This window comes from Moschus berezovskii, chromosome 6 (assembly GCF_049115385.1).
Source record: "Moschus berezovskii isolate FMDL1 chromosome 6, NW_MosBer_1.0, whole genome shotgun sequence".
Classification (NCBI taxonomy): Eukaryota; Metazoa; Chordata; class Mammalia; order Artiodactyla; family Moschidae; genus Moschus; species Moschus berezovskii.
Genome location: NC_142465.1, coordinates 110,150,355 through 110,713,113, shown reverse-complemented (window position 1 = coordinate 110,713,113; position 562,759 = coordinate 110,150,355). Strand labels below are relative to the sequence as shown.

The window sequence follows — 562,759 nt, the reverse complement described above, 5'->3', positions numbered from 1 at the left end:
GATACCCTGATTCTGGGAAATTGGCAATATCTGCTCAAGCTAAATATAAGAGAAACCCCATGATCCAGCAGCTCCATTTCTTGGTTATATACCAAACTGAAATGAGCATTTATGTCCACCAAAAGTTATGTACAAGAATGTGCATAGAAGCTTTATTCACAATACCCAAAACCTGGAGACAACCCCAGTATCATCAATAAGAAAACTGTGGTATATTCAATATAGTCGAGTATCACACAGCAGGGAAAGGTAACTAACTACTTCTACATGCAAGACAGTGGATGAATTTCACAGACATCATGTGCAATGAAAGAAACTGGTCAAAAAAGTACATACTGTTTGATTCCTTCTGAATGATGTTCAAAAACAAACAAAACTAATCTTTTGGGAGAGGTCAGAATAGCAGTTACTCTTAGGGATAGTTACTTTTGGGAGAGGCTACGCAAAAGTCTGTTGGGGTGCTCAGGTGTTCTGTACCTTGATCTGGTAGTCAGGTGGGTACATATATATATAAAATTTTATCCAACTATATATTATTAGTTATATCTTTCAATTTTTTTTACTGAAGTATAATTGTTTTACCATGTTATGTTAACTTCAGGTGTACAACAAATTGATTCAATTAGACCTGTATATATATATATATATATATATACATATATATATTCTTTTTCAGATTTTTTTCCTTTATGATGAGATATTGATTATAGTTCCTGTGCAATACAGTAGGGTCTTTTTGGTTATCTATTTTATATACAGTAGTGTGTACATGTTAATCCCAAACTCTTATTCTCTCTGCCTTCCCCTTTGGTAACCATAAGTTTGTTTTCTATGTCTGGGAGTTTATTTTTGTTTTGTAGATAAATTCATCTGTATCATTTTTTTATGTTCCACATATAAGTGATATATTTGTCTTTGTCTGATTTACTTCACTTAGTCTGATAATCTCTAGGTCCAGCCATGTTACTGTAAATGGCATTATTTCATTCATGATGTTATATATAATTTTAAAAAGTAAACAAATATGTTATTGTCCATTTTTCCAAGCTCCTTCTCAAGCCCTGAGTGTTTGTGACGCCTTCCCAGAGTACTGCTGCCCTCCACAGGCCGGGCCATCCTGCACTCTTGAAGCAGACCCGAGCAGGGCAGTCCTTCCTTTGCCCTCCCTTCTTGTATCCGGGCTTTAAGGGCCTTGGACAGCATCACAGGCAATGCGCCTGCAGGCCCTACTGCTGATAAGGGCCCTCGCAGGCGCTCAATAAATCTCTCTTCTCCTTAGTTAGAAATGTGTTCACTATGTGGGATAAACCTGGGTCTTACCAAAATCGTGGTTAAAGCATCAAGCCATATACCCACATGGGGTGCAGGAGGGCAGAAGCGGGAGGGATAGAAGGGGAGTGGTGAAAGCCAGGAGCAGTGCGTAGAAAAGAGGTGACCCTAATATTATCACAATGACATAGGTACAATCAAAAACAGAAGTACAAAGACTAGGGCGGAAAAGCAGGCCCAGCTGCTGAGAACCCAGCGCCGCGTTCTCCCCGTGGGAGTCCTATCGGGGCGGGTGACCGGAGTCACTGGAGTCCTCCAAGCACCCGCCGAGCAGGAGCGGGCCTCGCTAGCCACCTCGCTGGGGCGGGGCCTTGGGCGGGTCACTATCCTTCGGAAATTGTCCCCCTCCCCAGTCGTACTAAGCCCCATCGTGCGCTAGGCAGCCACTCTGGGGGCCACCAGAGGGCACGGAGGCTGGAACACACCCAAGGAGGGGACCCATCCTGACGCCCCTGACACTGACACGCGCCAGCACAGGCTCTGCTGGAGCTATGAGATCAAGCTCCCTCCCTCCGTCCCTGGGTCCCTACAATGGGAAATCCAGGGCAGCTACCCGAACAGATTGGGTCTGAGCCCAGCGATCCCAGGCGGCCTTGCAACTGGAAGGGCTGTCATTGAGGGGAAGTGCAGCGCTGCCCTGGGTTCAGCGCCTGGTGCACTGTCGCCAGCTCTCAGCGCCAGGGTCCTAAGGTCGCCTGCAGCTCCAAGCCTATGGGCCCAGCCGCCCACTCCGTGCCTGGAGGCCTCCGGACCCACTCAATAAATAGCTTTGCACCAACTGGCCACTGATAGGTAATACAGATGGTGAGCGTTAAGTGGGTGCAAGTTGAGAAAGACTAGTTGGGACGTCGCCACTCATCAGTGAAGTCCCTGAGGAACCCAGAGCCCCGTGCAGAAAGATACCCCTTCCCCCTTCACCCTCTACCTGGGATCCCTGAGTACTCCCATCCCCCGGCTAGGGGTCCCCAGAAACCCAGGAGGAAAAAAGCTGAGGCCATCAGCCCAAGGACATGGCCAAAAATAGTGTCCCTGAAGGAGGCTGGCTTGGGGAGGAAGGCTGCTGAACAACACACCTGCAGGGCCTGTGGGAAGAGATGAACTCTGAGGTGCTCCTGAGTACACGTTTTGGCTACACGCTGAAAGGATAAATAGCAAAGTCAATATTTGACTAGAGCTGACTGTGACCAATACAGATGGACTTTTGGGATTCAAGAGTAAATCTGAGCTTTCATACAAGCTTTTTTTGTTGTTATTATTACAATTTAAACGTTTAAAAATATTAGCAGACCAGTTACAGAAGTTTGATGTAATACCAAAGGAACAATAATTTCTTAATTTCTCAGTAGTAAGACCTGCTGCCTTGCTCCTGTGGTCACTGCAGAGCTCATTTATGATGGTAAACACATTCACTCTCCACTGAGGCTGACGCAGGGCTGGATTTCTCCCAAAAGGGGATCCTAGTTCCAGTTGTGCTAATTAGCTCTGATGCCCTGGACCCGCACGTGATCCTTGATCACAGACAGGTTTTGGAGAGGGTGGAAATGAGGCATTCAGTTACTGGACACTCCCATGAATGAGGCCAAAGCCAAATTTCAGTTCATGTACAAACATAGAAGGATGAAGACAGGCTACTTTTACTGCCCCAAGGAGCAAAACAAAACAAAATGTATTTATCTTAAGTGCGAAATTAGATTTTATCTTTTAAAAGAAGGAAAATACTCCTTTCTTTCAGCAGGACAGGCACCAAATATCCCATCCACTCTCCCCCAAGGAGATCAGAAACCCAAGGAAATATTAAGGTCAAGTCTCTACTTCATGGGGTGCCCAGACTTGTTGGAATGACAAAATATCAAAGCCAGTGTATTACATAGTCATGTTCATCATTGAGTGCGAAAGAGAAAAAAGTACAGATGTCATTTATGATAGCATCAGGAAGACGCACCGTTCTAGAAACCATGGATCAAACCCCTGTACAGACCAGTCAGTGGCTCTCAATCTGAAGACTGGAGACTTTGGGGTCTTTCAGATCTATACTCAAGCATTCAACAGGCTGAACAAGTGAAACACGGCACACACACACTCATTATCACTTATCCCTTTGCTATGTGCCATGCACTGTGTTAAGTACATCACACGTGATAATTTATCACTTAACCCTCAAAGAAAACCCCTGTGACATAGACAGTATTATGATTCCCATCTATCCCAGAGATGAGGAAAGCTTGCCCGGTGACCTGGGGTGTGTTCAGTGATGAAGCTTCAAGCATCCACTGTGTGCAGACCCCACATGTGTATGCAGTGTTCAGTCGTGTCTGACTCTTTGTGACCCCACAAACTGTAGCCAGCCAGGCTCCTCTGTCCACGGGATTCTCTGGCAAGAATACTGCAGTGGGTTGCCATGTCCTCCTTCAGGGGATCTTCCCTACCCAGAGATCTAAGCCACCCCTCCCACATCTCCTACATTGCAGGTGGATTTTTACCCCTGCGCCACTGGGGAAGCCCGCATAGCAGTCTACTGTTATTCAAATGCATGAAAATGGAGCTGTAATCTCTAAAATAAGTAAATATTGTATGAAATGTTCAGTAGCTGTTTTGATTAGTAGTATAATTTGTGTTTTCTCAGTCAACAGACACCAGAAGTAGCAAGAAATTATCAATGTCCATAACATTTTTGGTATTAACATTTTTTTGACACCAGTCATATCAGTGATGTTCTAATTCTTAGTTTGGAAGTGTGGTATATTCCCAAGGTCCATTACGTTGGTATGTTACATAACGTGTATATGTATACACACATGCTCATCTTACATTCTCTTGAATGATTCAAGTACTACTTTTTTTTTTTTTTTAATGTTTAAGAGTATTAGCAGTCAAAAAAGTTCCTTTTTAAAGAACGTTTAAAAACACTGGAGAAGGAAATGGCAACCCACTCCAGTATTCTTGCCTGGAGAATCCCATGGACAGAGAAGCCTGGTGGGCTACGTTTCATGGGGTCGCAGAGTCAGACAGAATTGAACGACTAAACAACAAACAGTTTGTATCTACTACAAACTACTATGTATAAAATAAACAAGTATATATTGTACACCACAAGGAAATAAAGTCATTATTTTGTAATAACTTTAGGGTATAATCTATAAAAATATTGAGCAATTATACTCCAATTAAGGGCTTCCCTGGTAGCTCAGTTGGTAAAGAATCCGCCTGCAATGCAGGCAACCCCGGTTTGATTCCTGGGTCAGAAAGATCCGATGGAGGAGGGATAGTCTACCCACTCTATATTCTTGGGTTTCCCTGGTGACTCAGCTGATAAACAATCTGCCTGTAATGCAGGAGACCTGGGTTCGATCCCTGGGTTGGGAAGATCCCCTGGAGAAGGAAATGGCAACCCACTCCAGTATTCTTGCCTGGAGAGTACCATGGACGGAGGTGCCTGGTAGGCTACAGTCCACGGGGTCACAAAGAGTCAGACACGACTGAGCAACTTTACTTACACTTTTTTAAAAAACACTGGATTTAGGGAATTTCCTGGTGGTCCAGTGGTTAGCACTCCTTGCTTCCACTGCCACAGGCAAGGGTTCAACCCCTGGTCAGCAGGAACTAAGATCCCACACTCCAAGCAACATGGCCAAAATAATAATAACTGAAGAAAATAAAAACTAAACGTTTAAAAACAAGGGATCTTTATGTCTGAGGGATGGGCCTGGCATTTGGGAGGTGTACCATGTGAGTTCCCAGAAGGTTCATTCTGACAATAATGAGTCAGATAATAACAATAATAACAAAACTTACCAGAGCACCTAAAGAGCAAGGTGGGGAGTGGGGAAAAGTATGCTCTCTTCCTCTAGCAAAAGGGAGAGAATCAGAAGGATTTTGAATGACTAACTGGTACCACTGAAAATAATCACGCTGTTAAACACCTTTAACGGGAACATTAATTTAAACCGGCTGAGGGTTAAAAAAAAAAGGGGGGGTGGCTGGGAAACAGATGAGGGAGAGGGAAAGAAAATGTTGGGAATTTCTTGGTGATCTAGTGGTTAGGACTCTGCCCTTTCATTGCCAAGTGCATGGGTTCGATCCTTAGCAAGAAAAGAAAGAAAGGAAAACAGATTGAAAAAGAAACAAACCGATCTGTGCACTTTTTACTTTGAGTATGTGTAAGTTTTACAATCCGAAAAATATAATGTAAATAAAACGGAAAATAATTCTAGAAACAGGAAAAAAAATTGGGGGATCCTAGAACCCAGTAATGGCCAGCCACTCCAGTACTCTTGCCTAGAAAATCCCATGGAAGGAGGAGCCTGGTGGGCTGCAGTCCGTGGGGTCGCTGGGGGTCGGACACGACTGAGTGACTTCACTTTCACTTTTCACTTTCACACATTGGAGAGGGAAATGGCAACCCACTCCAGTGTTCTTGCCTGGAGAATCCCAGGGATGGGGGAGCCTGGTGGGCTGCCGTCTATGGGGTCACACAGAGTCGGACACGACTGACGTGACTTAGCAGCAGCAGCAGCAGAACCCAGTGACTGCTGTCCCTCCTCACCCCTTCCATCTCCCAGACCCCTCAACCATTCATTGACTGAAAGAGCACAGCACTTCCTCCCTGGAAACCTTTCCCTCTGATCCTTCCCCTTCCCCTTCCACCAGGCTTTCCCCTCTCTCACAGACCTCTGTATCCTATCCGGGTCTCACCAGAGCACTCATCCCATCAGAATCATGAGCATGATTTACTAACCTGTGTGAAGGTGGGCACTGGGCTAGATACTGGACATACATTCCCGCTTTGTAACCATCGCAACTACCCTCGTTGACAGGTGGTGTTCCTATCCCTGTTACTCTACCCCAAATCGGTTAGTATGTTGGGGACCCGACTCCTTGCTTACTCTCTAGAAAGAGCACGTGCTCCTTCTACTGTCAGCATGTGTGCAAAAGCGGTCATATCTTCGGTGCTTAAGTAAAACATGCTGACAGACTAGAAGATACCTACAACTGTTTGCGGCCAGTAAAGGAATAGATGCTTTTCGAAAAGTATTACTCGACCGGAACTTTTCCATACCAACTTGTTCAGCCAGATCATAACCAGTGGCCCCAGCTTCAAAAGAAACCAGTACACACAAGGGAGTGACCGCACACAGGTGCAGGAGCCAACAGCAAGATAACTGCCAAGGCGGCAAGCCAGCACCCTACCCTCCGCCCGTCTCCTGCAACTTTGGAGGGCCACCGTTATTCTCAGCCTCCTGAGGACAGTGGTGGGAAAGCAGCAGACTTACTCTCTAGCGAGTCAACCCCCCCAAGCCCGCTGAAGGCCAGTTACCGAATGAAAACGTCTTAGTCGAGGCTAAACACATCTGCTGTGAATTGCTGGAAGAAACGACTTTATCTGTCTTGCATCCCTTCCAGCCAATTCCAACGGAAGACTACAGTGAATTCCCTGGTTATGTTATAATATTTAAACTTCATCCGAAAACAGCCCTTTTAGTTTACTACCTATATAGGACAGCCTTCCTAGTACAGTGCCAAGCACTGAGCAAGGGCTCCAAAACAATCAAAAACCTTATTATTATTGGCATACAAATTCCTGCAGCCAATAATTATTTGATAACACGCCCCAGACACTAAACTGGGCTTAAGTGCTAAGGAAAAGCAGGGCCCTCCATACACAGATCTTTTTGTCAAAAGGCTACTGCTTCGGTATCTATGGCGCTTCCGAGTCGCCACGGGAAGTCCATGAACACCCGGGAACCCAGTATTGAGAAAATATTCATTTTCATGGGCCTTTAGTAAAATGCAGTGGCTCTGCTCGAGAGTTGAACCCATTCTGTGTTCAGCTGTAATATTGTCGGGAAAGGCCCCTTTAATACGCGGGCCATTTCTTGCAAACGGGCAGCTCGCAGCGTTTCGCCGGGCCCTGGGCGCACGCTGGCCCCTCTCCGGGGAAACCCAGACGCCTCCCCGGCCCTACGCGCCCAGGTAACGCTCCCCTCGCTCTGTGTTCAGGACGCGCTCCCCACCAGGCGCGGAGGCCGGCAGCCCGCGGCTCGGGCTGGGGAGACGCACGCGCGGCGCCCACGTCCGGCGGCGCGGCGTCGGATGCTGCGGGGATATCGAGAAGGATCTGGAAGAATCCGGCTAGACCGGGGGGACGGGCGGGGGAGGCCGGGAGAGCGAGCGGCGGGGGCGGGGGCTGGCTCCCGAGCCAGAGGGTCTCAGGGCTGGGGCGGGGCCAGGCGGCCGGCGGGAGGAACGAACCAGAAACCACCTTCCGCAGGAGCGCCCTGAGCGCCAGAGCCTGAACCCGCTCGGCCGCCGGCGCCTCTAGAAAGTTCTCCCCCCACGTCCCTCGCGGCCGCCCGGCTCCTCCCAGCCCCTCCCTCCGAGGCGGTGGGACCAATCGCTCCCCCGGCCGCCCACGACCCCACCTCCTCCTCCCGCCCGCGCCCGCGCCCGCGCCCGAGCAGAGAGGTGCGCGAGCCCCGACCCGCCGCCCGCACCGCCGCGCACACCCCGGCGCCCGCTGCCCGAGAAACGGCGTGATGACCGCCGAGGAGACGAAGGCGGCCGAGAGCGGGGCGCAGTCGGCGCCGCTGCCCCTCGAAGGGGTGGACATCAGCCCCAAGCAGGATGAGGGGGTGCTTAAGGTAAGGGGCGGGGGGCGCCCGGGGCGGCGGCGGCGGGGGGGCTCGGGCACCGGGAGCGCCCCAGCATCTGGGCGCCCCAGCACCGGGGCTCGGACGGCCGCCTCTGCAGCATCCCGGCCGGCCGCTGAACACGCCGTGCAGCCGTGGCCCGGCGCATCGCCTTCCTGGCCAGGCCGCCGGTTCAGGGAGGAGGGCTGCCACACGCTCGGAAGGGGAACATCTGGGCTGAGGCTCCCCAGGCCCGGGAAGGGTCCCGGAGCGCAGCGCCTGCTCTGGCTGCGGCGTGCGCCGGGAGGGGCGCGGCGGGGCGCGGACGCGCTCGCGCGGGGTCCCAGCGGCGTGCACCGCCCCGCTGCGATCTGCGACCCGCGCCCGGCTCCTTCCCGGCCGCCGCCGCCAGGGAGTGCCCCACTACCTCGGCCGCCTGCGCCTCCGGGGTGCGGAGCTCGCCGACCCTGGCAGTTAAACATTAGCCAGGACGCGAACAGGGTCCCGGGAGTTATTGCCTGGCCCGCGCGCGCCTTTGTGCGACTTGGCGCGCGGTCCCGGCGCCCTCCGCCCTCTGGTCACCCCTTTCCTAAAGGCTGGGACCCGGCTAGGTCACCCGCTCGGCCATGCTGTCCCCTCCCCCCGCCCCGGTGCATGCCGGGACCTGTAGTTCACCCCACCTCCCGCACCGCACCCCACCCCACTCCACCCCCGGCCGGGGCTTTCCTGAGCGCTGGGTGCGGGACTGGGAGGAGGTGCTTTGGTTGGGCTCCCTAAACCCTGTTACGGCCGGAGGAGCCAGGGGAGGGGTCTGGGAGCCAGGCAGCAGGGCGTCTTGACCCGGGTCAGGACAACCGGCCGCGGTTCGGAGCAGGTTCTGCGCTGTCCAGGATGGCGAAATCCTAGCCCGGCTTCGTTCGTATCCTCACCCAGCCTTTCTGCTCCTCCTGGCTTCCCGCAGCTCAGCCCACGTGTGCGTGTGGCCAGGGCAGGTTGGAGACTTAGGGGAGCTTCTTAGCCGTTTCAGAAACGCACCTGGCTGCTCTCCCAGTGGGCACGCGGGCTTCCAGGGAGACCCATTTCCCCTTTTCATTCTCCACACCTTCCCTTTCACTTTTACTCAAGTCCATGTTCATGGCATCGTGGGAGCTTTCCCTTAGAGGGTAACTTGCACACTTAACCAGGTAGCCCACCTTTTTATAAACGCGAGAGAAGCAGGTTCTTCTAAACACTGGGAAATATTCTAGCCCTGACTTAAAGCACTGCAGTAGCCTACCAGTCAGGAACGCTGAAGTCCCAGGTCAGAGCCTAGGGCATGCTCAAGGGCCCTTGGCTCACTTGTAAGCTGGTGATTGCTCTTACCTTTCCTGGACTTTCTGGTTTCCCTCTCTCTCTAAACCAGACCTGATTGGATGACTGGCGTTTAGGAAGCATGAGGAAATGTAGCGTAAATACTTTCCTCTTTGCTGCTGATAATTATTCAGTGTTATACTGGTTTAGTCCTCTAATAAACTCTGATAGGGTTTATCATCACTACTTTACAAATATGGTCAGTTTAGAGAGTTAAAGTGACTTCTATAAGATTGTAACAGCAAAAATGATCTCAGGTGTTTTATCTCCAGTGTTTCAAACCAAGTCACGTTATGGTCCAAGAAACGGAGGTCAGTTTAATTCTAGCCAAACCCCACAGCAGAGTCATTTGATGATGGGTTTGTTGAGTTACTTACAAGGAGGCAGAAGAGACTTTACATTCTGGCCAGAGGCGTGCAAACAGTCATGGTTCCGCTCTGTGTCCATCCGCAGGGACTCACCTTCTCCCCTTCCCTTCCTTCCAGGTCATCAAGCGAGAGGGCACGGGCACGGAGACACCCATGATTGGGGACCGAGTCTTTGTACACTACACAGGCTGGCTGCTTGATGGCACCAAGTTCGACTCCAGCCTGGACCGCAAGGACAGGTTTTCCTTCGACCTGGGGAAAGGTGAGCATGATTAGCAGGCTCTTGGGACTTGGGTGTGTGCGCTGTCACAAACAGAAACCGTATTCTCAGAAGGTTAAATGGAACGGTTTATTACAGTTCTTTATTTCCACTGTCCTGAAACTCTATTGATTTTTTAATCTCTCATTGCCTTGATCACCTCTGAAAACCTTGCTTCCTTTTCTGCGGTGGACTGCCTTGTTTTCTTGAACCTCTTTGTTTCAGAGTTGAGTGATTTTTCTTTTTTTTTTTTGAGAGGTCTGAGACCTGATACCATTTATCGCAACCAGATTTTCTACCTTCCCATTTCTAAAGAGTACCCAGCTTCCCTTTGGGCATGGGACAGTAAGTCTCTCAGGCCACTGTTTGAACTTAGAGGGAGATCTCTGCCAAAGAGGACCTGTTTCTTTTCTGTACCTACAGGGGAGGTCATCAAGGCTTGGGATGTTGCTGTAGCCACCATGAAGGTGGGTGAAGTGTGCCACATCACCTGCAAGCCGGAGTATGCCTATGGCTCAGCGGGCAGCCCCCCAAAGATCCCTCCCAACGCCACGCTTGTGTTTGAGGTGAGTGTCAGAGTCTCTGGCCAGGCAGAGAGCCAACCTTATCTCAGCTCAGGGTCTGGCTGCCCTCCAGCCCTTCCTGCTGCCTGGAGACAATGTAGCCAAGGCTGAGAGCCTGCCCTCAGGGGAGGGAAGACATGGAGTGTCCATCACCCACTGCTACTGCCAGAGAATGGTCAGTGGGCAGGTTTCAGGTGGGAGGTGACCGCGAGCCCCTCTTTCAGACTTGCAGCGGGGTGAGGGCTTGAGGCCTGTTCATCTCAAGAGGGGTTCTCAGAGGGAGGTGGCTAAAATGAAGGAATCGGGAGCTCACAGGCTACATGCAGTCATGACTGACAGTGGAGAACATCGGTGCCCTAGAGATAAGATGCGGGCAGAGATGCTTCTCGCGTGGGTCAAGGCAAGGGGCAAGGCTTTGCTGAGAAGGTGGAACTTCACTGTGTTAAGACTCAAAAATGGTTGAGCCCTACACAGTGGAGGCTCAGAGAATGTTGGGAAGAGTGGTGCGAGGTGTTGGGTCATTTCTGTTGCCTGTCGGATGGAGCTTGTCTGGCAGCTGAATTAGAACCGTCTGGAACGTGTGCTTGTTCTATAGAGCAGTCATTAAGGACACTGATACCAAGGTCAAGACCAGCGCTGCTTCTGAGAACTTAGCCACTTGGTCCACTCCTGGTGTGGCTGCCTGTGCAGTCAGACCTGCTCTGGCCCTTAATAGGGACTTGTGAGTGAGAGGGGAGCATGGATCCTTAGACCTTGACCCACAGGTAGAGTTGTTCGAGTTCAAGGGTGAGGACCTGACAGAAGAGGAAGACGGCGGGATCATCAGGAGAATACGGACGCGGGGGGAGGGCTATGCCAAGCCCAACGACGGCGCCATTGTGGAGGGTGAGGCCGCACAATCCGGGATTCCCTCTTGGGTTCCGCTGTGCAGGGCCCGGGTGGCTTTGGGCAGGTCCATACCTTTCTGTGATCCAGCTTTCTTATCTGTAAACTGAGAGGTTGAACCACATTCTCTTAACATCCCTCCATCTGAGAATGCAGAAGGGCATCTGGGGAGTAGGAAGGGACAGGGCAATGGGGTGGGGGGTGGCTGGTGCGTCCCTCAGTCACCAGCCCACTCAAATCCAGTGTGTTGTCTTCCACGCCAGTTGCACTGGAAGGGTACTTCAAGGACCAGATGTTTGACCAGCGGGAGCTCCGCTTTGAGGTTGGCGAGGGAGAGAGCATGGATCTGCCCTGTGGGCTGGAGAAAGCCATCCAGCGCATGGAAAAAGGAGAACATTCCATTGTGTATCTCAAGCCCAGGTGAGGCCAGCTCTGGCCCAGGTGTGGGCAGTCTGTAGAGCAGGTGGGCGAACCGAGGTCAGATCTCCTTGTCCAGGTGAGTTGTAGAGCCGGCCTGTATTGTATAGCCAGTTGTATCCCTCCCCTGCCAGCAGTCACTTATGCGGTGGGCACCCCACACAGACGTCAGGACCTCTGTTGTACTCAGGAGTGTGGCCACCATCACCCATGTCTTTTTGAATCAAAACCTCATTTCTTCAGTTATGGCTGCGGCAGATTGCCTTTTCCAGCCCAAGGTTTTTGTCTCCTATTAATTGACTCAGTCATTACCAATGTTTGTTGAGACGTACCTACTATGTGCCAGACACAGTGTGGAAATATTCCTGGGTATTCAGAGACATTGTTCCCACCTTCTGATGGCTCTCTGCTCAGGGAGATGACCGTGCCCGTATGTAATGTGAGTTACTAGAATGATGTGTAAGATGCTAACTTTAAGAGCCTAACTAACTGTGTGCAGAAGCAGCATCAGGGAAGATTTTGCCAAGCAGGGGCCTGTGAACCAAGACCAAAGGGCTGGCGGGCACTTTGCAGGAAGCCTTTTAAGTGTAAAGCAAGTTAAGAAACGACCTGATGTTTTCTTGCCCCCACAGCTATGCTTTCGGCAGCACTGGGAAGGAGAAGTTCCAGATCCCACCAAATGCTGAGCTGAAGTATGAAATACATCTCAAGAGCTTTGAGAAGGTGAGTTTGTTCAGGGTCTTCCCTGCCCCACCTTGGATGTAACTTCTTGGGGCGGCTGACAGCTTGTTTTTCTCCTTTGGGGTTTGGCAGGCCAAGGAGTCCTGGGAGATGAGTTCAGAGGAGAAGCTGGAGCAGAGCACCATTGTGAAGGAACGAGGCACCGTGTACTTCAAGGTGAGCCCACAGCGAGGTCCTCAGACACTCCCAGGGCACGCTCTTCCACAACAGCGGGCTTTCTGCCAGGAAGTAGACAGGCTGGTTCCTGCAGCTGTCACCAGGTGGATCTGAGCTGGTGGGTCGGGTTGAGGGGGGTCATGACTCTCACGCCCCTGGGTCACTGGTGTCCATGGACTGTGACAGCCTGGGGCCAGCAAGCCTGTGCTGGATGCCTGAGCCTGCCCCCCCTGTAGGAAGGCAAGTACAAGCAAGCTGCGCTGCAGTACAAGAAGATTGTGTCCTGGCTGGAATACGAGTCTAGCTTCTCTGATGAGGACGCACAGAAGGCGCAGGCCCTCCGGCTGGCCTCCCACCTCAACCTGGCCATGTGCCATCTGAAGCTGCAGGCCTTCTCCACTGCTGTTGAAAACTGTAACAAGGTGAGGCTTCTTCGGGGCGTGAGGGCGGTGTGCCCAGGCAGGGCTGGGGGAGCTACAGGTGTGCCTGAGACCTGGCCTTGGTGACCAGGGCAGGGGTGGCAGGATGGCGCTGTGGGGCTCTGAGGTGGAGGCCCAGAGGCAGCAGTGTGGGAAGCAAGTGGTTTTTGGCTTAGTTAAGGTCAGGGACGAGGGCACAGAGGTGAGTGGAGGCACTGGTTGGAGGAACCCGTTCATCATTCTCTCCTTCTGGCCTTCTGCCTCTTCCTCGTGTGTGCCCACTTTATTCTGAAGGGGACTGGGAGTCCCTGGAGGTCCAGTGGTTGGGACTCTGCGTTTCTATCACAGACGGCATGGGTTTGATCCCTGGTTGGGGAACTAAGCCGTGAGCCGCATGGTTCCCCTGCCCCCCAAAAAGAGAAGAGCGTGTTAACGTCCCAGGTGGTTTTCATCTGAAGACCCGTCTTCCTGTGTGCCTCCTGGACTAAATGAGGTGCCTTCCTAGACTTGGGTCCTTTCCACGTGGTGCCCAAGACTTGTTCATTTGGGGTGGGGCCCCATCTCACCGGCAGTGACTTGGGAGGTTCTGAGACTTTGCTGCTGCTTCCTCTGTGTGTCTTAGGCCCTGGAACTAGACAACAACAACGAGAAAGGCCTCTTCCGCCGGGGAGAGGCCCACCTGGCGGTGAATGACTTTGATTTGGCACGGGCTGACTTCCAGAAGGTTCTGCAGCTCTACCCCAGCAACAAGGCGGCCAAGGCCCAGCTGGTCGTGTGCCAGCAGCGCATCCGCAAGCAGCTTGAGAAGGAGAAGAGGCTCTACGCCAACATGTTTGAGAGGCTGGCTGAGGAAGAGAGCAAGGTGAGGATGGGCAGGGCGGACGGGAGGAGGAGGCATCACCTGGTCCCGAGGCAGTCTCTGTGTTTCCATGTGTGTGTCCCCACTCAGGCCCTGGGGGTTGGGAGCTGGATGTTCTGGTGTGTTTCCTGCCCTGTATTCTCCGTGCCCATTAGTAAAACACAGGTTTAAGAACCTGAGGTTTAAACAGGTGATAGTTAGCTTTAAACTGCACAGAAGAGCATGTAGTAAAAAGGCTGCAGGGCAGGTAGTGCTCCCGGGTGGCAGGCAGCACGTGCTGCCTCCTTGGGCCTTGTGCTTGTTGGATGTCACACCTGAAGCTCATTTTACATCAGTGTGCAAAAGAGCTTTCTCGTTCTCAGACTCACATAGTATTTCACTGAGTGGGTGTATCGTATCTTATTTACCCTGTTCCCTGCTTCTTAGTCTCTGTGTTCTAAACCTGCAGTAAAAGAAATATAATGCAAACCACATTTCTAATTTCCTAGTAGCTATGTTTAAAAACAAGTAAAATAGGTGAAGTTAATTTTAATATTTAATCGATTCAAGGTATCTAAATATTTGAACACTTAGCACTTTTAAATTGCTGGGGCAAGGCTAGTTTTTTTCCCCCAGACTGAGGCTTCAAAATCCAATGTGGATTTTAAACCAGTTTGAACTAGCTATATGTGAAGTGTTCAATGCCCTGCCATGGACAGGTTCAGTTTTCCATACTACTGCAGTAAATGATGGGAGCCCCTGATTCTGTGCATGCATGCACAGGTGTGTCTTTGGTCTCTGTAATTTTGCTGGAAATTAGTCTGTACTATTTTTTTTTACACGGGGTGCGTGTTTTGGGTACAGACTCCGTGGTGCCAGTGTGCAGGGCGATCACTTGGGTGCAGGCAGGTGAGTGGGGACCTGGAGTGACAGTCACCTGTCTCATCAGGGGCGAGGGCCAAACGAGAACTGGCGTTGACGCCCTGCCTGCCTTCCCTTCTCACAGGCCAAAGCTGCAGTGGCTGCGGGAGACCAGCCGGCCGACGCAGAGATGAGGGACGAGCCGAAGAATGATGTGGCTGGGGGCCAGCCTCAGGTGGAGGCGGAAGCATAGCCTTGCCCCAGCCCTGTGCCCGTGGCTGCCTGCCCGCCCCCCCACCCTACTCCACCCTGTTAGTTTTGTACAAACTGAAGAATTTTGAGTGAATTAGACCTTTATTTTTCTATCTGGTTGGATGGTGGCTTTGGGGAAGGGAGAGAGGAGCAGGCTGGGAGATTGGGGGGGCTCATTTTAGGTGGTGTCACCCCCTATCCCCATTCCACATGAATGAATGTCCCTCCACACGCACACTCATCAGAATGTTAATTTATTTTGCTTCCTGTTTGCTGTGTCCGTTTCTCAGACAGTAGAAGGGGCGAGTGGTAGGGATGTGAGGGCCAACAAGAAGGCAGGGTGGACAGGGAGACTCCTCCTGGGCAGCCACCTCCCCTCCTCCCTCCTCCCGGTCCGTTTCCAAACACGCGGCCTCCACGTGGGTGCTAGGGGCATGGGAAAACCACTGCTGTGCCCGTTACCTCCGCTCCCTTCCCCCTCAGCCCAGGTGTCATGGCTGATGCTGTCTTCTGGTGTCATGGTGACCACCCTTTTACCCTCTCCTCTCAGTGTCCGTTCTCAGCCAGGTCGCACCCCCACCCCCTCAGCCTCTTCTCTGCACGTTGCTGAAGGTCCAGGCTTGCCTCAAGTTCGTGCTTGAGCAATAAAGTGGAAACACTACAAACCTGGGTGTCGGGCAGCCCTGTGTCTGTTAGGCCTCAGGGTGGGTGTGGGCGGCTGCACCGCTGGGGCAAAGCTAAGGGAGCCGCCTACCTTGTGCCCAGCCCCACCTGCAGTGCAGCAGACTTGGGGTGCGGCGGTCCAGGAGGGCCTGCTGGGCACCGCACGGGCTGCAGCAGGGCCTGCGCTGAAGGCCTGGCTAGCGGTTCCCCACACCCCACTCTGCAGCAGCCTGGCAGGTTTTAGTAGTTCTGGTTTTTCTTTTCCTAACTGCTTAGGAAAGTGCACAAACATCTAAACTTCTGGGACCAAACTACTGAGTTTGCTTTGAGGTTAGATGTATTGGCTTCTGCCTAAGCCAATACGTGTAAGTAGAGAGTTCAAGCTTTCTTGACTTCCTTACAGAGTGAAACCCCTGGTGTCAGCAACACCTGTCACCTTGTACACAAGGGAACAGGGAGGAAGTCAATGAAGCCTGACAGCACTGACAGCCACCTGGGCCTACTCTCCAGCTTGTTGCTTGGCCTCAATGGGGGGAAAACTTGTGCTGCTTTATCACCGTGCTTTGACCCATGGCTTCTGTGGCATTCGAGGGCCCTGGGAGAAGCCTCTGCTTGCTCTCTGCTGGGGTCACAGCAATGCCCCAAGCTTAGGGTTTGTGTCCTGGTCTCACAGCCCATGATATATAGCAAACCCTCAGTAAGCACTTCTGATGTAAACCAAGCCCTAAACCAAGAGCCTCACACAGATTAACTTGGATCCTTGAAACCATCCCACAGAAAGAGGCACTGCCCTGGATTACAGGCGAGGAAACCAAGGTTCAGAACTTGAATGCGAAGGTCTGCCTGGAATGTGAGATGACCTCTTAACCAAATCCAGAGTGGCCTGAGTTTCATGAAACCTTGGGCTCAAGTTGAGCCTCTGCTCATCTGCAAAAACGGAGATGGGAAAAAAAAAACGTGTGAGGAGGGTCCTTCCACCTCTGAGTGCTTCCGCAGGATTCTAAGAATTTGAAACATAACTGGAAAATAAAAACTGCACTCATGTAGAACCCTGGAACTGGACAAGTTCTGGTCTATGTAACATTAAAACTGTCTTCTGAGGATGTTTTACTGAAGCGGTCAGAAGCCTTTAAGGTTAAAGATAAATGCACCTCCTACTCCATTCTGCTCTGGGTCAGCTGCAAGTGCATCTGCCGGGCAGCTGCGCCCTCCTCACCAATGCCTAAATCTTTCCATGCACAGAGAATGTGGAGTAGACAGAGCCGGTAGCAACCAGGCCTGAGCAGTTCCTGCAGAGTTAGAGTGGTCTCTGGAAAATTTAAACGGGGTTTATCTTGTTCTAGTGCTGGTCTGAACATCACGTTCTATAGATTTTATCTCCTGAGTATCTGCAGTCCTGGTTCCAGCAGCCTCCTTCCAGCATTGCCGTGGGCCCCCCACCCACCTCTGGTCCCATGAAAGGCACCCCAGTGTTCCCTTGAGTGCCAGGGACCCTGCGTGGCAGATAGATCTCTACAGGCTTAAGCCCTGACCATGCCTTCCCAGCCCATCTGGGCTGCAGGTCACCCTATGGGCCAGGGCCAGCCTGCCCTCCCAGTGGAGGTATGCTGGACTCCCCTCCACGCCAGTCTGCGTGAGAGGCTCAACTGTGTCCACTGTTTCAGTTGGAGAAAGAACAGATGAAACTCATTTTCAGCAGGACCAGTAACAAGGAGTCCCCTTTCAGGAAAATACTGCTTGAAAATCAAGAATTACACAGTGGAACCTTTGATGCCTTACTTCTGTCTTAAAGACCAGCCCTCGCTGTCCCTGACCACCTGTGCTTGCAAAGTTGCTTCAGTAGTGTCTGATTCCGTGAGCCTATGGACTGTAGTCTGCCAGACTCCATGGGACTCTCCAGGCAAGAACACTAGAGTGGACTGTCATGACCTCCTCCAGGGGATCTTCCTGACCCGGGGGTTGAACCCATGTCTTTTACATCTCCTGTATTGGCAGGCAGGTTCTTTACCCCTAGCGCCTCCTGGGAAGCCTGACCACCTGAGACCTCCTCAGAGCCAAGTAACTGCTCAGGGCAGTGCTGAGAAAAACCAACCTAAGAGTGAGAAGACATACCTGTTCTTTCTGGAAATTGCTATACTGACTTTATCGCCCGAGTTCCCAGCTGCTTGCCAACCTCCAATAATGTGGATGCACCAACAATCCTTAATTCTGGAACGTAACAAAACCTTATTTAGCGTGTAATGAACAACACTAAATACACCGCTTTGGGAGGCAAACTGAGAATGGGAAAGATTTACAAAGTGGTTCTGAGGAGGAACGACCAAGAAAAAGCAAGGCCTTTATGAACTCTGAGAGTTCCCTGTCTAGAGGTGAGGACCAGTCATACCTGTCCCCCAAGCCGAGACACACACACTCCTTGAGATCTCCAGTCTCAGGTTCTACGGTGAGAAGTGCCTCACACAGAATGTGGTTCTGGTTTTTTTTTTTTTTTGAGGTGAAATTCACATAGTGTTACCCATTCAAAGGGAACAATTCCATGGCACTTAGTCCAATTACAACCTTGCATGACCACCTCCATCCAGCTCTGAAACATGTTCACCATCCTTTGCTTTAAGCCCATTTCCTCACGTTTGGCCTTCAGTGACAAGAACTACTCTCCATTCAGTTAACAGGCAGTAGAGTCTTGAACAGACAGCAGCCCAGACAGGTTCTGAGAGCAAAGCCTTCCTGAGCTGGGGGTCCTAATAGAGCCAGACCCATGGTGGTGGGGGGACTCTGAGTAACCACCTCTCTCAGAGCACGGCTGCCTGCACTGTTATTCCGCCTAATCTCCAGGTCAAGTTAAGTCTGAGGGACAGGTTTCTGTGCTTCAGGGCCCCTAGAACCCTCCGTGTGCTAAGGCACATCATGAGTCAGACTGGTGGAGTCTCACACTGAGCCCACTGGAGGCTCCGGCAGTACCCTCGGGATGGTGAGCGGCTCTGGGTCTCACATACAGGAAGAGATTTCTTGAAAGGCCCTGTCTCTTACTGAGCATCTAGGTCCACACCCTGGACAGGACAACCTATGTCTACTCGGGGAGAAAGAAGTGGACAATCTCCCAGGAAATGCTTCCCGCTTAACCCACCTCCCCTTGCCCTGCTACTAGCAGGTTTCTTCTGAAGCTATTGTTTGGCTATTGGTTTGGAGAGAATATGCCACCCACACGAACACTGCATCCAAGTCATCTGACCAGGAAGAAGGCCTGGTTAGGCAGCACTGGGGAGGAAGCCAAAACCCACGCTTAGAGTGCTTGGCCTAAAGGAGCTGAGCTCTAGATGGCGCGAGTAGAGACCCACCAATCATCTCACCAGAAAGGGCCAAGAACAAGAGTCTCCTTGTGAAGTCAGGGGTGTCCTTGTGGAGCCAGGCCTCTGTCCGCAAGGCTCTGCAATGCCGGGGCCTGTGTTCCACTCACTGTGACTGTAACACTTGGTGCAGTTAAAAGTAACTGATGCAGAAGGGAGAGGCGTGGCAGGGATGGGGTGGGGTGGGGGCACTGATTCATGCCTTATTTCCCGGAGACCTATCTTTCCTTCCTTTCTAACTTTATTTGGCTCTCTTGACAAAAGCCAAGAGGCAATGAATCCAAGTTGCAATCACAGTAACATGACCTTCATGACATGACAAAGCAAACAAAAACGGGCACCCCCGCAGAGAAAGGTCAAGAACAATAAGCCCAAGAGATGAGGAAGATAAACCAAGGTCCTCTGGGTGCTGGGTCAGGGTACCATTTCAGACAGCCGGGTTAGGTCAGGGCACTGGGTGACTGAGGCGAGGTGATCCTCAAGTATTTTGTCCCGGGGTATTTATTATTTTACTATTTCACTCAAAGAGCTGGGGAAAAAAAACAGCAGAGTCATACATACAGTGAAAAAACACAATTCAAAACTAAGTTTACACTCAGATGCAACTTGGATTCACTGCCTCTTGGCTTTTGTCAAGAGAGCCAAATAAAGTTAAAAAGGAAGGAAAGATATGTCTCCGGGAAATAACTGTGCCAAGTGTTACAGTCACAGTGAGTAGAACACAGGCCCCGGCATTGCAGAGCCTTGTGGACAGAGGCCTGGCTCCACAACGTTTTAAAACTGGTTGTTTTTCCATCCCTTAAACCTGGTGGAAGATTAGGACTGGAGCCAGGATGCGAGAACAGAGATGTGGTAGAGCCCAGTGGGGCAGCACACACGCCTACCATAAAGGAGGTGGGTACACATGACGCTCCTTGGAAGAAAAGTTATAACCAACCTACACAGCATATTAAAAAGCAGAGACATTACTTTGCCAACAAAGGTCCGTCTGGTTAGAGCTATAGTTTTTCCGTAGTCATGTATGGATGTGGGGGTTGGACTATAAAGACAGCTGAGTGCTGAAGAATTGATGCTTTTGAACTGTGGTGTTGGAGAATACTCTTGAGAGTCCCTTGGACTTCAAGGTGATCCAACCAGTCCATCCTAGGGGAAATCAGTCCTGAATATTCATTGGAAGGAATGATGCTGAAGCTGAAACTCTGGTACTCTGGCCACCTGATGCGAAGAACTGAGCCATTAGAAAAGACCCTGCTGCTGGGAAAGACTGGGGGCGGGAGAAGGGGACGACAGAGGATGAGATGGTTGGATGGCATCACTGACTCAACGGACATGAGTTTGAGTAAACTCCAGAAGTCGGTGATGGACAGCAAGGCCTGGCGTGCTGCAGCCCATGGGGTCGCAGGGAGTCGGATACGACTGAGTGACTGAACTGAACTGACACGCGTGTGACCCAGGGCCTTTTGCATGGACCTGGCATGAAACAGAAACCTGAGGGCACTGTGCCCAGCATTTGTCCAGATTGCCTCCTCTTTGCTGTTCTGACCAGTTGCTCCCTGTCCTTATCTAACGAGCCATGAGAGCCACAGCACCTCTAGGACCAAAGGTGCCACCCCCTCCCCAGCTCCTGGGGCTTTCTTCCACTGTGTCAGATGATTCCACATCTCCAGGTAAGTCCCTAAGTCGTCTCTGACTCTGTCACTCCTATGAACTGGATCCTGCTATGCTCCTCTGTCCATGAAACTTCCCAGGCAAGAATACTGGAGTGGGTTGCCAATTGCTCCTCCAGGGGATCTTCCCAATCCAGGGATCGAACCTGCATCAGATTCTATACTACTGAGCCACCAGGGTAAGGTAGATGTCCTTATTTTTACAATGTTGACTCATGAAAAACCTATGTGTAGATTAGTCTGGGCCTGAGGGCCTAAACCTGAAAACCCACTGAGCACCGGCAGAATCTCACAAATAATACTTCTGATGCTCTGACTGATGAGGCCCAAAAAAGGCTGCACTGGATTCAACATGGAAGGTTTCACTCCAAGTCTAGACTTGATGGGGACATCCCATTTACCCTATAGACGGAGGCCCCTGAAGAGGGCAAGAGCTTTGTGCTGGAAGGCCAGACCAGACCCAGAATCCCAGTGATCCTGATTTCTAGCCTGAGGACTTTTTCTGGGAACTCTGGCAGTCAATGACAGGATGTGGGTTTTTGCTCAAACAACTCTGGTTTGACCCACCTCCATCACTCTGCCTTGCTATTTTATCTTGCTGAACCTGTTTTTTTTTTTCAATAAAAAATCTGGAATAGGCAGACAAGCTCACTTGCACGACTTACATGAGATAATATATGTGCAATGTGCCTCACAAGTGACTATATTATGCTTTACAAGTGATCTTCAAACTTTTACCTACAGAGCACACCCACCATAGAAAAAAAATCTCTTTACATAATGAGCCTGTATTCACATGTATGTGTGTGTTCAGTCGCATGCAACTCTTTTCGACCCCATGGAGCCCGCCAGGGTCCTCTGTCCACCGCACTTCCCAGGCAAGAATACCACAGCGGGTTGCCATTTCCTCCTCCAGGGGATCTTCACAACACATGGATGCAACAGGCGTCTCCTGCAACTCACGCATTGGCAGGCGGATTCTTTGCCACTGCGCCAGCTGGGAAGCCCTAAGTACAAGTATAAATTTATACAATTGAAACAAAGGTTTCATAAAAATAATACTCACCTTACTACTCGAGATTACTTGGCTTTTTCTATTTTATTTTTTTAAAAAGCTGGTCTGGTTCACTACTCTCATTTCAAGACTACTAAAGGGATAGCCTGGTAGGCTGCAGTTCATGGGGTCGCTAAGGGTCAGACATGACTGAGCGACTTCACTTTCACACATGGGAGAAGGAAATGGCAACCCACTCCAGTGTTCTTGCCTGGAGAATCCCAGGGACGGGGGAGCCTGGTGGGCTTCCATCTATGGGGTCACACAGAGTCGGATACGACTGAAGTGACTTAGCAGCAGCAGCAGCAGCAAAGGGATGTTACAGTTTTGTTTTTTTAAAAAACATTGTTGGAAACCACAGAGTCGTTGGTTATTACAGTTATGATTCTCAGGGATGGTCTGGGGGCTAGGAATCTTCACTACCATGGCAACAAAGCACGAGGTCAAGGTTATTAGGTCAAGCCCTCGAGAGCCCTGTTGTCAAGGAAACGACTCAGCCCCACCAGCTTGGGCTGACCGGCACACGCCGCAACCTGCGGAGAAGAGGAGTGGCCTGAGGCCCTGTCACTGAACTCAGGCTCGGGAGCCCCGCCCCCACGCCAGGCGCGCCCGGAAGGCCCGCCCCCTTGCCGAGGTTTAGCGAGGTAGGCCGCGATTGGAGTTTCAGGCGTTGACGAAGCTTTCCGCTTTGGGTGGCCTTTCCGCTCGGGCGGCTGTCGAGAGGGGCTCGGGGAACACTTAGCGGGGCTCCACGGTCCCTGAGCCCTCAGAAGTGCGATGAGGTCGGTTAGCTACGTACAGCGCGTAGCCCTAGAGTTCAGCGGGAGCCTCTTCCCACACGCCATCTGCCTCGGAGACGTTGACAACGACACGGTCGGTGCATGCGCACTGGAGACGCAGTTGTCTGCGCACGCGGGGCGGGGCCAGGGACGAGGGAGGCTGCCGGCGCCTGCGTGCTGCGTGGGAGCGGACGGCGTGCCCTGCCGGCCGCGCGCGTGCGCACGGGCGCTAGGGGAAATGGACTGGGAGGGGCCGTGTGGGCAGCTCCGTTCCACGGCGTCCTGGCTGATTTGGTCCGGAGCCCTGGTGCGGTGTCCTTCTAGGGGCTCGCGTAATGGATCCGTTGCGTGGTTCAATGACTTGTGTCCAGGAGGAACCAGTAAACTGCGTGGCCGGCTTCCCCGCCCTTCCGTGGCCATCTTCCCTTTCAGATCCTCGGAAATAAACAGGAGCACCTGCCGCCCGACCCGGCCTGGCCCGGCCAACCAGACGATTTTAGGCGGCCGTCCTTGGCTAGAGCTACAAGCTCAGTGTTCATCTCCTTTTCCTCCCCTTCCTTTTCCGTCTTTAAAGTGTGTTAATACCAGTAGAACAGGCCCGAACCGAGTCTGGTGCTCGGTGAAGGCTCAGGGACGCCTTAGCGTTGTCGTTAAGTGTTGGATTGTGGTCCGAGGACTCTCAGAAATTCTGGGGAATTCAGAAGTGGACAGAACACTCCCAGTCCGCTCCTCGTGGGGCGGGGGATAGTCACAATAGTAGAGAAATGTCATGAGCCCATTGATTAAAATGTGCCCAGGGTTCTAGGGTGAGGGCATCGAAGGGGGCCGTGGCTGTTGAGGGTGCGGGACGCTTTTTTTCCATAATCTCTATTTCACCGTCTAAATGCAAAGCACATTGTTGCCCTCCTCTGGCTACCTGCCTCTCATCCACACCTCCCTGTTCTATGCTCCTTTCCCTGGGAATACACGAGGGCTAAAATATCCCACCACTCACCCCCCGCCCCCGCCCCTAGCCTCGCCTCCTTTGCCCTATGATGGGAAAGGTATTTTGAGGCCTCTTTGCTCTCCCTCCTCTAGGGAGGAAAAAGTTACTCTCGTAAATTTATATGTTTTCTGGGCTTTCACGTTTCTTCATATACTAAGCAGTATAATTTTATGAGAAAATCAAGGGAGGCATTTTTGAGCAGTAAAATTACTGAAGTGACTCTAGAGATAAGTCATTTTCCATTTTATCCGATCGTCTTCTTTGTTTAAAAGGAAGATCATATGCCTTTTCTCATAGCTTCAGTGTCACTTTTTTTTAAATTAAATTGTACTTTTCTAATTGTATTGCACACTCAGTTCTGCAATATTAGGAATATTATACTACCCTTAAAAAAGTGGTAAGCTCCATAATGACAGGAAATTTTAATCTTTTTTTCCACTGCTGTATTCCCTTCCGACACCTAGAGTAGTGCCTGGTGCATAATTAATACTCAATAAATGCTTGTTGACTAAATGAGGGTTGTTAGGTAAGGCAGATGTTATTATGTACCTCAAAGCAATTTGAGGGGCTTTGCCTGTTATCAATAAGTGTAATTAAAAGACGGGCAAGTAGGTGAGGTAGTTGGCTAGTGATGGGATGTGGTCCATTCAGCCTGCTCGAGTGTGGATAGACATTTTGTGACTGGTGCTCCAGGCCAGTCTTTGGAGATTCTGGGCCAGAAAAAAAGACTTATTTGATCGTAATAAACCATTCACCTAAAGTTTTTTGCGAGTGATTTATTTCCTGCTAAGAGGGAGAACCCAGGGATAGAATACACACCCACTCAGAGAGAACTCACTTCCTTTCTGTTAGCATTTCGGAGTGAAGCTGTGCTCTGCAGCTTGGTTCTGTAGTGTCACCCAGTAACCTCCAGAGGCCAGGGCCAGGATGGACTGCAGAGGAGCACTCATGCTGGGGAGCAGGTGGGGCACCCTGGAAGGGTCCTCTTCCAGGATGCCTGCTGTGGCCTGGGTTCTGCCCGCTGAGCGGCACCTGCTTGCTCACCGCACTGAACCACACTGCTCTATGAGTCTCATCCCTGCGTCTGTGCCCTTGCTGACTGAGGTCCTTCTCAGCAGTTGTTAAACTGCAAGTCTGTGGCATCTGTCTTTGGATCCCCACCAAAGATTTTTCCCTGAGAAAAAACTAAAGGGCTGGCTGGACATTCTCTTTGATTCTGATTTTTCTTTGTTTCTTAAACCAAAAAAAAAAAAAAAAAAAATTCTAGTTTGTTTATTAACGGAATTACCTGGCAGTCCAGTGGTTAAAACTCAGCGTTTCCACTGCAAGGGGCACGGGTTTGATTCTCTAGTCCAGAAACTAAAAGATTGCTCATGCTTCACCGCATGGCAAAAAAAAAATCTCTTGAGAAAATAGTATTCATATGAGGACAGGAAGGGGTGTTAGATGTCCCCCTAAAGGGGAATCTTGAAACGACGTCTGGAAATAGGTTTAGGGAGCCAGTTGGTTTTTCCCTTGAAAGGGCAACCTGCCTTTGGGGAACCTCTGAGAAACGAGGGCCCAGGTGTAAATGGTGAAGAGGCTCCAGACCCTCCTGGGAGCTTAGCCACCACTTGAGGGCACTAGAGGCCCAGAACTCGGATGCTGCCCCTCAGGCACCTCCATCGGCCTTGTGTTCTCTCCGAGGCACGAATATCCAAAGGTCGTATTGCTAGAGGAGGAAGTGCCCCAGAGCCACCACTGTTTTTATTTGGCCTCTGATTAAATATGAACTCTGAAGGTAAATTCCCCAAGTGTGTCAGTCATTCAGTCGTGTCTGACTCTTTGCAACCCCATGGACTGTAGCCCACCAGGCTCCTCTGTCCATGGGATTCTCCAGCAAAAATACTGGAGTGGGTTGCCTTTCTCTTCTTCAGGGGATCTTCCTGAACCCAGATCTCCTGCAAGGCAGGCAGATTCTTTACCATCTGAACCACCAGGGAAGCCCTAAATTCCCCCAAAGTTGCATATGTGGGGTTGTTTTCAAAACTTGTCCCAGGCATCAGGGTGAATTAGAAGAGCCAAAGGCAGGCAGGTAGGGTGTTGAGCTGTTCAGATGTCAGGTTCTTCTGAGATGGATCGCAGATTCTGTATTGCCCCTCCTCTGAACTGCCCTGCTCTCAAAACCTACACACCCCTGCGTGGAAATAAACTGGGAAACCATGGCTGTGTTGGTCTCAAAATATCTGTGATAAAGTCGATGAAGATACAGATTGAGGTCTTCTGGTTTCTGCAGGGTGGGCCAAGTCTAGCAGGCCTTGCGTGGCTCAGCAGGACCCCAGCCTAACCCTCTCTTCTCTCTTCATTTGAAGTTAAATGAATTGGTGGTCGGGGACACCAGCGGAAAGCTGTCAGTGTATAAGAATGATGATAGCCGGCCGTGGCTCACCTGCTCCTGCCAGGGAATGGTCAGTATTCAACCCTGTGTCCCTCCTGTCCAGACACTGTCGAAGCTGGGGGCCCCCACCGAGCTCCCCAGCGTGTGCTCAGCCACCAGCTCCTGGTTCAGGGCTCATTTGAGTCAGGGAGGGAAGCCCCCAGGCAGAGCTCTCCCAGCCGTCACACATGGGCGCACACATACACAGCTGGGCTGGTTTTCATTTTATGTGATGGAATGACTCCCTTAGTACTCATGGATCTGCATAGCCTGTTGGTATGAAGTACAGTAGAAAACGGGGGTGGTCATTTGATTATGTCTAGAAACGGTAGTCTGGCTCCCTTGATACATGTAGTTTTTGTTTTGTTTAAGCCCAAGTTGTCTTCACTGCTTTAGGTCCACATACCGCTGTCTGGTACACGTGACCCAGAGCACAGTAACAGGATTAGCACAGCCTCTTGACGCAGGCCATGTGCACGCGCTTCCAGCGAATGACAGAGTTGCAAGGAGGTCAGGGAGCACTGGGGTCCCTAGGCGCGCCCCCCGAGCCCCTCTCTATTCTCTTGCAGCTTACTTGCGTCGGGGTTGGAGACGTATGTAATAAAGGAAAGGTAAGAAGCCCAGGGGCCCGCGAGCTCCTCTCAGCCCACCCCCGATTCCCGTGCTCTGACCACCAGCCCCCTCCTCTGCCCCGTCTCGCCCAGAACCTGGTGGTGGCCGTGAGTGCCGAGGGCTGGTTTCACTTGTGTGACCTGACGCCTGCCAAGTCCCTGGATGGTTCCGGGCACCACGAGACCCTTGGTGGGGAGGAGCAGCGCCCAGTCTTCAAGCAGCACATCCCTGCCAACACCAAGGTCATGCTGATCAGCGACATCGGTGGGCACGGCTGTGTTTGCAGGCAGCTGGGGAGTAGGAGTTGGGGCAGCAGAGCAGAGGTCAAGGGAGCCGGGGGGTTGTCAGGGCAGTTGTTATGTGTTTAATGCCGAGTTACTGTGCTCCAGTCATAAACCAGGCATCGTCCTGGGCACTGGGGTTGCAATAGTGAATAAAACAGACAAAGATCATGGCCCTCTTGGACGTTTACAGGGTAGGACAAAAAATAAGCAATGGAAATGGGGTAAGAAATAGTACACTCAAAAGTATAGAGGAAATACATCAAAAAAGGGGCTGGAGGGTGTTGAGGGAGAGGTGGCTGTTCTAAGAGGAGTTGTCAGGGAAGTCCCTGCTGGGAGGGATCATCTGAGCAACAGGTCAGGGTTGAGGGGAGTGAGCCCTCAAGGTCAAGGTCAAGGATGCGGGGCGGGAACTTGGGCCAGAGGCTGTCTGTAGGGTGTTGGTAGGGATATGGGTGCATCAAGGCACTGGAGTTGTGTACCCGGGGAAGAGATGACAGGCCCCGCGAGGCAGCTGCCTGGTTCTGGACGCGAGGGAGGGCAGAGGCTCGGGTCCCAGGCTCCAGGGTTTGGGGGGAGGGTGGCGGCTCAGCAGGTGGGCCTGAGGTTGAACCTGATAAAAAGTACTGGTGCTGGAGGGTTGGGGAGAGCATGCTGGCAGGACTCAGCTGATGAAGGCAGACATGGCTCCAAACCCGCCTTATTTTCCGGATGTGCAGATGGCGATGGCCGTTGCGAGCTGGTGGTGGGCTACACAGACCGCGTGGTCCGGGCTTTCCGCTGGGAAGACGTGGGCGACAGTGCTGAGCACCCTTCGGGGCAGCTGGTGTCACTCAAGAAGTGGATGCTGGAGGGTCAGGTGAGCAGCTGAGGCTGGGACCGCAGCCCAGGAGTGGGGAGGGTCTCCCTCCTGCAGGGGACTTGGGGCCAAGGCGCAGGTGGGATGAAGGGAAAATCACCCTGTGACCGAGACGCAGAGGAGTTCACTTCCAATGAGAGTCTTAGGGGAGGTGGTGGGTAACAGGCAGAGACAGGAAGGACCGCTGTGCTGAGAGTCAAGGGTGTGACGGTGGGTGCGGTGTGTCATGGTGGGTGATCCCCGTGGACTCTGCCCTTCCCCTGCTGCTGTCCGTGAAGGCTGAGGACGTGTCCCAGGGCCCCTCCCTTCCTGTCCCGGCCTCTGCAGGCTCCCCCTTCTCTCCCCAGCCTCCTGTAAGCCCCTGTCCTCTGGTGCAGGTGGACAGTCTCTCGGTGACTCCAGGGCCCCTGGGTGTTCCTGAACTGATGGTGTCGCAGCCAGGCTGTGCTTATGCGATTCTGCTGTGTACCTGGAACAAGGACCCTGGGGCGCTGCCCCCCTCTGAGGGACCCATGGAGGGCACTCGGTAAGGGGTTTGTGGGTCTGTGGACAGTGGGGTGCCTGGCACTGAGGTGGGCACCCAGGGCCGTGGATGGGTCTGCAGCTGGCAGAGCTGCATTGGCTGTTCCCTGCGCCGGCACCTGAGCCCCATTAAGGAAGATTGTTCTGGGGCCAGGGAGTCCCTGCCATGAGTTGCAGCAACTGAGGAGGTTCCGGGGTTCCAACCTGGCAGCTCTGCACTCTCTCCCCGTCTCTCGACATTCCCCCTGGGCCAGGCGGGCTGGGCTGTCAAGTTCCCAAGCTGGTTCACACCCTGGAAGCTCATACAGAGATGAGCCCAAGGGGTTGGGAGAACCAGGTTTTCTTGGGCTTCCACTTAGCGCCAGCACCCACCCGCTTCCCCACAGGGAGACCCCGGCTGCCCGGGACGTTGTGTTGCACCAGACCTCTGGCCGCATCCACAACAAGAACGTCTCCACTCACCTCATCGGCAACATCAAGCGAGGTGGGGGCGGCGGGGGCGGGGTGGGGTGGCAGGTGCAGGGGTGAGTGGGGGGGAGGGGAGGTGCAGGGCCTCCCTCCATCTCTAGCCATCCCTCCCCACCCTCAGTGCCGGCTCTGATCTCACCTTTCCTCTGGTCCTTCCACCCCACTGACCACCCCAAACCCCTCCCCACCTAGGCCACAGCCCTGACAGCAGTGCTTCTGGCCTCTTTGCTCTCTGCACCCTGGATGGTGAGTCCCTCGGGTCAGCCACGGACTGTGAAGGGTGGGTAGTCATGTGCTGGGTACCTGCGCAGAGATGGGGGTCCTTAGCCCGGCCTGCCTCTCCCTGCAGGGACCCTGAAGCTCATGGAGGAGGCGGACAGGCTGCTGTGGTCGGTGCAGGTGGACCACCAGCTTTTCGCCCTTGAGAAACTGGACGTCACGGTGAGCGGGACCTGGGGGAGGGGGCAGCCTCCTCCTCGGGTCCCTTCCGTGAGGCCGCTCTCCCTCCACAGCCAAGTCTGCCCTCCTCTTAGGGCTCCCTGGAGAGGCCTGACCCCCCCCGCCGAAGTGAGCAGCACCCCTGCAGGAGGCCTCTTTCAGAGGCTCCCGGCCCCCACTGCATCTGCTGTCTGGCCTTCTTTAGGGCAACGGGCATGAGGAGGTGGTCGCTTGTGCCTGGGACGGGCAGACGTACATCATCGACCACAACCGCACCGTCGTCCGCTTCCAGGTGGATGAGAACATCCGCGCCTTCTGTGCAGGTGGGACCCCACCCCGTGCCCAGCACACCTGTCCCTTCCCTCCAGTGACCTGGGGAGAGGGGTCGTCACCCGAGAGAAGCTGCCTATGTTCCCGGGGCTGCCACTGAGACAGGAACTCGGCAAACATCCCCTGGGACTCTGTCCTGCCTGGGTGTGACTCCATGTCTGGAATGAACCAGATATCTTACTATTTTCCTTGCTTTACTGAGTTCCCAACAGAGTAGAAACAGAAAGGAGCCTTGAGTGCTCTGCTTGGCGTCTGTGGGCAGCTGGAAACTGCTGACACAAACACTCATGGGGCCTGAGCCTCCCAACCTTGTCTCCCCATCCCCGACCCCCCAGGCCTGTATGCCTGCAAAGACAGCCGCAACAGCCCCTGCCTTGTGTACGTCACATTCAACCAGAAGATCTATGTGTACTGGGAGGTGCAGTTGGAGCGGATGGAGTCCACCAACCTGCTCAAAGTGCTGGAGGCCCAGCCGGAGTTCCGGGAGCTGCTGGGAGAGCTGGGCGTGGGTGAGCCCCGGGGTTGGGGGTGCTGCTGGGAGAGCTGGGTGTGGGTGAGCCCTGGGGCCCGAGGCTGAAGGCACCCAGTGGCACAGGTCCCAGCAGACCCACCAGCCTCCGTCTCACCCTCAGATCCTGATGAGCTGCCCGCCACCCGTGCCCTGCTTCACCAAACCCTCTACCATCCAGACCACCTTCCACAGTGCACCCCCGCGGGCCCCCAGGACCCCACCTAGCTGGACCGGCTTCCTGGCAGAACAAGGAGCCTTCTGAACCTCCCCGCCACCCCCTCTCCCCCCAGCTGTCTGGCATCTGGAAGACAGGGGGTGCACATTACAGGGGGAGGGTGGCGGCACCCTTGGGTGCTGGGGACTGCAGACCTCCTGGTCGTCCTGGTGAAGGAAGAGACAGGCTGTCCCTCTGCCCATTTCCTTGTGTACCTCACCCGTCCTGTCAGCAGGCACTGCCCCTCCCCAGAGCCCCCTACTCCTTTTGTTTGTGAGGAGTGGCTACACACACAGGCCCCCCTACTTGTGGGGCCCCAGCTTGAAAGGAAACCAGGCTTTGGGGCCAGAAGAGTGAAAGCAGTGAGGGCCCAGCCCCCTACAAGTTCCATCTCCTGCAGCTCCAGGCGACTGACTTTACATTCCTGTAGCATTCCTGTTACAGGAATGGCGAGCCACAGATCTTCTTCCACCATGGTGGGGTTTCACCCTCATTAACCCATCATAGGTTGAAAATATCATTAAGTGGAAAATGCATTTCCTACACCCCACCTGCTGAACATCACAGCTTAGCCTTCTCTGTGTTAACTGTGCTCCAAGTACTTATATCAGCCTGCAGTTGGACACAGTCACCCAGCACAAGCCTCTTTTATGATAAAGTGTCATTATAAAAGTGTTAGAATAAAGTGGGTGTCTCATGTGATTTACTAAATACTGTACTGAAAGTGAGAAACAGTGGTGACTGGGGGTGTTCGGTTGTAAGTGTGCTGGTTGTTCATGATTTTAAAATCCGATGTGGGTTTTCGATCCCAACTACAATCAGAGCGGTACCCGGTGCTCTTCGTATCCCTTCTGCTGTGCTCCGAATCAGTGGTTTTCACAGTGCAGGTTGCGTGTCCATGCACACGTGTGTGCTGAGGGCAACGTAGAATGTCCCTATTGTGTGTGAGCTGTGTTCAGAGGAACTGGAAAACCTGTACTCTCAGTTACACTGACCCCAGCCAGAAGGTCACCCCGGGGGCAAGGTCCACGCTCATATTTCCTGCTGTGTGGGAGTAAGGGCAGGGCAATCATGTAGCGTCCTAGAAGCAGAGAAGGACACCGGCTTAGAGAAACAGGTGTTTATTCCAACAAAGTCGCTGCTGAGCTGAGGGCATTCTTGGGCCTGGGGTCTGCAATGGCAGAAGCAACAGGTGGAAGGGAGAGGAACAGGTGAGACCCAGGAGCTCAGGGATCATGGAGGGAGACAGCAGGGGCCAGCACACTCCCACACCTGTGCCAGGGACATAGCTGAGGAAGGTACGCCCAGGGGGCACAGCCTTTCCTGGGCCTGCTCTGGTCTAACCGAGTCCGGGCTCCGGGTTTTGTTTCCAACCCAAAGGGCATAATCCCCTAGTAAGGTTAGTTACACCGCTGTTTTACTCTTCCCCCAGATTTGAGACTCAGACCAGCCAGAAGGACACCAGGTGCCTGGACCTTGAGGTTTGGGATCCTCTGTTCACAGTGAAGGTAGCAGAGCCTCCTTGGGTCTTTACTAGACTCAAGGCTGGGGTGGAGTGGGGGTTAGGAAGAGCTACCGGTGCCAGAGAAGATGAGCTCAAGCTTGGGAGGCCAGAGGTGAGGGGTGGGAAGAAGGTGGATAGTTCTGGAAGTAAGGAATACTGGCCAGGTAAAGTTGGTGCTGACAATCCAACCATCCCATCTGGCTTGGGGGGCAGTTCTCCACATGGCCCCCCGCCCAAAGTTCAGGGGCCCCGCAGGTGAGAAAGCAGGTGGAGGGCAAGTGTTTGGAGTAAGTCATAGAGGTATATCCAGGGTTTGCATGGGGCAATCAAACAATAACTGACTTCAGTCGTTTGTAGCCCCAGAAAAGGCAACTGATGGAAGAGCCCGCAGCCTCGTGGACCGGGTGCTCCTCTCCCGACACGTCCCCGTCATGATGACAGTTTCTCTCTTGCTCAGCCGAGCACAGAATCAGAAACATGGGCCAGAAGGGCCAGGGCCCGGGTCCGGTGAGGGGGCAGGCTTGTTGTGAGGTGAGCAACGTGGAATCAAGGCCTCAAGGGTGTTCAGGGTAGACGGGGCAGGCAGGGACAGGCAGCAGGCTGCAGCCTCAGACTCAGGGCACCCCAGCTGCGCCAGGGCCCAGCCTAGAGCCCCATTTTGCTGATGTCCTTTTCTGCGTCCTGATGCGGCTCTGTTCTTGGGAGGGGATAAGGGAGGATGGGGAAACCAGAACTCTGAGGTCTCAGGCCCTTTCTAGGGATCGCTCTTCCCGGGAGGCAGGGCAGGTGCTGAGAAGCAGAGGAGCGTGGCCGCCCACCAGGGAGACGGGACGGCAGGGTCAGGGTGGTGACAGGAGGGACAGTCCGCAGCTACCCAGCTCTCGTCATGCCCCATCCCCCAGAGCTTCGCCTCCTGAGGCAGGGACCTTTCCCCCAGGGGACCATCCAGGCCTGCCGTCGTCACTGGCCGGGCTCTTGGTGCAAAGGCAGGAAGGGCAACTCTGAGAACGGGGCTTTCAGCCGCAGCACGTGATGCTCCAAGTCGATGCAGCACTGTGGGTGGGGGCAGTGAGCTCACCTGGGCAGGCGACCCCCTTCCTTCCCACCACGCCCTACTCCTTACGCCTCCCCATTTTCATGCACCCAGACCACTGTCGAGAAGGGACCTTCAGTTGTGGGCAGATAAGGAACCTCTACGGAAGCGAGGGTAAAATTCCATGTCTCCAACTCCGTTCTTATGGGACGGAGCCTGGTCCACGCTCCCACACCCACGCCTCCTACCTCTTTTTCCCAGGCCCTGGGTCAGGCCAGGGTGTGGTACCAGCGTAGGCATCACCTTACCTGGAGAGAAAGCAGGGTCTGCAGGCCAAGGCAGAGTTCAGGACTGTCCACATCTGCGGGAACCATTCGAGGACACTGCTGTCCTCTTGTCAGCCCTCGCCCTTCTCTGCCCACCCCCGCCCAGCCCAAGAACCTGGGGGATACTGGGAGCATCTTGGGGGATGGGGTGCCTCATCTATGTTGGCCGGAGCTGAGAAGCTCTGCCTTTGCCCTACCCAGGAGGGAGAGCTAGAGTTGCTGAGGCAGACACTGGGCTCTAACGGAGTAAGGACTTACCTACCACCTGAGCCGAGCACTCCACGGTCTCCTGGCCCAGCTGTAGCTCCAGCTGCTCCACCAGGGCTGGGGGCCCCGGGTGCAGGTCCCCAACTGGGGCTTTTAGGACCCTCTTCCCTAACCTGTGGTTGGGAAGGAAGGCTTATGGCCACTGCGGCCCCCGACCCCCACCCCATTAATGTCCCTGCCACCACTGTTTGGGTTTGCAGCCCATCCCTGCCCCCACGGAGGGTCTCAATCCAGTCTTATGGGCCAGAACTCCCACCAACTCTTTAAAAAAAAAAAAGAAAACAGTTTTATTGGGACTTCCCTGGTAGTCCTGTGGTTAAGACTCTGAGCTTCCATGACAGGGAGCTCAGGTTTGATCAGGGTACTAAAATCCCATATGCTGCGTAGAATGGCCAGAAATAATAATAAAATTAGTAGAGTTTGTTACACAGTTTTTAAAAAAATCAATAAAGTAATAGCTTTATTGAGATATAGTTCGTATAGTTAAAGTCCCTTTTTTTTGTGACCAAGCCATGCAGCTTGTGGAATCTCAGTTCTTCCACTAGGGATTGAACCTGGGTCACAGCAGTGAAAGCCCAGAGTCCCAACCACTAGACCACCAGGGAACTGCCAAAGGTCACCCTTTTAAAGTAGACAGCAGAGTTCTGCAACCATCACTACCTAATTTCAGAATATTTCTGTCACCCTGAAAAGAAGCCCCTCCCCCACTGGTTTGCACGCCTGCACACACACCCCTGCCTTACCCCAGGCGGCTGAGACATCCAGCGGAGATCTGATTGTACTGGGTGCCTGTGTCCACCGCCACCTGAAGCTCCTGGTCCCGGCACTGAGAAAAGGGAAGGGTCTCCGTGAGTCCCTGGGGGCGGGGGTGGGGGGCAGGCGCAAGGGGGAATGGGCTGGGATTGACTCTGTCATATTTCCCAGCCCCTGATAAGTCCCTTTCAGAAATGAGTGAAGGGAGTAAACTGAGTCTTTAAGAGTGATTCTTCTGGGGGTCATACAGTTGAGGCAGAAGTGGATCAGATCAAGAGTTGTGAGTGGTGAGCGCATACGTTTGGGGAGAATTCCATCAGAAGTGGAGGAACCGAATGGAAGTCCTTTTGCTGAGAGGAGGGCCGAGCGCGTCCTGTTGGAGGGATCTGAGGTGTGAGTGAGGAGGGTTGGGGGTGGGGACCGCGCACCGATTAGGAAACGAGATGCTGGAAACCAGATTCACCACTGCAGGTGAAGGATGAGGCTGCTTTCTTTTGGATAAAAACAGACGTTCAAGTTTGCTCTTGATACCGCAAAACAAGTCATTTCCTCCTACGCGATTGCTGAGGTCTGCTGTGTATGGCAGGTGGGAGGGGCAGCAGGGGCAGCAGAGGAGGCTGCTCCCCCGGAGGCAGTGGGGGGTGGAGGGTCACTGGTTGGGGAGAGAGTGTCTAGGTCTGTGGGTTGAGGGGCTAGAACCTTAGATGTTGAGCCAGAGGAAAGGCCCTTCCATCGGGAAAGTCAGGGGACCGTTCCTGGAGGAGGTGACAGCTAGGGCTGGATGGACATGGGACAACACCTGAGAGCAGGCAGAGGGGGCGCCCAGCTAAGACGGGCAGGAGGGAGCGGGCGTGTGTCAGGGAGGGCTCAGAGATGACAAGGCTGTGGCCTGGGGCGTGAGCTTTTCCAGGAGGGCTGCATTACCCACACGTGTGCGTCATTCATGTGCAGAGCACACTCCAGTTTAAAGAGGATGCTTGGCTCATGTGAAAGGAATCCGGTGGACCTTGGAAGATGGGGAGGCAGGGAACAGAGAACGTGGAGGACCCCAGTTCTAGGCCCAGGCTTGGGGAGGAGTGCCTTGGCTCCCCACCCCTCCTCACCTCCTGGGGCAGAAGGGAGGGTGGGTGAGGGGAGCCGGACCCAGGAGAGGGTCTCACCTTGCAGTTGACCAGAAGTGCTGGCCTCTCAGGCTTGCTGGTCATCGTCCTGCTCTCCTGGCTGTGGATCGGGGCCTGTGCCCGGGGAGGCTCCCCCTGAGGCCGGCCCGGGCTCCCCTCCACCACCAGGCGTCTCTGGATCACGCTGTGTGGCTGCTGCTCCATCACAAAACGTGGAGATGCTGAACCCCGGTGCCCGGCCTGCGCGGTCCCCCAACTCACAAGACCCATGCTCTCCTGCCCAGCTTCGCCCCCGGCCTGAGTCTCCCGGGAGTAAGAAGGGGCAGAAGCTTCCCCAAGGGTCCCAGCGGTCAGAGCATGATAGCAGAGCGAGCCCCAGCATCAGATCACACTGGTTTCCAGGACCCCAATGGATAGCTCAGTGATGGAGAGATAGGGGGAGCGGAGGGGTCCGTCCTGAGTTAGACGTGACCTTGCAGGCACTGGTGTGATGCTGGGAGGCAGGTGGCAATTCTGTCTCCTGTCTCCAACACAAATTTGGGGACATTCTTTCTTTTTTCCTTCCTCTGACCTCATTCTTCCATGGGATACAGATCCCAGGGTTAACAGTGTGATGAAAAGAAGTCAAAGAAACAAGAACAAAAAAGAAAGGAAAGTCCAAACCTTCTTCACTAGGGAGCTGGGAGCCATCCTCCCGTCCTTTGCCCACAGCCACTCCGCCCTGTCCAGCCACTTCTCAGCTCCACCAGTTTCCTCTCCTGTGTTTACAGCCCACCTTGCCTTCTGTTACTGATTCATTCAGCACAGCTCTCCCGCATCCCTGGGATGCCTCCATTAGGCCATAAGAACCTGCCTCTCAAATCCACCTGCTCAAAGCCAGGGAGTCTCTGAGACTGTGCTACTCCAAGTGCCATTCTCAGATCAGCGGCTCTACTGTCACCCATTAGAAGCGCAGAATCACGACCTACTGAATCGGAACCTTGTTTTAACAAGACGTGCAAGTGACCCACATGCACAGAAACGTTTGAGAAGCGCAAAGCAACCCGTCAGACTAAACCTGTCCCTCCCTTGCTTGAAATCCATCAGAGGGACCTCCCTGGTGGTCCAGTGGCTAAGACTCTGTGCTCCCAATGCAGGAGACCTGGGTTCGATCCCTGGTCAGGGAACTAGAGTCCGCATGCCACAACTAACGATACCACATGTCACAATGAAGAACTGGCACAATCAAATAAATATACTTTTTAAATATTTAAAAAAAAAGAAATTCATCAGAGCCTGCCTCTCCCCACTTTGCTTGCCTGGAGGCGACAGCCTGGTGTGCTGGCCACTGCCTCATCTCCCTCCGCTGCCCTGCCTGGGCCAGCCTGTCCAGGCCTCTGCCCCGCCCCCTGAAAGTCCTCACCCTTCTCTAGGCCAGCCTGGGTGACTGGCTCAACTCACTTGTTCAGAAACCGCTCTCTGGAGGGAGGCTTTGATTTTCAGTCTGGGGTTCCAAGAGCATACTGTCATCCAGGCAGGGTTCACCTCCTCCAGGAAGCCCTCTCTGACCTCTTTGCGTTCTTCCATCCACACACCAGGTGGGGGCAGCGTTGCATCTCTTGTCCCCCACCCCATCTCTGTCATGCATCTCACCGCTGTTTTCTGCCCTTGAGGTCAGGTCTGTATCTCACTCTTTATATCCCAGGGCTCGGCTCAGCATACAGTAGGCACTCAATAAATGTCCACAGAAGAATGACTGTGTCCCTCTAGGCTCCACACATGATTCCTCACCTGCCCTGCTTCCATGAGAGCCTGGGACTGTTTTTCCCCTGGGCTTAATGAGGCCCTTGAGGCTGCTCCTGCCGGCAGGCTGCCAGCAGAAGGCCCAGCTCTGGGAAAAGGGGCGGCGAGCACTGGGAGCGGCTGCGAAGGGCGGCCCGCCCACCTTTCCCACGAGGGGCACAGGCTCTGGCCCGACTCCCATGCAGCATGCTCCAGAGTCACCCAGGGAGGGAGACAGGGTCCCCCTAACTGCTGTGTCTTCACTCCCCAAACCATACAAGATCAGTTTGAGAGGTGCTGAGGGCAGAAGGCCGGATCTGCCATGCTGGAGCAGCAGTGTTACTAGAGCCCCTTTGCCAGGGCCAAACAGATGAAGATGGGCCGATGAGAGCCAAGAACCTGCTTCCCTGCTCCCCTGGGGTCTCAGCTGTGCCCGCTGCTAGCAAGGCCGTTCTCTGAGCTGAAATCTCAGTCTGCTCACTTTTCCCTTGAGTGCGGTGCTGTTGGGTTGGGTTCCTGGAGGGGAAACATTTGGCTGGGAGGGATGTGGAGAGGGAGGCCTGGTTCAGGAAAAGAAGTGAGGGGCTGTGTCTGGCTCCAGGTTTCTGGGGAGAGGGACTGCTGGAGTGGCCCAAGGTCCGCCGGAAATGGCCTCACATGCCTCCCCTTGAGGGAGTCCCTCATCTGCAATCCCCTGCCTACTAGGTGAGAGAGGCGACAGGGTGCCCCCAACCTTTCTACAGAAGCTCTCCTCTCTCCTGAGCCAGAGGCCAGAGCCATCTCGTCTTCTCTGGACCCCGTGAACCTCACTTTCTCTCTCAGGCTAAATGGAGGAATAAGAGTAACTGGAGAAGGGACTTCCCTGGGAGTCCAGCAGCAAAGACTCTGTGCTTCCAATGCAGGGGGGCTGGGTTCAATCCCTGGTCGGGGGCCTAGATCCCACCTGCTGCAACTAAGAGTTTGCAAGCCACAGCTAAGACCTGGCGCAGCCAAAATAAACATTAAAAACAGAAGAGTAGCTGGAGGAATAATAGCCTTTAGACGGTGCTCCCTATTTCCCAGGCACTGTGCTAAGCCCTTTACAGGTTTAGCTGATGTAACCATGACATTCCCTATGAACTACAACCTGTTATTTTTATCTTCATGTAACAGATGAAGAAACCAATGCTCAGAGACAGAAAGTAACTTGCCCAAGTTGCTAAGTGCTGGAGCCAGGATCTGAACCCAAGATTCCAGGCTTTGCAGAAGCCCACACTTTCAGCCCTTCCCTCTGTCGGAGGGGGAGGGAGTGAGTGTATAGAGCTGTCCCCTGACTCACCCACCCCTTGGTGGGTACTCCCTGACCCAGTATCCTTGGTGGGGGTCGGGGCAGGGGGATGGAAGGAAAGGAGCCTGGAAGGGCCACGTCAACTAGGAGGGAGCCGGGGCTCCCTGAGGAGCTGGGTGCCCAGGCCAGAGCCGTGGAAAATGTTTGCCGGTGTTCTAGCAGGGGTGAGGGTGACGGGCAATGAATGTCCAGTCCCCATGTGCCAGGACCTGTGGTTTTCGGAGAGGAGCGAATCACAGCCTTGAACCCACCGGTTCTCCGGGCCCAGCAGTAAACTGCCCCCTGCAAGCCTCTGCTCTAACCGGCGCTCTTGACCTCCCCAGACGGAAGCCTGGAGCTCTCTAGGGGAGCCGAGGAATAGATGGGGTCCCCCAGAGCCACCAAGCCGTGGCACCAGCCCGGTGCGGAGCCGGGAATGGTCAAGGTGAACCCACAAGTCAGGGCCGCCTCCCCCCACCCCGGGGGCAGGCAGGTGTCTGGAGGCTTGGGGTCTGCACCCTCCCAGCAGAGGCAGAGGGGCAGGGGTCCCAGCCCCCCCAGGGAGGGGAGGGGAGAGGGCGGCCTCACCCAGTCCTTGGAGGTGCCGAGCCTCTTGAGGCCGTCCAGGGGCAGCAGATCGGCCGAGTCCTTGTGCAGGAACTGGGTGGCCTGTCTGAGCCGGCGCTGCTGGCTCAGCTGGGCTCGGCCCCGGAGCTCTGCCTCCCGGCCCCTGTCCCCGGCGTCGCCCTCCTCCCGCAGGGCCTCCGGCCTGATGCTCATGGCCCCTTTGGGGCGGGCCGGGGGCTCCTGAGTGGTCCTGCCCTCCGTGCTCCCTGCCTCCGCAGCCCCTGCTGCGTCCCAGCTGCGGCTCTCCTGACCGGAGGGTCGTCTCGGCGGGAAGAAGAGAGGAAATAAATAAATAACGTGCAGGAGCAGCCGCGTCAGACACCAATTTCCAGAGCTTGCAGTAGAGGGAGCGGGGCTCCGGTTGGAAAAACCCAGCCCTGGAGGAGGTGGGGGGTGTGTGTGGCAGGGCTGCAGCTGGCAGGCTCTGCAGCATCTCTAGCTCTGGGGTCCTGGCCAGAGTGGGCGGTGGAGGAGTGTGTGCGTGTGTGCGCGCGTGTGTGGCTGAGGGGGTGAATCTGTGCTGTAAACTGTCAGGGTATCCATGCCAGGTGGTTGGAAAGGCAGCATGTGTCAGTGTGCGGGGGCAGGCATGAGATGCAGGACAAATATCCCTGGGCATGTGTCTCCTGGGTTTCCCGGCCGTGCCCTCCACCTGGGGTTCTCTGCAGCTCCAGGGTGGGGTGCAGGCCAACCCCTGGGGTGCAGGTTCGGAACAGGGAGGTCCAGCATCACATTTGTCTCAACAGGGAGCCTCTCCCCTTCCAGGTCTCAACCTTTCAGCATCCTTTGCTCCTTTACTCTGGGTCCTGGGTTCTAGGGTTGGCAAGAGCAGCTCTGAATCTTCCCACAAGTAGGGCCCCAGCTTCCCCTTCCCCTTTATGTGAGGCTCACTGAGTCTTGGCTCTTTTTTTTTTAATTTTGGCTGTGTTGGGTCTTAGTTGCAGCATGCATGATCTTAGCTGTGTCGTGTGGGATCTTTCATTGTGGCGCATGGACTCTAGTTGCGGAGTGAGGCCTTCAGTAGTTGCAGCCAACGGGCTTAGTTGCTTTGTGGCATGTGGGATCTTAGTTCCCCGACCAGGGATTGAATCCGCACCACCCACATTGTAAGAGAGAGAGAGCGTTGGTGCTCAGTGGTGTCTGGCTCTTTGCGACCCCATAGACTGTAACCCTCCAGGTTCCTCTGTCCATGGGATTCTCCAGGTAAGAAAACTGGAGTGGGTTGCCGTTTCCTCCTCCAGAGAATCTTCCTAACCCAGGGATCCAACTCGAGTCTTCTGTACTGGCAGATGGATTCTTTACCGATGTGCTACCTGGGAAGCCTTCTACATTGCGAGGCAGATTCTTAACCACTGTACCAGTAGGGAAGTCCCCTGCTGCTGCTGCTGCTAAGTCGCTTCAGTCGTGTCCGACTCTGTGCGACCCCATAGATGGAAGCCCACCAGGCTCCCCCGTCCCTGGGATTCTCCAGGCAAGAACACGGGAGTGGGTTGCCATTTCCTTTTCCAATGTGTGAAAGTGAAAAGTGAAAGTGAAGTTGCTCAGTCGTGTCCGACTAGTAGCGACCCCATGGACTGCAGCCTACCAGGCTCCTCTCTCCATGCGATTTTCTAGGCAAGAGTACTGGAGTGGCTTGCCATTGCCTTCTCCAGGGAAGTCCCCTAGCTCTTTTTAAAACAGTTATAATTCAAACATGCAGAAATTTATAAGGAATAAACAATATCCTTTACATCCCATCTCATTAAAAAAGAGAAAAAAAAAAAACTGCCACGAACATACGTGAAGCTCCCTGGGTGCCTCTCCTCCCCAGATAACATTTGCTCTGGCATCTGGGGCTTCTCCTTCCTCTCTCTAAGCACATGCGTATGTGTATATCCTAAGCAGTGTCATTTCACAATGTCGGACCCACTGTAAACATCTTTCTGCAATTTGTTTTTGTTTTTTAAATTTTTTTAGGCACGTGGGATCTTCACTCCCTCATTAGGGATTGAACCCACACCCTCTGCATTGGTAGCTTGGAGTCTTAGCCACTGGATGGCTGGGGAAGTCCCAATTTGCTCTTTCTTGCTCATTATTTTATTGGTGAGATTCACTCATGGGCTAATTCACTTTAATTGCTGTATAGTGTTTCTCTAGTGAATATATCACATTTAGGAAGTTTAGATTATTTTTCATTTTTACAAACAAAGATGCTGTGAACATTTATTGCACCTGTCTCTTGGGGTACACCTGTAAGCATTCCTAGGAGTGGGTGCTGGGGCATCAGATATACATCTTGTCTCTTTCGACATGATGCCAAATTACCTTCCAAAATGTTTGTACCAACCGGCGCTCCATCAGTAGCAGACGGGGTTCCTTGGCTCCGCTTCCTGTCAGCGCTTGGTCGCAGGCTTTTCCTTTTTAACTTATTTGGCTGCCCCAGGTCTTAGTGGTGGCACTCGGGTTCTTTAGTTGCCATACGCGGGCTCTAGTTCCCTGGCCAGGGACAGAACCTGCACCCCTGTACTGGGAGCACAGAGTCTTAGCCACTGGGCCCCCAGGGAAGTCCACTCTCAGACTTTGTAGAGCCCTGATGCATCTGCCATCAGATTTTTCTCTCCAGCCTTTTGTCCTCACCATCATCGGCACGCCCTGGTCAAGGTTCTGCTGACTGGTGTTGGACACTCACAGGGTGAGTCTTGACCTGGGCCCTTGCTCCCTGGGTCTCGATCCCATCCAGGCAACACAGGGGCACATGCCCATTCAGACCAGGCAGACATTCCTCTGCCACACTGTGGACCACGCCTCCTTGAGGCACTTTGCAACCATGACAATTACATTGTGATCCCCATTTACAGATGAGACGTTACGGGTTCAGTTGTGATCCCCCCAAATCCATATGTGAACGGCCCAACTTCTAGGGAGCTTCCCAAGTGGTGCTAGTGGTAAAGAACTTGTCTGCCAGTGCAGGAGATGTAAGAGACACAGGTTTGATCCCTGGGCAGGGAAGATTCCGTGGAGGAGGGCATGGCAGCCCACTCCAGTATTCTTGCCTGGAGAATCCCATGGACAGAGGAGCCTGGCAGGCTATAGTCCGTAGGATCGCAAAAAGTCAAACGTGACTGAGTGACTTAACATGCAGACACACACACGACCCCTAGGACCTCAGAATGTAACCTTATTTAGAGGTAGTCAAGTTAAGATGAGGTCATCAGGGTGGCCTTAACCCAGTATGACTGTGTCCTTCTCTTTTTTTTAAATTGATTTGTTTTTAACTGTAATACTTGCTTTACAGAATTGTGTTGGTTTCTGCCATACATCAACATGAACCAGCCACAGGTATTCCATGAACCAAGGAACATATGTCCCTTCCCTCTTGAACCTCCCTCACACCCCTCTAGTTTGTCACAAGGCACCTGATTTGAGCTCCCTGCATCATTCACCACATCCCCACTGGCTCTGTCTTTTACACATGGTAGTGCATATGTTTCCTTGCTGCTCTCTCAGTTCATCCCACCCGCTCTTTCTGCCACTGTGTCCACAAGTCTGTTCTCTATGTCTGTCTTGATTCCTGCCCTGCAAATAGGTTTATCAGTACCATTTTCCTAAACCCCACACATATGCATAGACATGATACTCGGCTTTCTCTTTCTGACTCAATTCATTCTGTATATCAGGTTCTAGGTTCATCCACATCACTACAACTGACTCAAATCCGTTACTTTTTACGGCTGAGTAACATTCTATTGTGTATATGGGCTGTGTCCTTCTTTAGTCAGTCAGTTCAGTCGCTCTGTCGTGTCTGACTCTTTGCGACCCCATGGACTGCAGCATGCCAGTCTTCCCTGTCCTTCACCATCTCCTGGAGTTTGCTCAAACTCATGTCCATTGAGTCGGTGATGCCATCCAACCATCTCATCCTCTGTCGTCCCCTTCCCCTCCTGCCTTCAATCCCTCCCAGCATCAGGGTCTTTTCCAGTGAGTCAGTTCTTTGCATCAGGTGGCCAAAGTATTGGAGCTTCAGTGTCAGTCCTTCCAATGAATATTCAGGACTGATTTTCTTTAGGATTGACTGGTTTGATTGCCTTGTAGTTCAAGGAACTCTCAAGAGTTTTCTCCAACACCACAGTTCAAAAGCATCAATTCTTCAGCGCTCAGCTCTCTTTATAGTCCAACTCTCACATCCGTACATGACTACTGGAAAAACCATAACTTTGACTAAATTGACCTTTGTTGGCAAAGTGATGTCTCTGCTTTTTCATATGCTGTCTAGGTTGGTCATAGCTTTTCTTCCAAGGACTAAGTGTCTTTTAATTTCATAGCTGCAGTCATCATCTGCAGTAATTTTGAAGCCCAAGAAAATAAAGTCTGTCACTGTTTCCACTGTTTCCCCATCTATTTGCCATGAAATGATGAGACCAGATGCCATGATCTTAGTTTTCTGAATGTTGAGTTTTAAGCCAACTTTTTCACTCTTCTCTTTCACTTTCATCAAGAGGCTCTTTAGTTCTTCTCCGCTTTCTGACATAAGGGTGGTGCCATCTGTGTATCTGAGGTTATTGATATTTCTCCTGACAATCTTGATTCTAACTTGTGCTTCATTCAGCACAGCATTTCACATGATGTACTCTGCATAGAAGTTTAATAAGCAGGGTGAAGATATACCAGTCTGTTGTCCCATGTCCAGTTTTAACTGTTGCTTCTTGACATGCATACAGGTTTCTCAGGAGGCAGGTCAGATGGTCTGGTATTCCCATCTCTTTAAGAATTTCCCACAGTTTGTTGTGATCCACACAGTCAAAGACTTTGGCCTAGTCAATAAAGCAGAAGTAGATATTTTTCTGGGACTCTCTTGCTTTTTTAGTGATCCAACAGATGTTGGCAATTTGATCTCTGGTTCCTCTTCTTTTTCTAAATCCAGCTTGAACATCTGAAAGTTCACGGTTCACATACTGTTGAAGCCTAGCTTGGCGAATTTTGAGCATTACTTTGCGAGCGTGTGAGATAAGTGCAATTGTGCAGTAGTTTGAACGTTCTTTGGCATTGCCTTTCTTTGGGATTGGAATGAAAACTGACCTTTTCCAGTCCTGTGACCACTGCTGAGTTTTCCAAATTTGCTGGCATATTGAGTGCAGCACTTTTAACAGCATCATCTTTTAGGATTTGAAATAGCTCAAATAGTATTCTTCTTCAAAGGGGAAATTTGGACCCTGAGATATCTGCGCTTGGGAAGAATACCATGTGAGCATGAAGGCTGAGGGTGGGGTGGTATGTCTCCAGGCAAGAAAGGTCAGAGGTCACCAGCAAACCACCAGCAGCCGGGAGAGAGGCCTGGAGCAGATCCTACCTCACTGTGCTCAGGAGGCAACAGTCCTGCCCACACCTTGACCTTGGGTTTCCAGCTTCCCTGGGACAGCGGGACAACACATTTGTGCTGTTAAAGCCACGCAGGTTTCAGGGCTTTGTTACAGCAGCCCCAGGAAGCGAGTATACCAAGACTCAGAAAACTTACTCAAGGTCAGGTACTGAGGTGAGGGGTACAGCCAGGACTCAAAGCCTCCTCTGCCTGTCTCCCAAGTCCTGCTTGGTCCCCACTGTGCCAAAGCCAAAGCACGACGGAGACAGTGAGTGTGGACTGAAAACCAAACACTGGTGTGATTCCACTTACCCAGTTCAGCCCCCATATCCTGGCTTCCTGTAGCCTCAGTTTCAGTGGAATATTCCAGTTCCCTTCCACCCCCATGCCTGGATACACATTACCCCCATATTAGCCCGGCATAGAGGTTGAAGAGGCTCCAATGGCATGTATTGGGGTCCCTGGTTGTTACAGCAGGATTAACGTGCATGTGGACTCTGCATATAAGGATGCCTGGCAGGCCCATGTTGACAGGTATCTACCCCAACCTCATTCTCAGCCATCCACTCCTTAGGTCTGAAAAATCTTCAATGTCTTCAAGAGTCCTTTATTAATACATTCTTTGGAGGGGTGCCACAGTCAACGGTTAAGAATGAGGGGACCCTCGGGGGCTTACCATGTTGACTTGAGCTGGGCTGACAGCCTGGATGGGTGTCCCAGCATGTGTCTGCATCCCAAAGGATAGCGCAAGCTCCTGCGGTGTAGCAGGGGGACTTGCTGGGGGGCGGGGAGGACTTCCCTGGTCATCTGTAGCTAAGACTCTGAGTTCCCAAGTGTTGGGGCCCAGGTTTGATCCCTGATCAGGGAATTAGATCCCACATACCACAACTAAGAATTCTCATGTCTCAACTAAAACCTGGCACAGCCAAATAGATAAATATCTTTAAAAAATAGAAAAGAAGATGGGGGACTTGGGCGTTTGCAGTTTGGACAGGGAGAGGTTGGGGACAACGTCACCTCTTTCCCAGTGGGTCTGACAAGGCCTGGGAACCAGTCGTGCTCAGGAAATACCATTCTCTGGAATGTGGCTGCAGAAGGGGTCCGGCTGGTCCCTGTGTCTGTGACTTAAATTAATATTGGCTCTCTCGCTGTCTCATGGTCCCATAGGCTCGGGGGTAAGTTGACTCTTGCTTTTTGCGTCCCTTGGTTTCTTCCTTTGTAAATTTGTCCTTTGCTCCACGTTGCTGAAGCTGAAGAACTCTGGCCACCTGATGCGAAGAACTGACTCATTGGAAAAGACTCTGATGCTGGGAAAGGTTGAGGGCAAGAGGACAAGAAGAGAAGGGGATGATAGAGGATGAGATGGTTGGGTGGCATCACCGACTCAATGAACATGAGTTTGAACAAACTCCGGGAGACAGTGAAGGACAGGGGAGCCTGGTGTGCCACAGTCCGTGGGGTCGCAAAGAGCTGGACACGACTGAGCGACTGAACAGCAACACTGTGTGCTAGACGCTGAGCGAGCCCCTGGGGGCACCGTGGTGAGCTGGATGGAGCCCTGCTTCCACACAGCGCACGTCCTGATGAGGAAGGCAGGCTATAGACGACTTCACAGAGGATGCCGGGTAGGGCTGGGTGCTGGAGGATACACCAGCGCAGAGGAGAGGGAGGGACAAGCGGAGGGGAGGTTGACATCGTGCGGAGGTGAGCGCAGGGGAGCGAGAGGGCCATATGGTACCCGGCGGAGGTATGCATATGGTACTGCAGCCGGGGTCAACGTGGGCCAGACTGGCCTGGGCTGGTGCTCCCACACCACACCCCAGCTGCGGTAGACCTCCAACCCCCCTGCCTGGCCTGGCGCCCCCATCCGGTGACCAGTCACTCACACCAGAAAGATGTGGAGAGAACAACCAGGAGGCCAGCACGGAAAATCTCCTCGCTCTCCCAAGCGGTGTTTTTGCCTTTTTAATTAATTAGAGGATAATTACTTTATAATGTTGTGTTAGTTTCTGCTGTACAACAGAGTGAATCAGCCATAAGTATACATCTATCCCCTCTTTTTTGGATTTCCTTCCCATGTAGGTCACCACAGAGCACTGAGTTCCCTGTGCTGTACTCATTACTTATCTGTTTTATACATATTAACAGTGTATATATGTCAATCCCAATCTCCCAATTCTCCTGGGCAGCGTTAACCCACAGTGGTTAACAAGTCACTGACCCTGGACCTGACAGACCCTCGGGATCAGGGTTCCCTCTACCAAAAAGGCACACAAAGCCCTGCCCAGCGGGTTCTCAGAACTGCGGATGGTGATGGATCTTGTCTTTCTGGCAACAAGGAAGGCTGAGAGGCGCTAGGAGGTACCACTTTCTGGGCCTTCACCCTCACAGATTCTCAGGACTTCTGGAGAACTTTCTGCCTGCAGGTAAAATCAGACTACACCTTGTATCTCCACGGGGTGTCAGTCAGTGATTTTAGACTTGTGCTGACTGATGTATGGCCCCAGCCACACGTGGTTACTGAGCAGCAGCAATATGACCAGTCTGAAGTGAGACACGCTGTAAGTGTAAAATACACGCTGGATGTTGAAGACAATACCAAAAACAATGTGAAATATCTCATTAATAAAAATTATCTCATTATTTTAAAAATGTAAATTACATTACTTTTTAAACAAATATTTTTTTGATATGGACCATTTTAAAAGTCTCTATTGAATTTGTTACAACATTGCTTCTGTTACACATCTTGGTTTTTTGGCCACAGGGCAGGTGGGATTTTAGTTCCTCGACCAGGGATTAAACCCACTCCCTCTGCATTGGAAGGTGAAGTCTTAACTACGGGACCACCGGGGAAGTCCCTATATTACTTTCTATTGATGGTATTTTGGATCTGTTGCATTCAATAAAATGTTATAAAAATTAACGTCACTTGTTTCTTCTTTTTAAATATGGCAGCTAAGAAATTTAAAGTTGTAAATGTGGCTCCTTTATATTTCTGCAAGACATCACAGATCTAAAGAGATTCACAGCTTGTTTCCTGGAACCTGGCATAATCCACTCCAGCCTTTCTCCACCTTATCAGAAAGCTCTTGTGTCTAATCTAAATCCCTGTGAAATGAAAGTGTCAGATTCTTTATGACCCCATGGACTGTGGCCCACCAGACTCCTCGGTTCATGGGATTTTCCAGGCAAGAATACTGGAGTGGGTTGCCATTTCCTTCTTCGTGAGATCTGCTTGACCCAGGGATCGACCTCAAGTCTCTTTTGTCTCCTTCACTGACATTGGTAGGCAGGTTCTTTACTACTATCGTCATCTGTGCTTGCTTAGTCACTCAGTCATGTCCGTCTCTTTGAGACCCCATGGACTGTAGCCCGCCAGAGTCCTCCTTTCGTGGGATTCTCCAGGCAAGAATACTGGATGCGGTTATTACTTCCTTCTCCAGGGGATTTTCCCGACCCAGGGATTGAACCCAGGTCTCCCACATCGTGGGCAGACTCTTTATCGTCTAAGTCACCTGGGAATCCCTGCAGCTGTTTTCAAAATCCCCACTTTCTGATCCAAGCCTCAGTAGACATGGAGATGAACTGGTTCCCACTTCCCTTGTGATAACCTTTGATGTCTTTAAATATCTTTACACAGTTTCTTTTTAAGAAGAATCTGAGTAGTGCTGTTTCTTATCGCCGAGGTTAGAGATGGAGGTGGGGGAGAGTCCATCTGGCACTGTGAAGTCATCTAGTCAAACGCCCTGCCACATAAGGAAATTCCCAGGACATCCTCCTTAGAATGGTTATTCAGAGCTGGACAAACAGCTCCCTCGGGTCTGTGGAGGGTGAGGGCAGCCAGGTCTATTTCAGGCTTTCTCCTCCGGCCCTATCAGATCTGCTCAAGACAGGAATGACGCTTTTTCCAGAGTTCTCCTGTCCAGCAAGGGTCCCAGGAGGCTGGGCCAGTTTTTAAATTTTTCTTCCTACCTCCTGGAGATCTAACCAGTCACTCCTAAAGGAAATCAGCCCTGAATATTCATTGGAAGGATTGATGCTGAGGCTGAAACTCTAATACTCTGGCCACCTAATGTGAAAAGCCAACTCATTGGAAAAGATCCTGATGCTGGGAAAGACTGAGGGCAAGAGGAGAAGGGGGCGACAGAGGATGAGATGGTTAGACAGCATCACCGACTCAGTGGACATAAGTTTGAACAAATTCCGGGAGACAGTGAAGGACAAGGAAGCCAGTCCATGGGGTGGCAAAGAGTTGGACATGACCGAGTGACTAAACAATTTTCACCCCCAAAAGGGAGATATTCCAAAGGCCAATAGTCTAGGGCCACTGTTTACACTTCATTGATACTTTCATCCTATTTCCTAGATGACAAAAAAACAAGGTATAATGAGTTTCCTGGTGGCCCACTGGTTAGAATTCTGGGCTTTCACTGCTGAAGCCTGGGTTCAGTCCCTGGTCAGGGAACGGAGATCTTGCTAGCCTCACAGTGCAAACAAAAAACCGAAACATAATGATAAGAATGACAACAAAAACAAGGCACAGAAGGGCAGGACGCTTGTCTCTGCTGATGAAAGCAGACTGAGCAGGGGATGTGGAACTCGTACAAACTCGGTCATGTTTCCCAGCTCATTCGCTAGCTGGGTGACTTTGGGTGAAGTGCCTCATCTTTCGGAATCACGTCCTCATCTGTAAAACTGAGCTAACGTGTCATCTGCAGAACGGCTGTGAAGTTTGAACGAGAGGCACAACGGCAAACTGGCTAAGAGGGTTTGGAGGCCTGGGTTTACTGGTCTCTAAGATGGGGACCCTGCAGGTCCTTCCTCATCGTGTTGGGAGGGTGACGTGCGCTGGTTCATGGAAAGCTTGCAACTACTTGTCCAACACACAGAGTCCTGGGCCCCCACCTGCTGCTGTCTGGGAGGTGACGTTCATCTTCACGCGAGTGCGCCTGTACACACACACGCATACAGGCTGTGACCTAGAGGTGTCTCCCCTCTGCTGTCATGGCACAGCTGGGTCAAGCATCTCTGACCTTATTTCTCACACTATTTAAAATTGTTTGCTTGCCCATCTTCCCACCAGATATTAGCCTTTGTAAGGGCAGAGTCTTTTTCTTTTTTTGGTCCCTTCTGTCTCCCTATTGTCCTTGCTGCCCCTCCCCACCCCCACCCAATCCCAAGTCCTTTGCTTGCCTTTTATCAATGGGAAACTTTAGTCAAAGAATAGGTTTAACCAGAGAAATGAGAAATGTGGAAACAAAGGGAAACAGTCAAAGGAGACTAACGAATAATAATGTAGTCATTAAGCATAGTCAGGGACCTCTAGTTCCTTCTCAAGAGCTATGGATAATATTCTGAGTCATATTCTATGAGCTGTTTTATAGATACTGAAACCCCAGGTGGAAGAAGTTAACTACGTGATAACCAGACTGCACCATTGATTTGAGTTGCCACAATTCTGAGAACTGGTCTCAAAGAAATGGAAACAAACCGACTCGGGAACTGAAGCTTAAGTGTACCAAAAGCAATCAAGATGACGCCAGTCAGACCACTGACGACCAATTTCAAGATGACGGTCAAAGCTGACTGTGCTGTTTCTGCACAGAGCCCCCTCCCTCTGTCTATAAAAGCTCTTGCCCCACTGATTTCCTGTGGTTGGGGGAGTAGGCCTTTGGACAGACTTCTGTTCTCCCAACTCCGGCCCCTAGTTGCAGGCGTCTGAAATAAAGCAAACCTTCCTTTCCACCAGCCTGGCCTGTTTACTGGCTTTTGAGTGGCAAGTGGCTGGACCCCACACACCTTCCAGTAACATTTTTACACGCATCTGCTGACTGAATTGTCTGGCAGGACTCCAGGACCCAAGAGGAGCCATGCTACTCTTACTGAGGACTCAGGTGCTAGGTAGGACACCAGCTTGCTGAGCATCCCACCCACTCTTTCCAGTTGGAGAATCTGCTGATAGCCATCGGCGGTCACTCCAGAGCCCCTTACCCTGGCACCATGGGACTCATTTGCCAGACCCTCTAACTGCCCCTCTCCCTGGGCTCTGCACTCCAATCTTGATCCTGAAAGTGCCCTCAGGGAATCCAGCAAAGATGTCCACCTCCCCTTGAACATCTTGGACGTCACGAGCCTGGCGGGGGTGAAGAGGGGGCTTGGAATCCTGCTTTGCCTTCCCTCTGGCCTCAGCCCCGCGTGCCCATCTTGTGTTTAATGACTTCCTTTCCTGCTTCCATTTCCCTCCATCTCCTCTTTCTCCTCGCCTAAGCTTTGGACCTGCTGTGGGTGGCAGGTATCACTCTAGTGATACTCCTGCTAAAGAAGTCACTGATTACTGCCCAGGAAGCCTGTTGTGTTGTCTCGTGCCAGTGCGCAGTGACCGTCCGGTGGAAGTGGTGCTGGGCAAGGAGAAACCACATGTCCTGACTCTGCCTTGGAATCTGTCCTATATTGAGATGCAGCAGCTTTCTTCCAGGGGGGCATTTGGGAAGGTGCAGAGTGGAGTGTGTGTTGCTTGAGATTCACCTGAGATGGGCAAGTCTATGAAGAGCCATGGAAACCACTAGATATAATGACAAGCAGGCTATAGCAATGAGCTATTCCAGGTAATGAGATGAGAAAGTGGTGTGGTTCAGGGGACAGCCTGAACCAGGAGAAGCTTGGAGGTGGATGAGACGCAGGACGGTGAAGGGCTTGAGCAAGCAGGTCATTGGAGGATGGAGATGGGAGGCCAGTGCATCTTGGGAGGCCAGGGATGGGTCTGGGCGGCCTGGGCAGAGGATGGTGGCTCTGACTTGGGATCCCACAGCAGTGGTGGGGCATTCTGAGGCATGGCAATGACAGGGGTCAGTTCTGCAGCCAGGCAGTTGAGATGAAGACTGAAGGTCACGGTTGGCTGCCCTGAGACTCCCCAATGGGCCTTTAGCTCCCCAGCTTCCAGCCTCATGGGCCCCAGCCCTGCTTCGTGCCCCAGCTGCCCACTTATGAGCCGGAACCTGGCCGAAGAAGAGGGAGGCTGCAGAGGGGAGGGAGGACCCAGAAGTGGCTCTGAGCCTCTGTGCTGGAATCCATTCGTGTCCTGAAGCTGGTGGCACCCAGCAGAGCACAGGGTGTCCTGGGTAGGGGTGCAGCGTGCGGGCGGGCAGGTACCAACCCTGCCTCTCTCTTGGATCTGAGAGAGGAGGTCCTTAAGGTGGGCCCAGGCACCAGGGTCATCACCCTCAGATGCTTTGGAGGACTCCACATCTGTGAGTGGATGTGGGAGGGCCGGGGTAGGGGTGATGCCTGTGGTTGTGGGCAGGCTGGGCTGAGGATGACTTTGAAGAATCCTTAGAACCAGGAGGACCTGTGGAGCCCCATGGCCCAGTGGGATTCAGGAATTCCAGAAGACTGGCCTCTGTATCTCAGACCTGTGACAGACCAGAGGGCCCGACAGCACTGCCAGTAGGAAGGAGGCCGCTGTTCAAAGAGCAGAGCAGGAGAGTGGAGGCTGGAGTGGAGGTCCCGAGGGAGGCCAGCAGCCTGCCTTCGGAGAAGGGGGCTGGGTCTGTAAGGCAGGCATCTGTGAAACGCTCCTTACGCCTCTGTTCCCTGGGCTTCAGCTTCTGGCCAGAGAGGATGAGGTTTTCTCCTCTCTCCCATCCCCCTAAAACTTCACATTAACCCTCTAAGTGTCCCTTGGGCTTCTCTTGCTGGGGTTAGAAAACCCAGTCCTGATGGGCAAGTGGCCCGAGAAGCAGGATGACCTCAGGGCCCTGGAGCCCGGGGTGCACCAGGAGGGCAGGGACTGCCTGACTGTGTGGCTTGGAGCCAGTCACCTCTCCTTGGGCCTCAGCTTACCATCCAAACTCTTGTTTCCCAGAGCCCAATCTCCTCTGATATGTCGGGATCAAAGGCAAGGAAGGGGCCTTCTCTTCCGGCTCCCATTCCTAATCCAGAGCGAGAAGAACAGGCCTATCCCTGAGCCCCACACTGCCCTGGAGCACCCTCCTTCAGCCCCTGGCTCCGGGCCTCCCCACCGACCCCACACCATGGCGGGGAGGCGGCCAGGAGAAGGACCATGGTGTAGAATTGTCGATTTGGAACTGGAAGGAACCCTGGAAATGCTCTATACACATCTTCTTTATCATAATTCTTTTTAACTGAGATGACTTTCACAAGACATAGACCATCTTAAAGTTTATCATCCAGAGGCGTCTCGTTCATTTGTCTTGTGCAGCCAGCATGTCTGTGTAGTTCCAAAATGTTCTCATCCCCCGAGAGAAAACCCCACACCTGTGAAGCACTCAGCACCCTCCCCAGCACCTGGCCCCATGGATTCATCTTTGTCTCTAAGGAACTGCCTACTCTGGACACTTTCTAGAAATTGAATTGAATGGGATGGGATGTCCCCTTTTGTGCTGGCGTCTCCCACTCAGTGTTCAAGGCTCACCCACACTGTTGCCTGTGTCAGTGCTTGATGCTGCCTTAGGCCGAGTCATCTTCCACTTATTTATTTCTTTGATTCTATAGGTAATGATTGACAGCTGCAGGTATGGAGGCCACTTTGCAGGTTTGTCACTTGCTTCTTTTATTTATTCCACTTATTTCTTTAACCTATTTAAAAAATTATTTATCTATATTTATTTTTGGCTGTGCTGGGTCTTGGTTTTCGTGTGACTTTTCTCTAGTTGTGGCGAGCGGGGGTTACTCCCTAGTTGCAGTGTGCTGGCTTCTCATTGCAGTGGCTTCTCTTATTGCAGGGCACAGGCTCTAGGGCCCATCGGCATTAGTAGCTGTGGCACGTGGCTTCAGTAGTTGCATTTCCTGGGCTCTAGAGCACAGGCTCAATGATTGTGGCACACGAGCTTAGTCGCTCTGCGGCATGAGGGTTCTACCCGGACCAGGGATCAAACCTGTGTCTCCTGCCTTGACAGGCAGACTCTTAACCACTGAGTCACCAGGGAAGGTCTATTCCACTTATTTTTGCCCTAGTGGTTCCCACTGTGCGGAGAAGGAAGCTGAGAGTCCGGGGGGAACAAGGACCCTCTCAGAGGGCGCTCGTCTGGTGAGCGGCTAGACCAGGGCTGGAACCCTGGTGACATTTGATTCCCAGGTGCCTCCTGATTCCCAGGGGCTCGAAACAAGTGGGCAAAGAGGGCAGGGGGCAGATAGGCCAAGAGAAACCAGCTGGGGAAGGTCGCTGGCGTGGGGGTGTAGCGTGGGCGAGGGGCGGGGAGGTGGCCCCTGGTGCAGCTTCTCCCTCCCCAGCCCCTCCTGACTGCTCTCCACCCAGCCGGTCAGCGCCCTTCTGGCCCAGGTACCTTGCCCGCCTCCGCTTGAGGTCCCTTGTCTCTGCCTTCCTCCCCCCACCTCCAGTGCGGAACTCGAGGCCCTGGGTGAGCACGGGCCCTAAGGGGCGGCCCTGGGGGCACTGCTCCCACTCTTACCTTAAATCTCCGCTTTGTTCCTGCCCTTCCGCTGAGGTCTGGTCAGCCTTCCTCAAACCCTGTTCTCCCTCCTCCAGCACAGCCCTGGCCTGACCTCTGCTCCCCCAAACACTGTGTGGGACCCACAACCCAGCAGGGTGCCTTCCGGGCTCTGTGCAGACTTCAGATGGTCCAGGGAGGACTGGAATAGGGGTTGTTTTTGCCTAAGAAGCTTCCTGTGTCCTGACCAATCCCAGTCTTGCTCCAAATGGGCTGTGAGAGTGGAGGCAACTCATCGTCCACCTCCTCTCCCCCAACCACACACATGTACACACACATACAGGACACACAAGCACACATGGATACACACAGAGACACACACAGACACATAGATACACACGCACATACACACAGATATACACACAGAGACACAGACACACACACACAGACAGGCACACACAGACACGCACACACAGACACAGACACACACAGATATACACACAGAGACACACACAAACACACATGGATATATACACAGAGACACACACACACAGACACATAGACACACATATACAGACACACACAAATACTCATAGATATACGCACAGAGACACACAGACACACACACACAGACACACAGACACACACACACAGACACACACACAGACACATAGACACACACACAGACACACAGACACAGACACACATAGACACACACAGATATACACACACAGACACATACACACAGGCACACACAGATATACACACAGAGACACACATAGACACACACACAGACACACAGACACAGACCACAGACACAGACATAATGGACACAGACACACACAGACCACAGACACACAGACACAGACATATGGACACAGACACACACAGACCACAGACACACAGACAGACACACAGACACAGACATACACACACACAGAAACAGACATACACACACAGACACAGAAACACACAGACATACACACAGACACAAGGACACACACAGACACACACACACAGAAACACAGACAGACACATGGACACAGACACACACAGACCACAGACACACAGACACACAGACCACACACACACACACACACAGGCACACCACTTCTCCCCAGGAACTGGATCCTGCTCTGCTCTCCCCAGCCCTCCCACCTGCCTTGAGCGGTCGCTCCAAGGAAGACAGAACAGATTAGAATTTCAGTAGAGTCTCCAGAGGCAGGGGTACAGATGAAGCTGGGGAGGGTGGTGGAGAGGCCCTGTCTGCAGAAGCCTGAGTCCTTTGGCACCTGAGACTTCCTGCTGAAGGTACGTGGGTTGAGAACAGCACAGCTGGGGGCTCTGTGTGCCCACCATGGTGCCCACACACCTGGAGGCACTCCTACAGGTGCCCAGGTCTCCTTCTCACTGAGGTCCTGCCAGGATGGGCCCTGGAGAGACAGTGGAGGGGCAAGGCCGCCCGGCCCTCCAGCAGGGTTTGGTAGCTCCTCACCAGGTCCTGGCTCAGAGGCGCGCTGGGCAGCAGGGCCAGCCTGGCCGCCTGCTCCCGGTAGTGAGGCAGTGGGTTCGGGCAGGGCCAGCTCCTGGCCAGAGCATTGGGAAGCGGGTTGGGCATGAGCTGGAGGCCCTCAGGCTCGTACCTTCCACCAGCTGAGAAGTGCCGGTACCTGTTGGGGGAAAGGTGCAGAGAGGACAGAGGCCAAAAGGGAGACTCAGGGGACAGGACTGGGGAGTTGACATTGTCAGCCTCAGCCCATGGGGATCCCTTCCAGATCCCTGCCTGCCTGGACATGGACCTGTGCCCGGTGACCTGCACCCTGCGTGTGCGTTTTGACATTAGGCTGGTGACGTCATGCTCTGTGGTGGGTCAGTCTTCCACCCTGTGGTCTGCAAGAGAATCATTCAGATTCTCGCTATTTTTTAAGCCCTCCCACCTCCTCCGCCAATGCCGTACTCCTTGTCCTCAAGGTGAACACCGCAATTACAGGAGACCTTCCTGCTCTGACCCACCGCCCTCTGGCCCTGGTCTGCGGACATGCAGTGTTCAGTTCTGCCTTGGGAAGTCCATTTTTTACACAACAGAGTTGAATACAGGGCTTCCCTGGTGGCTCAGTGGTAAAGAACCCACCTGCTAATGCAGGAGGCTTAAGAGTTGCAGGTTTGATTCCTGGGTCGGGAAGATTCCTTGGAGAAGGGCATGGCAACCCACTCCAGTATTCTTGTCTGGAGAATCCCACAGACAGAGGCGCCTGGCGGGCTACGGTCCATGGGGTCTCACAGAGTCGGACACGACTGAACAACTAATACTTTCACTCTGCCTCTGGCTCTTTCTATTGATAGTTGATGTCCTTGCAACACCCACTGTCTGTTTCACACTTTGGGCACTTGGAGGGTGTGGGCTGGCATTGAGAGCTGTCTTTCTACACCTTCTTTCAGAAGTACCTGCCTTTCAGAAGTTCCTGGAGGGCAGGGACTGAGTGACATGTCTCTGTATCCCCAGGGCCTGGCAGGTGTAAAGCACACAGCTGGATTCCCTAAACTTCCCTAAGTCATCAAGCCCCTCCCGTGCTGTGGTTCCCTGGCCTCCACCCATCCCCTCCAGCTATGTTCAGACAGAATGTGGTTTTCAGGGCACTAGAGGAGGGAAGGTAAGGTGTCACAAAGAGAAGTGGGAGAGGGAGGGGTCACCTGGACACAGGTGGGCTCCCTGGCGAGGGAGCTCCTCTTACTTCTTGGAGGCCTTGGGGGGAAGGATTTTGCCGTGGCTGTCGAGCGGGGGTGCCCTCACTTCACTCCTCAGCTTGAGCTTCTCCACCTCTTGGAGTTCCTTCACCGTCCTGAAGATCACCTGTTTCTTCCTGTTCATGTCCAGGAAGATCGGAGTACAGGAGATGAAGGTCAGGAAGCTGTTTTGACCCAGCCAGGAGGGAGGGGGTACGGGGGGATCTGCCGGGGGTCGGTGGTGGGCCCTGGAGTCTGTCAGCCAGCGCCAGACGTTGCTGTCGTAGGGCTTGTCGGGCCTGGAGGGGAAGGTGGCCGGCAGACGCCCAACATCCAGCCAGGTGTGGAAGCCCCAGGTGTGCTGGGCTGTGTCCTTCCAGGGGCAGGCCAGTCGCTGACGCACCTTGGCCTTCATCTCCGTGTAGGGTGGTGGCTTCAGGGCCAGCTGGTGGTAGGCTTGCTGGGTGAAGCCGGGCAGCTCCTTGGGCTCCCTGGGGAGGAGGAACTCGCGTTGGGCCCAGGTGCAGGGGGTCGGGAGGGTCTCATGGGCGTGGACCATCTGGGGAGAGACAAGGAAGTCTGGGGTGCTCTGCCTTTCCTCCCCAGAGAAGACCAGCTGCCAGCCGCCTCTGGACTCGGGTTCTCATCAGGACCTGGTGGCCTGGCCAGGGACTGTTTCTGCCCTGCCCTCGAAGTGTGTGGCCACTCTGTGTGACTCGCATGCAACCTCATCAGTCTTTCTCTTTCCATCTATCGGGTTTTGGCTTTGATTCCAGCCTCTTTCCTCAACTGACATGCTCCCACTCCTCACTCGGCCTTTACCCCTCCTCCCATGCTGGGTCCCCATTCCTGCCTTGGGTCTAGGGCTCCTCTCCAGAAAATGCTGCTTCCAAGCAGAGTGTGGAAGGGAAATGGTTCTCCAGGGGATGGGCCAGGGCTTTTCTGTCCTGGCTCCTCCCCTCCCTGGCTTCTCTGAGACTGCTGCTTTCCCCTCACTCCTCACTAAGATACAAGCAAGTGCAGGAAGCATCAGATGGGGTTCCTCCCCTTTCTCCTCCTTGCCCCCATGAAATAAACTAGCAAAGATGTACTTGACATGTTGCTAAACACTTATCCACATCTCATGGAAGCCTCACAGGCTTCCCTCATGGCTCAGATGGTAAAGAATCTGCCTGCAATACAGGAGACCCAGGTTCAATCGCTGTGTTGGGAAGATCCCCTGGAGAAGGAAAATGGCAACCCACTCCAGTATTCTTGCCTGGAGAAGTCCATGGACAGTGGAGCCTGGCGGGCTACAGTCCCTGGGGCCGAAGAGAGTCGGACACGACTGAGCGACTCTTACTTTCATGTAACCCTCACACCCTTCGAGCAAGTGCTATTGTTCCATCTCAAAGATGCGAAAAGCAAGGCACAGGAGACCTGCAGCGCTGAGCAAGAATGGTGTGGTCGGGCCCCAGGCTGTGCTGCTTGGGACCCCCATGCTTCCCCAAGATGCCTCTCCTTCCCACTAGCCCCGAGGACTTTTCTATTTCCCAAAACTCATCCATTTCTTGGGCCCAGACCACTGAATCAAGTCCACACCACACCCCAGGGGGAGGGTCTGGGAGGTCAGGATCAGACACCTCCTCTCCTCTGAGCCCCAAGTTCACAGGGTCACAGGATGAGGGTTCATGTGCCAGGAGCTCTGCTGCCCAGGGGAGAGCAAGGCCCATGCCAGGGTGGGGACAGCCCCTCACCCAGTGGGATGTGGAAGGCCGCCGCAGAGATGTGTCCCTGCCTCCTACCTTCAGGAAAGTTTCTCTCACTTGGGATGGGTTGTCCAGCCCTCTGGGTGGTGTTTGCAGATGGCTGGCCATTTTTCTGGGCTCCCCGACAGCAGTGGCAGCTTTGTAGGGAAGACTTTCTTGGCAGCATTGTTTGCTGCTGGGGTTGCTATGGCGACACTTCCTGGGTGGCAACACAGGGAGAAGGTTTTACCTCTCCCTGGGAGGGCTCACCTGTCCCTTGGTACCTGGCTGCCTTTCAGGTGAGGCGGGTGGGGGATAGAACTTGTAACAGGAGCTGCTTCAGGGGAGGGACTTTTTGCTAGGAAGGCAGGGGGAGAAAGGCAGGGTTGCTGGCTCCCAGGCCCCTTAACAGCCCATCCTTCCCTAACGTTGGGGGCGGGGGGATTGCTGGGTAGGCCTTTCTCTTAGGGAGCTCTCTCTGAAAGCCCCAAATCCCTCCAGCAGGTTCAGAGATCCTGAAAAGAGGCCAGCTATGAGGGACCAGCATGGGAGAACTGCAGCTTACTGCTGAGTTAGAGGAGGTACCAGGGTGGGGATGGGAGTGGGGGTGGGGGCAATGCGGTGACCAGGCCGAAGCCCTCTGCACTCTCCTTCCAGGGCTCCATGTTGGCTTCAAGCCTTGCATCTTCCCCATTGCCAGGTTCACTGTCACCAGCTTTCCTTCCCAGCCCCTCCTCACACCACAGGGACCAGACACCAGCACGCACCAGACACCAGCACGCACAGACCAGCATGTGCCCTTGGGCTTTATTGGGTAGGTAGTTACAGTAGTGTTCTGGAGCTGGGGCCTGGGCATGCGGTCAGCAGGGACCCAGGGTGGCTCTCTATGAAGTGGTGGTGCCAGCTAAGGTGGGCAGGCAGGCCAGGTAAGGCGGGCAGGCTGGCTGGCCTCCACCTCCTATCATGTCTCTCTGGCATGATTAGGCTCCTTATCAGAGAAACGTCTCTTGGGCATGTGGGGGTAGCCACTCTGGTCCAGGTACCTCCACCCCCAGTTCAACGCTTGACCCATAATAAAAGCCCCCTTTACCAGGATTTCTTTGTGCAGGAAAGCTGACTTGGAAATGGGGGCTGGTGGGAGGGAAGGGCAGTGAGAGGCACCCTGGCAGGCAGACCCACTACTCTGGGCACCCGCCGTGAGGAACTCTCGAGGGGCCCCGAAGGAACCGTGAATTGCAGCCCTCCCGCCTCCAGGAGCCAAAAGCAAGGAACGGAAGCAAACTGGAAGCCCCACCCTGTCATCCTACCCTTCTTCTGGCAGTCTCTGGATAATGATCTAAGAAGACAGGCTTACATTTATAATCAGAGGATAATTTGGAGCGTATACACTATTTACAAGGGCCACCTTGCATGGAGCAGGGAAGGTGGAGGGGTGTTGTTGGGCACAGATGCCAACGGTCTGGGGGGCCCCTCCTCCCTTCTCACCCTTGTTTCTGCTGTTCTCACTCTCGGCCCCTGGTAGGGAGTTGGGGGCACAAAGGCTGGCCCCCAGGACCTTGCTGCTTGCAGAAGGCCCAGGGGTGGCTCAGACAGGGCGCCCACTATAGCATCGCCAGTCTGGGGAGCGGGGCGCCGGGTGAGTGGATGGCCCCTGCCGACTGTCCTCGCAGAGGACCCAGAAGGCCGGCCCCCGAGCGCCTGGAGAGTGAACGGGTGGCCTGATGGGCGGGAGTCCTGCCTCTACCGCAGGTCAGGAATGCACTGAGTCCAGCCGACGCTGCCGGGGCCCAGCAGGTCCTCCTCCAGGCCGGGGAAGCTGATGTCCAGCAGGATTTTGCTGAGGCTGTCGTTCATTGTGTCCAGGATCAGGCCCTCGGTCAGAGAGCGGTTGGCTGAGAGGCCAGCCACCTGCGGCTCGGGGGAACCCGGCTTGGGGACCTCCATGTCGGAGGGCGGGCAGCTGCCGAAGGGGTCAGTGGCGAGGTCAAAGGGTTCGGAATTGAGGAGCTCTCGGGGGGAGTCAAAGAGGGGGATGCTTTTCAGCGGGGTGGCACTGAGATCCGCGAGCTCCAGGGAGTCCGGCAGGGGGCCAAAGGCACCCTGGGGGGTTCGTACGGGGCTGAAGTCGAGCCCCCCTACTTTGGCTGGGGGTGTGAGCCTCCAGGACTCAGGGGTCGTGGGGAGGGCAGATTTGCTGGGGGTGGAGGAGGTGGGCAGCATCTCCTTAATGGGCGTCTTAAAGGGGCCTCCATCCTCTGGGGCGGAGCTGAGCTGGCAGGTGGGCTGCGGGGGCCCTGCCAGGGTTGGATGGGGAGCCCCCGGGCCCTCAGAGAGGAGCAGCTCAGGCTCGTCCAGGCGGGGTGGCATGAGGTGCTGTTTCCTCCGAGACCGGCTCATCTCCCGCCCCTCCCTGCGTTTGATCACCAGCAGGTCAGAGACACGGCGGGCAGGGGACCTGGACCCAGTGCTGGAGGACTTCTTGGGCCTGGGGGTTGGGGAGCAGGACGAGTCCTCCCAGGAGTGGGATGACTCCTCCTTGACCGATGGGCAGGGTGAAGGCCACTCTTCCAGGGGTGGGCTCTCGACTTTGATGGGCCTCCCTAGATGTGGTGTCTCCTCCCCCGGCTGGACGTCTTCCTCCTTGATGGATGGGACAGGAAGCAGAGGAGACAGTCCTTCCGCGAGAAGCAGCTTCTCCTCTGTCACCGGTCCTGCCGTGGGCAGAGAGGCCACCCTCTCGTCCGCTAGCAGCACCTGGAAGGGAAGCAGGACACGCTGAAAGGGAGCCCCGCAGAGGCCATCAGGCACTGGGGAGGGGCGAGGGGGAACACAAGCTTATCACTGAGACGAATGACGTGCTGGTTTGGTGCCGATCCTCTTGTCTTCAAAGTCTTGAAGACTATTAAATATGAGACCGTGTGATGAAGGTTTAATTCTGGGGGTAAAAAGAGCATTTTCTATGGTGCTGGTGTAATTAGCACCCATCCAAGAGACAACAAAAGTGGATGTTTCATACAAGGACTTAAACAGAAAAACTAAAACCATTCAAATCCTGAAAGGAAATCTAGGAGAGTACATCTATAATCTGAGGGTCAGCAGAGGGGTAAGCCTTCGAAACCAAGACTGTAACCCAGAAGCTGTGAAAGAGAAGAGAGACATATTTGACTATGTAAAAATAGAAATCTCACTGCGGCAAGGAGAGATCATAAAGTTAAGAAGCAAACAAGAGGAGTAAAAAATATCTGAAAAGACAAGTTATAAACTTTTTAACAAAACCCTGTAAGAAGACAGGCCATGAGTGTAAATAAGCATCTCACAGTGAACGATTCCAAGTGACCGAACACGGTGAGCAGCTGCTGACTTACCCATAAGGAGAACAAGATGAAATGAAACAAGCAAGTATCCTTCGCACACTAGACGGGGGCAAGTATTGTAAAAGGGTGATGACACCAATTGCCGGCAAACAGGTCTTGTTGGTATGTACGTGAGTTATCACAGATTTTTCTTAAAATCAATCTGGCAGTATTTAATAAACTTCAAAACACTTGCCCCTCAGCAATCTCATGTCTTGTTCTCTACCCACAGAAATAAAAGCACCAGCAAGAAAGATACTTGCAAAGGGATTTATTACAATGGTGGTCATAGGGCAAAAAAAGCCAGAAAAAAATGTGCCCGTGAAAGCAGAATGGTTTGAAAATTTATGGCAAAGCCATCTCATGGACTATTATGTGCCATTAAAATATAGTGAATAAGGAGCTTCCCTGGTGATCCAGTGGTTAAGAATGTGCCTTCCAATGCAGGGGACCTGGGTTCGACCCCTGGTTGGCGAGCTAAGATCCTACATCCCTCGAGGTCAAAAAACCAAAACATAAAATAGAAGCAATATTGTAACAAATGCAATAAAGACTTTAAAAAAATGTCCACATCCAAAAAAAAATCTTAAAAAAAAAAATAGTGAATAGTGAATTAGAGTGATGTCAAGTGACTGGAAGAATTTCCATGGGGCAGAAAGTGTAACACGACCCCACTGTCGAGGCTCTGTGTCATGTGTGCGTATGTGTAACACGGTTATGGTGATCCACGTGCGCAGAGCATGCTAAGAGCATGACTGAATCAAGGGAGAAGGCACGCTAAACTGTCAACATGGCTTATCACAGGGAGCAGGGGGAACGTGGGGAAGGTGAGGAGACGCAAAATGAAGGAGAAAAAAACTGCAAGAGTGCATTGAAACAAAAACACTATCCACGCTACAATCACACGAACGCATTTAAGGACAATTATCTGTGCTGGTTCCGTTCCGTTCCGTTCAGTCACTCAGTCATGTTCGACTCTTTGCGACCCCATGGACTGTAGCCTACCAGGCTTCTCCGTCCATGGGATTCTCGAGGCAAGAATACTGGAGTGGGTTACCATTTCCTTCTCCAGGGGATCTTCCCGACCCAGGGATCGAACCCAGGTCTCCCGCATTGGAGGCAGACGCTTTAACCTCTGAGCCACCAGGGAAGCCTATCTGTGCTGGTATGTATACTTTTATGTATGTTAAAGTGATTTTTTAAATTAAAAAACAAAAGCAAACCCAAGTCTCTTTATCTGAAGTTGCAGCCACTTCCATCTCTGAGAAAGGGGCAGAAGGGCCCTTCCTTAATCTGTTACAAGCCAGGTCCTGCTCACAGATTCTTCTCTACATCATGGTGGGGTTGTAACGTGCCCTCCCCAGCCTTCCAGCTTGACCGCTGACGCTCAGCCAGGAGCAGCTCTCCCCAGGTGACTCTCAGCAACACTGAAGATGTCCTAACTGTCACAGGTGGTGCTCCTGGCATCCAGCAAAGAGACCATGGATGCGGTTGCTAAGCGTCCTTCAGGGCACAGGGTGGCACCCTGCCCCCACAAAGCACTGTGCGTGCTCAGTCGCCTCTGACTCTTTACCACCCCATGGACTATAGCCACCAGGCTCCTCTATCCATGGGATTTTCCAGGCAAGAACACGGAAGAGGATTGCCATTTCCTTCTCCAGGGGATCTTCCCACCCAGGGATCGAACTCGAGTGTCTGACGTCTCCTGCATTGGCAGGCTGGTACTTTACCAGTAGTGCCACCTGGGAAGCCCTGAATGTCAGTGGTTTGGAGGTTGAGAAACCCAGGGCTAGACTGTCCAGCCACTCTATGGTTGTGACTGGGCGCACCCCAAGGCATGCCCCTTACAAGGCCCTCTCCACACTGTTTGCTGCCCCGACCTACTTCTTAAGCCTGCTTCCCTAGTGAACTCTTCCTGAACTGTCCCAGCCCATCTGCTGTAACAACCACCCTCATCTCAATTCTCACAAACTCATCAGGCACATGTGGGCCTTCCAACACTGCTTACATTGTAAAGTTCCTTTTTATTGGGAATTTTTTTTTTTAAGGATAGTTTATTAGGGGTTTTTTTTTTTTTAAAGTCTATGCTGAGTGTCATGCAGGATGTTTGTTTTTTGACCAGGGATCAAACCCATGCCCTCTGCACTGGGAGTGCAGAGTCTTAACCACTGGACCATCAGGGAAGTCCCTAACAAGTTCCTTTTCGGCTCTTATAACACTATTGCATTTTCCTGTGTATCAATGCCTGGTCTACCCACTAAATTTATGAGCTTCTCAATGGACACGAAGCAGAGCCCGTCACGAACTGGAGTCTCTCCTCGGAGAAGACCTGAGGCACTGACCTTGGGGGCGATGCGGACTCGCTTGCTGTGGCGGGCAAGCTCTGAGCTCATGAGCGAGGCCGCCAGGGGCAAGGGCACCTTGACCGAGGGCTGTAGCACCAGCGACGGGTTCGCGGGGAACTGGATGGGCACCAGGTACGAGCTGACCCGCGGCAGTAGTGGCTTCATCTTCCGCCCTGGTGGGGACAGGGTGGGTCAGGAGCAGGGTCCAGGGCTGGGCCCCCTCCCAGCCCTGGGTTCTTCGCTCTCCTTCCCTGGGCTCTGACTCCCCATCCGCCCCCCATGGGTATGCCCAGGGACCAGGCCTCCCCCTGTACTAACGTGCACCCAGGGGGAGTTCAGTTTTGATGGCCACGTTCCGGTGGAGATCAGGGTTGGGCCGTTTCTGCTGCTGTTTGGGACAGAGAGGGAGAGAAGGTGATCTGGGTCAGGAGGACAGGGGGACGGGGTAGAGGACCCCACCAGCTGCTCCAGGACCAGGCACAGAGTGGACCGACCGCCTGGTCCCAGGAAGGTGGCAGCAGAGGCACAGGGCGGCAGGCGATCCTCCCACCTCATCCAGGTGTCCTCACCCCCAGGGTGCAAAGCGTGGAGCTCTAGGAGGGCAAAGAAAAGCCAGATGGAGAAGAGAGAGCAACGGCCGCCTGCTGGGCCTGTGCCGTGCACCTCATCAGCATCCTGCGGTGAGCCTGTGGCGGGTCCTCTTGCCACACGCTGCTCTGCTTGGGCCACCTCGATGAGTCCACGGGAGTGGGAGGTGGTGGCGGTCACCAGTGTCCTGACGCCCAGAAGCAGGGCTGAGTTCAGGGCTGGCAGGCGCACGGCCACAGGCTCCCGTCTCTGACTAACACCTTGCCCCTGTCACTGAAGCCATGCTGAGCGTGGAGGGGAGACAAGGCCGAGCCCCGAGCGGGAGGGAAAGAACCTTACTGATTCCGAGTGCTCGGGCGAGTGTGCAGACCCTGGGTCCAGTGGCTGGTGGTGGATGGGCATCGTGGGAGAGAAATGAGACCAAGTTACCACCAGTGCAGTTAAGCTGACCAGATGGATACACCGACTCCGGATGGATGCCCAGGGCCACCCTCAACTATGGGCTCTCCTGGGAGAGTGGAGGCAGCTAGTGGCAGCTTTGTGGATACTCTAAAGCCCCAAAGTGACAGCTTCTGACGAGACATTCTGTAGGCTCCGTTTCTACTCTCCACTGTAAAGATCAGCTTTTAAAAAACCCATGTTTCCCAGACTTTCAAAGAATCACCTGAGATTCTTGCTAAAAATATACCCCGGGGCCCATCCCAGGCCTACTGAATCAGAAGCCCCAAGAGGGGCTTGGGAGGCTGTATTTTAAGAAGTATCCTAGGCAGTTCTTATCACAGGGCAGTAGGGGCCACCCTGTCCCAGGAGGTCCCCTTTCTGGAATAGAAAGTCCTCTCTGGGGCCTGGTCTAGCAGAGAAGGTGCTGTTCCTTATGGGCTGGTTGGCCCTCAACTCTGCCCTTAGCAGACAAGCTCATCCCAAGGAGGACTTGCTTCTTCCTTATTTTTTGGTGGAGAGGAAAGTTTGCTTTATTTAGGATGCCAACAGCTGGGGGTGGCGTGGGGCAGTGGGGGTTGGAAGGATGAATTCCTATCCAAAGGTTGGCTGCCTGATCCCCTTCCCCACCAAGGACTTGTTTTCTTTTGAGATGGACATCATGACCTCCAGCACTGGCTCTATTTGGACAAAACCGGTATGCTTACCTTAAACACCTGGTCCAGTGTCAGGTAGCGATTGGCACTGGGGTGAATGGTCCAGAAGGAGACCTTGCCATTGGCAGATGTCTCGCGGACGAACATGTCATGTAGAGAGAGGTTGTGGCGGATGGAGTTCTGAAAGTGGAGGACACGGCTCATCAGCTACTCTGCCTCTGGGAGCGCCACCTCCGATGGCCCCAAGGAGGTCAGCCCCCGGCTTCGTGTCTCATAACCTTGCCTGCTGGCCGCGCTTGGGACTGTCCGCTTGGCAGGCCAGGTGACCTGAGCCACCGACCCAGCTATCCAGTGGGGATAGAGACTGGGGCTGTTCCTGAGGTGGTGATAAAGCAGAGACCTGGACAGCTGTTGGGAGCTGGGAAAGATGAGTGAGGCTGCGGCAATAACTGGGAGCCAGAGAGGTGGAGGGAGAAATGACAATGCTGGGGAGTTCCCTGGTGCGCCAGCAGTTAGTGCTCTCACTGCTGGGGCTCGGGTTCAAACCCTGGTCAGGGGACTGAGATCCTGCAAGTCACAAGGTGCAGCAAAAATATAAAAAAGAAATCAGGAAGCTGGGGAATTTAGTTGAGGTGAGAGTGTGAGGCTAGGAGTTCTGCTGTGACCTAGATGCCCACTGATAGATGAATGAATAAAGAAGTTACAGTACATATATACAGCGGGATATTACTCGGCCACGAAAAGGAACACATTTGCGTCATTTGCAGAGACGTGGATGAACCTAGAGCCTATTATAGAGTGAAGTAAGTCAGAAAGAGAAAAATAAATATCGTATATTAACGTATATATATGGACTCTAGAAAAATGGTACAGATGAACCGAGTTGCAGGGCAGGAATAGAGACAGACGTAGACGACAGACTAGTGGGAAGGGGAGGGTGGGGTGAACTGGGAGAGGAGCGCTGACATAGTTATACCACCATGTATGAAACAGCTAGAGGGAAGCTGCTGAATAGCACAGGGAGCTCAGCTCGGTGCTCTGCGATGACTGAGAGGGGTGGGCTGGGGTAGGAGTGGCAGGCTCAAGAGGGAGGGGATATATGTATACAGCTGATTCATGCTGTTGAACAAGAGAAACCAACACAATATTGTAAAGCAGTTATGTGCCAATTAAAGATTAGTAAATAAATAAAAACTATAAAAAGATTCCTGCCGTAGGGAAAACAATCCAAAAGCCCCTTGGCTTGGGACGGAGCATCCGTAGGGCACCTGAGCTGTGGCTGTGAGACCTGCAAGAGCTATGGCTCCAGGGCATCTGCTTTCCCATGAACATGAGGCAGAGAACAGCCCCACCTACTGGAGCAGAGATGTGACTTTACAGGAGGTGAACCTTGGATCTTGAGGCTCTCAGATTATTTTTTTTTTCATCAATATCTTTTCAGAAAGCTATTTAGACACTCTAGCCGCTGCTCAGTGTAGCTCAGAAGTGGGCTCTGAGCGTCACTGAAGAGCGTGCATTGCCTGGGGAGCGACAGATGAAGTGGCTGCAGGGCTCTTACTAATGGTTTTTGCCTGGATTCAGTAGGGTCAAGTCTCAGTCCAAAAGATACGACTATTGTTTATGGTTCTAGCATCGTCAGCACTTAACTCCTCCCCCCGCACCAGACACAGACTACCACTCTTGTGTAGACAAAACGACGGGCCTGAGCGACCTAGACTGTGGTTGCTGCGGGACATGGTACCTTCCAGCCTGGCTTGGCGATGTGCTTGAAGTAGGGGAAGTGGTCCTCGATCCAAGTGTAGATGTCTTTCAGGGTCATGCGCTTCCTCTCTGTGCTGTTGATGGCGAATTGTATCATGGCCATGTAGGAGTATGGGGGTCGCTCCGACACAGAGTCTGGCCAGGGTGCTGACGCTCCAGGGGGCCTCTCCACCTGAGGGCTCTGAGAAGACAAAGGGAAAGAAAAATAGGCCATGAAAGGAGGGGTCACGAGGCCTCCCCTGCCCCACCCCCACCTTAAGAACACTCTCTAGAGAAACCTTTTCTCCCACAGACCGGAGTAGAAACAAACTCATCCGAGACCACTATTTTATAGAAGAGAACTTTAGGATCAGGAAGGATTTTGAAGATGATCCCATCCAGTCTCTGAACACAGGACCACTACTCTGTCATTGGTCATTTTGTTGAGAATATTGCCCAGTAATAAACAGAAGTCCATCTAGTCTTTGCTGGTTGAAACCTCTCAGGAAAATCTGGGCATATATTATGACCTTAAAGCACTGATTGTATGTTAAAACTATACCGGTTTTTCAGAACTCAGGGTTGAGGGACCTAGGTCTTAGTACTATTCCTGCTCCTGATGTGATGTGAATAAGCCCATCTCCTTTCAGTGTTTATAGGACAGAAATATCCCCCAAAGTGTGGGCAGACAAAGGTCAGCAATGCACACATCTAGATAAGTCTGAGGCAAAGATCTGATCATCCATATTTAAAAAGATTGAGCTATAACTTCAGGGAATTCCTGGCAGTCCAGTGGTTAGGACTGCTTTTACTACCAGGTGTGTGGGTTCAATCCCTGGTCGGGGAACCAAGATCCTATAAGCTGCAAGGTGCAGCCACAACAAAACCCGAAAAACCAACTGCCTGTTCTGGAAATCCCCTACAGGTCCAGTGGTTAGGGCTTGGCAATTTCATTGTGATGGCCTGGGTTCGATCCCTGGTCGGGGAACTGTTATAAGATCCCACAAGCCATGAGACATGGCCCCCTTTCCCCTCAAAAAAACTGAGTCATAACTTTATAAAGTACAAAAGTTTTAAGTGAATAACTCAGTTTTCACTTATGCACACATCCACATAAATTTTCCCCTTTAAAAATTATTGATGGGACTTCCCTGGCAGTTTAGTGCTTAAGATCCCACTAAGTTTCCAAGGCAGGAGGCAAGAGTTTGATCTCTGGTGGGAGAGCTAAAATCTCCACATGCTGTGAACAAGGTCAAAAAAAACCCACAAAAAACAAACCTGTTGAATGAGGAATTAAGGGTATATGAAGAGTAACCATGAAAAATAAACCCAGACCACACAAATGGGTCAAATCAATTTTGATTGGAGAGGTATTTAAAATTCACAACTCATTTTATTTGCTGTTAATTTGTCTTCTAATAAAGCAATCTTGCTAAAAATGCTGTACTCCTTTTCCACTGTCGGAATACCTCTTTAAAGTTCAAGCGGCTTTCTGAACTAAGGCCTCTTCTTAGTCCCTGAATACTAAGAACCTGCTAAGGATAGAGCGTTAAACCCAGTGCTGACAGGGTACAGGGTGAGCCAGAGGAATCTGCCCTCAAGGAAATTTCCCAAATGGGGGTGAGGGGGAAGATACCAAGCAGAAAGGGAGCTCCAAATTATGCAGAATCACACTAAATAAAGTGCTAACATGAAAACTTGGCAATTCTGCCCCACAGCCTACCTGACCTACTTCCCTTCTTAGAAATTCCCTGTACTGGCTCTGACTGCCCTGGTGGGGGACAGGACCGTTCATTCACCTTGGCCTGACTCTGCTCCAGTTGACGATTCTCCTTTTCTTCCACCTCTTGCTTGATGCTGCAGGAGCCCAGCCCGTCGGAAGTCATCTTTCCAAGCCACTGGATGTTGGTCAAGCTGTTGTCCAGGGGGCAGCTGGCTGCCTCACCGCCAGCTACAGGGGAGACAACCCAGGACGCCACTTAGCTGCCTGATTCCCTGCCTGGCAGGTCCACCGACTGGCAGTTAGGCATCACCTCTCCAGGTGATGACTGCGATCAGGGATCACCTCTCCAGGACCTCTGCCCTTAAGCACAGGGAGCGCCCATGCTGAATCTATGGTGCCCTTTTAGGATTTCGGGAGAAATTAAGGAGCACAGCTCAAGTTGCATTTCAACCTGAGCCACCCTGAGCCTCAGAGATTGGTCAAGGCAACCATACAAAAAGCATGATCAAACATCTCAACAAAGTAAGTCATTTTTCCATCTCGTGTTTCTCCTTTATTAAGATGGAGAAAGATTCCTACTTCCTTATGTGGTCACTGCAAAGGAGAAATAGAAACAATAAACAAATCCTTTTCCAATATAAAGAAGGCAACAGAATGCTGAATTACATTGCAACCCTGTCGACAGGGCCCAAGGATCTGGGTCAAGGTTTCAGGATGAAGGAAGGTTAAGACTTTCCCCCAGTTCAGGCAGACGTCTGTGTGCCCTAGGTATCAGTGTGGCTGACTACCGTCCTTGCACCAGAGAGCGAAGGCTGGCTCCTCCCCGCTTTGCCTTATGGACCACATACCACAGTTCGTCCATCTCTGCCCGGGAAGGGCTCTGGCTGGTCTTGGAAGATTCTCATCCCCAGCTGCAGACTTTGGTCCCAGGGTCTCGGTGATCACTTCCGTCCTCTTGGTGTCCTTGCTGGTTTGGGCTTGATGCTGGGGTCCTGGAGGGGGAGTGGGGGCTCCCCCACAGCTGATGAGGATGAATTTGTTGGGCCCGCTGCTGCCGCTCTCCTTGCCTTTGGCGGTCAGTGCTGTGATGATGCTCTGGATGTTGGCATTGCTGGGGACGACCACCACTTGGGTGTTGGGCATGGTTGGGTGGTTCAGGATCTTGATCCCGGCTGGAAACTTGCAGGGGTTGGGCTCCGCCACCTCCTTGGGGGCTTGCGCTTGAGCAGGCTCTTGCTGGGCAGGGGGCCCCTTCGGCTCCTCCTCTGCTGTGTCACCTGGGGCATTTTGAACAGGAAGGGGCAGCCTCCGTCTTTTGAGAATCAATGGCCGACGGGGGCTGGCTTTCATCATGAATCTGTGCTTTCACTCTCCATTGAGCATCACAAGCGTGGACCCTGCAAAGGGCACGGGTCAGCGGGAGGTCAAAGGTTTGTTAGGCTGAGAAGGAGGTTCTGTTAGGGAGGGGTCTTCTTCATCATGTGACCAGGAATGTGAACCCACAGGCCCAGGTGAATGCTCCCTGGGCCTCTGCAATGACCATGGACTATAAGGAGATGAATTCTATAGACAAAAGTGAAGCAAACAGAAGAAATTCAAAGGGGGAGGGTGGGATAAGGTTGGCTGTAGGTCCACACAGCTGCCGTCTATGGGGTCGCACAGAGTCGGACACACTGAAGCGACTTAGCAGCAGCAGCAGCAGCAGGTCCACACAGTCAAGGCTCTGGAAGCTTAAGAATGTTTTGGGAATTCCCTGGCGGTTCAGCCCGTTAGGACTCTGCGCTTTCACTGGCAAGGGTGTGGGTTCAATTACTGGCTGGGGAACTGAGATCTGCAAGCCCTGTGGCATGGCCAAAAGGAATGTTCAGCTACAGAAACAAGCGGAGAAGCTACAAAAATGTGGAAATGTCTCTTCTTGCCTAGTCTAACACAGACCACTTGTGGTAACTGTCAGGATGAGGACCCTGGAACAGGCCATCCTGACAGAACTCTGATCCCAAGATCCATTCTAGCATAAACCACTTGGTCTGAGCCCACAGAATCAGAGGAAAAAGGCGACTGTACCATTACACTACTGTCACACCATTGAAGAACTCATCTCCCAGTGCACAAGGCTTCAGACAGAAGGGAAACTGCTCTATTCAACACCCAGAGTAATGCTGAGGAGTAACATCGTTTCATGGGATATTATGCTAGCACCGATCTTAAAAAAAAGTATATACATCTTTTTCTTTCACAGTTTGCAAACTATTTATATAGCGACATTTTAGTACCTGCATATGCTTGTTCATATTTCAACTTTCTTAACATGTTACCGTCTTGCTTAACTTCTCTTCCAGAACCAAGACTGTAATCCTCGTCTCCTGACTAGTGCTGTGCATTAAGGAGAGTTTTATCTTTTAAAAATTGTGTTTTATTGATTTTGACAGATCCATGGCATACTCTACCATGGTGCGAAGTAGTGAAATTCTGCTGAGAGGTACTTTGAGAGACAAAGTAATGGGTCTGCCTCGTTTTTAGAATATCTGCAATCTCCCTCGAAATGACTGTCATGCTCATCTGACATTTGCCATCTGCTTAGAGGTCACAGACCCTCTCCACTCTGCTGCCTCCCTTTCCTTTATATCTAGGTTTCCTCTACCTTCAAATCTCAGTTTTACTTCCACCTCCTATCTCATCCGCCCTCCCTTCCTCCCTCCACCCATCAATCAGTAGGTGTTAGTATTTCTTCCTCGCCCCCTAAAAGATATTTTCCTGGTCTAAAACGTCTTAATTTTTCCTTCTACTCTGACCAGCTTACTTGCTACCATTGCCAACACTTTCTAGCCCGGAGACTTCCGGAGCGGCTCCCGGGGACTCACCTCCATGCAGACCAGGGCAAGGCTGCGGGGGTCTCCGGAACGCGGAGGAGGGTCCTGGGACAGGGCGGAGTGGAGACTGGGTTACCTAGAAGGGAGAGCAGCTGGGCTCAGGGGAGTGTGCGAGCCGCGGCAGCCAGTGCAGTAAGTTTAGAGGGACCGCAGCCCCAGGGCAAAGGCTGGGGGGCTCAGTGGGAGAGGTGGGGGGGTGGGGGACCAGGAGGCTGGATGCAGCAGCGCGGCGCACCGTCGCCAGTCCCCCCCAACCCCCCGGCCGGAGCCAGCTCTCCGCGCCCGCCGGCCCCGGGCCTCCAGCCCGCCGCCCACTCACCTCGCTGCACCGCCGGCTCCGGGCGGCTCGGCGCTGCTCCGACCTGCGGGCCGGGCCGCGACCCTGGCTGCGGGGCGGGCAATCCCGGGATCCCAGCGGGGGAGGGGAGGGGGGAGGGCGTCCCGGGCCCGGGCCGGGGGTGGGGTCCCGCTCTGGGGCTTTCAGTTTGTTCCGCTGTTTGAAATTGGCGCCGGCGGAGCGTTGCGGTCACGTGACGAGCGTGGCCAATCAGCGCCGGCTTTGTATCGGCGTTCGGCCGGGACGCCGGCGGCGGGCGGGGCTCCGGGCCGGGAGGGCGGGAGAGGCGGGCGCATCGGCCGAGGCGGCGGCGGCGGCGGGACCGGCAGGTGAGGCGGCGCCGCGGGGCCGGCGAGGTGGGCGGGTCGTCTGCCTCGGCGGGCAGGCAGGGCGGACCGATCGGCTGCGGGTGAGGCCGGTGAGGCGGGCCGAGCGGAGTGCGGATCGGGCGGCCGGGCCGAGCGGCGGCGGGTGGGGCCGCAGGCTCGTGGCGGGAGGGCGCAGGAGGGCCCCGCGGCGGCGGGACGCGGGGGACCCCGGGGGACAGTGGGGACCCCCGGCCGCCCCGCCGCCCCGTGCTCTGCCCCCGCCCCCGGTTCCTCGCTGGGGGCACTGTCCGCCGTCGACCTCCGGGGCAGCGAGCGTCCTGGGCCCCCCGAGCAGCCCGAAGTGGGCTACGACCCCCTCGCTGTGGTTCCCTCCTTCTTAAAAATGACCGCGCGCGCCGCGGACCTTCGCCTCCGCCCCGGATCTTGGAGCTCTGACCTCCTCCCGCCCCGTCCCTCGCAGTCTTTTCTTTTTAGTAATGGACTTTGTTTTCTTATTTAGCACGTTTTTAGTTGAGCGCCTGCCATGTGCGGGGCGGCTCTGGGATGCAGTGGCGGGGCCAGATGCGGGGTCTTTCTCCGGAGCTTACAGTCTGTAGGGAGGTAAGAGGGGCTCACCCGAGCTTTGGTCGAATTGCGTATTTAAGCAAATGAAGAATTACAGCTGTTAATTGATAACAGAGCTCAGGGATAACTGAGTATGTAAATAAGGAGATCTTGCCTTAAGTTAGGTGAGAAAGGCATTTCTTTTCTTTTTAATATTTATTTATTTGGCTGCACCAGGTCTTAGTTGTAGCCTGGGGCATCTAGTTCCTGACCAGGGATCTCACCCGGGCCCCCTTCATTGGGAGCGCAGAGTCTCAGCCGCTGGACCTCACCCCCGTCCCCAGGGAAGTAGCCAGAAAGGCATTTCTGATGAACTAAAACTTGGTCTGAGATCTGATGCCTTTATGCAAACAAGGGAGGGAGACCCTCCAGGACAAGGGAATTGAGGGGGTACAAGAACCACATGACAGAAGGAAGCAGAGGCAGCACAGAGGCTGAAGAATATATCTGAGGGGTTTGAGCTAAGGGACAAGGATGGACTGTGGGCGATGACACTGGCACCAGGGCAACAGGGCCTTAGCCACCGCGGAGGAGTTCTTGCCCCAAACACCATTCAAACAGGAGGGAGTGGAGATCAGCTTTGCATTTCCAAGACGTCCCCGGCAGGGGGTGCCAGAGGTTAGGGTAGACCAGTTAGACTACTGCATTACCCGGCTGCTGCTGCTGCTGCTGCTAAGTCATTTCAGTCGTGTCCGACTCTTTGTGACCCCATAGATGGCAGCCCACCAGGCTCCGCCGTCCCTGGGATTCTCCAGGCAAGAACACTGGAGTGGGTTGCCATTTCCTTCTCCAATGTGTGAAAGTGAAGTCGCTCAGTCGTGTCCGACTAGCGACCCCATGGACTGCAGCCTACCAGGCTCCTCTGTCCATGTGATTTTCTAGGCAAGAGTACTGGAGTGGCTTGCCATTGCCTTCTCCGGCATTACCCGGCCCCAGCCCGTAATTATTGGAGCTTGAAGGGTGATGGTGGAGAAGACAATGGCAAGCCACTCCAGTACTCTTGCCTAGAAAATCCCATGGATGGAGCAGCCTCGTAGGCTGCAGTCCGTGGGGTCGCTAAGGGTCGGATACAACTGAGCGACTTCACTTTCACTTTTCACTTTCACACGTTGGAGAAGGAAATGGCAACCCACTCCAGTGTTCTTGCTTGGAGAATCCCAGGGACGGGGGAGCCTGGTGGGCTTCCATCTATGGGGTCACGCAGAGTCGGACACGACTGAAGTGACTTAGCAGAAGGGTGATGGAGAGAGGGAGAGAAGGGTAGGGTAATAGTACTATTTTTCACACAGAAGGAATGCTTTTTATCACATTTTGAGTTGCATCTAACAAGTCGCAAACATAGATTGCCATTGATTGTGATCCCACGTTTAATCCTGAACTATATCACTGAATCCCACACATCTAAGCTCCACCCCTCCACAAGTATAATTGTCATAGCACATTTTGTTAGTTTTAGGTGTACAACACAATGATTTGGCATTAATTATACATTGCAAAATGATCACAGTAAGTCTAGTTACCACCCGTCACCATAGTGACAAAAACTTTTTGCCTTGTCATGAGAACTTTTTTAAAAAAATGTTTTTATTTCTGTATTTGGCTACGCTGGGTCTTAGTCGCATCATGCGGGATCTAGTTTCTTGACCAGGGATTGAACCTGGGCCCCTGCATTGGGAGTGTGGAGTCTTAGTCACTAGACCACCAGGGAAGTCCTGTGATGAAAACTTTTAAGTTTATTTTCTTGGCAACTTTCAGATTTGAAATACAATACTGACTATAGTGACCAAAATGTATATTACATTCTGTGCGTGTGTGCTAAGTTGCTTCAGTCATGTCTGACTCTTATGTAACTGTAGTCCATAGACTGTACATGAACTGTAGCTCCATGGACTGTAGCCCACTTGTCTCCTCTGTTCATGGGGATTCTCCAGGCAAGAATACTAGAGTGGGTTGCCATGTACTCCTCCAGGGGATCTTTCTGACCCAGAGATTGAACCTCCATCACTCTCTTACATTTCCTGCATTGGCAAGCGGGTTCTTTACCACTGGTGCCACCTGGGAAGCCGCATATTACATCCCATGGTGTATTTATTTTATAACTGGAAGTTTGTACCTCTTGACCTCTGTCGTTCATTTTGCGTACCCCTCAACTGCCCTCCCCAAGAGAGGAGTATTTTTATTTTAGAAATTTGCCTCTGTTAGTACTTTTAAAAGAACTATTTATTTATTTGGCTGCCCCAGGTCTTAGTTGTGGCATATGGGATCCAGTTCCCCAGCCAAGGATGAAACCTGGGCCCTCTGCCTTGAGTCTTAACTGTTGGACCACCAGGGAAGCCCAGAGAGGGGTATTATTCAAGGCATGCTTAAGAGGTAGAATTGAGAGGGCTTGGTGTTGGGTTGGATGGTAGAGGGGAACAGTAAATAAATGTCAAGGTTTTTGGCCACATAGCTGGATGAGTGATGAAACCGTTCCCTGAGCAGAGGCCCTGGAAGATGATCACTTTTGTGGAGGGAGTGCAGGGGAAATGAGCATGGATTCAGTTGTAAATGCGTCAACTTTGAGCTGCATTTGAGACATCTAGTTGCTGTCACATAGGCAGTGGAATATTTGGGTCCTGAGTGTGGAGAATTCTAAGGTGAACATAGAAATACTGGACTCACCTACTTCTAGGTGGTTATGGACATGTCAGCAGGTGATTGCCTGAGAAAGGTGTACAGAGTGAGGCAGGCTCCAAAACCCAGCCAGAGGGAGAGGCCCCCGTAGCAAAAGGGACTGACCTCTAGTTACAGCAGAAAAAGGAGGGTGGGTGCAGATATGCTTCTGTTTGTGCATCTGCTTCCTGGAAGGTGAGGGTATTTCCTTTGATGTCTCCTGTGTTCTTTGTGTAGGAGGAAGTAAGGCAGTTGGTTGGGAGAGGAGTTCTAAAGTTTTAAGATGATCTTTGTGGGGAAAATGAGTTGATCAGGACACAGTAGAACTGCTAAACAGTGTGGTGTCCCCATGAGGCTGGAGACTTTGAGCAGGCTGTTGCCTGGAGCACTTCTCACTGAGAATATTGCCACCACTGTCATCTCTCCACTGGGCTCCCATGGGGGCCTTTTCACTTGCTTCTCTGCTCCCTTTGTCCATGCCCCCTCTTCTCAGTGGCTCAGACGGTAAAGCGTCTGCCTACAATGCGGGAGACCCGGGTTCAATCCCTGGGTTGGGAGGATCTCCTGGAGAAGGAAATGGCAACCCACTCCAGTATTCTTGCCTGGAAAATCCCATGGACGGAGGAACCTGGTAGGCTACAGTCCATGGGATTGCAAAGAGTCGGACACGACTGAGCGACTTCACTTTCACTTTCCTCTTCCCGACCCACCTTTCCTTACAAAGCACCAAGAGCTACTTTGTAAGAGTATAAATTGGATTATGTTTCTTCCCTGTCCTGAACCCTGCAGCGACTTCCTAACACACTGAGAATAATGCAACCCAGGTCTTGACCTTGTGTCATGTGAACTGGCTTCACTTCTGTCCACTCTCCAGTCTAGCCACCCTGACCCTTTCTGCTTCCTGAGTGAGTCAGGTACAGTCCCATCTGGCAGTCTTTGCACTTACTGTTCTTTTAGCCTGCAGTATTCTTTCTTACATCTTTCTCTTGTCCGCTTGTTCTTGTTTCTGTCTTCAAGTCTTTGCTCAAATATCGCTTTTGAGATAGGCCTTGCTGGACGACCCTGTCTCAAATAGGCCTAGGTCAGCTCAGCCCCATATGCCAATTTCACTTTTCTCGGTACTTCTAATCACTCCCCCAGCTAAATGTAAGCACCACGAGGGCAGGGATTTAATTTTGTAACCTGGTATATATTTCCAGCACCTGTAACAGTGCCCAGAACAGAGTAGGCACTCAGTAAATATGTGTTGAATGAATGAATGAGCAAATGGATGTATTTCCTACCTACGCTTTCCCTAAAATGTTAGATTCCGGAGGGTAGAGACTTTGTCCCTATTTTTCTTCACCTGATTCTCCACTGCCTAGTGACACAGATCAGACTGTGTGGCTTTGTTGTTCACTGAATGAAGGATCATGGCTGTCTGATGGAACCCACTTGCTCTGCTGCGTGACTGTCTCTCCTGGATGCCTGGTGGCCCCTCCCATTGGCCTGGAAATCGTCTCAGACTTTTCATTACCCGGTGGGGCCCGTTGGCCCTGCCTCTGCCTCCACCCTCCCCTCTCTCCTGACAAAGCCTGGGTGCAGGCCCCAGTGGTTCTCGGACAACACAATAACCTTCTCACTGGTCCCCCTGCTGCCAGGACACTTGCTCTCGCCTCTGTTGCCTGGAAGATCTGTCTTAAGACGAAAGCCCACAGGAAAAATTACGGTACCTATGAGACAACTGAAAATGTGGACACTGGATATTTACTCTTTAAGGAATTTGCACATACAAACATATGAATGTATATAAATACAGGAATACTACAGTTTATGTAGATACATATAGTATATAAATAAGTATATTTAATACATATAGTATATAAACATGTATAATACCTATAAGTGAAGTGGAGGTCGCTCAGTCATGTCCGACTCTTTGCGACCCTATGGACTATACAGTTCATGGAATTCTCCAGGCCAGAATACTGGAGTGGGTAGCTTTTCCCTTTTCCAGGGCATCTTCCCAACCCAGGGTTTGAACCCAGGTCTCCCGCACTGTAGACAGATTCTCTACCAGCTGAACCACAAAGGAAGTCTGTATAATACCTATAGTTTTCAAATATTTATATGGGTTGTGTTACTATGGATGTGAGAGTTGGACTGTGAAGAAAGCTGATCGCCGAGGAATTGATGCTTTTGAACTGTGGTGTTGGAGAAGACTCTTGAGAGTCCCTTATACTGCAAGGAGATCCAACCAGTCCATTCTAAGGGAGATCGATCCTGGATGTTCATTGGAGGGACTGATGCTAAAGCTGAAACTGCAATACTTTGGCCACCTCATGCGACGAGTTGACTCACTGAAAAAGACTCTGATGCTGGGAAAGGTTGGGGGCGGGAGGAGAGGGGGACGACAGAGAATGAGATGGCTGGATGGCATTACCGACTCTGTGGACATGAGTTTGAGTGAACTCCGGGAGTTGGTGATGGACAGGGAGGCCTGGCGTGCTGTGATTCATGAGGTCACAGAAAGTCGGACACGACTGAGCAACTGAACTGAACTGAACTGAACTAGGAATGATATCATGACTGGGAATATCATGTTTTGAGAATAATAAATCGGTAGGGGAAATGGATGGGGTGTGGATGGGTTGTGACTGGTTGTGGGTTTATGGCTGTTGGAGCTGAGTGATGGGCACATAGCAGCTTGTATTATTAACTTTTTTTTTTTTTTCCTGTGTTCAAAATCAGCTGGGGTAAAAGTTGAAAAAAGAAATCCAAATGTGATGATATCCTTCCACTTGAGAATCTGCCCTGACTACTTAGTCCAGAGTCCAAACTCAGGTGGTCCACTTGGTTTTCCGACCTGGTCCTGATACCACGTCAAGCCTGAGTTCTCGCCTTTTGTCTCCTCCTGCCCTGTGTCCAGCTCCATGCAGTCCCTGGGTTCACCGAGTTCCTTCACATCTCTGCTTTGTGTGTGCTGCTCCTCAGCCTGGAGCTGCCCCCATCCCCCACCCCCACCCCTTGTTCTTTGGCTTTTCCTGCCCTTCTGTACCTAGGTCAGCTGTGACCCTCCCCAGAGAGCCTCCCCCGGGGGAGTGGAGGGAAGCATGGCTCCCATTATTGTAACTGCCTGTCTCCCTCTACCAGACTCTCAGGTCTTTGAAGACAGGCACGGGCCGTGTCTGTGCAAGTGATTGGCACCCCATAAATGATGATGCAATAAGTGGTTATTCATCTTTGAACTCCCAGCACCCAGCATGGTGCTTAGGCTGCGCTCGACAAGTTTTCACTGGGCAATGTTTGTTGAGTGGGAAGTGCTTGCTGTGTGTTGCAGCTGTAGGAAAGCGGGCTAAGTATGCCAGCCCACCCCTTGGGGTAGGGCTGCGAGCCGCTAAGTAGAACTGGCTGGCAGAGTGTGAGCAGGAGATGGGGAATCACCGGGTTGTTTTCTCCTGGCATTTGTTTCTTCTCTGCAGGCATGGGTTGGAAGTGGATCCTCTCCCCGGACCTGCTGACAGCCAGCATCATGCAGTTGCTAGCTGCTCTTCTCTCACCCATTGATGCCTCCCAGGAAAAAGCGCCGCCAAGCTGCCCAGAAACCCCAGCTGCTATTCCACCAACAACCACTGGAGGGCCCCAAACACCGCTGTCCATCTCCCCAGCTTCCCGTGGTCACCCACACTAGACAGGTGCCCAGCAAGCCTGTGGACCACAACACCATCACTTCCTGGGTAGGGTTCCTGCCTTGATTTCTGCTCTGCCAGGCTTCTCAGAGTGCGTACTCTGCCCCATGACCAGGGCTGCCAGAGAATTAGGAGCCTCACGGGCTCAGGGACAAGGAGGCAGTGTTTACTTGCCCTCAGCCCTCAGCCATCTTCTCTGCTGTATCTTTTTGCCTAAGTTCAGGCTGAGGCGTGGGTGGACTGGAATTGGAGTCTTTCCCCCACCACGTTCCCCTGAAAGAGTTCAGTAGAAAAGTATCCAGTAGCCGGGTGAGAAAGCCAGATAAGTGGCAGAATGAGTGAAAAATGAGATTGTTCCCTGAGCTTCACTTAAGAGGTGGAATTTTTACCTAAGTACTTTATGTACTGTTTTTTGGGGGAGGGGGTTTAATATATTTTTTTTTAACGTGGACCATTTTTAAAGTCTTTACTGAATTTGTTACAACAGTTTTTCTGTTTTGTGCTTTGGGTTTTTTTGGCCAGAAGGCCTGGGAGATCTAAACTCCCCAACCAGGGATGGAATGCACACCTCCTGCACTGGAAATGGAGTCCCAACTGATGGACTGCCAGTGAAGTCCCTCTGTTTACTGTCTAATGGACCAAACAGTGAAGAAAAACTCTCAGAAATGGCATGTGTTCTAGAAACCCCGGGAAGAGAACACGGGGTATCAGAAAGGTGTGTAGCAGAAGAGCCAGACAAGCCTGAGCTCTGCCCCAGAGCACCTAACAGATGTGTGTGGCCCAGGAGTGCTGGGGAGAACCGGACCCCTGGCTTCAGGATTGGGGAGGAAGCGTAGACGTTAGAGCGCTGTTGCTTGGAGGAGGCGTGAGCACGTGGACGCGCGCGGAGTCCTCACCGTGCGCCAGACCCCGCTCACTGCTCTCCATGCCTGATCTCACTCACTGGTCTGCCTTCAGCCCTTTCTTCCTACACTGGGGTCGTCCAGGTGCCAGGCGCTCTGCTAGGTGCTGGGCATCAGTGGTGAAGAAGACAGCCGGGCCTGCCCTCGGAACTGAAAGGGAGATGATTAAATGTGTTGCAGCCGTAGGGTGTGATGAAGCCAGGGAGGCTGAGTAACTTGCCCAAGGCCTGCATCCCTTCCTGTGGTTATCCAGGAAGACAGACAGCTGTTGTTTTTCGGCCGTGCTGGGTACTTGCCGCCACGCTTTAGCAGGGCTTTCTCTAGTTGCAGCACGCAGGGCTGCTCTTCATTGCAGTGCACGGGCTCCCGCAGTGGCTTCTCTTATGAAGCACGGGCTCTAGGCGCCTAAACTTCAGTAGTGGCGGCTCCTGGGCTCTAGAGCTGGGCTTGGTAGTTGTGGTGCATGGATTTCGCTGCCCTGCAGCAAGTGGGATCTTCTCAGACCAGGGATTGAACCCATGTCCCCTGGATTCGCAGGCAGAGTCTTATCCACTGTGCCACCAGGGAAGTCGCTAGGCAGCTGTTTTAAGTCCATTGCTCTGTGGCCCCCATTTAGGATTCTGGTCATCTGATGCAGTTTCCTTAGGTTTGTATCTGGGAGTTGGCGTGCTTCATTTTTCTTTCTCTCTTTTGGAATCCTTAGGTATCACCTCAGTTTGATTCAACAGCAGAAAGCTGGTTCCCAGGCAACCGGAAGCTTCATCATCGAGACCAGGCAAGGCGTTCAAGTCGAAAATCTACCAGCTCCAGGTTTCCACGTCTAACGTTTGAGACTCCACAGTCTTCTGCCAGTTCAGCCACACCTGGGATCCCGGCAATCAGGGATGGCCCCAGACAACCAGAAAAGGACATTTCCGGAAGGCCCTTGGTGCCCATGCTCAGCCCCCAGAGCTGCAGGGAGCTGTCAGCACACACATTTCCAGATTTCCCATGTGCGTTCATTCCCCCAGATATTCAGACCCCAGGATCCCCGGGGCAGGGAGAGCCCATTCCCTCTGAACTGAGGGAAAACAGCCTTCCTAGCTGTTCCCTTCACACGAGCACGCCCAAGAGCCCAGAACCCGGGCCTGTTCTGGTTAAAGACACCCCAGAGGAGAAGTACGGGATAAAGGTCACGTGGAGAAGGCGACGAGACCTGTTCACGTACCTCAGGGAGAAGGGAAAGCTGAGCAGAAGCCAGTTCCTCGTGAAAGACTGACCAGTTTCCCAGACATCCGTGGTCTCAAGAAATTGATCTCTGGAGTCAAAAGGGAATTGAATTCCCAGATTTGCTTTTTAAAATATCTTGTGTCATAAACAGTTTTTAGTATCGTAAACAGTCGACTTTATATTTTTACTGTATTAACTGTTTAACAAATTTTAAATGTAACTGTTTAGAATGTCTGTAAATGGCTGCAGAGTTTTTAGAGAACCCTGCTTCTGACCTACACTAACACAGCAATACTGCCTCTCCCTCCCCCGAAAATGGTCATTCTTAATTGTTCCCTTTAACCACTATCTATTCATTCTTTTAATCAACTCATTCAAAGTAATTCACTCCACATGTTTGAGGACCAGCTCAGTGACTGCTTCCTTTTTGACCCGGTACATGGAAAAACTTGAAGCAGACTGTGACTTCCTAGTTGAGCTGCTGTCCCTGCAGTCTTGGCTCATCTGAGAGGGCAGGGTAAAGAGAGAGCAGCAAGCATGTTGTAATAAATGTGAAGGGGGGTTGCTGGGGATATAAAGGGGACATGATTAAGTTACTTAGGGTTGGTATGTTTTTATTTTTTTGTTTCCAATTGAAATAACCTGTAAATATTAACTAGGGTGGGAAAATGATTTCTTGTCCTGTTTAAAATGTATGTAAATAAATCTGTAATCTTTTCAAATACTACTTCTTACTGTAATTAATGCAGAGGGACTGTCCAGTCAACAAAACATCTTACTTTTCCTCCCACCCATACAAGTAGCTTCTCATTCAACTCCATTCCCTCAGCCTTCAGAACGTAGTGTGTGTCAGGTCCAACCAGAGCAAGACAAGCAGGGATTATTTTCAATGCAGGGATTTGAAGCAGAGATAATGAACCGGGTTCAGGGTCACACAGCGAGTGGAGGCTGGCCAGCGAGCACAGAGCTCGACTCTCCTAGCTTGTGCCAAGTTCTCTGCGTTTTAAAAACTCAAAACGTGGACGCCACACTGGCTTCGGAATTGAACGCCGTAAAGTCAACATGCGATGACTCTGTAGGATGTTCTGTAGGGACCGTAAAACTGCGAATAAGTTGGGGACAAGATTTACTGGATCCGACAGCAGATCTCATTACGGGATATGGACGTTAGACGGCCGGCAGGCAGTCAAGGGCGGGAGATGGAAAAGACCGTCAGGCAAGCGTGCAGGGCAAGTTCGTGGACACCCTAAAAGTCTGGGCAGGACTAGGGCAGGCAGAAGGCGTCCTGCGGGGAGGGGGCGCGGCCACTCATGGTTGGGAAGGACTGCTGGGGTTGGCAAGTGTGGTTCCGGGAATGTCTCGGGGTCGTAGTGCGGCCCCCCAGGAAGCGCCCTGGGTGGTCTCTGAGTACTGACCGCCGCGGGGCTGGCTGCAGGGAAGCGCGGGCAGCGAGGGCGCCCGGCCGCAACTGGGGTGTGGAGCGCGGCTCCAACCCAGCGGCGCATTGCAACCCGCCCTTAGCAACCCTCCAGCGGCGTCACCGCCCCTAGAAACCCACTCTCGGGGGCGGTGGGAGCGGCGGGCGCGCGGACCAATGGGCGCGGAGCGTTGGGCGCGCGATGGCCAATGGGCGCGGAGCGACGGGCACGCGGACCAATGGGCGGTGGTGACAGTGCGGGGTGCGGTTGCGGGGCGGGGCGGCTGCGCCAGGCTGGCCAGGAGCTGCCTAGGGTGTGGACGCGGTCGGCCCTCGCGGGGCAGCAGGATGGAGTCGTCACTCCGCCGCCCGGACCCCCGCGGGGACAGGTCAGGAGCGATGGCGGCGGGCGGAGACCCAAGAGGGCCATGGAGGTCTGGGCCGGGCGCCGAGGGGAGTGGGGGGCGGTGGGCCGGGGGGCGCGGGTCCCCCACGCCGAGGGCCAGCTCGTGTCCAGTCGCGCCGGGACCCGCGGGGTCAGTGCGGCCTCGTCAGAACGCGTCAGTCAGGGGGTGCTCGGCCTGGGCCGGGGGTGCGAGGTGGCTCCGGGGGCCAGCAGTTGTGGGGGCAGCGGCATCCCGGCCCAGGGCGTGCTCTCCGGGCGGTCAGCGCGGGCCGGGCCAGGCGTTCTGGCCGGGGCCCGAAGCGTAGATGCAGGCGGGCGGGCGGGCGGACTGGTGGGCAGGCGGGGTGGAATCACGGCTTCGCCTGGGCCCGCGCCCGCCTGCCGCCCGGTCCCGCCCGGCGTGCGTCCGGAGCCGGGCCGACCCTGCCCTGGGTCAGCAGCTGAAACCACTCAAAAGCTGGTCGCCCGAGAGGCGTTGGCGCCGACAACACCCGTTTTTCTGTTTCATCGGGTTTTATTTACGTGAGAGCAGCGCTCTGTGAAGTTGCTTCACTGCTTTTTGGTTTCTTAAGTCGAGAGAAGAAGTACCGACATTTACAAGTATAAATATGGACGCGCAAGGAGGAGATCCAGTTAAAATTCAGCATCATCCGTTGAATTCGGGTGATGCTCGCTCTGCCGTGGCTATCCGGTCAATCTTAAGTGAATGGATTTAAGGCAGTAAATTTCCCGGCTACCAGGTGTTTGGGGCGACTCATGATTTGGGGGGAAAAGAAATTGACTTTGAGAGACCAAGAGGCAAAATGGTTTTTAATTCTTTGGACCTGAAGTTTCAAGGGAAGATTGTCAAATTTGTCCCTCTTTGTCTTCCCAGAGAAACCAGCTCTTTGATCTGAAAATTGACTTCAGAGAGGAATGTGTGAGTCACCAAATGTTTCTCTTGCCCTATGTTCTGTCACTGGTTAACTGACTTGTTGCCGAGAGGGAGTGGAATGAAAGTCTCTTGCTTTTTCTGGCTTCACATTGTATCTTTTGGATGTTTTTGATGAGCTACATGGATAGAGTTTTTGGTATGAGTACTTTTCAGTGTGAAGGATAACATCTGACTTTTTAAAGTTTCATGTGACTCTTTTTTCTTTCTCTTCTTTTGAGTGATGAGACCGTTTCCCCAGAGTTATTTTCAACAAAGTAGAAAAATTATGAGCAAATACACTGAACATTTTTCTGTATCTGAAATATTTAGTGGAAACTGGAGATGGAATTTGAAACGGCACTCTCAGCTCCTTGGCTGAACTAGGCGTTTGTGTTGTAGATTCCCCTGGAGATGACAGCCATGGTTGGCCAGTGCTGGAACCTGAGCCTCCCTGACTTTGTGTTCCTGATACAGGATTGAAGATATGGTGGGAGAGGCAGCTCCGTGTGATGTGACCTGGTGACCCAGAGCTGACTAAGCAAGTCCTAGTCAATGGTTTGACCATATGCCATGATTTTTCTTCAGAAATGCAACCAGTTTGGTGGCTGGAGGTTATGTCTTGGCCAGGCTTGTTATCCTCTTTCACGTTCTCTCTTTTTCAGATGTTTCATCAGATGAGCTAATTGTTGGTAAATAGACTTACCCAGTGCTTGAATATGCTTAGATTAATACAAGACTACAGTTGGACACGACTGAGTGACTGAACTGAACTGCAGTATATCTGGACATTATCAAGAGCTATAGTAAAAGCTTACTGATATCCATCATGCATGTATTTCTCCAAATATGAAGACTTCATAGAGACCTAGGAAAGCAAGAATAACTCTGTAATACATTTCCGTTCCAAGCAAAGAGACTCAGACATTCGTTGGAATAGTTTTCATTTCCAACTTCTCTTATTCTTTCCTGTGGAAACTGTGCTATTTCCCCTGCCTTTGTGCCCTTTGAAAGAAAAAGTTACCAAGAGGGAAAGTGTGCTTGAGTTGCTCAGAGGAAGAGTGGAAGCTGCCTTCCTTCTCTGTGTTAGAGGATTTGGGGACTGGATATGTCTGTGTGTGTGTTTCTCAGTCATGTCCAACTCTTTGTGACCCAATGGACTATAGCCCACCAGGCTTCTCTGTCCACGGGATTTCCCAGGCAAGAATACTGGAGTGGGTTGCCATTCCTTTTCCAGGGGATGTCCCTCACCCAGGGATTGAACCTGGGTCTGAGGCCTGGAAGGGGCCTTGATAATTCCCTTAGGTATGTTGAATACAGTTAACAGTGAAATTGCTAAGGCTTCTTTCATACTGAGGCTTCCTGTGGTCTGCTTTCCTTTGTTTCCTCTGAGCCAGTTCCTTAGGAAGATGCTCTTGTATTAAGCCTGTGCTGCCTTGCCAGACGTTCTTGTGGTTATGCCTACAGCATTGTCCTGGCCTGGTTAGAGCTTGACTCCACTGATGCTTGAGAAGAGACACCCTGTCCATGTGCTGGTGGATGTGCTGTCTTTATTAACTCTTAGTACTTGTCATAAGTCTTGATAATGAGGATTGTCATCGCTGACCCTTTGCCTTCGAACTGCTGTGACAGCACTCATGGTTAGCAGGAATGATCTCTGGAATAAAGGGATTGTATTATAGAGCTCATCAGGACCTCTGGGAGACCCCTGTCCTGAAGGTGATGAGGGTAGTGCCCTAGTGTTTATCAGATGGTCCTTTCTGCTTTACCACCAGGCACTGAGGTGGGGCAAGTGCTGGAGGCACCCACTGGGTTCCTGAGCTCTAGTCCCAGCTTCCTCACTGCCTCTCAGTGCCACCTGGAGCCCCTCAGCTACTTCTCTGGCTTCAGTTTTCTCCTCTGGAATAACAGGGTTTCTTTGGATTCCCTTAATGATTTGTACCGAATTAATAAAATAACATATTTCAATAACAAATTTCGAAAGGTACAAAGCTACATTCGCTGAAGAGTATGTCTTCTCCTTGTCTGTGATGTCATCACTTTGCTCATTGGTAGGTTTCTTAGGGGGATCTTCTAAAGATTTTCTGTGCATTAAATAATCTCATCTTTTCCTTTCCTATTCTTTATTTATGTATTAATTTTTGTAAATAAGTAAGTGTGTCAGAATTTTCAGGTTGCTTGTCACAGTGCTGATTTCCGCGATTCTGATTTGATAGAACTCAGCTGAGGCCCAGGAATGTTCAGTTCAGTTGCGTCCGACTCTCTGCGACCCCATGAATCACAGCACGCCAGGCCTCCCTGTCCATCACCAACTCCCGGAGTTCACTCAAACTCATGTCCACAGAGTCGGTGATGGCATCCAGCCATCTCATTCTCTGTCGTCCCCTTCTCCTCCCACCCCCAACCTTTCCCAGCATCAGAGTCTTTTCCAGTGAGTCAACTCGTCGCGTGAGGTGGCCAAAGTATTGCAGTTTCAGCTTTAGCATCAGTCCTTCCAATGAACACCCAGGATAGATCTCCCTTAGAATGGACTGGTTGGATCTCCTTGCGGTACAAGGGACTCTCAAGAGTCTTCTCCAACACCACAGTTCAAAAGCATCAATTCTTCGGCGATCAGCTTGCTTCACAGTCCAACTCTCACATCCATACATGACCACGGGAAAAACCATAGCCTTGACTAGATGGACCTTTGTTGGCAAAGTAATGTCTCTGCTTTTTAATATACTATCAAGGTTGGTCATAACTTTCCTTCCAAGGAGTAAGCGTCTTTTAATTTCATGGCTGCAATCAGCATCTGCAGTGATTTTGGAGCCCCAAAAAATAGTCTGACACTGTTTCCACTGTTTTTCCATCTATTTCCCATGAAGTGATGGGACCAGATGCCATGATCTTTGTTTTCTGAATGTTGAGCTTCAAGCCAACCTTTTCACTCTCCTCTTTTGCTTTCATCAAGAGGCCTTTGAGTTCCTCTTCACTTTCTGCCATAAGGGTGGTGTCATCTGCATATCTGAGGTTATTGATATTTCTCTCAGCAATCTTGATTCCAGCTTGAGCTTCTTCCAGCCCAGCGTTCCGTTAGCTCTTAACAAATAGCCAGGGATCATTCTGTGTCCCATGCATTGAAAAATACCATCTTGAATTTATGGCTTGTTGGATTTGTTTGTGCTACTTTTTAAAAGTTTGGATTTTTTTTTTCTGCTACTTAAATTTTCTTTTTTTAAAAATTTTTGGTTGAACCATGCAGAATATGGGATCTTAGTTCCCTGACCAGTGATTGAACCCTTGCCCCCTTCATTGGAAGCACAGTCTTAACCACTGGACCACCAAGGAAGTCCCTCATTTACTGTTCTTAAAATGTGATGATTTTAGTTTTAGTGTGGGATATGATAGTCTCAACACTGATATGTACTTTCATCATGGGCAAGATATATTTTCAGAATATGAGCTATAGTGGTTGCTTCAAGCTTTTTTTCTTTGTGATAATTAACGTATAGAAAATAAGGCTTGTAGGAAGAAAATTCTTTTTCAGGCAAGCTTCTTGAAAAATAAATCATTGCTGCTTAGTTTTGCTGGAAGAAAAGTCAATAAATTTGTAGTTTGCCTCTTATTTTCGGTTTTAGAAGCAAGTTTATAGAGGATTGATTTGTTTTCCTGTTGAAATTCAGTGTAATTTTGTTACGGCAATTTGATACATCACATAAGCCAGAGGCAAAGCAGAGGGAGATGTTTTGACTGAGGAAGGCTGGTAAGCTGTGCTTTCAGAGAGGGAAGATCTGTCGAGATAAAGGAATCCGTGATGATGGCTTACATTTGTGTATCCTTGCAGAGTACAGAGAGCTTTCACATATGTGATGTCTTCTGAGCTTCACAGCTCTGCAGAAATCAGGGCTTCTGACACTGTCTTCATGTTATAGGTGGGGAGATTAAGGCTCAGAAAAGGTATAATACAGCCAAGTTGCGTGACAGGTAAATGAGGTGGTCAGAAGTGAAATCTAGACGTAAAACTGGGCTTTTGACTTCTAATCTCTTCTCTTCTTTTTCTCACTTACTATTAAGATATCCATTCCAGATATTTCTGAATGCCCTTTATGCCCATAACTAGTAACAGCTGCTACTGATTGCATTCTAATTATTTTTAGAGCAAGGCTGAAGAAATCAGACATCTTAGCAAAGTACTAATGAGCACTGATTTCACCCGGTGGCATGGGAGTCCTAAGGCAAACGAATGTACTTTCTCTCTGCCACTTTTGCTTTTGGTTGTGCTGCGTCTTCCTGGCTGCTTAGGGGCTTTCTCTAGTTGCCGTGAGCAGGGGCTACTCTCCAGTTGCGGTGTTTGCCATTCCCATGGCTTCTCATTGTGGAGCCTGGGCTCCAGAGTGCAGGCTTAGTAATTGCCCTGCGTGGAATCTTCCCAGACCGGGGATCGAATCTTCATCCCCCGCATTGACAGGTGGATTCTTAACCACTGGACCACCAGGGACGTCCAAAAGAATGTACTTTAGTCTTTACACGAGAGAGAAGGGAAATGACATTACCAGAGAGAAACTGAAACCCCTGAGAAAAGGACAACCCAGCAGGAGGTGAAGTGAACTTGGATTCTCAGTTGTGTCCTTTCTAAAATCTGTGATGAATAAACGGATAGTTTAATTTCTGCATCAAGTCATTCGTTTTAAATAACCTTTCTGTTGGGCTCACTAAAAAGAATGCTTTTTAAAGCCTTTGTTGTGTGGGACATGCAGAATGAGAGAGAGGGCTTCTTCGTCTGAAGCAGTTTTCCTCACTGTGTTCTCTGGGGCCAAATGAATCATCTCATCAGCTGCCGAGTTTCCCTTCTCACCGCCTCTCTCTCCCCAGGCAGTTCTCCCCTCTCTCTGATTGTCTCTTCTAAATGGGCCCCTTAGGAAATGGGGTTTCGTCCCCTCGCTTCAATTAAGTTAGTCCCAGATTGTGGCAGTCACTCAAGTAACACATCGCTGAGCCCATAATATTAACGGTTCTCCTGCATGAGGGAGGGTAGGTGTCTGTGGAGTCTTCTGGCCATTCTAATTTGATCTTTATGTCCATCTCCCAGAAGCAACGTTTGGTTCCAGCCAGATGTACTCTTGGGTCTCACTGTGTGTGAAAATACAACCTCCAGTATTGACATTTGGGATTTGGACAAGGTGAATCTACTTGTCAGTTGACTTAGAGAAAAATACTTTATTAATAGCTGTTGACCCAAGTACTTGACACTGTGATCAGTTCAGACACAATGAAATCTGATGATCCTTTTCCAATAGTATTTATAACCTGTGATCAACTGCTCCCATGGGCATCTTCAAAACCCATTCACTGGCTTGGAAATTCTGCTGCCTAAAAATACCCACGAACTGACATTCTGGCTGAAAAGATTCTTGGCAGACTTGTTGAAACGCTGTAATAATGAAATCCCAGACTCTCTGCTGACCACTTGAATATTTGTGGGGAAGGTGCAGTGTGCACGCTGAGGCAGGTGCTGTGGGGCTGAGGCTGAACTCTAGCTCGTCCACTCATCCACTTTCTGACCTTGAGCAGATAGCTCCCTCTGAGTTAACAGTTCTCTGGTGTTAACTTTCCCTCTGAGTTAATGATTCTTCTTCTGTTCTGTAGAACTTCATTTTGTTTTGTGTAGATTTGCCTACCAGGCTTGTTTAGGCTTGCTGTTCAACAACTTGGTTGAAAATGAAGAAAAGAGAATATTAAAGGAAAGAATGCAAGTTTAGTAAGATCATAATACACTTTGATCAGAAATCCTAGTTCAGAGTTATTATAAGTGTATAAAAATCTTGATTATTTCTGCTAAGTTATACTTTAAAACTAGAGCTCAGAGAAAGTGTAACTTTTGAAGTACAGAAGGGATTTAAATGTTACAATTATATAGCATCTTTTTAGGGCCTCTTCTGTTCAGGTCAGAATGCTTTGAATATACCACACTGTTTATTTAAATTGGCCGTCTTGCCCAGGCTTGATGAAAGGAATTAGTGGTGTCGAGATAAGGCATTAAAGACACACCTGTTTTCTTCACTGTTAAGAGGCCATAAGGGAAATGTTTGAGGATTTTAATTGTGTTTCAGAATTTAGCATCATTGGAAAGGTTTTAGTGTTTTATAGGGAATAAAATGATTTTTAGCGCATTTAAAGAGTACTTGTTGGTTTGTTTGGCTGCGTCAGCTCTTAGTTGTGACACGTGGGATCTTCTGTTGCAGTTCAGGGACTCTCTAGTTTTGGTGCGTGGGCTCAATAGCTCTGAAGCATGTGGAGTCTTAGTTCCCCATTGGGGAGCAAACCTGTGTTCCCTGCATTGCAAGGCAGATTCTTAACCACTGGACAACCAGGGAAGTTCCGAGATAGAATGATTTTTTTCCCCATTCTCACAGTTCTGTTTTAGTGAAGAGGGACTAGTGAGGTGGAGGAAAAGCAGTTTCATAGCAGTAGTTGTTGAAAATACTAGTCTGTAACAGTGAGTTTATTTTTTGTCTTATTTGTTTTATGTAGGACTTTTTCAAGTGTATGCTAATTTTCACTGAGTACTAATAATATTCTCGCACTGTATACATAAAGCTTGATTTAAAAATATATGAATGAGGATTAAAGACAGGAAATCAGGAGCATACCTAGATAGGGGCCCGCAAAGTCAAGGTGAAGAGTATCATATCTCATATTTTTGTCTATTTGTGTCTCTTTTAAGCTAGGGAAAAAATGAGATGATTTAACACTTAGTGTTGTTATTCTTAAATGTAAAGGTGGTGGTTGTTCAGTCTCCCCGTGGTGTCCTATTCTTTGCAGCCTCTTGGACTGCAGCACACCAGGCCTCTCTGTCCCTCACCGTCTCCTGAAATTTGCCCAAGTTCCTGTCCATTGCATCCATGATGCCATCCAGCCATCTTGTTCTCTGATGTCCTCCTCTTCTGCCCGAAATCTTTCCCAGCATCAGGGACTTTTCCAATGAGTTGGCTGTTCACATCAGATGGAAAGGTTAAGAAGAAAGAGAGAAGTCGCTCAGTCATGTCCGACTCTTTGTGACCCCATGGACCATAGCCTACCAGGCTCCTCCATTCATGGGATTTTCCAGGCAAGAATACTGCAGTGGGCTACCATTTCCTTCTCCAAGATGTAAAGTTTACATAGGAATTAATAGAGGCGACTGTATCTCAGGGGTTATTAAATCTGCTTACAGTTAGTGGGCAGGAGGAGTCTTGGAGATGGTGCACAAATTCCAGGTTGCTGTGCATTATTAAAATTTATAAACCCTTCCACAGTGTGGGAATGTCCTAGTTAGTCATTCAGCCATAGAGAGATGCTTTTGTGCATTTAGCCAAAGTGCAGGAAAAGCCCTGCTTCCCTTCGTAGCTGTGGAACATGTCTTCTTAAATAAAGACCTCCTATTTATAGGTTTGTTTTTTTTTTTTTGGCAAGAAGCTCCTAGTAAAAACTTAACAGTAGAAATAATTGAGAACCATTTCTGCCTTGTTTTATACTTCGTTTCTAAGAATGCTGAGTCACAAAATCTTAAGTTAGGAAATTTTCAGAAATAGAGAAGACTTTCAGAAAGAGTTTAAAGACAGACAGAAGGGTTTGGTTTTTTAATTGAGACAGTAATTTGATTCCATTTTGTTGACTTCCTTCAGTGAAACAAATTTGTCTCCTAATAGTATTAAATCTTGTCCACCCACATTTGTAGTCTCTTGTAATGACTGAATAGTGTTTTACTCTTCTGTTGAAAAGGAAGTTACATGACTTGCTAGATCTTGAAGTCAGTGATTTTAGTAAGATGGTATATACTACCTAACTATCTCTTAGAACTATCTCCAAAAAGATCTATATGGGAAAAGAATTAAAAAAAAAAGAGTGGGTATATGTATTAACTGATCACTTTGCTATATACCTGAAACTAGCACAAGTTATTAATCAATTATATTCCAATAAAAATTGAAAAGAAAAGAAAAACAGAAGTAGAATATATTTGATTTTAGATGTAATTTAGACTCTGGAAAGAGACCAGATTAGTGTCTGTTTCTGTTATTTAACCCTAGATGCGGCTCTCCAGGTCTGTTTCCTTTATCTTCAAAGTGTGATAAATGACAGTACTTAATTCATAGGACTGTTCTGAGGAATAAATAAAAGAATACATTTAAAGTACTTAACACTGTGTCTGGAATATAATGAATTCTCAGTACATGATTTTAAATAGAAAACAATTCCTGGCGTGCACGGGAGTCTGTGTTCTGCCTTTTCTCATCCTGGGGGCATCCAGTCTCGTCAGGTCCCCTGGGCTGTGTGGCGTGAAGGGTGGCCGGGCCTCCTGCAGTCAGTGTGGGCAGCCTGTGGAGACCGGTGCTTCCCCGAGGTAGACTTAACTGGCTCCAAATGGCCCAAAGGGCTGCTGCGACCCCATAGACGGCAGCCCACCAGGCTCCCCCGTCCCTGGGATTCTTTAGGCAAGAACACTGCAGTGGGTTGCCATTTCCTTCTCCAATGCGTGAAAGTGAAAAGGGAAAGTGAAGTCACTCAGTTGTGTCCGACTCTTAGCGACCCCATGGACTGCAGCCCACCAGGCTCCTCCATCCATGGGATTTCCAGGCAAGAGTACTGGAGTGGGGTGCCATTGCCTTCTCCAAAAGGAGTAGCTAGCTACACGGAAATGACAAGACTGATGTGATTTTAAGAGGATTTTCTCTTTAAGTGCTTTCATTTTTTTTTTAAACAGTGCCTTTGAAGATGAGACTATGAAGCTCAGGCAGCTGAAACTGGATAACCAGGTGAGCAGAGTCTCCTCTTCTGAAAGACGTGGACAGCTTATCCTGACCAGGAAGCTGATGGGCCTGGCTGTGGCTACAGCAAGGCCGAAGCGCTTTGAGGACATCAGCATAAAAACTGGCCTTGGACTTATAGTCACTGAAGATTCCTTGGCATCTGTCATAAGAATTAGAAAAATGTTAATGCTGTATTTCTGTGTAGTAATATGAAACTGCTGCCCAAATACCTCCCTGCACTGTAATTTCATGTAACTGCAAGATTTTTTCTTTATCTTAAAATGCAAATCTGAAAATGGTACTGTGCTGCTTAAAAGCCTCTATTGCCTACAGAATATTTTCTCACAGTACTGGTTCCACGTTTCAGTTACGCGCTATTATTTGCAGTGATTTGACTTATGTTCATTTCCTCCATTAGACTAAGCTGCATGAGAACAGGAGCCAAGAAGTCTGTTAATGATGACCTTTCTATCAGAAGGTCCTGGCCTAGGGCTGGGCCCATTGTAGTCCTTTGTTAAATATTGGAGCGATGGAAGAGATAAATGCAGTTCTGTGTTGTCACACACTGTGAGAGTCCTGATTAGTCAGCCTAGAATCTTATACCCAATGTGTGTTACTTTCATAGGAGTGTTATCTAATTCAGGAAATTCTTTAGCTCCGTCCAGTCTGCCAACGTAGGATCATTAGCCATCAGTGTCTGGAGTGACAGGTGACTAAAAATACCTCCAAGTTCTGTCTTGCTCCTTTATGTTGCTGTTGGACCTCGTAATGGGACTCTTTGTTGTTCAGTCGCTCAGGCATGTCTGACTCTTTGCCACCCCGTGGACTGCAGGATGCCAACCTTCCCTGTCCTTCACCATCTCCTGGAGTTTGCTCAAACTCAAGTCCATTAAGTCGGTGATTCCATCCAACCATCTCATCCTCTGTCATCCCCTTTTCCTCTTCCCTTCAATCTTTCCCAGCAGCAGGGTCTTTTCCAATGAATCAGTTCTTTGCATCAGGTGGCCAAAGTACTGGAGTTTCAGCTTCAGCATCAGCACCTTCCAATGAATATTCAGAACTAATTTCCTTTAGGATTGACTGGTTGGATCTCCTTGCAGTCCAAGGGACTCTCAAGAGACTTCTCCAACATCACAGTTCAAAAGCATCAGTTCTTCAGCGCTCAGCCTTCTTTATGGTTCAACTGTCACAGCCTTGCATGACCACTGGAAAAACCATAATCTTGACTAGACAGACCTTTGTTGGCAAAGTAATGTCTCTGCTTTTCAATATGCTGCCTAGGTTTGTCATAACTGTTCTTCCAAGAAGCAAGTGTCTTTTAATTTCATGTCTGCAGTCACTGTTAGCAGTGATTTTGGGGCCCAAGAAAATAAAGTTTGTTGCTGTTTCTGTTGTTTCCCCTTCTCTTTGCCATGAAGTGATGGGACCGGATGTCATGATCTTTGTTGGTTTTTTTTTTTTTTTTCTTTTTTTTGAATGTTGAGTTTTAAGCCAGATTTTTCACCCTTGCCTTTCACTTTCATCAACAGACTCTTTAGTTCCTCTTCGCTTTCTGCCATAAGGGTGGTATCATCTGCGTATCTGAGGTTATTGATATTTCTCCCGGCAATCTTGATTCCAGCTGGTACTTCAGCCCAGCATTTCACATGATGTACTCTGCATATAAGTTAAATATACAGCCTTGATGTACTCCTTTCCCAATTTGGAGCCAGTCCATTGTTCCATGTCTAGTTCTAACTGTTGCTTCTTGACATGCATGCAGGTTTCTCAGGAGGCATAAGGTGGTCTGGTATTTCTGTTTCAGAATTTTCCAGTTTGTTGTGATCCACAGTCAAAAGCTTTAGTGTAGTCAGTGAAGCAGAAGTAGATTTTTTTTGGAATTTTCTTGCTTTTTCTGTGATCCAGTTCAGTCACTCAGTTGTGTCCGACTCTTTGCGACCCCATGGAGAGCAGCACGCCAGGCCTCCCTGTCCATCACCAACTCTTGGAGTTTACCCAGACTCATGTCCATTGAGTCGGTGATGCCATCCAACCATTTCGTCCTCTCTCGTCCCCTTCTCCTCCTGCTCTCAATCTTTCCCAGCATCAGGGTCTTTTCCAATGAGTCAGCTCTTTGCATCTGGTGGCCAAAGTATTGGAGTTTCAGCTTCAACATCAGTCCTTCCAGTGAACACTCAGGACTGATCTCCTTTAGGATGGACTGGTTGGACCTCCTTGCAGTCCAAGAGAACTCTCAAGGGTCTTCTCCAACACCACAATTCAAAAGCATCAATTCTTTGGTGCTCAGCTTTATAGTCCAACTCTCACATCCATACTTGACCACTGGAAAAACCATAGCCTTGACTAGACGGACCTTTGTTGGCAAAGTAATGTCTCTGCTTTTTAATATGCTATCTAGGTTGGTCATAACTTTCCTTCCAAGGAGTAAGCATCTTTTAATTTCATGACTGCAGTCACCATCTGCAGTGATTTGGGAGCCCCCCAAAAATAAAGTCAGCCACTGTTTCCACTGTTTCCCCGTCTATTTCCCATGAAGTGATGGGACCAGATGCCATGATCTTAGTTTTCTGAATGTTGAGCTTTAAGCCAACTTTTTCACTCTCCTCTTTCTCTTTCATCGAGAGGCTCTTTAGTTCTTCACTTTCTGCCATAAGGGTGGTGTCATCTGCATATCTGAGGTTATTGATATTTCTCCCAGCAATCTTGATTCCAGCTTGTGCTTCATCCAGCCCAGCGTTTCTCATGATGTACTCTGCATATAAGTTAAATAAGTAGGGTGACAATATACAGCCTTGACATACTCCTTTTCCTATTTGGAACCAGTCTGTTGTTCCATGTCCAGTTCTAACTGTTGCTTCCTGATCTGCATACAGGTTTCTCAAGAGGCAGGTCAGGTGGTCTGGGATTCCCATCTCTTTCAGAATGTTCCACAGTTTATTGTGATCGACACAGTCAAAGGCTTTGGCATAGTCAATGAAGCAGAAATAGATGTTTTTCTGAAACTCTCTTGCTTTCTCCATGATCCAGCGGATGTTGGCAATTTGATCTCTGGTGCCTCTGCCTTTTCTAAAACCTGCTTGAACATCTGGGAGTTCACGGTTTACATACTGCTGAAGCCTGGCTTGGAGAATTTTGAGCATGACTTTACTAGCGTGTGAGATAAGTGCAATTGTGCGGTAGTTTGAGCATTCTTTGGCATTGCCTTTCTTTGGGATTGGAATGAAGACTGACCTCTTCCAGTCCTGTGGCCACTGCTGAGTTTTCCAAATCTGCTGGCATATTGAGTGCAGCACTTTCACAGCATCATCTTTCAAGACTTGAAATAGCTCAACTGGAATTCCATCACCACCACTAGCTTTGTTAGTAGTGATGCTTTCTAAGGCCCACTTGACTTCATATTCCAAGATGTCTGGCTCTAGGTCAGTGATCACGTTATCGTGACTATCTTGGTTGTAAAGATCTTTTTTGTACAGTTCTTCTGTGTATTCCTGCCACCTCTTCTTAATATCTTCTGCTTCTGTTAGGTCCATACCATTTCTGTCCTTTATGGAGCCCATATTTGCATGAAATGTTCCCTTGGTATCTCTAATTTTCTTGAAGAGATCTCTAGTCTTTCCCATTCTATTATTTTCCTCTATTTCTTTGCAATGATCACTGAGGAAGGCTTTCTTATCTCTCCTTGCTATTCTTCTAACTCTGCATTCAAATGGGTATATCTTTCCTTTTCTCCATTGCTTTTCGCTTCTCTTCTTTTCACAGCTATTTGTAAGGCCTCCTCAGACAGCCATCTTGGTTTTTAGCATTTCTTTTTCTTAGGGATGGTCTTGATCCCTGTCTCCTGTACAGTGTCATGAACCTCCGTCCATAGTTCATCAGGCACTCTATCAGATCTAGTCCCTTAAATCTATTTGTCACTTCTACTGTATAATCATAAGGGATTTGATTTAGGTCATACCTGAATGGTCTAGATCTAGTTTTTCCCACTTTCTTGAATTTAAGTTTGAATTTGGCAATAAGGAGTTCATGATCTGAGCCACAGTCAGCTCCCGGTCTGGTTTTTGCTGACTGTGTAGAGCTTCTCCATCTTTGGCTGCAAAGAATATAATCAGTCTGATTTCGGTGTTGACCATCTGGTGATGTCCATGTGTAGAGTCTTCTCTTGTGTTGTTGGAAGAGGGTGTTTGCAATGACCAGTGCGTTCTCTTGGCAAAACTCTATTAGCCTTTGCCCTGCTTCATTCTGTACTCCAAGGCCAAATTTGCCTGTTACTCCAGGTGTTTCTTGACTTCCTACTTTTGCATTCCAGTCCCCTGTAATGGAAAGGACATCATTTTTGGGTGTTAGTTCTAAAAGGTCTTGTAGGTCTTCATAGAACTGTTCAGCTTCTTCAGCATTACTGGTCTGGGCATAGACTTGGATTACCATGATATTGAATGGTTTGCCTTGGAAACAAACAGATCATTCTGTCCTTTTTGAGATTGTATCCAAGTACTGCATTTCAGACACTTTTTGTTGACTATGATGGCTACTCCATTTCTTCTAAGGGATTCCTGCCCACAGTGGTAGATACAATGTCATCTGAGTTAAATTCACCCATTCCAGTGGATGTTGGCAGTTCGATCTCTGGTTCCTTTGCCTTTTCTAAATCCAACTTGAACATCTAGAAGTTCTAGGTTCACGTACTGTTGAAGCCTAGCTTGGAGAATTTTGAGCATTACTTTGCTAGCGTGTAAGTTCATTGGAAGGACTGATGCTAAAGCTGAAACTGCAATACTTTGGCCACCTCATGCGACGAGTTGACTCACTGGAAAAGACTCTGATGCTGGGAAAGGTTGGGGGCAGGAGGAGAAGGGGACGACAGAGAATGAGATGGCTGGATGGCATCACCGACTCTGTGGACATGAGTTTGAGTGAACTCCGGGAGTTGGTGATGGACAGGGAGGCCTGGCGTGCTGTGATTCATGGGGTCACGGAGAGTTGGACACAACTGAGCGACTGAACTGAACTGAAGATGAGTGCAATGGTGCGGTAGTTTGAGCATTTTTTGGCATTGCCTTTCTTTGGGATTGGAATGAAAACTGACCTTTTCCAATCCTGTGGCCACTGTTGAGTTTTCCAAATTTGCTGGCATATTGAGTGCAGCATTTTCACAGCATTCTCTTTTAGGATTTGAAATACCTTAGCTGGAATTCCGTCACCTCCACTAACTTTGTTTGTATTGATGGTTCCTAAGGCCTACTTATGGAGAAGGCAATGGCAAGCCACTCCAGTACTCTTGCCTAGAAAATCCCATGGGTGGAGGAGCCTGGTAGGCTGCAGTCCATGGGGTCGCTAAGGGTCGGACACGACTGAGCAACTTTAGTTTCACTTTTCACTTTCACACATCGGGGAAGGAAATGTCAACCCACTCCATTGTTCTTGCCTGGAGAATCCCAGGGATCGGGGAGCCTGGTGGGCTTCCGTCTATGGGGTCACAAAGAGTCGGACACGACTGAAGTGACTTAGCAGCAGCAGCAGCAGCAAGGCCTACTTGACTTCATACTCTAGGATGTCTGGCTCTAGGTGAGTGCTCATACCATTGTGGGTTATTAAGATCTGTGTTATTAAAATCTGTTTTTTATAGTTCTCTTGTGTAAGAGGACTTGGAGGGCAGCAAATTACTTCAAAGGTGGAACCTAGTTCAGCTGTCTCCAGGGGGACGTTCCTGGGGCCGTCTGGCTCAGGGCCCTTACCAGGCCCTTGGTGTCCATGGTGCCTCTGTGAGGCCTGTCACCAAGCCCAGTGCCTCTCAGGCCACCACATGGGAGGGATCCAGCCTTCTCATGTGCACCCAGAGTGGAGCATGACCCAGTGGTCTTCAGGCACCCTGTGCTTCAAGGTGGAAGCAGTCAGCTCAGTGGTATATACATGTATTTGTTCTTTTTCAATTTCTTTTCCCATTTAGATTATTACAGAATATTGAGCAGATTTCCCTATGTGGTACAGTAGGTCCTTGTTGGTTATCTGTTTTAAATATAGCAGTGTGTACATGTCCACGCCGAACTCCCTAACTGTCCCTTCCCCCAGGAACTGTAAGTTCGTTCTCTAAATCTGTGATTCTTTCTGTTTTGTAAATAAGTTTATTTGTATAATTTTTTTTTGAGATCCTGCATATAAGCAATATCACAAGATATTTGTCTTTCTCTGTCTGACTTACTTCATTCAGTATGATAATCTCCAGGTCCATCCATGTTGCTTCGAGTGGCATTCTTCTTTCTTTTCAACGGCTGAGTGATAATATACCATATATACATATGGACCGCATCTTCTTTATCTCTTCTTCTGTCAGTGGACACTTAGGTTGCTTCCATGTCTTAGCTGTTGTAAAGAATGCTTTGGTGAACACTGGGGTACATGTATCCTTTGAAGGGCATATACTCTTTGGATGTATGCCCAGGAGTGGGATTGCTGAATCATATGGTAGTTCTGTTTTTAGTTTTTTAAGGACTTTCCATACTGTTCTTCATTGCAGCTGTAACAGTTTACATTTTCACCAACAGTGTTGGATGGTTGCCTTTTCTTCACACCTAAAGGATAATTTTTCTTTTTTTCTTCTAGTTAAAAAAGTAGAAAAATTTAGAAAACTAGGAAAAGGAAAAATAATCATCCATATTCTACTTGCTAAAGAAATCACCGTTACCGTGCTCCTTCATCTTTTCTCCCACTCATGTGTATAAATAAACTTGTGATTGTGATTTGATAATAATATGTTAATTACTATATATTTTTAATATACTTGGATTATGGTCTTAGCTTGGCTAGAAATGCATTTGTATCACTTTAGATGGCTTTTCATAGGTGTTTAGTAACTATTTATTAAATGAAGTAAATGGATCCTTACCCTCTCTGTGCCTCAGTTTTTCCCACTTCTTAAGTGGGAAAATGTAATTTACCAGAGGTTCTGTAAGGATCCGTGAAAGACTGTATGTGCTGAAGTAGCCAGACCTGGTGGTCGATCTCCTGGCTGTCTTCTCTCGATTCTCCCCAGAGAGTGCTGCTGGAGAAGAAGCAGAGGAAGAAGCGACTGGAGCCGCTCATGGTGCAGCCGAACCTGGAGGCCCGGCCGCGGCGGGCGAAGCTGAGGGACTGCGAGGAGCACGCTCTGCTGGTGGAGCCTCAGGCCCCGCACGGTGGTGTCGTCCTGCAGGGTGTGTGCTCAGGCAGTGTCCCCTCCTGCTGCCGCATGGCTTTCACAGACCCCGGGGAAGGCAGAGCCTTCTCAGGTGGGCCAGAGGGATGATGTTAGCATCGTTACCAGGTCCCTTCATAATCTTTACAATCACGATTAGGCTTTTGAGGTGGAATAAATGCAGTGCTCCAATCAGTGGAGGATACCTGAAAGTTCACAGCCATCCTGGAATAGTTGTTTTATCTGCAAAATGAATGAGTGTGGGATTTTAGTTCTCTGTTGAAGTGATGAGTCTTAGCCACTGGACCACCAGGGAAGCCCCTGGAACAGCCCATTTGAGGAACTTGCAGGGTTGATTGTTGTCTCCCAGCAGAGTGAACCATAAAGCCAGGAGTAGATAGAGGTAACCATTCCTCCAGTAGCCAGACTTGGGAGACAGCAGCGACAGCGGCAAGGAGGAGAAAGAGCAGGGTTAAACACGGCTAAAGCTAGTAGCCCCTGGCTGCCCGCCTGGACAGGTCTTGAGTCCAGAGGGCCTGCTTTGCTTTCCTTCTCTTTCTTAAGTTTCTGAAGCACAGCATTAGGTGCGTTTTATTCATACTTTAGCCTCTAGTCAGGGCAGCTTGATGAAATGAACACAGATAATGGAGTGGCTTCCTCTGTTAACAGATGTCCTCGTGGAGGTTAAGGCTGGAGAAGTGAACCAGTTTGGTTTCATTTGGATCACAGACACCAAAACCACCTGGCCACAGAGCGGATAATACTGGCTTCTGTTTTCTTTTCGTTGGGCTCCTAGGCATCGATGGTCCTGCTGCCTTCCTGAAGCCAGATGCTCAGGATGTGGACACCAGACTTCACGTTCTCACGGTGGGCTCTTCTGCCACAGGGGACACTGAAGGGAGCGCAGATGGGGAGGGCGCACGGGACCCCGCCTCCAAGCCGGATCTGCAGCAGGTTCTCCGCGAGCATGGTGAGGGGTCCCGGCTTTGAGGCCGTGAGCTGGTTGAGTGGAGTGGTGTCAGGTGTGGGCTGGACAAGAGTATCTGTGCTGTGAAGAATGAAGTGGAGGGGACAGGTGCTGTCTAGACCAAGATTCAGGAAGTGGCAGTTTGGAAGATAATGTTCCTCAAGTGGAGGTTCATTTGCTTGTCTTTCAAGTTTGGGAGAAATCCTTGATCTCTGTCTTAAGGTACATGGTCACATAAACTGAGTTCTTAGTATAGAAATGGTGTTTGAAAACAGTACTAACGTTGTAAGTCAACGGTACTTCTATAAAAAAGAAGAAAGCGAAGTAGAAGTGAAGATACCCATATGAGAGTGAGGTCCTAAGAGTTTTATGCCTTTTTGCTACCCGCCCCCAAAAGTTAACATTTTAGGGAAGAAAAAAAAGGAATGTCTGTCACAAACCAACAAATCTTTTAAATGGTAGTTTTATTGAGATGTAATTCACATACCATACAGTCCACCCACTCAAAGCCAACAGTTGATTGGCTCTTTAGTGTGTCACTCAGAAGCCTGCAGCCATCTGCGCTCTCAGTTTTAGAACGTTGTCTGACCCCACAGGACTTTGTGCCTGTTAGTTGTTCCCCCTCATTTCCTGCATTCTCAACGCCCCATCCATAGGCAGCCACCGGTCTCCCTTCTCTCTGCGGCCCTGCTGACTCTGGGATGTCATGTCAGCAGTCACACGCTGCGTGGTCCTCTGTGCCTGGCTGTCACTTAGCATCATATTTTCAGAGTTCATCCGCGTTCTGGCTTGTCTGTGCTTCATTCCTGTCCATAGTCGAGTGACATTCCATTGGACAGATAAGCCGTCTTTTGTTCTCCTTGTCATTCGCTGATGGACAGTTGGGGTGGTTCCACTCTGGCTGTTAGGAATAGCACTGCTGTAAATAGTTATGCATACACTTTCATATGGACGTATGTTTTCCTTGTCTTAGTCTGATCCTTGGGTGTCCTTGGGAAAAACTTGATACCATTTGTGAACTGTGTGAAAAGAGCTCATGGTGGGCCCTCCTCTGAGATGGGTAGGACTGCCTGTTGCTCAGTCTCCTTGTCAGTTATGATTTGGGGACTGTGCCAGCTGTTGTGTGAGGGGCAGCCTCACCCCAGAGACTAAAGAGAAAGAGGGTTGGGTTTCAGGCGTAGCTCTGCTTCTTTGTCTTGGGCAGAAATGCTCCTCCCGGGCCTCCCCACTGTCATCTCCAGGCCTTTGTTACTTTCACAAACTGAGCCTCTGTCCCCGGTGAACACTGCCTCCCCAGCTCCTCCCTCTCCCTTCACAGCTCACATATATAGAATCACAGGGGTTTTGGCCTTTTGTATCTGACTTATTTTCACTTAGCATAATATTTTCAAGATTCATTCATGTTATAGCATGAGTCAGGGTTTCATCCCTTTTTAAGGCTGAATAACATTCCATTTCCGTATGTACCACGGTTTGTTTATTCGTCAGTTGGTGAATATTTGGGTGTTTCCACCATTTGAAAATTGTGAAGAATACTGCTCTGCACATTGGTTGTTCAAGTGTCTGTCTGTGTCTCTGCTTCCTATCCTTTTGGGAATGTACCCAGAGATAGAATTGTTGGATTCTAGGGTAGTTCTATATGTATATTTTAGGAACCATTATATTGTTTTCTGCCGTGGCTGCATGATTTTGCATCACCACCAGCAGTGCATGAGGCTTCCAGTTTCTCCACATCCTCCCAACACTTATTTTCTGTTTTTGGGTTTTTGTTGTTGTTTTTAAAAATTTATTATTTTATTTATTTATTTTTGGCTCCGTTGAGTCTTTGTTGCTGCCCAGGCTTTCCTCTAGTTGCAGCACGTGGGGGCTACTCTCTAGTTGTGGTTTTTGGGCTTCTCATTGCAGCGACTTCTCTTGTTGTGAGGCACAGGCTCTAGGTGTGCGGGCTTCAGTAGGTGCAGCTCCCGGGCTGTAGGATGCAGGCTTAGTAGTTGTGGCACATGGGTTTAGCTGCCCTGCCGCATGTGGGATCTTCCTGGATCAGGGATGGAACCCGTGTCTCCTGCGTTGGCAGGTGAATTCCTTACCACTAAGCCACCAGGGAAGCCTGGTATTTTTTTTTTTTATAGTAGTCATCCCAGTGCTTGTCAGGTGGTATCTCATTGTGATTTTAATTTGCATTTCCCTAATGACTAGTGATGTTGAGAATCTTCTCATGCTTATTGGCCACTTATGTATCTTCTTTGGAGAAATGTCTATTCAAGTCCTTGACCCATTTTTGAATTGGGTTTGTTTTGTTGCTGTTGAGTTAAATATTCTGGATATTAATCCTTATTAGATGTATGATTTGCAGATATTTTCTCTCATAGAATATTCTAAAGAGGCTCAAATGAGGGTGGCAGCAGTGGGCAGGGAAAATGAGGGGTGGACTAGGTGAGACTATGAAGAAAGAGTTGTCAGAATGTGTATAAAAGAGCCATGTGTTAAGTCAGAACAGCTGGAATATTTTAAGCAAGGGGGTTAAAGTTATATTTGGCTCAAAGATTTTCTGGTCTTTATTTTAAAACAGTTTCTCCCTTTCTGCCAGGGATCTCAGGGAGTTTGAACTTTGACGAGGAGGAGACCGATGGGGAGGAAGGAGAAGGGAGCCAACTGAGGTCTCAGTCGCCGTGCTCAGAGGCAGAGAGGCCGGGCTCTGCATCCAGCCAGAAGCCAGCCCCGGTGCGTAGTCCTGAGTCCTCTTCCTCTGGGGCTGATTTCACTGCTTCCTGGACACGTCTTCCTGTTTGAGCGCCATCACTGGGTGAGGGCCGCTTCCAGGATTTAAGCTGGAGTTACATTTAGAGCCCACGACTCCATATTTCCTGTGTCTTCAGCCAGCTTTTGTAAAGCTGTATCCCATTTTCGTACTTCCCTCCTTCATTACTCCCAGTGGTCATATACTTACTTAACTTCTCAGAGTGTTTCCTTATTTTGTCAGAAGACAGAAGATGTATGGGTAAATCAGTAAGTTAATTTGTCCTTTAAGTGTTTCTCAAAGAGAACATGAGGTTTCCTGACCCAGTTCTGGCTGCTCTCTCAGGGCACAGGGGCCTCCGGGACTGCAGCCCCGCACTCTGACATTCAGCCGGGAGAAATAGAGGACTTGGAAGGCTTTGCGTACAGTCCTGCCCCGCGAGGTGTCACAGTGAAGTGCCGGATAACCCGGGACAAGAAAGGGATGGACCGGGGGCTCTTCCCCACCTACTACATGCACTTGGAAAAGGATGAGAATCGCAAGGTAGGCGATGTGGCTCTTATCTTGAGATGGAGGGAGGTGTGCTGTAGGGGCGGGGGTGGCGATGGTCTTAAGAACAGGGGTGGTGGGGGCACCAGCCTTAGACCTGGTCAGCAGGAACGAGGTTGTACTTACAAGTTTCCAGTGCCATGTGCTCACTGTCTTCAAAGAGGTCCTACTCTGATAGTCAAAATCCACCCCACCCCAGAAAAAATAGAGTTTTATCCAGGAGTCATAAAATGGAGGAGAATATTTAAATGTAATTGTTTTTACCTCCATTCCTCTTTTGGGGTTCCGGGGTTTCCAGCGTGCTCTTAGACTTGTATTCTTATTACATGGTAGAACATGCCAGTGTGGAAAAAAGAGAGTACATTTTAGGGAATAGGAGGAATTGGAAAAACAAAAACATGTTAGTGAAATGTCTTGTTTTTCATCCTAGAAATTCTGATTTACCCTTAAATTTGAGGCAGTTAGTATTTGCTAGTGACCAGCCTCTTTTGTGTTAATACCAGGTCTGAGTGGGTGATTTTAAGGTTCTGGAAATGAGATGGTGGTGGCAGGCACCAGTGCCGCTGACGCCCGCTGTTCACCGAGTGTGTACTGCGTGCCAGGCGTGTGCTCCAGCTTTGTGTGTGTCGTCACCTGGAACCCATAGGACGGCGCTGTAAGACAGGAGTCCTTGCCCCCCTGTGCGGGTGAGGTAGTGGGCTCGGGAAGCGCCCACATCACGCCAACAAGTGGCAGAGCCAGTCTGAACCTGTTTGACTCTATAGTGTCCCCCCACCCCCGGGTACTGCCGTCGCCCGCCTCCCTGTTACTCTCCAGGTCCAGCAGGGTTTGGGAAGGACGCCCACACCACGGTTCCTGCATACCTGAAGCCACAGGAGCTCAGAAGAGCCGTGCACACAGTGCGGCAGGAAGGCAGTAGGGTGAGGAGCGGGGGGCCCAGTGTCCAAGGTGTACTGCCTGTCCAGGGTGGAGGCAGTCTTCTCGTGAAACTGCACGAAGCTTGTTTAAAATGTCAGTGGAGTGGGACTTCCCTGGTGGTCCAGTGGTAAGATTCCACTCTCCTAATGCAGGGGGCCTGGGTTTGATCCCTGGTCGGGGAACTAGATCCCACATGACGCAGCTAAGACCTGGTGTAGGCAAATAAATAAATAAAATGTCAGTGGAGGTTTTAGGGATGAAGTTACAAATAATGATGTGGAGAATGAGGCTAGTGAATTTAGAAAAATTAGGCAGTTGGGAGACCCTGATAGTGAATTCTGAGAGGCATAATGAGGATTAGAAAGAGTGGTAAGACCCAGAGATTGGTCTTCTCTGAGAAAACCCCAAATGACAGGTGTGCTGGTGCTGGGAAAGGGCTGGAGGCCCCAGGGGCCCTGGGAGAGGAGGCTGCAGTGGCTTCCACAGTGGCACCTGGGGCCCAAGGCCACAGAGCACACGGCAGCAAGGTCAGGGACAGGGAGTGGTTGCCCCTCACTCAGCTGGGTGCCTCATCCAGGCTCTGCAGGAGACCCGTCTCGTGCCTGTCCATCTGGGAACCCGAGATGATTGACTTCTGCCTGGGAATATCCTTCCAGGACTAGGTTTTGAACTTGATGCGTGAGTTTAACACATGCCCGCCTGCAGACCAGGGACCAGGCATCGTCACCACTGGGGTTCCAGAGCACAGAGGCTGGTCTGGGTGTTCGGGGCCTCAGGGAGGTCGCTGCTGCCATCTGTGAGGCCGTGGTTCTGGCTAAGTTCTCCGCAGTCCTTGTGTGGTGAGGCTGCTGGGAGCGGGATCAGCAGGCCCCACACCGTCCTGCAGGCTGACCAGCCCCTTGGCTCTTAGCTGGCGCCTCTCACCCCTGCCCCGGGACCCTAGCATAGCCTCTGCTCCTGTGCCTGAGAAGCTGCCAGCCGGCCAGCATGAACAGCACTGCGCTGTGGCTGGGCTACATGCCACTCCAGGTGCTGTGCCGAAATCGTCTCTGATGCTGTCACCGAGACTTGGGCCGCCTCACCCCAGGCTCTGAAGGGAGAGTGTCTCTAAGAATGTGCTGAGCACCCTGTAATGACCCACACTGGAGTCTCTGTGCAGAGGACCCACACTCCAGCTGCAGCTACCACATTGCTTTTCTACAAGAAAAGTTAAAGTGAATTAAACCTGTTTAGAAAAGACCCAGAGGTGGACTGCTTGGTATAGGACAGGCAGCTGCTGGATATTTGCTCACTGAGTGGGTAAGACACACATGGCAACTCTTGAGTGCGTTTTTTACTGAAATGTTTTTTCCTTTTCTAGATATTTCTTCTTGCAGGTAGGAAGCGGAAAAAGAGCAAGACATCCAACTACCTCATCTCCACGGACCCCACAGACCTGTCCCGAGAAGGAGAGAGCTACATTGGCAAGCTCAGGTGGGGGAGCCTCATGTCACGTCCTCTTCTTGTGAGAGCTTGATTCGTGTAGTCTCAAAGCAAGTCCACACTGGTTTTACAGTGAGCTGGGTTGATGTCATCTAAAGACAAATAAATTAATAGAAAGCCCAAGGCCTCTTCTTGTTTTAAGGATGGATCTTTTGAGAGAGTGACTCAAAATGAGAGAAAATTACAGAGCTCTGTGGTGACTTTTCCTCTTGATTCTAGGTCCAACCTCATGGGGACTAAGTTCACCGTGTATGACCACGGCGTGAGCCCAACCAAGGCCCAGGGCCTGGTGGAGAAGGCCTACACGCGGCAGGAGCTGGCTGCCGTGTGCTACGTGAGTACCATCTTCCCGGCCTCCTGACCATCCCCGAGCTCATAGTCTGCCACCCTTCCCGCTCCCCAAGCTTGTTTCCCCTGTATGCTCAGGTTTATTTGTGATCTGCCAAGTTTAGTGTGTTTCCTGTTCTGGCAGGCCCTGTCTCCTCTGCTCTTGTCTCTTCCCTGTGCCGTGGTGGTGTGAACACTCACTGCGTTACCGCTGACACACTGGCTACAGGTGACAGTGACTTGGAAGCCAGTCCCTGCTTCCATCTTCTCCAAGCTGGTTTGCTCTGTATTGCTGCTGCCAAGTGGCCCTGCTCCAGCAGACGATGTCCTTCTGCTCCACAGCCTTTCAGGCTGCTCCCCACTGAGTCTAGAGTCCAGCCTGGACCTTCCACCTCACCTCTGCCTTCCCTGGCAGCACGCTCCTTGCCCCTCTAGCTGCAGCAGCCCTCCTGTTATCTCTTGACTGCCCCCTCCTGCCTGCCCACAAGGGTCTGCAGAGGGGCCTCTCCCCACACGGGACGTGCTTAACGCTCCCCTTGGCTCCCCTTGATTCTTCTCGCACCCCGTGAGCTACCCTCGCCATGCTTCTGATCCTTCTCTGACCACTTTGTAAACTCCCGCTCACTGCTGTTTCCACACAAACCCAGACCCGCTGTGTAGAGGGCATGCAGAGTCAGAGAAGTGAGAAGGAATTAACCCGACTCAGTTGTTGATTTGATCCTAGAGTCTCAGCTTTTCTTCAGTTGGAATTAATCTCATCACTTGATTCCCATGAGATTTTATCTGTGTGACTAAGAATCACTTGACTTAACCCTTTATAACTCCAGTATTCTTGGGCTCCACTTGTGGCTTAGCTGGTAAAGAATCTGCCTGCAATGTGGAGACCTGGGTTCGATCCCTGGGTTGGGAAGATCCCCTGAAGGGAAAGGCTACCCATTCCAGTATTCTGGCCTTTTTCTCTTAGCTTCAGAATCAGTGAAATATTTTAACTATGCGTGACTTTAATATGCACGTGTATATGTATGTAAATATACACACATCCACATATTTAGTGTACTTACTTATGTATAATCTGCCTGGTTTGACAGGCATTTTAATTTTTTACTTCCAAGTACAGGCCTTAGTTAAACTGTAAGTCTCCCTGTATATCATATAGTGTCATGTCCTTAGTTGGGAAATAGACATTTATTGATGATGATAAAACTGGGCAGTTTGCTCAAAATTGTCTTAAATTTCACTTCATGCTAAAGAGGAAGAATAAGGTTTCTAGATAATAGAATCTGCTTTAAATTCAAATGTTCAAAGTAGGTTAAAAAGAGGAAACAGTATTCTTTTCCTGGTCTTGGTTCCCCGTCTCTCTCTGTTTAACTACGATGAAGTAACTGAATGGTTTTTGGTGCTCTCCACATTGTGGACGTTGCGTGTGCCCAGCAGTCTTGTGTTAAGAATGTCGTTGCTTTTTCTTTTCTGTTTCAAGTTCCTGCTTTTTTCCCTCTCTTCTAGGAGACAAACGTACTTGGATTTAAAGGCCCGAGGAAAATGTCTGTGATCATCCCTGGGATGAGTATGAATCATGAACGGATTCCTTTTCAGCCACGAAATGTAAGTAGGAGCGTATTTGTCTTTAATGTCTTTATTTTTAATTGAAGGATAATTGCTTTACAATATTGTGTGGGTTTCTGCCATATATCAGCATGAATCGGCCATAGGTATACATATTTAATCAGCAGAGGTCCCTAAACATAAGACTGTGATGCAGACAAGGTCAGTAGAAGAGACTCCTGCTTCCACCAGAGCCCAGTGTGGCGACTGGCCCCTCTCCTTCAGAGAGCTGTCGCTCCAAGCCCCCGGGCACCTGCACTTGTTCGTGCAGTTGATTGCAGCCACTTACTCTGCAAAGAGAGCTGCTGGTGATTCTCTAAGAATCCAGAAAACCTGCCTTAATCTTTGACTTTCTGTTTTATTTTCTGAAATGGAGAAAATAGGCCCCTCCTCTGCCCGCCCCTGCACAGGGTAGGGGAGGGGTGGTCTCCCTGGCTCTCAGCACAGACCCCTTGCCTGCAGGACCATGAGAGCTTGCTTTCAAAATGGCAGAACAAAGCCATGGAGAACTTGATCGAGCTGCACAACAAGTCCCCCGTCTGGAATGATGACACCCAGTCCTACGTCCTGAACTTCCACGGCCGGGTCACTCAGGCATCTGTGAAGAACTTCCAGATCGTCCACGACAACGACCGTAAGCCCCCAGGGAGAAGGGTATTCTGGCGAGATTCGGAAATGAGCATTTCCCTTTTTTGGTAGGAAGTTACACTCAGGAGAGAGTGGTTTAAGAAAGAAAGAAATGATTCCTTTGGGAAGACAGAGCTGCATTGTACAGTTGGACCTCTGAGTCGCTGTGTGGAGGGCAGAAGTGAGACAGAGATGCCCGGGGGAGGCAGCGTGCAAAGCAGGGGCACAGACCTCCCCTCCTCGGTGAAGGTTCTGGGCGAGTCCAGTCGGGCCCAGGGAGCTTGGGCTGTACCCGGCGGGCTCCTCTTGGTTGTCTCCTCCTCCGGCCCTGCCCTGGGCAGCCTCCTTCCCCAGAGCGGAGTGGATCACAGTAGGGCCTGGGGTTGCAGGGAGCGGGCATTCTTGGTCACGCCTCTGTCCATCCTTCTGAGAGATTCCCATTTTAGAGAGCTGGGATCACTGGCCTGTGTGGAAGGTTTGTCTCTGTATCTAAAGTGGGCCATTCCGGGTAGAAGCACCTCCTTCGCTGACGTGCCTGCCCTCTGCTTCCAGCTGACTACATAGTCATGCAGTTTGGACGCGTGGCCGACGACGTGTTCACGCTGGACTACAACTACCCACTCTGCGCGCTCCAGGCCTTTGCCATTGGGCTCTCCAGCTTCGACAGCAAGCTGGCCTGTGAGTGATGCCGAGCGGCTGGAGCAGAGCGCTCTCGCCCCAGCACACCCAGAGTGACAAGCTGCCCCTGTGGAGTGGTCCCTGGAAGTGTGTGTGTAATGTGTGTGGATTCACATATGTGCGCGTGCACATATATGTTTGTACACCCCCACCCCCTGATTGCACAGCCCTGGTCAGGGATCATGGCTCAACTCGGGTGAGAGGTTTTGCAGAGCACAGAAGTGATCTGACGTTATCGCCCAGCCGTCAGTCTCATTCTTAGAAATTCGCAGCCAGAATCAGCTTGACTTCCCTTTCCTGCAGACCTTCTCAGAGAGGGATCGTTCCCTCAGTGACCTTCAGTCTCCAGGTCTGCAGACTTTCTGTGAAAATGGCCTGTTCATCCATGGAGATGTGACTGTCCCCAGTTTCCAGGGTCTTCCATAATGGGCCTGTGGTCACGAGAGCACCTGGGGGACGACTGCCTCCAGGAGTGCAGATCGGAGCTGAGGCCTTGTCCACTGCGACTTAGCCTTTCCTGTGTCATGCCCACAGTGGTTTGCAGAGTATCATTTACCATCAGTGGTCATTCCAGGTCCACCCATTACCTGCCTCACACATGGGGGAGGGGCCCCGGGAGAAGTGCTCGCCCCCTGCTGTCTTTTGTCAGTGGGTGGGGTGGGGTGGGGGAGTGTGGCGCCCATTCTCCAGAGCTAGCTGCTCCACTCGAAGGCTCAGGAGTCACCTGATCACTGTCCCCTCTTCCCTCAAGCCTGGCCGACTGACTCCTGTCTCAGGGTGGCTGTGGCCTGATTTGTGATCAGTGATGTGAGAAATCTACAAATTGTCTTAATCGTGGTTTAGGCTGGAAGCGTGGACTCAGAGGGGACCTGACCTGGTCAGGTCATGACTGAGAGGCTTTGATGTGGCCTTCACCATTCTCAGCCCCGAGCACCTCCCTCGATGAGTTACCGTGGAGCCGTTAGTGCAGACACACCTGCCGCCCCATGGGAGGGAGAGAACCGTGTGTGTGTGTAAACCTGCCATTGTCACCATTCAGGGTGAGGACACTGAGGCCTCTCTTCTCAACGCAAGTGTCGTCAGCCCCAAGGCCTCGCTCCCCAAGCCAGGTCACGTCCTGTCGCTTCTACTCGCAGATTGTAAGCGTTCTGCTATGTTGTTCAGATTATTAGTCTCTCCCAACAAATCGCATGGCTCTGCTGCCGGTTTACAGCCTGCTCGGGCACCCGCGTCCTGAGGCTCAGGAGCGCCGTGAGCTCCGCGTTGGCGTCAGTCACCCTCAGTCCTGTCTGCCAGCCTGGGGTTGGGCGGCAGCCTCTGTTGCTCCTTCTGTGGACGTCCTTTCTGTCCCTGCTTCCTGTCCCTGCTCCACATCGAACAGCAGTGGAAGGAAAGAGGCTGGGGTGAGCTGACCCATGGCTCACCCCACCGGCGCAACCACTGCCCTGTCCTGACCCGGCTGTCATCTCAGGCTGCGTCCCTCAAGTGCCTCGGTCCTCAGGTGCCCTCCCCCCGCTGCCTCTCCTGAGGCTGCTCGCTTGCCTCCAGTGGGGGATATGAAGTGTCTGGGGAGGGACCTGGGGGGCGGCTGATCTGACCTGCTTCCTGCCCCCACTCTGGCACAGACACACCCCGGCCTCCTGTCCTTCCTGCTCAAGTGTGCAGGTGATCAGTTTTACATATTTATACTTTTTGTACGCTACAGAAATAAAAATTGATTTCTATAAAAATGTGAGTGTTGCCTTTCTTTTAGACCCCCCATCCCTCGCATGGCTACTTCCATCACATCTGTCGTGATAGATTCATTGCTAGGCAGCCGTGAACTAGTCAGTTCTTTGAAGCCAAGTGAGTCTCATTGTGAGTTTCCATCACAGGAGAGCAGGGGTCTGAGGACTCATCACATGCACAATACTGGGCGTTTGTTTCCTGGATGGGCGATGGGGCTGAGACCGAGGGGCGCAGAGGGCAGATGATGGGGCTGAGACTGAGGGGCCCAGAGGGCAGATGATGGGGCTGAGACCGAGGGGCCCAGAGGGCAGATGACGGGGCTGAGACTGAGGGGCCCAGAGGGCAGATGATGGGGCTGAGACCGAGGAGACTGAGGGGCCCAGAGGGCAGATGACGGGGCTGAGACTGAGGGGCCCAGAGGGCAGATGATGGGGCTGAGACTGAGGGGGCCCAGAGGGTACCCATCAGCCTCCTGGGTCACCTTCCTGATTTGCCAGCAGAAAAAAACAGAATGAAGGGACTCTCTCTCTCAGCTCTCTGGTCACATTTAAGGCTTCCTTCTATAGACAAGTTAAAGGGAGTATGTTCACAAGTCCTGGCAAGGCCTTCTCGCTCTTAGGGTCACAGGATGAGTCCCGTGGAAGAAGCGGGAAGAGTCAAATCACAGTGAGGGCTGGGGTTAGTCTGATGTGTACAGCTTGGGTTTTCTATTTCACTTGACTTTTGCCGGACAGGTTATTTGTGACCCAGTTTTGTACACTTTTCAGTAGCCAAGAATAATATTAGTGGTCATTGATATGAAAGATACCAGCAAGTGATTTTCAAACATCTGAACAAGCCTGCAAAAGGCTCTTTAAAATTTAAATTGAAGGATAATTTCTTTACAATATCATGTTGGTTTCCGTCATATTCATCAGCATGAATCAGCCATAGGTATATATATGTTCACTCTCATTTGAACTTCCCACCTCCCACCCCATCCCGTCCCTCTACACAAGGCTGTTTTTGAGTGGAAGGTTAGTAGGTGAGAGAAAGAAATGAACAAGCATCAGTTCACTGCCTTTAGATGGCATCATGGGTACAGAAATAAAGTGACGGTCAAATCAGGCAGAGTCCCTGGGTTCTGACTCTTCTGCCTGGGATTTGCCTCTCCTGTAGATTGAGGGGTTAGAGTTATTAACCCAGGATCTCCTGTCCTCGGGTGAACCCAGTCCTCCCTGCCCACACCCACAGTCACCCAAGACCCCACAGCGTGTTTTCAGCCTTGTGCTCTGGTTCTCTCCCTGCACAGCTGCTGTTGGCTGTTCCTCTGTTTGTAGCTGGAGAAACCTGGGGAGGGGAGACTGGACTCGGGCGAGCACACCTGGGGAGGGCATGACCCTGCAACTGAGGAAGCCGCTTCCCAACCGCTGGCCACAACTGTTCCCGGAGAAAACCCATGGATGTTGAGAACTGACCCCCTCAGCCTCCAGCTCCCCTTTGCTTGGGGTGGCCTCACACATTTCTTGGCCAATGGCACGTGGGCTAGTTTTGCCCTTTTCCCCCCGCTCTGTCAGCTAGCTGTCTTAGTGTGTGCTCTACAAGTCTCACGGCCCTTCCCCTCTGCACAAACCCAGTGTGGGGGTGTGGGGAACTGTCTGTGAAGTTTTCAGGCAAGCTCTCCTAAGCCACCGGGCTTCCCAGGTGGTGCTAGTGGTAAAGAATCCACCTGCCAGTTCAGGAGACATGGGTTCCATCCCTCCATCCCTGGGTCGGGAAGATGCCCTGGAGTAGGAAATGGCAACCATGGACAAAGTAGCCTGGTGGGTTCAGTCCAGGGGGCTGCAAAGAGTCTGAGCAACAGCACCTCCCTAAACCATGGGCGGCTCCCTAGCACCACCTGCTGACCCAGGGGGCATGTTACAAGTGCGGTCGTGAGGAGCGCAGATTCCAAGGCCCAGACCCTATTTATTGTCCTGTGCTCACTAGGCACTCAGCTCCGGCATCAACACGACTCTAGAAGCTCTGGGGACAGTAGTGTTTCTGGAGGGTAGACAGTGGACGGACTCCAGGCAGAACGCCTGGGCTCCGGCACCAAATGCCTAGGCAGATATCAATGTTATCATTTTTACTAGTGTCTTTTTACAAATGGAATAATGCATCAATTTACTTTTTTTTTTTTTTAGCCATACAGTTACACAAAATGGTTTATAAATGCTCATAAAGGTTTCCAGAGACTATGGCCCAAGGAACGGAAAACAGCATGATTTCACTAGGGAGCTAAACATTCCTATTGTGGTCTCAGGCCTGAACTTATGTAGCCTTCCTGACTCTGTACCCCTCCCTCAGTATTCTTACCTGGAAAATTCCATGGACAGAGGAGCCTGGCAGGCTACAGTCCATGGGGTCGCAAAGAGTTGAAGACAACTGAGGGACTAACACTTTCACTTTCTCCTGCTTGAAGGAACAGCCCATGCCAAAAAAAAACCAAAACGCCCTGAGATTAACGCAAGTTTCTGAAATATTTCAAGCATGAAGTAGGCCTCTGTGGTCTTCTCTGGCTCTGCCGAGTCCTTCTGTCTGTCAGGCCCACTCTCCCATGCATGGGGCCAAGCTGAGACCCAGGAGCCCGGGCGCAAGAAGAGTGAGCCACGTGGAGGGCAGAGCTGGTGGGGGCCAGGGCGGAAGTGGGACTTTCCTGGTCTGTTCCAACTTTTTATTACACATGGTGGTGTAATCTAGTGGTTCTCAAACCTCGGGGTTTTAACATCTGGTTAAGTATTATTCACCTAGATTCTGTCCCTTGTGATTTTCAGAGACTCCAAGAATAATCAGTAGTTCCCTTTCTTCCATAGTCTGGGGGCAGGGAAGTCAGGAAGGAAGGATGCTCTGAGAGGAAAGAAGGGTGAGAGGCAGAGGGGGCTGGGACTTAGATCAAGCTTTGAAGAATGGGTCTAGATGGAATTTCTAGGGTGCTGATGCATGCCTAGTGCGGACTTAATCAGGGTAAGATAGAAGAATGCCCGTAGAAATGAGTCCTGATTTTGCCTTTGGTCAGTCCCTGATGGCTCAGATGGTAAAGCATCTGCCTACAATGCGGGAGACCTGGGTTCAATTCCTGGGTTGGGAAGATCTCCTGGAGAAGGAAATGGTAACCCACTCCAGTACTCTTGCCTGGAAAATCCCATGGATGGAGGAACCTGGTAAGCTACAGTCCATGGGGTCGCAAAGAGTCAGACACGACTGAGCGACTTCACTTGGTCACAGTTACATTTCAAGGGCTCAGTAGCCATATGTGGCTCGTGCCTACCATACTGGACAGTGTGGATAAAGAACACTTCATCATTCTAGAATGTTCTGCTGGAGAATGTGGGTCCACAGAAATTTCAACCACAGGTTCCAAAAATGTAACCTCTTCTCACCAGGTGTCCCCCCAGTGGAAGTGGTGCTTGTCCAGCTCCCCCAGTAGAATGTCAGCGGCTTGCAGGGCAGGGCTGTGACATCTGTTCATCATTTGTGCCTACCTGGTACAGCGCCAAGGACCTTATCCATGCTCAGTCATTGTGGGATGGAAACCCGAGTGACAGGAGACTGAGGTTCAGACTCCTAAGTGTCCCCAGGGTCATAATTAGTCTCGGCTGAACTTATTGTTCAAACTCCCCAGTAGCCACATAATACGTGACTTCTGTTGCCTTTCCTTTTCAAAATATCAGAGTCACTGAAAATGAAACTCTTAACAGTAAGGCTGGAGGAAGCCCTTCCTCCCTTCTGAGTTTTTTTCCAGGAAGTTCCCAAATATTGGATCCTAACGATGCTCTGGGACCCTCAGAGAAATTTCTGAAGAACTGTGTGGAGAAAGCTTCAGCTCTGGGCTCCAGAAACCAAGCGTCTTGTTTCAATCTGGATACCACATTTGTTTGCATGGGCTGCTGTAACAGTACCACAGATGGGGTGGCTTACACAGAAATTTATCCCTCACGGTTGTGGAGGATGCAAGTTCAAGGTCAAGGTGTAGGCAGGCGTGGTTTCTCCTGAGGCCCCTCTCCGTGGCTTAGAGATGGATCCTCTCCATGTCCTCACGTGGTCTGTCCTCTGTGAGAAATCTTCATCCTAATCTCTTCTTACAAAGAAGATTAGGAAGGGCCCTGATCGGCCAAGCTAAAGACCTCGTTCTAACTTAATCACCTCTTTAAAGATGTCTCCATATCCAGTCCCATACTGATGTACTGAGGATTAAGACGTCAACAGATGGATTGGGGGTTGGGGGTGGGGGGAGGAAGCACAGTCAGCTCGTGGCACATACGGTCCCCTCCATGGTAGACCTGGAGTCTAGTGTGTCCACATTTCTCTTTGATGAAGAGATAACAGGACTAATACCATGCTTTTCAAATTACAGACTGCTTTTATTCTATAGAGGAAAAGAAAGCCTGCAGCTTTGATAAAAGTTGGACTGTTTTGCCCTTTAATACACGATGTAGTTGAGATGGTATGGAGTGAAGAGTCTTCTTAAGGAAAAAAAGCAAAAGGAAATACAGGATAGTGGCTGGGGACTGCGCTGGGACTCCAGTGGCTAAGACTCCCTGCTCCCAATGCAGGGGGCCCAGGTTCGACCCCTGATCAGAGAACTGGATCCTACATGCCACAACTAAAGATCTGTGTGCTGCACCTAAGCCTGGGCGCAGATGAATAACTAAACACTTTTAAAAAAGCAAAGGACCCAGAGTCACAGCGCTCACACTCCAGCACCAAGTCAGCAGCATCCTACTTTTAAGCCGAGGTGAGGGGGCATGCTTTAGGGGCATCTTCCTCTGACCTAAAGACTAGGCAATAATCTTCTCTTGATTCTGCCCTGGTCAGCTTCATATTAGGCTATTAAATTCAGTCATGGTTTTGTTTTTTTTTTAAGATATGGAAAAATTAGGGTAAGGTTAGACATATGAAAAAGTGGCTAAGACTCCACATTCCCAATGCAGGAGACCCAGGTTCGATCCCTGGGTCAGGAAGATCCTCTGGAGAAGGGAATGGCAGCCCACTCTAGTATTCCTGCCTGGAGAATCCCATGGACAGAGGAGCCTAGTAGGCTACATACAGTTCACGGGGTTGCAAAGAGTCGCGACAAGACAGAGTGACTTTCACATTCACTTTTTTTCACTTAGACATACAGTTCCAGTCACATCTCACGCATTACCCCCCCATTATAAAAGAAGTACGTTTGTTATAAATAATAACAAAATGACAAAGAAAGCCCCTTAATCTTCAACCTGTCAGAGATAATCACTCGAAAATACCTTTCAATTTATTTTTCAAACACAGGACATAACACTGTAAATCAGCTATACTCCAATATAAAATAAAAAATTTTAAAAAACCCAGGATCATCCTATATACACTATTTTTTTTTTAAAATCCACTTTTCCACTTATTATATCAAGAATGTTTGTCAGGTTTATTTTAAAAAATCTTATTAAAAGAATACTATCACATGGGTGTGGCTGAGTTTGTTTAACACAGTATCACATGGATAATTTAACTCTGACCAGAATATGGGTTAGAAAAAAATTTATTAACACAGTGGCTCAACGGTAAAGAATCTGCCTGCAATGCAGGAGACCCAGGAGACATGAGTTCAATCCCTGGGTTGGGAAGATCCCCTGGAGGAGGGCATGGCAATGCACTCCAGTATTCTTGTCTAGAGAATCCCGTGGACAGAGAAGCCTGGTGGGCTTCAGTCCATAGGATCTCAAAGAGTCAGATACAACCGCAACAACTGAGCACAGATAATATGGGTTGAAAAAGCTTTAAAAATTAAGAAAAAAAATTTTAAAATTTAAAAAAATTAAAGGAATGGAAACAATACCAAACAACACAGTAGACACTGCTGTTGCAATCCATCCTCCCTGCCTTCTGTTCTGCAGCCACTCCCTTTTACCAGACTTTTCCTAAGCTCCTCCCTCCTCCCCCCACCGTCTCCCTGCACTTCCCCCCCCTCCCCCCCCCCACCCCGCACCCAAGTACAGACCACCAGCCTTCCTGAGTCTTCCAGACTCAATTCAGCAAGCTCTCATTTATCCTTCAAGATCTAGGTCACAGTTCAGTTCAGTTCAGTTCAGTCGCTCAGTCGTATCCGACTCTCCGCACAAGTCACCTCTATGACTTGGATTTCCTGAGCCTTCCCTTGGGTTCCTCTATGGGGCTCAAAGATCACAGTCACTCAACAAATGGTTATTATGGTTATTATACTAAGAAGCCAGTGCTTACCACTTGTGCCTCACTGAGTGCCTGCCTGTTGTCCTGAGCTGTAGACATGTCTCATGTGGAGGAGCTGTGACCAAGCCCTGATGTGTTGTAGTAGTTAACAAACAGACCATCATTTACATGCAAATGAGACAGACCTGCTTCCTCCAAAGTCTCCACCTTAAGACACTTGATACTTTGTCAGTGATGCTGTGATGCTCAAAACACCATGGGGGCTTACCTGTGGTTCAGTGGTAAAGAGTTTGCCTATCAACGCAGGAGACAGGGGTTCCATCCCTGATCTGGGAAAATCCCACATGCCAAGAAGCAACTAAGCCCGTGTGCCACAAATACTGAGCCTGTGCTCTAGAGTCCGGGAGCCACGATTACTGAGCCCTAGAACCTGTGCTCCGCAACAAGGGAAGCCACTGCAACGAGAAGCCTCCACACTGCAGCTAGAGAGCAGCCCCGCTCGCAGTTAGGAGAGAAAAGCCCATGCAGTGGAGCCAGCACAGCCAAAATGAAAGAAACAGAATTATTAAAAATACACACCATTGGAACATCTCTCTTGGAAGTAACTTCAACATCTGTAGCACTTTCTTTTCAAGATCTTCTGTGGCAGTAGCTTTCTGTTTTTTCACTTTTAACTTAATATTTATTATACACATATCTATCCCAGGCACCAAGCTGGAGCTGGGTGAAAGAGAAGATAAATCGGACAGTTAGTCTGTCTCTAAGGAAGTTTCTGTTTGGTAAGGGAGGTAAGATCTGGACACCCACTACAGCACAGGGTTAAGCAATAAGGCTCCAGGGAGGCTGGACCTGAGTTTTGGAAAAAGATAAAAGTCCTCTGGTTTCGACCTCCCAGCAAGAATGGTGACTGAGGTCTGATTGCACCCTGTGTCAAGCCGGTATCTTCTGAAGACTTAAAAGCAAAAACAAAACACAAAAAACCAAAACACCAAAAAACAGACCCAATCACTAAACCCACCCTGGCATATTTAAGACGCAGACTCCCCACTTTCTGGCGATGCTCCACAATAGACCGAGTCTTCCCAGCTCAATGATAGGCTCTGAGAGGGCAGGTGCTGAGGTCTCATCCTTCGCTGTTCCACAGTGTCCGGTGGGCGAGTGACAGACGCGGGGTCAGGGTTAGACGCGTCTCCGGCCACGCCACACTCCCGTCACCCTTCCCCTCGTGCGCGGCTCGCGGCGGTGACCGCGATGCAGGCCGGCGCCGGGAGGAGGGGAGCGGCCGAAGGACCCGGCGGGGAGGGCACCTGTGGGCGCGCGGAGCTCCTGCGTCCTGGGCCCCGGACCGGGGTCCCAGGTAGGTGGGCGCCGCAGGGAAGAAGGGCGCAGCTGCCCGCGCGCTGGACGCCCGCCCTGGCCCGGCCTTTCGGGGCCGGCGCGGAGGGAGAGGCGAGCAGGAGGCCGGGCGCGAGGCCAGAGCCCGGCCCGCAGGGTCGGGAGGAAAGGTTCCGGCCTCGGCAGAGAGCGGGGGACTGGCCGGGAGGGGCGGGAACCCGGGCCCGGGAGGAGGAGGAGAGTCGGGGCCGAGATCAAAGGGGAAGCACGTGTGCCGGGCGATGGCCCCGGCCGGAGCCGGATGCCGAGGTCACAGCCGAGGGTCCCCGCGGCCGCCCCCGGCCCGCCCAGCCCGCGGCCCCTCCCCGCGTCTGAGTCTCCTCCCCGAGGGCCCGGGGCCGGGCCGCCACTCCCTCCAGCTCCCGCCCTCGACCGCGCGCATCTCATTCCAGCCCTCATTCCGCGCATTCCAGGCTCCCTCCTTTCAAACCCCAGGCCGGGGGCGGGGAGAACCCGCAGCTCCCGGCTCCGCCGCGCTGCCGCGTCCCCCAGGTGAGTGGCCCGGCCGCCGCGCCCGTCGGCCGCGCCGCGGGCGCTCTTTCCTTCCCGCCTCGGACCTGCGCGCCGGGCCCGCCGTCCCCCTCTCCCGTCTCCGCTCTCCCGCTTCCCTCCCTTCCGCCCTCCCGCGCGCGCTCTGTTCCCCCAGCTCCCTTCCTCTCCCGTTGACTCACCCCGCCAGGAATAGGGATCGCCCGTGCTTTCCCGTCAGTCCCCTTCTGGGAAAACTCCTCCCTCTGCTCCGCCCCGCTCCGCGCACCGGCCACCGCGCGCTGGACACCGCGCACCGGCCACCGCGCGCTGGACACCGCGCACCGGACACCGAGTACCGCGCGCCGGGCGCGGCGAGCTGGGTTTGGGCCCGCGCGGAGTCGGCTCCGTCCCGCGATCGGCCTTCATCCCCGCCCAGCCGGGCGGCCCGGGGCCGGAGCCCGGGTCTCCGCTCGCTGACCCCGCGTTGTCTCTGCAGCGCCCTCGCCCGCCTCGCCGGACCTCAGCGGAGCCGCGGCTGGAAGAGCGGCGCCGCGGCGGACTCCGCGGGGCTGGCTCCGCGTACCCGCCCACCTCCCCGCACCCTGGGACCGGTAAGACGGCGGCGCGGGAGGAGCTCTCACCCGGGATCGGACTTGGGGGCGAGCCGGGCACGTGGAGTCGCGCGAACCGCGAGGCTGGGGTGGGCGCGAGGGCCAGGGGTAAGGGGAGCGCGCGGAGCCGAAAAGACCGGAGGCCGAGCCCAGGTCGCCGGCGGCCGAAAAGAGACCCAGCGCCCGCGCCTCTCTTCTGCCGGGCGCCTCTCGGGCTTGGAGAGGGTGTCCTGGCGATTTCAAGGGCCGAGGCTTTGCGAGAGCGGAGAGGACCTCCGCCAAAGGTCCCCATATCCCAGGGCTTGAGAAGCGTGGTGCGTTCCATGCTGGAGGCCAGTGAGTCTGGGGAGCGGAGCGGAGCTCCACAGGCCGAAGCGAACGTTTCCCGCGGGCCTCGCGCCTCCGTGCCCTTGTGTGTCGAGGGGAGACCGGGTTCGGGGCCAGACCTGGCAGGTCAGTGATGAGTTCACGTGGCGTGTGACTGTGTGAGTCCTTACCTCCGGACGTCTGAGGGTGATACCTGCTCACCGGTGACTCACCTACCTTCCAGGACGCATGTTTGTTTGTGTTGAACGGGGGCGCCTTTCCACCCAAGGAAAGTGCTGTTTGTCTGTAAGCTGAGTGTCCTGGAGGACTAGCGAGATGCCACGTCTCTCAGTGTGTGTTTCCCCCGTGAGGATGTTGTTCCTGGGCGGGACGGTCCTCCCTCCCTGCAGGAGCGGGGGCAGAACACCGAGTCTCTGGTGGTGTCTGTGCTGTGGGGCTGTGTGGTTCCCAGGCTTCATTCGCCCTGGGCCCGCAGAGCTGGAGGGAAGCCGTGCACACCTGCCTCTCGCATGCAGCTGTCTTTCTGGGGAGGTCGGTTTTGTTCTTGCCTGGAAGAGTTTAGGAAGCAGGTTGGTAGAAAGTTTAGGGAAGCTGAGATTCTTGCCTTTCGGTGATGGGGTGGGTTGTTGATAGTGAGACTTGGGCATGTTTGTGGGAGGGGTTGGACACCCTCCTCCCAGAAAGAGCTCATTTTGCATCTTGAGATTCGTGTAGGCAGTGCTTTTATTTTTTTAATTAAAGTTTTTTAAAAAATACAGTTTGTAAAAGTTACTTTCCATTTGCAGTTACAACAAAATACTGGCTATTCTCCCTGTGTTGTACAATACATTCTTGAGTTTGTACCTGTCTGACACTCAGTAGTTTGTACCTGCCCTTCCCCCACCCCTAGCTTGCTCCTTCCACCCCCCATTCCCCCACTGGAAACCAATAGTCGCCTCTCTATATGTGTGAGTCCTATATTATATTCACTAGTTTGTTGTATTTTTTAGGTTCCACATGTGAGTGATATCATATAGTATTTGTCTAGACAGTGCTTTTAAAGTTGGCCCCAAGGACAGGAGAAAATTGAACTACTGGTCCAGCTCTCCTTGCACCCAGCCGCCTGGGAGTCAAATAGAAGGACCCTCATTCTTGATGACTGACTGGACCACCAGGCACCGGGATGTAGTGAGAATGTTTTCTTGCCCTCCTAGGGGGAAGGCTGCCTCTGATTCACTGGGTTGACCTGTGTGGGGGCCCTTCTGGATAGCTGTTTCCTTATCTGTTTCTTTCTGCTATGCTTTTTGTTTTCTCTCCCTTTGGAGTTTTACCACTGGAAACATTTCAGAGGGTGGAACTGGGTGGGGTGAGAGCCCCAGTGCCAGGAGATGGGCTGAAGTTTGAGACGGACAGCATGTGAGGAGGGTGGGGACCACAGACTGATCCTTGAGTTATCTCTTCATCCCATGACAAGATGCTGTGGGCACAATGGTCAGGGCTTCTTGCAAGGAAGGGCCGAGATGCCCTCAGGGGTAGGGACTCCCACTGGTCCTCCATCCACCCTGAGGACGCAGATATTCTGCTGGGAGCCGCCTCCTCCTTCACCTGCTCTGGCCAGGTGTGTGGGTGGGGCTTCGAGGGTGTCTGGTCTATAGATGTAGTAGAAAGGACTCAGGTTTGGGGTCAGACATAGCAGGGTATAAATCCTGACAGTTACTACCTTTAAGGCTTTGGGCTCAGTTTCCTGGTGAGTAATGTGGGAGGGGTAATTAACATCTATCCAGGAAGTTTTTGTGGTGAAAATTCAGTGTTTGCAGAGCAACTTGCACAGTGCAGGAGCAGCCAGTGTTTCCTAACCCTATTTCACCACAGAACGCCTCTATGCAGGAAGTTTCTTGAACACCTTTGCTAAACCCTGCCCTGTCATTCATGATTATTTAGCAAAATGGATCGAGTGCTTACTGTACGCTGAACCCTACAGGTTTCCTATCTCGGGCTAGGAACTGGGGTAGCTAGTGGCCCAGGTTGAGGTGGGGTTTGGGCTTTGTCACTGAACAGCACAGGGTCTCCATGTTCAGATTCCAGTTTTGCCTTGACCCAGGGTGAACTTGCTAAACATTAAAGAACTCTAACGTCAGCACCGAACCCCCTCGTATTAAAGATGGGAAGCACTCACTATGGAGAAGAGTATAGAGATTCCTTAAAAAAACTAAAAATAGAGTTAGTATATGATCTGGCTGTCTCACTCCTGGGCACATATCCGGAGAAAACTGTAACTGGAAAAGACACATGTACCCCTATGTTCATAGCAGCACTATTTACAATAGTCAAGACATGGAAGCAACTTAAATGTCCATATATGGATCAGTGGATAAAGAAGATGTGGTATATATACACAATGGAATAGTTCTTGGCCATAAAAAGTATAAAGTATGAAATAATGCCATTTGCAGCAACATGGATGAACCTAGACATTTTTATACTGAATGAAGTGTGTCAGACAAAGATAAATACTGTACGATACCACTTGCACATGGAATCTAAAAAAAAATGGTAGAAAAAAACTTTTTTACAAAGCAGAATTAGACTCACAGACATAGAAAGCAAACTTATGGTCACCAAAGGGGAAATGAGTTGGGGAGGGATAAATTAGGAATTTAAGATTAGTAGATACACTCTGCTGCTGCTGCTAAGTCACTTCAGTCATGTCCGACTCTGTGTGACCCCATAGACGGCAACCCACCAGGCTCCGCCATGTATAAAATAGATGAACAAGTGCTTCCTGCAGCAAAGGGAACTCTCCTCAATATCTTGTAATAAATTATAATGGAAAAGAATCTAAAACATTTATATATATTTGGTATATATATTTGAATCATTTTGCTATACACCTGAAACTGGTACAACATTGTAAATCATGTTGTAAACCAACTATCCGTTCCGTTCCGTTCCGTCGCTCAGTCGTGTCCGACTCTTTGAGACCCCGTGGACTGTAGCCTACCCGGCTTCTCCGTCCATGGGATTCTCCAGGCAAGAATACTGGAGTGGGTTACCATTTCCTTCTCCAACTATACTTAAATAAAAATTAAGAAAATAATAAACATAAAGATGAGCAACTGAGGCCCTGGTGGGACCATAACTTGCTTAAGGTCTCACGGCTGGTGAGTGGCAGAGCTAGGACTAGAGCTCCACGCTGGTCCATTCTGATGCCTTCTCTCTCCTGCTCTGTGGGTGGCAATGCCCAGACCACCGGCCACCTTGGTCTAACAGGTGTGGCGTCTGGAGCAGTCCGCCTGGGGGTGTCTCCCATCTTGTGGCTCAGATAAGCTTGTTTGGGCAGAAATACTCCCTTAGGAACCGTGGAACCTGAGAATGACCTCTGGAAAGGGGCAGGGACTTCAGGAGGTCTTTTCTTTTTTTCCTATTTTGCCGCAATGGTGGCATGTGGGATCTTAGTTCCCTGACCAGGGATCAAACCCGTGTTCCCTGCAGTGGAAGCTCAGGATCTAAATCACTGGACTGCCAGGGAGTTCCCTCAAGAGGTCTTTAAAATGCACCCGCCTTTCTCCTCCTGGGTCTGCTGGTCACTTAGCCGGGTGAGAAGTGTCCCTGTCCTTCCAGGTCTCTTGGGATGCAGAGCACAGCCGGCTTGGACTTCTGTCCCAGTCTTGTACGGGTGACTGTCACAAAGGGCGGTGGTGGACGACGTGGTGGCCTTCCTGCCGCCGAGGTTGGGCCCGGGTGGCCTGCCTGCCTTTGCCCCCCGTGACCTGTTGCTGGCAGGGGCTGGGACCACAGCTCCCTTTCAGGCTCTGAAATTGTAGCTGAACAGCTGCTGTCGGCCCCCCCTCCGGGCGGTGTGACCAGTTCGGGGCCCAGGTGGACGTGGGGGCAACACTGTGTCGCTGGCGCAGCCTCCAGCCCTAGGATCTCATTCCAGCTTTGCCTTGACCTCTCCTGAAATGACAGTTCTTCCTACGTGTCTGGTTTCGCCATGTGGACAGCAAGGAGATTCCAGCCACTTCCTCTCATACTATTCACGTCCATGGTGTTCTCAGAACACTGGAGTGGTTTGCCATTCCGTCCTCCAGTGGACCACTGTTTGTCAAAACTCTTTTAGGTGGCCCTGTATGGCATGACCCATAGCTTCATTGAGTTACATAAGCCCCTTTGCCACAGCAAGGCTGTGATCCATGAAGGGGGTTAGTTAGCATCATCGACTCCATGGACATGAGTTTGAGAGCTGGTAAAGGACAGGGAATCCTGGCGTGCTGCAGTTCCTGGGGTCACAAAGAGTCGGACACAACTTGGCGACTGAACAACAGCCAGCTCCTGCCAGGTGTGGTCCCGGAGCCTCAGCTGTTGCAACTGGCCCTTTGGGAACATTTCCACTGGAACTGCAGCCCCCTTCTCCTCAGGGTGCCCACACTTTCTGACCTTTTGCCCATCAGGGGGATAGGCCCGACTCCCTGCTGTGCGTCCTGCTGAGGGTGGGCGGGCCCCATGGTGGGCGGGCCCCCATGGGTGGGACTCGGCTTCCTTTGACCCAAACTTCATGGGAACAATGGACTTCAGAGAAGTCACCAGGGGCAGGAAATGGAGCTGTGCTGAGGCTGGGTGACTGTCGTGGGGGAGGGGACACACATCCGGCCGGGAGGAAAGGCAGGGTGTTGGGGGCAGGGCAGAGGGCACTGGGGCGGGCCGCTGACACACAGGGTGGGCCTCTCCTCTGCAGGGGCTGTTGACTCAGAGACCTGGGCCGCTGAAACCCCCTCTGGCTGAACCTCCTGCTCAGTGTCTTTTCAGCAGAGGTGTCCCTGGGGTCCGCCAGCCGGGCTCACTCCCACCAGAACCATGGTCCTCCCTTCCTGCCAGCTCCCTGGATGGGATGTCTGCGTGAATGGGCCTGGCTGGGATAAAAGGCCAGTCTTGTTTCTTCCTGGCTGATGGCCATCTTGGCGTTGAGCCTTGAGTAATCGTTGACTGGGCAGTGGGCAGAGGTCTGGGTGGGGAGGCAACCGGTCTGGGTCAGCTGGACGTCAGAGAGGGATTATTCCAACCAGGAAAGGCAGAGGGAGATCCTACCCAGAGCAGGTGGCGGAATGTTCTGGGAGATGAAGCACCCTTATCTTGCCTTCATCTTTGTAAGAGCAAAGCCGACCTGGGAGAGAGCTAAGGTGGCTTCGGGAGAAGTGAGTCAGGCCACTTGCTTCTCCTCAGTTCAGGTGGCCAGTACTCACAGATCAGGTTCTGGGGACCTGAAAGAAGCCTCTGGGCTCTGGGAGGAGCCCTGACCAGTGGGAGGAGGTGAGCATGGCAGAGCAACCCATGTTGTCCTGGTTCAACGCTTCCAGGGGGCAAGGCTTCCCAGGTAGCTCAAACGGTAAAGAATCTGCCTGCCAGTGCAGGAGACACAGATTCTATCCTTGGGTTGGAAAGATCCCCGGAGGAGGAAGTGGCAACCCACTCCAGTATTATTGCCTGGAGAATCTCATGGACAGAGGAGCCTGGCGGGCTACAGTCCATGGGGTTGCAAAGAGTTGGACACAACTGAGCGACTAACACACACACAGAGGGCAAGACTAGTCGATGCGCTTCTCATGGATCCTTTGCCAAATTCCAGGTCAGATGTTTGAACATTTGGTCTAGGATGGGTTTCAGAAATGAATTTGAGGAAGCTAGCAGCTAGCGTGTGTTCACTCACCAAGTCATGGGAAAAGAATCTAATTTGGGTGTAGGATTTTCTTGGGTTCAAGAGAATTGAGTGTGTTCTGGCTGATAAGAGTGGTCAGAAGGATTTGGAGCTGACTGAAAGATCGCCCTGGGTCCTGGTACGACCTCATGTCACCCTGGGGTGAGGTCTCTAGTGATGTGTCACAGGGCTCTTTTTTTTTTTTTTTGACTTTGTCCTCTTATCAGTTCTGTGGGTGTTCAGGATAACAGGCACATAGGATGACAGAACCAGGATTCAGAATCATCTCAACTGGCTAGGAGGCTGAGGTTAAGCAGAACTCTGAAATAAAAAAAAATTTTTTTCAGTTAAAATAAATACATGCTCATTATAGAACACCAGGAAAATAAATACATAAAGGAGAAAATAAAATAGTACCTAGGACCACAACTTAGGGATGAGTACCGTTGGTATTTTGGTACGTGTCCCTCCAAATTTGTGTTCATGCAAATCTGTATATTTTAGCATAATTGCAATTATACTTTATTTTTTTTTAAAGCTGCTGAATACTATGTGATCAGTCGCTAAGTCGTGTCCAACTCTTTGCGACCCTCTGAACTGTAGCCCACCAGGCTCCTCTGTCCCTGGGATTCTCCAGGCAAGAATCCTGGAGTGGGTAGCCATTCCCTTCTTCAGGGAGTCTTCCCGACCCAGGGATCGAACCTGAGTCTCCTGTGTTGGCAGGTGGGTTCTTTACTACTAGGACCAGCTGGGAAGCCCCAAACAATATTGTACCATATGACAATTTATTTAACTGTGCCCTACTGGACTGGCTCAGCTGGTAAAGAATCTGCCTGCAATGCGGGAGACCTGGGTTCAATCCCTGGGTTGGGAAGATCCCCTGGAGAAGAAAAAGGCTACCCACTCCAGTATTCTGGCCTGGAGAATTCCATGGACTGTATAGTCCATGGGGTCGCAAAGAGTCGGACACGACTGAGTGACTTTCACTTCACTTCACTACTGGACTTTTAAAAGCTGTCTTCAATGTTTAACCAATTCAAAATTGCTTAACATCTAGCGTGTTTGCCTATCTGAAGATGAAATCTAAAAAGTTTACTTGTAAAATCATGCGTTTAAGTTCAGAACATCAATTATATAGAACAGGAACTTGCTGTCAATTCTTGTGAGGTGAAAAATCTTGAGGTTTTTGGTTGATGAAGGAAGGGGAAGGGAAATGAGCATTTATTAAGTGCCTACTGAATGCCAGGCAGTATTCTAAGCATCTCTCTCAAAATCTCTCATTTAATCTTTGTAGTGGCTCTGTGACATAGGCTTTGTGTTGTTTTTTTAGCCTCTACTTTACAGAGGAGGCTTCCCAGGTGGCTCAGTAGTAAAGAACCCGCCTGCTAATGCAGGAGATGTGGGTTAGATCCCGGGGTCAGGAAGATCCCCTGGAGAAAAGAATGGCAACCCACTCCAGTGTTCTTCCCTGGGGAATCCCATGGACAGAGGGGCCTGGCAGGCTACAGTCCATGAGGTCGCAGAGTTGGACACTACTGAAGTGACTTAGATAACTTAGGTTACAGAGGAGGGAGAAGTTACACGGAGATTAGTGTGGGGTTGGAGTACCCAGGTCCATCTGGCTTTCCGCTGTGGAGCCAGTGGTGTGGGAGGGGCCTGCGTCAGGAGGGCTGAGTCCATTGAGGTGCTCTGGCCATACTGGGAGCCTCTTCTAGTTTTGGAGGGTGGACACACCAGACCTAGGGAGCACTGAGCTGTGGCTGTCTTAGCTGAGGATGGAGCAAGGGTGGCTGCTGGCACTTCTCTCCCAGGAGGCAGCCCTCTTTTCGGGTGCAGCAGACCCCTCCATTTGATCTGCGGTCCATTTGAGGAGGGAGGACCAGGCGGAACTGCATCCAGTTTCTATTTCTATGAAGAATGTGTTCGGGATGCTTCACAGAAGGTCTCTGCTCTGGCTGGGAGATAGCATCAATGACCTCTGGGATCTTGCCTCCATCATGTGGTCCTGGCCTCAGTTTCTCCACCAGTAGGGTGGGCACATATTTCCCACTTGGACTTTCTGGAAAATCTATCCTGCTAGAGGGAGGTAATGCCGGAGGAGAGGCTGAGAAATGTGGGTGGGAAGGGCAGTGTCCGAGGAGGGAGAGGTGGTGGCACTGCATGGCCCCCCTCACCCTGTGAAAGCTGAGCGGACAGGTGTCAGGGGCAGGCTGCCCCTGAGGCTGGGGCTGGGGAAGATGCCCTGGCATGGGGTAGTGGCCGCGAGCAGACTGCAGAGCCATGCCGTGTGATGGGAATGTGAAGTTGTACGTTACTTGGGAGCCACGTTAAAGAAGCAAAAAAAAACTGACCAAATGAGTATTAATAATATATTATTAAGCTACTGTGTCTGAAATACTACCGCTTACTGTATACTCAATCGTAAAACAATATAATGAGATTGTTTGCGTTGCTCCTCATACAAAGGGTTGGAGATCTGGCCTGTGTTTTACACTCATTAGCACGTCTCTGTCGCCCAGCCACTTTTCAAGTGCCCGGCAGCCGCATGTGACCGTGGCCACTGTTTTGGACCGTATAGGTTCACAGCTGGCCTGCTCTTTCTGCTTTTCATCAGCGATGTGGCCTGGGGCAAGTTTTCAGACTTCAGTGTGTCTTGTTTTCCACTTTTTTTTTTTTGGCCTTGCCTAGCAGCGTGCTGGAGAAGGCAATGGCAAGCCACTTCAGTACTCTTGCCTAGAAAATTGCATGGACAGAGGAGCCTGGTGGGCTGCATGGGGTCGCTACTAGTCGGACACGACTGAGCGACTTCACTTTCACTTTTCACTTTCACACATTGGAGAAGGAAATGGCAACCCACTCCAGTGTTCTTGCCTGGAGAATCCCAGGGACGGAGGAGCCTGGTCGACTGCCGTCTATGGGGTCACACAGAGTCGGACACGACTGAAGCGACTTAGCAGCAGCAGCAGCATGCAGTATCTTTGCTCCCTGATCAGGGATTGAACCTGTGCCCTGTGCAGCAGAAGCACAGAGTCCTAACCACTGGACCACCAGGGAAGTCTCTTATTTCCCCCTCTTATGAATGGGGGCAATGATAATAATAGTGCCAAGCCCATATGGTTGATGTGAAGATTGAATTAGGCAATGTTTGTCGAGTGCTTGGTTTTTTTGGCCTGGCATGTATAAAACTTTGTATAAAAGTGAAAGTGAAAGTTGTTAGGTCATGTCCGACTCTTTGCAACCCCATGGACTGTGTAGCCTGCCAGGCTCCTCTGTCCATGGAATTCTCTAGGCAAGAATACTGCATTGGGTTGCCCTTTCCTTCTCCAGAAACTTTGTATAAAGTACTTATCAAATAAATGTCCTGTAACTGGTCCTTAACTCCTGGACAGGCTAGAGGGGCAGGTGATGATGAACTTGGAAAAGCCCTGTTGTAGAGGGACCCTGTGCTCCCTGGGCAGCCCCATAGTTCTACAGAGTAAAATGGGTTCAGATCAGATGGGCTGATCCACAGTTGCTGCAAAGAGGGCCGCCTCATGGGAGAGAAATGTCAGCACCCTGACAACAGGACAGGACAGGGCAGGGCAGGGCAGGGCAGGACAAGGCAGGGTCCAGACCTCAAGAGGTGTGTCCTGGGTGTCTGTCTGCTTGGGGCTCAGAGCTCCGCTGCGTGGCGAGGATGCTCCGCTGTACATGGCAGGACCTCGAGTTGGGATGGCAGGCGGGCTTGCTTCCAGCGCTTGGTAGTCCTGCTGCTTGTGCTGGAGAAGGGAGACAGGATGAGTGGCTTCCAATACTCACCCTGGGGCTCCGCCAGCGCCAGCAGTGCCAGCTCTCTGTCTTGGCATCAACCCCCAACCCCCTGGTTGCATCTGCCCTTGGCCAAGCCACAGTGGTCACAGAGCACCCACTGTGTGCTGGGTGCTGGGCCAGGTGTGGTGGGGGGAACCTGGAAGGTTCTGGTCTCTGTGCTCGAGGAGTGTCCCATCAGGCAGGGGAGACACCCTGAGTGGCAAACACTGAGAGCCTGTGGGGGTGCGCCAAGGAGGGCAACGGAGAAGCACATATCAGTGCTGAGGCGGTGCCCAGGGAAGAGGATTCATTCCCACTCGGAGAGGGAGCAGCCAGGGAAGGCTTCATGGAGGAGGAGGTACTGGGGCTGGCTTTGAAGGATGGGTATTTGACAGCTGTGTGTGCGGGTGTGTGTAAGAGGGACAGAGAGAAGGAGAGAGGGAGGGAGGAAGCGAGTGGGAGAAGCATCTGTGAGGAGACAGAAGCAGCAGTGATTGTGGGGCTGTGGTCCTGAGACAGTGGGAGGGGAGGTGGGGGGAGATCACTGGGCTTTACGACGGGGTCGATTTGGGGGCCTCTGGGCAGAGAAGGAGGACTTGTTAAAAGTTTACTTGTCAACTTGCAGTAGAGTTTACTCCTGTGATGTGTCAGTCCTGTGGGCTTTTTTTCTTTCTTTTTGAATTTATTTGGCTCTACTGGACCTTAGTTGTGCCATATGGGATCTTCGATCTTCCATCCGGCCTGCAGAACATGGGATCCAGTTCCCTGACGAGGGATTGAACGGGGGTCCCCAGCACTGGGAGTGCTGAGTCTTAGCCACTGGATCACCAGGGAGTCTTAGTCCTATGGACTTTGACGGATGCTCAGAGTTGGGTGGTGGCCACCGTAATCAGGGTCCGTGACTGTCCATCTCCCCAGGCAACTGCTCGATACTGCAGCCCTATCGCCCCTCACCCACTCCGCCCTCCCCAATCTCCTCTCATTCCTGTGGTCCTGTCCTGCTGTGGAATCACACGGCACGGAGCTTTGGGCTCTGTGGCCTTCACTCTTTAGGGCCCTCCCTTCGACCAGGTGGCGTGTGGGTCAGAAGTTACCGAGGCGTAAGGACCTCCCTATACAACATCCCACGGTGTGCTTGGCCGCTGGCTGGTTGAAGGACTTGGGGTGTTTCCAGCCTTTGTTGATTGTGTAAGCTGCTATCATCACTGACGTGTTGGTTTTCTTGTGAACACAGGCCTCCATTTCTTTTGGATAAATACCTAGAGTGGGACTGCTGGGTCACACCGTGCATGTGTGTTTAATGGTGTAAGAAACTGCCAAGGGACCTCCCTGGTAGTCCAGTGGTTAAGACTTTATGCTTCCATATAAGGAGGATGGTTTCAATCCCTGGTCGAGGAGCCAAGATCCTACATGCCTCGTGGCCAAAAACAACATAAAACAGAAGCAATATTGTTAACAAATTCAGTAAAGACTTAAAAAAAAAAAAAGAGAGATCCACATCAAAAAAACATCTTAAAAAAGAAGCTGCCGAACTGTTTTCCCACATGTCGCGTCTTGCATTCCTCCCAGCGGAGTGGCGGTGCTCCATCGCAGTATCTGTAGTAGCCTGCGGTGTCGTCACGTTTCCCTCTGGCTTGTTTGCGCCATCCCCCGAGGTGTGTAGTAGACTCTCACCGAGGTCACGGTTTTAATTTACATTTCCTTGTTGACTACCCTGTGGAGCATCCTTTCAGGTAGTTACTTGCCATTCATACAGTTCCCTTGGGGAAATGTCTGTCCAAATCTTTTGCCTATTTTTTCTTTCTGTTGATTGTTTTGTCTTTAATATTCTGGTTACAAGTCCCTTCTCAGACGTCTGATTTATAGAATTTTGGAAAACTCGCTTAAGGAGAAAATTTCCAAAAGAAGCTGGTGGGTCGATTCTCTTTTCTGTACGGCAGAAACTAACGCTGCACTGTAAAGCAACTGTGTGTGCTCGGTCACCCCATTGTGTCCGACTCTTTGTGAGCCCACAGACTGTAGCCCACCAGGCTCCTCTGTCCCTGGGATTCTCCAGGCAAGAGTACTGGAGTGGGTTGCCATTTCCTTCTCCAAGGGATCTTTCTGACCCAGGGATTGAACCTGGATCTCCTGTGTCTCCTGCATTGGCAAACAGATTCTTTACTACTGAACCACTTATACTCCAGTAAAAAAAGAGATATGTGTAAGAAAGCAAAAAAAAAAAAAAAAAAGCCAGCCCTGTTATTTGAGAATATGGTGATTAACTATCAGGAATAATACTGCTTTATCATCTCATTCTTTTTTCTTTTATAAGTTTATTATTTATATGTATTTATTATATGTATTATGTATTTATTTATAAGTTTATTATTTTCGATCTTTAAAAAATTTGTATGTATTTATTTATTTTTGGCCACTCTGGGTCTTCCTTCTTGCGCAGACCTTCTCTAGTTTCCACGAGCAGGGGCTACTCTCCACTTGCGGTGTGTGAGCTTCTCATCGCAGAGGCTTCTCTTGTCACTGAATACGGACTCTAAGCACAGGCTTGATAGTTGTGGCTCTCGGGCTTAGTTGCCCCACAGCATATGGGGTCTGTAGTTAGGGTATGTGGGATCTAGTTCCCTGGCCAGGGATTGAACCCAGGCCCCCTGCACTGGACTCACAGGGCCTTAGCCACTGGGCCACCAGGGAAGCCCCTGTCATCTCATTCTCATCCATGGAGTTTCCAGTGCTGTTTCTGTCCCTAGTCTCTAGTACTCACTGCATGTCATTGTGTTAAGATAATTATTACCTCAGATATTGCATCCCAATGTGTTTTTAACAACCTGACGTCTTATTGTAAGCAATGTTCTTGTGTGCTTAGTCAGTCAGTCGTGTCTGACTCTTTGCATCCCCGTGGACTGTAGCCCACCAGGCTCCTCTGTCCATGGGGATTCTCCAGGCAAGAATATTGGAGTGGGTTGCCATACCCTTCTCCAAGGGATCTTCCAACCTAGGGATTGAACCCAGGTATCCCACATTGCAGGCTGATTCTTTACCAGCTGAACTACCAGGGAGGCTCCTAAACAACGTTCTTAAATGTCAGAAAATGTTCTTAAATAATCAGAAAAGTAAAAAATCACAATTGGGTATAACTGGAAGAGGACTAAATGATCTTCCAGCATAACTCTATAAAGATCTTCCAGCCTAAAATAAAGTGAATATTTTATTTCCTCTATCCAGTTTATTACATATTCATACATATGTACATGTATGTGTGCTGTGTGCTGTGCTTAGTTGCTCAGTCGTGTCCAACTCTTTGCGACACCTGGCCCCTCTGTCCATGGGATTCTCCAGGCAAGAATACTGGAGTGGGTTGCCATGCTCTTCTCCAGGGGATCTTCCCAACCCAGGGATCGAACCCTCATCTTCTCCTGCATTGGCAGGCAGATTCTTTCCCCTCTGAGCCACCAGGGAAGCCCATATACACGTATAATAATACATCTGTATGCTGTTATAAACTCAAGAGAAGACTCTTGAAAGTCCCTTGGACTGCACGGAGATCAAATCAGTCAATCCTAAAGGAAATCAACCCTGAATATTCACTGGAAGGACTGATGATGAAACTGAAGCTCCAATACTTTGGCCACCTGATGTGAAGAGCCGGCTCGTTGGAAAAGACCCTGATGCTGGGAAAGATTGAGGGCAGGAGAAGAGGGCAGAGGATGAGTTGGTTGGATGGCATCACCGACTCAATGGACATGAGTTTGAGCAAACTCTGGGAGATAGTGAAGGACACGGAAGCCTGTCGTGCTGCAGCCCATGGGATCGCAAAGAATCAGACACGACTTAGCGGCTGAACAACAAATAACATAAACTCTTCTAAGATATTATACAATAAAAATGGAAAAATAAAGTGTGAAAAAGAAGAAGATGGTGGGTATGGTGCACAAATTTGGTGTCCTGAACCTTGACCTTTCTTTAGGGGCAAAGGTGGGATCGTGTGAAGTGGGAGTTGGGAGTCCCTTAGAGAAAGACCTCCTGATGAGGTGAGAAGTGAACCTGGTCTTCTGTGAGGGCCTGCCCCGCACAGCATCTATCTCAGATCAGGAGACCCCGGTGGCATCTCTCTAGGTGCCCGCGCTGGCCGGCTGTGCTAGACTTCCCTGTGGGGAAGTGCCCAGGCTGGGGCAGCCCATCAAGAACAACAAATGCTTGTGTGAAGCCTGGGTATCAGCCACGTACATGGTCTCGTTTCCGAACGAGATGACCATGCATCCTGGTATGGAGGTGGGGCCTTTGCTGGTCCTGCAGGAGCGAGGGCTTGGTGGGTGTGTGGCTGGTGCAGGAGGGAATCACCAGGTGAGTTTCTGGGTTAGGGTGGGTCCTGGGTTGTGTGACCTCAGCCTGGAGTCTGAAGGCTCTGGCCACCGGAATTTCTACCCTGGTCGGGGGGATGGCTCTGAGACATCAGGACATTCCTATGAAAATGACCCGGGGTGGTGTGGGTGCTGCCTCCTGCCTCTCTCCAAGCTCCGTCCAGCCCATCCCACTCCTGTGTGCTGGGGGCTGGGGGCCCACATGAAGGGTCCTCACTCTTCCCCTCGGCAGGCCTTGCCCAGGGATGACCAGACAGTGGTCAGAGCTGAGGCTGGGCTCCCTCTGCCCCCACCCTTGGCTCCCTGATGTCGTAGGTCCTGGGGTGCTCTCCCAGCAACGCCAAGGGCTCCTACCTGCTCCTCCTCCCTGGGCGGGGCTGTGTGCTGCAGGGGTGCCCAGCCTGGGCCCTCCCCTGCCCGGGTCCTGACTGCTGGGCACCACCCTGCACTCTGCAGGGGAAGCGGGGGTGGGGGTGGGGGAGCACTGGAGTGTTGCAGTCCCCACCCTCCGCCCTGAGGCTGGGGGCTGTTTGGGGAGCTCTCTCCAGCCCAGCCTGGGGAATTGCTACTCGAGGAGTTTCAGAGACTCCAGGCTCTTGATCCCTTGAGAGATCTGGATTCTGGGACAGGCGCCCAGAGGGACACCAGTGGGTTGGTTCAGTCCCTTCGCCTCCAGTACTTTCAAGACTTTTGCTTTATGTTAGAATCCTGAGAGGGACCCAGAGGAGAAATAAATGCAAGGCTGCGAGGCTTAACCCTCTCACCATCCCCCCACCCGCCCAGTTTCCCCAAATGTGTGCGTGTGTATATATATATATATATATATACACCATCTATATATATATATAAAATTTTGGTTTTGGCTGTACCTCAAGGCTGGTGGGGTCTTAGTTCCCAGATCAGGGACTGAACTTGTACCCTCAGCAGTGAGAATGTGGAGTCCTAACCACTGGGCAGCCAGGGAAGTCCCTACCTTTTTAAAAAATTATTTTATTGCAGTATAGTTGATTCACAATGCTTTGTTAATTTCTGCTGTTCAGCAAAGTGATTCAGTTCCACATATCTACATTCTTTTTTACCTTTTTTTAAATTAATAACTTTTGTTATTATTCTGAACAGTTTTGGGTTTACAGACAAATTAGGCAGAAATTACACAGAATACCCTTCCTCCTCCCCCAGTTTCTCCTTTATTGATTCTTGCTTCTGTGGCATTTTTGTTACTTTGATGGGCCTTAATGATGCTACGTTATTAACTGAAAGCCACAGTTTACGTTAGGGTCTGATCTATGTGTTGTGTGCCCTGTGGGTTTGGACAAATATTTAATTGCAGGTGACTGACGCTAGTGGTAAAGAACCCGCCTGCCAATGCAGGAGACGTGAGACCCGGGTCCGATCCCTGGGTTGGGAAGATCCCCTGGTAGAGGGCATGGCAACCCACTCCAGTATTCTTGCCTGGAGAATCCCATGGACAGAGGAGCCTGGCGGGCTACAGTCCATAGGGTTGCAAAGAGTCGGACACGACTGCAGCGACTTGCACGTACCCACCATTACAGCATTGGATGGGCTTGCTTCAGTGCCCAAGAACGCCCGTGTCCCCCTCGCTCATCCCTCCATGGAGCTTAGTTTGTCCCCACAGTGTCGCCCTCTCCGGATATCCTGTAGCCGTGGTCCTGCATCAGTAGCCTTTCTCGATGGCTTCAGGTGGGCCTCCCGCGGGAATATACCTTTAGGCTTCCTCCATGTTCTTCCTGATTTGACAGCTTATTTCTTTTTCATCATGAACAATATTCCACTTTCCCCAGCTTTTCTCTTTGTCTGTGGGGACATTCTGAGGTCCAGGGAGGGGACGTGGCCCCAGGTCTGAACGTGGAACTAGTTTGTTTTCCTTCTGAGATCAGAGGGCCTTCAGAACTGCTTCATCAAGGCCCCTTGGGGGCCCCAACGCAGCCCCCAGGGTGGGGTGGGGTGGGGGGCCTTGGGCACCCATTTCCTGGATGCCTTCTGCTTGGGCCACATACCCCCACGGCCGGGCCATCTGGGAGGCGGGCTGGGGCCTCGCCCTCACTGACACTGCTGCCCCGGGGTGGGGCGTCTGGGGACGGGCCTCTCGCCTGTATCTGCTCAGGGATCTCATCTCCCATCCTTCTTTTCTCCTCTGAGCCTCTCTGTCCCTCCCTGCCGACCCCTCCCTCTGGCCTGCTTCCCTCTCCTCCAGTTACCTCTCTCCGAGCCCCTCACCCCTCCTGCTCCTCACCTCCCACTGTCCAGGGGCGATGCTCCTCACTGTCCTTGCCCCCGCTCCGTCAGCCATCCTTCATTCCCCTGGGAGCCAGCCAGGTGCCGTGTCTGTGGATATGAGTCATCCTGGTCCTCACATCGTTACTGCCTCTGCCGTGTATCTGTAAGGATGTAGCCCCAGAGAGCCGTGGCTTGCCAGGTCGGTATCCCCTGGCCAGTGTGCGGCCCAGCCAGGCTCCGACCCTGGGCTCCTCAGCGCCACCCTCCTGGCCGAGCCTGGCTCTCCGTGACTTTGGTTCCAGCCCACGGTCACACTGGAAGGTCTGTGCCTGCTCCTCTTTTGCCTTCTTCCCTCCCACCCTCTCCCCAACCTGTCCTGTCAAGAAATGGATGCAGTCCACATCCCCACTGAAAGGAGAGGGAGGGGCGCGCTGCCGCCCTCCAGGGCTTTGCTGTTCGTCCCACGTGGTCCCTGTCACCGCTTTGCAAGGGGTGGGTGTCTGGTCTGGTTTCCGAGGTGAGGATGCAGGAGCTTCAGGTGAATGCAGAGCTGCTCAGAGGCAGACGTTAACCCAGGTCCTATGACTCTGAACTTCACGATGGTCCACACGCCCTCATGCTCAGCTTCTTCAGAGCCGCGTGCATTCAGGGAGGAAGGGGTACTGCCCAGTGCAATGGGACCGTGGGGGCATTTGGGCATCATGGCCCCTGCTTCTTTTTGCAAAAGGCCCTTTGCCGGCCTCCTGAGAGCCCTGGCTAGCCTTCTGAGTCACACAGTGGTCACTTCTGTCCAACGGGGTGCCCTGCCTGGCCCATCCCCGTTCCTTCCTTCCGTACTTGGGGAGTGCCTGCCTTTTCTCTTCATTGCTGGTTGTGAGCAGGCAGCTTCCTTCCTCTCCTGTGCGGTGGGCCCCGGACCTCTGGAGCGACCCTTTCTCCCCCTTTTCCATCTGCATTTTTTTTCCCTTCTGTCATCTGATGGTGGGGTTGTTAGTCACCAAGTTGTGTCTGACTCTTTGCGACCCCATGGACTGTGGCCCACCAGGCTCCTCTGTCCATAGGATTCGCCAGGCAAGGATACTGGAGTGGGTTGCCATTGCTTATTTTTAACAAGTGTGGTAGACTATGCACAACTTGAGGTGCACCATTTTAACCACTAAGTGTACAGTCAGTTCAGTAGCATTATCTTGTGTTACCATCAGCCTCTGTCTTCAGAACTTTTTCAGCATTCCAAATAGAAACTCTGTCCCCTTTAAATCATAACTTCCCCCCAACCCCCAGCCCCTCATAACCTGTCTTCTACTTTCTGTCTGCATGGATTTGCCTGTTTTAGGTGTTTCCTGTAAGTGGAATCACAGAACATTAGTGCTTTTGTGTCTGACATTTCACTTAGCATAATGTCCTCAAGTTCATTCATGTTGAAGCATGTGTCAGAATTGCATTCCTTTTTTTTTTTTTTATTAAGCATTTTTTTTTTTTTGGCCATGCTGTGTGGCTTGTGGGCTCTTAGTTCCCTGACCAGGGATTGAAACTGGACCCCAGCAGTCAAAGTGCCAAGTCCTTTCGACTGGACCACCATCTCCTCTCCTTCTGCCCCCCATCTTTTTTTAAAAATTCATTTTTAAAGCTGAATAATATAATTCACTGTATGGATAGGTGACCTTTCGTTTATCCCTTCATCTCATGATGGACATTTGGGTTGTCTCCACCTTTTGGCTGTCTTGGGGCCTTTGGGCACATTTTTCTCCACCAACTTTGGCTTTCCCAGGGCCTTGATCTTGGCGCCTGTTAGAATCCTCCGCTCTGCCTGAGATGTTTACCTGTAATGGCTTACCTTGTTACTCTCCCAGGTACACTGGATTCTTGTCATTCCTGACTTCCATAGAGTCACTGGGAACATGAATTAGCAGGTACAGAGCCAGAGTTCCAAGGGCAGACACGGGTTACGGTCCTGTGAGTCCCTGGTTGCAACATTTTTGTTATCTGTTTAATTCGTAACCTTGTTTTATCTGTATTTCTGTCCAGAGACACATAATTTATTATAGACTGTTGATTCATTAACATTGAACTCACAGCCAACTGCGCCATCGCTCATGTCTGGACAGAGTTTATCTAATGCACGGATTTTCTCTGTAAGGTGTGTCATGACCTTCTTGCACTTGGGGTCACCAGTCAGCCCCCCAGTGCTTCACTTGGGTGTTATTTTAAACAGTGAGATCAACAACAAAAAAGACAGAAATGTCAAAATTGTGCCACTAAATAGACTCAGGAAAGGATGTTTGTTTGGGGTCTGAGCTGAAACTGGAGAGCAGGGCAGCCTCACTAGACCTCAGCTAGATCAAGGGAGATGGTCTCACAGCTCAGGGATGCATCCAAGTGACCTGGAAGCACTGCCAGTGTTGACCTGGGTTACAGATTCTAGTGAATGGGTGAGTCTGCAAACATGGAATGTATGAATAATATATGACCGTACTTGCACCATCACAGGGACCCCTGGACCCATAGATTGAAGAAAGTAGAGGGCAGGACCATGTCCTAGTAACCTTGGACCTCAAGTCTGGCATCCAGTAGGTAATTTCAACTTTGCGTGGCTCCTTAGTTGCTCAGCCGTGTCCAGCTCTTTTTGACCCCATGGACTGTAATCCTCCAGGCTCCCCTGTCCATGGGATTCTCCAGGCAAGAATACTGGAGTGAGTAGCCATTCCCTTCTCCAGGGGATCTTCCCGACCCCAGGGAGCGAACCCACAGCACCTGCACTGCAAGAGAGTTCGTTACCATCTGAATCACCAGGGAAGCCCCAGTTTCAACTTTCTTGAGACATAATTGACATCTAGAAATGTAAGAGACTTCAAGCACACATCTGGTGATTTAACGCACGTGTACACTACGAAAGGGTCCCCTCCATCTGGTTAGTTAGCACATCTCTCAGCTCGCATAGTTTTCTCTTGTGTGTGAGAAGGTTTGTGTGCTACTCTCTTAGCAGATTTCAGTTGTACAATCCAGGGCTAGCAGCTGCGGTCACTGTGTGAGACATTAGACCTCAGACCTTATTCTTAGAGGTTAACTGTTTTGTGCCCTTTTACTGACCTCTCCCATCCTCTCCACCCTCAGTAGATATTTGTAGATGGACTGGTGTCCGGAATTAAGTACAGAGCCCTGGCCTCTGGAAAGTGATATGTGTGAATTTGGAGACGGTGAGGATACCAGGAGCTGCAGGAAAGAGTGGGCGGGGCTGGAGGAAGGCTGGAGCCCACTGGTCCAGAATTTCCCTCCAGATCTAGTTTCCGGAATCAGGTCAGGGCAGCAAAGCCTCCGAGATGACTACCCCTCGGCCCCAGCCCGGCCCACCGGAGGTCTCTACCTGCTTCAGTGTGTGCAGGACATTGTGGTCCTCATACCCTTGGGTCCAATCTCCAGAGCCTAGTCTGGTGGCAGTAGCCATGGTAGTGATGGGAGAGCCATTTTTGTCCCAGCTCTGATGTCTGTTGGATGGACAACATTCGCGTTCCATCCAATGTAATGTTCTGTGGGTTCTGTAACAACTGGGTCAGGTCGGGCAAAGCACCTGGGGTTCAGAGACTTGACCCCACCTGCCCTGATAACCGGAATTCCCAGGTGGTGCTACTGGTAAAGGACCTGCCTGCCAATGCAGAAGACATAAGAGATGCAGGTTCAATCCTTGGGTCAGGAAGTTCCCCTGGAGGAGTAAATAGCAACCCACTCCAGTATTCTTGCCTGGGGAATCCCATGGATAGAGAAGCCTGGCGGGCTAGAGTCCATGGGGTCACAAAGAGCCAGACACTACTGAAGCGATTTAGCACATATGAACGCTCTGATAACCGGGCCTCGCAAAGTCCTTCAGCCTGAAGAAGGATCCCTGTTTGGGGTTGAGGCGGACAGGACCCGCTTCCCCACCAGGCTTCTCCGTCCATGGGATTCTCCAGGCAAGAATACTGGAGTCGGTTACCGTTTCCTTCTCCAGGGGATCTTCCCGACCCAGGGATGGAACCCGGGTCTCCCGGATTGGAGGCAGACGCGTTAACCTCTGAGCCACCAGGGAAGCTCCATATTACTGTAGTCAACCTCAATCAATCCTAAAGGAAATCAACCCTGAATAGTCCTTGGAAGGACTGATGCTGAAACTGAAGCTCCAATACTTTGGCCACCTGATGCAAAGAACCTACTCATTGGAAAAGCCCCTGATGCTGGGAAAGATTGAGGGCAGGAGGAGAAGAGGGCGGCAGAGGATGAGATGGTTGGATGGAGCAGTGACTCAATGGACATGAATTTGAGCAAACTCTGGGAGGTGGTGATGGATAGGGAAGCCTGTCGTGCTGCAGTCCATGGACCCCAAAGAGTTGGACACGACTGAGTGACTATACAGCAATAGGAACAACTCCCCTGTCTCCTGTATCCTTACACCTGGGCCTCCTGTATCGGGAAGATTGGGAGTGGTTTCTGGAAGGAAACCCCATGTTTTCTCCTTCTCCCAGCTTCTCAGTTAGGAGTCACTGGGATGCAGGAGGTGGTTCTTCCAGAGGCCCCCAGGAGAGGAGCAGCAGCATGAGAACTGAGGCATTGGTGAGCAGGATGTCAGACACCCTCCTGAGAGTCCTGTGTGGCTGCAGACTTTAGCCTGGATCCCACAGCTCCTATCCTCGTGACTGGGAAGGAGCCCCAGACCCTGTCCTAACGGTCTCTCCTTAACTTTCTGGGTGGTACCAGGCAAGTCCTATGAACTTCCCGAGTTTCCGTCTCCATCACTTCCAGTCTGAGGGCAGGACGGCTGTTGTTCTTCAGTCGCTCAGTCGTTTCTGACTCTTTGCAACCCTGTGGACTGTAGCCCACCAGGCTCCTCTGTCCATTGGATTCTCCAGGCAAGAATAGAGTGGGTTGCCATTCCATTCTCCAGGGGATCTTCCTGACCCAGGGATCCAACCCGCATCTCCCACTTGGCAGGCAGATTCTTTACCACTGAACCACGTGGGAAGTCCCAATAATAATTAAACTGGCTAGTTAATAATGTGAATATCTAAGGCATCGTGTCTCCTGGTTCTAACTAGGTTTTCTCCTGGGCTTGAACACTAAACACAGCAAGTGCCCTGGAGGCCAGAAAGCTAGAAGATGACAGGAGGGTGATCCAACTTCCCTGATGTCCCGTGTGCCCCTGGGAGAGTAGGGACTGTGGTCCCAAGGTCGTCCTTCCCCGAGCTGGGAGCTGGGAAGTGGCCCCAGACGCTGCCCCACAAGGCAGGTCTGCCGAGGCCCTGCGCTGGGTCTGCCTTGGGGAGAGCAGGGCAGCGGGTCACCCGAGGTCCTGGACCTGGGATCCGTTACCAAAACAGAGCTGCTCCCAGCCCTGTGTGGCCTGCTTCTGGCCCATGAGGCTGGCTGCCCAACCTCTCCCCCGACTCAGCCCACGGCCATGACAGAGCTCCCACACGGCCTCTGCCCGTGGCTCGAAGGGTGTGGAGTGGGGTGAGCCAGCAGCATCTGGGAAAAGGGTCCCCCTGCCCCTCCTCCAGCGCTCCCCAGAGACCCTCAGGGGCTTGCCAGGAGGAGCTGGAGGGGACAGATGGCCTCGTTAAGCCTGGGCCAGGTGCCACCAGCAGAGGAACAAAAATAATCCCTGACTTGGCCCCAAGGCCTGCCCCGGAGGCCTCCGGTTCTGCCCCCACCCAAGGCAAACTCTGGCTCCCTCCTAGGGACCACAGATGCTGGTTACTCAGAACTTTTCTGAAGAACTGGGAACTTACAGCTTTTATTGAGATCTTTCTAATAATAAGACTGGGCTTCCCTGGTGGTTCAGTTGGTAAAAGAGAGACCCAGTTTCGATCCCTGGGTTGGGAAGATCCCCTGAAGAAGGAAATGGCAACCCATTCCAGTATTCTTGCCTGGAAAATCCCACGAACAGAGGAGCCTGGCGGGCAACATCCATGGGGTTGCAAAGAGTTGGACATGACTGATTGGCTGATACTTTCTCTTTCCTTTGGAGACTGGGGGTCAGGTTGAGAGCCACAGGCTCTGCTGGGGCAGGGAGGAGCTGCCTGTACAGTTCACAGGTGAGCTGGCTGAGGTCCAGGGAAACACAGGGACTTGTCCATGGTCGTAGCGGCTTGTAGAACAGGAGCCAGATCTTGAGACTCTCTTGATTCCCAGGCATCATCCTTTCATTTTTCAGCCTCCAGGATAAACCCCAAAGGGATTTGCATACATATTCAAGCCCTCCCTTGGGCGTGCCCAGACCCAGAGATTGCTGAGATTTTCCTGTGTTTCCTGACACTAAACAGAACCCTGTGTCCTTCCTACAGAGAAATCATTAATCCACAAACATGCACCAAATAGCCATTCATGTGATCGTCCTTCTTGCCCCAGTGTGTGCAGCGTGTGGAAGGTTTAGCAGAGAAAGACGACGAGCCCTGCCCTCTGGGGGGCTGCGGTGTGTTGAGGGGGGTGGTTGCCCCTGGGAGCCGGGGCTGAGGGTCCCCAGAGCACAGAGACTGAGCTGGGACCATCCAACCAGGGGAAGTGAGTTTGCCTGCAACGGCCATACCCCTGACACTGACACAGTATTGTCAATCACGGATACTTCAGTAACAAAAATGAAAAATGGGGGAAGATTTTGGCTGGACCTTAAGGATGGGTGAGAATTGGCCGGATGAAAAGCGGGGGTTGGGAAGGAAGGTCACAGGCAGCTCGGCCCCTGTGCAGGGGGAGAGCCTGGCATGTTGGGGTGTCATTTGGGGCTTGGGGTGGGTGCAAAGAAGAGAGGATGGTGTGGACGGACAGAAGGTATGGCTGGAGAGCCGGAATCAGCTGAAGAGCCTTGTAAAATCTTGTTATCTAAGAGCCTGGGAAAGAGCCTGGAGGAGTCACGTGATCAGACGTGTTCTGTAGAAGCTGCAATGAAAAGATGATGGAGTCCGGTTGGGGCTGGTCGGGTTGTCCAGGTGAGCACTGGTGAAGCTGCAGCTTTGGGGTAGGGCTCCCCGGGGTGGGGAGTGAAAGCCAGGATGTGGTCATTAACTGCTGATGGGAGACGAGATGGGGAGTCAAAGCGCACTCCTTGGCTGCTGGCCTCTGGGCAGGTGGTGGTGTCGTCTCCTGAGAGACAGAGGAGGAGCGGAATTCAGTCTCAAGCCTTGTGACCTTGGACGCGTTGAGAGGGAAGAGCTTCGGAGATGTCTGATGATTGGTGGGTGGTCGCTCTGTAGCCAGAACCCAGGGAAGACTTGGGTTTGGATGGGAAGGTCTAATCCAAGGTGAAAGCAGTGGGTTAGATGACTCGAGAACTGTCTTGGGCTTCGATGTGTCTTGAAAATCAACTCAAGTTTGTGGAAAACCTTGTGGGATTTTAGTCATACTTTAATTGAATTTACGATTTATCTGGAGAGATTCAACCTCTTGGCGATACTGTTTTCCATGAACACACAGGTTCTTCTCCATTTATTTAGAAATGATGTTTTTTATTTTTTTAATTAATTTATTTTAATTGGAGGCTAATTAGTTTACAGTATTGTAGTGGTTTTTGCCATACGTGGACATGAATCAGCCATGGGTGTACATGTGTCCCCCATCCTGTACCCCCTCCCACCTCCCTCCCCATCCCATCCCTCAGGGTCATCCCAGTGCACCAGCCCTGAGCACCCTGTCTCATGCAGAAATGATATCTTTTAAAGCAGTTACCATTTTCTCTGTAAAGATCTCATCCTTTGTTGGATTTATCACTACTCGATAAATTATGACTTTGTATCTAAACAGGATATTTTAAAAAATTGCGTTATCGAATTTCTTATTTCTGGCATAAAAATGAAATTGATTTTGTTATGTTGGTCTTGTTGAACTCAGAAGCTTTTTTTATGATTTGTTTCTTTTCAGTCTTCTGTCGTAATTCCTAAGCATAATGACAATTTTACTTCTTCCTTTCCAATCTGCAGAGCTCTTTTGTTGTACTGTGTTGGCTAGGACTTGTGTTACAGTGTTGAGTGTTCAGTGTTGAAAGTGAGCATTCTTATTTCTGACTTTAAATGTAATACTTTTAGTGTATAATCATTAAAAGTTCTGGTTACCAAGTCCAATCCGTGACTAGGTGTTTTTCCCCTCACCAGCCAGCAAGTGTTTGACACCAGCTGAGTACCCTACAATTCAACTCAGTTCTAACATTATCCATCTGGAAATAGCGTGGGATCCTACAGGCTAAAGCCCCAGTCCCACAAGATGGCCCTCACCCTGCAAGTTCGGGTCATCATCAACTATAGACAGACTGGGGAGCTTCCCTGGTGGCTCGGTGGTAAAGAATCCACCTGCAACGCAGGAGATGCAGGACACACAGGTTCGATCCCTGGGTTAGGAAGATCCCCCAGAGGAGGGCATGGCAACCCACTCCAATATTCTTGCCTGGAGAATTCCATGGACAGAGGAGCCTAGTGAGCTACAGTCCGTGGGGTCACAAAGAGTCGGACACGACTGAAGCAACTGAGCACGCACGCATAGGTAGATTGGAGATTCCAGGGACCCCCACCTCCTTGGGTTCAATTCACTTGCTAGTGTGGTTCTCAGAACTCAGAGAAACATTTCACTTACCAGCCTACCAGTTTGCTATAAAAGGATGTAACTCAGGAACAGCAGATGCAAGGGATGCACATGACGTGGCTTGGGGAAGGAAGCAAGCTTCCACGCCCTTTCTGTGGGCAGCCCCTCTCCCCCTTCTTCACATGGTCACCATACTCAGAAGCTCTGAGATTGTTTCCTCTTATATTTGTCATTTTGGATTTTGAGATTTTTTAGCAAGGCTTTGGGTCTTAGCAGTCTGAGTTAAGATCGTCTACTCAGAGATTATTAGCCTGGGGTCACTGTTTATTTTTGTGAATTGACTGGGGCTTTCTGTAATATAAAGTTCAGATCTAAAATCCACTTAAGGGCAGAACTTTGGCTGCAAATTCTGAGGAAAGACGATTCTTTTTTATATCTAGGGCTTAGGCCAAGACAGACCATCTTCCACGTCGTATTTTATGAATAGTCTACCTTTCCTCTGAGGATTGAGTTACAACCACCCTGCATGTCTCTGGTGTAAGGTCTCATAGGTGTGGCCACTAAAACTCTGGCTTCGTTACTGGGCTTCCCTGGTGGCTCAGGAGTAAAGAACCCGCCTGCCAGTGCAGGAGAGGTAGATGTGAGTCCGATCCCTGGTCAGGAGGATCCCCGGAGGAGGAAGTGGCAGCCCGTCCCAGTATTATTGGGACATCCTCAGACACACTTTGAGGAAAACTTTTTTTTTTTAATTTCGATATAGTTGCTTTATAACGCTTTGTCAGGTTCTGCTGTACAGCAAAGTGAGTCAACCACGCATATACATAGAATCCCTCTCTTTTGGATTTCCTTCTCATTTAAGTCACCAAAGGGCACCAGGTTCCCTGTGCTATACAGTGCGTTCTGATTAGTTATCTGTTTTATATATATTATCAATATATGTCAATCCCAACCTCCCAGTTATCCCACACACCCCCTTTCCCTTTGGCATCCCAAATGTTTGTTCTGTATGTCTGTGTCCCTATTTCTGCTTTGCAAATCAGATCATCTATACCATTTTTCGAATTCCACATATGTGCATTAATATATGATACTTGTTTTTCTCTTTCTGACTGACTTCACTCTGTCTGAGAGTCTCTAGGTCTAACCACGTCTCTGCAAATGACACAGTTTCATTCCTTTTTATGGCTGAGTAATACTCTGTTGCATATATGCACCACACCTTCTTTATCCATTCCTCCTCTGGTGGACACTTAGGCTGCTTGCCTGTCCTGACTGTTGTCAATAGTGCTGCAGTGAACGTTGGGATGCGTGTATCTTTTTGAATTAGGGTTTTCTCTGGGTAGATGCCTAAGAGTGGGATCACTGGGTCATATGGTAGGTCTAGTTTTCGTTTTTTAAGGACCCTCCATACTGTTCTCCATAGTGGCTGTAGGAAAACTTATTTTAACAGCCACAGAGAGGAGGCTGATGTGAGTTTGTTATGCTCAAAAACCTGGGACCCTGGGGGGCGGAGATCGAGAGTCAGCTGCACTAGTGTTTCGCTCCATTACCTCCGGTGCGTCCTTAGGGCGCCCTGGTCTCAGGGTCCTTATCCTCAAGCTGAGGGGATTGGGTTAGGTTTCTGCTGGGGTTCCTGCCTTGAATTTCAGTGGTTCTACCCTCCTTCCGCGGAGAAGGCAATGGCAAGCCACTCCAGTACTCTTGCTTAGAAAATCCCATGGACGGAGGAGCCTGGTAGGCTGCAGTCCATGGGGTCACTACGAGTCAGACATGACTGAGCGACTTCACTTTCTCTTTTCACTTTCACACATTGGAGAAGGAAATGGCAACCCACTCCAGTGTTCTTGCCTGGAGAATCCCAGGGACGGGGGAGCCTGATGGGCTGCTGTCTATGGGGTCACACAGAGTCAGACACTACTGAAGTGACTTAGCAGCAGCAGCACCCTCCTTCCGACTGCATGTCTGTGCCAGCAGCCAGGCCAAGCTCCTTAGACCCTCCACCCCTCCCAGGAGGTGCTGCCCCCCACTCAGCTCTTCCTTTTGCTCCACTGTGACCTTGACCGTGCTCACCTTCATGCCCACCGCTCTGTGAACAGTGGTGCCTCTAACAAGCCTGGGGAAGAGAGAGAAAGGGAGGAGGAGTGCTTGGGGAGGTCTTATCTCAAAGGGTCTTGGATGGTAGTGGGTGGGAACTCAGGTGTTCTGACTCCTTGCCCTGGGTTTGGGCTGCTGGATCACACTGCTCCTGATGGCTAATGAGGGAAAACGGAGAGGGTGACATGTGCGATGGGGAGGGGATCTTCCTTTGCAGAGGTGCTTGGTGGCTGAGAGAGATGGGATGCTGGGGGATCCAGAGGGCTTTGGGAGGTAAATTGTGTCCACCTGGGTTTTATAATCCAAAAACTGCCTTAAGATTATTAGTATGTGCTGCTGTTGTTGATGTTTAGTCATGTCTGACTCTGCGACCCCATGGACTGTAACCCGCCAGGGTCCTCTGTCCATGGGATTTTCCAGGCAAGAATACTGGAGTGAGTTGCCATTTCCTTCTCCAGGGGATTTTCCTGACCCAGGGATTGAACCCGGGTCTCCTGCAGTGCAGGCGGATTCTTTACCGACTGTTACCAGGGAAGCCCTAACACCTGAGAATCTGCCAGGGTTAGACTTTTCCTCTAAAAACAGCCTGAGCTGGGATGCAGTAGGAGAAGGGTGACCTGCATTTTATTTTGCATGCTTCTTTTAATTTCATATTTTAATTATGGTTAAAAAGACACAAAATGAATCATCTTAACCATTTTGAAGGATACAGTTGAGCCATGTCAAAGTATATCCCTAAGTGGATGTATGTGTAACTGAATCACTTTGCTGTACTCCTGAAACTAACACATTGTAAATCAAGTGTACTGCCATAAAAATTTTTAAAAATAAAAGGTAAACTTAAAACCAGGAAAAAAAAGGTATATTCACATTGTTGTGCAGCAACAGGTCTCCGGAACTTTTTCATCTTGCAAAACGGAAACTCTGTACCCAGCAACTCCCTGCCTCCTCCCTCCTCCAGCCCCGGGTGACCACCATTCTACTGTTTGTCTCTAAGACTTCGGTTGCTCTCAGGCATCATAAAAGTGGAATCACAGCGTATTTGTCTTTAATGACTGGCTTACGTCACTTAGGATAAAGCGTCAAGGTTCATCTCTACTGTATAATATATAGGCACCGTGTTCTGCTTATCCGTTCATCCATCCATGGACACTTGGGTTGCTTCTGTCTCTTGGCTATTGTGAATAATGCTGCTGTGAACATGGGTGTACCCACGTGTCTTTGAGACACCGCTTTCAGTTCTCTTGGATGTATATGTAGAAGCGGAATTGCTGGACCATGTGGTAGTCCGATTTCTTTAGGGACATCCACACTGCTTTCCCAGCTGTTGTACCACTTTACGTTCCCACCAACAGTACACGATATTTTGCATTCTTTGCCCCTTTGTGATTTAACATAGAGCAACCCTGATACTTGGTCCTCACTTTTGACTTCTCAGTGCCATCTTGGGTCTTAGAGCCACAATCAGGGCCCGGTCATTGAGCTCTCCCAGGGTGGGAAGCTGAGGCTGATGGACTGAAGATGATCTGCCCTTGACCCCCAGACCTTCTGCCTCACTCTGTTCCCGGGGGTCCCCGGCCTTTTTCTTCGAGCTCCTGAGCTGTGATGGGCAAAAAAGGAGGTGCACCCGGTTCGGGGGTGGCGCTCCCTGGGTGTCCCGACCCACATCCACACATTCGTCCACTGATGCCCTGGTGGTTTCTGCCCAAACAGGTCCAACGGGCGCTCCTCCAAGCGGAGTCTTGGAGGGCAAGGCCGGCACCATTACCTCCAACGAGTGGGGCTCTCCCAACTCCCCCGAGGGGAGCAACGTCTCTGGGGGCAGCCAGGCCTTGGACAAGCCCATCGACAATGACGCGGAGGGTGTGTGGAGCCCTGACATTGAGCAGAGCTTCCAGGAGGCCCTGGCCATCTACCCGCCCTGCGGTCGACGCAAGATCATCCTGTCAGATGAAGGCAAGATGTATGGTAAGGAGGCTGTTGGGTCTGGGCAGCCATACCCCTGTTCAGGGTCCAGTCCCAGAAATAGTTTCAGCACAGCAACCAGGTTCCCGCCAAGTGATGGAGGGGTGTGACTTCCTGGGACTCCTCCCAGGTGGGTGCTGCTTTATTCTGTCCTGGACTCCTAAGGAATGGGAGGATCTTGGAGGAGAAGCCCTTGGATGGATGTGGAGGTTGCTAAGAAGGTGGTATGGGAAGACTTGGAAAAAGTGGCAGAACGTCCCCCCAGGGCAGACTGGGCAAATCCCTCCAGCCGTCCTCCAGGCAAATGCCTGATCTTCTCTCAGCTTCCCACCTTGACTGTGAAGGGTGTTAGGAAGATGTCCTTGCTCATCTCCTCCCTCCCTCCCTCCCCCAGGCAGGAGTCTGTTGTGTACCAGGTGGGGTGGGGCAGATCTATGCCCTGCTCGGTGGGGGTGGTGGGGGTGGTGAGCATACATGTAATCGTACACAGGGAAGATGGCGTGTCTCCAGAGAGGACAGTGATCAGGAAGGCTTCCTGAGCCATTAAGATTGCGAACATGCTTAGTGTCCAGCAGCCGGTGGACTGGGCCATTCGCCTGGTGCTGTGTTGACTTCTGTGACTGTGTTTTGTTTTTTAAACTTTTCGTGTTAGATTCACGTATTAACACCGTTGTGATGGTTTCAGTGCACAGCAGAGTGGCGCAGCCACACATACACATGTATCCATTCTCCCCAAACTCCGCTCCCACCCAGGCTCTGTGTTGACTTTTGGGTGGAAGATACGGTATCTGGGGAAGCAAGTTCATTTCAGTTCAGTCATTCAGTCGTGTCCGACTCTTTGTGACCCCATGAATCACAGCACGCCAGGCCTCCTTGTCCATCACCAACTCCTGGAGTTTGCTCAAACTCATGCCCATGAAGTCAGTGATGCCATCAACTATCTCATCCTCTGTCGTCCCCTTCTCCTCCCACCTTCAATCTTTTCCCCAGCATCAGGGTCTTTTCCGTATTGGAGTTTCAGCTTCAGCATCAGTCCTTTCAATGAATATTCAGGACTGATTTCCTTTAGGATGGACTGGTTGGATCTCCTTGCAGTCCATGGGACTCTCAAGAGTCTTCTCCAACACCACAGTTCAAAAGCATCAATTCTTCGGTGCTTAGCTTTCTCTATAGTCCAGCTCTCACATCCATGCATGACTACTGGAAAAACCATAGCCTTGAAGGAAGGCTTTGGGGAAGCAGAGCAAATAGTCACAGCTATTGGGAGGCTCAGCTCAGCCACTGGAAAGTCCCCCAGGACACTCATCTTGAGACACGGGTCTTGGGCAGGCAAGGGAGTCTCTGTAACTGACAGAAGCCTTCCAGCTCCCGTGCTGTGATTCCCAGGAAAGGAGGTACTTCAGGGTTCTGCTTCCTGGGTTGCCCTCTGCCCTCAATGAGATGACTCCAAGCCAGATGCCCTTCCCCCAGCACAGATGCTTTGTCAGCTGAGAGGGGCCCTTGGAGGCTGACACAATTCATCTCCTAGGCCTGCTGTAAGAAATCGCCACAAATTTAAGGGGTGCCTTAGACAAAGAAATGTATCCTCTGGAGGGTAAGAAGGGCAGAAGTCTGAATTCAAGGGGGTCTGTGGGGTTAGATGTGTTCTATGCCTCCCTCCTGGCTTCTGGTGGCAGCTGGCAGCCCTGGTGCCCTTGGCTTGTGGCCACATCACTCTCGTCGCTGACCCTGTTGTCACATGGCTGTCCTCTCCGAGTCTCTGTGTGTCCTCCTCTTATCAGGACACCAGACATAGGGGGCCCACCTTAATCCAATATGTGCCCAGCTGTGTCTGACTCTATATGACCCCATGGACTGTAGCCCCCCAGCCTCCCCTGCCCATGGGATTTCATCTCCTCCTCCAGGGGATCTTCCTGACCCAGGGATCAAACCAACGTCTTCTGTGTCTCCTGCATTGGCAGGTGGATTCTTTACCACTGAGCCCCCAGGGAAGCCCTCTATTCAGCATGCCCTCATCTTAACTAATTATGTCTGTCAAGACCCTGCTTCTTGATGAGGTCACGTGCTGAGCTTCCGGGTGGACATGAATGTTGGGGGGACACTGTTCAACTCAAATCAAGCGACCAAACCCGAAGCCTCTTACTCACTAGCCCGGGGTGCCGCGGAGCCACACAGCTCTGCCTCCTTTACCCTTTACCACCTATGAGGACAAAGGACTCCTTCTCCCCTACTAGTTGGGGAAGCAGGGTCCTTTCTGGACTCCGGGTCTGCTCCTCGGTCAGCAGTTAAAGCTGCTCATCCCTCCTTACTGGCCCCTTTGCCGTGGCTCTACTCAGGCCCTGTGTCAGCCCCCAGGCCGCCCTGCCTGACCCCTGTTCTAGTGGCTGCTTCTTACTTCTGGTCCCTGCAGAGACTTCGTGGAGGAGGCAGCACTGTGCATGGAGCATCCGTGGGTCCAGGTGGGGCTGCTTCATGGAGGCTCTGCCTGTGGAGATGGGGAGGAAGGGTCTCTGGTATCCAGGGTGCTTCCCACTGCTCAGTTGGAGAGTGGGGTGGCCTGCTGGTCATGAGCTGAGGGGCGAGGGTGAGAAGAGGGCAGGGAGGGGCAGGTGGGTGGCTGGACATCTGGCAGGTCCCTGGTGCGACTGTGATGGGTTCCCGGGCACCTGGCAGGATTCCTCTTCCTGCTTTCAAGGGACAGAGGGCCTGGCAAACACAGGTGGGCAGAGACGCTCAGCATGGGGAGGAAGCTGAGGTCACTGCCATGTAGGGAAGACCTCAAGGGATTGCAGACCATGGAGAGCCAGCGAGCAGTGTTTGAGGGCTGCTGTGGACCAGCTTTCCTTTGTGTGTGGTGGTAGTGTATACAGAACATCAAACTGACCATTTTAACCATTTTGCAGTATGCAGTTCAGTGGCATTAAGTATATTCACACGGTTGTGTGACCATCCCCACCATCCGTCTCTAGACTTTTCTCATCCTCCGAAACTGAAACTCTGCCCTCCTTAAACACTCACCTGCACTGTGCCCCGCCCCCGCCCCCGCCCCTGGAACCCGCCATCCACTTTCTGTTCAGTGGCTGTGACTCCTCTATGGACCTCATGTAAGTGGGATCACACAGTGCTTGGCTTCCTGTCCGGCTTGTTTCAGTGACCGTCGTGTCTCGAGCTTCCTCTGCGTCGTATGTAGCGGGTGTCAGAACCTCCTTCCTTTTGAAGACTGAGTCACGTTCCGTCATGTGGATGGACCCCACGGTGCATAGCTGTTGACTCAATTGATGGATGTTTGGGTGAACGCTTCAGTTTTTTCAGTCGTTCAGTTCCATTCAGTCACTCAGTCGTGTCCGACTCTTTGTGACCCCATGAAGCGCAGCACGCCAGGCTCCCTGTCCATCACCATCTCCCGGAGCTTGCTCCAACTCATGTCCATCAAGTCGGTGATGCCATCCAACCATCTCATCCTCTGTCGCCCCCTTCTCCTGCTGCCCTCAATCTTTCCCAGCATCAGGGTCTTTTCCAATGAGTCAGCTCTTCGCATCAGGTGGCCAAAGTATTGGAATTTCAGCTTCAACATCAGTCCTTCCAATGAACACCCAGGACTGATCTCCTTTAGGATGGACTGGTTGGATCTCCTTGCAGTCCAAGGAACTCTCAAGTCTTCTTCAACACCACAGTTCAAAAGCATCAGTTCTTCGGCCCTCAGCTTTCTTTATAGTCCAACTCTCACATACATACATGCCTACTGGAAAAACCATAACCTCTACCAGACCGACAGTCGTTATGGGTGGCTATTTCTATCTGTAGTCATGTAGAGAGATATCGGGGTTGGGAGACTTGAGCTTAGTCCCCTGGTGATGCGACTGAGGCAGGGTTTGGGAGAGGCAGGTGCACTTTCAGCAGGCCTGGGGGGTGGAATTCTCTTCGGCAGGAGGGGAGCCGATGGGCGGGGGAAGCGAGATGAAGACAGCGCCTGGCCCACAGTGCTGGTCTTGTAGTGTCCTTTGTGGCCCTCCTTCCCGTGAGCCCAGAGATAGAGAGGGGCTGAGGGTGGGGGGCCACCCAGGAGGAGGAAGACAGGAGAGGGGCCAAGGAGGCCAGAGCTTCATAGTGACTGTTTTTGCCGGGGAGGGGTGAGTAGGGAGGGGTTACAGCCTCTGAGATGCAGAGAGAGCAGCTCAGAGAGGCTGAGTCCCCGAGTCGCTCAGGGAGTAAGTGGGGGCTGGGGGGTTGCTCAGCGCTCCCTGTCACCCCAAATGGCCCCGGTGAGCTCTTTGAAGCCAGTTCAGCTCCCGCTTGGCCCCGGCTCAGGTGGGTCAGGCTCTGGGCAGGGGGACCGGAGGGCGGGCCTCACCCTCCCCGCAGAGTCTGGTGACCGACCCAGCCCCCACAGCACCTGTCCTCCTTGGGTACACATCCTGCCTGGGGCCCAGACGCTGGCTTCTCCCAGCTCCCTGTCTCCTCTTACAGGCGCGGGGGCTGAGCCAAGGCGGGGCCTCGCCGGGGAGTGGATGGGGCTCTCTGCCCGAGTGAGTGGCCCAGCTGGAGGGTATATATAACTCTGAGCTCAGGCCTGGGCGTGGGATGGGCCCCAGACCCAGGGGGAGGGGGAGAGGGACCTGCTGCCAAGCTGACTCAGACCTCGGGCTGCTCACCACCCTCCTCGGCTCCCGGACCCACTCTTGCCACCCTCCGTGCCCCCGCCCGACCTGAGCCCTGGGCACCCGGGAGGCCTCCTCTCCTCCCCCACAACCCCTGACCCTGCATCCAGAGGCCTCAACCTGGCTTCCAGGTGGGCAGCTGGCTTCTCAGGCAGGAAGAGCAAAATGCCCAGAGGAATATCTGAGACCTGGAGTCTCTGAGGATGGGGGTTCAGGCCTGTCCCCAGCCCAGCCCACGCACTCCCAGAGCAGGGCCACCGATCAGGGTCAGACAGGCGTGCAGATGACACTCCGGTGCAGGGACCTGCCTATGCTGAGCCTTCCCGGGCCGGGGCTCCCTTCTCCGGCTCCCGGCAGCCTTTGTTTTTGCCGTGTCATGGTGTGACCCTCACCCTGGCGCTGCTGGTCACTCTGACCTCCTGGCCCAGCCTGGCTCTGGCCCCGTGGGCAGGTGGCGGGAGGTGAGCCTGGCCCCAGTGGCCTCACTCTCCCTCCGGCTGCTATCTTGCTCCTGTCCTTCCTCCTCTCTGCCCACCAGGCCCCTCACCTTCTTGGACGCTGCTCTGAATCTCCCAAGTGTCTGCCCTCGCCCCGACCCCTCTTTCTCCCGGGTCTCCCTGGGTGCCTCGTGGCCTGTTAGCCGTCAGGTGGTTCTTATCCAGCACCTGCCTCTTATCTAGGACCAAGCCAGGCTAGGGCCATGGCATCTGTTCTCTCCAGCTTCATGCTTGAGGGAGATGCAGGAGGAACATCTTTTTAAAGAAAATGGATGGCACTCATGTTGGGTAGAGGAGTCCGCCAGGGGCTCGCTTACCTTGGGAGCTTTCTGGGAGGAAGTGGAGCTTGGCTGTGTGGAGGAGGGCCAAAGGGAGTGATCCTTGGCCTAGAGGTGGAGACTAGCCGTGTGGGTTTGGGGGTTCCCCTGGGGATCTGGGCAAAGCACTGCGATCAGGGGCCATCTGAGATGCATGCATGCTAAGTTGCTTTAGTTGTGTCTGACTCTTTGAGACTCTATGGACCGTAGCCCACCAGGCTCCCCTGTCCATGGGATTCTCCAGGTAAGAATACTGGAGTGGGTGACCATGGCCTCCTCCAGGGCATCTTACCCACTCAGGGACGAACCTGCATCTTGTACGTCTCCTTCATTGGCAGGCGGGTCCTTTACTACTTGTGCCACCTGGGAAGCCCTCATCAGAGGTGAATCACTAGCTTGCAAGAGGCAGAGCATAGGCTGGACCTGGGTGGGGCTCTGGTCACTGCAGGGACAGCACAGGTCAGGAAGCCGCAGTTGACTTCTGCCCGCTTCCTTGTGGTCCTTGGCCCCTCCACCGCCCTGTGCCGTGTGTCTCCCTCATCCGGCCGAGGTCCCTGGCCTCCTGTTTCTGGAGGCTTGACGATGGGCACCTCTGCCCACATCCACTCTGTCCAGGGCTCAGCGTGGCCTCGGGCATGTTGTTTACCTCTTCTCAGCTTCAGTTTCCCCATTTGAGAAACGGGGAGAGTAATAATACTGCCTTTGGGGGGGTTGGTTTTATTACTCATATTTTCATTTTATTGCTCATATATTACACATATACTCACAGTACTCATGTGAACAGCCAACTCATCATATATTTTATTGTGGGAAAATACACAGAACTTAAAATGTACCATTCTGACCCTTTTTAAGTACGCCGCTCAGCGGCATTAAGTACATGCACAGTGTCGGACAACCATCCCCACGGACATCTCTGGAACTTTTTCCTTCTTCCCAACAGAAACTGTACCCATTAAACAGTAACTCCCGTTCCTCCCTCCCCGCAGGCCTCTAATCTATTTTCTGTCTTTATGAATTTACCTATTCTAGGTACAGCTATGACAAACTTAGGCAGTGTATTAAAAAGCAGAGCTATCACTTTGCCAACCAAGATCTGCATAGTCAAAGCTATGGTATGTCCAGTGGTCAGGTATGGATGTGAGAGTTGGACCATAAAGAAAGCTGAGTGCTGAAGAATTGATGCTTTCAAACTGTGGTGCTGGAGAAGACTCTTAAGAGTCCCTTGGACAGCAAAGACATCAAACTAGTCAATCCTAAAGGAAACCAACCCTGAATATTCATTGGAAGGACTGACACTGAAGCTGAAGCTCCAATAATTTCGCTGCCTGATGCAAAGAGCTGACTCATTAGAAAAGACCCTGATGCTGGGAAAGATTGAGGGCAGGAGAAGCGGGCGACAGAGAGATAAGATGGTTGGATGGCATCACTGACTCAATGTACATGAGTCTGAGCAAACTCCAAGAGATAATGAAGGACAGGGAAGCCTGTCTATGGAGTTGCAAAGAGTTGGACATGACCTAGTGACTAAACAATAGCAACAACAGTTTGGGTACATCACAGTAGTGGAATCATACAGCCCTTGCCCTTCTGTGTTTCAATTATTTCTCTCCGGACAGTACCTTCAAGGTTCATCCATGTTGCAGCCTGCGTCAGAACTTCGTTCTTTTTTTTTTTTAATTGCTGAATAATTCCATTGAATTCCATTGCATGGCTGGACCACATCTTATTGGTCCGTTTAAGCTATTAATTTACATGTGGGTATTTTACCTTCCGGATCTTGGGAATAGTGCTGCTGTGAACGTGGGTGTACGGATAGTGCTTTAAGGCCCCACTCTCAGGTATTTGGGGTGCGCACCTACAGATGGAATTGCCGGATCATATGCTGACTCTGTTTAACTTTTTGAGGAGCTACCAGACTATCTCCCACAGTGGCTGCACCAGTTTACATTCTACCAGCAGCGTACAAGTGTTTTAATCTCTTCACATCCTTCAGTTCAGTTCAGTTCAGTTCAGTCGCTCAGTCGTGTCCGACTCTCCACGACCCCATGAATCACAGCACGCCAGGCCTCCCTGTCCATCACCAACTCCCGGAGTTCACTCAAACCCATGTCCACAGAGTCGGTGATGCCATCCAGCCATCTAATTCTCAGTCGTCCCCTTCTCCTCCCGCCCCCAACCCTTCCCAGCATCAGAGTCTTTTCCAGTGAGTCAACTCGTCGCATGAGGTGGCCAAAGGATTGCAGTTTCAGCTTTAGCATCAGTCCTTCCAATGAACACCCAGGATCGATCTCCCTTAGAATGGACTGGTTGGATCTCCTTGCAGTACAACATCCTTGGCAATACTTATTTTCCGTTTTTCCCCGATAGCCATTCTAGCGGGTGTGAGGTGGTATCTCATGGTTTCATTTGCATTTCCCTAAGGTTAGCAAGGAGATCCAACCAGTCCATTCTAAAGGAGTTCAGTCCTGGGTGTTCATTGGAAGGACTCATGCTAAAGCTGAAACTCCAATACTTTGGCCACTTCATGCGAAGAGTTGACTCACTGGAAAAGACTCTGATGCTGGGAGGGATTGGGGGCAGGAGGAGAAGGAGATGACAGAGAATGAGATGGCTGGATGGCATCACCGACTCTGTGGACATGAGTTTGAGTGAACTCCAGGAGTTGGTGATGGACAGGGAGGCCTGGCGTGCTGTGATTCATGGGGTCTCAAAAAGTCGGACACGACTGAGCGACTGAACTGAACTGACCTGAAGGTTAGTGATGTTGAGCACCTTTTCACGCCCTTGTTGAAAGAAGGCACGGTCTTTGGTATCACTGCTGGGCCGAGAGGTGCCCAGTGAACAGCGTGGGCTGCAGCGCTTGGGGGGGACCTCTTCCCTGCCCTCGAGGAGCTCAAATGACTTGAGCCCAGGGAGCCACAGACCCTGTGCCCCGGGCCTGGAGGCGGGAGTGGGCATGCCCACCTGGGCGGTGGCCTTGAAGATGGGGTTGGATTTCACCAGAAGCCCCAGAGCCCTCCAGGGACAATGGTGGTGACAGCTCGGATGTCAGGCCTGAAAAGTGTCTTCTCCACAAATAGCCTTCTCCTCCAGCTGCAGGTGTTTATAGCTTCAGCTGACCCCTGGCCAGAGCGGCCCCCAGGCCAGGCCACGTGCATGGCAGGGGGAGGGGCTGGCCTCCTCCGCAGCCACCCTCTGAAAGGGTGAAATGCCAGCTCCTCTAAAGAGCTCCCTCCCTATGAGGACTCTGCTGAATATCTCCCTTTGCTTCAAAAGGGAAGCTCATGCCCTTTTCAACTTTGAAAACGAGTTTTCAGTTCAGTTCAGTCACTCAGTCGTGTCCGACTCTTTGCCACCCCGTGGACTACAGCACGCCAGGCTTCCCTGTCCATCATCAACTCCCAGAGCTTGCTCAAATTCATGTCCATCGAGTTGGCAATGCCATATAACCATCTCATTCTCTGTTGTGCCCTTCTCCCACCCTCAGTCTTTCCCAGCATCAGGGTCTTTTCCAATGAGCCAGTTCTTCGAATCAGATGGCCAAAGTATTGGAGTTTCAGCTTCAGCATCAGTCCTTCCAGTGCATACTCAGGACTGATTTCCTTTACAATTGACTGGTTGGATCTCTGTGCTGTCCAAGGGACTCTCAAGAGTCTTCTCTAGCACCACAGTTCAAAAGCATCAATTCTTCAGCACTTAGCTTTTTTTATGGTCCAACTCTCACATCTATACATCACTACTGGAAAAGCCATAGCTTTGACTAGAAAACTAGTTCTAACAGGACTGTATTATCAATATTAGCAAAAAAACCCGTCTTTCAACCCTCCTTAATGGGCATAAAATTTGAACATGTTTATGGCTCAGAGGGAGGCCTGATGCAGGAAGGGCATGAGACACCCTAGAGTCCTGTCCCAGATAGGATTTGCAGATGGGATAAAGGTTCATGTGTGGCTCATGTGTGACTGAGCAAGAGCCTGGGGTGACTGGCAGAATGCGTGTGACTCTGGGTGTGGGCTTCAGAGTAGGTGGTGGTCACTTGGTGTGGCCCCTGCTTTGGGACCGCCCCACCTTCAGCCGGAGGGTCAATCCCTATGGCCATCCTCACCCATGGAGGCTGGGGTCATGGGTGTGTTCAGGGTGGGGGCTTTGGGCACATGTTCTCTGACGCATGGGCCACCTTCTGGTGGGGTGTCCTTTCCAGCCCCACCCAGACTCTCTCTGGGGTTGGCACTGCCAGACTGCAATGCCCAGCTGCCCAGCTGGCCTCCACTTGGTCCAAGCTGGCCTCCTACTGTCCCAGTCTGTGATCTCAGTCCCTGGAGGGGGTTTGCAGCTGATGGCAGAGCTGGGACACGGTGCAGGTCTCTTGTCTTCCTACCGGCTCATCTGGACTTCCTACCCGGTTCCCTCCGCCATCGCTTTGCTCTGCTGCCTTCACTGTGACTTCGCGGCTCTGCACACTCCCTATGTCTCTCTGCTGCTGCCCAGGCTCCGGGGTCCTCCTGGCATCCCCATAACCTTGGGTGCGTTGGCTCCCACATCTCTGGAGGCCACTGTCCAGGAGAGAGTGAAAGCAGGGGGTCGGGCTCTTGGTCCAAATAGTTGGCCTTCCCTGCAGGACCCGGGCAGGGTCAGGACAGTGAGACATCACTAAGGACTTCACACAGAGGCCTGGGGTGGTGGTTGGGGAACTGGTACAGACCATCCATGAGGAAAAGAAGCCATTGTGAATCCCTGGGTGTGGCCTTCGAAAACGGATGTTCCGTGGCCCTGGGTCAGTAAAAGAGCACTTTGAATAAATCATGTCTCCTCTCTGGGCCTTTCTTCTCACTTAGGTTACATAGGACCCCTGGGGCCACCTGGTCAGTCCTCTCACTCTTATGTTAAACGGAAGTTAAGAGATCGGCTCTAGGGACTTTGCTGTGTGGTCCAGTGAATAGGACTCCCTGCTCCTAATGTGGCACCCTACTCCAGTACTCTTGCCTGGAAAATCCCATGGATGGAGGAGCGTGGTGGGCTGCCATCTGTGGGGTCGCTAAGAGTCGGATACGACTGAGCGACTTCACTTTCACACATTGGAGAAGGAAATGGCAACCCACTCCAGTGTTCTTGCCTGGAGAATCCCAGGGACGGGGGAGTCTGGTGGGCTGCCGTCTGTGGGGTCGCACAGAGTCGGACACGACTGACGTGACTTAGCAGCAGCAGCAGCAGCAGCTCCTAATGTAGTGGATGTAGGTTCGATCCCTGGTCAGGGAACTAAGCTCTCACATGCTGCATGGTGTGGCCAAAACAAAAAACAACAAAGAGAGACAGAGAGAACCAGACTGCCTTGATTTGAATCTCAACCACTTGCTGGCCTCTGATGTAAACAAGCTGGCAAACCTCTCTGTACCTCAATATCCCTGCGGATGAAATGGAAATGATAGAACAGCTGCCACAGGAGGGCGAAGGTGTGAACACACACAGAGCAGTTACCATCTTCACTCTGTATTTGCACAGGTGCCTGTTTGCTCCACAAGTGTTCATTACTGTTACTATTATCACAAGAGTGAAAGAAACCACAGCAGTTCCCTATGTTTGTATAAAGTCTGGATCAGATGCCAGCTGGTCTGGAGGCAGTAGAATGGCTGGGTTGACCTCACGAGGACTTCAGGGTGCAGGAAGGAAGCTGCTTGTCTCCCTTGGCTCCAGACACCCAGAGACACCCGGGGCTCCACTGCCACCCCGGGATCCTCCACTGCTGACCAGCACAAAGGGACTGGCTGGGGTATGCTCAAAGGGGCTGACCAGGGAGAGGAGGGCAAATCTCCTCAGAAGGAGAGAAGCACAGCTGGGAAAGCACAAAGACAGCAGAGCCAGCCTTGGACCCCTGGGTCTGGCTCCTCTGGCCCCACCGCTGGCCTCGTGCCCAGGACCAAGAGGCCTGTCTGGAGGCAGAGCTCCTGGACCCTGTAGCAGAGACAGAGGTGGTGCTGGACCTGGGTAGGGCTCTGTCTTCAGGACCTGGGGGGTCTCTGTGATGTGGGGAGAAACAGTCTCAGCCAGGGGTGGGCAGGGGCCTCCTGGCTGCTGTTTAACAGGGCTTCCCAGGTGATGCGGTGGTAGAGAATCCACCTACCAATGCAGGAGACACAAGTTCGATCTCTGGGTTGGGAAGATTCCCTGGAGGAGGGCATGGCAACCCACTCCAGTATTCTTGCCTGGAGAATCCCATGGACAGAGGAGCCTGGTGGCTTGCAGTCTGTGGGGTCGCGAAGAGTCGGACACGACTGAGCACACACAGCAGTGAAGGACGTGCCACTGTGTCCAGGCCAGGAGGCCCTCCCGGTCTGGGAGTGGGCCTCCCACAGTCGGAGCACCTTCTCTGCCAGGCCCTGAGCCACTTCCAAGTGGCTGAGCCAGGACTTGAACCTGGGCCTTAGTCCTGCATCCGCTGGTGCCCACCTGGGTGAGATGCTCCATCTGCCTGTGCATCTGTGGGGCAGGTGTATTTCCGGTGAAGTCAGTGAGGCTCATTCTTCAGGGTCCTCACCTGCCTGGGCCCTTTCAGGTGCCTAAACTTCTAATTTAATTTATTTATTTATACTTAAAACTCCTTTTATTTATTTGGCTGTACTGCTTGACTTGTGAGATCTTAATTCCCTGACCAGGAGTTGAACCTGGGCCCTAGCAGTGAAGAGTTGGCTCACTGGAAATGTCCCTGATGCTGGGGGAGATTGAAGGCGAGAGGAGGAGGGGCCGACAGAGGATGAGATGGTTGGATGACATCACCGACTCAATGGACCTGGGTTTGAGCAAACTCAGGGAGACTGCGAAGGACAGGGAAGCCTGGCGTGCTGCAGTCCACGGGGTTGCAAAGAGTCAGACGCCACTGAGCAACTGAACAATAACATCTAGCAGTGAAAGCATGGAGTCCTAACTATGGGAATTTCCAAAGCTGTTTATTTTTAATTAAAATTTTAAAATAACTTTATTTAAATCTGATTGACATGCACAAAATGACACATATTTGAAGTGGACAGTTTGGTAGGTTTGACCATGTGTCCACCTATGGAGCCGTGACCACTGTCAAAAGAATGAGCCCACCCTCACCTCCAGAAAGTCTGAACCTAATTCTGTGTTTGTATTTCTAATTTCCTTTTCTCAAAGAGAGCCTCACAGTTTTCAGATGCTTTCGGACCCACGGAAATCTGGATTTGCTTCTGTCCTGAGAGGCTCAGATGAGACCAGGCTAGGAGAGTGCTTTGAGAACGATGCCAGACTCATTGAAAGTGGATTATCTGTATATTTGTTTCTTCTTTAATTATTTTTTCTATTTATTTATTTTATTTTCAATTGAAGGATAATTGCTTTCTAGTGTTGTGTTGGTTTCTACCTTACAACCACATGTATCAGCCATAAAAAAGATTTTTTTCTATGTGGACCTGTTTTTTAAAGTCTTATTGAATTTGTTACAATGTTGCTTCTCCTTTAGGTGTGGTTTTTTTTGCCTGTGAGGCATGTGGGATCTTAGCTCCTCTGACCAGGGATCAAACCCACACCTTCCTGCATTGTATGAAGAAGTCTTAACCATTGGATTACCGGGAAAGTCCCCTATTTGCACTTAAAATTTAACTCACTTTTCCTGCAGAAGATGTGACCAATATCAGATCATTCATTTAGCAAACATTTAATGAGCGCTTGCTGTGTGCAGCACTTTTCTTAGTTTTAGGTATAAACAGGAGATTTCCTCCTGTTGGGAATTCAGGGGTAGATGGGCAGTTTGGGGGTTTGTGGGGGTGACCTCAGCTTTCAGTGGGGTGTTTAGGGAACACGTCCACCCCTCTAGTGGCAGCTGAGCCAAAGTTGCCTTCGGGAAGTGAAAGTGAGGGAGTGGGCCTCGAGCGTCTCTGAGCAGAGGACAGGACATACAAAGACCCTGAGGTGGGAAGGCCTGGCACGTCCAGCAAAAGCTCAGAGCCTCAAAGGTTGGTGGTGTGGGGTGAGGGACGGACAGAGCTGGTGATAGGTGGACAGATCCTGGGGGAGCCTCTGGGCTGTTGTAGGGATTTGGACACTTTCTAGGCTGGCAGGTGGGAGTCCCTGGAGGGGCCTTGAGTTTTAATAGCATCACAGTGACTGCTATGTAGAGAATGGACTCAGAGTAGGGAATTCAGCCGGGGAAGGTGGAGGGGGGGGGATGAAGGGGATGGATTCCAACCTAGTTTGAAAACAGAGTCATCAGCTTTTGCTGGCAGACTCGTTCATTCGTTTGGCACAGAGATGCCAGGTCTGGGGATGCAGACCTGAAGGGAGGTGTGGTCCCCTCCTCTGTGATGCTAAGAATCTAGCGGGAAAAGACAGACGCAGAAGTGATGGGCTGCTGCACTTACGAGGGCTGGGCTGGAGCAGCAGGAGAACCGGATCCCGGATGGTGACCAAAGGGTCCCCATCGGCTCCCCCACTGCCGGCACCATGCCCACCGGCACGGTACTCAGCCTCGGGGCCCCGAGAACCTCCACCCCGTCCGCCCTCTGTCCCTGAACTGTTGGCAGTGGACTCTTCTTGTGGGCCTGGAGCTCGTTTGATTAACAGGAAGGGAGACTGAGCTCCAGAGAGCTGTGGTTGAGCCAGAGTTCAGGTCTGTTCCCAAGTCTGTACAATCTGGACACGTTTGAATGATGAACCTATGGCCGTCAGGGCCCAGGTTTTAGACAAGGAGGCCGTGTGAGGGTCTGGAGGGAAGTGAGCAGTGAGCGCCCAGAGCGCATCTGTGGAGCTGCCAGGTTGCAGCCTGGCTCCTCGACTCCCAGCCTGTGACCACTTCTCTGCTGTTCACAGCTGTAGCATGACTGCCTCTGGTTAGACATGGAGCAGGACTGTCACGCGTCCATTGGACTGCCTGCGGAATAACTTTCCCTGGGAAGCTTTGAGAAGGGGCGTGGTGCTGGACCAGCCCACAGGCAGTGTCCCCAGGGTCTGGACCTCCCCCTCCTTCCCTGACACAGACAGGTTTGTGCTCCCAGGCTGGCGAGTCTTCCTGGCAGACAAGACCTGCTGAGGGCGACTCTTGATTCAGCCTTGGCAGTGGGGAGAGGTCACCTGGGGGGACCACGTGGCCTTGGCTGGGCGCCCTGGTTACCACCCAGGTGGCTGGTGGCCCGCTCATTTCGCTGCCTCCCTGCATCAGCAGCTTCTTATCCCCCGCAGGCCTCCTGGCGGGCTGGCTGGCGACTGTGCCCACAGGTGGAGAGAGGAGGTCATCACTCCCGCTCAAACCCTCTCATCCTCCATCTCCCCCAGTGCCCTTCTTTATGGTCGAATCCTACCAGTGGTCAGTGCAGCTCAAGGCTCACCTGGCCACCCAGCCTGATCTGGCCCCTTGTCCTCTGAGCATGTGGTATGGGCCCCGTTGGATGCAGGCACTGGGTCGTCATGTGGCTGCACGGGTGGTGAGCTCCTGGAAGGCAGGGAGCCCTCATCCTGATCTCATTCATGACCAGGGAGGACGTGGGGTCTTGTAGCATCTCCTCTAGGAGGCTGGGCTGGCGGGAAGCACTCGTGTGACCTGGTGATGGTCTAGCAGGAGCCGTGGAGCTGTGTCCCTCCAGAGACGCTCCTTGCGTCCCCCATGCCCTCCGCTGCCCACAGACAGGACAGACACCCTGTCCAGTCCTGCTCTTTTGTGGAGGTAGTGGGGACCGAGGGAGCTGTCCGGAGCCAGGACCAAGGCAGGGAGGCCCCAGGGGAGGCATGAGCAGAGGTGGCTGCCAGGCTGCAGTGAGGGGAGGCTCTGGCAGGGGGATTCCAAGCTGTGTGCCCACCAGCCGGAGACCCATGGCCCTCTCATTGTGTCCTCAGGTTACCATCCCCCAGCGAGGCCTTGGCTCCCTCCTGCTGCCTGGAGATCCCTGGGATCTAAGAAGGGTGGAGGGCAGGGTCCTGCAGAATCATCACCCCAAGTGCCAGGCAGGTGGGCAGAGGTGAGGGCTGGGGTCCCTTGGGCCCTCCCACTGAGAGGCTTCTATGTCTCTGCAGGTCGGAATGAGCTGATCGCCCGCTACATCAAGCTCCGGACAGGGAAGACCCGCACCAGGAAGCAGGTGGGCCCTGGCGCGGGTGCCCCGGCACCTCGGTGGCTCCCGGGGTGGCCCTGGTCCTCTGCGGGGCCAGGTGTGGGCTCTGGGGGCCAGCTTGGGAGGGGCCCTCCACTGAGTGTGCCCCAGATGGTCGGTTTCCCTGGGGTCGCAGCCACCATCGCTGGGAGGAGAGAGACCCCTCCCCTGCTTCTGGCCAGTGGGAGGACCGCACCTCTGTTCAGCTGGGAGGGTGGGGCCGAGGCCCGTCGGAGACGGCTCTTTCACTCACTCAGTCATTCAGTCTGTGATGTGGATGGGGGGCTGTGGCGGGGGGGGGGCGGGGGGGGCCCATGGGGAGCGGCCTTCGGGGGGCAGGCAGGAACAGGAGTCCCTTTTTCTGCCTCAGGTGTCCAGCCACATCCAGGTGCTGGCTCGGCGAAAAGCCCGCGAGATCCAGGCCAAGCTAAAGGTAAGACTGGGACGGCGGTGGGATCGGGAGCCCAGGGTTCGGGAGGGCCGGCCTCTGGGACTCGGGGCTCTTTCCCCAGGAGGAAAAGTCTTCCTGTGGGTTTCGGGGCTGCCTGTGGAGCCAGTGGGCTTCATGGTGCTGAGGAAAGTGGGGTTCAGCCTGTAACCTGTCTCCCCCATCCGGCAGAGGACACTGACCACTGACTGGCAGCTCTGTGTGTGTGTGTGTGTGTGTGTGTGTGTGTGTGAACGGCCAGGTTCAGCATCCTGGGAGGCACAGTCCAGTCTCCTGCTGTGCACTCCAACCACCACCGCCCCCACCCCAGCTCAGAGGGACAGTGCACACCCCGAATCCCATGGTTAGGCAACAGGATTGACCTCCAGACCCCTTTCCTTGAGGACCCCTCCGCCTGAGGGTGAGGGGCCTGGGAGGCACCGCTGGGGAGAGGGGTTCCATGCTGGAGGAGGGGCTGGTAGAATTCTTCCTACCCAGCTCTCTGGGACTGGAAGTTCCTGCCCCTCCCTGGATCAGCCCCACCTTGCAGGCCTGGACAGGTGACTGTGCTTAAGGGGGCCAGCCCTGGTGGGAGTCCCCACCCCGTGGGACTCAGCCCTTCTGGATCCCATGGAGGAGCCAGCATTTGGGCCTTAGACCAGACCAGTAAATCCATGGACATTAAAAAAAATTTTTTTTAATTTTAAATTTTTGACTGATCAGTTCAGTTCAGTCACTCAGTCGTGTCCGACTCTCCGCGACCCCATGAATCACAGCACGCCAGGCCTCCCTGTCCATCACCAACTCTCGGAGTTCACTCAGACTCATGTCCACACTGTACTGTGTAGCTAATAGGATCTTAGCTCTCAGACCAGCAATTGAACCTGGGCCCTCGACAGTGAAAGCGCAGAGTCCTAACCACTGGACCACCAGGGAACTCCCCACAGACATTTTTTAAAGCAGTGGAAGCCTTTCTGTTTTTCTCACTCATTGAATTATCACCGATAGGATGTCAGAGGAGCTGCTGTGGTCAAAGTTAAGTTGGCGAGGAGCAGGCTAGGGACCCCTCCTCTAAGTCCCTCTCAGGCCCCATGACTCTTGAACCCGAAAGCATCCGAGAACCCAGTTTCAAAGCCCCTGGGTTAGGACCACAGAGGACCCCTCTGGGACTTCGGCCCATGACCCTGACATTGGAGCCTGGAAGGCGTGGGTGGGAGGCTGTGGGAGGCTGCCCCTGCTGCCCACCCGGCTCCATTCCTCCTGCATCAGCCCAGCTGTCCCTGCCCCCCACAGCTGCGGCCCAGCCCTTGCCCCTTTGCCCCCAGGACAGCTGGCTGGCTGCAGCTGCTGGTCCCTCCCTCTCAGGCTGGCACATGTACCCGGACACCCTCAACCCTGGCACCCGCTTGTTCCCCACTCCACTCTCTGGCCGCCCTGTGACTCCCTGGGGCCCAGCGGGGCACCTGATGGAGAGTGGAGTGTCCAGGCTTCTGTTTAGAGCCGTTGAGGGGAGCTGTTGATTCCCGAGGGGCCTGGCTGTACGGCCCACGTGTGCTGGAGGGACTGAACCTGTCCCTGTCCATAGGCTCTGATGAGGGGCCAGGACAGCCTCAGTGGACCGCGAGACAGGCTTCAAGGGGAGCCACGGGTCCTTTAAGTAATACACGCATTTTCTTGCATATGCACTTAGGGGAGAATTTGGTCTGAGGATTTTACCATATTCTCCAAGGGGTCTGGGGCCCAGTGCAGTTAAGCTCCCCAGTGGGCAGCAAGGTCAGTTGGAAATCTTTGGGTCATTGGCCTGATTCTGCCCGTGAGCACTTGGCTGGGTCATCCACCTCAAGCTCCAGCCAGCTTCCCCGCCTATAAATGACAGGGTTAATCAATCAGGTACTGTCTGAGGTCCCCTCCGACCTCAAAATTCAGTACCAGGTCATTGATGTCACCCCCTCCACTCCCCCTGATTCCTGTCTCACTTGCTGGTCCCCGGCTGTTCATTTAGGCTGGCTATGAGAAGGGAATACAGGTCACTGACACAGGGTTGGAGCCATCCAGCCTCCCAGGGCCGTTGTTAACAGGGGTCTGTTAACAGACCCTTTTCCTGGGATGTCGCCCCATCCGTGTCCTGGAGGGAGCAAGCCTGGATGATGCTCCTGAGACCCCCAGAGTCCTTGCAGAGAGGCAGCCTGATACTTTGGTTAACAGGGATCGCCTCAGAGCAGGATCCAAGATTGGCCCCAAAAGGATAGTGGGCTGGGGTGCCCACTGCTCAGTGTGGCCTCTTGCGCCCTCTGTGCTGAAGACAGGGTTGCCCTCAGGTCCTGACCTGCCCCTTCCTTGCTCTGCTCAGCCCCTGGGCCTGCAGAGGTCAGAGGTCATGGATGGTCATGGACCCACTTCGCAGGGCAGACCATCCTGTGACCCCTGTCAACACTCAGGTCCCCTAAATTCTCTGAGCCTCAGTTTATCTTAGAATGGGGGTGTGATGTTCGGGGATCCTGTGATGTTCGGAGCCAAAGTGAGACAGCGTTCTTTACTTTCTGGGGGCCGTCTGGTGCCCCGTGACCGTAAGGGTCCCTGAGAGGCCGGGTGGAAGGGCCTGGCCCCACACCGTGTCCCACAGGATACCAGGCTCACCACTCGGACCTTTGCTGTAATGCCACCCACCTGGCGAGTGAAGGCACAGCAAACCCAGCTGTGAGCTGAGAGGCCCTCCCTCAGCAATCAGCTTACTTATCACTCGGGACAGATTTGGGTCACCAAGTTGGTGATTAAATAAAGGGCCCATGTATTTTTTCCATTTAAAAGTAATCCACCATAAAGATATGGGATTTCTAATCACAGCTCTGGAGTTGACAGAACCCAACATTGTAGCCGCAGTGATGCTGCCTGCACCAGCCCACTGTCTGTGTGTATGGTCTTATTTCCTATCCATATGGACTTTTTGGAATATAGGATGTTGTCTTATTGCTTTAGAGGCCCTTCGGGGTTAGGGAGCTCAGGATGGGACCATTGGCTTCAGTTCAGTTCAGTCGCTCAGTTGTGTCTGACTCTCTGTGACCCTGTGAATTGCAGCACGCCAGGCCTCCCTGTCCATCACCAACTCCCGGAGTTCACTCAAACTCACGTCCATCGAGTCGGTGATGCTATCCAGCCATCTCATTCTCTGTCGTCCCCTTCTCCTCCTGCCCCCAATCCCTCCCAGCATCAGAGTCTTTTCCAGTGAGTCAACTCTTCACATGAGGTGGCCAAAGTATTGGAGTTTCAGCTTTAGCATGAGTCCTTCCAATGAGCACCCAGGACTGATCTCCTTTAGAATGGACTGGTTGGATCTCCTTGCAGTCCAAGGGACTCTCAAAGAGTCTTTTCCAGCACCACAGTTCAAAAGCATCAATTCTTTGGCACTCAGCTTTCTTCACAGTCCAACTCTCACATCCATACATGACCACTGGAAAAAACATAGCCCCATGAACAGTATCAAAAGGCAAAATGATAGGATACTGAATGAGGAATTCCCCAGGTCGGTAGGTGCCCAGTATGCTACTGGAGATCAGTGGAGAAATAACTCCAGAAAGAATGAAGGGATGGAGCCAAAGCAAAAACAATACCCAGTTGTGGATGTGACTGGTGAGAGAAGCAAGGTCCGATGCTGTAAAGAGCAATACTGCATAGGAACCTGGAATGTTAGGTCCATGAATCAAGGCAAATTGGAAGTGGTCAAACAGGAGATGGCAAGAGTGAACGTCGACATTCTAGGAATCAGTGAACTAAAATGGACTGGAATGGGTGAATTTAACTCAGGTGACCATTATATCTCCTACTGTGGGCAGGAATCCCTTAGAAGAAATGGAGTAGCCATCATGGTCAACAAAAGAGTCCAAAATGCAGTACTTGGATGCAGTCTCAAAAACGACAGAGTGATCTCTCTGTTCGTTTCCAAGGCAAACCATTCAATATTACAGTAATCCAAGCCTACGCACCAACCAGTAATGCTGAAGAAGCCAAAGTTGAACGGTTCTATGGAGACCTACAAGACCTTTTAGAACTAACACCCAAAAAAGATGTCCTTTTCATTATAGGGGACTGGAATGCAAAAGTAGGAAGTCAAGAAACACCTGGAGTAACAGGCAAATTTGGCCTTGGAGCACAAAATGAAGCAGGGCAAAGGCTAATAAAGTTTTGCCAAGAAAACGCACTGGTCATTGCAAACACCCTCTTCCAGCAACACAAGAGAAGACTCTACACATGGACATCACCAGATGGTCAACACCGAAATCAGATTGATTATATTCTTTGCAGCCGAAGATGGAGAAGCTCTATACAGTTAGCAAAAACAAGACCGGGAGCTGACTGTGGCTCAGATCATGAATTCCTTATTGCGAAATTCAGACTTAAATTGAAGAAAGTAGGGAAAACCACTGGACCATTCAGATATGACCTAAATCAAATCCCTTATGATTATACAGTGGAAGTGAGAAATAGATTTAAAGGACTAGATCTGATAGATAGAGTGCCTGATGAACTGTGGATGGAGGTTCGTGACATGGTACAGGAGACAGGGATCAAGACCATCCCCATGGAAAACAAATGCAAAAAAGCAAAATGGCTGTCTGAGGAGGCCTTACAAATAGCTGTGAAAAGAAGAGAAGTGAAATGCAAAGGAGAAAAGGAAAGATATAAGCATCTGAATGCAGAGTTCCAAAGACTAGCAAGGAGAGATAAGAAAGCCTTCCTCAGCGATCAATGCAAAGAAATAGAGGAAAACCATTGGCTTAGACAAGTATTAACAAGGATTTATTCTAAGCAGATGATACTGCTGATTCATTCAGAGCCTGTGCCGGGTGAGCCCATTTTTTTGGGAGGGTCTTTGGACCACAGAGGACAGACAGTCACATTCTGACACATAAAAGGCTCAGGAGCTGTGGATGCCCGTGGTACGGTTGACACCCACAGGCCAGGTCTGAGACGGGGACCACAGGAGACTGGCCCTTGCCACCGTCCATGTGACTGGAGATGACCCCTGCCAAGCGTATTTCTGCATCCTGTCCTGTGAGCCAGGGGGGCCCAGATGCCTCTGGTGTGGAGGTGAGCGAGGCCTGGGTGGTGTCTATTCATAGGTGTCCCTTAGGTTGGTAACAGGAGAGCTGTGGTCTGGCCTTTGAAGGTGACCTTCAAAGTCTCTTTACTTTTTTTCAAACTTTAAACTTTCTGTTTTGTATTGGGGTGTAACTGATTAACAATGTTCTAGTAGTTTTAGGTGGACAGGGAAGGGACTCAGCCTGACGTGTGTGTGTATCCATTCTCTCCCAAACTCCCCTCCCATCCAGGCTGGCACATAACATTGAGCAGAGTTCCCTGTGTTATTCAGTAGGCCCTTGTTGGTCATCCATTTTGAATATAGCAGTGTGTACCTGTCCATCCCAAACTCCTTAACTATCTCTTCCCCCTGGCAACCGTATGTTTGTTTTCTGTGAGTCTCTCTCTGTTTTGTAAGTGGGTTCATTTGTATATTTTCTTTTTAGATTCCACACACAAGGGATGTCACACAATATTTCTCCTTCTCTGTCTGACTCACTTCACTCAGAATGACACTCTCTAGGTCCATCCACTGTTGCTGCAAATGGCATGATTTCATTCTTTTTAACGGCCGAGTAATATTCCATTGCATGTATGTACCACATCTTCTTTATCCATTCCTCTGTTGATGGACATTTAGGTTGCTTTCACGTCTTGTCTATTGTAAACGGTGCTGCAATGAACACTGGGGTGCATGGATCCTTTCTGATCATGTTTTTCTCTGCTATATGCCCGGGAGTGGGTCAAAGTCTCTTTAAATGCTAGTGCGACAGGCAGGACAAGTGTCCCCTTTGACAGGTGAGGAAAGGGGTCAGAGCCACCCAGTGACTTACTCAGAGTCACAGGGAAGGTTCACAGCCCTGCAGGAGCAGGAGCCTGGTCCCAGGGCCTCTCCTGGCCTGCCACGGTGCTCGTGCTGAGGCCTCCCCCCCAATGTCTCCCCAGGATCAGGCAGCTAAGGACAAGGCCCTGCAGAGCATGGCTGCCATGTCGTCCGCCCAGATCATCTCCGCCGCAGCCTTCCACAGTAAAATGACCCTCACCCGGGGCCCAGGCTACCCAGCAGTCTCAGGGGTAAGTGGAGCTGCCTGCAGCCGGAGGCTGGACCGCCCCGTCCTTCTCCCTCCTCCCCCTTCTGAGGAGACACGACGCTGGCCATACCACAGTTCTCACCTGCGTCTTCTCAGGGAAGGAGGGACCAAGGACCGAGAGCCGTGCAGGTGTTGGAACCGCCCTCTGGGGGCCTTGGCAGGGACACAGGGCAAAGCCACGCCATCAGATGGCCAGCCCGGGGTCTCTGCAGAGTTGGCCCGGTTTCCTGGTGGTGCTAGTGATAAAGAACCCACCTGCCAAAGCAGGAGACATGAGAGACCTGGGTTCGATCCCTGGTTAGGGGGGAAGATCCCCTGGAGGCGGGCATGGCAACCCACTCCAGTATTCTTGCCCAGAGCGTCCCATGGACAGAGGAGCCTGGTGGGCTACAGTTCATAGTAAAGAGTGGGATGCAACTAAAGCAACTTAACATGCGCACATGCAGAAGAGGCATCTGAGACCCCAGGCTTTGGTGCAGCACTGGCCAGTCCCCAGTAACCCCCAACTCCACTTGGCCTCATCCCCCCTCCCCCTCAGGAGTTCCGCCCGGGTGGAGGCTGACGTCCAGGAACAAACTCCTCTTGAATGTGAACTTCTTGGCCTGAGAACGGGTCTCTCGGCCGCTCTTAGAACAGTCCAGGAAGGCCCCTCCTTCCCAGGGCTGTGTCCGCACGGGGTTTTTCCCGGCTGTCAGGACTAATGAACCACCCCAGGCCCGAGAACACGGGACAGTCTGGCGAGCCTCTCATCCAGCCGTTTTTCAGTGTGTCCAGAGGCCTCTAGTCCAGCAGGGCGTTGAGTAGACAGGACAACAGGACTTGAGGTGTGCCCACGTGACTTTGGGTTGCTCAGATCTAAGCAGGATGCCTGACTCCAGGACTGCTGGGGGCCATGCTTGGCACCGTCACAGAGGACTTGTCTCTGAGGGAGGAGATGGGAGGAACCGAGTCTGGGAGCCTGGGGGCTTCTCCTGGGAGCCCCTCATTGGGGGGCATTCCTGGGGCTGGGCTTCCTGGATGCATTCTCTGGGAGGCCATGCTGCCTGGGTGGAGGCAGGGGTGTTAACACCCTCCCTAGCCTCCGGGCCCAGGCTCCAGCCTCCTTTCCAGCTCTGAGGTCCCTGCCATGTCTGCCTCCACAATGCCGGCCATGCCCACGGGGCTCTGCTGACCCTGTGCTTTTGCCTCCTCAGTTTTGGCAAGGAGCTTTGCCGGGCCAAGCCGGAACGTCCCATGAGTGAGTATGGCTTCTGATTGCTCCCTGGGCTGCACTTGAGCCTGTGAACCATTCTGTTGACCCCGGCCGCAAGGTGGGCGGGCTACAGGGTGGAGTCAGCCTTTCCGGGTGGCCCTGTGCTTAAGGATGGGGCCCCCGGGTTTTGCCAAAGCCCTGGTCTATCCTGGGTGGGGCAGGGCCTGAGCTCGGGACCCGAGGGGAGGAAGCTGGCCTGCGTGGGAGGGAGGAAGTGATGGGTTTGCCCAACAGACATGCTGCTTCCATGGGTCGGCCAGAATCCTGAGGGAGCAGGAGGCGAGAGTCCCCAACCCCACAGGCTGCCTCACAGACAGCGCTGGGGCCTGACCGAGGCTCCATGGCTGCCCCAGGCTCACACATCCTCTCTCGTCTCCTGCAGTGTGAAACCTTTCTCCCAGCAAACCTACACTGTCCAGCCGTCACTGCCTCTGCCAGGTGGGTGGGCAGGGTCTGACTCCCTCCTGTGTCACACCCTGTGGCCCCTGCTTCAGTCCCAGGCCCCGACAGCTGGGTGCCCACGCACCCTTCGACGCCGTCCTGGTGCGTGCTCAGACCGTGCACCCCGTCTCCTGGCTGCACCCCAATTCTCTCCAGAGCCGAGACCCCTGTGTGCCCAGGGCTGCCCATCCTCCCCAGAGAGACTCAGGGCTGGCAGTGTGCCCACGGTTCAAGGGGCACGGTGGGTGCCCTAGGCAGCTGCTCCACCTGCCTGTGAGTCCCGTCCAGCCTGGCTCTTGGGCTGGCCTCCCTCTGGGACACTGTAACCCTCTCCTTCAAGACGGGCTTCCCGCAGAGCCTGGCTTTCCAGTCTGGAGCCCCTGGTTAACAGAGGGAAGGCTCCTGAGACGGGCAGACTGGGCGGCACCCTGGCTGCTCACGTGACCAGCTCTGTCCCTGCCTCTTTCCCAGGAGGGTCCCTCCACTTACCCCTCTGCAGGGCAAGATGGGATCCTCGCCCTCAGCCACCTTTCCTGGTTTGGGATTGGCTCCTGCCTGCATGCTGGCCTGGCATTTCCTGCTCTGAGAGGAGCCTGCCGCCCTCCTAGGTTCTTGACGGCCGCCTGGGCCACCCCCACCCCCCTAATCTGTGCTCGCCCCTCTCTGCCCGTCAGCTTCTCTCGGGCCCTCCTCGTTCCGGCCTGGGTCACTGCCGTGGCCTCTTGCCCAGCTTCCCCATCTGCAGCCATGTCCTTGCTCTTCCACCCCGTAACTCACCCATCGTCTTTTGAAAGCGCCTTTCTCACTGCGCTGCCTCCAGCTTAGAATGCATTAGCGGCTCCCTGGCGATTGCCACTCTCCGTGCACCCAGGCACCCTCCCAGGCTGGTGTCTGGGTCTGTCCTCCGTGTGTTGGGCCACGTCCAGTGTGCCCCCACCGGGCAGGACTCGGGAAGCTGCCCTTGGACGAATGAACGAGGGATTCAGCTCATGCGTCCGGCGTGTGAGCTGGTGTGTCCAGCGTGGTCCTCCGCCCGCTCCTCTGCCATCCCTTCTCTGTCTCCTCCCCGGGCTCCTGACCTGCCTGCCTCGGCTGCCCCCTTGTCCTGTCTGTCACCAAGTCCTGCACTCTTGCTCCCTCCGTGTCCCTCCTGTGTCCCCTCCTTGTCACTGCCCTCTTCTTTTCCCCCCTTGAGAGGAGCCCACGAGGCCCGCGTCTCTGGCCAGCCTCGCCCCTGCCCTGTCCCTCCTCCACAAGGAGCAAGATGTGCAGAAGTGCTCGGCCAGTCACCCCTCGGCCCTGCTTAGAATCTTCCGTCACCTCCTGAGCTCAGGCTCAAACCCGTATTCCTCACCCAGCAGCCAGTCACCCCTCGGCCCTGCTTAGAATCTTCCGTCACCCTCCTGAGCTCAGGCTCACTCGGCCCTGCTTAGAATCTTCTGTCACCCTCCTGAGCTCAGGCTCAAACCCATACTCCTCACCCAGCAGCCAGGCCCCAACTCACAAGCCTTGTTTCCGGCCCCCGCACAAACCTGCTGGACGGAGCCTCCCAGCCCACTGAGCATCCGGCCGCCCCATACCCTCTGCCTGGAGCCCATTCCCCTGTCTCTGCTGCTGCCTCCTGCTCCTGCCGCATCACTTCTTTTTATTTTTTTATTAATAAGTTTATTTTTAATTGGAGGATAATTGCTTTACGATGTTGTGTTAGTTTCTGCTGTACAATGGTGTGAATCAACCATAAATATACATATATCCCCTGCCACTGGAGCCTCCCTCCCACCCCTGCTGCATAACCTCTTTAAACATCAACTGCGGAAAGCCTTTCTGACCACCTCCAAGGTAGACCAGGAGCCCCGCTGCAGCGCTCAGTCTGTTCTCATCATGTTCATTGCTTCACTTAATCACAAACCTGCATTCACTTCTGGGCCAGATGCTGTCCCAGGGGCTGGGCAGAGACTTGTGTCATTGTAGTCATTTGTCGAGTTATCTCCCTGGCTGGACCTGAAGCCCCTCTAGAGCAAGAACCAAGCAGTGCCTGCCCTGGAAGCCCTGGGTCCAGCAGGCATTCCTCTCGTCCCCTGCCCCCAGCCACCCCTGCCCCCTTGCCCCTGCACCACCCAACCTGTCCCTGGCCAGCATCATATCACTTGAGAGCTGTCCTGTGCCCAAAAGGGACTGAACTGTCAGGGCTGAGCTCCCTGCCAGGGCTGCCCCTGGACCACTGGCCAGTGCTTTGCCCCCACCCTCATGCCTGCTGGGAGGCGCACAGCAGGTTCCGATGGGTCTGGGGGTCTGGGGGAGGCTGGTGTGGGGAGGCTGTATGGGCTGGCTCCCATGTGCCATCCACCGTGTGCAGGGTTCGAGTCTCCAGCAGGACCTGCCCCGTCGCCCTCTGCGCCCCCCGCGCCCCCATGGCAGGGCCGCAGTGTGGCCAGCTCCAAGCTCTGGATGTTGGAGTTCTCTGCCTTCTTGGAGCGGCAGCAGGACCCCGATACGGTAGGTCCTGGCCTTCACCAGCTGGGTTTTCTCCCGCCCCGTCCTCAGTCCTGGAGGGTGCTGCTCCCCAGCCTCCTCTGGCTCCTATTTTACCTGCTTTGGCTTTCTGTCCCTGCCCTCTGCCCCGCTCCACCTTGGGACTGAATTTAGGTTCCCTGTTCCTTCTCACCCTCTCCTGGTTCACCCGTCCTCCCCCTGGCTTCTCTCTCGTTGGACCTCGCGTCTCTCCCTCCCCTGAGCCCTCCCCATCCTAGTCCCCAGTCCCTTCACGTCCTCCTTCCTCCCGTCTAGTCACCTCTCCCTCTGAAGACACTGGTCCCAGCCCCACCCCAGGCTGCACTGCGCTGTCCGCTGTGGCTCCAAGGAGCCGCCTGTCTGCCCCACATCCTCAGGGGCCCCAGCAGGAGCAGCAGCCCACCCCCACTCTGTCCCTTTCTGTGTCTCCATCCTGGGTGACCAGCGTCACCTGCAGAGTTCAGAGTAGCACCTGGCCAGGTGGACAGGAGGCCAGAGCCGGGGAAACGTCACTGATCATTTCAGTTTAAACACTTCTTTTTCTTAAATGCTAATATTTCTCAGGGTCTTTATTTTTTCTTAATTTAAGTTGGAGGATAATTGCTTTACTCTGTTGTGTAGGTTTTTGCCATACAGCAACGTGGATCAGCCCAGAAGTATACATATATCCCCTCCCCTCCTGAGCCTCCCTCCTGCACCCTCCCACTCCCAGCTTGACATTTAGGAGCTTAGTTTTTCAGGTGAGGAGCTTGTTAGTCAGACTAACCCTTCCTTGGAAGCCCAGCGTGTATTGTGAAAGAAGTGGATTTTCTTGGGTTGCAGCAAGGGATTCCCAGCCCCCGCACCATCACTCCAAGCGGGGGAAACACCCCTTTTCTGGTTCAGTGGTCTTCCATCACAGAAGAGATCGAGGGGCTCCAAAGATAGACATGACCTGCCTAAGGATGTTCAGTGACCGCGTCACGACTCAGAATAGTGCAAATAGAGACCCACACATGCCAAGCACCTGTGGGGGGCCGCCATGCCCCAGTTGCGGGACGCCTGTTTACTCTGCTTTGCACTCAGCCCTTCTTCCCACTCCGTGTTGCCAGGGGGGAAACTGAGGTCCCGCCATGGCATCCCTGCTCTGGGCCCCTGGCCGGGCTCGGAGCCCCAGGGCTGGTCCACCCACCCAGCGGCCCCTCAGACCAGCTCTCCTGTGCCCACAGTACAACAAGCACCTGTTTGTGCACATCGGCCAGTCAAGCCCCAGCTATAGTGACCCCTACCTCGAAGCCGTGGACATCCACCAGATCTACGACAAGTTCCCCGAGAAGAAGGGTGGCCTCAAGGAGCTCTTTGAACGCGGACCCTCCAACGCCTTTTTCCTCGTGAAGTTCTGGGTAAGTCTCTGGTGGCCTCTTCCTTCCTGCCCCAGCTCATCGATGACCATCACTTGGCTCTTGGCTCAACTGCCCCAAGAGTAAAGCCTGACCAGGGAGGCCTGGCTGGCAGGAGGCACTGATGGGAACCCTGCCCTGGTCAGGGGAGATGGCAGTGTGGGACCCTTCTCACCGGCACCTGCCTTCTTCCAGTTGGAGATAAGACTCTGTGTTCTTCTAGCTACCCTCCAGATGAGAACCACCCTAGACCCCCATTTCACGGATGGGGAAACTGAGGCATGGAGTCAGCAAGGCCCTGGCTGGGAGGCCCCCAGCCCCGGCGAGCCTGGCTCCTGCAGTCCTGCTTGTGATGGGCGTGCTGGGGACGGTCAGGGCCGTCGGGAGAAGGTCACCCTCATCGTGTTGCTCTTATCAGCATGCTTCTTCTTCACCGGGCTTCCCAGGAGGCGCTAGTGGTAAAGAACCCGCCTGCCAAGGCAGGAGACGTCAGAGATGCGGGTTCAGTCCCTGGGTGGGGAAGATCCCCTGGAGTAGGAAATGGCAACCCACTCCAGTATTCTTGCCTGGAGAATCCCGTGGACGGAGGAGCCTGGCGGGCTACAGTCCACGGGGTCGCAAAGAGTCAGACACGACTGAGCAACTGAGCATGCATCCTCGCCACCCTACCGAAGGGAGGTCCAGTTGACAGCCTGGTCCCTAGAGGGGAAACTGGGGCGCAGAGAGGTGAAATGACCTGGCAGGGCCACCCGGTTCGTAGTGGCAGCCCAGAGCTCAGACCAGCTCTGGGAGTGTACTTGGAACCATCGCCTTTCATTTCCTGCTTTGCCAGGTGCCTGGTGTCTCCCGCAGGGCCCTGGTGCTCCCCCTTGTCCTGGTGGAGAAGGCTCTGGATTGCCTGCAAAGGGACCCCAGCCCCTAAGCAGGGGCAGGAAGAGAGCAAACTTAGATGTGCATGCAGAGTCATTTTCTAGAGCCCAGACTTCGCTTCCAGGAGGTGGTCGGGGGCATCCTGGCTGGAGATCAGAGCTGGCAGGAGCGGGGCAGGAGCCAGAGCATCCTTCCCCAGTCTGGCCCGTGGCCCTGGTCCTCTCCTTCCTTTTGACTCTGGGGGGGCTGGGGGCGGGGTGATGAGAGAAGAGGGGGTGGGGGCGGAGGTGCCAGGAAGCGTGATCAGGCAAGTTCCACGCTGGCCTCAGTTCCCCTTCCGCGGGCTGCACACAGAGCCTGTGCTGTATGGACCTGACAGGAGCTCGCGTTCTCAGCGCCCAGGGGCGGTCACCACGCAGGACTGGGGGCGGGCCACCAGCGAGCCCTCCAGCGTGGAAGGAGAGCCAGGCGGGCAGTGGAGAGCCTGGCTGGAGTGTTGCGTTCCCGGGAATCTTGGCTCCGCTGGACCCTGTTTCTCCACCTGCAGAATCAGCGCTTGGTTCTTGGGGGCGTGTGAGAGGCTGTGTGTCTGAGGACCCCGGCGTGTGCGGCCATCTGACGGTGAAGGGGACTGTGTGCCTCCTTCCTGTCCCCAGCCTGAGCCCTGATGGCCAGAAGCTTGGGCAGGGTGAGGGCGGGTGAAATCGGAGCTGGGGACGGGGCAGCAGGCTGGGGAGGCGGGGTGCGTCGGCCGGGATACCTCAGCCCCCATCTGGCCCCTCTCCTCCTGTGTGGGGAAGGCAGAGGCACCAGGGAAGGTCAGACCTGTCATGTGGGGAAAGCAGTTCTCCTGCTTGCTAACCATGGGACTCGGGGTCCTCCTGGGCAGCCCCAGACCCCAGTCATCCGGAACCCTTTCCTCCTGCTCCCTGGCCTGGAACTGGCGAGAGATGGGCCACACATTTAGGCAGGGACACAGCTGGGCAAGGACATGGTGAGCCCCCTCCCCGCCCCCAGCCTCCTTTTTCCTGCCTGATGTTTTTCTCATCCGGCCCCAGGCCCTGGGCATTCAGGCTGCGGGGTGGGTCAGAGGGCGCTTGGAGTGGGAGGAGGGGGGACTCCGATGTCCCCAGCTTGGCCTCCCGGCCCCTCCTGCTGAGTTACTGCCCTCACTGGTGTGGGGGTAGTGAGTGAATGGTTGGCTCGCATCCGCCGGGGCTCGTCGGTTCCAGCTGGCAGGGGCATTGGCGCAGGAGGGGTTCGGGGGGTCAGGCTGGGCCCTGTGGATGTGAGATGCAGGGACCGAGGGCCCAGCGCCCCGCCCTCTTTCCCCAGGACCCGTGAGATCAGCAGAGTCCTCCTCTGTCCGTCGGCGAAGGGAGAAGGGCCTCCTGGACACTGATGGCCGTTAACTCCAGATTGAAAAGGCCGGGCAGAGCTGGCAGGGAGGACAGGGCCCCTGTCCCTCCTCTGTCGCAGGGCCCTGTCTCCTGGGCACATACCAGTGCGTGACAATGAATCTGAGCCCCCGGCCCCCTTGCCCGGCTGTCTTGGCTCATCTGTCAGCCACCCGATCCCCCACACCTGTTCCGGCACAGCCTGCGAGCTGCCCACCGCGCTGCGGCTATGAATAGGGTGGAGGAGGGGAGCGAGGGGCTGTGAGGGGTGGGGTCTGGGGTGCCTGTCAGGGTAACAGGAGGGCTGCTCTGCTCTCAGGCTGGGAAGGTGGAGATGCCAAGCTTGTGTGGGCGTGGTGCTGAGTGAGGGTACATGGTGGGCAGGAAATCCTGCGGTGGGGCTGTCAAGGGAGTGGGATTGTAGTTAGGATGTCACGGAGGATACTGTGTGGCTGTCGCTGGCTGAGGCCCCCAGGGGTAGATTCTGGGGCAGACTCTGGACCTTCGCTTGTGGGACTTTTCTTTCTGCATTCCAGATCTTAGTTCCCCGACCAGGGATTGAACCCAGGCCCTCTGCAGTGGCAGCACAGAGTCCTAACCCCTGGACCACCAGGGAAGTCCCTGTGGAATTGTATCTCTGCTTCATCTTCTCTCTCTCTCAACTGCCAGCTCACCTGTTCTCGCTGCTCCCCCCCACCCCCAAGTCACACACACACACTCCTTGAGAGCAGAGACTATGTCTCAACCTCTCCCCTTCCACCCTGCCTGTTCTGGGCCTGGCAGGAATCGTGAGCGACTGAAAGGCCGGGTGACTGGGAGGCGATGCCAGGAGACCCGGGAGTGTCTTTGGGCTGGGGTGGGGCTGCGGTTCTGAGGACTAGCAGGTGCAGGAAGCTTAGATGCCCTCCTTGTGACTACAGGACTGCTACTTGCCCAGAGCCACCATGAGGCGGCAGGCTCAGACAGTGACGTGCCACCCTCTGTGGAAGGCACACACCCTGCGCCCAGCCGAGCCCTGGGAGAGCTTGGTTCCTGCCTCCAGGGTCTTCACCGTCCGGAAGGGGCAAGGCCAGGCCCTGCCAACCCGGTGTGTTACTGTTTTAAAGGGGTTCTGCACGAGGGTGCCAAGACCTCTCAGAGCAGTTAGAGGAGGGGCCGAGCGGAAGGGGCCGGTGCTGGGGAGACTGGTCTGGAGGCAGAACTGAGATGCAGAAGTCTGGGGTGGCTGGGCTCACGGGGCCACAGAGATGACGAGGGGCCGGCCCCCCGGAGCCATTGCTGAAAGGCGCTGGCAGGGTCTCGTTGCGCTGGAGGCCAACGTGGGGTCCTGTCTGCTGGGCGGTTGGTACCTGGTGGGCAGCAGGGGCCAGGCTCCTGCCACTGTTTCTGTCGCACAGCCTGACTTTATCCCAGGCCTGCGTGTGAAAAGACGGGGAAGCTTTCTGAGGCCCCACATCCATGTTCTCTCTGAGCACCGCCCCCCCAGCGGTGTCCTGGCCCTGGGACCTGGGCCGTGACCCCCAGCACGGCCCCTCTCAGTCACCACCCCGCCCTCGCCCTTGTCTCCCTCTAGGCAGACCTCAACACCAACATGGAGGACGAGGGCAGCTCCTTCTACGGGGTGTCCAGCCAGTACGAGAGCCCCGAGAACATGATCATCACCTGCTCCACCAAGGTGTGCTCCTTCGGCAAGCAGGTGGTGGAGAAAGTGGAGGTAGGCCATGCTGCCCACCTGGGCTCCGGCACCTCACGCACACACTCACAACAACCCCCTCCAGCTTGGGCGTCTCACCTCTCTCCCCAGATTTGTCTGAATTAAGGCAGACTCACCCTCACCTCGTCCTTATCACTGACAACCTGCCTCACGCCCAGCACGAGCCGGGGGTGCCGTGGGAGGCCAGGCCCACCATCCTGGTGGTTTTCACTGGCTGTGCATCAGGTCTTGGGGGGCCAACACCCTGGCACTGAGTCCCCCACAGTGCTTAACCCCAGACCTCTCCCACCTGCGGGTGGTGTCTGGGCAAGTCGCAGTCTCTGAAAAGCTCTCCGAGTTATTTCCAGTGAAGTTTTAGTTTGAGATAATTGTGATCCAAATGTAACTGTAATCCCTTCGCTAGCCCCTGTCTTGCTTACTAGAGTGGACAGAACATTAGCCCCCTGAAGCTGACTCTGGTGTAGCCACACGCTCAGCTGTGTGCCTGCGTGTGCACAGCTGTGTAGATGCACACACGTGACGGATCCATGGCCACCAAGTCCCTGTGACTGCCCCTGTGTGCGGCTGGAACTGAGCTGTCACTCTGTCCCCACCTCCACGTCTTTAAGCTCCTCCCTCGGATACCCAGTGGGTGTCTGGGTCCCCGGGGGAGGCAGGGGTCTGTCTCCAGGGACCCCGGGGCTCAGCCCCACCTTCCCTGCTTAAGCCCTAGTGGGTCATGGACCTTCCTCAGGGAGCTGTTGGGCTGGAGGTGGGCAGCGGCCTTCTAAGCCGCGCTGTCCCCGGCCCTGCAGACCGAGTACGCACGCTACGAGAACGGCCACTACTCCTACCGCATCCACCGCTCCCCGCTCTGCGAGTACATGATCAACTTCATCCACAAGCTGAAGCACCTGCCTGAGAAGTACATGATGAACAGTGTGCTGGAGAACTTCACCATCCTGCAGGTGTGTGTGTGCGGGCGTGTGTGCAGGTGGGGGCAGATGTGTGTGTGTGTGCCGATGTGGGAAGGCAGGTATGTGTGTGGGGGAGAGGTGGGTGGTGTGTGCAGGTGTGGGGGGACAGGTGTGGGAGCAGGTGGAAAGGCAGGTGTGTGTGTGGGACACAGGTGTGAAGGCAGGTGTGGGGAAACAGGTGTGTGTGTGCTGATGTGGGGAGGCAGGTGTGTGTGGGGGGGCAGGTGTGTGATGTGTGCAGGGGTCGGGGCAGGAGTGGGCGGAGCGGACGGAGCTGTCTCCTGAGGCCCTCCCCCTCCCCCCCTCAGGTGGTCACCAACAGAGACACCCAGGAGACCCTGCTGTGCGTCGCGTATGTCTTCGAGGTGTCAGCGAGCGAGCACGGGGCTCAGCACCACATCTACCGGCTGGTGAAGGAGTAGAGACCAGGGACAGGGAGGGGGTGACATCACATGCGCAGGGACGGGGGGAGGCCCACAGGGGCAGCCCCCCGAAGCCCCGAGAGTCGAGGTGGTGACTCTTCTACCCAGGAGCAAACTCTGCCTGAACCCGCAATTGCCCAAGCCCAATAAACCCCAGCTCTGTGCGTCTTCAGAGGCCCCGTCTGGCTGTGCGAGCCCCGGGAGGGCTGAGGGAGAAGGGGCCGGACGCCGTCCCAGGCGCAGCCGTGAAGCCAGGGCTCTGTGGACTTGGCCAGGACGGTCACCAGCTGCCAATGCTCAAGATGGCATGTCCCCGAGCTGCTCTGGAGGCCCTGCCCCCGGCTCCGGCCACAATGGGAGGCCTGGGGACGGACGCAAGTGCCCAGCCTGTGCGTCCTGTGTGTGCCCCTCGGCCAAGGGGAGCGATGTGTCTGCTCCCCTCTCCCCACCGCCTCTGCTGCCGCTCCCCCTGAACAGCCGACAGGGAAGCCGGCCCAGCTCAGGGGTGGGTTTCAGGTGTGGAGGTTAGACAGGGACAATCAGAGCTCTTTAGCTCCAGTGGACATCAGCTGCCCGGGGGGTGGGTTCCAGGTCAAGGGAGCCCAAGACAGAGAGGGTAGGAGTGCTGGGGCCAGCTTCTGAGTGTGGGTGGGGGCCCTGGGGTCCCTCGGCGTCCTCTTTGGTGGTGAAGGCCAAGAACGTTGGTCCGAGGTCTGCACTGTGCTGGTGGTCTCTGAGACCGTGCAGTTGGTACGCCTTGCCATCTCACAGCAAACGCCTCTCAGCCAAGAAGACTGCTGGGTGGTGACCACCTTGGAGCAGCGGGGCCGACCACCCACTCCCCGGACGGAAGGTTCTGTGCCCCCTGGGGATAGAGGCGGTGGGAGTGGAGCCCACCCTGGGCCTGGAGGGGACCCTTCAGCTGAGTGAATTTCCCTGGTCTGTTCCTCCTGGCAACTGGCCTCAGTCCTAGGGCTCCCCGCTGCCCGCCCTGTCTCAGCGTGTGTGTCCTTTCCTCCCTGTAGAGGGGGATGGCCTTAGTGAGGAGGACGTGTCTGTATAGTGCCTGATGCAAGGTGCACTAAAGAGATAAAAAGTTGTTACCGTCCTCTTACCCCTGCTGGCCCTTGGGATGCTGGGAACCGGCTCTTTGCTGCCATCTAGCGGCTATTTGCTATCATCTTCCCTAATAGGGAGCCACACTTTCAGGAGTTTGGAGCCCAAGGGGAGCAAGAGTCGCCTGCAGGAGTTTTGTGTGTTGATCTCTCAGGGACATGTGTGGGGATATGAAGTGAATAAGATGGTGTCAAGGAGGTGTTGTGTGGTTAGGAGCCAGGGCTCTGGAGTCAGCGGCTAGGATTGGAATCCTGGTGCTCAGCTTCAGACTTAGTGTGGCCTTGGGGAGTTTACCTAATTTCACCGTGCCTCAGTTTCCCCATCTGTACAATGGGTATAACAATAGTACCTACCTCATATATGTAGAGTGCCTAGCATGGTGCCAAGCACATGAGTGTGTGCCGTGAGTATGCATTATTATTAATAGCATTGCCTCCTTGCAGTCTGAGGAGTCAGCTTGAGAAACTCTTTAAGTGGGGTTGGGCTGATCCTCAGAGCAACTGGAATTCAGAGGTGGGAGCAGGTGGGGAGTGGAAGGTTCAGGGAAGAGGTGGAAATTGAGAGGGACTGCTTCTTGAAAGAGAGGCATTGCCTAGATAAACAGCCTGAAGAGGCAGTCTGCTGGCAGCTCTGGACAGGGCAGGCAGACCAGCCCTCCAGCTTCCTTCTGGACAGCTGCTAGACCCCGGGCCAAGTCGTGTCTCTCTCCTGTGTGCCAGGACCTGGCTCTCATCTATAGACGATGTGATGTGGAGGGAGGCGAGGGGTCCCTGAGTCCCTGAAAATCGTCTACTGTCCTTGTGTGGTTTGGGTCTGGGGAGGCTCTCCTGCCCACCCCTGGTCACTGTCACGGCCTTTGCCTTCCCACCTCCCCACCCTTGTTCCCGGAGCTCAGGATAAAGGGAGCCCATGACCTCTGAGCCCCCACAGGACTGAACCTTCGGACAAACGCTTGTGTGTGAGCAGCCTTGGGCCCTGGGACGGACGCACAAACTGGGTCCGTCGTTTTGTGTCCTGGGTCTGGGGAGTCCATGTAGATGTTGGGGCCAGGCTGGCTGCGAGTGTTGCCTTCTCTTTAGGACCTGGTCTCAGCAGCCTAATAGACAGTCACCCACTTAGAGCTGGAAAGTCCAGACCATTCCACCACCCAGTACATAGATCTAGGCGCCTCTCCCTGAGGCACAGTACAGGCCATGACCCGCAGGGCCGACAAATGGGAGATCCCACCCGGCCCGTTTCTCCTGTGCAGTCATCTCGCACACAACCCCTCCTAGCCACTCTCTGCCTTTAGTCTTGGCACCTTGTGTCCCCCAGCCGGCAGGCCCCCGGAGATCTGTCACTCATTCTTGCATGGAGTGACACTCCCAGCATGGAACCACTTCTTCTCCTGCAGAAGGGCTGCTGGCTCCTGCCTGTCAGGGCAAAGGCATTCCACTCACAACCCATCAGGGCACCTGTCACCCGTCCCTGGGCATCGGGGCTGAGACATCTCTTCCGTTCTCACCTGGGGGTGAAGTGCTCTCCCCATTTTAAAGATGAGGGAGGGGCGTCCAGAGAGGCCAACTAACTTGCTTGGAGCGTTGTGGAATCTGAATGGATGTATTCACCAGCTTAACATGTGTTTATTTAACTTCCGGTTCATGCCAGGCACAGGGAAGTACAGATAGCTGAGACAGATGGAGTCTCTGAGGAGCTTACGTCTTACTTGGGAGGGAAGACAAATCGAGCAGGTAAAGGTTGGGCAGACTGACGGGGGACCACCAGGAGATGAGAGAGGACCTGGGGCCTGGGGAGGGTGGCATGTGCGTGGGGACAGCGGGGAGGCTGTGTCAGGAACCGAGAGAGGGAACTGCAGGCCCAGGTGTGGCCCAGGTCCTAGCCCCCAAGGTCAGGAAGGGCTTGGATTTTCCTCTGTATAATGGGAGGTCCTGGAAGGATTTTAAGTGAGGGAGTAATATTGTAGAATCTGGTTTCTGGGAAACAACACGAGGCGGCTGTGGCTCACAGAGCAGTGTCATTGTTTCTGAGTCTGTGTTACCCTTGGACTCAGCATCAGGGGCAAGGGAGCCACTGCAGGACAGAGCTGTCCTGCTCTGTCACTTCTACAATTCAAACCCCACATCTGGGGCACGGCAGGTGCCTGGTGAACATTCGAAGGTGTGTGATCTGTGCCTTTGGGGCTGTGAGTGAGGGTCCTGGAGTCTGTGGGACCCTTAGGGATAGGACCCACCCGATGGCACTGGGAGCCAGGAGGTGGGGACTTGGAAACTGGACGGTGCCTGACCCGTGGGGTCTGGTGACTAGGCAGGGCCCCAGCGGTCATCAGGGACTTTCCATTGAGTGGGGGTGCTCTTCCTAATGGGGGGAGCCCCACGCAGCAGGAGTTGAGGGGCATGTGGACTGGATCCAATGGGTGAGAAGCGTGAGGCCGGAGCACCTGCTCCCCTCCCATCCATGGGACTCGAGAGCAGTGAAGCCAGGGGCAGCGTGGCCCTTACTGGCAGGGGTGGTGACCACAGGGAGCTCCCGACCCCACAGAGACAGGGCCACCTGTGCACACCTGGACCACATCTGCCCGGAGGAGGGGCAGAGCTGGAGCTGGGTGGGGCCCATTTTACCTGGTTATCTCAGGGGTCACTGCGTTTGACCCCTTCTGACATTACTGTTGTGTCAGCCGAGAAAGCAAGCAAGAAGGTGAATCTGGAGCAGTTGATCTGAGGCTAGAAACCCGGAGCCAGGCTGCTGGGGGCTGAGTCGGTTTCTTACTGGTTGTGTGGCCTGGGCAACTGACTGAGCTCCGGGAACCTTTGTGACCCCATCCGCGAAATGGGAACGAAGTGGGCTGACTGTGGGCTGCTGTGGGGAGGAGGGTGAGCACATGTGTGGGGGGGCAGCCCACACCTGGCTCGCGGGGCACATGGTGGGGCACGATGCATGAAGAGGTTGGTCCTGACTCTACCCGTAACACCTCAGCCCCACCCACTTACATGTTCACACTCACAGCATACATACATGCACATAGTGCAGCACACACAACTGCACACACTGTATGCACTTACACAGACACACATACCTGCACACCCATTCATGTAGTTATCACACACACACATGCATGTACCATACTCCCACACACACACCCACACTGTATACACACACACACACTGTATACACGCTCACACACACACAGTACACGCCTGCACACAGTATATGCACACACTCACACATAGACATACACCCCATCACAGACATACCACATGTACCACACACCTACACACACACCCACACTGTATACACCCTCACACATACACATACAGTATATACCTACACACAGTATACGCACACACTCACACATAGACATACACACCATCACAAACATACCACATGTACCACACACCTACACACACACACACACACTGTATACACACTCACACACACACACACACACACAGTATATACCTACACACAGTATACGCACACACTTACACATAGACATACACACCATCACAAACATACCACATGTACCACACACCTACACACTCACACACTGTATACATCCTCACACACACACACAGTATACACACTCACACCCACCCACACTGTATACACATTCACACACACACTGTATACACACTCACACACACAGTACACACCTACACACAGTATACGCACATACTCACACATAGACATACACACCATCACAAACATACCGCATGTACCACACTCCTACACACACACACACACACACCCACTCTGTATACACACACACAGTACACGCCTACACACAGTATACGCACACACTCACACATAGACATACACACCATCACAAACATACCACATGTACCACACACCTACACACACACTGTATACACACTCACACACACATATAGCACATATCTGCACACACTATGCGCACACTTACACATAGACACACACACCTACACACATTCTTACACTCATCACACACACATGCATGTACCATACACCTACACACACACACTCAACATTCATCACATAGACACACAGACTTACACCGCACACACACACGTATGGACATGTAGGTGCCAGCATGCACGCGTGCGCGCGCGCACACACACACACACACACACTTTTAGAGAAACAAAAGCTCTGCTCTGATGTTCTTTAAAAGGCAGAGAGAAGGGACTTCCCTGGTGGTCCAGTGGTTGAGACTCCGGGTTTCCAGTGGAGGGGGCATGCGCTCGAATGCTGGCTGATCCCACATGCTGCGGTATGGCCGAAAGAAGAGGCAGAGAGAGGCCTCGGGGCGCCCGGTTCCCACGGAGGCCGCAGTTTTAGACTCTCCTCCCCACTCTGTGGGCGGGGCTGGGGCGGTGAGGTGGGGAGTCGGAAACTGGGAGCAGGTGTTCTTCATCGAGAGAAGAACTGGAAAGGGAGCGCCGAGCCGCTCCGATGAAGAAGCTGTCCGCAAGTGGGTTTTTGTTTCACTTCCCGCGACGGAACGGGTGAGGTGGGCCTGCACCTCTGAGGAAGGCGGGAGGCCGGCGGGAGGCAATGGTGTCTGGGTTCGTGGGTGTCTGACATTCAACTTCAAGTGTTTTGTATTTTGCTATGTAAACCCTCTTTGTCTCCAAACCTCAGTAAAGCCTGCTCCACACACCAAGGCGTCTGTGTGGTGATTTCTTTGTATGGAAACGAAGGAGTCCTTGTTGATAGAACACAAGGCAACAGGTCCAGCTGACTGGGCCGTCAGGGAGGAGAGCCTTGGCCGCCGCCGGGGCCGGTCAACCCCTTCCCTTCTCCTTCGAGACCCCGGGCTCTGTGAGCACCGTGGCTCGGGACGCATAGCGTTAGGTACTCAGTAACAGCAGATGGAGTTAACACCCCCTGCATTCAGAGTGGTCAAAGCCAGAGGTGCAGGCCGGGCATCCTTAGGGATACAGCCCCTAAGCTGGCCTTCTGGGAACATGACGTTAGCCTTGACCCGCGAGTGAGCAGGCCCACAGGGTTGGCTGGCTCCCCAAAATCAGAACTGCAGGCTAGAGTGGACTGAGGGGCCCAGACCCACTTCAGTCCACCCTGAGCTGCACCGCTCCCTGGGACCCGGGACCCAGGTGTCACCATCACCCCCACCCCTCCCAGGGGCCCTTCCTCCCTGGGGAGCCAGGTCATTGGTGGCGGGTGTGTCAGGGGGGTTTGGCTGTTTCCCGTCCACTGCCTGCCTTTGTAGAGTCTGGCAGCTAAGAAAGGTTTTTATTTTTTATTATTAAACCTTTTTTTTTATTGTAGTAAAAGTCACATAATATAAAACACACTGTTTTAACCATATTTAGCTGTACAGTTTGGTGACACTGAGTACACTTTTTATGTTTTTAAATGGCTAAAAAGAAATCCAAAGGGCACTAACACGTGGCCTGTGACAGTGGTCTGCAGTTCACGTCCCAGGGTCGGTAAACTGGGGGTCATTGGACTGGGCTGTGGTGGCTTGGCTCACAGTGGCCCTTTCCCGGAACTGCTCCCAACTCCTGAGTCAGAGAGTGACCAAGGGCCTCCCTCAGCACAGGGGCCAACGAGGGCCTGTCCACGGTCACAGCAAGAGCGGCCACATGATGATCCGGGAAGGGAGACCCACTGGGAGGGCGCTGAGGTGGGAAGACAGGTAAGGGGCATGGGTGCAGCTGGGGTGACATCCTGTCCCCCTCTCAGGGGTCCACATCACCACTGGTTGACCTGAGAGGGCAGCAATGGTTTCAGGGGTGTGGGTCCCATCCCAACCTGACCTGTTTCCTCCAGATCTGTTTTAGACTTTGCACTGGAGCTTTTGCTCAGACTCCCAGTCATCCTTGATCATCCACCCAGTCATCTGTTTGTCGTCCACCTCTGCTTCAGAGGGTCCCAGATGCCCGTGGGAGACTGAGCAGGTGGGCAGCTGTGAGCAGGGGATTGGCTCATCTGTGACCATCCAGTCCTAGGGTGCAGACTGCTTTAGGGCATTGCTTCCTGGCCTCGTCTGGTTCCATGGAAAGGGCTCCCCCAACTTTCTGCTGTGGAGAACCGTCTGGCCGCCAGTGTGTTGTGCATGGACCCTCTGTTCTGCACGAGCCTCTTGTGTTCACTTGGACCTGGTGTCTCCCAGCTCATGAGGAAGAGCTCAGACTTCTGCCGGAGCTGGGAGGCGGAGCTGCAAGGAGTCAGGAGGGGCCCTGGGCATTGATCTCTTCCTGAACTGACTTGGAGCAGCCTCCCAACCCCCACCGCTACCTCCACCTCCACTTGCAGAGACCCCCGGAGCCGTCGGCTCTTGACTCTTGGCGAGTTGGGTCGGAGGTAGAAACCACGCTCCTTTCTGGCTTCCTCTGGGTTAGGGTTCTGCTCCCTTGGTCTGCTAAGTCAGCCAGCACCCATTCTTCTGTTTTCCAGCTCTTGAACTTTTTCCCCATCTTCCTGATCTTGTTGAGATTTATATTTAAAAAAAAAAAAAGATTTATATCCTTGAGGATTTATTAAAAAAAAATCCCTATGCAGTCATCCTAGAAGGGTTTCAAGAGAAAACAAAGATGGATGTGTGGAATCTACCACCTTTGTGCCAAGTCACTTATTTGAAATGTCAATCTGGCTGTCAGGTGAGGATGGATAAGTGGAGGGCAGGGGTGGGGGGCAGCAGGGAGACCCCATTAGGAGTGGCTGCAGAGTTGAGGGGGGAGACAGTGCTCTGGATGCGGGTTAGTGGCAGAGAGGAAAGAAAGCCAATGACCTTGAGATGTGTTTGAAGACCGTCACTTTGATTTCCTGAGGCTTGGGTCCGGGGTGGGCAGGAAAGTGAGGAAGCAAGGTTAACTCCAAGGTTCCTGGCTCAAGTCACATACTTACAATGATGGGAGAGACTCGAGGAGGAGCAAAAATGCAGGTGGAGATCGGAGCTGAGTTGAGATCCCTGTTAGACCTCCCAGTGGAGGCGTCCATAGCAGCTGCCCTTGCGATTCTGGAATGAAGGGGAGCGGTCAGGGCTCGGTCTAGGTTTCACTGGCGCCTGGGTGGGTATATAAGCCCTTGAGACTAGATGAGATTACTTAGGAGGAGAAGATGGCTGAAGAAGAGGAGGTGTCCCAGGACTGCCCTGAGTCATTCCAACACTGAAGGGCAGAGGAGGCAGGGAGGAAAGCAGGAAATAGTGGTTTTCTTCTCAGTCGTAAACAGAAGAAAGCATTTCCAGGGGAGCTGTGCACTGGCATGTAGATTAAAGTGAGGAGAGAGAAACAATCACTTGGGGCAGAGATGCCCTGGTTTCCCTTCTTCCTGAGTAATAGAATCCCCCATTTTTAGCTGGGCACATGGTCCTCAGAATAAAAGCCATATTTCCTAGTCTCCCGTGTCACTAGATGAGGCTGAGTTTGACCAATGGAGGCAAATAGAGCTGCAGTTTCCAGAAGTGTCCTAATAGAGGGAGACTTCCCTGATGATCCAGACTGGTTCCAAGTAGGAAAAGGTGTACGTCAAGGTTGTATATTGTCACCTTGCTTATTTAACTTATATGCAGAGTACATCATGAGGAACGCTGGGCTGGAAGAAGCACAAGCTGGAATCAAGATTGCTGGGAGAAATATCAATAACCTCAGATATGCAGATGACACTACCCTTATGGCAGAAAGTGAAGAGGAACTCAAAAGCCTCTTGATGAAAGTGAAAGAGGAGAGTGAAAAGGTTGGCTTGAAGCTCAACATTCAGAAAACAAAGATCATGGCATCTGGTCCCATCACTTCATGGGAAATAGATGGAAAAACAGTGGAAACAGTGTCAGACTTTATTTTTTTGGGCTCCAAAATCACTGCAGATGCTGATTGCAGCCATGAAATTAAAAGACGCTTGCTCCTTGGAAGGAAAGTTATGACCAACCTTGATAGTATATTAAAAAGCAGAGACATTACTTTGCCAACCAAGGTCCGTCTAGTCAAGGCAATGGTTTTTCCCGTGGTCATGTATGGATGTGAGAGTTGGACTGTGAAGAAAGCTGATCGCCGAAGAATCGATGCTTTTGAACTGTGGTGTTGGAGAAGACTCTTGAGAGTCCCTTATACTGCAAGGAGATCCAACCAGTCCATTCTAAAGGATATCAATCCTGGGTGTTCATTGGAGGGACTGATGCTAAAGCTGAAACTGCAATACTTTGGCCACCTCATGCGACGAGTTGACTCACTGGAAAAGACTCTGATGCTGGGAAAGGTTGGGGGCGGGAGGAGAAGGGGACGACGGAGAATGAGATGGCTGGATGGCATCACCGACTCTGTGGACATGAGTTTGAGTGTACTCCGGGAGTTGGTGATGGACAGGGAGGCCTGGCGTGCTGTGATTCACGGGGTCGCGGAGAGTCGGACACGACTGAGCGACTGAACTGACTGACTGACTGACTCCCTGATGATCCAGTGGCTAACAATCCACACTCCCAATGCAGGGGGCCTGAGTTAGATCCCTGGTCAGGGAACTAGATCCCATGTGCTGCAACTAAGAAATGGGGAAGTCAAATAAATAAAAAGAAAGAGGGCATGCTCTTCTTCACCTCTCCTTTTCAGTTGACTGGATTGTGATGTAATGGCTGGAGTTTCTGCAGCCATTTTATACTAAGAAATAACCTTAGGAATAGAAGTTACCAATGGTAAACCAATAAGGTAAAAGGATCTTGGATCTTTGGTTCCACGAAACACCATTACAGCTCTGGACTGATTTTATATGAGAGAGAAATAAGCTATCTTCTTTAAGTCACTTTTATTTTGTGTTTTTTTGTAATTTGCAGCCAAACATATTTCTAACTAATGCATGATGGCATAATGCATTATGCCATTTGAAGCATGAATAGCTATAACAACAACAGTAGTAATTCCACTCCTGACTCTGTAGCACTTTTCAGTTTACAGAGCACTTTTTTCTTAAGGTGTGTTTATTTATTTTCAGCTGTGATGGGTCTTTGTTACTGCTTGGGGGCTTTCTCTAGTTGTGGCGAGCGGGGGCTGCGCGTGGGCTTCTCTAGTTGTGGAGCACAGGCAGTAGACACGTGGGCTCAGGTGTTGTGGCGGGTGGCTCCTCGGCATGCGGAAGCTTCTGGGATCGAGCCTGAGTCCCCTGCATCGGCAGGCGGATTCTTAACCAGCAGACCACCGGGGGAGCGCCTGCACAGCACCTTTAAACACACTGTCTTGCTTGGCTTTGCAGCTGCTTTGTGACGCTGCAGACACTTTCTTCACAGATGAAGGAACCGAGGCTTGGAGCAGTCGCTCGCTCACGTCACCCGGTCACCACGTCGCAGGCCTTGTCCTTCCACCTGGCTTCTCTGGCTCCTTGCCTGGTGACTGTAGTGGTGAGCAGGTTAGGAGCGTGTAGGAGGTTTTGTTCCAGATGCTGGTGCTGGGCGGAGACCTGGGAGCTGGCCCCGGAGACCCTGGGAGTCCACTGGCAGTCATTGACAGTGGAAGCTTGCTCATCTCTCTGGAAAATGCTCCTATTTGCACAGGGGTGGAGATTGTGCAGGATAATTAGAGAAGTAAAGATCAGACGACCACAAACACTGGAGGGAAATGTGCATGCCAGCTGGCGGGCGAGCAGTCCCATTTTGGAAGTAATTGGGTAGCAATGAGATGTTCAGAGCAAGAGCCTGCCGAGCATCCTGTGATGGGGGGGGGGATGTTTTCTTGATATCAAAGGGGATCCGCTTCTGTCTGCAGACTCCCTCCCAAAGGCGAGCCCAGCATTTCTGAAGCTTGGCATGAGTCTCTCCTCCTGCTTTTCCTCTCCAGTCACTACTTGGCCGACTTCTTTCCAGTTTCTTTCTCTGAATCCCTCACTGATCCTGATGTAGACACTTTGTGGAGGCTGGATATGCCTATATCACTTGGAGATTGTGGGGGAGAAACAGACTTTGATTATGAGTTTGCACCTTCCTAACAGCAAAGGGCAGCAGAGGATGAGATGGTTGGATGGCATCACCGATTCATTGGACACGAGTTTGAGCAAACTCCGGGAGATAGTGAAGGACAGGGAAGCCTGACGTGTTGCAGTCCATAGATGTCATGGAGAGTCAGACAGAGCTTGGCCCCTCAAGAAAAACAAACAGCAAGTAAAGGTGAGATGACTTTTCAGTGACTGCTAGAGGTGACGAAGTCGGGAAGTGCAAGTTGGAATTCAAAGCAGCCTTGGGACTCGAGAAACCACACGCCGCCCACTCACCCACCTCCCAGCTTTAGCCCTAGAAAACCAGGAGCCCCCAGGGAATGCCGTTCTGTCTATCCCACCCAGGCCCCCTTTAATCTTGACAGGCTGCCCTGGCCCCGCTCCTGGAGGCACATTAAAGCAAGCTTCACATGCCTGCTCCGGGGAACGGCCCGGCTCCTCCCCACTTACTGCAGGCCCACTTGCTCTTCCCCTTCATCTCCCTGGGTCTTGGATTCCTGGCCCTGGTCCCTGGCTTTGATATTTGCTTCTGCTCCCTTGGGTTTGGCAACTCACTGCATTCCCCTTGCAGCTTTTGGGGCCTCGGTTTTCTCGATGGCCGTCTGCTCTATTTCTGCCTCTGGTCCGTGTCTTCCCTCGGCCTTGAGGGAGGACCACCCTCCTCTGGCCTGGGCTCTGAGATGGAAGTGGTCTTCAGCTGTCGTTTTAGCCAGGGGCCTAAGAAGACCCAGATCGACTCTTGGTCACAGTTCTTCCCCCTCGAGAGAGAGAGATGCACAGTTGAGGCTCAGCAAGGCACTGACCACTGTCTTTATCAGCTGAGCTTGCACCCCAATGTCAAAGTCTAGAAGGGTTGGCCTGAAAGCCTACAGCCCAAATAGGCCGAGTTTATCCCATTAAACAATCGCTGAGCACCTAGGATATGTCTGGCATGGTTCCCGTGTCTGCTCCTGGGATGCAGCAGTGAATAGAATCAAAGTGCAGGTCCTGGGAGAGCTTATCTGCCAGCAGGGGATCACACAACAAATAAGCAAAACCGGGCCGCCTTCCTGTTCTGTTTATCCTTCCCATGGCTGTACCCAGAGAATCTGGGATCTGGTCTCTGTGATGGAGGGAGTGGGTCAAGGGCAACAGAGAGCATTTGCTTCAGCGCCTCCTTAGAGGAGACAGTGGCCCCCTGGTCCCGCCGAAGTGTGACAGCAAGACGGCTTGTTCCAGCCACGGAGACACAGACGTGGCCGATCTAGCTGACGGAGCAGCTCCAGCCCTTGGTAAATGGGACCCCCGAGAAGAGCCACATCCATGTGTGCTCACGTGGGCAGAGCACGCACTTGGGGCTCAGAACCCAGGTACTCTCACCCCACCCTCCCGGGATCAAAACCTGCAGGTGATTCCCACGCAGAGTGCAATCCGAGAAGCAACAGGCTAGGCTTTCTAACCAGGCGCAGAGAAAAGCCCTGCCTTCCACCAGGAGGTGGAGCAGGCGATGGACTTCCTCCCCTGGGAAAGGTGTGGTTTTTCTGATCAACATACTCATCACTGGTTTTTCTGTTTGTTTGTTTTGCTTTTGAAGAATTAGTGGCCATCTTTAATATGCAGCAGAGCAGGGTCTGGATTTTTAATAAAATCAGATAAGACATTGCCATTATTTATTTATTTTTAATTTTTTGGCTGCACCGCGTGGCATGTGGGGTCTTAATTCCCCACCAGATTGAACCCAGGCCCCCTGCATTGGAAGCACAGCGTTTTAATTGCTGCACTACCAGGGAAGTCCCCCTCATCATTGTTTGATTTAGTTACTATAAATAAAATAATATCAATAAAAACAGAACTTAAAAAGTTAACAAATTCAAAAAAGGATACTTCCTTTTCATTTGACTTGTAATATTTTCAGCGGTCAAAAATTTCAACAACATCATTCTATACCATTGTATTAGTTTATAAACTGATGCTGAAGCTGAAACTGCAATACTTTGGCCACCTCATGCGACGAGTTGACTCACTGGAAAAGACTCTGATGCTGGGAAAGGTTGGGGGTGAGAGAAGAAGGGGACGACCGAGAATGAGATGGCTGGATGGCATCACCGACTCTGTGGACGAGTTTGAGTGAACTCTGGCAGTTGGTGATGGACAGGGAGGCCTGGCGTGCTGTGATTCATGGGGTGGCGGAGAGTTGGACACGACTGAGCGACTGAACTGAACTGAAGTCACTATTAATTGAATTTTTAATGCCTGAGGGGAAATTTTCATGCATGAGAAAGAATACTTCAAGTTATTTGTGTATTTTAATTTTTTTTCAGTTGATTAAAGTTGTAAATTTTAAAGCCTGATTTTATTAAGTTCAACTTGCAAATCCTGCTATTTTGTTCAGAAAGATAGTATTTTATGTTAAATCTCCCTTTCTTTTTGATTAATGTTTAATTTGCTTACAAATTCTCTAAACATTTACTACCACTTACAAACTTGGTTAAATTAGCTTAGACAAAACTATAATTAAGCACTTCAAATATCTAACAAGGCACACTTACAAATCTAACAAAATCTTAAGACACTTAGAATGTAATACTAGGAACATACACTATTCATGAAACATAGTAAGTTTCAACTTACAGATCTAAGCAGACTTATTTAAACATTTAACCTTCACACTTAATCCACCTTAGTATTAAATTAACATCATAAGTCTAATATATAACATACTTTTATACTTTTTCAACAACTTAAAAAAGCAGATAAAAATTGTTCATTTAAAAATGGTGAATTTCATGTTATGTGAATTTTTAAAGAGGATGTAAAATTTAAGTTATATTTCTAGGGAACTCCCTGGTGATCCAGTAGTTAAGTTCTGAGCTTTCACTGCTGAGGGTACAGGTTCAATCCCTGGTTGGGGAACTAAGATCCTGCAAGCCACTTGGCTTGACCACCACCACCACCAACAAAGATTGTGTTTTTAAAATTACCCCCAAACCAAGATAAAATATAAGTTACCCTAATGATTATAACATTTGAAGTGAAGAAGTGAAGTCGCTCAGTTATGACTGACTCTGCGATCACATGGACTGTAGCCCACCATGCTCCTCCACCCATGGGATTTTCCAGGCAAGAGTACTGGAGTGGGTTGCCATTTCCTTCTCTGGTTATAACATTTACTGCTACACGTATACTTAAACGTATCACAAAACTTCCAATATCGATACATGTTTGTGCCATTCATCATATTTACATTTATTTTCAAGCCTCTGTCCAAACAAAGCAAGCAGAATCAGCCTCACGGGTGGGCTGAGATGACTAAAGTGAAGATTTAGGACTTGAATATCTTTACACTTTGGGGTTATAAGCTTTGTATTTGAAGCTACCATACTGTTACAGATTCAGAGATTGCAGGAGGCTGGGGATAGAGTCTAGATGTCACCCAGTCTGGCAATTATCTGTGGGAGTGACTTTTTGGGGTCAAGTTTTGCCTGCCACAATAACAAAATTCTTAAAACCCTCACCTTAAAAAAAAAAAAAAAAAGACACCTCAGGGCCTCTTTCATCCCTAGGTATCTCACTGCCTGGATAAAAGCTCCAAAAATTCACAGCTTAATTATTAACCCGCACTTGGCTGTGGCATGCACATTGCTGGAATAGCTGACATTTTTGAGAGCTCCCGTGCACCTTTTTTAAGTCTAACCCGTATTCAGTGTTATTAGGGACTCAGGCTTTTTACAAGTTTTGATTCCTTTCTGATAACTCAGATCACCAGCTTTGGTTTGTTTTGCTGTGTCCCTCCTTTCAACACCACTTTTTGAGTCCTCTGGATTACCAAGCTCTGGCCTCAGCTATTAGACTTAGGTCTGCTGGCACTCCTCTGCACTGAGATGTGGACTCAGCCATTCTCCAGGGAGCCCTGCTTTTTTAAATGGTGAATGTTATTAGTGACAAATACCTGGGCCCTCGTGGTGCAAATCACATTGTCTCCATGGGCACTGAGGGCAGGAAGGAATGTCCACTCCTGTCCACTCCAGTGAGAGAGCTGGAACATGAGCTCATGTGGACATGTCTAGTTAACTCCAATCCTGCTCTGTCCTTTAGAAAATATACTCTACTGGGGACATCCCTGGTGGTCCAGTGGCTAAGACTTTGTGCTCCCAATGCAGGGGACCCAGGTTCAATCCCTGGTCAGGGAACTAGATCCTACATGCAGCGACTAAGACCCAGCTTAGCCAAATAAATAAAAATAAATTTAAAAAAAACTAAAAAAAAAGAAAATATAAGAGCTTCTCATTTGATTGCCCCTCTAAATGACTAGCTTTTAGCTATCAGCTGCTGCTTCTTTTTATTGTCACACTGCACATATTTTGAGCTTCCCTTGTGGCTCAGGCAGTAAAGAATCTGCCTGCAATTCAGGAGACCCAGGTTCAATCCCCAGGTCAGGAAGATCCCTGGAGAATGGAATAGCTACCTACTTCAGTACTCTTGCCTGGAGAATTCCATGGACATACTGATCTCTCCAACCTGGGTTTCGAACCCATGTCTCCCTCATTGCAGGCGGATTCTTTACCATCTGAGCCACCAGGGAAGCCCAAGCAGCAGCAGTTACCTACTCCAGTATTCTTGCCTGGAGAATTCCATGAACAGAGGAGCCCAGTGGGCTACAGTCCAAGGGATTGCAAAGAGTCAGACATGACTGAGAGACTAACACTTTCTTTCAATGAATATTTTAATTATAACGAAATTTTGAACGTCACACATGGATGTATATCAACTTGGATCGTGGCTGTCCTGGCCAGGGCTTCAAGTGTGCTCTCGTCACTTTTATGATCCTCGGGTCTTATCAGCCATCGTCCTCTGATCGTTTTATTGACAGTCACACAGTTTCATCTCTCAACCTTATCAAGCTCACTAGGCTGAGTTCTAGTTTCAAAGCACGGGCTTCGACTCTCTCCTTGGCTTCCGGGCTCTCTGCCTCTTCTGCTGGGAACGGGCTGGCGTTTTCTTTCTCCCTGTCCTCTCCCGGGCTCCTCTCAGGCTGTCTTGGTGTCCGTGCTCAACCATCTGCTCTTTAAAGAGGCCATCCTTTGGGAGGAAGTAAAATCAATATATACTTAACAAAGTTAACCTGTTTGACACAGCATATTATCATAGGTAAGCAGATTGCTTTTTCATAGTCTGTGTGACTCATGAAAGGCAGATAACTCAGTCTTTATCAACGTCTAGGACCCTCTCCGCAAGCCCACCCATCCCTTGCCAGGCCCTTGCCCTGACCCAGCTCCCACCTCTTCCCAGCACGCTGCCCTGCAGTGGCCAGCAAATCCCCATATCCCCTTCCTTTCGGTGGAGGACATACCCCAAGGCGCACCCCCACCCCAGATCCCTGACTCCTGGTGTTCACACCTCTCTGAGATGCTGTCCTCTTGAGCACGTGTGCCTGTGACATGTTTCTAACGAAGAGGCCATGGTGAAGGCGATGGGATGTCAAACTGTGATTCTGTTATACAGACTCCATGTTACTAACAGATGTAGTCCAGAGACTGCTGGTGCTGTGAAGCAGGTGGCCATGCCGGGCCAGACCACCTGGCCAGGCGCTGGGGCAGCCTCCAGCAGGAGCCAGCCATCAGCCAGGGCCTGTGAGAGAGTGAATTCTGACCACGGCCCGAGTGAACACAACCTGGCCAGCACCCGGGTCACCGCCTGTGATATCCTGAGCAGGGAACCCTGCTGAGCCCTGCTGGGTCTGGCACCACAGGAGACTGTTCTGCTCCAAACCCCAAAGTCAGCCTCCCCCCTGTCTTTTCTGCTGTCTGCTCAGTTACTCCCACTGGACCATCCCCCTCACTGGCACCCCAGCTCTTCTCCTCACACTACCAGCCCTCTAGTCCTCCCACTTCCTGTCTGCCGTCCTTCTCAGGCTGCAGGCGCATGTTTCCAACAGTCCTGGTGACAGCCTGACCTCAACCGTCCGTCATTTTGCCATCTGGTGACGTCCCAACCGTAGCATCCCCATGAAGAACAGAAATGCACCTCTCCTTGCCCCTCTCCATCCTCTCCCTGTCCTGCCCCCAGTACAATGACTGTTGTCTTTCCTGCGTTAGCCAAATCTCTACACTTTACTTCTGTAATCCCTTTCCTCTTTCTATGAAAACTTCTATAATTTGTGGTTGCTTATCTGGCTTCCCTGGTGGCTCAGATGGTAAAAGCATCTGCCTACAATGCGGGAGACCTGGGTTTGATCCCTGGGTGGGGAAGATCGCTGGAGAAAGAAATGGCAACCCACTCCAGTACTCTTGCCTGGAAAATCCCATGGACGGAGGAGACTGATAGGCTACTATCCATGGGGTCACAAAGAGTCAGACACGACTGAGCGACTTCACTTCTTCATCTTTCCCATGTACTCAACTTTTTTCTCTCAACAGGATCCTCCCAAGAGCTTTTGTTTTTCTTTCATATTTTAGTTATTTGGTTGCGTCAGGTCTTAGATCTTTGTTGCACCACGCAGGCTTAGTTGCACAAGGGGCCTTAGTTCCCCAACAAGAGGATTAAAGGCACGTCTCCTCTGTTGGAAAATGAAAGTTGCTTAGTCGTGTCTGACTCTTTGTGACCCCATGGACTATACAGTCCATAGAATTCTCCAGGCCAGAGTACTGGAGTGGGTAGCCTTTCGCTTCTCCAGGGGATCTTCCCAACCCAGGGATCGAACCCAGGTCTCCTGCATTGTAGGTGAATTCTTGACCAGCTGAGCCACAAGAGAAGCCCAAGAATACTGGAGTGGGTAGCCTATCCCTTCTTCCAGCGGATCTTCCCTACCCAGGAATCAAACCAGGGTCTCCTGCATTGCAGGCAGATTCTTTACTAACATCTGTTGGAAGGCAGATTTCATTTTGTTGTTTTTGGTTGTGCTGGGTCTTCACTGCTGAGTGTGGGTTTTCTCTAGTTACAGCAAGTGAGGGCTACTCTTCATTGCAGTGCGTGGGCTTCTCTTGTGGCGGAGCACAGGCTCCAGGTGGGTGGGCTCAGTAGTTGTGGCACACAAACTTTGTTGCCCCGGGGCAAGTGGAATCTTCTTGGACCAGGAATCAAACCCGTGTCCCCTTCATTGACAGGTGGATTCTTATCCACTGCACCACCAGGAAAGTTTGGAAGGTGGGTTCTTAACCACAGACCCACCAGGGAAATCTCTTCCCACAAGCTTTTAAATACGTATGTATACATATTTTCTGTCCCATTTTCCCTTTCTTCTCCTGGGACTCTAATTACCCATATATTAGACATTTTGATATTATTCCACAGGTCCCTGACACTTTGTCATTTTTTTCCTTTCTGATCTGTTTTCTTTCTTTCCCATTCATTACTTTCTATTGATATGTCTTCAAGTTCATGTTCTCTTCCCCTGGATCTTCATTTGACCATTAAGCCCACACCCTGAATTATTTTTATTCCAGATATTTAGTTCTAAAATTTCCATTTGGTTCTCTTTTATATTTTCTATTTTTTTTTCTGCTGTGGTTTCCTATCTGTTCTTTTATTATAAATGTATTTTTTCTTTATATCCTTGAATACCGTTATAAGAGTCGCTTTAAATGTCCTTGTCTGATAATTGCAGCATCTGAATCATCTTGGACTGGCCTCTGTTTTGTCTTCCTCTTGAGAATGGGCCATGTTTTCCTGGTTCTTTGTACATGAGAATTTTAGGTTATACCCTGAATATTTTGAAGGTTGTATTGAAGAGACCCTGAATTCTACTCTATCCCTCAGGAAACTGCTGATATTTTTCTTGAGTAGGTAATTAACTTGGTTAACGTCAAACTACACACACTGTCTTCCTTGCAGCTGGCAACTGCTCAAGGCTGTTTGGTTCTTTTATCTTTGCAGGGATAGATGCTGTTTCGCTTGCTCAGATGTGGTTCAGGCGCCTCAACTGGAGGCTCGGGCAGAGTTTGCATTACCGGGAATTCAGGGCTCCTCTTCTCTGCCTCTCTCCTTTCCAAGATCCACACCCCCCACCTCTTCAGCAAGCTTAACGCTCTGGGCTCCAGGCTCCAGTTCCTCCTGCCAGAAAGACAGTGGGTTTTCTATTGCATTTCACCTGTCTCATGCTGCACTGTGACTGTGGCCAATGTGGGGAACATTTTCTAAAAAATGGGAAATCATCCAATGCCAGTTGCTTTGCACCCATTTTGAATCCTCTCCAAAGTCTCTGTGCTCGGGTTCAGTTTTTAAGAACTCTTAGGTAGTTGGATTTTGGGAGGTTTTTTGTTTGTTTTGGTTTTGTTGTTTTCTGTTTGTTTGTTTTTTCTGGTTTTGTGTTTTTGTATGTTGTCCAGCATGTATAGATATTATCTGTGGGTCTGTCAGTCATGTCTGACTCTTTTGTGACCCCATGGACTGTAGCCCGCCAGGCTCCTCTGTCCATGGAATTCTCCAGTCAAGAATAGTGGAGTGGGTTGCCATTCCCTTCTCCAGGGGATTTTCCCAACTCAGGGATTCCCTATCGGGGTCTCCTGCATTTCAGACAGATTCCTTACTGTCTGAGCAACCAGGGAAGTCTCTTATCTGTGGGAGAGTTGGTCAATTCAGACCTGATTCCTTAAAAAAATTTTTTTGTGTGTCTTTTATTGAATTTGTTACAATATTGCTTCTGTTATTATGTTTTGGTCTTTTGGTGAAGAGGCATGGGGGATCTTAGTTCCCTGACCCACACCCACTGCATTGGAAGGTAAAGTCTTAACCACTGGACCACTTAGGGTGTCCCAGGGCTGTGGTTTATTTTTTCCTTAAACGTAAAACTTCTTATTTTGTATTGGGGTATAACCGATTAACAATGTTGTGATAGTTTCAGGTGAAAAGCAAAGGGACTCAGTCATACCTGACTCTTTTCTGTTTAATATTTATTTATTTGGCTGTGCCGGTTTCAGCTGTGGCACGCAGGATCTTTGATTTTCATTGCAGCACTCAGGCTCAGGTAGACAAGTGCCAACAGCTTTAGCTCACCTGAAGGCCTTCTCCTGGGTTGACCTGCTTTACTTGGCGTCTGTGCCTTCTGTCTGATCTCACGATGTTGCCTGTGCATTTCTGTCTTAACAGAGCACATGCCGACTGTCAGGAGTTCCGGCAGAGAACCTGCACTTCTTCACACAGGGGCTGGCAGAGACTTTGCAAAACCTCAGCAGCTCCAGACCACCCCTGTTCTAAGAAGCGCCTGCTTTCCAAAGGGCCACATGTGCCTGTGTGCACACCCACCCCGAATTACACGTATGCATTATGCTCAGTGATTTTTGATCACTCTCTTTCACTTTTTCCACACTTGAGAACTCAGATTCAAGCCACTCTTGCCCCTACCACACCTGTGAAGATAGCCCAGAGTCTGAAGGATCTAATGGTCCAAGAATTGGCCAACTATGGCCTGCTGTCTATTTTTGTAAATAAAGCTTTACTGGGACAGAGTCGTGCTCACTCATGCTGTGTTGTTTTTGGCTGAGTTATGTACTGCAGTGGCAGAGGTGAGTGTGATGGAGACTGTAAGGTCTTCGAAGCCTAAAATACTGAGTATCTGGCCCCTTACAGAAGAAGTTTGCAGAACTCTGACTGTTTATGTTTTCCAGCTGTTTCAGTGACAATTGCAAAGTAAAGTTGCCAGATTTAGCAGTTAAAAATACAGGACACTTAGATAAATAGCAAATTTCAGATAAGCAATTAATGCTTTCTAAATCACTGCAGATGGTGATTGCAGCCATGAAATTAAAAGACGCTTACTCCTTGGAAGGAAAGTTATGACCAACCTAGGTAGCATTTTAAAAAGCAGAGACATTATTTTGCCAACAAAGGTCCGTCTAGTCAAGGCTGTGGTTTTTCCAGTAGTCATGTATGGATGTGAGAGTTGGACTATAAAGAAAGCTGAGTGCTGAAAACTGATGCTTTTGAACTGTGGTGTTGGAGAAGACTCTTGAGAGTCCCTTGGACTGCAAGGAGATCCAACCAGTCCATCCTAAAGGACATCAGTCCTGGGTGTTCATTGGACAGTTTCAGCTGAAGCTGAAACTCTAATACTTTGGCCACCTGATGCGAAGAGCTGACTCATTGGAAAAGACCCTGATGCTGGGAAAGATTGAGGGCAGGAGGAGAAGGGGACGACAGAGCATAAGATGATTGGATGGCATCACCGACTCAATGGACATGGGTTTGGGTGGACTCCGGGAGTTGGTGATGGACAGGGAGGCCTGGTGTTCTGTGGTTCATGGGGTCACAAAGAGTCGGACATGACTGAGCGACTGAACTGAACTGAAAATAAGCATGTCCCAAATATTGCCTGGCAACCTTCTAACAAAGACTTCTAACAAGACTGCCCATGGTCTATGGTCCCTTGGCCCTGGTTCACCTGCCTCACTTTTTAGCTTTGGAAGAGAAAGAAGTTGAAGGAGAGAGAGGTCCTGGGGATGATCTGCCTTCTTTAGAAGGGAGAGTGTGTAAAGGAAGCAGGAGAAAGTCTTCGGTCACTTCGGCCTTCCTTGCAGTGAGAATGTTGGGACATCTGGGTCTGGGTCCCCCGGGGGCAGCTGGCAAGCTGCAGTGACCACTCTTCAAATTCCACGAGCAAATGTTGTTGAAGGGGATGGGGAGGGGAGGAGCTGTTTCATTTTTCATGCTGGAAAGTGTTTATTTAAATGAGCAGCTCCACTGTGCCTTGAACAGATGGTTTATAGATTTCCTCATTGTCTGGTTTAATGGCCCAAATTTAGTCCCTGACTGGTACAGAAACAACTACTCTTTTCTATTAGATATGAAAACAGACCTCCTGGTACACACTCTGCCTCTCACCGTTCCTTTACATCACCTCCACGTCAGATGGTTAGTTGAAGTCATCTTAGATGGGAGATACCTCTGAAGGAGCTTCATCCTCTGGCGATGGAGACGACCAGGAGGCAGTGATGTGCCCATTCACTAGCTATTTAGTGACCTGGAGGATGTTACCTAACTTTTCTGAGCTTTCTTTATGGTCCAGCTCTCACATCCGCACATGACTATTGGAAAATATAGTGCTGGGTAAATGTCAGCTGTTGTTCTTTGTTTTACCAGCTGACTTGAAATAACCCATGGCCAGTCCTGGGGTGTCCCTTTAACCCAGCCTCCAGCACTGTGAACTCTCCCCACTAGGTGTCGCAATTCAGCAGGCCCTGCCAGTCCCTTAGCTTGACTTTTTGCTTATTATCATTTTCGATTTGATTTGGTGATTTCAAGGGGATAAACTAGCACACTATCTCTTGAAGTCTCTGGGGATCCAGAAATTCCAGCAGAATTGCTGGCGTCCTAGCCTGGAAGAGGTTCTCTGGACTCCTGCCTTTGTCCAGAGTTAATGTGACAAGTACTTCATTGTCCAAATGAAGATATTTTAAGAGTGAGAAGGGGACCATTAGTACCGATGTCAGGACAAGAGAAGTACACTGGGTATTTCCCAAGAATCTGAACATAAGCACCCCATCCATGGAGATTTTTCCTCAGTATTTTCAGAATCCCCAGGACAGAAATTCCCTGACATACCTTAAGATCCCAGAACAATAAACTGTGACCTTGTGCTTTAGGGGGTGTCTTAACTCCAGCAGGGGTTGTCTTCTTGCCTTAAGAGTGTCTTGCCTGCTTGTCAGGTCACTTGCTTGAGTTTTGTTCTTGGTGGTTGTGGTGGGCATGTGTCTGCCCCACAGACCTCCAGGCATCAAGGCCTCCTCTCTGCTGTATCCTCTACGGCTTCTCTTCCAGCTGGAAACCCCTTCAGAGGCATGAGTCCTCCATCTCTGGATGTGTTGAAAGGGAGTATGTGGCCACTTTCTATGTTATTTTAAAATTTTTAATTCAATTATAGTTGATTTACAATGTTGCCTTAATTTCAGGTGTACAGCAAAGTGACTCAGTTACACGTATACATATATCCACTCTTTTTTAGATTCTATTCCCATATAGGTCACAATACAGGATTGAGTCCAGTTCCCTGTGCTATATTGTGCTGTGCTGTGCTTAGTTGCTCTGTCATGTCCGAGTCTTTGCGACCCCATGGACTGTAGCCTGCCAGCACCTCTGTCCACGGGGATTCTCCAGACAGGAATACTAGAGTGGGTTGCCATGACCTCCTCGAGGGGATCTTCCCAACCCAGGGATTGAACCCAGGTCTTCCGCATTGCAGGGGAATTGGTTACCATCTGAGCCACTAGGGAAACCCAAGAATACTGGAGTGGGTAGCTTATCCCTTCCCTAGGGGAGAGATTCCCTACTCAGGAATTGAACCAGGGTCTCCTGCATTGCAGGTAGATTCTTTACCAGCTGAACTACCAGGGAAGCCCCCTGTGCTATACAGTAGGTCCTTATCTATTTTGTATACAGTAATATGTCAATCCCAGTCTCCCAATTTATCCCCTCTGTTTTTCCTTTGGTAACCATAAATTTGATTTCTAATCTGTGACTCTATTGAGGGGATTCTTCTAAGGCTTCTTCTGATCCCTAGTCTCCATCACCCTATTTCAAACTTGCTTATCTTTCATTAAAGGGCAGGGGGAAGCTATTGTTCCTACTCACCATGAATCAAATGTTGTGCTTTTTCTTCAACCATCTTGGTCATCCCATCAACCCCATGGAATTGGTATTTCAGTTCAGTCACTCAGTCGTGTCCAACTCTTTGAGACCCCATGGACTGCAGCATGCAAGGCCTCCCTGTCCATCACCAACTCCTGGAGTTTACTCAAACTCATGTCCATTGGGTCAGTGATGCCATCCAACCATCTCATCCTCTGTCATCCCCTTCTCCTCCCGCCTTCAATCTTTCCCAGCATCAGGGTCTTTTCCAATGAGTCAGCTCTTCGCATCAGGTGGCCAAAGTATTGGAGTTTCAGCTTCAACATAAGTCCTTCAATGAATATTCAGGACTGATTTCCTTTTAGGGTGGACTAGTTGGATCTCCTTGCAGTCCAAGGGACTCTCAAGAGTCTTCTCCAACATCACAGTTCAAAAGCATCAATGCTTTGGCGCTCAGCTTTCTTTATAGACCAACTCTCCCATCCATACATGACTACTGGAAAAACAATAGCTTTGACTAGACAGACCTTTGTCAGCAAAAGTCTTTGCTTTTTAAAATGCTATCTAGGTTGGTCATAGCTTTTCTTCCAAGGAACAAGCATCTTTTCATTTCATGGCTGTAGTCAACATCTGCAGTGATTATGGAGCCCCCCAAAATAAAGTCAGCCACTGTTTCCACTGTTTCCCCATCTATTTGCCATGAAGTGACGGGACCAGATGCCATGATCTTAGTTTTCTGAATGTTGAGCTTTAAGCCAACTTTTTCACTCTCCCCTTTAACTTTCATCAAGAGGCTTTTTAGTTCCTCTTCACTTTCTGCCATAAGAGTGGTGTCATCTGCATATCTGAGGTTATTGATATTTCTCCCAGCAATCTTGATTCCAGCTTGTGTTTCCTCCAGCCCAACATTCCTCATGATGTACTCTGCATATAAGTTAAATAACCATGGCGACAACATACAGCTTTGACGTACTCCTTTTTCTATTTGGAACATCTGTTGTTCTATGTCCAGTTCTAACTGTTGCTTCCTGACCTGCATATAGGTTTCTCAAGAGGCAGGTCAGGTGGTCTGTTATTCCCATCTCTTTCAGAATTTTCCACAGTTTATTGTGATCCACACAGTCAAAGGCTTTGACATAGTCAATAAAGCAGAAATAGATGTTTTTCTGGAACTCTCTTGCTTTTTCAATGATCTAGCGGATGTTGGCAATTTGATCTCTGGTTCCTCTGCTTTTTCTAAATCCAGCTTGAACATCCGAAAGTTCACGGTTCATGTATTGTTGAAGCCTGACTTGGAGGATTTTGAGCATGACTTTACTAGTGTGTGAGATGAATGCAATTGTGCGGTAGTTTGAACATTCTTTGGCATTGCACTTTTAGGGATTAGAATGAAAACTGACCTTTTCCAGTCCTGTGGCCACTGTTGAGTTTTCCAAATTTGCTGGCATATTGGGTGCAGCACTTTAACAGCATCATCTTTTAGGATTTGAAATAGCTCAACTGGAATTCCATCACCTCCTCTAGCTTTGTTCGTGGTGATGCTTCCTAAGGCCCACTTGACTTCACACTCTAGGATGTCTGGCTCTAGGTCAGTGATCTCACCATTGTGATTATCTGGATCGTGAAGACCTTTTTTGTACAGTTCTTCTGGGTATTCTTGCCACCTCTTCTTAATATCTTCTGCTTCTGTTAGGTCCATGCCATTTCTGACCTTTATTGTGCACATCTTTTCATGAAATATTCCCTTGGTATCTCTAATTTTTTTGAAGAGATTTCTAGTCTTTCCCATTCTATTGTTTTCCTCTATTTCTTTGCACTGATCACTAAGGAAGGCTTTCTTATCTCTCTCCTTGCTATTCTTTGGAACTCTGCATTCAAATGGGTATATCTTTCCTTTTTTTTTTTTGCTTTTTTGCTTCTCTTCTTTTCACAGCTATTGTAAGGCCTCCTCAGACAGCCATTTTGCTTTTTTGCATTTCTTTTACTTGGGGATGGTCTTGCTCCCTGTCTTCTGTACAAGGTCACGAACCCCATCTATAGTTCATCAGGCACTCTATCAGATCTAGTCCATTAAATCTATTTGTCACTTCCACTGTATAATCATAAAGGATTTGATTTAGGTCATACCTGAATGGTCTAGTGGTTTCCCCTCCTTTCTTCAATTTAAGTCAGAATTTTGCAATAAGGGGTTTATGATCTGAGCCACAGTCAGCTCCTGGTCTTGTTTTTCCTGACTGTATAGAGCTTCTCCATCTTTGGCTGCAAAGAATATAATCAATCTGATTTTCGTGTTGACCAGCTGGTGATGTCCATGTGTAGAGTCTTCTCCTGTGTTGTTGGAAGAGGGTGTTTGCTATGACCAGTGCATTCTTTTGGCAAAACTTTATTAGCCTTTGCCTGCTTTATTCTGTACTCCAAGGCCAAATGCGCCTGTTACTCCAGGTGTTTCTTGACTTCCTACTTTTGCATTCCAGTCCCCTATAATGGAAAGGACATCTTTTTTGGGTGTTCTAGAAGGTCTCACAGGTCTTCACAGAACTATTCAACTTCAGCTTCTTCAGCACTGCTGGTCGGGGATTGGTATTACTGGATTGTTATTATTAAACTCCATTTCACAGGTGAGGAAACTGAGCCCTAGAGCGGTCACAGCCCATGAAAGGCAGGGCTGGGGTTCAATCCCAGGGCTGTCTGGCTCCAAAGCCCTGTCTTACCACCCGAGGCTGCTCCCCGTGTCTTTACTGTAAGATCACTCACCAAACAGACATCACAGCAAGTCCCTTTCCCTCTCTGGTCTCACCTTCCTCTTCTGGAAGCTGGGAGGAGTGGTTACATGTGCTAAAGGCTGTCCTAGTGACTGGAGAGATTGTGGGATGGGGCGAGGTGGGGGGTCAGCCTGGGAAGACTTTATGGGGGCATTGAACAAGGGTTTGAAGGCAGAGGGGAGTCAGAGGCAATGGGTTATTGGGTTCAATCTAACAGACAGAAATAAGATTGTGTGTGTGATTTCCTAGCTGCCAGTCCAACTAGGAAATGCCAAGGAGACCCTGGTGATGAGTCGGTTAAAAAACTTTGTCTCAAATCATACTTGGCAGGGGCTGGTGCACGTGAGAAGCACGGAACACATTTCTATGACAGCAATGGGGCTGTTTAGGGGTCACTTTGAAAGAGAGCCCAGGCCCAGGAAGGAAGGCCTATAGGAAGCCCTGGGGCAGAGATGTGTAACCTGAGTTTGTCCAGCTGCTGGTCAGGTCCTCAGGGCGCATGGCGCCCTTTACCAACACTTAGAGGCCAAGACTCTTGGGCAGAAAGACAGCAGCTCCTCCAGCGCGTGGTCTCCTGCCTAGGTGTGGCGGCGCGGCCACAGGGCCCGGCCCCAGCGGCAAGGCTGTGACCCCAGTTGGGACAAGACTGGACACAGGGGCGTGAACCTCCAGACCCTCATCTACCCCTACACCCTGGCCCATGCATGGGGCAGGGGCAGGGGTCGTACCAGTGCCCCGGAGGAGCGGCCGATCCAAGAATCCAGGCGGCGGGGAGGGAGGAAGTCTCCCGGAGGGCAGCCACTCCTGGGCCAGGCTCGGGGAGTCTGAGCCCGGCACTTTCCGGCTGGGTCCCTCTAGCTCCAACGCTGGGGATCTGGCCGGGGGTGCCGGAGGTCCCCGGTCCCAGACCCCGCCCTCAGCCTAGCGCACCCCTTCCCCAGCCGCCGCCCCACCCGCAGTGTCCGCTCCAGGTCCCCGCTTCCGTCCCTTCCCCCACCCCTCGCGCGGGGCTCGGGCCCCCTTGGCCTTGTAGTTCCCCGGCCGGCCCCGCCTCGCCCCGCCCCTTTCCCAGTCCCGCCCCTAGGCCGGTCCTGCCCCGCCCCGCGACTTCGCCATTCTCGGGCAGGCCCCGCCCCACCCCCGGCTTCGCCCCGCCCCGCGCCCTCGCCGTCCCAGGGCAGGCCCCGCCCCTCCCCTTCGGCAGGCCCCGCCCCACGCCCGCGCCCCGCCCCGCCCCCTGGCCATTCCAGGGCAGGCCCCGCCCCGCCCCCTGGCCATTCCAGGGCAGGCCCCGCCCCGCCTCCTCTGCAGGCCCCGCCCCGCGGCCTCGCAGTCCAGGGCAGGCCCCGCCCCCTGTTTCCGCTGGCGGCGGCAGTGGCGGCGGCGCGAGAGCGCGATCGAACCGGACCCCACATTCCTGGGAGCTCGGTGAGTGCGGCCCGGGGCAGGCGGGGCAGGCGGGGCGGCGGACCGCGGACCGGGGGCTCAGAAACGAGCAGGGTTACAGGCCCAGGCCGGTGGGGGGCGGGCCGGCAAGCCACCGACCCGGTCCGCGGAGGGGCGAGCGGCCCAGGACGCCCCTGGAAGGGGTGTCGGGGGCGGCAGTGGGCCAGCTGAGGGCGGGGTGGGATCTGCGCCCTGTGAGGGGCGGCAAGCCGCCCGAAGGGGCCAACGTGTGCGGGGCCCGGTAACGGGGCGAGGAGGGGTCTTCACGGGGAAAGGCTCGGAGGAGGATCTTCCGGGAACGGGGTGCGGGAGTGGCCGGCGGAACCCTAGGAGGAGGGATGGGGGTCTGTAGGATGCAGCAGGAAGGCGGAGCTCCGGAGCTGTCAAGGGGTTCTGACTGTGGGACCCAGCGGACCGGCCGGGGGAGGTCCCTTCAGCGCCCCCAGGGAGGGCCGGGGGCTCGGGCAGGGCGGGGGGACCGCCTGCAGCCCCGGAGCTCCCCGATCACCCCTTGGGCCACCGCTGGCAGGTCGGCACTCAGTGACAGGGCTTTGGCAGGCCCCGAGGTCTGGGATGTAGCCCATCTGTGCATCCAAGTTTGGGACTTTAAAAAACTTTCTGTGGTTATAAAAAAATTAAAAAGTCCAAACAAGAATCTGGCTCCTTACCAAGAGCAGTGTTTGTAGTTGTGTATTTCAGAGCTGGAGTCTTGGATCTCCTGTCTTTGGAAAAGATACTGTCCCTTCTCTGTCTCTTTCCCCAATGCTGCTAGTGTCTGGGGAGGTTTGAAGCATTAGGGTAGTATGGGGTCCCCTGGGCTGGGTAGACCTTTCCTCCCCATACCCCAAACATGGATAAGACTGCAGAGAACCAAACTCTTTATGTGTCCTTCTGACAGGCAGCTGTCCCCTTCCCTGGGGTGACTCAGGTATTTCCTCCTCCAGGAAGCTTTCCTGGACTAGTGGAGAATACTGACGACTCACGCTCTGATCCCTGCATATCAGCTAGCTTCCCTCTCTTTACTAAAAATAGCCACAGAGAATGTTTTGTATGTATGTTCTGCTATAAAGATGTGCAGTCAACTTGTCATTGTAAGTAATGGGAAGGGGAGGAGACATATTACGGACAATTTCAAACAATGGCCTGGACAAATCATTTATATTTAGCTGAGGAATGCAGCCAGGGAGGCAGACCGTTCACACTGGCTTCCTACCCTCTGCCGGGTCCTGGCAGGGCTCATGCAACTGAGCTGTGGGTTGGAGGGGTGAGCAAGGGAGGAGGGTTAGGGTGGATAAAACTTGAATGGTGATTCAGTTCTACACTCGCTTGTTGAAGACCTGCTGTGTGCAAGGCCAGGAACAGCTGAGAGCGAACCAGAATGGAGAGGGGATTTTTTTTTGATCTGATTAAATCAAATTTTATGGGCTTCCCTGGTGGCTCAGTGGTAAAGAATCCGCCTGCAATGCAGGAGACATGGGTTTGATCCCTGGGTTGAGAACATCTCCTGGAGAAGGAAATGGCAACCCACTCCAGTATTCCTACTTGGAAAATCCCATGGACAGAGGGGGTCCACAGGGTCGCAAAGCATAGGACATAACTTAGTGACTAAACAATAGCAGTAAGTCATATTTTAATCTTTAAATTGATGAACACATTTTTATTTTTTTACATAATTTAAAAATTTTTTGAAATAAAATTTTTTATTTCTCCAGCTGCTTTGAATCTTCGTTGCAGCACTCAGAATCTTTGATCTTCGCTGTGGCATGCAGGATCTTTAGTTGCATCATGTGAATCTAGTTCCCTGACCAGGGATTGAACCTAGGCCTCCTGGAGTATGGAGTCCTAGCCATTGGAGCACCAGAGAACAAGCATATGTCATTTTAAATTGCCCCCTTATAGTTTAGGAAAATGAGGCTCAGAGAGAATAAATGACTTCCCTGAGGTCACCAAACTCATAAGTGGGAGAAGCAGAACTTGAACCCATGGCTTCTGACCCCTTAGGCTGTGTTTTCTGCTATGTCAGCTGCCTCTGTCATTCTTCACTGTTGAACCTGGAAGACCCAGGCTCCAACCTTCGTCCTAACATCGCCTAATTGTGCAACCCTGGGAAAGTTACCGCCCCTCTCCAGGCCTCTCCTTTGTTTTTGAATTTGGTCATTCCGACTAGGAATCGGACCTGTGCCTCTTGCATTGGATGCTCAGAGTCCTAACGACTGGATCTCCAGGGAAGTCCCCAGTGCTTTGTTTTGGATGATTATGGGTTAAAATGTTTTTAGGGTCTCTTCCACCCTTGGATATCTAACAGTGTAAGATGCTATCAGCAGCCAATCAGTGAGTTAATGTGTTCTTTGTTTATTTTCTATTTTTAATTGTGGTAAAAGAAATGCATAAAAACGACCATTATAACTATTTTAAAATGTACAGTTTAGTTGCAGGAAGTATATTCACGTGGTCCTGCAACAGATCTCCAGAATTTTTTTGTCTGCAAAACTGAAACTGTACACCCATTAAACTGTAGCCCATCCCCTCAGCCCCCGGCTACCTCCACTCTACTCAGTGTGGTTTATTAGGCTCCTACTATGTCCTTAATAAATGTTGCCCTTGAGGAATGAATAAGGCAAGTAGGTAGCTGGCAGGAGTGCCAGTCCTCATCCCTGTGAATATTACTTCAGCACTGGCCATGTGCCTGCTCAGTCGCTTAGTTGTGTTCGACTCTTTGTGAGCCCATGGACCATAGCCTGCCAGGCTCCTCTGTCCATGGGATTTTCCAGGCAAGAATGATGGAGTGGGTTGCAATGTCCTCCTCCACGGGATCTTCCCCACCCAAGTATTGAACCTGTGTCTCCTGAGTCTCCTGCATTGGCAGGCAGATTCTTTACCATTGAGCCACCTGGGAAGCCCCAGCACTAGCCGATCTGTTCAGTAAATGAGTGAGCAGGTGAGGCCTGGGGCAGGTGCCTTCACCTCTTTGAGCTTTCCCTTGCTGCTTACAAAAGGAGGATAACAATACCAGCTCTCAGGGCTGTTGGAAGGAGCAGTGAGAGCATGTGTGTGAAGCATGTCGCTTAGGGCCTCAGACACAGCAGGTGTGCAGTTAAGTGGTGCCTGTTATTTATAACCTAGCTGAGGAGCTAGACTCACAGAGGAGGAGAGGACTTCTACTGTCAAGGCTCAGGCCTGCTGTGGTGGGCACCCCACGGACTAAGAGGGTGTGGATCTAATCCGGGTGCATTAGCTGGCACTGCACATCCTTCCTGGGCTTCCCAGATGGCTCTGTGGGTAAAGAACCCGCTTGCTAATGCAGGCGACACAGGAGACATGGGTTCGATCCCTGGGTCGGGAAAATCCTGGAGGAGGGCATAGCTCCAGTATCCTTGCCTGGAAAATCCCATGGACAGAGGACCCTGGTGGGTTACAGTCTATACGGTCCCAAAGACTGGGACATGACTGAAGCGACGGAGCATGCACACACACATCCTTCCTACCCAACCTGCCCTGCCTGTCCAGCTTCATCTTCCACTATCTTCCCCCAGGGATCCCCGGTGCCAGCCAGACTCATCTCCCAGCATGCCTGGCTCATGCCTTCTTTGTCTCTTAGTCAGACAAGACTAAGGTTCCACCTTCCTGAACCGCGCCTCCCCATTCCTTCCTTCCACTCTTTAGGATCCTACTCATGTCTGAGCTCCTTCATGGAGCCATCCCCAAAGAACCTTTTGGCATTTTATGTCTTCATCTCTCCTAGCTTTGCCACACTGCTTGGGGGTGATTCTTTAATGTGTGTCTTAGTACAAGAGTCTGTGCTGGGACTTCCTTGGTGGTCCAGTGGATAAGACTCTGCACTCCCAATGCAGGGGCCTGGGCTTGATCTCTGGTTGGGGAACTAAGATTCCACATACTGCAAGTAAGAGTTCGTATACAGCAACTAAGTCCACGCACTGCAACTGGAGAACCTGCATTGTAGCAAAGACCCAGTGCAGCCAAAATAAATGATAAATAAAGCTTTCCTGATGTTGAAAAAGAGTTTGTGCTGACCTACATCTGATGATACAAAACAAAAGAATGGGAAAGACTAGAGATCGCTTCAAAAAATTAGAGATTCCAAGGGAACATTTCGTGCAAAGATGGGCACTGCATATAAAGACAGAAAAAATAAAGGACAGAAATGGTGTGGACCTAACAGAAGCAGAAGAGATTAAGAAGAGAGAATACACAGAAGAACTATACAAAAAAGATCTTAATGACCCAGATAACCGTGAGCCAGACTTCTTGGAGTGTGAAGTCAAGTGGGCCTTAGGAAGCATCACTATGAATAAAGCTAGTGGAGGTGATGGAATTCCAGCTGATCTATTTCAAATCCTAAAAGATGATGCTGTGAAAGTGCTGCACCCAATAGGCCAGCAAATTTGGAAAACTCAACAGTGGCCACAGGACTGGAAAAAGTCAGTTTTCATTCCAATCCCTTAGAAAGGCAATGCCAAAAAATGCTCAAACTACCGCACAACTGCGCTCATGTCACATGCTAGCAAAGTAGTGCTCAAAATTCTCCAAGCTAGGCTTCAATAGTACGTGAACCGAGAACTTCAGGATGTTCAAGCTGGATTTAGAAAAGGCAGAGGAACCAGAGGTCAAATTGCCAACATCCCTTGGGTCATAGAAGAAGCAAGGGAATTCCAGAAAAACATCTACTTCTTCTTCATTGACTATGCCAAAGCCTTTGACTGTGTGGATCACAACAAACTGTGGAAAATTCTTAGATGGGAATACCAGACCACCTTTACTTGCCTTCTGAGAAATCTGTATGCATGTCAAGAAGCAACAGTTAGAACCGGGCATGGAACAACAGACTGTTTCCAAATTGAGAAAGGAGTATATCAAGGCTATATATTGTCACCCTGCTTATATATAACTTGTATGCAGAGTACATCACATGAAATGTCAGGCTGGATGAAGCACAAGCTATAATCAAGATTGCTGGGAGAAATATCAATAACCTCAGATATGCAGATGACACCACCCTTACGGCAGAAAGCGAAAAGGAAGTAAAGAGCCTTTTGATGAAAGTGAAAGAAGAGAGTGAAAAAGCTGGCTTGAAACTCAACATTCAGAAAACGAAGATCATGGCATCTGCACCCATCACTTCATGGCAAATAGATGGGGAAACAACAGAAACGGTGACAGACTTTATTTTCTTGGGCTCCAAAATCACTTGTAACGGTGGCTGCAGCCATGAAATTAAAAGATGCTTGCTCCTTGGAAGAACAACTAGGACAAACCTAGACAGCATATTAAAAAGCAGAGACATTACTTTGCCAACACAGGTTCCTATAGTCAAAGCTATGGTTTTTACAGTAGTCATGCATGGATGTGAGAGTTGAACCATAAAGAAGGCTGAGCGCCGAAGAATTGATGCTTTTGAACTGTGGTGTTGGAGAAGACTCTTGAGAGTCCCCTAGATTGCAAAGAGATCCAACTAGTCAATTCTGAAGGAAATCAGTCCTGAATATTCATTGGAAGGACTGATGCTGAAACTGAAGCTCCAATACTTTGGCCACCTGATGCAAAGAACTGGCTCATGCTGGGAAAGACTGAAGGCAGGAGAGGGAGATGACAGAGGATGAAACGGTTGGATGGCATCACTGACTTGATGGACATGAGTTTGAGCAAGCTCTGTGAATTGCTGATGGACAGGGAAGCCTGGCGTGCTGCAGTCCATGGGGTTGCAAAGAGCCTGACACGACTGAGTGACTGGACTGAACTGAGACGAAAATGAAACGGTAAAGGTCCTTGTCTTCATGGGGCACAGAGTGCAGTGAAGGGTTAAGAAAGATCTTCCGAAAAATGACAGTTCAGAATATAAGGTGAGCAGCCTATGAGAGTAGAATATGGATTCAAACGGGGGTGGAGCTGATCACCCTGATTCTAGAGGAACACGTCATGTACCAGGTAGTTTTTGATGCGAACACTGAAGGACCGCTTTCGTTTTGACAGAAAGGGAGAAGGGTGAGCCTGAGAAACAGCACTGAGAAAGTGCTGGGGCTTTGAACAGCTCAGATGGGCCAATGAGTAGATTGTGTTGGGGGAACCTTGTACCTTCTAGAATCCCAAGTTTGCATCTGCAGCACTATTTGTGCACGAGCCTGCCTTTCTCCGGAGTCATGTTTCCGCGAAGGGCCAAATGTTTCCTGTATATATCTTCGCATCCCAAATTAACCACGCTTTCAACTTCTGCAACAGTTTAATCTCTCACTTGATGGCCATTTTCCACCAAGTTTTTATTGCTCCTCGAAAGTAACTTTGGGGCTTTCACTGATGGCTCAGTGGTGTAGAAGTTACCTGCCAGTGCCAGAGAAGGATTCAATCCCTGGTCTGGAAAGATCTCACATGCCTCGGAGCAAGTAAGCCTGTGCACCACAACTTTTGTATTCTAGTACTTTAGTGCCTGAGCATCGCAGCTACTGAAACCCGTGTGCCCTGGAGCCCGTGCTCCACAGCAAGAGAAGCCACAACAATGAGAAGCCCATTCACCACAGTGAGTAGCCCCTGCTCCCTGCAACTAGAGAAAAGCCCGCACAGCAGCAAAGACCCAGCCCAGCCGAAAATAAATAAACAAATACAATTATATAAAAAAGAAACTTTGGATGTGTCGGAGATGGATGCAGCAAAGTGGCCTCAGAGGGTCTCTATCCCGTCTCAGTCAAGTTACACACGTTCAGATATACGAAACTTTGTCTCACTGTGAGTGGTCAGAATTCCAAATGTTACATCCTTGGATGCCAAGGGTCTACCCCAGGGATGGCAAACACCTTGCACAGATACTCTTACTGTTAGAAGGGTCCCTGGCAGACATCACTAATCCATCTTGGATGTCTTTCCTGCTGAGTCTTTAGCACCCACCACCTGCTGAGTGCTTTCCAGGTGGCACTAGTGGTAAAAAATCTGCCTGCCAGTTTAGATAGACGAAAGAGACACAGGTTCGATCCCTGGGTCGGGAAGATCCCCTGGAGGAGGACATGGTAATCCACTCCAGTATTCCTGCCTGGAAAATTCCATGGACAGAGGAGCTTGGCAAGCTACAATCCAAGGGGTTGCAAAGAGTCGGACATGACTGAAGCGACTTAGTACGCGCCAGCTGAGTGGACTGACACAGCAGCCAAAACCCATTTGCCCTTCTGGCCTTCTCCAGCTGTTGAATGAATGAGGTTTTTTTTGTTTGTTTGTTTGTTTTGTTTTTAAATATTTTATTTGGCTGCGCCTAGGAGGGTCTTAGTTGCAGCTTGTGGGATCTAGTTCCCTAATCAGGGATTGAACCTTCGTCTCCTGCACTGGGAGCACAGAGTCTTAGCCACTGGACCACTAGGGAAGTCCTAATGAATGGGTTCTTGATGGGAGAGACTGCAGACCAAAGAATGGCGTTGCTGGACGGATTTCACCCTGGAGTACCTTCACAGCAGGTAATGACCTAGTGTTTTGTGTATTTTCCTGCAGAAATATCCTGGGATCGTCTCTGATCTGTCAGCCGTCAAGGTGTTTGCAGGAAATTTAAGGAAAAAACAGGTCAGTGCTGGTCTGGTTTCATCGTGTGGTGGGGCCTCTGAAAGTCTGAGTGTTATAAACTGTCTAAAGCCAGCGTCTCTCTTGCCCTTTCACTGTGGGTTGTGGGGGGAGAGGATGGGCTGGGATGTCGACATTTTCTAGCTGTCTCTCTGCCCCTCAGCTCTTGACTTTGAATTGATAAGCCCCTTAAATTGGGCTTTGGGGGCCAGGGGAGATAGTCCCTCCTCCTCGCTGTTTCTGAATGGTGGCCGGCAGTATGCTTAATTTCTTTCTTGACCACCCTGATGGTAGGGAGGAAGCCTGGGGGGATACAGGAGAAGCCTGTAACTTCCTGCTTCCTGTCTCCTCCCAGCAGTGGGCTTGGGAGCCAGGGTGGAGGACCTCCCACCAGCCGGCCAGAAAAGAGTCTCTGGAAATCTGGCCAGTCCCACCTGGGTCTGTTCCTCTATACTGGGCCCTGCAGGAAAGCCTCCAGCCGTCTGGGTGGGCACCCTCTGCCGGGATGCTCGCTGGGGGTCCTCGTCTCTGCTCCTGCAGACTCCTGGGGGATATTGCTGGTAGCTTCTTTCTTCGCAGTACCCGTGTGTCGAGGCCCCTGCGGAGCTGGAGGTGGGCAGCAGCCTACCCAGGCTTCCGCTGTGGATGGTGCTGATTCAAGTTCCAGCGCTGCTGCCTACAGACCTGGGTCTTTTAATGTGTTAACTGATGTGTGTTTTATCCTGTGGCTTCCTCCTGCTCGGTGGTTTGTGAATCTCTTACCTTTCGGAACCTGGCTGCGTGGTGGAGGGGGTGGTGTGATGATAAGGGTGGTGCTGGGATCTGTTCTTGTCAGGAGTCCCTTCTTTGTGAGTCCCAGCACAGTGGTTTGGAGTCCCAGGAGCAGCCTCGGGCCTCTTACTGGCATGTTGTGCTTTTCACGTGATACTCAGGTGCCAGTGTCCATGTTTGTCATCATCATCATCTGCCACAGTGTCTGGATGTCCACAGCGAATTTAGGTTTCCTTGGTGGCTTAGACGGTAGAGAATCTGCATCTGATGTAGAAGATCTGGGTTCGATCCCAGGGTCAGAAAGATTCCCTGGAGAAGGAAATGGCAACCCACTCCAGTATTCTTGCTTGGAGAATCCCATGCACAGAGGAGCCTGGCGGGCTACAGTCCATGGGGTCGCAAAGAGTCCGACACGGCTGAGTGACTGACACGCACACAGACACACCTAATTTAACATGACTTCAGTATTGAATCTTAATTTTACTCTCATTTAGTTTTCACGAGGGTCCTGTGGGGTAGCTATCATTTCCCGCTTTGCAATGGCAGCAGTTGAAGTGGAGTGCAGGCGAGACTTGCCTAAGACCACATCTTTAGTGCTGCGGGTAGGGTCAGCAGCTCAGGACACCCTTCGCCTCTGCCTTCCCAGCTGACCTTCGGCCCCTCCTATCAGGCCAGGGAACCTGCTCGCGTCCCTCCTTGAGTCTGCAGTCTGCTGCAGCCAGGATGTAGGCTCTCATTCTAAGCCATTCCCCCCTCGCTTGGGGCCTGGCGGGGGACAAGGGGTGTGCTTTCAGTCTGCCGCCCTGGGATTTGGGGCACCGCCTACAGGATGACTGGCTGGCAGCCGGCACGAGGCCAGGCTGTGGGAAGCCAGTCTGCTGAAAATCCGGTGGCGGGGATAGAGGGACTTGTGGATAAGTGGATGAGGGTCATCACCGGTCCTGCCTTTTCCTGCCCTATCACAGAGATCCCACGGGGCTTACCTGGAGGGGCCCTGCCAGGCCCAGCATGCTGGGAGGAGCCTCGAGGGAGGAGCCAGACAGCTGAGCATCATTTGCCATCTAGCCAGATGGCTGTCCTTCTGTGGGTCTGTGCTGAAAGCAGAGTAGGGGGGTCTGAGTAAAGGCCCTTCTGGACAGGAAGTTTATCCCCTCCTGAGGCTTTCTCAGGCTTTGATTTAGCCAGGTCTTCTCCTGCGGTTGAGCCTCTGGAGTGGTGACCAGCTCCGCGTGGATAGTCGTCTACCTCTGCCTGGTTAGGTGACCTGGGGCAGGCCCATCTCCTCCCCTCCATCGCTCAGATACCTTCTGTTTCTGGCCTTGAGGTGGATGGAGGATGGAAGGACGAGGTTAATGAGTGAACCAGAGATCTGAGTCCTGATGGAAGCCGGGCTGGGGGCCGAGGATGTCTACAGAGATGGCTGCCCCGCTGGTTAGCTAGTGGCCTGACTTCCGTCCTGCGCTGACGCCTCTGCAGCCACTCTCATTTCACCTGCTTCCTGCCCCAGCCTGGTGAGTTTAGGAGTGAGAGGCCCCATCTCTGGGCTCCAACCCAACACATTAATAGTCTGAGCGTCAGTTAGAGCCCCTGGCTTCCCAGGTGGCTCAGATGTAAAGAATCTGCCTGCGACAAAAGAAACGTGGGCTTGATCCCTGGGTCAGGAAGATGCCCTGGAGGAGGAAATGGCAACCTGCTAAAGCATTCTTGCCTGGAGAATCCCATGGACAGAGGAACCTGGTGGGCTCCAGTCTATGGGATTGCAAAGAGTTGGACACGACTGAGCAACTAACATCTTCTTAGAGCCCCAGTTTGGTGGAATGAAAACATCTGCCAGGTGGGGGCCAGCTTCCCCCTACCCTTCTCTCAAACCAGATCTGCAGCTCAAGCTCAGCGGCACTGGGGGGCTCTCGAAGAGGCAGCCAGGAGCTGCGAGTCTGCGGGCTCACCTATCACCACGTGCGCTTTGGTCCCTGATCAGCAGCCAGGTGTAGATGAGGGTTTTTTTTTTTTTTTTTAATAATTTTTACTTATTGGCTGTGCTGGGTCTTCGTTGCTGTGTGAGGGCTTTTCTCTAGTCGCGAAAAGGGGGGCTACTCTCTAGTGGCGATGCACAGACTTTTCATTGTGGTTTGTCTTGTTGCAGAGCATGGGCTCTAGGCACGTGGGCTTCAGCAGTTGCGGATCCCGGGTTTCTGGAGCACAGGCCCAATCATTGTGGTGCATGGACTTAGTTGGCTTCCCAGTAAAGAACCTGCCTGCCAATGCAGAAGACGTGAGAGACTAGGTTCCATCCCTGGGTCGGGAAGATCCCCTGGAGGAGGGCATGCCAGCCCACCCTAGTATTCTTGCCTGGAGAATCCTTGGACAGAGGAGCCTGGTGGGCCCCAATTCATGGGGTCGCAAAGAGTCAGACACGACTGAAGCAACTTAGCACACACGCATGAACTTAGTTGCTCCGAGGCATGTGGGATCTTCCCAGACCAGGGACTGAAGCAGTGTCTCCTGCATTGGCAGGAGGATTCTTTACTGCTTAGTCACTTGGGAAGTCCTAGAGATGAGTTTTGAGTGTCTGGCTTAATACTATCTGTGTGTTTGAGTTTCCCACCCCCTCCCCACTCCCCTTCCAGGACCCAGAAATTTATTGCACTTTGAATACTTGCTTGCTTTCTGAGAGTCTTGTAATCATCTCTGCACCCAGTGTCAGCATTTGTAAAAATATCTGACCTAGTGCTGCAAACAGGAATGGATAGGGGTGGAGAGCCGCCCGGGGGTCTAAAGAATCAGGCAGTTCAGCCGGTCCCTGAACCCCCCACTTGTTGGGGAGACTTGGCTGTCACTGCAAGAAGACTGAGGGTCCCTCAGCCCCCCATGTAGGATCTTGGTGTGTTTCTGGCCTTGGCCTTGGCAGCGCAGGGCCACTGCTAACCCTCATAGCATCTTTGTGCAGATTCAAAAAATGCACTGACTCAATGGACATGAGTTTGAGCAAACTCCAGAGACAGTGAAGGACAGGGAAGGCTGGTGTGCTGCAGACCCTGAGGTCGAAAAGAGTCAGACATGACTTAGTGACTGGAAAACAACAGGTGAAAAAGAAAATAAATTAGACTGAGTAAATGGTTGTAAACCTGAACAACGTCCCACTCCACATGGGCCAGCCTTCTGGAGCCCTGGCAGGCAGTGACCCTGTGCTTGTGCATCCGTCCCAGCATAGCTTGTGCTCCCTGCAACCCCGGGAGGAGAGGGTGTTGGGTTCAGAGCTGGGAGAGGGCCTGGGGTGGGAATGGGCCTCTGAGAGCAGTGGACAGGGGAGGGGCATGATCTCAGAGGATGCTCAGAGCAAGGGTAGAGCCGGGTGTGGCTGTGCGTGTGTGCCTGTGTCAGTGAGTGTGTGTGTGTGTGTGTGTGCGAGTGTGTCTGTGTGTATGTGTGAGTATGTGTTTGTGCTTGTCTGAGTATGTGTGTGTGTGTCAGCATGTGTGTGTGTGTGAATATGTGTTTATGAGTGAGTATATGTGTGTGTGCACGAGTGTGTATATGCACGAGTATGTGTGTGTGCAAGTGTGTGTATGTCTGTGTGTATGTGTGTGTGTCTATGAGTATGCATGTGTGTGTATACGTGTGTATGTGTGTATACGTGTCTGTGAGTATGCATGTGTGTGCGAGTATATATGTTTGTATATATGTGTGTCTATGAGTATACGTGTGTGTGTATGTGTGTGTGTGAGTGTGTGTGTCTGTGTGTGTCTGTGAGTATGCATGTGTGTATGTGTGAGTGTGTGTATGTGAGTGTATCTGTATATGTATATGTGTGTCTGTGAGTATGCATGTGTGTGCGAGTACATATGTGTGTCTGTGAGTATATGTGTGTGTGTTTGTGTGTGTGTCTGTGAGTATATGTGTGTGTGTCTGTGTGTATATGTGTGTGTCTGTGAGTATGCATGTGTATACGTGTGAGTGTGTATATGTGTATGAGTGTATCTGTGTATGTATATGTGTGTCTGTGAGTATGTGTGTGTGTGAGTGTGTGCAAGTGTGTGTGTGTCGATATGTGTGTGCTTGTCTCAGTGTGTTTGCACATGTGTGTTGGTCTAGGAGGGCATTCTCCTGCACTGTTCTCTTAGCTGAGAGGCCCACCTGAGCCCTTTCATCAGGTCAGCATATACCTGTGATGCAAATGCCCCCTCCCTTTAGAGTGTGAAACACAGTACCTGGCTGCCGGCCCCAGCGTGGAGGCTGAGGTTTTGGGTCAGTGCTCTCCAACAAGCCCCGGGGGTGTGGGTTCTGCCTTGGCAAGTTCCCCCCCACCCCGCCACGGCTAGAAGGGCTCAGAGGAGCGGGGTGCCAGGCAGGTCAGAGTAGGGGATGTGAACGTGTAGAATGACATGTTTTGTTTCAGGGAAAGTGAGGTGGAGCTTGAAGCTTGCCATTTTCCACTCATCTCGTCCTGGGAGATTCTAAAGAGCTTTGTTTAAACACTGGACATGCTGACTGCAGAGTCCTGAGTCAGGGAGAGCCCTTGGGTCCCCCAGGAAGGCGATCAGGTTTGAAGCCAGAGTTGGGCTCTGGATGTAGTTCGTGGGACCCGAGGGTGGGGGGAGCTCTCAGAGCACCCCCGGGGCGTGAGTCACTCCACACTAGCAGCTATTACAGAGGGGCTCCTGCTGGCTTGCTGCTGGGCTGGGGCACCAGCACGGGGTCACCACCCACCATCCAGGCTGGGGCAGCAGAGAGGGAAGCAGGGTAGATTCTGGTCTGGTCTCTGCCTGCCCCTGCTGTAGACCCAGAAGCTGGGAATGGTGGTGGCCAGCTGGCCTGGGTCCATGGATGTCTCCTACGAGGAGCAGTCAGTCCGTGCAGTGTAGGGAGAATAATACAGGACACTGTCTCATCGAGGGCAGGGGTTGGGTGGGCTGTTCTCTGAGGACCCCCAAGGAGCCTAGCGGAGATGTGGCTTGGCCTTAAGAGACCAGGATGACAAGCTGGGAGGTTGGGTCAAGACGGGCATGGCCCGGTGATTGGGCTGGAAGGGGGAGGAACAAGCTGGCCATGGGGGCGAGCCTTCACTCAGGGGCACCTGGAGTGCCCCCCAGAGGAGACTGATCTTGGCAGACTAGCAGTGGACAGCTGGTGTTGGCCCCCGCAGACTGTCAGGATGAAAATGGATTTTTTAGGAAAATAGGCTTGTTGCAGAATTCAAGGTGAATTTTTTAAAAGTACTTTTTTGTTATTATTGTTGCACAAAAATAATGCAAACTCCTTATAACCTTCAAATGATACAGATGTTGTAGAAAGGGAAAATCTCCTATAATCCTACCCTCCTGAGGCAATCACTGTTAATACTTCAGCTTATGTTCTTTTCAGGTATTTTAATGATAGACTAGCATTCAGCTGTCTACCTACTATCTTAATTTCCATAAATAGAATAGCATTATATTAACTGGAAGGGCTTCCCTGATGGCTCAGATGGTGAAGAATCTGCCTGCAATGTGGGAGACAAGGTTCGATCCCTGGGTTGGGAAGATCCGCTGGAGAAGGGAATGGCAACCCACTCTAGTATTCTTGCCTGGAGTATTTCATGGACAGAGAAGTCTGGCGGGCTACAGTCCATGGGGGTCCCAAAAGGTCAGACATGACTGAGTGACAAGGACGATATACTGAATGGAAACTTCTTTTGCTGTCTTTCTGAACTGATCCTCAAGCGCCAGGCATGGCTCAGCTGGGCTTGCCACCTGAGCTTGTGGATGCGGGTGCGGTCAGCTGTGGGCTCTGCAGGGCCTGGGTGGTCTGGTGGCAGTCAGCTGGGAGCTCTGAGGGTGGCCTGGGTGGTCCAGGAGCCCCTCTGGCACATGTTGGGCTGGTACTGGCTTGCGGCTTGGCCTCTCTTCCCTCACGTGATTTCTCATTCTCAAGGGACCTGGCCTTTTAAGTGAAAACGGAATCTTCAAGGCCTCTTGAGATGGAGGTTCTGCGGTCTCACGATGTAATGTCCACCCTCTGCTTGGTCAGAGCAAGTCACCAGACCCACTGGAACCTTAGGGCTGGGGCAGAGATGCCTCTCTTGATGGGAGGGCTGGCAGAGTCACGTCAAGAGCAGGTGTGTTGAGCGGTGGGAGGGTGGGGGTGTGCAGTCCCTGCGTGGACCCAGGAGGAAAGACTGGGATGCTGGGGGCTCAACCTCACAGACGTCTGGAGGACAGTCCAGGCTCTGCCCCTTCTCAGCCCCCTCCGCCCATATGGGTCACCCAGGGAGACTGGCAAGGCAGGAGGCGTGACCCTCCTGCTGGCTTAGTGGTACATTCTGTGTGCTTCTGTGTGTGTGGGGGGCTTATCTGGCAGAAGGCGAGAGTGAGCTAGAGTGAGGGCTTTGTAACGGACAGCTCTCTGGCTGAGATGTAGGGCGGGAGCCTGCCTGCCCTCCGGAAGCTGCTGGCCCCTCGGCTGCTCGGTACCAGCTGCTGATTCTCATGGCATCTCCGGAGAACGTGTGTCAGTGAGTGAAGCAAGGGTCCTGCTGAAAGCCAGCCGGCCACTCCAGACTCAGGCCTCTGCCGGCCACTCATTCATTCATTTGCCCGCAAACGGGACACCCCCAGTGCTCCAGGCTTTCTCTCCTCGGCCCCTCCCACCTTCAGAGGTGGAGCGAGAAGTCCCTCCCCGCTCGATCCGACTTTGCTTCCCAGACAACTCACAGTGGACCTCACATTCTGACTTCCCCTGATGTTTCTGTTTGTATAGCTGTCTTATCACCTGCCGTGCGGGGTATCTCTTCTTGCAAGTGAAATGTCTGAAATGGCAGGGAGGCGGGAGGAAACGGGGTGAGGGAGAACCAGCTTCGGGGTCATTAAGGAATGCCACTCCCAGGTTCGAGGATGCTGCCGTGGAGCCGCTGGAGAAGTCTTCCCAGGGCTCACATTCATCACATTTCCCTCTCCCTGGAGCCCCCGGGCTGGCCTTGATGAAGTGCACTTTCCTGCACACCGTGTTCTTTTCTCTTGTCATCTGCCTGATGCTTTGCGCATTCATCAACCGAGAACAAAGGCTGAGAGGGCTTTCACGTTTGAAAACCCCTTGGTGTTTTATTTTCTCCCTGCTCCCTCTCAGCATCTCTCAGAAAAGAAACATCTTGTGGCTGAAAGGTTCACTGTTCGTGAAGCCTTCCACGCCACACGGCTTGTGGCCCTTCTCTCCCCGTCCTAGGCTGTCCCGGGGGAGAAGGGACCCGGCTCAGAGACAGGACAGGGCTCAGTGGGGACTGGGGGCGGGAGGGAGCAGGCCACTGCAGCTGCCCTGATGCTTTCCCGGGTGCTGCTCCTGCTGCCGGGTTCATGATATCTGATCAGCTCTCGGGCTTAATGTGTCCCGGTGCTTAGAGTTAAGAACGTGCAGAGCTGACACTGCAGACCTTGGAGAAATCTGGCCTCACCAGCGAGACAAGGAACCTTAGCCGCTCCTTTTGGCCGAGGAGCTGGAAAAACTAAATGGAGGTTCTCGGCCTACTCCAGCTGAGAGTCTGCCACTTCTGGGCAGACAGTAGGGAAACTCTCCCTCCGGGGAGACCCAGAAGGCCCATCTCTGATCCCTAACTTCTCTGCCCATGCCTCCACCCAGAGTTCTGGTGCTCTGTGGCTGGGAGGATGGACTCACAGGTCAGCAGCGTCAGGAGTCGTCGGCAGGTGAGCCCTGGCCAGCTTTGAGTCAGTGAGGGTCCCAGTCATCGTTTGGCCGTGATGCTCTGTGTGATCAGAGACTGTCAGGCGATGTGAGGTTAGGCGAGTCTCTGACCTGTTCTGGGCGGTCAGAGGCCTCTGTTTCATCCAGTTCTCCCATTTCCCCCTGAGGCTTGGCCCCGCAGCATCCATGGCACCAGGTCTGGGCTCTGAAGGCCGAGTGAGAAGGCATGGGATCGCTTGTAGAGGGGGCCAGAGCTCTCTCTTTAGGGCTCGGAGGAGAAGCCTGCCTGACCAACTGAAGCCTCAAACGAGGTAGGTTGTACCTAGTTTGGAATAAAACTGATGCTATATGTCTGTTTCATCATTTGCTTTCATCCCTGCTCATCCAAATGACACTCGGTTGGTGATTCCGTGCCCGTGATCGAGGTGGGGGGACCTGACCCTCTCTTTGTGGGGCAGGGTGAGGGAAGGTGCTGGGCTGGGGGGGTGAACCCCAGGGTGGACCCTGGGGCACAGGGAACAGTAGACCGCAATTCCTTAGACTGTGGGGCTTTTCTCCTTTGGACCCCCATGAAAAATGGCTACATTTTCAATTTGCCAAAAACTAAATTTTCCTTGCCTCAAAATAAATTTTCATTGCCAAAAAACCCTCACCGGTGTTCACTGGAGGGATGGTGCCGCTTTAAACAAACGCCTAAGAGAGAGTATCTGTCTTAGGACAGTGGTTAAGTCAAGTCCTGACTGTGTCAGGAACTAAACCATTCGGGGTTGCCACATCTTAAACCCCGTGGTGCAGTCTCCACCCACGCTGGCGTTTCTGAGACCCTGAGTCCCCTCCCCCACCTCTGGACTTTGAGCAGCGTTCATGAGGCCAGAGGACTCAGGCTGAAGACTCGTGCAGCCTCCGGTCTCTGCCCGGCTGGGGCATTTCCGTCAACTCACCTCCACCTCTGTCTCTTTATTTCTGCTGAGGGGCAGAGGCCTGGATTTTCCCCTCCACTGATGCTCCGCCTGTTTTCTCGTCACTCAGCACTCGATGGGCATGCAAATCTCTTTTGAGTGAATGAATACTGCATTCGACATATGAAAAGAAACATGTCCCTCATCCAGTCCATTTCCCCAGACACTTGGAGCACTCGCTTGATTTAAAACCATCCATCTTCATGGTGGGCTTCCCTGGTGGCTCAGACAATAAAGAGTCTGCCTGCAATGCAGGAGACCGCGGGTTCAATCCCTGAGATGCGAAGATCCCCTGGAGAAGGAGATGGCAACCCACTCCAGTATTCTTGCCCGGAGAATCCCGTGGACAGAAGAGCCTAGAGGGCTACAGTCCGTGGGGTCTCAAAGGGTCGGACATGACTGAGCAGTTAACACATCTTCACAGTCTTGGGGCTGGGAGCTGTCTCTGTGGAGGGCGAAGGACTCTTATTAACGTGTCCGCATCTGGGAGGGAGACTGATGGTGGCCTCTCCCGAGGAGGCGGACAGGAAATTGTGGGGAAGAGGAGGACTCTACCCGAAAGTTTCCCGAGGAGGAGCCTGAGGCTGACTCCCCCAGGAGCTCCCTGCCCCGGAGCGGAGAAGGCTGGAGCCAGCCTGGCCAGACCCCGACCCTGGACTCCGTCTCTCTTACCAGCCCCTCACCTGCTCCCACCTTCCTCAGCTCCCCCCGGGAGCGCCTCAGAGTCCCCAGCACCTGTGTGCGGTGACCCCGCTGGGCCTGGAGGCAGCGTTGTAGGAAAACATGCACCCAAAATGGCCAAATCGCAGAGGACTTGGGAGAGGCACGTGCGTGGTTATTTTGGGTTTGGTGGGCCGGGCTCGGATCTCTCTGGCATTCCCGGCCGCTGGCCTCTCTCAGAATTGACCAGAATGGAAGGATGGTAGAAATTGAGACTCCAGGAATAGCGCAGGAATTTGCTCATTCTTAACCCCTTAACGAGGTCCCGCCCTGCTCGGAGCCCACAGAGTGCTGGAATGGGGAGCGGGGAGGTAGGTCTCAGGCAGTTTCCTCTTTTTTGTCTGGGGAGGAGCGGGAGGCAGCCCAGGGCTGACTCGAGGCCAATCTGATAAGGAGCAGCATTTAGAGGCCAGAGGAGTGTCCCTCCCCACGCTGGCGCTGGCGCATCCCTGCTCCTTGAGGGGGTTGCCGGGTAAACTCCCAGCGGCTGGGTCGGTACCTCCCTCTCTCCTGATCGCTGTGCTTTCTGTTTCTGGATCTCTTGGGCCTCGGCAGGCTTGGGGCAGCTCTGGCCTTGAGTCTTGGGGAGCCTCATCTCTCCCTCCCTTCCCCAGAGTCACGCTCAGGGACCCTTTTGTTCAGTGCATGTGGAGTGGGCAGGTACTGAGCACCCACCCTGTGGCAGGCAGGTCAGGAGCCCAGGGGCGCCAGGCATCTGCCTTTGCCCTGGAGGAGCTGGGCTGCGTGTGCAGAGACCATGTAGAGCAGCACAGACTCAGCACCGTCCGCAGTGCTGGAGGGGCAGTGGGGATCGTAGCAGGCGAGCACGTCAGGGGAAAGAGCAGCCCTAGAGGACCCCTCTCTGTCCTGTGTCAGCCGCACCACTTCTCTGGACCTTCCTGTTCTTCAGTGTAGAGTGAGGAGTCTGTGATCCTCAAGCCCTTTCTGGGCTTTAGAGTTTCCCTGATTCCAGGGGTCTCGGGGAGGAAGACCCTTCTCAGATGGGTGGGATATTTTTGTTGCCTGCACTCTGTGTTCCAAACCGGCTCCCAGGGTGGACCTTTCAGCTGGGTCATCCCCATGGGGACAGGCGGGGGTCGGATGTCACGGCTGGGTCTCTAGCCTCTTTCCTGTCCTCCTGCATGGGAAACTGGGAAGTCTGACTTTAGGTTCAAGAGCTTGGTTATCCTCGTCCAGAAGGAGGTGATCACCCCTTGGGCTACAAGATGAGGTCCGAGCCGCTGAGTGATGAGCCAGTGAGGCTCAGAGTCTTCAGGGACTCGCCTGCCTGCTGCCCACCTGAGGCCACTCTGTCCGGTTTGTCTTATGATGCCCTCCTTGCAGGCTGTCACTTCTCAGTGTCCTGGGCATGGTCTGCCTGGCTCAGAACGCCCCTCCCACCCTGCATTCTTGTTTTTCTCTCATGAGCATTGTTTTAGCACATTTGAAAACTTGGTCAGCCATTATATCTTTTTTTGACCATACCACGTGGCTTGTGGGATGTTAATTCCCTGACCAGGGATGGCACCCAGGCACCCAGGTGAAAGCATAGAGTCGTAACTACTGGACTACCAGGGAAGTCCCTCTTCAATTATTTTTCTGTTCCCTCTTCTCTGTTTCTGGAACTTTAATTGCTTGTGTTTTTGGACTGATGTTGTCCCGTAGGTTGTTGACGCGCCACTGATTTTTTTTTCTGTGCTTCATCTTGTTATGTCTTCAAGATGTTTTCTTTGGCAGTGTCTAATCTGATGTTAATAACTCCTCTGCAGTGTATCTTTCATTTCAGATACTGGGTTTTTCATCTCTAGAAGGTCCATTTGAGTCTTTTTTATGGCTTTCTCTTCTCGTTATCCTTATGTTTTCTTCTACTTTCATGTGCTCACGGAACAAACAATAGCTGTTTTTCCATCCTTGTCTACTGGTTTCATCATCTCTGTCATTTTGAGGTCTATACTCCTGACTGCTTTTTCTTCTGCTTCTTTGAGTGCCCGGTAGCTTTTGATTGAACATTAGACACTGTGAATTGAATCTTGCTGGATTTTGTTCTCTCTCTTCAAATAGTATTGGAGTTTGTTCTGGCATGCCTTTAAACGGCTGTTGCTGAGTTGCTCAGTCGTGTCCGACTCTTTGCCACCCATGGACTATATCCCTCCAGGCTCCTCTGTGCCTGGGATTTCCCAGGCAGGAATACTGGAGTGGGTTGTCATTTCCTCCTCCGGTGAATCTGGATTGTAAGCTTTGTTAGGGTGGACCCGCCTTCAGCCTAGGGCTCTCTCAGCTGAGGCCTCGCCCTCTGAGGGCGCACCAACTCCTGGTAGTGAGCTCTCAGCTCTCGCTGGTGGGAGTGCGGCCCTGGCTGAGCTCTGCAGGTTGGCTGGCTCCCTGCTTCCTGTTGTGCTGTCCCCTGGCTTGTGGCATTTTACCCTATGCCTGTGTGGGTCAGGTGGGGAGTCCAGGGCACTCTTCTCTAGAGCGCCCTCTCTGTGCAGCGCCCTTCTCTCCAACAAGAGCGAAAGTGTCAGTCACTCAGTCGTGTCTGACTCTATCCCATGGACTGCAGCCCGCCAGGCTCCTCTGTCCATGGAGGTGTCCGGGCGAGAATACTGGAGTGGCTAGCCATTTCCTTCTCCAGGGGATCTTCCCAACCCAGGGTTCAAACCTGGGTCTCTTGCATTGCAGGCAGAGTCTTTACCGTCTGCCCTACCAGGGAAGCTCTTCTCTCCAACGTTCTGCCCTAAGAATTCTGTCTCCACGAACACCAGTTTCCATCTCCTCAACTTGAAGGGACCACTGGACTCCATGTGGATGGCTCACCCTGAGCTCTTATGTGGATGCTGCCTCCAGGCAGTAAGCTGGGCATCACAGAACTCTTTCGTTCCCTTCTTTCAGAGATCACAGTCCAGAGTTACCTGTTTTCTGGCGTTTAAAGCCCATGTTTCATGCCTTCTGCCAGCTTTCTAGTTGTTCAAGGGGCAAGGGTGAAGCCAGCCTTCACTGTGGCTACAACCCGAGTCCGGCACCATGGGAAACTCCCCTCGGGCGTTGCTGCCCTCTGGGGCAGGGGTCTCTAGTCATCCCTCCTACAGGAAACATCCCATAAGCACCATGTTTTTTCCCCATGTTGTATGTGGTTTTATTTCTTATCTCTGTACAGGCCGTCTCCCTGAGCACAAGATGATGTGGTATTTTTCTCAGTATCCCTTTACCTAGTCCAGTGCCGGCCATATAGGAGGCAGCTCATGTTTTTGGATTTTTTGGCTTTTTCTAATGTTTATTTTTATTTATTTATTTGGCTGCTCTGGGTCTTAGTTTCCGTGTGGGATCCTGACCGGAGACGGAACCCCAGGCCCCCTGCAGTGGGAGTACAGAATCTCAGCTGCTGGACCACCAGGGAAGTCCCTCACGTTTGTTGATCCAATGAACGAAAGAGATGAATGGAAGGAAGTGTCAGCTAATTGTGCTGTTACCAGTTGCTAAGAAGAGCGATGCTGCCCTGGGTGTGAAGCTTTAGATTGTCTCCTTGCTCTGTGGCATTCACACCACGTCTGCATCTGGGTTTTGTTAATTCTGGTTGGGATACTGGCAAATCTGAATTCGTCCAGCAGAGGATGACGAAGATGGTGGGAGCTACACCCCACGGGAATTGGATGAGGATTTGGGAATGCTTGTTTGTCTGGGGATTATCTTTATGAAGTGTTATGGGGAAGAGGGCATAAACAGTAGTGTTCTCCCCTCATGTGTGGGATTGATGTGGAATAGGAGGGTTTAAACATGTCCTATGGCTTCGAAGCCGAGATCCCCAAATGCCTAGGACCCATGAGGATTCCAGGAGGTCAGGGGTGGACCCAGTTCCAGAAAGAACCCTCTTAACAGCTGGAGCCGTCCAGCAGAGGAGGTGTGGGCTACCTTAGGAGGTCCTGAGCTCCCCACCACTGCTGGGGTTTAAGCAAAGACTGATACTGGTTGGGAGTTTTGTTTGGGATTTTAAGAGTAGAAAAAGTGTTTCACAGATACTCTCCAAGATACTTTTCTACTCAATGATGTTAAATATTTTTTAAAATTTATTTTTAATTGGAGGATAACTGCTTTTGCAATATTGTGTTGGCTTCTGCCATATAACAACCTGAATCAGCCTTAAGTATACGTTCCCTCCCTTTTGAACCTCCCTCCCACCTCCCCATCGTACTCCTGCCTCTGAGCCCATGATTCATCTCTCCTCCTAACTCTGCAGCGCGCGCGCATGCGCGCGCGCACACACACACACACACACACACACACATCTGCACAACTAAATTCAGGAAACATATTTGCAACATGCTCCCTACTACTCTTGCAACTCTCCTCCCAGCCTCCCTTATTGGGCCTCGTCTGGGGCCCTTGATGACTGGCCGCCTGCTGCCCATGCTGGGCCCTGTCGTTCCCCTTCTGCTTGCCTGGCACCCCATGGATCTGGCTGGTCCCGTGTCAGGGCCTTGTCGCATTGTCTTCTGTGTCTGGACACACAGAGCCTTTGAGACACGAGGACTCTGAGCCTCCTGCCTCCCGCACAGCAAACCCTGGCAGCCCTTCCCGCACTGGTGAACATCCCTCTGCCGGGGCACCACTGCCCTAGACCTGGTTGTTGGCTTGTTTCTCTGGGTCTCAGGTCTCTGCCTCTGGGGGAGCCCTCTCCTCCCTGGACTGCTCGTGCCTAGGAGATGTCACTTCTGGTTCACGGCTGCTGGGGAAAGTGAAAGAGAAAGTGTTAGTTGTTCAGTCCTGTCCGACTCTTTGCAAGCCCACCAGGCTCCTCTGTCCATGGGATTCTCCAGGCGAGAATACTGGAGTAGGTAGCCATCTCCTTCTCCAGGGGATCTTCCCAACCCAGGGATCAAACCTGGGTCTCCTGCATTGCAGGCAGATTCTTTACCTTCTGAGCCACGAGGGTGGTCCTGGCCAATTCTCAAGAGACCTGCCTCAAGCACCTGCTTTTCCCCCTTTCAAAGTGGCCTCCAGGGAGCTCCAAATAAGGCTCCAGGCTGGGAAGGATGGGCGGGGCTACAACTTGGTGGGTGTGGGGGAGGGGAAGGGGTCAGTGTCTCAAGGAGCAAGCCAAGGGTCCCGTCTCCTCAAAGCTCTGTTGCCCCACCTCTGTGTGGAAGGAGCCTGGTCAGGTCACTTGTAAGTGGGCCACTGGGGAAGTCTATGCTGCCTCCCTGGCCCCCCTCATAGCGCCTGCAGTCGTCAGGGGCGCTGGGGGAAGTCAGAGCTAGGCGGGCTCTGGGGTAAGGGCTCTGTAGAGTGCTGCACAAGAGAGATCTTCCTGACAGCCGAGTGCCCGTCTGTACCCTGAGCAAGTGGCCTGAGCTTCGGGAACCTCTCTCCCAGTGTGGGGCTCCCTTCCCCTAGCTCACCAGCCAAGCACCTTCACAGGTGGGTGTGAGACTCGCTCTTGAACCGGGAATTCTCTGGCTCTCTTAGCTTTGGCCGCCCGACCAGTGTGACCTGCAGAAGCCCCAGTTTCTCCCTCTGCAAAATGAGAGGTACAGGGGCGTCCCTGGTGGCTCAGTGGTAAAGAATCCACCTGCCCGTGCAGGAGACGCAGGTTCAATCCCTAGAGCCTGTGCTCTGCAACAGAAGAAGCTGCCGCAAGGAGAAGCCTAAGCACTGTGACTAGAGTGTAGCCCATGCTCACTGCAACTAGAGGAAGCTCACTGCAGCTAGAAAGGCACAGCAACGAAGATCAAGAAGAACCGAAAATAGATAAATAAAATTATATCTATAAAAAGGGAAGACTGTGAGGGGCTGGAGGATGGGAACTGAAAATCCAGCTGCAGGACTTTGGTGTCTAAGGCTGCCGACTTCTGTCTGGAGCAGCGTAGACCTGGCTTCTTCCCCAGCAGGTGATCAGAACCCTTGGGAATGAGAGCCCTTTCTCCTGGAGGCCAAGAGGGAATGTCCTCTGGAGACTGGTGCATCTGGAGGGCTGGTTCCTGCCTGCACTTGGGCTCACAAAGCCAGTGCCCCTGAAGGGAGCTGTGGGGAGAGGAGGCCCATCGCTCTGGGCTCGCTCTGTCCCTCCAGCGTCCACACGATGTCTGGCACAATGCAGGCACTCCGGAGCCCTTGATGACCGAGTGAAGGTGGCCCAGCATCCCGTGGTTAGGGTCGCGCCCCAGTCCAATGGCATTTCAGCAGGAAGCAGTGCGCCTGGGCTGCTCACTGTTCGATGGAAACCTGAGTGTTCTGTCTCCTCGTTTCCTGCTTGTTCCACTGGAGGGGCGCCAAGACCATAATAAAAACAATGATATAATCACAGCTAATATCGACGGAGTGCATTCTGTCATGATCTGCAGGATTTTGGCCTAATTCTTGAAATGCACTCACTGGGAAGCAGTTTCCTGGGCTTGTTCTCCATCCCCCGGGGCTTTCTGCACCAGCTCCTGGCATCTGTGTAGGAACACGTCTCCTCCTGTTGTGAAGATAATAAAAATATATTCGCTCTTTCTGCTGGTCTCGTCTGTAGCGACTGTTGTCTGCATGTTGCTGTGGGTCAATTGGTATTTCATTGAGGGTTTTGTGGGTGATCTTTCTGGTCTCTCTGTGTGTGGTTGTCTGTACGGGACTTGCTCATGCGTGCTTCTGCCAGATATTTACTGGGCACCTGCCGTGTGCTGGTGATTCTGTGGAGAACAGCACAGTCTGACCTGCCTGTCTCAGGGCCTCAGGCAGCCCCTGGAGGCAGGAACCGTCCCTCTAAGTCCCTCTCCGCAGTGTCCTGTTAACACTCAGAGCCTCCACCCCAGGACTGAAAGCTGGCCTGACAGGTGCTGCCAGCGAAATAGTTTTGAGGTCTTCCATTTCTCTGTGGCACCCCACTGTGGAAGCACCCAAGCATATTCCCAGGAGTCATCTTACTGTCGTTCCCTCCTGACAGTGACCTTGAGAAGTGGCTAGACTGGTTTTTTTTTTTTAATGATTTTATTTATGTGTGTATATTTTTGACTGTGCTGGGCTTTCTTCAGTTGCGGTGAGTGGGGGCTACTCTCTAACTGTGCTGCACGGGCTTCTTGTTGCTGTGCCCTCTCTTATTGTGGAACACAGGCTCTAGGGTTGCTTGGGCTTCAGTAATTGAGCTCCTAGGCTCCAGAGCACAGGCTCAGTAGTTTTAGTGCACAGGCTTAGTTGCTACGTGGCAGGTGGGGCCTTCCTGAACCGGGGATCGAGCCCGTGTCTCCTGCATTGGCAGGCGGATTCTTTACACTGAGCCACCAGGGAGGCCCTTGACTGGTTTTTTTCTAGAGAAGGCCACTAAGCCTCAGAGGGCTGGTGACCCCCAGTGGGCTGTCCTAAGTGTCCTGAGACTTATTTATCCCGCACATATTAGAGGGCATCTCCGGGCCAACCTGCTCAGGCTCTGTGAATGCAGGAATGAAGAAAAATTGAAGAGCTTGTAATTTTGGTGGTGGGGGTGGGTGGGGGCAGACAATAAACAATGAAAACTGGTAGCGACAAATGTTATGGAGAAGAGTGAGATAGGGAAGGGCGTGAGAGAATGGGGTGGGAGCAGGTGTTATGGGTTAAACGGGTTGCTCAGGGAAGGTCTGACTGAGGACGTGATGGTCTAGCAGAAAGGGGAGAAGAGATGGGCAAGTCCTGGGGAGATGTGGGGGAGGTGGGGCCTGGGGTCCAGGGAGCAGGCTGTGCAAAGGCCCTGAGGTAGGAGTGTGAGAGGCGTGGTGCAGCCCAGTAGGGCTGGAGTGAAGCAAGCGAGGGAAAGGTCAGGGGACTCAGACCCCACAGGCCTTTTAATTTTTATTGGCGTATGCTTGCTTTACAGTGTTGTGTTGGTACCCGATCTTCTGAGCAATGCTTATTTCACTCATCTATTTATTTGTCTGTGTCAGGTCTTAGTTGCGGCATGTGGGATCTAGTTCCCGGACCAGGGATCGAACCCCAGTCCCCTGGATTAGGACAGTGGAGTCTTAGCTGCTGGACCAACCAGGGAAGTCCCCCCAGAGGGCCTTGAAGTTCATCATGAGGGCCGTAGCTTTTTTGATGGGCGAGGCAGGTACCATTGGAGGAGTTAGAGCAAGCAGACAGACTTGCCTTTCATTCCGGAAGGACCGTGTGGCTGCTGAGTGGGCAGCGGTGGGTGACTGCTGTCTGCCAAGCGTGTGTGTGTGCCTGGCCTGGGCAGACCCCTTGTGCGTGCGTCTTGTTTGAGCCTCTTGACGACAGTTACCCACATCTTCCCTGCCAGAGTGGCTGCCTGCTCCAGTCAGTTTGAGTCCAAAGCTTGCGCTCTTGATTGTGATCCAGTTTTCAGGGGCGAAGGGACAGACTGTTTAGGATGACGGATGCAAACATCTGATGTGTGGGTCAGGCTGCCCTGTGTCCGATCTCTGGCCTCTCTCAGGTGTTGAGCTGGCCACGCAGGAGCGGGTGAGAGACTGTTTGCTGTGGCCGGCAAATTGCTTTCAGGTGAGGGAATAGAGAGTGGAGTCTGTGCCCCAACTCCAGACAGCAGCCTCTCCGGCCCTGGAGGGCCCTGTGTCTTGTGTTTGGCGTGTTAGACAAGCCCGTTGACTTAGAGGCCGGGGCTTTCTGCTACCGACCAGGGCTCAGCCTGAGGCCTCTACAGATGGTGCCCCCTCCCTGGAGGCAGAACCTCCTTCTCTTTCTGAGTGAGTCTGGGCCAGAGTGCCCTTTATTTTATCCATCCCTGTCTTCTGAGTAGTTCAGAGCACTTTCAGAATGTCACTTCCGTAATCCTCCTATTTATTGCTCCCGATGGAAGTGAGGGGAATCTTTCCTTGTCTTTAAAGAGAATGCTGGGGGGTGGGAAATCAGGGTCAGAGAATGAGGCTGGGGGGGTGGGGGAGGAGAGTGGGGGAGGGAACCCAGAGGCCCAGGCTGGGTGCAGCTGACCGCGAGGTGGGCAGGGGGGGCTGAGGTGAGCTGGGTGGGAGGTGGCGGGGGCTGCTCCTTTTGCATTTGCTGTGCTCTTTGGTGTCTGCACCTGGAGGAGGGCCCTGCGCTCCCCTAGCGGCGCCTTGGGGACCCAGCTTCTGGTCTCTGCACAAGACCTCTTGCACACACATCTCCTGCTCTCACACATTCCCTCCAGTCTCCCGCCTTGCACACTAGCGTGTAGCTTGCACACAGACGCTCGCACACGTGCTTTCCTCTGTGCTGGTTCACCTCACACTCTGCACATGCTCCCGTGCTTCCTCGCGTGCACACTTAGCTTCCCATGCACGCACTGCCCACAGCGCCAGTCAGAGGCAGGACCCCGGCTGCAGGTGACCTGGCGGCCAGGCTTGTGGCAGCAGCGGGGGGGACACCACAGCACCGGGCCCTCGCCCGCCCCAACCCGTGCTTCCGTTCACCTGGTGGAGACGAGGGGACCCCTCAGCCGGGAGGGCTGTGCCTCTGACAAGTAACGTGTCCTGTAGAATCAGCTGCGGGGGAGGGGACTGGCCGTGGGAAGCGGGGAGACTCCGAAAGGGGAGGAGGCGGCCCCTCTGCCAGGCTCCCCTGCGTGCACCACCCGCCTCCCCCACGCCACCTTGAGCCAGGCCTTGGCGGGCCGGGGAGGAGGGCGCACTGCTCAGTGCTGTTTTGGGACCATTTTGGGGAAGGAAAGGCTCCTTGTTGGCTGCTCAGATTCCAGTGGATTCCCAGCCTGAGAAGCCAAGCAGGCGGGCCCCTGACTAGTTTCTATTTCAGAACCGACACCATTGCCGAGCGTGGCATCGTCTCGGGCCATGGCGGTCCAGCTAGACTCGGCGCCTCCTTGGGGCGGGCCTGGGGGAGGGAGGCCCCCTCCCTGAGCTGGGGGGCCCAGGCTGTGTTCCTCCCGGGCTGCTTCTTCCCACCTGGAAATCCAGCAGGCGCATGAGAATGTGCGGTCGGAGGCCTGGAGACTGGCCTGGATTCCTGGCTGGCTTGGCTAATCAGCCAGGCGACTGGTCTCGGGGCCTGGCTCTTTCTGAGTCTTGAAGCTCTGGCTCTCACAGGTGGGGGTGGAGGAGAAAGGGCCTCCCTGGCCCAGCCCAGCCTCAGGCCCAGGCGCCCTCCCTCCAGGGCCTCTGTGGTCTGGTTGTAAGGTCCAGCTGCCCCTTTGTGGCGTCCTGGTGGCCTCTGCCCCGTGGGGCTGCCAGACTGCTCTGGGGACCCCTGGGTCACACCCAGAGCCAGTCTACTGCTTCAGTATTCCTGTTCTTCCTGCTCAGATTGTAGCTCATCGACATGTATCACCTTGTCCCAGAAATGATGATTAAAAAACCCCACGTACCTGGTTCACATCATCACTCCCACTTGGGCATAAGTTCATTCATTCCTGCTTGGGTTTCCCCGCTGGCTAGAACTCTTGTCTGTGCTCAGCAGGTTGATGAGTTGTGGAGGGGTCCTAGCCCCAGTTCGTGTCTTTGCTGTCTGGACGGTGCAATGCTGTGAATCTTTATCCCTGAGGAGTCCATTTGGGTTTCCTTTTCTTCACTAAGCGACCCTTGCCTCCCCCTTCTTGGGAGCACCTTGTGTGGAGACACAGCCTCAGTGCTGGAGTCTAGGGTTTGGGCCGTGGTAATCTGGCACTGACAACGTCGTGCAGAAAACACACTGCGGTCAGTACACCGGCTGCATAGGAGGTGCTCTGAACCTTCACTGGCCACACGGATCTGAAAAAAGCATTCCTTCCACGCTTGCGTGTTACTGATGCTGTGGCTCGCTTTAGGCTTTTTTGTGCAAAGCGCTACTTAATTTTGGGCTTCTCAGGTGGTGCTAGTGGTAAAGAATCTGCCCGTAATGCAGGAATCTTGGGTTCGATCCCTGGTTGGGGAAGACCCCCTGGAGAAGGGAATGGCAACCCACTCCAGTGTTCTTGCCTGGGAAATCCCATAGACAGAGGAGCTTGGCAGGCTACAGTCCATGGTGTCACAAAGAGTCGGACGTGGCTGAGCAGGCATGTACTTCCTTTTGCCTAAGTTCTAGGATCTAAGTCCAGAAGGCTAATGTCACTCCAGTTTTAATCCGTGGTAGGTAACACAGTTTTTCTTCCTGAAATCTTTAGTGCTGTGCATGTTAACATCTCCTATCTGGCTGCTGTTTTGAACTTTCACAAATGACTTGCCTCAGTGTGGATGGGTGTCCATCCAGGCACCCAGGAACCTTTTGATCTTGAAACACTCATTATTTAGTTCTGAGAAATTTTCTTGAATAATTTCATTGATTTCCTCCTGTCGTTTTCTCTCTTCTTTCCTCTGGAGCTCCTAGAAGTTGGATATTGAATTTCCTGGGTTTAGTCCTCTAATTTTACTGTCTTTCTGTTTATCGGCCCCCTGCCCCGGAAGATTTCGTCAGCTTTATCTCGTAGACTTCTGTTGAAGGTTTCACATTCATTAGCATATTTTTCTGTTTTCTAAAAAGACCTTTTCTGTTTTTATAGAAAAATCTTGTCTTGTTTTCATGGATGAGCCTTTCCTCTGTAACTCTGTTAATGAAGCTGTTAATGATAGTTTTATTCTGGGACAGAGGATTCTTCCTCATCATTTTTAAAAAATTTTATTTTTATTCAGAAATGTTTTATTGGAGTATAGTTGATTTACACTGTGTTAGTTTCAGGTATACAGCAAAGTGAACCAGTTATATACGTGTCTACCCTTGCGGACACTTATACCTTGTCGTTTACTCACCAAGCCGTGTCCAATTCTTTGCCACTCCATGGGCTGTAGCCTGCCAGGCTCCTCTGTCCATGGGATTCTCCAGGTAAGAATACTGGAATGCGTTACCATTTCCTCCTCCCGGGGATCTTCTCAACCCAGGGATCGAACTTGGGTCTCCTGCATTGGCAGGCAGATTCTTTACCATCTGAGCCACCTTGGAGACTGTTTATTCCTTAAGTCTTTTTATTCTTGTTTTCACGGGGCGTCGGGGGGATGCACTATTCTCTGAGAGCTTAGCCAGAGCAGAGTGGCTGTGTTTCATTGCTCCTCTTTGTCGTTTTTCACAAACCAGTATGCTAAGCCCTTGTGAGGAAGGAATGAAAGATCATTTCATCGTGAGTGTCCGTTGCAAGACCCCAGTACCTGGACCTGGGCCGGGTTTGAGATTCTCATAATCTCAAACCTGAGTGAACGAGTGAGCAAATGCGGGAATTGCAGACAGACTTGGTGACAGAAGTGGGGGCTGGGGACTTCCTGTCAGTCCAGTGGTTGGGGCTCTGCGCGTCCACTGCAGGGGGACGCGGGTTCCAGTCCTGCTTGGCGCACTAAGATACTGCATGTCACATGGTAAGGCCAAAAACCAACAACAAAACCTGCGCAGCCCCCTCCCCCAAACAAAAACCAGTCAAACAAACAAGGAAACAGGAGCACAGTTCCAGCAGTTTCCAGTCTGCTCTGAGATGCCAGCTGCTCACTGTGGCTCCAGGCCTGTTGACTGTAGAACCAGCTCGTCGTGGCTGGTGAGGGGGACGCAGTGATCGCTTTCCTCCTTTGGAGTGCTTCTCCGGCTGCGGTGAGCGTGTGTACCCCTGTGATTTTAGAAGGTGAATGAGACGAGTAGGAATAGGCATGAAGCGCCAACGTGGGCACAGTGTCCCCAGCTGACCTCACCTCTGTTTCTCATTCTTTAAAACAAGTAGTTGGACCGGGTGTAGCTGACCCTGCGAGTCCACCTTTGTCCTCTCTTATTTGTATTACGACAGTAACTGCTTGTGGAGAAGACCTGCCCCCGCCTTCTCCCCTGCTTTTTGACCTGGAATGCCTTTCACCCTCTCTCTGTATCCTTTCAGTCCTTCAGATTGGCATGCTCCCATCACGAGGGCTCCCCAGCTGCTCCAGGACACCCTGGCTCCCTTCCCCGAGTCTACTCAGGCGTTTTCACTCTAGAGCAGGGTGTAGAGGAAGGGCAGAGCCCTGGGAGTCCGATGATGCTGGTTTGAATTTTAATTCTGTGGCTTACTGTGTGACCTTGGACTGCTTACCTAGCCTCTGAGCTTCTGTTTCCTCATCTGTCCAGGTGGAATCTGTAATAAAAGTTATCACTATCTCATGGGTCTTATACGAGAATTAAATGAGATAGGTTTAAAAATTCCCCCTTTAACTTGTGACTTGAAATAGATCTGTGACTCAAGAGGATAAAAATAACAATAATCACCAACATGTATATGCATTTCCTTATTTGCCATGAAGGAGTTACTTTTATTACTTTTGTTTTACAAAGCAGGAGACCAAACCGCAAAGAAATAGTTTGCACAAGTTTGCAAATCAAGGACATTTAACCCTTAAGTTTTGTTTTAAGGGTTTGGTGTTTGTATTTATTCCACAGATTTTTTTATGAGAGGCAACTCTACTTCAGGTCATGACTGGGAACACAGCAGTGAAAAAACAAAGTTCCTGTCCTCAGATTCTAGTGTAAGGGCTGATGGGTGAGCAAGCAAATGCTTGTGTAACAGGTAGAGTTAGTTGCTGGTGAGAAAACTGAGCAAGGTAAGGGCTTCAGGAATGTCTGGGTGGTAGAGGGATGAGGAAGGGGACAAGGGGACGGGGGAGGGAAGAGGGGAAGGGGAGGGAAGGAGGGGAGAGGGGAAGGGGAGGGAGGAGAACGACTCTGTGGAGCCTAGACCCTGGTGCCGCCCTGCCTTCCTTGCCCTCCACGGGGCGCTCCTCCTCGGTGGTCTTCTTCTGGACCCTCAGGACCTTCCCAGGGCCTTGCACCTCCTGCTCCTCCTAGTTTCACGGCCAGCTCTTCCCAGGGAAGTCTGTCCACAGCCTGGCCAGGTCACTCCCTTGCTCTGGGCTCATTGCACATACTCAGCTTGTGGTCCTCAGTGCCCAGCTGTCTGGCTGTCGGGGCCGTGGACAGACAAGGACAGCGGCCCTGACTGTGGTGCTCATCTCTTCTCTCCCCTACATCTCCAACATCTAGGGCAGGGGCTGGTATATTTTATCTGTAAAGGACCTGACTGTAAACATTTTAGGCTCTGCAGACCATCCAGTCTTTGCTGCAGCTACTCACCTCTGCCCTGTGGCTCAAAGACAAAACACACACCGATGAGTGTGGCTGCGTTCCGATAAAATTTACGTATGGATGCTGAAATCTGAATCTCGTATTTCTACATGTCGGGAAATATTATCCTGCTTTGGATTTTTTTTTTTTGCGACCTCATAAAAATGCAAAACCATTCTTTGTTTGCAAGCTGTACAAAAACAGGCGATGGCTGGATTCAGCCTGTGGGCTGCGGTTTATTGACCTCAGATGTAGCCCAATGTATGGTGTAGCGTAGGTTCTCGATAGATGTTTGTTGAGTGACTGAATGATACATGTTTGTTGAATGCCTGGTGTAGCGTAGGTTCTCGATAGATGTTTGTTGAGTGACTGAATGATAGATGTTTGGTGGATGCCTGGTGTAGTGTGGATTCTCAATAGATGTTTGTTGAGTGACTGAGAGATGTTTGGTGAATGCCTGAATGACATCCTGGCCATGGGCAGTCGGTAGTGAGCTTGTGAGCTGCTGCTTTCCCTCTATTAACATCATGATCTCGACCCCTTAGCAAGTTCCTTGTAACCCCTTAAGATTAAGGAAGATAGGCAACTGGTTCTTTTTTTTTTTTTTTAAAAAGCAGCTTTACTATGATATAATTCGCTACCATCTATTTAAAATTCACCCATTTAAAGTATACAGTTCAGTAGTTCTCAGCGCATTCTCCATTGTGTGACCCTCATCACGATCAATTCTAGAACATTTTGTCACCTCTCCCCCCAGAATAAATGCTGTCCCCATCAGCTTCTCTCCTCTTCCCCCAGTTTCCACCCCCTCCCAGCCCTAGACAATCATTAATGTACTTTTCGTCTCTATAGCGTTGCCTGTTCTGGATGTTTCATGTGGATGGAATCGGACCCTAGTGGTCTTGTGTAACTGGCGTCTTTCACTTAGCAAGGTATTTCAAGGTTCACCTGTGTGGTGGCTCGTGTCGGAACCTCATTCCTTTCTGAGGCTCAGTCATATTCCACTGCAGGGACACTCCACATTTTGTCCTTATCCGTTCATCAGTTGACAGACATTTGGGCTGTTGCCACTTTTAATAGCTATGAATAATGAGGCTGTAAACATGCATATCCGTTTGTGTGTGTGTGTGTGTGTGTACATGTGCTTTCATGTCTCTTGGGAAGATATCTAGGAGTAGAATTGCTGCATCATATGGTGACTGAACGCTGAACGCCTTCAGGAACTGCCAGACTCTTTTCCAAAGCAGCTGCACCATTTTACGTTTCTACCAGCCACATTCCAGTTTCCCCACATCCTTGCAGACAACTCTAATTTTTTGAATGATTCATTTATTTTCTGTTTTTTTGATTGGCTGACTAGTTCTTAAATGGACACACCATCCTTGGTTCTGAGATCGTGGGCTGAACAGGAATATTTTGAGAAGTTTTGTTATTTTCGTTTGTAAGAGCAATGCATGCTTATTTTTTAAAGAATAAAACTCTTATTTGGTATTGGCGTATAGCCAGTTAACAATGTTGTGATAGTTTCAGGTGGACTGCTGAGGAACTCAGCCATACAGACACATGTATCCATTTCCCCCAACCCCCCTCCCATCCAGGCTGCCACATAACTTTGAGCAGAGTTCCCTGTGCTGTACAGTAGGTCCTTGTTGGATACCCATTTCAAATATAGCAGTGTGTCCGTGTCCATCCCAAACTCCCTAACTGTCCCTCCCCCCATCCTTCCCCACTGGCAGTCCTAAGTTCATTCTCAAAGTCTGTGAGTCTGTTTTGTAAATAAATTCATTTATATCATTTCTTTTTAGATTCTGCATATAAAGGACATCATAACGATATTTCTCCTTCTCTGACTTACTTTACTCAATATGACCGCCTCTAAATGCAGAATTAGAGCGGATTTGGAAAACAAAACCTGATACCTCTTTGTGATGCACTAGTCATGTTTGTTCACAGCCACCAGCTCTTTAAGGGTCTCTGAAGATCGAGGAGGTGGCCACAAGGAGCAGTGCAGTGGCTTAGGATGCAGGCCCTGGGGGCTCAGCCAGCTTTACTGACAGCTCTGCTGCCGCGGCTGCCAAACCTTAACAAGACGCTCATCCTTTCTAGGCCCCTGTTTTCTCATTGGTGGAAAGGATTCACTCATTTATCATTCATTCAGTAGATATGTACTGGGCACCTACTGTGTGGCGGGCACAGCGCCTGTCTTCTGGCTTACAGTGGAGATTCAACAAGGTGATACACGTGCAGAACAGTCTTGGGCACTTTATGAGAAGTGAACATGTTAGTTGCTCAGTCATGTCTGACTCTTTGTGACCCCATGGACTGTAACCCGCCAGTCTCCTCTGTCCATGGGATTCTCCAGGCAAGAATACGGGAGTGGGTTGCCATGCCCTCCTCCAGGGGATCTTCCTGACCTAGGGATAGAACCCAGGTCTCTTGCATTGCAGGCGGATTCTTTACTGTCTCAGCCACCAGGGCCTAAGCCCTTGTAGGCGCTTTATAAATGGTAAGAATGAAAATTCAGGAAACAGGACCTGCCCTTCCTGAAGCCATGCAGTTCCTCAGGGCTCGAGGTTGTGGTCAGGTAACCACAGGGACTCTCAGAGGATGGAGAATGCTCACAGCTCATCCTCCCCTCTCACGCCTGGCCCTGGACTCCAGTCTGGTGGATTGCAGCCTCTGCTCGGACAATTCCGGGATGAACACCCCCTTCCCCCAAGGCTGGAGGGTCTGGTCTTCACCCTTCACCTTTTTTTTTTTCTGCTGGTATTTATTTATTTAATTTGTTATTGCAAGGTATTTGCTTTACACTATTGTGTTGGTTTCTGCCATACATCAACGTGAGTCAGCCACAGGTAGACATATATCCCCTCCCTCTTGAGTCTCCCTCCCATCTCTTACCCCATCCCACCCCTCTGTGTTGTCACAGAGCACTGAGTGGAGCTCCCCGCGTCACACAGCAAATTCCCACCAGCTGTCTGTCTTACATGTGGAAATGTGTATGTTTCCACGCTACTCTCTCAGTTCGTCCTGCCCTGTCCCTCCCGCACCGTGTGTCCACACGTCTGTTCTCTCTGTCTGCATCTCCACTGCTGCCCTGCGGATAAGTTCATCAGTAGCATCTTTCTAGACTCCCTGCCACTCCTGCCTTTCTGGAGCCGTCCTATGGCCACGACTCTGTGGGAACCCCCGAGGCTGAGCCGGCCGCCTTGTTTGCCCGACCGTGCAGGACCCTTTGTTGATATCTGCCTCCATCTCCTCTCCAGTCCCACCTGCTGTCTTGCCACTACCTCCATCCCCAGACCCACAGCCCGGTGGCCGCCTCTGGACACCTCCCGGCTCGTTTGTTGGTTTCCTGGCCTGGCCGAGCCTTTTCCTGTCGGAGCTCCACACTCTCAGTGCCAGAATGAGTTGTAAGCCTGGAAGATGGCAAATCTTCACCTTTCCCAGCAGGACGGTTTTATGGGAGAAAGTGCTCGAGCAGGAAAGATAACTTCATTCTAAATTATGGAAAAAATAAACTTCCAGCCAAAGCCTACCCGGTCTCCCCATCCTGCTTCCCACGTTCAGTGCAGGCAGGCAGCCCAGGCCGCCCGCAGCATCTGGCTTGCTGATGGGCACAACAAGGTCTGCCCACAGGGATGGCGATTGGAGAATTTCTCGCCCGCTGTCACCCACCTCCTGCCCTGGAAGGGCAGAGCCGTTGATATGTTTCTGGGGCTCCACTGTATAAGCTGCTGGAGGGAGCTGGTGCTAAAAAGCCCATTGATAAAAGCAATTTAGCAGAGACAACATGGGGAAGAAGAGGCCTTGGAGACAGCACCATTTATCGGCCTGATTTTTGTGTCCTAAGGCACAAAAGTCTGAGCTTCTCTCGGTGGAGGGATCCATGTGTGTTTAGCATTCCCTCGCTGCTGCCCTTGGGCCCTGTCGACCTTGTGGTTCTGTAATCAGGAGCGTCTGGAAGCCCACAGCCAGCCCTGCTCTGCCCGTCGGCGGCAGCGGCGAGGGAGCTGCACTCACGGGGCGTTCCCCGCTCCCAGGCCTGCTTGTTTGAAAGCCCATCTCTCTCTGGGTTCCCGGCCGACTTACATAACTGTGTTCTTCTCTGTTTGCTCATTCAGAAATCCCCCCATCTCTCTGTTCTCCCAGGGTTCTGAATCCATGGGAACAGAGCAGCAGGGTAGAATTCCGGCCCCTTCCTCCTCCTGGGTCTCGTCCCGAGGAAGGGGAGCCCATCTATAGCAGACTTGAGTCCCAACTCCGTGACTGGGGAGAGCACCCTGGGGACCGCTGCTGGAGGTGCAGGGACCCCAGGGCCTGAAGGCAGCACAGGGCTTGGGTGGCGAAGGGGTGGCAAGAGAGGTACATTCGGTGGATAAGGCTGTGTGCATCCTGATTCATGCCCTGGCCGCCACTCGCCAGTCACGTGGCCTTGGACAAGGTCTTGGAAACCTTTTCTCTTCTGTGAAATGGGATAATAAAGGACCTGCTTTAAACGGTGGTTATGAATATGATGTGAGTTAACGCAGTCAAGCGTCTAGAACCTGCCTGGCGTATAGGAGGCACTGCAGCCATTAGTGGTGACAGTCAGGATGCTTACCTAGCTTTCTTATGGGGTTCCCCGATCCCTACTTCTTTTTTTTAAATGTTATTTATTTTTGGCTGCACAGGGTCTTCGTTGCTGCGTGCAAGCTTTCTCTAGTTGCAGTGAGTGGGGGCTACCCTTCGTTGCAGTCACGGCCTTCTCATTGCAGTGGCTTCTCTTGTGGAGCGTGGGCTCTGGAGCACAGGCTCGGTAGTGGCACACGGGCTTAGTTGCTTGGGGGCACATGGGATCTTCTCAGACCAGGGATCAAACCCATCTCCTCTGCATTGGCAAGCGAGTTCCTATCCACTGCACTATCAGGGAAGTCCCCCTACTTCTTTCACCAGTGAGACAGGACGCTTCGTCTATGTTTATTGACAAATATGGAAAACCTCTGGCCTCAGCTCAACCCCACTGCGATTGCCCTGAGGCTCCTTAGTGCCCACTCCCTCTCCCTTCCACGCCACGGTGAGAGCAGCCTTGGGCCAGTGGCCAGGGGCAGCAGGCGGTCTGCTGTCCTCATCTGTGACCTGCAGGAAAAACGCTCACCCCTCCCTTTCCCGTGCCAGCGCCTCCAGGGATGTGAATGCTGTCAGGTGGCCTCTATTCACCGAGGCCAGCGGGTAGGAGGACAGAACTTTAGTGGATGGTGTGGGAGGGCTGGGGGCCCAAGGTTGAGTCTCGGGGGTCCTCGTGGGCTGGAAGTGGAGCTGACTACCCCGGTGCGGTGCTGTGAGAAGACACGTGTCCCTTGGGCGGCCCTGCTCACACTGGAGCAGGTGGGATGTGGATGAGACAGTCGATCACAAACCAGTGTTCTCAGTGAGCTCAGATGCACTCATTCTCTGACCCCAGACTGGACAATGTTTTGTTTTGATTTTAAAAAATATTTATTTATTTGGCTTGCTGGGTCTTAGTTGCGGCAGGTAGGATCTAGTTCCCCAACCAGGGATAGAACCTAGGGCCCCCTGCATTGGTAGCAGCGAGTCATAGCCACTGGACCACCAGGGAAGTCCCTGGACTATGCTTTTTGCCCTCAGGATGCTTACAAAAGGGCAGAGAATGGTTTAATATCAGGAGGGGAGTCTTAGAGCCCTGAATAACCTGGGGTCATTGCTTTCCTTTCCTGCACCAGGCACTGTGCTGGGCCACTGCTTTGTGAAATGAAGAAAACAAGGCTCAGAGGGGCTCATGAGCGTCCTCCCCTCCCTGAGGTCACACAGTGCAATATGCCAGAGAAGGAATGTAAACGCATGTCTGGGGCATTCCAGAGCCTGTGTTCTTTCCACACAGGGAAGGCTGGCTCTGGGGCAGACTTCCCAAGTCTCTCTCTGACTTTCTGGAGCGTCATCGTTGTAAAATCTCTCAACATGTGATGGTAGTGTGTTCTCTCTTCTGCCTCCCCTCCCTCCCCTCCCCTCCCCTGCCTGTCGTCCCATCCCCCCTGCCCGCTGAGACCTGGGGAGGAGGGAGCAGCAGCAGGTGACAGAAACTGAGCTGGAAGGTGTGGGTGACCTTGGGCTTCCTTAGGATTCTCTGGGCCACCAGGGGAGGTGAGACGTCCTGTGGCTCTGGTGGCTTCCGGGGGGAGAGATGGAAGGAGATGGAAGGCCCTCCCAAGGTCTACCTGGTGCCCGTGGCCTGGTGGTACCGTGAGGGTGAGTGGTCCCGGAGCTCTCTCAGCCTCCAGGTTCCCCACTTCCGAGCCTCCAGACTCCTCCTGTCTCCCTCCCCGTTGCCTCTGTAAGGCTGACTTGTGCTTCTCCGCTGCTGGTAGTTGCAAGCTTCCATGTGTGCTGTGGGAATGGCCCGGAGACATCCAGGGCCTGACTGTTCCGGACATGGGGGTGAAAAGTTTTCAAGTTCAGACAGGATATCCCCAGGGCCTGGGGACAGGCTGCAACCCTGGTCCACCTCAGGGAATACAGCGAGCCCTTTGGGATCCAGCCGGTTACACCCGGCTGGTGACACGTGGCTGGTTGCACACTGCACAGTTAGTGCCCTGGTGTGGGAGAAGCCCAGTAGGCCAGCTGGTCCAGAGCCCCCCTGGCCTGGGGACCCTGGCTTCCTTCCAGGTCCCCTCCTGCCCCCACCCCATCCGCTCATCCTCTCTCCTCTGCTGCCCCAGCCCCGGCTCTGGCCCAGCCCTGCTCCCTGGCCTCTGCCTGCCTTCCCTGAGCCCCCAGCCTCTGTACCTTTGAGGGCACCCCCTCCCTTTCACGCCCTCTGCCCTCTTCCCTTAGCCGACAGCTAGGGCTGGGGGAGGTCGGGGGCTGAGCTCTGCACAGGGCCAGCCCACGGCGCCCACTCACTGTGAGCGGGGTTGCAGGGGGCGGGGAGCAACCTTGCCTCCAGTCTCCTGGTCAGGTCACCCTGATGAGGCTGAGCTCCGAGGGTGAAACAGCCAAGCACAGGGCCCTTGCCTGGGGCCAGCTGCTCATCACAGTTGCGAGGCTGAACTCGTGAGGGGCGGTCACAGAGTCAGCAGGGGGAAACCAAATGAAACGGCAGAGGCTCCTGGGGTCTCTCTGGGCATGGTGAGAGCCCAAGGGTCTGGGGCCAGCCCTGCTCTGGCCACTGGCTCCTTAGTCGGTCTTGGCTCGGTGCCAGGGCCTCTGGAGGTTTTCTCTTTAGAGACTGAGCAGGTTGGGGGTGCTCCTCCTGAAGGCCCTTCCAACTCCGCTTGCTTTATACCCACCGTTCTTCAGGTGCTTTCTGTGGGTCAGGGGTCAGGTCTGACCCCATCTCATCCTCCCCCCACCCCCCACCCCACACCAGGCTTTCTGATTTGCTCCCACTTATGAGAATACAGATATAGATCCCTGATAGCTTAGTTGGTAAAGAATCCGCCTGCAATGCAGGAGACATTGGACTGTATAAGTCCATGGGGTGGCAAAGAGTTAGACACGACTGAACGACTTTCACTTTCACTATAGATGAGAAAGCCAACCTTGGGAGCCCAGGTTATAATCTGGCCCCTAAGTCAGATCCGGGCCCAGTGATGTTACTATTTTTCAGAGCCAACGTTGAAGCCCTGAAGAGATCTCACAAGCTTGAGAGTTCTGGCTTGAAAGAGATGAAAGGAGGTCCACTGCCTGGAGCCCAAATGGCCCAGAGACGACTATTGGCTCCATCTGAACCTCAGGTATCACAGCTGGGTGGGGCCTGTGCTTTCCTGACACACCCCCACTCACCCAGGTCTTGATGCAGCCGGGGACATGCCTGGGTGTCTGGCTGGACTTGCTCGTTCCATATTCTGCCTGCGTCTGCAGGTTTGAGTGCAGACCCTGACTTAAGGCATGCTGTACCTCACGCCTTAGGCCAACAGCTACGCAGCATGAGGGCAGGAGGCAGGCCTGGCTCTCTGTCAGTTCAACTGTGAACCACTCAGCTCTCTTCCCAGTTGTCCACAAACCCAGCAAGGGACTCTGTGCTCCTCTGTTGGGACCTCAGAGCCCCCAGTCCAGCCTCTCGATGAGGAAATTGGCAAGAATTCCCCTTCTCCAGGAGGTTTGTCTCCAGCCCTGGGCTGGGCTGTGGCGGTGAGCTGATGTCTGCTTGCTGCTCACCTTTCAGTCCAGAAAAACAGTCACCTCCCTGCCACCAGGCATGTCCTTTTCAAATTAAGGTGATTGTTGTTTCCCTGCCCCTTGGTTTCTGTTTACTGGCAGGTGAACCCGGAAGACCCACCTCCCCACCCCGACGAGTGTTGCCAAAATGCCGTGCAAGGAGCTTGTATCAATATTTTGGCCCACAAGCAAAGGGGAGCAGAATGTAAGGATGTCAGCTCAGACTGTGGGTGCGGCGGGATTGGCCAGGGTTCCCTGGGGGGGACAGGCAGGCAGGATGCTAATGCTGGGTCTCCCACACAGGGCGAGGTCCAAGGGGAACCTTGGTGGAGGTGGAGGTTTCCTGCACTTGGCGTCGGTCTGTCCAGCTGCTTCCTCTCGATAGAGCGGTTGGACAATGCCTTGTTGACTCACCTCCCAGGGCTGTTGGTGGACAATAGCACATGTGTCCGGGTCAGTTCGGGAGCCGTGCTGTGCCGGTCACCTGCTTTCAGGCTCGTGGTCGGGAGGAGCCGGTGGCACCGGGAACCGTGGTGCTGCTGACTCTTGGTGTCCCAAGGCCCGTCCTGGCTGGGGTGGCTGTTGCCCTTTGGTTTCCCAGTAGCTTGTCTTCCTCCTTCTCTGTGCACAGCTGATTGAGAGCCGCCAAGGCTCCGTGCTGACCAGCTGCCCGCCCGCCTTTCCAAGTCCAGCTTTGGCAGACCCCCTTCACCCCCGGTTTGAGGTTCTGTGGGTTTGGCGCAGTCCCTGGGGCCCCGGGTCTCTACCCAAGCATCCAAGACCTGGATGAGCTTCCGACGAGGGAGACAGCTGTGGGACTCTTTAATCTCCTCCAGTGGGTTGAGGATTAAGCAATTTTTTGGTGGGTTTGTTATTGTGTGTTATGACTTTTTTTTTTTTTAAAACAAAGGCTATTGTGTTTTGAGTGTTTTCTAGGTTCCTGTCATGCTTGCTAAGTGGTACTTTTCATGACTTGTCTAAATTAATTCTTCCAGTGAGTCTTTCTCTCTCTCTTTAAGAGTATTTGTTTTAATTCCTTAAAAAAATTATTTACTTATTTCTTTTGGCTGCTCTGGATCTCTGTTGCTTTGCAATGGCTTCTCTTGTTGCGGAGGACAGACTTTAGGGCTATTGGGCTTTGGTAGTTGTGACTCTTGGGCTCCAGAGCACAGACTCAGTATTTGGGGTGCATGGGTTTAATTACTCTGCCACATGTGGGATCTTCCCAGACCAGGGATTGAACCCATGTCCCCTGCATTGGCAGGTGGAGTTTTATCCCCTGGATCACCAGGGAAATCCCATAATTGCTGTTTATGTCTAGAGTTGCAAAATGCAATGTCACTTAGAATTGTTTTTAGTAGTTCATTGGAAATTGATATCAGTAGCCTGAGATGTATTCTTTCCCTCTGACTCAGTAATTCTGTTCCTTAGAATTTACACTAAGGAACTAATCACATATAGGTGTATAGTTCATTGGAAATTGATATCAGTAGCCTGAGATGTATTCTTTCCCTCTGACTCAGTAATTCTGTTCCTTAGAATTTACACTAAGGAACTAATCACATATAGGTGTATATGTATAGACGTGGGGCTTCCCTGGTGGCTCAGAGGTTAAAGCGTCTGCCTCCAATGCGGGAGACCCGGGTTCGATCCCTGGGTTGGGAAGATCCCCTGGAGAAGGAGATGGTAACCCACTCCAGTATTCTTGCCTGGAGAATCCCATGGACAGAGAAGCCTGGTAGGCTACAGTCCATGGGGTCGCAAAGAGTCGGACACGACTGAGCGACTGAATGGAATGGAATGGATGTATAGACGTAGATACGTATGTGTATATACATATATATCTTCTTTGTAATGTTACTTACAATAGTTAAAAATTGGAAACATACCAAATTACCAGCAATAGATACTCAGTTTGTAAATTTTGATACAGTACAGCCTTTTAAAAAAAACCATGCCTTTGGGACTTCCCTGGTAGTCGAGTGGTTAAGACCCTGTGCTTCCAGTGTGTGTGTGGGGGGGGTGCATGTTTGACTCCTGGTCAGAAAACGAATGGCTCCCCTGGTGTCTCAGTCAGGAAAGAATCTGCCTGCAATCCTGGAGATCACCTTCAGCACAGGAGACCCAGGTTCGATCCCTGGATCAGGAAGATCCCCTGGAGGAGGAAATGGCAACCCATTCCAGTATTCTTACCTGGAAAATGCCATGGACAGAGGAGCCTGGTGGGCTATAGCCCATGCAATTGCAAGAGTTGGGCACGACTTAGCGACTAAACCACCACCAGAGAACTAAGATCCTGTTTGCTGCATGATGCAGCCAAAAAAAAGAAAAAGAAACATCGAGTCTTCAAAAATTATATATAGTGATTCTAGATAATATTTATGGAAAACCATCAAGCAAATACTATAAGATGTAAAACTGCATATACTATAAATTATAATCCTTTTGAAAATGAAAAAAAAAAAAAAACAGTAGAGGAAATACACCAAAAATGTTAATGATGGTAGTGATGGTTAGTGATTTTTATTTCCTATTTTATGTTCTTCTGTGATTTCTAAAATTTCTTCAGGGGCTCCTCTGGTGGTCCAGTGGTTAACACTTTGCCTTCCAGCGCAGGGGGTGCAGGTTTGATCCCTGGTTGGGGAGCGAGGATCCCACATGCCTGGGGCTCTAAAAACATAAAACAGAAGCGGTATTGTAACAAAGTCAATACAGACTTAAAATTTTTTTCTTTAGTGACCTACAGTAACAACAAAAAGGTCTTGGGTGTCCGGGGACTTCAGGGTATTTATGAAATAGATAGGACCCTCCTGCCTGTGACCCCAGGTCTCCAGCGTTTTCCCTGAGCAGAGCGTGGGGTGAGCTCTGGGGGGTGGAGCTTCTGCCCTGGGTCCCCATTTCTTCTTTCCTTCTTTCCTTCTTCATCACCCTCTGCCCCTCCAGTGTTCTCCCTGAGTTGGCTGTAAATTTACAACTGAAGGATGATTTTAAAAATATGTATTCTTTTTCTCTGTCGTGTTTCCTGCTCATTCTGACAAGGAGGCATTTTCTGCGTCTCCCTCTGAAAGAAAAGCTTAATTGAAGTTCCTTTCATGCGATCCCGGTTGATTTTTCTTCTCTGCAGTTCAGATGGTCTTTGTCAGATAGAAGAATTTTCTGCTCCAGCCTTCCAAATGGGCTCTGAAAGCCCAATTTAAGATGAAGCAGCGCTGCCACGGCCTGTTAGGTAATACCGGTTGGGCCAGGTTTCACACAGGCGTAAAGAAGGGAAGCTTGCAGTTCTGCCGGCATTTCTGTGGCCGATGATACGATTGAACTTGACCCCCGCATGAGCCCAGAGAACACCTATAGTCCTGGCTCAGAACGGCCTTTGTGCTTGTGTTTTGTGGGTATTGATCAGGATGTGGTGTATCACGTGACATTGAAGACCCTACATGTGTTGTTTGGATAAATACTGGCCTTTGCAGCAACCTTCACTCCCAGCAGTGAGACGTCCTGTGAGCTTGTTATGTTCAGGTGGACAAAGAGAACGGTCTCCTGTTGCAGTTAAGAAGACAGATTTTGGATCAGAGCGATTTAGATCCTGGCCCACTAGCATGATGATTTTATATGTGAAAGTGAACGTGTTAGTCGCTCAGTTGTATTCAACTGTTTGTAACCCCATGGACTGCCTCCCACCAGTCTCCTCTGTCCCTGGAATTTTCCAGGCAAGAATACTGGAGTGGGTTGCCATTCCTTTCTCCAGGGGATCTTCCTGACCCAGGGATTGAACTTCGAACTGGAGAATTCCATAGAATACAGTCCATGGGCGTCTCAAAAAGTCTGACACGACTGAGCAGCTTACACTATATATTTATTTTGAGGAATTGGTCCACATGATGGCAGCTGAGAGGGCCTATCATCTGCCATCTGCCTGCCGGAGACCCAGGTGGTGAAATTCTGAGTCCAAAGGCCTGAGAACCAGGGGATCCAACGGTATAGTTCTTTGTCCAAGGACAGGAAATGAAGTGGGATGGCCCAGCTCAAATACTGAGGCAAGAGAAGAGGGGCGAGTCCCTCCTTCCTCCTCCTTTTGTCCTGTTTGGGCCTCAGTGGGTGGGATGATGTCCACGCATGTTGGGGAGGGCCCCCTACCTTACCTGGTCCACCAGTGCAGGTTCTGACCTAGCCCGAAACTCCCTCATCTGGAAACAGAGTTTAATCTAGGCACCCCCCAGCTGGTCAAGTTGACCCATAAAATGCACCTTTACAAGTGGCATGAAGCACCTCCACATTCTTGTGCAGCCATCACCACTGTCCATTTCTAGAACTTATTCATCCTTCAGAACTAGAACTCTGTAGCGTGGACGTAAATACACTGCCATGTGTCAAACAAGACAGCTACTGGGAAGCTGCAGTACAGCAAGGGGAGCTCAGCTCAGTGCTCTGTGCTGACCTAGGGGGTGGAGTGGGAGAGTGGGGCTGGGAGGCTCAAGAGGGAGGGGACAGATGTATACTTAGAGCTGGTTCATGTTGTTGTACAGCAGAAACTAGCCCAACATTGTAAAGCAATTATCCTCCAATTAAAAATAAAAAAAATATACTATGCAAAAAAAAAAAAAAAAAGCTGGATCTCTGTATCCCTTAAATACTAACTCCCCCTCCAGTCTTGATATGTACTGGAGTCCCAAGGATCGGAGGGGGAGCTATTCAGAACCAGAAGGAGTGAGAGCCCACTTCCCGCTGGTCCCTACCTGTCCCCTGCATGCCCTCCATTCCCGCTCAGATGGTCCCTGGTCATCTTGGATACCTCCTTGGCATCCTCTTGCCTGCGGGGTCGCTGTCCTCTGGGTGGACTTGGACATCACCTGGACTCCTGGGCTCCTGAAGGGCATCCTGTTGGGATGGCTGGGATGGTCACCTCCCCAGGCCACCGCAGCTTGTCAGCTGTGTCCCTGTGGCCGGCCTGCCTGCCAGCTCAGGAAACCTGAGCCCCCCTGGCCCGGCGGAGCCCGCACACCAGCGTTTACAACCTCTAAAAGTGGCCTGTGTTCTCCTGAAGCTGATGGGGCTGGTGAAAACAGTTCTCTCTTTTTTTGTCTTCTTAAATTTTTCCTAAATATTTACTGGATCTTCTCACAATTTCTTCTTATGCTGGCTTCTGGCTTCAGCTTTCTCGCGTGGGGAGGTGGGGAGAAGGTTCTGGGCTCTGTGCTGATTTTCTGCTTGGGGTGGGGAGGCTCCTGCCTGAAAGCAGAGGGCAGGAACTGGCACTCGGTGTCTGAAGGGGGTCACCCTTTGGCGATGGGCTTCTCCGGGCCAGCTCTCAGGACTGGCCCGTGGCTCGGTGGCACCTGTGTGACCTTGAGCATGCTTCTTGACCTCAGCTTCAGCTTCCTCACCAGTGCGATGAGATAATAATAGCATGTGCCTACAGAGATGTGAGGCCTCCGTGAGATAATCTGTGTGAAATGCCTAGCGTGGCGTCTGGCACACATGGGATGCTCTAAAAACGTAAGCTACTGCTATTTTTATTGGCAAACTTTATTTTTGTTGTTTCCAGCCATTCGTTTCTCTCCGCCTTTTCTTTTTGTGGCAGCCCTGATGCACACCCCCCCACCCCCGCTGGGTCCCTGCATCCTTTCATTGCCCCCTCTCTCCTCTGGTGGGGGCGTCCCAGGTGGCTCAGTGGTAAAGAATCTGCCTACAGTGCTAGGAGATGCAGGAGATATGGGTTCAATCCCTGGGTTGGGAAGATCTCCTGGAGAAGGAATGGCAACCCACTCCAGTATTCTTGCCTGGGAAATCTAATGGACAGAGGAGCCTGGTTGGCTACAAGTCCTTGGGGTCACAAAGAGTCAGACATGACTAAGCACACATGCTCATTCCTCTGGTGGAGCCCACTCTGGGGAAGGTCTCAAACTGTGGCCCTGCCAGGTTCAAGGGTGGAAGCTCAAGGGTGGAAGTACAAGTCTGGCCCGTCCCCACCTGATACGAGTTATGGCCGAGTGATGCCTTTGCTTTTCCTGACTTCCTCTGACCTGGAGCTCTCTCCCTGCTGAGATAGTTTGTTCTATCTTTGTAATTTTCTCCACTTTGGGGTAAAAAAAGGAGCCGGATTGTATGGAGCCCCTCTGTGCCTGGAGCTGCCGGGCACATTCCTAGTCTCACCAGCTCGTCCCAGGAGTCTCGGAGCCTCGTGATGGTGTCGTGCCTGTTTTCACGGGGCAGGAACCTGAGGCAAAGGGAGACTGAGGAGATGGCCAGGGGGACAGTGGAGGGGACTTCTCTGATGGTCCAGTGGCTAAGACAATGCACTCCCACTGCCAGGGTCTTCGGTCAGGGACTCCCTGATCAGGGAACTAGAGCCCACAGGCTGCAACTAAAAAAGCCTTGGTGCAGACGAGTAAATATTAAAGAAAAAAAAAGAAGGGACAGTGGGCCTCAATTAAGCCTGGATGCTGTGAAGCTGTGTGTGCTCTCTGCGTTGATGGCTGACCACATGGTTGCCCTGCCCCCCATCACTGCGTGGCTGCGGGTCCTCAGTTTGTCCACCTGGAAATGGGGGTGACAGTAGCATCAGGTGCTGGTGACACCATGAGCCTGGTGTGGGGAATGTGAGCCCCCTCCTGGGGTTGATGTCCTGAGGGTCCTGACTCTGGGAACCCACAGAACAAGCTTCCTGACCTCTTCTGGACACACCCTTGGGGGTTTGACGTCAGGTATCATGTCCTTCCCAAAGTCCTCTCCATTTCTTAAATGTTTTTAAAAGACTGCAGTATAATACACATGACATAAAATTTACCATTTTAACCATTTTGAAGTGTCCATTTCATTGGCATTAAGGACATTCACATCATCTTGCAGCCATCACCCATACCTAGTTCCTCGACTTTTTCATCGCCCCCAAATAGAAACCTCGCACCCTTTAGCCATCACCCCTAGTCCCCCTGAAACCCAGAGCCTGGCAACCACTGATCTGATTCCTGTCTATGGATTTGCCTATTCTGGGTGTTTTCTATAAATAAAGTCATACAATATACAGCCTTTTGTGTCTGGTTTATTTCAACCGTTAGCATAATGTTCTCAAGATTCACTGACGTGGTAGCATGTATCAGTATTTCGTTCCTTTTTATGGCTTGAATAATATTCCGTGGCATGCATATACCATATTTTGTTTATCTGTTCATCTGTTGATGGACGTTTGGGTCGTTTCCATCTTTTGACTATTGTGAATAGAGCTGCTGTGAACACACATGCACAGACTTTGTTTGGACACCTGTTTTCAATTCCTTTGGGTATATGCCTCAGAGTGGAATTGCTGGATCATGTGGTAATTCTATGTTTCACAATTTGAGGCTCTGCCAAGGTATATTCCACAGTGGCCACACCATTTTATATTCCCACCAGCACTATAAGAGGGCTCTGGTTTCTCTACATCCTTGCCAACACTTGTTATTTTCCATTCAAAAAAAAAAAAAATTATGACCGTCCCCATGGGTGTGAAGTGGTAGCTGGCGGTGGTTTCAATTTGCATTTCCCTGATGGCCAACGACGTCGAGCATTCTCCTTCAGTTTTAACATTCCCACTTTCTCTTGACCCAGTTCCTAGGTCTTCCTGAGACCATTCTGTTCATGGTTTTCCAAGTGTGGCCTCTTTAGTCTCATCCCTGTTCACAACCCTCAGATCCCAGGGTGGACCTCTATGGGGATGGAGGTCCCACTTCACTCTTTCCAGAAGTGCTGCAATCTCTCCCCGGTCCCCTCTGAATGGCGCCATCCTTTGCTCCAGCTCCTGGGGCCCCTCAGGTTCTGACTCTTTCCTCTCAGCTGGTCCCAGCTGTTTCCACTGCATCCTTCTCACTTTTGGGCCCCTGGCTCTCTCTTCCAGCCTGGTCGGGGTGAGGACAGCCTGGCACGCAACTCCCCCGCCCCCTTGTCTGTGGGCAGTGACTAATCCGTCCGGCCATGACAGCCCCCAGCCCGAGCATCCCCCTCTTGTCAGTGGGATTATTCTGAGAGCCTCCTAAGAGCCTGGCTTCCTCAAGTCCAGGAACCTCGTTCCCTCCAAGTGTGACTTGAAGGCGCCGTTTTGCATCTCCGGGGTGGGTTTACAGTTTCAGGCCTATTTCTGACCGAGGAATCAAAGAGTGCCCCTCGGTGATGGAATTTCAGGCACGGCGGAGCAGATGGAGGAGGTATTTTGGGGGGCAGAGAGTTTATGCCTGTGTCCCAGAAACCGCTCCCGCATCTGCCGCTGAATTAGAGACGCGGCCCATCCCGGAAAGACTGGGATCACTTCCTGCTCTAGGGCCTGTCTGGGGAGACCTGGCCTGCCTGCTTCGTTGCCTCGGGCCCTTTTCTCGCAAGTGCAGTGTGTGGTCGTCTGCCATTGATCTCTGTGCACAGAGCGTTTCCTTAAATGATGACTTGGTTAGTATGTGAAAATTTGGTTTGCTGCAAAAATAAAAGAACAACAGAATAATCGAGTAAAATGTGAGAGACTCCATCTCCAAGCCCACCCCCCACCCCAGTGCCCTTCCCAGGGGGAACTGCAGGGAAAACCTGGTGTGGACTGTGGATCCTCCAAGGCCTTTCCTTCTGGTGCATTCATTTTTTCACATCTAAGGGCAGCTCCAGAATAAATAGGGCTTCCCAGGTGGTGCTAGTGGTTAAAGAACCTGCCTGCCAGTGCAGGAAATGTAAGCGACTCAGGTTCGACCCCTGGACTGGAAAGATCCCCTGGAGAAGGGCATGGCAACCCACTCCAGTGTTCTCGCCTGGAGAATCCCATGCACAGAGGAGCCTGGTGGGCTACCATCCGTGGGGTTGCAGAGTTGGACCCAACTGACTGACTGGACACTCAGCACACATGCAGGATAAGTAGCACCATTAGGTGGAGTGTATCAAAGAGAAAGGATTCAGGTGTGCGCCAGAGTGATGCTTCTTAAAAGCCAGACAGCAGCTGGAATTTTCCTCCCCAGGTGGGGCTTCAATGAGGGGGACCGGGAGGGAAAACCTTGAGTGAGGGGCGTGAAGGCTCTTAGGAGGCAGACAGCAGGAAAATGGATGGACCGAGGGCCAGACAAGGTGCTGCCGTTTATGTTGGTCTCCGTCACAGAGTCAGAGCCGCAGCTGCCCTGGGCTGGTCTCCGCTCCGCACTGCCTGCCTGTGACCCTCTGGGCGAATGTAGGCGACTCCCTGGGCCCCAGCCTCGTCACTTATAACACAGTCAAGGCCTAGCTTGTTGTGAGGGGTTAGCGCTGAAACGTGGCCGCGCAGGTGCGGTGTGACGCTTGGCTCGCGGTCCCTGCTGAGTGCCAGGCCCGGGGACCGCGTTCCTTCCCCCGCTTTGCCTGCGTCAGCTAGCGTCGGTCCCTGACCTTCCTTGCTGGCCTTTCTCCCTGTGGCCAGAGCAGAGCTAAGCAGGTCACAGCGCTAAAAATAGTGATGCCAGCACTCGGGTGCTCAGTGTGTTTGTATAGTAAGAATGAATGGGGGGTGGGCTGAGGCTCCCCCCTCCACTCAGGCTGAGGGTCTCATGGGCTCTTGGGAACAGTCACACAGTTAAATTACTGGTCCTTGACGCATGAGTATGAATTAGCGTCATGGAGATTTTTGACCCAAAAGAGACCCAAGAAATGACCCTTCATGCTACAAATAAGGAAATTGTAAGGCTGTAAAAGCAACCCTCCTGGCGTGTCACACAGTCAGTTAAGGGCCAGTCGAGACTGGAGCCCAGACTCCTGATTCCGGCTGGTGCTCTGTCCGTCCGACGCCCAGCCTGGTATCGGGGTGCCCGCTTCTGCAGCTGGGGCTGCAGCTTCCAGGTGCAGAGTCCCCGGGGTAGGAGGCTCACAGACGGCAGACAGATGGGCCTTTTAGAGGAATGGAGGGAGATTTGGGGACAGGGCCCTGGACTTGGTCTGGCAGGTCTGGGGCCGGCCCCACGTCTTGCAAGAGGGAGGGAGAGAAGTGTTTGGGGCTCAGATGCAGTTTGGCTCTGCCGCCCTGTAGAAGTGACCACTAGCTGAGAGCCGGGGGGGCTGTATCCAGTGGGAGAGGTGGACATACAGTCCAGTGGCCACTATCCAGCGTGGGAGCACGAACCGGGGGTGATGTGTGCGGTGGGAGAACCTTTGCACGGCAGACTGTCTGGGTGTAGCAGAGAGGGGAGGGAGCCGTGTGACAAGGAGCCTGGCAGAGCTGGGGCTGCAGAGACATGTGTGACCAGAGTGCAGGCTGCCCGGACCCAGGGGGAGGAGGACAGGCACACAGGAAGGTCCTGGGCTCAGGTCCAGCACCTTTTTTGCCTGTTCGTTCTCAGGGCCTGGGCAGTGCCTTGGCCCGAGGTGGCACACCATTTTTATTTCTTATGTGGAGAGTGAACCATACTCCTTCCCCAGCCCTTTCTGCTGGGTCTGCCTCCCAGAGCTGGTCCTTCCCTCTCGTCCAGGCGTGCAGGGCTGACCATTGGTCACCGAGACCTGCTGGTAGCCTTCTGGCATGTTGCCCACTCTTGTGTATTTTGGCCACTAGATGGCAGTAGGAAACTTATCAATTTGTCTTCCATGTGGCTTGTAGGTCAAGCCCTTTGCTCTGGGGTGGATTGGCATCTCTTCTTGGCTGGCACAGGGACTCTCTGATTCCCCGTCTCACTGGTTCCAGGGTGAAGCTGAGGCAGCCGGCTCTCACGCACACATTCCTGAGAAGTGACCATCTCAGCTCAGACAGCCCAGTGACAGGAGGTGGCTTCTCAGTGCTCCCATTTGGGAAAGAATTGTCCTATGTCCCTAGGGCTTCCCTAGTGCCTTGGATGGTAAAAAAAAAAAAAATCTGCCTGCAACACAGGAGACCTGGGTTTGATCCCCGGGTTGGGAAGATCCCCCGGAGAAGGGAATGACAACCCACTCCAGTATTCTTGCTTGGAGAATCCCATGGACAGAGGAGCCTGGCAGGCTGTGGTCCCTGGGGTCACAAAGAGTCGGACACAACTGAACGACTAACACTTTCATTTTGTCCTGCGTCCCAGGCTGGGTGTTAGTGCGTCAGAGGTACCGGAAGCTGAGATCCAGGGTCACTGAGGAAGTCTAGCTGCTCCTGGTGGACTCCCCCAAGTGGAATCTGTACTTCTGGGGCTGGACACTGTGGTGGTGCGTGTGGTGGACACGCACAGGCCAGGACATGTGCCATACGAACACTGCTCCATGTAGCACTCTGGCGGGGGCGTGGAGGGGTTCTGCTCCACTCCTCCTGGCTTACACCCTCCCCTCGCCCGTGGCTGGCTTTGGCTCAGGCCGCAGCTCTGAGACAGGCTCCAGAGTGAGTCTCAGGCTGCTGACGGTGGCTGTGCGCCGAGCTCTTCACTCGACTGCGTTCACTCCCTCGGTCTTCCCAGTGGCCCCATGTCGGGTGCGGGGCTGTCTCCTTTTACAGTTGAGAGGCCCAGAGAAAGGAAGGGCGTGCCCTTCAGAGACAGACTGCCAGGGATTTCCTTGGCGGTCCAGTGCTTAGGACTTCGCGATTTCACTGCTATGGACCTGGGTTCAATTCCTGTTTGAAGAACTATATCTCGCAAGCTGCAAAAAAAATAAAAAAGGCCGAATGCTGGCCCCATGCACCAGATTCCAAGCCCAGGGGCCTTTTGTTTTGAACACACTGTGTTGCACAAACTGTTGTTTCTTTTTGTAGTGAAGCACCTTGTATGCTGGGCGGCAGGGAAGATGTGGGATTGGGAAGATTCGCTCGATCAGGATGACTGTCAGAACACCTGTCCTGTTACCTTGCAGCCCCAGCCAGCGCCTCTCTTAGAGGGAGCCCAACCTGTTGGGAACAGGGACTGGAGGAGGGGGTGCAGATGAGCTGTGTGTGTGGGGGGCTGCCTGGCCACTGCGCCCTGCTGCCTCCTCCAAGCATCCCACCCATCGTATGGGGTGGAGGGCAGGTTGATCGGGACGCGGTCCTGACTCACACTTTGGACTGTGGAGATGCCAGAACTTTCTGCTGGCATCCTGCCTTGAGGGCCTCGGCCAGGAGGGGTGTTCTTGTGCTGGAATCAACTTCCTGTTGGTTTTTTTGCGCTCTCAGCCTTGCTCTGGGCTCATCTGAAGCCAGGGGGCCTTGCCGGGACCCCTTTCCGGTTGGGCTTTGCTCAGCGCAGGCCTTGCCAACCTCAGGGCAGGAGTGGGGGCGGCTCTGCTCCTTCTTGCCTTTTCTCCACTCCAGGTTGGGTCTTCTTGCGACCCTGGTCCTGCTCCCCCACCTCCCCTGGTCTCTCTGGGTGCAGGTGCGGGGCTGCTATGTCCCAGTCAGCTTCATCAGAACTATAGCAACTGAGTGACGGGCGCTGATGGGGAAATGGGGCCCACCCGAGGCCCCCTGGGTCCCCACCACTCTTCGAGGGAGGACCCAGCCGCTGTCTTAACCCCAGCTCTCCAAAGCGCCACCTCCTGCGTCCCACCTCCAGTCTGGGCTCCCACTCTGTGGGTTCTGCCAGGAAACACCGCCCGCTTGATGCCCTGACATGCCCAGGTTTTGGGTCCGACGTGATTGCCAGCCCCTGGGCTGCCAGTCCAGAGGCTTCTGCTGCCAGTGATTGGGACCCCAGCACCCTGCTAGGTGGGCGTGGCCTCTCCCGCAGCTTCAGCTGCAGCTTCCCCTTGTCTCCTGGCGGGGCTTGCTGGGGGTGGGGGGGCCTCTCCTCTCCACATTACATCAGCTTCCAGCCCAGGACCCCTGGGGTCTGCTAAGGGAGGGCCTTTTATTAATTTTTTTCCAGGGGAAATAATTCCACCCTTGTCACACGGATTTCTGCATTCAGCTCTTTAGAGGCCTGGCTTCCTCCTTCCTGCTCCCACCCTCTCCTTCTCCGCCCCCCCACCCATGCTCTGAAAAGGGGGACAGATTTGTTTCCTTGAACTGGGGCCCAGAGGAAGGCAGGGAGCAGGGAGAGCGTGGAGCTGGGAGTCAGGGGTCTAGGGCCTGCTTCCCCCCCACTGCTGTGTGATCTGGGTTGGGTCCTTGCCCTCTCTGGGCCTCGGCTTCCTGCTCATGTCCTGGAGTCCATCTGCTATCTGCAGGTGGGCAGTGCCCAGCATGTCCCACTCTGGAGAGTAGACTCTGTCCAGTTCGCGCTTGATGGAGTGAATTTCCATCCTGCTCCCACCCTGGGGTGGCCTCTCCACCTGCTGTGGGGTTTGGTGGGTGTGGCAGCGCCCTGGGGGGCCTGGCGCATCGGCCAGGCCAGGGTGGAGGAAGACCCAACTCTGTCTGGGGTTGGAGAAGCAAAGGCAGCCTTTGGTTGGTTCCCCCACAGCGCCTCCTGTAATCTCGGGATTTAGGGGCGGGAGCCCGTCCAGGGGCCGACTGGCCAGAGGGCAGAGGCCTCAGCGTCCAGCCTGCTGTGTGCTCCTGGTGTCCCTGCCCTGGGCTCACCGCTCCTGGCTGCTGCTTCTGCTTTGCTCCATCTACCTTCTTCCCTTTGCTTCTCGTCCCTCCATGCCTCTCATCATGCCCGCCTGTCCGCCCCCTCCAGTGTTGACCCTGATCCAGTCCTCCAGCTCTGCAGGCCCTCAGCCTCCTACCCCGCTCTCTGGGCAGGCAGAGCTGAACCCCCGCCCCACCAGAGTCCGGCGCCCTGGGCCTCTGCACCCCGTTCCATGCACACGTGCATTTGAGCCCCTCCCACCTTCCCCGAGGCCCACATCTGGCTGGAGTGCTCGCTTTCCCGGCTGTAAATCGCCTCCCACTGCCCCTTGGCATCTGCTCGGGTTTCAGCTCCAGGAGTCTCTTTCTGGGGTGGGGGTGCTCAGGGTGGAGGAGGCTCAGCTGGCCCCTCCCTTTATCCGGCGGCTGCGGGGAGAGGCGCCTGGGCCATGTCGTCAGAGATCCTTCCGTCCAAGTCCTGGGCGAGCTGTGGTTTCTAGCAGGTGGCGGGGCAGGAACTGGTTGTAATTAGATTTCCCTTCTCTGTTCGCACCTTCCCTCCTCCGCTCGGCAGTTGAGGCCAGCCCGCCACCCCCCCCACCGTATCCCCCCCCCTGCAGTGGGAGGGGCTTCCTCCTGGGGGCCCTGGCTTGTGTCAAGGGACAACCTGCGGGCAGTGGACTCTCTCGCCTGCCTCCCTTGACATCCCTGGACAGGGTCTGCAGCCTCAGTGCCTGGCACAGCCCCGGGTGGATTTAATTCTCCCTCTGTCGGGGGGTGACCCTCCAATCCCCAGGCTGACCCACCAGGCTCAGACTGTTGTGCCCGCATCTCCCCAGGAGCAAGGGGACAGTGGATTCTAGCTAGTCCCATGGACATCTGCCCTGGATCACCTGCTTCTTGGCTAGCCATACCTGGGGAAATGACTTGTTTGGGCTGTGGAAGGGCCTCTCGAGGCCTCCACCAGGACAGTCTAAGAGGGAATGATCGTCTAGAGTAGTGCTACTTAAAGTAGGGCCTGTGGGCCAGCACTGATGATGGTGACATAGGTCCAGAGTAGAAAGTACACATTCAGAGATGTTTGCAGTGGGGCTTCCCTGGGGGTCTTCAGATGGTTAAGAATATGTCTGCAATGCAGGAGACCCAGGCCTGATCCTTGGGTCGGGAAGATCCACTGAAGAAGAAAATGCCAACCCACTCCAGTATTCTTGCCTGGGAGATCCCCGTGGCCAGAGGAGTCTGGTGGGCTACAGTCCATGGGGTTGCGAAGAGTCGAAAATGACTGAGTGCCTAACACGCTACCAGTGGTTGGGACTCTGCGCTCTCACTGCCAAGGGTCTGGGTTCCATGCCTGGTCATGGAATTAAGATCCCACAAGCCGTGCGGCATGGCTAAACAAATAAAAACACAAAAATGTAAAAATAGAGGGAACTATTTGCAGTGGTTGACGTGGCTGTCTTAGGGTAGTGTGGTGTTTCCTGGGGAAAGTGTGAGGAGGATCATGGATCCCAGTGGCTGGAACCAAATAGGTTCTTTGGGACTTTTCCTCAAAGCTGAAGGACCAGTTTGGATGTTGCTGGAATCTCCAGGCGGTTCTCCAGGGGTGAAAGCTGGGATTGTCCCTCCTGAGCATGACCACCTAAGGGCCCAGGATGGACTGGAAATGAAAAGCCTGGCATTTGCCACCAGTTGGTTGGGAAGTGTTGCCCTCAGCATCCCAACCTGTCCGTATCCTGGGAAGAAACTTTGGAGGTTTCTTGGGAGAATCTGCAGGCTCAGACTTGATGTGGAAAGTTGAGAACAGGCTCAACTTTGAGGATGCAGGCTCAAAGAAAGTTCAAGAATCCTGAGGGGACTTGCAATGAGGAAGGTTTGTAGGCATGGAAAGTTAGCAGGGAGCTTGGGGTCAGCACTGGGAGGATGTGGGGATGGTTTGGGGTTAGGCTGGGAGAGCAGATGGCTCCTTGAGGCCCCCTGGGTGATGACACAAGGAAATACTAGGTTCCTGGGAAGGACAGAGGAGAGAGTGGGCTTACTCGTGTGAGCCAGTGGATGTTTGGAGGTGCATGGTGGGGGGCTGAGGAGAAATTTGGGGTTTTATTTGTAAGACGAGAAGGACATTTGGATGGGTGTTGGGTAAGGACTCAGTTTCAGTGTTTGCTGGAGGAGGCCACAGGGAAGCCCTGGGGTGAGGGGATGTCCGGGTTCATAGGATAGGGTTTGGGATGCTGTACAGGAGGCTGAGGGGGGCCACGGGGTTCAGTTGACACAGATCAATGGACCCTGGGGTCCTTGCCAAAAGGGGTGTCCCAGTTTTATATCACAAAAAAGTGGCCCAGGCTCCATCAGCTCACAAGTATTCTGTGTCACGAGAAAGGATTTTTTTTTTAATATTTTAATTTTTTTCCAAACTTAAAATTTTTATTTTGTATTGGGGTATAACTGATTAACCATGTTGTTAATCGAAGGGATTCAGTCACACATATACGTGTATCCAGTTCAGTTCAGTTCAGTTCAGTCGCTCAGTCGTGTCCGACTCTCCGCGACCCCATGAATCACAGCACGCCAGGCCTCCCTGTCCATCACCAACTCCCGGAGTACACTCAAACTCATGTCCACAGAGTTGGTGATGCCATCCAGCCATCTCATTCTCCGTCGTCCCCTTCTCCTCCCGCCCCCAACCTTTCCCAGCATCAGAGTCTTTTCCAGTGAGTCAACTCGTCTCATGAGGTGGCCAAAGTATTGGAGTTTCAGCTTTAGCATCAGTCCCTCCAATGAACATCCAGGATTGATCTTTAGAATGGACTGGTTGGATCTCCTTGCAGTATAAGGGACTCTCAAGAGTCTTCTCCAACACCACAGTTCAAAAGCATCGATTCTTCGGCGATCAGCTTTCTTCACAGTCCAACTCTCACATCCATACATGACCACGGGAAAAACCATTGCCTTGACTAGACGGACTTTGGTCGGCAAAGTAATGTCTCTGCTTTTTAATATACTATCAAGGTTGGTCATAACTTTCCTTCCAAGGAGCAAGCGTCTTTTAATTTCATGGCTGCAATCAGCATCTGCAGTGATTTTGGAGCCCAAAAAAACAAAGTCTGACACTGTTTCCACTGTTTTTCCATCTATTTCCCATGAAGTGATGGGACCAGATGCCATGATCTTTGTTTTCTGAATGTTGAGCTTCAAGCCAACCTTTTCACTCTCCTCTTTCACTTTCATCAAGAGGCTTTTGAGTTCCTCTTCACTTTCTGCCATAAGGGTAGTGTCATCTGCATATCTGAGGTTATTGATATTTCTCCCAGCAATCTTGATTCCAGCTTGTGCTTCTTCCAGCCCAGCGTTCCTCATGATGTACTCTGCATATAAGTTAAATAAGCAAGGTGACAATATACAACCTTGACGCACTCCTTTTCCTATTTGGAACCAGTCTGTTGTTCCATGACCGGTTCTAACTGTTGCTTCCTGACCTGCATACAGGTTTCTCAAGAGGCAGGTCAGGTGGTCTGGGATTCCCATCTCTTTCAGAATGTTCCACAGTTTATTGTGATCCACACAGTCAAAGGCTTTGGCATAGTCAATGAAGCAGAAATAGATGTTTTTCTGAAACTCTCTTGCTTTCTCCATGATCCAGCGGATGTTGGCAATTTGATCTCTGGTGCCTCTGCCTTTTCTAAAACCTGCTTGAACATCTGGGAGTTCACGGTTTACATACTGCTGAAGCCTGGCTTGGAGAATTTTGAGCATGACTTTACTAGCGTGTGAGATGAATGCAATTGTGCGGTAGTTTGAGCATTCTTTGGCATTGCCTTTCTTTGGGATTGGAATGAAGACTGACCTCTTCCAGTCCTGTGGCCACTGCTGAGTTTTCCAAATCTGCTGGCATATTGAGTGCAGCACTTTCACAGCATCATCTTTCAAGACTTGAAATAGCTCAACTGGAATTCCATCACCACCACTAGCTTTGTTCGTAGTGATGCTTTCTAAGGCCCACTTGACTTCACATTCCAAGATGTCTGGCTCTAGGTCAGTGATCACATTATCGTGACTATCTTGGTCGTGAAGATCTTTTTTGTACAGTTCTTCTGTGTATTCCTGCCACCTCTTCTTAATATCTTCTGCTTCTGTTAGGTCCATACCATTTCTGTCCTTTATCGAGCCCATCTTTGCATGAAAAGTTCCCTTGGAATCTCTAATTTTCTTGAAGAGGTCTCTTGTTTTTCCTATTCTGTTGTTTTCCTCTATTTCTTTGCATTGATCACTGAGGAAGGCTTTCTTATCTCTCCTTGCTATTCTTTGGAACTCTGCATTCAGATGCTTATATCTTTCCTTTTCTCCTTTGCTTTTCGCCTCTCTTCTTTTTACAGCTATTTGTAAGGCCTCCTCAGACAGCCATTTCGCTCTTTTGCATTTCTTTTCCATGGGGATGGTCTTGGTCCCTGTCTCCTGTACAATGTCACGAACCTCCGTCCAGAGTTCATCAGGCACTCTATCAATCAGATCTAGTCCCTTAAATCTATTTCTCACTTCCACTGCATAATCATAAGGGATTTGATTGAGGTCATATCTGAATGGTCTAGTGGTTTTCCCTACTTTCTTCAATTTAAGTCTGAACTTCGCAATAAGGAGTTCATGATCTGAGCCACAGTCAGCTCCTGGTCTTGTTTTCGCTAACTGTATACAGCTTCTCCATCTTTGGTTGCAAAGAATATAATCAATCTGATTTCGGTGTTGACCATCTGGTGATGTCCATGTGTAGAGTCTTCTCTTGTGTTGTTGGAAGAGGGTGTTTGCTATGACCAGTGCATTCTCTTGACAAAACTCTATTAGCCTTTGCCCTGCTTCATTCCGTGCTCCAAGGCCAAATTTGCCAGTTACTCCAGGTGTTTCTTGACTTCCTACTTTTGCATTCCAGTCCCCTATAATGAAAAGGACATCTTTTTTGGGTGTTAGTTCTAAAAGGTCTTGTAGGTCTTCATAGAACCGATTAACTTCGGCTTCTTCAGCATTACTGGTTGGGGCATAGGCCTGGATTACTGTAATATTGAATGGTTTGCCTTGGAAACGAACAGAAATCATCCTGTCATTTTTAAGACTGCATCCAAGTATTGCATTTCGGACTCTTTTGTTTACCATGATGGCTACTCCATTTCTTCTAAGGGATTCCTGCCCACAGTAGTAGATATAATGGTCATCCGAGTTAAATTCACCCATTCCAGTCCATTTTAGTTCACTGATTCCTAGAATGTCGACGTGTATCCATTCTCCCCTAAACTCCCCTCCCATCCAGGCTGCCACATAACATTGAGCAGAGTTCCCCATGCTCTACAGTGGGTCCTTGTTGGTGGTCCATTTTAAATACAGCAGTGGGTACATGACCTTCCTGAAGTCCGTAACTATCCCTTTCTACCCATCCTTTCCCCTTGCTGGCAACCATAAGTTCGTTCTCAAAGTCTGTGAGTCTTTCTGTTTTGTAAGTAAGGTTTTGTGAGTAAGTTCATTTATGTCATTACTCAGCCATTAAAAAGAATGAAATCATGCCATTTGCAGCTTGGCTTCCCAGGTGGCTCAGTGGGTGAAGAATCTGCCTGCCAATGCAGGAGGTAAAAGAGACGTTGGTTCAATTTCTGGGTTGGGACGATCCCCTGGAGGAGTGCATGGCAACCGGCTCCAGTATTCTTGCCTGGGAAATCCATGGACGGAGGAGCCTGGCGGGCTACACAGTCCATGGAGTCACAAAGAGTGAGACGCAGCTGAAGCGACTGAGCACGCACGCAGCCACATGGATGGACCTAGGGAGTGTCATACGGAGTGAAGTAAGTCAGACAGAGGAGAAATATCATATGACATCTCCTGTATGTGGAATGTAAAAGGGAAGCAGAACATTTGCAAAAATCTCTCAACCTGTCCCCTGAAGGCTTGCTCCTTGGTGCCAAGACCTTCCCTGGCTCAGCTTCTCTGGCTCTCTCAGTGCCAAGGCAGTGTGCCCGCTCTGAGGGGCTCACGGGGGGTCTGAGCTCAGAGCCCCTGCCCCAGCTCTTGTCAGCCTCACTCCAGATGGCTTTTCCAGCCCACCCAGCCCCCACCACAGCAGTGATGGATGCCCGGCCTACCCGGAGAGCATGCTAGAGTCTCTGCCAGCTCCCCTCCCCTCCCTTTGCCCCGACTATACTCCTCAGGGTCCCACACGTCTTTTGGGGTTCAGCTGGGCCCTGCTTGCTTGAGGAAGCTTTGTGTGACCTTGTCCTCCCTAGGTGCCTCTGATGTTTCCCCTGCTCCCTCACCTGCCCCTGGCCTGCCTGGCATGGTTCTGACCTGACCTTCCTGTGCGCATATGCCTGCCCAGCGGGGCCTGGGCGGCTCCAACACCCTGTCTTCGGTGCTTGGGTGTCTGAAGGCATCTCTCTGAGTTGGGGGCCCACCCTTCATATGCCCTCCCTGCCCCCTGGCCCAGCCCAGGCCCACTCTGCAGACCTTACAGGGCAGCTCTCGGAAGAACAGCCCTGCACACAAACAAGTCACTGCCTTGGGTGGGCGACTGGGGCATAGGGGGCTTCCCCACACTGCTCAGCAGGGGCTGGTGGCATGCATCCACGTTGGGGGCTAATGGCCCCTCTCCTCAGGACCAGCCGTTTCCCTGTATTTCCCACCACGCCTGACACCCACTTTCTCAATCTGGCTCTCATCTGGCCTCTCCCACGTGGCCAGCAGGTGAATAGCAAGATGTGGTGTCAGGGGACTTCCCTGGAAGTCCAGTGGCTAAGACTCTGCTCTCCCAATGCAGGGGCCCCGGGTTCGATCCCTGATCAGGGAACTAGATCCTGCATGCTGCAACTAAAGATTCTACATGCCACAACTAAGAGCTGGAGTAGCTGAATAAATACATAAATATTAAAAAAAAAAAGTTGTAGTTTCAGATGATATGCTAAAGCTGAAATGGGGGTCGATGCTCCCAAGATCCCATGAGAAGTGCGCTTCACAGATGGGGAAGGGGCTGACCCACACTTTCTGGAGGCTGAGAGCTGCTGACCGCTGCTCCTGGGTTGATACTACTCAGCGCGTGCCCTTCTGGGGGACCTGCCACTCTTTCCTCTGCATGGCCTTTTCTGGAGCACCCCGCCAACACACACATAACCACATACCCACATTCTCCCCTCTTATTAACTGAGTTTCCCTTCTTTGATGGGAGTCCCAAACCCTCCTTCCTTGGGAGCCACATGGGGTTCGGGGTGGCTCCCGCCTCCTGCCTTCCCCGGGCAGGGCTGAGTGGGTTCCCAGGCTGGTCCTCGCCACCATAGGAAAGGGCTGCAGGGTGAAAGGTGATCTATACATGTAAGGCGATGATTATTTATTTGACAGGGACAGCTGCCGGCAGCAGAGAATGTAATCTAGTAATCCTTTTGTGCGAATGGGATTGGAGGCTCAGCACGCCGCCTCCAACAGCCAGAGGCCCTGCCCCCAGCCCCCCGCCCCTCCCCACCCTGGTCTTCTGCACGGTTGCGGGCACTCCTGCACCCGTGTTCCCTGGAGCATGCACTCATGCGGCCTGCACACACCCCGGCACCGTCTTTCTTTTGTTTTTTGGGTCATTGTAAACATCTTACATAACCACAGTAGGAATCCAGATTGGTGTGCTGTCATTAACTCAACTAAAGAGTTTCTTTGAATTTTCCCACCCGCATCCTTTTTCTGTTCCCAGACTCCGCCTTGCATTTAATTGTCATATATTTTTTGAGGCTCCTCCAACCTGTGACCATACCCTGGTGTTTCTTTGCCTTTTGTGGCCTTGATAGTCACTTTGCAGGAGGCTGGCCTTGTGACTGGGGTGAGGTTGTGCATTTTTGGCAAGGATACTGCAGGTGGGGTGCTGGGTCCTCAATGCACTGAGTCATGGGACACACACATCGGCATGTTTTTTTTGGCTGCATTGGTCTTTGTAGCGGTGCATGGGCTCAGTTGCCCCTTGGCATGTGGGATCCTAGTTCCCTGACCAGGTATCGAACCTGAGTCCCCTGCGTTGGAAGGCAAATTCTTAACCACTGGACTGCCAGGGAAGTCCCAGTATGTCTTATTGCTGCTGATGTTAACTTCGGTGCTTAGAGACGGTGATGCTGGCCAGGTAGCTCTTCTGTCAAGTTACTCTTTTTCTCTTGGTAATGAATAGACGTCTTGTGGGGAAGTGCGTTGAGACTATACAAATATCCTGTTTATCCTCCAACTTTTACTCACTAATTTTAGCGTCCATCAGTGGTTCTTTCCTGCAGTAGTTATTATGGTGGTGTCTGCCTAATGTTCATTTCCTGTTTCCCTCATTTCCACTACACTGGTTAATTGGAACTCTCTTGGAAAGAGCTGGCCCTTCTCTTTCCTTTCTTCCTTCCTTTATTTATTTGCTAACTTATTAAGTGGTCTTTTATCATTAGAGTCACAGTGTTTATTTTTTAAATTATACAATATGTAACAAATGCATGGACATATGTTGTGTAATAAGGATCACGGATGTGTATTCTACCCTACAGGTTGCTGTTGTTCAGTCGCTCAGCCGTGTCCGACTCTGCGACCCCACGGACTGCAGCCCGCCAGGCTGCCCTGTCCTTCACAATCTCCTAGACTTTGCTCAAACCCATGTCCATCAAGTCGGTGATGCCATCCAACCATCTCATCCTCTGTCGCCCCCTTCTCTTCCTGCCTTCAATCTTTCCCAGCATCAGGGTCTTTTCCAATGAGTCAGCTCTTCGCATCAGGTGGCCAAAGGATTGGAGTTTCAGCTTCAGCATCAGTCTTTCCAATGAATATTCAGAATTGATTTCCTTTAGGATGGACTGGTTGGATCCCTTGCAGTCCAAAGGACTGTGGGGTTGCCTTCTTTATATCCAGGGATAAGGGCACCCCCATTTCAACGCATCTCACTGAGTTGGGGGCTGGAGGTTTCCCACTGCTTATGGGGAAACTGAGTCCTGGGAAAAGAGAAGCATGCCAACCCCGTTTGCCGATGGCATGTGCATAGTGAGGTCAGGAAGGGCAGGGACCAGGTGCCCTTGGCATCCGAGCCATCCTCTCAGCCGGGATCGTCCTGTCCTTCTCTCTCCTCATGTTCATGTCCAGATGGCTGGGGGGGAGGCATGGCTGGCACTGGCCAAGGTAATGTATGACCACACAGGGCTCAAAGCAGAGAGGGCTCAGACATTAGGGGTGTCAGGATGGGAGATCGGAAATTAAAGGCCCGGAGCCGGGGCCAGCATCACCTCCCCATGGTGCAGTGTTCTGAAGTCACCCATGGTGGGCTTCATCCACACGGGTACGCAGGAGGGGAAGCCTCTTGGCAGGCTGGAGAGACAGATGGGATGCGGGCACTGGGCCTGGCCCGCCGGGCGAGCTGCAGGCCCTCGGGGCTTGGCGTGAGCTTCTGTGATCAAACTCCTGCTGGCGCGGGCATGAGGAACTCTCTCCACTTAGGAGCTGTGTGCCCGGGCAGGAGAGTTCCCCTACTGGCCTCAGTCTCCTCGTCCATAACTTGTGAACAGTGGACCAGATGACCTTTGCGGTCTCTGGGCCCTGGCATTGCCAAGAGTTATGATCTGCGGTCTCTGGGAGAGTGGTGATTGGGTTGTAGCTGATGGCAAAGGGGCAGATGTGGCCCGGGATAGCAGAGCATGGCTCTCCCCACCTGAGGTCTCAGAGCTGAGCTGGCCCTGCTGTCAGGAAGACTTCTTGGAGGAGGTGGCCTCCTCCAAAGGCAGAAAAGAGGACTTTTCTCTCTGTATACTCTCTGGACATTCTGTTTGTCATGTTGGCCACCTCTCTGTCTTTCCTACAGGTGTTTTTGAGAACTTGCTTCCCAGGGAGCACAGTGGTAAAGTATCCACCTGCCAAGGCAGGCAGTAAAAGAGATGCAAGTTTGATCCCTGGATTAGGAAGATCCCCTGGAGGAGGAAATGGCAACCCACTCCAGTATTCTTGCCTGGAAAATGCAATGGACAGAGAGCCTGGTGGGCTACAGTCTGTAGGGTTGTAAAGAGTCAGACACAGCTGAGTGACTAAGCACACATGCGCGCACACGCGCACACACACACACACACACACACACACACCTGCTGTGCGCCAGACTCTGTGCTGTGAACACGGTGAGTAACTTTCATTCAGGACCTGATGTCTAACAGAGACGAAGGTAGGCCTTAGGCAAACCGTTACAGGATTAATTTATGACACTTGGAATAATTTCGGACGCCTGCCTCTCTTCATGACTTTATTTCTCTGCCCCCTGCACTGTCTCCTTGCCCCTTCCTTATCCCGCTGTACAGCTCTCTTCATCTCTTCAAAACCAGGGCCTTCCTGAGGTTCTGGGCTCTCTTGGGCCAGAAACTCAAGAAGCCCTGGGTCTTGACCTTCCTGCTTGTGTGTTTGCGGCCTTCCTGGGAGAGGAGAGTAGCAGGGCCCCTCTTCCTGCACTATTGTCTAGACCCCGTAGCCTCTGAGGGGTAGTAGACCCTAAGCTTTGGAATCAGACATTCTGGGTTTGTGTTCAGACTGTGACCTTAACAAACCCGCATGAGTCACTCACCTTCTCTGAGCCTGAGCATCCTCACCTGGAAGATGGATTTGCCTGCGCTTACCTTGCAGCAGTTTGGGGGGATCAAGTGGAAAAATGCAAGTGAAAGTGACTACCTTGGTGGTACCCTGAATATTGTTGTTGTTCAGTTGCTAAGTCGTGCCTGACTCTTTGCAACCCCATGGACTGCAGCACGCCAGGCTTTCCTGTCCTTTACCACCTCCCGGAGTTTGCTCAAACTTACGTCTACTGAGTCAGTGATGCCGTCCAACCATCTCACCCTCTGTCGTCCCCTTCTCCTCCTGCCCTCAATCTTTCTCAGAATCAGGGTCTATTCTAATGAGTTGGCTCTTCGCATCAGGTGGCCAAAGTATTAGGACTTCAGCTTCAGCATCAGTCCTTTCAATGAATATTCAGGACTGATTTCTTTAGGATTCACTGGTTTGATCTCCTCACAGTCCAGGGAACTCTCAAGAGTCTTCACCACAGTTCATAAACATCAGTTCTTTGGCGCTCAGCCTTCTTTATGGTTCAACATCCATTCATGACTACTGGAAAAACCATAGCTTTGAGTAGATGGACCTTTGTCGGCAAAGTGATGTCTCTGCTTTTTAATTTGCTGTCTAGATTTGTCATAGCTTTTCTTCCCAGGAGCAAGCGTCTTTTAATTTCATGGTTGCAGTCAATGTCCACAGTGATTTTAGAGCCCCCCCCCCAAATATAGTAGGAGCTTGATTGCAACTAGCTTTTGCCCCTTCCTTCCCCTCCATCTGGGTTTGCAGCCAGGTATTTTTGAGTCTGGGATGGGAGCGGAGGAGCCCGGCTATCTGCAGGACATCCTTCAGCAGAAGCTGGGCAGCAGGAGGGTGCCTCTGCTCCGGGGCAAAGTGCAGACCTCGCGTGAGGCAGGCCAGAAGTCCGCCAGGGGCTGGAGAGAATGACAAGCACCCCAGGCATCCTAAAAATGAAGCGTGTGTGACAGCTGCCCGCTGCCAGGTGCTGGGGCCAGGGAGACCCTGGCCAAGCTGGTGGGTCTGCTGCAGCCCCCCATCCTGGCGGTGTCTTCCCCGAAGCAGTGGGAAGCAGCCCCTACCCCATTGGTTTGCCCTCCTCCTCGCACCCCACTTCCTCCGGATTCCGTCTGAGCAGCCTGGTCCCGTCCTGCCCGGGAGGAGGAGAGCATCTACTTGACCAGAGCTTCCGAGCTGGAGACGTTCTCACTCGCTCTGCCCAGGGCACAGCCACCAGTTCCACATGGCCTCTGAGCATTTGAGGTTGGCTGGTGCACCCGAGGGACTGAATTTTCCCTTTTATTCAGCTTTAACTCACCTTAAGTTAACAGTGGCCGTATGTTGCTTGTGGCTGCCACTTTGGACAGGACAGTTTTACATCAACAGTTTCCTCTTGCAGTGTTACCACCCCTGGGTGGGGGTCCCCTTTGGTGTGAGATGTGCTGAGTGGGCGATGTGCTCTTGGCAAGGTGTTGCTGAGCTGTGTGGAGGGCTTACATAGGTGTGGGGAGCATAGCTTGGCAGGGAAAGGGTGGTCCTTTGGGGTCTGATCTGGGCACACTTGGAGATTGAGTTAGGGTCTGCAGAGGGGTTGGGAAGGGAGAAGTCTCAAGGGCTGCGTTTATCTGGGAGACGCAGCAGTGTTCTGAGAGGGTCTCTTAGAGGAAAGGGATGAAGTGGCTACATCCCAGGGTTATTGGCCAGAGGGCTGAGTGGGTTTCATAGGAGCTGGAGGAGACCCACAGACCACCGAGTCTAGCTCACTCCTCTTACTGTGAGGAAGCGGAGGCCTGTTACAGACCACAGTGTGGTTCCTCTCCATCCAAAGTGGATGTGTTAGTTGCTCTTTCGTGTTCCTCCCTTTCGTGAGCCCATGGACTGGAGCCCGCCAGGCTCCTCTGTCCATGGGGATTCTCCAGGCAGGAATACTGGCGTGGGTTGCCATCCCCTTCTCTAGGGGATCTTCCTGCCCCAGGAGCTGAACCCAGGTCTCCCGCACTGCAGGCAGGTTCTTTACCGTCTGAGCCACCAGGGGAGCCATCTAAGTAAGGGCCGCCCTACAAAGTAGAGTGTCATCCTCATTTTGCAGACAAGGCGATGATAAATCAAAGTCACAAAGGTTTTTAGTGGAACCAAGAGTGACCCCAAGTTTGTCAAGAGTTGCAAGCTTAATTTATGACAGAACCACTGTCCGCTGACCATCAGGCTAGCCCTCCACACCACAGGTCACTGTGTGGCCCTTCCCCCTGCTGGGTGGGGTCAGGACCCAGGCATTTACCTGCAGTACCAGATGTAACCAGTCTGGTTCCATGGGGGTGGAGGGTGGAGGGTGGTCCGTTTGCAGGGAACACGGCCGGGCAGTGTGGGGCTGCCTGCTCCAGGGCCCAGATGTGCGACCGCTGCTGAGCAGCCCTGCTCCGGGGGGATCTGGGGACACTCGGCCCCCTGGATGACCAGGGGGGCAGGGGGCAAGGTGGGAGGGGGCTCCTGGAGGAGGCCCCTTCTCTCTCCTTTCTTTCTAGCTCTGGCTGGACTCTGCCCAGGCAGGGGGAGGGGCTTCCCTCTGTCCAGCTGTTGTTCCCCCCACCCCTGCCACTGCTGCAGCTGTCTCAGCTCCATCAATCTCATCCAGGCCTGGGAGGAAGGAGGGGGCCAGGGGAAGAGGGGGCCTCTTGGGTGTGTCTGGCCGAGGCTACTCTGGCCCCTGCCTCTGAGAGGCGTCTCCAGCTGCCAAGGGAGGGGGCTGGGGTGGTGTGTGCCCCACCCCCACCCCCGGCTTCCTGGGTGAATTGTGGGCTGTGGATGGCTCAGCTTTCATCCCCCCAGCAGGGCCACTCTTACTGAAAAGAATAGGGATGAATTCTTCCTTCACCTCCACCGGGACTCTCCTGCTGCATGCAGTACTTCTTACTTTACTGTCGTTTTCGTGAACAAATCAGGGAATGACCCCACCACCTTCAGGATGGGGAGGTGGAATCAAGCTGGAGATGAAGAGGACATGTCTCCTTCCTCCTGGCTTGATGGTTTGATGTAGTGGGACTCGGGGGATGTGAGCTGTCAAGAAACAGGTGGGCTTCGTCCTCCAGCCTGGGCAGGAGGGGGACAGGTATCATTCCTGGCATCAGCCTCTCCTGCAGTCAAACGTGTGCCTGGCCTCATTCTTTCTTTCTCATGAAGTTTAGCTGAGTCTCCAATACCTTAATACAGGCTCTAGTACCCTGCATTCTTCAGGAGCTAAAGGCAAGGGGTGAAAAGCGGAGTTAGCCCTCTTTCTTAGGCAGACCTCAGTTTACCAGCTTACAAAATGGGGAGAGGCGGTAGCAAACAGCATTTGGCATAGAAAGTTGACTTGAGCTCTTTGGAAAATAGCTCTAGGAGAGAGTCACTTATTTTTGTTTTGATTTCTTAGCCTCATCCGGTCCCAGCTCAGGACCAAATGGGTATCAGCCAAGTAACGTACATCCGTGATTCCAGACCTGGCGTTGAGCTGGAGACATCTGGGAGCCCTTGAATAATTCAGACTCCTGGGCACCCCCCCCCCAACCCTGCCCAGAGCATCCTAGTCTCACACTGCATTAGTGGGGCAGGAATCTGTATTTTGACAAACTTTCCAGATGATCTCAATGCAAAGTGAGGTTTGGGATGTTCCAGGTCTTCTGCCTTTGGGGGGATGTCTGGCAAACAGATATTCCCAGTGCTTCTTTCTGAAGCGGGCAAGCCCGACTCCCAGGATACTTCTTTACGTTTTGGTTCACGGATTCGTCCACTTGGCCCACTGACATTGACCCAGTGTCTGCAGCATGCTGAAGGCGGCTCCAGGTGGAAGGGTGCAGGCAGAATGGAGCCCCCTTGGTCTGATCGGGTTCTTGGCCAGAATTAGGGGCTTACCCACTCTTCCTAGTCGCCCCTGCTCTGAGGCCCACAGAGACCAAGGGGCTTGACTGAGGCCGTCTGGGTGAGCTGGCTTATGTGGTGGTTGTTGAGAGTGGGGTCTGGAGGGGGGCGGGCTTCCTTTAGGAAAAACTACACCTTGTAGCCCGTGGTGGGGTATGGTCTCTCTGCGCCCCTGAGGAGTGGGCAGATGACGCATCGGGCCTGGTTCTGGCCACATGCCATGGGTCCATGTCCAGGACTCCAGGTTCTTGCCTGCAGTGCGAGAATGACGTGCCTGCTTACTACAGGCTCTTAGAGGGGACCATGTGCCTGGTCCATGCCAGGGGCTCGGGAGATGCTCGAATTTCTTCTCCACCATTTTATTTGGTCTCTGGAGTGAGGACAGCATTGTTTTTTGGCCTCAGTTTTCTGAACCCTGCTTCCAGCGGCGGGGGGGTGGGGGGTGAGGGGGTGGGGGGTGAGGGGGTGGGAAGGGAGTGGGGTGGGATGGGGTGGGGTGGTGGGGGGTGGTCTGGAGCGAATTCCCACCACAGGGCTGGGTTCGGGGTGCTAAGTTCAGGCACTGCAGGGGGACGCCTGACATCCCTTCCTCACCCTGGGCCTGGCCCTGCTGGGGGAAGTCCAGCCCCTCATCCTTTGAACCCAATCCTCCCCACACAGCCCCATGCAAATTGCTGGAGTGCTCCATGTCTTGTTTCTCAGGAAGGTCCCCCCCCACCCCATCCAAGCCTTTGTCCTTCCGCTCACATTAAACTCTCTCAACATTTTTTCCCAATGAAGTCCTTCCTCCCCTAGCACGGCTCCAGTCTCCAGCCGGCTTCTCTGGCCAGGGACACAGTTGGATTGCAGTTGCTAGCGCTTCCTGGAGCTTAGATCCCCGAGGAGCTATAAACGTTCAGGAGTGTTCCTGGCCCCTCTTTCCTCCGGGAGGCCTGGGGCTGGCGTTACCTGTGTCCCTGGGGTCCGCTGCCAGTTGGAGTTTCTGAAACAGATTTGCCGATCCTGATCCCGGCGCTGCCCCCCCCCCCCCCCCCCCCCCCCGCCAAAACTGCACATCACAGGGCGTGGAGGACCGGGGAGGGGGGATTTGGGTAACGGCTGGGCCGCATTCCTCCCATTCTTTTCTCACAGGAAAAAGTGCCTGGAAATAACCCCATGGGGATTGCTTACAGGAGGGGCCGCCTGCCACCCGCCTCTCCAGCCTGTCCCTACCTCCTCCCCTCCTGGCAGATGCCACTAGCTGGGCACGCTCCAGGGGCTGCCAGTGCCCCTCTGTGGGCCTGATGGCTGGACCTTGTGGCTGCCCTCTTCCCACCCTTGCTGGTAAGGAAGCGTGGCCCCATCCCTAGGCACTTGCTCTGCCAACCCCAGGGGCTGGACCCAGTGGGGTGGCAGCGACTGAAATCTCCCTCCTCCCTCCCTCCCTTCCTTCTTTTTCCTTTCTTTCTTTCTTTTTTTTTTTTTTAAATAAAAAACCCATCTCAGGAACTGAGAAATGAAAGCCCGACAATTGAGTTTCAGTGCCTTACCCTGCAGATGTGATGCCCTGTGGATGCGGGCTGCCTTGAGGAGTCTTTTCCTCCTCCAGCTCTTGGTCCCACCGGGAATTCAGAGCAGGAAATCGCTCCCCGGGGAGTCTGAGCCTTTGGCCGGTGAGGGTAAGGGAGTTTCTCTGTCTTCTGAGGCCCCAGCTCTTGGTCGTGGTTAGCCAAACATAAGGCGGCTGCCACCCGACCGCCCTCAGCAGGGCGGGGGACACCCCACCTGTCCCCCCTTCTCTGGCCACTGCGGGGTCAGGTCTTCTGGTGTCCACAGGACCAGAGCCTCAGGCCCGCCCTCACCTGGAGGCTCTCCATGGGGTCTGGATTGATGCTGTGCTGGGCCCGCCTTCTAGAAGGTGCTTGGGTGCTTCCTGTGCTCTGAATTACCAGCCCCCTCCTTAGACCTGGCTCCTGAGTCTACAGCGATGGGCATGGTGAAATGTGTATTGGAAAGAAAAGAGCGAGTGAGGGACAGGCCTGTCTGGAAGCCCCAGAACCTCTCTTTCCTGACATGGAATCAGAAGACAGGTTCTGAACCCACGACTGATGGCAGAGCAGCAGAGGATGGCCCCAAGGTGCTGGCTGGGCCAGAGGAGCTGAACTCCCCTTTACCCTGTAGAGTGGGGGCGGCGGGTACAGGGGGGCCTTCTTTAAAGCCCCCAGCTTTTCACTCCAGGACCTGTTTCTGACCCCCAGGGACCCCCGGGGAAAGGAGCCATGCCTGATCTCATCACTCTCTTGTTGGGCTCTACTCACTCAATTTGGGATCAGGAGAGGGATGGGTATTTAAAAAATTACTTATTGTATAAATAATGCTGTGCGAAAAGAATACAAATCAAAGGAAGAGAGAGAGAAAAAAAGGGCTTCACAGACCTGCCACCTTGACAAATCAACTTTCCATTTTCCACCATGCCTTTAGTCTGTACTTAGTTGCAAACATAATTTTTACATGGTTATAGTCATAACGTGGGTAGATTTTTGCATTCAGTTTGCTTTATTTAATATTCTCCTATAATCATCACAATTGGACTTTTAAGTGGCTGAGTTTGAGTTTTTATCAATTTCCCGATTGTTGGACATTAAGTTTGTTCAGGTTTTAATATACCTAAATAATCATGCACTAATAGTACTTACAAATTAAACTACATTAATATGCATTGATATATTAATATTATATGTGTTTGTCTGTGTCTGTCTCTTCTCTTTCTCTCTTTTCTTCGCCTCTCCTCCCTTTAAAATTTTTTTAATTGGAGGGTACTTGCTCTATAATATTGTGTAGGTTTCTGCCATACATCCACATGAATCAACCGTAGGTATTCACACATCCCCGCCCTCTCAAACCTCCCTCCCCATTTCTCCCTGTCTTGTAGGAGTCCAACAGCGGGCACTCTTTCCCAGCGTAATGGGAGATCTTCTTCTGGGCTGTGAAATGCCAGCCTGCAGTCAGGTGCCTGAGGGCAGACATAGGACTCAGATCTTCACCTAAGTCTGACCTTGAAATCACCCAAGGCAGTGAGTTAGAAGGCGGAGTCCCTGTTTTAGAGGCTTGTTGTTGAAGCTGCTGTCCAGGGGCGTGGATTTCCACTGTGTATGTTTCACTCTGGGGGTGATTCCTAAGAGGCCCCCCTTCCACAGCAAGAGAAGTAGATCCAGTGCTCACCCTCGGGGACTCGTGGTCGAAAGTGAACACCACGCACCTTCGGTTCCATCAGCCAAACTGGACGCAGCGCTGCAGACTCAGGTGCGTGAAATAGGCCTCGCCCCACCCCATGTGAGGATGCACCTGCTGTTCAGGGCCTATTGCCACGTCAGAGACAGCCTGGTACTGCCCGAGCCTCCGTTTCTCAAGGGAAGCCCGCACCCCCAACTTGAGGGGTAAAATCTGATTTTTAGCTGTTGGCAACTAATTAAAAAAATTTAAAACGCGATGCAGCCAGAATGAAATACACCTGCCATTAGGGTGCCAGTTTGTGGCCCCTGCTTTCTGTGTTGTATCTGCGTCCCTTGTTATGTTGGGCCCCTTGTGCCATGTGCTGTGCTTAGTGGCTCAGTCATGTTCAACTCTTTTTCGACCCCATGCACTGTAGCCCTCTGGGCTCCTCTGTCCATGGAATTTCCCAGGCAGGAGTACTGGAATGGGATTGCCATTTCCTTCTCCAGGGGATCTTCCTGACCCAGGGATCGAACCCGTGTCTCTTATGTCTCCTGCATTGGCAGGCGGGTTCTTTACCACTCGTGCCACCTGGGATGACCACGAATCATGCGGGGGGAATGACCCGCACAAGGAGCATGATGTAGGAAGCGTCCTGTGATTGTTGACACTCTTGAGACAGACGCACCGTTCTGAAAGTGCCTGGTGGGGCTGTTGATCCTGCCCTGAGCGGGCAGACGGTCCTCCCGAGGAGGCCGCTCCGGGGTTACAGCTAACTGGGCCGTCTTGAAGGACGTGTTCCCTGTGCACCGTCGGGTGTGTGCTGAGACGGGAATGTCTGTCTGTCAGTCTCAAGCAAGAGATCGCGTCTTCATTTCCAGGCCCCCTGCCCGATGCAGGATGGGGCCAGGTGGGTGCTGGCTGAGCTGGGGAGGGAGGACTTGGCCCCTGAGGTGGTCAGCCTGCGTTCATTGCAGGTGGGTTGCCGGTTCCCCGCCCCCTGAGAGCCGGAGGGACGACGGAGGGGGTCTGCATGAGGTACTCTGAACTCCTCGCGAAAGAGAAAGGCTTGAAGCCACCGTGTTGTCCTCTCCTTCCCCAGATGACAGCCCTGACGTACGAGCCTAGTGATACTTAAGAAATATGACTTGCTGGAGAAATGAACACTCTGTGTTATTTATTATTTATTGAAAAAACAAAGCTTCCCTCGGCTGGGAGGTTTCAGATCACTGACAGTGTCAGGTCCCATTTTCCTCTGTTAATAACAGGTTGGTGTCCTTCCCATGGTATCGGGAGCTCCAGATGTGCCTGGATGCTCCTCTGGCAGGAGTGACTGTCGAGGGGATGCGTGTCCAGGGTGTGGGGGTGCCTGGGTCCAGAGCCCATTGTGGGGCCCTGCTCTGGGCACTCTGCACCCTCTCATGTGACCCCCTCCAGGACAGGGGGGCAGTGATTAGGAGGGGGTGCCCATCCCACCCACCATCTCTGGAGAGGACAGTCTCCCGGAATCTGGAATCAGGGTGAGATGAACTTTGCTTCTAAGAGTCGAGTAGAGTCCAGGGACTGAGAGCATCGTGAGGATGTGACCGTGGGTGAGCAGTGGAGCAGGACTGGACCCTCTGGGAGCACTTTCTGGAGGAGAAGGCCCCAGCTGAGGAGAGGTCTAGCTGATTGAGAGCTGCCACATTTTGACCTGGAGTAAGTACAGTACAGCTGCCCTGGGTATCCAGGGATGGGGTTCCAGGAATCTCCCAGATGCCAAAATCTGCAGATGCTTGAGTCCCTTTGATAAAATGGCATAGAATTTGCAAATAACCTGTGCACTTTCTGCCATATACTATAAATCATCTCTGCGTGCGTGTGTGCTCAGCTGCTTCAGTTATGTCCGACTCTGTGACCCCGTGGACTGTAGCCCACCAGGCTTCTCTGTCCATGGGATTCTCCAGGCAAGAATACTGGAATGGGTTGCCATTTCCTTCTCCAGGGGATCTTCCCCACCCAGGAATTGAACCTGTGTCTCTTATGTCTCCTGCTTTGACAAGCGGGTTCTTTACCACTAGCGCTACCTGGGAAGACCATACACAATGTAAATGCTACATCAGTAGTTGCCAGTGTGCAACGAATTCAACTTTTGAGTTTGGGGAACTTTCTGGAATTTAAAAAAAAAATTTTTTTTTCAATCCATGGTTGCTTGAATCCTGCAGCTTCTGAAGGCCAATGGTATCAATACAGGTGATACCCTTGCAATATCGGGCATGAGTTCTCCCCATTGAGTCTCAGGCAAGTAGGTGAAAGAGTAGAGAGTAGGGTTACTTTCACTCAATTCACACTGGTGTGTATAGTTTGAGAATGGGGGTTTTCATGTGATATCACTCATGTGAAGTCTAAAATATGACACGAATGAACTTGTCTATGAAACAGAAACAGACTCTCAGACACAGAGATCAGACTTGCGGTTGCCACGAGGGAGGGAGTTGGGGAGAGAAGAAATGAGAGTTTGGGATTAGCAGATGCAAACGATTATGCGTAGGATGGATAAACAACGAGGCCCTACAGTATAGCACAGGGAGCTGTATTCAATATCCCGTGATAAACCGTAGTGGAAATGAAAATGAAAAACAATGTGTATATGTGTGTGTGTGTGTGTAACTGAACCACTTTGCTGTACAGCAAACACTGTACATCAACTATACTTCAATTAAAAAATAAAATAATTAAATAAAAAAGAATGGGGGTTTTTCAAACTAGACAGGGTTTTCTGACCTTGATTAACCTGTTTAACTTCTGGACCCCGGTTTCTCCATCTGTGCAACGGGAGAGACTAATGCTTCTCTCACAGGAGGTTTTGTGAGGGCAAAGCAACTAAAATAGTCGCTGGCACAGAGTAGACGTGGAATAACTACTAGTCGCCGTCACTGTAGAGTGAGCAGCGGAAGCTGGGACAGGCCGTGTCTTGATCGAGGTCACAGACCTGGTTGGGGAACAGCAAGGGCTCGAACCGAGGCCTCCCGACCTCTTATGCTGAGTCCTCCCCTCCTCCGTGTTGGTAAAGAATCCGCCTGCAGTGCAGCAGACCCCAGTTCAATTCCTGGGTTGGGAAGATCCCCTGGATAAGCAATAGACTACCCACTCCAGTATTCTTGGGCTTCCCTGGTGGCTTAGCTGGTAAAGAATCTGCCTGCAATGTGGGAGACCTGGGTTCGATCCCTGGGTTGGGAAGATCCCCTGGAGAAGGGAAAGGCTACCCACTCTAGTATCCAGGCCTGGAGAATTCCACAGGCTTCCATGGACCCTATGGACTCTATTCCATGGACTCTATGGAACGCCTTAGAGTCCCTGGGGTTACAAAGAGTTGGACATGACTGAGCGACTTTCTCTTCATTTCCCCTCCTCTGAGTCCCTGGCCTTTCCTTCCCTGCCCCCGAAGAGACGGAGGCTTGGAGGGACGTGGGCAGGCAGGCCCAGCGCCGTCCAGGTGCCTCGATGCCTAAATTGCACGTTACAGGCTGCGCCCCTGCTTACCTCTGATTATAGGGTGCCGATGGAGCGGCACGCCCTGATGAAAATGACGAACAGAAACGTACCCGGGCTTTTGTTCACCAAGCAACTCCATTGTGTTTCTCTCCCCTCCCCCTCCCTCCCTCTACTGCCTAAAAAAATACAAGAAATGGAAAAGATGAAGGGCTGTCAGCACAAGATCACAACACGGGCTCCAGGAGTTGGCGGCTTTTCAAGGCCTGCAGAGAGTCCCCTCAACTTCTTGCTTCCTAAATTTAATTATGATGAATTTGAGAGTGACCCTCTTGGAAGCAGGGAGTTTCTGGGGTCCGGCTCCCATTGAATCTTTTCTTCTGCTCTCTTTGTCCCCATCCTCCCTTATCCTGTGAATGCCTCGTGCAAGAGTCAGTGAAGTGGCGACCAGCCATCTGCTGGCCGTGCTCGAATCCCCTTCCCCTAGCCCGGCTCAGGTGACATCCCACCCCTGCCCAGAACCTTTGGCAGCTCTGTCACGAGCTCAGGTCTGTGCTTCTGAGCATAGTGGGCAGGCTATTGGGAACCTGACCTTGGTGTCCTTTTACTGGGTATCCCCTGATGCTCTTGGAACAAAGCTTCTGCTTCCGCTGCTCTGGCCAGCTTGCTGTTTGCTGAACAGGTCTGGAAATGACCTGCCTGGGGTCATGCATTTCCTTTGGCTTGGAAAGCCCTCAGCCCAGTGGACTCAGGCCCGTGCTTCAAGGATTAGCTGAAGTGCCAACTCTTCTGGAAAGCACATCTTTCCCAGGAACATGCTCCTATTTTGCCTGGCAGATGACAGACATGAAATGAGTGTCGAACTCTCTCCTGGACTGTGTGTGTCACAGCGGGACTCTTCCAGGGCCTCCTTGGAACTGTGCTGTCTGCCCCCTGTCCCCACAAATCGTGGAGTGTGTTTGCTTCTTAATTGCACATGATCTAGCTTCTTAGGCATTTTTCTTCTTAACTGTAATGTTCTTGTACTTTCCCCATGGTTCAGTTTGGGGTTAGGAGGTGAAGATGGCAGGAAGGTATAGTAGGTTGAGCCCCACACTTGGAGTAGGAGCCTCTTGCTTGGCCTCTGACCTGCTGGGGTTCAGGGCAAGCAGCTCCCCTTCTGTGGGCCCCAGTTCCCCAGCTGTAAAGCTTATGGTTGAATTACCTGGCTCTAGGTTTTGTGGTTGGATGGCATCGCAGACGCGATGGACATGAGTTTGAGTAGGCTCCAGGAGTTGGTGATGGACAGGGAAGCCTGGCGTGCTGCAATCTATGGGGTTGCAAAGAGTCGGACACGACTGTCTGAACTGAACTGAGGCTTTGTGGGGGATTTCTAAATATAGTTATACATGTGTGCTTGCTAAGTTGCTTCAGTCGTGTCTGACTGAAGTGTTTGTGACACTGTGTACTCTAGCACGCCAGGCTCCTCTGTCCATGGGTTTCTCCAGGCAAGAATACTGAATAGAGTTGCCATGCCCTCCTCCAGGGGATCTTCCTGACCCAGGGATCAAACCGGCATCCCCTATGTGTCCTGCATTGCAGACGGGTTATTTACCACTAGTGCCACCTGGGGAGCCCAAATATAGCTGTATTGAGATATAATTCACATACCATAAAATTCTCCCATCGTTACAGACTGCACTGTGGCCCTTCTAAGTTCATATGTCAAAGTTGTAACCCCTTGGACCTCCAAATGTGACCGTATTTGGAAATAGGGTGTTTAAAGAGGTGATTAGGGCTTCCCTCATAGCTCAGTTGGTAAATCACCTGCTTGCAGTGCAGGAGACCTGGTGTGATTCCTGGGTCGGGAAGATCCATGGAGAAGGAAATGGCAACCCACTCCAGTACTCTTGCCTGGAGAGTCCCATGGACAGAGGAGACTGGCAGGCACAGTCCAGGGTTCGCAAGAGTCGGACGACTTAGCAACTAAACCACCACCGAAGAGGTGATTAAGGTTAATGAGGTCATGAGGGTCCATCCCAATCCAATATGGTTACGGTCCTCTGAGAGATAATCAGGACACAGACACACTCAGAGGAGGGACCGTATGAAGCCATGGGAAGAAGATGGCCGTCTGCAAGCCAAGCAGAGGGGCCTCAGAATGGAATCAAAACTGCCACCACCTTGCTCTTGGATTTCTAGGCTCCAGGATCAGGAGAAAATAGATTTATGATGTTTAAGCCATCCAACCTGTGGTCCTCTGTTGTTGCTGCATGAGTGAACCAATCCAGCCATTTCACGTACGACTCAGTGGTTTATATGTTTCCAAGGTTGTCTAACCATCACCATTGTCTATTTTTGAGTGTTTTATCATCCCCTAAACCCCCCACTAAGCAGAGACATTACTTTTCCAACCAAGGTCCATCTAGTCAAGGCTATGGTTTTTCCTGTGGTCATGTATGGATGTGAGAGTTGGACTGTGAAGAAAGCTGATTGCCGAAGAATTGGTGCTTTTGAACTGTGGTGCTGGAGAAGACTCTTGAGAGTCCCTTGGACTGCAAGGAGATCCAACCAGTCCATTCTAAAGGAGATCAATCCTGGGTGTTCATTGGAAGGACTGATGCTAAAGCTGAAACTCCAATACTTTGGCCACCTCATGCGACGAGTTGACTCACTGGAAAAGAGTCTGATGCTGGGAGGGATTGGGGGTTGGAGGAGACGGGGACGACAGAGAATTAGATGGCTAGATGGCATCACCGACTCAATGGGCGTGAGTTTGAGTGAACTCCGGGAGTTGGTGATGGACAGGGAGACCTGGCGTGCTGTGATTCATGGGGTCGCAAAGAGTCGGACACGACTGAGCGACTGAACTGAACTGAACTGAAACCCCCCACCCCCATTAGTAGTCACTCTTCATTTCTCCCCAACCCCTACTCCACCTCCAGCCCTGGGTGACCACTGATCGATGTCTCTACAGACTTGTCTATTCTGGACATTTCTTGTAAGTGGGGTCTTTTGTGACTGGCTTTCACTTAGCATGATGTTGTCCGTGTTGTAGCAAGTACCATACTCCATTCCTTTTTATTGCTTGACAGTGATTCATTGGATGGGTATGCCACTTTTTATTTATCCATTCATCACTTGTTGGACATTTGGGTTATTCCAATTTTTTGGCCATTATGAACAATGCTGTAGTGAACATTTGTGTACAAGCTCATGTGTGGACATGTCATCATCTCTCGTGGTTATGTACCTTGGAGAGGAATTGCTGGGTCATATGGTAATGCAGGAGACCCTGGTTCAGTTCCTGGGTTGGGAAGATCCGCTGGAGAAGGGATAGGCTACCCACTCCAGTATTCTTAGGCTTCCCCTGTGGCCCAGCTGGTAAAGAATCTACCTGCAATGTGAGAGATCTGGGTTCAATCCCTGGGTTGGGAAGATCCCCTGGAAAAGGGAAAGGCTACCCACTCCAGTATTCTGGCCTGGAGAATTCCATGGACTGTATAGTCCATGGGGTCACAAAGAGTTGGACACGACTGAGTGACTTTCACTTTCACTTTTCATGGTAACTGTGGGTCTCACTTTTTTGAGGAACTGCCCAGCTGTTTTCCAAAGCAGCTGCACCATTAAGTATTCCCATCAGCAGTGTGTATAGGATTCTGGTTTCTCCACACTGTTGTCAACACTTGTTATTGTCTGTGACCTTTTTGTAGCTATCCTAGTGGGTGTGAAATGGAATCTCACTGTGGTTTTGATTTGCATTATTGACTATGCCAAAGCCTTTGACTGTGTGGATCACAATAAACTGTGGAAAATTCTGAAAGAGATGGGAATACCAGACCACCTGACCTGTCTCTTGAGAAACCTGTATGCAGGTCAGGTAGCAACAGTTAGAACTGGACATGGAACAACAGACTGGTTCCAAATAGGAAAAGGAGTACGTCAAGGTTGTATATTGTCACCCTGCTTATTTAACTTCTATGCGGAGTACATCATGAGATACACTGGGCTGGAAGAAGCACCAGCTGGAATCAAGATTGCTGAGAGAAATATCAATACCCTCAGATATGCAGATGACACCACCCTTATGGCAGACAGTGAAGAGGAACTAAAAAGCCTCTTGATGAAAGTGAAAGAGGAGAGTGAAAAAGTTGGCTTAAAGCTCAACATTCAGAAAACTAAGATCATGGCATCTGGTCCCATCGCTTCATGGCAAATAGATGGGGACACAGTGGAAACAGTGTTAGACTTTATTTTTTGGGTCTCCAAAATCACTGCAGATGGTGATTGCAGCCATGAAATTAAAAGACACTTACTCCTTGGAAGGAAAGTTGTGACCAACCTAGATAGCATATTAAAAAGCAGAGACATTACTTTGCCAACAAAGGTCCGTCTAGTCAAGGCTATGGTTTTTCCCATGGTCATGTATGAATGTGAGAATTGGACTGTGAAGAAAGCTGAGCACCGAAGAATTGATGCTTTTGAACTGTGGTGCTGGAGAAGGCTCTTGAGAGTTCCTTGGACTGCAAGGAGATCCAACCAGTCCATTCTAAAGGAGATCAATCCTGGGTGTTCATTGGAGGGACTGATGCTAAAGCTGAAACTCCAATACTTTGGCCACCTCATGCGACGAGTTGGCTCACTGGAAAAGACTCTGATGCTGGGAGGGATTGGGGGCAGGAGGAGAAGGGGACGACAGAGAATGAGATGACTGGATGGCATCACTGACTCAATGGGCATGAGTCTGAGTGAACTCCGGGAGTTGGTGATGGACAGGGAGGCCTGGCGTGCTGCGGTTCATGGCGTCGCGGAGAGTCGGACACGACCGAGTGACTGAACTGAACTGAACTGAACTGATGATGATTAGTGTTGAGCGTCTGTTCACGTACTTATTTGCCATTTGTATAGGAATATCTATTAATATACGCTGTCTATTTTTAGATTGATTTGTCTTTTAATTATTGAGCTGTGAGAGTCCTTTGTATATCCCCCCTTCTCAGATCTGCATGTCATTTCTCACATTCTGTGCATTGTCTTCTCATTTTCGTCTTCTTGGTGCTATCATTTGCAGCATAAAAGTTTTTAATTTTGATGAAGCCTAAGTTCTCTAATTTTTCTTGTAATACTTTTGCTTCTGGTGTATCTAAGAAACCATTGCCTAGTGCAAGGTCACAGAGATTTACTCCTGTGTTTTCCTCTAAGAGTTTTGTGGTTTTAGTTCTTACATATATATCCTGATCCCTTTTGAGTTAGGTTTTTGTCTATGGTGTGAGGTAGGGGTCCGGCTTCATTTTTTTGTGGATGGGTAAGTAGAGGTCCAGCACCATTTGTTTAGATGGATGGGACCTCAGGGGTCCCTTAGAACAGCCCACCATCTGAGGAGGAAGTGTGGGTAGGCTGAGAGTGGAACCTGGCCCGGGGAAAGTGCTCAGGGCACCAGCATCCACACATAACCTCCAGCCCCTGCTGGACAATCTTTTGTGTTGAGATTTTATCATCCTGTGTTTGTTTATCTTGCTCTCCACACTTCCAGAATGGTGTTGTGTGCAGCTGGGTGCTAAATCAGTGATCCTGTGACGGTGGAGGCTGGGGGCTTCCATTGTAACAAGGTTGTCCCTGGCTCACAAGACCTCCGGAACCAACAGCAGAGAAGGCATCAGCTTCGTTCCATCAGAGTCCCGGTGATGGGCCCTGGCAGGCCCGCCCTCCAGTTGGGGAGGAGATGACAGTGACAACGGGGACCGCAGGTGATGGATGTTTGGGGAGAAAGAGAAAGAGGGCATTTTCAGCTCTTTGGCTCTTTTAATCCAACTCTGCTTTCGGGCCAAGCAAGACCATTTTCCTTCCCCTCAGCACTTTTTCACCTGCGCTAATAGGTCTCCTGGGTGGATTTAAGGGGAGTTAGTGAGACAACTTATGGTTATACCAGACTCTGGGCTGTGTGTCCCGCTTTTCTTCCCAGGCGTCCTGGGCCACAGCTCAAAGCTCCATCTCGCCCATCCTGAGAGCCGGGCCAGACGGCCGGGCCCCGGGCTGCCTGCTGGGCAGAGGGCAGTGGGGCTCTCGGAGGACACAGGCCTTCTCATTCCTCCTGCTACTGACAGACGGGCAAGAGAGAGGATCTCTCCAGCAGGCCCCTAACGCTTTCTTCCAGGCTTCTTCGCGTCCTCTCCCATGGTCCCTGCTGTGGTCATGCGGACCCTTCCAGGTGAGTTTGTCCTGCCCACCTCTGCGTCTGCCACAGACGAGCTGCCTGGCGCTGCAGGCAGTGGTTGGGTGAGCTGGTGGGTGAACCTGGGCTTTCCCCACCTGGATCACAGTCTGTCCTCTCTCTCCTCCTCCGTCTTCCTGTCGCATCTCTGTTTAGTATGTATGTGTGTGCTTAATCGCTCAGCCATGCCCGACTCTTTGCAACCCCATGGACTGTAGCCCACCAGGCTCCTCTGTCCATGGAATTCTCCAGGCAAAAATACTGGAGTGGGTTGCCATTTCCTACTCCAGGGAATCCTCCCAATCCAGGGACTGAACCCAGGTCTCGTGCATTGCAGTCAGACTCTTTGCCATCTGAGCCACAAGGGAAGCCTGTTCAGGGTCTGGTGTAAAGATCTTGTCCTTAAAGCCCTAAAGCCCTGTCACCCCTACCTGTCCCCTAGTTGAATATGATGATCTCCGCCCCCCTTTTTTATTTTATTTTATTTTATTTTTTTTGAACAGAGGAAAATTTATGCGTCGAACCTGGACTGGTCACTTATGATAATATACATGCTACAATTCCATTCTCCCCAATCATTCCACCTTCACCCTCTCCCACAGAGTCCCAAAGACTGTTCTAAATGCCTATGTCTCTTTTGCAGTCTCTCATACAGGGTTCAGGTTACCATTTTTCTAAATTCCATATATATGCGTTAATATACAGTATTGATGTTCTTCTTTCTGGCTTACTTCACTCTGTATAATTGGCTCCAATTTCATCCACCTCATTAAAACTGATTCAAATGCATTCTTTTTGATGGCTGAGAAATACTCCATTGTGTATATGTACCAAAGCTTTCTTATCCATTCATCTGCAGATGGACATCTAGGTTGCTTCCATGTCCTGGCTATTATAAACAGTGCTGCAATGAACATTGGAGTACATGTGTCTCTTTCAATTCTGGTTTCCTCGGTGTGTATGCCCAGGAGTGCGATCGCTGGATCATATGGCAGTTCTATTTCCAGTTTTCTGAGGAATCTCCACACTGTTCTCCATAGTGGCTGTACTAGTTTGGATTCCCACCAACAGTGTAAGAGGGTTCCCTTCTCTCCACACCCTCTCCAGCACTTATTGCATGTAGACTTTTGGATAGCAGCCATTCTGACTGGTGTGAAATGGTATCTCATTGTGGTTTTGATTTGCATTTCTCCGCCCCCCTTTTTTAAAAGAAATATTTAGTTTTATTTTTTGGGCTCATGTGGGATCTTAGTTCCCTGACCAAGGATCAAACCCACGTTCCCTGAAGTGGAAGCATGGAGTCTTAACCACTGGAACACCAGGGAAGTCCTGATCTCTTCTCTTTCGAATATTCTCTTTACGTTTCTACCTCTGTCTTGTCACTTGACACACTCTGCTTGGGCTTCCCGGGTGGCCCTAGTGGTAAACAACCCACTTGCCAATGCAGAAGACATAGGAGACTCGGGTTTGATTCCCGGGGTCCGTAAGATTTCCTGGAGAAAGAAATGGCAACACACACCAGTATTATTATCTGAAGAATCTCAGGGACAAAGGAGCCTGGTGGGCTATGGTTCATAAGGTCACAAAGAGTCGAACATGAGTGAAGCGACTTAGCACACCCGCTCTGCCCTGTGGTAAAATATTTGCGTGCACGTCTCTACCCCAGAATTGGAGCCCAGGACGTGGTGCAGAGACTGTGCTTTCTCCTTTTGCATTTTCCCTCTCTGTATCCACTTGCTCCCTCTCTGCCGCACCTGGCGCCGGGTCTTGCAGACTCTGCAACTCAACGATCTGATCGGTCACAGTGCCTGGGCCTCGGGTCACTGGGGCTGGCCCCCTGCGCCCCCTGACCCCAGGCTCGTGTCCTGCCTGCAGCTTCATGCTGCCCTGAGGAGGATGTCCCTGGCCTCATATCCTGGAGTGGGAAGTCTTTGTGGGAGACAGATGTCAGCGTGCAGTGCCTGATCCAGCATGTGTAAGTTGCATATCTCTGCGGGGAGCGTCAGCCGGCCGTATAACTGAGGTATCATACCCAACTCCTGGTAGGAAGAGTTGGAGGAGATAACACCGCAGTGTAATCCTTGCTTTGCCTTGGAGGATACAGACAATCTCCCGAGTGAGCTACTGCCCCCCGGTTGCTAGGGACTCACCTGCTGCTGCTGGGCGCCTCCCTCCCATTGATGGGATGGCCTTCTCAGTTCTTTCCTCTCTGTGGAACCTCCGCCTCTCCCCCACAGTCCTGACCTGGAAGGTGGGTGACTAGGGCGAGCGGCTGCCGGGAGGGAGGGAGAGCCTCTTGGGGTGCTGAGCTGCAGAGGGCTTTGCGGACACCTGAGCTGGGCGGGCATCTTGTCCCTAGGAAAGAAAAGGGAGGGGAGGGACAGTCTGACCACCAGTGCTGATACAGCCTTCTGTTTCCGAAGAGGATGAGATGGTTGGATGGCATCACCGACTCAATGGACATGAATCTGAGCAAACTTCGGGAGATGGTGAAGGACAGGGAACCCTGGCGGATCACAGTCAATAGGGTCGCAAAGAGTTGGACACAACTTAGCGACTGAACAACAGCAATGAACATCCTTTTATGCAGATTTCTAGTTTGCATCTCACAGCAATCCTGGGAGCTTTTTCACCTCTGTTTTCAGGTCCAGGTCTGCAGAGTGGAGTGGCAGGCAGCTGGCTCCTGAAGGGTGGTGGCAGGGACAGGCAGGGTCCCGCTCCTGGGATGTAGGGTGGGTAGGAAGGCACCCCATTCCTTGCACACAGTGGGTGTTTCATGCACGTCTGTCCCATAAGTGAATGGCGGGCACTCAGTAATGAGTAGTCAATTAGACACACGAGCAGAGTTTTCTGGATTTGGTGCTCAACCCTGTCTCAGGCCCCTGAAATGCTAGGATTTTGTGGTTTCCTTGCTTTGGCGGGGGGACCCTCATCACTGTGAGGCCTGGCTGTGGAGGGGTCGGATTAACCTCCGGGGTCAGCAGGCTGGCAGAGCTCAGGAAATGCCTCTCTGCGATCCGAATTTGGTCCAGAGACAGGTGGTGGAGCCTGGAGGAGGGGGGAGTTCGCATGGGAGGCCCAGCCCAGCTGGCCTTCCTTCTGATGGACTGACGATCTGCAGCCAGGTCCTCAGTGCTTCTAGATCTCAGCAGAGAAGCTGGACCCTGTGAGCCAAGTACTTGGCACTCCCATCCCTGGCCAGTGCGGAAGCAGAGCTGACTGAGGGGCCCAGGTCCACTGGCTCTCTTGTCAGGGAACGTCCTGGAGGAGCCAGTGCTCTGATCAGATCTGCCCTTTCAAGTGGCTTCGTAGCCCCAGGAAGTGACTTCTTTTGAGCCGTGCTCCCTTGCTCCCCTGCGTGTCAAGGGAGCCCAGAAATAGTCCAATTTCATCAGTCCCTGTGTCTGCAAGGCAAGGCGAGGGGGGTTGTGGAGCGGGTGTGCCCATTGTACGGAGGGAGACACTGAGGCCTGAGGGAGGGGCCGACAGCGCTGCTGTTGTGCAGGAGGTGGTGGTGGTGGGGTGGGCCTTGGGCAGAAGCTCACAGACTGCGGGCCTTCGTCGTGGATCTGTTTGTGTGCTTGTGAGGTGCCTGGGAGATTAGCCACCGAGCAGAGGTTTTATTTATGATGACGCCTCGAATCCCGCCCTGCTGCCTGCACGACTCGGCGGCCGGCGCTGGTGCTGACCCACTCCCGGGGGTGTCTTAAGTCTCCTAAGTAATCCGTGTTCCAAGGCAGCCTAGTGCAGAGATGGTCCTCTAGGAGGGGGTCAGCTCGGGGCTCAGCCTGGGCTCGCCTTGTCCCTGGTGTGAGAAGGGAAGGGCCAGGCTCAGAAGTGAGGGCTGTCTGTACCCGTGTCACTCTCAGTCACATGGCAGATGTAGTCATTTGGCATTCTTGACTCCTCTTGATTAAAATGGTTGAAATAAAGATCTCAGATGAGCGACACACAGAATTTTAATAACATTCAAGCATTGTTAAGTAGTGTAAGCCTAATGTATATTGCCATTTTTTTCATTAACTTCGATTTAATGGACATTTACATTTTAATTTGTGATACGCTTATTCTTGAAAGCAGTCACCCTGTCGTCTTTAAACAAATGTTCTGTATTTTTTTTTCACTAATTTGAGGAGGATTTCTGATTACCAATTAATGAGGTTTTACTAAGAATAGGATCAAAGCATCAGACTGTCTAGAGCTGGAAGGTTCCTTAGAGATCATCTCACTGTCTTCATTTTGGAGATGAAAAAATACTACATTATTGCACGCACTTGCAGACAATCAGTGATTTCTTTTACATGAACAGCTTTGTTCCTTAATATGAAAGAGTTGCAAGGGGTGGAGACTTCTCTTCTTTTTATTCTTTTAAATTTGTTTGACTGTGTTGGATCTTAGTTGTGGCATGCAGGATCTAGTTCCCTGACCAGGGATTGAACCCGGGGTCCCTGCATTGAGAGCGTGGAGGCTTAGCCCCTGGAACACCAGGGCAGTCCTGAGGCCTTCTCTTCTGAATGGAGAGAAATGGGAACTTTCCAAACCGTTTATTGATGTATAAGTTGCACACACAAAGATGCAGCACTCAGTGGACCTTTATAAAGTGGCTGGAGCCCAGATCAAGAAACTGAGCATCACTAGCGCTCCCAACCCCCCTGAGTTTCCCTCCAGCCACTGTCCTGGTCAGCAGAACCACCCCCCAGGTGTCTGACTACACAGACAAGTTTTGAACTTGGTGTTGAGAGGATCATACAGTTTGTGCTCTGCTGTGTCTGACTTTTCCTCCACCTCCCCTGCCCGCCCCGAAGTTCCATCCATTTGCTTCAAGTGGTGAATTATTTTCATCATTGTGTGGTCTAGCCACACGTGGGACACTGCCTAATTGATCTGATTGATTTGTACCATTGATAGGCATTTTAGTAGTTTCCAGGTTTGGGCTATTTTTATCAAAACCCATTTCTACTGGTTTATAGCCACGAGTGGAATTGCCGGGATGTGGAACACGGGTAGATTGCACTGCGTAGTCGTGGCCAGTTTTTTGAAGTGGTTGTTTCAGTCTCTGCTCCCAGTAACAGTGGTGTGTGAGGGTTCTGGGTGCTCGTGTTTGTACAAGCACGTGCTGTTTTCTGTTTCTGTTTTCACCTTCTGGTAGGTGTGCAGTGGTATCTCATTGTGGCTTTGATTTGATTTCGCTGATGACCAGTGGCATTGGACCCTAGAATCAGGGCTCCAAGCGGGGACTGGGTTTCTAGCTCTTCTGTCGAGGAAGTTACTCTATGTCAGCCATGGTAGAAGCAGAGAGATGAAGACATATTTCTGGGACAGTGTGTGCATGCTAAGTCGCTTCAGTCGTGTCTGACTCTTTTCAACACTATGGACCGTAGCCTACCAGGCCCTCCTGTCCATGGGATTCTGCAGGCAAGAACACTGGAGTGGGTTGTCATGCCCAATATCTACCTTTGAGCTTAGACTCGAAACATTTGCAAGCACCCTGGGGCTGGAAATGTGGCTTGTGCCTTTTGTACCAACCTCCCCTTTGGTGGTGACGGTAATGCTCGGGCACTGCAGTGCCCGGTGAAGACAGGGGATGGTGTAGACCCAAGGTCCAGCTGGAGAGGCGTTATGTGGGGTCTGGAGTGGGCGTGGGGCATGGAGCCCAGGGTGGGCTGGGTTTGGGGTGTGCATAGGCCTCTCAAATGTGGCCAGCTCTGTTAGCCGCTGGCTCAGCGCTATGAGCATGCCTCCCGTGGACCCTCTGCAGGCTTGGGAAGGCAGGAACTAGAAGCCCGGGGGGCACAGAGGTGACCCCTGACCTGGAATGCAGGGGCCAAGGCTGGGGTCTCCCAAGGTCCTTGGCTGGCATGACCCGGGTCGGGGCTGGAGAGCCTTATGCTGGACCTGCCAAGTCCCTGTCTGGGGCAGCGTGCTGCTGGTCACCTCCTCTGGCTCCTGTGTGAGCTCCGGGCATGACTGCAGGGTCAGGGTGTGGGCAGATGCCCCCAGGAGGGAGTAAAGTCCTCAGCAGCTGTGGCCTCTGTGGATGAAGGCGGGCTCCGGGTGACTCCGCTGCGGGACCCTGGGGGGCCGTCTGTCACAAATAATGCACTAAACTCGCTGCAGCAGCTCAAAGACTCCACACACCTTTCAGTTCAGCTCCCTGCAAGGGGCCCTGCACACTCCACAGCGAAGACCACTCCCTCTCTTCTTTATCATCAAGAAACCCGCATCTCTCTCTGCCATCCCAGCTCCTTCCACACGCTTCAAACCTCCCAGTTGATAAGATCTTTGTAAAATTGCCTTTCAGGCCCACCTTCACCTCAGAACCAAAAGAGGGGGGCTGTACAAGTGTGTCCCCAGTATGTGTGTGCCATGTGTCCTGGGGGTGCTGGGTGGGCAGGCCCCCGGCCCCCGGCCCTGCCCAAAGCTGCCCAGCGTGTGGCACCAAGGACAGGATTCGCAGACTCTAGGAACGCGTGCAGGACCGGGCGTGAGAGCAAGGGGAGCTGAGAGCTGGGGGGTGGGGGGGCGTCTCTTCCCCACCCCCGTCATCTGCCTGCCTCCCTGCCCATCTGGGAAGCGTCATCACTCACTCAAGCCATGGGCATCCCGGCTGTCCTCTGATGGATGTCTCTAGGGAGGTTGTCGGGACTAGGGAGGAACAGGATGTGGGTGGGGAGGATTTGGTGACAGTCAGCTCCCCTCCCAGCCCTCCCCGGCCCGTTGGGAAGCCAAGGCGGCCCCCTCCTCCATTAGCCAAGCACCCGAGGAGCCCATGACTGGATGACAAGTGGCGCGCGGCCGCCCACCTGCCTCCTCTCTGGCTGGCACGGGGCTGGCGTGCGGATGGATGAGCTCAGGTTTGGACCTGACTCAGGAGGAAGGAAGGAGAAATTCAAGGGGGTGATGTCGTGTGGCGGGTACACGAGGGGTGGGTACCTGCATCCTCCCATCTTTCTCTCCTCGTCCCAGAACCCCCGCCCCCCACAGGACTCTCCACGGAGGGTGATCAGACAGAGGACACCGGCTGCCCTGTCACCTTCTCACTCTCACTGCCCATTGGAGCTTCGGAAAGTGTGCCGGCCCTCCACGCGTGCTGCCTTCTCTCTGTAAAGCTGTCTGCCCTCCCCATAGGGAGCAGAAGGCACTCACTGTGTTCCGGGGCTTCAGAATGGGCTCTGGGGAAGTCTGATTGGCTCTGGCTCTCTCTGAGGACGTGCAGGGGAGGACTCAGGGCGTGGGGGCAGAGACAGAGCGCCTATGGTTTGGCAGAAAGGTCTCTGGCCTCAAAGCGAGCAGCTCTGATTTCTAGTTCTGGTTCAGAGGTTCATGAGTTTGGTGTCATTGGGAGGGTCCCTCGGCCCCCACATGTTCGTTCCCACCCGTGTCAAGTGATGCGTGCCTGCCTTCCAGCCACCCAGAGTGGTGAGAAGGGCTGTGTGGGTTCACCACGTGACAGCCCAGGGCAAGTCCAGCCCAGAAGTCATGTGACATCGCTGTTGATAACGTGTACTGTTGTCCTTCGCTCAGGCCGATGGGGTTGTGAGCAGTCGCAGCTGGAAAAGCTGTGAATCTGAGGGCTGAGGTCAGGCGGGGCAAAGCCCAGCATCTGTGAGGTTCTCCTAGGCCCTCCAGCTCTTTGGATGGTGTGGAGCACAGTGGTGAGCGTGGAGCCCTGGATAAAGGGGGCAGCTTTGAATGTATTTAGAGAAGGGAAGAAGATTATGTCAGCATCACGTCCTGGAGGGTGCTGGTCCTGGGGGGAGGGGAGGGGAGCCTGGAGGTGGCGGTTCCCCAGGCTTAGGGTGAGCCATCGCCTGGGGCCTGCGGCTGGGGCCCTTCTGCCCTCTATTTAGAGGCCGAGTGGCAGTGGGAGGGCTGTGATTTAGGAGAAGGTCTTGGGCGAGGTGTCCCGAATCCCCCGTGTCTTGTCATTTTCCAGCTGCTGTGACCTTGAACATGGCCTCCCCTACGTTCTACTTCCTTCATCTGGGGATCACAGTACCTGTCGCACAGGGTCGCTGTGAGGATTGAGTGAAGTCATAGAACAGCCTGGAAATAGAAGGTGCTCAATAAATGTCACTTAAATCTGAATTTCTCTCCCATCCATCTCATTTATGGCGTTTGCTGGGAATATTCCAGAGCCTCTTGACACATTCATGTGGTCCACGCAGGGGCTCAGTATTCCCCTTCCTTTCTGTGGAGACAGGCTTTGCGACCATGCCCGTTTCATATCAGAAACCTATATTCTCAGCCCAACCTGCCTATCTCTGACCAGCTTGCCTCTGGATATCGGGTAGCGTGGGTTTTGCATGGAACGTAGGTTCTTAGGAAGAAACTCAGAATTTGAAAGCAACTTTATGGGGAAACTTCTAGAAGCAGAGATCTTTTCATGGGCGTCAAAATCCCATTCCTGGAAACGGAATCTAGTGTGTGGATCTGGGCGGCATAGGAAAGGGCTCGCCCAGCTGACCTCTACCCCCAGGGAGGTGGTGTCGGCCCCATCACATGGCCGGCCTCGGAGGAGCTCACCTGTAGGGTGAGACAGGTGCAGAGAGCAGGCCTCTCCAGTGAGCCAAGAGGGGTGCGGGGGAGTGCTGACATGGACCCCGAGTTGGGCAGAAGGCCCTGCCGGGTGGGATGCAGGGGTGGCCTCAAGGGCCACCAGCACATCCCTGTTGGGTGGGGACCCTCAGATGGTCCTCTGTACAGTCTCTCCTGTTTCTGAAGTTCTTCGGCTCACAAAGTCGTGGGTTTGCGCCTCCACTTGAAGACCGACAGATGCCTTCGTATGTTGACAGCCCCCTGAGATTTCCCACCCTACTTCCTCCTGCTGCGCCAGGAACCAGCCCTCCTTAGTGCTTCCACTTCTACAACATCCATCATCTCTTGCCTGGAATATGATAAAAACTTCCCAAGGTGTCTCCCTGCCGCTGCCCTTGCTCAAAGGTGCCAGGCGGCCCTTTCCTGACTACTGATTAAAAAAGCTGCCTGCCAACCCCACCCCCATATATTCCTGGTCTCCCACATCCTTTTTATTTTCTGCTTAGCACATCAGACTGTATTTTTCAGTTCTTTTTTTTTTTATTGGAGCACAATTGCTTTACGATGTATGGTTGGTTTCTGCGGTACAGTGAAGTGAATCAGCTGTATGTATACATATATCGCCTCCCTCTTGCGTCTCCCATCCCCTCCCCAAGCCACCCTCTGGGTCCACAGAGCACGGAGCTGAGCTCCCTGTGCTGCGCAGTAGCTGCCCGCAAGCTGCTCTGCACACGGCAGTGAACCTGTGTCAGCGCAACTCTCTCAGTTCATGCCACCCTCGCCTCCGCCGCTGCGTTCCCAAGTCCACCCTCTGCGGCTGTGTCCCTGTTGCTGCCCTGCACGTGGGCTCCTCAGTACCAGCTTTCGAGATTTCAGCCATTTACGTTAACACGTGACATCTGTTTTGCTCTTTCTGACTTCACTCTGCATGACAGACTTCTGTCTTTCTTAGTGGTCATCTCCTTGTCCTCAAGTCAGAATGTCAGCCATCTGAGGGCAGGGGATTTTTTATCTTTTTTTTTTTCCCTTCCGGTTTTGTGCAATGCTCTAAGCCCAGTAACTTAGATCACATGACTAATCTGTGATCTTTGGAAACTGTCTTCAGTCTCGGAATTACTGTCTACCCTCTCATCAAGTTTTCCTTGATGCCACTGCCAACCCCGAGGATCCCTTGTCCTGGACATTGTGGCTGCCCTGCTGTCCTGTCCCCTCCTGCAGTGGATGCCTGTTCTTCCTGAGTGGTTAGCTATCCAGCCCTGCGCTTTGTTTGGGTCGCCCTGGTAGGTGTAACGACTGGGGACCTGGTCGTATACCCCCAACCCCTTTGCCCAGCGCAGATCTAATACGTAATAGAAGATGCTCAGTAACTGTGTTATCCATTCCTCTACTGGCAAATGTTTTAATCAGTTGCTGTTGACAAATGAGTAAAATTCAACCCTGGGGGACTTCCCTGGTGGTCCAGTGGCTAATAATCTACAGAGGGTGCCAGTTCGATCCCTGGTTGGGGAACTAAGATCCCAAATGCTGAGTGACAACTAAGCCAGTTTGCTGCTGCTTAGAGGAAAAAAATGCTTGCATCCTGCAGCGAAGACCCAATGCAGCCATATATATATATATATATATATATATATATACACACACACACACACACACATATATTCAACTCAATGGACATGGGTTTGTGTGGACTCTGGGAATTGGTGATGGACAGGGAGGCCTGGCGTGCTGCGGTTCATGGGGTTGCAAAGAGTCAGACACGACTGAGCGACTGAACTGACGGACATATATTCAACACTGAAAATGACCTGGCCCCTTTGGAAGGTGTGCCTTAGGGGCTGGACAAGAGGCAGTGGCAGAGGATGGTTGGAGGGATTCTGGTTGGAGGGACGTGGAGGGGTGTGGATAGTGCCAGCTCCAGGCTGCAGCTCCAGGAGTGGCGGCCACGTGATTGGGCTCCTGCATCTCCTTCCAGAATGGCCATTGTCCCCAGAGGGTGAGGAGTGCACCTATTCCTTTAAATTTCCGTAGAGGGTGGAAACTGCTCCTTGAGATGTTAAAATACGCTGCCTGGTCCCGATGGTGTCAGGTAGCTAGTTTATGGGTCCCGTCCTGGTTGTGATAACTCAGGCTAAGCTGGATAATAAACGAAAGTGGGACAGAGCCGCAGGATAAATATTGCTCCAGGGCATCTCGGCCGGCACAAATCACAGGGAAAATATCTCTGGGCTGCTTTTCATTTCTCCTCTTCCTCCCTGGCCCTCTGGCAGTAGCCAGCAGAGCAGGACCCATCCATCACGGCAGCACCACCCCCGTCTGCTCTTCATGAACTGCCTTGGAGGGAGGGATGCACGCTGGTCCCGGCAGGCAGGTGCTACTCTGCCTTCCTGCCCAGCTCTGCGTGTGGCCCTGGGGAGAAGGCATGGACCGGACCGTGGCTGTTCTCGGTTCAGAGCTGTACACCACTGCTTAGCTGTGTGTTCCTGCTAAGTCACTTCAGTCATGTCTGACTCTTTGCAGCCCTATGAACTGTAGCCCACCAGGCTTCTCTGTCCATGGGATTTCTAGTCAAGAGTACTGGAATGGGTAGTCTTTCCCTTCTCCAGGGGATCTTCCTGACCCAGGGATCGAACCCACGTCTCTTATGGCTCCTGCACTGGCAGGCGGGTTCTTTACCACCTGGGAAGCCCTTTGCAGGCCCGCTTATCTTTAAAACGAGGGGGTTTATGATTGGTGGTTCTTGGTCTGGATCAAGCGTCTGAGTCACGTGGGAATTTAACAGCAGCTTGTGGGCCCCATCCCAGAGCACAGAGTTGGTATCTTGGGGGGCTCTTCTTGGGTGTTTCCACTTAGCTTCCTTGGCCCCTGCCTGGTCGCTCTGGTACCCGCTCCTGGCCAGGAGCCACGGACGGTACTGATGAAGTCGGGTGGTGGGTTAGGTAGTGGGATGGGCTGTTCGTGTAACCTGCTCTGGCTCTAGATCCATCAGCGCTGTCACCTAGCCTGGCTTTCTTCAGCTTCAGAGTCACACTTGCCTTGTAATCAGCGTCTGCCTGCAAGTATTGATTGAGCTCCTGGTGGGCACAGAGCTGCTGTAGGCATGTAGGCACCAGAGGTGACTACCTGGAGGCAGGGACGTCTCTTCCAGGCAGCGGGTGGTCTCCTGCAGGGTGGCCCTCCCCACCCTGTCTCCTCCCCCAGATGTAAGGAGTCTTCCTCCGTTTTTCTTCCGACGCCTGCCTCCAACCTTTGTGGTCTCCTCCCTTGCTCTGTCTCTCCATCCCCCTGTCCCAGTGCAGATGCTCCCAGACTCCCACCTGAACCTTGGAGCAGCTTCCTCCCCAGCCCCATCCAAGCTGTCTTCCCCGCTCTTTGGAGTAGCCGTGCCCAGGGGCCTGGTAACCTGTGCTGCTGCTGGGCCGGGGGACGGGGTTGCGCATCCGGTCTGGATGGATTGACTGTGGTGGTCACCGGCTGTCCGGGGAGCAGGCCCAGGCTCTGTGTGGCCTTCTGGGCTCTGCAGCCCTGCTGCCAAGGCTCTCACTGGCTGCAGTGCTGGCCCTCCTCCTCCGCTGGTCCTGACGTGGCTCCATCACACTGTCCAGTCTCTGGGTCTCAACCTGTGCCATCAGCTCCCCCTGGGACCCGTTGCCCTTCCTCCCCTCTGCCAGGCAGGCAGGTCTGTCTCAGCCATGGGGTCGAGGGATCAGGGCCGGGGCATGTGTACTCCTGGAGGAAGCACACCCACACACTGAGCCCTGCCTGGTTTTGTACCCCTGGGCACATCTCCTGCTGTCGGAAGTGTTTGCTCTGTTCTGAAGGTTCTGTTTGCTACATCTCTACCCCTGTTTTCTTCTCTCTCTTTCTTCTTAAATTGTAAGCTTCTTTTTTTAAAAAAAAAAACAACTTTGAGATCTTTTATCATTATCTTTTAAAAATCTTTTTTAAGCTTTAAAGTTTGTATTGTTTAAAAATTATTTTTTGCATTTCAAATTTTTTTTGTGTTTTTTGTTTAAAGTTTTTTGCTTTGTGTTTTAATTTTTAATTTATTATTATTATTTAATTTTTAAAATTGGAGCAGAGTTGCTTTATGATGATGGGTTAGTCTCTGCTGTACAACAATACACGTGTCCCCTCCCCAGGGAAATCTTTGAGTGTGTCTAGAGATGACACCGTAGCCTCCAGGAGGAGCTGACATGAAGGGCTAAGACAGTCCAGCCATTGCTGTCTTCCTTCATTAAATTTTAAGGTTCTTGGAGGCAGGAACCAACTATGTCCTGAACCCAGGTGCCAGGTGCTGTGCCTGCAGACCTCTGTCCAGTGAGTGTTTGTCGAACGGGCTGAGTGCAGGGGAGAAGCCTGAGCGTGCAGCCGGGAGCCGTGGGGCTCCTGTTGCCTGTCTCACTGCCTTGTTGGATGACCCTGGATTTGCCCATTCTTCACCCCAGAAGCCCGTTGTGCTCCATTGTGAAGCAAGCACCCACCAGTGATTTCTTGGTCACTGTCCAGGTCTGACCTCCTGGTTCAGTGTGAGAGGCACAGAACCTATGTCCCCTTGTGCCTGGCCCAGGGCCTTCCCAGGTGCCTGTGCGGTGCTTCTCGGCCACATGGTTAACCTGGGCGGGACCTCAGGAGCCCCCGATCTGGGGGCGCACAAGCTGCAAAGTCCTGAGTGCCCCCTCTCTGGCCCCTCCCTATCCTTACCTATTTTCTGAGCAGGTGGCCAGGAGCCGCCTGCAAGACCCTCCTCAGTGGCTTTGTGCCCAGTGTGATGTGCGGTGTGGGACTGGCCTCTGACATCTCAAGGGCTCTGTGGGTCATCCTGCTAAGTGGGAGTGTCACCTGTGATGTGCTGGTCCCGAGGGACCTAGGAGCCGGGGGCTGGGACCAGGGAGCAGGACAGTCCTCAGCCTGAAGCCCGAGTGGGCAGGAGACGCCCCGAGGGCAGCGTGGGAGGAGCCAGCTTCCTCTTCGGCCTTGAACACAAAGTCATCCAAGCTCCTGGAGGCCTCAAAGGAGCCGCTGACAAGACAGTGGGAGGTCAGCTTCCAGGCAAGGGGCCTGCCAAGCAGGGGCCATACTGGGGGAAGGTTTGAGGTGGGGGTGTGGGAGGCCAAGCTCCCATGCTCACGTGCCCCCAACCCCAGGTGCTCTGTCCCGGGTGCTCCGTGGACTCACTCTGGAAGGCCCGGCCTAGCTGGCGGTCATCCTGGGACCGAGGGGAAGGGCAGCATCTTCCAGCTGGTGAGAGGCCCGGAGCTGGGGAGCTTCTCCCCGGTTGCAACTCCCTGGTGTTCCTGGCATCTGGTTTCCAGGCCTCAGTTTCTCCTCTGGCCCCCATTGCCCTGGCGCGTGGCCGGTGTGGGGCCGGAGTTACACCGCTGCTGGGAGGGTCACTTTATAAATAGAAAGATACTTAACACCGACGCGGAGCCTGAAATCAGGCAGGGAGGTGGCTCCGGACAGCAGTGTTTTAGAAATGAGCATTGATTTCTGGGACTCTGCATGCTGCATCTTAACCAGACCCTGCTGGCTCCCCGGGCTCCGCTCGCCCCAAGCCTTCTCCTTCCCCGCTCCGAATGCCTGCTGCCCAGCCCAGGCCTTCCAGGCCTTCCAGGGGTCTGTCTGTCTGTCCCCCCGCCCTCTGGATGTTCTCTGTGGTCGCGCGTCTATTCCTTGGGTCATTCACTCATTCGTTGATTTCCCCCTGTTAGAGGCCAGACCTGTGCTGGGTTCTGGGACTGCAGGATGGACGGGAAGCCCCCTCTCCCACTGTCTCCTTGTCTGGGCGTGGAGACTTGCAGAGTGGCGTACAGGATGAGTCTTGGTCCTGGCTCCAAGTGCAGAAGAGAAGGTCCTGTTTGGCCTGGGCTGGGGGAGGAAGGCAGCGTGGCCAGGTTGGGGGTGCATGTAAGCATGGCCAGTGGATGGCACCATCCATGTAACGTTCCCCTCCATCCCCTGCTGGCCTCCCTGGGGTCAGAGGATGCTCCGTCAATCTCTGCTGATTCACTGAGTATTCTGTCCCTTGGCCTGGTCACCATGGAAAAGTTAGCTAAAAGGAGGCTGAACCGTTGACTTTGCCATCCCTGGGGCTTCCTTCCTTATCATCAGGTGACCTGGAGCCCTTTCTGGGGCCTGGTCACAGGGGAGAGGGTATCCGGTCAGTGCTAGGGAAAATCCCAAGGAAAAGATACCCCAGGTGCCTCTTTACATTGTACCCTGTCCTGGCCGCCTCCCTAACCTGGCCATGAATCATGCATGTTTTTGGCCCTGCTGCCTCCTGCTCAGTCTGCCCCCAGGTAACCCCCCAGTGTGCCTCTTCTTTAGACCCTCCTTAAAATTGGGGCCACTGACGTGTTTCAGCAGATAAGTGAGATGGGCAGGTCTGAGTGTCAGGAGGGTGCCTGCTGTCTCCTGGGGAGGCCCTGAGAAGGAGGCAGGTGAGACTGGGGGGCAGGTGTGGGGGTGGGGAGGCCGAGGAGGTGCACTCCACTCCTGCCAGCACTGGGCGGCCTGGCTTCACCGTGTGCAGTTGTTGTACCAGCCCCGTAGATGATCAGTGACGGTTCGCTGTTTTAGTTTGTAATATGTCCATGACTTGTCATGTCCCCAGGTTTCTTACAGCCAAGAAACAAAGGAGGGAAATTCCTCATGGCAGAAGGTATCCACAGAGAGCCCCGGTCACCGACTGGTTATATGGTTGGTGGGAAGGATGGGGTGGCTGGCACCTGGAGTGTGGGGTCCTGTGAGCTCCGCCCCGGGGCGGAGGGTCTGGCCCTCTGATTGACCTCTTGATGAAGAGTGGGCTCCTCGTGGGCACGTCGTCCCCGACCTCTGTGAGCAAGACAGAGAGGGTGGCATCTTCACTTCGTGGACAGATTGGGGGCAGTGTCAGCCTCTCCCCACAGCAGCCTCCATCCTTCTGTTTCTGCCTGTTCCCCTCCCCTCCTGCTGTATCCAAGACTTGTGGTCTTTCTCCCCCAATTGCAGGTCAGTCTCCCACTGTGGCCGGTGACCCACAGGGAGCAAGAGAGTTCTCACCCCGACTGCTAAGCCTGAGAGTAAGGCTCTTGGTGACAATCAGTGATCTTTTTCCCTTCCTCAAGGCTTTCACCACAGTTTTTACAAAGAACCAGGGAGATGACCGATGGTGTAGAAGCATGGACATTGCAAGGGCAGTGTGTTGGGGCTGAGGGCGCAGGTGGGGCACAGGCTGCTTGTAGGTGTTCTCGGCTGCCGTGGCTGGGGCTGGGCAAAGGCACCATGGGCAGGGGTTCTGTGGGCAGGGGCTCCATGGGCAGGGGCACCATGGTCAGGGGTGGGTGAGCCCTCTGGGCAGGTCTGAGCACCCACTGCCAGGGAGCTGGTGGACAGGAGCACCCTGTGGGCAGGGACTCTGAGGGCAGAGGCTCCACGGACAGGGGCTCCATGGGCAGGGGCACCATGGTCAGGGGTGGGTGAGCCCTCTGGGCAGGTCTGAGCACCCACTGCCAGGGAGCTGGTGGACAGGAGCACCCTGTGGGCAGGGACTCTGAGGGCAGAGGCTCCACGGACAGGGGCTCCATGGGCAGGGGCACCATGGTCAGAGGTGGGTGAGCCCTCTGGGCAGGTCTGAGCACCCCCTGCCAGGCAGCTAGTGGGCAGGGGCAGGCTGTGGCTGTCCCCCCTTTGTTCCCATCACACGGGGGATCTGGTGGCCTGTCCTTTGCTGTGGTTTCTCCCGGGAGGTAGAAGAATGAGAGCTATCCAGGAGCTTTTCAAGAAGAGGAATGTGTGATGTGAACAATGCTGGGCCCGGGATGCCCTGAATTCCTCAGGCGACGTTGGCCTTAGACAGGAACTCTCGGGGGCTGGAAATAGGCCGGGGGGCCCTGGGGGGAGGGCCCATTGTTGGTGGCAACGCCATGGTCACCATCGCTCCTCATCCTGGAACCAGAGATGCCTCAGACAGGAAGGCACCTCCCAAAGTCATCTAGGAAGGAAGGGACCAGGCTGCTGCCTTGCTGGGTCATTGCATTACACACCCGACATGGTGTGGCCCCGCTGGGCTCCAGGTGGGGCGGGGTTCGGCCAGACTGGGGTGGTGGCGAGCACGTGCTCTGCTCACCTGTCCCTGTCCTTAACCACTCTCTTCTGGATGCTTTCCCCTGTGGTTCAAGACCCTTCCTCTCACCCCACCTTAGGCGAAACAAGACCACTGTCCTGGGCCCAGGGTGTTCGGACACACGAGGACCAATGTCTTCTTTCTGTTTGGGGGGAACCAGAGGGAGGTGGTGTCTCTTTCAGCCGCATGAGGTGGACAGCTGAGTGGAATTTGTAACGGATAAAATATTGGCTCAATTCAGAATTGGTTTTCTCTGGTTTAATGGGTTAGGAAGGTAGAGTTCTGTGCTGAGGGAACTTCATGCATTTTTTAAACCAACTTTGATTTGTGTCAGCAATCAAGAGGGGAATACATGAATAAAGAGCCCATGTTATTCACGGTCCATTTGAGGTTTTGCTTCACTGTGAAGTGGGCACTGATCTCCCGTCTCGTAGCCCAGCACCCTGCGTCCACTTTCCCAGCCAGAGTTCTGCCCGGCAGATGCTGTTGCTGGATCTGGGGACTCAGACACATTTTCCTGCCCTGTCTCTTCACGGGACATGTAACTCATTGGCATCTTGTAGCCACATTTCCATCTTGGAGGGTGAATCCAAGTGTATTTCCTACAGTTGGGTGAACCATCACGTCCAGGTGTGGCTTGCCTGCAGAAAACAACTCGTTATGATCTTGTGTCTGGAAGGCACACGTTCTCATGAGCGGCCAGCCCGTATTCTGAGACTGTCGTGGACCACACATGTCACCTTGAGAGACCCAGGGCTGTGTTTCTCAAACTTCGTGCCTCAGTACGTGCTTGTGTGTGTGTGTGTGTGTGTTTGCTCAGGCGTGCTCATTCCATCAGTTGTGGCCGACTCTTTGCGACCCCATGGACAGTAATCCGTCAGGCTCCTCTGTCCATGGGATTCTCCAGGCAGGAATACTGGAGTGGGTTGCCACGTTCTTTTCTAGGGCATCTTCCCAACCCAGAGATTGAACCCGCGTCTCCTGTGTCTCCTGCATTAGCAGTTGGATTCTTTACCACTGAGCCAGCAGGGAAGCTGTGTACATGTGTGCTACCCCTGAAGAAGTGTTTCACGGAACTGCTGTGTGAGATACATTCTGGGAATTTGTGTTTTGTTTTAATTTAAAAAAAATCCTCTTCCTGACCCACTAAACTGATTTTATGACCCACTAATGAGAAATGACCGTCTGTCTGAAAAAATACTAATCTGGGAGTTGCTCCAGATGAGAGCAAATGGAAATGATTAGCAAATTAATTCATCTGGGTCACAGTCACACATCTATTATATCCATGATAGCTCAGAGTCTTCATTTCTTGAAACTGAATTTTTCTCTTCTTTATTGTCATTGATGCCTCCAAAGTGAGTGCCTGACAACAGGAAGCTTGAGTTTTGTGCTTTTTTTTTTTAACAAGGACCTTAGTCAGTGTTTTAACATCGTGTTTCTAAAATAAATTTGATCTTAACTCATGACGCAGGTCTTTGCTTAAGTTAACAGAAGATTATTTTTTATAATGCAATTAGTGAAAGTTGTTTAGTCGTGTCTGACTCTTTGTGACCCCATGGACTATACAGTTCATGGAATTCACCAGACCAGAATACTAGAGTGGGTAGCTGTTTCCTTCTCCAGGGGGTCTTCCCAACCCAACGATGGAACCCAGATCTCCCACATTGCAGGTGGATTCTTTACCAGCTGAGCCACCAGGGGAGCCCAGGAATACTGGATTGGGTAGCTGAGCCTTGCTTTATGAATTTGCTAATTTACTCATTCTGTTGAATGTTTTCAAGGTGGAGTAAATTAGCAAATGAATAAATGAGCAGATCCATGAGTTGGAGCTGGGAATTCAGCAGTGTCACCTTCCTGCCATCAAGGAGCTCACCTCAAAAAGAGAGGGGAGAGATCTGCCCACTAAACGCAGGGTGGAGCAGAGGCACTCCCAGAGGCTGAGTCAGACCACCGACTTTGGGGGTTCAGGAGGGCAGGAGCAGAGGGGTTTTGAGGTGGGTCTTGCAGGATGCATAGGAGTTCGAGAAAAAGGCCTGCCAGGTTGTGATGAAGGTGCTGGCTTTCTTCTCTTCAGAGGAATCTGAGATACAGTAAGTCCTCTACATACGAATGAGTTCCATTCCAAGAGTGCGTTTGTAAGTCCAGTCTGTTCGTAAGTTCAACTAAGTGAGCCTAGGTACCCCCACTAACACAATCAGTGGTATAGCACTGTGCTGTAATGGGTTTATAAAACTTTTGCACAAATAATACCTAAAATGCAAACACAAAAAATAAAGAAAACATCTTTAATCTTACAGATCAGTGCCTTGAAAAGTACAATAGGACAGTACAACAGCTGGCACACAGGGGCTGGCATCGAGTGACCAGGCGAGAAGAGTTACCGACTGGATGAGGGAGAGGACGGGGAGGTGGTGGAGCCGAAGGGCCGTCAGCGGCAGGAGATGGAGGGCGAGCTGCCCGTTCACTCACTCTTGACACTGACGGAACGCACGTTTGCATCTTTGAAAGTTCACAACTTGAAAGTTCGTATGTAGGGGACTTACTGTAGAACTAACCAAGTTTTCAAGTTGGAGCAATGTAAGGTCGACTTATTGTAGAAAGGTGATTGTGAGGAAGAAGCTGAAAGGTGCTGAGGAGCTGGAGCTGGGAGAGAAACCACACAGAGGTGAGGGGAACAGTTTCGTGTTGGTTTTGGAGGGAGGAGGGAGGATGAGGAGTCTTGCTGGGGAGAATGAAGGAGAGAAAGAGGGGTGAGCTGCGGGTCCTGGGGGCTGGCTTGAATCTGCAGGGTAAAGAGGTAAAGTCACTGAGTCTGGGGACTCTCTCGGTTTCTAGTTTAAGTGGCCACATTGGTGGTGATGCTGTTAACAGCAGAAAATACCACGGGAGGAACAGCTAGGTGTTGGAGAGAGAAGAGACGAATTTAGATTTTTGACCTGTCGGGTTACGTTTATGTTGGACGTCTAGTTGGAGATGCTCCGGTGCTCAGTCGCCTCAAGTGTTGCGGCAGGGAGGAATCTGGGTAAGATGGAGCAGACTGCCTGCCTGCTTTGGCCACGGCTCCTGGTCTGCATGGTCCAGGACCAGTTACCTACCCTAAGCTCTCTCATCCGTCAAATGGGGAAGCAGTTATTCGTCTTACAGGGTTGTATGAGGATTGGAGAAAATACATGTGAACATCCTGGCACAGGGCAAGTTCTCTGACGTTTTATAGCATTACTGTTCATTATCTGGGCTGAGAGGAACGGTCTAGGGCTCAAATCTCAGTTTTGCCACAAAATTACAGGTGTCCTTGGGCAAGTTACATCACTGCTCTGGGCCTTGGTTTGCTCATTTGAATATGGAAGGCCTTGAAATTTGACCATCTCTAACATGCAGGCTGGGGCAAAAATTCTGTGATCTCCTTTGTTTTAAATTTTAAAATTATTTAATCATTTGTTTGTATGGCTCTTTGTTGAGGCGTGTGGCATCTAGTTCCCTGACCAGGGATCGAACTCGGGCCCCGGCTCTGGGAGCACAGAGCCTTAGCCACTGGACTACCAGGGAGGTCCTGAAAATTCTGTGGTCTTCTGAACACTGAGAGAAGTAATTTACCAATATATTGGACGTTAGAACTGGGGCTTTAAATCCCCATTGTCTGTAACGATGGAGCAAAACTCACAAGATGAAGACAGTGGGCAGGTGTTCACACTCACCCCTGTAACCCAGATCTGTGCTTAGATGTAGCAGTGGCAGGACAGGAATTGTGAGTGACTGAGCTCTGGCTTACAGTGCTGGAGGGGAGGTGGGGCTGGCCTGGCACTGTTCAAGACTCTGTCTGTTAATAGTTACAGCATGGAGGTGTCACCAGGTTGCAATGGTGGGGAGGGAGCATCCCCAGGCAACCAGTCTATTGTCACTTGCAATGTTCAGATTCCACTGAGCGTCCGCCTCATTCATCAAATACTTGTCCCTGAACATTTCTGTGCACCTACTGTGTGCCAGGTGCTCAGATGTAGCAGTTTAGGGTGCTGCATTTTAGGGAGGGCAGGAAGGAGAGCTGGGAGCGGGGTGTCAGGGATCTGCTAAGAAGGGGGTGTGAGGCTCGGAGAGAGAAGCTCAGGCCACGTGACACTGTCTCCCTCTGTGTGACAGTCTGGTACCAGGGAGAGGAATTGGGCCCCCACTTTACCGGTCCAGAGGGAAGAACTCATTCTTCTAGCCAGAGTAGTGATGATGGAAATGGCAACCCACTCCAGTGTTCTTGCCTGGGAAATGCCAGGGACAGAGGAGCTTGGCAGGCTACAGTCCATGGGGTCACAAAGAGTCAGACTGAAGTGACTTAGCAGCTAAACAGCAGCAGTGACAATGACACGTACAAAGAGAAATATTACCTGCTCTTTGTCAAGCGTAGCGCGTGCCAGGCCCCGATCAAGGCGCTGCGTGTAGACCCTGGGCTCCAGCTCTGATTGCGTTTGTGATTCACGTGGGGAAGCTGAGGCTTGGAGCAGCAGGTGACCTGGGAAGGGGCAGAGCTTGGCTGATTCCAGGGCCAAGTCTTTTGGCTAGAAGGTAGAGGTGGGCAGGTGGGGCTCAGGTTAGGGGACAGCTGCCTGGTGACTGTGTTCAAGCAGAGGATGAAGGTTGTTTGTGTGTGTGTGTTGGGGGGTGTCTCCTCAGGGGATTTCTTTGGAGGGGAGGAGAGTGGATATAAGCAAGTAACTCTTCCTGGGTTCTCTGGATCTTCTGAAAATCCTCGGGGAAGGTGGACTCTATCCCCTTTTTGCATACAGGAAGACTGCTTGCAGCTCTAGGGGCTACGTATCTTGCTCAGAGTCGCAGAGTCACTGAGAGACAGGAGTCAGGCAGTCTGGGTCTTCTGACCCTCCCGCCCTTCCTGCTAGCCCCCTCTGCCTCCTGCCCCCCAGCAGACCTGCCTTCTGTGCTTCCTTCCACCTGCTCTTCCTTGCTCCTTTCTGGACCGGACAGGCTCCGGAGCTCCAGACAGGGGCCGGCATCCCAGCTGGTGGAGAGGTGTTACCACAGCCAGTGTGCGTGTGTGTGAGCGTGTGCATGTGTACTTGTGTGCACACGTGTGCCTGTGTGTGTGTGTGAGTGCGTGTGTGTGTTGTGGAGGCCCCGAGGGTGGTGTGAAGGCTTCGGGGCTCTGTGATGTGGGGTGAGCAGGCTGGAGTTCCCGGCACTGTGGGGCTGGTGGCGAAGGCGGTGAGACCGTGAAGGGCAGGTGTCTCTGCCCTGTTCCTCACTCCGCCCCCCACCCTAGCCCCCTCCCCCTAGGTCTCCCATCCTTTCTGAGAGGTGGGCCAGGGCAGCAGTTTAGATAAATTAATTACTCAGCTAATTCACTCAGATCAAACAGGCTTTCAGCTGCGGGGGGGGGAGGGCGGTGCCTGACTGGTGGAAGGAGGAAACTGCTAGTTGACCACTTCTGGGTCCTGATGGGGGCGGGGGGGCAGGAGCACGCAGGTGCTCGGGCTCCCCGGGCCAGTGGCCTTGGTCTTGCCTTGTGGGCGAGCTCTCTTCTTTTCCCTTTTTTCTCTCCCTGGGCTTTTCTTCCCTCTCCTTTCTCCCCCACCCCGCCCCCACCTTTTTTTTGTTGGCATGAGATGCCGCCAGAAGAGCCAGCTGGGCCAAATTTCCAGACTCTGTTCATTCATTCGACAAGCGCTCGTGGGGGGGTCCCTGGCTCAGGACTGGACATGGAGGAAGCCAAGGGGCGCGGCGAGAATCTGTGTTCCCTGCTCTCCTGAGGCCGACAGTCCACTGGCTGAGGCACGACCTGCCCACGCGGCTGGCAGGGCTGAGTCAGCGAGGCCACGTGACGGGGGCACCATGAGGAGGGGGATGGTAACTGGGCCACCGGCCCGAGGAGCCCCCAGGCTCCTAGAACTGGGGCAGGCTGGTGAGAGCCGAGCCAGGCGCGCAGCACCACCCCCGCCCTCGCCCCCTGCCCCCCTCGAGGCGGGGATCGCAGTGGATTCAGGGTCAGGGCTGGTGGAGAGCAGATTGAAAGCCGTCTCTGGGGGCGTGCAGGGCGTCTCGGGCCTCTGTGCCTTGTGGCTGGGTCGCCGCGGGCCTGGCTGAGGGCTGATGACACGGCGCGAGGGGGAGGGGCGGCCGGCAGTGACTTCATTCTGTCGTTCCGCACCCCCTTCAGGCGTCTGTGAGGATGGGCTCAGCTGACAGAGTGGTTTTGGCAGCTCTGTCCTGCCGGAGGGGGAGAGTTTGGCCCGCGTGCCTCCCCCAGCTGGGGTGACTTCAGATGACGGACTGAAATGTCTCAGCCACTTCGGTGATCGTGTGCAGATGTCTCTTCAGGGGACGCACCGAACCGGGCCGTGGGGGGCCTCGTTACCCCCCAGAGCCTCCAGTTCTGGAAGATTTCCTAGAGGTGGGGGGCACCCCAGTTGTTGCCTGGGTAGTGAGTCCAGTTAACCACCTTCTCAAGGGGAGGGGCCAGTCACAGAGGAGGTTATCATAGTAACTGCCTCCAGAAATTCCGATTTTGGTACCAGACATCTGAGGACCCTGACATGGGGGTCTGGACAGCTCACTGAGGGAACGTGGGGCTGGATGGGTGGTCGGAGGCCCTTAGTGTAGGTCACTTTGCCTTCCACACGACGCTGTCTCTGCCCCGACATTGGGGAGAGTCACTTGTGTGAAGTCCCTTTCAACAAGGAACATTTTAATCTTCTGTCATTGTAGCCTGCTGCCATTGCTTTTGTAGTTATAATAGAAATATTTAGGAAGAGTCTGGAAGGACGGAGGCCAGGGGAAGGGGCTGCCAGGGGAGGGGAGGAGGAGTGGACCCAATGGTCTCTGAAGACCCAGAGCTTCTGGAAATCTTCCTCCAACAAGGAAATTCAAGGAATTTCCCGCTTCCTCCCCCAGTGCAGGTGGTGAGTCTGTTTCTTTAAGGTGTGGGTGGCTGGATCCATCTCAAGGTGGACGGGAGCAGGGAGTTAGGTCACAGAGCTCCCTAATTACAGCACCTTCTGGGTCTCCTTCCCTCCTCTCTGGCTCTGATGTTGCTTCAATGGAGCAATTAGAGCCGGAGGACGTGGCCAGAGCCCCAGGCGTGTGACCTGTCCTGCCCTGGGCTTGCCGATGGCCTGCGGCGGGAGGCTGGGGGTGGGAAGAGCTCTCTCCAGGGTTTCTGTTCTGTCCACTTCTTCTCAAGGAAGGCAGCTCCTGGTTGCTGGACTTCCTACGGAGGAGGGTGGGTTGGAGCAGGGCCTCCGTGTTGCACAACTTCAGGGGGCCCTTTTCCCAGAGAACACAGGTGTAAACGTCCCCATGGAGTTAGTTGCGTGGTGACCGCTCTCCTTGGAAGGGCCGCAGCTTGGGGCACCCCGGTCTCATCACTGAACTCTCTTGATTCCTTGGTTCCATGTTTTCTTTTTTTTTTTCATTTATTTTTAAATTTTCTTTGCTGTACTGTGTCTTTGTTGCTGCACGGGCTGTTTTCTAGATGTGGTGAGTGGGGGCTGCTCTTCTTTGCACTACTTGGGCTTCTCACTGTGATGGCTTCTCTTGCTGCAAAGCGTAGACTCTAGAGCACATGGGCTTCAGTAATTGCTGCTCCCCGACTCTTGAGCATAGGCTTAGTAGTTGTGGGGCATGGGCTTAGTTGCCTCTTGGCCTGTGGGATCTTCTGGGATCAGGGCTCGAACCCGAATCTCCTGCATTGGTAGGCGGATTCCTTACCACTGAGCCACCAGCTGAAGCCTGATCCCATGGTCTCTATCATCAGGCTTGGTGCCCCATGGGGCTGGCAGAAAAGTAGGGTTGATACTGATACCACCTGTCAAGACTGGGTTGTGTCTCTTGCGCTTCCCTCCCATGTGGTTGAGAACACATTTAGAAGCAACCATTTAGTCAACAAGGGTTTGTTGAGCGTGATTGTGAGCCAACATTGAGCAGCCGCTGGGGAGACCAAGGTGGAGAAGGAGCTGGGGGCTCGGGGGTGAATGGTCCCCAGGTCTTCCATCTACAGCATGGTCTGTCTCGCGTCGCCGGGCCCCGGAGAGTGGGTGCAGTGGGAGCTCCAGTGTGTTGGCATTTCTGGGAGCAGGCAGGGTGGGGCTAGCACTCATTCTGATGTGGAGACTCAGGGGTCACATTCAGCAGTGGAATCTGGGCGTGCCCGGGCAGCCCTGGACTCACTTTCTCACGGCTGGTGCTTTCGAGGGTGTGGACGGGAGTTTCCAGTCCCTCCTGGAGGGATTGTGGTCGCAGAAGATGCCCAGCCCTCCTGGGAGCTCCCCAGGTCAGCACTCCTCCATGAGTTAGCAGCCCCTGCCTCCGCCCCAGGCCACCAGCCTGCCCGGGCAGTGTGCTGCAGCTGGGCTGTGGAGCTTAAAATAGCCGGTGAGCTGGCCGCTGTGCGTGTGGGGCACCCGCCGAGGCGGGATGGGGCAGCTGACTGGATTTGGGGCGTCAGTGGCTCTAACCCGTGGGTGGACAGTGCTCTTTGGGGGCGTCTCCTGATCGCAAGGCTGGGAGTTCAGGTGTGGCAGGTACAGAGCGGGAAGCAGGGAGTTCGTCTTTCCTGAGACCTTTTAGGGAAGGCCTTGGACTGGACCACAGGGCCTCCCGCTGCAGGGTCAGAGGGTGTCAGACCCGGTGTCCTATTTGGCCGTGACCTTTGGTACTGCTCAGAGTTATCCACGTGGGGGTCCCGTGCAGACCTAAATGAGAAAAGGAGACGCAGGGGTGGGGTGCCAGGTCAAGGTCACCTTGAGTCCCAGACAGGTGGACACTGACCACTGGGCCCCTCGCTCCCCACCCGCCTCCTCCTGGGTTTGGCAGACGCCTCCTCTGGCCTTACCTTTACTCACGAAATGTGTACTGGATACCTGCCATGGGTAAGGGACTTCCCTTGTGGCTCAGTGGTAAAAGAATCTGCCTGCAAATGCAGGAGACACCGGAGATGTAGGTTCGGAAGATCCCCTGGAAGAGGAAACGGCAGCCCACTCCAGTATTCTTGCCTGGAGAATCCCGTGGACAGAGGAGTCTTGTGGGCTACAGTGCAGGGGGCCGCAGAGAGTCGGATGACTGAGCATGCGTGCACTGGCATCTGTCATGTGTAAAGCTGCTCTTGGCCGTGGAAAAACAGCCATTCATGAAACACAGCAAACCCCTGCCCTCATGAAGCTTAGTTCTGGTAGGGAAGAGAGATTGTAAACCGTCAATTAATAAAGCAAACGGTGCTGAATGATGGGTTTGAGTGCTGTGGAAAGAGCAGAGCCTGGTGATGCTGGGCATGCTGGGGAGGTACAGAGCTCAGCAGGCAGCCCTTGGGGAGGTGGCAGCTGTGAGGGAGGTGGGAGCTGGTCAAGGAGACACCGGGGGGAGGAGTGTCCAGAGGAGAGAACAGCCAGTGTAAAGGCTCTCCCATGAGAAGCAGCAGGGAGTACCAGGCAGCCGGAGAGGAGGCGGGAGGGAGATGGACGTGTACATGTCGACTGAGAAAATATTGTGAGATCTTTGTCTTTTACTCTGGAGAGAAGGACGCCTGTAGAGGGTTTGGAGCAGAGTGGGGACCTGGCCTGACTTACCTTAGCAATAGTAGTGAAAGTCGCTCAGTTGTGTCCGACTCTGCAGGACCCCATGGACTGTAGCCCGCGAGGCTCCCCGTCCATGGGATTCTCCAGGCAAGAATACTGGTGTGGGTAACCATTCCCTTCTCCAGGGATCTTCCCGACCCAGGGATCGAACCTGGGTCTCCTGCACTGCAGGCGGATTCTTTACCATCTGAGCCCCTAGGGAATCCACAAGCCTGCCTTACCTGAGAGGGTCACCGTAGTCCAGGAGCCAATGTCTGTGGTCTTTCTGGGTCATTAGGCCACCTGTGGGGGATCCCAGGACCCTCCCCATGACGTGTCCACTCCTGTCCCCACCCTGACCTGTGACTTCTCCTGGGAGGATAATCAGGGTGCTGGCTTCTTCTCCTGGCCTTGGAGTTTCCCCTGGATGGAGGGAGTTGGGCTGTTGCAGGGCTTGGCCAAAGCCTGCTGTTCCAGTGGTCAAGAGCCTGGTAGTAAATAAGCAGGAACATTGCCAGTTATTTGTCACACCATGAGTAGCTTAAAACTGGCCACGGGGGAATATTTACACCATGGAAGGTTGTGAGCACCACAGATCTGGGCTTTGCCCCAGAGAGCTGGCTGTTAGATGTGGACAGCCCACCCTGGTCATCACCCCTATTCTACCATGGTTGGGGTCTTGGGGGTCGGAGCCTCTGCCTCTGTCTTTGGCACCTGCACCTGGTTCCTGCACTGTGAGGTCAGAGCATGGGGACACATTGACTGGGGTTGCCACAGAGTGGCGCTGGGGGTGTTGGCGTGTTCCCCGGGATTTCCAGAACGTGTCCCATGTCGACTGGCGTGGGGGAAGGAGGGCTGGCTGTTGTTCTTGCTGGGTGGTCCTAGAGCCTGAGGGACCCCCCACCCAACTTCTTTCCTCCCCTTGTGCATGAGGGATGGCTCCATGTCTGCCTCCATACATAGGAGCAGGGTCCAGCCCTGGGCCCGGGCAAACCACTTGGCATAAGGAGAGATCTCTGTTAGGAGTGAGGAGCCCTCTGCCTGAGGCCGCGGGCTGGCATTTCCTCCGGCAGCAGGTGGGGGAGGGGACAAGCAGGTGTGCCCTGGCGCCTGGCCCGACAGGGACATGGAAGCGCCCTCGGGGCCGGAGTTTGGGGGTGAGTGACACACAGTCACCCAGACGCTTGAGGCCTTGTGGAGCCCAGCCACATTCTCTGAGCTCCAGCCTGGACATCTGAGCTCCCCAGGGTTCAGGAGGTGACCAAAGCAGGCCGGTGACCCCAGAGAGGGCCTCCGGGGAAAGGACACATGGTGGTGAGCTAGCAAGATGAGCACCCACGGGAGAGGCTGAGGATGGAGGTAGGGAGTGTCCGATGCACGGGTCGAGGTGAGTGGACCTCGGGAAGGTGGGGAGGTGGGCTGGGGGTCTGTGTGCATTGTGTGAGGGTTGAACGAGTCTGGGTCTGCATTGCGTGCAGCTAGGTTATCACAGGAGTGACCGTATGCCAGAGCAACCCTATACGTTGCCGAAAGGACTCTCCTGAGGGTTTCAGTAGCCCGAACAGCAGACTAGAGTGTGTGGTCTGTGACCGTCTTTACCTCAAGCACTCTGAGATGAGAGAGATGCCTCCAGGTCTGGGGTGGACCAGATGCTTCTCTGAGGCCCCCTGGGCGGGTGGCACCCTGAACGACGGCTGCCTGGACTCAGGGAAGCCTGAGTGGGCACAGGGGAGGGAGCCTCACCGTACAGAGTGGCCAGTGGTTCAGAGACCACGTGGCTTCAGGCCCTGAGACCTGAGTCTTCAGACAGCCCAGTTCTCCCCTTTTCCCTGACAGGAATGCCCTTGTGGGGCTTCCCCACCACTATCCACCCCACCCTGTGCCTCTTGTTCCCTTCGGCTGGGAGTGGGGGATGTGTGTGTGTGTGTGTGCAGGTTCTGCTCCGCCATGGCTTCAGAGCAGGCGGTGGGGAGGTGCCCAGCCTCTGTTCCTTCTCTGTCTTCTGTGCTGTCTGCTCTTCCTGCAGTGGTTCTGTGTTCAGTGGAGGGAGAGAGGGGCGGCAGCTCCTGAACTGGGGGAGGGTCCCAGCCATGTGAGTTTCCCTGCCCAGGCCGGCCCCTGGGTCAGAGAGCGCACCGTCCCTGCCGGCCAGTCAGTGCCCTCCATGGAGCGGTTTAGGAATATTGGATTTGCTGGGTCAGGAAATTCCACTGGTGCATGGCGGTAGCCTCGGGGCTTCACCGCACTGCCCAGTGCCTGCGGCCCGGTCTTATCGCACCTCTGGGAGCCGTCTGCCCTCCGTGAGATAAGTGCTCATTACTGGTGCTCCTGGCTCCGGGTGTCCGGGAGGGGCTGGCATGGTGAGTGCCCGCCATGCAGCAGGCCCTCCTTGGGGAGACTGACTGGGATGCTTGGTTGGACTTGGGGCGCTCGTTTGGAACTCGCCTGGAGAAAAGGGCCTGAGAGTCCAGGGTGGGCAGCTCCCCAGTGGGCCCCCACCCTGTAAACCTGCTCACAGAGGAGGCATGGCAGCGCTCACCGCCCCCCCTGCCCTAAGGCAAGGCCCATCCTTCTGTCATCTTGCTCCAGGCCCCCACGAGGCCTGTCCTCTCCCCGCATGTGTTCAGCGGTGATTTCACGGCTCCTGAGTGCTGGGCCCCGGCTCTGGGGTACAAAGACGATGGATGAGCCTCGCCCTCGAGGGCTCCAGGTCTGCCATCTGTGGCCAGATGCCACTGAGTGGGCAGCCTTGTGGTGGGTGGGGGATGGACCCGGGTGCCTTGGTGCTCTGAGCACGGGCCGTGGGCTGTGGCCGTGGGCACGCAGGGTTGGGGAGGGAGATGCCAAGACTGGGGGTGGGGAAGACCTGGGAGGTTTGTCCTGGTGGGAGTTCCGCTAAGTGAGATTGGGGAGATGGAGGGGGAGTGGGCAGGGGTGGGGAGCACGTGGCATCCGGGGTTGTTTCTGCTCCACCCCCGCTGCTCTTTGCAGTTCACGTGCCGTGAAGCCTCACTTCTGCCGGGACGTCGTGATGGTCTTCTCCCTCTGGCTTCACCAGCCTTTGCCCACCAAGATGCTTTTCCTCCTGCCCTGACCCATCCTGCCTGAGAAACAGGTTGGGTCCCATGTCACTGGGTTGGGGGAGGGGTTCAGGACTGGCAAAAGCTTTAGAGAAGCAACCAGTGCAGACTTCCTGCCCTGCAGTTGAGGAACCAGAGGTTATGCAGGTAACCGGCGTCTTGAAGCTGTGCTCCTCAGGTGGGGACCCAGGAAGCCCTTCCCAGTGATGCTGGTCACCCCTCCCCATGCACCCCTCCTCTGAGTGCGTCCTTGCTCATCATCACTGTGGTCCCGCTGCTGGTCAGGCGTTGTCCTGGATATAGCCCCTGCTGCCCTGGGGCTTCTGGTCGGGTTGGAGACCCAGACACCAGACTCATCCAGGTAAACACGTGCTTCCAAGCCGACAAAGTGCTGCAAGGGAGGGAAGCGGAACTCTGAGGATTCGGGCTTTAATTCAGACGGCAGGGGCGGGGAGGAGGCAGAAAACCAGAAGGGACTTGTGAAGAACTCACAAGAGCTCAGGGACGAGAAGAAAGGTGTGTCCTCAGGCGGTGGGTTGAGGAAGAGCATTCCAGGCAGAGGGAGCAGCCATGGCAAAGTCTCTGAGGAGGGTGAACTCTCAGGGTTGCAGCACGGTGGGCTGGAGAGAGGGGCCGGGGCGTCTGCCAGACCTGCGAGGTTGCGTAGGACTGTGGACTGTAGGAGAAAAGTAGAATAGCAAACACAACGTGTGTGCGCGTACATGCACACACACACACACACACACCCCCCACACACACCCCCCCACACACACATACCCACACACACACACACCCCCACACACACCCCACACACACATACCCCCCATACACACAGAACACACACCACACACCCCCCACACACACACCCCCACACATACCCACACACACACACACACCACACCCACATCCACACACACCCATACACCCCCACACCCACACCCCCCCACACACAAACACACACCACACACCCCCCCCACACACCCACCCACACACACACACACATACCCCCACACACCCCCCCACACACACACCCACACTAACACACCCACCCCACACACCCACACCCACACACACACCCACACCCACACATACACGCATGCACACACACACCCACCCCCACCCACCCACCCACACCCCACACACACACACACCCACACATACACCCACACCCCCACACCCACACATACACACCCACACACACCCACCCCCCCCACACACCCCACACAACCCACACCGACACATACACACAACCCCCCCACATCAGTTCAGTTCAGTTCAGTTCAGTCGCTCAGTCGTGTCCGACTCTCCGCGACCCCATGAATCACAGCACGCCAGGCCTCCCTGTCCATCACCAACTCCCGGAGTACACTCAAACTCATGTCCACAGAGTCGGTGATGCCATCCAGCCATCTCATTCTCCGTCGTCCCCTTCTCCTCCCGCCCCCAACCCTTCCCAGCATCAGAGTCTTTTCCAGTGAGTCAACTCGTCACATGAGGTGGCCAAAGTATTGGAGTTTCAGCTTTAGCATCAGTCCCTCCAATGAACATCCAGGACTGATCTCCTTTAGAATGGACTGGTTGGATCTCCTTGCAGTATAAGGGACTCTCAAGAGTCTTCTCCAACACCACAGTTCAAAAGCATCGATTCTTCGGCGATCAGCTTTCTTCACAGTCCAACTCTCACATCCATACATGACCACGGGAAAAACCATTGCCTTGACTAGACGGACCTTGGTCGGCAAAGTAATGTCTCTGCTTTTTAATATACTATCAAGGTTGGTCATAACTTTCCTTCCAAGGAGCAAGCGTCTTTTAATTTCATGGCTGCAATCAGCATCTGCAGTGATTTTGGAGCCCAAACAAAGTCTGACACTGTTTCCACTGTTTTTCCATCTATTTCCCATGAAGTGATGGGACCAGATGCCATGATCTTTGTTTTCTGAATGTTGAGCTTCAAGCCAACCTTTTCACTCTCCTCTTTCACTTTCATCAAGAGGCTTTTGAGTTCCTCTTCACTTTCTGCCATAAGGGTAGTGTCATCTGCATATCTGAGGTTATTGATATTTCTCCCAGCAATCTTGATTCCAGCTTGTGCTTCTTCCAGCCCAGCGTTCCTCATGATGTACTCTGCATATAAGTTAAATAAGCAAGGTGACAATATACAACCTTGACGCACTCCTTTTCCTATTTGGAACCAGTCTGTTGTTCCATGACCGGTTCTAACTGTTGCTTCCTGACCTGCATACAGGTTTCTCAAGAGGCAGGTCAGGTGGTCTGGGATTCCCATCTCTTTCAGAATGTTCCACAGTTTATTGTGATCCACACAGTCAAAGGCTTTGGCATAGTCAATGAAGCAGAAATAGATGTTTTTCTGAAACTCTCTTGCTTTCTCCATGATCCAGCGGATGTTGGCAATTTGATCTCTGGTGCCTCTGCCTTTTCTAAAACCTGCTTGAACATCTGGGAGTTCACGGTTTACATACTGCTGAAGCCTGGCTTGGAGAATTTTGAGCATGACTTTACTAGCGTGTGAGATGAGTGCAATTGTGCGGTAGTTTGAGCATTCTTTGGCATTGCCTTTCTTTGGGATTGGAATGAAGACTGACCTCTTCCAGTCCTGTGGCCACTGCTGAGTTTTCCAAATCTGCTGGCATATTGAGTGCAGCACTTTCACAGCATCATCTTTCAAGACTTGAAATAGCTCAACTGGAATTCCATCACCACCACTAGCTTTGTTCGTAGTGATGCTTTCTAAGGCCCACTTGACTTCACATTCCAAGATGTCTGGCTCTAGGTCAGTGATCACATTATCGTGACTATCTTGGTCGTGAAGATCTTTTTTGTACAGTTCTTCTGTGTATTCCTGCCACCTCTTCTTAATATCTTCTGCTTCTGTTAGGTCCATACCATTTCTGTCCTTTATCGAGCCCATCTTTGCATGAAAAGTTCCCTTGGAATCTCTAATTTTCTTGAAGAGGTCTCTTGTTTTTCCTATTCTGTTGTTTTCCTCTATTTCTTTGCATTGATCACTGAGGAAGGCTTTCTTATCTCTCCTTGCTATTCTTTGGAACTCTGCATTCAGATGCTTATATCTTTCCTTTTCTCCTTTGCTTTTCGCCTCTCTTCTTTTTACAGCTATTTGTAAGGCCTCCTCAGACAGCCATTTCGCTCTTTTGCATTTCTTTTCCATGGGGATGGTCTTGGTCCCTGTCTCCTGTACAATGTCACGAACCTCCGTCCAGAGTTCATCAGGCACTCTATCAATCAGATCTAGTCCCTTAAATCTATTTCTCACTTCCACTGCATAATCATAAGGGATTTGATTGAGGTCATATCTGAATGGTCTAGTGGTTTTCCCTACTTTCTTCAATTTAAGTCTGAACTTCGCAATAAGGAGTTCATGATCTGAGCCACAGTCAGCTCCTGGTCTTGTTTTCGCTAACTGTATACAGCTTCTCCATCTTTGGTTGCAAAGAATATAATCAATCTGATTTCGGTGTTGACCATCTGGTGATGTCCATGTGTAGAGTCTTCTCTTGTGTTGTTGGAAGAGGGTGTTTGCTATGACCAGTGCATTCTCTTGACAAAACTCTATTAGCCTTTGCCCTGCTTCATTCCGTGCTCCAAGGCCAAATTTGCCAGTTACTCCAGGTGTTTCTTGACTTCCTACTTTTGCATTCCAGTCCCCTATAATGAAAAGGACATCTTTTTTGGGTGTTAGTTCTAAAAGGTCTTGTAGGTCTTCATAGAACCGATTAACTTCGGCTTCTTCAGCATTACTGGTTGGGGCATAGGCCTGGATTACTGTAATATTGAATGGTTTGCCTTGGAAACGAACAGAAATCATCCTGTCATTTTTAAGATTGCATCCAAGTACTGCATTTCGGACTCTTTTGTTGACCATGATGGCTACTCCATTTCTTCTAAGGGATTCCTGCCCACAGTAGTAGATATAATGGTCATCCGAGTTAAATTCACCCATTCCAGTCCATTTTAGTTCACTGATTCCTAGAATGTCGACATTCACTCTTGCCATCTCCTGTTTGACCACTTCCAATTTGCCTTGATTCATGGACCTAACATTCCAGGTTCCTATGCAATATTGCTCTTTACAGCACCGGACCTTGTTTCTATCATTGGTCACATCCACAACTGGGTATTGGTTTTGCTTTTGCTCCATCCCTTTATTCCTTCTATAGTTATTTCTCCACTGAGCTCCAGTAGCATACTGGGCACCTACCGACCTGGGGAATTCCTCATTCAGTATCCTATCATTTTGCCCTTTGTTACTGTTCACGGGGTTCTCAAGGCAAGTATACTGAAGTGGTTTGCCATTCCCTTCTCCAGGGGACCACATTCGGCTGTGGTCCATGTGATTAGATCAGCTAGTTTCCTGTGATTATGATTTCAGTTTCCACACATACACAAACACACACACACCCCATACACACCCACACACACACCCCCACACACAACCACACACACACACGCACACCCATGCACACACCCACACCCATGCACACCCACACCCACATGCACACACACCCATGCGCGCACACACCCACACCCACACACATATCCACACATACACACACACGCACACTCTAACACACACACACACACAACCGCAATATCAGCAAAACAGAAGACACCAAGGGCCATGAGAGGGCAGGGTGCATGAGAAGATGGGGTGACCGCTCCCTGGAGAAGGGGTGGGAGGAAGAATCCTCCCTGAGCTGTGAGGGAGCTGGCCCAGGGCGGTGCCCGTGGAGCCAGCGAGAAGAAGGTGACTTATGGGATGGACTCGTGTTTGACTGGAGGTGGGGCGCCAACAGCAGGGAGTTGGGATGGATCCTGGGTTCTGGCGTGAGCGCTGGGATGCGTGTTTCACCCATTTATTGAGAAGTGCTGCCAGGGGTGCTGGGCAGGGGCGAGGTCAGTCCCATGGGGCTTGAGAGATTGGAGCTGCCCTTGTGACAGCTGCGTGGGGCTGCCAAGCACAGGGGTTGGGTACGCGTGCTCGGGGCTCAGGCGACAGGGGAGGCCCAGGTAAAGCCCTCGGAGGACCCGCCAGCACCTGCCCTTAGAATCTGAGCCAGAATACTTTATTTTGATCGTGTGTTGCCTCGCATCTTTCTCGCTCAGTCGCCTCTTGATCACATGGGGACTGGGGCCATAGCTGCTATAAGAATTATGCTTGTCGTTTCAAGTGACAGTGCCTCGTTGACTTTGAGTTCCTTTCTACCGACCTTTTACCATCACCATGGTCCTTCGTGAATCCTAGCCAAGTCTGGTGACTCTTGACCCTGGAGCTATTTAATTTCTACAGCAAATAGGAGGCCTCGTTCCCCTCCCTCTCTGCCTCTGCCCCACCCTGGACCCTCCTCACCACCCCCTGCTGGGTGAACCTTCCTGCGAACATCCTGGGATGTGACCCCTGCTAGGGGCCTCTCCATCCTTCCCTCGACCTCTGTCTTTCTTTTGAACATTCGTGGAGGTAACGTTGGTTTATAACATGTAAGTTTCCCCTGTGCCGCATGGTATTTTGACTTCCGTGTGCTCTGCAGCTGCTTGCCACCAAGAGTGTGGTTTCCATGCATCACCACGCAGCTGACCCCCTTCCACACCCCGATAGCCTTGTTTTGTTCTCTGTGTCTATGGCTTGTTTTGTTCTGTTTATTTGTTTGATATCCCACATATGTGTGAATCACATGGTATTGTCTTTCTCCGTCTGACCTGTCTCACTTAACCCGTGAGGTCCTTCTGTGTTGTCGTTAATGGCAGGGTCTGTTACGTGGCTGAGTTCCATTGTTTATACATCTTTTTTTTTTAAACTTTTTATTTTATATTGGAGTATAGCCGATTGACAATGTTGTGATGGTTTCAGGTGAACAGCGAAGGGACTCAGCCATACATATACATGAATCCATTCTTCCCCAAACTCCCCTCCCATCCAGGCTGCCACGTAGCATTGAATGGAGTTCCATGTGCTATACAGTAAGTCCTTGTTGGTTATCCATTTTAAATTTAGCCATGTGTACATGTCCACCCTAAACTCCCTAACCATCTCTTTCCTTCATCCTTTACCCAGCAACCATGAGTTTGTTCTTCAAGTCTGTGAATCTTTTTCTGTTTTGTAAGTTCATTTGTATCATGACTTTTTGGATTCCACGTATCCCACATCTTTTTTATCTGTTCATCTGTCCTTTCTTCTTTCCTTCTGACACCATCTATCCATAAACAGTTTGCTTAGCAATATATTGTTGAAGACGATCTCAATTCTGGAGTTTAAAAAATTGAGGTGAGGGGAGTAAGTCCCCCTTCTCCTCTAAGGGCAGCCCCTCTGGATGGCAAGTGCTTCCTGCCCTCACCTGAATTCCTGTGGGGCTGCCTTATCTGAGCCTCAGAGGTCCAGGATGCCTCATGAGCCACACATGTTGTCAGATACAGAGACCTCAGTGCAGGACCAGGGGGAGTCTATGTGGCCCGTCAGGTCTGATGTGTGCAGGTGGGTGAGAGCCCAGAGGGCTGAGAAGTGCAAGGAGAGGCCAAGAACTTGGTGTTCACTCTGAAGCCCTCACCTCCCCAGCTGCTGTGTAGCAGAGATTTCATGTATTCACGTCTTTTCATTCCTCTGGGAATTCTGTACCTGCTTCACTTTTTGTCATTGGTGTTTAAAAAAAAAAAAGGCAGCTCTGCCTTGTTCACATGCTCCGAGGTCCTCAAGGGCAGTCTGTGCTTCCAGCTCTCCTGAGCCCAGCAAGTCGACGAGGACCTGGGAGGGGGATGCTGTCTCCCATCACCTTCTCTCTCCGGTGTTCCCTCTGGGCCTGAAGTCCAAGAAACCGAGTGAGCACAGCACCTGACTTCACCTTCCCACCCTGCTGCCAGGCCTGGTTCCTAGGACCCCGAGTCTATGCCGTGCCCTGCTGCTTGGGAAGCCCCGAGACGAAGCCCAGACTCCCCGTGTGTCATGTGAGGCCTCACAGGTAGCTCACTGTGACGAACCCCCAGGCCCCATCTCCTCGCTGCCCCTGAAGGTCCCCTAACCATGCCCTCCCGGTCCCTGCCTCGCCTGTCCCAGCCGGCCCTTCAAGGGGGGCCACGCTCCAGCTTTGTGCTGTGCTCACTTTGCATGCTGTGGTTCATGCACGCTCTGACACTCTGCTGTGCACGGGCTTCTCCAGGGATGGTCTGGAGCGGGCTGGAAGGCTGGTCTGTTTGCTGCATCTTGACCTCCTTGGCGCCTCCGGCCACATCTCCCTCATGTTTGTGTCTCCCAGCGTCCCTGGGCGTCCTGCCCGCGATAAGCCGTCTATTATGGATGCGTGGTCTTTTCATGGTAGACGGAGGACAAAGCTGCTAGCTGAAACTGCCTTCCCGTGGCTCCTCTCCAGCTTTTCCAGAGCTGCTTCCTTTCAGGGGCTCGCTTCCTGTCTTGCAGACTGCCTTCTCCCTGCACCCCTTCCTCTTATAGCCCTCCATAAGGTCACGCAGGGCTGATCTAACAGGTTTCTCCAGCTGGTATGATCTCTCCCGCATCAAAGAAGTGATGCGCTGAGAATGAGTGCAGCTGAGAGCCCTCCGGAGCTGGTCCAGACTGAAGCGGGCAAGAGGCGTCAGCCGGGCTAGTCGGGTGGCCGTGGTGTCCATCAGAGTTAACCGGACATCTGCCCCCAACATGTGCACAGCACCCACGGGACCTGTGTGCCCACCCAGGGGAAGGCAGCCAGGGGCTCGCCTTTGCTGACCTTCGGTCCAGCAGCACTGCCCTGACCAGCCCCCTCCGCTTTGCCCCTTACTCAGCTCCTTCTGCTAATAACCTTTCACCAGGCTCCCTGTTATGCTTTTATTATTTTTTAAAAATTTATTTATTTGCCTGCGCCGGGTCTTAGTTGTGGCATGCAGGCTCTTTACTTGTGGTGTGGAACTCTTATTAATAGTTGCAGTATGTGGGATCTAATTCCCAGACCAGAGATCAAACCTGGGTCCTCTGCATTGGGAACTCAGACTCTTAGCCACGGGACCGCCAGGGAAGTCCCATCCTTGTTATGCTTTTAGATTCTGTTAGACTGGCAGATTCCTAAGGGCAGGAACTGGGTTTAGAGCTCAAGGGAGTAAAGAGCATGGGCTTTGAAAGCACTGTTTCCTTGACTGTAAAATGGGGGTGATAACCATCTCGATCCCGCGGGCCTGTCTGAGGATTCCGTGGGTGATCATGGCTGACGCTGGGTGCCTGGGATACACTGGGGACTTGTATATCGGAGTTGCGGTTATCCTTCTGATCATGACTAAGTTGCGTGCCCTCGTGGAACCTCACTGAGGCTTTGTGGGTCAGCCGACGACTGGGACTTCAGTGCCCTTTTGACGAGCAGGGCCGGGAGGGAGCAGAGCAGAGCTCTGGTTACACTGGACAGCCCCTCCTCCTCTCCTACCTTCCTGTGGTCCTGTATCCCTGGCCCCCCTGCTACCCCCCAGGGCGTCAGTTGCTGAGGAAATAGTTACTGGCAGGAACCCAAGTATAATCAGAAGTGAGTGTGGAGCAGTCCAGGACAGTGTGAGTTGGGGAGAAGAGAGAGTTGAAAGGAAATTAGAAGGCAGAGAGGGCTGGCCTGGGGGGCCCTGACTTACGCCAAGTGCCCATCCTGAGACCAGGGATGGCAGCCCCTGGACAGCACTCAGCCTTGTCAGATGGTTCTCACACTGGCCCACTCCTCGAGGGGGTGGGCTCTGCGAACCCCAGTTTAAAGAGGAGGAGATGGCACCTCAGAAAGGTGAACTACCTTGCCCCGATCACACACTAAAATCTCAGCTCAGAGTGAAAAATAGGTTTCTCCAGCTGGTATGATCTCTCCTGCATCAAAAAAGTGATGTGCTGAGAATGAGTGCAGCTGAGAGCCCTCCGGAGCTGGTCCAGACTGAAGTGGACAAGAGGCGTTAGCCGGGCCAGTTGGGTGGCCGTGGCGTCCATCAGAGTTAACTGGACGCCTGCCCCCCACGTGTGCACAGCACCCATGGGGCCGCAGTGCCCAACCAGGGGATGGCAAGTTGCCATGGCTGTGACACACACTGGGTTCCGTTTCTGGGCTGCCATGTGAGTGGGGAAGGGGCTTGGAATAGTAGCACCCCTGCTGGTCCCTTTGAAGAAGCTGAGGTGCCCTCAGAATAAGTGACTGCACCCCGGAATGCCGGCCTGCCTCCAGTCCCGTGATGCAGACTCAGCAGCCTAGGGCCCTGTGGAACATCTGTGATGAGGGTCGTCGGAATGAATGTCCCCCTCGGCCATAGCCGCATGGTAGCTCTGTTCCTGCCCGCCGTCTTGGTGATTAAGGTCCTTCTGCCTTCCTGGCTGGATCGTGTGTACCTGAAGGGCAGGAGCCGCACACCTCATACATTTTCCCCTGGGCGCTCAGCACAGAGCAGGTGTGGAGTAAACGTCTCATGGGATCCGGGGAGGACATGGCACACTCACCCCAGCCAGGTACCCTACGCAGCGCCTCCCGGCGGCCAGGCGCGGTGTCGGGCGTGGGATACAGGGACGGGATGCTCTGGGGCTCTCTCAACCTCTGGCTGGTGGCGAAAAGAGAGATGCCCTTCCCCTCCGTCTTCTGGTCCTCTCTATTTGCCAACTGGGCAGTGCAGACCTCCGCGCGAGCCCGGGCGCAGCTGGTGTTTCGCGGTAGGAAGCAGGGCTGCTGGATGCTCAAAAGCCCTCGCCCAGAGCATTCTTGGTGCTGCGCCCTGGGCATCCGGTAGCCCCCGCGCACCCCGCTGTCACCCTGGGCGAGGAAGGATTCGGAGGGGCGAGGAAGGATTCGGAGGGGCAAGGCAGGGCCCTACCTGGGTCGTCTACTCTTCTCAGCCGGATGGGGGTCCTGCCCGGAGCGCGGGGCAGGGGAGGGTGGGTGGGTGCGGGGAGCTCGCGCAGCTGCAGGAGCCTCCGGAGCCGCGGGTGCGCGCGCGCGCGCGCGGAGGGGGGCGGGGCGGGCGGCGCGGGTCGCCGGCGCCTTTCCCACACCTCGCGCCTCCCCTGCGGTCCCCCTCTCCCCGCGCGCCCCAGCCAGACCCACGTGTGCAGACGCGCCAGCCTCTGTGTGTGTGTGTGCAGCCCGCAGACCGTGTGCCGGGCTCGGAAAGGCCCCGTGGACACAGGGGCGGCGGGCAGCTCGACTGTGGCCCCGCTTCTGTCCCCTCCAGACCTCCCCAGCCCTCTCCTCTGGTTTCCTTGGATCGTGGTTCCTCCAGCCGTTGCCCGCCCCCTTTTCTCCCCTGGAAGAGGCCAGCGCCTTGCAATGAAGGTTCTGGTTCACCCCGGCTCCGGAGCCCTTGACATTTAGCTGGGCTCGCGGCGCACTGGTGTAGGCACCCGGCAGAACGCTAATCCCATTAAAGCCGTGGTGTCATCGGGGAGGGGGGCTGCCCCCCTGCAGGCCTGGCGCTCATTGGCCGAATGCAAACCAGGGGGTGGGGCCGAGGGCCGGGGAGGGGGCTCCGGCGATTTCAGAGTCGGGAGTCGGGAGTCGGGCCGGGATTTCGCAGGGGGAGCCCAGCGGTGGTTGCAGCTGCGGCGGATCCCTCGTCACTAGCCGCCGCGCGCGCGCCCGGCAGCCCAGGGCCCCGGGGCAGCTCCGCAAAGTCGCGGGGCGAGAGGAGGCCGGCGCTCGCAAAGTGGCCGGGCCGGGCTGAGACTGAGAGAGGTGTGCCCGGGAGCCCGAGCCCGGCGCCCCGGTGCCTCGCGTGGAGCGGCGGTGCAGCGCCTGGGAGGCGAGCTGACGTTTGGGATCGAGAAATACAATCGCAGCCTCTTTAGAGGCGCTAAGTTACGCCGGCCAGTCGGCGCCCGGGGAGCGCGCGTGCAGCCAAGCCGCGCTGCAGAGCCCTCCCGGGCCGGCCGGTGGGGAACGGGGCCCCGACCCCCCCCACCCCCTACAACCCCGACCCCGGCCCCAGCGCGGAGTCCGGCCGGCAGCGCGCCCGGGGACTGAGCCGGGCCGTGCGAGGCTTCTCCGACCCAATCGCAGCCCCGCGCCCTTCTCGGGCGCCCCTTCTGTGCCACTCCGGGAGCGATGCCCCCCGCCCCCCGCGCCCCCCGGGAGCGACGCGAGCATGGAGAAGTCGAGTAGCGAGGATTCTTCGATCCACCGGAGTCCATCTTTGGACAGCAAGGACTCGGACTTTGCCAAGCCGTCCACCTCGGGCCGCCCGTTCGGCCGCGGCTTCACGGCCGGCGCCTTCTACGGCACCGCGGGCTCCCGCGGCCAGAGCCACGCCGAGGCCGGCGTGAAGACCGACAAGTACAATGCTCCCAAAGGCAGCAAGTACGTGGTGTTTTACCTGGACCTGTCCTTTGTTTTCCTCCTAGAATTTAAGAAGTGCAACATGGCCAGGGGCTGCCTGTGCTGCCTCAAGTACATGATGTTCCTCTTCAATTTGATATTCTGGGTAAGTCCTTTCGAGTGTCTCGCCCGCCTTGGCCCCTCCTCTGTGCTTAAGCACATACCCTCTCCCTGCTCCGAGCAGCATGGCCCTGCTCTCTGCACGGCGTTAAGTGGGTCTTAAAACACAGTTCCCCTCCCTCTCTCATATATCTTTCTCACTCCTTGGTGGCTGAATGGAGACTGCAACTCTTCTAGGAGAGACTTGCTTTACTCCTAGGAGGCTGCTGAAGTTTGCTGCCACCTCCTCCACCCCACCCCCATCCCCAAGAAACCCGTGCCTCCAACTGGGTCCTGTGCAGAAATAGGTGTGGGGTCGGAATTTTTAACAGCTGTGACCTTGAGTTGAATTCAGGCAGAAGTGCATATGGTTTTCCGAGTTTCTTTTTGTATTCCTCCTGCATTTAGGAGAACACAGTCTGCAGCATTTTATGGGCATGAGGTGGGTTAGTGGTGGAGGTCACGCCCCTCCCCCTTCCTTCCAGTGACTCCCAGGAAAAGCTGGGGGGGCCCCTGTCCCAGGCCAAGGGGGCCTCTGAGTGGCCTGTAGCTCTGCCCAACCCCCCCCCTGCCCCGCCCCGGGAGTTGGGGCTTGCGGGGAGAAGGAGGACGTGGGAGGGGTGCTGCCATTGGGTGGCGGCAGCTGCTTTTGAGGGATTGCAGTGGACTGGGCAGCAAGCGGGCCAGCCATGTGCTCTGGCCGTGGAACCCGGAGACTGGAAGGGACAAAGGGCGTGCCCCATCCTTGGTGAGAGATGATGTTCCAGGGGAGGTGTCAGTGGGTGGGGTGGCTCGGAATTGTTCTCCGTCTGCTGTTCTCCTCCTTCCCCTGTGTGCATGAGGAATATCTATACTAATTTGGCGAATTGAAAACTTCTTACATTCATATCTGGTTCTTCCTTCAGCCCAACTTCTGCCTTCGCCTTTCTCCTCCAGAGCCCAGATGTATGTATTTAGCACAGATGTTTGGCTCTGCCCCAGGGCTGTCCTTCTGCCTCCTGGAGGCTGTCAGCTGCCCATGGTCCAGGAGGAGTCCCCGGGGCGGGGGGGCAGGGGAGTCATTCAGTGCAGTGGGCTGGGTGCAGTGTGCTTTGGTGTTCAAGCGTTTGTGTGAACTGACCCACTTGAACTGAAAAACTTTTGTGGGTGTGTAGGGTTGGGCAGGGTGAGTTTTCTCATAGACAGGGTGCGCTCAGGCCAGGGCAGGAAGAAGCCTGGCCTCCGGCCTTGGTTCTGCATTAGCTCTTCGTGTGACCTTGGGCAAATCATTTCATCCCCAAGGACTGGTTTCTTTGCAGTCCAGTGGCGGTGGGCAGTTGTGATGGTCTCCCTCACAGCCTCACCTCCTTAGTTACGGGATGTCCTGCCTGCTTGCCTTCACTCTGGGGAGGGAGGCCCTGTCCCTTCTCTTCCCAGGAATCTGGTCTGAGATGGTCTGAGTAGGATTTCCCCAGACACCTCCATGGCCTGGGGTCCTCTGGCCACGACTGTAAGGTGTTACCTGTCCCATGGTGAGGGGAGCCTGGGGCAGATCCATGGGAATGTCAGGAATGATTCTGGGGCCGCCCTTGGGCAGCTGCTGCTGGTCCTCTGGCTCGTCTGCCAGCATCAGTGTCAGTCAAGCGCCCGTGTGTATTTCTCTGGTGCCTGCGGATTTGCATGAATGCGGCCCGTTCACTGTGCATGGCTTCCCTCTCTGCCCTTGTTCATGGTCTCGACCTCCCCTTCTGCCTTTCTGCCCACGCTTCTCACTTACTAGAAAGACCCTCATGGGACGCTCCCTGCCCTGGCCAGTACCTCCCACTCAGCTGCGCTCCTCCCCACCCCCACCCCGCCACCTTCTGGCCGGAGTAGGTATGACTGCCTCTTCATTTCTCCAGGAATTTAGGGACCTTGGCCCTGCACATAGAAGGCACTATTAATAGTTATGTGTTTGTTGGTGAATGGATGAAGGATCAGCGCACACAATTCAAACGTGGGGGAGGAGTTCCCACATCCCACTTGATGGGAAGGAGAAGTCAGTTCTCAAACTTGTCAGTGGCGCAGGCCCTCCTAGTTGCTTAGCTGTAGGGTGACAAGCGACTTTCAATCCCAAGAGCGAGCCGGTTGGTGGAATGGCCTTCCCTTTTGGTTACAGCGAGAAAACTTACTCCTCCTATTAAGAAAGCTCCTCCCACCTGTCTTTTACCAGGCAAGAAGTCACTCTCTCCTAGTTTCTGACTTTGCTGGTTACTTAGTATTTTCAGATTTCTCATGACATGCTATGAGCTGGGAAAACTTGGAGTCTCCGAGACCCAGTTCTTTCATGCTAGTAGTGAATGAGACGAGGACATAAGGCCCGGACCTTAGGAGAGACGGAAAATCAGCACAAGAGAAACGGGTGCTTGTGTGAGTGTGGCCGTTGTGGGCACTGTGTTTCTTGAGAGGAGGAGGAGCAGGTGCGGCCCAGATTTGGGCTGGTGGTCCCTGTGCTCCAGTGCGGCAGGGGCTTCCTGCAGGAGGCGCTTGGGGGTCTGAGACGGGTGGGGGGAGCCACGGAGGGAAGAGCCAAGTCAGGAGAGAAAGATCCGAGGCGGGTGGGGCTGTTGATGAGGCAGGACCCCTGGAGAGCCCTCCTGGAAAGCACAGCTGGGAGTGAGAGGGTGGGGGCCAGGAGGCAAGCGGTCTGGTCAGAGCCGAGCCCTCGGGGACCCAGAGCGATTGTCAGGAATTGTGTAGCATCCGTTCTCTAGTCTCCTGGCTCATGTCCCCAAAGGAAGCTTTTCTTTCTAAGGAGGCGTTAGAGTTGAACCTGATGCCTGCAGTCCATACATAGAGATCTTCCCATAGATCCTGAAGCTTACCTTGTCCTTCTCCAGACCCGCCTCTTGTTTCTACACCCCCTTCCTCTGGGGAGCCCGCCAGGGAGGAGTCCTGCTGCCGGGAGGGGTGCAGCCTTCTTGCACCGCAGCCCCCCTCGCAGGCCTGAGTGGGCTCAGTTCCTGGCCACTGGGTGGAGCTTCTGGGGTGCTGGTATTGGTGAGGGCTGGGGTGACATCACCGGGGGCAGGATGGAGGTGGAGCCCTGGGGCTGGCACCGCCTCCTTCTCTTTCCCAGGAAAGGGCAGGTGCCTTGCAGGCTGCTGGGCGCCTGCCTGGGCGGAGGCGGGGGTGGTGTTCAGGTCTGCCCCTGGCACCGCAGACTAGAGCCAGCTGGTGCTAGCCAGGTTGGCGCCCGGGACCGCATTTCTAGGGCCTGATATAGATGGTGGGGTAGAGGTCAACTTGCCTGAATGAAGCTCACCTCCTCTGGGCCTGCATACACCCTGCCCAGATCCTCAGGGCTAAAGAGAAGGCTGGCTTTGAGGTGGACAGGAAGTGAGCTGGCAAGACGTTTCCCCGACCTGAGGGGCCCTTCCACCAGTCCTCTGGCCACGGCAGTCAGCCCCATCTCACTGGCCTCCCGGGACCATCTGGTGGAATTCTCCAGGCAGAGATCAGGTGTATCTAAGCCCCTCTGCTGCTGCTAAGTCACTTCAGTCGTGTCCGACTCTGTGTGACCCCACAGACGGAAGCCCACCAGGCTCCCCCGTCCCTGGGATTCTCCAGGCAAGAACACTGGAGTGGGTTGCCATTTCCTTCTCCAATGTGTGAAAGTGAAAAGTGAAAGTGAAGTCGCTCAGTCGTGTCCGACCCTTAGCAACCCCACGGACTGCAGCCTACCAGGCTCCTCCATCCATGGGATTTTCTAGGCAAGAGTACTGGAGTGGCTTGCCATTGCCTTCTCCGTCAGCCCCTCTAGGAGGGCATAAAAGGCTCAGGGCTTTTAACTCTGAGTACAGGGGGAGCTCCGAGTGCTAGGGGACTCTGTCCCCTTCTTGGGACGGCATGTTGTGACCCCAACCCAGTTTCCCCCAAACCACACTGAGTTCCTATCTTGTATGGAGCAGGGGGTGCTGGTGGTAGAGCTGGGGATGCTATCATAATTGCTTCTCAGGATCATGGTCACTTTTCACGTGGCTGGCAGATCTGTCCCATCGCTTTAAATCATGCCTGGCAGAGCGGTGACATTCTGGCCCCTTTGGAAAGTCTGTTCCTGGAGGATTGCTTCCTTAATAAAGGCCAATTAGCCAAGGGTGCCTGCCGGAGCAGGAGGAAGGCTGGTGCAGGGCTGGGTCGGGTGGGAGGTTGCCCTGATTAACCTCTCCTATGTGGGGGCAGGGCTCTAGCTTGGCCCCCCCTCAGGCTGTTCACTTGCCCTCTGGGTGCAGGCAGCTTGATCTCAGCTCTCCAGTCACCTCGGGGGCACGTATTCAGTACTGGCTTGGTTGCCAGTGGACGCCGTTGCTGCCCCGTGGTCCATGATGCCTGGGACAGGGTCTGTGCACAGTGCGGGTGGGGTGGCCTGGGTGTCCTGAGTTTGTGGGCTGCCTTCTCTCGGGGAAGGTGGGGGTGGGCTCTGAGGGGTCAACACAGAATCCGAGCAGGACATACAGGCCAAGCTGGGCAGCAGGAGGCATGGAGAGGCTCCCCCCAACCCCCGGGGCTACCGGCCTGCTCCCCGCAGGGCAGCTCCACGTGGATCCTCGGGGTGGGTCAGGCAAGGGAGGGGGGCAGACGCCCGGAGCCCCGGGCACGTGGCTGCGAGGGGATGCCGGCTGTGTTCGCTTCCTTTCAAAGCATTAAAAATTAAACTTCCTTGTCTTGATATCTATTTTTAAATCATGTCAGAGCCAGCATTGGTGTCAGTCAAGAGGGGGTGGGGAGGAGGAGGGTGGAGAAAGAGAGAGTCCCGCTGAAACAGGGAAAATGCTGTCACCGTCGTGGGGAAGGGCCCCAGGCCTGTCCCGCACCATCCGCCGCTGCCCCGAAGGAGCACAGAAAAGGCTACCGGCGCCTCCACAGCCCTCCCCGGAGGACGGGGCCTCGCCCTGCTCTGCCTCCGTGCGCCCGGCTGCCCTTGGCTGAACTTGACGGCGGGCTCACTGGGCTGTGGGGTCTCAATCGAGCCCATGCACTCATGCCACAACTATTTCCTGAATGCCCGCAGCGTGCGCAGGGGCCTCCAGCGCTGGGGACCGGCTGACTGGGCTCACACAGGGCGGATCAGCTTTCCCGGCCAGGAAGTCGCGGCTGGAGAGGTCACCTGGCCTGTCCTCCCCCCGGGGCACTTGGACACTGAGCGCCCCTCACCCTCCCCAGCATTCTGGGCTGGGGCAGCGGTGGCCCTGACCCTGCATCCATCCTGGGAGCCTGACTTAACCTGTCTCTCCCTTCTCTCATGTGGGGTGGTGGCTATCTGACCCCCCTCTCCAAAATGTCTGTGTCCATCAGAGATAAAGGTGAGGGAAAAACCGCCTGTTTCTTTTAAAGAGTGTCCGGTTTTAGAAAAAAGCATTAGTGAATTATGTCTTCTCTGTTTCTTCTGTGGAAAGGGCTGATCGGGTTGCTCTATGGCTAGTGTGCCCTGCGTGCATTTATTGAGCACCTGCTGTAAGCCCAACAGAGGAGTCAGCCACATAAAATAGGCAATTGCAGTTCTGGGCAGTAAGTCTCCATAGAGCTTCTTGAAAAAGAAAAAAGTGAAAGTCGTTCAGTCGTGTCTGACTCTTTGTGACCCCATGGACTGTAGCCTGCCACACTCCTCTGTCCATGGAATTCTCCAGGCAAGAATACTGGAGTGGGTTGCCATTTCCTTCTCCAGGGGATCTTCCTGATCCAGGGATTGAACTGGGGTCTCCTGCACTGTAGGCAGATTCTTTACCATTTGAGCTACAATGACCCAGTAATTAATACTGCTTAATAGCAACAAGATACAGAGAGGAGAGTGACAGCTGGGATTTGAAGGATGAATAGGAGTTTGCTGGATAGATGAGGATAAGGCCAGGGAGAAGGGTGATCCAGACAGAGTCTCCAGCATGTGTGAAATGGGCTTAACACAGGAGACAATGGGTAATAACAGCCTGGACAGGGCTAGCAGAGCATAGCTTCCTGGGCTGGTGAGTGGCTGGGGTTCGGAGGACGAGGATGTTCTTTGGTTTGGTGCCAGTGCTCTGTGGAAAGTGATGTTTTGCTTTCTGGGCAGTGACCACCATGACAGGTCTTGCTGTGTCACTCAGGCTGCAAGCTGTTGCCGTCAGTAATCCAGCTTAGGAGCCGCCTGCTGCTCCCCTCCGGCTGCGATGTGCCTGCTTGCTTGGTCCCAGTTAGGAAGCTTTGAGGCGGAGGTGAACCCGTCAGGCAGAGTTAAGTCTTCTGAGCCATTGTCCCTGTTCACATTTGAAAGCTAATCTGCCGGCAGGAGTGGTGGGGGGTTGGGACTGGGACGTTAAAAATGGCACGTGGTGGGGAGGGGGAGGGCTGTCACCCCCAGCTTGTCCTCCTCCAGCCCTGGGACCTCAGAGGACCTGAAATCTCTTTTAACAGCGTCAGTTCGTGCTTCCATTAGGATGGGCTCTGCCGTCTTCTCCTTTGGGTCCTGGCAGGCCTCCTGAGAGCCTAGAGGAGGCCTTGGAAATGACTCCACGGACTGTAGCCCACCAGGCTCCTCTGCCCATGGGATTCTCCAGGCAAGAATACTGGAGTGGGTAGCCATTCCCTTCTCCAGGGGATCTTCCTGACTCAGGGATCAAACCTGACACAAGGATCGAACCAGGTCTCCTGCATTATAGGCAGATTCTTTACTGTCTGAGCCACCAGGGAAGCCCCTGGAAAGGAAGACTGTGGGGTTCAAATCCTCTCTGTCGCGTCAGGCAGCTCAGTACCATGCAGGAGGCCGTGCTAGGGTGATTGCCTTCTGGGGGCTTCCTGTCCACTCCAGAGCTCTTCCCTAGGGTTATTCACCCAGGCAGCTTTGTACAGACAGATACCCTGCCCCTCGACCTGTGACCTACTGACTCAGAGTCCCCAGGAGTGAGGCCTGTGTGGTCGGGGTCTCCTGCCCCTCCTGCTGCCTGGGTTTCCCCACATGTGACAACATCACCTGTCCCATGGGGCTGTCCCGGAGCCCAGGTGAGGCAGTGGACCTTGTCCAGGTCCACTTCGGGGAGATATGCTGGAATGTTGGACTCGGTGACCAGTGGCTGCAAGGTGTCACCACCCTCCTGCAGTGAGAGCATGGTCCCCCAGGGAGCCTCCCAACAGTGAGTCAGGTGTCCAGGGCTGGCATGACAGTGCTGGGCGGGGCTCTGGGGCCTGAACAGAGCCCCAGATGTCTCGTTAGGCTGGGGAGAGTTCTGGATGTCCTCTGCTCTCAGGCATACAGGGTAGAAATGGGAATGGAGGATAGGGTGGAAGGCAGCGGTAGAGGGCAGGGGTGTCAAAGCTCAGGCCTGCAGCTGCCCTGCCTCACTGCACCCTTCCCTTTGACTCCAGTTGGACCATACCTTCCCCTGCTTCCCTTTGTCCCTGGTTTGTCCCTGGTGCTGTGAATTAGGCCGACTGGGCCTGCAGTCGCAGAGTGGGGTCTATGGCCCTCTGCCCTAGGTGCTCCAAGGGCAGGTCATGGCCACTGGTGCACTCAGGGTTGGACTGTGCTGGGCAGCTTGGCCGTGACCTCAGCTCACAAGAGATGCCCGGCCTTTGGGCTTCTTCCAGGTCACTTTACTAACCAAAAAAAATGGTCACTTAAAACTTTCAAAATGTGTAATATAGCATATCTAAATGCATATAGTTTAAAATGTATGTGACGAACATGTGCCCGCCGTGTAGTTCAAGGAAAATCGTCTACACCCGTGAAATCTCTGTGGTCCTCCCTGGGCCGTCGACCCAGCACCCTCCCTGGAGAGAACCGTTCTCCTTACAGTTGTGTTGAGCGTGTCTCTCTGGTTTTTCTGCACGGGTGGGCATCGTTTGGCTGGGCTTGCTTTAAACTTGTGAGAGATGGAAGCCTTTCAGTGTTACGCTTGTCAATTCATCCGTGTTGACGTGTGTTAGAAGAGCGGCTGTGTTTTTGCTGCTCCGGAGGGTTCTGTTTTGTGAGTGTGTGGCGGTGTGTTCTCCTGGTGATGACATTTGGGTTATTTCCTTCTTTGCAAACATGCCTCTGGGAGCGTTCTTAAACAAGCCTTGTGGTGCACATATGCAGGAGTGTCTCTAGGGCAGCGCTTCCAAAAATATCTCTGAAGGAGCCGCTCTCTTGCTTCCAGTGCTCGGATGGGGGTGTGCTGTGTGACTGGAAGCCGGCTGCAGCCACAGGTGACCCCCCTGCATTCCCGAGCTCATTGACTGTGCACAGGAATGTTCCGGCTATGTCAAACGGCTGTAAAGTTCCTCAGGGTCGAGCCCATCCAAGGACCCCACTTGGAGAACTGCTTCAGGGAACATGGCTCAAATTTAGGATACTTGCATTTCCGCTGTATTGGAGAATGCCAGATTGTTTTCCAAAGTGGAAGCATCGATTGACATTTCCCCCAGTGGAGTGGCAATTGAAGATGGAAAATTTGGGGCATTCTCCCGCACAGTGGGTGTAAAACACTGTGTTGTGTTTTAAATTTGCATTTCTCTGATTACTAGTGAACCTCTCTTCCTGGGTTTATCTGTCATTCTTTGCTGCGAATGCCTGTTGATGTTTTTGTCCATTTTCCCACTGAGTTGTTTGCCACTTCCTACTACTATTTAGGTATTTTATTTATGTTCTGGATAATCATCTGTTGTCTTCTGAGTGTAGAACAAGCACAGTTTACAGCCTGTCTTTTCACTTTCTTCACAGGTCTTTTGATAAACAAATTCTTTACATTAATGTAGTCAAACTTTTCAGTCTCTTTTCTTTGTGAGATTGTACGTTTTATGTATTATTTAGGAAATATATAACATCTCGGGGACATCTTTATGTTCCTGGTAATAGGACAGTGCTTGTCACAAGATAACAGGCACTCATAAATTTTTGAATGAATCAGTGATCAAAGGCGAGTCCCTGTGTTTATTTCTGAAAGCTTTACTTTTCATACCTGAGTGCTTTGTAGATCTGGAATGTATTTGTGTGTGATGTGAGCAGGGCTCCTGTTCCTCTCCTCTTGTAACGTCAGCTGTCTGAGCGCCCCCCCTGCCGACTCGCCAGGCCTCCCTTCCCCACCGATGGGTACCGTGCATCCTTCCCTGTGTTATACCATCCCAATTCCCAACACTTTATGACAAGTCTCCGTAAGTGGTAGGGCAAGTCTGCTCATCTTATGCTTTTCAAGAATGTTTCTTGCTCTTTTTATTTAATATTTATTTTCATTTACTTATTTGGCTGTGCTGGGTCTTAGTTGCAGCTCGCGAGATCTTAGATCTACTTTGAGGCATGTGGGATCTTTAAATACGGCACGTGGGATCTAATTCCCTGGCCAGGGATCAAACCCAGGCCCCCTGTGTTGGGAGTGCAGAGTCTTAGCTCCGGACCACCAGGGAAGTCCTCAGTGATGACTTTTTCTCTTTTAACCTTTCTTGGTAAGTCTCAGTGACAGTACAGAGAGTGCAAGCAGAAGGAGGGGGTGAGGGACAGCCAGCGTGAGTCTGTCTTTGTGTGAAGTTGCTGTGATAGCGCAGAGGGAAGGACGAATTCCTGAGGGTCTTTACAGTTATTTTTGGCTGCACTGTACAGCATGTGGTTCTCCAGCCAGGGATCGAACTCATGCCCACTGTGGTAGAAGCATGGAGTCTCAACCCCTGGACCGCCAGGGAAGCCCCCACTGGCTGAGGGTTTTCAAAATATCCTCAGCTTCCACTGGTCTGGTTTTGCACTTGCATCTTCCCTGAGGTACACAAAGCGTACATTCTCAGAGCTTCCTCCCCGCTGCACACACAGATATGTATGTGTATACGTGTGCACACGTGTGTACGACGAATGTTGTATGTATGTACACAAACGTGTGTCATGTGTGAATAGCTGGTGGCTCAGAGGTGAAAAACCTGGTTTTGATGCAGGAGACCTGGGTTCAATCCCTGGGTCAGGAAGATCCCTTGGAGAAGGGAATGGCAGCCCACTCCTGTACTCTTGCCTGGAATCCCATGGATGGAGGAGCCTGGTAGGCTGCAGTCTGTGGGGTCGCTAAGGGTAGGACACGACTGAGCGACTTCACTTTCACTTTTCACTTTCACACATTGGAGAAGGAAATGGCAGCCCACTGCAGTGTTCTTGCCTGGAGAATCCCAGGGATGGAGGAGCCTGGTGGGCTGCTGTCCGTGGGGTCGCTAAGGGTCGGACACGGCTGAGCGACTGAACGACTAAGGGAAGCGCGGCTGCTGGCAGGGCGTTCCTGAGCCTTCCGTGCCCCTGCGGTGAGCAGCAGCAGCCCTGGGGTTCTCTGTGGCAAGGCGGGGGCGGGGGGGTGGTCAGGTGTGCTCCAAGTCACTGTGCCCCCCACCTGCTGAAGGGAGGCCTCCCGCCTGTGGGCGAGAACTCGCTGGACCCAAATCAGAGTGACAGCCTGTCAGGCCGATGAGCCTGGGCCCTGGGCACGAGCCCTGGGATGTCTGAGCCATTTAGGACATGGTCCTGACTGGGCCCTGAGGCCGGTGGGGGGTGCGCTGGGGAGGGGATGGGGACCCTGGTGGAGGTGGGGAAAGAAACGTGTATGCAGGCAGAAGAGCTGATCGCAAGGTGCTTGATTCCTTACCTTTTATGGCAGCCAAAGCGAGCGATCCCCTCCCATCTCCCCTCTGCCTGGAGCCCCCTCCGCCTGCCCCGAGCTCCACCGCCTGCCTGCCGGGGATGGGGCGCCTGTGTGGGTGTGAGTTAGGAGCAGCGGGAGGAGGAGTGACAGGATTCTCAGCATCGCTGTTTTGTTTCCTCTTCTCCCTCCTGGATGGATGCGTGGATGGAGGTGCCTCGCGTCTCATCAGGGTGGGGTGGGTGGGCTGGGCTGGGCAGCCCCACCCGCCAGTGGGCCCAGCTATGTAGACCGCCTCCCTCCTTGCTTCTAGAAGTGCAGGAGTCCCACTTTTCATGGGAGATGTACACCAGTTAACTCTTCAGTCACTCCTGGGATCCAGGTGGGAGGGTGGGAAAGAGCTGCAGAGGGGCACGGAGCCCCGGGTTCCAGCCTGGCTGTTGCTGGCTGACTGTGTGACCCCGAGCAAGTTACTTCTCCTCTCTGGGCGGAAGTTACCACATCTGCTCAGTGGTGGACTTGGACCAGCTCATCTCTAAGATCCCTCCGGGCTCTGACATCGTGTGATCTTATGCATCTCTTATGCTCCCCTTTGTGTTTTCTCAAGATGCTTTCTCTTTCTCTTCCTCTTAGTAGCCTGGGTGGAGTGAGGGACCGGAGAGGGAGCTAGGGACCGGAGATAGTGCTGGGGCAGAGATGGAGCTAGGGACTGGAGATAGTGCTGGGGCAGAGATGGAGCTAGGGACTGGAGATAGTGCTGGGGACCAGAGATGGAGCTAGGGACCGGAGATAGTGCTGGGGACCAGAGATGGAGCTAGGGACCGGAGATAGTGCTGGGGACCAGAGATGGAGCTAGGGACCGGAGATAGTGCTGGGGACCAGAGATGGAGCTAGGGACCGGAGATAGTGCTGGGGACCAGAGATGGAGCTAGGGACCGGAGATAGTGCTGGGGACCAGAGATGGAGCTAGGGACCGGAGATAGTGCTGGGGACCAGAGATGGAGCTAGGGACCGGAGATAGTGCTGGGGACCAGAGATGGAGCTAGGGACTGGAGATAGTGCTGGGGACCAGAGATGGAGGTGGGGACCAGAGATGGAACTAGGGACCGGAGATAGTGCTGGGGACCAGAGATGGAGCTAGGGACTGGAGATAGTGCTGGGGACCAGAGATGGAACTAGGGACTGGAGATAGTGCTGGGGACCAGAGATGGAACTAGGGACCGGAGATAGTGCTGGGGACCAGAGATGGAGCTAGGGACTAGGGATGGAGTTATTTACGTCTCGCAAGTCGGGGAACTGAGGCCAGAGCGAGGGTGGAGCCAATGGCCAGGACCCGGTGTGTCTTCCATGTGCTGAAACTCACTCTCCAGGCCTCGCCAAACTGCCCCATATTCTGCTTCATCTTGGGGCTCCCGGCTGGGAACCTGCAGCTGCTGTGCTGTGGGGCTGGGCCCAGGTGCATGGTCTCTGGGCCTCATGGCCCACCTGAGGTCAGGAGGAGAGGGGAATCTGGCCGGGGATCCAGCCGCAGCACCCCGGCTGCCCCTCCACCCCCCGCCTTCCCTACCTGGGAGGGCTGTCACCACCGAGCCAAGCGGTAATGAGGGGCGGGCTGCTTCATTAGGCACCCCCACTACGGAGAGGAGAGGAGCACGGTGCAGTGTTTGACACTCGCGCCTCCCGGCTCCCTTCCTATTGTTAGAAAGAAGCCTTAATTACGATTGTTCCAATTCCATCCTGCAGCACTAGGAAGAGCTTTCTCTTCCAGCTTCCCCAACCCCTGCTCTTGCCTCCCTCCGCCTCCCACCTCTGTCTCTCCCAGCACCCACTCCCATCTGGGTGCCTCCCCATCCTGCTGTACTGGCAGCCCCTGCCCTTTGAGAAAACAAAGGCCCCGGAAACTCAAGGCTGCAGGCTGTGATGCTGTCCCTTCACTGTGAATGCAGGACTGTCCCGCCCCCACTGGAAAGGACACACAATTTTTACTTCCTGGCTCTCCACCACCACTGGCTTCATCTCCTCTTCCTCTTGACCCTCTGTCCTTCCAACTTTGTCTCGAGGGCCGTGGGCACACGTAGAAAGAGCCTCGACATGTGTGTGGGTTCCCCTTGCCGCCCTGCCGTGGCCTCCCTGTGGGGACTTGAGCTTCTCATCTGCAGAATGGGAATAAACCTTAACACTCGGCTGGCCGGCCTGGGAGAATTGTCTGGAGGACACCTCGGGGTGTTTGGGGAAGTCCTTGAAACCTGTAGAGGGTGATGTTGGTGTAAATTAGGATGCCTGTCTTGTTCTTTCTCTGACTCCTATGGTTCTGTGTCCGTGTTTCTGTTTCTGGGTGGCCTCAAAGCCGGCAGTGGCATTTCTCCTTCCAGGCAGCCTCGTGTGTTGGTCTGGTTCTTGCAGGCCTCCTGCCCAGGCGCCCATGGAGGCTGACACCTTGGCAGAGTCTGCTCAAGACTGCCGGGAAGTGGGGTGCTGAGTGGGGGCCCACCTGACGCTCTGCGCTGGGCTGGGGGGAAGTGGGCTGGCCTGGGAGCATCTGCCGAGGCTGGAGAGAGGAGCTCTGTCGGGCTGGTTCGGGCTTCTGGCTGCTCTGGGGCTCCGGGGCCCCAGGATGACTGTGGAACGCCCTGGGTGTCTCGGGATTGCGCAGCATGGATCCTGCCCTTGCTCCCTGCCTAGGTCTGTGCTGGGGGAGCATGTTCTTGGCTGTAACTGCCCCATGGGGCTGCCCAGATCAGGCGCCCGTCCTCTGCTGGACAGAGCCCGCGGCTTGTGCTTCAAGGAGGTGGAGGTAGGTTTCTGGGAAAGGATTCGCGCCTGCATCACCGTGGATAACTCCTCTCTCCACTCGAGGAGACCAGGAGGCTCCTTCCTTCCCCAGACATGTGCCGACTTAGACCAGTGCAGACCTTGCAGTCTTAGATCAGACACTTTGATTAGACCAGTGCAGCTGAGTCTGTGAGCAGGGCCGGGCCCTCCAAGATCCTCAGGCAGCTTCTCCAGCCCGGTCCTCCCCCTTCTGCACCATTTCCAAGGCGCCCGAAGCCTGTCTTCCCTGGAGAGCGTCAAGACCATATTTTGTTTTTATGGAGGCTGGGTGGTCAGGGATCCAGCCACATGGGGAATAGATCAACCCCACCTGGCTTCAGTGGAACCACAGGTACCCAAGTGTTTTAGATGGGGCAGGAGGTGGCCTGGCCTCCAGGCTGGGTGGGTCCCCAAGGGGTCCGCTGCAGCTGCTTGCCTGCTCCCCAGTGTTGGCCGGTGTCTCCAGGCAGCTGCGGGCGTCCTGGGGAAACATGGAAATGTGGCCCTCCTTTGCTAAGGCCCTGCCCTCCAGCCTTTAGACAAGACAGGCATGGCCCCTTGCTTCACAGGGCCCTCACTGAGTTCCAGGCCAGGCCACTGCCCCAAGGGCCCACTGTCCTGGGGGAGACTCGGCTGCCAGAATGGGCCTCTGAACCAGGGTTGGAGGAAGGGCTGGTGAGGAGGGTGTGGGCAGAGTGCCACCCTGCTGCTTAATTTACTAGAGTTATTTTTCTGTTTTTTTTTTTTTGTTGTTTGTTTGTTTCCTGTTTGATGTTTCCAAACTTGTATTCATGCCTCTCTCCCTCTGGGTTCCCGCCACCTGGATGTTAGGAGATTTTGGGAGGTATTGGGAGGTGAACCTTCATGTTCCCCTGTGCTGCCCCCTGACCTGGAATTTGGGGGCCCTTGTGGAAGGCATCTTGGGTCCCTTGATGGCGATAGCCCCGTCGAGCTAGAGGCTGACCTAGGTCTTGCGTTCTTGGTGATGCAGAAGGAAGCAGCCCCATCCTGGCCAGCACCCACTGCTCTGGCATCTCCCGTATCACCGAGGGAACAGACAGAGGGGTGGCTGGCCTTTTAGGGAGCAGGGAGGAGGTTGAGGTGAACGCTGCTCCAGACCTCCCACGGTGGTGCAGACACCTTTCTCCCCCAGGAAACTGGGGATGGGGAGAAGAAAGAGCACATGGAGACAGGGATGCTCTGGCCTCGCTGTGTCCTGTCTGCATCCCTGTGCCCCTCCCCCTCTCCCTCCCCCCTCCCTCTCTCCCTCTCCAAAATTAGCTCATCCCCCTTCCCTCCTTCCAGGCTTCCCCAGCCCTGGTGGGAAGTGAAGGTAATAAGGTAGGAAGGGCACTGGCTTTGCAGACACAGAGGTGGGTCTGATTCCTGGCATCACCGCTTCCTGTTTGTACAAACCTGACCTCCTCCTCTGTAGAATGGGGCAGTTTCTGGCTCAGGGAGTAACCAAAACACTGAAGAGGGTTTAGCCCCTCGTCCAGCGCATGTGTGGGGCCGGGTGAGGTGTGTGTGTGATGCTGGCTGGAGTGGTGTAGCCGTGCTCCCCAGCCAGGAGCCGCGGGGAGCCTGCGTTCAGAACTAGGCTGGGGGGCCTGGTCTGCATTCTCGGCTATCCCGCCCAGCCGGCCCTCTAGGCTGTGTGTTGGCTTTTTCTCCAGCTGGGGGAGGCGGGCAGGCTAATCATTCCCCTCCTCCCGCCCCTCCCCTAGCTCCTTCGGGGCGGGAGGAGGGGGCCAGAAGTGGAGCGAGTCCCGCCGCCCATGGCTTTAAGAGGCTGAGGAAATGGAAGCTGGGGTTCTGTGCTTTTAGGATGCTCTGCAGGGACTCAGTGCTTAAACCGGAGTGAAAACCGCTCTGAGCTCTTGAGAGGAGGGCCAGGAGGAGGCCCTGGGGCCTGCATCAGCCAGGCCAGCGGGCCGTGGTTAGGTGAGCCGAGGGGCTGGCATGGGCCGTGACCTGCCCACCTGGCCTTGCTGGCGGGGCTGAGGCCTGTCTGTGGTGGAGACTGGGCGCCTCACCGAGGGTCTCGGCAGAGACCAACTGAAAGAGGAGAGCAGGGCCTGAGACGGGAGGAGGAGGAGGAGGAGGAGGAGGGGGAGGGGGAGGGGGAGGGGAGGAGGGGGAGGAGGAGGAGAGGAGAGCAGGGCCTGAGACAGGAGGAGGAGGAGGAGAGGAGAGCAGGGCCTGAGACGGGGGGAGGAGGAGGAGGAGGAGGAGAGGGAAGACGGGCAGGAAGGAGTGGGGCGGGGCGGGGTGGGGCATCGCAGGGATGCCTGCGGCCTCTTCTTCTCTGCGGTGATGGACACACGTCTGCATCACCAGCTGCCCGGCCAGTAACAAATGCATCTAGCTGGATCTGGGTCATCAGAAAAAACAACCTGGTGTTTCTCGTCTTCCTTTACCTCGGGCAGCAGTGCCCTGGACTACAGCTGGGACCCTAGGAGGGGCCGGAGGCACCGGGCGCCAGGGTGGACTTGCCAGCTGTCAGGGCCACTCAGCCAGCCAGGCAACCACCATGGTGACTCTTTGCATTGTGTGGCTGTGAAGTGAAGGCCTCAAACCAAGAGGGATGTGCTAGAAACGAGGGCTTTCTCTCCCATCGGCGGCCATGAGTGTGGGCTCAGAGTCAGACTTCGTGGTCCAGCGAGGCTGCCCGGCCTCTCCAGGCTGACGTCTTCCTTCGTGGACGATGACAGTGACCATGGCTGACCTGGGTTTTGTTGTGGGGGTCTGCAGGGCTTGTCCCGCTCGCAGGAGGAAGGGAGCTGCTTGTGTTAACTTGATTGTGTTAAGTCGCTTCAGTTGTGTCTGACTCTTTGCGACCCCATGGACTGTAGCCCGCCAGGCTCCTCTGTCCATGGGATTCTCCAGGCAAGAATACTGGAGTGGGTTGCCATGCCCTCCTCCAGGGGATCTTTCCAGCCCAGGGATCAAACCAGCATCTCTTAAGTCTCCTGCATTGTCAAGCGGGTTCTTTACCACTAGTGTCACCTGGGAAAGGGGGCACCCCGTTTACTCAGCCCTGGGGCCAGTGTCAGGCCCTGAGCAGGACTTGGCTTCCAGAGGTGAGACATCCTGACCTCCCTAGCCAGGAGTGAAGGAGCGGCCAGGTTGGCAGTCCTTTTAAACCAAGCCTCCTTTTGGTTGGTTTGTACTCCTTACTCTGGGATCAGAGCTGGTTTGTACTCCTTACTCTGGGATCCAGGATTAGAGTGGAGAAGGGAGAAGTCAAGGATGAGTTCAAGGTACCCACAGCAGTTGCCTATTCTGGGAGCTCACACCACCCAGAACCCTGGTCTGAGCACACACCTGTGTTAATCTCATCTGGTTGATTCTGGAGCCTTCCATGCTCCTGACTGCTATGTTCCCTTTGCTCCTGCAGGCCGGTGATGGACTGGGGAACGTGACTTGGTGTGAAGCTCTCAGAGTTGGCCAGGCCCCGGGCCTCATCTTGATGCCCTCTGGGTGGGGGTGGTCTGGGAGGGCAGGCAGCACCTGGTTGGCAGGTCTTAAGCCCCATGGCCAGTTACCCTCGTGGAGGGAACTCAGGGGCCAGGGCTGGTGGCCCGTGTCCAGCATAGAGCGGCTCAGCACGGGTGGGCAGAGCGGGCAGGGTGATCAGGTTGAAGCTGGCTATTTGCTGGGAGTGGGGAGCATGGTGAGGGGAATCTGTGGAGGAATCTGATACAGGTTTTCACTGGGACTGACATAGCCCTGCCATCCTGGCCCTGGTGGCTACCTTCCTGTGACGGGAGACCCACATCCCATCCCCTGGGGACCAGCACACCAGGCTGCCAGTGGAGGGGCCCAGGTGGGACGGCTTCTGTCCTTCAGAGGGCAGGCCCTGCTCACCGTAGATCCTGAGTAAGCAGCACGCCGGCCTTGGCCCGTGGCTCCCAACTCTGGAGCCACCCTTCACCCATTGCTCTCTTCCAAAGATGCAGAGAGATAGTTCAAGTCGCCTTCTATGGCTCTGGGACAGGAGAGCCCTGAACTGGTAATCGGGCTGACCTGTTGCAGGTTTGCTGGCTCTTGGTGGGAGGAGGGATGGGAGAGCAACCAGAGTCATGGGGCTACGTCACCCCAAGCACAGGCGGGGCTTCCCTGGGCTCTCTGGCTGCAGGCCGAGGGGGAGGGGGCAGCCTCGCATGAGGACCGCTCGCTTGGTCTCTCACCCCATCCATTACTTGCTCCTTCCCTGGTTCGTTCATTTGTTTGTTGATTGAGGCACCTGCTTCTGCAGGGGTGGGACACAGGCCTTGCCTTGTCACGACTGGACTGCCTTGACACACGGAGACATTATTTTGTGTTAAAAGGAAATAGTAGGGACTTCTTTGGTGGTCCAGTGGCTAAGATTACATGCTGCTTATGCAGGGTTTCTGGGTTCCATCCCTGATCAGGGAACTAGATCCCACATGTTGCCCCCGTAAGATCCCACAAGCCGAAACACAGGTTGAAAATCCTGCTTGCCGCAGCTGGAGACCTGTTTCTGCCAAATAAATAAACGTAAAATAGAATAAATAAAAACCACGGGAAATATTGAAGAAGGCTGAGCACCTGATCGAAGCTTTTTTATTTTTTTTAGTTTTAATAAAATTTTATTTCATAACACTATCACCAGGTCATTCAATGCCTTGTTCAGAGCAGTTTCAAGTTCATGGCAAAACTGAGCAGGAGGTTAAAGAGAGTTCTCAGGTACCTTCTGCCCCCAACCCCAGGCAGTCTCCCCCTGGGAGTCAGCACCCCTCAACAGAGCATACATTTGTTGTAACCAGTGAGCTGGTATTGACACAGCTTTACCACCCAAATCCCCCCTTTACATTGGAGTTCACCCTTGTTGCCGTGCCTTCTGTGGGTTTGGCACGTGTATCATGACAGGTGTCCACCATGGAAGTACGAGACAGACCCGCTTCGCTGCCCAAGAAATCCTCTGTGCTCTCCCTCTACATTCGAACTTACCGTCGGACGTGGGCATAAAATGCGTTATTTAAGGGACCCCGATGAGGGTGTGTTGGAGAGGAAGTGGGCAGCGGCTCAGTGCTCTGTTCTGCCGTATGCTCCTGGCGGTTCTGATGAACCGTATTGAACTTCTCAGCTGCCCCCGACACAGCTCTGGGCTTGGCCTTGCTGGGTGCAGGGGGCGGGCCACGGCCCCAAGGAAGAGGCAGTGTGAACAGGATCCCCACTTCCTGCACACGGGGTGCTGGCTGTGGCCCCGGCGAGGCCTCTTTGGCCTTGGGCTGAACTGGGACTTCCAGAGTTGGGGGCGGCCGCAGCTGGTGGGTGTGGAGGCCCTGCCGGCGTGGCCTGCGGTGGTGGTGGCTGAAGGGAGTGGGGAGGGGGAGGGGAGGCAGGCCCCGCATGCGCTGCCTGGCCGGACCTCTCCTTGCCGGGCTGGCAGGCCTCCCAGCACCCGTGAGGGCATCTCTGGGTGAACCTCACGGGTCTCGGCTCCTGACAGCTGCTCCCCAGCCCAATGCCGCCCAGAGATGCTCCTGATGCTCGTGTGTGGGGCCTGTGCGGTGCTGGCTCATTTTGTGCTCTGGCACCGTCAGCCGCGTTCCTGCCGAGAGCATGCCAAGTCCAGGGCCTTTCTCCAGTGGTCCCCAGGAAATACTACTTGTCAGCGAGAACCAGAGACTCAGGCTGCCCGCTGCTGGCCTCCGGGTCCCTGTTCTCCCACGGGTTTATAGCTGCCTCCTTAAATCACTCCCCAGGCCACATGCTGGGACCTCTCCTCCTCTCCTCGCTGTGGCTTTAGTCCCAGCTCATCCATCCAGATTCTGGGAGCCGCCGCCAGAAACGCACGAGGGAGTCGGGGTGGACAGATGGGCGGAGTGTGGGCAGGGAGGCCAGGCCGCAGGCAGGGTGGACCTGTGGGGCCCCCTGCCCAGGCTGCCCGCTGCTGTCTATTAACTCTCCATTAGCATGCTCTGTGGCGTTCCCTCTAACAGTTTGATTTATGCTGCCGCGGTTTTGCTTACAAATTAGAAGCTGGTATTGTGCTAAGTCGGCTTTAAAATCGATGCAGAATAATTGCAGTACACGGTAGCCGGACGATATTAACGTGAGAAATGCACCGTGGTCGTCATCCCTGGAACAACCACGACCCATTACAGGGAGATTCCGAGCCCTTTCCCTGCCTAATTTGAACACAGCTCAACCCAAGGGCTTCCCTGGCACAACCAGCTCCTGACGGAGAGGTGTCTCTAAATGGATTTGTCCGGAGTCGGGCCGGTTAACCATCGTGTTGAAGTCCCAGCCCGAGTTTGTTTCACTGCGTGCTCCAGACCCCCGCTTCCGCAGTGTGTTTTGCTGTCATGACGCTCAGCGTGGGGCTCTGTGCGAGTGCCTGCGTGTGCCTGTGTGCACACGCACGCGTGCTTGTCTCTCTTGCCTTGGAGTAGAAACAGCACCCCTGAGGCCAGGCCGTCATCGTGTATCCTGCCTCCCCAGCACTTCCCATCATCAGCTCTTCTGTGTCCTCACTGCCCACCCTCTGGGGTGGGCTCTGGGGGAGAGCAGGGGAGGCCAGGTGTCTGGACGTGGAGCGTTGAATTGGCAGCAGCAGTGGCAGCAGGCACTTGTTTGCAGAGCCATCAGCCTGGGGGCCGACAGGCAGCCAGACGGCAGGACGTCTGTCACTCTTCCCTACCCAGTGGAGTCACAAGTAGATTTAAGACAGAATCCTGATGCTGGGCTCCATCCTCAGAAATCCTGCTATAGTTGGTCTGGGGTGTCTCCTGGGGACCCCCCCCCCCAGGGATTCACATACACCTGTTACCAAGGCTGAGAACGGCCATCAAGTCCATTTCTCTGACTTCAGATGGGTCTGTGCGTCTCTCGCTGGGAGCCATACTGTGCTGCTGAGCTGTGCTTACCCATCAGTCGTGTCTTGTGTGTGACTTTTTGTGACCCCATAACGATAGCCTGCCAGGCTCCTCTGTCCATGGGGATTCTTCAGGCGAGGATACTGGAGTGGGTTGCCATGCCCTCCTCCAGGGAATCTTCCCAACCCAGGGATCGGACACAGGTCTCCTGCATTGCAGGTGGATTCTTTACCATCTGGGCCACCTATATGGCACCTGTGGAGAGTATGGCTCTCCACCAGTTACGGAGCCAATACTAACTAATGTTGAAGATCTCCGGAAAAAAAAGAAAGGAAAATGGGGAACTGATAGGCGGGAAGTTCCTCCTTCCGTCTAACCAAAATTCCTGCTGCTTCAGATCGTCCCATTGCTGGATGTGAGTGCCTGGCTCCATCGCTCTGCATGGATGGTGTCAGGCAGCAGGTCATCCCTGGGAGCGTGGGGACCCTGCTGTCTCATAAACTGGATGCTGAGTCTTTTGTTGGGGAAGCTGTGACAAACCTAGATGGCATAATAAAAAGCAGAGACATTTCTTTGCCGACAGAGGTTTGAATAGTCAAGGCTACGCCTTTTCCAATAGTCATGTATGGATGTGAGAGTTGGACCATAAAAGGGCTGAGTGCCGAAGAATTGATGCTTTCGAACTGTGGTGTTGGAGAAGACTCTTGAGAGTTCCTTAAACTGCAAGGAGATCAAACCAGTGAATCCTAAAGGAAATCAGTCCTGAATATTCATTAGAAGGACTGATGCTGAAGCTGAAGCGTCAGTACTTTGGCCACCTGATGCGAAGAGCTGACTCATTGGAAAAGACCCTGATGCTGGGAAAGATTGAGGGTGGGAGAAGGGGATGACAGAGAATGAGATGGTTTGATGACATTACCGACTCGATGGACATGAGTTTGAGCAAACTCAGGGAGATGCCGAAGGACTGGGAAGCCTGGCGTCCTGAAGTCCACAGGGCTGCAGAGTCAGACACGACTGAGCGACTGAACAGTGACAGCGCGGCTTCCCTGAGGACCTTGCTGTGTTCTCCAGGCCACTGGAGTGGGTCTGGGAGCCCTCGGGGACCTGCAGTGGCAGAGGGAGGGGTGCAAGCAGTCTGACCCCTTATTCACACAGGACCCGGAGAAGGCGAGGACCTGGCCAGCAGGTCGCAGTGAGCCTCCAGTTCAGGCTGGCCTGGAAGCCCCAGGCCTGACTCCCATCACAGCCACTTCCCACCTGTGCCGACCCCGCTGGGGAAAAGTGGGCCTGGACCCTGTCTCTGGGGAGGCTGAGCCTGGGGGTAGGATCCCACCATCTCAAGTGAGGCTGAGCGCCTGCCGGCTCCCAGACGCACGCGCTGTGCTGGGAGGACCGCGTGACGGGCTGGGGGAATGACAGCTGTCGGGTCTGGTTTGACGCCAGTGCAGGCCCCTGACACATCCCCCAGTTCTGTCAGCTCGACTGCTGCAGCCACGTGCTTCCTATGGCTGTGATGGGGGGAGGCAGGTCTGCCCTGGATGGGCCAGGGCCCCAAGGAGGGGGAGCAGAGCAAGGCTGTTGGGGACAAGCGGCCCCAAGTGGTGGTCAGGCCGCCACTCGTCACTGCAGGGTGAGCACCCCTGTGACCTGGCTCCATGCAGTGCACAGAGGTGCTCTCAATGGGCTCAGCCCCAGCCTGGAGAGCTCCGTTCCGGCGGAGAGACAGGTTCCATGACAGCCTGGCGTGCTCAGCGCTGTGAGCTGGTAAACACAGGAAGCTGTGTTGACGCCGGGACGGGCACCCGGCCTGAATTCAGGGCCTGGGGCATGCTCTCGTCTGCATTCAGGGCAAGCGGAGGCGAGCCACTTCAGGCCAGACTGGGCTTTGCCTCCTGGTGTCTCTCTCTGCGCCCCACCTGGCAGGCCACGCCCATCCTGCACCACCAGGGGTCCAGCAGCGGGACCAGCCTCGGTTTCTGCACCTTCTGCAGGAGAGGGCAGGGTGGTAGGGAGGCCGTCAGGCCCGGGGTCTGGAGGTCTGAGTGAAGGAGTCTCGTGCTTGCCCACACTGCTCGGGGGCAGTCTGCAGGCAGCTGCAAGCAGGCAGTTCCCCGTGGGCTGCTGGCCGGTTGTTGCATCCTCATGGGGAGATGAGCAATGCATCCTAGCACGCTGCCTGACTCAGCTTGGTTCCGGAGCCTGGAAGCGGGGAAACAGCCCCCTCCCCTCCGCAATAACAGGAAGAGGGGGCAGAGGAATTGGCTTGTCTGGGGGAACAGAAGGGATTATTGTCCAAATAGGTCACGCTCATCAGAGGGCCGTGACCACAGCCTCCCTGGAGCCCCAGAGCCTCCAGGCTGGTCCCCAGGAAAGATGGGTGGGATCTTTCTCAGCTGGAAGAGGGGGCTTGTGCCAGGAGGACCCAGAGGGACCGTGCTTTTGTGCTCAGTCTACCTGCTGGGCCAGGCTGGAGCCACTTTCTTCCTTCTGACCACATTCAAGGTCCCAGGGCCCATCCACATCGAGGCTTGGGACTTCCCTGGTGTTCAGGTGGTTGAGAATCCACCTCCTAATGCAGGGGACGTGGGTTCGATCCCTGGTCAGGGAACTAAGACCCCACCTGCTGTGGAGCAACCAAGCCCAGATGCCACAACTAGAGAGCCAGCGTGATGCACTGAAACCCCAGCACAGGCAAAACAACAACAACAAAAAAACAACCCAAGAGACAAAACCAAAAAACCATCACCCCAGGCCTGACGTGAGGCCGAAGAGAGGGGTCAGGGCTGCTGTTCTGCCGGCTCTCCTGTTGGTCAGTTTTGGGGGTTGCAGAGTGGAGCCTGGGGAGGACAGAGATCCTGGAGGTTGCCCTGGCTCAGCCTTGGGGGAGGAGAAAAGAAGAGCCAAAAAGGAAGGTGGTTTTTTATTCTCAGAACTGCACATAATGGCAGGAGCTTCTTTCAAGACCAGAGAGGAAAACCTTCTGTTCTTGGTTTTGGGGCTTTGGTAAGGAGACTCATTTTCCCGCTCTACCCACAAGTTCAAGGAGACTGGCCAGGATGTTTCTGGGGGATGCTCAGCTCCAGAAAGATTGGATCACATCTCGGCAGCCTCGGGAGGGCCCACCCTGAGTCCTTGGGCCGGGATGTCCTTTGGGGCCGCCTGGCCTCTTCCCCTTCCTCCGGGGGGAGTACTAACTCTCCCTGGGGATGGAGGGTCCAGGCCTCCCCTGAGGTTCAGATTTTAGAGTTGTCTCCTTACACCTGACCTAAAAGCAGAGAGGGCCCATGCCCACTGCTTAGTGAGACACTTAGGTTCAGGCGGGAGACCCTAGCGTTTACCTGGCGGGTCTGGGTGGGGTGCGGAGGCCGAGACAGAGCCCTCATCCCCAGGTTTCTGTCTGTGGATGCACCGAGACCTGTAGCATCTTGTCTGTGCATCAGCGACAAGCACCTCGGTGGGCAAATCTGAATCAGTGTGTGTGTGGTAAGTCACTCCAGTCGTGTCCAACTCTGCGACCCCATGGACTATAGCCAGCCAGGTTCCTCTGTCCATGGGATTCTCCAGTCAAGAATACTGGAGTGGCTTGCCATGCCCTCCTCCAGGGGATCTGCCTGAACCAGGGATCGAACCCCCGTCTCTTGTGTCTCCTGTACTGGCAGGCAGGTTCTTTACTAGTAGCGCTGCTTGGGATGCCCCGTGAGTGCTTACTGGTGAAGAATTAAATGCACGAGCCGAAGCGGGCAGTCATTTCAAGCGACACAGGGAGACTGAGACTCCCAGGGCAGCGGTAGGCGCTGTCTGCCATGCTTGTGCCAGGTTTTCTGGGGCCTGAACGTGTCCCACAAGACTGTGCAGTGTCGCTTGTTGGCGCTGCTGGCAGAGGCTTCAGAGAGCTGCTGTAGCCTCCTGATGAGGGCTGGCTTCAGGGAGACTCTGGGAGGCCCATCTTTTGTATGGTCCTGTGTCTGGTACACCCCTGGGCTGTGTGGGCCACCACGGTCAGATGCCTGAAGGGACAGAGCTATTTCTGGAGGGCGCGGAGGAGGAGTGTGGATGAGAGATGGTGCAGGGCTGCCTCGTGGGTGGGCCACCCCTGCCTCTATCCCCTCGCCCCCTCGCGTGACCTGTCCTGCTTGCCCCTGCTCTACTGGGCTGGGTCCTCCCTGCCCAAGCCTGTGTGAGGCAGGGGGCCTGGAGCCCGGAGGGCCTTGTAGATAACAGGAGGTGGGATGCTTCATAAACACGGGTGATCAGTCCCACCCAGGTGGGCTGGGGTGCAAAGCTTGACTTCCGACAAAATTATAGTGACCAAGGATGACTGACACCTCTGTGATGCTCGCCTGTTCAACAAACACCTTCACACACGTTTCTCATCTGCTCCTCATGGCTCCTTTCAAGGATGTAACAACATCCTTGAGCATCCTAATATTTGTTGAGCAATTACTATGTGCCAGGCACTGCACTAAATGTTTTACATGCATTTGAAAAAAAATTTTCTCCTAAAGGGAACTCTCCACATTGTTGGTGGGAATGTAGATTGGTACAGCCACTTTGGAGAATAGTTTGGAGGTTCCTTAAAAAACGAAAAAATAGAGCTATCAGGTGATTCAGTAATCCCACTCCTGGGCGTGTATCTGGAGAAAACCGTACTTTGAAAATGTACACGCACACCTCAGTGTTCATAGCAGCGCTGTTTACAGTAGCCAAGATGTGGAAACAACCTAAATGTCCATTGACAGATGAGTGGATAAAGATGTGGTACATATACAGATACAATGGAGTATTACTCAGCCATAAAAATGAATGAAATAGTCATTGCAACAACATGGATGGACTTAGATGATCTTACTAAGTGAAGTAAGTCAGGCAGAGGAAGGCAAATACCGTATAACACTTATATGTGGAATCTAAAATATGACACAGATGAACCTATTTATGAAATAGAAACAGACTCACAGACTTAGAAAACAAACTTTTGTTTACCAAAGGGAAAAGGTTGGGGGGGCAGAGATAAATTAGGAGGTTGGGATTAACATATGCACGCTGTTATATATAAAATAGATAATCAGCAAGGACCTACTGTATAGCACTGGGAACTCAGTATTCTATAGTGAACTATGTGGGACAAGATTCTGAAGAATATATATATATATATACATGTATGTACATACATATATGCATACATATATATGTATAAGAATATAGATATACATGTACGTATATAGTGAAATCTCTTCACTGTATGTCTGAAACTAACACAGCATTGTAAGTCAACGATAGGGGTGGTTTTGTCTCTAAGTCGCGTCCGACTCTTGTGACCCCGTGGGCTGTAGCTCTCCAGGCTCCTCTGTCCGTGGGATTTCCCAGGCAAGAGTACTGGAGTGGGCTGCCATTCCCTTCACCACGGGATGTTCTCGACCCAGGAATGGAACCCAGGTCTCCCCCCCTTGCAGGCAGATTCTTTTCCGCCTGAGTCCCCAGGGAAACCCCTATTTTCCCTCTGCATCTCTCTTATAAGGACGCTCGTCATGGTACTTAGGGGTGGTCCAGGATGATTCCCCATCTCAGGGCCCTTAACTCAGTCACACACACAAAGACCCTTTGCTCATATCAGGTCACTCACAGGTTCTGGATTAGGGTGTTCATAGACGCGTGAGGGCATCCGCAGGTGCTGTGGCCCCAGGCGGCAGGAGCTGGTCCCAATTCAGACCCAGGGGGTTGTGGGGGCCTGGGAGTACGAGCCCTCCCCGCGAGGGCTGGCGTGCAGAGCCGGGGCGGTGACCCCCACTTGGGGCCTTATGGTTGCGGGGGGCGTCAGGGCCGTGACCGAGCTGCCCTCATGCTTCCCTCCCCCTCTGTCTGCCAGCTCTCAGCCTCTGGACCCAGAGGCCCCTCAAGTTTCTGGTTCCTCTCTTGGCCTCCGGACTCGCCTTCTCCGGACTCATCCCTGGGTGCCCTCTGCTTTCTCACTGTTGATCAGACACTTTCTCCTGACTTCTGACCACTCTTGCCCTCTGCAGTGTTCCTGCTGGGGCTGGCTGGCAAGGGCCTCTCACCAGGACCTGTCTATGCCGTGAGTCCGTGCCCAGGCTGAGAGCCCTGTGCGCAGGGCTGGATGGGGGGTGGGCTCTTGGTGGGACTGCCCAGAGGTGGAGCAGTGGGCTGCTTCCCCGCTGCGTTTTGCTGACCTGGAGAGAGCGAGGATACAGGCTTGTGGCCACATCGCTCTCCTGCGAGGTACTACCCAGGCTGAATGCAGATGGAGCCCCTTGCCGCCTCACAGGCCCGGCCGGCAGCCTTCGGTCTGGCCGGTGCTGCTGCCTCAGCCTCTATCGCAAAGACGTTTCAGGGACCGCTGCTGTGTGGGCCTCTTGTGGTTCCCTGAGCAGCAGACCAGGGCCTCCTGCCCTTCCGGCTCATTCCCCAGCCTTCCCGCCCCTCCTGCTCGTCCGAGCACTGCCCTGGCCGCCCCCCTGCACACCTCCTGCCCCCAGATTGCCCGAGCCTGCCGGAGCGACTGGGAGCCCTGGCAGAAGTGGGGGGCATTTTGGATCACCCGAGGGGATGAAGGGTCTTGGATGTTGGGCTGCTGCTGCTGCTGCTAAGTCACTTCAGTCGTGTCCGACTCTATGCGACCCCACAGACGGCAGCCCACCAGGCTCCCCCGTCCCTGGGATTCTCCAGGCAAGAACACTGGAGTGGGTTGCCATTTCCTTTTCCATGGAGGTCAGGAGGCAGGCTCAGTTCCGGCTCCTCCGGGGATTCAGCTGGGGAAGCGGATGTCTCCCCGGTGCTTGGTCCTGGGTCCCAGCTCTTCTCTCCCTGACCTTGTCTCCCCATCTCCCCACAGCCCCACGCCTGGCCCTTGTCCTTCCGCTGACCAGGTGGTCTCCTCCTATGCCAAGCTGCCCACCAGGGCCTTGTCCATCGCGCCCTGGGGCTGAACGCTTCCAGAGGACACAGAGCACGGCCTTTGTGCCTGCCTCTGCAAACAGTTGATGCCTACTGAATGCACTTCAACACTTGGGGCCACAGTCTCCTACAATAAGGGTGGAACAGTGCTTTCTGAGTCTCTGGAGACCGTCTCAGGCCCTAGGGGTGTTCCCAGCTACTCCGGGACCAGCGGGGGTGAGGGTCCCTCCCAGCCTGTCCTACTGGCTGCTCCCAGCTCACCCCCCACCCGTGTCCCTCACTCCCCACTCTCCTCCCCAGTCAGCGGCTGCTCTGGTCCTCTGCTCCCTGAGGAAGTACTGATTTGTTGGAAGCTTGCCCTTCGCGAGATCCATCCAGAGACCCCTAGCCAGTAGGCTCTCTTGCACCCCTCCCTGCCTGGAGTGATGGGGCAGGGCTGGGGTGGGGGCATTGTTTATCAGGGCCCAGCGTGTCCTGCCATCAGCCTGCTGTTCGGGAGGTGAAGGACGCCTCAGACTGGGGACACTGCTTAGTCAAGAGTGCGTGCCTGGGTGTGTAAGGATTGTGGGCTTTTAAAAGTAATTTTAATTTCTTGCCAAGAATGCCACACATTCTTTCTCTCTCTGCCCTGTGGAGCCCTGTGATCCCTGCAGGAGGCAGCAGGTGCAGACGAGAGAGGCAGGCGGGGGTGGGGGTGGAGAGGGCAGGGACATCCCAGGTCCCCCCCCCGACCTGGGCTCCCTGACCAGGCCCGGGTGCCTCCCCCTATCTGGGGCCTCTGGATTCCCGTTGGTGGTACCCTGACCCTCCAGGTCAGGAAGGAAGATCCTGGCTCTGCTGCACCCGCGGCAGACGCCAGTGTGCTCTGGGGCGGGGAGTCAGTGCAGACGATGCTCCCAGGTCAGGCCCTCGCGCTGGCCTTGGCCAGGACCAAGCCCCTGGGCCTCGCCCCTGCTTGCTGACGGAGAGGTGCCGTGGGGAGAGGGCTTGGAGGGAGCTTTCCAGATCCACGCATGACCACTGGTTCCACCTGTGCCCGTGCCGGGCCCACCCTGAAGAGGTCAGCAAAGCGTGGGGCTGGCAGGGCGAGGCAGGTGGAAATTCACGTGGAATTGGCTTGCCTTGGTGCCAGGGCAACAGATGTTGACATTGGAGCCTGCATGGGGTTCTCTCCAGGCCGTGGGCGGGCGGCACCTTCAGATGATCTCCTGGGTCGGGTTTCTCATTGGCTCCGGGCAGGGCCTTTCACTTTCCTCCACCTTTTCACCCGCTGTGGCATGTGGGTCCGGCCAGTAGAGTCCGTCGCTCCTCTCTGCCCTGCGCTGCGAGCTCCCTGAGGCTGGGCTGACTCTCCAAAGGCTGGGCCAGGCCAGTGTAGGGTCTCCCTGCTCCCTGCAAGCATCGTGCTGCCTCCCCGGTGCAGATGGGCAGTTCCCCGAGCCCTGCAGGGGACTGGAGCCTGCCAGACTCAGCCCCTGCTTCTCCCGAGGTCCCTGCTCTCTGGTCTTGGCATGCACCCCTGGATCTTTCTTTTTGATAGGATTCTAACAGTCAGAGGATGGGGACTGAGGCAGGCACAGGCCTCCCAGCTCCCAGAGTGTCCTGTGTCACCAGGTACCTGCTCCCAACACACACACACGCAAATCCTGGATCATCCATGTAATCTCCTCCCCAGATATTTTCTGTCCCCAGCTCCAGCTTCCTTGATAAGCTCCTTTCTCTTTTTACTGTGAGCTTTACTTATTTATTTACATTTAAATTCCTTCTGATAAGCAGTGGATATGAAACCTGTTTAAGTTTTGTTTAACAACAGAGGGTTTGGGCTGGGTTTTCAGGGCCGTGGGAACTGGAAACTCTCCACTCCCCCCTGACCCATCACCTGGATCTGATGTGTTCCCTCCCTTGCCTCCTCTCCACCCCCTTGTTTCCCCCCGGAATCTTGAACTAGAGAACACCCAAAGGACATTCAGTCTGGTGGTTTGAGCCTAGCTATGTGTCAAGAGTCACTGGGAAGCTTGCAACTCACACCCTTGGGCAGGAGTGGGGATTGGGGCTCGATTTGGTTAACAAGGTGGCTCAATTGGTAAAGAATCTGCCTGCAATGCAGGAGAGCCAGGGGCCTGGCAATCCCCTCAGTATTCTTGCCTGGAGAATTCCAGGGACAGAGGAGCCTGGCGAACTTCAGTCCATGCGGGTCACAAAGAGTGGGATGTGGCTGAGCGACTTACACACCCTTGGTTAACAAGCGCCCGGGTGATCCTGACAAGTCCACCCCTGGCTTCCCGGTCCTGGGAGTGGTGTTTGGTCCACGTGCTCTAGTGCAGTGCTAGCCTTCTCCTTTCTCTGCTGAGGCCACCGAACTCCCGCTTCTCCGGGGGGCCACCTACTGTCTGGGGGTGTTTTACTCTGGAAGTTCCTTCTCATCAGTCCTGGTCTGTTCCCCAGAGCTGCAGGGGCGGATTGCCTGCCCTCTTCTCCGGGGTGGTCTTCTCATGTTAGGACAGCTGCCCTGTCCAGCCAGTCCGGTCCTCCCCAGTCTCTGCACCCCGGCCCCTTCTCAGACTTGTCAGCCGCCTTCCCCTGGCTGCAGGAGCATGGAGCAGGCGACAGAGGTGAGCGGTGAGGGCGAACCCTAAGCTTGCTGGCTGGGCCGGGGGCCCTCTCTTCCCCTGACTGCGCCATTGCCTCGTCCCTTTCTGTTTCTCCCAGTCGCCATCAGCAGGTCATCTTCATGGAGCTCTCCAGCCACCCCCGCCCCAGCCGCACTATTGATTATTAATAATTAACTTAGCAAGAACATTAAATAATTTCATTTGGTAGTATTTTAAAGGTACAGAAGGTACATGTAAGTTATAAAGGTTAATAGAAGGGGCCCCCCCACCCTGAACCCACCACACCCCCTAAGGCCAGAGCCTCACCAGCACATCTCCTGTGGTCATCACTGGCCTGGCCTCTTGGAGGGGACCCCCATCCTGGCTGTGTTTTGTTCCTCTTTCTCCTTGGTTTTGCGATGTTGGCACTCATACAGGGCCCTCAACTATGCGTTCTAGAGCCGTGCTTGCACCTTCTTCTGAATTTCTCAGTGGTGCTTAGGGTCTGTGTCCTGCTCAGACAGTTCCCTTTCCAGACATGTCCCCTCCAACCAGACTATCAGCCCCTTGAGGGCAGGACCTCTGTTCATCCTTCACAGTACCCCTCTTCCCCTGCCCCAGGTCCTGTAGTGGGCACTCAGTCAATCCTGCTGTTAATTGACTAATTGGCCGGGTCCTCGGTGGCCACAGGACCCTGCCTGTGAGCTGAGTGACTGGCTGTGAGCTGAGTGACTGGCTGCTCGGTCCCTCCTGTTCCTTACTGCATGTCTCCTCCAAAAGTAACATCCCCGGAGCCGTATTCCTGGGCGGTTTGGATATGTTCTCTATGAGGCTCTCAGCTTCATTGTGCAGTGGAGGGGCAATTCTAGGTCAGGGCTGCATGCTGGATGGGGGTGGGGCATGGGCTGTGCTGGTCTCAGCCTCCCGACCCAGTCGCTCTGCTGGGGGAGCCAGGAGAGGTGCTGTCCCGGCAGGTCTGCAGGAAACAAAGACGCAATCCTGGTCTCCCAGGCTTTCTCGGGCATCAGAGGGCAGTGAACGGAGCTGTTTAGGGAAGAGATTTAGGGAATGAATGAAGGGATGCGTGGAGAGCGGATCAGTGAGTGAAGAGGGCTGGTGGCCAGGAGCGCCACGGGCAAGAGCGCTGGCTGGGGGCGTTGTCCTCACTTTTTTCTGTGACGCTGGAAAAATCACCTCATGTCCTCTCAGTCCCCTCTTCTGTGAAGCGGGGCAGAAGTGTGTCCTTCCCCAGGGTGGCTCAGGAGACCACCGGGGCTCACATTTGTGAAGGTGCCTGCTCCCCTCGAGGTCGTGTCTGCGTAACCCGGATCTTGGCGGATGGACACTGGCTGTGATGGGCACAGGTATCTTTCCCCCTCAAGTGGGTTGCTTATGACTCGAGAGGTGCCCCCTGACCCTCTCTGCCAGCCCTGGTGATTGCTGGTCATTTGCTGGTGGAGAATCTGGTTCCCCCTGCAAGCTGGGTTTGTGCCATAGCCAGAGCGCTGAAAATACTTGCTTTCCCATCGCTCTGGAACATGTGAGACCTGACGGCCGGACCCAGCCAGCAGCACCTTCCTGCTTTTCTGTGGGGAGAGCAGGTGTCAATCTGATTAGCTTGGGGTCAGGGGGAGGGCATTGGCCTCGCTGCTGCAACAGCATTTAATCTGGGGAAACTAGCCAGTCCTCTCAAATAGACTTGCTGAGGTCATGCCTTATCTTCCAGAATCCCCAGGGAGCTGCCAAAGTCAGGGAGGGGACAGTCTAGTGAGCCAGGGTCCCACAGCTCCTTGGTTCTTGTGACTTGAGGCTTCCCCAGGGTTGAGGGTGCATCTGCTGCTTCTGTCCTTCTGTGTCCTCTGTACGCCCGTGGTGTTGCAAGAACGGCAGCCCTGAGACCCGGAGAGCTGGGCTCCAGCCCCCATCTCTGTGTCCTCTGTCTCTGGACCAGTCGTCTGGTGTCTCCGAGCATCACCTCCTCCGTGGCAGAGAGAAGACAGTGATACCCTGAGGGGGTCATGCAATTGTGTGATACTAACGACCGTTGATTGAGTGCTTGCCAAGAGGATGCACACTCTATAGGCATCATTTCAGCAACACCCCCGAGAGAGGGGTGGTACGGTGTTCCATGTTGCTGCTGCAGCTCAGAGAGGTTAGGTGACTTGCCCAGGTTGCACAGGTGGTGGTTGCAGGGTGGGTTGGCACCAGTGGGCACCTGTGCTGTCCATCTGCACCGTGCCGCTCCTCTCGGTAAACGAGATGACGTGGGAAGTGTGTCCAGCGTGTGGCGTCTGGATCCGAGTCTGACCTGGCCTCTGTGGTATTACTGAAAGCTTAGCCAGGGCTTTCTGGGGACTGGAAGGAATGGGGGTGGAGGCAGAGAAGAGACTGGCAAGTCAGGTGTGTGCACCCCACCTCTGCCATGCAGGCCTGGACGTATCCTCGGTGGCAGCCTGATGGCGCCTTCGAGCACAGCAGGAGGCAGAGGGTTGGACAACGATGCTCGCCCGGCACTCAGCTCGTCCTGAGGCTTTGTGAGAGCTCCTTGTGGACCTCCTTGGAGCACTGTCTGGGTCTCTGGAGCTGTGGGTCACCTGAGAGCTGCCTTGCAGGTGGGCCTGCCCAGAGGGAGCACGTGGCCGGCCCGCAGCCTCCAGGCACACATACATGGGAGTGGAGATGGTGACTGGGGAGCGGCAGCCCAGCCACGTGAGCGGCTCCCTCAGAGGTGATGTGCTGTGGGTGACTCAGCAGTGGGGGGGCTTCCTGGAGCAGGGGGCTGCTGCTGAAGCGGGGCTGGAGTGTGGCCAGGAGGGGAGGGGCACCTTGAATTGGGGCTGAGCCTCCTAGTAGCGTCCTGTTCATCACTGTCCCCTTCATCATGTTTTTTTAGAGCATTGTGTGTGGGCTGCCCTCCTGGGGGCTCGCTGTGGAAGGCAGGAGGGCTGATGCCACTAGGGTGATCATGACCTCAGGCCGTGCTGCAGGGCCCCGTGCAGGGGAGAAGGCTCGGGTCCCTGCGTTTCCCACCCCATCTCCTCACGCCAGGGAGGACCTCAGGTCTGCTGACCCCTTCCTTCACCCTCACCAAGGACCCTCCAGGGCTGTGTCCCCCCAGGCAGGCTCAGCCCACTCCTCTGTCTGGGTCTGGCCGGCCCTCCTGGTGGGGCTGAAATTAAAAACCTGTTTGATTGATCTCTCTGGAATGAATGGCAGTTTCCTGGCTAAGGGTCTCTCCGACCCCCATCACGGGGAGGGCAGGTCGGCACCCCCTCCCCTTGCAAAGCGGCAAGTGGACCGAGTGGGCCCCGTGTCCACATGGCCAGCTGTTCCCGCTGCGGAGGGCAGCACCACCACCTTCTGCGGCTCATTCCACTGCATGAATTTTGCCAACAGCCCTCTTCGTCATGTTTATGAACTTGGTGGATGCCGGCTGCAGGCCTGCCTTCCTGTGATGATGGAGGGCTTGCCTAGAGAGCCCACAGGTTGCTTTTCGGAGTCTCGGCCTTGCCGAGGATGCTCCCCATGACCTCCTGTGTCTTCCCACCTCCCCTCCCCTCCCCTCCCCCCCCAGCCTTCAGAGGAAGCCTAGAATATTCCCTCCTTTCTGTTTGCAGTGTGCACAGCACTTCTCTCTGTCCTCTGAAGAAGAGACACTCATTGCACCTCGAAGGTGAGGGTCAGAGAGACCCAGGTCTGAGGCTGAAGGTTCAAGGCTGCCGAGCTGAGCCTCGAACCCGGGTCCCGACTCTGCGTCCTTTGCTCCCTCATCTGGCTGGCATGACATTCGCCTTCCCTGGGGCCCCCGCGCAGAGTCCTCCCCAGCCCCACCGGGGACTGCAGCTGCCAGGGGCCAGCCTGCTTTGTGCTGAACGTGGTTTGTGGCTTTTGTGTGTTCCCACGGTGCCCTCTGCGAATGTCATTGAGTTATGACGGGGCTGGCTCCCCTCCGGAGTTGGCAGCAAAGCCGACTCGCCATAGTCCTGTTCCCCAGAAAGCTGTGTCAATGCTGCCGTGGCTCACGGGAGAGCCCTGGCTGGGAGGAGTTGCCTGGGTTTAGGCCCACAGCCAGCTGTCCCTTCGCCCTGCTCTGAGCCAAATCAAATGCCCTCATGTGCCCACTCAGACGATGGGGTGAAGGCTGTTACCACTTCAGACCCCCATCCCTGGTGGGGCAGCGTGCAGACCAGTTAGTGTTCAACTGCTTGAACTTGGGATACAGGGCGTGTGGGCTGCAGGCGGCCCTGTACCGGTGGCACTTTCATCCCCAGGGAGTTCCCTGATGGGTTTTCTCCTTGGGGACCAGAGGCCTGGTCCTCCCCAGGGAGGGTCAGGCGGCTGCTGTCCCCTGAGAGGGGGCTGTCCATAGTTGCTGCAGGTCAGAGCAGGACTAGATTCACACGGGGCTCAAGATTCATTCCTGGATCTTAGGAGCCTCTTGTTTTCCAGGCCTGAGCCTCCTCCCTCAATCCTCCTGGGCGGGAGAAGAGGGAGAAGGCCAGCCCGGGGCAGCTGGGATGGGCAGGGAGAGGCGGGCATCCTTCCTGGGAAGTTGTCCCCTGCCTCGGACTCTTCTGAAAGGCACCCAGGGCTCACTGGGCAGAGGAGAGCCCCCGCCCCGTTTGTTTTGTGGCCTTGCTCACACGGGGACTGTGATGGTCTGTGTTCCCACTTCCCCAGATGGGAGCGGTGAGGAGTATCTGTCCCGGGACTCGCCTCATCCCAGCTCCGCTGCCCGAGGGAGTCCGATGGCTGTGCTCGGGCTCAGAGACGGGGTGGGGGCTCTCGTTCCCCTTTAGAAGCATCAGCGGCTATGGGCTCCGCCGAGTCTCCGTGACTCCAGGCCTCCCTCCAAGCCTCCTTGCCTCCGCTTGCTAAGATCCGTCGCCCAGGTCACCTCCCACGGGAGGGACGGGAGCCCAGGTGTCCTGGTTCCCAGCCTGCTGCCTGGACTTGGCCTTCATGGAGGGTCACTGGGAGCTGCTGGCATCTGAGGTGGAGGAGGCTGGGGAAGGAGAGGGGGACAGCTGAGTGGGGTGAGGAAGCGGGAGTGGGGTGCGCTTGGACATTTTGAGGTGGGCTCAAGGCGAAAGAACCCAAATATAAGGTGGGGGGAGGTCTGTCGTGTCCGATTCCTTGTGACCCCATGGGCTGTAGCCCACCAGGCTCTTCTGTCTGTGGGATTTCCCAGGCAAGAATACTGGAGTGGGTTGCCATTCCCTCCTCCAGGGTATCTTCCCGACCCAGGGACTGAAGCCTGGTCTCCTGCGTTACAGGTGGATTCTTTACCATCTAAGCCACCTTACCTAAATTAAAAAAAAAAAATGTGTACATATATGACTGTATGTGATAGGAAGGACTTCCTGAAAAGGTGACCCAAGGAAGTCCCAGAGAATCGGGCTGCGAGAGTTTTGAACGAGCATTTTCCTTCTGAGCCCGGGTTTCTTCCCTGTAGGTGAGAGGCTGGATGCGGGGGCCCTGACTCCACCCCGGTGCGCCCACCCCAGTCCTGGTCCACGTGGGGGGTGTGGGCCCCAGCCTGGACCGGTCCTGACCTTGGGTGAAGAAGCTGGCCTGGCCAGCGCGCTGCTCAGCGGGGCCGGAGGCTGTCGGCACGGCCAGCCTGTGGCTCTGCTGTGTCACTTGCTCAGTATAGAACGGAATGCTGCCGCCAGGCTATGTCCCGATGGACAGTGGAGGGCAGAGATCCCTGCCCTGTTTCCACCATGGCCGCCAGGCAGCTGCTCAGAGTTGGGGGCTGCAGCAGGCGGTGGGCTGTGCCCCGGGCTGGAGGGGCACTCCATTCTGGACCTGGGAAAGCTCTGCTCTTCTCTGGGCAGGGGGTAGCTGGGCTGTGGGTGGACTGATGTGCTGGGGTCAGGGGCGGTGGGGATGAAGGCTGAGGATGGGCCTTAAAACCCAAAGTAGAGAAGGTCATCTGATGCAGAGTCATTCCTCAAGCCTGTCTGGGAGATGCTCTAGTTTTCCACGAGCTCGTCCACCTTTTTCCTGCCGAGGTCACCGCACAGAGCCTGATCTCTGTACCTCGTTTCCTGCTGCTCTGACCCACGGTGCCTCCACGCCACTGTCACGGGCCTGTGTGGAGGTCTCCTGTGTGCCAGGCTCAGAGCTGTGCTCACTCCCACGACCCCACCAAATCCCCGCCAGCCCCAGAGCGGGGAGGCTGCACTTGTCCTTCTTTTGCACATAAGAGGCTCAGAGGACCTGAGGGATCAGCTTGGCTTTTACTAGTGGTCGCACCGGCTCCCTGCATCCCCTGACGCTAGCCCTGAGCCGAGGAGATAGGGCCCTCGGCTAAGCCGCTTAGCACAGCACTGGGTCACAGCCAGCCGGGGAGGGGTTGGTGGGAAGGGGGGCAGCTCAGGCTTCAGTCTCTGCCTCTGCCACCCTCCCCCCCAGCTCCTCCCCGTGGCCGCCTTGCCCTGGCCTGGCTGAGGAGGGGCACGGAGGCCCCACTGACTTCCTGTCTCCTCTGATACAGGCTCTCAGGTCCCCTGGCCTCTGATGGCCGCTGCCTCCAGGAAACCCTCTCTGATTGAGCTACTCTTGCCATTCTCCGTCCTGGGGTCCCGCTTCTCCTACGTGGCCTTCTGGGTCTGCGTTCCTGGGAAACTTACTGGCCAGGCCTGGCTGGTCAGTTGTAAGAGCCTGGCAGTGTCCACTTTTGGAGACTGCGCTCTCGTGGCTCCTCCAGCGCTGCTGGTCTCTAGAGCGACAGGCTCACAGCATCGGTCTCGCCAGATGGTGAGCCCCTGGCTGCTCCCTGAAGGGGACCATCTGGCTACTGGTCTCTTTATTCACGGGTGTGAGAGCTCGGGTGATGGTGGGGAACGCGGGGGTGGGGGCAGTCAGATCGTGCTGGAGTGGGACAGCAGAGAAGGGGGTGCTCACCACCCCAGCCAGACTCTGGAACCTTCTCCCCATGAGCGCGGCTGGGCTCTTCCTTCTCTCTCCATCCTGAGGTCAGTCGACCCAGCTCCGGTCTCTCGGCATCTGGTGCTGCGCTCTTGGAGCTCCCCGGACCCGCTTGTGCCAACCCCCCATCTCTGCCCCGTCCTGCCATGGCCTTAGTGTCCCCGCCGCACAGACATCTGGTGTGTCCTGGCTCCTGGGAAGGACGGGTCTGAGCCAGGCAGCTCACCTGGGTGCTGTGGTCCTGGCGTGGAGGGGGAACAGACCTTCACGAGTCCAGGGCACCATCTGAGTCTTCCCCCTCCCCTTCCGGCCCCTGGCAAGGCTCTGCTCCTCTGCCTCTCGCTGGCAGCGCCTGGTTCTGGAACTCGGCACCGTTGTGACCGGACCGTCCTGGGGCGGCCAAGCCAGCGAGCAGGTGCCTGGACCAAGGCACGTTTCTTGCACCTGCCAGCCAGCGGGGCAGCCCCGGAAGGTGCCAGGCCCGTTTCTGGTTCTTGGGCCAAAGGGAGGGCCCGGAGGTGTGGGGAGGCACAGGGCGACGTCCTTGAAGCCGTTCCTCCTACAGATAGGAAGGGCAGGTTGACTCTTGCCAAGAGAGAGGCACGCCTTTCAGCCTTCTTTCTCTCGACCCCCTTTTGAATGTCCTTAAGGAGGAAGCCCGTTGAGTTGGAGCCCAGGCCGTGCAGGGGAAGGGGGTGAGGTGGGGCCCGGTGACCATGGACCTCCCGTAACCAGGAAGGACTGCCTGCCCGCCGTTCATGTGGCTTCTTTGCTCTGTGTCTGTGGAGCCCACGCTCCTGAAATAGGCGAGAGGGGACGTGGAGGCAGCCTAGCCTGCTTCCTCCAATCCCCAGTCAGCCTTGTGGGGTGGGGGGTGTGGGGGTGTCCAGGTGTGGGGTTGGGCCTGCGGCCTGCAGCCTGCACGTGTGGATTCTGTGTCTGGGCTCGTCTGTCGTGGAGGAGGTCGTCAGTGTCATGGGGTGCGGTCCTTGTGGGCAGACCTGGGCAGGCTCTTCAAAATCCAGGGGAGGATGGATTTTGTGTTTCCCAACACGCCATCCTTCTCCCAGCTCCAGTGCCCTCCTCCCAGGTTCCTTGGGGGCAAGGGGGACTGCAGCTGCTTCTCACAAAAGGGCATGAACCCCGGGCACCCTGAGGCTGGCCCTGCGGGGAGACAGAAGGAGACAGATGGACAGCTGGCAACCTCTCCCACTTGAAAAGTTTGGGATTCCAAGTCTGCATCCCTCTTGGCATCAAGGGAACAGTAGCCCAGTTGTTCTAAACCCATCGTCAGGACACCTGCGCCCTTCTGGACCGTGAGCCTCTGATTTCTGGGCCTATTGATGACCTCGTTCTGGGCAGGACAGGGTAAAGCCCCGCTGGGCACTGTTCAGAGCAGCCCTGGCGTGTCCTCCAGCCCCCTTCTCCGTGTGTTGCCTGGCCTCCTAGTTGGCTGGGCCTCAGGGAGGCTCAGCCCCAGGGGCTGGCGGTAAGGGTGGCTCTGACAACGCGGGGAGGAGGCCGCTTGCCCACTCTGGGGGCAGTGGGAGCAGCCCCCAGTCTGCAGCGCATCTGTGGCTCCTGAGGGGTGAGGGATAGAGTGCCATCCGATGTGGAGGGAAGGAAGAAGTGGGTGGAGGGGGTTTCTCCAGGGCAGCGAGGAGGCATGTCTTGTGTTCTGGACTCATGGACGGTGCTCGTAAACATACTGTGTTGAAGCTGTGAGGCTGCTGGGGGGGTGTCTTGGGGGTGCCTGTGAGCCTGTCCGAGGCCTGGCAGGAGCGATCAGGGTCGCTGACAGAGGCCTGTGAAACGTACTAAAGGCACAGCCGAGAGGAGTTCGCTGACTCTGGCCTTGGCCGATGGAACTTGCTGGCTTGGAAAATGTAGAATGGTGGCCACCAGGCATCTCTGATGCTGGAGGGTGGCTAGCGTGGAGGCCGGGGATGGCACAGATGCCCTAGGGGTGGGGGAACCTTCCTGCAGGCAGGAGAAAGTGCAGGGAGGCCTGAGGGGTGTCAGGCCAGAATGACCCTTCCTGGGTCTCAGACCGCACCCTCCTGACCAGGGCAGGCAGGGCGGGGTAGAGCCCATGAGGGGAATCCACAGAGAGATACCCCAGGAGGGCACACGCTGAGCCCCGCTTTGCTGGCCGTCTGGTTTAGAGGACAGGCTGGCCCAGAAGGCCTGTGACTGTGTGAGCTGCTCTCTGCCCAGCCCCCTCTGGTCTCTTCCTGTTGCCAGGACCTTCCTTCCCTTGGACCCCATCCCCCTCTTCGGGGAGCTGGAGCGGCGCTGGCCCCGGGAGGCAGGGCGCCGGGCAGGGGTGGCCGGGCTGGCAGGCGGGGGCCAGTGTGGGTGGCAGGGGAGGCGCCCACATGGCCCCCTCTCTGGAGGCACGGCTCTCTGGCTGTCCCTTTGGGGATGGACGCTGTCCTGCTCTTCCTTCTGCTTCCGTGCTTCTCCACGGACCTGATGCCCCTGAGAGCGCCACCTCTGGGCATCATTCTCTCTCTCTCTCCCTTGACCAACCTGTCCTGCCTCTCGGTTTCAGCTGTGAACTCTGATCAGCGCATCCCAGGTGTATCCGGCGCCTTTGTTTGTTTGCAGTGCATCTTACAAGCATTCGGCCAGCCAAGTGGGAGAGCTGGTCCACTTGCTCGATGCTAAGACTCAGGCACAGAGGGGCTGAGAGCCACAGCTGGGCTATACCTCTCTCTCCCTGGATGTACATCCGACGTTCCTGTGGACAGGTCCATGTCTGAGTCACCCCCAAGGTGGATGTGGACCCTTGCGAGGGGCCCCTGGTGCCCCTCCCTCACACCTGGCACCGTCCTTGGTGTTCATGTGTGTGACATCCGCAGGGAAGGCCTCCTAATCTGTTTGGCAAGTGACGGAACGGCCCAGCACGGTGTGTTATTGACTCGCAGCTTCCCTCCGATCGAGTGATGGGGCGGGGATGTGACTGCAGACCCTGCGTGCTTTCTGCTCGCCCACACCTGTTAAAGAGCCACGTGACTGCACGTGGCTCCCACCGCGCTGGGAGGGCAGCCCCACCACCGGTGTTGGTCGGGGGTCTGGCCATCGGGGAGGGCCACCGCCCCCAGCGTCCCTGCTTCCTGAGCGGCCCCCTGTGGCTCTGTCGCCGTGAGCTTTTCTGCACAGCTCTGTCATCCTCCTTCACGATTCTGTAAACTTGGTCTCATGAATCACCCCCTCCCCGTCTTGTGTTTCCAGAATGAGGAGGTTGCAGCTTTTCGGGGGTCCCCCGTCACGTCTCACTTGCTTCTTGTATATCTGGCATGTTTGATGTGAGAGCGGGTCTCCCCCTTAGAGTCAGGGCACCCCTCCCCGATCTGCCACAGCTGAACACATAGGACGCCTCCCGCTGTGTGGATGCACCCTGAGAAGCCCTGTCTCTGCTCCCACTCTGGGCCCAGCCGCCCATGCTGAGGTCAGCTCCCTGGTGGCCATGGACACGGCCCGCCCCAGGCCTGCTGGCTCACTGCTGCGTGCCTATGACATGAGAGCCTTTCCTGGTGCTGTGACAGAACCCCGGAGGCACGCGAAGCACGGCTCTTGGCCTCCTGTGCCCATCACGGGTGCCAGGCCCAGGGCCGGCCAGGTTAATGGCTGCGATGGGCATGACCTGCTAAGTGGAAGGGGCTCGGGGCTGGGAGGGGTCGCCGGTGGACTGAGGTGGGCGCAGTGGTGCTGGGCTCTGGTCCAGGGTCCCTCTCAGCTCCCGCTCAGCCTCTCCTTCCTTGCAGGCTCCCTCTCTTCCTGAGCTTTCCCTTTTTCCCTTTTCCTCCTATGTTTTGGGAGTCCCAGTGAGGCTGGCCGTGGGCTGGTACCGTCCCAGCGAGAGATTACAGAGTTCGGAAACTCTTCTGCTCTGGGGCTTGCCGCCAGCCTGGGTTTCTTAAAGAAATTTACAGGTGTGTTAAAGATCCAAGGCCATCTCTGGAGGTGGTGAGGGAGCCTTGGCAACAGCAGAGACCACTTCCAGGATGACAGGAAGGAAAATGGCACTCCGTGGGCACCTGCTGGGCACACCCTGCTGCCACACAGGTGTCCAGCACCTGAAAACAGGGAAGTCCAGCCCTGTTACCTTCCCAGCAACGAGCGGCCCTAGAAATAGAATCCGCTTGTGTGTGACACTCTCCCCTGGTAGGTGTGAATGTGTCAGAGGGGATGGCAAGGGGAGGGTAGAGGTCTCCAGGTGGCCGATCCTCACCACTGATGGGGGTGTCTGAGAGGCGAGAAGGAAGTTAGTTCGTCCTTTTATTTCTGATGATAAAATTTGTATGTGGTCATTGGAGGGCACTGGGAAGAGCAGAGGGGTAGAAACACTGCGTAAATGAAGAGGACTCATCACGCTGCCCTGCAGAGCTAGCCTCCCCTCACCTTTATAGTTTCTGGATGTGGATGTGGGAGGAGACTGTTTTGTTGCCAAGGACACCTTAAGTTTAAAGGAATAGAAGGACGCAAGGGACAGTGGGTTCCCAGCCTCTACCCTGGGCTGCCAGGGGAGCCTCCCATTTGGACCGTCAGCCCCAGTGGGCTGCTCAAGCACTCCGTTCCCAGGAGTTCCTTTGTGATATGGAAGCACAGAGCCAAGTGGCTGGGACCCCACTAGCTCCTGGGACAGCCCCTGCCCCAAAGCATAGATAGGCTCCTGGAAGGTGGCCGTGGGTCTGTGTCCAGACTTCTAGTGGCAGCTACCCTGTTGGTCAGCTCTGGGTCTCTGGGTGAGTGAGGCTGACGGATCATTTTTCACCTGTAGGTTCTGACTTTGGTCCCCCGGCTCTGCCCTCCAGAGCCTCGTGGGATAAGCCCGGACACCACGAGCCACGGCCGGGCTCTTTGTCCTTAAAACCTGCAGCTGTGTCCCTGCCACTCCCCTGAGCCCTCTCGCGGTCCCACGCGTTGCTCATGGAAAGCCTGGCTGCACAGTATGTGGGACTGGAGTGGCAGGAGGGAGGTGGAACCTCTGGCTGGGCTTCCAGGAGCAGGTGAGAGGGTGCAGTGATGTCGCTGGGATGGGGAAGCCCGATCTGGGCCAGGGAATGGCGTGCAGGAATGTTCATCCGCGGCAGGTGTGCACGCAGGCCCGTGTGAGGGTGAGCTCCCGCCGGGACCAGAGGAATCCCGGCCCCCCAGGCTCCCCCACCCCAGCATGCGTGCCCTTATATAGCCGTCACCCTGCTCCCAGAGTCCGGATGGAGACGCCCCCCCCCCCGCCCCACACCCCACCGGACACATGCAGGGAGCCCGCTGCTCGCTCGGCCCCGGGCCGACTCTCAGGATAGTCTTGTCATCACAGCCGGGAGTCAGCTGTTGGTTCGGGAAGCTGTCCCCGGGTTTCACGGTGCCGGGCCAGAAATATAACCCTTCTGTTTGGCAGGAGCCCTGGACCTTTGGCAGGCGTCCTTATGGCCTGTTTTAAACTGAAGGGAGCAGAGAGAGGTACCTCCCGAGCTAAGCCGGGACCCCTCCCTGGAGGGGCTGGTCTCTTTCTCCCTCCATGGGCCCGGGACCCCTGTCTTGGGGGAGGACAGAGGTGGAGGCCGGGCTCTTGCAGGGCCTTCTGGAGGAGGGTTTTCAGGATTACATGGCTGGCTGGCCTGGGGCAGGAGGTAGGTTTGTCTGTTTTGCCTCTGTGGTACTGTGGCTGTGCTTGAGCAGGTGGCTTGGCCACTCTGTTTACCTTACCATCTGGGAAATGGGGGCCCGCGAGGCTCTGCCCTGGCTCTGAGTGCCCCCGTGACCTCCAAGAAAGGTCATGAGCTCGTCATCCTGCTTCATTGGCCAGTCACCCTCCCCACCAGGAAAAGCCCGCTCTAAGTAGAGCCAGGTTCCCAAGAAAACCTAATAACGAACTGATGGAGACAGGCTGCAGAGGCCGTCCCATCACTCAAGGGCTGCTGCCGGCTCGGTGAATGGAAGGATGGCCGTCACCCGTGAAGAACCGGTGTGGCCTGTACTTCAGAGTTTGAGTTCTGGGTCTGGCTGGCTAAGCCTCTCGCTGGATAAGGTCCCCAACCTCTCTGAGCCTCGGTTTCTCGGGTACAGGGGATGATGAGGATGCCGACCTCCTAGGCGTCAGTGGTCACGAGATGAGATAACGGTCTGCCGGCGGGCCCCTGCCCCCAGTCTCTGCTGAGTGATTTAGTGTCTGCCGTGACTTTCCCAGATCCTCATCATAGACAGAGGCTACCCGCTCTGATGCTGACGTCCAGAGAGGACGGGCACCCATCGGCCCAGGAACAGCTTCGGTGGAAACTTAGTCCCTGCCTATCCAGGTGCAGGAGCTCCCGGTGGGGATTGGATGGAGCCCAGTCTCAGGGGGCGGGATGCCCGGGGCAGTGGTGAAGAGGTGTTCGTTCTCGAGGGGAAGTAGGGAAGGGGCTGTGGCACAGCAGGTCTCAGGGGCAGCGTGCCCCTGGGGATGCTTCTATCCGCTGTGCCACAGCCCAGGGGAGCCCACCCCGGGCTGGGAAGGTGGCTGCTTACAGCTCTGGAGACTGATGCGCAACAGGTCGGGGGATAGGGACTGTGTGGACACACAGGACTGGGGACTCAGCCTGGTCCCACTGGTTAGCCTCGAACAGCAGTGCCCACCTCCTTGGCCGGGTGTGAGATGACATGAGACAGTGGGTCTGAAACAGCCGGCTCAGAGCCTAGCACGCCGCCCTGCTCCGGGCATGGTAGCTGTGATGGTGAACTTGGCAACCCCGGCTGGGCGGGGCCCCTCCTGTGTCAGGCCAGGTGCTGGCTGCCTTCAGGGCTCAAACTTCTTCTCTAGACCTTTTCTGGGCTTGGTAGGAGGTGCTCTGGCCCTTCCGCTCCCCTTCCCACACCCCCATATTGGAGGCCTAAATGCAGTGGTGATGGTGGAGTTCTCGTTTCAGAGGCAGGGGAGAACCGTCCACAGGTCCATGAAGAACTGGACACTGGTGCTCGGCTTGGGCTGCCCCTGGGTCAGGTTTGTGGGCTCCTCCTAACCCAGCCTGGGCCTGAGTTCCTGGCTCCAGACCCGTGCTCAGCTCATTTGTCCACCAGAGAGAGGACTCTGGTGAAGGCCCTGGATTCTGTCTTGTCCACCTTGACGGTGAATTGACACAGCATCCAGTGCCTGGTGGTTCTGCAACCAGGCACTGTTCCATGTGCTTTTCGTCCTCAAACTTATTTTAGCTTCAGACCCATTGAACAACTTCGGAAGACGAGTCACAGTTGCGCTGTGCGTTGCTAAGGGCTGTGTTTTCAAGCAAGCCATTTGTTCCCCGGTCCTGCCCTTTTAATACTGATTTCGCGTGCAGCACAGTCTGACTCGGTCTCTTCCCTCTGTGGTCCTCTGCTGCTGTGCAGGGTGGACGTTCTTTGCACACGTGTGCTGACTGTTGAGTGAATTTATTTGTTGGTTTCCAGGGGATGGAGAGGCCAGGCAGAGGGCAGCAGCTGCCCCATTGCCGGGAGGGCAGCTCTGATGCCAGCCTGCCCCCCATGCAGGCTTCCTGCTGCTCTCACCAGCTCCCCTTCCCCCAACCCAGAGCCCGGGATAGCGGTCCATGGTCAAGAGGACCAGTGAGGAACAAGGCAGGTGGTGGAGCCGCAGGCCTGGTGGGTGCAGGACGGTCAACCCTGAGGCCTGGCCCCATCTGTCCCGCCAGCTCCGGGCTTTATTTATAGAGAAGCCACATTGGGTGAGCCCAGCGCATTTGTGCATGGCCCTCATCTGACCACGGCATGTGGACCCTGGGGTGGCTTGAGGAGACGTGGCCCCCGCGCTGACCTGGGTTTGAGTCCCGGTAGCAGCTGCCCGGCCCTGCCCATGGCCTCATCGCGTAATGGGAGCAGTCCGCCAGGGAGCTGAAAAAGGAAACGGGCTGTGCCTGACCCAGCTATTATTAAACTTTTCTCTAGCACTTTCTCCCCACTCAGCCCTTCGCCACCATGTTTATGGGGTTGTCCCTGTGCCACCCTAAGGGGCTGTGGCTGCCGTGAGCCCATACAGGGAGGAGGGGCGGGGGCCTGTGTTAGTTGCTGGTGGGATGCCCCTCCTTCAGTGGCAGAGGAGCAGTTGGCTTTCAGAAAGAACTTCTTGGGACATCTCGCTCATACCCCAGAAGCCAGCAAACCTTTCTCTTTGGGGGACCCTTAGAATGAGGCTTCCCTGGTGACTCACATAGTAAAGAATCTGCCCGCATCGGGAAGATCCGCTGGTGAAGGGAATGGCAACCCAGTCCAGTATTCTTGCCTGGGAAATCCCATAGGCAGAGGAGCCTGGAGGGCTACAGTCCGTGAAGTCGCAAATAGTTGGACACAAGTGAGCAGCTAACACTTTTCACTTAGAATGAGGCAACATCTTTTAGGTGAAGTCCTTGTGCGGACAAGTGAATGGGCCCTTGGCGGCAAGCCAGTGCTGAGAAGGGCTGGCCTCTCTCGGGTCCGGAGATGAGCTGAGGTTCGGGAGATGGTCTGGCCTCCCTTTGGTGGGAACAAAGCTGGACCCTCTTGGTGTCTCTGAGGGATGGGTACCTGCTTCTGTTTGTGTCCTTGAGTGCAAGAGCTGTCTTTTTTGGCTAGTGATATCCTCATAGAGCTGGTTGCTGTCACCCACCTCTCTTTTTTTCTTTCAAAGAGTTTTTTCTTTTTAAGAGCACTTTTAGGTTTATAACAAAATTGAGAGGATGGTACAGAGATAACCCTTACACCCCCTGCCCCCTACAAGCTCAGCCTCTTCCCCCATCACCAAGACCCCCCACCAGATGTAACATTTGTCACCGAGGATGACTGTGCATGGACACGTCGTGGTCACCCGAAGTCTGTAGTTTACACGGAGGTTTGTGCCTGGTGTTGTATGTGCTATGGATTTGACATGTACCCGCCAGTGTAGTATCGTGCAGAGTATTTTCTCTAAAAGTCCTCCGTGTTCCACCTCTTCACCCTCCCCCACCCCAACCATTGATTAATTCTCTGTCTCCATAGTTTTGCCTTTTTTGGAATGTATACTTGGACTCATACAGTGTGTAGCCTTTTCAGATGGATTTGTTTCACTTGGTCATATGCATTTAATGTCCACCCACGTGGAGATGGGGCTTCCCTGATGGCTCAGTCAGTAAGAATCCACCTGCAATGCAGGTGACCTGGGTTCAATCCCTGAGCTGGGAAGATCCCCTGGGGAAGGGACCGGCTACCCACTCCAGTATTCTGGCTTGGAGAATTCCACAGACCGTATAGTCCATGGGGTCACAAAGAGTTGGACACGACTGAGCCACTTTCACTTCACATGTAGAGATAAAGAATCCATCTGCCAATGCAGGAGACGTGGCTTTGATCCCTGGATTGCGGAGATCCCTTGGAGGAAGAAATGGCAACCCATTTCAGTATTCTTGCCTGGAGAATCCCACGGAAAGAGGAGCCTGGTGGGCTACAGTCCATGGGGTTGCAAAGAGCCGACCACCACTTAGCAACTGAGCATGCATGTACACGTCTTTTCACGGTGTGAGGGTTCATTTGTGTTTAGCCTTGAATATCATTCCATTGCCTGTATGGACTATGCAGAATGATGGAGGGATGAGGAAAACGGAGGAGGTTGTGGGGGAGCCAGCAGCCGGAGGGGCCTTGGGACCTCCAGGTGGTTGGCCTAGAATCTGCAGAAGGAAACGCTGGGCCCTGGCAGGGATGTCCAGGGTCTGGGCTGCAGAGAAGACAGGGCTGGGCTGCTCTGAACCTGGGAGAGGCGCCTCTGGCGGGGTCCTGAGCAGGGACGGCCCAGTGGCCGAGTCCTCTAGGCCAAGGCCGCTGGCCTGGCACTGGGTGCCTCGCTGTGCCCAGCGGTGTCTGGTTCCTCCCAGAAGGCGAGTGTGTTATAAATAGCGGATGACGGGTTGCTCCGAGAGCTGCCGCTAGCGTAATCGCCGATTTTGAGAGTGCCCTGGCGAGGGCTGAGGACGGCTGGGTTAAATTTGGCCCCGATGGCTGGTTGGCATTTCTTGAGCTGGGTGCTAATCCCTTCAGGAGGTCAGACAAACTCCCTAGCAGCGCCCCTGATCTTGACTTTGAGGCCAGGTTAACTCTTTCGAGGGGACTGCAAAAAGACCCCCAAAGTCGTGATGACTCCACGTTGTCCAAACCAGAGCAGGAGCCATCAGGGGGCTGGACTTCAGGAGGGTCCGTCCAGGGGAGAGCCAGGGCCTGCAGTCCACAGTGGACTGTGCTGTGTGACCGTCTCTCCCACAAGGCTGTCCCAGGGAAGGAACAGGATGCTCCAGGGCAGCCCTGTGGTCATCGTGTGGGGCAGAGACTGCATGCTTCTCCCTGGGCAGTAGCTCAGGTCCAGGCCTGCCTTGCCAAGGGTCAGGGTGTGGGGTGGCACTGTTGAAGGTCAGGGTCCTGTCCCCTCCCCCACAGTCTGACGCATTGAGACCCACTCCCCAGAGACTCCCCATGAGCAGGAGCTGGAAGCACCCCCACCGTGGGTCTAGGCTTCCAGGTTTCCTGCTCCCACCCTGTCTACTGAAACTGGAGCACCGCCCCCGCTTCTGCAGAGCGAGGGTACATTTGTAGCCTGCCTGCTCCTCGGTGTCCCCCAGGGGCAGCGGGTGGGCGATTTTCGGCTGCCAGCCTCATGGGAAGTGCTCGCTGCTTCCTGGGCAAGTGCGGGGTCCAGCCTGGCTTTCTCCTCCAGCCTTACCTTTTCCTTCTGGATCTGGGGTCCCGCTCCATCTCCTGCTGCCATGAACGGGCCGCACTCTTGGGCTTCTCAGAACCTCCTCTTTGCAGGCCCGTGAAGCTGGTCCCCGTGGAGTGTTGTGCCCCCCGAGGGGCTGTACTCTGCTTTATGGCCACTGTCACTCCGCGCTGACTCCCGTCACAGCCGCGGCGTCCAAGATCGGTGGCGCTGCTTGTTCTGTTATCAACTCAACCAGCCGAAGCCCTCCAAGATGCCGCGGGAATAAATTATGTCCAACAAGCTCTCTGGGCTCCTCTGCTGAGCCCCCGGCCCCCCTCTCGCCAGCATCTTAGCCGGGGTTCTGGAGCCTCCTGCCATCCGTCCCCCTTGGCCTTCTGTTCCCCTCCACGTGTCCCTTGCACATTCTGGGACATCGTGTCTGTAATCAGTCGCTGTGTACTGAGTCGGGAGCTCCAGGCAGGGCACTGATGCTGCGGGGGCCCGGGCGTGGGCAGGACTGGCTTTTTATTTTCAATATTTAAGTACTTATGTATTTTGGCTGTGCTGGGTCTTAGTTGCAGCGTGCGAGATCTTTAGCTGTGGCACGCGAACCTTCGTTGCGGCCTGTGGGATCTAGTTACCTGACCACAGATCGAGCCCAGGACCCCTGCATTGATAGCTTGGAATCTAAGCTCTTGGCCCACTGGGGAAATCCCGAGGATTGAGCTTTATTCTTCAGTTTCTTCATGCTCTTTGCCACAGACCGATGGCCCTGTAGGAGGACATTTAGCCAGCTTTGTGGTGTGAACTAGGAGAAGGAAGGTCCTCTTTCTATGAAAAGGGAGACAGTTTGGTGACAACGAAGCTGACTTCTCAGGAGTGAGATGGTTCCCAGCGGGCGAGCTGGGCAGGGAGCATGGCTGCTTGCCTCTCCAAGACCTTAACTGTTGGGCCAGAGGGCATGGGCTCCTCACAGGGCATGGAGAGCCCATGAAGCTCTGGGCATGGGAGTGGCATGGCAGAAGCAGTTTTAGGAAGAAGAATTGAAAGGGACAGAGAGGTGGGGGCACTGCGGTAGTGTCGGGCCCCTGAGGGTCCAGCCCCTGGGGGCACGGCCTGCCTCCATCCTGGGCTGCATCTGCACCCCAGTGGTCCAGCCCAGGATCAGCTTAGGGGCTGGGGGGCTCAGGAAAGGAGAGCCTGGGCAAGATTCACTGGGGATCTGAGTGGGCCTGGGACGTGTCCTCGCACCCAAGGATATCTCGAAATCTGTAGGTGTCCTGTCCACTGGGATAGGGAAGGAGAACACAGGCCCCCGACTCCTGAGGAGCGAGGACTCTGAGCATCCCTGGCCTAGGCCGTGAAGCTGGTCCCCTCAGGCAGCGGCTAAGAGCAGAGGGAGCCTTCACCCCTCCCTGGGTTTGGAGCTGCTGTTTGGCATTTGAGACCGAGATGTCAGGTGAGTTGGTTCTTATCCTTGTCTTGCTCCTGTCAAGGCTGCGAGGAGCTCAGGGTGGCCCTAGAACCAAGAGGTATTGAATGACGTTGCACCGTGTCCCTACCCCCTTAATGCATCTGCTCCCAGGGTCTTGTCCCCAAGAACATTCTGGATCAGGGACACACTGAATGCAGGTAGCGTTGCGTGTGGGAGCTGGCAGAGGCCAGTGAATGGGCCCAGGGCTTGGAGGAGGCTGAAAAGGCAGAGGCCGGATTGTGGAGGGTCTCGGAGGCCTTGGGAAGTGATCTAGGATTTGTTTCACACACCAGGGGAGCCTCTGAAAATTTGAACAAGGACCATCACGCTGCTCTGCGGAGAGGGTAACGGAAGGGCAAGAGTGGTGGCTGGGAAAACAGGAAAGGACTGCAGAGGTTCAAGGAAGTCATGGGGGTGGCAGAGGATATGGGAGGGTGCTGTCTGCTGGGGACACAACTCGGAGGTAGAGCCATGAGGGCGTGATGCTGGGTGATAGGTGGGAGAGCAGAGGGTCACGGGTGAACCGGGCTCCCCTTGCCTTGAGCATCAGGCTCACCAGCTGGCCCCTTTAAGCATGAGGTGTCTGTAAGGCATCCATGTGGAAGTCACCACGGGCAAGTGGGTGCAGGATTCTGAGCCCAGGGAGGGGCACCCCTCTTCCGCCTGGTGGCAGTCAGATGGAGTGGTCCCTTGGGACACTCCGAGGGCCTGTGAGGTGGCCAGCTCTGCTGAACGTGGTTCCTGGCATCGTTTCTGCCTAATAATGGCCTTTGGAAGGGAAGAAAGATGATGGCATGACTGAGTCACACAGAGGATGCAAGTCGGTGATCCCCGTGGTCACAAGCCGTGGGTGCGGTGGGACGAGAGTGAGGACACAGCTGCGTTTGATATGACAGCATTCTGTGCCGCTGAAGAGTTGGCGTCGACTTATTCATGCAAAGGCTTGACCCTTGCGGGCCGTGACAGTGTAAGGGGAGGTCCCCTTTCACCCAGGGGACCAGCTGAGGGCTGCATAGAAAAAGCTGTACCGTCCTAGTCCCATGCTGCCATGGGAGTTTGCCTTCGTGAAAACAGACAAAAAATACCCCTTGGGAGCCTACTGTATGCAAGGTGCTGGCGGAGAGGCAAAAAAGAGTCAGCTTAGGCAAAACCAGAAGGAATGACTCTTGTGGGGCGACTCGTGTTAGGTGGTGTGAGATGCTTCCAGTGACAGAGCTCAGAGCTCATGAGCCGTTTGCAGGAAGAATGGGTGCTGCCAGGTGGTAGGTGGCAGAGGGGCGTGGCTGGGGGAAAAGCTGGTGGAGAGGCACGCAGGAAAGGACTTGGGGTACCTCATAGAGGGATCTGTGCCCTGGATGATGAGAAGATGAGCCTGCAGGAGGCCTGGAGTGGATGCTGTGCTCAGGAGCTCCAGTCATATCTGTGGAGGTAGCACAGCTAGGGTGGACAGAGGGCAGTGGTGACGGGGGAGGAGGGGTGACCAACAGGGCTGCTTCCCGGTGTTCTGGCCAAAAGGAGACCAAAAGGATGAGCCGTTAGAGTGGATGCAGGGGAGTTTCAGGGAGGCGGCTGGAAGATTGGAGATGGTGAGATCCAGGAGGGTGATTGATGATGGTGATGACGGTCTTGTCTGATGTTAGACCATGCTCTTGTTCTGAAGTTTTCTCCCACTTAATCTTCACAACAAACCTTGCAGGTACCACATGCAGTTTTGGGGGAGTTAGCATTATTATCCCCATTTTCCAAGATGAGGAATCAGAGTCACGGGCTACCCTGGTGGCTCAGTGGGTAAATCATCTGCCTGCTAATGCAGGAGACCCAGCTAATGCTGGTTCGGGAAGATCCCCTGGAGAAGAGGATGGCAACCCACTCCAGTATTCTTGCCTAGAGAATCCCATGGACAGAGGAGCCTGGCAGGCTACCGTCCAGGGAGTCACAGAGTCAGACCCGACTGAGTGGCGAAACCAACCCAAACCAGTCAGAGCCACAGAGGCCGACTGGCACGAGGCTCGTTGCGGGAGGGACAGAGCTGGGTTCAGAAGCCAGGCCGAACTGCTGGCTGCAGATCTAAGTTTTGATTCCTGGATGGAGGACTAGCTGGAGGAACGTGTCCCCAAATAGGGGACATGGAGGGAGAGGCACGTTTTCAGGAGCCTGAGACAGACGCCCTGATTCAGAGGACATCATTCAGAGAGCGTGTGACACCATGGAGAGGAGGCACTGATGGTCAGTCCGACCGAAGGGTCCTGGACCTTTGGTGACCCGAGAGGCAGGGTAATGCCTGTGTGGTCAGCATGACCCCCGCCCTGGTGCAGGTGCAGGGTCCTCCAAGAAGACGAAGCATCCATGGTGTCAGGCCCACTGGCACAGGACACACTGCTCTGTAGGGCTGCTGTGCTCCCCCGACCCCGCCAGCACTGGTCCCCACCTTTCGGACCCTTGGTGACCCGCTTTGAAGAGAAGGGACAGAATCTGTAGGACTCCCTTAGCGGTTCGCTTGTGCAAAAGAGGTCAGAGTTTTCCTGAGATGAAGCCAGACTCTGGCTCCCCCGGAGCAGCTGGTACCATGGACCTAAATTTTCCCTGTTCATTTGACGGTGTCTACGTTGTGGGTGCCCTGGAGGCAGCACCCTGAAACCTCTCCACTTACAATGTCCTTCTTTCTATTTCCTCCTGACTGCCGTGTCAGCCTGTATCTCCAAAAAACACTCTTTAGAGAGCTTCGGGGAAACGTGGAGCCACAAAGTGCCAGCGTCTGCATTCTGCCGGTCCTCATCTCTCTCCGTCTCCTGCTTCATGTTTTTCTGTCGAATAAGCAAAAGCCAGAGCAAATTTATTCCTGGGGATGGGATCTCATATGAAAATGCGTGGTAATTGTTTCTTTTTGCTATTGTCAATATGTTTCTGTTCCGTTCATTGAACTCTGTGCCCAGCTCCTGCCATCCCACGTCACATCAAGGTTATTTTTCTGTTTGCCTTTTTATGAAATGGCCTCCTTTCCCCGCCAGGTCTCGGTGTGGGGAGCACTTGTCCGTGTGTGTGTGTGTGCGCGCGTGTGTGCTTGTGGGCACGCTGCAGAAGAGGGGTCCCGGAGGAGAGGGGGAGAGCCATTTCAGATCTGCTTGGAGGTCGGCCTCCCCCAGCCCCGGACTTGATCAGAGAACCCACACCCCTCTGCTCCTTCGTCTTTGGGGAAGCGCCTGAACTCAGACGTGATCGATTCTGACTTTATATCCTGGTTGGGGTATAATTAGCAGTCTTGATTTCATGTCATCGTGGCCTGAAGCCCTGCTGTCCCCTCCCGCTCTGTGTGTCTGTGTTTCAGTGGTCGGTTCCTGCCTTGGTCTCTGCCTGCCCCCTTGACCGTGGGACCCTGCCTCATCTCGGGGCACCCATTTCCTTAACTGGGGGATTTGGGCCATGGTGGGGGCGGCCCAGCTCTGCTACTTTCCCTTCCTACTGTCTTCCCCAAGGGAAGTGGGGTCTCTCTGACCATCAGAACACTCGTTGGCCGTGGACCGTTCTCCCAGCCGCTGTGCTGACCTGCCCGGTGATGCCCCAGCTCACTCTGGGGAGGCAGGGAGCCAGGCTTCCAGCTCGGGGACAAACCATTCAGCCTCAGAGACTTCACCTCCACATGCCAAAGTGGACACAGCTATTTTCCTTGCCTCTTGGCCAGGATGGGTGGGGAGTCGAGTGGAAAACCTAGGCTCTCAGGGCTGGGGTTGGGGGTGGGGATATTGTGAGGTTTGACCTTCTGTTGGAAAGGTGGGTGCCAGGGGCTCAAGGAGGGAGGGAGCTGCCCGGGGTTCTGGCTGCTGGCAGCGTGTGGCCATGGGCTGTACCTTTCAGAGTTCACCCCCCACCTCCCCACTCTGCCCAAAGGCTCACCTGTCCGTTAACTCGGAACATATGCGGGCCCACACCTCCCCGCGTGTGGCGCTGGATGGACAGATGGCCTTTCTCCTGCCATATGCTCCGGCCTGTTCAAGTGTCAGGGCCGGAGGGGGGCTCTGTGCCCTCTCACCAGGGCTAGGGAGGCGCTCCTGTTGCTGAGCTGGACACTGGGCTGGCTTTCCCCAACCCCGCGCCCCTCTGTTCCCCTGTGGCTCTGTCCACACCTGGCCCAGAGCTCAACTGGGTGCCAGGGACACGCACAGAGAGAGGTGAGGGCAGCGGGGCAGCCACTGGGCTGGGGCATCACCAGCCAGGTCAGCGCTGGGAGGCAGGAGGACGGTCCACAGCCGATGAGTGGTCAGACAGTCGGAGCTGCTGCAGAGTGTTAGGTGGTGGTCAGGGCGGGGCTGGCCAGCCTGGAGGAGCAGGTGGGTGTGCCAGCGGGCACTCGAAGGCCCTGGGTGGGACTGAGAAGGGTGCAGAAGGGAGGGGGAAGGCTCCTGGTTGAGCGGGGTGCCGTGAGCCAGGCAGGGATGCGGAAGGGACCTGAGAGTTCACGCCGAGGAGTGGGGAGGCTCTGGCACAACATGCCTTATTTTTAGAGGCAGGTCTTGGTGTCAGCGATGGGGCGGGGCACGTGTCTGATTAGATTTAGCTTGTGTCTGATGCAGCGATCATGATCGTTATTTTGGCTCGAAGCGTTGCTGGGAACCTGACTCTACCTGTCACTGCCACTTGCTTACTCACTGGGGGGATGGAATGGACCCGAGGGAGGCCTGGAACTTCCCTAGTGAGCCTCCCATCTTGAGAACCCCTGGGGGCAGGGGCCCTTGGGATCCAAGGATAGAAAGCGGGGAGCCCAGTCCTGCTCTGGATCCACTCAGACCCCTTCTGGGTCACAGAGCCACTTCCCGCCCGGCCGCCTCAGCCTGCCTCCTCTGGCGCTGGCTTTCCGCTTATCTTAATTTATTGATGAAAACTTGTTTTACAGTCCAGCGCACAGACGGCGGCAGCTCCCTGCCGAAAGAAAGCAGGCTCGCAGAGCGGGAAAGCCAGCTGCCTCCCGGAGACGGGAGGCTGGGGGCTGCGTGGGCGCTAGAGTGGGGAGGGCGCGTGTGGGCTGACGGGTGTGTGGCCTGGATGGGACCCGGCGGGCACCCCTGGGGGTTGGGGGCTGAGGACCCCTGTCCACCACGGGCCCCCGGCTTACAGCCGCTCTGCCGGGTCTCAGCAGTCTGGATGAATGAAGACCATGGGCCATAAATACTCATAACGACCCTCGTTGATAGCTCTGTGAAGGTGCCACGCTGGGAAGTTTATTTTTTCGTGAATCTCATTCAGTTCCAACTACAACTCTGTGTGGTAGGAACCGTGAATAACCGCATTTAAAAGAACAAGCCCTGCAAAGTTGTTTTCTGAGCTTCTCCAGCCTGTACCTGAGAGCACCGTGAAGCGAACCGAGGCCAGAGCCGTCCCCGCCCCGCCCCGGACCTCACCCTGGTCCTGTGGTCTTCTGCGCCTCCTAGATGCCTTTCCGGCCGGGTCTTGCTGGTCCAGCCAGGTCTCCTGCTCCTGTGTGGCCATGGCCAGCTCTGTGCCTGGCTGAGGGGAGGTACTGGGGCCCTTGCAGAGGGACCGGGCTGAAGGGCGTCGGGGCAGCTGTCAGGCCTCCCTGTTGTCCTTTCCTAAAGAAAGGAAAGTCTCGTGTCCCCTTCTGGGACTTCCTCTGAACTCAGTCTCCTGATGGGTCAGAAACGGTGTCCCCAGGAGCCTGTGGGCCGTGTGGGGGGCGTGATAGGCCTTCAGGAGACGAGGCTGTGCTCCCGCGAGCTGCAGGGGCCTCGTCCTTGACACAGGTAGCAGCAAACCCCGGGAGACTGTGGGAAGCAGGTGGAAGCCCCCTCCCCCAGGAACCTGGGGCGGGGAGGGGGTCGGTTCCACAAGCTCCTCTGGTTGTGGTGCTAGAGGACAGAGAGCAGGTCTGCCGGGCTCCAGGCTCGTGCGTGTCATTCCCTCCTGCTTCCTCGTGCAGAGGCAGAGCCAGCAGTTTCCACAACTCTGGTGAAATCAGCGAAGTGGGCCGCCCTGGTTGGCGCAACTTCCACCCCCCCGCCACGTGCACCCCTCTCCCTGTGGGGCACCCCTACTCTGGGTCCTCCCCTGCCCCCACCCAGCCTGCGCCCAGGATGACCGCCTGCTGTTCCTTCCCTCTGCGCTCCCTCCCCTGGGCTGTGTCTGGGCCCTCTCCTCCCCCACACTTCTCCCTGCCTCCTTTGACTCAGATTGGGCCGCAAAGTTGAGAATGTTTAAAAATGAAGATTTGTTACTTTGCTTGTTTTTTTTCTGTTCGAGGCAGAGAGATTTTTTTTTTTTTTTAAAACAAAACTTTCTCTTTTATATTGGAGTATAGCCGATTAATGATGTTGTGATATTTTCAGGTGGACAGCGAAGGGACTCAGCCATTCATATACATGAATCTACTCTCTGCCAAACTCCCCTCCCATCCAGGCTTCCACACAGCATTGAGCAGCATTCCCTGTGCTGTGCAGTAGGTCCTCTTTGGTTATCTATTTCAAATATAGCAGTGGAAGCCCAGAGATTCCTCATTCGTAGCATTTGGAGTCACTTCGAACTGGATTAAAATCCAGCTCAGATGAGGTCGTAAACCCCTGGTCCCTGGTTTTCTCCTTTGCGAAGTGGAGGTGTGGGGAACCATAGGAAGCCCCTGTCTGGTTTTTGTGACAAGGCGGGGTTGGCACAGTTCTTGGCGTGGATTCGGGTCAGTAGCTGCCAGTTTCCTCAATGTGTCCATGGTCATCGCCACCACCATCACGGTCACCCTCCTTGCCCTCCCCACCCTCCTCATCTGCAGGTGGGTCCCGGACGCGCCCTATACGTTGTGGCTGGCCTTCCTCTCTCCCAGAGTGGACATGTCCAGGGAACCTTTTCTGATGCCTTTGGGATGCCCTAGATCTAAGCCGTGGGGCCTGGTGGGTCAGAACATGGTTTCTGGAGTCAAATTTCCTGTGTTGTTTCACCACCTCACCCCCCAGTGTGTTTGTCGTCCCAGGCTGTGGAAGTGGGAGGACGAAAATGACCGCCCCTGGTCCCTGCCATTGGGTCGGGAGGATTCAGTAAGGTGTGTGGGACACGTGGTCAGTGTCCCTGGCAGCGCAGCCTTGGGGGGGAGTGAAGTCGGGGACGGGGGATAGGGTGGGGCGAGGCATGGTCCTCCCTGATCCCGCTCTGTGGCCCTGGGCACACTAGCCCGCCAGACCCTCCCCGGCTGCTTTCAGCGAGCGGCCTGGCCGCAGTGAGCACCTTGAGGGACAGACTGGGCTGGGGTCTCCAGTCCCACCGGGCGGACGAAGAGATGGCAGAGTCGGCTCAGGGGCAGGTGAGAAGTCATCTCAGACTCTCACGTAACTTGGTGCAGAGACCATCAGTGTCAGGGGGGCTTGAACTTAACCAGCCCAGGCACCCCCCAGCAAAGCGTGTCAGAAACGCCAAGTCCTGGCATGGGTGGACACGGCTCCCGGCTGGCAATATAAATAATCCGGCTGTGGGCACATCATCCCTGGAGAGAGGACCAATCGCATTGGCCGCATCCAAGGCTTAGAGCGGATGTGGGCGTGGGCGGGCTGTCCTGGGGCCAGAGATGGGCCTGGTTGTCAGTCCGATCCTTCCCGATATCTATACGTGTAATTAGAGAGTGTTATTTGCTGAACTGGAGCCAGGGAAGACTGTCCTCGTTACATTATTAAAGGGCCGTCGTTCCGTGAGATAGTGAATGGAGGAGGCAGCCTTGCTGAATGAGAGGCACCCAGAAGTGGATGGTACTTTTACGCTGTGGCTTTTCTTCCTCTCCGGGGGAGCGGAGGGAGCTGGCGGCAGCTTTCTTCAAACAGGCAGAACGGTCCCCACCCCTCCTCATTCTGTAGGGTTAACTAGAGTTTCCCAGACCATTTACTCTCTGCTAGAAAGATACGATGTGAATTCAAGGTATCCCTGCATCTTCCAGGGAGTGTGAATAATAGCAGGGCACCTTGTATCATTTATATTCCCAGGAACACAGAGTGCTCAGTGGGCATAATCCCGTTCATCCTCCAGTGTCCCTGAGTGCTGGGGAGGTGTTTTTTTTTCTCCTCCCTCAGTCTTTAGTGGACTGACATCCCAGAAAGGCCAAGCGGCCGGAGATGCTGGGCCATTGCCTTCCCCCGGGGCTTCACATCCATAGATGCAGGCCACGGATGGTTGTACTTTCTCAGGAAGCCTGCGTTGCCCCGGCTTCCGTGTGCACCTTGAAAGCCATCCCTGCCTCCTGCAGCGGCCCTGGTTCTACCTTCCGTTCCATGCTTTGATGCTGTCAGCAGTGTCTTTCTCCCCAGATGCATCAAATAAAACAGATGCAGGAAGGAAGGAATATGCTGGTGATGAGAAATCCTCTCTCCAGACTCCTCTGACAAGTATCCCGGGTCCTTGGCGCTCTTCCCTCCAATTTCCGGTGACCTTGGGAGCTCAGACAGTGCCTCGCTGTCTGACAGGTGCAGACTGTCTCCGCATACCTCCTTCCCGGGTCCAGAACTCAGGCATCCGTGGTGCTTGGGGCACCGTGCACACCCATCCTGCCCCAGGTCTAGGCACCCTGAGTGCACTCACACTCTCCCGAGAGTGCTCCTGGGCGTGGTGGCCCGAGGCTGCGAGTTGTGTCCTGTTGGGTGCTGACAAGTCCTGGAGTTGGGGTCACCCTCCCTCCATGCTCCCAGCAGTGCGGGGGCTGCCCTCTCACTGGCTAGGGGAGCAGAAACCTCCCCCGGAGCCAGGACGGCTGCCTGTCTTTTCCTCCTGAGCCTGCTCCCTGCCATTTCAGCCTGCTTCCTCGGCGTGTTCCAAGCAGGATGGAGAATAACTGTGTGTTCTCCCAAGGGGAGGGGAACCCCACTTCCGGGGCTCCATTCTTGGGGAGCGGGCTTGGGAACACTGGGTTGCAGTGCTCCCCGTGTGACCCTTCTCCCCTGCACCCATCCCACCCCACCCCCACCCCTGCTTGAGCAGGAAGACTGTGTGGATCTGCCGGTCTGGTGGCCTGGGTCAGTGTGGACGGACTGGTGGATGATCACACCCCGTTTGCAAGGCCGGTGGGGGCTTTGTGTCACCCGCTGCTCTCTGGCATCTCAAGCACGCACCATTCTGTGGTCCTTCTGGGCCCGATCCTCGGGCTCCATTCCCTCGGGCCCCCTTGGGGGCTCTGAGCTGGTCCCTACCTCCTTTTCCGTCTCCCTACCGAGTGAGCGGGCCTGTGGTCAATCTGAGAAGATGGAAGGATGCTGGCACCTGAGAAGGTTGATTTGGGCCCTGCTGTCAGATTTGAGGAGCCCAGAGGGCCTGGGAATGGGGGTGCAGGTGGGGGAGGGGAGCCCTGGTGCCCTTTAGGCCTTTCTCCCAAATGGAGGGACAGTTTGGAGGACCCGAGTTGTAAGGGGGCTGTGTTGAGAGAGTGCATGGTAGACACCCCCCACCTCCCGGGTTTAGTCCTTGCCTCTTGCTCCCTGGGCATCAGCTGTCCTGGGATCTGGGCCTGCTCTCGGCACCCCTGCCCTGGTCTTTGAAGCCCAGAGACAGCCACAGGACTGGTCATCACCCTGGGGTCCCACAGGCACCTGGTTGGAGTGAGCCCAATGCACTGAGGTCAGGCCAGGAAGTCCAAACAGATGGGCAGCACTTCAGCAAAACCAGCGCCTCCTTGTCCCCGTCAGGATTGGAGGACACCAGCTGGGGGCCAGGGCTGTGGTGCCTGGGCGTTTACCCACATCCAGAGCCCTAACCCCCTGGAGGGAGGAAGGGCTGTCTTCACGTCTCCCCCATCTCAGCTCTTTCATCCCCAGCATTTTTTTGGGGGGTGGCGTGGTGGGTCTTCACTGTTGCACGCAGGCTTTCTCTAGTTGTAGTGAGCAGGACTACTCTTCGCTGCAGTGTGCAAGCTTCTCATGGCAGAGCGCAGGCTCTAGAGTGCTGCCTCAGAGGTTGTGGAGCACGGGCTTAGTTGCCCCACGGCATGTGGGATCTTCCCAGACCAGGGATCGAACCTGTGTCTCCTGCATTAGGAGGTGGATTCTTAACCACTGGACCACCAGGGAAGCCCCCCTGCCCCCAGCACCTTTCAGAGCCTTACATGGCAAGAGGTATTGTAGCAGGACTGACAGGTGTGCCAGGGGATCGGATTGGGGGCTCCCTCATTCCCAATGTCCCCGCAAAGTTCTCTGGAGAGAAGGGGGCTCAGGAAACATTTAATTTAAGAGCTTTATTAACCTCAGAGACACACAGCTCCAAGATACAACAACCCCGAAGTTTGGCTGAGTCTAAATGCCCCTAGAATCATCTTAGATAGAAAATAACCTCATTTTCCAATAATCAGCATGTAACTGGGTTTGTGATATGCAAATGCCTTATGTCCTGTTTATTTGGAGGAAAATTTGGCTTAGAAATATGGGTGTGATCTCCCTGTCACCTCTGCCAGCTGGTGCCACTGGAGGCTGTGAAGTTGTGAAGAAATCGGGGGCTTTGAGACAAAGTGTGGGGTCCAAAAAAGAACGGCCGAGGAATCACACTGATACGCACAAGCTCAGTGTGAACCACACCTGTGTTGTGGCTGACAGTCAGGCCAGGGCCGGCGCAGGCTGGATTGCTAGAGGTACAGTGCTCAGAGTGCAGGAGGGGAGGGTGGGGTCTTGCTCTCTGTGCCAGCCCCTCCACCGCTGGAACCTAACTTTCCGTAGTTGCTGGTGACTCAGAGGTGAGAGCCCTAAAAGCCTTTTTATGGGCCGGGAGAAGGCTGGGAAAGGATGCTGTTAGATATGGGGCTTAGACAACTTCAAGTCCTGCCACACTTGAGCTTGGTGGGCTTCCTGGGCGAAACTAGGACTGACACATGTCAGCTGTGGGGAAGCGGATTCCTGAGTTAATAAGCAAGAATTCTTGACCAATTAGAGTTGTGCTGAAAAGAATGGAGCGTGTTATTGGCTGGTGACTCTGGGGGGCTCAGACAGAAGCTTGACTCCTAGGGCTGGGGACAGGCACAGAGGAGCCCTCTCAGTGGGGGCCCACCCCATCTGTGCCCTCATCCTCTTGTCTACTGGCTGGCTTGGGGGCCTTTGTCCCTTCCTTACGGAATTGGAAGCACTGTCCGTTGACCCCGCCTCCTTTTATGTTCGTGACAGTGAATGAGCTGCAGAGCCCCCAGAGGCAAGAGCCCCAAGCAGCCCCCCTTCTGGGTCCTGATGCTGCCTCTTATCCTTGTTGTGGATTTCCCAGCAGTCGGCTTCTCCCAGAGCACGGCAGGATTGTTACCAGCCGGCACGTTGGCTGTGAAATTAAAATTGTTTCTGTTTGCTCTCTTATTCTCCACATCCACTAATTTATTAAACGTCGTTAAACGTCACACTGGGCCCTGGCTTGTAGAGAGCATGGGGACATGCTGAGGCTGAAGGTTTGAGGGCTTCCTTCAAAGCAAAGAGGGCGTGGGGTCCCTGCAGATCCACAGAGGCCACAGGGATGAAGGTAGTTAGAGGGTGTGTGGATCTCTGCAAGTCGGGCAGGAAGAGTAGGCGACTTACACAGGCGAAGGGTGGGCTTAAGGTGAGCTGAGGGGAACTTGGTGCTAGATGGGGAAGGGGGTGCATGGTGGGGGCTTCTTTTTTAGGTGGGTTTGTGTGTCTGTGTCAGGCCCTGTTCCCAAGCCCTCCCAAGCCTCCATCCATCCATCCATCCACCCATCCATCTGTCCATCCATCCATCTATCCATCCATCCATACTTACCTACATCCACACATGCATCCATCCATCCATCCATCCATCTATACATATATACATGCATACACCTATTCATACGTCCATCCATCCACCCATCTACCCATCTGTCCCTCCATCCATCCATCCATCTATTCATCCATCCATCCACCTATCCATCCATCCATCCATCTACCCACCCGTCCACTCATTCATGGAATAAATGTTTCTGTAGTATCCAGGCATGTTCTGGGCCCCACAGTGGGAGTGAAATGGCTGAGCTGTGAACCTGGCCTGGAGGTGCTGGTGTTTTCATGGGGGTGGGCAGTGCATCTACACAGAGGACTGGGCAGGGATGCTCAGCCCTGGTGCAAAAGGTCACCCCAGGGAAGGCTGTCCCGCTTGCAGGGGAAATGGTGGCCGCTGTGGGGGACACAGGCAGTGGCTGTCCCTGGACTCTAAGCCAGCTGGGGGCATGGAGCTCAAGAGGGAGGTTGGTTCAGGGGAGGTTATGGCTTCATCCCCAGAGAACTGGGATGCTACGTGAAAAATACATTAGGATATGTGGTGGAAACATATATTAAAAGTACAAATCAATGTGGTTTCAAGATGGGAATGCCATGGGGGCACTGGCCAATTACAGCAGACTTGGTCGATGAGGCCATAGCCTGGTATGCGTCTGTTGGATGGGCCCAGGGTGGTGAGGAAGATGCTGGCTCTGAAGGGTCTTTCTGAAGGGTGAGCCTGGAAGAGGGAGATCCGTGGGCCCTGCCAAGGGGAGGCACTGCTCTACGCTGAAGTCACCAGCAAATGCAAGGATTTGCCCACAGCTAGAAGTGGGTTCCTGTGAAGCTCCAGTGGAAAATACTTGGACGTGCCCTTGGTTGGGGGTGGGGCAAGAGACAGGGAGCCTTGGTGGTCAGGGTGGCCCCTGGATGCCTGCCAGGCTTGACTGGTACAGTGAGGTGCCTGGTGTCTTTGGGTTGGGAGTTTGGCTGGGTCCTGGTTTCTGAGTCACCCTGCCTTCTCCCGGAGGTTCTTCCAGCTGTGGGCTTGACTCTAGCTGGTGGGGGTCTGAGACAACACGTTGCTTTGGGGAGGAAATGTCCCCGAATGCCATCATCAGTGGCCTTTAGGGGGCAGGGATGGGGGTGTGGGTTTGAGGGGAAGATGCAGGACTTGGGTCCCAGCTACTGGCAGCTTGGGGTGTGGGCTGCCCTGCTGTTGGCAGCAGGCCCTACCTGAGTCTTACCTGGGGCAAGGTGATCTAGGGCAGGAAGTGAAAGGGAAGCAGGGGTGGGAGTCGGGGAGCAGCTTCCCCTCCCAGGCAGGCTCTGGGGAGCTGGCACGGCACGTCAGAGGCTGGAAGCTTGAAGTCAGAGATGATGACCATCATCTCTGGGCTTTGAGCTTTTGAGGTTTCCTTCCCACGTGGGGGCCCTTCCCCCAGAAGGGACATGAGGATCCCCCCGGGGCCCACTCTCAGCGTCAGTGGGGTGGGGGGAGCTGAAGTGTCATCCCTTGGTACCTCGGATTCTGGCGTTTCTTGCATCAAGTGCACTGCCTAGTACCCTGAGGACCTTCCCAGGCCTGGGACTGGTGGGGGGGCTTCTCCAGCACAGAGTGTCTGGTGGCTCTGGGGGTCCCAAAGCCTACCTCCTTACCAGTAGTGAGCTGGCAGCTGCGAGGTCTTCTGTTATTCATCCCAGGGTCTGGCTTGTAGAGCCTTAAATCTTGAGCGTGGAGAGCATGAATTGCCATGGGGTGATTAATGAAAGAAAAATTGAGCCGGCAGCACAGAAAGTGACCAGGTTGAAGAGAGTCAGTGACAAGTTGGATGGTCTCCGTGCTTCCCTGCCAATCAGAGCTCTGACCCGGCTGGGGGGCGCCACCTGGTGGTTGCGGGCATGGTGGCACCCAGTCCCTGGCTGAGCCGAGTGGACGCACCCCATAAGGTGGGGGCTCTGGGCCTGGTGTGCCCACACCTCGGAGCCTTGGCCCTGTCCCGCTGGGGCTGCTGCGGGGCATGGGGCCAGGGTGGCTCTCCACGGCGCGGGGACCCAGCAGCCGCTCTGGTCACCCGACTCCATCCCTGCAGCTCTGTGGGGGGAGCGTCTCTGGTTTAGGGGCGCTTCCCAAGTGGCTCAGCCGGTAAAGAATCCATCTGCAGTGCAGGAGACACAGGAAAAGCAGGTTCAATCCCTGGGTCGGGAAAATCCCCTGGAGGAGGGCAGGGCAACCCACTCCAGTATTCTTGCCCGGAGAATCCCATGGACAGAGGAGCCTGGCGGGCTACAGTCCATGAGGTTGCAATGAGTCGGACACAACTGAGCAGAAGCACACTGGTTTAGTGACGGTTGGAAAAGCCCCACTTCCTTTGTCGTGCCCCGTCTGGACCACCTTCCTGTCTCCCCATGTATCAAAATCCTGCTCATTTGTCAAAGCCCCGCAAGCCCTTCCAGCTGCATCTTGAGTTGGAGCATCCTTTGTCGTGCCCCGTCTGGACCACCTTCCTGTCTCCCCATGTATCAAAATCCTGCTCATTCGTCAAAGCCCCGCAAGCCCTTCCAGCTGCATCTTGAGTTGGAGCATCTCTCTGCACCCCTGCCCCGTCACCTGGTCACTGCAGTGGCCTGATTGCTCGCCTGCCCCCTTTGCCCTCCGATGGCCTGTTCTCCGCACAATAGTCAGAGTGGCCTACTGAAATCCCAGATCACATCCCTGATCTGTTCCCGGCTCGCCATCTCACCGAGAACAGGTGCTGTGAGGGCCCGCCCACTGGTCCCCACCACTGTCACCTCGCTCCCCCCTCCCCTGCCCCCAGCTGGCCAGGCTCACCCCCAGTCAGGGCTTTTCACCTGCTGTCTCCTCTGGAACTTCCTCCCCCATTATTCATGTGGCTCATTTCTCCTCTTCTGGTGCCTAGTTGCTCAGTCGTGTCTGACTCTTTGCGACCCCGTGGACTGTAGCCTGCCAGGCTCCTCTGTCCGTGGGATTCTCCAGGCAAGAATACTGCAGTGGGTTGCCATGCCCTCCTCCAGGGGAATCTTCCCAACTCAGGGATCGAACTCCCGTCTCCTGCATCTCCTACACTGGCAGATGAGTTCTTTATCACTGGAAAGTCCCTCCTTTTGTGGGTCCCTCCTCAAATGACACTTTCCGAGAGGCCTTCCCTAACCCCCTCTCCCCGCCACCCCGCCCCGACCCCTGTTACTTTCTGACTCTTTCTCATCCTGACTTCTTTTTCTTCATGGCACCTGGACTTTTGTCTTCTGATTGCTTGTGTGATGTCTGCGACCCCCCTTCCCCAGGGTGTCTCCCTGAGCTCAGGGCAGAGCCTGGCTTTCCTGAGCGGCGGCGCCATTCCGGTTTGTGGAACAGATGAGAGAGGAAGTGCGTCTCCACCAGGAGCCTCTGGCCCTGCCTGGCTTCCTGCTCTCCGCCTGCATGCGGCTGCCCGGCCTTCGCTGCTACGTGTTTGCTCCCTGGAGGCTTGGATTCTGAGCATCGCAGCCTGGCGCCTGGCTTGTGAAATGTCACCCGGAGGCCGGCACCTGGCCCTGTCACCCTCTCCACAGGGCTACTTTCTTTTAAATTCTCACAGTGGTCCCAAAGAGGCAGGCAGCGTCTCATTCTCCACCTGCCCCATCCACATGTCTGCGGAGCTAACCCCCCTACCTGGCACCTGAGCTCTGGGCCCTTCACCTGTTCCCCGAGCATACAGTCTGGGAAGCTATGCTTCCGTGGCTCCCATCTGGCCCCAGTAGAGGCCCTGGGAAGACAGCTCCCTAACACCAGCGCCACTGTGCTAACAACTGTGCTCTTGTTTAATTGCTCAGTCGTGTCCAACTCTGCAACCTCTGTAGGAGCCTCCGTAGCCCACCAGGCTCCTCTGTCCATGGGTTTCTCCAGCCAAGAATACTGGAGTGGGTTGCCATGCCCTCCTGCAGGGGGTCTTTCCTACCCAGGGGTAGAACCCACATCTCCTCTGTCTCCTGCTTTGGCAGGTGGGTTCTTTACGCCAGAGCCACCGGGAAAGCCTGTGGCTTTAGGTCCTCAGTAAATACCTGGTGACTGATCGACTCAGGCTCCGCGGGGGTGGAGGAGGGAGTGTCCGTTTATGGAGCGGAAGACAGGCCGCTGTGGAGACTGCATCTTCGCGGGCATCGCAGCCCCAGGGGAGCTGTGCAGCAGAGTGGGCTCCGGCTGGGTGCAGCTGCCAGCTCCCTGGGGGTGTGTGGGGAGTGGTGGGCTCCTGCACAGCGGGTGCCGGCCAGCCCCTCAGCCAGGCCAGGGAGCTCCTTCCTATTTCCATCTCTGTGGAATTTTTCTTCCCGCTCCTGAGGACTGTGGGCAAGTGCCCCTTCCCATCGGGGCGACGGGACACAGTGGCCGCAGAGTCTGGCTCTGAGGAACTGGGTTCTGAGGTTCTCTCCCAAAGCCCTCACTTGCTTCCATGGCCACCATCCCCTCTCCTTCCCGAGCTCCAGGCCCTCCTCTGCCCAGTGGGACACCCGCAGCCCTGCGTGTGCAGCTGGGACCTTCCGTGCTAGTCACATGCTTTCCCTGTGCCCTGTTTAATCCGTCTTCATTGAAGTGACCCTACAGGGGTGTTGAAGCTGGTGTCATCCCATTTGCCAGATGAGGAGACTGAGATGCAGAGAGGCTGGGGCTTCGTGCAGGTCACACCCCTCAATGTAGTTCTGGCCCTGTGGTACCCGCTCTGTGTCTCAGGGCTGGGGCCGGGGATGGAGTGGGGGGGCGGGACTGCTGGTCTTCCAAGTCCCGTGGAGATGGATTCAGGCTAACGGGCTTTCCTTTCTCTCCAGCTCTGTGGCTGTGGGCTGCTTGGAGTGGGCATTTGGCTGTCCGTGTCGCAAGGCAACTTTGCCACCTTCTCCCCCAGCTTCCCCTCGCTGTCAGCAGCCAACCTGGTCATCGCCATAGGCACCATCGTCATGGTGACAGGCTTCCTCGGCTGCCTGGGGGCCATCAAGGAGAACAGGTGCCTCCTCCTCAGTGTAAGTTGGACCCCAGCCCCCCAGCCCTCTTAGTCCCTCAGCCCCTCAGCCCTCTGAACACTGGGGCTGCTGAGCCCACTGGGTGTCGAGCCTGAGCTTATAGAATGACCACGCCCCTCTTCCTCATGATTGGCTACCCCTGGCCTAGGTGCCCCTCCCACTCCTTGATTGGCTGTCAGGCTTTGTCTCCCTCCCCTGCCCACATGGGATCCTCAGGAGTGGTGGCCCCTCCCTACCTGAGAAGCCTGCCCGTCCCACGACCACGTGCCCATGCCTGCACCTTCTCATTCCAGTTCTTCATCGTCCTGTTGATCATCCTCCTGGCAGAGCTCATCTTAATTATCCTCTTCTTTGTCTACATGGACAAGGTAGGTCTTCCAGTAGGGGAGGGGGAGCATCATCGGCCTTGGGGTTGGGTCAGGGAATCTGGAGGAAAAGCACTGACAAGTTGTATCTCTGAGGAGAGGAGAGCTTTTGGTGGGGGCAGCAGGGGACTCGTCTACTCGTGTTGTCTTAGGAAGTGTGTGTGTGTGTGTGTGTGTGTGTGTTGTTCAGTCGTGTCCGACACTTTGCGACTCCATGGACTGTAATGTGCCAGGCTCCGCTGTCTGTGGGATTTTCCAGGCAAGACTACTGGAGTGGGTTGCCATTTGCTACTCCAGGGGATCTTCCTGACTCAGGGATTAACTTGCATGTCTTAGGATGTAGACCCTCTAGTCCCCCAGGGATGCCCTAATCCTAGCCCTAACTGGGGAGCACCACTGAGCTCCCTGTCACTGGGAGCATTCAAGCTTAGCTGTGCCTGACCACTTGGAGAAACGTCAAGTTCTTCAAGAACTTGAGAAGCCCAAAATTCTTGAAGTTCTCCACCTTATTGAAGTTTTCTCCAAGAAGAACTTCTCCATGAACTTGAAGTTCTTCTCTAAGAACTTGAAAAGTTGACATTTTAGGCCGGAAAGCCTACACCCCAAGTTCCCGGGCTGAAATATGGAAAAGTTCATATGTCAGGCTGGAAACCCTGTGCAGAACTCAGTGGGTGGCTGGGCTGGGTTCTAGGGAGGGTAACCCAGAAGTAACATGGTGGAATTTTCCAGGTGATACTGCATAGGGCTCAGCATCAAGGGAGCTGTGTTTCCTTTTCCAGAGGTCTTTGGGGATAGGCAGCTGATCTCATGGGCTTCCCTGATAGCTCAGTTGGTAAAGAATCTGCCTGCAATGTAGGAGACCCCAGTTTGATTCCTGGATTGGGAAGATCCGCTGGAGAAGGGATAGGCTACCCACTCCAGTATTCTTGTCCTTCCCTTGTGACTCAGCTGGTAAAGAATCTGCCTGCAGAGTGGGAGACCTGGGTTCGATCCCTGCGTTGGGAAGATCCCCTGGAGAAGGAAAAGCTACCCACTCCAGTATTCTGGCCTAGAGAACTCTATGGACTGTATAGTCCATGGGGTCGCAAAGAGTTGGACACGACTGAGCGAAAATGACTTTCACTTACTCACTTCAACTGATCTCAGGCTGCACTGGGGGTTCAGGAGGTTAAGAGGGACTAACCCCTGTCCCGGCTGAACAGTTTCCCACCCAGTTGGGGAACTTCCTCTGGGACCACCAAGAATGACTGGCCAAGCGTGCAGACTTAGGGCTCAGGGGCTCTTCTGGTTCATGGTAACCGGAACCATGTAAGCATCTGCCCCTTGGGTCCTGAAGGAGTCTCCCAGGGCACACGGAGAGTGTGAGTCACTCTGAGGGTTAGAGGCAGTGGCCCCTTTGCCTCTGTACAAAGGAGGCACTGATAGTACTGAGCGATGCCTGCGGGCCGGCCCTGTTCTCGGTCCTCCTGGGAATCATTCCTTTAATTCTCATGACTGTCTCCGAGGTGGCTGTAAGTGCCAGTGTTACAGACAAGGCGGAGGTGGGAGAGGGTAAGCAGCTTGCTGGCGAGGGGTGGCCCCACACTCCGGACGGCGGCTCTGCGCCCGGCAGTTCCCAGGGTGTGTTCCTGCAGGGCCAGCGTGCGGGGTGGGATGTCACGGGCCAGGGGGCAGCGTGGCCTGTGGGGGGCGTGTCCTGGGAGCAGGGGAGCTGTGGCGGGAGCCTTGTGCTGTCTCTGCCTCTGAGGGTCCCTTCTCCGTCCTGAAACGCTCGGCTCTCACAGGGGTCACCTCCGGCCATGAGTCTGCGGGTCTGGCACTCGCGGCTGACCTGGGCGACGTGGGGAGAGGGGCAGCCTCCTGGTCACCGCCCCACCCCACCCCAACCTGAGTCTGCCCTTGCCCGACAGGTGAATGAGAATGCCAAGAAGGACTTGAAGGAGGGCCTGCTGCTGTACAACTCAGAGAACAACGTGGGGCTGAAGAATGCCTGGAACATCATCCAGGCAGAGGTGAAGGCTGGGGGCGGGGCAGCTGTGGGTGGGAGGCGGGGCCTGGGCCTCAGACTCCACCCCCCAGCCCCGGCTGGGCCACCGGCTTTCTGGGTCAGACATGGTGCTCTGGGCAGCCACTGCAGCAGGGCGGCGGGGTGAGTGGTGGGCTGCGCGGGGGCCTGGATGTGGCCAGCAGACATCTGAGGGGCTGGGAGCTGGGCATCAAGACGGACAACCAGGAGGGCACCTCCTCCACTGCATCCTTTCTGAATCTTCAGCACGAATGACGGTATTTTAGCGACAGGTCTGCCTCCCTGGTTGTGACTCAGGACACCCTGTTCCAAAAGGAAACGTGTCTGGGTAGCTCCATGTGGAGCCTGGGGAGGGGTTGCCATCACGAAGCCACGAGCTGGGGGCAGACAAGCAGAGGGCTGAGTGCTGTGTCCAGTGCCCAGCGCCCTGCTCAGAGAGCAGGCGGCCATCCTCCAGGAGGGAGATATCATTCCGTCCCCTGGTCCTGGCTGGGGCCCAGAGAAGGGACAAGCAAGCTGGATTCTGGGTGCCAGCTCCCGTGGGGCTGGGCGGCAGAGAAGGGCCCAAGCTGGACCCGTCTAATCGCTCCCCCCCCCGCCCCCGCAGATGCACTGCTGCGGTGTCACCGATTACAGAGACTGGTTCTTGGTGCTGGGGGAGAACACGGTCCCCGACCGCTGCTGCATGGAGAACTCCCAGGGATGCGGACAAAACAACACCACCCTCGTGTGGAGAACGGTGAGGCTGGGCACCCCAGGGGCCCCTAGGTGGCCACTCTGGGCGGGGGCAAGGGGTGGCCCAGGACACCAAGGAGGTGGCTTAACGTGGGATGGGTGAGGGCACACAGGCCTGAAGCCGAAAGGCAGTGGCAAGGGAGCGTCTGGGCCCACGTCTCGGGGAGTCAGAGTCGGGTAGGAATGGGCTCTGGGGCTGTGCAGTGGGGCCTTGTGGACGGAACTGGGGTGGGGGTGGGGTCGGGGTCCAAAGGGAAGTAAGCTGGGGGCTGGGCAGGAGGGTCCATGGCTCATCCCAGCACCTGAAGCTGTGGTCCTCACTCCCCAGGGCTGCTACGAGAAGGTCAAACAGTGGTTTGCTGACAATAAGCACGTGCTCGGCACGGTGGGAATGTGCCTTCTAATCACGCAGGTAAGGGGGCCGTCCTGCCAGTGGGGTGGAGGGGACAGCCTGAGGGAGACCCCTCCCTGCAGGGCCTGTGCCCCCCGCCCCCAGGGCCTGCCCGAGCCTCCTCACGTCCCCCTGAGCCCTGGGCCTGTGCTGGCCTCGTAGGAAGGGCTGGCTGGGACAGGCTTGTCCCCCCCAGGCACAGGGAGCTTTTTTCCCTTGTGAACCAACTGCATGGCATCAGTGTGAGCAAGGCCCAGGGGCGGCCTCCTCGGGGTCCGTCCCGCCCCAGCACCTGTGCGAGTGCGCCACCTGGCGCATGGATTAGTTTCTGTGCCTTTGTTTCCACATCTGTGTAGTGGGCTTGATCATAGGTCACTTCTTAGCACTATGTGACTTTGATACCCGGAACCTCAGGCTGGGAGGGCACTCAGGAAGGGCTGGCTGCCCTCCTTGGTCTGCGTTTTGCGGGTGGCTGTGCTGCACGGCCCAGCATGGGTGACGGAGAAGGATGCCAAGGAGACCCTCAGCTCCCTCCTGGACGAGGAGGGAACAGGAGACCCCCGCATCTTTCTGGGGATTGGGGGCTCCCTCCTCGCCCAATTGTGTGTAACTGATACCCCTGATGAACCCCAACCCCTGACCGGTGGGTCCACAGAGAGACGGACGTCCTGCTCAAAGTCCCCTTTCTTCCCTAAACCCTGGGGCCTGCAGTTCGGACTGAGTCTGCTGATCAAAGAGCCTTCGAGCTTGGCGGATGAGCCACTGTACCCGCTCGGGGCTCCGACGGGAGACAGGCCTGTGGGAGAAGGTTGTGTGGTTCTGAGTGGGGCTCAGGTCAGGATGGCCTGCGGCAAGGCCTGGGGCAGGACACTGGGGCTGGGCTGGGTCCAGCCCCTGGTCTCCAGGGTCACTGCAGACCTTGAGTGTGAGAGCCATGGAGGCAGGGAGTGTCCCCAGCCAGCGGGTCCGTGCTGCTGCCCAAGGGGCAGGCAGGCTGCCCTCCTGCTCCTCCAGTGTGTCAGGACCCAGGGGGTACGGGGACACAGATGGCCATCAACGCCCTCCCGAGGCAGCAGCCGTGAGTCGCTGTGCCGTGGGCCCCGGGACTCTGCTCACTGTTCCTGCTGCCTCCCCACTGACTCCCCAGCTCCTCAGCTCCCTGCCATTTAAAGCAGGTTTCTGGGCCTTGCAGCTGGGTGACATCCAGTCTGAACAGTCCGAGGGGCCAGGCCCACCTTAGCTCTGCTTCGCCCTTGCGCCCCCTGGCGTCTGCATAATGGGAGGGGCTCCCCCGCAGGTGCTGGGTGCCCCCTGGGTCCCTGTCTAAGGCCCCTTGGCCCCATGTCTTTCAGATTCTGGGCATGGCCTTCTCCATGACCCTCTTCCAGCACATCCGCCGGACTGGGAAGAAGTATGACGCCTGAGCGGCTGGCCGAGCGCCCGGCCCCCACGGACACTGTGCGAGGGACAAGGCCGTCAGCTCTGTGTCGCCTGCACCTCCGGACTGCTGGCCCCTGCACCCCCGCCCGGGCCTGCCTTCCTGGCCACCTGCCGAAGCCTTGCCGGTGGGCAGAGCCCGGGGGCGGGGGAGGAAACGCAGAGACCTTGGGGTGCTGGGGCGCCCAGATTCCTGTGTATTTGCCAAAGAAGACAGGGTGGGTGGGTGGGGTGCGTGCTCCAGGAGCCCCCAGCACTGATGCATTTCTGCCCTGTCTTTTTCCCTCAGCTGACACTTTGTCCCCCGCATGGCATGGGGTGGGGGTGGGGGTGCTCAGGGCTGTTTTCTGGTGGAGAGACTGCCCAGTAGCGGCCCCGGTGCCCCCCAGCCACCCAGAGAGGGGGGCACACTGGTAGGGGGCTGGCTGACCGTCTCCAGGCCGGGCTGGGCTGTGGGAGCGTCTCACCCAGGCATTTTATACCTTACAGTGTAACTTTTTTTTTTTTTAATTTTACTCTGATTATGATTATTCAGGAATACTATCTCTCAGATAAGTTTAGGGTTAGCTTTCTGATTTATAACTTTGTACTGCGTTGATTTCTGTAACGGTTTGGTTTTCTTTCTGCGGGTGGGGACGGGAAGGGACAGGGCACGTCCGTTCGTCTGGTTTCTATCAGGACAGACCGCTGGGCACACTCAGGAGGCTGCGGCCGGGATGCACTGAGGGAGCGGGGAGCCAGGGGGAAGGTGGCAGGGGAGACGGGGGGCAGGAGGCACGGGATGGAAGCGAGACACAGGGCAGGGAGTCTTCTGGGGACTGGAGGTGCTTTGCCAGGAACGAGGCGGAGCAGGCGTGGGTCCTTACACATCTCTGATGAGCAGTTCTTTTTCCTTCTTCCTCCTACCCGCCCTCTGTGGGCTGGGAGGCTCCCCTTCCACCCCTTGCGGGGGATTCCCGCGACAGGTTCTGCAAACCCGTTATTTCACAGACATTCCTGCTAGAAACTCTCGGACAAATACCTCTCTAGTTCAGATGCTGCTCACTCTCTCACATTGCTTCTGGAAGGGGAAGCAGTCCTTCCGTGGAGCTGCTCAGACGTGACAGAGGACCCACGACCTCCAGAGGGGAGGGCGGGGGAGCTGTGGTGGTCCAGCCCATCACTGGTGGGAGGGAGGGCAGGAGGGAGGGGTGGATGTCCACTCGGCTCCCAGGACCCTCAGCTCCTTGCTCAGGGTTCACTGACCCAGCGGTGGCTGGCGATCATGTCCTCTGCGACGCCAAGGGAAAGCACAGAAAACTCTAGGAAACCCAGAGGGATCCTTACAGTGGCCCCAGGACAAAGCAACCTGAGTCAGGGCCTGGAGGTAGACAGCTGGGGGGCGTCTGACCGCAGCCAGGTGCCCCCACCAGGGCTCACGCTGGTCTAAGCAAGTTGTGCAGTTGAAATGTAAGAATCTGTAGGGCTGAGCTTGGAAAGGTTCCTCACCAGCTAGCACTTACCTAGACGGGCCTCACCTGGGCGCTGCCTTTGTCCTGTGCTATTTGGCTGGGCGCCCTGACCTCCCGAGGGGCGCTCCCCGCTTTGTCTCCTCCCCAGCCTGTGTGTCCAAGAGCTGATACCCAACCAGCACCCCCTTCTCCCCTTAAGCATAAAACGGTTGGGACCAGCAGTGCAGAACTTTTGTGTGTTCAAGGGTTGTGCTTCTGGGTGGTGGGGAGGGGAGAAAAGGGTGGTCTCGGTGAGCTGGGCTGAGTAGAGACCACCTCCCGAGACAGGAGTCGGGGTGCCAGTGGGCAAGCTTGTGGGCGGGGTTTGGGTGGAGGATAGGCCGGTGCACGCATGACCGGCCCTCCCCACCCTCTGGGCCTGACTTCTTGGAAAGAAGCTTCAGTGCCTCCCCTGGGAACCCAGGTCTACAGAGCCCAGAATAGATGTGCACCGTGCCCCCTCGAGGAACCCTTAGCAATTAAGCATTTGAGTGGCGCATTGGGACTGCTGCATAATGAGTTTGTTTTTGGGGGGTTGTTTACGCCTATCAATGCAATTTTAAAGTTTTGTTAAAATCAACAGCAACAGCCTAGCACCTTGGGGGTGTATGGGTCTCCCTGGAATCTCATGTTTCTGGAGCTCGGGGGTGCCCTCCGGCCCTGGGGCCCTTGCCTCAGTCTCCCTCCTCCAGCCAGCCACCCCGCCTCATCCGTCTGTCTGCAGAGCCTTACCCACAGTTCCCCACACTGCCTTCTTGCCCGATCCTGTGCTTGGCTGATGGGTCGTTTGGCCGCGTCCGCACGGGGCGGCAGGCTCCGTGTGCTGGGGAGAGCCCTGCTGTGACCCTTTTTCCATTGTGCAGAGCGGCTCCCCTGCTGCACAGAAGGCGTGCTGCGTGCCGTCAGTGACGGGGCTTGGCCTCTTCTCGGTGTCTCCCGACTCTGGGCTCACGCCAGAGCTCCCCGAGTGAGTCCCCTCCCTGGCAGCTCCCTGCCCAGGTCAGAGATAGTTCCAGGGGGTCTGATGCAGGCAGGTTAGTGTGGACTCCGAAGGCCAAGGTTCTGCAGCCTTTCAGGGCATGCCTGCCTCCACCCAGCCTTTCTCTGCAGCCAGGTGGGTGCAGGGAAGGTGGGCAAGCAGGGCTGAGCACCACCTCTAGGGGCAGCAGCTGGTGCGACCCCCCCACCCGCCAGTGTGAGCCTCTCACTCTGGCAAGGCTGCTGATCACCCCTCCAACCCCTCCGACACCCTCAAGCAGGTGTTCTGGTTTGACTCGGACCAGTTGGCCATCCTTCCTTGCTCTGGAGGCCAAAGCCTGGTCCAGGTGGATGGAAAGGAGGTCCCCGCCTCTCCGGCCCCTGCCCACCGCTGGTGGAGGTGCTAACAGCAGGGACCTGGCCGGACAGAGCGGGGAGGTGCCCTGCAGGGCCGGCCTCTGGCGTTCCTGTCCTCCCAGCCTCCCCTCCGCTGCCATGAGGCTGGGTCCAGGGTACGTGCCCACCTCCCTCCTGACCGGGCGCCCCGTCGAGGGCAAGGCTGGGGCTTCTGCCCACACCCCGTCCACCGGGACGACATGGCCAAGCGGGGTCCCGCGGGCTGGTTTCAGCGCACTTTTCTGCTTGCAATGTCACATCTGTACGCTTCCTTCATCCTGGTCCCGGCTGTGGAACGCCAAGTTTTTAGCATGTTTTTAAATAAAAGCTGGTAACGTGTCAAAAGCACACACAGGCTGTCTCTTTGTGGTGTTTTCGAGTCCCCTGAGCCGTGACTGGGGCCTCTCTCACGAGGCAGCTGGTGTGAGGGACCGGCCTGCCTTGCCCACGCTGAGCCCAGGGTAGGGGGCTCTCCTCCCATCCTCGGGCCGCGGCTGCAGATCTGCAGGTGGGCGGCCTGCCTCTCTGGGGACCGAGCAGTCCTCACGCCCTCCCCTCAGCCTGGTCAGCAGATGCAGTCTCCGTCAGGGGCCAGCTTAAGTGGTCTGAGCCGGCCGCATGAGAGGCCAGCTCCCAGCTCAGTGTCTGTCACCCACCACAGCCGGCCCGTCCTGTGGGTTGGGTTCGTACCTGTGTGTGGGAGCAGTCCCGGAACGAGTCGTCCATGGCCCCTGTGGGGAGGGGCTATCAGTATGAAGTACCTGCGATGTTCCTGGGGCTCTTGTGGGCCTGATGTCTTGCCCGGGACTGAGGGGACCTCACAGTGTGACCTGGCCTGGTGGTCTCCCTGGGACACACCCATCAGCGTGAGATGCTCTTCGGTGGTGGGGAGAGGAGGGCCCTGGAACCTCGAGAGCCCTGATCCGCTGGCTGCAGTGGGATGCTTGCCGGCTCCCCAGCTGGGGCTCTGGTTTGTGGCTTTCCTCTGCCATCACTGTCACGGTGACAAGACTCATAAGAGAGGTGGGTTGATGGACTGGGCGGGAAGGAAGGGTGGGTGCAGCTCGGGGTCTCCTCGAATCCCTCCTTGCGGAGAGGCCAGGCTGGCACGACTTGTCCTGAGCATCCATCTTGGGGCCCCGTCCCATGGCTGCTGTGTTCCAAAGCCCCTGAGGCTTTGCTGAGGATTGGGGGTTCTGAGGTGACCCCCTCAATGGTCCAGCTAGAGTGGGAGCCCCTGAGAGCCTCCCCAAGGATGGTTACCAGAGGGCCTTAGGGCTGAGGGGCCAGTGACCCCGAGTCATCCACTGAGGACCAACCAAGTCATAGGAGCGTGGTGAGGCTGCTCACCCTTCCCGTCCTGCTCTCACTCCTGCCTCCAGCCCGTGGGTGCCCCAAGGGGATGCCCACCCAGCCCCTGTGCTATCTGCTCCTGGGAGCAGAGTGCAGCCGGCCGGCTCCCTGGGCCCCGGAGCATCCTGGCTGCAGTGTGAGTGCTGGGCGCCTGTCAACTGAGCTAAGCAACGTGAGCTCACGGTGCCCTGGCTAGGCAGGGACCACAGCCTGTGAGGTGGTGTGAGTGCTTGAACTCTGCTCTTAAAGAGCAGAGGGAGCCCCTGAGAGGTTTGAAGCCTGGTGCAATAAGCTGCAGCCCACTGGCTGCAGTGTGACAACCAAGGGAGGTATACCAGCAGGATGGGCGGAAACGGGGAGGGACCCACGGGAGGACTGACAAGCTGTGGTGGTGGACCAGAGTCTGGGGGGAGAAGGAACTTCCTGCTGTCCCTCCCGGCTGTTGTGAGTGCCTCTCCCAACAGGAGAGGGCTCCTGGAACCTGGCAGAGGCTTCATGGGTCTCATGTACAGGGGCTGGGGCAGGCGGGGAGGAGAGGGCTGCGGGCTGTAACTAAATCTCTCATTTGGTTGACGCTGATTCACAGCTCCTGAAATGCCTCTGTGTGCTCTATAGATGCCTCCTGGCCACAACTGTTTTATTGGCTGTCGCTGAGCCTGAGCTTTCAGCCTTAGGCACCACGTCTGGGTGGTCTGGGTGGAAAGAGCTCTGGTTGCAGGGCTGGAGCCTGGGTTTGGTGGCTGGTGTCCACGTGAGCACTGGGTTCTCACTGAACATGTCTTGGTTTCGTCATCTGCAAAATGAAGATAATACTATTTTGCAGAATTAAATCCTCAGGATTTAATTCGTGAGAATTAAATAAAAGTGTGCACGTAAAGACATCTAGCTTGTTCCCGGACCAGAGTAGGCACTTGGGCAAGAAACTGGCCAAGTCTGGGGACCTCAGGAGTCCCCAGACAAGAGGTGGAACCCCAAGGAAGAGCATCCCCTGGCTGAAAACTGGGGATGCAAGAGCATGATCTGGAGAGGGAGCTGGGGTGTGGAGAGGGGAGAGAGCTCAGGAGGAGACCTGTGGACATGAGTGGTTTCTCCCTCTCCCCGAGTCTGCTCTGCTCTGCTGGCCCAGTAGCAGCATTCAATAATCCATGGAAGTCAGATTAAGGGGATGTCATTTTGGACACCAGAATATCGGCTTTGCAAGTGTTCCGTCTTGCAGCGTCTGGCAAAGACTAGGAGGCTATTGATTTAGCCATCTTGTTTCTGCTGATGTAATGACAGCCATGGTGGACTAGTGCATTTCCTCAAACTAACAAAAAGAGTAAGTTCACGGGTATGCCTGGGCCAGGCTGTCTGGCTGCCTCCAGGCAAGAATACTGGAGTGGGTTGTCATTTCCTTCTCCAGGGGATCTTCTGAACCCAGGGATCAAACCCGTGTCTCCTGCATCTCAGGCGGGTTCTTTACCATCTGAGCCACCAGGGGAGTGCCCCTGGATGCCGAGCAGAGGGGGAACAGTGTAGCCAAGCCACACTGTGCTCTGCAGGTCTGCTGGTAGAGACTTCTGCTTCTAGAGAGGTTCCTTCCAGTGGCTGGTGAGTTCAGGGTCCAGCCTTGGCCAGTGACCAGAGCAGGGCTGATCTGACACATGGAAAGGCGGAGCCATCCCACTGGTCAGTGACGTCAGGAAGCTCCTTGCCTTTTGCCTTCCCCACCCCACCCCCCGCCACTGGATTCCTGTAGCCTTAGCGTCATCTCAGTAGACGCCCACTCTCTGTCAGGGGCCCCGGATCCTCAGAAGACTCAGCCTTCTTGCTTACTGGTTGGCAATTCAGGAGCAGCATGTGCAATTAGACCCGATCCCCGACCTGTAATCCCTAACCCCCAGTTAGGGGTTCAGAGATAGTTATCGTGACATTTACAAAGTCTGCTGGAAACTGTCCCCTTCTCTGGAAGCGGTGCCCAGCCAGTGGGAACAGGAGCCCTCTTGGCTCTGGCTGGCTTGGCCGATGACACAGTGCAGAGATGTGGACAGTGTGGACCTTGCTGGTGGACAGGGCTGGGCTCACGCTTTACTGACCATCTAATTCAACCCCGGAGCCCATCTCCCGTTACCCTCACTGTGGCCTCTCCTTTCTGCTCAGCCATTGCTGGATGCAGGAGGAAAGGGGAAGCAGGGCTTCCTGAACCACCACCCACAGCCTGTCCATCCTCAAGCAGGGGAGGGAGGGAACAGGGTCCAGCCCAAGGCAGCCCATCCGCTGCCACCTGAGCCCGGAGCTAAGGACACTGATGGGCAGGCGGGGGTGAGCAGGGCCCTGACCAGTCTGGTGGGTGGGTTTCCTATCGGGGCCCCTGGCCCATCACTTCAGGGCACAGCGGGGCTTCTGACAAACCAACGGCCGAGAAGGGACAGTGAAGACTGCTGCCCTGGATGCCATCCCTTTATTGTCGTGCCCCAGGATAGAGGCGGAGGCTAAGGAGGGGCGTGTTTACACTGGGGCAATTCCTCTCTGTGCAAATGGTTAAGGCAACTTTTCCGTTTCCAGAGTGTTGTGATGACCCCTATCCAATGGGCAGCTGGATCCAGGAGCCCTCCTGATGCTGGGCTGCCTGGGACTCTTAGTGGCACCTGCAGGGGTGTGTCTGGTGCGGGAGCGGGGCAGAAGGGGGGGCCCGCATGGAACTGTGAACAGAGCACAAGGCTGGGCGTTGTGTGGACACAGGAGACAGGGGCGAGGATGGAGTGGACCCTCCCAAGGCACACAGAGATGGTGGGGAAACGGGGCTGGGGCATCACTTGTCCTTTCCAGGGGGAGGACCCAGGCCCCTGGTCTCCCTGCCAGGGTCACGGAGCGGCAGGTACACAGCGGGTCAGGCACTTTATCCCATGCTCTGGTGAATCCAGTGGGATTCGGCCTGACACCTGGGGGTGCTTCTGAACCCTGGGGGACTGTGACACACACGGGAGGTGGCAGAGGCCTGCCCTGTGGCATGTTCTAGAGCAGGCGCTGTCAAGGTGTGGCCCCGAGGCCAGTAGCATCCCTGTTACCTTGGAACCTGCCAGGACACAGGCTTGTGGCCCCTGCTACTGATGAGAAGCCAGCGTGGCCCAGCAATTGCTCAGAAGCTCTCAGGCTGATCCTGATGAATGCTGAGAGCCTGGCTTAGAAAACTCCATCACCAGCGTCCCCCGGGGGTGTGGGTACCACCCAGTGGTGACACAAAGATAGGTGTCCTCCTTAGCCTGTGGAAACCCCTGTCCCCTTCTGTCCAGCCTTCAAGTGGCAAACCAGGTGGAGAACCTTTACAAGGCTGACAGGGGGATGGGCGGGGATGGTAGTAATGGTTTCAATTCACTTCCTCTACCTCAGCCCCCTGCCCCGAGATGAACTGGCTGGCAGAGTCCAAGCCGGAAACTGGCTGTGGGCATGAGGGTCCCCGGGGTGTAGCACTCCACCCCTCCTGGGTGCTGCACTGGGAGCCCGGGGGAGGTGGGGCAGCCTGGTCCAGGGTGAGGACCAGGGCCGCGTGGACTCCCGTGCCTGCCGTGTCCAGAGCTCTGCACAACTCAAGCTTTCTGGCCAGTCCCTGGTGTCGGGGGGACCGATGGATGACCTTTGAGCATTGTGTCCTACTCCCTCTCCAAGGAGCTCGGGATTGGGACACCTCCCAGCAGGGACCTTTGAGGGGCTGTCCTGGGCACAGAGCTGCATCCTTGCAGGCAGGATGGGCCAGCTGCCCTATCCTGGCCCTTTGTGTGCTCTCACACTGTCTCAGCTCCCGAGCTGCTGGCGCCAACAGGGAGGTCCCAGTTTCAGAAAGCACAGCTCCCTCTCTGCAGCGTGAACCTCCACCCTCTGGGTGGGACCGTGCCCAAGGCAGAATCACAGTTCTCCTACCCTAGCCAGGATGGCCTCTACCCATGGGGGCGGTGGGAGCAGACAAGTCAGGCTCTCCTGGGCCTCTACCAGGACAAGGCTGTGCAGGTGACACCTGCCCATCGCCCCTCTGTGAGCCCCCGCTGACCTTGATAAAGTAAGCAGGGACCCCAGCAGGGGCACATGGGCAGCCAGCCAGCACTGCTCAGCCCACTGCCACCTCCCTCGGGCCCCTCAGGGAGAGGAACGTGCTCTCCCTTTCAGCCCTCACTTTGTAAGACGTCAGCTAACATCTAGCCCTGCAGAGAACTTGCGACTTAGCAGTCATTTTTGGTTATCTACAGGAATCCAGGAAGTTGGAGGCAGCAAAGATAATCACAGCACCAGTTTTTGGGAGCTTGGGAATCTGGGGTTGCTGGAAAGCTGGTCTCCCTTAGAGTGAACTGGCATCAGTGACCCCAGGGCCCTTCCCAACAGCCCCAGAGAATCCCAGGGCAGGAGGTAACCGGTTGCAGGAGGATGGCCTGCCCTCTGTGGGCATGGGTCGCCCCTCTCCAGGGCTGTGTGGTTTCAGTACAGCACTGCCCCATGAATGGGAAAGAAAACGCCTTCACCTGGGATGGGCCCAGGTCAGCAAGAGAGAGCAGAGGCCAGGTGTGCCCTTTCTGGACTTGTCATGAGGGTGGGAAGTAGGAAGTGCGGGATCCAGGACCTGGGACCCGGGGGCCGGCATGGGGGTCTCTGCCTACGTGGGGCCCTCTGGGGGATCTTATGAGTTGATTTGTGTTCTTTGGGAAACTGCCAGCGTCTGTGCTTTGTGTTTCCTAGGATTTCCTTTCTGTTCTCCGTCCACATTTTGGAAAGTCCTTTCTGAAAATTCCCTGCTTCAAGATGCAAGAGAAAACCTCATGAAGGGACTGCGTCCACTCTGGGAAGCAGAGCGGGGTCTCTGCAGGCCAAGTGCTGGGGTCTGGGTGGTCCAGGAGCACCGGCTCAGGAAAAGGAGGTTCGGGGCAGAGCACCCTTTGGCTCAGAGCTACACCTACTCTGTGGCTCCAGCTTTGCAGGGTCTGTGGTTTGGTTTCATCAGGAAGGATTTTACTCCCACCAACATGAAGGGCAGATGATAGTTTTAAAAACCTGGCTTTCTTTGAGCATCAGTCCAGATAGGAGACCCTTGAGGGGCATATGGCTGGAGATTGGGGCTTGGGGTCATGGGCTCTCAGGGGACCCTCCTGGGGAGGGCCTGGAGGCAGGCACCTGCTCCCCACCCTGGTGGCTTCACCCCCTGCCCCCCACCCTGACACCACCCAACCCTGCCCTGCAGGAAGGAACCAGGCCATGGGACACTTCTTTCCAGGTGAGATGGTGCGGGTGGAAGGGGAGGGGAAGCGGGGAGGGCAAAGGCCACAGTCTTCTGGGGGCAGAGCCAACTCTAACTGCCTATTCGATGCATTTCTCAGGAAGCACATCCAGCAGGGGCGGGAGAGGGGTGCTCAGCGCCCGTACGGGGGATCACAGGCTCGTATGCAGGCGTCCCAATGGGGGCAAAGTGGCCAGCCCCACCCACTTCAGGGTTCAGGAGCGGGTAGGAAAGCAGATTTCATTACAATCCCCCAGGGTCCGTGGGAGTCTAGGCCTGGCAAGGCTTGGGCTGTGCTCTCTTGCCCCGGGATTCCGGTGGTGAGCACACAGAAGTGGACGGTGGGGGCCGAGGGTACCCAGCCGGGTGGTGGCTGCAGGGGCCATGGTCACAGTCACTGGATGGGTCCAGAGGGGCTGGGCACAGAGAAGGGGGAGTTGCTGGGAGCTTCCAGGCCAGCTGGTGCTGACCCCACAGGCCTGGCCTGTGGGCCTTGGGCCCCTGAACTCGTGGGGGCAGTCGGAGCAGGATGCAGTTGGCCGTTAGTAAAAATGCAGTTGGAGCCTCCGGTGCAAGCCGCAGGTGAGTATCATGCCACAAATCTGTGGGGAGAGAGTGCAGGGACACACGGCAGTCAGGAGCCCGCCAGCCTGCTGGCCAGAGCCAGGCTTCCCACCCGCAGGAGCCCCCTGTGGACTCAATCAAGGGCAGATTCAGACTCAGGGCGCCTCGGGTGTGGCCTGCGAGCCTTCATTTCTAATAAGCTCCCAGGTGATGTGGGCAGGGGCGGGAGGCAGGGACCACTTTGAGAACCACTAGCCAAGCGTGGTGTTTCTCCCACTCGAATGTGCGTGGGTTGCCCCGGGGATGCTGTGGATTCCAGCCCTGCAGCCTGGGTGAGGGCCTGCAGCTCTAAACAAGCCTCCCGTCCACACTGCAGCTCTGTGGTCCCGGTTCTTCTCCGGAGACGGCCTGGTTCAATTAGACCCCAGGGAGTGACATCGTCACCCCTCATCGCTGCCGAAGCAGCCTTTCTCCAGGAAGGTGTCTACATCTTGCTGCTCTCAGATTCTGGAGCAAAGACCAGGGTGTGCAGTTAATTCTCTGGCTGATGTGCAGGAAAGGAAACTGAGGATCCGAGTGGAGGGCCCAGGACAGTCACCAGCTCATCCTGTAAGCCAGCTCAGGACAAGCCCTGGGCCCCGGGAGCCTGCCCTGCCCGCTGGCTGCTCTGTCCTACTGACTAGCTGGCAGAGGCTGGGCAGTGCTGGGTGGTCGCCTTCCACGTCTCACTTGCCGACCTCTAAACGCAGAGGAAGAGGACCGCTGCTCCCTGCCTCGCTCTTCATTTGCCGCCTCCGCCCTTCCTCCTCCCACCCAAGGACGCACTGCGGATGAGGAGGGGAGGATGTGAAGGCCAAGGAGGCCCAGGGCTGTGACGGCGACCCAATAAAGATGAGGCCGCTGGCTCCTGGCTCCCCGCCCACGCGAGGGGGTGCTAGGGGGGCACCCAGGACCATGCCGTGGACAAGGGTCCAGAGGGCTTCCCGAAGACGGGAAGCAGTGCCCCGTCTTTCCCAGACCTCCCCAGAGGCAGTGCTGACCTGATCTTGCTGGGATACCTCTGGACACACCTGATGACAGGCTGACGAGGACGCCCCAGGACTGGCAGACACTAATTTCTCTTCGAGAGGCTCAAGGAGGGCACCCGGGGTGAGCCCTTCGGCGTCCCCTTCCTCCTCCCAACTCTGTCCCCACGCGGGAGGTTCACCCCCTGGGAGCACGGCTTTCAGCTGCCAGACTTGGTGCTAAGAGCAGTGCTAATCCATCTGGGGGACTCAGTCTTGGGCTGAAAGATGGCTTGGAGCTCATCTCATCTTTCACTGTAAGCGGGTGGCTGTCCCATCCATTCCACCCAGATGTCGGGCACGCTCTCTGCCCTATCCCCCTCTCAGGGCTCGATGACTTGTCCTGCAGGGTCATCTCGACCTTTCTGACCCTTGTTAAAGGGGAGGCCAGAGGGGAGCAGCCAGCCCAGCCCAGACTCATGGCTGCATCTTCTGAGGTGCACGCCTCACGCTGGGGAGGACCCGGAGGACTGAGCGCCCATGCGCTGTACACAGCGTGTGGCCCCAGGGTGCCCGGGGGAAGGCACAGTGAGATGGACATCGATGAGTGTCCACACACACACACACACATACATGTGCACGCACACACACATACACACCACCCCGATACATGCAGACGAGGCATGGGTACTAACTACCTGGTCCCTGAAGGAGCCCCAGCGTCCACTTCCTGACGGAGGACACAGAGGAATCTGCACCAACAGCTGTGAGCGGGGAACACACAGGACGGGGCACCGCGGGAGCGGGAGCAGGGAGGGCGGGGCAGGACCGGCCGCTGGGCCCCGCCTTTGCGCGGCCCAGGCGCTTGACCTTGGCACCGTGGCCAAGGTGGTGTTCCCGTTGTGCCGGGGTGCAGCCTGGCCTTGGACCTTTCAAAGCTCACCGGGTGACCCCAACGTGCAGCCCTGGCTGAGGATCACAGCCTGGAGGCTCCGGGAGGCCTGTCCCTTCTTGCATCCTGGCCATTTAGCCTGCCAGCATTTCTGCAGGCAGACCAGGGCCTGGTCCGTGAGTCTAGGAGGCAGCACGCGGTGTCTGGCTGAAAGTAGGTTTGCTCCGTTCGTTGTCATTTCCTGCTTGGTCTTCAGAGAATTCATGAGACACCCGGGAGCCACAGCACCTCCATCTCACTGAGCACGCTCCTTCCTGGGAAACCTCGGGAGGCTATCCCAGACCGCCGTCACAACAGTGTCCAGACTGCTACTTCCTTCCATCAGGTCAGCTCTGGCCTCGCCGGTTGAATAAACTGGGCTCCTGGGCGAGACTCCCACCGATGAGAGAACATGCGTGCTGCGTGCTAAGTCGCTTCGGTCGTGTCCTTGCAATCCTATGCACTGCAGCCTGCCAGGCTCCTCTGTCCATGGGGACTCTCCAGGCAAGAATACTGGAGTGGACTGTCACCTCCTCATCCGGGGGATCTTCCCAATCCAGGGATCGAACCCACCTGTCTTACATCTCCTGCATTGGCAGGCAGGTTCTTTACCACTAGGTGCCACTGGGGAAGCCATGATGAGCGAACACTTCTGCTTAAAAAGGCTTGCAGACGTCCCACTCCTCCACGTAACAAGTAAGGGAATTGAGGCTCTGGAGGGAGGGTGGCCCCGCAGATCACATGGAAGAGGAAGCTTTGTGTATAACGGGGGCCTCCAACTCTCAGGCATCACCCTCCCACCCCTTCCTGGAGGCAGGGGGGACAGGATATCTTGGCCTCGTATCTCCTGGGCCTGGGGATCTCCAAAGTGCAGGGTCAGTGTGAGCGGGGGAGGTTTCTGGGTGCTGGGTGGAGAATGACAGACAGCCTTGGGGCCCGGCTGGCCTGAGCCCCTCCTCAAGGTTGGGTGGTAGTTCCAGCATTGGACGGCAGGGGGCGATGGAGCCCGAGGCTTGGTCGCGGCAGCAGAATGGATGGGCCGGACAGAGAAAATGGGCCAGGGATGGGTCCCCGGTGGTGGCCCAGCGACGCTCTCTTGGGGACAGGAGCGCATTTCTGCAGGGCACTGGGAAGGATGAGCCGCCCGTGATAGAGTCAACGCGGGGCTGTGGGCACTGCCTGGTGACCCGACCTCCTTGGAATTACTCCTATGGCTGGACTTGCCTGGCCTCAGGCTCGGTGGTCATCCCAGTCCATGCCCTTGGCCTCACTGCCCTTGTCTTCAGCTTCAGGTTTCTGAGGGCAGAGGTCAGGAGGAAATGCATAGAGAGTGAAGCCCAGATCTGGCCAGTGTCCTCAGAGCAGGCCCCCAACACCTGAAGTCAGCAGGAGGTGTCCGGAAAGCTGGGGTGAGGGAGGCACAGCAGCGGAGCACCCCTCCCCAGCCAGGCTGGCAGCTCCAGGGAGTCAGTACATAGGGCAGGAGGCCTGCCTGGGTAGGTACAAAGGGGCTGTGTGAGTGGCCCCCAGACCTGCTGCGCCTGCACTTGAGTGGGGGGTGAAGGGGATGGGCTGGTCTGGCCAGGAAACCACCAGCCCTCTTGAGAGATGCCATGCCCACGTGGAAACAATAACATGGTGGTGGGTACCATTTCCTGAGCAGCTGCTGTCCATTTGTGATGAGCCGAGTGATCGATGTGCACGCTGGTCACTGCACGTGCACCGTGCCTTCTGGTCACTGATCTAGTATGACCAGCCCCGTTTACAAACGAGGAACTGAGGCTCAGAGTCGGAATAGCCAGCCCTAGGTTGGTTGGTCCCCACCAGAGGGTGGGCCATCTCCCACCCACCCTGGGCTGCAGCCAGGTCCCCTGGGTGCACAGATGGAGGTGGTGATCAGAAGGAACCCTACCCGGTGAGGTTCCCAAGCTAATGACCGCCACCACCCCGACTCTTTCTACGGACCCTGCATCAGGGACAGAGCCTGGGAAAACAAAGGATCAGGAGCCAGGGGCCTGGTGCCAGCTCAGGGAGTGAAACTCTCGGGCCATCAGCCCTCTGATCTGCTGGCCTGGATAGGCTCTGGCCATGGCAGGGTTGGAGGAGAGCACTCAGGGAGGCCTTCCGGGAGCCAGGCACCCCCTCTCCCACTGACACCTCTCGTGGCCGGGAATGAGCTGCTCACTGCAGATGAAGGCCCTGAGGGGCGGGGAAGTGACCTCTCAAGTTGCACAGGAGCAGGGGCTGGACGGGATGGGTCCTGTGATGCCAGCCTCTGCTCTGACCTCCCGGGATGGGGATTCGGGGGTGACACTTTGTGGTGAATCAGCTACTCTAGCTCTGCCGGGCAAGGTGGGCCTGTAGAACACTTACTCACTGCATTTGCCCCTCTTGAGTCCACTCCCTCCACCTTGACAGGACCCCTGGGTGGTGGCTGGGAGAGGGGTGTGAGCGATGAAACAGAGCAAAAGCATCACTCATCCTTGGAGCACAGAGCTGGGTGTACACAGGGGCGCACACCACCCGGAGTACACACACATCGCATACACAGAGGAACGAGTGCGTGTCCATGCACGAACATATACATACATGCAGAGCACGCCTAAACACATACGTGCATCCAGCCCTGACCACGTACATGCAGACACACCCATGGACCCACGCACACCACAGCAGGCCGGCGTGCACACACAGAGTGCATGCACATACCTGCACCCACACTCCCATTCCTCCCAGGTCTTTGTTCCTGACAAGTTTAAGGTGGCCCCCAGGGCCTTTTCCTTCATGTGTTCTGGGGAAGAGAGTGACCTTGGCTGCAGAGAGGAGAGATGGGAGAGGAGAGGGCAGGCTAGGCAGGGCTGGGCAGAGGGCCAGGATCTGAGATCTCAGCCAGCGAGAGAGGGGTTCGGGGCTCCAGACACCGCCCCCCCAGAATCCTCACTCCAACTCACCTGCAGGCAGGCCACTCCGATGCCCACGGCCCCCATGAGCAGCAGGTGGTCAGCCAGGAACTGCTCCAGCTTGCTGATGCAGCCTCCCTGGAAGGCAGGTAGGCAGGTCACACACACACACCTTGGCCCGGAAATAGGTGAGGATGGGGAGGAAAGGCTGGTGGGGGCTGCTCCCCGCTGAGGGAGGCCAGACACTTAAAGGGCCAGGTCTAGCCTCTCAAGTGCCCATGGGCTTCTCAGATGACTCAGGGGCACACTATGATGTCCCCAGATCTCCGTGGAGCAGCTGCGGCCCCCAGACTTTGTGGGGACCTTTGAAGGCGCATGGTTGTCTTGTGGTCAGAGAGTAAGTGTGATCTCCACCACCCCGCCCACCTGCCCGGCCTTTCTGGGCCCCGAGGGACGGGGCGCTCACCTCCACCTTGTAGATGTTGGAGGGGTGTGCCCGCTGGCCGCAGCGTGCCACTACCGTCTTGCAGCAGCTGTCCGGCACCCGGCGGCCCTCAGCCTCTGGAGACAGTATATAGCTGCTCTGCAGCCAGTCGGCTGAGCTGTTGCTCCCGCAGCATTTGAACTGGAGGGGAGAGGCAGAGGTTGGAGGTGAGGAGGGAGCCTGGGCCCCCCCAGCCCCTCAGTTATGGGGCCTCAGGACAGTGTTCAGACCCCAGTCTTATCCCTATTTGCTGGAGACTTTTCGCTTCCCCTGTTTTGAGCAGGGAGCTGGCTCTGGGAGGACCTTCTCTCCAGGGGAGAGAAGATGGGTTTCTGCTGGCTGCAGGAACCTGATGGCCACCTCTTTGGGGCACCCTTGTCCTTTAAGGAGATTGTGTTGGGTGTCCTGGGGGCAGGAAGGATCTGGGAGAAGATGGATGGGGGATGGGTGCTGGCAGGTCCTTGAGGGAGGAGGGCTGTGTATCCCTGTGTGGCAGGCCCAGGGCAGCACCAAACCACCAGGGTGTGGGTTCCTGGTCGTCTAGGGAGACAGGACCCCCCAGGACAGGGACCCCAGCCTTGCGGCTCAGGTGTCCCCATCTAGACCTTGAAGCTTTAGCGCCCTCAGACCTGTAGGGCACAGAGATGTCCCAGAGGCCACCGGATGGGCAGGTCAGTGCCGACCAGAGGGCCGGTGTGCGTGCTGCGTAAGGCCGAGGTCTTACATTTGGATGTAAAGAGACACGTGTGGCCAGTGGCATGTTGGCCTGAGGTCCATGTGACCCTCCTCTACCTCTGCAGGACCGTGGGCCTCACTGGGGGATCACGAGTCCCCTCTTGGCAAGGAGAGACGCTCCCCCATCCCCCCGAGTTCCGCTTGATGGCTCATAACTGAGAAATTCTTACAGCTGCTTTTCTAAACGCTCTGCCTGTTCCACCCAGTGCACTCTCCCGGGGCCACAGCCATCAGTTCCCCAGGGAGGGAGGAGGAGGTCCCGCTGATGCGAAGAGCCTGGGTCCCGGCACGGCCAGCTTGCTGCCCACCCGGTGCCCAGAGGGGAATGCAGAGGGAAGGGAGGAATGAACGAACCAGGATGCAGGCAGCACTGTCAAATGGGAGGGCCTTCTACCCAGGGACCGAAGTTAACGCTCCCGTACCCTGTGAGGCTTCATTGCAGAGACGTGGCAAATTAGCTCAGAGAAGGTGAGTAACTTGCCCAAGGTCACACAGATGGGCAGGGACAGAGACAGGTTGGGAACTGTGTCTGTGTGGCCTTCAGGCCCCAGGGCGATGCTTACATCCTGCTGTAGACGGTCCACAGACACTGTGATTTCTGTGGCGCCGGGCTGCCTATAGTTCTCGGCCAGGGTCCGGGTCAAGTGCTGCTTCAGCTCATCGCTCAGCTGAGGAGCATGGAGAGAGAAGGTGAGTCAGCAGAACCACCCACCAACTGCCCCTGGGCCCCTCTAAGGCCATGCCTCCTTCACCTGGCATCTCACCCTTAGAGATGGCACTCAGGTGTCACCTCCTCCAGGAAGCCCTCTCTGACTGCCCAGGACCAGGGGACCATGGGAAGGAGGCTGAACAGAAGGCAGGATCTCTGGAGATGGTGTTGCAAAGGCTGTTACCCTGTGTCCAGGAGGAGTGTGATGGATGGAAATGGGAGGCAGGTGGGGGACCACAGTTCCAGGCTGGTGGGATGGCAAAGGGGAGGCCGGCACTAGGTGACTTTAGATAATCCTTTGGTACCCAGGGATTGATTCTGGGGCCAGCATGGATCTTCCATGGATGCTCAAGACTCTTATATAAGATGGGTGTTTGCATATCACTATGGGCACCCTCCTGTACACTTGAGTCATCTCTAGATTACTGATAATACCTAATGCCATGTAAACACTGTAGAAAGAGCTGTAAACTCAATGTAAACACTACATAAACACTTGCGCATGGCAAATTCAAGGTCTGCTTTAGGGAGTTTTCTGGATTTTTTTCTGAATAGTTTTGATCCAAGCTTGGTTGAATCTGTGAATCTGGAACCCGTGAATATGGAGGGCTGTCTGTATGTGTTGATTTTCATTTTGATTACAAGGTGATATTCAAAATAGGGCTTCCCTGGTGGTTCAGTGGCAAAGAATCTGCCTGCAATGCAAGAGACTCAGGTTCAATGCCCAGGTTGGGAAGTTTCCCTGGAGAATGGCAACCCATTCCAGTATTCTTGCCTGAAAAATTTCATGGACAGAGGAGCCTGGCAGGCTACAGTCCATGGGGTTGCAAAGAGTCAGACACGACTGAGCACACACGTGTGCATTCAAAGTATTTACATAGTTATCTGAGGATATCTGTCAGTCACGTGGGTGCTGGTGTGAAAGGACAATGTGGTCATCTCTCTGTATGAGCTGAGTATTACCCCTGAGTCAGAGCGCCCAGTGGGAGGGGTCTGACCACCCACCTCTTCCTTGTCCAGAGCAGGCAGGGGAGGCCTGGGACCACCCGTGTGTCGCTGCCTCCCTGCCCCTGTGCGCCCCTCCCACTGTGGTCCCTCCCAGGGGTGCTGATGGGTAAGTAAAGACAAGGAGGGCATTCTACTCACCCGCTGGTAGTACACGTGGGCCAGGACCCCCGCCACCAGCTCAACAAGGAAGATCGCCAGCAAGAGGCAGAAATACTAGAAGCAAGGAGAGAAGGCAGTCACGGGGGAAGGGTCAGGCCTGGGCGGCCAGCTGGCCCCTCAGGACCCCTGATGAACACTTCCCCAGAACAATGGGGACCCCCATCCCTGACAGCATCTTCTGGACACACCCACCTCTCCTGGCTGCCAGCCTAGAGTTCCCCTCTCAACCCTTCATGCACTGATCTGCTATCAGTTCGTGAATCCGTCCGCACAGCCAGTGTTTGTGAAAAACCTACCATGTGCCAGGTATGGTAGAGTAAGGCAATTATTGCCCTCAGTTATTGGTGGAGGGGACAGATAAGTATGTGATCACGACGTTGTATTATAAACGCTACTATGGGGCAAGCTCTAGAAACTATGGGAGGCCCCGGGTTGGGGGAGCAGCCAGAGTGGGCTTCCTGGAGGAGGTGACACCTGAGTAGCATCTCTGAGAATGAGACACCAGTTGAAGGGGAAGGGATGTACATTATAGGTGGAGGGGAGAACACGGGGAAGCCTGGAGGGTGTACAGTGCAGCGCTCAGGGGAGATGGAGCTGGGGTTCAGGGAGTGGAGAGAGAGGCAAGGCTGAGTATGTAGAGGCTGGCTGGGCGGCAACAGCTGAGGCTGGGAAACAGCAAAGCAGAGATCCCGGGAAAGGCACTGCCCCGTCTTCTTCCAGCGCCCTTCTTCCTTCTTCCAGGGCCCTGCCGGGGCTCTAAACCCTGCTCAGCACCGCTCTGCACGTCCCAGCCCTGCCGGCTGGGTTCCAGGCTGTGCACTCACGGTGACTGTGGGAGGACGGGTCTGCACCCCTCTCCCACCCCCGCCTGGTGTCACTGCCTGTCCTGAGGTGTTCTTGCAGGAGTCAAGGGGTCAGGAATACCTGCCAGACCCATGTGGCCAGGAGGGAGAGGGAGGGGGCTGAGGGAGGACGGGGAGGAGGGGGGAGAGAGGAGGATGGGGGGGAGAGGCCCCTCCCCCAGTCCTAACTAGCGCTGCCTCCTTCTCCCAGGGGAACCGCCCACCCATCGGCCACTGGGTCACTGGACTCCAGGGAAGGCTCAGCCTGGGGGTGAACGTGGGAACCAGGGTCCATCGGGCAGGGGACAGGAGGAGGGCAGCAAGGGGTACAAGTGGGAAGGAGACCGTGCAGGGCCTGGCCCACGTGGGGCCAGTTCCAGGGTGATGCTGGTCCACGGGGCTGCAGGGCTAGCTCGACCACCTCCCAGCCCCTGGGGCAGCTGGCACAGAGGAATAACTTTCCACTGAGAGCCAGGCTTCCTTTCAGGCTGAGTAAATCACCCCCTTCCCCACAGCCATCTTCCTGGGTTCCGCCCTCCCAGCATCAGAGCTGCCAGCAGGGCCCCAAGTATGGGTGGGGTGGGTCCCGAGGCAGGAGCACAGCCGGGGTCCCTGGTGCCCCTTCTCCAACCACCCCCAGGGTTAGCACTGCTCTGGGAAAGCCTGCATGTCTGAGCTCTGTCCGTCCCACAGCAGGGCCAGGAGCCCCAATTATCCCTTGGCAAGGATATGAAACAAGGCTGGGTCCACAGGACCTTCACGTCCGTGTGGGTTCTGGATGGAAGCATGGGGGCTCTCCAGGCTCCTGTACGCCCAGATGAGAGGTGGGGACGGGAGTGGCAGGTTCCACAAGGGTCCCGTGGACCTTTCCTGCCATGGGGAGGAGTCTGGATGAAGGGGCCCCCCCATAAGTGGAACGGTGTCCAGATAAGCTGAGGCTGGAGGTTGCTCAGAGGTCTGTGGATGTGCCCTTGCTGCCGGCAGAACCTCTGGGATACAGGGCCTGGATACGGGGCCTGGAAACCCAAGCAGCAGTGATGGGACATCGGCTGACGTCCAGGCTCGAGTCCAAGCTCAGCCACCGGGTGGCTCCACATGGAGGGCCCTGGTGCCTCGTGTGAAGCAGATGATGTGTCTCAGTGAGTGGGGGGCTGGAATCAGCCTCCCCACCTCCCCCAAACCCCAGCAGCCAGGCCTGTGTGGCTGAACCAGCGGTTGGGGTGATGGCACCAGCCTGCCGCCCCCTCCACCCTCCTCTAGCAGATGAGAGCCCCTGTTCCTCTGCTGGCCCGGTTCTGAGACCACCCTCCTGCCACCTGGCCCCTACTCGCAGTGACCGCTCCCAGGCTTCCTGAGTGCACACCAGGGCCCTCCGTATTGGGAGGCCCAGCGCCCCTCCAGCCACGCTCACGTGGGAGGGTGGACCGTGCTGCCCCTGGGACATCACTGCCACAGTTGCTCCCGAAGCCGGGCTGGGGCGGAGGGCTGATGGGAAGGGAGGGGACCCAGCCACATCCTGACGCGATGGCAGGCTAAATGAGTACCTGCCAGTCACTCAAAACCGCCCTGAGGCATCAAGTGGGTGTCAAAAGTGCTACCCAACCTGTGACCTGCAACAGCTGTCAGGAGGGAAGTGTTCCCAAGAGGCTTCCAGGCTCCCTCCCGCCGGTGCTCCGGATGTGAAGATGCTTCTGCAAGGGGAGTGAGGGCCAGGCCGGGGCTCTGGGGGATGGACAGCGGGTGCCAGTGGCGGGGTGATCAGTGGGCAGGGTGCTGGCTCCAGGCAGCAGCTTTGGTGGTTGCAGGTGCATCACTCAACTGTGTGGGGGAGGCCCTGAGTCACAGCTCAGGGTGACAGTCCCTGGGGGTGGGGAAGGGTCATGCTCATAGGGACCCTCCTGCATGGAGATCCTCCCATACAGGGAGCCTGGCAGCCTGGCTTCTCGAGTGGGGCTGGCTGAGGCCTGGGCATGGGGGGCCAGGCTGGTGCAAGGCGGGTGCTCTGCCATTGGGGGCCATGAGCTGTAACACGCCTCATCTTTGCACCCCGCCTCAGACTCCACCAAGCCTGCCCTGACTTCCCGGGTCCAGCCACATCATCTTAGCACTCCCACGGCACAGAAGTCTGTGTAGATGGTCCCTGAATCCAGGCCCAGCCTCCCAGACTTTCTTTGCCCTGTTCCCAGGCCTCCCTGGCCTTCCACGTGCAGCTCATCACGGCCCCCCAAGAGCCCATCCCGGGTAACAGCCCCAGGGCCTCAGCGCTTCACCTGCCTCGTCTCCTGACAACAAGGCCTGTTTTGCCCCTTCTCCCCGTGACCCAGGCCCTGGTGCGGCCTCCTCCTGCCCACCTCCTGGTCCTCAAGCAGCAGTGCCCAGGTGGGCGAGTGGCCTCTACCGGGTGAGGGACGTTTCACCCACCGCGCCCTGGAGGCTGCATCGGTGCTACTGCACCCTCTCCCCAGGTGGCCGAGAGCCCCTGGGGGAGTTGGCCCCTCTCTTAGGCTCCTCTGGCTCTTCCTCGGGGCCTGGTCCAGAGCTGGGTCACCATGTTCAGAAAACAGCTCCCGAAGGAGACCTGCAAGTGCGCTTCTCACTGAGCGCGCCTGTGAGATGGGGAACTGGCCACAGCAGGCAGCCCACATGTCGGGGCAGCAGTTTAATCCTTTTCTGATCTGCGGATGGTGTGAAATTGTTGCTTTAGTTTAATTTACACCAAAGCTTCTCTCCCTGGCACGATTCTGCCCCCCCGGGACAACCGGCGATGTCTGGAGGCGTTTTTGTTGTTGTCGTCACAACTCGGGGAAGGAGTGGGTAGAGGCCGCGGGGACACGGTCATGGGGCAGGTCCCATGCAAAGACGATCTGGCCTAAATGTCACCGGTGCCAAGGCCGCTGAGAAACTCTGACTCACACATTTACCTTCAGGCTCTGAGGCTGATGCTGGGACTTGATTTGCGTGTGTGCCTCTAAGTACTATGGGAGACACGGCAAAAACGTGTCTGAGGAAGGCTGCCTGGGCCCTGAGAAGCCTGAAACAGCACAGACATAAGCAGGTGAGGAATGTACCCTGCACCTGCCTGGGAGGGCACCTTCACGGCAGGAGGTTGCTGACCATGCTTCAAGGCAGGATGGGGGATGTCTACACGGCTTCCGCTGAGGGCACCTTGGGACCTGGAGTGCAGAGAAGATGCTGCTATCTGGGGCACCCTCTGGGGTCCCCAGGTGGGTCCTTGGGAAAGGGCTGGCCCTGAAGGTCTGTGTATAGTACTTGATTCTGGGAAGCATGAAGAAGGTTCTCAAGCTACAGTGTGTCCCCTTTAAATTTGGTTTGCTGTTAGTTTGGAATTATTAACAAAAGGCAGTAAAAAGTTCTCAGATTCCCTGTGAGTCATTTGCAGAAGCCATATTTCAACATGAGGCATGACGTAATGGACCCCAAGCCCACCATCCCCAAGGGGCCCCCAGAATTCCCAGCCTGCGGCTTAGTGGGTGATAACTATTTATGGGTGCCGCCTTCTCAGGAGAAGCGGAAAGGCAGGTTTTCTATATGGGAGTGGTGGGCAGGATCCCCTATACCACAACATCCCCCCCAAACCCCAAATTAGCCCTCCCTGGGCAGAATCAGTGCCTGATCCACCCAGGTGCTCCCCAAGCACACACAGCAGGTGCTCCCTGCGCGACCCTGTTCATCACACGGCTCTGTGGCCCCAGCGTCACACGTGTGCGTGGAGGGGCTATAGTCTGGCTGAGGTCACGCCACTAGCGTGAGTCCGGAATTGAACCCAGGGATCCCGGCTGCAGAGCTTGGTGCTGACCCCACTGGGTCCCCTCGATGACTGACGGCATGGGGGGTGGCGGGCGGATGGGCTAGATGAGCTCATCGTGGGAGGCCAGGGTTAGGGGGACGCCGGGCGTCAGGAGAGGGTGGTGATAAGAGGCAGAGGGGAAACTGGGCACAGGAGGGTCTCTCTCCAACCACCACTCAGCCCCCGGCCTACAGCACCCTCCGGGCAGGGCACGCATGGCCTCTCCTGGGCAGGCCACCTCCTCCCTAAGGGGCCCTGAGCCTTCACGCCTGTGCTGGAGTCACAGCCACAGCTCTGATGTCTACGTCTGTCCCATTCACTCTACTCAGCCCAGCCTGACCCTCCAAGTCCAGTGACTGCCCAGCTGAGCTACACCCCTCGTGCGCACACCGGGCGTGCGTCGTCTCTGCCGGTCCTGCCTGGGTTTGCTGCCCTGACCACATCTGTGTGTGCAGCTGAGCGTCGTCTAGTCTGGGCTTGGGCAAGGCCTCCGCAAAGCCCTCCCAGAGCCAGAAGGTCCTGACTGTGACCTCGTGGCCACACCCTTCCTCCTGACCCCGTCTGACTCCCGAGACTCAGGCCTGTCCGACCCCGGGGGATGTTCGCCCTCCGGCTCTGACCTGCATCTCGTCCTGTCCCCCTGCTCCTCGGGGTGAAAGGAGCCCACCCACACCCACTCCTCCCAGACCCCTGCCCCTTGCTGAGTTTTGTGACCACCTCCCAATCCTGTACTCAGCCCTGCCCCCCGTCCTTCCAGAACTGACCCCCCAAATCTTGGTCTGATAGAAACCAGTAATGAGATTTCCAAGGACAGCTCTCGGAACCTCTGCCCCAGAGCCCTCCATCAGGACAGGCCCCTTCCAAACATGCCAGACTGGAGCCCAGTCACAGAACGAACCAGCCTGCTAAGACAGAACAGGACCCAAACATTCACCTCCACCCTGTACCATCTACCAACACTTTTTTTTTCTTTAATTCTCTAATGGAGTAGTTTGCACTGGAAGAAAAGGTGGATAGTTTCTAAAGCTACGGATCCCAAATGAAGCTGAAACAGCACAACCCCTTCTGAACCAATCCGATACCTTCTTTAATGAGAGACTCCACAGGAACCATGTAAAAATATTCCTCCTTGTGACATTAAGGTGATTAATTAGCAAGTGGGTCTTCAGATGGACTTACCCTGCCTATATCTGGGGCAAGCCGAGCCCCAGATATAGTTTCTGGGGTGGATTCACTGGTGCCCATGAGACCAGGCAACTTAGCCCAGCTGGTGCTGTCCTCGAGGTCAGTTTTAAGAACTTTATACCACTGGACTTTGGGAATTTCTCCACGGGACTGCTTCTGCCACAAAGAAGGGGGTTTGAACGAAGGTTTTCCCCTCTGTCTCCTCCACAATCAGCACAGTCAGGGATGGAAACCAAGCCACAGCTGGCTCGGTGTCCAGGCAGGTGGGGGTGAGGCAGAGACACCGGCTGGCTTGACTCACAGTCTTGACTCTCTCCGGTGGGGAGAGAGCAGAGTCAGGTGCAGCTGAGCTTAAGTCTCAGGAAGAAGAGCCGGCCTGCAGCCCCCAGCTTGGCTGTGTGATCTGATCACGGCCGTGGGAGGGTCAGGGAGCTTGGAGCAGCCAAAGAGGCTGGACCGGAAAAGATAGAGCCAGCTGTTTGAGCAGCAGTGACCTCAGGCCACGTTATTTGCTGGCAATTAACTGCCGGCTGGAGGCAGTTAGGGCTCAGGGGCGCAGCTGCCTACTTGTTCGTGCAGAAAAGTGAGGATGTGCATTTTGGAGCCTGGAGCCATTCCAGTAACAAAATGTCACTGTTGGACGGATGAAGGTGACCTCTACCCTCCTGGCCCCAGCCCAGCCACAGCGACTCCACCTGGCCGGGGGCTGCTCTGCAGGACGCCGGGGCATGCTCTGGTTCCTGTCTGATGCTGATACCCGAGCTGGCCTGAGAGGCTGGGAGCAGAGAGAAGGCCAGGCTGGGAGGGGAGTTTTTCCTCTCCACATCAGCTCTGCTCCATGGCCAGCCCTCGCCGGGCCGTCCTTGCTGGGCGCTTGCTTGTGAAATAAGGTTTGTGTGGAGCCCTAGACCAAGGCCACAGATGCAGAGTGCCACACCAAGGTCATCTCCAGAACTGACAGAGGCCCATAGCGACTGTTGCCATGAGCCCCCCCCGACCTGCTACCCAGGGACTGAATCCACGTCTCCTGCATCTCCTGCATTGGCAGGTGGGTTCTTTACCTCTAGCGCCACCTGGGAAGCCCTAACTGTGTTAGACTCATCTCCAACTCAGCCGAAGCGCTTCTCTGGTGCACTCACAGCGGACCCCTGCACCCCAGCGCCCTGCAGCCTGACCCCCACTTCCCGGTGGACCAGGTGGCAGGTAGCCAGGTGACCGGCCCCCAGTCCTCACCTCTGTGTTTCCCTTTGCACCCGGAATGCCAACCGTGGACCCCGAGTCACAACAAGCTGAGTGCCCACTCCCTGTGTGGGAGCCCTCCAGGAAGCGGGGACAGAGGCGGCCAGGACAGGGGAAGGGCCTGGACCAAGCCAGGGTGATGGCCGTGTGACCTCGGGCAAGTCTGTTTTTCTGGGGCTGCGGTGAGGGTGGGGCGGTTCACCTCTTGACCGCCAGGGAGCCCCTTCCTGTGCAGCCCTTAAACTAAGCAAGGCCAGCGAGGAGGAGGCTGACGGGAGGATCTCAGAGGAAGGGACTGAGTCTCGCAGGTGACCAGGTGCTGTCCCGGTGGGGTGCGGAGCCGAGTTCAGGCCAGGCCCCAGCTGGGAGACTGGGGCCCAGGGTGACTGTGGGGGCTCTCTTGGGGCACCTCCTGGATGGCTCCTGGGGCTACTCATACCAGATTCCCAAAGAGCCTGGCCAGGGTCCTCTTGCCCACTCCCCGCCTCCACTGCTCCAAACCAAGCGGGTAAGCAGAGGCCCTGTCTGACAGGGCAGAGTCGGGATTCCCCAAGCCTCGGCTGCAGGACCCATTCCTTTGACACATGCAGGCAGTGACACCATGATCAGAGTGCCACCAACGGACGAGGCTGTGACCATCTGGCTGGGTGACTGGTGGGGCCCTGACAAAGTAAGGAGTGGGTGAGAAACCAGCCTGGGGAGGGACTTCCCTGGTAGTCCAGTGGTAAGACTCCGCACTTCCAATGCAAGGGGCACAGGTTTGATCCCCAGTCAGGGAACTAAGATCCCATGTACCACACGGGGTGGCCCCCCACTCCAAAAAAATAGAAAGAAACCAGCCTGGGGAGGACATGGTCAAAACCCTGAACATTGAGATCCAGGCACCCTTTATGCCACCCCTGTCCCCTGCTTTTATGGAGACAGTGGCCCAGCCAAGATGTGGGGACCCTGGGAGTCACGGCCCTAAGAATAACTCCATTTATTTAGGCTCCTTCTCAAAGGAGCTGGTGCTGGTGATGCAAATGATAATTATAGCCCCACTTGATGATCTTTATATAATGCGGTGACTCGTTTCCTAAGACCTAAAACACTGTTTTGTTCTCTTCATGCTTCCCCTCAGCCCCCCTGTATGGGGATGGGGACATCAAGGTGACCAGGAGGGGCCAGGTGACATCCAAGGGGTCCCCGAGCAGGCTGCAAAAGATACAGTTTCTACTCCAGCCCTGACTGCCCGGGTTAATGAAGTCCAATGGAAGTGCTGCAACTTGGGGTCCCCTCATTTTCAAAACCGGTTCTAGAACTTCTTCCTTCAACTCCCTCCCCTAAATATAAAAGAAACCCTGACGAAGACCCAGCCAAGCCTGAACCACCCATTCTCATCTTCATTTGACTGAAGATGTGAGCGTTCAGAGACTGAATTCAAAACTCTAAAAACATCCCTTGCTTTTGATCATGATAGGATCTATCTTGGTTATCGTCTTGGACTGGGTTGGCCTGAATGACCTGGCTCATTCACACAGCCGGCGCTAAAAAAGAAGAGCTGGCGTGAATAATTTAAATCCCGCTCCCTTTCCCCTTTTGCAGATTTCCGACTCCTCGCTGATCATGATTTCGGCACCAGCGAAGATGTGCTATTCCTGTCCCTGATGAACGTTTCCTTCTGGGGAAAGTGACTCTGAGGGGCTGCAGATGTGTTGGAGGAAGGGCTCAGGCCGGGACAGATGCCGTGCCCGTGGGAGCCGGCTGGCCCTCGCCCGGCAGCTCGAGGGGAGCTTTTGATGTCGGGCCCCTTCCTCGGCCTGAGCTAAGCTGGACGTACATTCCTCGGATGCCTGGTCTTTCATCTCCCCGTCTCCTCTTTAGGGACCACTTTGTATAGCATTCCACTCACTGCACTTCTCCTTTTAGCTGACTCAAGGTTTCAAAAGGAAGTAAGACGTGGAGGGGGAGAAAAGAAATGAAACCAGGAAGGAAATCCAGAAACCACAGAACACTTGTAAACTGCCTTAAGCATCCTCACTTGCCTCCAAATGGGAGCCTGGGTTTTAAGACGTCTACTTGGGTTAACCAGAGAAAAAGTCTGACAGCTGTCTTCTTGGTTAAAACATTCTGATGCTCAGTAATTCAGGGGTTGGGGGCCAACAGGTGGATGACTCAGGGTCTGCACCCTCACCTGTGTTCAGTCCCCAGACTGGGTCTGTCTCTGATTCTTTCAAGGGTCGGGCAGGGAAAGGGAGAAAACACCAGGTTTTGAGGTTCGCTGTCTGTAAGCCCCGGGCTCCACACTCCTAGATAGGTGTGTGTGTGTGTGCGTGTGCGTGTGCGCACATGGGCACTTTGTCCTGACCTCACTTTCAAGTGGACGCCTCTCTGAAGTGTCTGGTTAGTGATGCTGGGGCAAAGAGCCCATCGGTTCTGTGTGGATGGAACTGAATGCAGGCAGGAGGGTCAAGGTGGGGCTGAGAAGGAAGATGACATCTCATACCAGCCTGTCCAGAGGTCCCTGTGGCCCCCTGTCCTGCCTCCAGGCCCAGGGAGATGAGAGGTCTGTTTGCTGACCTTCCAAAGCTCAGAAGGGCAAAAGGTGTGCTCCGGGGCCACAGGCCTAAGCTTCTGGTCTTCCTGGGTCTCCACGTCTTTCCTGCATGGTTACCCCCCCCCACCTACCTCCCCAAGGCAGGTCTCAGACCACGTGATGGTCTGGCTGTGATTGGGGGGGTCGGATGGCGGGACAGGTCTCACAGATGGACGGTGTAGGAAGGGGAGGCTGCCGTCGGCGCTGGGCGGGTTGTTATGGACCTCTTGGCTCGCCTCTGGTCCCCAAGGACACCAAGGGGAAGAGCCCAGCGGCCCCAGCCCCCGTGAGCCTCTGTCCCATCACAGCTGGACCTCCCGCCCCCGTCACACTGCGTCCCTGGTCACTCGGTCAGGCCCTGTGTTCTCCCCCATCCAGCTCACAGTGGTCCCATCAGGGGCATTAGCAGGCTCGCTGGGACTCTGGCATGGGGGACAGGCTGATTCAGGGCACCCCTGTCCTATGGCTGGAAGGACAGGTCGGGTCAAAGCCAACCTCTGGAGGCTGGTCCCTGTGGGCCTTCACCCCCTACCCCCTTCCCCGGGAGCCACATCCGCACGGCCTGCACCCTGCTCTGGGCGATCCTCAGAGCAGAACTAAGAACTTCTTCCAGGCAGGGGAGAGCCATCCCGCTGAGCCTGGACACGTACACTGCTGCATCCAGAGCTAAAACTAGGTCACGGCTGGTGAGAGAGGCCTGGGGCTCAGCCCCTCCGGACGGAGCTTCCTCTCCCTGGTCGGATGTGCGGGTCCCAGGCTGCTGGGTCAGCAGTGGGCACGTAGACGAGCAGGGGGTGGGCACTGACCTCGAGGCTTCTTGTCACCTGACTCCTGTAGCTCAACCTGGTTCCTCGCTGAGACTCAGGCTGGATCTGCCTTGACCCATCCTGTCTGTGTGAATGTTTTGCAGCTTCCCTTCCCTGCCCTGGTGGCTCAGATGGGAAAGAATCTGCCTGCAATGCAGAAGACCTGGGTTCGATCTCTGGGGGGAAAAGATCCCCTGGAGGAGGGCATGGCAACCCACTCCAGTCTTCTTGCCTGGAGAAGCCCATGGACAGAAGATCCTGGCGGGCTACAGTCCATGGGGTCACAAAGAATCGGACGCAACTGAGAGACTAACACTTCTTAATTACTGCCCACACAGGGCCTGTGGTTGGGGACGTGAAGAGGGAGACGCCAGCCGGGCCCCAGGGAGCCTGATCTGTCGACAGGTGCCCAGGAGGGAGGGAGGGAGGGTCAGGCCCGGGAGTCCAGAGTGGGACTCCGGCTTCTGCCCCCTCGGGTATAGCCCTGATGTCCTTTCCTGGTGCTCAGGGTTAGTGATGATGGTGGTAGGGGGCGGTCTTCCCAGCTTCCCAGGGAGTGTTTGTCAAGGAGCCTGTGCCCACCTCACCCATGAAACAAACACCTGCCTGAACGATCCCACCTGAGTCTGACCAAGCTTCTACATCCAACTCCCAGAGCATCATCAGGATGGCATGGGAAAGTCCAGATGGGGAGGGATCACAGCCATCAACAAAACGACCTGGTTTCTCCAGCAGATACACTGGGAGAAGAGTCAGAGATTGATGGGGAGCGGAGAGACTGAGAGAGACCCGAGGGACAACTCGACCGACTTTAACACATAGACGTCACTTCCATCCTGATTCAAATAAACTGAAAAAACAAACAACAAAAAAAGAATAGCTTATGGCTCAACGGGGGAAATCTGAAATTGCCTGGTTATTTCATGATATTAAGGATCGGCTCTTAATGGTTTCTAGGTGTGATAACCGTCTTGTCGTTACCCTTTCTAAAAAGAGAATCCTGATTTTCGAGGTATACCCTGAGGCACTGACAGATGACGTGCTGTCTGGGGTCTCAGGTAGGGGCAGGGTGGGGGCAGGGGAGGGTGCAGGCGGAGAGGATTGGCTCTGAGATGGTGGAGGTGAGTCTGGGTGATGACACGAGCTTCATGAAAACGTTCTTTCCATTTTAGCCTATGTGTGAAAATCGCCATGATAAAACCTGGACAGAGGAAGAAGAGGAGGAGACGGGAAGGAGGTGAGGGGGCAGCTTTGCCACCGCCACCGAGATGTCCTCCTGGCTTCGGTCCTAATAAGAACCTGGAGACGGTGGCAAACAGCCGGCCCGTGGCCGCCTGCCCCTCCCCAGCCTTCCGCAGGCCTCAGAGGCGGGGTCGGTGTCACCGAGTGGGGCTCTCAGCACGGAGCCGGGTCGGGGGGTCAGGGGGGAACAGGTGGTCCGAGGCCCCGGGCGGGTGGCGCCCTCTGCCCCGGCGCCGGGCAGGCACTCACCGCAGAGAGGCAGCCCCTGTCCTCGCGGATGACGGCGCCGAAGCCCAGGAAGCCGGTCACCATGACGAGGGCGCCCGCGAAGATGAGGATGTAGGCAGAGGCGGCGAAGGTGCTGGAGGCCAGGACGCTGAGGTAGCCGCTCTTCTCCACCAGGGTCCAGACGCCCACGGCCATGACTGCGGCGCCCCCCACCTGCGGGAAACGGGGTCTGAGCGCCCGCTCCGCACGGGACCCTTCTCGCCCATCCACTCACTTGGTCCTTGGAGGAGCCCGGGGGAAGGGTCTGGCTGCCCATTTTGCAGATGGGGAAACAGAGGCTTGTCTGTGGTCGAGGGGAGAAGCAGGGACAGAGCGAGAATCCGGGTCTGACCCCCCAGTCCCCTGCTTCCCACCACGATGCCCGAGCATCTCTGTCGCAAGTCAGGGACACTTCAGTCGTGGGGACCCCTCCTGCCTCCTGCCTTGTGTCCCCGGAGGGGCGCTTTCACAAGCCCCCTTCTCATCACCCTAGGGGGCCACACCACTGGGCTTCTTACCTGCACTCTACCAATGGAGGACAAGCCCCCAGAAGAAGGGGAGCTACCTAACGGCTGCCTCTAAGGGGAGACATGGGGCAGGGCTGGCTCCAACTCTGGGCTCTGGCCTGTGGCTCAGCTGTGCTGTCCCCCCGGCAGGAGGGACACATGCCCCACAGGCTGCAGTCGCTCTGGGACAGCAGGACGTTGAGCAGGAGGGGAGAAGTCCTGTTTGTTGACTGAGCCTTTCTAGCCCTGATCCCAGGAAGGGGCCCTGGGAACACACTTGCCCTATTCCTCCTGTAGTGAGGCTCAATGACCCTTCCTGCGGCTGTGATGCTGGGCAGAGTATGTGTGCTTGTGTGTGTGTGTCCTCCAGGGGCCGGACAGGAACCTCTGCAGGCGGGTGGGGGCTCCTTAACCATGAGTCTGCACCAGGCGCCTCTAGGACTCAACTTCCCATGTCCTCTTCCGAGCTTTCCAAGAGTCCAGGAGGCTCAGGGCAGGCAGGTGGGAGCGCACATTTCCCCTCTTTTGGACATGAAGAAACGGAGGCTGGAGGGACTAGAATCTGCTCACGAGCACAGCCCTCAAGTTTCAAGACTGAGACGTAGATCCAGGTCTGCTGAGGGCCAATCTGAGTATTCCATCCTGGGATTGCACACACCGGGCTGGGAGGCCCTCGACTCACTCCTGCTTTTCAGACTCATGTGTTTCCTTCTAAGGACCATTTTATCCCCCTTAGCACCTCCAGCAGGTTAAGAGAACCAGCTCTGAGTGGAATCTACCTGCTCTGATTCCATGACACATTTTTTTTCTCACATTGTAACAGCTCTAAGATCAAGATTTTTTGCGGTCCCTTGGACTGCAAGGAGATCATACTAGTCAATCCTAAAGGAAATCGACCCTGAACATTCACTGGAATGATTGATGCTGAAACTGAAGCTGCAGTACTTTGGCCACCTGATTCAAAGAGCCGACTCCCTGGAAAAGACCCTGATGCTGGGAAAGATTGAAGGAGGGAGGAGAAGGGGACGACAAAGGAGGAGATGGTTGGATGGCATCACCGACTCAATGGACATGAGTTTGAGCAAACTCCAGGAGATGGTGAAAGACAGGGAAGCCTGGTATGCTGCAGTCCTTGGAGTCCCAAAGAGTCAGACATGACTGTGTGACTGAACACAAACAGCAAAGATCAAGATACATCTTACGGGCTGATAGCAACTGACAACCACACTTGGCAGCACTCCTGCTGTGTGGTACAGAAAACAAGGGTGTATCTTACGAGTGATGGATCTTAGAGTTGATGAAATCCTGGACTATGACGGACTTTCCAGTCCTCTGAGGGCATGGGCTATCTCTGGCCACACAATCTCCATGACCAGTAAGGGATTTCCTACAACTGGGTCCGTGGGATTGTATCAAGTAAGGGGTTTCCAGCAAAATATTCTGCTGCACATATTCTTTTCTGCCCCTACAGTCCACCTGAGAAGCTTGGGGTTGAGGGTCTCAGCTGTGCATAACTAGCTGTGTGACCTGAAGATGGTCCCTGAACCTCTCTGGGCCTCATGTCTCCATCTCTCAAACAATGGGGTTGTATTAGGCCAGTGGTTCCCAACCTGTAATCACCAAGGGCCCCTTTGATGACTTTCTCCCATGAATCTTAGGTTTTGAAGGGCTTCTGTCTACCAAATGCAGTGTTTTAAGAGGTAATTCATTTCTCATTTCTTATTAATCCAAGGCACATGCTTCTACCAAGAAGAGATTCTGAGCAGCATGAATCTGCCAACATGACCACACTGAGTGGCTCTAACTTTTAGCACTTGTAGGGTCTTTAGAGAAACCTGCACATCATCCACGAGGCTTGTCAACCCCACAGGCTTACACTGGATCTAGAACCACCCAAAGGGATGGGCGTGGACTAACCTGGGGACACCTAATCTGCTGGGGGACATGGAACCCACTGAGAATCTGATAAACAGCTCTGCACACAGTGTCCAGAGAAATGCCATCCACATGAACTAATGTGCCCTGCTTCGGGGGTAGTGGTCCCATCTTGCATAGACAGCAACCTCAGCGTAGATGCCTCTGGGGGACCCCGGAGCATCACCCAGGTGACTGGGGGTGGGACCTGGCACGGTTCCTTTACCAAGTTCCAGTAGCTTCCAGTTGAGAACTGTTACATAATTTCCTAGTTAACAGGGGTCAGTGTTCTGTCCCCCCTCCCTGAGTGGCACCCCAAGAACACCTTCCCTTTGGGCCACCATCTGGAAGCACCTGGCTTCCCTGTCCGCGTCAGGCTGCTTGTTGTGATGGGAGCTTTGGGGTATAAGGTGGGGTGACGAGGAGCAGGATTTTCGGTCCAAAGGGATGAAAATCAGATTATGCAAGAAAGGAAAAGACTATGTGCTCCCAGGGGAGGAGCACACTGACCCCTAAAGGAAGAGTGTACCCTGCGGTCACAGATGGGCTGGGGTCTCACAAGGCAGGTGGGGCCGCAGCTTAGACACGGTGGCAGCAGGCCCCTGCCCACACAGGAGGGTCTGGGTGGACACAGTGCCCTGATTTGGGTCTGAAAAGCAACAAACCCAGACTGGTTCTGACATCCAGAAATCAGGAGGTGAGTCCGAGTCAGTGGGGCCCCCAACCCTCCCCTGGGGTATCCCATGTGTCTGCTGGGGACACGGAGTGGGTTTCAAGTCCTCCAGGGGGTGTCCTCCTTGGGATCTGGTTGGCTCTTTAGAAAATCATCTTTAGGGACTTCCCTGGTTAGTCTAGTGGTTAAGACTTTGTCTTCTAATGCAGGAGGAGTGGGTTTGATCCCTGGTCGGGGAGCTAAAATCCCATATGCCTTATGGCCCAAAGCCCAAAAGACACAAAAAACCCCAGAGCACTCATAGCTTTAGACAAGCAGTTCTGAGATGTCGGGTCAGCAGAAAGAGCAGTGGAAGAGGCCCTGGGGGAGGATGATTCAGGCTGGGGCCAAATGACCCCGCTGAGCTGGGCAGACGGCTATTTGCATAGAGTTGATCCAACAGCATTTGGCTCTTTGCAGAAACTGGGTTGGTTTCCTGTGGAATATTAGGTACATCTTTCAAAACCAGAGCCTGCAGCCAATCAGCCAGAAAAACCCTGCAGAGGGTGAAGCTGGCCTTCTTACCCACGAGGACACACACAGGCTGGGAGGGGCGGCAGGGCGCCCAGGCCATGTAATTTTAGAAACGGCCCATTTATAGAGGAGAAACATGGCCAAAAAGTCACTTGTCATCACGGGGAGGATTAGCCTGAGTGGCCGCACACGCTGGTCCGGAGAGACCTCAGGCTGCAGGCAGAAAAGGAAAGCAGGCAGAGTGGAAAAGTTACTGCAGGTTTTCCTTGTCTTGTGTGGCCGCTGAAAGGCTTTCTGTGCTGGGGTCGGTGGAGAACTGGCCAGCGGAGCAGGCCCGGGATGGTGGGGCTCCCAATGCCGCAGGGACCCTGGACAGGAGTGGGATCACACAGGTGACAGCGTTGTCCTCTCCCTTAAGTGTTTGCTACAGGCCTCCAGGGGCCAAGCACCACCTGAACTGGCAGGACTGGGAGCTGGATGTGAGTTCACCCAGTTAGAACCACTTCTGTCCTCCATGCTCCCCACCCCTGGCAGCCTCATCAATAGGACCACCACTGCCCAAACCAACCAGCCCCCCAGGGTCACTCTGGATTCTTCACACTCCCACAGGGACAGCAGGGGCCTGTCCCCCTCTGACATGATAGCTCACCATCTGGCCACCCCAAGTGCTGCCATGGTTTTTCGTCCCCCTACCCCACCCTGGAGAAGGCTCTTGAGAGTCCCTTGAACAGCATGGAGATCAAGGAGATCAAACCAGTCCATCCTTAAGGAAATCAACCCTGAATATTCATTGGAAGGACTGATGCTGAAGCTGAAGCTCCAATACTTTGGCCACCTGATGCAAAGAGGGGACTCACTGGAAAAGACCCTGATGCCAGAAAAGATTGAGAGCAAGAGGAGAAGGGGACGACAGAGGATGGTTGGATGGCATCACTGACTCGATGGACATGAGTTTGAGCAAGCTCCGGGAGATAGTGGAGGCCAGAGGAGCCTGGCGTGCTGCAGTCCATGGGGTCGCAAACAGTTGGACACAGCTTTGCAACTGAACAACAACAACAATAAGCCACCCTGTATGGCCCCTGGTCCCTGCTCACTCCAGAGGAAGTGTGTGTGCTTCCGGGGCTGACCACCTGGGATCCCCAATGAAAAATCGCCCCCAGCACCCAGCACCAAAGGCCCCCAGCCCAGACTCAGGTGTGGATTCCTCCAAGCAAACTGGTTTCTGGGCCGCATCAGGGACAGCTCAGAGCAGCCACCCCAGGCTTCCTCTTGGACCGGCCTCCCCACCGTGGCCCTGGGCAGACCAGATGAGCAACCCTGCCCCAAGCAGGGCCTGCCCCCCAGCAAATGCTGCGGCTCAGAGAGGCAGGATGCCCGGACACCATAGGGTCCTGAGACTTCAGCATTTTAAGATGGGACGTGGCAGAAACGCCAGCCACGGGGCCCCTCAGCTGTTCTTCCTTGGATGGCCTGCTTCAGGAGGTGGGCAAAGGCCACATTCTGTGGGGGTGATGGTGAACAGTGAAGGCTTTTCCCCTCGGTGGGAAGGTGAGCAGAGTCTCTCCTTTCCCTGAGGACCCTGGAGGGGTGCTCTCGAGCCACCTCTCTCCCCCTGGCTGGGCGAGTCCTCCATCACAGCTGCCTCCCGTCTTGGCCTGTGTTCTCCCAGGGGAATCCCAGGAATTTCGCAGAGGCTGAGCCCCACAGACCCCTGAGGGAGATGCCCACTCGGCAGCCAGCACCCTGGACAGCACAGAGCTTCCAGAGCAGAGACGCCTCTCCAGGGGAGGGAGCCGCTGCTCCCCGGTTCTCCCAGCCCGTGCAGCTCCTGGGAGGCTGGGAAAGCCTTGATTATTAACACAGCCAAGCAGCTAATTAAAACAATAAATTAGAGAGCAACACTGCAAGAGGAGTGGGAACTGCAGGGACCCGTGTAGGACACGGGAGGGTGAGTAAAGCATTTTCTAGCAAGCCTGGGCCACGCTCATTTTAGGATCGTGAAAACATTGGTATTTTGGTTTCTGACCCAGAGCTGTATCCTGCTGGTGACATGGGCATGAACAACTCTGCGTTCATGGAACTGCATGGTGGGGTGGGGGAGTCAGGGCAGCTGATGGTGAAGGATGGGGGGCAGTCATGGGATGGGTCGGGAGTAGGGGTCCGGAGGTGGGGCGGAGCTTGGATGTAGAATGTGGGTGTGTGCTGCCACGCTCCTTCAGCTTTGCTTATATTCTTCACAGTCTGCATCTCTAAACTGCCCATGCCACCAAAACACATCTTAATCTGGATTCAACCCTGACCCCTGGGGACATCTGGGAGTTCACACGGGCATCAGTGAGGTGGGTCTAAGGCTGTGGTTATGTGTCCGTGGTCTATGGAGGTGGAAGAGCAGCGGACTCAGAGTCAGGAAGCCCAGAACTGACCTCTGGGAATCATCTCAGCTGACATTTTATCATCTACGGAACGGGAGTGAGGATAATTACAGAGTGCTTGTAGGATCTTTTTGGAGAGTGAGATGATTTATAACCCTCAAACTGTGCTGCGCTGGCAGCTGGTGGAGGCTTGGTTTGAAATCTCATCAAGACCCTGCACTGCATAACTGGCACCTGAATCTCCCCCCACCCCCGCCAGCCACTGCTCTGGGTGTTTCAAACTGTGGGATGTAACCCTTCAGGGCGTGAGATAAACTTGGTGGGATGGATGTAACCTGCACTAAAGGGCTTCCCATGTGGCTCAGTGGTAGAGAATCCACCTGCTAATGCAGGAAACATGGGAGACATGGGTTCGATCCCATAGTCGGGAAGATCCCCTGGAGGAGGAAATGGCAACCCACTCCAGTGTTCTTGCCCGGAGAATCCCATGGACAGAGAGGAGCCTGGTGGGTTGAGGTCCATGGGGTCACAAAAAGTTGGACAGGACTTAGCAACTAAACAAGAGCAACAGCAACCTGCACTAAAGCACAGAACAGAACACCCACCATGAAATGGAAGAGAATAGGAGGGCACAGCACACAGTGAAGGCAAGCTTAGCTTCATGGAAGCATCTCTTACGCGTTCATCAACTGCTTACGTGGGTTGTGATCCCCAAAGCCATCGAGTCAGAGATCTGGACACAGAAAGCTTTTGGAGGTGAGGCAGACCCCTTAGTGTAATCACCGTAGCAACGCAGGGCAGCTAAGCACCCAGCATGTGCCAGAAATAGTGGGACATGTTCTCCTCAACACTAACCTTTACTACTTACGGGCACTGGTAGTCCCATGCGACGTATGGAGACAGTGAGGCTCGGGGGGATGAAGTGATTTGCCTAATGTCTTAGTCTGCTCAAGGTCACCATGATAAAACACCATAGCTGGGCCACTTAAACAGAAATTTCTTTCCATTTCTCACAGTTTTGGGGGTGGGAAGTCCTCAAAATAAGGTGCTGGCTGATTCAGTTTTGGTAAGGATCTTCCTTGCCTACGGACAGCTGTCTTCACTGTGTCCTCACGTGTCCTCCTCCTCCACTTGTAAGGCCACCGATCCTATGGAATCAGGACCCCACCTTTATGATCTCCTGTGAGTCCGTGTGTGCGAAGTTGCTTCAGTCGTGTCTGACTCTTTGTGACCCTATGGACTGTAGCCCGGCAGGCTCTACTGTCCGTGGGATTCTCCAGGCAAGAATACTCCTTCTCCAGGGGATCTTCCTGACCCAGGGATTGAACCCAAATCTCCTGCATTGGCAGGCGGATTCTTTACCACTAGCACCAGTTGGGAAGCCTCTTTTGACCTTCAGTTCAGATCAGTTCAGTCACTCAGTCGTGTCCAACATTTTGCGACCCCACGGACTGCAGCACACCAGGCCTCCCTGCCCATCACCAACTCCCAAACCTTACTCACATTCATGTCCATTGAGTCGGTGGTGCCATCCAACCATCTCATCCTCTATTGTCCCCTCCTCCTCCTGCCTTCAATCTTTCCCAGCACCAGGGTCTTTTCCAGTGAGTCAGTTCTTTGCATCAGGTGGCCAAAGGATTGGAGTTTCAGTTCAGCATCAGTCCTTCCAATGAATATTCAGGACTGATTTCCTTTAGGATGGACTGGTTGGCTCTCCTTGCAGTCCAAGGGACTCTCAAGAGTCTTCTCCAACAACACAGTTCAAAAGTATCAACTCTTCCATGCTCAGCTTTCTTTATAGTCCAAGTCTCACATCCATACTTGACTACTGGAAAAACCACAGCCTTGACTAGATGGACCTTTGTTGGCAAAGTAATGTCTCTACTTTTTAACATGCTGTCTAGCTTGGTCATAACTTTTCTTCCAAGGAGTAAACGTTTTCTAATTTCAAGGCTGCAGTCACCATCTGCAGTGATTTTGCAGCCCCCCAAAATAAAGTCTGTCACTGTTTCCACTGTTTCCCCATCTATTTGCCATGAAGTGATGGGACCAGATGCCATGATCTTAGTTTTCTGAATGTTGAGCTTTAAGCCAACTTTTTCACACTCCTCTTTTACTTTCATCAAGAGGCTTTTGAGTTCCTCTTCACTTTCTGCCATAAGGGTGGTGTCATCTGCATATCTGAGGTTATTGAGATTTCTCCTGGCAATCTTGATTCCAGCTTGTGCTTCATCCAGCCAGCATTTCTCATGATGTACTCTGCATATAAGTTAAATAAGCAGGGTGACAATATACAGCCTTGACATACTCCTTTCCCGATTTGGAACCAGTCTGTTGTTCCATGTCCAGTTCTAACTGTTGCTTCCTGACCTGCATACAGGTTTCTCAAGAGGCAGGTCAGGTGGTCTGGTATTCCCATCTCTTTCAGAATGTTCCTTACTTAACCTTAATTACCTCCCAAACGTCCTGTCTTCAAATAGAGCCTCACTGACGATTCAGCTTCAACACATGAATCCCAGTGGGTCACAGTTCAGTCCATAGCACCATGACAGTAGACAACAGGCTCTGAATTTGAGCTGGAACTTGAGCCTGAGTCTTCCTGGCACACTCTACTGTGTCACTAATTCATGGGCTTCCCAGATGGCACTAGTGGTAAAGAACCTGCTTGCCAATGCAGGAGACATAAGAGACGCAGGTTGGATCCCTGTGTCAGGAAAATCCCCCAGAGGAGGGCACAGCAACCCACTCCAGTATTCTTGCCTAGAAAATCCCATGGACAGAGGAGCCTGGTGGGCTACAGTTCATAGGATTGCAAAGAGTTGGACACGACTGAAGCGACTTAGCATGTACCCTCGGGACACTGGGAACATGCAGGACTCAGCTGGAGGCAACGGATGACATCAGAGCCGATGGTCAAGCACGCAGCTCAGGGATTGGATAGAGGTGCCTCCAGCTCTGGGGCTTTGGGCAGATGGCTTCGCCCTTGGTAACCTGGGGCTCTCACAGAGCTGTTCACAGCCTCGGGGCACTGGGAGGTTATCTAGGATGATGCAGGTAGAAGAACAGCCCAGGGGAGCCCTCAGCTGTGAGCTCCATGGATGCAGGAAGCTTTGTCCACAGACATACTCCAAGGGCCCACAGCAGGGCTTGGCACTTAGCATGTGCTTAATAAATGCCATGGACTGGATTTTCAATTATCATTGACCAGAATACCTGGATGTCAGCTCCAGGTTGCTTATCACAACAAGACAGTAAGGAGGAATCTGAGCCTGCTCCCTGTTGGTGATGAGGATAACAGAGGTAAGGCCACCAGGGCTGATCTGAGCATCGCAAGGGATGATTCACAGAAGGTCTTTATTCAGGGGAGTCCCCAAGAATCCTCCCACGGGGAGAACCTGGGCTTTCTTACTCTCTCCTAGCTGGATCTGGACAGTGTAGCAAGGAGATGCACCGAGCAGGACCACTGTTCTGACCAGGAAGTGTTTGCAGTGTTCACCCCAATCAATCTGCCTCTGATGTCTAGGGCACCTTCCGTGGCTGCGCTTGGGGTAGGGGTAGGGGCTGCTACTGCTGCTGCTGCTGCTGTTAAGTCACTTCAGTTGTGTCCGACTCTGTGCGACCCCATGGACTGCAGCCCACCAGGCTCCTCCATCCATGGGATTTTCCAGGCAAGAGTACTGGAGTGGGTTGCCATTGCCTTCTCCGGGGGGGAGGGGCAGTGAACGGCAAATGGGGGGTGTCTGGGGACCCTCCCTGGTGCTCTACAGATTCTATGGGGAAGGGGGAAGAGGTGAGGACCTCTGGGGGGAGTGGAGAGCACCCACAGTGCAGACACTGGCTCTGATACGCGTCTTATAAGAGGGGCTGCTCCGAGGGAAGGACCAGTCACTAGACTCTGGGGTGTGTGGGAGGGGTCCTCGTGGACAAGACCCCTCCCTGGAGAACTCTTGAAAATTCCCAGGGACTCTGTGTGCCACCGAATGCATGAGTCTGGGCTCTGCCACGAAAGAAGGAAGACTAGGGGTCTGTCCCATTTCTACTGAGATTGCAGGGAATCTGGGGACAGATGCCAGAACCTCAAAGCTTGAACCTTTGAAACTGACCATCCTCTACATGGGGAGGAGACTTGGCTGACTGGGTCCCTGGAGGCCAGGCCCCCCGGGGCAGGGGTATTTTTAACTCAAAGCAGGAGGTCTGTGTGGGGAGCTGACTTTGGACTTTTGCCCTCCAGAGCTACGAGACAACAAATTTCTGTTGTCTGAAGCCACCCAATTTATGCTCCTTTGTTAAGGCTCCTCAGCAGCCCAAGACAGTGAGATACTGAGCCAATTTTTCCTTATTTATATTTTTCAGTATTTTAAGATTATTAGTAGATACATCAGACTTTCATGATCAGGAAAAGCATACTTCTTCTTTTATTTTTTATTTATTTATTTTTTTTTAATACTTCTTCTTTAAAAAAAAAAAAACAAAAACAGTCAGCGAGTATCCTAAACACCCCACTGGATTTATCTCTGGGAAATCGAAAGTGTCTACACCCACAGAGCATACTGATCACACCCACATGACTTTATTGTTCTACTGTCTTCCTCTATACAACTTCACTATTCCAGGAAACACTTGCCCAGGAAGATAAAAGGTGCAAATAAAATGAGTTTATAGTTTGTTTCAGGAACTTTGCATTTAAACAAGTATCAGATCGTTCAACTTCTGAATAGATAGCATCCCGTGTCTCCTCTCCAAGACTCTTTGAAACCCTTGCCTCAGTGTGTGCACCAAGTCTTAACTACTGCGCCAGGACCCTTCCCTATATTAAGCAATTTCATTTATCTTAGTGAAAGACCGAAAAGGCAGACACAGCCTATCTCTGCTTCTGCCTTTCCGAGATGCTTCCAAGACTCCATCTGTCACCATGGCAACAAGGAAACCTAGCCCAGCCTCATCGGCAGGTTGATCTGGTGGCATTTGGGGGCCTTCTATATCTCGTGTATCCAAAACACTGCATTTATTGAGTGCCTTCTGTGTGCAGAGACTGAATCAAGCACTTTACATACATACACCATTTCAGGGCATCTGTGAAACACACCAATAAAAGAAAAACTAAGGCACATTAAAAATCTGAAGTTGATTTGAACAAAACTCCATTTGAATCTAGGCGGCGTCCCATTGAGCAGATGAAAAGGAGCTCTTAGAGACGGATAACATGAAAGATTTTTCCAGGCAGGAGGGAGGGGGAACAAGCACATTACTCAGGCAAAAATTCAGGTTTGTCACTGCAGAGCTAACTTTTGTTTAGTTGGGGATTCACTGGAAGGACTGATGCTGAAGCTGAAGCTCCAATACTTTGCCCACCTGATGCGAAGAGCAGACTCATTGAAAAGACCCTGATGCTGGGAAAGACTGAAAGCAGGAGGAGAAGGGGGTGACAGAGGATGAGATGGCTGGATGGCGTCACCGACTCAATGGACAGGGGTTTGAGCAAATTTCAGGAGACAGTAAAGGACAGGGAAGCCTGGCATGCTGCAGTCCATGGGGTCGCAAAAAGAGTCGGATACGACTTACTGATGAACGACAACAGCCTTAGCCAGCACAGACGAGCTGCTCACAGCAGAGCTGCCCACACTGCCCATACCCTAGCCCTCCAGGTCCAGTGAGAACATCTCACAAAGTGACATACACACTCCAGTATCTGGCTACTTTGGGCACCTGATGGTATTCTGCTCCCAGTTACCCGGAGAGTTGTCTCAAGTGGACAGACTCCTCTGCTCCTAGAAGACACAGTCTGGGCAGTTTCCTGGGGTGGGGTCACTATGGAGACCATTCCCCAAGCACAGAGGCATCCTGCCCTCCCCGCCCCCACTCCCCACCGTCCCCAACCCCACCCCAGGACTTGCGTCTCTCTGCCTCGGGCCTGGAGAGTGTGAGTCATAAGAGGCAAATGGGCTTCAAACACAAAGAAGCACTTATTAGAGGCCTTGCGTTTCCGCCGGGCCCTGGGGCCTCGAGCTATGGCTGGGAAGGCAGAGTGGACCCCGCGGCTGAGGAGGCTGGGACACAATAGGCCTAGCACCCTCCTCTCAGAGTCGTGATGCTGCCCACGCCAACCTGTGGACGGAGCCTTTCGTTTCGTAACAAATGCGCACATTTGCTCCCAAGCAGGCAGAGTTTGCCCCTGAGTGGTCTTTGGAAAAGAAAAAAAATCAGCGCCAGAGTGATACCTCACAAAACAGCAAAGATGACTTGACCTACTCGGTGCTGGGGGAGGGGGGAGCGTGCCGGGTGCACTTACCCAGAAGAAGAAGTTAAAGACGAAGAGCAGATACTTCAGGTAGACGGTCAGCCAGTCATCCTGCTCCACCTTGTAATGGGCCATGGCTGCTGGGCCTGCAAAGAAGACACACGCATGGCCAGGGCGTCCAGAGAGGCAGCCTCACTAGCCCAGAGCCCGGCTCCCCACTGAGGTTCCTTTCAAGGGGCTCCCAAGCCTGTCTGACCGGGGGCTCTGAGGTTGGGGGTGTGCAACCCTGAGCAAAGAGCAGAAAAACCCAGAGGCCACTGGACATACAATGGAGGTGGCCCAGACAGAATTTTCTAGGCCTTTGGATCTTGGTTTGGCCCCTCTGACGTAGGTTTAACCTGAAAGTGTTCCTACCAACTTTGCACCGTCCTGCTGTATTCTTTTTAAACAGGCTTTTCTGGTGGCTCAGATGGTAAAGAATCTGCCTGCAATGCAGGAGACCCGGGTTTGAACCCTGAGTTGGGAAGATCTCCTGGAGAAGGGAACGGCTACCCACTCCAGTATTTTAGCCTGGAGAATCCCATGGCTGTGCTGGGTCTTAGTGGTGAGGTGTGGGATCTTTGGTTGTGGCGTGTGGGGATCTTTAGTGGTGACGTGGGATATTTGGTTGTGGCGTGTGGGATCTTTGGTTATGGCGTGTGGGATGTTTGGTTGTGATGTGTGGGATGTTTGGTTGTGGCGTGTGGGATCTTTGGTTGTGGCGTGTGGGATCTTTGGTTGTGGTGTGTGGGATCTTTGGTTGTGGCGTGTGGGATCTTTGGTTGTGACCCGTGAACTCTTGGCTGTGGTATGTAGGATCTAGTTCCCTGACCAGGATCGAACCTGGGCCCCCACAATGGGAGTGCAGAGTCTAAGCCAGTGGACCAGCAGGGAAGTCTCCAGTCCTGTTGTGCTCTTACTCTGCCCTGTCTCAGCAGGGTTGCCAGACACAAGTGCGTGAATGCACACAACACACACACACGCACACACTCAGTGCACCTGCTCTGCGGTGGAATCCTGCATCATTTGAACAGGACCTTTGCACGCATAGGTGAGGCATGAACCTCAAACCAGAGCATCCATGCTTGGAAAGGGCCTCTATGAACCTCAGCCCACCTCGCCTGCCCCCGGCACACCGACTTTCCAAAGAAGGAAGTGGGTCAGCGGGCTGAGTGGCTTGGCAGGAGGCAGACAAGAGCTCTGGAGCCCGGCTCCCTGGGTTCCAACCCTGATCTGTCGCAGCCACCTGAGAATCTGGGTAGTTAGGAAACCTCTTGTCCTCCGTGTCCTCATCTGGACGGGAGGAAACGATGACAATGCCTGCATGGCGGGATGTCCCGCAGACTTGAAGGGATGGTCTCTGTAGGGGCTGACCATAGTTCCCAGCACGGGCTAAATCTTGGTTGGCTATTTTGATTGCCTGGGACAGGGATTAAAACCAGGACGCCAGTCGTAGAACTCCTAGTCTTTGCCCCAGAGACTTTGCTCCTTCCCCTAGACCTGATGCCCACCAGTGGGCTCCTTGGGCACTGGCACCAGTGGGATGAGAAGCTGAAGGGTCACTGTGCCCGGCGGTCTCATTTGCATCTAAGTCCCAACAGCAGCCTCTGTGGCCTCTCCTCGGGCTCCTTGTCTCCTGGGCACACACGCTGACACTCAGCGTAGCTGCTCCTGAAGGAGTCGCCCCTCTAGGGGGACCTCTTTCATTCTAGACCCAGAGCAGCAAGGCCATGGTTCTGCCCACCTCTGTTTCCTTCTCCCCAGTTCCCACCATTGTCTGATCGGGCTCTTCCCTACCGCCTTCCCCACTCTTGGTGACTGGTACCTGTCCGACCCAGATTATTTCCTCCAGAGCCACTGCTCTGCGCTTTATTTCGAGCTCAGGGGCTCCTGAGACAAAGCAAGAGGAAGAGAGAAAAGAAGAGGTGGCTGTCTTATTTGGGATTTCTATTTGCAGACCTCAAATAAGGTAATTTAAGACTTTGTCTTCTCGTTAAAAAAAGACAAAACCCATTTTCCTCCAATTCAGTCTGAGAGGTAGGGTGGCAGAAAAAATACAGAAGGAGAAAAAAGGAAGCCCTATAAAAAGTGGCTGGAGTTGGCTAGGCGACTGACCCGGGAGCTATTACACAGTCATCATGCAGGTCACTAGGTGGATCCCTAAGAAGGGACCCTCTGGGCCGGTGGGCTCGGCCCCTCCTGTCTGTATTCTCCTCTCCCTGTGTCTGGTCCTCCCCTCTCAGCCAGGGCCCACTGGACCCACGCACCAGAGCCTTCTCTTGACCTGCAAACTGAGGTATCAGGATGCTCCGAAGGAAACTGTATTTTTAAGAGTTCAGGCAGATGACAGGATTTAACTAAAATCACACATTGCTAATGGCAAAGTTTCAGCCACTAGGGGTAGAGAAGACAGAACCGCAAGGGTCTGTGGAATGTCAGGGTCAGCAGAAACCTCTGGGCTCACTTAATCCAACCTTCTGCAGAAGAAATGAGGAAATTAACACACATCTGAGTTAAGTCACACGTTTTAACATAACCTCTCTCAAGTCACAAGGCTAATGGTTTCCTGTCCTCCTTCCATGGGGCCCTACCATCTGTGGGGCCCTCTGCTGGGGTTGGCAGAGGTCCCCAGAGAAGTATCAGAACCAGCTTGGAGCCAGATGCCTGGATGTGAAATCCAGCCTTGTCATTTCCTGCGTGACATGGGGCAAGTTACTTAACCTCTCTGTGCAGCTAACACTGTGCACTTACCACGTGCCAAGCCCAGGCCTAAGTGCTTTACACACATGATCTTGCTCCAGCTACCCAGCAGCACTGTGAAGTGCTAGTTGCTGCTGTTCAGTCGCTCCGTCGTGTCTGACCCTTTGCAGCCCATGGACTGCAGCACACCAGGCTTCCCTGTCCTTCACCACCTCCTGGAATTTGCTCAAATTCATGTCCACTGAGTCGATGATGCCAGATGGGTGAGATGGTATGAAACAGAGTTATTCTCATTTTCCCAGATAAACAAGGTGACGCTCTGACAGGTTAAATAACGGAACGAGGAGCTTCTGACTCAGCCCAAACCCTTATCCAGCATGCACTGCTGTGGGGACCAGAGCTGCCAGGGGAAGGGGCAAGGAGGACTGAGGCTGCTGGCTTTCCTAACACCTGTTCCCCCTCAGCCGTAGGGCCAGAAGCCCCCATTTCAGTTGGGCACCTGGCCACCTGGAGCAGATGACACTTCCCAGCCCCCCTCCCTGCCGGGTACTGCCAGGATCAACCGATGGCAGAGGGCACGGAAGCGGAAGCAGTGTACGCACCTTCTTAAAGTAGCATTTTTGGGTGAGCGTGTCCCGTGTGTTTGAGAAAGTAAATCCTGTCACCGTGAGCTGCCGTAGTTCTATAGCCATCAGTTAGGTCAAACTTGCTAGTTGTTCTTTTTATAGCTTCACCCTTACTGATTTTATGTTTGCTTGCTCTACTGGCTCTTAAAAAAGGTATATTAGACTCTCACTAGGACCATGAACTTGTATATCTGTCTTCAACTCTGTTTATTGTTTTCTTTAAAACATTTTTTATTAAAATATAATTGATTTACAATGTTGTGTTAGTTTCAGGTGTATAGCAAAGCAATTCAACTATATATATATATAACAATACATAATATAAAATAATATTATATAATAATACATGTACTAATCTGAAGAATAATATATATATATATATATATATATATATATATATGTATCAGTTCAGTTCAGTCACTCAGTCGTGTCTGACTCTTTGCGACTCTGTGAACTGTAGCACGCCAGGTCTCCCTGTCCATCACCAACTCCCAGAGTCCACCCAAACCCACGTCCATCGAGTCAGTGATGCCATCCAACCATCTTATCCTCTGTTGTCCCCTTCTCCTCCTGCCCTCAATCTTTCCCAACATCAGGGTCTTTTCCAATGAGTCAGCTCTTCGCATCAGGTGGCCAAAGTATTGGAGTTTCAGCTTTAACATCAGTCCTTCCAGTGAACACCCGGGACTGACCTCCTTTAGGATGGACTGGTTGGATCTCCTTTCAGTCCAAGGGACTCTCAAGAGTCTTCTCCAACATCGCAGTTCAAAAGCATCAATTCTTCGGCGCTCAGCTTTCTTTATAGTCCAACTCTCACATCCATACATGACTACTGGAAAAACCATAGCCTTGACTAGACAGACCTTTGTTGGCAAAGTAATGTGTTTTTAATATGCTGTCTAGGTTGCATATACATATATATTCTTTTTCAGATTATTTTCCATTATAGGTTATTGCAAGATATTGAGATAGTGTGTGTGTGTGTGTATATATATATAATATATATATTCTTTTTCAGGTTATTTTCCATTAGAGTTTATTACAAGATATTGAGCATAGTTCCCTTGCTATACAGTATGTCCTTGTTGGTTAATTCTGTTCATTTTTGCTTCATATATCTTGGAGTGTATATAGATTTGGTGTTGTGATATCATCCTGATGGATCAACCCCTTTATCATTAGTAAATGCCATTCTTGATCTCTAGTAATCAAAAATATCCTAAAAGTAAGGCGAGGCACACTCTTCACCTCTTCCTTCTTTTAGTAAGTTGGAATGCTGATGGAATGGCTGGAGCTCAAGCAGCCATTTTGAGCCATGAACTGGAAACCATGAGTTGAAAAGAGTAGAGCAATCAGTTCAAAGAGCCTGGATCTCAGATGATTTTGGAGCTGCTACACCATCTGTGGGCTGTTCACCTCTAGACTTAGTTTATATGAGAGAACAAAAAAAACTGATGGCTTCTTTAAGGTATGTGTTTGAATATTCTATCACCCACAGCTAACTTCAGCCTGATGTGGTGGATGGAGTGGTAAGTACAAACGTCTGCCAGAGAATGTGAACAGGGTCACTGAGGATGGGCAGTGAGATGGGCTATAATGCTGGGCACTGGTCACCAAGCTCTTCTAACTGTATACTTCATCACTAAAATGTTTTCAGCATACCCCATAAATATGTATATTTATTTATAAATTTTATTCGTGGATTGTTGTCAATCTATATAGTAAATACCACCAAAGCTTAATTTTTTTTTTTTTTTTAAAGATAAAAGTAATTAGGAACAGGAATCCTAAGTAGATCATCTGTCTGCACTTTGGGGCCCACTGGTATGGGCTGTAAATGGAGGGATGAGAGGTGTTCAGGCAGGTAGGGGTCAGACCATGGTCAGCCAAGCCTTGGAACTTGGACTCACATCCTGAGTGATGAGAAGCACAGGAAAGTGCTCAGCAAGGCGGTCCCTTGATGAGACCCGCATTTCAGAGAGAGTCCCGGGGCAGGGGCGGCACGGGGCTGGGGCTGACTGGGTGCTTGGGGAGACCAATTAAGCAGTTGGTACAGTTGAGGCTGGTATCCAAGAGAAAGACAGCAGGGTCTGAACCGGGCCAGGGGCAGCGGGCTGGAGAGCAGGGGACAGACACTGAAGGCAGGCGCATATACAGCTAGGAGGCAGCGGAGGAAAGATCCTGGGAGGAGGAAGCAGCCTTGGGGAGACTGATTCGCAAGGCAGTGGGGCCGAAGGAGAACAGGGGAGCCAGGAGTGGGCCATGGGGCCACGTGCTGCTGAGACAGCCAGTCCCAAGAGCCTGGCAGGTCTCACCTTTGCCAGAGCAGCATCAGCGGAGGATGCTGAGGGCTAGGGATCCAGTACTGGGGGCAGGGAGGGGGTGGAGACCCAAGGTAGATATTTTCAAACAAGAAGGCGAGGAAAGCAGCTGGAAGGCCTAGTTAAGGTGGAGAAGCGTTTCTGACTTTGCATGTTCATCTCACGGGGAAAGACGCCACAGCCACCACTAAACCCTCCTGGCTAGTGAGCAGGGATAGGGGGACGGGCTGAAGGCGGTGGGTGGGCCCGAGTGGTTCCAGATGGGCCTGGCAGGCAGCCGGCTTAGAGCACTCTCCTCTCTGCCCTCCTTTCTCCCTGCTTTCCTCAGCCCTCCCCTGTGATTAAGGCCCGTAGTAGGGCTGGGGGTGGGAATGGCGGCAGCAGCCCCTGGAGAGGAAAGCAAACCCCAGCTGCCTGGTAGACCTTCTCCTGCGCCCCCTGTGCCCCCATCCTCTGCCCCCAGTGACTGGAGGAGCCGGGCTTTGGATCATCTTCCAGAACCATTTTCCCCTGAGCTCCAAGGAGTGTCTCGTGATTTCTCAGAAACAGACTCATCTTCTTAAGTGGGTTTCATTGGGTGGGCAGGAATCAATGGGAGGATGCTCCTCTAAGGGGTACGAGACAGACAGTGGTGGGGGAGGCAGGCAGGGCAGAGACTCCCCTCCCCTCAGAGGATGATAGTCAACTGTGTCACAGGATCCCAGAAAATCCTGTGGGTATGAGGAGGTGACCCTGCCTCCTTGACCCTTGCTCCTGGTGGCTCAGACAGTAAAGAATCCTCCTGTCAGTACAGGAGACCCGGGTTCGATCCCTGGGTTGGGAAGATCCCCTGGAGAAGGGAAAGGCAACCCACTCCAGTATTCTTGCCTGGAGAATTCCACGGACAGAAGAGCCTGGCGGGCCCCAGTTCACGGGGTCACAGAGAGCCGGGCACGAATTAGCGACTGAACAACAACACAATAATACAGTCTCTATAACACACTCTCCACCCCTGGGGTCACACCAACCCCTTATTCTCTGATGCTCCTGTGAGCCCTAGCTCAGGCTGGAGGTGCCCTGAACCTCCATCTCTCAAGTGGAGAGATCCCATACTCAGGGTGTAGGGGAAGCTTGGTGATTCTAAAATAAAAACAAAGCCAGTATACTTGCTGTGGAAAAACCAGCTCCACCCTCTCCATCAGGAAAGTGCCACTTTCCTGCTCTGGGTTCTCGGTCAACAAGAGGTTAGGCCTACGTGATGGTAAAACAGTTGGAAAGGAAAAAGCAGTCTAAGTGGTTTAATGTGTAACCGAACACAGGCTTGGAATGAACCGGGGCTGCAGCCGCTGCGTGTGTGGTCCTTCTTTACGCTCTTCTTCTCTGCTTCATTTCCACATGCCTGACCTAGTCCTAGAAGGCAATGGCAAGCCACTCCAGTACTCTTGCCTAGAAAATCCCATGGACGGAAGAGCCTGGTAGGCTGCAGTCCATGGGGTCGCTAAGAGTCAGACATGACTGAGCGACTTCACTTTCCCTTTTCACTTTCACACATTGGAGAAGGAAATGGCAACCCACTCCAGTGTTCTTGCCTGGAGAATCCCTGGGACGGGGGAACCTGGTGGGCTTCTGTCTATGGGGTCACACAGAGTCGGACACGACTGAAGTGACTTAGCAGCAGCAGCAGCAGCAGCAGACCTAGTCCTGGTGGGTGGACCGTCCCGCTGAAGGGGTCCGAGAAGTGGGGCTCCCTCAGGCCTCCAACAGGGACAGCTGGTCAGAACCCAGCATTCCTGACCTGGCCCCTTTGAGACCTGAGAAAGCTGAGCCCCGGGGTGGGCTGGGGGCGTCACACTGTGGCCAAGGTCACACTGCAGATTAATGGCAGGACAGAGAGCTGGTCTTCTGGCTCCATGGCCACCAAGAGGATTCTGATTGGCTGATATGCTTACCATCATCATTAACTTTTGCTAAAATGCTAATAGGCGCTTAGGGGCTTCCCAGGTGGCGCAGTGGTAAAGAGTCTGCCTGCCAATGCAGGAGACGTGGGTTCGACCCCTGGGTTGTGAAGATCCCCTGGAGAAGGGAAGGGCTACCCACTCTAGTATGCTTGCCTGGAGAATGCCATAGACGGAAGAGCCTGGTGGGCTACAGTCTGTGGGGTCACAAAGAGGCGGCCACGACTGAGCGACTGGCAGCAACAACCACACGTGGCGAGCATGCACTAAGCACCACATGTACACTAACTGACTGACACCGGAAACAGCCGCGAGAGGCTTCCTCCCCTTTTCCTGGGGGAAACCGAGGCACAGAATGGAAGGGGAGACGGCCGTGAGAGTGGGGGCAGGTGCTTGCTGGCCTTTGGGAAGTTCTACTTTCGGCCTCTTGCACCTGCTTCCAGCTCGGAGGTCTCTGGCTGAAGCTGAATGGAGGGGTCTTCGCCGGGCACAGGCCCCAGATGGGGACTGCAGGAGGGGGCGGGGCCAATGTTCTCTGATCCCGGCAGGATCCTGGGTCAGGAGTGCCACCAAGACCCCAAATGCCTGGGGGCCCTGTGGGGGGCCACGCCCTCCTCCCTGCTTTTCCATCTCCTTGACCTCGAGGCTGAGCGTGCCACAGCAAGACTGCGGCTGGCCTGGGGGCTCTGGGTGACCACCGGCTTGTTCCGTTACATTATCGTGTTTACTGTGGGCAGGTAGGGACGCAGGTGACTCTTCTGGACCACATGTAGGTTCAAATGCTACTTAGAGCATCATGTGGATGGTGCCAGAGGTGAAACTTGAATTAAAACCCCAACACCAAGAACTCTTAGTCTTAATTCCCAGAGACACATATTTTCCTAAGTACGGGGTTATTTTTTTTTTACTTCATGTGCAAGTACCAATGTGTATTCAGTGGATTAGCTGGGGCTGTGCTCACAACCTAAAGCAGGTGGTTTGTCTGCCTTCTGAGTCTCTGCAGTGGTACACACACAGCCTTGGAGGTTCTGCCTGTAGGCGAGTATCACTCTTTGTTGTTTTTACTGAGTCCTTCTTTAAACAAAAATTGCTGTCTGACCCAGGAAATGAGGACTTCCCTAGCGTTTATGGTAGGAATCAGGGAATAGGGAGGGCTTCCCATGTGGCTCCGTGGTAAAGAATCCGCCTGCCAACGCAGGAGACACGGGTTCGATCCCCGATGCAGGAAGATCCCACATGCCTTGGAGCAACAAAGTCTGCATGCCACAACTACTGAGACTGTGCTCCAGAGCCCAGGAGCCACAATTACTGAGCCCATGTGCCACAATTACTGAGCCTGAGCACCCTAGAGCCTGGACTCTGCAACAAAGGAAGCCACTGCAACGAAAAGCCCAAGCACCACAACCCACAACCAGAGAAAAGCCCTTGCAGGAACAAAGATGCAGCACAGTCAAAAAAAAAAAAAAGAATCATCAAACAAACAAAAACAGTATTACTTGGCAGATTAGAAGATGCTGGTGTGAATATCAGCGGTCACCTATGACTGTGTGACCCTGGGCAGGTCCTAGGCCCTCAGGCCTCAGCTTTCTCATCTGTGAAATGGGGCTAATGCTAGTCTGGCTTTGTCTCCCTTGCAGGGTGGTCATGGGGATCACATGAGCAGAATTTACAAGAACTGTGTGTACTATGATGACAACCTCTGTGCCACGCCAGGGTGAAGGGATTATTATAACCAACACCCTAAGAGGTCTTTGATGAGGAACAAGGTATGGGTAACCTGATAGAAAACATCAACCAGAGGCTGTGTATCTGACAGCTGGAAATACAGGCTCACGACTTCTGTACCTAAGCCCACTGCCCACTAGTGGGTGTCACTTCAATGGCCATGACAGGAGACCTTGTCCTCAGCTGACCAGGAAGAATGTGCCTGCAGAAAATCAATACGTTACTTTGACAAAGTAGATTGGTCCAGACATGACAGTCATTTGAAAGAAGGGGGCATAAATATTAATAATATTTAACTAAGGCTACTATTAAGATGAGCCTCTAAGTCATGAGAGTCTATCAGTTAACCTGCGGTGGAAGCAGGCAGGGTAAAAATGATAAAGAATTATACTCTCTAGATTACAGGGAAATCAATTTGAGCTTATACATTGAAAGGCAACTGAGCTTTAAAGGGGATGTTTGCTGAGGATCGTACTAGAAATAGTATGGTTGATACCAGTAAAGAGCTCCCTAGGTCTCTATCAACCATGTTTAATATGCACCTATAAAATATGTATTTGGACGTTATTTTTCCTAGACTTCCCTTTCTTATCTGTCATTAACATCTCTATTTCTAAGCTCTCTTTCACCCAAATGTGTTTCTATGTGCAATTTTTGTACAACCTCCTGCTGGATGGGTTGGTCTCAGTTTCATCTGAATGGCTTCCAAACTCTGACAAGGGTCATCTGAAGTTTTCCAGTTTGTAAGGACGTTCTGCTTAAAAGTGTGGCAAAAAATCATTTTTTCCTATACTTTTTAATACCCTTCTCTTAAAATGTAGATATAGTTGAATGTTATCACTCATTCGCATTTTAGTGTGAATTTGCTAAATTGGATGATTTCCCGTTTTACTAAATTTTAAAGTTGAAGTTCGATAAATATATAGTAAAGTGTAGAGATCTTAAGTGTATAGCTTGATGATCTCTTTCAAAGTGAATAGATTCATTTTAAGGCTATGTACTTCCTTCTGAGCACTGTGTTGGCTGTTTTCTGAACATTTTAATTTGTCATATTTTCACTATTCATTTCAAAGTATTTTCTGATCTCCATTGCCATTTCTTTTTTGATCCAGGATTATATGTGTGTTGCTTGATTTTTCAAACATTTGGAGAATGTTTTAGTTGTGATTTTCTTGCCAATTTCTGGCTTGATTTGACTGTGGCTTGAGAATATGCTCTGCATCATTTCAGTCCTTTGAAATTTGTTGAGACTCACTTTATGGCCTAGAAAAATCATTTCTTTCAGTGAATGTTCCATGTGTGTTGAAAAGAGCGTGTATGTACTTTACAGTTTTGTTAATTACATTTTTAAAACGTATATTCCTACTGAAAAAGAAGAAGGGGGTAAAAGCAAAGGTTTGGTGAACTTTAAGCACCTCACCTCCATTCTCAATACAGGAAGATGCTGCGAAAGGAACATCCTCTGTGAGGTGGGAGGAGGGGCTCCGAGGCAGGGCTGCAGCCTGGGGGGCCCTGGGGGGGGCTCCATGAGACAGCGTGCAAGGCCTCTGTCATCAAAGTAGGCTGATGAGGTCATTAAGCCCAGAGGGAGATGGCTATCACCCCTTCCAGTTCCCTCTAGAACCCTTCTGTCCTCTGCAGCACGTCAGGAGGACTAGCCTTGGTGTCTTAGAGACCCGGGTTCTGGTCCCATTTCTGCTTCTAACTTGCTCTGTGTCTGCGGGCCTCGATTAAGTGGCGCTAGTGGTAAAGAACCCGCCTGCCAATGCAGGAGACATAAGAGATGCAGGTTTGATCCCTGGGTCAGGAAAACCCCCTGGAGAAGGAAATGGCAACCCACTCCAGTATTCTTGCCTGTAAAATCCCATGGACAGAAGAGCCTGTCGGGCTACAGTCCGTGGGGCTGTACAGAGTCAGTCACGCCTGAAGCAACTAAGCACATAAAACTGCAATGACTCTATATCCCTTACTGAGGTGGGTAAGGCTGCGGCTCCATTCTAAGGTTTATCATTGGCACGTAATTTCTGCATCACCTGAGGCTCTGTGTGTATGATCGTGTGCTTACACATAACAAGGGCCAATATTATTGATCATGTACCACATGTCAGGTATGGTCCCAAGCCCTTTGGAAGTGTCTCCTCTTAATTCTCAGAGTAATCCCATGAGTAGGCATAGGCATTATTCCATGTGACAGAAAAAGAAAGGGAGAGAAAGGTGACAGATCCTGCCTGGGCCAATCTGTCAGTAAGCAGGGGGTGGACTTCAGAAGCAGTCTGGCTTCAGAGTGGACTCTTCTCAGGGGCCCCTATGTTCCAGTGTGCCGACCCAAGGCCAGTTTCTCTGGACAGTCCTGGTTCACACCTATTGCCTTGACATGAAGATTGGCAGTACTCTTTTCACTTAAAAAAAATCCCGACATGTATGTTCGGTCCTGGCTCTTCACTCCTATCTTACACTGTGTGTCAACAACGTTCAACATTCCTCGAGCCCTGACTCTTTCTGGCCCACTCCCTCCGTACACTGTAGGTGTCTCCAACCCACAAGCTCTGACATCCAGACTCACCAATGCCACGGAGAAGCATAAGGCATTTCCCGTAACCACAGCGCTGGCTAAGATTTGAGCTAAGTCTGTATCCTGAACATGCTCCTGGCACCCAATGCATCTCTGGATGGGGAATGAATGGATGGATGAACATATGCACCAAAGAGCCACGTGAAAGTCTGTAACTTTAGGAATTATAGAGCCAATGTGTGTTCTTAACTAATTAAGAATTAACTTGTGTGTCTCACAAGTTCCCCAGGAAGAGAGAAGCAAAACTTACATCATCCTTTGTGTGCCCTGACACACACGAGTGTGCAAGACATTTCGCACGGATGGTTCAGCACCGGCTCAGGACCTCCCGCCAGGCCTCCTGGGACATCCCGCTGGAGCCACTGGGTCCTTCCTCCCTTCTCTCCAGGCCACCCTCTCCTTTTCCTTATCTTTCAACGCCAGCCCCAGCTGAGAAACACAGTCCCAGATCCAGGTACATCAAAGTAGAAAACCCTTCTGAAAATAAACCGAATGTGCACAAAAGGGACCATGGACCAGGACATACCCCCAGGGGGAGATGCCTGGACATACAGGTGCTCCCTAGAGGAGGCCGACCTCAGATGAAACCACAGGTGTTGAAAATGGACGTGAATCAGCTCCTCTCCGACCCCCACGTGCTCTCTTTTCCCCGCACTGGTTTCAGCCCTTGGGGATGGCTCCCTGGCAGAGGCTAGGAAAGCCCACAGCCCCGAGGGCCGCCCCAGGGAGCTCTCAGGCTGACAAACCCTCTGGCTTCCTCCCCCTCCTACTGCAGGAGGCCCAGCATCACGGCAGTGGTGGCTGAGCTGTTAGAGGTGCACCGAGCTAGGAAGTAGCTCATTAAATAAACAAATACCAGCTCCGAGGGAGGCAGGTCACCCTGCTCTGTTCCAGAAACGGAAGCTTTCCTAGTCACGGAGATGAGCTGTTTTAGGGCCGGGAGAAGCCATCTCCAGCCCCAGCGCCTCTCCCAGAGTCTGGCCAGCAGTCCAAACCCCAGCCCCTTGTAGCTTTGGCCCTCATCAGGGCCAGGCCTTCAGCGGTCTTGACGGTTCAGCGAGGCAGGTGCCATCACGTCTATTTCATAAACGAGGAGGCTGAGGCTTCCCCGGCACACCTGGAAACCAGGTCCTGGGGTCAGGGACATCAAAGTCCAGGCCCCTCGGGTCTGGGTTTTCCGCAGGTTTTGAGGGGAGGGGAGGAGTCACCTCCATGCAGAGTTCACTGCCCTGTCCAGGTTTGGCCCCCAGAGCCCGGACACACCTCCTGAGAAGCCTCGCACAGTGAGGATGGAGGCTCAGAGGGGGCCTTTCAGGGTAGGCTCAGGGTCTGTAGGGCAAGCAGCAGTGGAAGCAGAAGTCCCCAGAGCCCAGGCTGTGAGGCTCTGCAGAGGGGAGTTGTGGGGGTGGGATACAGCCAGGTGTCTGGCCCCCTACCCCCTCCACTCACCCCAAAGTCACTTCTAGTTGCCGAAGCCAGAGGCAGCGTCTCAAACCCATCCTTCTTCAGCTCTACTGCCTTTGAGACCACCCATCTCATCTTCCCCTGGAAGCTCACTCTCTGCTGCTGAGTTCAGGGCTCCTCTGCCTCCCGGCCCCTCTCCTGGCTCTCCTCAACCGACCTGCCATGAACCTTTTCCTTCTACTCCATTTGTTGCCCACATCCTGCCACAGACCCACCCACATCTCTGGCTGCAGTGGGCTTCTCACTGCTCCTGTATCTGTTTTCCCGTCTGAGAGGAACTATGAACTCTGAATCCCATCTGAGCGGAATCTATGAATTCATGGAACCTCACTGTGTGATGCGCCAGGTGCTGGGATGAAAGACGAGAGGGGACTGAGACAGCCCCAACCTCGCAGAGACCACAGCCGGGGAGTCAGACACAAGGGCATCACTTCCACACCATGTACAAGGAAACGTGTGCACGGGGTGCCGAGGAGGGAGCCCCGGAAGAGTGCTCAGGATGAGCGGGAATTTAGCAAAGAAGGTGCAGAGCAGGTCCACGCCAGGCTCAAAACTGGCCTTTATTCTGGAAGTATGGGGACACCACTGGACCTTCTGACTCAGGGGATGACAGGATTAGAGTCACTACTTAAGAGGTTAAATTAAGTAAACCCAAATGGTTAAGCAAGTTATAAAGCAGAGCCTGAGGCTGGGGATGAGCATTCACTTAAGCGAATTCTCAAAATCACCCATGGGCCCGGGTATGTGTTCTGTTGACTTCTAGTGGCTCTGTAAGGTCATGATAGAGACCGTGGTATTAGGAAGGCCAGTTCAGTCCAGTCGCTCAGTCGTGTCCAACTCCATGCAACCCCATGAACTGCAGCATGCCAGGCTTCCCTGTCTATCACCAGCTCCCGGAGCTTACTGAAACTCATGTCCATTGAATCGGTGATGCCATCCAACCGTCTGATCCTCTGTCATCCACTTCTCCTCCCACCTTCAATCTTTACAAGCATCAGGGTCTTGTCCAGTGAGTCAGTTCTTTGCATCAGGTGGCCAAAGGATTGGAGTTTCAGCTTCAGCTTGGGTTCTTCCAATGAACATTCAGGACTGATTTCCTTTAGGGTTGACTGGTTGATCTCCTTGCAGTCCAAGAGACTCTCAAGAGTCTTCTCCAACACCACAGTTCAAAAACATCATTTCTTGGGGGCTCAGCCTTCTTTATAGTCCAACTCTCACATCCAAGGGCTAGCCATCTCGGCCACCATCAGTCCCAAGCAGCAGCCTAGGCTGCCCACCTGCACGGGTGGACCAAGCCAGGGGAGCAGAGGAGGCTGGTGGTGAGATGTGGGACCCTGAACCCACCAGGGAAAATCATTGCTGCTCTAAACTAACACCACAGGGTTTTAATTCTGATGCACTGGGTCTCAAATGCACCTTTAAAGAACAAAGCATTGCCGTCAAATGCACTTACTGCTCCCACTAAAACCAGCTTAATTATAGTGAAGAATACAAGTCTATAATTTTTCCCACACTCACAGATGGATCTATATTATGATTTTCCTGATCTTCTTGAATGAATGGATTGCACTTTCCACCTAGAAAGAGCTGCTCTTTTCATCATCCACATGGAGGCTTGTGTGTGAGGCTTTGATGGGGGCAGGGAGCTGCTTGGTCATCATCCCCAGGGAAGGGGGGTGCTCAGCATGAGGGTATTTGGGTGGGAGAGTGTGCGTCCTGGACCCCGGGCGAGGGACAAGCACCGAGGGTGGTCCTCCCTTCCCATGATTCCCAAAAAGAGTGATGCTCGGAATGGCTAATGGACATGGCCGGGTGTTAGAGGCACTGGCAGATGGGGGAGGGCCCAGGTGTCCAGGTGTCCCATTTGGGGCATCCCTCCCTACCTGCCAGCACCTTGGGCAGGTCACTGCCCTCTGTGTACCTCAGTCTCTTTATCTGCATAGGAGGACGTTGCTGTTCTAGCAGGACATTCTTTTAGGTAAATTTTCCTGTAGAACCTCAACATAGGAAACAGATAAAGTGCGGCTTCTCTGGCAGAGGGGGTGTGTTAAGCCCCTGTCCCGCATTCAAGTTCACTTGATCCCTGTCTCCCCTCCCCTACACACCCTAAAGCGGGAACCACAGAGAAACCCACTCTAGCTCTGTCTGAGGCCAAGATGCAGGTGTGAGCTTCCTTATCCTCTAATGGTTCCATCACCCGGCACTAGGGATTGTGGGTTCACGTCCCATCTGGGTTGCACTGAGATTCGTTTTGGAGAAGGAAATGGCAACCCACTCCAGTATTCTTGCCTGGAGAATCCCATGGACAGAAGAGCCTGGTGGGTGACAGTCCATGGGGTGGCAGAGTCGGACATGACTGAGCGACTAAAGAACAGCAACAGCAGCAACACTCGTCACTGTCCGTGGTCGATGAGCCAGAGGAGAGTCAGGGGTCTACATTCCAGGAGTCTGTATCATAGACCCAGGAGATATTTTTCGAACTGAAAGGGACCTCCACGATCATCTGAGAAGCCTGTCATCTGATAGATGGTTTGGGTTGTGCTGAGATTCCCTGGTGGCTCAGACAGGAAAGAATCTGCCTGCAATGCAGGAGACCTGGGTTCTATCTCTGGGTCAGGAGGATCCCCTGGAGAAAGGAATGGCAGCCCACTCCAGTATTCTTGCCTGGAGAATCCCATGGACTGAGGCCCATTGGGGCTACGGTCCATGGGGTCGCAAAGGGTTGGACACGACTGAGCGACTATAATTTCACTTTCAACTTGTGTAGCCCTCCTTGGCCTCAACCCCATCCTACTTTTACTTTCATTTTTTATTGTGGCAAAATACACACAACATAAAATGTACTGCTGTCACCATCTCAGGTCACGTGCACAGATGATGGGAATAATAAAGCCAAGGGGTGAGCAATCCTCATGATAACTACGAGGTTGGCATCCTTAGGACTTCCAACTCAGACAAGCAAAGTCACTCAAGGACATACAGCTCAGTCTAAATACAGATCCAACCCCTTGCCCACTCCCTGCATGCTCCCCCGTCTCCCAGAGCCTGGCAGGTCATCCTGCCCAGCTTCTGGTGACTGCATCCCTGAAACATGTTCTCGTTTGGGTCTGGCCAGGCCGGTTCATGAGCCCAGCTATTCTCCGGTTTCATCATCAGGTTTCTCTAATATTTGCTCAGCTCTTAGCTGCTGATGACAGCATCTCTGACCAGGAGGCCTCTGGCCAGTGGAGCCTTGCTCTGTGCCCTCAGTGGGGGCCCAGGGACCCCAGGTCAGGAGGACTGGCCTCTTCTCTCTCCCCACAGCGGCTCCCAGCACTTCTGACTCACACTGTCCCAACCCTGGACTCAGCCAGGGAGATTGCGCCTGGACTGGGTCTTGGGAAGCTGCACTGGGACCTCAGGAGTCCGGGGCCACGGTGACTAGGGCTGGGCAAAAAGGCTGACTGCCACACACAGGCCCAGAGGAGGCAGTTGCCAGAGACGCCAGCCTGTCAGCTCTGCTCCAGCCCCTCTGGCACAGGGTAGGCTGGGAGCATCTGAGGCAGGTCTTCCCATCAGTCTGCCACCCACCCATCCACCCATCAGTGGTCCAGCCGACACCTGGATGCTAGTGCCTTGGAGGACTCACAGACGGTCAGAAAGGCTGGGTGAATATGGCCCCAAGAGTGGAGGGAACACCCCACACCTGCAGTCTCCCAGTGATCCAGGCAGAAGTGGGGAACACTGGGCCCACGGGTCTCCCAACCTTGAATTCGAGGCTCAGACTGGAGCTGGGGGAACTTGGGGTGGTGCTTTTCTTGGAGGCTGGGGTCGGGGGAGGTGTTTCCTCCGTTGTGGGTATTGATCAGGGAAGGGGCGTAAGATCCACTCACAGTCTGGAGAGTGCAGGAGGCACTCGGGCAACAACGGTCCCAGCTCTCAGACTCAGCAAAGACTCGCCACTGGGCTTGACTCGGGGACCCAAATCTTCAGACACAGATGCCCCCACAACACTGCTCCTGCTCCCCTTGTCCCAGTGTGGTTCTCTGATGTTTGGCTTGGGCTGTCACATACACGTCATCCTGACCAGCAGTGTGACCTTGGGTAGGTCATCCAAGTACCTAAGCCAGTTTCCCCCTCCATCCTGTAAGGGCAAGAGAGTGAGGACCCCTGAGAGACTGACCGTGAAGACCAGGAAGTGTGGCTGACATGCAGCCTGCCCCCACCCCACTCCCATCACACCAGCACAGCAGTGCCTCCATCGAGGGGACCGTGGTGGTTTGGAAGCTCTGTGGCTCTAAGGGACCAGTCAGACTGCAGGAGGGATGCTGGGGATGGGGGCTGGTGTGACTCAGAGGGCTTCAGTACGATGCACAGGATGTCATGCTGATGGACATTCACAACCCACCCCCCCGTCCCCCGCCATCCCCGGGAGTTAGAAAGGCACAGACACTGCTCTCCAGGCACCAGGAAATTAAAAAAAGAAAAAGCCCCAAAAGACACAATAACTCATCTCTGTTCGCAGAAAGGAGGACTGGTGCAATTCTTCATTTGGTTTCAGAATAGAGCCTGCACTGTCTGGTACAGGATACTGTGGCCTAGCAGTAAGGCTTTGGAAGACCACTGCTTCCAAGCAGTTAGATATATAACTTGGAGGCCCCTGAATTTGTGTGGAAAGATGTTGCCATTTACTTGCGGGGGGTCCCATAGGTTTCAGCACATCCCCAAAGGGGTTTATGACTTTCCTCCGCAATAGGTTAAGGTGCCTGTTTTGGGTGGGTACAGACAAGACCTGGACTGCAAACTCGTGCAGGAAGGGCCATGTCTTAGACACAGGCTCAGAGACCTCAGGGAAGCAGCAGAGGCCGAGCTGGGGAGGAAGCCAGGCGTCCCGGGTTGCCAGGCCTTCCCCCGCTTTAGCTCGCTGTCTGCCACGGCACATGGACTGGTGGATCCGTGCAGGTGTGTATGCAAAGCGGTGAGACAGGACACTCATGCATCCGATTCTAAACTCCGATTTTCACTTTGGGACTCGGATGTAAATCTGCTAGGTATTAAGCCCAGGAGATGATGTAATTTATTGAAGAGCATTTGGAAGCTGCTAAGCTCCCTGATAAATAAATCATATTTCTTTATCCCCAGGTCTGTGAAAATGCATTTTCTAGGGACTTCCATCACCCACCCCAAAGTATTAGACTCTCCCGGGCAGGAGAGCCAAGCATACAGAAACCTGTCTCTAGAGATGCTTGACCTTTCCGGGCCAAGAAATAGCACACTCAGATGGCAACTAACCAACAACCCTTGTACCGTCACCCTAATTCTTTCCAAAACAGCTTAGTTTCATGAGTTACAGAGGGAAGATGTTATAGAAACGGACTTGGCATCAGAATACCCTAACTATTGCCCGTATTGGCTCCCGAATTGGGTACCAATTACATCATCACCAGGAGCGTCATTATCCATTGTTCCCAACGTTTGGAAAGCTGCCTGCAGATCCCAGGTCCAGAAGAGGGAGAAATCACTTAGAAATCACTTCACCTCCATATGTTGGCCAGGGAAACCACTCCTCTATTCTCACCAGATAAGACTGGGAAGAGCTGGCACACAGACCTGTATTTCTGGTCTTCAGTCCTGGTTTGGGAGTGGGGGGGGGGGCGAGATGCTGTAGACTCACAGGGCTGCCCCCAGGGTCATGATCCCTGAGCTCTCGCTGCCTCTGGCCATAACCAAGCCCACTAACACCAGGACATCAGAAGCTAGGGAGGGTCTAGTACTTAGGAGATGTGAACACTCTAAAAGAATGCCTCATTACTACTGATGCTGATGATACATAAAGTCTGCCCACCAGTCTGGCTACTAATTTTCTAAATGAGGAAGGAAGAATGGAAGGACCCAGCGAGCTCCACGGGGAGCAACTGCATTCCTGACAACCCAGATGGAGTCTTTCTTTCTGGTCGCCCATGCGCCTCTGATCCTTGAATTCTTTCTAAGATGGCACGTCAGCGATGCAAGCCTTTGGAGGGAGCAGGCTCACCCTTCCAAGGACACCCAGGACACTGGGCAAGGCTTGGGAGAACTGGGAAGCAAATAACTGGTTTCCATGTCCACAGGCTCGCCAGCTTAGATTTACCGAAATGCCACATACCGCCTGATCGTAGGCAAGCTTTCCCTCCACCCCCACCAACGCTGAGGTCAGACATCCTGGGACTGGGGGAAGCTCTGTGCCCCAGCATCCACAGCTGCAAAATGGGGATGACTGCACCGTGATGATGGCAGCAGACGACACAGGCTAAGCCTCACACGGGCTTCCCGGGGGGCTCAGTGGTAAAGACCCCACCTGCCAGAGCAGAACAGGTGGGGTTCCATCCCTGGACTGGGAAGGTCCCCTGGAGGGGGAAATGGCAAACCACTCCAGTATTCTCACCCAGAGAATTCTATGGACAGAGCAGCCTGGCAGGCTACAGTCCACAGGGTCACAAGGAGTCAGACTTGACTTAGTGACTGAGCATGCATACACACCTCACACGGTGCTTGGCACGCAGCAGGACATCAATAGGTTCAAGTCCCTATGACGTTCTGGTAAGTGTGCCATGTGCTACATCACTGGAGGGCCAGCAACTGGTTGAAGCACCCTGGGTGGGGGTGGTCTGTCTACCCTTGAGGGATGCTAAGAGAACAGAATTCACAGTGATGATGTGAAGGTCAGCAATACAGCTTTCCGACTTCCCAGGCACGTACAATGTTTATTTCAAGGTGGTTTAGAAGTGTGCTTAAATCTTTGCATTTCCCAAATGCACACCTTCTATAAATCAGGGTACTAAAAGACAAACACACACATAGTCATGGAAAACAGAGCCCAAAGCTAATACTGGTATTCACAGTAACACTGATTAAGGAGAACATTACTGTTGGGACTTCCCTGGTGGTACGGACTCAGCTTTCCCAATGCAGGGGACGACGGTTAGAGCCACGGTCAGGAATCTAAGATCCTACATGCCATGTGCTACAACCAAAAAAAATTTTTTTTTAATTTAAAAGGATAACATTATTGCTGTCGATGGTGGCGTTGTTCTAGTCCCAAGATCTGCTTCCTGCAACTCATTTCACTTCCTCGGGCCCTGTGCTTAGTCACTCAGTTGTGTCAGACTCTTTGCGACCCCATGGATTGTAGCCCACCAGGCTCTTCTGTCTGTTGAATTTCCCAGGCAAGAATAGTGGAGTAGGTTGCCATTTCCTTCTCCAGGGGATCTTCCTGACCCAGGGATTGAACTAGTGTCTCTGAACTAGTGTCTCCTAGTGCATTGGTTGTGTATAAACCAATGATTACAATATGTGAACCGTGAACTTCCAGATGTTCAAGCAGGTTTTAGAAAAGGCAGAGGAACCAGAGATCAAATTGCCAACATCCGCTGGATCATGGAGAAAGCAAGAGAGTTCCAGAAAAACATCTATTTCTGCTTCATTGACTATGCCAAAGCCTTTGACTGTGTGGACCACAATAAACTGTGGAACATTCTGAAAGACATGGGAATACCAGACCACCTGACCTGCCTCTTGAGAAACCTGTATGCAGGTCAGGAAGCAACAGTTAGAACTGGACATGGAACAACAGACTGGTTCCAGATAGGAAAAGGAGTATATCAAGGTTGTATATTGTCACCCTGCTTATTTAACTTATATGCAGAGTACATCATGAGGAACGCTGGGCTGGAAGAAGCACAAGCTGGAATCAAGATTGCCGGGAGAAATATCAATAACCTCAGATATGCAGATGACACCACCCTTATGGCAGAAAGTGAAGAGGAACTAAAAAGCCTCTTGATGAAAGTGAAAGAGGAGAGTGAAAAGGTTGGCTTGAAGCTCAACATTCAGAAAACGAAGATCATGGCATCTGGTCCCATCACTTCATGGGAAATAGATGGGGAAACAGTGGAAACAGTGTCAGACTTTATTTTTTTGGGCTCCAAAATCACTGCGGATGCTGATTGCAGCCATGAAATTAAAAGACGCTTGCTCCTTGGAAGGAAAGTTATGACCAACCTAGATAGCATATTAAAAAGCAGAGACATTACTTTGCCAACCAAGGTCCGTCTAGTCAAGGCTATGGTTTTTCCCGTGGTCATGTATGGATGTGAGAGTTGGACTGTGAAGAAAGCTGATCGCCGAAGAATTGATGCTTTTGAACTGTGGTGCTGGAGAAGACTCTTGAGAGTCCCTTGGACTGCAAGGAGATCCAACCAGTCCATTCTAAAGGAGATCAATCCTGGGTGTTCATTGGAAGGACTGATGCTAAAGCTGAAACTCCAATACTTTGGCCACCTCATGCGACGAGTTGACTCACTGGAAAAGACTCTGATGCTAGGAGAGATTGGGGGTGGGAGGAGACGGGGACGAAAGAGAATGAGGCTGGATGGCATCACCGACTTGATGGACATGAGTTTGAGTGAACTCCGGGAGTTGGTGATGGACAGGGAGGCCTGGAGTGCTGTGATTCATGGGGTCTCAAAGAGTCAGACATGACTGAGCAACTGAACTGAACTGAACAGTTATATGCAGCCTTGAAAGAGTCTTCCTTCCAAGCCTCGCTGTTCCACCCTCTCCACCTTGCCTTCTCCACCTAACCATCTATGACGTTTGCCTGTAAACAAGAAGGTTTAGGTTTGAGAGGCCAAGGCTAAGAGAGACAGTGGTCTCTGACTTGAGATGCATCAGAATCCCTTGGAGCGCTTGTTAAAATGCGGTTTACTAGCCCCGCCCATGAGTTCTTGAGCTGGCAGGTCAGGAGGGTGGGAATGCTGCATCTCTAACCAGCTGGAGGAGGCAGAGATCTCCCTTTGAGAACTGCTGCCTCAGGGCAGTGCTTTTCAACCTGAGTTGCACTGAATGTTGGGATCTCAGAGGGGGGACGCCCTGAGTGCGCTGAGCTATCCACGATCTCAGCTAGTAATGGGGCTCACCGTTACCGCCCAGCGCTCTGTCTTTGCACAGGACCAGTTGAAACATTTCAGGCTGTGTGGGCCTCTGGCCTCGGCTGTATATTCTTGGTGTTTTGTTTGTTTCGGCCCTTTAAGTAGGTAACAATCACCCTCAGCTTGCTGGTCATTCAAAAACGGTGTGTAGAGCCCTGGAGGACAGCCAGTTATGCAGCTACTAAATCTAATGATGGAAACAGAGACTCACAATCAGCATTAATCACACAGTAAGTGAAAACCAAGGTAGAAGGCAGACTGAGTCAAAGAAACGGAAGGTCCCTGTAAACGCGGCTTCTCCCGCTCACCTTTCACTTCTCATCCTCACTGTTTCCGCTAACACAGTGTTCCTTCTACATTAAAGAGGGGGCAGGCTTCCTTTCACCCTCCTCCTCCGGCTCAAGGTACCAATACCTGCTTCCTACAATGTGCTTGGAACTTTCCGTTCCCAGTGACTTAAAAGCCCTCAGTGATCTGCTCAGAGCTGCCAGAAAGTGCTAATTGCTTTCTGAGCATTTATTTCTCCCCCTGTGCTTCTAGTCCGAGCTTCCTGTTTCACCCTCCCTCCCAACAGGGAGAGAGGAGTTTTTCTTCTGGAATGAAACTCCTGGCTTCCTTAAGCCTCTGTGTATGCTAAACGCACCCCAAATGTGGAGCCGCGTGGCACCCGCACACGGACCCTCCTCTCCTTCCTTCTCTCCAGGGCACTGGGTCCCTGGTCACCAGGCCACTCCCTCCCCTGTCCCAACGTATCTGCCCAGTTTTGGCAAGAAAATAACCGTGCCTGGAGCAGCTGGCGAGCTTCTCTGAATGGGCCTCAGAACTCCAAGGGGCTTTTTGCTTTCTGATCGGTTCCAGATCCCAGATGAAATGGACAACACCCACCTCTGCTCCTTGCCTGCTCTTTTCTTCCAAGCCTTTAAAACTCATGAGAATCTGTGAGTGAACGACCTAAGCTGACTTTTAAAAAATGTAAATGATTTCAAGTAGAAGGGTGGAGGCCTAGAAAGGAAACGGCAGCCTCCAGCATTTTCCAAAGTATCAACCTTGAATGGGGATCTGAGGACACTTGACCGGCCCACTCTTTTAAGGGATTTGTTGTTGTTCAGTTGCTCAGTGGAGTCTGCCTCTCTGTAACCCATGGCGTGCAGCACACCAGGCTCCCCTGTCCTCCACTATCTCCCGGAATTTGTTCAAATGCATGTCCACTGAGTCGGTGATGCTACCTAACCATCTCATCCTCTGCCGCCCCCTTCTCCTTTCGCCTTAAAGGATTAATTCTGCCCTAACTGGGCCACTCGGAGAAGGCAATGGCAAGCCACTCCAGTACTCTTGCCTAGAAAATCCCATGGACGGAGGAGCCTGGTAGGCTGCAGTCCATGGGGTCGCTAAGGGTCGGACACGACTGAGCGACTTCACTTTGACTTTTCACTTTCACACATTGGAGAAGGAGATGGCAACCCACTCCAGTGTTCTTGCCTGGAGAATCCCAGGGACAGGGGAGCCTGGTGGGCTTCCATCTATGGGGTCACACAGAGTCGGACACGACTGAAGTGACTTAAGCAGCAGCAGCAGCAGCAGCAGCAACTGGGCCACTATCCAAAAATGTGACCCACACGAGGGTCCTCCTGGGCTTCCTGGGCCAGAAACACGTACAGCTTCACAAGGCCCCACCCCTGGTTCAGTGCTCAGCTGTTTCATCTCGGAATTCTTAATCATTTACCTTTGAACTTGTGTTTGGTACATGGAGTCCCACAGGACAATGGGCACATTTGGGGAGATACACACAGTATTCGTGCCCACTGCTTGCCGCCACGTCTGACCTGGCGTTTCTAGTGTCCCGTGAGCACAGAATCCCAGGGCATTCTTGCTGTGTGGGGTTCAGAGAGCCTCAGAACAAGTACAATAAGCCCCCTGCATACAAAGGAGTTTGGTCCTGTGTGTTCGTTAAGTCCAAAGTGCTGGTAAGTCCAATAACGTTAGCCTAGGTACCCAACTAACACAAAAGGCTATAGTACTGTACTGTAGTAGGTTTTATAATAGTCTTCATACAAATAATGCATTAAAAAACACAAAAATAAAGAAACATTTTAAATCTTACAGCACAGTACCTTGAAAATTACAGCAGGACTAGCTATATCGCTGCTGGTTTTACACTTGCTTCCAGATATCCTGGGCTTGAAATAAAGACACTGCCCTACCGCCCTCTACACACCACTGGACCAAGAACACAAATACACAATCACTTGTAGAGGATGCATGCACGCGACAGTGTACCCCAGACCCAGGAACTAACTTACGTGATAGGACATGTGATCGCACATTCACACCTTTGAAAGTTCATAATGTGAAGGTTCGTACGTAGGGGGTTTATTGCACAGGTAAGGGATTACGTCAACGACACAGCAGCCCCTGAAGCCAGGCTCCCTGCTGGCCAGGAACCAGAGCTTGGTTCAAAGCCGACAGAAAGCTGTGTGTTCTGAGAAATAGCAACAAGCAAAGGACTCTGAGACGGCCAGTCCTTTCCGATTTCTGCTACTTCCTGCATTAGACACACCCACTTACACTGCAAATGAGACACGGGAGGAAAGCAAGGATGGCCAAGCATAGTTTCTTTTCTTTTACAGCCTTCCTTTATTATTACTAAGCCAAACGTGGAGTGTGTTGATAGAATGTGTGTGTGTCAAGTTAAAGGGCTATCTATTTACATTGAAAACTGGCACTGCCCAATGTAAAGGTATTACTGACTCAATGGACATGAATTTGAGCAAACTACAGGATATGGTGAAGGATAGGGAAGCCTGGCGTGCTGTAGTCCACAGGGTTGCAGGGAGTCAGACACGACTGAGCGACTGAACAGCAATGTAAAAGTGAATGGTACAATTCATGCAAATCATTCAAAATTTTGACTTTACTTACAATGTCATTAAAAAGCAAGTTAAAAAAAAACCCGTCATGACAAGTCAAGAAAGAGGGTATGGAAGAAAGGAAAAAGGCTTTATATTTTAGTGCCTTTAATGGTCCTTTTCTCCCGATTTTTGAACTAAGGTCCAGATGAGTGTTTGAGACACGGTCTCAGGCTGATGAGTCCTTCCTAAAATATTCGCCCAGTGAACATTTACTGAACTCCTACTGTCTGCCCAGCTGTGTGTTGGTTGCCAGGAGCAGAAAGTCGATACTGTGAATGTAATTCCCATCCTCTAATAGTGGGGCGCAATAGCATTCTACAACCAGGTTTTGGGACATCATTTTCTGAATGTGAGAACTCTCATAGATGTTTATGAAGGGGGTTTCTAAGAGAGAAATCTCTTTAAACTTGGGCCTTCACCTATCCAATATACTTCAGAGATCAGCTACCACTTTCCTCGATCAACCAGAAGAGGTGATGCTTTTTTATTAAACTTTTGCAATCGGTTCCAGACCTCAAACAAACTGACACACACAGTTCACTCCTGTCCTTTGATCTTTCCTCTTCTGAGTCTTTTATTTTTACTTATTAATTTATTTTAAAAGATTTTTTAAAATGCGGATTAGTTTAAAGCCTTTATTTAATCTGTTACAATATTGCTTCTGTTTTATGTTTTGGATTTTTGGCCCCAAGACATGTGGGGTCTTAGTTTCCTGACTAGGGATTGAATCTGCACCCCCTACACTGGACCACCCGGGATGTCCCCCTTCTGAGCCTTTAGAAACAACAGAATTTGTCAGTAAATGACAAAAGCTGATATTTTTAAAAAGCATAATGAAGCAAAACAGAAAAGGTGGGTCTTTGGTTACTTTTGTCAGATGGAAAAACACATTTTCACTTATGTTGAAGTTTGGCTGATAAAACATCTTTCAAAGGTCCGTGTTTAAAAAGAAGAGGAGGAATCTGTAAGTCAGGACGAGGGTGAGAACCACTGCGGGTTACCCACCCTACTACCTTCAGAGAGGGTTTGAGAATACTACTCTGGATCTCAGCAGCTCAGGGACGTGGCAGAGCAACTTCCCATAACATTTCCTGAGCCTCTGTAATCTCTTCAGGTCTTGAATTCTTGGTATTTGCCAGCAAAGCTCCTTAAGCCTTTAAGAAGGGCCATCATACCCACCTCCTCCCCCAGGGAGTGGGGCAGAAGTTCTGGAATATAACTGGCTCCTCCTCGCAGACCTTTGGGGAGGGGAATCGCCCAGCTGGAGGGGCAACCAGAGGTGGGGCTGGCCTGCTGGGTAACCTCAATGACCTGAACCCAGGTTAGGACCCAGAGACCATCTCCTCCATATACATGGCAGGAGACTGAGGCTTAGTGAGGTCACGGAAGCTGCTCGGGAGAAAGCAGAGCCCAGATTCCAGGCTGGACTTTCCCAACTCTTCTCTGAGCTCCAGCTGTGGCCAGAGGGAGCCTCCCTTCCCTCCTCCTCCACAGTCTGCACTCAGCTGTTCTCTCCTCTCCTCCTGGGAGTAAGCATCGTCTCCTCCACAACTGGATGCCTGGAGGTCAAGGCTGGGTCTTTATTATTTCTCAGGACCAAGGCCAACCCCCTGAACCCCTGGCTTCCCTCTCCCCCCACATCGGCTCTGCCCTCTGCCTGTGCCATCTTAGAAGTATAAACCTTACGGACCCGAGAACCACAAGTCAGCCCGGGGGGACGCATACAAGAAGCAAGGTCAAGGGTCAAAGGAATTAACAGAGGGCTCAGTCCTGCACTCAGGTCCCTTCTGTCCACTTCTCTCCAGTCTCCCTCCTTGACCAGTCACCTAAGAAAGCCCACAAACAACTCGACCTTCTTCCCCATCCCTGGGTGAACCACTGATGCTTGGCCCTTGGGGTTCAGCAAAGGTGGTGGTGAACTATATCCCAAACCCAGGCACAGCAGTGGACGCGGAGTCACCCCGCCATTCACAAGTGAATTTACAAGAAGCGACAAAGGAGAGACATTTCCCATGGCTGCTTAAATATAGGGCAGGGCCTGCCATCCATCTCGGCTTCCAGGCTCAAGAATCACTCAAAGAGAAGGGCATCCTCCACAGCCAACTCCTCAAGAGAACCAGGTTGAGCAATCTCCTGGAGAGACATAGCTGGGCAGTTGGCCTGGGACACACCCAAGGGAGAACAGTGACAGAAGGGTCCCCTGCACATGTAGTTCTCCAGTATCAGCGTGCATTCCGTTCAGTCTGCGATGCCTGCTGGAACCTCCTGATTTAGCACCCTATGGACCCCTCACTGCCATACCACGTGCAGAATCGATTTCCCACTACCCTTGACCCAAAGCTCAGGAAGTTAAACCAGTTGCAAAAAATCAACCATATGATGGATTCCATGGCCAAGCAGAGACACCTGGTGGGATGATAGCTCTGAGCATCTGAACCTCCGCCTCTGGTCCTCCCTGAGTATGGGATATTCCCGGCCCCAGTACTGGAATTGAAAGGGCCCTATTGTCTTTGGATGCAATGGTTTTCTAGCTTTATTATAGTGGGAGGGCACTTTTTTCAAAGGAGGTCCTACCCAGAAGCCAGCCTGTAACTTAGATCAGCAGGGAGCTGGGGTGCGCGGCCCCAGGACCTGCCTATGGGGCTGCAGCTCTTGCACAAGCTCCCAGGGGCACAAGGTGAAAGACACACTCCTCACGAGTCACTCGCTCACTCACTGACACAGCCTCTTGGAGCACCTACCAGGTTCCAGGTGCGATGAGCCGGCAGGTAACAGGACCCAAGTGGGGCCGCTCCTCCGCGAAGCTCTCCGTGTGGTCGGATGCTGGCAAGAGAGGGTCAGACCGTGTGAAGTGCTAGGAAGGAAACAGACCAGGGCAATGTGACTGAGGCCAGGAGGTGGCTGCTTTTGATAAAGGGTCACTTCCTCTTCAAGGATGTGAAATGTGAGTTGAGATCAGAATTGTAACCTGGAAAGATGCCGATCTCGACCAAAGACGAAGGAACAGCCCAGAGAGGTGAAGGGACTTTCCCTAGGTCACACAGCGGGTAGGAAGCTGAGCTGGACTGAACCCAGTTTTCCTCTCAATGTTTCCTAAGCAGCTACTATGGCCAAGAAGCCTCGGTGACAGGTGACATCCAGGGGCCACAAAGCACAACCACACCCCAGTGTCTGGGGCTCTCAGGACTCTAGACACCCTCGGGTTTCCTCGGCAGATCCAGAGTGGGGCAGGAGCCCCTGTGACCAGAAGAGAGAACCCTGAAGCTGGTGAACTGACTCATCTGAAAAGACCCTGACGCTGGGAAAGATTGAAGGCAGGAGGAGAAGTGGACGACAGAGGATGAGATGGTTGGATGGCATCACCGACTCAATGAACATGAATTTGAGTCAACTCCGGGAGTTGGCGATGGACAGGGAGGCCTGGAGTGCTGCGGTCCATGGGGTCGCAAAGAGTCGGACATGACTGAGAGACTGAATTGAACTGAACTGAAATGAGGCTGGTGACTTGGGACAGAGAGCTCCCTCCTCTGCCACCTCCCTGGCCTGAGCTGTGGAAGGTGTCCTGGCCATGCCCAGATGTCACACAAGGAGAAAAGCCAGTCAGTGGCTGTGAAGGTCCCGACCTGCCTGGAGAAGGCTCTCTGCAGAGCCCGGCTGCTCCAGGGTTACGAGGTGAGGACCCATCGAGCCAGCTGTCCTTGTGTGCTGCCGTGGCATCCATACCAACGGGCCTGCCCCAGGCAGGCCTGCACAAACCTCACACTTCGGGGGATCGAGGCTGGTGCGGGGCACACACTCTCATCTCTGGAACATGCAGGGAATCGGTGAGAAGATAGCTCCTTCCACTGCCCGCAGAGCGGGCCCCCAAGTGTTAGTCGCTCAGTCCTGTCCGACTCTCTGTGACCCCATGGACTGTAGCCCGTCAGGCTCCTCTGTCCATGGGATTCTCCAGGCAAGAACCCTACAGTGGGTTGCCATTCCCTTCTCCAGGGTATCTTCCTGACACGGATCGACCCCGGGTCTCCTGTAGGCACTCCCCAAATCCTCGACTGGAACTGTGCCCAGGCCTCGGCCTGTGCCCTCAGAGCCTGCCTGCTGTCAAAGCACTGTCCCAGGACTGAGCTCACTTAAGCAGCCAGCCACCTCAAGAGGTAGGCAGGACAGCAGTCATTAGACCCAAAGCAATGGAGCCCCGGGATGACAGGAGCAGGCGACATGTCACTGGTTCAAACTCAGGTCTCTAAGGCCACCTCTAATGCAGCTGCCCACAGCCCCGGTCTCTCCCTACATGTCCATCTACCTGAGGCATGTCCCCGAGAGTCCAGGAGCTAGAGGGCACTTGGGGTTTTTCCAGAGGCTCTTTCCTCTCCAACTCTTTGCAACCCCATGGACTGTAGCCTGCCTCTGTTCATGGGATCCTCCAGGCAAGAATACTGGAGTGGGTAGCCATTCCCTTCTCCAGGGTATCTTCCCAACCTGGGGATTGAACCTGTGTCTCCTGCACTGGCAGGCAGATTCTTTACCACTGAGCTACCAGGGAAGCCTTACCTCTCACCGTGCCCCACTGTGTGCCCACATGCAGAGACCACCAGCACTCACCCCTCACCCTCGGCACCTGAGACCCAGCTTGAGATGCCTTCCTGAGCCCCTTCCGTGTTCTCCAGCCAAGTCACGTGTGTGGACACAGAGTTGGTGCAAACAACACACCCAGAACCTTCCACGCCTCCTGACCTTCCACACAAGCCAGCCAGCTGCACGCACAGGAAGGGGCAGGACACGTGGGTGACAGGCCCCGCAAGGCCGGGTACCCCAAATACACAGATGTGCTCGCAGACTTGTGCACCACCCTGCCCAGTAGACAGATGACTCCTATGCCAAGAACAGTCCAACACCTGGAGGAGACACGCCAGTGGCCTGCATTGAGTGCATTTTGCCCGGCATACAGAGCCAAGGACCCTTCCATGCTAGCTGGGATGGCCCTTGACCTGTCACCTTGGGTCGCGCATAAGAGCTGTCAGGAGTCAGGCTGGACAAAGGGAGTGACGTCTGGAGGAGGGACAGCGTGCACTGAGCTTCCTTCCAAGACACAAAGTGCAGATGGGCGGTCTCGGGAGGACAGCTGGGGACACCAGTTGGGGACAGGGCAGCCAGCACTCGTGCCCGCCCCATCCTGCCCCTCCTCTCCAGAATGGGCCGCTGCGCTGGGCCCGGGCACCCCCCACTCCAGCCCCCTTCCTTGGAGCCCCGAGCGGCCGCCGGGCCCCCTCCCGCGCCCCCGCCGCACTCACCGGCTGCGGGCTCCGCAGCGAGGGCCGCCGGGGCCGGGCGGCTGGGGGCTGCAGGGCTGGCGGGTCAGCTCCGCAGCGGCGCTCGGCCCCGAGATGAGATCCGCACTTCCTGCGGCCGCGCCCCGCCTCCCGAGCGCCCACCCCCGGCCCCTCCAATGCCCGGGCTCCTTCTCCCGCCGCCCCGCCGGCTGCGCCGGTCTTTGTTTGGGGTTGGTCTTTCTCTCGTTAGGAGAGCGGGGGCGAATCCAGTGGGAATCAGGGACGCTGGGCGGTCGCCCTGGGGTCCCTGCGAGGAGCGGGGATGGACGGCTGGATGGATAGGTGTCAGACGGCCTGCAAGTCCCCACTTGGGCCTCCTCCAGGGCTCGCTGCCCACCACCCCCCACCCCGGGTCGGCCCCTAGTGGGGCGTTAAACCGGCAGCGTCCTGGGAGAAGTTGGCCGCGGTGGGGGGCGGGTTGCCCAGAGACTCCAAGAACCAGCCCTTCTTATCACAGAGCCTCCCATCCCTCCTCCCCAACCCCCAGAGTCCCCCACACAAGGACGACCCCATCACTGCCCTAGCCCTCTGAGAGTCTTATGTGCTGTCAGTTTCCCATTTCCTGGGCCCTGGAGGAGCCAGGATCTCCTCCTGGACTGGAGGAAAAGGAAGAGAAGCAGTGACCGACAACCCCCACCCCCAACCTTGTCCTGTCCTGGCCTCCCAAGGGAAGAGCTGCCTAAACTGGATCTAACCAGCAGGGCGAGACAGCTGCTGCCATTTCCCCAAGTAGCAAAGGCCAAAACTTACCCAACTCATGGTCTCTTAAGACGACCACAGAGAGCTCGGTTACCCATTTGCTAGACTGCTGGGTCAGGGAAGACAGAGTCGGGAGAGAGCTGACAGGCCTCCCAGGATTGTGAAAGGTGGACAGAGGGGAGGTAGGGTGGGGGGTCTCGGAAGGAGATGATGGCCGTGGTCCCCATGGGAGTGACTGGAAAGATGCAATGGACAGCTCTCTAGAGCTATGGAGGGGGTGGGGGGGGGGAAGGGGGTGTGCAGCTGAAAGTGGAGGCAACGGGTCTCAGAAAGGAGGCCACTGTGGTGCTGGGGGTGAGGGAGCCAACCTGAGGTCTGGAGGACCGTGAAGTTGAGTTGCAGGACAAGTGTAGATGGGGCAGAGTGGCCCTGGCTGAAGAAAGACCCCAGTCTAAGCGGGAAAGGAGTGGGTGAATGAAACTGTCCCAGTTGGCGGGGGTCTGCACGGTACCAGGGGCCACATCACTGGAGTAGGAGGTGGGGGGGGGCAGGTCCTGCAGGGCCCGGGCTCCAGGGATGCTGAAGAGGAGGCAGCATTAGACTTGGTGATGAGTACATCTTTGGGGGCTTCTGAGACAGTCTCTTTGCTGGAGGTGGGGGGGAAGATGAACCACGATCCTCCACCTTTCAGTTCAGTTCAGTCGCTCAGTTTCCAACTCTTTGTGACCCCATGGACCACAGCACGCCAGGCCTCCCTGTCCATCACCAACTCCTGGAGTTCACTCAAACTCATGTCCATTGACTTGGTTAAGCCATCCAACCATCTCATCCTCTGTCGTCCCCTTCTCCTGCCTTCAATCCCTTTAGGGGCATCTAGGCCCACTCGGGTGACCTGCTTCTGCTCCGGAGGCCTCTGAGGCCATCCAGGCTCCAGGGCTTCCTGAGGGCTCAGCTCCTGGGGAAATGGCATCCAGTTCAAGTTCACTGTCTGCCTGGGCTCATTCTCTGGCTTTCTCACAGTCGTGTCCCCAAGAGTCCTTCCCATTGACACTGGGCTGTCCATCTCTGTGCATAGCCTGTTTCCCAGAAATCCATCCTGAGACAGAGGGTCAGTGAGAAAGAAAAGGTGGTGGGCTGGGCAAGGGAGAGGCTGTGGACCCCAGGCACTGCACTTGGGGTGAAGGCTGAGCCTGTGGTGGAAGAAAGGACAGAGCAGATGGAATATGAGGGCCTCTCCCTGACCTTCCACGACCTCTGGGGAGGACCTTGACATCTGGGTAGCACCTTGACCTCTGGGGAGAACATTGACCTCTGGGGAGCACCTTGACTTCTAATGAAGTGACACAGATGTGCCAGAGAAGGTAACGGTAAAGAAAAAGCCCTGAGAAATGGGTGGGAGGAGATGTAGAAGGTAGTTTCAAAACAGTGGAGGAGAGAAGAGGGAGGAGGCTTGAGTGGAGAAGAGGCTGTGGGGGTAAGGAGCAGGAGACGTGCGTGCTCATGGAAGTTAGTGTTGTTGAAACAGTAATTAGAAAATAGAGGGCTGGAAAATGTTCCAGAGGGACCTTTTAGCAATATGAGAGGACCAGTGACAAATGAACCTCTGGGCCAGGCTGTCCGCTTTCCAGCACTGTCCATGGCAACATTAACACCGAGAGTGGTGAACCCATGGAAGTGTGATATGTAATTTTTAATTGCCCAGTAGCCGCATTAAAAAAAAATGTAAAAAAAGAAATAGGTGAAATGACTTTTCTTAATACATCACATTTAACACAGTATATCTAGAATGTGATGACTTCAGGACGCATCAATATAAAAAGTTATTAAAGAGATATTTTAGATTTTCTTCCTACTGAGTTTTCCAACCCTGGTGTACATTGTACACTCATAGCACCTCTGAGTTCAGATGCTCCCTTTTCATTGGAGATGTCTGCCCTGCATTTAGATTTCATAAAATTTAAGATTGAGAAAGTAGATTTATAAACCTAAGTTGCTCGACACATACTTATGCTTTCCCAAAACCAAATTGAATGACTAAGTTTTCATTTTTACTGATTTAATTTTTGGTCACACTGTGTGGCATGCGGGATGTTAGTTCCCATACCAGGGATTGAACCTGCGTCCCTACAGAGGAATTGCAGTCTTAACCACTGGACTGCCAGGGAAGTCCCTCAAATGGTCAGTTTTTACATTTATTTAGGCTAATTAAATTAATTGAAATAAAAGATTTAGTGCTTTAGTTGCACTTAACACAATTCAAGTGTTCAGTAACCACAGTGGCCCATGTTCCCATATCAGGCTCATGGTTATGAAATCCTAGACTTTGGTCTTTGCTTTGTCCTCACCTTCTTTGAAAGAATGGACCTCTGGCCCCCTCCAGGTGCTGCTCCACCAAGAGCCTGATCCGCTCCATTCTGTTTCACAGGACATACTTGGAGAAGATGACAGAGTGGCTGAGGATCCAGCCCCTGTGGGGAAGGGAACTGGGGGTCGGCTTGGACCACCTTGGTGAGAAGAGGTGAGTGAGATGTGAGCTGGACATATTTCATTCCCATCCACCTCCCCTGTTCATGTGAAGAAGGCCATGGTTTCCTGGTCAAGCTGGCTTCTCCAAAGGCTCTCCTTATGCAGACCAGGACCCCCCCTGTCCCCCCAGCTCTGAGCACTGAGTCACAGATGCTTGGGTTTGGCTTCTGGGTCCGGGCTTTGGCTCCTGCATCTGAAAAATGGGAAGAATAGTCCTTCATTTGGGCTTCCCTGATGGCTCAGTGGTAAAGAGCCTATCAGTGCATGTGGCCTGGGTTTGATCCCTGGGTCAGGAAGATTCCCTGAAGAAGGGAATGGCTACCCACTCCAGTATTTTTGCCTGGGAAATCCCATGGACAGAAGAGCTCGGTGGGTCCACAAGGTTGCATGGAGTCAGACACAACTGAGCAACTAAACTGTAACAATAAAGTCCTTCATTTGAGGTAAAAACCAGGAGGGCCTGGTGAAACCCCCAGTAGGAAGCTACAGTGAAGGAGGAGTTTTAGTCCCAGATTGAAGATCTGTGGTCCTCATCCTGGGCTTCCATGTGGCACTAGTGGTAAAGAATTCACCTGCCAATGCAGGAGACACAAGAGACATGGGTTCAATCCTTGGGTCAGGAAGATCCCCTGGAGGAGGGCATGGCAACCCACTCTAGTATTCTTGCCTGGCAAGTCCTATGGACAGAGGAGCCTGGTGGGCTACAGTCCATAGGATCGCAAAGAGTCAGACATGACTGAAGCCACTTAGCATGCACGCACCTTGTCCAGGCCTGCAGCACACTTTCTGTCCCTGGCTGGAGACTGGCAGCTTCTGCTTCCAGTCTGCACTCAGCACTGTTTGCTGCCTTATGTCTGAGCGAGACCCATCATGGAGTGCTGGAGGGTGGGAGTCATCGAGACTCCTTTAGAGATGTAAAAATAATAATGCCATGTAGACTTCTTTCCTTAGATCTAAACTGACCATCACCTATTGCTTCGAGGTACAGAGTAGATCTTGTGGGGTCCCCTTCATTCCAGCATGGGGCTTGATATCCTTGTTTCCTGGCAATGGTATCTATGTCCACTCCTAGAGTTGGAGTCACAGAAAATACCTTATTATTTGGGTGGATGCTTACACACACACACACACACACACACACTAAAGAGCATGATCTGATGTTACTGGCATCCCCACCCCCAGGACATTTAGTGTATCAGCCTAGCGTTCAGGTTGGACCCTGAAAGGAAGTGTAGAACCTGGCTTTCTCCATCCTCCAGGACAAGCCTGTCTTCCCAAACAATTTGCAGTCAGCACCCAGGAGGGTTGCAAGGAAATGAAGTTTCCCCTGACAGCCTCTCCTCCTGCTCCCTGACATGCCTGCTTGTTAAACCGCAGTCTTGATGTGATCCCGATAAGAACTCTTTTGTAGACTCTGCGAGCCCTTTTCAGGAAAAATAGCCATGTTCCTGCAGGTGGACTCAACCAGCTAGAAAGCACTTCCCTCATGTGTACAGCCTTTAGCTTGGGTGACAGCCTGGCCCCTCATCTTTATTTAAAATCAGGAGAAACTCTTCTTAAGACTCTTTCTAACCCCAGGGTTCGGAAACTGGTCTTGGTTTCTTCACATGACAAATAGCGTTAAGTAGCCTCTGGTGAGCCTCTTCCAAAGGGACAGGGGAATGACAAGATATTAAATATTGATCAGCTTGACTTCAGCCTGCATATAACTGTGAGCTTAATGACCAAGCTACTCTTTTTTACAACAACTCTTGTTGTTTAATAGGAGGTGGTAACAAAATGATTGTGGCACCAAACCTCACGATCTCAGGGATAATTCCCAGGACAGAAATGTTCCTCCAGGAGTAGGAGTTTTTCAACGGTTGCGAGGCACACTACCAATGATGCCAAGAGCATTCATTGCACTAATGAGTACTTGAAATAATTATTGATTTTCATTAACAGTGTCAGAAGCATTGCTTAGACTGCTTGCCATGCTCTTGGCATTCTTCACAAAGGGCTTTACTGCCTGCTGCTTTTCCAGAAGAACATTATTTAAGGCAAAACACAGAAAAACGTATCTAGGGTTCAGAAAACGTAAGGACTGGCAGCTGAGCAAATAATACCAGTGACATGCGAAGCAACACAGACTGTTTGCAGCTGGATGTTTCTAGTATGCACAGCACATGATGCCAACCCTCTTTCCACCTTATTCAGAAGTTCTCCAGAGCTTGCTTTTATAATGGGGACACAGGATCTCCCAGCATCAAAGGCCATATGCCAGGGAGGAGGAGAAACCTTTGGATAAAGGTGACAAATATTCCCGGAGCATTTATGTCATTTAAGATTAATCTTTTGGGGAAAGTTTTTTTTAATATTTTGAAAATTGTAACATCTGTGTATGCTGATTGTAAAAATTCAATTAATATAAGAAACTAAAGAAAGCAAAATCCACTTGAAATCTTAGCCATCCGAGGGAATCACTGGATTATTATGTCAATACCCTTTCCCTAGTGTTTGTGTGTTTGTGTGCATGTGTGCACGCTTGTGTGTGTGTGATTGTAACCTGATTTATTTCTCTTTCTTCTTCTTTTTTAAAAAAATATTTATTATGTATGTGGCTCTGTTGGGTCTTAGTTGCAGCCTGTGGGATCTAGTTCCCTGACCAGGGATCAAACCTGGGCTCCCTGCACTGGGAGCATAGAGGCTTATCCACTGGACCACCAGGGAAATCCTTATCTCTTTTAAAAATATATTCTAGTCACTGTTTTATGTCAATGAAATTAAGAATATATTACATCACCTTTGATGTAATATATGAATATACCACAATTTACTTAACCAGTCTTCTATTGACAAATATTTAGAATGTTTTTAATTAAAAATTTCACAATGTGGTTATGAAACATTTTTTCACATAATTTTGGCCTGCTGCTGCTGCTGCTAAGTCGCTTCAGTTGTGTCCGACTCTGTGCAACCCCATAGACGGCAGTGCATCAGGCTCCTCTGTCCCTGGGATTCTCCAGGCAAGAACACTGGAGTGGGTTGCCATTTCCTTCTCCAATGCATGCATGCGTGCTAAGTTGCTTCAGTCATGTCCGACTCTGTGTGACCCTATGAACAGCAACCCACCAGGCTCCTCTGTCCACAGGATTCTCTAGGCAAGAACACTGGAGTGGGTTGCCATTTCCTTCTCCAATATTTTGGCCTACTTATTCAATTATTTCTTCATAACAGATTTCTAGAAATGGAATTGAAGAAAATACCAGTTTTCATGGATATATGTGTGTTGAATGTGGGACTTCCCAGGCATCGCTAGTGGTAAAGAATCCGCTGATCAATGCAGGAGATGCAAGAGACGTGGTCTCAGTCCCTGGGTCGGGGAGATCCCCTGGAGTAGGAAGTGGCAACCCGCTCCAGAACTCTTGCCTGGGAAATCCCATGGACAGAGGAGCCTAGCAGGCTACAGTCCACGGGGTCACAAAGAGTCGGACACGACTGAGTGACTGAGCACACATGCACTGAATGTATATATAATATATATAATGTGATCCACGGAAAATGTTAGAAGAATATCTTTAAACTTAATATAGTCACTACTTTTTGAGAGGGGACTGGCACTGGGGATGTAATCAAAGAGGAATTGACCAAATCCATGATGTTTTTGTTTTCCACGAGAAGAAAATATCTGTGTAACTTAACATTGCTAAAAATTAACAACAACAACAGCAAACAGGGCAAGGTAAAGTAGTTATCAGCTGAAAATCACACATCATTGGAAATAAAACTGTTCATTTTTTTCTACTGCAAAAGAGACATAGGCATTTAGAACAGTCTTTGGGACTCTGTGGGAGAGGGTGAAGGTGGAATGATTGGAGAGAATGGAATTGTAGCATGTATATTATCATAAGTGACCAGTCCAGGTTCGACGCATAAATTTTCCTCTGTTCAAAAAAAAAAAAAAAAAAATTAAAGGTTTAAAAAAGAAGAATAGAAATGGGATACATAAATTATAAACTGTTAAAAGAGAGAAGGGAAACACAACAACCAAAACGTCTTTAATACAACAAAAGTAAGAAATGAAAAAACGAAAGAAACAATAGGAAAGCACTGTGAACAGAAAATACAAGTTTACGGGCAAAATGCATCCTTGTATTCCAGTGCTCACAATTGGTGAGCTTCAGTTAAAGTGTCCATTAAAAGGTTGTGCCTCTTGGGTGACAAAACAAAATCTAGGTATATGTTGTTTAAATGGGGATACAAGAGTATAAGACAGAAAGTTGCAAAGTGAAGAAATGGAAACGCTAACCGTGGGAAATAGGTGTGCCATTATTAACACAAGGGAGAATGGAATTTGAAGCCAAAAGAATTAATGGTCCGAGAAGAGGGTTTTGTTCTGCTTTGGTCTTATATACTCATAAATCTTTGTGCACAGTTTCAAAATGTATAAGGTGAAAACGACATAAAGGGAGCATTTCAACTTACAGATTTTACATTATTTTTTTAATTAAAAAATTTAAATTGTGGTTCAGTTGATGCATATTATATAAGTTACAGGTATAATACAGTGATTCACAATGTTTAAAGGTTATACTCCATTTATACTTATTATAACATATTGGCTCTATTCCCCATGTTATGCAGTATTTCCTTGTGGTTTATTTTCTACATAATAGTTTCTGCCTCTTAATCCCCTACCCCTCTATTACCCCTCCCCTTCCCCTCCTCACTGGTAACCACTAGTTCTTTCTCTGTATCTGTGAGTCTGCCTTTTTCATGTTTTATATTCACCAGGTTGTTAACAGTTTTTAAATTCCACATATCAATAACATTGTACAGTATTTGTCTTTTTCCTTCTGATTTATTTCACTTAGCATAATGCCCTCCAAGTCCATCCATGATGCTGACTTGGAGACAAAATTTCATTCTTTTTTTATGTCTGAATAGTATTCCATTATGGTTTTTCCCATGGTCATGTACGGATGTGAGAGTTGGACTGTGAAGAAAGCTGATCACCGAAGAATTGATGCTTTTGAACTGTGGTGCTGGAGAAGACTCTTGAGAGTCCCTTGGACTGCATGGAGATCCAACCAGTCCATTCTAGAGGAGATCAGTCCTGGGTGTTCATTGGAAGGACTGATGATGAAGCTGAAACTCCAACACTTTGGCCACCTCATGCAAAGAGTTGACTCACTGGAAAAGACTCTGACACTGGGAGGGATTGGGGGCAGGAGGAGAAGGGGACGACAGAGAATGAGATGGCTGGATGGACATGATCGATGGACATGAGTTTGAGTGAACTCTGGGAGTTGGTGATGGACAGGGAGGCCTGGCGTGCTGTGATTCATGGGGTCGCAAAGAGTTGGACATGACTGAGCGACTGAACTGAACTGAACTGAACTGAGTATTCCATTATATATAAGATTTGACCCTAGGTGCCAAAATGGGGCTGGGGACTGCTGACTTAGTACGATTATCTCTACGTCCATGCAATTTTCTGAAAATGATTTAATCCTGTACTTTTAATTACCTCATGCCCATTGGAAAATACATTCATCCCTTGATTATCTGGCCCAGCACTTAGAAAAAGAATCATGGATGATACAAAGAGGCTTGTCCTTCATTTAATGCTTTGCTGGTGCTGTCTTGAAATTCTCTGTAATCTTCTAACAAAGAGGCCCCCATTTTCATTTTGCATCACTGATCCTGAACATGGGCTTCTGTTCGGTAGAGCCAGGCCCTGGGCATTTCTGCAAACTACTCATTTCCCACTCAAGTTAAAGATGCAGGCTTGTGGAATCTCACTGATCCCAAAGAAAGTGCCATCGTATGTCTTCAGACCAATTTTATCTTTACTGCAGGGTTTGGGGGGCATTAAATTGAGGGGAAATAAAAGGAACAGAGCCACATCGTTGATTTTCTTTCATGAGCTGCTTCCCCTCCCCCCCACCCCCTCCATTACTCATCTGCTCCCCACATCCAGCCACATCACAACCCACAGTCAGGATGCACACAAAGCCTGCTCTTTCCTCTCCCATCTGCACGACTCTCCCCATCCTATCTGCTCAGGAAGCTCCCACTCGGTCTTCAAGGCTGTTTGCATTCTCACCTCCTTCAGGAAGTCCTCCTTGACCTCTCCAGGTAGAACTGCGTGCCTTGTCTTCTTGATCTGAGGTCTCCAGTAAGAACTGAGTCAGGGAGCTAGAATTCTTTTCTTTACACCTCTTTCCTGGTAGACTGAAGGTTTCCAACCTTTGTGTACATGTGTGTTTCCTCATTGGTGTGTGTGTGGCACCCTGTGGCATCAAAATACTAAAAACACATTTAGCAAGTCGAGAATAATTATAGCACAGTCACTGCTGCAGTGTAACTGGGTCCCACAGCGACTATAAAAGCTCCCACTCTATCTATCACTTGGTTCCCTTTAATGCTGGTTGCTGCTCTGAATATGAGCTCTTGTATATTTTAAGCATTATGGTTTCTTATATTCCAATAAACACCATGCTGGCTTGAGTTTGCAGCTCTTACTTTCTCAGAGCTGGTTTACTCCCCCCTCCACTGTCAGGGGACTTCTGGGGTCTGGTTTCCATCTGAAAGATGTCATTAACATGCAAATCCCACGGGAGCAGAAACATCTGCTAGACACTGACTGTAAGTTGTTAGCCCGTCAGGACCTTCCAGCTCAGAGGCAAGATTGCTTGCTGCATCAGGGTGCCCAGATGAAGGGACAGAGGGGGACCAGTGGCCGGCCCCATCTGTCCACCAGACTGCGTGGGCCTGGAGGGGGTCCCTCTTCCTAGTGTGTGGAAAAGGCACCATTCTAGCTCAGGACACCCCAGGGTGCTCCAGTCAGTCAGCTGGAAATTGCTGGAGAGTGAGGACTGGGTTCCATTCATCTTTATTTCTCTAGCTCTGAGCACAGCCGGGCAGTAATAGACCTTGGTGTCTGTGGGATACATGATGAAACCAGCCAGAGGCTCTGCTGACAGCATAGATCATGATTTGGGCCCAATCTAAAATGTGGTTAATGTAACTTTCCTAGATCTGGTCTGCTGGGGGCAGTGGCTCTTAAGCCTTTTGGATACACTCAGGTGATGCACTAAGTTTCAGCAGCACAGCCCTGGGCAGACTTTGCAAAGGCGTCTTTGGGGAGTCTGTGCCTGGGGTCTGGCCCTGCCCGAGGCTGGGGGACCCGGCAGGGGTTAGGGCGCTTCTATGATGCTCTCTGCTGCTCTGCTCCCTGGCTGGCCTGGAAGTCTGCCTGTCAGTCTGCTGTGGGGCCGCCAAGGCCATCTGTGCAGCAGAGTCAATTCTGGGGGTTCGTGTGGGGACTCCAAGGGCTCTGTGCTTGTTCCTGCACACCCGTTGGACTCGTGGCCGAGATTCCTGGTTTTCATCTAGGCTACCCAGGTCCAATTCCTGGACAAGAAACTAAGCTCTTTCTTCAAGACTGCTCACTGCGGTCCTTCAGAGAACACTTTAATATATGGTGCTGATCCTGAGGGTTATCTGCTTGCTTCAGGGTCCCAGAGCTTGGAGGGCCTGAGGTGGGCAGGGAAGATAATGGGGTAAGAGAGTGAATTCCTGGGCTGATATTTGCTTGAAGAGAGAGAGAGAGAATGAGGCGGGGGAGCCATGGAAAAGTGGCTTAGCCATGGTGGCCCTTGGTCATCATAAAGGCATCAGGGATATGTTCTCTGACCCTCACAACCTAAAGGAGTCTCCCCCACCCTGATCTCTTCTCTGTCCTTTCCTTTTCTAGCCCTTATTACAAGTTATAACAGTCTATGTATTTGTGTTTTTTTTTCCTTGTTTAGTGTCTGTGCAGAGATCATTAGACGCCAAAGTCCATGAAAGCTGGGGACATACAGGTTGTTTGTTTGCTCCAAGACCCATGGTGTCTGGCTACGTACAGCAGACTCTCAACACATGTTTGATGAGAGGATGAGTGAGAATTTATGTTTGTTTTAAATATTCATGAGTCAGGTTTGGACAGTAACATGAACTGAAATGCCACTGCCCATGGAAGAGCTGTAGCTTGTCTCTGTGAGTACTGATCGTCCCGTGCATGCTGATTTTATTAAGCTTTTTTTTAATGTGGATCAGTTTTAAAGTCTTTATTGGATTTGTTACAGCATTGCTTCCGTTTTTATGTTTTGAATTTTTGGCCTGGAGGCCAAATATGAAATCTTAGCTCCCCAGCCAGGGATGGAACCTGCACCCACGGCATTGGAAAACAGAGTTTCAACCACTGGACCGCCAGGGAAGTCCCTGGTGCATGTTTAAATCAATTACAATTATAAATCGATTTTGGGAGGATCATCCATGATTCTTTTTTTAAGTGCTGGGCCAGATAACCAAAGGATTAATGTATTTTCCACTGGATGTGAATTCATTAAAGGTACAAGATTATTTTAGATTTTTATGGTTCCTCCTATTTACATCATTGTATAATTAAGGATCCCGTCCTTGACACAGTGATTTGTAGTGTGTATCACTTTCATGTAGAAAAATGGTGCTAAAGGGGGTTTCATTTTGCTCCTTTGACATGACTATGTCAGGCTGGTAAGAGTCTTTCAGAATCACAAAGGATTGAAGCAATCAGGATGCTGTCCATATGTAGATTAAGTGATGGGCTTCCCAGAGTTGGGCAGTACACAACCCGCACAGCTGTGCAGTGCAGCCTTGTGAAAACTCCAGGTTCACAGTTTAATGAGGACATGACCTGAGGACTCCTGGCCCTGCTTGAGGACTCAGCTGCCTCTTTGTATTCTTGCCCCTTCTCTGCTCTTTCCCCAGCATCCAGAACAATCTTTCTAAAGCTGAAGTGAGAGCACAGGCTCAGGTGCAAACCTTGAAGTGACTTCTCATTGTATGGAGAACAAAAGTCAAGTCCCTCTTCCTGCTCCTGGGCTATACAGGACCTGCCCTTGGTCTCCTCTCCCACCTGTCACTTTCTTCTCTTCCAAAATCAAGCCCCAGTGGCCTCCCTTCTTTGCTAGGGTAGCCAAGCCTTCTCCCCGTCAAGGCCTTCCGTCCTCTGCCTGGACCATTTTTCCTCCAGACCTTCACCCACTGCTTCTTTCTCATCCTTACACATGTAAGTGTCACCTCCTATGAGACTGCTTCCCTGACCTCGGTTCTAAAGTGCAGCTCCGGGCCCTTTACACAACCTTCCTGTCTGCCATACAAGAATATAAGCTGCATGAGAACCTAGTCATTATCTCTTGTTGTTGCCCCATTTCCAGAACAATGCTGGGTCTGTGGTCCTCTATCTGGAAATATTTTTGTGCAATTGACGAATGGAAATCCTCAAGGTAGCTATGGTGGGGGCAGCTTCTCGGCCTGGCCCCGTGAGTGACTGTCGTTGGGAGAGCTTGAAGATCATGGTGGAAACTGCAAGTGGCCTAGAAGCTGTGGTCTGAACCCTGGCTCCATTTCTTCTTGTTGCCATTCAGGGCCTCCGTGTCCTCACCTGTCTCGGGAGGAAACCAGATTGTCTGGTTTTGTGCTGGCCACCTCTGTGACTCCAGAGCACAGCCCACCCAGCACAGGCAGAAGAACGGAGGTCTTGGGGTCCTAGGGTCCCCTGTAGTTGCAATACTTACTCTTTCCATGGCCTCCTGATGTGCTTTTTTTCTGACCTAAACAGAGAGGTAAACAGCGGCAACACGGGGGAGGCACTGAGTCGTGCCGCAGAGGGAACGGGCTGCAGGCAGCCTGGGTTTGTGTCTCAGCTCCTTGCTTCCCAGCTGGTGACCCTGAACATGTCCCTAACTTCTCCGAGCCGTAGTTTGGCAAATAAGAATGCTTATACCCTGCGTGCAGATTCGCAGGAAGATTACAGGAGTTACTCTACGAGAAGCTGAAAGTAAGTGAAAGTGTTAGTCGATCAGTCGTATCCGACTCTTTGAGACCCCATGGACTATAGCCCACTGGGCTCCTCTATCCATGGAATTCTCCAAGTAAGCATACTGGAGTGGATTGCCATTCCCTTCTCCAGGGGATCTCCCCAGCCAGGGATTGAACTAATATCACCGGCATTGCAGGCAGATTCTTTACCATCTAAGCCACCAGGGAAGCCCTATGAAAGGCTGAAGAGATCAGCTCCTTTCCAGTTGCCTGGAAAGCTGGGCACATCCATGGGATGGCCAGATGCCCAGGATGCCTGGCTCATTCCCGCTGAGGCTGGAAGGGGCTGCGGGCTGAGAGTGCACAAGAGCGGGAGCAGGAGATGGGCTGTGCTTGGTGGAGGAAAACCAAAGAAACCATTTGTGAGCGAAGCACAACAGTGTATTTATTTACTTTGCACCAGAAAATAAATAGCTTGTGGAGATAGTTCTGCAGAATCTTGTATGTCGCGCTCTTCCCTGGGCAAAGCTCATTTGCATTCCGAGAGAGTGTTGGTTCCCACGTTCCAAGAAGTGAGGTTGTTTAGTGAGCTGGCTTCCTCACCCCAGCACAGAAGTCATGCCTTTTTGTGTGTAGAGGTAAAGAGATGCTGCTTGGGCAGCTTCTACTATTATACATGGCAGAGACTGGGCTTGTTATTATACTATGTTTTCAAATTAATTTTTACTAGAGAATAGTTACTGGATGAAGCACAAGCTGGAATCAAGATTGCCGGGAGAAATATCAATAACTTCAGATATGCAAATGACACCACCCTTATGGCAGAAAGCGAAGAGCCTCTTGGTGAAAGTGAAAGAGGAGAGTGAAAAATCTGGCTTAAAACTCAACATTCAGAAAACGAAGATCTTGGCATCTGGTCCATCTTCCCAACCCAGGAATTGAACCCAAGTCTCCTACGCTGCAGGCAGATTCTTTACCGACTGAGCTGTGAGAGAAATCCCAAACATGTCAGTCCCAGTCTTCCAGCGCATCCCACCCCATCTTCCCCCTTGGCGTCCATACGTTTGTTCTCTGTGTCTATTTCTCTGCTTCTGCTTTGCAGATTAGATCACCCACACCATTTTCTAGACTCCACGTGTACACATCAATACACGAGATTTGTTTTTCTCTGTCTGACTTACTTCACTCTGAATGACAGTCTCTAGGTCCATCCGTGTGGCTGCAAATGACACTGTTTCATTCCTTTCTATGACAGAGTAAGATTCCATTATATGTATGTACCACATCTTCTTTATCCATTCTTTTGTTGATGGACATTTAGGTTGCTTCCATGTCCTGGCTATAGTGCAGCTCTGTTTACAATAGCCAGGACATGGGATCATTATTTTACCTCCTGGAGCAGACACGACATGTTGGCTCACTCAGAACCTGGCAACCTAAAGCTTACCTTCCCAGCACCCAACAGATGGCCATGCAACCCAGTTCTGGTCAATAATATAAAAGTGGACGTTTATTGGAAGGAGCATCTCTTCCTAACTAAAAAGACAAAGTTTCCAGAAGAAAAAACCTTGAATTTCCTTCCCACATCTCTTTTCCTGCCATCTGCAATCTGGATGTGATGGTCGAAGCTGCAGCAGCCACCCTGCAGCCATGAGGCAAGGTAGGAGGACATATGGCCCCAAGGTAAGTGTCGCTCCTGAGAACACATTGCCTTTCACTGAAACACAGTCCATATTTTAAGACACACCTTTACTTAAGTGTCAGTAGGAAAGAGATGTGCTTGCTGCTAATGAAACCCTGGTTTGCTGGTAAAGCACAGTTGGATTCCCAAGATGTTAAAATGTGAAAAAGAGAAAAGTGGGTCTTAGGGTCGATGCAAATGGAATAAGTGTCTGAACCCTGGAATATCTACCTCTAGATTCATGTCAGAACAAAGAACTCTTATTTTGGGGGGCTGGTTGTCAGGCTTTCGGTTATTTATGGCACTCCCTATTGCCGCTGCTCAGTTGCTCAGTTGTGTCTGACTGTTTGCAACCACGTGGACTGCAGCACGCCAGGCTCCCCTGTCTTCCACTCTCTCGTGGTGTTTGCCCACATTCACGTCCATTGAGTCAGTGATGTTCTCTAACCATCTCATCCTCTGCTGCCCTCTCCTTTTGCCTTCTGTCTTTTCCAACATCAGAGTCATTCCCAGTGAGTCGGATCCTCTCATCAGGTGGCCAAAGTATTAGAGCTTCAGCTTCCACATCAGTCCTTCCAGTGAATATTCATTGAATATTGATTTCCTTTAGGATTGACTGGTTTGATCTCCGTGCTGCCCCAGGTGAGATGGGTGTGAATATCTGTGTCTGACTGAGGAGGACAAAGGACTGCAGAGCTTGTAATCCACACACTGGAAGCCCACTGCCCTTGCTCCACCTGCCTGCCCTACTCCGTTGCTTTTCTGGCCCGGTAAGTAGCCTTCATGGTCCAGCTGAGACAGAGGATCAGCAGCCCTGCAGACACACCCCGGGCCACTTCCCTCTGTTTCTGGGGACCTTCCCCTGTAACCCAAGAGGACATGATGTTTGACCCTGGGAACGGGGAGCCAGGACCTCAGAGTCTAGGAACTGTTCTGTCACCAGGTTTCTTAGTCCTTTGGGCAGTTTTCCTTGTCCTTTCTCACTTTTCTCCTCTGTGCCCGCCTCACCCCCTACCAAACAAAAGCCCAGGCCTTGAGAAAGTTCCACGTTCGGATAGAGAACATTCATATTCCCCCTGGCTGGCTGACATTTCTTTCCGGTATGGGGGCCCTGAGGCTGCATATGATAAAGGACATTTGCAGAAGAGCCTCTGGAAAATTCATCAGCTGCTTTGCTTTGCCTTTGAGGATAGTCCTGGGGACCCTGGATTGAGGGAGGGGGCTCGGGACTCTGACCAGATGGAGGATCAGCGTGTGCTGATAGCTCAAGGAAGTGTTCTCACCTCTTTATTTTTGAATTTTATTTATTTATGTTTGGCTGTGCTGGGTATTCATTGCTATGTGAGGGCTTTCTCTAGTTGTAGCAAGTGGGGACTACTCTCTAATTGCGGTACACAGGCTTCTCGTTGCTGTGGCTTCTCTTGTTGCAGAGCATGGGCTTTAGGGCACACGGGCTTCAGTGGTCGCAGCACCTGGGAGCAGTCATTGAGGTGCACACGCTTAGTTGCCCAGCAGCCTGTGGGATCTTCCCAGCCCCGGGATCGAACATGTGTCCCCTCCGTTAGCAGAATTCCTAACAACTGGACCACCAGGGAAGTCCTCCCCTATTTATTTATTATTTTTGACCAGCTGCACGGCTGTGGGATCTCAGTTCCTTGACCAGGGATCGAATCCAAGCCCGCAGCAGTGAGAATTCAGAGTCCCAACCCCTGGACTGGCAGGGAATTCCCGAAAGTTTCCTCATCAAACTCTTGATTTCTGTTTCCTGAAGCAGACGGTGAGGGGAGGAGAAATTGTTGAAAGGATGTCAGCGTTAAGTAAGAAAGAATGAGCTTTTCCAGATCTCTGTGGTCCCATCCGGAAAAGAAGTTGAGAACGGTAGGGGCAGATTAGATGAGAAATTGGTCACCTTAATACCTTAGAACATGATTTTTGAGAGTGTGGTTCGTGGAATCCCTTGAAATGCCCAAGAAACACATTAGGATGAGAATGGCTCCTCTGGGAGTGACTCGTGCAAAACAGGCCTTGCAAGAGCCAGAGTGGGTGGGGGAGGCAGCCAGGCCGGGGGAGGCAGTGGTTTTGCTTGACATGTGTGGCCGGCCTGCCAGCTTTCCCTCCGGGCTGCAGAGAGGGTGGGGGTGGACAGGGCAGGGGGCTCTGTGCCACCTCCCTGGTTCCCAGGAGAGGCGGGAATGGAGTGATGGGTCAGTCCTAGAGGGATTTAAAAGGATGAATGATCTTCTGAGAAAATGCATGAGAGCAGGCCCCGTCTGCACCCTGAGGCCGACAGTCTGGCCTGCTGGCTGGAGAACTGCCCCTGAGACCCCTTGTTTATGCCCAGCCAGAAATTTAGTCCAACAGCCGGCTGGCCGGGCCTCCCAAACCACAGAGATGCCGGAAGACATGTGATGAAGGCCCACGAACCTCACAGGAAGCCTCCGATTGCAAACACATGTTCCAGACTGCTGACTCTGTGCGAATGGATTGCATCTCCAAGTCTGTATCAGGGAGGGGTGGAGCTTTGCTGTTTGAATGTGTGCCAGGCTGAATGGAGCCTCTGGCTTCAGAGGAGTTCGGACTGAAAGAGGTTTCTTTGGTAAACTGGCCTGCATGGTAATTCTTTTCCTTTCTTCTTCCTGCGAGGGGAATATCGGCGTGTGTGTGTCTTGACCCCTTGTGGGGCTGTTGGCTTTTTCCCTCTTGTTCACCTGCAGGGTCTGTCGTCATCTTTCTCCAACACCCCACCACAGGGCTCTGGGCTTCCTGGTGCAATGTTTAAAAATTAAACTTTTTATTTATGAGCTCATTGTCGATTCACAGGCAGTTATAAGAAAAATGCAGAGAGAGTCCAGGCCCTGTTTATTGGTTTCCCCCGTGGTGGCATCTCGCAGAACTATAGCCAGTATCACAAGGAGGATATGGAGGAGAAATATGCTGGTACTTTCAAGATGCAGGGCATCTTATCGCAAGGGTCTCTGCCATTATCCTTTCATGGCCACGCATTCCCTCATCCCTCCCCTCCTACTGTACCCCTCAGTTGCCCATGGCAACTGCTAATCTGGTCTTTACTTCTATAATTTTGTCATTTTAAGAAAGCTATATAAATGGAATCATATGTTCTGTAACCTTCTGGGATTGGTTTGTTTTGTATCCTAGGCATAATTCTCTGGACATTCATCCAAGCTGTTGCATATATCAATAGATCCTCCTTATTGCTGCGCAGTATTCCTGGTATAAATTTGTCCCCGTTCATTCATCGAAAGACACCTGTGCTGCTTGCAGTTTGGGGCTGTTTTGACGAAAGCTGCCAGAAACAGTTGTGTATGGGTTTCTTGTGTGAATACAAGTTTTTGTTTCTCCAGGATAAATACCCAGGAGTGCAATTGCTGGGTCATGTGATAGTTGCATATTTAGTTCTTTTGAAGAAAACGGCAAACTGTTCTCCAGAGTGGCTGTTCCGTTGCACATGCCCACCGGCCACGTGCGAGTCATCATTTCTTTACATCTTCACCGGTGTTTAATGTGGCCACGGCTTTTTTACTGTGGTCACTCTGAGCAGGCTCTATGGCGTCTTGATGTGATTTATGTTTGCATGTCCCTAGTCACAAGTGTTGTTCAGTGCCTTCTCACCTGCTTAACTGCCCTCTGCATAGCCTCCCTGTTGAAATGTTTCTTTGTATTTCTTGCCTATTTTTCTAATAGGATTGTTTGTTTTTTACTATTGAGTTTTAAGAGTTCTGACCTCTTCTGGACACCAGTGCTTTGTCAGATACGTGGCTGGCAAATATTTCCTCCCTGTTTGTGGGCTGCTTTCTCATCCTCTTGACGGGGTCTTCTGCAGAGCAAAAGGAAGGAAGTTGCTTAAGAGCTGATTCCCGAATCAGCAGAATTTGCTGGTCTACTGTACTCCTTCAGTAAAATAAGCCTTTTTGTCTCTTGCCTTCATTTATTCTGAGTGGGTTAGCAAGACATTCTCCAAAAGTCTGGCAATTCTTCCTAGATTATGCCCACAGTGACCGCGTCTTCCTACCAGCTGGAGGGAATGTAGGGGAAGATGAATAAATTTACTCTAGTTTTGTATGACTGAGAAGGGGTAAGAGATGACGAGCGTGATTCAGCCATATTATTTTGCTATTTCTAAAAGAAAAACTCCTCATTAAAGCAACAGTTTAACTATTAGGGTATGCCTTAATTACAACCCAGAGTTTACAGTTCTTAAGGAAAGATATGATTAGGACAAAATTAAAATATGGCAGTGAGTATAAGTTGTCTTCCTCAAGTATTGTTTTTAATTACTCTATATCTAAGCTGTGGCTTTCATCATGCTTTTTTATTTTCTCAATGATTCTAGGCGTGGTAAAGCTATTTTGCTTGTACAAGGCTTCCAGGAGGCAAAACCAGCCACTGGAAGCTTTGGTATAGACACATCCTTAAGGAAGCAATTCCTGGGGGCATTTCTATTTTGCCTGTATTGAGGGCTATTCATGACTTACCTCTCCATCCCTTTGTCTGCCTGTTCATCCATCCATCTATCCATCTCTTCCTCTATCCCTCCATCATCCTTCCATCCTTCCATTATCCGTTCATCCATCCATCCACTCAGCTATTCTTTAATTCAACAATGATTTTAAACACAATGACCCTACTATATTTTACATGCCTTAACACTTAAGAAAGAATTCGTGTGGTTTGTCAGTTTTTTGATTATGAGATTTTTTTTTTTTCCTTCAATAGGTTATATATCCTTTAAGCAGGGACAAGAAAGGGTCTTGTTACTCTTTCTGTGCCAAGTGCCTGACACAGAGGAAGGTACTCAGTCAACGTTTGTAGAATTGGATTATCCCTCCGACAGTGCCTGCCTTCTCGTCAAGCCTCCTGAGACAGGCAGTCCTTTTCCCTTTTAAGTTTCCTGGGATGTTAAAAAAAATACAGAGAGACACTAATTTCATCAGAGTCTGAAAGAGGATGCAAAAAAAAAAAAAAATGAGGAAAATAAACCGGGACAGAGCTCATACAAATAATCAGAGTGTCACTGTCATGATTGCAGAAATGTGGACTGACTTATCCCAGCCCCTGAGAAGAATTTGATTGCTTCATTATGTCTGATTACCACCCTCTCAGCATCCCATTTCTTATTGCTATTCCACATAGGGATCTGAGAACTGTCCTGGTTTACGGGTAGAAAAACCAAACCTCAGCCCAATGGCTTAGGGGCTGAGCCACCTCACAGGGAAAGTCAGGAACTGAGATATAGCAATAGAACAGGCATGGTTAGGTTTTAATAGTTTCCATCAAGCCAAGATATAATCATCGCCAGCATATTATATTTACTATTTACTCTTATTAAGTGCCAAGAACTTGATAAGCATTATCTTTTCTCCAAAAGCTTTATTTTGAAAAAATTCCAAACCTACTATTAGTAGTAATATTTAATGAAACGTTGAATTTTGCTAATTCCTTTATTTCTTGCACCTAGTTTCTTATACCTAGTTTCACATTTTTGCTTTATTTCTCTCTTTCTCTCTCTCTCTATACATACATATATATTTGAACCATTTCAGAGTTACATGCAGACATCACGACACTTTCATCCTAAATATACCAGCATGTAATTCCTCAGAACAAGGGCATTCTTCTACATAAATAGACTAGAACCATGACGTGCAGGAAATTTAACGTTAAACCAATCCCATTATGCATTTTGTGGTGGTTATTAAAAATTTCCCAATTTTCCTGATAACAATCCTTGCTTCCTTCCTGGAGCTAATCAAGGCTTGTCAATCGCACTTATCTTTCATGCTTTGTTAGTTTCCTTTCATGTAGAACAGTTTCTCAGCCCCCTTTTCTCCTTCCATTGTCAGGAGTCCAAACTAATGCAAAATGTCCCTCAGTTTTAGATTTGTTTGATGTTCCCTCGCGGAAAGATTTCAGGGTAATTATTGTTTGGCAGGGATAATTGCACAAATGATGCTGTGTACTTCTAAGTTCATCCCACTGGGGGCCGACGTAAAATGCCAGTCTGTCCCGTCACTGATGATGTTAGGGTCACTTGGCCGAGGCGGCTGTTGCCTGACTTCTCTGTCTCAGACATGCCATTTTCCCTTGTAATTAGTTCGAAAGCTTCAGGGTGTTACTGGGTGGATGTGTGACTTTCCCTGGTGGTTTTCACAATCATTGGCCATGATCATACGTTGTCTTTTTAAACTCGCATAATAACCCTGTGAGGAAGATACCGTTTCCCCGATTTTTACAGTGAAGAGGCTGAGTCTTGGAGAGATAAAGGGGCGTGCTCAAGGCTGGGAAGGGACGGAGCTGGGCTTTCAACCCAGGTCTGGCTGCCTCTCACGCTTCTTCTATTACTGCTCCCCACATCGTTCTGTCTGGAGGCAGACATCTCATCCCTTTTGCTCCAGGCAAGACAAGAAAAAGTGATTTTTAAGATCATATCAGACACAATTCATTTCAACCCTGGAGTCTCCTTCTTCTTATTCCCTAAGCACATTTTCCCCCTGTTGGAGCCTCGTCCCCCTTAGTCCACCTTTCACTATTACCTGACATGTGGTGACTAAATTATGCTTTTGTCCAGTGGCTCCTGGACTGTGCCTTTCTCCTTTGATTTGCTGTCCTCATGTCCAGGACTGACCGCTGGCCTGCGCTGGACTGTGGTTGATGCCCTCACACGTGGTATCGGCCCATCCAGGTGTGAGGGAGACCACTGCCTCAGTCCCCAGCGATGACTTCACCGGGCTTCTCTCTGGGTCACAGCATAGGTGGGAGATCAATCCAGTCGCCATAATATTCTGTGCTAAGTCCTCGAGTGACACTGTTCATCTGGGGTGCTCTTGGGACCCAGAAAGGTGCATTTGAGGGGTCCTGGGGATGGGGGTAGGGATATACTTTTCTATTGGTGCCAAACTTGCCAGTTAAGAATTGAATTCGAGGGACTTCCCTGGAAGTCCAGTGATTAGGACTCTGTTCTTTCAATGTAGGGGGCACGCATTTGGTCTCTGGTCAGGAAACTAAGATCTCATATGCCTTTGGGTGAAGGCCAAAAAGAAAAAAGAACTGAATTAAAACATGGTAATGTATTAAAATTACAGGAGTAAAGAGATCACCCAGCCCAACTCCCTTCTCTTGTAGATGAGGAAGCTAAGCCCTAGAGTGGAAAGAGGACTGCCCAAGGTCACAACTGGTGACCCACAGACCTGGGGCCAGACTGGGGATTCTGCGCACGTGTGCAGGCTCGGTCGCTCAGTTGTGTCCAACTCTTTGCAACCCTTTGGACCTGTAGCCCACCAGGCTTCTCTGTCCATGGAATTCTCTGGGCAACAATACTGGAGTGGGTGGCCATTTCCTACTCCAGGGGATCTTCCTGACCCAGGGCTCGAACCCGTGTCTCTTGCATCTCCTGCATTGGCAGGTGGATTCTTTACCACTAGCGCCGCAAAACCACTAAGGTTACACTTGGTCACACCCTTGCCCAGGGTCAGCCTCACTGACGAGCCTGCCCGACCCCCAGTCTCTCTGCTGCCCTCTCCCAGCCTTTCTCTTCTGAGATTTGTTTTTTTTGGAAGGTTCTGGGCCATGCTTGCCCCTTCCTTCATTGGTTCATTCATTGCTAACCCACATTTATCATCCTCCTGCTGTGTGCCAGGTGCAGGGGTACAGAGAGAAGAGAAACACAGTGTCAGCCTCGAAGCAGGTCCTGTTTAGCTGAAGGAGGGAAACAGCCACCATAGTAAGTGTTGAGTGCCAGGGTAACACTTGCGTCTGGAGCCCCTGGGATGCAGAAAAGGAAGGATGCCTTGATGTTCTGTGGGCATGCGGGAGTTTGCTGAGATAGATGTGACTCCCACCCCCCTCCCCACCCCACACACACACGGAAGGGGAAGAAAGGATGGGAAGGAAAAGCAGAGTAGACCTGGTAGATGTGCGATGAGAGGAGTTCAGAAGGGACCCAGAAACACAGCCTATCAGGGCCTCGGGAGTAATTGGTGTGGCTGGTGTGGATGTAAGTACCACAGGCCATTAACAGCCTGGAGCTGGTTATCGGCTCAGTTCAAAGGTTTAAACGAGAGCTCGGCGTCCTCTGTGGCTGCCTGGCTCCAGAGCTGTTTGTGCTTGTGGGCGTGGGAGTGGGAGCCGGGGTGACAAGGAGACGACACCGAGAAGCAGGGACACGACGTCCCGCAGGTCACTGATTGCCGCGCCAGCTGCCGGCGGCCCTGTGATCCCCCAGCTCAGTGCATGACGGACACTAAGTTATCGCTCCAAATTCATCCTGAATCTGATTCTGCACAGGGAAATGATCACATCACAAGCTGGAAAGGAGGAATTTGGTGCTGGTTAGACCAAGGCATTGGAGAAGGCAATGGCAAGCCACTCCAGTACTCTTGCCTAGAGAATCCCATGGATGGAGGAGCCTGATGGGCTGCAGTCTGTGGGGTCGCTAAGGGTCGGACACGACTGAGCGACTTCACTTTCACACATTGGTGAAGGAAATGGCAACCCACTCCAGTGTTCTTGCCTGGAGAATCCCAGGGACGGGGGAGCCTGGTGGGCTTCTGTCTATGGGGTCACACAGAGTCGGACACGACTGAAGTGACGCAGCAGCAGCAGCAGACCAAGGCATAGACAGGGAGTGAAAAGTTTGGACTGCACTGTTCTGTTCCTGCCGCTGACCAGTGGCATGGTCAGGCCAGTTAGGAAACATCAGCTCTTAGTGAGCTGATGAAATGACTTCATGCAACTTGGCCATGGATCCTTGCCCTTGACAATAGTTGGCAACAACCATGACAGATTCGTGACATTTTATGATGCCAGACTGTATTGTGCTATTTATATGGTATTTTTATTTCATCCTTGCAGTAACCCAGATAAGATGAAGATATTACTAAGATTCCTATTTTGCATAGGAGGAAACTGAAGCTCTGGCTTCCCAGGTGGCGCTGGCGGTAAAGAACCTGCCCGCCAATGCAGGAGAAATAGAGATATAGGTTCGATCCCTGGGTCGGGAAGATCCCCAGAGGAGAGCATGACAACCCACTTCAGTATTCTTGCCTGGAGAATCCCATGGATAGAGGAGCCTGGCGGGCTACGGTCCATAGGGTCATATAGAGTCAAACGTGACTGAAGCGACTTAGTGTGTGTGCATGAACTGAAGCTCAGAGAGGGTAAGTTGCCCGAGGTCACACAGCTAATAGTGTGACCAGGACTGAATTAGGTGGTGTGCTTTCTGAGCTCACACTGCTGTCCACTAGGCCACACTGCCTTGTCTCAGGAGGATGTGACTTGGGCAGAGGTTCTAGCACTTCTTATGATGGATAATTCTGCTGTTCATTTGCTTTGATGTTGTTCATTGGGTGATAATGTCCAGGAAGGCAGAGAACTGGTCATTTTGTTCACCACTGGGCCTCCACTGCCCAGTGCCATCCTTGGCACATAGTAGGTGCTTAATTTGATCCCTGGTTTGGGAAGATTCCCTGGAGAAGGAAATAGCTACCTACTCCAGCACTCTTGCCTGGGAAATCTCATGGACAGAGGACCCTGGTGGACTACAGTCCGTGGGGTCACAAGGGTCAGATATGACTGAACGACAGAGCACACGCATACACGCACACACACAGATGTTTTAATGTTTAATGCTGAAGGAATAGCTGTGGGCCCGGCCAATAGGCTGTTTTATTTAGCTGATTACTCTAGCCTGAGAAGTCAATGAAGATAGGCCGTGTGTGTTTCTCTCAGTGATGGGGGCTCTGGGCTCTGGAAGGTGGCCTCCGGGGAGAAGGACCAGGGCCCCTCTATCTCTAGCACTGCTCTCACCTCCTGCAGTGGGCACTCATGCTCTGATTAGTTTATCCAGCTGATAGTTACATGCCTATTTCATAGGTGTAATAGTACAAGCACCTCTTGCATGTCAGATACCTTTCCAGGCAGAGGTGAACAAAGATAAAAATTCCTCCTGTCTTCCCTGGCCCGTGCGCCACCCTCTCAACCCCGCCACCCTCGTCTGGTCCTACCACGCCGAGCAGCAGACACACCGTCCCCAGGGTGCTTGTGGCTTTGTTCCTTGGATCCCCTATCAGGACCCCCTCTCCTGTTCCCTCCACCTGCCACCCTGGGGTTCATCCTCCCCTTCTTTGGTGGGTAGAGGCTGTGCCTCTCGTCTGGGAAGACCGCCCCTAGGCTTGGCGTTCTCCTTGTTGAGACTCTGGGGTAGGGCTGGCTTCGTCTTCACGCTGGCATCCTCCTGGCCCACCGGTCAGTGTCGGGTGTGAGTGCTGCGAACACTTGTCGAGCAGGTGTGAGCTGCTGGAAAGAGCATGCCTGTGAGAGGCCGGGGCAGGTCTGGAAGGAACAGACTGGAAATTTGGGCGAGCAGCTGGGAGGGGGACAGGCAGTGCAGAGCTTCTTAGCAGAGCCCTTCAAAGACTTTCTGCTGGCTTCTCTTTTCTCCTGGATGCTGGTGTCGGTTTCAGAAAGACGTCAGAGGGCCCTGAGTCGAAAGGGACAGTACTGAAAGGAGAAGAACGATTTGTGCTGTTTGAGGTGAAGATAACTGACAGAGGAAGCATGGGGTGGGGACTCGGGTCTGGAGAGATGGGGGCTGCCTGGAGGAGCTGGGGTCCCTGCACTGGCACACTTTCTTGGGCATGGAGGGGGCTGGTCTTACCACCTGCACTAGTGGTAGGTTCCTTCTGCTGATGCGGGAGGCATTAAGAGACTCGGGTTGGATCCCTGGGTCGGGAAGATCCCCTGGAGGAGGAAATGGCAACCCAGTCCAGTATTCTTGCCTGGAGAATTCCATGGGCAGAGGAGCCTGCTGGGCTACAGCCCATGTGGTTGCAAACAGTCAGACACGCCTGAGCACTGAGCACGCACTTGAAGTAGCATCTAGACGTCAAAGAGGCTGATGCTCTGACCCCAGCTCAAAATCCCACCTGTGCTCAGAAGCCTGGAGGCTGGAAACTTCTCCACCAGGCATTCATCCCACCTTGTCACCCCTTCCTTATTCAGGTAAGGCTTAGGGAGGTCCTCTTCCCATCTCTAAGGGGCTTCAAATGGTGCCCGGGGAGGAGAGGTGGAACGGGGAGACAGAAATTCCACCATAGTGCCTTCTCTGGCCATGGACATAGACCAGGTGTGTTCATTTTCAGAGGGGCCCTGGTGGTAGCCAGGCAGGTGGGCTCTGCAGCTTCCACCTGGGGGGCTTGGGGCTGGTAGTCTACCCGCTTTGTGCTTTGCTTTCCCATCTGTAAAATGAAGATGCTTGGAGTATTCACTTCACAGGGCTCTCATATTGCACGTAAGATACTCGGCGTGGCTCCTGACACCCACGAAGGGCTCAGTACCGATTCTGTCCTTACTCGTCCCAGCTTTCTGGAGGCTGTTTGGGGGGTGGAGGCTGGGTGAAGCTGCGAGTTCTCTCCGCTTCTCACCTGCAGACACTCGGAATGCTCTTCAGCCCTTGTGATAGGAATAATGAAACTGGGATGCGGGGTGAGCACTCAGAGGAGGGAAGGAAAATCAGACAAACAGGTCACAGGAGAAGTGAAACCTGGGCTAACTGTTTTCAAGAGAAGCTTCCTTGGAACAAAATCTCACACATTGGATCTGGTCACCCGTTAACGAGGGGGCTGGGCTTCCCCCGTGACTCAGTGGTAAAGAATCTGCCTGCAGTGCAGGAGACCCGAGTTGGATCCCTGGGTTGGGAAGATCCTCTGGAGAAGGAAATGGCAACCCATTCCAGTACGCTTGCCTGGAGAATTCCATGGACAGAGGAGCCTGGAGGGCTATAGTCCATGGGGTCACAAAAGAGTTGAACATGACCTACTGACTAAACAACGAGTGAGGGAATTGTTGACTCTCTTCTCTTCAACCCCTTACATGCTGATCCCACAACCCAGCAAACACAGCAGCCTTGCTGGTCATTTTAGAGGCAAGTTCTTTTTTTTAAAAAATGTATTTTTTTGAAGTGGACCATTTTTAAAGTCTTTATTGAATTTGTTACAATACTGGTTCTGATTTATCTTTTGTTTTTTTGGCTGTGAGTATCTTAACTCCCCAACCAGAGACTGAACCTGCACCCTGGCATTGAAAGCATGGGCTCTTAACCACCAGAGAAGTCCCTAGAAGCAATTTCTGCTTAAATAAAAAAGCAAGTAGTGGGAAGGATGGGAGGATGAGGCAAATGCTTCTGACAGCGGTGCAAACCTTTGTTTTGGTCCAAATGACCAAAAGCGTGGGCTGGGACTCCTGGTCGATTCAGCCCCACTGCTGATGACACTGGTGATCTAGCCAGTGACCAGAGGGCTGAAACTGACATGCTGCGGAGACCTTCCCTGATCCCACAGCTTCCGGAGACGTGTGTGTGTGTATGTGTGTGTGTTGGTCAGGTTTGAATCTAACTACGCTGTCCCTCCCTTCAACTGTGTCCTAACGCCTTGCCTCCGCCCCCCTTTGTGTGCTAAGCTGCTTCAGTCCTGTCCGACTCTGCGACCCTGTGGTGTCTGTGGTCTTTTACTTTTAGGTCTCTGCTGGTTTCTCTTTCAGGAGGGGGCTGGGCAGACCCAGCGAGGCAGTGTGTCTGGTGGCTTTTGTCTTCTCTGGCAGGGAGGGTGGGTGCCCTGGGCTCCTGACTCGAAGAGGAAAAGGGTGAAGATGTGCTGGGGGAACAGGTGATGCTGAAATGGAGCCGTGGTGTGGAAGACAGAGGACTGAAATGTTAAGGGGTGGGTAGAAAATGTACCAGGATATTTTGAGGGCTAAATGTGTTCTAGAAGTTAAATGCATAGGATGCGATGAATCAGAAGAACAAGAGCCACTTAAGATTTTTAAAGCCGTTAGGTTGCCCAGGCAATACACAGACGCTTTGTGGACGGTTTGGCATTAGCGGAAAACATGTGCATGGCATTCGCCTCCTCCAGTATTCATCCATGAGTCCCTGGAGTGTTAGTGATGGCCAGGAGACCAAGACCCAAGAGGGCAAGCAGTTTGGTCAAGGTCACAAATCGGGTTTGTCGCAGAGCTGATGGGAGACCCCGGGTCCCCCTGCACCTTGAGGCTACCTGCAGGGGCTGTCGCTTGTCAGCTTGCCTTTCAATGCCCTATGCAGGGCACTGATGCCACTGCAGCCTTCAGACACCACCACAGGGCACCACCCACAGTGACCATCCAAGAGGCAGTATTTGACCTCTAAGCTTCCAGCTTCCTGACTGGGTTTTCAGCTCCGAGCCTCCTGACCCACTTTCACCTGCAGTCCTAGAGAGCACCACGGACCACCCACTTGCCTGAGACACTGGATTTTCTTTTTGCCCACCCGCCAGTCCCGTCCCACTCCCGCCCCTGACATATGTTTAATCCATCACTGAGAACTTTCAATCCCATGTTTAAAAATTCCTGAATCCCTCCATTTCTCTCCGTCCAGCTCCAAACACCTGTAGCCACATCAGCCTCCTGCATGGCCTCCTCGCACCCGATCATTTGTTTAGTTTTTATTTTCAGCACTTAAAATTTTCTCATAAAAACAGGTAGGTGCAGTGGAAAATTAGAAGTGGCTGTGCCAGTGCCAGTGGAGGCTGTCACTCTCAGGGTGTCCAGGCCAGACTCTCCTGCACCCAGAGCTTGGATCCTGTCTCCCCTGCCTTCTAGAATTATCTGGGATAGGCACTGTGCCCTCCCAGTAAATTCCATTCATGCTCTTCAGTTGGCCAATCTGTTTCTGGGGAGGAACCAAGGGTCTTCTTGGCTTATAACCCCGCATAGATGGTTGGGGTCAAGCAGGACATGTCAATGGGGCTGCTTCTGTAAGACTGGAGTGTGGCTTGGTGGGAGGGGGCGGGGCCTGGGACACACACGCATTAGAGAAAGCCGAAATCATAATGATCAGAATCATATCAAATGTCAGGCGTCCTTAGGGAGGTGGAGATATTGTGAAAATGCTCTGTGAGGCCAAGGAGAATGTAAGACCTTCTCCTTGTCTCACCAATTGAGGGGCCTCTTGTTCAGTCACTCAGTTGCATCTGACTCTTTGCGGCCCCATGGACTGCAGCATGCCAGGCTTCCCTGTCCTTCACCATCTCCTGGAGTTTGCTCAAACTCATGTCTGTTGAGTTGGTGATGCAACCATCTCATCTCCCACTTTTCTGCTATGCCTTCAGTTTAACTTAAAAACATAATTGTTCAGGAAAAAAAAAAAGGTGGAGAGTGGTGCAGACCCACCTCCGTAGACTGTGAGTGCCCAGAAGGCAGGAATTTATTTCTGCTCGGAGTCTTGTGGGTTTGGGTTCAGTACAGCAGCCTCTGGGGTCACTTTTCTGTAGCTGAGGGCAGGCTGAAAAGACAGCCTTGTAGGCTGTGGATGGGGTCTCCCCCACCACGGAGCCTGAGAAGCTGCCCACCAAGGATCAGGTTTCACCTGGGAGGTGAGCTCCCTGTGAAGTTGTCAGCTCTCCCCACGCCGGGGAGCATCTTAAGTTCCCTCTGTTCAGCCCTTGGGTCCCTGAAAGCCGGGCTGCTGTCTCCTCCACTTTGGACAGCGTTCTCACAAAAGCATGACTCCTGTCCCCTGGGGAACAGAAAGGACACACCTTCTAGCCCCACCCCTGGAATTCATAACAGCCACGTGGGGGAAAGATGCCCTTTGAAGACACAGAACTTAATCACAGTGTTTTGAATTTCTTTTCCATTTTGAAAGAGCGAGTAGCCAGGCAGACAAATGTGAAGGCAGAGCCATTAGCCTCTTGGAGGAGGAAGGGCCGTAACCCAGGGGCCTGGGCCGAGGCTGCCACTGAGGGAGCTGGCCCAGATCTGTGCATCTGCTGCGGCCGCGGGCGCTGCCAGCCTCCCCCCAGGGTGGTGCTCGCCTGGGGTGGCAGAGCTGCGTCCTCAGCACTTCCTCAAAGTCTGCGTGGAGCCTGTGGTCCTCTGGAGGCAGAGGATTGGGGAGGATGTGGGGTGTGGGGTCTGATCTGGGGTGCTGGGAGCGGGCATGGCAGCTCAGAACCGGCTCTCCCTTTAGCTCTGTGGGCCTCAGTTTCCTCATCTGTAAAATGAGGCATGGGGTAAGATGCAAAGATGGCCAAGCTTTTCTTTGACCAGTCTGTATTTCCCATAAGCCTCTGAGGTGTCAGGTTGCTGGGCTGTGGCTCTGGGGTTTGGACAGTCTCTCCATCATCAACCATTAGAAAGGACCAAAGCTGTTTTCTGCACCCCCTTACACTGAACAGAGGCCCCTCTCCCTGGAATTGCCTGGGCTTATCTTGGTGATAAGTACACTTGGGGCTTCCCAGGTAGCACAAGTGGTAAAGAAACCACCTGCCAGTGCAAGAGATATAAGAGAAGCGTGTTCCATCCCTGGGTCAGGAAGATCCCCTGCAGCAGGGCATGGCAACGCACTTCAGTATTCTTGCCTGGAGAATCCTATGGACACAGGAGCCTGGTGGGCTACAGTCCATAGGGTCATAAAGAGTCGGATATGACTGAAGTGACTCAACACACAACATGCACATCTTGGTGATAAACAAAGGAAGCTGGGGAAGCAGGTCCTTGTGTCCTACCTGGAAATGAACTTCACCTGCTATGGGCTAAGATCAGATGGATAAGAGGGGCTGGCGGAGTCAGGCTGTCTGTGTATCCCAGACATCAGACCGTTGGAGGGTGAGACAGCCAACGAGGCCAGTTGTGTGGCTTAAAAAAAAGAAGTCAGTCGAAGCAGAAACAAAAACCCTAGGAGCTATTCCAAAAATGTTATGTTATATATTTTCCAAAAGTTAATATGAAAGTTTATATGTCTTTTTTTAAGCAAAAGCTGGACAATACACAATGTGTTGTTAGAGTCAGATGGTGAGGCGGGAGGATGTCGTGGCCATATTTGCCTGTGAGCTGGTGGTTCAGCTTTTAGGTCCTTCCTCTTGACCTGCATTAAACCCCATCCTTACTGCCTCTGTGAACTGAAGTAAGTAAGTAAGTAAAGTAAGTAAGTAAAGTCGCTCAGTCGTGTCCGACTCTTTGCGACCCCGTGGATGGTAGCCTACCAGGCTTCTCCGTCTATGGGATTCTCCAGGCAAGAATACTGGAGTGGGTTACCATTTCCTTCTCCTCTGTGAACTGAAGGAGAAGCTAAACAGACGGCTTTGTCCTGTGATCCCCTTCAACACCTGTGGAGTGGATCAGAGCCACTGGCTGGTCAGTCGGGGCATTCCCTTTAGTCCTCACCTCATTGAACCTGGTGCCCACGGTCACCCATCCCTGCCAAGGGACTCTGAGCTGGGGTCCATCGCCCTCCACTTCTGTCCCCTTTCATCCTGGCCAGAGAGCATGTCTGTGTACAGAGCAGGAATCCAACTCCTGTCACATCCCTCTAAAGGTCACAGAAAACTAACCTCTTTTTGCAGGGACCCCTGCGTCCATCCAGTTGCCCCAGAAGCCACGCCCACTCTCCCCTCTCTCCTTGGCTGTCCAGCTGGACGTCACGTTGTGCGATGCTCCTTCGTAGGTGCCTGAAATCCACGTCCAGCTCCGCGTTCCAACGGTTCCTGTCCTGGTTCACGCTGTTGGCGTCTGTCACCAGGACCCTCACAGCAGTCTCGTCCCTGGTCTCCAGCTCCCCCTCCCCATTCCAGCCTTCTCTGTCGTCTGGATGGATCTTGGGCAAAATGCGGTGGAGAGAAGTGGGTTTTGAGATGAGATAGACCCGTGTTTAAATCTGGCGTTCCCGCTTAGACGTGTAGCCTCAGCCCAGCTGATGCTTCTGTGCCTTCATTCTGGATCTGTAAAATGAACGTAACACTGATTTCAGGTTATTCTTATGGAGACAAGCTTTTAAGAAATGCCGACTAAGAAACCATAAGCAGCTGCCCTGTTACCCTACTCCCCACCCTGTTTAAAATGACGTAGTTTCAGGTCCCTTCATTGCACTGGTTGACATTATCTAAGCCTGTCCAATCTGGCACCAAGAACTAACCATATTATATATAAGGCAGGGTTTGCCCTACAGAGAATAGAACATTCTGGCATATCCGTCCATCCACCCAATGGAGCGACGCTGTGATAGGCCCTGGAAGACATGGAAGCACAAGCTGAGGTGCCTGGAGCCTAGCGGGGAGACAGTCCACTGGCGTCAGGGGGACCAGATGCAGTGGGAGCTCGGGGAAGAGGGCCGGCCGGAAGCGGGGAGCAGGTGCAGGGAAGGCGCCCTGGGTGGGCTGCTGACCCCCGAGCGGGGAGGCGAGTCAGACAGACTTGGGACCTTGGAGACCAGCCGTCCACATCTTGCAGGGCCCTGCACCATGCTGAAGAATTTAGACTTGGCTTTGAAGCCCACGTGCATGTGTGCTAAGTCGATTTAGTCGTGTACAACTCTTTGGGACCCCATGGACTGTAGCCCGCCAGACTCCTCTGTCCATGGGATCTCCAGGCAAGAACACTGGAGTGGGTTGCCATGCCCTGATCCAGGGGATCTTCCCGACCCAGGGATCAAACCTGCATCTCCGACATCTCCTACTTTGGCAGGTGGATTCTTTACCACTAGGGCCACCTGGGAAGCCCCTTTGAAGCCCATGGGTAGCCTTAAACAGAAGACTTACATAGGTTTCGGTTCTAGAAACATCCGTTTGCCTGCATTTCAGAGAATGAGTTGGGAGAAAGTCAGACCGGAGGCATCGAAGCCAGTTGAGACGTTCAGCTTGAAAAGGGTGGAGCCCTGGTCAGAGCAGCGCCTCATGGACACGGAGGGAGGGGCCGACTCCAGGGAGGGGCTGGTGGTGGAGTCACTGGCTCTGATGACCCTTTGAGTCGGGGGCTTAAGGCAAGAGGAGGCAGAGGCTTCTGAGTCAGGTGACATCACCTGAGTCAGGTGGTGCCACTCACCGCGGGGGTGGAGGGGTGGTGGTGATGCTGGTGGTGAAGGTGGGAAAGGGAAGCTGAGGAGGCCAGGCTCTGAGGATCAGGGAGGGCAGGGCCAAGTTTGGGCTGTGGGGGGTTACTCCAATATAAAGTTTGGCCAAGAGGAGCAGAACCCAGAGGACAAATCCACTAGGAAATGGAGTCCCAGAGAGCAAGGAAAACGATCAGGCTTCAGGAAGGAAGGGTGCATGGTAGCCAAGGCTGCAGTCAAGCAAGGCCAGGGCTGCAAGATGTTAGTTACAAGAGCAGAGTCAAGGTCACTGGTCAAGATTCCAGCAGGAACCATTTCCTTAGGGAGTCTGAGCCATGGGTTATGGAGTGATGGGGATGAGCAAGCAGGGAATTTGCAGTCTGCTCTTTCCAGAAGCTTGTCTCTCAAGAGAAAGTGTACTCCAGGGGAGGGGGGCTGGGTGGAGGTGCGGATTCGGGGGGCTTGAGCAGGTTGATATACTTGAGGGGGTCACCTGGGAGACATGGGAGTGAGCGGTGGGTGCTGCTGCTTAGGACGGGGAGACGGTGCTCCCAACAGGGAGACGGGGTACCGGAGGAGCAGGGATTTCCCATGAGGAGGAGGAATTGGGAACAAGCCATGGAGTTTAAAGAAAGGAGAAGTTCCGTCACAGCCTGTGGGGTGAACGAAGAGGGAGACAAGAGAGGAAAAATGAGGGACTTTGCACTTGACCATGGTCATCGTCTGTCCTGACCTGGAGCACGACACACTCTGTGAGCCAGCGGTCCAGACAGTAGAAAGGAAACCACTGCCATTCAGACCCATTCAGGACTGTTGTGGAACCAAGGACAGTGTAGCCTGGGGAGGAGAAGGCTGATCCGAGGTGCCCCGAGAGGCCCCATGTCGACCCCGCCACCCGAGGGTTACTCGGCACCAACAAGCGAAGACTTCAGGGAAACGAAGATTTTTGTCAATGGCCAGTCACTTCCTAGTTTATCTCGAGCACGGAATGAAAAGCAGACCCATGTTCTCCTTGCTGTCTCCTGAGTGTACTAATTTTCACATAACTCTGAGCAAAACCCCCCCCCCAACACATACACACACAGCCCCCCATAAAGTGGCACTGTGTCCAGATTCACTGCAAATTCATGGGTGTTCTCCCCTCTCACCATGGGACACAGCTGGTATATCAGGTGGCAGAAGGTGCTTCCAGGAAAACTCAGTGGGAGGAGTTTCCAGACCTCGATGCATAGAAGTGAGTGTTCAGGTGTGATATGGTGGTGTGTTTATGTGTGAGTGTATGTATGTGTTGGCAGGGGGATGGTGAACATGGCTGAATCTCCATTTTTTTGTGTGTAATGACTCACTTTCCAGCTGCGATCTCTGTAGGGTCTGGGGGTTTACAAGAGCCGTGATGAAAGGGCAGTGCTGACTGGGGGGTGGGGCCCTGGGGAAGCCCCGGTTCCGGGCTGGACTGTTGTGGCTGGCGGGATCCCTCGCTCTGTGCCAGGGCCAAGGTGTGCAGGGAGAGGCATCTCTGGAGAGGTGCTCTTTGCTTTTTGCTCTGTGAGGTGTGCAAAAGGCACCCGGGCCGGGGGGCAACACAGTCCCTGGTCTTGGCTCTGTCCACTCCTGCTGTGCCAGTTTTCTCCTATATTAAACAGGCCGATTGGCCAGTCCCACCAGCCCTCAGGGGTGAGGCGTGTTATACAAGGCTCCTGAAGGTCGCCTGCAAAATGCTCTCAAAACCACGCAGCACTGCGTGGCTGTAGAGGATGCTGTTTCTTTCTTATGATAACATCATGTGTTTTCATCTGAACCATCTCGGGACCTCACAGACTCACAGGTCCTTTCTGTGTCCTGGCAGGGGGAGATTCACCTGTTACATGTCACCTGTAGGGAACCAGGGTTTGGTCCCAGACACCACTCCATGTCAGAATGGAAACTGAGGCTCATTACTATTTAATCCTTTATTTGTGTATTTTGGCCACACCTCAGGGTATTTGGGATCTGAGTTTCCCAACCAGGGATGGACCCCATGCCCCCTGCAGTGGAAGTGCTCGGTCTTGACCACTGGGGTCATAACCAGTGGGAAGTGCCACCACCAATTCCTCCTTAGGAAGGAGTGATGGAGGTTGGGAGGAGGGGCAGGGATGGGACAGGTCCAGGATCAGAGCCCACGCCGTGCTGAGGTTGGTCCGAGGTGAGGTGGTCGCTGCCCTGTGACTTGCAGTCAAGGTTACTGGGCTCCTTGGGTCCCCTTCAATCACCTGAATAAAAATCATGGCCTGGTGAGGATCGGCAGGATCCAGTCGTGCACTGAGTTCACCCAAAGTGCTGAGAGATACTTGGCTTCTCTTGTCTCACAGCTCCATCACATTTGTCTTTGACACTCAACTTGCTTTTAAAACACCTTAGTACGGTTTCCACAGGAACGCCGGGTAACTTTCAAGCTCACGCCTTGAAAGGCAAAAAGCTCTCCATCTTTTCAACAATGGCAGCCCCAGGTAAGCTGGAGGCTGAGCCACGGTGAGAAAATTCTGGTCTCATCCCTCAGAACCCGGGTATCAGCGTTCTCTTTTCATGTGCTGCTATTGTCAGAGTGCAGGAGATCTCTATTAATAGACTAAAGAGTTCATGCTTCTGGTGGTTTTTCTAAGAGGAGGCATTGATGCAGCTGGCCAAGCTTGGCCGCCCACTTTTGCATGAGGTTTCGGCTGGGTGCGTGGCCGCAATTGGGTTATGAGGCTGCTAATGTGATCGTGCTGCCTGGAAATGCAAAAGCCATGAGTCAGTTAAACATCAAGGTGAAGTTATTTCCAGCAGATCACTGGCAGCATTGAGGCCTGGGTGATGGAGAGGAGATTCGGCAGGCTAGGCTGCCCATGCCGTCTCCCGGCTCCTTGACTTCTGTCTCTGGGAGCACAGACTCCCTGTTCCTGCTCTGGACAGCCTGCCTCACTGGTGAGGGATCAGTGGACCAGAGGGTTTAATTGGTTCAATTTGATTCTTTTAGCAAACATTTGCTCAGCTCCTACTGTGTGCCCAGAGTACACAAAAGCAAGTCCTCTTTGTGATTTTAAATTATGGATTTGAAATATTCTTGTTCTAACAATTCTAATGACAAGCTTAATGATCATCTTCTTCCCCTTCAACTCCCAGGTCTGTGAGGTGTCCAAGGTGCCTTTGCACCATAGGCTTCCAGAGGTTTTCTGTGCCGCTGCGAACATGTTCCAAGTATAGGAATTTACAAGTATATGCATGATACAATTTGTATTTTCTGCAACTTTCTTCGTGCCCCCCCCACCCCTGCTCCTAACCATATAACAGAGTTTCTAGGTTGATACATATAAGTCAGTCTCATTTCTATTCAATAGCTGCATAAAATCACATGCTGTTGTTACCGAACCAAACTTGGGTCCACTCACAGTGTTTATTGCAGGTGCCAGGCAGGGAGTCCAGGCAGCTACTGCTTAAAAGACTAAAACTCTCCAAAGACTTTCAGGGAAAGGTTGTTAAAGACAGGGTGAGGGAGAAGGTTTGTGGGGTGGGACATCAGCTCATGGGCCTTCTTCTGATTGGTTGGTGGTAAGGTCATTGGGAGTTTACCTTGTGGTTCCATCTTGTGTTTCCAGTTGGTCTGGGGCTACAGGCTTGTGGACAGTGGGTAATTAACTTCTTCCACCTGGTGGAGATTTCAGTATCTGTAAAATAGCTCAAAAGACACAGCTCAGAATATTAGCTATAGCCCTTGAAGAGGAATTAAAGGCCCTAGACTTTGTTTAATGACTAAACTATTATTTTGTCTCGCATCAAGCGAGACAAATGTGTTTGTCTGAAAAATGTGTTTGTCTGTGTTTGTCTGAAAATGTGTTTCTGCATTTTCTCACTTCTCTGATTTACTCTTTGGAACTTGGGGAAGACCTGGGAGACTAAAGGTTTTCTACAGACAAGAGGTGGACGGAGGACACGGGAGTGGGGTGGGCGGTAATCTGCTCAGAGGAAGCCTCATAGGGTCATAGGGTCCTGCTTGGTTACATTATGGGGGCTGCATGGTTTCTTTAATCATTCTCCTTCCCTGTGTTTTCAGGTTGTTTCTAGCTTTTGCTCCCAGAAACTTCCTTCTGGAAGTATTTTTGCCTAAAACAGGGACTTTGGGAGTAGAGAGACCTGGGTGTGAATCTCAGCTTTGCCATTTATTGTGTGAGCTTTCATATAGTCTCTGAGCTCTTCTAACTTCAGCGTCATCAGCTGCAAAATGGGGACTGAAGTGGTGCGGTGAGGCTGGCAGGGAATGGTCCAGATCAAGCGTCTGGGAGAAGGGCCTGACATGTGTGAGTGCTCATCAGGGGGTACCTGCGGGTTTGGAAGGCTCTGCCTGTCTTGGCAGGTTTCTCACTGCTGTAACTGGAGGCTAGGACTCTCCAGGATATGGGGAATGCAGATCCCGCCATGCCAACCCTTCAATACCTGCAGTCATGTACGGCTGTGAGAGTTGGACCATAAAGAAGGCTGAATGCTGAAGAATTGATGCTTTTGACTGTGTTGCTAGAGAAAACTCTTGAGAGTCTCTTGGACAGCAAGGAGAGCAAACTGGTCAGTTCTAAAGGATATCAACCCTTAATATTCATTGGAAAGACAGATGCTGAAACTGAAACACCAGTACTTTGGCCACCTGATGCGAAGAGCGGACTCACTGGAAAAGACCCTGATGCTGGGAAAGATTGAAGGCAGGAGGAGAAGGGGACGACAGAGGATGGGTTGGTTGGATGGCATCACTGACTCAAGGGACGTGAGTTTGAGCCAGCTCCAGGAGATGGTGAAAAGGAAGCCTGGTGTGCTGCAGTCCTTGGGGTCACAAAGAGTTGAACATGACAGAGAGACTGAACAACAGCAAAGATGCAGCCTCCTCTGGGCGGGGGTCGGGGGCGCGGGGCCCTGGGAAGCCCCAGGGAGGACCTGGGCTTCTTGCCTCTGCTCTGTGAGTAGAACCCCTCTGAGGCTCCCCATCTCCCGGTTCAGTCTCTGTGCCAGGAACCCATGCGGCAGATGAGCTTCTTCAGCTGCGGCAGTGGCTGCCACCTCCTGCGTCAATGTCACTGGCACTTCTCCTTAAGGGCTGTTGTCGTTTATCTAGATTTATCTCAGTTCTCAGTGGCTGCAGCTGGCAAGTGCCATATTGCTGGTCTTGAACTGTCAGCCTCCTGTGACGAAAAACTGACAACACACTGGGTCTGGGTGTCAGCCCCGTGCATTCTGCAAACAGGCGGAACATTCACCGGATCACATCTGCCTCTGTGGGGCCGGCCCCCCACCCGCATGCCAATCAAGAGGTTGACGTGGTTTGCTTTGTAGATCCTCTCCATTCTGGGGGCCAGGGGCCACTGGGGTCATCCCCAAGTCATTCTGCTGTTTCTCTCTGGAGACTCCAAGGCCATCAGACACATGTACCCTGGTGGCCTCCTTAATAGCCCAGGAACCCTTGGGTGTCCATGTGGTTTGGGGCCCTCTATCAGTGTGCACAGTCTTGTCCATGCACTCAGAATTTTCTAGGTCAGAGATGCCAATAGTGGCCCCCACACTGGTTTCCATCATTGGTCCATGGTGAAATGAGAAAAATAAGAACAGAGTGGTGAGTTTTCTTAATGCTGAGTATGGCCAATTTTGAGGACGGTTCTTAATCCTCAGTGGTGGAGAGATCACCTTTTTGGCATTAAAGTGTCATTTTGACAGTGCTGGTCATTTCTTTTTTGACAATTGGAAGCATTTCCAATGATATTTTAATTTCTGTGATTTTTCTGTTCGAGGACTTGGCCCATATGTCCATTGGGTGTTAATGCTTTCAATGTTGACTTGTAAAATAGCCTAGATTTTACAAACATCAACCTCTCTAAGGAAAATATTTGCAAAGGCTTCCCAACTTGTCATATGTCACTTGATTTTATGGATCACACTTTTTGGTGTGTAGTTTGCATTTTTATGTATTCATATTCAATTCTTTTTGCAATTTAGATCAAGCCGTGAGAATTCTATTTTATATTTCAAATTTGTATGATTTTTCCCCCTTAAACTTCAATATTTTATTAGTTTCTCCCCTGTTTTTATGTCCATATTTGGACAGATCAGAAAATAGGCAATCCTTTGTGGAATCCCAAACTTTAGAATTGTCCTTATCTGTTACATCCCAAATATATACAGTCCTGAATATTCATTGGAAGGACTGATGTTGAAGCTGAAGCTCAAATACTTTGGCCACCTAATGCAAAGAACTGGCTCTTTGGGAAAGACCTTGAAGCTGGTAAAGATTGAAGGCAGGAGGAGGAGGGGATGATAGAGGATGAAATGGTTGGATGGGATCACTGACTCAATATATATGAGTTTGAGCAAGCTCTGGGAATTGGTGATGGACGGGGAAGCCTGGCATGCTGCAGTCCATGGGGTCACAAAGAATCAGACACGACTGAGTGACTGAACTGCACTGTTAAATCCTGAGGCCTGGCGACACTGTTCCAGGTGGCCTCTCCTGCTCCCTTGCCTGCTCCTGGGTACCACTGGTTTCAATGGAACAGGCTCTTTAGCCCAGCGTCACACCTCGTTTACGCTTGATGTCACCAACACAGCTGGAGGTGTTGTCATCTGAGATAGATTAAAAAAAACAAACAAAATCTGATATATTTTCTGATCACTTCCTTATTTCTCTAAAATGTTGGATTTGCCTTTTCTCACCTTCCATCCCAGCGTCTTTCCTGATTGACTTGTTGGAACAAAACTGTCAGCTCATGGTTTCAGCCTCATTCTCTGAAACTGCTACTGTAGCTCACACCTCTCAGTAGGCACCAGTTCAGTGTTTTCTGATTTCTCACTGACAATGGCTACTGTTACATCTCCCTCAGAGCAATCTACCTGGGAAATAAAGACGGGGGTGACTCTGTTCCCTTGCATTTATAGTCATAACAAGTAGTGTCTCCTGTGTCACCCACCATCAGCTTGCTATGACCCACACATTTGCACTCATGCATAAAATTGCTGCCTTAATTTTGGAGCATTCATTGTTTTCTGCGGGAACTAGGGGGTCTCAAACTGGGTCAGGAACTGGAGAGAGTGGCTGTGGCAGAAGCTTCAGGTACCCTGTGTTGCAGAGTGAGCCCTGGCCTGGGCATTTGGCACGGCCTGCTCTTCCTCTGGCTGTGATGTGAGACCAAGGCAAGTTGCCACTTGCACATGCCGAGTCTTTCTAAATCTGGAAAGCGAATAGGTGGCCTCTACCGGGATGCCTATGCAAGCCATCGAGGCACAGGATGAAGATTATTAGACCTTGTATTCTTATTTTATCTTGAAAAATAATCCATCTGGATAGAGATTGATGTCTTGTGCCAGGCAGTCATGTTCCACCTACGGTTCATTAGTCTGGAGCCCTGTGCCAATCCCCCTGGATGGCGTGTCCTGTATGGTGCTGAGGGAAGGAGGAGCTTCATTATGCAAAGGTATTGGCTTTCAGCCCAATGCAGCATTTTTCCCTTTCCCCAGGCCCCACTAAAATGTATTACCTAGTTTGAACCAAACTAACCCTTAACAAGGATGAGTGACTAAGATTTCTTGAAGAAATGCATGGATGAATGATAAGTGATTTTGCAAAGACAGAAAAACAGCAAGACAAACAGTATAATCAACCTTTCCTCTGTGCCTGGAACAATCTGTTACTCTCATTATGAATGAAAAACAGTGAAAGACCTAATTGGATCGCATAAGAACTTGACTTAAACTGCCCAGTTCTCTAGGCTTTAAAAATATAGACGTGCTTCCTCTTGTTAACAATGTGCTTTCTGTGGTATGTCTCCATCCAAGCATTCACCAGCCCCAACCCTGCTTGGCTTCTGAGATGAGACAGGGGATGTTCAGAGTGGCATAGCCAAAAACCATGTGGTGTGTCCATGCCATTGGGAGCACAACTCTGATGACCATTAAACTCTGATGACCATTAAAAGCAAGCATGAACTGGCACTTCAAACATTTGATATTTGAGATATTCACATGGATGTATGTCAAAACATACCACCAAACCTGTTTTAAAAATGGCGTGACTTCTACTACATTGCTCTCACTAAAAATATGGATAGCGTTTTAAAGAGAGCAGAAATTTTGCATAATTAATGAGTAAATTTAAATACATTGGGAACGTTTAAAAATTTTCATTTCATCCTTTCAAAAAGCATTTAACATTTGCTTTACAATAAATATATTTATACAGAGACACGTATGTTATAATTCATATACAAAGAAGTACCTGTTTGGGGGGGTATGACCCAGGATTTTTATTGATAAGAGATATCCCACCAAAGAAGGGTAAGATGTGAATCTGGCTATTACGGATGAATCTTCCGGCTATGATGTTTCCCTTGGGGTCTCTTTCAGAAGCCAGTTGTAATTTCAGGAAGAAACATTTGTAGGGGGTATATCAGGATCTGACATCTAACTTAAATTTTTAAAAGACTGATCAAAATTTGTTGAGACCAACACGTGGCTTCCACCTTTTTATCACTGTGGAACATTAACAGAAGGATACAGTCTTCGCTATTTCAAATGTCCTTTATTGCTGCACTGCTCAGAGATGCTATATACTTTTGGGGAGCAGACAAGTGAATCATTAAATGAAAATTCACTGCTTGCATTTTCTAGAAAAGATAATACAATGCATAATACAATACATATTACACCCACCCTGTAGATACGTGGATAATACAATACAATGCATCTTCAATGACCTCTATTTTTTAAAAGTCTTGAAATTCATAATACTATCAAATGCAAGTTGAGTAAAAGTACAATTGCCATTTAGAAGTTTTCTAAACTAAAAATAAATGTGGAAAGTTCTAAACTATCTGGAGCAGCACAGTGTCCTGAGGTCCTCTTGTTCTTTTGCAATTTTGACGAGTATGGTCATGAGAGTCAGGGACCCTGGGAGGGAACTCGCTCTGTTTTCAGGGAGGGGGTCCAGGGACGATCTGGCCCTGACAGGGGAGAGGATGGGGTGAACCGCAGAGTCTGAGCAGCTCCTGGCGGGGGAGATGACCTTTTGTCCTGAGCTCCCTGTTAGTACCCATGGAGATGTGGGGTTTGGGGATAAATGGAGGGAAGGGGGAGCAGAAGAGGAGACAAGGCGGAAGCAGTAGCACCCACAAGGGGCTTCTGGAAGGAAGGAGCCAAGCCTTCTACCTGTGCCCAGGGACTGGGAGCGGTGTTCTCTGGCAGATGCGCCACCTGGGTTATCAGACACACGAGGGTCCACTTCCAGGAGCTTGACTTTAATCCGTTTCAGTGACTCTTCTTCTCTGATCTACAACCCCCTTGTGGAGATAAGGAGGTGTCTTTCAGTCTCCTGAGCTCCCAGTGGACCCTCGAGAGCTCTCAGCTCACCGGACAGCATCAGGCTTTGGAGAAGAAGAAATGCTTCTCTGCTTTTCTTCAAGGTCTCGGAGTTACCACCACCACCACCACCCCCGCCCCCGCCCCCGCCCCCGTAGATGTCTGGAGCTTCACCTGCAAGGCTCACCTCATCTCTGGCTTCGGGACAGTCCCCCCTTTGCTGCATCACCTGCTCTGACGGACTATTCCTAGAAGCTCTACTTCTTGACACAGTTCAGTCACATCAGGGACTCGCCTGAGAAATTTGGATCTGCACTGTCCACTGGGGCTTGCTCCCAGATCTCCATCTTCTTCTTCTGCCCTGATACGGGCTTTCCTTTCCACCTTGGGTGCTCAGATGCTCCCTTACTTCCTCATATCAGTCCTTCTCTCCTGACCCCAAGAGCAGGAGCCTGGGGTCCAGCCAGTTTCCACCTCCTGATACCACATTATCACCTGTGTGTCTTCTCTCATGGAAGCTGCCACTTCTTCCTCCATCAATGGACATTTCTGCAGGGACTGGTCAGCCTTCCATGGGTCCTAGAGGGAGTACACAGGTCCTGAGTATTCCTTCAGTTGCCTGCAATAATTTTAAAGTGTTTTGGCTTCTTCCTGTTGTGTTCCAATGGGTTTGGCTTCTTTGTTCAGAAAGTGGATTTTTGTTGAAGTGACAGACAGCTGGTCCTCCTCTTGATCTGACCATCCACTCTTCTCTTGCTGGCTGGTTTGCTAAAAAGCCTCAGTTCAGTTCAGTTCAGTTGCTCAGTCGTGTCCAACTCTCTGCGACCCCATGAATCACAGCATGCCAGGCCTCCCTGTCCATCACCAACTCCCGGAGTTCACTCAAACTCATGTCCATCGAGTCGGTGATGCCATCCAGCCATCTCATTCTCTGTCATCCCCTTCTCCTCCTGCCCCCAATCCCTCCCAGCATCAGAGTCTTTTCCAGTGAGTCAACTCGTCGCATGAGGTGGCCAAAGTATTGAAGTTTCAGCTTCAGCATCAGTCCCTCCAATGCACACCCAGGACTGATCTCCTTTAGAATGGACTGGTTGGATCTCCTTGCAGTCCAAGGGACTCTCAAGAGTCTTCTCCAGCACCACAGTTCAAAAGCATCAATTCTTCGGTGATCAGCCTTCTTCATAGTCCAACTCTCACATCCATACATGACCACGGGAAAAACCATAGCCTTGACTAGACGGACCTTGGTTGGCAAAGTAATGTCTCTGCTTTTTAATACACTATCTAGGTTGGTCATAACTTCCCTTCCAAGGAGTAAGCGTCTTTTAATTTCATGGCTGCAATCAGCATCTGCAGTGATTTTGGAGCCCTGCGATGGGCCAAACCTCAAGCTTGGTGTGTCTAGACCTCCGGGGACCCCAGGCATTGGTCTTTCTCCCTCACAGGGTGAAACTCCCACTGTCCCCTGTACCGGGAAAGTCTTTGAACTCAGGACTGTGTGGTGAGCACACGCCTATCCATAACCACCAGGCCTCACTCTGATGTCCCTGGGCCCTGTGGAAGGCCTGGCACCCAGTGGGTGCTCAGTGCTCCCCATGTTTGTGAAATAAAAGCCCAAATAAGCGGAAAGCCATCGTCGGCAGTCTCTGAGGACTCACACACAAAGCTCTGCTGTCTCAGTGGATGGTTCTGTCCCATGGGTTTAGAACTCCCCTGGGGACAAAACATCTGTGTAAAATAATTAAAAACATTTAACAAATGCTCGACATTGGATGACCACAAACCATTCATCAGAATTGGCCCTTTGAATTACAAAGAAGAACTCAATGTTGTTTGAAAAATAAAATTTTCTGATGGTCATTTTCTGTAATCACATTTCAGTAAATTTAGTAAACAAGTCACAAAAATCGAAAAGCAACTCTGGAAATCTCAAAACTATTCTAAGTAAACTTTGAATCAGAAAAAAAAAAATAACCCACAAGAGCCCAGACTGCACTGTTATTTAGGATGCTGACAGTGAAAGCGCTGTATTGAAAGAGAGCCAGCGTTATACAAAGAGGACAATTCATAGCATTCCGCAAGATGAAGTGTGGTGAGGAACTGGACAACTGAGCATCCAGCTAGAAAAGTTAGAAGTGGGGAGGATAAGAAACACAAGGAAAGGAGAGCAATGGAAATAATGTTGCAACAAACTCAGAACTCAGAAAACCTGAAGATTCAATAAAGTAACTGAAGAGCAGATTGTAGGGTGGCTATTACTTCTTTTAAACAGAGAAGGCAGAAATACAACAGTGAAAATGAAAAAGAAAACAAAACCAAAGGCAAAGAGGAAAGTGACTTTTCGGAGCCTGCCTTCCAGAAGGCTGTGCTGGTGGGGGAGAGACAGGGAGCTGGTGGTGATGTTGTTCAAGGCTCCTGGGCAACTGCCCACCCCGACCTATTCCCTCCACCACCCCGTGAGAATAGCGCAGTCCCTCCTGGGGTGGATAGGAGGTAAGACATTCCCATCTGGACCACCCTGTGGCTGGGATCCCCAGGTAGGCTGGGAGCGGCTGTGAGTCCCCTCGGATGCACCCTCTCCTGGGGGCTGGTAGCCATGCTTGGGCCTTTTTGTACTTTCCCTTGCCTCCATCTGCTACAAAAGATCATCTTTAAAAAGTGAGATGACAGATTCTGGATCCAAAGTCTTTTACTGTTTGGATTCTTATGAAGATCGCAGGAAGTGCAGACCTCCTCCCTGGAGCCCCTGTGTGTACTTGCGGGACAGGTGAACGAATGAGTGGCCCAAGGACAAAGCCATCATTTGATGACTTTAGGGATGACCTGTGACCCTGTGGGCTCTGTAGACGGTCCGTAGAGCTTAAAACCTCAGGGAAGAAGCCATAGCTCTGGGGAGGGTTCTGGGTCCTACGAAGATGTTACGTTTTACAAGCCATTAATTCTCAAATTCGACATGTCCAAAACCAGCCTTCTTTTTCATTTATTGATTTTTTAAAATTTGAAATCAAGTTTTATTTCAGAATATACTCAAGGTGAAGATTTTTGTGTGAGATGATTTTATAATTTGGAGAATACACACATATATACACACACACACACAAATGCTCAGGCTCCCTTTGGGAAGTTCTGGATTTTAATCTGGCAAAGAACACTCCACTGTGATAGGCAAAGTTGTCCACTATTTTGATCGACTGTGTTATAAAAGCAAGAGTTCTTAACAACAACTCCCAAACCTGCTCCCCGCTCCCCTCAACTTCATCTAACTAAGTGGCCCAGCCATCCAGCCAGAGCTGCTCAAGGGAAACCCTCAGAATCCGTCTCCCCCAACTCACATGCAATCTACCATAAAGTCTCGTCGAGACTGCCTCTAAGACATTTCCCAAACGGGCACTGTGTCTGTCTCCCACCCCGATTTCCCGCCCGGAGCGCCGTGGCCCACAGCCTCTTATGTGGTGTTCACGTGTCTGCTCCTTTCCTCTGGGTTTCTCCATGGACCACACGAGTTATCTTTAACTGTGAAGAGAGGACATCACCCACCACCTTCTAAGTGACGTTCATCTGGTTTGCGATAAAATCCAGACCCCTTTCCCTGGCCTTCAGTCCCCTGACCTGCACACACAGCCCGGCCCCCTCCAGCCCTGTCAGCGTCAGCCCTGACTTCCTCCCCTATGCCCAGCCCGCCCTGGCCACAGTGGCCTTTGTCTCTTTTCCCCAAGTTTGTTCCTATCTTAGAGACTGGTCCAAAATGCATGCCCCCAAATCTTCTCGTAACGGAATAATTTTAATTCGCCTGGTTTCAGCTTAAACATCTTCTCTCTCAACCCAACTCAAGGAGCCCCACCCCCATTCCCTCTCTCACACCTGTGATATCTTCAATATGTTAGGTATAGGGTGATCTCAAAGTCCTCGGACTTTGCCACACATCTATGGCAGTGGCCAGGAATGAGACGGCCGTGGTCCCATTCCTCCTGAGTCTGGAACTCAGCCAGACAAGGATTTGGGTTAATTTCCTTTCTTATCAGATGTGCTATGAAGATTTTCCCCTGTCACTCCAGGAGTGTGCTGTTCACAGATGCTGGGAATGCTTTTCTCTTGCGTGAGGTGCCTTCTTGGCCTTCCTGGTGATCACAGTAACACCCCTGCCAGCCCATCAGAAAGGCATTTCTCCTTCTGGTGCTAACACCTTGCCTCCTGGTGATCAAGCCCCCCACCCCACTGGCGTTTCTCCCTTTGGTGCTGTGGCCTTGCTTCTCATGCTGTTTTAGCCCGCTGATCCCCAAGGGGGTTGGGGCCAGGAGGAGGATGCCTGCTCCAGACAAGAGCCTTGGGGCCGTGGTCTCTGGCAGTTACCCCCCTGCCCGCCGCAGGGCAAAGTCCCAGGGAGGTGGGCCCCTTTCCTCCAAAGTCGTCCACTTGTAGTCTTTTTGCAAAATCTGGTCTTTCTGGTTACGGTCTTAGTTCCCTCTAGATATTTCTTGTGATCAGTGAGTAGAAGTCGTGGTCAGAGGGGAAATTCAGAGATCAGTTCTCCCTCAATGGGAAGGGACCAGCACGCAGGTCAGGCCAATACACCATGTTGATGGAAGGAGCTGGGCTGCTATGATCGGGGCAGACTGTGGACGCTGCTGGAATTCCTGGGGCAAGAGTGAATGGGGAGACACAGGACGTGCAGCGGTGGGCTGGCCTGCTTCAAAGGTGAGGGTGAGGGGGCTCCACAGGGTGGGCGAAAGTGTGCGGAAGCTGCCACATAGGCTCCCTGAGGTGGTCCCGGCTACGGCCCTGCCTCTGGCTGTGACCGTGGGGGAAAAAAGACCAGGGAACACATGGTCCTCAAGGGCATGGTCCTGGGGCTCCCCTGGCTCCCTTGAGGGGAGGTCAGGAGAAGAGGGAGGGGGCATTTGTACTGTATAAATTGATGATGATTGAATGAGGGACTTGGAGTAGAGCAGGGCAGGGATTTTGTGGGGGTGCGGGCTGGAGGGAACCTCTGGGCTGGGGTAGACCTCCCAGTTCTGGTTTGATAACCTGATAGGGAGTGCACTTGATAAATCAGTTACGTGCATCCCCTGGGTGTCCTGTATCCGTCCTCACTGTCACCATTGCTGAATCAAAGCCGGACAAGCACAGAAAGAAGGAAACCCTCTGTCTCTGGTGCCCGGGGCCATCCAGACAGCGTCAGACCTGGGGAGTGGGGGAGCCGTACCAAGGCCCTGCCACAACCTGCTTGCTTTCTTGTTAGTCACCAGAGGCAGGTACCTTTACTTTGTGGATTTAAGGTGCCGACACAACACTCTCTCGACTCATGCCAATCAGTTGAGTTAACATTTGTGAGGTGCTTAGAGCAGCGCCTGGCACTGTTAGCTGTTCCAGCTATTGTTATCATTACAGCAGCTACGGGGTTTCAGCCACTAACTCCTGATACCCTGAGTAAGCCAGGGTTACTCGAGGGTGATAGGGCAGCACCCATGGGTTCCATTGGCTCATTGGATGAGCTTCACAGGCTGGGAGGAGGAAGTCACCCAAGCAGCTGACCCGCATGGCTGTTTGTTCGGACCTAACCTCTGGCTTTGGTTTTTCCAATAATCATATATGGGCGTGAGAGTTTGGACTGAGTACCAAAGAATTGATGCTTTTGAACTGTGTTGTTGGAGAAGACTCTTGAGAGTCCCTTACACTGCAAGGAGATCCAACCAGTCCATTCTAAGGGAAATCAGTCCTGAATATTCATTGGAAGGACTGATGCTGAAGCTGAAACTCCAATACTTTGGCCACCTGATGCGAAGAACCGAAATCATTGGAAAAGACCCTGCTGCTGGGAAAGATTGAAGACAGGGGAAGAGCAGACAGGATGAGATGGTTGGATGGCATCAGTGGACATGTGTTTGAGTATGGTCTGGGGGTTGGTGATGGACAGGGAAGCCTGGCGTGCTGCAGTCTATGGGGTCGCAAAGAGTCGGACACGACTGATTGAACTGAACTGAATCTCTGGCACTGGCGCCTCGTGTGGGTGAAGTGCTGGCCAGCCTAGAAGCCCCCTTTAGCGATGGGTGTGTGCTATACGGTGTGTGCAGGCTGCCCATCCACCGGTGGGACTTGTGATGTGGGTGTTCCCCTCTGAGCCGTCTGCCTCCTGGTACCATCAAAGGGGGTGCCCGTACGATTCCACCTGAATTTAGAGACTCAGCTGATAAGCCTTCACTCTGGGCCTGTGTCCTGGCCCGGGATGCTGGGAGGGGTCGGGCCATCCTGGGATGCAGGGCACCCTCTTCCCGCCCAGTTCGCCGACTCAGGAACACACACAGAGCCCACTGGTCCCATAGATGTTCACAAAGTCCAGGAGCAATTGTCTACCCCTGGACTACTGGCCAGAGGAGTGTACGAGCAAGGCCTCTGGGGGTGAGACCCTCGTGGTTAAGTTGTTTGCTCCTGAGTAAGGACTCGCTCATCACACACCACTTCACCCCCGAGCCTTTGCTGTCTGCCCCCAGGCTGACCTAAATGGCCCACCTCGGCTGCTCTGGGGCGTCTGCCCGTCCTGATCGTTTCCTTCTCCTGTTCCTAGAATCATCCACCAGCCCTCGTCCCCAGCACCTCATTCCCCATTCTGAGCCCCCCGTCCCCCACACAGCCTCACTCTAGCCACATGGTCTCAGCTGTCCGCTGTTCTGGGAAAACATTTTGGTTGAACTCTCGTGGGCCACCCATACCAGCCTGTGAATGGTGGCCCTCTGAGGGGTTCTGGGGGGCCCAGACCCCAGGCTGGAGCTAGTCCTCTTTAATTCAAGGGAGATCAGTCAGACTTGTGTTGGAAACAGTCATGGATGCGTGTCAGACAGACTTCTTGTGCAGCCAGCAGTGACTGCTGGGGACGGCAGGCTCTCCCCTGGGCCTGGGGCAAGCACAGCGTGTGCTTCCCACCAGCTCAAGCCTCTGATGGGGGCTGTTGGTGAGCAGAGATGGGCTCTTCTCCCCCGTTCCTCTTTTATTTTACACAACTAGTAAAGCCTCCTCCCACCCAGCGTGCTTTGGTCCAGTGCGCTGGATGCTGTTGACTTACTGCTTCGGAAATCAACACATGACCACCTTGATCGTCTTCTTTGGTGGAAGAAGCAAGTGTGGGTGTCTTTGATGGAATGAGCCATGGGGACCCTTTTCTGAACGATGGGAAGTCAGGTCCAGGGCATCTGTGCTAATGAGCTTCCCTCGCCCTTTCTTGGCAGGATCTGATTGACCCACAGCGAATGTTCTAGAAAGCCCTGCTGGACCCAAGATGGAAAGAGGGTAAAGACAGAGAAGGGCATGTGGGGCTCGGGGGTGGGGGGTGGCGGTGAAGGAATCGCCGAGCATCTTACCCTGTGTCTGGACAAGAGAGCGAGGTCTCACTTGTGTTTTCCCAAATAGGTAGTTGGTATCAGAACACCGGAATGTTGTTCTCTTCTAAAAATAGAAATTGCATGTTATCAGAGCTGTTCTTTCCTCTGTTATTATTTTTTTGGTTCTTTTTTGATTTGAAAATGTTAGTTTTATTGGTGGCATTGCATTTTGTTTGGAGGGGGCATATCTAGCAAGGCGTCTGTTTTCTCTACACCCTTTCATACCTTCTCCAAATCCCCTGGGCCGTTTGGTACTTCTGAACCTTCACGCTGTTCCCCATGCCTGGGACCCTGTCTCCTCTGTAGGGCTCCTCCCAAGCCCTGAGACCAAACTCCTACTCATCCTTCAAGACTCAACCGAGACAGCACTTTCCCTGGGGAGCCGTCCCTGTCTCCACTCCTCAATCCCCACCCCCCGCCAACCCCTAGCTGTGGACTCCTGCCCACGGATCTCATGAGCCCCGCGCATGTGTTTCCCTGCTTCCCATCCATGTGTTAATTGCAGTCGAAGCCCTCGTGTCTCTCTCCCCTTCTAGACAGTGAGCTTTCTGGGAACAGCGGGTGCATGTCAGTCCTGGTTGTGTCCGCCTTGGCGACCACAAGCCCAGACACGCTCTTCTGCTGATCCTCTCACCCTCCTCTGGCGCTCGCCCCCTCAGCTGGCCTCGAGAAGAAATGATCCATGCTTGGGGGCATATCTGCTACAAGGAAGGGCTCTTCTTTTTGTGGTGGCCAGGGGGCAGACCTGCTCAGCAACTTTCCTTTCGTCATCTATACCCTTCTCCTGCCTGTCTGGGGAGTCTCCAGACGTTTTGGTCTCAGGACCCCTTTGTAATCTTGAAAGTCACTAAGGACACCAAAGAGCTTTTGTTTATGTGGATTATGTCTACTGATGGTTCCAGTGTCACAAAGGAAAGCTGAAATTAAAAAATATGTATATACTACCTTAAACATAACAATAATAAATCTGTTACACACTCATGTGAGTATTTTTGAAACAAACAAAAAACCTTGAGGGGAGGTAGTGTTATTTTATATCAGGGTTTCTAAACTGTGGCACTATTGAAATCTTGGACCAGGTTATTCTTGGTGATGTGTGGGGAGGGGGGGTCGGGGGAGATTTCCTGTGCCTACTTGTAGGACTTTGAGCAAAATCCCTGGTGTTCATGCCCACTAGGTGTTAGGGGCACCTAGGGCCACCCAGCACCACCTCTCAGCTATGACAACTAATGTCCCCTGGAGTGGGGCAGGGGACAGTCTCACCCTGGTTGAAAACCACTGTTTTACATCTGCAAATCTTTTTAATGTCTTTAGTTACAGAAGACAGCTGAATCCTTCCACCTGCTTCTGCATCCAGTCTGCTGTGGTTGTTGTTTTGGTTGAAGTATGTCTTGAACTTTCAGCTGTCCACAGACATGTGGTTGGAAAAGGGAGACACATTTTAATAGCTTTCAAAATAATTATGTATATAGTCTTCTTTGGTGCTACCCCAAACCCCAATGTGTGGTGGTTTCTTCAAGCTTAGTTGTAACGTGGAATCTGCTGTGTTCATGAACTTTTTCTATTCTGTTGCATCCAAATACATCTGTTTATCTTAACCTTTGGATGGTTCCTTTCATGAATGTTGAAATTTTTGAAATATCACACATAATTAAAACTTTTGCACGGGTCTTTTCAAGTTTGACACATCTCACTGTAAAAGAAATTACATGTGTTCATATTCATCTTATTACAAAAGTTTATAAATTCTGGGCAACTGTCAAGATCACAACAACAGATTCAGTTCAGTTCAGTTCAGTTCAGTGGCTCAGTCGTGTCCGACTCTCCGCGACCCCATGAATCACAGCACGCCAGGCCTCCCTGTCCATCACCAACTCCTGGAGTTCACTCAAACTCATGTCCACAGAGTTGGTGATGCCATCCAGCCATCTCATTCTCGGTCGTCCCCTTCTCCTCCCGCCCCCAACCTTTCCCAGCATCAGAGTCTTTTCCAGTGAGTCAACTCGTCGCATGAGGTGGCCAAAGTATTGAAGTTTCAGCTTTAGCATCAGTCCTTCCAATGAACACCCAGGACTGATCTCCTTTAGAATGGACTGGTTGGATCTCCTTGCAGTCCAAGGGACTCTCAAGAGTCTTCTCCAGCACCACAGTTCAAAAGCATCAATTCTTCGGCGATCAGCTTTCTTCACAGTCCAACTCTCACATCCATACATGACCACGGGAAAAACCATAGCCTTGACTAGACGGACCTTTGTGTTATCGAAAAATCTGTTTCCATCTGGAAAGATCCGATTTTGTAAAAAAAATCCAATTTTGGCCAAAAAACACTATGAATTGTTCTCCTAGAAGTGACCGGCTTGCTGACGTTTGAAAAAATGGCTACCGAATGCCAGCGTTTACACGATTGGAGTACAGATGGTTCTTTCGAGTGAAGATACGGTTCTGTGTTTCAAGCGGCTGCTGCAGCCCCTGATTCAACCCCCTCCCCTGTGGGCTTGGCTTCTTCTCGACAGCCCCCCTAGCCCCAATGAACAGCCCGAGTGCTTTCTGGGTACCTCCCTCAGCAGCCCAGAGAATATTGTAAAAAGTGTATCAGGAGTGGAGTGAAATTCACGTTTACTGCTTCATCAAGGGCATTCCCAAGGGAAATTGGCTTTTCCCCCTTCACTCCCCATCCCCCTTCCCAGTCCCCTGTGACAACCACGACGACCAGTCCTGCTTCGTTCGACTGACCCTGAGACCTGGTGTCTATTGCATCCACCGCACACTCAACACCATCAGTGCAAATGTCAACACAGCGGCAAAGGCACGTGGCACCTTCGATTAACGATGAAGCTAGTTTTGACCTTGCTGAACCGGAAGGGGCTTGGGGACCCCAGTGGATGCTTTCTGGTCTCCACCAGCCTCGTCTCCTGCTGATGGTGAGGCAAGACCACTGCAGGTGTCTGTCTTGAGCAAACAGGAGCTGTTTACATGATGAACTAGGAAAGTGCCAGGGAAGGGCCCCAGGAGGTCGTCTGATGCATCCCCTTCGGACTGCGGACTGGCAGACTGAGACCCAGCTGGGGGATAGACCCAAGGTCTCACAGCTGCTCATGGAGGAACTAGGCCTAGAACCCGGGTCTTCTGATTCCCAGTCCAGTGCTCTTCCTCCTAGCTCTCGCCCCTTAGTCCTCGAGGACTCGTGGGGCCTCTAACAGACGTCCACCTGCAAGATGATGCTTGAGGGCCCGTGGGGTGACTGTGGGTCATTATACTTACATACAGACCGTGTGTCTGTAAGCTTCCTTTGGCCCAGCAGCACTGGGAGTTGGGGGCGGGGGCTGGCTGCTGGTGGCCCCTGTGTGTTCTGACAGTCAGGCCCTGCTTCGAGCTGATTAGCCAGGGAACTCTGTGGTTGTTTGGCTTCACTGGCCACATCACGGTGTGGTCACTTTATAAGGAGCCCCACTTGCACAGGGTCCGAGCCTTGCAGAGACAGCAGCAGCAACAAGGTAGCAGTAGCTGATGTGCAACTTGGCCCCATGAGATTTCATCCATATCAACTCCAGGTGCTTTCAGTATTTCTCAAAGAAGATAACCGGTGTAACGGAGGCTGCAGGGTTTATGTGTACAGGTACCAAGGAGGTGCAGACTGCCCTCGCCTGTTTCCTGGACAAACAGGACATCATCATCATAGACCTCAGAAATTCCCAACATCTGGATGCTGAGGCACTGTGCAGGTCTATCAGACCATCAACTCTCAGAAAACAGTTATTATTGGTCTAGTATGCAGGGTGGATAGAGAAGAGTCTATCTCTTGGATAGAGCCGTCATGGGCAGCTGCGACGGCGCACAAGCACAGCCGGGAGGAGCTACCCCACGTCCGAGGTCAGGGCAGTGGCCGGGAGAAGAGACCCTATGCCCGAACAAAGCTAGTGGAGGTGATGGAATTCCAGTTGAGCCATTTCAAATCCTGAAAGATGATGCTGTGAAAGTGCTGCACTCAATATGCCAGCAGATTTGGAAAACTCAGCAGTGGCCACAGGACTGGAAAAGGTCAGTTTTCATTCCAATCCCAAAGAAAGGCAATGCCAAAGAATGCTCAAACTACCGCACAATTGCACTCATCTCACACGATACTAAAGTAATGCTCAAAATTCTCCAAGCCAGGTTTCAGCAATACGTGAACCGTGAACTTCCAGATGTTCAAGCTGGTTTTAGAAAAGGCAGAGGAACCAGAGATCAAATTGCCAACATCCGCTGGATCATTGAAAAAGCAAGAGAATTACAGAAAAACATCTATTTCTGCTTTATTGACTATGCCAAAGCCTTTGACTGTGTGGATCACAATAAACTGTGGAACATTCTGAAAGAGTTGGGAATACCAGACCACCTGACCTGTCTCTTGAGAAATCTGTATGCAGTTCAGGAAGCAACAGTTAGAACTGGACATGGAATAACAGACTGGTTCCAAATAGGAAAAGGAGTAGATCAAGGCTGTATATTGCCACCCTACTTATTTAACTTATATGCAGAGTACATCATGAGAAACGCTGGACTGGAGGAAGCACAAGCTGGAATCAAGATTGCCGGGAGAAATATCAATAACCTCAGATATGCAGATGACACCACCCTTATGGCAGAAAGTGAAGAAGAACTAAAGAGCCTCTTAATGAAAGTGAAAGAAGAGAGTGAAAAGGTTGGCTTGAAGCTCAACATTCAAAAAACTAAGATCATGGCATCTGGTCCCATCACTTCATGGCAAATAGATGGGGAAACAGTGGAAACAGTGGTTGACTTTATTTTTCTGGGCTCCAAAATCACTGCAGATGGTGATTGCAGCCGTGAAATTAAAAGACGCTTACTCCTTGAAAGGAAAGTTATGACCAACCTAGACAGCATATTAAAAAGCAGAGACATTACTTTGCCAACAAAGGTCCGTCTAGTCAAGGCTGTGGTTTTTCCAGTGGTCATGTATGGATGTGGGAATTGGGCTACGAAAGCTGAGTGCAGAAGAATTGATGCTTTTGAACTGAGATGTTGGAGAAGACTCTTGAGAGTCCCTTGGACTGCAAGGAGATCCAACCAGTCCATCCTAAAGGAAATCAGTCCTGGGTGTTCATTGGAAGGACTGACGTTGAAGCTGAAACTCCAATACTTTGACCACCTGATGAGAAGATCTGACTCATTGGAAAAGACCCTGATGCTGGGAAAGATTGAGGGCAAGAGAAGGGGGTGACAGAGGATGAGATGGTTGGATGGCATCACTGACTCAATGGACATGGGTTTGGGTGGACTCTGGGAGTTGGTGATGGACAGGGAAGCCTGGCGTGCTGCAGTTCATGGGGTTGCGAAGAGCAGGACACGACTGAATGACTGAACTGACCTTGCACATTGACAAACTTAAAAGAAACTTCTGGAAGGTTTTCCAGGGAGCTGCCTTGTCCTCACCCCTCACTATGACCTCCTGTGCCTCGCAATGGTATTCCGCAGGAAAACTGCAGCCATTTTTCTCTGTTCTGAGGTCAGGGGGCGGAACGTGGAAGACAGACGCGGCTTCTCCCCATAAACAGGCTGCTGGCATGGAGTCCCAGTTATTAATGATGGTGAGGATGAGGACCTCTTCCTGGTGACCTGCAACGTTCTTTAGAAAGGAAGTGCAGGGCCTGCCTTTGTTGGGGGCTGAGCTGAAACCCCTTGGTTTCACTTAAGCACTGCAGAAAGATAATTTACTGGCCAACTGCAGAGCACAGGAAAGTTTAGAAGTCTGACATGGAACTTGAAAATTATTTGCAGCCCTGTCTTCCGTACCTTTTCCCCACCAGGGAGCTCCAAGAAGTAGTATCCCAAGTGATCTCCTTGGAAGTTGCCCCGGCCTGGAGTCCCCTTGTCCAGAGCCGGAGGCTGGGCTAGGTGGCCTTTCTGGTTCCTTCCTGCGGTTCCCACTGGCAGTGACCAAGGACCCACGTCTGAGGATGTACCAGGAAGGGTTACTGTGTGGCCCAGAAGCCCCTTGTTTACATACCACCCTCCCCACCAGCCTCCCCTCCCGGGGTGCCCAGGTCCTGACTGCTCCAGGCCTCCTGACCCTGGGTGACTCACATCAGCGCCCCCGTGATCAGGTCCCTAGCTGGCCCAGCACATGGTACCCTGATGCTCTTATTCACAGAAGCCCCCTCCCTCAACCTGGCCTCCCAGCGGGAAGAGGGCCTTTTGGCTTCTGGTGGAGCATGGGCCTCAGGGTTGGGACCACAGGGTCGCCTGGGTTTCTCATGGAAAGTCTACGACAGGCTTTCTGGGAAGTATGAGAAGCAGTGACAGACTCGGGTCACCTCAAGTAACAGGGGTGTATTGTAAGGATACCCGGGGAATGGCCGGGCTGGGCCCCATCCAGCTCTCAGCCAAGGGCGGCACCAGACGGTCGCAGCAGGTCCAGCACCCGCCCTTGCCCACCCCCCACTCCTTGCCCCCAGCGAGCTACCTGCTTCTGGCATCTCATTTGCCATCTGTCTCATGTCCCGCAGCCCCTGCCTGCCCCGGGGAGGCCCTGGTTTCTCTGTCCTTCCGTCAGCATCTCATTAAGTTCCCTCCCAGTCCTTACGAGGTTGGGGGGGGGCACACACTGGGCTCAGGGGGGCCGGGGCCCCAGCAAGCGTACCTCCTGGGCTGCTGGTTGGGCCCAAGGGGGCCTCCATGGGCTCACGCACTAACCCCACATCCAGCATCTGTGGCCAGGGTATTTGGTGGTGTCACAGGATACAAAGCATGGTGACCTGCGGGCGAGGGGTGCCTGGTGGCTGCCCTCTTGAGATCTGGGCATGTGCTTGAGGGGAGCCCAGGGGTGGGGGGTAATCAGAGAGCTGGGAAAGAGCCTCAGGGACACCTCCCCATGTTATTTGAGGTCCTCATATGTGCCCACAAAAGCCCTTCACAGACCCTTCAAGGGTGGGGCTGGAAAGGACTATTGGGGTGGCTAGAGCCTTGGACTCCCATCTCTAGTCCACGTGCTGAGTCCCCTGGACCCCAACCCGCATCAGCCCCTCCCCTACCTGGGCTAGGCGCCCACTCACCAAGGCCACCCCCACCCACCTCTCAGGGCCTTATATGGGGAAGACAGGAGCGGCAGGAACCAGAGAAACTTGCGCGGATGGCAAGGCTCCCTTTGGAGTCAGGATTACTCATTGCGGAGGGGGGCAGTATTTAAAGTTGGATGGGAAGTGAATCACCCATCCTGATGACAAGACCACATTATGTGAGAGCTCTTTAGAGGAGGGGGTGATGGGGGCTGGAGTGGAGGGGAAGGACCACAGAGGAAGCCATTCCTGGTGGAGCATTGGGGGGGCGGGGCTGGGAATGCTGGCTCCCAGTGCCTCCCCAGAACCTAGCCATGATGATGTACCAGCCTGTCTTTGTGGGTTTTTCGGGGGAGGGAGGCTGCAGGTGGGGCAGGGGCCTCCGAGCCTGGGGGAGAGGTACGGCGTGAGGACTAGGGCCCTCAGACAGGGCAAGGGGTGTGAGAGGAGCTGGGGGAGGGGCGAGGTGCTGCCCTTACTTCCGCTTCTGAGCCCCTCGCCAAATTGAAATTGACCCCTCCCCCGTGAACAACGTGCCATACACTTAGGGTTCTTCTGAGCATGCCAGGTGGGAGCTGCCCACTGTGGGCTTTAGGGCAGCAGCTCCCACCTGGCAAGCAGGGATTCTTGCCTCACTCCTATCTGAACCACCACCCCAGGTGACAGAGAGGAGGCAGTGAGGGGGCCCGGGTCTTGGGCTCTGCCCTGGCTGAGGGCATCCCCAGCCGGTGGCCTCGACCTCCTACCCAGGTCTTGGTTAGCAGAGGCTGGGAGAGGAGAGGCGGTGGAGCTGAACCCGCTAAACTGAAGATGGCTGGCTAGGTCCTTCTGCCTGCCTTTCACAAAAAGCCAGGCAGCTGGGAGCAGAGGGCGGAGGGATGGAAGGCCATTCTGCAGGTAAGGAGGTCTGGATGCCCAAGAGGTCAGGTGACATGTCTCTGGCCTCCCGCACCCCATCAGGGGCCTCAGAAGTGGGAACCTGGCTGCAGAAGGCCGTGAAACCGGCACGGATCTTGAGCCCTCACACAGTCCCCGTTCTAGGTCCGGTTCTGTCTCTTGCTAGCTGTGTAACATAGGGGGAGTTCTTTAATGTCTCTGAGCCTGTTTCCTCATCTGTAAAATGAGGATAATAAGTCCTACGTGGCTGAGGAAAAGTGGGGCTTGAGCAAGGACTGAACCCCGGAGCTATGGAGCTGGGCTCCCGGCCATGAATCACAAAAGCCCCATAAAGGGCACCTGCCTCCTTTCTTGGAACCACAAGTCTATGTGGCCAAGTCAAAGTCCATTATGGCAGTCTTGTGCACCCCACCCCCTAGGAGGTGGCCACCTCGTACCTGCCACAACCCAAGGCTGCTGGGGTGATGGCCCTGTCTAAGTTGGGGGACGGAGCCGTTAGATGAAACATTCTCCACGCTCTTCTGGTTGACGGACTTCTTTCAGAAACTAACAGAAACCATGGATCCCTCTCCCAAGTTAAAAAAAAAAAAAAGCCCGGTGCCAACACATCCACTCTGTATCATTTTCTATAGCATTTCAGGGGACTCCCAGAGTCTCCAAAGCCACTTGCAAAAGTCTTTCACCAGATGGAAAGCCAGGATGCATGAGCATAAATGTTGACACGGTGAGTGACTTGCTGTGTTGGCCAGTTGTTCCCCGGTCTTTCCCTTGTGAGAGGGCCGGGGCGGTGCTTCCGAGTCCACCCAATGCGGAAGGAACACACACATGGAGGACTGGAGGTGGGCGGTTGGGAAGGTCCAGTTCCAGGGTTGAGTCATCTGGGCCTGGAGGACACACCACAGTGAAGATCAGATGACAAGGGACTGAGATACTGGCGGTGTCCACCCTCTCCCTCCCTGTCGACTAAGGACCAAACAAGAGAGGAAAGAAGGCCAGGGGTGGGTGGGTGTGGGGAAGGGAGTTTTACCAGACAGACAGAATTGAAACCCTCCCGCAGGGAAATAGTAGGTGAACAACAGAACAGAAGTTGTGGGCTCTCTCAACTCAGAGGCTTTCTCTTGGGTGGCCAGGACTGGGGGCCTGGCCTGCTGACCATCCCAGTCATGGAAACACTAAGGCTGGAGAAGTAACATCCTGGGGACCCAGGGACCTGGGGAGAGCACCAGGCGCCTTCCCCACCCCGTCCTCCAGCACTGGAGCTCTCTATCCATCTTGCAGAGGAGTTGTCTCCTAAGGGCCAGATGCTCATTGCAGTTTCTGCTCCACCTGGATTCTGAGTGAGCTTTATAAGAACTGGTGTCTGGAGCCTGGACCCACATGGCCACCCTCTCTGTGGGGGGAGCACAGACAGGCCCCTCTGACTTAGATGGACCCTGGAGGGCTCTGGTAGGCATGGGGTGGGGGGGTGTGCCAGACTCAGCAGCAGGCTCTGAATTCTCAACTCCTGGGTGGAGTTGGGGGCGAAGGTGGGGGCAGCACCCTCTACCCTCAACTCCACAGCCACCTTGACCTTGAGTTCATCCTTGCTGCATCAACATTTTTTTTCAAATATATGATTTCAAAACCACACCTAGTAGAAAAATTTGGAGAATATAGAACCCCAGCATGGGAAAGAATAAGATAGAAAAACGATCCAGAAAAGAAAGTAAAAATCACTTGTAATCCCACCGCCCACATTTGAGTGCTTGTTGACCCCTGATGAAATCATTCCAGCTGGCCTCACCCCACCCCGATTCAGCAGTATTGAAATGATGTATTATTCCCCCCACCTGGACCTCCGTTTTCCTGTTTGGAAAATGTAGCTGCCTGCTAACAAATTTATCCAGCTGCTTTCCCATAATTATCACGTCTGTACGGCCAGGAGAGAGGCGTGCCTGTCCATTGTTGGCAGCGACGAAAAGACAGCTGGAGTGATGGGCACTTTTAAAGCTATGCAGGAGCCAAGGAGCTTGGGGCTCCTAACTCTTCACGAAAGTATGTGTCAAAGAAAAACTTCCCCAACTTGAGAGCAGGTGCATCCCCTAGCTGGGGACCAGGCACCACAGGTCCATCCCTCCGGGATCTGTTCAGAGCTGTGCCCGGGCCTCTGTACTACAAAGTATCCCAAGACAGAGTTTTCATTTGCTTTTTGAGCCCAAGTTGGGACTGAACTTCCTCTGGTGCACTCTCTGTGTCCCAAGGCCCTTCCATTTGGACCACCTCCCTGACCTTTCTTAATGCAGTGGGGCCCTCCCCTTGATAGGCGAGTAATGGCCTCCTTGTCTGCATTTGATGGCTTTGGTGGCCTCCGTGACTTTCCCATTCTCTGGGTCTCACCCCACTCACCCTTGTGGTCGGTGGCCAGTTACTCCCTCTAGGGGTGATCATCCGAACCCCTCTCCTTGCGTGGGCAATCGACAGGAGACTTTGCCGCGTCTCCTGGGAAAAGGTCAAGGCCTGGTTTATTTGCCAACTTGCTCGGAGGGTGTCCACTTGAAAATGGTTGGCCCCGCGGAGTTGCTCCTCACCCACTTGCTTTTCTAGTTGGGGGTTTTTCTTTCCCTTAGCTGTGTGTGAAGATTGACGGTGTGAGGTGGCAGATGTTTGTCAGGGTGGCCCGAGAACCTGACGGCCAGGGCCACGCTTCCTACGTTCACCTTTCAGTCAGAAACCTTTCACTCCCTCAGCTGTTCTGGGGACGTTTGCTTTGGAAACCAGGGCCAGGTGTGACTGACTAAAATCTAAGAACCTTGGGCAGCGTTACCAAATGTTCAGTGCTTGGTGACCAGCTCTGGACTGGAGCTCTTGGCTGACCTCCATCACCCTCCTCATCTGCCCACTTGTCTGGGCGAAACTTTTGTTTCTTCCCTAGTGGGCGTGGCTTCAAGCCAACGTTCAAAGACAGTGCCCCTTTCCTGGGCCTGCTGTGGGGAGGGCAGGCGTGGGGGATACCATGTGGGCATCCTAGCCTAACACAGGGGCAGGCACACCTCACACCCCATGGAAAACCTGCTGTGCTCTCCTGAAAGCCTTCTTTGACTTCAGACGTGGTCACTGGGTGTTCTCTTGTATAAGTGGACTGACTCGTGGTCTCCTGAACCCTACCTGCAAATGTGTGCAAACGACGTTGCACATGTTTGTGACAAACATGGACGAAGGAAGCGCTTTGGCACGTGGGGTGCAGCTATACGTAATGCCTAACGGGGTTCTGTTGGCGGATAGGGGCACAGGATTGGGGGGGCCTTGGCTGGTGACTGCAGCAGTGATGGGAGACCTTGGGGTCTCCTCCTCTGCCTTGCAACTCAGGAAAAAAGCTGGCTAGTGACGGGGTGAACAGAGCTGGGGCTCCCTGTCACTTTCTCACTAATGGGGGCATCTTCAGACCAGAGGTGAAGTCAGAATCTATAGGTGTCTCCTGGGAAGTTCCAGGTGCCACGTCTGGTGCTGAGAAAGAGTTTGAGGGCCCAAGTCCTCTGACCTCCAGCTTTGCTTAATTCCTATCCATCTCTAACTTCCCTGGTGGCTCAGATGGTAAAGCGTCTACATGCAGTACAGGAGACCTGGGTTCGATCCCTGGGTCGGGAAGATCCCCTGGAGAAGGAAATGGCAACCCACTCCAGTACTCTTGCCTGGAAAATCCCATGGACAGAGGAGACTGGTAGGCTACCGTCACTTTCTTTCTTTCATCCATCTCTTATCACTTTCTAGTTAATGTCCAGTGAAAACATTTCTACTGCTCCCCTGGGAGGTTAAGGTTTGTGTATTTTACTTTTCTAGGATAATCTCTTGACTATCAGAGAATCTTCGAAAATGTAAGTCTTAGAACATGCAGGTACTTCAGTGAATATGTGGGACGGCCCCTTTCATTTTACCCATAAGGGTTCGGAGCTGAGACCCAAGTCTACCTCGGCTCACAGATCTACTGGACTCTTAACCTGCCTCACATCCATCTTGCTGGGTGACTTCAATGATTGACTAGCAGGCTCTTGGCAACCCAGGTGCCATTTGAGAGATCCTGGGAGCAAAAAATTCTAGTCTTCTTTCTAAGGGTCCAGTTACTTTATGAACGAAGACATACCTCTGTCATTCTTAGCAATCTACATGGGCTGTGGGCATCACCAGTTTCTCATTATGCCTTTCTTCCAAAGACCAAGCAGTTGGTACAGCTGCCATGCTTGCTCTCAAACTTGCCAGTCATTTCCCGGCTTCCCAAAGGACCTACTTTTCCCTAACCGCTCTACTCTCTGGCTGATCCTAGGCAGTAATGTGGCTAGAAGTGATAGAGAGGGAGAGAAAGAAGGGAATGGCAGAATAAGGTGCAGGAGGCATGAGGAACATTGATTGAGCTCTAACTATATCCCTGGCATTCTGCTTAGTGCTTTACCCAATATTATCCCCATTTTACAGACTGAGGAAATTGAGGTTTAGAGAGGTTAAGTAATTTGACCAAAGTCTGACATCAAGTAATAAGAACAGCTGTACTCTCAGGCTCAGGGCGCCCTGATTTCAGAGCCAAAGCTTGTCATCACCATGTTCATGGGGCCACGCTGGAGGGAGAAAGTCAAGTGTCTAGGAAACTTCCAAGAGGTCACAGCAAAGAAGGTTTCTTTTTTAACTTCCTGTTGCTGCTGTCTTGATGGGATTTCTAGGACCGCAGTGGAAGTGAGGGCAAGAAGAGAACAGACACTCCCTGGATTACCCATGCTCAGGGCTCATTTCTTCTCTCCCACTTCTTTCAGGGACCGACAGGCAGGAATTTTTCCAGCAGGTACGGGCCTGAGGATGCTGGGGCTTTATGTTTGCACCTATTAAAGCAGTTTTTCAGGCTCAGGTAAATACTCATGTAGCTGTTTATCCATCCAACGAGCATTTATTAAACACCTCCTGTCCTGTCAGTTTTTGAGCCAATAAACTGACAAAGTCACTGACCCAACAAACCTAGCTCAGATTCAGAAATTCATAACCGAATTCCAGCAGGGCTTTCTGTAGATTCTCCAGAGCAGCTTTTTTTTTTTTTTTAATATAACCCTTTATCTTTCCCACTTCTCAGCTATCGCTTTACGGCTGGACCCCCTACACGAACGAAGGTGGAAGTGATGGAGAAGCTGGCCTGTTTAACACTAGAACTCCAGTTTTGGGGAAAGATATGGAAGCCAAAGACTAACAAGAGGTTTTGGCATTATTTGTGACCATCCCTTTCTTCTGCTATTCCATTTCCTTGGGCACTTAAGCTACGCTCATGATGTATAAGGGCCAACTAACTGTTTACTTAAAACTCCACCCCAGCATCCTCAGTGCAACCTCTGAACTAACTGCCAGCTGCCACTCACTTGCCCCAACGGAATTAACGGAAGATGCCAACAGCTCTGCCCTAACCTCATTGGACAGAATTGTGTCCTCAGCAGACACGAGTTTCTCTTTCTTCTGAGATCGCCTCCCTCCTGTCTTGGAGCAGGAAGTGTTCTTCTGTGCAGTCCAGGTTTCAGACAGAGGAAGGACCTGGGTGTTTTATTTATTCTTACCCATCAATGTGCTCCCGTATGGGTGTCAGGACTAGTCCTACAAACAACTGCTGGCAGGGCCAGAGATATGCCGAGGAGAGGACTGCCAAGGAATTAAAGTGCTTGGGGAGGGTCAGCGGTCCCCTGATTACCACCGACATCCAAAAGCATGGTCCCTTTGGACTGAACTGGTCAAAGCCAGTGAAGTCACAGAAACGCTTCGGTTAGGAAGAGTGGGCTGGTCCTTTCCCCTGAGATCTTGTAGCACAGCAGCAGGTGGACGGAAAAGACATGGAGAGCCTTCGTAACAGCACAAGTGTGGGTGGAGATCGGTGCCTGCTGGAGGGTGGTGGAGGTCACAGGGATGTGTGTGCAAGGAGTGAAATGAGCAGAAGAAAGGCTCGATCTAGGATTCAGGATTTGGTTATGGTAAAATCATAGACATCTGGAAGGATGGAGACAGAAACCTGAATCTACTGGGTTTGAAAGTGAGATGCATGACTGAGGGTTAGGTTAACCCTAACCCTAACCCTCTCAGGTTAACAATGTTGCCCTGAGAATTTCTAGTTTTTGGCTTGAGACGTAAGGTTGTGGTCAGTGGGCGGAAGTACACATCTGCAGGGACACAGGTCTACCTATCTGTCTTGGACTTCTGGAAGATTCTTTCTAGGCCAAAGATTGTTAGCTAGGTTACAATATCAAGGAAGGTTATAGTTGCTTCTTCTCCACGTTGCCAAGCAGTTGGACTTTCATAAACTCTAGTGGAGGTTTGCAGCAGCATAAAGGAGACGGCATCAGATTTAAATTTGAAGCGTGGCCCTGCCAAGCCGTGTGCTCTAGGACAAGCCATTTAACATTTTTGACTGTGCTCTAGAGAGTAACACCTATATTACAGGGGACACCTTCAATGATCAAGGGGGAACATAACCAGGAAAAAGACACGTTCACTGTAAAGACCTGTCATCACCCTGCAGTGGTGACGGTGAGGAGCGTTATACTAAACGCTGGGATGTTGGTGCACGTTCCTGTCCAGAGCAATTGTATGTACAAGATAATCCTTCCAGCTTGAGGGTTCTCCAGTCAGGTTAAAGGATGCTGCTGCTGCCTGGGGTTTCACACACCTAGACCCACCACCTGCTGCTTTATCCTAGAGGATGTGGGACTGGGGGAGCCTCTGTTAGCAACACTGGAGACCCTGGTTACAAATGAGTGGAATGCACAGGGAGACGGGATAATTATCAACCTTTGAGAGCCGTATGAAATGGGTGAATTATTTTTGTTCAGGAATACAAAGCAAACATTAGCGGTGAAAAGAATGCAAACCACATCTTGCCTATTTAAAGCAATGAAGGAAGAGAGCACAATTATACAGGCAAAGAGGCTCTTTGTTTCCCCAGCCAGGAGTGCCGCTTAAAAAAGTGCACACAAACCGCAAAGATCTATACCATCTCCTGCACTCCTAATGCAATGTATTTTCTTGAGTGTGCCTCTTTAAGAAAGAAAAAAATTCCTAAAAATAAAGCAGCGTCACACTTTCTCCAACTTGCTATCTTGTTTGAGCTTTATGTTTATATTCTGTTGAGAAAATCTCAAGACATTACAGTAGTAGCTGGCTCTTCCCAGGGGTGCCAGGGGGAGGATAAATGTAATTTTCCCTAAGCACACACTCACTCATTCACTCACTCTTTATTAAGACCTGTCACCTCTTGAGCTGTCTCCTAGGTGGGGATTAACAAAAATAAACTGAAAAGACCCTGTCCTTTAGGAAGAAAAGATATACACCCCAGCATCTCTGACCTGTGGGGAAAGGTAACAGGTTTGGAATCAAAAAGTGTTTATTTTTCATATGTCTGAACTGTTAGGAGTTAGACTGAGTGGCTGATGAGAAGAGAGAGTGGGAGTTGACCTTAGAGGTAGGATTAAACCGGGTCACAGGTGGCCTTGGCTAACAGGTTAACGATTTATGAGTTTATTTTGAAGATGTGGCGAGTAATAGGTTTTTGAGCAGGGGAGTAGCATGAGGGTCTGGCTACATAGACCTGAACTTTGGAATCTTAATTCGGAGAATGAACGCAGACAAGAATTACACAGGAGGGTGTAAAGTGACTTGAGGGTGTTTGAAAGAGAGCAGCAGCACGGCGTTGCCCCTCTGCTCATGGCGCATTTGCTGCTTCTCTTTATTTGGTGGGGAGAACAATGCCTGTGTACAAAGAGCTAGATTCTTGTGGAATTCCCTTTTTGACTGAGATGGCCTCAGACAACTGAGAAACCTAGAGGATGTGTCTAAAAATACTAGATAGGAAGAAGTGGCTTCTCCAGCCTGGCGATGTCTCTTCCCAAGACGGGTGGGAGGGCGGTGGAAGCAGGGCAGGGTAACAGGCTCTATGCCCACGATGAGTGCATGCTGATGGGGAAGGGGGCAGGATGCTGAGGGTGCCAAGCTCTAGTGATGCCGGCCTAAGTCTGAACGTTGTCACTAATCCACTGTGTGACCTTGAACAAGTCACTCTTCCTCTCTGGGCCTGAAATGTCCTCCTCTATAGACTGAGGAGGGAAACTGGGTGGTCTCTCTTGTTCCTTCGAGCTCTGACATGCTGTGGGTCGTGGGACCAAGTGAGGCTGTGGTCCCTCCTGCATGACACGTGGTCCCCGAGTGCCTTCTCTTCCCTCTCACTGGTGCCAAGGAAGACAACTCAACAGGGGGGTGTTCTACCCTAGGTCCCCAGCCAGGTCTTACAATCCCAATCCAAGTTCTGGCCTAGCTATAGGTCAGTAGTGTGTACTTGGGCAAATCACTTCACCTCTATGAGTCTCTGTTTCCCTTTCTTAAAAAAATGGATAACTTTATTGGCCATGCCCTCCAGCCAAATATTCTTCCTTTGACCAAGAGAGAGTCAAGCTGTAGGACATTCATCTCTGACACCCAGGTCTTGCCTGTTGCTGAATTTTTGCCGTCTAGATCAGGAAAGTGGTCCAGGGAATGTAGTGTGTTAGTTGGTCTAGGGATCAGTGTACTTCCAGTTCCTTTGCTACAAGGTGAGTTGTTGGCTCCTGTGACCGGCTCATGGCTACAGGGCAGCATCACAGACCCTGGGCAGAATATATGGACCAATTGCAACACAGGCACCCTCTCAAAACAAAAGGCTCCTTAGTTCTTATGACTGGTCTCGATGCCAGGGGGCCTAGATTATGAAACTCGGATGATGAAAACATGTCCCAGGATCCGTCTGAGCCTGCTTTAGAGCCTGGTGGCTTTCTCTTGTGCCTGGTCACATGCTGTCCTAGTTGTCCTATAGTGTGGACATAGAGGGATAGCAAGACATGTTGGCTGCGATGTCAGTTTCCCTTTCCCTACCTACCAAGAGATTGAGGGGTCTGTGATTATTCATGACAAGCCAACTCTGGTTAGTGACATTTGAACTGACCTGCTGGACTTCTGTGTTTGAGGCTGCTGTCATTTATGATGCTGTTAGGGTCAGAGATAAGTTTGGACCACCTTTCTCAGTCGTGTTAATCCCTACCGTGGGAACTGGGGCTCTCAGAGGGCATGACATACTCCATGCTTGCCTCTTTTGGAGGTTTCTGAGTATATTCCTCAGGGAAGCCTGGAGGGTTGGTCCTTGGACGCAACTAAAAGTCTCCCAACAGCTCCCCTGAAGAGAGAAAGTCAGTTTGTTGGCAGGTGTGTGAAAGCCTAATGTCTGCAGAAGCAGTGGGGTACACACTGGATTAGGAGAACATTGTTTAGTACAATAAACATGAGCAAAGCTTTTGTCCCTCACATCGGGACAGATCCCTTGAGTGGATTCAATTCATTCCCGCAGAGCAAGAACAGTCTGGCTCTTGTAGCTCCAAGAGCCTCAATATTAGTTCCCATTCCTGGTGGACTAGGTTCTGCTGATAGGATTGTAATAGCCACAGCAGAAATTTCTCACTGAAGTGGAAAAGCAAGTTTCAATTTTCAAAGACTCAAGTTTGGAATCAGTCATGGGAGAGAAGCTTAAGAACCAGAAGGGGCCCACAGAAGGAAATCCACCTTGTTAGATGTTTAAAGAAGCGTTATTAAATTTTGTCAAAAATCAATTAAATTCAGGGCAGTGGCTAAGGCTGAAAAAAAAAAAGTTTTTATTTTTCCTAAGAGGACCATAGGGAGTAAAATAGTGGGAGGAGGAAGGGATGGGAGCTCATGTTGAGAAAAGAGAGCAAAGCACGGTGATAAGCAGAAAGCAGAAGATGACATACACATGAACGATGACCTCCAGGGCTTTGCACACCCTCTACGTGAGCCGTTACATTATTCTACTCAGTTGAATATTATGTGTGCAAATACATGTAATTCTTCTTTTTAAACAAGTTATGAAAACAGCAGAACTTACTTACATCATGAAACCAGTATAGAAAACCTAGGAAGGTTGAATCATGAGAATTGGAACCAGGGCCTCGTTCAAAGCAAAATACTGTGCTGACATTATTTGTATAGGGTAAATTAATTTTTTTACAGATGCTGAATCAACAAACCCAAGGCCCTTTATCTCAGAGCTAAAGCCTTTTATAATTGTCTCAACAATGTAGTAAAAATGAGAAGACTGTTATGTAGATAAGGGTCTTTTCAGTGTCTACTAAAAGAAACAATTGAATCACTCCCCTTTTCAGACTTTTTTGACAGTTTTCTGCACTCTAGCTATTCCTGGAAGGCACACACAACTACAGATTGATATTTTGATTGGTTACTTTTAGTTTTCTAAGAGAGGGAAGGATAGAAATTTTAAAAATGGAGGAAACTGGCTTCCAATAATATGGAATTATCATGATAAGGCTAATGGAGTCTCTTCTACACAGAGAGCTAAGAAAGGTCAGATATAGAAAAATAGAATTTGACATATGCACTCAAAAGCAAATGGCCTTACACTGTTTTAGACAATAGCATGGGCCCTTGACAGTTGTATCAAGCTGCATGGCAAAAAGCCAGCACTTATTTATCCCCAAAGTACGGAAACCAAGGTGGGGGTGGGGGTTGTGTCTCCTATATTAAATAGTCTTGTTTTACACAAGACAATCTTCATGCAGTTTCCTCTCAAATCATCTTGCTTGTGTCAAGAGTCCCTCAAGGGGCCATTGCAATTCCAAATTGTCTTTCACGGTTGCGTTAGAGAAACAAGGAGACAAGGTGACAGAGAAAATGAAAATAGCAGGTGTTGTGCCCCAAAAGTGTCATTTGGGTTTAAGAAGAAAGACCCCGAGAAAACCAGAAGAATCTGGAAGGAGGCTCTGTGTCTCGGGAACACAGTCAGAGGCTGATGGCTGGTCGTCAGTGGTCAGGAGCTGACCCCAAATCCTCCAGAATCCAGGCAGGTGGAACTTTTTTAAGGAAGGTGGTTCCCCAGAACAACAGAAAGACGGGACTGGGGAAGGGGTCTGGAAGGCTTTGAAACAGTGACCTGAGGGTCAAGTGGGGTCCGAAGGGACACTGATCTGAAACGGTCTCCTGAACTGCGTCCGAGTGGCCAGCGCCAAGGCAGACTTCTTGATCTCCGTGTCTGTGCTCTTCCTGTTGGCTTTCCCACAAACAGCACTTAAGACATTAGACAGACAGACAGACAGAGACAGACATAGGAGCAGCCGTTAGAAGGCTGGAAACACTTTCTCCTGGGAGCAGCCCAAGTCTGACCAGATAACCGACAAGTCCCACAGCATCTCACTCCTAGGAGAAAAGAGGCTCAGGGCCGAGGGCCCTCCAGGTGATCTGGGAACTTATTTTGGGCCGAGCTTCATCCGCAGCCACAGGCCACCCGGTGGGAGGCCTGGAGGCTTGGCTTGACATGAGGTCCACAGCTGGATGGCGTCTTCAGGTTCAGGGAAGTGAGGCTGTGCTCAGTGGTGGCTCACCGCACCCTGCAGGGGAACCCCCGTTTCTGCCAGGTGCCTCCTGCCGAAACCCACCCAGAAGATGCCTGAAGTTGAACAAAAATGGGTTTTCCTTGTTGTTTCCAAAAGGAAGAACACTCACCTGTGGAGAGGGTGTTCGAAGGAACTCTTGGGGCTTGGGCTTGTGTCGGATGATTCTGGGGAGGGTGTAGCTTAGGATGGCGGGGTCTCTCTCTGAATAACATCGATAAGCTGGTGGGAGGCTCTGACTGTGGCTCTCAATCAATCACCGAGAAGGTGAGGTGCTCGGCGGATGGTTTGAGTGCAGTGGGTACGTCGTTAAGATGGAGACACCTGACGTTTGTGTGTCTGCCTAGGCAGACTATAAAGGAGTAATGCTTTTAGTTTTTGTTTCTGTCTCCCCTGTGGTCAGTGGTTATGTCTGGTGTCCTGGGAAATGCTGTCCACCAGGACACCCTGGTCCAGGGCCCTATGCCCGCTCCTGGCAGACAGAGGCCAAGCTGTGTGGGTAAATGGGGCTGTATTTCTCTGTCTCACACAGATGAATTCTTCAGTGCGACTGGGAGACTCCAAGCAGGGGAACCGTGGAAGGATGTGTAAAAATGAAGAGCACAAGGGAAATCAATAATTCTTACCCTGCTGCTTTTCTTATCTGGGAGTTGCCTAGCCACATACCTTGGCCATTGAGGAAATAGTCAAAGACAAGAAGCAAGCAGGCCACACTCCGAGCACCTGAAATAAAACGCCCCCCAGTGCCCCACGTGTTTGCAAGATCTCAGGGTTTCACACAAGGCTTTCTGCTCTAACTGGCCTTGTCATGGTGCTCACAGAAGGTTAGAAACGCAAGGGCAAGTGACAGGGCCAGTCAGAGGCAGGTGGGCCCTGAGGACACCATGCTGATGGAAGAAGCCAGACTCCAAGACCGCACGTCTAAGGAAACGTGCAGAAGAAGCAAGTCCCGGGCACAGGAGGGGGACCGTAAGGGTTTCCAGGGCTGGGGGAAGGGATGGGGAGTGACAATGGATGTGAGTTTCTTCTATGGGGTGGATGAAAATACTTGGAATTAGTGGTGATATTTGTGCCACTTTGAGAATATACTGAAAACCACCTTCAAAGGGTACATTTAGTGACAGGTGATCTGTTTTGATAAAATGTTAGAATGAAGGCGAGCCTGACTGTCTCTGGCAACCTGGTAATCTGATGGCAAGAGGGGGTCCAAGCACAGTAGGCATCTTTACTCAGGGAGTCAGACCCATCTAAAGCTGCAAGCTCTGCCTGGAGCCTCCGCCGGCTTCGTCAGCATAACACCATGAATGCACACGGCGTCCCTGCTGGCCACCTGCAGACCTGGGTGCCCAGGGGGTAGAAAGACGACTTAGGACACGGCCCCTGCTGCCTGGAGTTGGGGAGGTCACCCCCACACAGCAGTGCCGGCATACGCACTGGTGACCCCATCTTGAGTCTGCTGACTGATTTCCAAAACTATTTAAGAAGGCAGAGGAGTGGGTCATGGGTGATAAATTTGTTTAAAAAAAAGTTTCTTTCGAAACCACCAACCTTTTAAAGAAATGTGGAAGCTGCCGGTGGCTAGTGTCAGGGAGCTAGAAGGATAATGCATGTGGAATGACTCATTTCCCAGAGAAGCGGGGTCCTCGCTGCATTCATGGAAAGGCGAATGTCCCCATGCAGTTCACTAACCCCAGACGGCAGGCGATTCCTCCAGCCCCTGGGGCATCTGGCTTCTCAGAGCCGCCGCCCCAGTGGTACTAACCCGTGTTGTTTTCCCGAGAGGCTCCACGTGCGTCTCCCTGAGAGGGCAGAGGACACAGAAAGCCTGAAATGGAGGGAAAGTCTCCGGGAGATGGGGCTGAGGTTGGGGGTTGCTGGAGGCGGGACTTGATTAAACCTGCCCCGCCCTTCCCAGGCTCTCCATCTGCAGTGCTCCTCAGCGAGCGGAGAACTATGTGTGCCTTCATGTGCAGAACATCCTGGAGGAAGCAGGTGGGGCAGGGGCCCAGGAACTGGTGTCTCTCTAAAGGAAGAACCATGCAGGCTCTAAATCGAAGGCTCTAAATCACAGCCTCGGTGGACAGCTGCCTTGGGCGCATGCAAGAGGAGAGCTGAGGCCTCTTTCGAGGCCTGGGCACATAGGTCCTGAGCTCAGAATGTCCATTTCAGTACTCAGGCCGCTGCCAGTGACCCTAGGTTCTGACTTTGCCACAGACTTTGGGACACAGGGCTTTTCAAAGACACATTTGAGAGATTTGAGAGGCACAGATTCAGATCCACTCCTGGAAATGATACATATAAAGAGAAGACCCTGCTCCCCACCGCTTACCCTGCCACTCTCTACTGGGGCCACGCTCGGTGGGATCCAGAGGCTGAACACCAGGAGATGGGGACCCATGTCTTGGGAAGACTAGAGCCAAGCTGAGTGGGAGCGAGGTGGTGGGGGGTGGGGGGAGGTGGGCAGAAGGAATGGCGACTTCTTCATGGATAAGCAAGTGGTGGAGACTTCTGAGTGGGAATTGGGGGGTTGGTTTCAATGATGGCCCATCAGAGATTGCATGGAGGCCCGGGGCTTCTCCTGGGCTCCTGTCACCTGCTGGGCTCTGGACAGGAGTCGGGGGGCAGGATGGAGTGAAAGGCAGCCAGTGTGTCCCCAGCCCTCCTCCTCTATCCCCTCCCACGACCCCCTCAGGTTTGAGGAGCCAACGGTGTCTGTCGGTCAGACCCTCTCAGGGGCACAGAGGTGTTCCCTTCAGTAACAGGGATGTATTGTAAGTATACCTCTGGAAACTGGGTGGTTTCCCTAAACACTGAGGGCAGATTGGCTTCCAGGGCTTTGGAACAGGATTCTGGATCCCTAGCAGCTCCAGGCACGAGCTTCTCTCAGATCCTCTGGTGAGATGGAACTCCTGGACCATGCCGCCCCCAACTCTACACCCACCCAGCCCTGCTGCTTGCAGTCTTGGCCACAAGAGCACCTGCCCCGGTTCACTAGCATGCCTCTCCCTGTGCCTTTTCCCTTCTAGTCACACTCCCAGTGCCTTTTCTCTCACCTTCAAACTTCTGGAAGGAGTTCGATTAGACCATTGTCACCATGGCCACTGTCACACTAAGCCACCTCCCGTAATGGTACATGGCTGTCCTGAAGTCAGACGCTCACCGGTACCCTCAGCTGTGGCTTACACAACAGAATGGTGGCAGCTGACAGTTGGGTGTCCTAGGTGGAGGGAGAGACTGTTTGTGTTGGTGGTGGGGCCAGTGTGGGCGGGTTGTGTTGAATGAGCGAATAGCAGGTCTCCTAAGACTTGGTCTGAACTTTTGCCGCAGCAAAAAGAAAAAAAAAATTGTGTACATATATGAAGCCAGATCAATGGGATGCAGCCCTGCCTGGGTGCTGTTTCTTGAGTCTGGTCTCCCTAAGTGAGACTGGGAAGGGCTCCCTCATTCCCCGCCCCCACCCTTTCCTTTTTTGGGTCCTATGAGTGAGAACAAGAAGAGGTGACCCTAAGTGTTTGTAGGGCTTTCTCTGGCTGCAGGAGCTAACTTTAAGATTTTAAGTCCTAAGGAATGGGCTGCACTGTGGCCCTGTTCACCTGACCCCTTGGCCCATCAGAACCTATTCCTTTGGATGCCAGACTTAACGTTCCTTAGTTTCAAAGTAGTATTCGGAGCCCAGTGAGTGAACCAAGTGTTTGGCAAATGAATGAACGGATGAATGCGTAAAAGCCATTGGCCCTTCAAGCAGGGGCTGGCTGGGAGAGGCCGAGGTGCCTGGGCTTTTGGTAGGAGCAAGGCCTTGCTTTGAGTCCTGGCTCTGCCTCCTGCAAGCTGGGTGACATCAGAACAAGTTACTTAACATTTTGGAGCCCCCTCCCCTCAACTGTAAGGTGAGGTTAATGTCCGATGCTAAGTGGTTGTGGGGTTTCCCATGAGCCGAAGGTTCTCAGCACAGGACCTGACACTGGGCACTGGGGTTCTGAGAGCTGTAATGACCCAGGCTGGCTCCAGCGGGCTGGTGGGCGGGGACTGCGCACCCACCACGTGTGGGCACGGGGGCATGAGCCCACTGGGGAAGAGTCACTTGCCTGTGTGTGTGTGTGTGTCAGGAGGAGTGTGAAGGCCAGGGCCAGCCCCAAGTTGCTTGAATCCTCTTTATGCCCAGGGAGTGAGAGAGGGACCCATGGGACTCAGGGAGCGCGGTCCAGTTCCAACCAGGCCTGGGCTTAAACGTGTGGTGGTGGCGGGGGAGGTACGTCCCAGCCGGGCTGTGGGGAACAGCAGGACCCCACAGAGGGGTGACAGCCCCGGTGGGGCCAAAAATACACGTGGGGGTCCACGGAGGCTTAGAGTCAGAGACCAAGTCTGCGGTAAGTGGAGAAGGGGAGGGCAGAGCCACAAGTGAAGAGCCAGCAGGATCAGAGAACAGGGAAAACCCCGGGGCTGGAGTGGGTGGGTGGGCCTGGCTGCCCTGGGGTGTGACCTAAGAGGTTGGAGAGCACCTCCTCCTTGTCCATCCCCGGAGTCCTCCGTCCGCCCAGCTTGATGTCAAGCAGGCTCTTGAAGACTGAGTCTCTGATGTGGTGCAGATGGCAGGGGCAGAGGCAAGGGTCTGGGCGGGGAAGGGGCACAGAGAAGCTCCGCCCCTCGCTGACCATGGCTGCTGCTGTGAGCGCGTGCGCGGGTGGGGACGACACTCCTCATGACCAACTTCCTCACTCCCCCCACCCAGCGAGGCGCCTCCATCACGGCCCAGCTGCCCGGGGGCTCTCCCAGCCCGCCTTCTCTTCCTTCAGTTCCTGGCCTCGGGAGCTTGAGGGCCACCTTCCTCCCAGCCTCAAGGACTTCCCAGCTGTGCTCAGTCCTCAACGCGGCCCCGGGTCCCCCGCCCCCACCACCACCCATGTTGGCCCCCACCCCCAGTCACTGCCCCTAACCCTCACCTGTCTCCCTAAGCTCTTGTTTCTTACTGAATTGCCCCTCTCCCACCCAGCTCCCTGCCCCCTCACCCTGTACTTGAAGGGAAAGGTCTTGAAGCTCAGTAGCAGGAGGACCCTCTGGTCCAGCCCCCTCCCTGTGGCTTGGAGGTCTTGTTCTGGGACTGGTGGTTTTCTCCCCACCTGAACATTTTCCTCACCAGCCAGCCCCCGCTCTCTGTTAGCATTTTAACACACTCCTGGCTCACTCAACACAATTTACTGGCAAAACTGTCTTTCAACCCTAGGTCCCCCTGACTCCAGGGCCCTGTTACTACCGCTCCTGACAGGTCGACGTTCTGGAAAGTACCTGTTCCTCCTGGCATTTCCCTCCCACCCACCCATTCATCTCACGAACCAGCTTTTGGCCGTTCAGCTAGGCAGCCCCTCCCCGCCCCGCCACCCGGCCTGTTCTCGAAGTTTCTGTGCGACCACTTGGCTGAGACCACTGCCAGCCTCCGGCTGCAAAGCCCAGCAGACGCACCTCCGAGGCTCCTCTGATACCTCCTCCAGCCCTGACTGGCCTGTCTCCTGGTTTTACTTCTGTCTCTTGAGCCGGTCTTTCTCAACCTTCTCCAAGCTCCTCTTTCTCTGTTGATCCTGCTGAAAGACGGGTCTCCCAGAATTCTGCGCCTGCCATTCCCAATTGTCCACTTCTCCTTGGGTTTAAATGCTGTCACGATGCTGATGATTTCCCCTACCCCCACCAACACCGGCATGGGCACCCCACCAGGGGTCTTTCCTGAGCACCCCCTGTCAACAGGGCATCTCCTGTGAAGAGGAGGGAATGCCAGGAGGAACAGGTACTTTGCAGAACAGGGCATCTCCTCCTGGCAATCCCTTCAAACTGGATTCTTCCCTCAGTCCCCCGGCTTGCTCCTGTTCCTCTTAGTTCATTCTCTGGGTAGATGCTGTCTCTGGTCACCCAGCTGGCTGGCTCAACCATGACCTGAGACCCAACCCTGGCTCGTCCCGCCTGGGTGTCTGTCTGGTGCCTCCTGCTCGTCTCCGATGGTTCCTTCTGCTTGTCACCTGGCTCGGCCAACTCTACCTTCTTACTGTCGGTGGAGTTCATCCTTCACTCTGCAGCCACGGTGTCCTCCAGACCCCCTTTGGCATCTCTCGTGGGGGTTCAGGGGGGCCCCTGCCCCCCCACCCATGCGTGCCGTCTCTGCCTTGTGTGCGGTCGCCTCCCGTTCATTTTCCATGCAGCTGCCAGGAAGAACATCTACAGGTACAGCTCTGCTTATGGCACACTGCCACTAAGAATTCTTCACGGCTTCCCCAATGCCTTCAGGATAAAGTCCAAACTCCTTAGCGGGGTGTTCTAGCCCCACCCCCCGCAATGTCCCATGGTATAGCGGTGCATGGGACCAGGAGACTTGTGCTCAAATCTCAGCCGCACTTCTGCTGTGTGATTTTGAGTAAATTACTTAACCTCTATGAGCCTCTGTGTTCTTGTGTGTCCAGGGCGCTCGGGTGCCGAGTCTGTCTCTCCCTTTATCTCAAAGCAAACACACAGCCACTGTTTCCTGCCCCAGGGCCTGCACCCAGCACTCTGTCTCTCGCCCACAACCGCTTATGCCCCCAGACAGCAGACAACCTCTGCCCTAATGCTGCCGCCCCGCATCCTCACCAGAATGTCCACAGTTCTCCCAGGAAACCCCCGGATTGGTCCCGATCCTTGTTTCCACTTGGCTGCCACTCTCTGCAGCCACCATCCCAGGACGGTGCCTTCCTGCCGTGCTTGCCCGACTCCTCTTAGAGATCCCCTGCGGGAAGCGTCTCCTGAATGCACACACCTAGACTAGTTACTCTTCCCAAATGTCCCATGGGAGTCTTTCCAGGCCTTCCACTCCCACCTCCCTGGAGGACTCTTGGCTGAGCCTCGTGGCAGCCCCCCAGAGGGTAGGGATCATGTCTTACTTATCTTTATATCCCTAGTATGGAGTAGTGCACCCCAGGCTGTCTATAAACCTCTATTGAATGAACAATTTTGACTTGGGATTGTCTCAGGGTGATACTGGGATCCTGACTGTACTTATCAGTGTATAATGCTCTCATTCTTGTTTGTTTCTGCTCCTCTGGGGAGTAGAGGCCTGGGCGGCCCATCAAATTGTAACCTCCCTGAGGGCAGGGTCTCCGGTTGAGGGGTGCCCTGTGCAATGAGTACACGGCGGGGAGCCTCATCAGTATTGCCGATCGCCCAGCTTCTGAGAGGCGGGAACTGTCACATGGGGTGGCTGGGTCCTAGCCCCACTGTGTACAGAGCAAACGCGGTAGCCGTGGAGGGTCCAGGACTGTCCCCAAGGTACCGGGTCATGAGAGGTGGCAGTGGTGGTGGGGACAGGGCACATTTGGGAGCAGGATGGTGGAGCCGAGGCCCCGGGGGAAACACATAGTTTCCTGGGAGAGTGGTGGACATTCGCACTGGGGACTGTCAGGCAGGGACTGACTTTTCTTACCCAACTGGTTTGAGCTTTTGTTTTAAAACGAGTTTTCAGGCCAGGTCAGAGCATCTCTGAATGTCACTTCCCATCAGTTGAGAACGGGTGAACTTGCCTCTTTGTAGTGTGATGGATCCCTGGGGGCTTTCTTCTGCCTGAGGACCCGGGCCGAGCTGCCAGCCCTCTGCCTCAGAGCTGCCCTGGGCTCTGCAGCCCGCCACCAACTCCCCCCACACCCCTCCCATCCCTGAGTTGTTGCACTCCTGGGGTACTTTGCTTTGAGGTGGAGGTGGACTGCAAGAAAGACGCACAAGCCCCCCTAAATGTAGCCCTGCATTTAGGGCCCTGCATTTAGAGGGGACAGAGGGCTGTCCCCTCTGGTCACTCTGGGAAGGTGGGCACCCTCACCCTCCCCTCCCTGGGTTCCCAGCACTGGGGTCTGGGGGTGCTGATCCCGGGGAGGGAGGAAGTCCGCTGCTGTGCTGGTGTCCATCCAGGGGACCCTGGAACCTCAGGGATAACTCTTGCTTGTATGCTCACTCTCTTCCCCGTCCTGTGGGTGCGTGATGAACGTGGAGGGCCAGGAGCCGGAGGGCCATGAATTTTGTGTCCCTAGCCCTGAATGCCTTTTTCCATATCAGAACTTTCATAAAGTTGGTCTTCTGATAATCTGCTCAGAAATGTGGGTGGACCAGGTACTCAGCAGAGCTTCAGGAGTCATGTTCAGTCTAATGAACATCTACGCGTCTTGGTAGAGGGAAGACCTCATTTGGGTCACTGGTCCTAAGACCAATGTGAATAAAAATTCCTTTATCTGCTTTCTGGGATGACCCTTCAGCTGGCAGTGGGGGTGAGTGAGGCCAGGTGCTCCCAGCCCTCCTTGCTTAGGAGCTGGGTGTCTGGGCATGAGGGATGCCGTGGATTTGGGGACAAGCCCTCTTCCACATGCAGTGATAGAAACATGAGCCTGTTGGGGAGCGGGGAGAGGGAAACTGAGGCAGCCAGTCCCAGGCAGACATCTTCTTGCAAGTCCGACTCTCGGCGTGAAGGTTCTGCCGTTGGCAGAACAGTGGAGTATCTAAACAGAGGAGTGCCCATATCGGGCATCTGTATTTACAGGCCTGGAGTCATTCCAAGAAGCCCCCCGTTGGTGGCTCCTCCATACGCAGGCGCATGGGAGATCTCTGCCCCTCTCCCCTCCCTCGGGGCAGGTGTCTGGCTCGTGCTGTGCTGGCAAGTCAGGAAAAGAGTCCCTGCAAGGAAAAAAAAAAAAAGGTCCTCTCTGGAGGAGCCCTCCCAGCTGGGTCCACCAGGATGCTCGCCCTAGAGTTCCGATGGCGACCTCTTGTCCCCATTCTCTTCTCTGCCTGACAGAAGGCCTGAAGCTGTTCACAAGCAACCGAGCGTGCAGCAGGGCTGTGAATCAAACAGGGATGGGGCATTGAGTCTGTCCATTGGTGGACAGTAGAGTGGGGGACGGCCTCTCAGGAGCTGGGCTGGCCAGGCCCGGGGACTCAGAGAAACCAGGCAGAATTTTTAATTATACTGGCATCATCCCATGTGTGTATGTGTATTGGCAGGAACTCACAGCTGTAGGGTCTGCCTGGCATGTGACTGGCTGTAGGTGGGAAGGTATCTTCCTCTGGTGGTACTGGACATGAGGAGGAAGTGGAAGGAAGGGTATCCTGGGGAGCTGAAGCACTACTGGGGTCCATTTACGAGGCTTCCTGGTTGTACAAAGTTATTTAGAAAAAAAAAAATCCACTTTCTAATCTTGCTTCCAAATAATGAAAGGCAGTGAGCCTGGAAATAAAAAGTTATGGGAAGGCATCAGAACTGGGCTGTGTCCATTCATTCATTCAACTAGTACCCATGAGTACCTTTTGTGTGCCTGGCACTGGTCCAGGCATGGAGAGGGGGGGAACACACAGAAGGTCAGGCTTTGCTCTCTTGGGGCTCACCTCACGGTGGGGAAATTGAAAGATATGGCCAGGACGTGGTGGAGCCCCTCTAGCACAGGTGGGGAGGTGGCTGTACTTGTTCACCTTGGTTTGGACGTGGGGTGCTGAGTGCCCAGATTTCCCTACACTGAAAACTTTTCAGGGCACTTTGTTTGGAAACGTGTCATTTGAGCACTTTTTATGGAGATCTTTAAAAGGACATCCCCTCTGCCTCAGGAGATTTAATCCACAGAGCACAACCTCATCTTTTTTCAATGCTTTGGTCCTAATTTCCCCTTCCCTTGACTGTCCCCCAATCTAATCTTGCTCCCATGCTGCCACACAGTTGGCCATTGCCCTTACAGATTTAAGACTGACTGGAAGAATGACAGAACCGATTCTGTTTAATGAGCGAGTTGAGCCTTGCGTTCAACCCAAGGGTAATGAGCTCTGGCTTGGTGGCTAGGGTGCTGCAGAGACAGGGTGATGACTGTTCTCTTACTTTTCTGAGCATTTTCCTTGCCTTAAGCTGTGTTCTGCAGACTCACAGTGGCTGGATGTAACTTCTGGCTAAAGTAGGACAAAACTCCATAAGATGCAGTGTCAAAGTGAGTGACGTGGTGTATAGTACTTTGAGAGTTTAAAGAAAAAAAAGGAGAAATTCCCGAGGGGCTGGCAAGCCCCAGGAAAGGTTTTATGGAACAGAAAGTTAGCTAGGCCTTGGTGATGGGGACGAGGGGTTTGGTGAGTTGAGGGGAAGCAGCCCCTTTATCAAGAAGAAGGAGAAGGCTGAACTCTATGATGGAATCAGAGGGTCTCTGTGATCTGTACACATAACTTCACGAGGTTCTATGTGGTGTCATGTCTTCCACCCACAGCCCAGGCAGGGATTTATTATGCAGATTCTAGGCCCCTCTGTGTTCCATAGGCACGCATGGGTGCATTTGCTGGCTGTGGGTGCTGCCCAGATTGTGGGCCTGAATCACAGGACAGAGACTTGTGCCCCAGCTGTGACTCTGATGACTCAAAATAGGACAGCATCATGGAGCTTGCATGTGTCTGTCAAAGGCAGAGGAGGAAGAGGCCTGGTTTCACCCCCTCTTTGCACTGTCAAAGACCCATCCCCTTCTCTAGAACCCAGCTTGCCCTAATATTTCAGAAGGATGACAAAGTTGCATTTGAAATCAGGAGTCACCAATGTGTATGAGCTCATGTGGGTATCTGTCATTAGCAAAAAAGCATGAGGGTCTTTTTTCAATTTATAAAATCCCTGGGAAATCTATAACAATAGGGAAAAGAAAAAAAAAAAACCATGCAACTGGGCCTAAGACCCTTCCATGTGATGCCCAGTTGTGTATTCACTTAGAGTAAGATGAAAAGTGTCTTGAAATTAGGCACTATTAATGAGTCAACTATTTTTCAAATGGCTGCTGCTGCTGCTAAGTCCCTTCAGTGGTGTCCGACTCTTCGCATCCCCATGGACTGCAGCCTACCGGACTCCTCCGTCCATGGAATTTTCCAGGCAAGAGTACTGGAGTGGGTTGCCATTGCCTTCTCCTATTTTTCAAGTGGAGGAAGATGTTAAGCTTAGAGGCATTAGGATCCATTCATTCATTCAACCACTCTTTACTGAGAACATCGCATGTTTGGTTCAAAGTGAGGGATTCAGCAACAGTGGCCACCTCACCCTTCCATCCCAAGGTCCCAGAGATGACAGAATAGAATGAATACTTATATAAAATTACATTAAATAACAAAACAGTGCCAGAAATTAAAAAAAAAAAAAGGGTGTCCTTGGTACAGAAGAAACTGAGGATTCCCCCAAGGATGAGAGCAGTCAAGATCAGACTGACAAGAGAAACTACAACTCCAATGTCCCTGTAGAAGGATCACTAAAAGATGTGCTCTGGGCCCAGAAGTGGCAGATAATGGGGTTGAGGGAGGTGGGAGTACATGACAGAGTGAGGAGCTGAGTTCACCAGCAGGCTCAGGTAGGCAACTAAATCCCTCACACCTCCACATCCAGCCCCTTCAGGGCAGGCGGGGAGCGGTGGGGACTGCTTGGATACTTGAGTGAGAGGGACTGAAGCTGAGCAGTGCTCCAGGGTGGCTGACACAAGCCCAAGAGGAAGATTCTACCTCTCCCCTCCTGGCTCGCTCACTCCCCCAGAAGCAGGCACTTCCCCTTCATTTAGATTGGAAAGGCTGGAGCCAAACCTACCCAGTAGCACATCCCACTTCCCACTGCCAACCTGACTTTTCCAGTACAGAAAGGGGCATGCCTCCAGGATTTGCCAAAAAGTTGTAGAAAACCAACTGCGAAAAAGAAGTACCGATTGTAGGAAGCAGAAGTTCACACTGCAGCAGGTGCTGACAGTGCAAGCAGAGTGGGACTTTTCTGGAGCCTCTGGAGTAATAAGCACTACTAACATCTGTAAAATGATTAGCAGGAGACCTTGGAAACTGAAACTGTGCGCAAGGACACATAGGAATCAACAAATGGGCTGGACCAGCAGTGTGGATGAGAGGGAAGGGTAACTTGAACTGGAGGTGTTCTCTGCTGCATGTGGCCTACAGGACCGTGAGATGGAGATAAGGATTGAAGCACTTGAGAGCGAGGTGGATAACACATTCTGTCCACAAGAAGTTTCTGAGGGATGGGAAGGAGGAAACACAATAAGAAAGCTTACCAGGAGACAGAAGAGAAACCACTGAAGACCAAATTGTAAGATGAAACAGAATGACCAAGTGCCAAGAAGGGGGAGTGACAAAAATCTGCAACTGGACACAGCACAACAACAAAGTTAGAGGAAAACTACTGAAAACAAACAGACAAAACAGAGACAAAAGCCTCCAGGGAAAGAGGGAAAAGACATCTAAAATGGAAGAAGGATGAGAGGGACAACAGACTTCTCAGTGGCTACACTAGATGCAGAAAGGCAGTGGAACCCTCCCGAGTAGGGAAGACTGCGAGCTAGGAGCCTGTTTCCAGTAACACTCTCCTTCGTGTGTGCAGGGGAAAGAGTCACTCTGGACGTTTAGGTCTCAAACAGTTCACCATCCTCTCTCTAAAGAAAAAGTCAGAAAAAGGCAGAAGAAAAGTGGGAATGAAGAACCTCCTTTTTCTGCTGACTACCCATACTTCTGTCTCAGAAAGAGACAGTCACTTTGCTCCTGGTTGGAGAAGAGCGGACTGAGCCTCTCCCCAGGCCAGCTGGCTAGACAGAAGCAACTGTCAACAGCTCTAGAAGATCCCAGCCTGCCCTTGTGTGGTCACCGTGGTAACATGTGCGACGGGGCCTGACACTGGCGGTCTCTTCTCAGCCCTCATCCTAGGGCTTGCTTTTTTCTCTGAAGCCTAAAGAGGCCTGGCTACCTAGCTGGGGTGGCCACCATCCCGTGGAGTGTTTGCTTCTCTTTATTCTCAAATCCATCCCGTAGGCATTAAAGACGGGATGAGGCTGGGAGAGGCCCTCTCCCCCCAGACTGATGCTCAGGGCAGTAGTAGACACACTTGTGCAAACTTTGCCCACTGGAAGCTGTGCCATGACAGCCTTAGAGTGCTCAGGACACCAGGTGTATGCCTGGCTGAGCAGAGGGTCATGGCCTGGACCTCTGGGAACCCTGCCCAGTGGTCTGGCAATTTGAGAGTCTGCCAGCTCTGCTGGAGGGAGGAGAACGATCCGTTGGGAAGAAGCCCTGATGGCCTTGGGAAGGAATGAAGGAAGGAAATAAAAATTGCTGTCACAGGCTACAGGTACCGGAAGTCCAGGCAAAGACCCAAGGTGCTGCTCTAGGACACTGGGCAGGTGAGGGAGGAGGCTTACAGGGCTTCCCCGGGGTCCCAGCTGTCCGAGCCGGCAGAGCCAGTCCTAGCTGGGAATGGTCTTGATCCCCTGGCAGGCCTCTCCACCCACTGAGGGGGGTTTGGAAGCTCTTTAAAATTTCATATGCTATTAAACGTCATCTCCCTTCCTCCAGTTTCTCTCCTCCGTATAACCGTGTCTGAGAAAACCATGCCAGGCTCATGTTCCCTGCAGGAGTCTGTGCCTCCCTGGTGGCTGCTGTCCGTGGCCCTGCCTGGTTCCCTGGGGGCCAGAGCTGTCAAGCCTCCTTCACCCTCGTGGGCCTTGGCCTGGGCTCTGTCTGGTTCTCCAGGTGGGGCTGAATTTGGGAACCAGCTGTGCCCACTCGGCTGTCTTCGGAAGGGCCCCAGGGATTCGGCCCATGGTTTTATTGTAATCCTGGAATGTGCAGTCTAGTGGGGGACCTTGAGGCCCTTTATCCAGCCCCCTTGGCTTTAGTCTGTTTTCTTTAGATAACTGCCTTCTTCACTTTAAAAAACAACAACAACAAAAAACTCTGAAGATGAAGGTCCTTCTGCATCTCTTGAAAAGGCTTTCCTGCACTTTGCTTGCTGTTGGCCAAAAGAGGTTATACTGCTGTGTGCAGGCCCACTGGGCTCAGAGGAAGGGCCGGCCTGAGGACTCTCCCCACCCCTGAGGAGCACTGGGCACTGATGGCCTTATTTCATCTTGGCCCTGAAATGAGGAGGCCCCTTGGTTCTTGAAGCTGTACATGTTTTTACACGTCACCTGTTAGTGGCTGATTAGACTCTCCCGATTTTGTTATTCACGCTTTAGGCTCTATCCACTCTTTTAAAGGCATCTGAGCACAAGTGGACGATGCAGTGGAAGTGGGAGCAGAGAGTAAACAGGGGGAGGTGGGAGAGAAACAGGAAGTCATTCATGGCTGCCTTGCAAATAGATGCCCAGGAGTTTGAGTCCATGGGTGCCTAGGGCCAGCACGCCCCTTGAGTGGGTGCGGAGAAAGCAGGACACTGGCTGGCATGAAAGTGAAAGTCGCTCAGTTGTGTTCGACTCTTTGCGACCCCATGGACTATACAGTCCGTGGAGTTCTCCAGGCCAGAATACTGGAGTGGGTAGCCGTTCCCCTCTCCAGAGGATCTTCCCAACCCAGGGACTGAAGCATTGTCTCCTGCATTGCAGGCGGATTCTTTACCAACTGAGCTATCAGGTATATTTCTCCATAGACTCCCAACTAGAGGGACACTCCCTTCCCCAACTCTGCAAGCTGCACTTGGATGGAGTATTTGGGAGCAGATGATTCCTCCCAGGAGACCATGAGTATTTGAGATCCTTGGGGGCAGGAGGTGGCATCTAGAGCTTTCTCTTTTTTGTTTGTTTGTTTTTGTTTTTTTTAAATAAAAAAACACTTTGAAGATGAGTAGGGCTGGATGTTGGTGTGGCCCATGCGTCTGAGCCCTTGGATGGAGCACAAGGCTCCCCAGCACTTTTTGTTCTTTTCCTCATTTGCTGTGCTGATGGACAGCATCTTGCCTCTGGATACCACTGTGGGCTTTCCAATGACAGAATGGAGAGTTGACGGTGACCTCCTGGCTCAGCTGGTCCCAACTCAGCAGAGGAAGAGTGAGGACAGGGAGCATCAGGGACCCTTAAGGGCAGGGACAGACCCTAGCCATCTACTCTCCACCACTTCCCTCTTTCTGATACCTCCCTCTCCAGGGTCTTGAGCAGCCTGTGACCCAGCTGGAGTTAGAATTTGAGCCTCTTGATTCTAGCTGAGTGCTTTTCCCCGCTCCCCTCCCAGTGCTCTGGGCTTTCTCTGCAGCCTGCAGGCCAGGGCACAACCCACCCACAGGCAGGAGAATGAAACAGGATCTTAAAGAGTGCAGAGTGAGCTTCCACCCCAGAAAGATGCTCCCCCTGGCAGGTAGCTGATGCTTGACCTTCCACCATTAGAGATTCATTCCTTTGTCACTTGGAAGTGAGGCCAGCCTATAACTCTGGAAAGGCCACCCCTGGCTGACAGCTAACAACCTGCTTGGGCTGTTCCTGCAGGAAAGTTGGTATCTGATGGTGGCAGGGTTGGAGGAGAAGCTGGGACAGAGAGATCTGAAACTCAATGAAGCAGGAGGACGGCTTCCCAGGTGGTGCTAGCAGTAAAGAACCCGCCTGCCAATGCAGGAGACAGAAGAGATGCGGGTTTGATCCCTGGTCAGGAAGATCCCCTGGAGGAGGGCATGGCAACCCACTCCAGTATTCTTGCCTGGAAAATCCCACAGACAGAGGAGCATGCAGGCCTACAGTCCATGGGGTCGCACAGAGTTAGACGCGACTGAGCTGCACGAAGATGCAGAAGGACCACGAGCTGGGGCTGTCGTGAGGACGGGTCCTCCTTGTTGCAGACATTCCTTACAGGCTACCACCCGTCTGCCCTGCACACGAGGGACAGAGCATGACCAGAGCTTCGTCTGCATGGACTGAGCTGCATGGTGCGTTGGTCCCGGAAACAGAAGTGCTTGAGCTGTTGTTTTGTGACTGGAAGGCAGGGGAGGGGCCCCAGAGGCCGAGGGGATGGTGTGCTTGCTACCCTGACACGGGGCCTTGTGTTCTTGCAGACCCAGAGTGGGAGGGTTCCAGCCAGAAACAGAAAGGGCCGGTTCCCCAGGAGGCTCAGAGGGACTCAGAGCACGAGGAGGGGTCTGGGGGCTTGTCATGTTTTGCCCCCAGCTTCTGCACAGCGTCCAGAACTGCCAGGTGGGCAGGGAGATGACAGCCCTGCACGGCCATCAGCCTCCTTCCAAGGGACACGGTCGACGTGGGTGCGGGCGAGGCTCCCAGAAGCAAGTTCAAGGTTACCGGATGTTGACGAAGGGGAGCAGAGACGAAAAAGGAGACTCCGTGTGAGTGCCTACGGGTTGGTCATGCAGGGTCTCCTGGAAACTCATAAGAGGGGCTTTGGTGGGGGAGGGGGTTATAAGGGATCCTCTGTCACGTGACGTTTTAAAAAGCAGAACTCTGGGCCGTCATTACTTGGTTGGGACACAGGGTGGAATGGGCCTGGTTATAACTTGAGTTTCTCTATACCATCTGAACTCTGCCTGAGATGCTGCTTGAAAAACAGCCTCTGATCCTGGGACCTGGGATAGAACCCACAGCCCTGCTTGGAGAAAGTCCCAGAGCTCATGGGTGCAGCCTCCTCTTCCCCTCCATGTCTTGGCCATGATTCTACAAGACTGGAATTTGTCCCAAACTCAGTCTGAGAAAGGGCAGAGTTTTCAGGGACCTCATTATCCAACCTGGAGGAGGAAGGGGGAAACCTAACCAACCCGTCCTATGAACTTCAGAGTGAAACGAGGCTAAAGGAGGAAGACGAGGTGTGCTCAGACACTCCGGGCTGGAAACCATGACCTGAATGAACCTCCTGGGGCCTAGATTACGGGCCGGTGGGGAAAGGTACAGAGGTTTGTTTTTTAAAAAGAGAAGGCCGTCTCTGCAGGCTGGAGAAAAGTCAGAGCGGAGAAGCAGAATTGTTCTGCTGTCATTGTGCCCCGCGCCCTGCTTCCTCCTCCGTAGGCCTGCCAGCCCGCCGCCTCTCTCCTTCCGGCCTGTGATTAATCCCATGCTGGTTCAGGACGCATCCACTAAGTCCCCAGGCCGTGGAGTGGCCGTGGAGTGGCTGTGGAGTGGCCCCTTGCATAAGCCGAGTTTTCCAGAAGTTAAAAGGACAAGGTCCTCCACGCCTGTAAATATGGTATGTGACCCAGGGTGACACCACTCAGAGCCAGGTACTAAGCAGATGTGACAGGAGGAGCTGCAGCAGGAATACGGCTTGATAGGTGCCATTTAGATGGATTGGCCCTGTCTTGAGCCATTGCCCAGCTGACGGATGCTGCAGCCTTGGCGGTGGGGGGGGGGGGCGGGGAGTGGGGAATGGGGTGTGCTCTTCACCCAGAGAGTTGAACAGAACCGGAGATGCAGTTTTGGCAGAGTGAAGTCGGCCACTTCCAACCGCACACCGTTGCACCCGTTTACTGAGCTCTGCAGGGAGCCTGGCTCTGGGTCAGTCACGTTGCAACAAACTGGCCTGCCTCTTTTGTTTTTTAAATTGCAATATAGTTGATTTACAATGTTGTGTTAATTTCTGCTGTGCAGCACAGTGACTCATATATATATTTTTTCTGTTTTTCTATTCTTTACATTATATTTTATTCTTTTCCACTATGGTTTATCGTATTGAATATAATTCCCTGTGCTATACAGTAGGACCTTGTTGCTTACCCACCCTCTATATAGTAGCTTGCATCTGCTAACCCCAACCTCCAGCTCCACCCCTCCCCCACTTCTCCCCGTTGGCAACCACAGGTCTGTTTTCTCTGTCTGCGATTCTGTTTCGGTTTCATAGATATGTTCACTGTGTCATATTTTAGATTCCACACGTAAGTGATACCATACGGTATTTGTCTTTCTCTTTCTGACTGAACTTCACAAAGTATGACAATCTCTAGGTCCATCCACATTGCTGCAGGTGGCATTATTTCATTCTTTCTTACGGCTGAGTAGTATTCCACTGTGTAAATGTACCACATCTTTTTTACCCGTTCCTCTATCAATGGACACTTAAGTTATTTCCATGTCTCGGGTATTGTGAACAGTGTCATGAACATAGGGGTGCGTGCATCTTTTTGAGTTACAGTTTTGTCTGGGTATATGCCCAGGATTAGTGGGATTGCCGGAACACATGGAAACACTGTAGTTTTTTGAGGAACTTCCATCTCTTCTCCATAGTGGCTGCACCAACTTATATTCCCACCAACAGGGTAGAAGGGTTCCCTTTTCTCCACACCTTCTCCAGCACATATTTGTAGACATTTTAATGATGGCCATTCTAACCGGCGTGAGGTGATGTCTCATTGTATTAAGTAGTCTGGCTTGCATTTCTCTAGTAACTAATGATGTTGAGCATCTTTTCATGTGCCCATTTGGTCCACCTCTCCTTGCAAATGGGGTTCTCAGGGCTCAGAGAAATAGAGCGATGTGCCCAGAGCCACAGCAGAAAGTATCAGAATCTGGATTTAAAACCGGGTCTGTGCTCCTTCTGCTGGTGGGGTTGGGGAGACGGGGGCTGTGTTTAGTCCCGCATTAGGAGCGTGACCTGAGAAAGCTCTGAAACCTTCCTGAGCCATCTCTCCCTGATGCACAAAACAAGGATATAACGCAGCTCACCTCTGGGGTCAGTGTGGACTCAGCGCCTGCCCTGGAGCAGGCCCTTGGCCTGCAGTCACTGCTCTGGGGTCAGTGTGGGCTCGGTGCCTGGCCTGGAACAGGCATTTGGCCTGTAGTCACTGCTCTGAGGGTGCTCCCTCCCTTCCCTCCCGGCCCTGGAGAGAGGCTGCACAAGCTCGGGAGAGGCCCTGAACCCTGCCAGGGCTGGTTCAGCCCCAGAGAGGGAAGCCCTGCCCTCTGCAAGCCACAGTTTCATTTGAATTAAACAGATACCTGGATGGTCCATGAAACTGAAGCCACTCTTTTCTTGTTGTATGATTTTTAAACATCACCCAAGCTTTATGCAGTTCTTCCCATAGGATAACCCTGGGAGGTGTGTAATGATGACAACCAATTTTTGTTTTTCTGCAGGAGAATCAGCTCCAGAGGGACTGCTTCTGATGAGATGAAGACTCTAGCTGGCCTTGCCAGCACCCCAGCAGGCTGCTGGACTATCACCCAGGGTGGACATTGAGTATTTGGGACAAGACATTAATGTGAATATATTTTGAAGCCAAGAATCGTGAGACATGTAGAAGTTGTGTCTGCATGTACCTGGATACATACATGAGTCAGAGGAGCGGTTTGGGGATCATTGCTGCTTTGAATGATTCATGTGTCAGAAAAGATCACTGAGACCTGATGGGGGTGTAACTGGCCACAACCCTGCAGCCTGGGCTGTCAAGAAGCTCACTGGTTCCCCCACAGAACTCTGCCCGCTGGTAAGCATCTCGAAAACCAAGTGATGACTATTTATAATGATTGACTTTGAGGCTGCTAGAGCCAAAGAGGACTGTTGAAAAAAAATGGAGCATGACCTCCTAGCCCAGTGCTGGAGTGACCATTGCAATGAG

At 53.0% G+C, this 562,759-nt stretch overlaps 10 protein-coding genes and 3 non-coding genes across 32 annotated transcripts; 7 read left to right on the top strand and 6 right to left on the bottom strand.

Annotated features, from left to right (window-relative positions):
- The first annotated feature begins 7,753 nt into the window (after positions 1 to 7,753).
- Positions 7,754 to 15,729, top strand: FKBP4 (FKBP prolyl isomerase 4). The gene is made up of 10 exons (XM_055395639.2): positions 7,754 to 7,967; positions 9,791 to 9,935; positions 10,356 to 10,498; positions 11,260 to 11,380; positions 11,644 to 11,800; positions 12,430 to 12,520; positions 12,611 to 12,694; positions 12,931 to 13,116; positions 13,736 to 13,975; positions 14,958 to 15,729. Exons 1-10 carry the CDS (start codon positions 7,863 to 7,865, stop codon positions 15,063 to 15,065), a joined length of 1,380 nt encoding a protein of 459 aa, XP_055251614.1. The 5' UTR covers positions 7,754 to 7,862; the 3' UTR covers positions 15,066 to 15,729.
- A 6,719-nt stretch (positions 15,730 to 22,448) lies between these two features.
- Positions 22,449 to 30,915, top strand: ITFG2 (integrin alpha FG-GAP repeat containing 2). Of its 3 annotated transcripts, none has more exons than XM_055395586.2 (12): positions 22,449 to 22,668; positions 25,911 to 26,006; positions 26,545 to 26,586; positions 26,680 to 26,851; positions 27,588 to 27,727; positions 28,075 to 28,253; positions 28,636 to 28,733; positions 28,910 to 28,963; positions 29,067 to 29,158; positions 29,361 to 29,478; positions 29,821 to 29,994; positions 30,118 to 30,914. In XM_055395586.2, exons 1-12 carry the CDS (start codon positions 22,573 to 22,575, stop codon positions 30,219 to 30,221), a joined length of 1,365 nt encoding a protein of 454 aa, XP_055251561.1. In that variant the 5' UTR covers positions 22,449 to 22,572; the 3' UTR covers positions 30,222 to 30,914. The 3 variants fall into 3 exon arrangements, with proteins under 3 accessions (XP_055251561.1, XP_055251562.1, XP_088693543.1); XM_055395587.2 differs by having other exon boundaries at positions 28,105 to 28,253; positions 30,118 to 30,913; XM_088837417.1 differs by lacking the exon at positions 26,545 to 26,586 and having other exon boundaries at positions 30,118 to 30,915.
- A 437-nt stretch (positions 30,916 to 31,352) lies between these two features.
- On the bottom strand, positions 31,353 to 39,234 carry NRIP2 (nuclear receptor interacting protein 2). Its single transcript, XM_055395588.2, has 6 exons — positions 38,870 to 39,234; positions 35,254 to 35,409; positions 34,084 to 34,166; positions 33,332 to 33,453; positions 33,056 to 33,108; positions 31,353 to 32,767 (listed from the first exon to the last, which is right to left on the bottom strand). The coding sequence occupies exons 1-6, from the start codon at positions 39,059 to 39,061 to the stop codon at positions 32,675 to 32,677; spliced, it is 699 nt and encodes a 232-aa protein (XP_055251563.2). The 5' UTR covers positions 39,062 to 39,234; the 3' UTR covers positions 31,353 to 32,674.
- A 13,557-nt stretch (positions 39,235 to 52,791) lies between these two features.
- On the bottom strand, positions 52,792 to 58,275 carry TEX52 (testis expressed 52). Of its 2 annotated transcripts, none has more exons than XM_055395430.2 (3): positions 58,162 to 58,275; positions 56,386 to 56,936; positions 52,792 to 55,323 (listed from the first exon to the last, which is right to left on the bottom strand). In XM_055395430.2, exons 1-3 carry the CDS (start codon positions 58,231 to 58,233, stop codon positions 55,038 to 55,040), a joined length of 909 nt encoding a protein of 302 aa, XP_055251405.2. In that variant the 5' UTR covers positions 58,234 to 58,275; the 3' UTR covers positions 52,792 to 55,037. The 2 variants fall into 2 exon arrangements, with proteins under 2 accessions (XP_055251405.2, XP_088692885.1); XM_088836759.1 differs by having other exon boundaries at positions 55,207 to 55,323; positions 56,345 to 56,936.
- Positions 58,276 to 58,889: 614 nt separating this feature from the next.
- Positions 58,890 to 72,253, bottom strand: FOXM1 (forkhead box M1). The gene is made up of 10 exons (XM_055396294.2): positions 72,137 to 72,253; positions 71,809 to 71,893; positions 69,796 to 70,344; positions 69,024 to 69,175; positions 67,226 to 67,426; positions 65,536 to 65,664; positions 64,730 to 64,774; positions 64,121 to 64,190; positions 63,800 to 63,975; positions 58,890 to 60,858 (listed from the first exon to the last, which is right to left on the bottom strand). Exons 3-10 carry the CDS (start codon positions 70,298 to 70,300, stop codon positions 59,845 to 59,847), a joined length of 2,292 nt encoding a protein of 763 aa, XP_055252269.2. The 5' UTR covers positions 70,301 to 70,344; positions 71,809 to 71,893; positions 72,137 to 72,253; the 3' UTR covers positions 58,890 to 59,844.
- A 172-nt stretch (positions 72,254 to 72,425) lies between these two features.
- RHNO1 (RAD9-HUS1-RAD1 interacting nuclear orphan 1) lies at positions 72,426 to 82,223 on the top strand. Of its 2 annotated transcripts, none has more exons than XM_055395081.2 (3): positions 72,426 to 72,483; positions 79,200 to 79,454; positions 81,012 to 82,223. In XM_055395081.2, the coding sequence occupies exons 2-3, from the start codon at positions 79,284 to 79,286 to the stop codon at positions 81,564 to 81,566; spliced, it is 726 nt and encodes a 241-aa protein (XP_055251056.2). In that variant the 5' UTR covers positions 72,426 to 72,483; positions 79,200 to 79,283; the 3' UTR covers positions 81,567 to 82,223. The 2 variants fall into 2 exon arrangements, with proteins under 2 accessions (XP_055251056.2, XP_055251055.2); XM_055395080.2 differs by lacking the exon at positions 72,426 to 72,483 and adding an exon at positions 72,971 to 73,083.
- A 990-nt stretch (positions 82,224 to 83,213) lies between these two features.
- Positions 83,214 to 111,803, top strand: TULP3 (TUB like protein 3). Of its 7 annotated transcripts, none has more exons than XM_055395726.2 (13): positions 83,249 to 83,323; positions 84,215 to 84,259; positions 84,728 to 84,808; positions 92,976 to 93,027; positions 100,049 to 100,283; positions 100,986 to 101,159; positions 103,744 to 103,877; positions 104,239 to 104,436; positions 106,721 to 106,833; positions 107,062 to 107,176; positions 108,673 to 108,771; positions 109,234 to 109,405; positions 109,951 to 111,803. In XM_055395726.2, the coding sequence occupies exons 4-13, from the start codon at positions 92,995 to 92,997 to the stop codon at positions 110,082 to 110,084; spliced, it is 1,407 nt and encodes a 468-aa protein (XP_055251701.2). In that variant the 5' UTR covers positions 83,249 to 83,323; positions 84,215 to 84,259; positions 84,728 to 84,808; positions 92,976 to 92,994; the 3' UTR covers positions 110,085 to 111,803. The 7 variants fall into 7 exon arrangements, with proteins under 7 accessions (XP_088693542.1, XP_055251698.2, XP_055251699.2 ...); XM_055395725.2 differs by having other exon boundaries at positions 83,270 to 83,323; positions 84,653 to 84,808; XM_055395727.2 differs by lacking the exon at positions 84,728 to 84,808 and having other exon boundaries at positions 83,267 to 83,323.
- A 7,788-nt stretch (positions 111,804 to 119,591) lies between these two features.
- On the top strand, positions 119,592 to 188,301 carry TEAD4 (TEA domain transcription factor 4). Of its 4 annotated transcripts, XM_088837415.1 has the most exons (13): positions 119,752 to 119,877; positions 120,353 to 120,467; positions 149,190 to 149,444; positions 164,934 to 164,998; positions 165,381 to 165,443; positions 171,459 to 171,587; positions 172,798 to 172,841; positions 173,239 to 173,294; positions 175,654 to 175,793; positions 177,017 to 177,190; positions 181,028 to 181,168; positions 181,963 to 182,115; positions 182,433 to 188,301. In XM_088837415.1, exons 3-13 carry the CDS (start codon positions 149,438 to 149,440, stop codon positions 182,544 to 182,546), a joined length of 1,086 nt encoding a protein of 361 aa, XP_088693541.1. In that variant the 5' UTR covers positions 119,752 to 119,877; positions 120,353 to 120,467; positions 149,190 to 149,437; the 3' UTR covers positions 182,547 to 188,301. The 4 variants fall into 4 exon arrangements, with proteins under 4 accessions (XP_055250252.2, XP_055250253.2, XP_088693541.1 ...); XM_055394277.2 differs by lacking the exon at positions 120,353 to 120,467 and having other exon boundaries at positions 119,592 to 119,877; XM_055394279.2 differs by lacking the exon at positions 149,190 to 149,444 and having other exon boundaries at positions 119,755 to 119,877.
- On the bottom strand, positions 129,447 to 129,519 carry TRNAQ-CUG (transfer RNA glutamine (anticodon CUG)). Its single transcript has one exon. It is a non-coding gene; the product is annotated as a tRNA-Gln (tRNA).
- Positions 179,998 to 180,070, bottom strand: TRNAG-GCC (transfer RNA glycine (anticodon GCC)). The gene has a single exon. It is a non-coding gene; the product is annotated as a tRNA-Gly (tRNA).
- Positions 188,302 to 197,673: 9,372 nt separating the features above from the next.
- On the top strand, positions 197,674 to 197,746 carry TRNAG-CCC (transfer RNA glycine (anticodon CCC)). Its single transcript has one exon. It is a non-coding gene; the product is annotated as a tRNA-Gly (tRNA).
- A 12,489-nt stretch (positions 197,747 to 210,235) lies between these two features.
- TSPAN9 (tetraspanin 9) lies at positions 210,236 to 405,254 on the top strand. Of its 5 annotated transcripts, none has more exons than XM_055396282.2 (10): positions 210,245 to 210,304; positions 217,808 to 217,876; positions 249,593 to 249,719; positions 331,494 to 331,573; positions 396,902 to 397,093; positions 397,387 to 397,461; positions 399,369 to 399,470; positions 400,092 to 400,223; positions 400,548 to 400,631; positions 401,963 to 405,254. In XM_055396282.2, exons 4-10 carry the CDS (start codon positions 331,511 to 331,513, stop codon positions 402,032 to 402,034), a joined length of 720 nt encoding a protein of 239 aa, XP_055252257.1. In that variant the 5' UTR covers positions 210,245 to 210,304; positions 217,808 to 217,876; positions 249,593 to 249,719; positions 331,494 to 331,510; the 3' UTR covers positions 402,035 to 405,254. The 5 variants fall into 5 exon arrangements, with proteins under 5 accessions (XP_055252256.1, XP_055252257.1, XP_055252258.1 ...); XM_055396283.2 differs by lacking the exon at positions 210,245 to 210,304 and adding an exon at positions 226,483 to 226,626; XM_055396281.2 differs by lacking the exon at positions 249,593 to 249,719 and having other exon boundaries at positions 210,236 to 210,304.
- A 3,441-nt stretch (positions 405,255 to 408,695) lies between these two features.
- Positions 408,696 to 474,823, bottom strand: TSPAN11 (tetraspanin 11). 3 transcript variants are annotated; one of them, XM_055396025.2, is made up of 9 exons: positions 474,704 to 474,823; positions 472,157 to 472,269; positions 444,229 to 444,323; positions 431,944 to 432,135; positions 419,977 to 420,051; positions 418,685 to 418,789; positions 417,369 to 417,527; positions 416,954 to 417,040; positions 408,696 to 412,105 (listed from the first exon to the last, which is right to left on the bottom strand). In XM_055396025.2, exons 3-9 carry the CDS (start codon positions 444,310 to 444,312, stop codon positions 412,046 to 412,048), a joined length of 762 nt encoding a protein of 253 aa, XP_055252000.2. In that variant the 5' UTR covers positions 444,313 to 444,323; positions 472,157 to 472,269; positions 474,704 to 474,823; the 3' UTR covers positions 408,696 to 412,045. The 3 variants fall into 3 exon arrangements, with proteins under 3 accessions (XP_055252000.2, XP_088693539.1, XP_088693538.1); XM_088837413.1 differs by having other exon boundaries at positions 472,157 to 472,238; positions 474,704 to 474,818; XM_088837412.1 differs by lacking the exon at positions 474,704 to 474,823 and adding an exon at positions 474,015 to 474,100.
- Between the last annotated feature and the right edge of the window lie 87,936 nt (positions 474,824 to 562,759).

What these genes read in the sequence shown, in the direction of transcription:
- TEX52 (XM_055395430.2), bottom strand. Translation starts at nt 58,233, where the DNA reads ATGGCCAGCCATCTGCAAACACCACCCAGAGGGCTGGACAACCCATCC. An exon ending in TGAGAGAAACTTTCCTGAAG is followed by an intron (nt 56,937 to 58,161) that starts GTAGGAGGCAGG and finishes GTCTCTCCCCAG; the next exon opens with ATGGTCCACGCCCATGAGAC. An exon ending in CCCCCCAAGGCCTCCAAGAA is followed by an intron (nt 55,324 to 56,385) that starts GTAAGAGGAGCT and finishes TTCCCCCAACAG; the next exon opens with GTACCGGCACTTCTCAGCTG.
- FKBP4 (XM_055395639.2), top strand. Translation starts at nt 7,863, where the DNA reads ATGACCGCCGAGGAGACGAAGGCGGCCGAGAGCGGGGCGCAGTCGGCG. An exon ending in CGACGGCGCCATTGTGGAGG is followed by an intron (nt 11,381 to 11,643) that starts GTGAGGCCGCAC and finishes CTTCCACGCCAG; the next exon opens with TTGCACTGGAAGGGTACTTC. An exon ending in ATTGTGTATCTCAAGCCCAG is followed by an intron (nt 11,801 to 12,429) that starts GTGAGGCCAGCT and finishes TTGCCCCCACAG; the next exon opens with CTATGCTTTCGGCAGCACTG.
- TSPAN11 (XM_055396025.2), bottom strand. Translation starts at nt 444,312, where the DNA reads ATGGCCCATTACAAGGTGGAGCAGGATGACTGGCTGACCGTCTACCTG. An exon ending in CCCACGTGTACTACCAGCGG is followed by an intron (nt 418,790 to 419,976) that starts GTGAGTAGAATG and finishes CATGCTCCTCAG; the next exon opens with CTGAGCGATGAGCTGAAGCA. An exon ending in TCGGAGTGGCCTGCCTGCAG is followed by an intron (nt 412,106 to 416,953) that starts GTGAGTTGGAGT and finishes CTCTCCCCACAG; the next exon opens with ATTTGTGGCATGATACTCAC.
- TULP3 (XM_055395722.2), top strand. Translation starts at nt 83,283, where the DNA reads ATGGAGTCGTCACTCCGCCGCCCGGACCCCCGCGGGGACAGGTCAGGA. An exon ending in CCAGCCAGAAGCCAGCCCCG is followed by an intron (nt 103,878 to 104,238) that starts GTGCGTAGTCCT and finishes CTGCTCTCTCAG; the next exon opens with GGCACAGGGGCCTCCGGGAC. An exon ending in AGCTGGCTGCCGTGTGCTAC is followed by an intron (nt 107,177 to 108,672) that starts GTGAGTACCATC and finishes CCTCTCTTCTAG; the next exon opens with GAGACAAACGTACTTGGATT.
- NRIP2 (XM_055395588.2), bottom strand. Translation starts at nt 39,061, where the DNA reads ATGAGCATCAGGCCGGAGGCCCTGCGGGAGGAGGGCGACGCCGGGGAC. An exon ending in GGATGTCTCAGCCGCCTGGG is followed by an intron (nt 33,454 to 34,083) that starts GTAAGGCAGGGG and finishes TCCCAACCACAG; the next exon opens with GTTAGGGAAGAGGGTCCTAA. An exon ending in GTGCTCGGCTCAGGTGGTAG is followed by an intron (nt 33,109 to 33,331) that starts GTAAGTCCTTAC and finishes TGGTTCCCGCAG; the next exon opens with ATGTGGACAGTCCTGAACTC.
- ITFG2 (XM_055395586.2), top strand. Translation starts at nt 22,573, where the DNA reads ATGAGGTCGGTTAGCTACGTACAGCGCGTAGCCCTAGAGTTCAGCGGG. An exon ending in CATGCTGATCAGCGACATCG is followed by an intron (nt 26,852 to 27,587) that starts GTGGGCACGGCT and finishes CCGGATGTGCAG; the next exon opens with ATGGCGATGGCCGTTGCGAG. An exon ending in CATCCGCGCCTTCTGTGCAG is followed by an intron (nt 29,479 to 29,820) that starts GTGGGACCCCAC and finishes CCGACCCCCCAG; the next exon opens with GCCTGTATGCCTGCAAAGAC.
- TEAD4 (XM_055394277.2), top strand. Translation starts at nt 119,607, where the DNA reads ATGGCCCCGGCCGGAGCCGGATGCCGAGGTCACAGCCGAGGGTCCCCG. An exon ending in CGCGCTGCCGCGTCCCCCAG is followed by an intron (nt 119,878 to 149,189) that starts GTGAGTGGCCCG and finishes CTGCCCAAACAG; the next exon opens with GTCCAACGGGCGCTCCTCCA. An exon ending in GCTACCCAGCAGTCTCAGGG is followed by an intron (nt 171,588 to 172,797) that starts GTAAGTGGAGCT and finishes TTGCCTCCTCAG; the next exon opens with TTTTGGCAAGGAGCTTTGCC.
- FOXM1 (XM_055396294.2), bottom strand. Translation starts at nt 70,300, where the DNA reads ATGATGAAAGCCAGCCCCCGTCGGCCATTGATTCTCAAAAGACGGAGG. An exon ending in TGGAGCAGAGTCAGGCCAAG is followed by an intron (nt 67,427 to 69,023) that starts GTGAATGAACGG and finishes TTGTCTTCTCAG; the next exon opens with AGCCCTCAGGTGGAGAGGCC. An exon ending in TGAACTCCCCCTGGGTGCAC is followed by an intron (nt 63,976 to 64,120) that starts GTTAGTACAGGG and finishes TGTCCCCACCAG; the next exon opens with GGCGGAAGATGAAGCCACTA.
- TSPAN9 (XM_088837414.1), top strand. Translation starts at nt 331,238, where the DNA reads ATGGAGAAGTCGAGTAGCGAGGATTCTTCGATCCACCGGAGTCCATCT. An exon ending in TCTTCAATTTGATATTCTGG is followed by an intron (nt 331,574 to 396,901) that starts GTAAGTCCTTTC and finishes CTTTCTCTCCAG; the next exon opens with CTCTGTGGCTGTGGGCTGCT. An exon ending in ACAGGTGCCTCCTCCTCAGT is followed by an intron (nt 397,094 to 397,386) that starts GTAAGTTGGACC and finishes TTCTCATTCCAG; the next exon opens with TTCTTCATCGTCCTGTTGAT.
- RHNO1 (XM_055395081.2), top strand. Translation starts at nt 79,284, where the DNA reads ATGCCTCCCAGGAAAAAGCGCCGCCAAGCTGCCCAGAAACCCCAGCTG. An exon ending in ACAACACCATCACTTCCTGG is followed by an intron (nt 79,455 to 81,011) that starts GTAGGGTTCCTG and finishes TGGAATCCTTAG; the next exon opens with GTATCACCTCAGTTTGATTC.